Here is a 485,447-nt window from a genome sequence, read left to right as displayed (position 1 = left end):
TTTTTTGACATTCGAGCGTATTTTTTTTTTATTATTACTACTTTTCAGCACTTTGTATACTGTTATATAATCACTATTTATATGCCGATTTCGAAACAAAGGATCAATCCCAGTATTTTTTAATTTTATTATGAACGCGACGTCAATGGCACCGAAGGAGAAGCAACAGTAGCAGCAGCAACAATGATGTTTCCGTTGGAATCCAATATTGAAATGAAGTGTGCCACCCTAAACTAAACAAGTCGCGCTGCTGCCGCACTGCTTGCGGCCTAATAAGAAGGCATCTACGGCTGTCGCGCTGCTGCCGCACTGCTTGCGACCTAATGTGAAGGAGCTCTAAGTAAGTAAATGCCTACTGACTGTCTACCTATTTAGCGAAAAGTCACACGTGAGTGGAAAATGAATTGTTTTCCCTGATATTTAACAATGTTTGCCAGTCTGAATCATTTGCAAACTCAAATACTTTTCGTCTTCGCTTCGGCCTTCACCGATTTTCCTCGTACAACGACAGAATTTTTGATTTTCAGCGACGAAAATAATACTTAGGTATAGGAAGCAATGTACGGGAAGCGTTGAAAGGTCTTAATGTAACTGTTTGAAGAAAAGGTAAGTAGGTAGGTATGTTCATTTTGTTATACCTAAAACCTGTTGTAGTTGAGGATCCTCCCCAAATCGGTTAGTCAGTAAAAACTAAGACGAGGGTCTTAATAAAATTTAAGGGCCTTATACTTCTGTAGTGTAAGGTATTCCGTAAGTTTAAATGGGGCTCACCAACTCGCCCCTTCTCACAAGCGGATATGAATAATGTGATAGGTGTAGGACGTAGGTAACCACGTACGTGGTACGTTGATAGGTATTATTCCATTCCTTCTAAGACTGCATCATCACTTACCACCAGGTGAAACTGCAGTCAATAATTAACTTGAATCTTAATAAAAAATATATATATCTCGAACATTAGTCTACAGATAGTCACTTTATTTGCCTAGGTGGGGTAAAGAAAGATTATTTTATCGATAAGTATTTAGGTACCTATAGGTACTTTTTATGAACTTTCACAGATAGTATTTTTTATCTGTTTAAATTGTTATATCATTGTGATAAAAGTAAGGATGGTTGACGTATGTAATACCGGCACTTTAGATTAAGCTATACTTACCTTTAATCAATCTTACTTATGATCTATATGCACTCAAAGATATTATGTTAATCCAGAGTTTTAAAAAACTTTTCTTTGTGCCTACTTACTCTCTTAATAAAGTATCTACTGTTGTTTCTTTTTAGGGGTCCGTAGGTCGGGTGTTGCCGTCCACTGCAGGATGGTTGAAGACAATCTTCTCGTTATATTGGTGCCTACTCGAATCGGTCGGCCACGCCTCTGCGTTTAGTGCGATTTCATAACAGCTATCCATTCATCGATCTGGTTATTTCTGTTTTAAAAAAGAAAATCTCCTCCAGACACGTGACTCCAAGGCTACTCCAAGGTGAAGTCTAATTTTATAATAAACAAAAAAGCTGACCTGATCGTTACACACTATCCGATACGATAAGTAATCGCCCATCGATCACATAGGTACATCGATTCGATATCTACCAACCTCTATTCCAGCTGAACAACAAACTCTCTCTTACAGCTAACAATCTACCTATTTATAATTTGTCGATAGGTCAGTCAGTTAAAGTCTGACCGGAAAAATAAAATACCTGACCAATGACCATATTGCGGAAAACCCGTGGAACTAATATAAACAAGGCCATATATTTAGTGATCTTAGACCCTAAACTAGTCGCACCCCCGGGCACCGCTAGTTTAGTGTTCCTAATCAGAGGTCGGGTATTCAATCCCGGGCACGCACTTCTAAGTTCCGAGCAATGTGCATTTTAAGTAATAAAATATCTTAATAAATTGCTTTACTGGTAAAGGAAAACGTCGTGAGGAAACCTGTATGTAGACTATGGCCAAAACCCTTCTCACTCTGAGAGGAGACCCATGCTCTGTAGCGAGCCGGCGATGGGTTGATCATGATGATTAAGTCGCTACGATGTCGGAGACTGGACTAGAGTGCAAAAAATGCTCTCCGACATAGTGGTCCAAATCGTATCGGTGAATGTAAAATCCTCTGAGTCAGTTACGCTATGAAAAAAAATTGGCAAATCGACAGTTTTCTTTTTCATACATATTTCTTTAAACGATTTAGTATTTTGGCACTACAATACCTATCCGCTTGATGATGTAAAAGTTTGGGAACGGCAGAAGTTTATTTTAATATTTGCATGTTATCCAGATATTCTTAGATATCTAAGCCTAAGCTAAGTAAGTATTTAATATGATATGATAGAAAAATATATAAGTAGGTACCTAATCTACTTCTCTGGCAAGGCAGCTGTTTGCTTAGGTTGTGCTTTTCTGGCTATCCCATTCATCTTCATGTACCTACCTACCTACCTACCGACTTTCATAATGTGCTTTATTAATTTTGCGTAGGTACCTATTTAGCCCCTTCTTCATCATTTTTGAGGAATCTAGTATTTTAGCATTTTTTGGTCTTAGCTTGTCCTCATTTCCATAGCTATATGAAGAACACTTAGTTATTTTGACCCCTATATTGGACCACACTGTCCATAGTGTGATCCAATTTAGTAGTTTGGTAACAAAAGGTTTAAAGGTTTCTTGTTTTACTACGGAACCCTAAAAACGTGACAAAATTAACATAGGCACTCGTATTATGACTATTCAGTATAGTCACACGATCTCTTTGTTCTGGGATAACAAACGATATTATATCAGTTTAGTCTTTGTTGTATTCCTACCTACTTTGTTCAAGTGAGACTTATTAGTGAACATGTAAGTGCTAATTTAATTTTACACAAAATAGCTAACAATCATAGAAAAAACAAAGCTCATATCAATTCTGGAGTGTCGTTCCCTGTCATAGGGAGATCACCCAATGATCTAATAGCGATACAACCGCAAAAATATCGCGATACAGTATCTAGCGACTGGTCGCTAGCCCGTATACCTTTGCCCACGATTCAGACTCGCGTTTAAGATACGCGCAGCTACATCGCCACAAAGTCATCGTGGGCGACGTCCCTTATATTATATCTATTCTGCTCTAAACTGGCACACAGTTGAACACGTAGACCTCAAGCTACTCCATCCAGTGAATAAATCGATACGAAATAGACCAGGTTTCAGTACAGCACTCGAGGCTAAGTTCCGGCCGCTGTATGTGGCATTACTTTCCTAGGAAACCCTTTTAGGCCCGGAGAGATGTGGCCAGTCGACTAAAAAACTAAAATAGATGATACGTAAAAGTTTCGCGATCTTTGAAAAGTCTGATTGGTCGAATTAACACATCCCTCCACTCTGTTTAGATGGAACATTCCTCCTGGAAAATACCTGGGCTTAACGGTGAGATCCTTTGAATAAATGATTTTGACTTTTACTTTGACTTTGATCTCAGCCCAGCTAGCTAGCCTAGATTCACGCCGAGAACATTCGAGAAGAGAGTTGGTAGTCTTGCCTGTTCTCAGTTCAGACACGGTTTTTCTTGTCAGAGGCGATAAAGGGTTCGTGGCTGAAAATAGCTTTCAAACTTAGGCTGAGTATTCTCACCGTAGACAGACAGACAAGAGAGAACTATTTAAACAGAAAAACAATATGAATAACTTTAATATTATATTTATTAATATTTGTAAAATTCGTAATATTATGAGGTAAGTATACAATTATTCGCTTGTATTAATTATCATGTCTATATTATATTATTAGATATTTATTGCCATGTTTATATACTTCTAGAATTAATATTTTTTTAAATACATTTGCCTATAAATGATACACAACTTAAAATTACCTATATCTAGTGTAAATTATAATTGAGATATTTATTAACACCTAAGCAATATTATTGTCCTTTATCACAATATTACAAGGGTTAGTCCACACAGCATAATCTCGTCGTGCGGTTTTATTCGCGTGAAAATCCGCATTTAGTCTCGTCCTATTTAACAGAATGATTTGCTTGTTTAAAGGGCAAGCCCGCACAGCCAAACACTACACTTTTCTCCCCGCAGTATTCTTTGGCATGGAAGATGAGCGCGTGCGGCTTCATCAATGTCTATTATTTCACAGAATTGTGAAGAAAAATTCGCGCAGTGGAATCTCACACTGCGGGTTCACCCTTACAGCCCAAACAAAGTTAAACACACTTTAAAAGTTCAATTTCACTGTCTCGTAAGTGTACACTTTGTTCGTCGATCACTTTTTAAATACTGAAACAAACCAAACCACGCGACAGCAACGACGCACACGCAAACATGCACATAAGTCTGACATGATGCGCGTTCCGATTCGTTGATTCTTTCCATTTCCATTAATGCGTTGCGTCACAACAGCGACACTAGAGCCCATAAGCACGTTTGGCATAGCTATTGTTTAGCTACAATTTCCATTGTTAGGTCTCCAAAATAACCTCCTTTGCAACTCTTGCTAACCTTTCCTGTGTCATATCTCATTTCTTGTGGTCTTCAGAAGACGCAATGATCGTGTGCAAAATTGTATGAGCAGTTGGTACTACGTCGGCAAAGCCTGGTAAGGTTGGTTCGTTGGATCTTCTATGTCATCTACATTCTGGTGTTCTTCCTGCAACTCGTCCGAGTTGTAAGAGGTCCCCGGTAGAAGAATGTAGTTTGCTTGTCTGAAACAAAATAAGTTTTCTTTATACCAAATTTATTTCGTTTTATTGTGTTTATTTATTTTGTGTATATTGGAATGGGTAGGGCAGTATCCTTAAACTCATGCCCCTGATCGGTTTCTACGCGGTATTGTATCATAACGCTAAAGGTTCCAACGCACTTGAGCTGCGCTGCGCGACGCGGCGCGGCAATATACGAGTAATTATTATCTAACGACCTCCCTCGTGCAGTGGTAAGCGCTGTGGCATTTGTGGAAGGTCCCAGGTTCAAGTTCCGGCAGGGGTTTAAATTATATAATTTCGAAATTACGGTCAGAACTAGTTAGAGGCTTCGACCTCCCTTCGGTGGCTAGTTACCACCCTACCGGCAAGCCGTGCCGCCAAGCGATTTAGCGTTCCGCTACGATGCCGGATAGTAACCAAAGGAGTATGGGTTAAATGAAAACTGACATACCCCTTCCAGCTTAGCCCGCTTCGATGTTAGACTGCACTTACCACCAGGTGAGATTGCAGTCAAGGGCTAACTTGTATCTGAATTTTAAATAAGTTTGTATGGACCACTTGAGCGAATATATAGTTTAAGTATGAGTTTGTATGGATCAAGGCGCTGCCTCGTCGCGTCAATGCGTTTGGACCTTATTCTCTTAGCGGCACAACTTCGCTGCAGCCCGCAAACATTTTGTTCGGAATGTCCCGTCTTGTACTGCATAGAGATCGTTGAATTTAGTCTAATGAGATACACACTTTATCTCCAATTTATTACATCTACATGGTCTACATACGTTATAATTTTTTTAAATTCTGATACAAGTTGATTATTTTATAGAGAGCAGGTACTATTAGGGTCATCAGTCATAACCACACCGCTCCAGCGCAGCAACGGCACGGCACCGTCTTGTTAGACGAAGGCAAAGCAATACGCTTCAACCTCGAAACAGCTCGTCCATACATTCCTGGTGTAGCAAACAAGTTTCCAGGCGCCATTTTTTGGTTCATCGCAGTTTAATAGGTAATTTACACGCGTATTAATGAAAGATATCTAAATATGATATAATCGAATGTGACAGACAGACATACGGACGGAGAAAGTCGCACCATAAGGCCTCCATTACGTATTACCATTTTGGTACGGAACCCTAAAAAGGAAAACGTGACCGACTGATCTACCAACGCACAGCTCAAACTACTGGACAGATCGGACTGAAAGGTATACAGATAGCTACGGATGTAGACATCCGTTAAGGATTTTTGAAAATTCAACCCCTAAAGGGGTAAAAACAGGGGTTTGAAATTTGTGTAGTCCACGCGGACTAAATCGCGGGCATAAACTAGTTACTGATAATTACTCTATTCAAGTTCACTCATAAATTCGTTATCTTAGTAGTAACCGAGTAGAATAACCGGGAGATGCCAATTCGCACCAGGGCAGGACGGGACGCTGTGAAGGCAAAATGCATGCCGCTTCTAGGAAACGAATATTCGTTAGTGCTTTAGAGTTTCGTTCCCTAGATATACATTATGCCATAGAGTTAGGATTACTTATTTCTAACTCTATGCATTTTGCCCTTACAGCGTCCCATCTGCACGCCCGACGTGGCATTAGGAATACCTACTGTATATTCACTCAAAAAAAAAAATCTTCTGGAAATTACTACCTTTTGGGTTAGGATTCTCTTTCCGAATGATTTAGTACCTAAATTTTATCCATGTTTCCATCCATAACTGCATAAATTTTAGTGTTTTAGAAAATTCAATTCAAATTTTTCGTGGCAGTCTTATAAAATTAAAAATTCACGTTTTCTACAATTACCTGCCTAGACTAGCATCAATGGCTATCAGACCAGTTCAGGTGGATCGGCCAGTGCACACAGATGGAGAGGAGTAGAGGAGTATTTTTGATAACAACTTAAACTCAACGTTATGTAATACAAATGGTTGAAAGTAGGTATATACTGAAACGCGCGAAATGCCTCCGCCTTGCCAATGTAAATAAAGTTTTGAGTTGTTATCAAGAAATACTTCAATTCCATTCCCGGCATAAATTGCTCTTAAGATGAATGAGAAAGGCAGGTGGTAAATGAAACACAGCAGAAACAAAATTAATTTATTTCATAAACTAAAAAATTAATACTAATACATTATTCAATATACCAATTAATAATACCACTAGACATAAAACATATCTTCGAGGAAACTTAAAGATAGACTATGAAAATGTTTACTAATATTTCGCTATTATGTGTGTATGAGTTTCAAAATGCATTTCAGCGTCCTGGTGCAAGTCGGTTAGTCAAAACCCGTTCACTAAAGTTTTCATTTACTGTTACAGTACTTACTACCACTTTAATAAGTCACATTCGTTTGCGAAGAAAAGCGCAACCTAACACGGACTAAACCCGAATGTACACCAATGAAATACAGACCTTATTGCCTGGCGTTAAGATTTCAAACACAAGAACAGCAGAGACTCATGCTATCTCACTCATAATTCGCGCGTACAAAACATGGCGCGTAAGCAACAACCAATAGAGGATGATGAGCGCCATGATTGGTTGATATTTTCGCGCCGTTCAAAAATAAGATTTCTGCGCATTTACATCGGCGTAACTTATGAAAGTGGTAGTAGGTCTACCTAAAGAATAAAGATTAAAAAATCTGCTCTTAATAGTAACCCTGAAAACGTCAAGAATATTATTAAAAATATAACTTACACATAACTGGTTGGTCCTAGTAGGCATAGGAGAATAAGTTTAGCAAACGAGTTTTGTAAACTACAAAACTTACACTCAGGTGATAGAATATGTATGTAACATGATAGAGGAGGAAATCAAAATGCACTGATATTAATCACATTTTAATATAAAATGTGTCTTCATCACAGAATATCATATTCGTAGTCAATTTATTTTAAAAATATAACAATAAAGATAAGATCTTATAAAATAGCAGTCCATACTCCCAAACGAACAATGTTTCTATTTGCAAAACTATTAAAATGGTCTTAATCACAGAATTCCAAATCTGGTAATAGGAAATGGTACTTGTTGTTCTTTAATACCGCGACAGACAAATACCACTAAGCGTTTATGTCTGTTTTTCACTCGTGCCCTTATACCATTTCTATACATTTTGAATTCTGTGATTACACTTTATTACATAAAATGGTGATCTTGTCTCCATTATTATTGCAGTTGAAGATCCAGTCTATCAAATATTTTTTATAGCCATTGCGTTGAAAGGTGGAATAATATCTTACTAAAGCTAACATAAAATCATACTTATAATTTCCTAGTTTTTGATTTATTATTTTAAATTATTAGTTGCCGAAAAAATGGATCAGAGTTATTTTCAGGGTTCCGTACCCCAGGGGTGCCAACGGAACCCGATTACTAAGCCTCCGCTGTCTTTCCGTCTATCTGTCACCAGGCATGAACCGTAATAGGTAGACAGTTGAAATTTGCAGTGTTTGTTTCTGTTGCCGCTATAAAATAAATAAAAAAACAAAGAATTTCAAAATGGCCGCCATGCAAATTAAATGTTATATCTTGTCAGACTCTATTTATGATGACCAGACTTAACTCTGGTCATCATAAATAAAATGGCAAGCTACATTTTGTTTAAAAATATAGTCATTATATAAAGTGCCTAAGTGCCACAGTTGCCTAAAATTCAGATCTATATTTAATTTTGACGTAATATTCGCTGTTATTACATTTCATTTTTTTTACAAACCAAAAATGTTTAGAATTTTAAGTCGCCGTGTATTTTTTAATTTTTGAGTCCAAACAATCAATTTTTTGCGACAAAATTCGTGAAAGTTGAGAGACTCAAAAAGTTAGCAATATTTTTTATATAATTCAGAATCGATAGTTACCTGTAGTACCTTTTAAAATTAAAAACACTAATAGGAAATTGTTGTAAAATAAATAATTAATTATTATTTAATATTATAAAACTTAGACCAAAACTGTGTCAACTCAAAAACCTAATCTCAGTTTTCTCATCCCAAACTCGATTATGTGTATGGGAAAACTGTATGGCTTAATTCAAAGCACAATATTTCATTCTAAACTTTTATAAAATTTTAATACATTTCCGTACATTATAAAAAAACTATTTTTCTAGTTTCTGCAAAAAAATAATTTTTGAGTTGAGACAGTATTGATCTAGGGGTGTGTAATATGTTGAGCAGCGTGCTCCATCACGCCTTCGCTTCCAAATCGTATTTCTTCTCGTCGGCGTGCCTAAAACAGAAAAGATAGACCTAGGAAAATGGCACTTATAAGACCAGCAATTTTCCTACTACACATCAGGTTAGTTATAAATGTTGGCACTCTTGCGGAGTTTTTATCACCATCATGATCATCAACCCATCGCCGGCACTGAGCGCGGGTATCCTTTCGGATGGGAACGGTTTAGCCATAATCTACCACGCTGACCAAGTGCGGATTGGCAGACCATACACCTTTGAAAACATTATGGCATCATGTATGCAAGTTTCCTCACAATGTTTTCCTTACCGTTAAAGCAAGCGAGCTTAAAACGTACATAACTCTGAAAATTTAAGACGTTAAGCAAATTTTACGCAAAAATTGAACTGTACGGTCGCTAATTTGTGTTACGACTATAATCGAGGCAAAACAAACATAAATATATTTAAAATAGATTATATTTAGAAAGAAGAAAAGCAAAAAGTAACGTTAAACAAATCTTGATGGTGTCCTAAGAACGTAGATTTTCCATACATACCAAGTTTTAATTAAAAAGTATTCACTCGAATCCGCGCTACCGGTCATAGTTGAAGCCTCATCACTACTGTCAACTCTTATAAACTTCTTGTCCAGTCTGAAAATTTTACACAAAACGTTTGCCTTTAGCTTTTGGAAAATTTTAAAAATTAAAACGCCATTTTGAATTTTGCGTCCCCGTTTATTCACGTGTTTCCGTTCGTAAACACAGCATGCGTGCGTAGCGTCCCATATTTATGTGTGCATGTATGAAATGTCCGTTTGAAGCGATTTCCCAATGATTTGATACTATTTGCAATATTTCAAATATTGCAAACAATATTGTTGCCAATGAATATTTTTAGTAACATTTTATCACAATGAAAATTTTTTCGTATTTTTAATATTTTGACAGATTGTATAGGGTTTTTTTTTTCCAATTCTGATGTGATATTAAATTACCACGATTTAATATTATTTACAATACTTTAAATATATTGAAAACAATATTTTTGATGGCATCAATGGTGAAAATTCTGCAATTCTGATGTTGATAGTGGTCATAATTTTATGTTGTCTTTATCATAATATTCTATTTATATATCTTTCTATATTCTATAATTCTATTGATCGTTTTTGATGTTTTTTAATTTGAAAATCATTATTTTTAATTTTTAATTCACTGTCTCTAAGTGTTTTCTTCTTCTTACTTGGTTTTCCTTTTAATATTTTTTCAGTTTCATGCAATCATTTCATCACATTTCATTTCATTTCATCAAATGTTTTGGTCTTTAGGATTTTCATTTGCTATGCGTATCCCTCTCTTTACTCATTTGCACTTAATTCTGAATTTTTACAATATTTTCATCAAATTAATTTATTTATTTCTTGTACTTCTGACTATTAAAGTACATATTTCTTGCTCTAAATGTTCAATGTTGTATAATTTCTTTTTCTATGTATCTTCTTGCTTTCTTGTGTTTTTCAATATAGAATTTCGGTTAATTTCTTGTTCTATTCTTGTGATTCCATTCCTTTTTCAAGTTTTAACTCTTCATTTTATTAATATGATTTTTATTGATATGTTTTAGCGAAACAGTCACAGAGAAGGTTAACTTTCACATGGTTAATGAGCCCCTACTTAATAATTTATGTTAATGATCCCCAAAGCCACAAGAATACCAAACTAACTAAAATGTTAGCTCAATATTCCCGTAAAAAGCGTCCCAAGAGGCGAAATATAGAAGTAACTTGATGTTGCCATTAAATACTTTTTATTTGTTACATAATAAAATATTGTATGGTGATTTGACAACTTGAAAACGACATTACATACAAGAAAAAAAGGCATTGTCAAAGCTACATCAGATCCTGTCAAGATTTTTGTCATTTTTACAAAATAGTAGAAACAAAATAAAAGATGAGTCTTTTATTTATTACAAAGAATCATTTCGGTATTTCAGGTTAAATTATATATTTTGAAGGACGTGTCGCCCAAAATTAATATAAAATTTGATAAGCGTAAATTAAAAACTAGCAAATGTTCGCGACTTTGGTCGCTAACGTGGTTTGCTGAAAGCCAATCACCAAAAAGTCTACATTTTTCTTCAATACAGCAAGCCAAAAATAGTTAACGGTTTTAGCTCACAAAACAAAAATCCCGAGAGACTTGAAATCATGCATTACGAATCAAGATATTCTACGTCTAAATAATATTATTCTTATCTTAAGAAACTGTTGTTTTTACTTATTTTTTTTTATTTGTTATCAAAAAATAAAAAATAAAACCCGGTACAGTATTTTTCAATATGGCAACACCAAGAACCGTAAAATCGGTACAAATCGGTAGAATAACGTACCTGTAGAACACATAGTGTTGCAGCATGAAGAATATATCGAAGGCCAATGAGAACGCGCCGAGGCCGAATTTCGTCGCGTCACCAAAGAAGGAGATCCAATCATTATAGTTGTATGCGTTGAGCGTCATTTGAAGGATGGACAGGAAACCGCCCGTGAAGTCCAGGAAAATGTTCCCGATCGACCAACCCACTGTCGATTTGCGCTTGTAGTTCATGTATGCCTGGTAGAAATTAAAAGGGTTTATGTACGCCTGACAGAGATTAAAAGGGTGTATGTATGCCTGATCGAGATTAAAAGGTTTCATATATGCCTGGTAGAAATTAAAAGGGTTTATGTACGCCTGATAGAGATTAAAAGAGTGTATATATGCCTGATCGAGATTAAAAGGTTTCATGTATGCCTGGTAGAAATTAAAAGAGTCTATGTACGCCTGGTAGAAATTGAAAGTTCATGTTCAAGGGTTCATTCAAAGGGCCCGGCAGACATTGAAAGGGTTTATATATGCCTGGTAGAAATAAAATGGGTTCAGTATGCCTGATAGAGATTAACAGGGTTCATGTATGTCTGAAAAACAGATGAAAAGAGTGCCTGTATGCCTGATATAAATTAAAAGAGTTTCTGTATGCCTGGTAGGAATTAAAATAGTAAACGCACACCTCACGTTTTTTTTTAATCTACTGTCGTAAACTCACTTGAGGCACGTATTTGATGAGCGTGATGCACAGTTTGATGTAGCTGCAGTAGTAGAGGAAGTCGAGCCAGGCTATCTTGTTGGCGGCGCCCAGACTCGCCGTGATTATGATTACACCGACAAATCCACCCAGTATGGAGCGACCGACGTTTGACACCCGTTGGTCTTCTCTCTGAAATACAAACGAAGGAAATTTTAATTTATAACATTTTTGGAACAAAATTTCCTTAGGCACGATTTTAAAGCAACTCAGGTATTTTTTCGGGCGGAAGTAACGTTTAACGTCACTTCGAAAATGGTCACCAAACAGGACAGCTATTTTGTGGCCGCCATCTTTTATCGATTAAATTACGCCCACTACTTTTTTCAGCTGAAGACGGAAGCAACGAAAAGACAATCCTTCCTCGGGACTATTATTATGTCCGATGGTCCAGCCGGTTCAACAATTTATCTCAGAACAACTAAATTTTTTTTTAACTGGCTTTACGGCTCTGTAGAAAAAAAGAGAGTTTACCTCATATATGAAGCACTGGGTGATAGTAACGAGAGTGGCGAAAGCGGCGTGCAGTGAGAAGAAAACATCGTTTAGCTGCACGGGGTTGTGACTTCTGGGATGGCGACTGAAGTATTCCGCCTGCAAGTAAGACAAATTGTGTTTAGCTTTTGTGACATGTGACAAAGGGGGAGAATGGATATGGTACGATCTTGGACTCGTGCATTTGTTTTTCATGGAAGTTCAAACTTCCATGAAAAACAAATGCACGAGTCCCCCCCCCCCCCCCCCCGTTCACCATAAACATTCGCCATCAAGGTGACAGAAACGGACAAAATAAGGTTAAAGCAGACGATCTAAGACAAATTTCACCAACCTGTATGACTTCAGAGAAGTATAATCCACAGTTGAAGAGCGAATACATGGTAAAACCCATGATGTTGAGCGCCAGGAAGTCAAAGTTGAGTCCAACAACACTTTTTCTCTTGAAGTTGATGTAGATTTGGAGATAGAAGGAGATTGACCAAGCCACGAAGTATATCCAACCCATGATGTAAGATATTATGTAGATGTGTTGCGAGTGCATTACTGTGACGCGCAGGAATACTGACTGTAGGCTGAAATAAATAGACGAGAAATCAAGTAAACTATCGATCTTAGTATGGGATTCCTCATTGTTGAAGGTGACCCCTTTTCATTATTCATACAATGGGTAAGTTTCCTTAGAATAATAAAATGAGTATTAGTACAGTACTATATCCAGGCCGAAAATAAAGCCATTTACGGCCGTGTTATTTTGTAAAGACAAGGCTACGCCGAGGACTCCTGAAGTGAATTTGAAAAATCAAGGCGCTAGTCGAGTCCTTTTCAACTAAACGAGGCTGTTAATTGCTATTTTGGCCGAGACTTCTATAGTGCTTTTTGCTCTGATTTGCGAATGAATTCAAGAAAAAAATAACATTGCAGTTTGCACAGTTAGACATTGATAGTACTAAACAACTTAAAAATTATTGTACTAAACTGTACGTAATGTGTTAATTTTCAATCGCACTAATTCCGCCTTTATAACCTCTTTGCCTTATAATAATATCACGTGCACCTAAAAAACCAATTGATGTTAGTGTGCATTTCAAGAACCTCGTGACCAGTATGAAACTGTTTTTCGAAACCAGCAATTTCTATTATCGTCCTGTGGTAGATTGCTGGCTAGCGGACAGAAAAAGATCGATTGACGTTTTTTTTTCTTAATAATGAAGCAATTTCCGAGCAAGTTGGAGTAGTAAGTAAGTTAGCGAGTAAGTTTGGAATAGATACTTACTCAACTATCCCAGTTGGTGTCACATTAAACGTGACATCGGAATGTCCCGGGCTCTTGCCGTAAGCGCATATATCGTATGTGAGCGTCGCATTAGAGTTGGGCTCCTGCGAGCCGGGTATATCGATAACTGGTGGGATGAACTGCACTATATCCGGGTGTTGGATCTGCGCTGCTACTTTTAGTGATGTGTTGTATTCTCCTCTGAAAGCATTAATTTTATTTCTAAGAAAATGATCTACTAATCTAATTGAGCCCCCCACGACTAGGCAAAGGCAATCCCCTATTCTGTGCTTCTTCGGGCCACCAAACTGTAAAAGGATGATGGGCAAATTCGTATTAAATCTGGGCCTGTCTGTTCTCTGTTATCAATCATTATTGATAACGTTATTCATCATATTTTATTCTTTGTAAAAAAAAATTCAAGAATAATAGTTAATTAGACGGAGGACCGTGTTTGGTGGCGCGCTATGTCCAGAAGTGGACGCATACAGGCTGATGGATTGGATTGGATTGGAATAGTTAATTAGTAACATTTTTTACTTACACTTGTATTAACTGGAATAGGAACGTCTGGTCCACGAGGAGGTTGATGTCCGTGATATTTACATACATTCTTTCGCTCTGACATTGTGCTACAGGTAACGCTGAAATCAGAAAAAATCTAATTAACACATTAATTCGATTAAATAAATGCAAGTGGCCACCACATCATCTGTGACCTTATTTATTAACTGTAATATTCACTACCTGATCCGCCTTGGTTTCTAAGGTTAAACCCCACGAAGGCCGAAATCTAAAGAGCGTATATATTTGACTTAGCTCAAACTTTATAGGGAACGCAAAACAAGCAATCTGAACACGAGGCATATTGTACAAAACAGATCTCAGTCGGGCATGTGTATTTAATGTACGCAAGCCGCCATGTTGTAATTTCAGACAGATAGGTTTGTGTTTGAGTCATATCTTTGTCTTGTTCTAAAAGTCTGGTAAAGTAAAGGGTGCCCACGCAATACAACCACGCGCGGCCGTAACGCGCTACGCGGTACGCGCGTCGCAGCTGGAGAGAATATCGTGCGGGGCGCTGTCGCGACGCCCAGTTCCGCAGCAGTTCAGTTCGAGTGCGTGGGCACCTTAAAGTCTGGGTAAAGTCAAAGTACGCTTCTATTGACCCCAACCAAAGATTTTTAGAAATTCCACCCGTACAAGGCTGGGGCGTATCAGCTATAGTATATGTAGATAAGATTAATTAAGTAGTTACATGGATGGATGACATTTCAACTTACCTAATAACAGGATGGCAAACATACAGTAGCTTATCCTATGACTAGACGACGACTCGGCGATGCCGGGGAATGATGGAGACTTGGGCGCCATTTTTGTTGCTTTATTTATCTGTGAACAAGTAGAGAACAATAATTTTACCAAGGGATTTTAATGAATACTAATTTTATTAATCGCAGTGGTTGGTTGTATTTTTTGTTTGTTGATTACAAATAAGTAATTTCTTTACGTCTAAACAATTTCTGGAGTTGAAGAGTTTGTATTCCCGGGATAAAACTCCTCTCTTACTGTAGGAGTGGAGTTTTATCCCGGGAAAGTTTTAAATTTTGTAATAAAACATTTTTTCTTCAAACGAATTTTCTCCTCTATAATAAGAAGAATTTAGGAAGCATTGATATTATTTGTATGTAATTAGGTAGGTACCTATGTTAAATTCCGGCCTGCTAATTTAATAAATCGGTTTGGTTGTCTGTTTGATCGTTAGTTACGAGAACTTTCTTTACGTCTCAACAATTCTGGAGAAGCACATATTATTATGTTGTTAACGGAAAAGTAAAGTTTTCAAATCCTTAAAACATTAATTTCTTTTCAAACGATTTCTATTGCTTTATATGATTCATTGAAATTATTTGCACGTAATAATGTTATAGAACATTGTGGAAAAATTCACAATAGTAACATATTTTAGTAAGTACATTGTATGTATTTGCTTTGTGAACAACATAATTACCTTCCATCACACATAAAGTAAATACTTTATAAATAACAATACCTTACTGTGACTCATTAGTAAATAATATAGCATGAAAATCCTATTCAAAGTTTTATTATAATGAAAACCAGAAAAACAATACACTATAAGTAAACCTCTACATCTGTTTAAATAAAATATTAGTACTTTTAGTACATTGTTTCCATTCAAAAACTATAAAAACATAATTTTATGGCACATAAAATAACAATAAAACTAACGAATGCTTGAAATAACTGTTATTTCTTTAAAGATTTATATCAAACTGCAACTAACTAGACTGTGTCTTTACCTGTATTTTGAGAATTATACCTGATTGTTAAATTAGCAAGACTATCTAATATAAAAAAATAGATATACGTTCTCAGTTATACCCAACTCACACACAGACACACACACAACCACACACCCTTTTAATATAAGATCAACAAATTCGTGAAAAGTTGGCAACGCATTGGTGGTTCCGCTGGTGCTGCTCATGGGCGGCGGTAAACTTAGCATCAGGTCACTTACTTCTAGGCTCTAATGTACTACATACTAGATGGTTATTCCAAAAATCGTGTTCTATGCAGGTTCAAAATTAATATGTCACTATGTCACTTGGCCATGATGGTACTCGTATGTTCAGAATGGCCCACCTAGTACTTACTGTACATAAAGGTCGTGCCTTTAAACTATCACCTGTTAAATTATTCGCCTCATTTCCCACTTATATAGGTTATAAAGTGGGGACTTTCCTATGACTAAATAACCTATATAATTTCTCATTAGTGCAAAATATCTTTAAACCGAAACCGGAATATCACGATAAGTCACGTATTGCACAAAAGTACGAGTAGGTAGGTACGTGCTAGTCATTCAATTAAAGGCAATATAAAAATTTCTTTTGGGTTTGTACTTCGTTACCTGGATAAGTGTTGATCACAAACAATACACCTCTCCAGCGAATATTTGTTGTATTTTTTGCAATGTTTTTTATTCGCAGCTGTTATGCAGGCATAGTCAGGCCGCAACGCTAGACGTGCCTGCTAACCGTTCCCACAAGTCGCCACGGAACCTGACACCTGACGCGGCGAAATTCGCGATCACCGCGCGAGGAATGGGCACGGACACACATCACAATTAGCTTTAGAAGCCTCCGCCACAAATCGGCGGAGCAATTAGGATTATTTTATGTAATAATTAGTTTATAATATGTAAGTTGTTAGAAATAAAATTAGGATAAGTAACTGCCGTTTCCTTTCGCACCCCCTGCAGCCGCCCTAATATAATTCAGCTATAAATATTTTGATATGCTTATAATTTGAAACACAAACTTTCAACGTTTTTCGGCAACTGGGCGATTTTTCAAGAAATATCTCTCTGCGATCGTTTCTTCATTACTGAAAATGAGATCAGATTCCAGCTTCGAGGGATTAGCTGTTTCTATTTTCTTCTGTTGGTTGCCTTTTTAGCGATTGTGTAGGACATTTGCGAATTAGGCTACTCTAGTTGGTACGATCATTTTGTCAGTGAGCGGGCTCTCCTTTTTCTGCCCTTCAGTTATTGCCCATAACAATCAACTTCTCTAGGCCATCATACCCACGCCATATGATGTGCCCAAATTAAGAGAGCCGAGTTGGTAACAAATGGAGGAAATTCGTGCAGTGATGCCAAGCTACGACAGGATAGACTATGCACTTGGCAGTCCACGTATTTGTAGCATTTCGAAAGCATCTATCGTGTCAAGTAATATGACCGGACTTAAAAATCTATGAATAAAAACGAGCTATACAAAGAATAATAACTATAGAAGTAATACCTGCTCAGTACGAAAATGTAAATTTATTCCACGACCGGATCGAAAAACTGATATATAGTTTTCGCGCAAATATTTTAACAACATACACGTTCACAGATGTGCACAATTCTCAACGGACTACACTTGAAAGTTGAAACCCGCTACAGCCAACGGATACCTTCGAAATAATATATGTTTGCTAATACATGAACATTACACTCATTCAATACATATCCGCAACATAGCAAAAAAATCGACACAAGTTATAAAAAATACAAAAAATATCGTCCATATTATGAACAGTACAGACTGAATAGCATAATTATTTTTCGTTAATAAAAAAAGACAAATCTACTAAACAAACTAGCAGAGCGAAACATAAAAACGACACATCCATACTATAATTATAAATGCGAAAGTGTGTCAGTGTCTCTGTCTGTCTGTCTGCTAGTTTTTCACGGCCTACCCGTTCAACTGATTTTGATGTTTGGTACTTATAGGATAATTTGCCAATTATTGCCGGGGACGAACATAGGCTACTTTTTATCCCGAAAAATCGATGAGTGCTCAGGGGGTTATAAAGGGCCCATCCGTTTAAATCTATTTTGAGAAAATATTTTGGTACATAGATTGCTTGTATTCCGGAGATGGACATAGGCTACTTTTTATCGCACGAAATCAAACGACACACTATTTTTATAAAAATAAATCCATGCGGACAAAGTCGCGAGCTTAATCTAGATTATAAAAAATGTAAAAAAAAACCTCATAATAAAACTACAGACTCTGACAACTGACGGCGAATTGGACAACCTGCTTTTGGATTTATCGACAATAAGCATCAAGGTAAATTAAATCTTGAGCGGCTGTAATAGAGATAACTATCGAATGTCATTTGGTAATCTCTAGACTTAATTAAAAGCAAGCCAATTTAAATCGTAGTAGCTGTTGATAGAGATAGTTTTTCAATGATAAATTTTCGAACTAGTCCTTTGACATAATTCTAGAGCCAGTCCATTTACATTGAAAACTGCTCGTGGCTTGCATAGGTAAGTATTGCAAATGGCAATGATCAGTGAACTTGATCAAAGAACCTGTAATAAGCACTTATCGTGTTACCGTAATATCTTTAATCTTATTTATTATTAATATCTTACTAACACACTTCCGTCTTCAGCTTCAGTGGAAGACATTGAGATTAGAGATCAAGTCAAGGTAGGCGACTCTATGTACCTAACGTTGCATGAATGAAAGAATATTTTCGTACAAAACAGTGTGATACATTTTTACAAAAGAATTTCATACAATTGACTGCCTTACAATAAACATAAGCAGGGTTGTACACAAATACAGCAACAGAATTACGATGTGCCCCTGCGCGCGATGACCGGTGATTTTTAATTCTGTCTTGGAACCCTGTCTTGAATTATTTAATTACCTAACAAGCGAAACCCCTACTTCATAGGTAGAGCTAATAATAATATATTAATATTTCCAATATTTTTTTTATCCGGTATTATCCAATGCCGGCAATAATTTCCTATACTTATTACCTTCCGGGGAATTTTAGATAGTTTTGCAACACTGTCTTGAATTATTTCATTTACAAGCGACAACCCTACTTTTTAAGTATTTATCTTGTGGTTACAATTATTCAAAGCGCATGCTAAAAATGGCGACGGAATTTCAATATCGACATAGTGTTCTCACGAGGACGCGTCACGCGTACCAGCCGCGAACGAACATATTCGTATTGTATTATCACATAAGTAAGAACCGGGTTATCAAAGAACGGTTTTCTTACGGTTAAGTATAAGATCTACATTTTTACAGGTATTCTCTTTAACGACGATAGACTCGTGCTTGATCGCGATCTCAGCTGCTGATAGGATTGATCAATATTACCACTAGGTACAGAAACTCAGAACAAAAATCTATAAGTAAGGAAAGTGGTATTTTTCTGTAAAACTATAAGGAATGTGGATTTTTTTTTGTAAAACTATAAGGAATGTGCCATTCTTTTGTAAAACTATAAGGAATGTGGCATTTTTCAATTTTGAACTGCCGAATAATGTTCATTATTTTTAGTAACTAAGGACCGAATGTAACTGCAGAAGATTTTAAAAATTTAAGCAATTAAGTATAACTTGATTTAACGGTCAAAGAAAACATCACGAGGAAACCTGGCTACTCTTCTATCTTAATCTTTAATATTAAAAGCTTTAAAGGATAAGGAAAACACAACAGACACAAAAATAATAAATTATCTAAAACCCGAGACGCTGGGTCACGTAGGAAGATAAACGTTTAAATTACTCCATGATGAAATATAGAAGTACAAAATAATAAATCTTGTAGAAAACTGAGATATACGAGCGATAAAAAATTAGATAACCTGAATATAAAAATAACTTACACAACTATTTATGTCGTTAAATAGATTAGAGATATCAAAAAATAATTATAAACAAGTAAAAACTGTCATAGTTACGTTACATCTAATCTCTTCGAAAATATAACTCCTCGCGAGATAAGACACGAAAAATATAAAAAACGATACACCTCGTGACCTCTAATAATGTTAGATATTGCGAGTATTGGCAAAAATAGAGCAATGAATAAGAAGATAATATTAAGGATATGTTCCCACTGAAGCGAATTTTCAGCAGATCAATCAGATTAATGATAGACAACGTATTACTCATCTAACACTGAAGCAGAGCGGAGACCTGTCCAAGAGACCAATTAAATTGTTGTTAGATGACACGATAATTTTATTACGGCAATTCTCAACAATCTGATTGATCCAAATCTCACGTCTCCGCTTCGGTGGAAACGCGCCCTAATTGGTCGAAGGCCGAAGCACACAAGTCTGTGCTTCAGTTGAAATGCACGCTAGTAGATGGACACGTGCCAGAGGTTTGCAACCTTTTGAAAGGTTTTCATTTTACTTACAAATTACAATGTTAGTCTAGAACTAGATCAAAACTTTAAATTTTTATTATTATTCAAATCTTTTTTCACAAGCAAAAATATAAGCCCAAAAGTAGCATCGCTAAGCCAATCGTCATTTCAACATTTTTGAGCCAAAGTCTCTTAGTTAACAACTTAACCTAAATGATTTTAAATCATCACAACACTTAGTTTAGTTAGTCAAATAGCGCTTAGTTAATCATTAAATCGTAAACATGTTAATCTCATACGAGACAACGTTACTTCATTATTCCATTGCGTGATCAATTAGAGTCAACCGTTTTATAATTGTTAATTCATATGACATTGCGTGAATTAATCCACTGGCAGTACAACCTACAAATCAATTATGGATATACATATTACACAGATTTCACCCTAATCTGTTGACAATAAGGGCTGTTATCGTCTGTAATAATTTTGTTAAGATCGGATTGTATAGGCGCTTAATAAAGAAGGTATCAGTGTGGCTAGTAGGGTGCATGGACCTTGTTTATCAATACACAAGAATAATTAGGACAAATGCCTCTTAACATGTTGGCAATCGTATAGATAATTTTATTGAGAATCAATTAAGAAAGCAGATAATCGGACAAACAAAGATAACTACAATTCCTTACTACTTTTTCCTTTATTTAACTAGTAGTTAACCGGTTTGACGATTGCGGAAAAACTGCATCAATCATTATTACAATCTCAAATGTTGTGATTGGCTGAATTTATGGTATTTTTGCTATAATGCATTGAGAAGGTCGGCCAATAAGAAGTGATTGCAATCGTCACACTGTAGCTGTCAAACTACAACGGAAGGGCCCATTTTGATGATCGCAATCACGTTTGAGCGGTTAAAATTCAGTTTGATTAGGAAAACTTATGATAAAATCGCAATGTGATAATCACAACTTCCATGCCTTATATGTTTTTACTAGGTTTTGACTTTCGACAACTTAAAAGCAAAGTTAGATAGGTAACAAGTGTAAATTAAAAATTTTCAACACCCCCGACCAGTGAAGGTTACAGTAACTAGAAAAGAGCTGATAACTTTCAAACGGCTGAACAGATTTTCTTGGACTATTCCGCGCCTACGATCCAAAGTATCAAATAAATAATTATGTAGGTATATCTAGGCAACGTCCATCTTGACAGCTTGACATTTGTCAATTGACACTTGAATATTATGAACCTAAGGGTTATCTAACCTTCTTTTCTACAAGAAAACTAGAAAAGAGCTGATAACTCTTAAACGGCTGAACCAATTTTTTTAGATTATAGCTAAGAACACTCTCGATCAAGCCACCTTTCAAACAAAAAAAACTAAATTAAAATCGGTTCATTCGTTTAGGCGGTACGATGCCACAGACAGCTACACAGATACACAGATACACACGTCAAACTTATAACACCCCTCTTTTTGGGTCGGGGGTTAAAAAGAAAATTGTTAAGCATCGCCAAGTAAAGGGAATTTGGTAAACAAGCGAATGGTATTGATATCACACTTTATTGAACTACACTGAAAGAGTAAAATATGAATTCATTTAGGTTTTACCTACTTTACGTGTTAGATTTTAAGCGCCCTTAGACGACCATCGCTTTTTCCGTGGTAGGTTCAATGTCAGATTTCGAACCAACATCACGAAAGTCGCGTGCACGTTATAATTTGACAACATAATCTTTACTATCATAGGTTATTTTAAATCTAGTGCAATTAATCAATGATACTAATACTAAGGACAGCTTAGCTCTATCTTAATACCCAAGTAATTAATCACATAACGAGATAAGAATAATGCGAACCATTAGAGACGGAACATTATTGTTACGATTTTTTTATATTTTTGTCATTTCTAAGATTAGAACCTAGACCCATAATTCAGTAAGAACGAATCTTACTGAATTAGTATTTAAAAATTAAGCTCGACACAACTACCACACGACCAACCGCTTATAATAAGTATCTACCTTTCGCTTTAAAAGAGCTAAGACGACAAACGGAACAAAATCTATAAAAAATCAATAAATTCAAAATATACCTTTACTGACACATATTAAGTAGGTTTTTCAATTTTTTTGAAAATAACCAACGGTTTAAAATTTCTGGCTGCAAACCTAGAATAGCGGGCGTAAATGTCATTTAGTTTGGGCGGAAAAACGTCATGATTCGACATCTGCACAAAACTTTTACAGAAAGGTTTATGTTAACTGTTAGTCAGATGTAAGTTTTTTCATTAAAACTCACTTTGAATTTAAATTAACTTATTGTGTGTTTGCCATAATGATATCCATTCCTTCAACCATTACGCTTTTACAAATACAAGAGTACATATAAAATAGTAGAGAAGAAACTGCTCATTATACACTATAGAATTGTTTTAAAAACATCTAAGACCCTCATGCCATAGCGATTAGCGAGCATACCGGGATAAGTGCTCCAAACGGTGTCACCTTCTTTCCTTACAAGGGACTCGCCGTTAACTACACAAAAAACAAGTAAATGCGCATTCTAAAGTTAAGACGTCGCTAACTGCGGCAGTGACACGGTCATGAAGGAAAGCGCTGGCTTTCGCGACTGGTAGCATCTTGCATTCTAGCACTATAGGGTTGTCAGCAAGTTCCCTTTTTTTTGCAAAAAAGAGAGTTGGTTGCGCTGTGGATTTTAGATATCTACTCATTTACAGGTGCGTTCTTACAGTCGGTGTTCAGCGTTCCTCATCCAACCCCTTCTCGCTATTTAAAGAGGTTGATAAGAAAAGATCAACTTTATAAAACATTCTTCAGGATCTATAGGTAACAGGCACGGCTTGTTAGTTGTTACCTCCCGCTAACAAGAAGTTGTGAATGAAGTTAGCAAAAGGGGAAAAATTACCCCTGTTAGCATTTGAATAGGACAATGACAGCTAATTGTTCACAAATTAAGCGTTTCATCATGATGTCTAATAATAATTTTGGGCGTCTTTCATTTTTAATTAGCAGTTACTAATATAATTAATGAAAGTTGGCAAACTGGGGCATGAACATAATAGATAGGAATTTAATCCTGTTAATTAGTTGCGCAGTTGTATACCTACTTGTTTCTATGCCAGTTTTTTAACACTATCAAAACTATGGCAGTTTTGAATTTTTTTTGGAAAAAAAATTCTTATACAAAAACTTTGTAAAAAAAAATCCAAAATTGATTAAATCTAAAAGGCTAATCTTATTACTTCATTAGGAGTTATGATCCTCCGTAATGAGGGAACGACATAAAAACGAAGGAGGACACCTAAAGTTTGTAGATTAACACAGCCTAAGGCAAAATCTTCAACGAGTATTACAGAGCCTTGAGTCCAAAAGGCCAAGTACAAAAAAGAAAGAATAATAATCAAGTCAAGGAAAAAATACTGGATATACTTAGGAAATAAAAAAGTAGTAATAATAATAATAAAGTGCAATAACTTAAATGGCTGTAAAATTGATAAAATAATAACGATTAAGTACACAAAAAAAAATTGTTTTGTATTGAGTGTTCCTACTTAAGAATTCCAAATATTCATTAAAACGAAAGTGTTTTAGATGGCGCATGAACATTATACGATTATTTAAGGCCTTAATTATAGCTTAAAGACAGCGAAATCACACGCGACATTAAACTGACCATGAAAAGAGCAAAACATCGCAAGTCAACGAACCCAGTGCGAGAATTCGCTAACGGAGACGTGATTATTTAATTTCCAATTGAATAGCCGACTGTGATGGTACAAAAGACGAATAGTTCAATCAACGAGGTCCTATAACGATAAATAAATTAATTGTCTGATGACCCAATTGCTAACTCTCTGTGCATTATGATGAATCCCCGGAAAAAGAGGAGGGTTCATTGTTGAGTGAACCAACCGCTCTTCACTGAAAAAATAAATTGGTTTTGAAATCCAACCGAGAAGAAAATTTCGAACATATTGCTATTAGAATATAGAAAACAGAAAATTTCGGGCATAAAATGGAATACGTTGAAGACTTGAGTAGAATGGGTAAAATATACACATTACACAAGTTACGACCCCCATAGAGTTGAAGTTCATCGATGGGCACATAAGACGTGGCTAAAGAATTTTAAAATGATTTTGAATTCCGACAGCGAAGACAAGCCTTTAACACGACAACTTCGGTATAAGATCGAATATGCCACATTCTTGAGTAGAACGGTTAAAATATACACAAGCTGGAGAAAACAGGATCGCGATACAAGGTAGAAGGAGGAAGCCAGGACCCACATAGAGTTGAGACATAACTGACTGTTGACTAACTGTTGTTGACATGACTGAAAGAATAAACAACTGCTTTTCAGTTCCCATACCAAAAAAAAATCTGGAAAGTCTTGTCAACACGACAACTTTGGCATAAGATGGAGTGCGTAGAAGAAATTAATTAGAACGGATAAATATATACAATAATGGAGAAAGTAGGACCGCGATAAAAGGTAGAAGCCAAAAATCGTAGTATCGCAGGACAATGATGACATTAACCCAGTTGTCAGTGGCAACGATGCAAAAGGAGCAAGAAACAGGATAATTCTTCATGAATAGACCAGATTTAGAGGGTCGGTAATTTTCCTTAACCCTTATCAATAAGTCAAAGCCTGCGGCACAGGCACTGATTAAATATTGGGGAAATTACTGGTTTTAAGTTTATTGATAAGATATGTATATCCAAAAGCAGAGATTACTGTAATTCGTCATGATTTTCTTTATATAAAAATTGATGACTGTAATCACTAAAGCGATAAAGATCGTTATAAACATTCTTATCGGTAAAACACCAAAACCTCATAAAAGGAAAGTCTTGCAAATTATAATAACTAGCGACCCCCGAGGTCTCTACGTCCAAGGATTTGGCCTGGGCGTTGATGAGTCAGTCAGTGAGTAACTCAGGACTTTTCGTTTTATATATTTAGAAGATGGCTAAAGTAGCAGGGAAGAACTTGCTAACTGCAAAGTCTTAGAGTTTAGAAGATCTATAGAGCGCACTTTGACTTAGCTCTGACTTAAGACACTGCTAAAATGAGACAGCGTTATATCTCTGATATAAATCTGTCTCTTTTTAACTAAAACTTAAGTCTGAGCAAAGTCAAAGTACGCTTGCGCAACCAACCATAAACATCAGGGAGTGAGCGGGAATCCTGACTGTCGCCCAACTATGTAGCCTCGTGATGGATAAGGCCAAATATAAACCTTCACCGATTTCATTTTATTAAAGGTTTTATAAAAAAAAAGGTTGTGTGGAGGACATCACTTTAGTGATAAGACTTGTGAACCTGTTTTCTATTATTCTCTTTATAGTGCTTTGTATGAAATGTTTTGTGTGACAATAAAAAAATTATTCGTCGATCTAAAAACAAGTGATCAACCAGCTATTTTTACTAGTCGAACAGGTCTCTAAAGAAGTCATTTATAAAACAAAGGAATTAAAACATTTTTACTTTACTTAAAAATTTAGTTATTACATACATCTTGCATACATGATTGTCTACAAGCTAGGTACAACGCATTAAATTCTTTGCATACGTCACTCAATTTAAAATTCAAACGATACGTAAAGTATTATAATTTGATGCAACGTTACATTTTTCCTTTCGATCAAACAACTTTATAAGGTCACCTATTAATCTATTTTGAACCGATATCATGAGAAATTACAGAGTTCGTTGCATCTTAAAAGCAAAAGAGTGTCTATTTGTCTGCTAGCTTTTCACAGTCCATCTTCAACCATAAATATTCAATGTTATAATAATATGATCCACACATAGTTTATATGCAATTCTTTCGTCTCTCTCTTATCCAAGTTGGCAATCCTTTCTACGACCAAAAATGATAATATAATGCATATTAAATAGAATAGTTTTATTTACATTTAATTAACATTCTTGAACACGTGTCGCGATCATGTAATGAAAAAACGTAAACTATTGATTCTATTATGTGTAAATTTAGAATCTATTGTTTCCAGGTGTTTGTTATATTGTAAATGTGCATACCTAACTGAAGTCAAGCACAACGCTTTTACAAATATTAAAAAAAATGAAAACATAATTAAAATACACTATATGACAAAAAATTTCATCACAAATGATATAATCACACTAATATTATAAAGGCGAAAGTTTGTATGTGTGTGTGTGTATGTTTGTTACTCTTTCACGCAAAAACTACTGAACGGATTTGGCTGAAATTTTTAATGAAGATAGATAATATCCTGGATTAGCACATAAGCTACTTTTTATCCCGGAAAATCAAAGAGTTCCCACGGGATTTCGAAAAAACCTAAATCCAGGCGGGCGAAGTCGCGGGCATCGGCTAGTGTGTACATATAATTGGCCTGCTGTTGATGAAATATCACTATGCAGCGATAAAGCTGCCATATTGCGCCTTACACCTAATATGCTCTTTAAGTTTTTTTCTGTATCTTTTTTTATCTGTGGTGTACAATAAGTGTATTCATTCATTCATAATTTCTAATATGACACGATTTTACATCATAAATATGTATGTGTAATAAATAATATAGTAGGTATTTTCTAATATGAAAAGCTAAGAGTATGTTATAATTGTCTTAGAAAAGGTACCACATAACCTACTGCTACTACTAATCAAACCTGTCGCGTTCCCCGTTATTCCCATGCCATCAGTATTTCTCATCGTCAACATTATTTTGCACATCCTGTGCTCGGTAATTATGGTCGCTCATACATGCACGAATAAGTACCCCGTCTGACGGGACGGCTTTCCAAGTGATTCTGATTTTCTTCGTAATCGAATATTAACTACGCATTGTCATTAGGGCTGTCACCCGTCCGAAAAATTGCTAGCCAAAAGTTTTACAGCTACAGTGATGTGATTATTACAATCGCTCAAATTGCCCGACGCTCTTCCAATACTGACTAAAATGCACAGGTGTAGCATAAATACAGCTAATAACAATGATTGATCATCATCATGATTAATCATCGCTGCGCCGGTTCAATACTGAGAAGGGGTATTGTCTCAAAATGAAAACGGTTTGCCCATAGTCTAGCAAGCTAACCATGTGTGAATTAACAGACTTCACATACTTTTGAGAACATTATAGAGAGCTTTTAAGCATGCAGATTTTCTCACGATGTTTTCCTTCACTATGAACTTCACTATGTTGCGATATTTATTTGCTCTAACTCCGAAAAGTTAGAGTTGCCCGGGATCGAACCCCGGACCTCTCGACTAGGACGCCGAGTCTTGACTACTAGGCTAAATAACAATGGTTACATTATCGCAATGACAATCACAACTTCCGTGCTAACCTCTCCGATCACAGCGCACGAACCCCAAAACCCACACGCGACACATGCAATGATTCATATTTTACCTTCAATTTAAATGGATCATGTACTTACAAATTAAAAAAAAATGTACCTACATAAGTTGGCAGCCCTTACAAATTGCCACCAAGGTAGATATTGTACGAAAATTTCGTAAATATCAACAAGTTTTTTTGCTTTTGTTACTTAACTTTTTAATTTCGTTGTAATCGTTAAATATAACGAATTACTCTTTCCTTTAATATAGCGACCTTCGTAATTAAACTTGCGGCCAAAGAAATTCGGTCGATCATAAGAAGCTACCCGAAAACTATGAAATATTAATCTTTGCTTGAGAGTTTATTATCAAAACAATTTCATAATTTTGACGAAGAACAATCGATTTAAACAATAATGCTCATGGTAATGTAACAGGCAGGTACATACATCCTACATTTTTGTAGTTAGATAACACCTCATGCTTTTATTGAATTTTGCGTGGAATTATCCTTTCGGAAAAGTTAGAAATTAATAAGACTACTTATATCATAAATTAAAGGTTTCATTTGCATAATATACAGGTAAGTACTGAATTGACCTCATATTACCTATGTATTCATGCTGTACCTATGGCCATGTCTTATTTAAGTCGAAAGGAAATCCTCTATGATTATTTATTGGTCCCAATTAAACATTTAAGTTATAATTTGTATACACAATTCTTCTTAAAATTAGTATTTTGTTTGAAGGCGAATATGTTATTTGTTGAAATTATTAGGTACTAAAAATATAATTTGTATGTAACAAATTGATATGCATATTATACTTATATTTTACATTTCTACAAAATAACGGTACTGTCTATTGCAACCATCAGTGTTCACGTAACAGACAAGCATTTCCTGGAAATACATATCACTATTATGTCAATATTTTGAAAATCCGATAAGCCAATGAATTTCTCAACACAAAGAGGTATCGTTCGAACCAAGACGCATTTGCTACACACCGACGACATTGCGTAGAACATTACATTAGTTTAGAAGCATGAAGCATATATAGAACTACATTAATTTATGTTCTCTCCTATATGCCATTGCATAAAGGTTGAATATGACACATGTCATCTAATTGGTCCCCTAAAGAAGCCTCTATCTTACTATGAATTCCAGTGTAAGATACTTGGGTCACTTGTAGAGCGCTATCTTTTGTACGCTCATACGTTTTGTATCTTTTGTCTTATTCACCAGCGAGCACGAATTTTATACCTATGCCATGTAAGAACATAACATGACTCTATTATCATTGATATAATAAGCTCCGAAAAAACCTACGTACGTTGTTTGAAACAAGCGAGGAACAATAAATTGCAGGACAGTAGGTAATAGGTGACAAAATTACAGTGTTTACTAGCTATTTTCAACGGTTAGTAGTTCAGAAGACTAGCGACGTGTCATCAGAGCTAAAAGGCTAAATTGCCGCCAAATCGTGTGCCTAGTTTATTTCACGTTTAACAATTTAATTTTTAAAGTGATGCTTGACAAGCCTGTTTCGTAGATAATACGTAGTTTGAAATAAATGGACCGAAATTGCCATATTCAGAATGGAACATGAATAAAATAGGTGTTTTTTTTAAGCTAAACGGTTTTATAGTAAAGAAACAATAATAATGCAGACAATGCACTAAAAGCATGCTAAAAGCTATAAATAATTAAAATGATTCATTTTAATTATTTATATTACCTTATCAATCTAGAGCATTTATTAGTCTAAACTAAAATAGTGGAACAAGTCGAATTTCCATTAACTCAGGTTAGTTTTTTATTATTATTCAAATACAAGTTTAGTTATTGAGATACCTACAGGTGAGATTGCAGTCATAGGATTGCAATCTCTTTTATTTTTAACCCCTGGCCCAAAAAAGGGGTGTTATAAGTTTGATGTGTCTATCTGTGTATCTGTCTGTGGTATCATAGCTCCTAAACTAATGAACTGATTTTAATTTAGTTTTTTTGTTGTTTGAAAGGTGGCTTGATCTTAGCTATAATCCAAGAAATATATATCAGCTCTTTTCTAGTTACTGTGACCTTCACTTGTAGGTGGTGTTATAAATTTTTAATTTACACTTGTCGTCCATGTATAAAAGTGCACTATGGCTGCTCGAAGACTTTTCACTATACAAAGAATTTAAACTCCACTACATTATGTAATGTTTGTATTTAACAAATTTATTATTCATGGGTTTGTTTATCAGTTACGACTGTTACGAGTTTACGACCCACCTAAATGATATAAAATGCAAATACTTTCCACACTTTCAAAACTGGTTTCTCTTTTAAAGAAACATATTTGTGGGTACCTTTTACTATTGTTTAAGTCTTTACCATCTTTACTCCTTGTCTGAAGATCTCATTAAACATTAGCCTAACGCACTCGTCGAATGTGTACAAGGCCTATATTTACCGGGTGCGGCCAGCACTGACCGACTAGCAAGCGCCCGGGGCGCGGACGGGACGCTGTCAAGATCAACTAATACTCTTTAGAACGAAACAGGCGCTTGATGTCAGTAGTTCTTTCCATAGATCGCCATACATTTTCTCTTTCTGTCGATTTGCCCGGGGTGCTTGCTATATCAAATCAAGTGCCTTATAATATTGGTTTTCAAACTTCAAGGATCTTGGCGCAATACATTCCATGTGATTATTTATTTACTCAATGTAATGAGACTGAAATACCTACTAAGTAGATAGGTTATACCTAGAATTTATAAATAAGTGTCGAGTCCGATGAAGCAAGATTGAATTTAGTCAATAATAAAAGATAGTAAATGTTGCATGTTGGCCTCCAGACGTGATCATTTCTTTTTATTTATTTTTTGGATCAGGATGTTTTGAAAGATTCGATGCAATAAATATGTACCTAGATCGGCTAGCGTTGTGACCACGTAAGTTAAATTATAGGTTACTAGATGATCCCCGCGACTTCGTCCGCGTGGATTTAGGTTTTGTAAAAATCCCGTGGGAACTCTTTGATTTTCCGTGATAAGAAATTGCTCGGGATACAAGCTACCTCTGTACCAAATTTCATATAAATCGGTTAAATGGGTGGGCCCCTAAGAATTCCGTGTGAACCTCTTTGATACCTATTCCGGAACAAAAAGTCCTTATATCCTTCTCCGGGATGTAAGCTTATTCTGAACCTTTCATCAAAATTGGTTAAACTGTTGGGCCGTAAAAAGATAGCAAACAGACAGACACACTTCCGCATTTATATTATTAGTACTTAGGTATGAATGGTAGTATGGATAAGCTCCTGCGGTAGTGCAGCGGTGCAGGACGGGTGACAGATGTCACAAATTGACAAATCAATGAACTCTCGCTTCAAATCATCACACCCCTTTCGCAACCCTCCACTACCGCAGGAACCTACTCAATTATGATGTAACGTTTTCGCTATGATTGTGAGCGTAGCGAAAATTCGTAAGTCTATGGATTGTCCTGCATGTTTTCCTGCATGTTTTCAGTGTGTTGCCTGTCGCGATGAGCATTAATTGCAAAACACTTGAGAATGACTGAGACAATATTTAATCAATTGGATGATTGCTGTATAACTAAAATATTAGATTGCAATGTAGTAATAGTATTTATGGCGCCTACGTGGTATCTACATACAAATATAAAAGGATAAACTGATTGACAGCCAAAACCTCCCACCAGAGAATTTAGAAAATGTTAATTTCCAAACTGCCCCTGACCGGGAATTGAACCCAGGGTCTCCCACGTATACTTACCACTACGTCAGGGAGGTCATTAATGTTATTGCTTACAACTGACGTTGAAACAAATTAATCTTTTAAATTCTTTAGTTTACTTTGATAAGTAAACCAAAATAAATTGTACAACTACGTAATACGTGCGTATCCATCAACGTAGGTTATTGATGACCGTCTCAAAATGATAAGATTTTTGTAAAATTAAAACATACGTACATCATTGAATATATGATTGATAATAATAAAATATTTCAGTAGCTATACAACAAACAAAACTATTTCATACCTCTGTGCTCTAAGCCTTGAGCGAAACTATTTAATGCTTCTGGCAGGTATAGAGACAAATTATTGAATTAGTAATTTCCGTTCTCTATTTCACGTAGTCATTTCATGAAATGTCAGCAAGTATATTCAATTTAAATTGAAGTATTGACTTGCCACAGTTCACGTCAGTAAAGCCTCATTTACACGAGAGCTTTTTAAAGTCCGTTAATAAAGCGTCCAAATGAACAAAATATGTATTCCCAAGTACGAGTATCTGTTCATACGTAAAAAAGCGTTGAAGTGTGAACATATACTTGGGAATACATTTGTTCTATTTGGACGTTTTTGTAACGGAATTTAGAAAAAGCTCTCGTGTAAATGAAGCTTTAGGAAACTTGTCTAGGCTTCACCTACATTGGCAGACGTCAGGTAGGCTATGAAACGACTAGGTATCTTCAATTTTACGTCACCCCTATCCTAATAAATGACATCTCAATTCTGGATCAAAACCGTGAGTTCCTCACTCCAGTACATTCCAGTAATTACGCTAAAACGATACAGGTGGGCTGCCATCTTTACACATAAACATATGAGTCACACCATACAATGTTTAGGATTATACTGTTCCGCAATCCGCACTAGTAAGATAATAAATTCGCTACATTATGATTATGACAGCAGTAAAATTGTAAGCAAATGCGGAAAAAGATAAGTACTGAAATCGTTTATGGCAAATAGAAATAGATTTCGGGATTACGCCATTACTACGTCATTGTCATCAACAACACTGTATCTTTATTTCATTTGGAAAACAAAATAACGACGGTTTTGAAGAGCAGTTAAATCAGAATGGATGAATTTTCTTATCAGTGAAAAAGAAGGCTTGAAGATTTTCACAGCGGAAAAGGACGTTTTGGGTTGCACGAATGCATCTAAAAAAATCCGAAATAGTCCTCACCTTTTTATAAACGCATATAAAAATGAAATAAAGGTCTGTCTGAGTACAGCTATAATATTATGTCTACTACCGATTTTTATTTCTGTAAAATACATTAATTTTCACTATCTGTAAGTGGCCCGAATTATTCTGGTTTTCTGCCTGGATGCAGAATCAAGAATAAACGCTGTTGCAATACATTGTGTTTATTTTGGCGGTTAAATTTTAACTGCTGAAACTATTTGTTTACTAGGTCACAGGGGCGCTTTTAAATGATTTTTGATACAATAATTTGATTCAGACGTCTATGTTTTCGCATCCTGGACCAAATTATATTTCATTTAAATATTTTTTACACCGCTGCGCAAGAAAAGAGTGTAATGTTTTCAGGGTTCATGTATGTGATATATATTATGATAGCTCCTAAATTCCTGAACATATTTGGATATATGGAATACTAGATGAAGCCCGCGACTTCGTCCGCGTGGATTTAAATTTTTTGAAATCCCGTTTGAACTCTTTGATTTTCCGGGATAAAAAGTAGCCTATGTGCTAATCCTGGATATTATCTATCTCCATTCCAAATTTCAGCCAAATCCGTCCAGTAGTTTTTGCGTGAAGGAGTAACAAACATACACACACACACACACACACACACACATACAAACTTTCACCTTTATAATATTAGTGTGATAGTGTGATCGTTAGAATCCTTACCCCCGAGTGACACGGGCACTATGGCAGACCAGTCGTATTTTCAACTATACTGTAGTCACACGATAATTGATTTTTGTAATTGCGGCTGCGATATCGAAATATCTATACTTAGTAGGTAAGTAGGTTGGTATTGAGGATTTGAACGCAAGTGGTCTTACATCTTACTGCTGCAATGAAATCGCACCAGCCTGGTGGTGCCTTGAAAGTTTAAACGTACCTATTATAAATAAACTATTCTTGGGGATGAAGTCTGTGTCGGACTAAAGTCCCATAAAAATGTAAAAAAACTATTCATCAAAATACTATAGTGAAGGGGTATCAAAGCTTTCTACTTGACTTTTTGACTTTTTCGTGGGTCGCCACATAAAAATGGTCAAGAAACAATGCTCTACGTTCATAGTTGAAACAAAGGCACCAAGGAACAGCTGCCTTAAATGAGGAAAGGTGAGTGACCTTGACCTCGACACCCACAAATCACAGTGAACATCAATCTTTTTGCCGTTCAAACCTACATAAGATTACTAACATAAATTAAGTCTCGCAATCAAAAATCTTTTTTTATTGTTCCATAACCGATGTCTTATTAGTGGGTATGCCTACCTAACTAGGTTCTAGTTGCGCTCAAATAATCTTACTAATATTATAAATTATGTGAAAGATTGGATGTTTGTTATTCCTTTACGCCGCAATGACTGAACCGATTTGGATGGAAATGGATTGGATAACTTATACCCTGAATCAACTCATGAGGCTATTTTTTATCCCGAAAAATCTAACTTTCCGCGGGATTTTTAAAACCCTATATCCACATGGACGAAGTCGCGGTCATCATGCAGTAATCAGATAATTATAACGCCAATAGGAGATAGTAAAATGAAAAAAAGTTGGATCAGTTTTACATGTCAAAGTAGGTATTTTATACTGCTTCAACACGAAAAGTAAGAAGGGATTAGCCTTAATAGAGCCGTAAGGGCGTAAAAGCCGTTCAACTTAAAACCGTGGCAGTTACGTTGGTTGTTGACCTTACTCTGTAATGGAGATTTTTTTTCTAAATAAACCTACTAGGTCTCGATTCTTAAACGTCAAAATCAATTCGACGTTTTTATAAGAAACTGGATGATGCCCGCAAAAAAAAAACTCTTCCATTTCCCAGGATGAAAAGTAGCTCATTATATACATATATGAGATTTACAAGCTATCCCTGTACCTACCAAATAGACGATGCCCGCGATTTCATTTATTTATAATGACACTTCTTTATTAGCTTGTTTTTATTAAAAAAAAGTAAGTAAGTAAACCAGTTAAACTAATATCGGAAGGAAGTGTCGTAATATTCATAAGCGAAACAAGGAAACTGGTATAAACAAAAACCACGTTTTGATTGTTCCGTCATCATTCAATGTAATGCATGCCATGCAATTTCATATCACTGCGTTTTTCCCAACACTTTTTCATTCATAACAGAACATTTTCCTTGTCAACTGTTATTATATTAAATTATACAGAGAATTAAATTAAATACATAAATCTTTAAAACAATCAAACAAATACGAGTAAGTACTGTATCTATTCTATTTTTTTTTCAAGATTTTTTATGCATGCTATACACTTTCCGGTCTGCTAGTCAAAACACCAAAATACAACTTTGCTTCTGATTGCATTTATACTCGATTACGTAAAGAAATCGGTCCATAGCCCAGAGACATCAGTCTCCTATTCTGCCTAAGCCATTCTCATTCTGAGGAGACCCGTGCTCAGTAGTTGGCTGGCGATGGGTCGAGATGATGAACACAGCATTTTTTTAAGTCAACGTTCCTCATAATAATATATGAAAAGCCTCCAAGTTTCACGTCATATATCATAAGGGAAACGTTTATCCGACAAACTCATAAACCAGTCCTCAGTCATTACAACGCTATCGTATGCTATCAATCGGAAGTAGGTATGTCTAGATTTTCTTTTTGCTACGGTCGCCTAGACAGATCGACTCAAATATCTGCGATGTACACGCTCCAGTCAACTTATAGACCTATACAAATGTATCTGCGAGAGACCTAGCAGGCAGTCAGATAGACCGTAACGTGTAGGTATGGCCTTCATTATTTTTACCACAGACTTATATAAAAGATTAGAAAGTTCAGATCGTATTTGCTACCGGAATTGACACCGTGTAAGGAATATCATTTACACTCTTTACTTAGGTCTTCTTTTTTGCTATGCGACACCTGCTTTACCTGACAGTGATAGCGGTGAAATTGTTTTCATAAAGGTTAAATTACATCAACATTCACAATGAAGAGTAGTGCCATCCTTTTCACATTAATTTTATAGAAATCTGACGCCCGCGACTTCGCACGCGTGGATTTAGATTTTTTAAAATACCGTGGGAACTCTTTGATTTTACGGGATAAAAAGTAGCCTATAGTCACTCTCCATGTCTTAATCTATACTCATGCAAAATTCACGTAGATCCGTTGCTCCGTTGCGACGTGATTGAAGGACAAACCAGCAAACAAACACACTTTCGCATTTTTAATATGGATAATAATGACAGCATAATTTTTTTACCAGGTGAGATCGCAATAAAGGGTAATCTTGTAATGGAATAAACATCTAAATCTACATAAAAAACCCGGCCAAGTGCGAGCCAGACTCGCGCAGTGAGGGTTCCGTACTCGGGTATTTTTCCAACATTTTGCACGATAAATCAAAAACTATGATACATAAAAATAAATAAAAATCTGTTTATGTACAGGTAAAGCCCTTTCATATGATACCCCACTTGGTATAGTTATCTTACTTTGAAAATTGAAAGACGTTTTAATTTTTTTTTAACTGATGTAACCACAAATTCGCGGTTTTCAGATTTATTCCTGTATTTATGCTATTAGACCTACCTACCTGACCAATTTCATGATTCTAGGTCAACGGGAAGTACCCTATAGGTTTCTTGACAGAGAGACAACGAAGTGATCCTATAAGGGTTCCGGTTTTTCCTTTTGACGTACGGAACCCTAAATATGCAGCAAAACGAATCAATTGCCGCGTAGGTACGTTCAAAGCAGTGTTACTTAGCTACTTATAACAACCTGTTAATCATGAACCGCAGCTAAACTACATGCGTAACATTATTCGTCAAGGTAACCTGATGTAAAGCGAATTCTTTTGCAAATGCTTCTTGAAACCAATTTTTTAAATACATCGATGTTATAGTCTTAAATATAATACTGTCCATACTCATAAATGCGAAAGTGTGTCTGTCTGTCTGTCTGTCTGTCTGTCTGTCTGTCTGCCTGCCTGTCTGTCTGTCTGTCTGCCTGCCTGTCTGTCTGTATGTCTACTTGCTAGCTTTTCAAGTTTAAACGATTTTGATGTAATTTGATACCTAGCTAGCTTACATCCCGGGGAAGGGCATAGGTTACTTTTTATCCCAGAAAATCAAAGAGTTTCCACTGGATTCTTAAATTCCATCCGTTCAAACGATTTAAATGAAATTTGGTACACAGGTAATTTGCGTCCTGGAAATTGACATATTACAATTTTTAACGCGGAAAATCAAAAAGTTCCCACGGGATTTTTAAAAACCTAATTCCTCGCGGAAAAAGTCGCGGGCATCAGCTAGTAAGTTATAACTGACAAAAGGTCGGCCACAATTTATCATCATCATGATCAACCCATTATCGGCCCACTAATGAGTACGGGTATCCTCTCAGAATGAGAATGGCTTAGGTCATAGGGCCATAGAAAGGGCACCCTCAGGTATCAGGCATGCAGGTTTTCCCACGATGTTTTCCTTCACCGTTAAATCAAGTGATACTTACGAAAAGTGTAAGGTGCGTGCCCAGGATCGAAGCCCCGACCTCCAGAATAGAAGGCTCGAAAAACTTAAACCAATTTATTAAGCCTGCTATCGCTGAAACTAATTGTTATCAGCTAGGTTACTTAAGTTACATATAATTTTATTATTAAAGTTAAAAGTCTACTTTTATTAAATTAAAGTTGGCACGCCATGTTTTTACAAATAATTCAATACATACAAAAAATATAATTATAAAATATCTTATTCAATAAGATCACGCAAAAATAATTTTTCATAATAATTAACTTACTACAAGCCAAAACTAGCATTAAAATTATTAATAAATAATATATTTTATATTATTAACGCTTTTATTATTAAAAACAAAAAAAAAACAAATAAAAAAACTCACAATTTCCCAAGAATAAATAAACTCGCAAACAAAACGGCAAAACAGGAATACTGTCCACAAAAACACTTCACAATTTATAAAAACTACAACAAGCTATATTCAATAAAATAAAATTTATAATGCACTGAAATAAATATTAATTATTAATTTCAACTAAAATTGAATTTATTTTTCGACTTGAAATTTTAAAAGACGCGCGTTCCATGCAACGGCACGTCGGATTATGATAAGAGCGCATCGGCCGGTTTCAATTATACCAACTGTACGTTAACGAGTCAAGAAGTCAGGTGTAGGCACATGTAGCATGGACTACACGAACCGTTTACCAGCCACAGCGCCGGACCGGGTTCTTACAGATTACTGAAGAAAACCGGTGCCCGGATGTGCGTAAGGCATCCCGCCGCCAAATCCCACATCCATAGTTCGAGTTTTCTCCATTGCGCCTTTAAAAACCATGACACTTTAATCCGGCGCTTCCTCTACTTAAGGACGTATTTGCACACTTGTATAGATTTTCGGTACGCTTTGTGGCTAAAATATACTAAGTAAATTGGAACTACAGATTGCTAAAAATAGATTGGTCCTTTATCTCCAGAGATCGAGTAATTTTTTGATAAAATCATTAATTTTGATACTATAAGAACGATTTTCCTTCACCTCTTCCACGCAGAATTAACGATTTAGGGTCAAGTTTAGGTACATTTTTCTCAGTTTACGTACGGATTTTATTCTTCTAATAAATATTTTCCGTTAGCACATAATGTGTACCTCAAAATGTGAGATTATTATATTAATAGTATTATAAAAATAAATAAAAACATCGTGTATAAATTTTTCACGTATTTTGCTTCAACCGCAAACCTTAATACAGTGCACTAAGGGTTATTTTGATATTGGGCAGGCAATGGTATGATTTCAAAATTATATCAGTCAGCGGCTAGCCGCCTTCGTGGGTGGTCTCTGCGTCGGTTGCTATAATTTTTTGATGTGGAAAAGATCGCTGTACGAACACAAAATAGTTCGACAAAACCCTAACTGATATTTATAGGTACTTATTCCGTGATTGTGCTGATATTTTGGCAAGGTAAGATAATAATGGTAATAAGGTAAGGTAATTATGTACCTATTATCACATTTTATCGTTAGCTGGATTTTTTTCTTGAGCATGATAGTGACCTGATAGTGCACTTCGAAGGCTGCGACAGGAACTTGAAGACTAGAAGAACTAGATGTGTCCAGTTTGGGCTCGTTTTCTTAGTCATGACGAGATCTTACCTCCGGATTTGTGGAGTGACCTGATGGTATACCTCGAAAGTCACTATTGGAACTCGGAGACGAATAGAGCTAGGTGTTTCGAGTTTGGGCTCATTTTCTTAGTCATGATGAGATCTTACCTCCGGATTTGTGGAGTGACCTGATGGTATACCTCGGAAGTCACTATTGGAACTCGGAGACGAATAGAGCTAGGTGTTTCGAGTTTGGGCTCATTTTCTTAGTCATGATGAGATCTTGCCTCCGGATTTGTGGAGTGACCTGATGGTATACCTCGGAAGTCACTATTGGAACTCGGAGACGAATAGAGCTAGGTGTTTCGAGTTTGGGCTCATTTTCTTAGTCATGATGAGATCTTACCTCCGGATTTGTGGAGTGACCTGATGGTATACCTCGAAAGTCACTATTGGAACTCGGAGACGAATAGAGCTAGGTGTTTCGAGTTTGGGCTCATTTTCTTAGTCATGATGAGATCTTACCTCCGGATTTGTGGAGTGACCTGATGGTATACCTCGGAAGTCACTATTGGAACTCGGAGACGAATAGAGCTAGGTGTTTCGAGTTTGGGCTCATTTTCTTAGACATGATGAGATCTTACCTCCGGATTTGTGGAGTGACCTGATGGTATACCTCGGAAGTCACTATTGGAACTCGGAGACGAATAGAGCTAGGTGTATCGAGTTTGGGCTCATTTTCTTAGACATGATGAGATCTTACCTCCGGATTTGTGGAGTGACCTGATGGTATACCTCGGAAGTCACTATTGGAACTCGGAGACGAATAGAGCTAGGTGTTTCGAGTTTGGGCTCATTTTCTTAGACATGATGAGATCTTACCTCCGGATTTGTGGAGTGACCTGATGGTATACCTCGGAAGTCACTATTGGAACTCGGAGACGAATAGAGCTAGGTGTTTCGAGTTTGGGCTCATTTTCTTAGTCATGATGAGATCTTTCCTCCGGATTTGTGGAGTGACCTGATGGTATACCTCGGAAGTCACTATTGGAACTCGGAGACGAATAGAGCTAGGTGTTTCGAGTTTGGGCTCATTTTCTTAGTAATGATGAGATCTTACCTCCGGATTTGTGGAGTGACCTGATGGTATACCTCGGAAGTCACTATTGGAACTCGGAGACGAATAGAGCTAGGTGTTTCGAGTTTGGGCTCATTTTCTTAGTCATGATGAGATCTTACCTCCGGATTTGTGGAGTGACCTGATGGTATACCTCGGAAGTCACTATTGGAACTCGGAGACGAATAGAGCTAGGTGTTTCGAGTTTGGGCTCATTTTCTTAGTAATGATGAGATCTTACCTCCGGATTTGTGGAGTGACCTGATGGTATACCTCGGAAGTCACTATTGGAACTCGGAGACGAATAGAGCTAGGTGTTTCGAGTTTGGGCTCATTTTCTTAGTAATGATGAGATCTTACCTCCGGATTTGTGGAGTGACCTGATGGTATACCTCGGAAGTCACTATTGGAACTCGGAGACGAATAGAGCTAGGTGTTTCGAGTTTGGGCTCATTTTCTTAGTCATGATGAGATCTTACCTCCGGATTTGTGGAGTGACCTGATGGTATACCTCGGAAGTCACTATTGGAACTCGGAGACGAATAGAGCTAGGTGTTTCGAGTTTGGGCTCATTTTCTTAGTAATGATGAGATCTTACCTCCGGATTTGTGGAGTGACCTGATGGTATACCTCGGAAGTCACTATTGGAACTCGGAGACGAATAGAGCTAGATGTTTCGAGTTTGGGCTCATTTTCTTAGTCATGATGAGATCTTACCTCCGGATTTGTGGAGTGACCTGATGGTATACCTCGGAAGTCACTATTGGAACTCGGAGACGAATAGAGCTAGGTGTTTCGAGTTTGGGCTCATTTTCTTAGACATGATGAGATCTTACCTCCGGATTTGTGGAGTGACCTGATGGTATACCTCGGAAGTCACTATTGGAACTCGGAGACGAATAGAGCTAGGTGTTTCGAGTTTGGGCTCATTTTCTTAGTCATGATGAGATCTTACCTCCGGATTTGTGGAGTGACCTGATGGTATACCTCGGAAGTCACTATTGGAACTCGGAGACGAATAGAGCTAGGTGTTTCGAGTTTGGGCTCATTTTCTTAGTAATGATGAGATCTTACCTCCGGATTTGTGGAGTGACCTGATGGTATACCTCGGAAGTCACTATTGGAACTCGGAGACGAATAGAGCTAGGTGTTTCGAGTTTGGGCTCATTTTCTTAGTCATGATGAGATCTTACCTCCGGATTTGTGGAGTGACCTGATGGTATACCTCGGAAGTCACTATTGGAACTCGGAGACGAATAGAGCTAGGTGTTTCGAGTTTGGGCTCATTTTCTTAGTCATGATGAGATCTTACCTCCGGATTTGTGGAGTGACCTGATGGTATACCTCGGAAGTCACTATTGGAACTCGGAGACGAATAGAGCTAGGTGTTTCGAGTTTGGGCTCATTTTCTTAGTCATGATGAGATCTTACCTCCGGATTTGTGGAGTGACCTGATGGTATACCTCGGAAGTCACTATTGGAACTCGGAGACGAATAGAGCTAGGTGTTTCGAGTTTGGGCTCATTTTCTTAGTCATGATGAGATCTTACCTCCGGATTTGTGGAGTGACCTGATGGTATACCTCGGAAGTCACTATTGGAACTCGGAGACGAATAGAGCTAGGTGTTTCGAGTTTGGGCTCATTTTCTTAGTAATGATGAGATCTTACCTCCGGATTTGTGGAGTGACCTGATGGTATACCTCGGAAGTCACTATTGGAACTCGGAGACGAATAGAGCTAGGTGTTTCGAGTTTGGGCTCATTTTCTTAGTAATGATGAGATCTTACCTCCGGATTTGTGGAGTGACCTGATGGTATACCTCGGAAGTCACTATTGGAACTCGGAGACGAATAGAGCTAGATGTTTCGAGTTTGGGCTCATTTTCTTAGTCATGATGAGATCTTACCTCCGGATTTGTGGAGTGACCTGATGGTGTACCTCGGAAGCCACTATTGGAACTCGGAGACGAATAGAGCTAGGTGTTTCGAGTTTGGGCTCAATTTCTTAGTCGTGATGAGATCTTACCTCCGGATTTGTGGAGTGACCTGATGGTATACCTCGGAAGTCACTATTGGAACTCGGAGACGAATAGAGCTAGGTGTTTCGAGTTTGGGCTCATTTTCTTAGTCATGATGAGATCTTACCTCCGGATTTGTGAAGTGACCTGATGGTATACCTCGGAAGTCACTATTGGAACTCGGAGACGAATAGAGCTAGCTGTTTCGAGTTCGGGCTCATTTTCTTAGTCATGATGAGATCTTACCTCCAGATTTGTGGAGTGACCTGATGGTATACCTCGGAAGTCACTATTGGAACTCGGAGACGAATAGAGCTAGGTGTTTCAAGTTTGGGCTCATTTTCTTAGTCATGATGAGATCTTACCTCCGGATTTGTGGAGTGACCTGATAGTATACCTCGGAAGCCACTATTGGAACTCGGAGACGAATAGAGCTAGGTTTTTCGAGTTTGAGCTCATTTTCTTAGTCATGATGAGATCTTACCTCCGGATTTGTGGAGTGACCTGATGGTATACCTCGGAAGTCACTATTGGAACTCGGAGACGAATAGAGCTAGGTATTTCGAGTTTGAGCTCATTTTCTTAGTCATGATGAGATGTTACCTCCGGATTCGTGAAGTGACCTGATGGTATACCTCGGATGTCACTATTGGAACTCGGAGACGAATAAAGCTAGCTGTTTCGAGTTCGGGCTCATTTTCTTAGTCATGATGAGATCTTACCTCCGGATTTGTGGAGTGACCTGATGGTATACCTCGGAAGTCACTATTGGAACTTACAAAACGAGCTCAAACTCATAACATCTAACTCTACTCGACTGGAAAGTCCAATAGTGGCTTTTGAAGTATACCTTCAGAGCACTCCAACAAGTTTCAAGGTATAATCTCGTCATAACTAACAAAACGAGCCCAAACTCGAAACACCTAGCTCTATTCGTCTCCAAGTTCCAATAGTGACTTTCGAGGTATACCATCAGGTCACTCCACAAATCCGGAGGTAAGATCTCATCATGACTAAGAAAATGAGCCCAAACTCGAAACACCTAGCTCTATTCGTCTCCGAGTTCCAATAGTGACTTCCGAGGTATACCATCAGGTCACTCCACAAATCCGGAGGTAAGATCTCATCATGACTAAGAAAATGAGCCCAAACTCGAAACACCTAGCTCTATTCGTCTCCGAGTTCCAATAGTGACTTCCGAGGTATACCATCAGGTCACTCCACAAATCCGGAGGTAAGATCTCTTCATGACTAAGAAAATGAGCCCAAACTCGAAACATCTAGCTCTATTCGTCTCCGAGTTCCAATAGTGACTTCTGAGGTATACCATCAGGTCACTCCACAAATCCGGAGGTAAGATCTCATCATTACTAAGAAAATGAGCCCAAACTCGAAACACCTAGCTCTATTCGTCTCTGAGTTCCAGTAGTAGGTTCCAAAGTATGCAATTTCATCAAGTCGGGAGGTAATGTAATGCTATCCTTCTCAGATTATTTTAGTCATAGTAGGAGCTCATAATTTCATAAGCATGGAAATGTTGTTCATTGCCAAGAAGTCATGGTGAAATATTTCATCATCAGACCCTTAGTCTGTAGGCACTGTTCTACTTACTGTATTATTGTCAAGATACATACATATTTAAAAAAAAAACTGTTAAAAAAAAATAGATGACCAAATATAAAATAAAATAAAAATATCAAAGTATCAAAATCAAGTCGATTCACTCATTTTGACGCAGCTGTGTGCGTGTGGGCAGTGTACTTATGTAGTAGTGCAATTTTGATACCTATTCATTTTGCAAAGACGTCCTTAAGGTCAAGTATTAGAAGCGCCAGGATAACCTAACCCGGGGGTATAACTGGAAATGTATGGCACAGCTTTCAAAAACAAAAGTATTTTCTTTCTTTCTTTCAAAAGTGACTAGAAAGAAAGAAAAAACATTTATTTTTGAAAGCTGTGCCACTCATTACCAGTTATACCTACGGGTTAGGTTATCTCGGCACCTCTAATATTTGAGCATTAAAGTCAAAAGACCTCAAATAGAAGAAGCGCCGGAATAAACTGTGTCATGTGTGGCACAACCCGACTAAAAGTTTGACGCTGAAAAATTTTAGATACATTTCGATCTTTGATTGGACAGTTTTGAAAGTGGAACTAAGAACAAAGAACTCAAAACTCTAGTGGGATCGAAGTTAGAATTTATCCGGGTCTATTTAAACATCCAGAGACGTTACTATTGTCCGAATCCGACTAGATGTACACAATTTCATAAGAGTTGTGCCCATGAAATTTTCGTTACTATCTTCTGATATCGTCTAAAGACTAATCTTGAAGCGATATTGGTCCAAGACAACTGGTCCGGTGTGGGTCCGATACTTGCACAAGTGCCCATAGTTCGAGAAAATATTAGAAGATTAAAAATAATTAGTATGACATGCAACTTCAGTTTTTTACTAAGAACTCATGACGTGCAATACCAAACTCTATCATTATCATTCTCCATGTTGCAATTAACTGCATTTGAAGACGTGAATGATTCAGCAATTTTAAAATAAATTCAGCTTTGATTTAATTGTTTTGTTGGTAGATTACGTCATAAAATCGCAATACATTGTAACAGATTGTACAGAAGAGCATCATATTATTGTAGTTTTAAATTCACCTTAATTAGAAATTAACACTGGTTAAGAGATTTCCATAAGCAGAGTTCGGTGAAGCTAGTTAAACATTTTCAGTATTCTGTAGAACTAAGTGCTAAATTCAATTTTGATTTTATTATTTTGGTTTTTTTACATTATAGGCAAGCGCTTGGCAAACACACCTGCTGGAAAGTGATGATGTGGCCTAAGATGGGAGATGTTGCAATCAAAACGAATCTGTGCGTTAATTTTGTTTGTCTCTTTCTTGACTTTAGCGTACAAACTTGCGTGCCGCGTAGACCCTACCGCCCGCCCGGCCCGTAAACAGATTACAGAGAGTATGTGCATGAAAGATAATAGATCCTGAGCAATTCATACGTTAACCTCAAGTGCGGTTTAGTTTCGGCAATGAACTAGATTAGATAATACAACTACACTACTGACAAGTGCTAGAAAATTGTAGGTACAGCGTTACATAAGTTCGTTGTCTTTCAATTAAGTAACAAGATATAGCTATAGCACATCTCTGACACTTCATACAAGCGAATCTACTATCAACAAGGACAGCTTCATACGTAAATCGAGCGGGACAAGGACAACATTTTACATAATACCTTATGTTGGAGGCGCGGAAGGAGTGAGTGTCGCTTCTTTACGTGATAAAAGTTAGTATTCTTCGACTGCTGACCGACGACCTGAAGCCTTGTGGCAGGGAGCGGGTGGATGAGGAAAGCGGAGAGCCGTGTTTGGTGGCGCGCTCTTGGAATATATAATATTATGTCCAGCTGTAGACGCATACAGGCTGATTAAATGGAATTATCTGAATATAGACCGTCTGGTATTAACTTCAGTTGGGTTAGTGACAGACTTTTCACTTAAGTCATAACTAAGCTCATTGTAGCCGTGGTGAAAATTATTTCAATCTTCCATCCAATAAATACTCACTCACTCACTGATAACTAGCGCAAACCCATTGGTTAGAGAATGATGCGAATTTAGTTTCTAAACGATCAGAATCAGTACCAATATTATAATGTTATCAGATAACTAATTAAAACGATATCAAGCTGTTATTGGGGTGTGAAATGGGGAATTTCAACCCATTCTAGATAACAATGCCACAGTGGATATTCCGGACTTGTATTACCTATAACAAGATCTGGATTTACCAAGAAAACAACCAACTGTGTACCGAGGCAAAATGCAGAGAATTTTAGAAAATCTGTCTGTGAATTTCTCGAGAGAAACGTATTTCCTGAATATTTTTCAAAGTTCAGAAATACTTATTAAAAAATATATTTTATTTGGGACCGAAAACACAGAACATAGAAACATACAGAAAAAGATATAGATCACGAATACTTACATAGTCCTTAATAAAATACGGCCTTCCATGAACCGAGAAAACGCCATTTCCTGTCTGGTATCTAAATATATAAAAGGAAAAGCTGACTGACTGACCGACTGACTGACTGAATCATCGCAACACCAGATTAGAACACAATCAAGAGCTAACTTGCTATACTAAAACAATCACCACCGAGATAACATTTTAAAACTTATATGAGCACCTTTGTGAATCTATGCTAATATTTTAAAGAGGTAAAGTTTGTTTGTTTGTAGGGGGTAATCTCTGGAACTACTGGACCGATTTTGAAAATTCTTTCACCAGTAGAAAGCTACATTATTCCTGAGTGACAGAGGCTATATTATTTTATTTTCAAAAAATTAGAGATCCCTACGAAAAATATTAGGCCCTACGAAGCCGGGGCGGGTCGCTAGTGTTCACATACGAGTAAGTTTGCATGCAGCAAGTTTAAAACTGGATACAAGCGCCTCAATAAGTCAAGTTATCAGCAAATAAAACAATAAAACCAAATAAAACATACCCAAACTTGTTTTAATTCAGATAAGCACAATCGCAAAGTTAATTATAACAAAAAGCACTTATCAAGTGATCTCAGATTTATCGAAGTTTGCATAACCTATCCGATATGCTTGGGGCTTTTGACCTAAAATTTGGCATAGTCACGAAACGCATGAGATAACTAAATATTTAGATTAGAATGTACAATTCCATGAAATTCAAACCAATCTAAACTACCTCCCTGGCGCTGTGGTCATGTTAGTGAGAGGTCCCGGGTTCGATTCCCAAAAGGTGTTTCGAATTTTATAATTTCTAAATTTCTGGTCTGGTCTGGTGGGAGGCTTCGGCTGTGGCTAATTACCACCCTTCCGGGAAATCCGTACCGACGAGTGATTAAGCGTTTCAGTACGATGCCGTGTAGAAAATCAAAGGAGTATAAGGATTTGATGAAAAACTATTATATCCCCCTCCAGATTAATCCGCTTCCATCTTAGGCTGCATCATCACTTACCACAGGATAAGATTGCCGCCAGATTGCCGCCAGAAGTACCTACCAACTTTAAGCGATAAGATTTTTTTTTACCCATCAAATATGCAAACACGTCTGCCTATCTTACCCAAAAATCTATGCAAGTTTTTGGGCAAGGTGACAGCAGCTCTCAAAAATCTGTAGACAGTGCTCTATTTAAGGAGTACGCTGCCTGGGGCAAATCTGCCTGTCGAGAGTGACTCTACCATCGCGGATTGAGGATCCTCAGACGTATTTTTATGTAGGTAAATTCTGCTTATGGTGCCCAAATTTTGAGAAATTGTAAAAAATATTATTTGTTAATAGAAACACATTCTGTGAAAATTTTAACTCTCTCCCTATTATGGTTCACGAGATACAGCCCACTGAAAGACAGACGGATTGACAGCGGGCGAACAGCGGAGGCTTAGTAATAGGGTCCTGTTTGCACCCTTCGGGTACGGAACTCTAAAAATCACAAATGGTCGCATTTAGCTTATAAATTATTATTAGTTGGGTCACTGTACTAGTAGAATAATAAATAGTATGTCATTTATGATATCCAGAATGATAACAACTATTGCACAATCTAATATTAATAACATAACATGTTATCGACTTGCAAAAGATGAATTCATCTCTTATCTCTCTATGACATGGCAGAATGTTGATATGAATAGAATCCTATACAGACTGTGACGTCATTGTACATACTAACGGCAGGCCCATTAGTAAATGACTGTGCACTTTTCTCAATACAATGAATCGTCTTATCATGATGGCTGAATTTTTCAATAAGATTTTTGTACCGTGTTATTTGCCTACATTTTTGTGCAAATATGCGCTAATTTTTGCCTACATAGTGGACTGAAATCCGAAAGTTCTTACATTGAGATCCCATTCGTTACTGCTACAGCCTACAAACAATATGTACCTATCAACTGGTAAAAGTTATTAAAAGATCTTTAACAATTGAAGTTATCAGAATGTAAATCAGATTGCTAATGGGAATTCGCTGTTAACCTCAGTTAAATGGGTTCGTTCAATAAAAATTGTAAAGGTTTAAGGTTCACAAACTTGTGTTATTTGACAAACAAGATTATATTAATAACTTTAAGCAAAGATATACCCTAATTGTCGCTATTTTAGAAATAAATTTTATTAATCACTAGCTTATGCCAGCGACTTCGTCCGCGTGGACTACACATAAGCTTTGCGTTGATAGATCAGTCAGTCAGTCCTTTTCCTTCTATATGTATATTTAGATTATCACCATACATTCATTCATTCGAAGCCACTTTTTAACCCCCGACCCAAAAGAGGGGTGTCATAAGGTTGACGTGTGTATCTGTCTGTGGCATCGTAGCTCCTAAACTAATAAACCGATTTTAGTTTATTATTTTTTTGTTTGAAAGGTGGCTTGATCGAGAGTGTTCTTAGCTATAATCTAAGAAAATCGGTTCAGCCGTTTGAAAGTTATCAGCTCTTTTCTAGTTACTGTAACCTTAACTTGTCGGGGGCGTTATAAATTTTTAATTTACACTTGTAGCAAGATTTATAGCTAAATAACTATAAGTTAATCACTTTCCAATTGCAATGACGATGACTTGACAAGTTTATAGCTATTGTCATAATAGGGGCAAATTGCTGATGAATTGCACGAAGCCTAGGACACTAGACGTTGTTTAAAAATAAACTGGATATAATGACGTCACCCTTTTCATCACACTTTGCAATCGATTTTATATACATACCTATGTTTATGCAGCACGTTTGATAAATCCATAGACAAACCATATTACATAACAAAAGCTACTGAGGTAGATAAATCCTGTCCAGTTAGTGATTAAATAGAAATTACAAAGTAAGAGATGGGCAAATAGATACTAAATAATAAAAAACACGTGATACTAACATAATATTATTATGTGCATAAGACATAATGTATATTATTATTTTACTTTCATCATTATCGATGCTTTATGAAGTCATTTACATATACTAAACCGTATTAATGTTATTCAAACAATGAATGAAAACATCGTGATAAAAATATTTAAGTACAGTCCTACAACTCATAAAATATATTGAGTTCAAAAACCTAATTTTAAAAATACGATAAACCTCAAAACACAATGATCACAACAATATTCCTATTTTACTATCCTACTATAGACATTAGACAAAGAAAAAGAAAGATTTTTATTTAAATAACTTTTACAAGGGCTTTTGATCCGATCGATATCCGGATGCCATATTTTTATTTTAGGCGTATTTTAAGGGGTAGACTTTAAGGGTAGAGGGGGTGCATTGTTTAAGGACTTTAGGGGTAGAGTTTAAGTCAGGGCTGGCATTGCTTAGACAAAGTTTTAAAACAGGTGTTTAAATGATGATTTTTATTAAAATAAAGTTTTTAACTGTTTGAAAAATAATTTTTTAAATTGTTTTTTCCAACCCTGAGAAAAGTGAAACTAACATAATACGACTGAAGACACGGCATACGAGTATAATCATAATTTTCCGAATTATCTTCTGTAGGTAAGTTAAGACGGGGGCATTAGCTAATATAGCAAGCTAGTACCTACTTGCTTAATAAAAGATAATGAAAGAGATATCACAATGCCCTTGACACTTCGAAGTGGTTGACATCTTTTGTAGTTTGAAGACATTTCAAGAGGTTGATAACATGAGTGATACGCGTGACTGTCTATATTTTAGTTGTTATTTTTGTAAATTTAAACAGTTTTACTTTTTGTAATTACTTATTAAAAACCGGCCAGACTCACGCACCGAGGTTATTTGTGCTATATAACCTACCTTATACTAAATTACTTAGACTAAATTTCATGGTTCTAGGTCAATGGGAAGTACCCTATAGGATTTCTTGACAGACACGACGGACGGACGGACGGTCGGACGGATATACAGACAGACAACAAAGTGATCCTATACCTATGGGTTCCGTTTTTTCCTTTTGAGGTACGGAAATAAATTATGTCATCACCTTTATAAAAACTGATCCGTAAATATACAAGTAGGTAATTTAAAAAGTTTTTAAAAATACCCAGACCTGCGGTTTGAATTGCATCTTTTATTTTTGATTGTTTCAGATATTTTTCTACCTTTGCATAGCGTACCTCCAGTGTTAAAAATAGTCGACTGACTAGCAGTCAAAACATTTCTTTTGTTGTTGCATTCTGATAATAATATTATCGCAAAGAAACTTAAAAACTTACCTACTTCACAGCCATTTCAGTCCAAAAATACTTTAGCGTGGAATGTGTCATGTATGCAAAGTTTTCATCTGGAAAAAAATATCTTTATTAGATACTCACATAATACAATATTTCAAGATAATTGGGATTATAAAAATAATAAGTCCTAAAATTAATGATCAATGAAAATGTTCTACTGGCCAATTTTCAACTAATATCAAAGTTTTAGTAACCTACTAAAGCAGCAGATTATTTAGAAAATCCAATTGAAAATTATACTCTAGATAATAAAACTTTTTTTTATAAACCACTATTTACTGAAACTAAGCTCTAGTACTTATGTATATATTTACAAAGTAAGTTTAAAGTAAGCACATCTGAAACTATTAACGATTATAATAATAGTTATTCACTTTTCCCCAACTAAAATTGAAAAAATTATATACATTGAGTTTTGATATATTTTAAGGTTTGTAAATATGTTTGGAGTTTGTAATTTGGAGGATGAAACTTAATAAATCAGCTTGTGTTAGGAGTAAAATTAACCACTACTTTTATCACACAAAAAGCGTTGTGAAAAATATATGTAGAGTTATATTCAAAACAGATTAAATGATTGCATGAAGGGCTTTCTATTCTAATCTATTAGCCAGTTGCGCAATGGGCGGAGGAAATAATTTTGCGAAGAGCATCTTGACTCTTGAGCCATTATCCTATGGATTAGAGAGTTCGCCTACAATTGGACAATTGGAGTTTGTAAAGGAGTACCTACTAGAAAGAGGGTCGGCAAATTTGAGGCCTTGATAAGGACATAAGCGTTTTCTTGTATGTACATATTTCCTCCTGAATTCCGGCCACGGCGATCAAATCTCTACGGAGACTAGCCACTTAATTTCGGATACGGAGACCAATCTCTACGGAGACTAGCCAATTAATCTCGGCCACGGCAACCAATCTCTATAGAGACCAGCCAATTGTTTTCAGCCTCGGCGATCAATCTCTACAGAGACTAGCCAATTAATTTCAGCCTTGGCGATCAATCTCTACAGAGACTAGCCAATTAATTTCAGCCTCGGCGATCAATCTCTACAGAGACTAGCCAATTAATTTCAGCCTTGGCGATCAATCTCTACAGAGACTAGCCAATTAATTTCAGCCTCGGCGATCAATCTCTACAGAGACTAGCCAATTAATTTCAGCCTTGGCGATCAATCTCTACAGAGACTAGCCAATTAAATTCAGCCTCGGCGATCAATCTCTACAGAGACTAGCCAATTAATTTCAGCCTCGGCGATCAATCTCTGCAGAGACTAGCCAATTAATTTCAGCCTCGGCGATCAATCTCTACAGAGACTAGCCAATTCATTTCAGCCTCGGCGATCAATCTCTACAGAGACTAGCCAATTCATTTCAGCCTCGGCGATCAATCTCTACAGAGACTAGCCAATTAATTTCAGCCTCGGCGATCAATCTCTACAGAGACTAGCCAATTCATTTCACGTTCTTTGTAAAACGATTTTCGGATTTTTCCCTATTTTTGTACTGTGAGAAGGTCTTGTAGCCAATTCTAGGTTAACGATTAGGTTTTGATCGTTTTGATTTATTTGCGAGTATCAATATTTTATGCAGCATAAGCTTATATCTTAATTGCGGTGACTAGTCACAAGATTAGAAGCTTGGGTTTCTTACAAGTCTGAGGGATTGTAGACGTATTTGATAAATTAATTTTAAGTTGATGTACCACACGTTCCTGAAAAAAAGGGTATATTGATAGACAAACCGGCAGATCGACAGCAAAGTGATCGATAAGGGTACCATTTAACCTTTTTAGGTACTGAACCCTAAATAACTTTATGACAATCCCGAAATTTTCATAAAATCCTGTCACCCTAGCTATAAGTATTTACTATTCGACACCAATAAGCCGCCAGAGGATCACTCGCTTGCCACGTGATCGAAACGTGACGAAAAGCGGAACAATTAGAAATATGATACACTTATCGGCGAGGTTTCCTAATGTAGTGTTTTAGAAACATTGGACTGCAACATGCACCATGCAATTCATGCTCTGTTTTACATCTTCTAGTTATATATTTACTGTACTAGCTACTAACGACTTCTACCGCGTGGATTAAACTTTAAAAAAATCTTTGGGAACTCTTTGATTCTCTGTGATAAAATGTCTATGCCACTCTCTAGGTCTTTAACTATATCAATGCAAATAAAAATACCAATCCGTTGCTCCGTTGCGGCGTGATTGAAGGACAAACCAACAAAAACACACTGGTATTTATAATATTGTAAATTATGAAAATTGCACATTGCATAATATAACAGACCTATTACTTATTATTAGTCAACAGCAATTATTCCTTTTGCCAAAATTATCTTTAATAATAATTTATAATATTATGTACCTATCTATGTACATAATAATAAATGCGAAAGAAACTCTGTCTGTCTTTTATTACCTTTTTGCTCCTAAACTGTTGAATCGATTTAGACAAAATTTTGTAATCTTACTCACGTCATTCTAGGAACAGACATAGGATAGCAACTTTTTGTCACGGAAAATATCTGAGTTCCCTTGAGATTTTAAAAACATACTTAACTACCCAAGGATGAAGTAATGGGCATTAGTTAATGCCAATTCCTTGGCACTAGAAAGCTGAAATTTTGCCCAAAATAATAAGGCTGAATTTTCGAGATTTCGAAATTCCAGCTGAATTTTCACAAATTCCCACATCATCTAGTTTGATTTGTTTTACAAAGAAAAACATAGTACCTAATTAAGTAATAATAGTAGTGATTTAACAATTAAAAATTAAACATTGTAAAGGTAAAATTTTCATGATATATAGTGTGAAACTATGTTAAACCTATGTTAAGCCCATAAGTCATTTGAATTAATTAATCATTCAATTTTGTGACTACGCAGTAAGGTAACCTCTTTAAAACAATGTAAGGGTCAAAGGGGAGTTAGGTATAAAAGAATAACTTTCAATTGCATACTTTCTCATTGAATTATAAACTATCTTCAACTAAAGCTGTGTGTATAAAATAGTCTAGTGGTTAAGATGTCAGCATTTTATTGGGGAGGTTGAGGTTCGATTTGTACATGCAACTCTAACTTTTCAGAGTAATGTGTGTTTAAAGCAATTAAAATTCACTTGCTTTAATGATGAAGGAAGACGTCGTGAGGAAACTTGCATACCTGTGAGTTCTCTATCATGTTCTCAAAGGTGTGTGAACTCTGCCAATCTGCACTGGGCCAGAGCGCGGCAGTCTATGGGCTAAACCCTTCTCATTCTGAGAGACCTGTGCTTAGAGAAGTTCCAACTGGGTCATTAAAAAACCTAAATCTTAATAACTAAACTTCATCATTGTCATCATGATTAATCTTTCGCCGGCTCACAGGTCTCCTTGCAGAATGTGAAGGGTTCTGTATATATAGCGTTTGATTTCAACTGCATCTTTATAATAAAAATCACTAAAGGCTGAACATGCTCTCCAAGGCATTGATAAAAGGAAAATGCAAAGTCAGTCATCAATCCAGATTCCGACTTGAAACAATATGTGACTAGTTCTGTTATTTATATATGTAATTCTGTGTTAGTCTGTATACAATCTAACTAGCCACATTGCTTGCTCAGAGCAATCAACTGATAAGCACTGTTGCAAATAACAACATGTTCCTCAGCAATGTCCGCCCTACGTGTATAACAAATGGTAAAAATAATGTATACATTTAATAACCTCTATATACTAATTCATAGATAGGGTCAGAAAATAATCCACTCATCACTACTTAAATAATAATGTCTAGGAGTCTAGAGACCGAATCAAATTAGCACAGTAAAACTAAGCAAAACTCCTAACCGTTTTTTTAGCTGATGGTAACTATTAATGCATTAACACCCACAATCTCATAGTAACATAGTAAATAATAAAAGGATTCATAATAATACAATACCTCTTCATTGCAGGGCTCTCTTTCATATGCATTTTACAATTAGTATTTAACCACCTCATTTTTAAACATTTTATTGCTGAATTATTTAAATATTACTGAATTATTAATTAGCCCATTTTTCAATCGTTTTCCAAGATTTTCCTTTCCACGAAGACAAAAATACATAAACACCTCAAAATCAAATGACAGTTGACACCATTTTTTTGACAGCACAATGACAAAAGCACAGATCTTAAATCCAACCATAGACAGTGTGGGGTTTTTATACGAGAGGAGGCAAAAATATGATGATATTAGGATGTAAAGTTACGTGTTTGAAGAACATTCGAATGATCCAACCACATTGCATCGTGTGTGATGCACTTTATGATCATTTATTTTCCTCAAGGATTTTCCTTCTTCACACACATGGCGGGAAATTTGAAAAAAAAAAACATGGGCAAAGTATAAAAATGGTAGAATAGAAATAGAAAGTATGTATGAATGGATATTACTATCTAAGATAAGAAATGGATTTCGTCTGTGGGTGGTGGCGTTTGCTGGCGCGCGTGCGGTGCTTTTTTGGGGTTTTATTGTTGTGAGAAGTGGCCGGTTTTTGTGTTCTGCTGGTGTTTATTGGTGGTGCTGGTGGAACTGACTGGGAAGCGCTCTAAAGGGGCGCCGCGTGTATGTCGGCGGGCGCCGGCACAGACGAAGTCCATACTTATACATATAGTTTCCCTAACTTGTGAATAACTACAAACTTGACATTGGCTAATCAGTGTAAAGCCAGACGAGAGAAAAAAAAATTAGTTATTTATTTAGTACATAAATCAAAGAGTCCAAAGTATGGTCCAAAGAGTATGTAATCACTACCGACTACGTCATAAATTACAATCAGCATACGATCAGCCTATTGCTCATACAAGCGATTTTTTAAATCCAGATACATTTTAGATTACAGGGAAGAAATTAACCAAAGAATTGTAATATTTATAATATTTCAACTTTATTAATTTCACACATAACAATTTACAACATAACGATTAACGATACACACACAGCAATTACTTTTGCCATGTTTCCATCAAGCTTTTTCTAGTAGTACAAGTATGAAATAATTATGCAAGCTACACACCATCTAGTATACCAACCATCCAGAGCCATTACATTTATAGTTTACGAATTGCGAAAAACCAAATTAAATTTCAATTTCGCGATTAAACCCGCTTAGTGCACATTAATAGACAAACTTGAAGACAATCACACCTGATGGAAAATGATGATGTGTTTACTTAGATGTATAAATTCACACTTCTTTTAAAGATACCCGTATGTATGTCAATGTTTAATTTTGGGCAGTTTATCCAACATGCATGTTGGGCAAACTGCCCAAAATTGGACACTTAAGAAGTAATGTGAGGAGGCTGGGTAGCCATTTTTGATGACTGTAGTGAAGATAAAAGTTGCTCGTGTATAACACAAGCTTCAAGATTCAACAAAACATTAACTTACCATAACTTCCACTTTGTACTTAATTGTTAACATATTATAAAATTCATTAAAAATATTTTTATAAAAATATATTTTGAGAGACTGTATTGTCTCATCTTTTCCGTTTCAGTGTCTTATTCTCCTTTTTGAGCTTATAAGCTGCATTCATTTTCTGTATATTATCCTTATGTACTTTGTCATGATCAACAATCCTTTTGGGATAATCCTGACCAATAATACAGCCTGCAGCCATTTGTGTTGATTTAGGAGCCTTCCACGGCTCGTAAATAAACTCACTAGGATACTTCTTTAGCTCAGGTACATATTTCCTTATATAAAGACCTTCTTTATCAGTTTTCTTACCAAATGCGATGGGACTGTATACTCTGTAATATTTATAGAAAAATGCTGAAGCAGACAGCCACATCCAATTCCCTGCATTCAAAGACCAATCATAGTCAAGTAGGTAATCTTCAAAAACTTTTGCTCCCTCTTCCCAGGATACCCATAAGTCACCTCTTGTTAGAAAACAGGCAACCATGTGGCGTGCTAAATGGTGGATCCAGCCTTCTTGTTTTAACTGCCTCATTATAGCATCCACGAAAGGGTACCCTGTTCTACCTTCAGCCCACGCTTTTAGATATTCTTCATTCTTTTTCCAAGGTATTTGTGTACATAAAGGATTTCCCACCATCTTGTCAAAGTTCTCAGTGCCGGCACCAGCTGTATAGTAAAATTCTCTCCACATAAGTTGACCTAAGAGAGAAACTGGTGGGGAAGAGTGCTTCATACCACTTTCAACTTCCTTTAGTTTATGATAAAATAATTTAGAAGATAAGCATCCGTGACTTATATATGGGCTTAATACAGTAGTGCTTGGTTCTATACTGTTTGGAGAGGTGTTTGGTTTCTCAAAATTGCAGACCCATTGCTTTTTAGTCATATATGTGTTGAGTCGCTTTAACCCTTCTGTCTCACCTCCAGGGTATTTACATTCATTTAAATCTTCTTCAGTAAACCCCAAATCATCAAGCAAAGATATATCATCATCTTTAGAATCAAATTCTGACCCTTTACAATCCTCAGACACCTGTTTTGTAATTTCTATTGTATCTTTTACTTGAGTGCTAGCAACAAGTGAAAGAAACTTTTGGTAGGTCAATGGAACATTGCCATTATTGTTCCTTAAGGTTGTATTAAAATCATATACAGTATGCTGGACCCTCTTAACCATGAATATGTCCTTTTCTTCACATATTTTCTCTATAACTTCATCTTGTTTAACCAATTCTGGGTCAATATCAACTTGTAAGGTTATGAATTTCACCTGCCACTTCTCAAATAGTTGTGGAAGGCAATCCACAGCCCTTCCCTTGATAATGAACAATCGACTGTTGATTTTACGTAAGTTTGCATCAAGGTCTCGCAAGCTCTGTATTAGAAACTTTAACCTGTTCCTGCCAACTTTATTTTTTATATCTGGGTCTAAAACATACGTTGGCCTCAAAATGTGTTTACGGTTTTCTGCCTGTTGACAAATTAAAGATTTGTTAGTAAAAGAAAACTACTGTACTTATTAAATAAATAAAATACAAAACAAAAAAGTTTGGTTATGTATACTGACTTCGTTTATTGCGTTGCGAAGTGCAAGATTGTCGTGCAAACGCAAATCGAGACGAAACCAATGGAGGACTGATGCTGCTTTCGTCATTATAATACTTATTATGTTTTTTAGAAAATCAATAAAATTATACAAGAAAATAACGAATTTTCAAATTCCCACTCATTCTCAATTTTTTTTGACAAAATATGACATCGATTGATATGTCAAAACGTAGTGACGTAGACTCTGGACATTTTAGACTTTACCATAGATAATCACTCATTAGTACATAAATTATGATGTTGCCATGGTAACCGTTGGAGCGTTTGACAACTGAGAAATGACAACAAATGTGTTGTCACTTCTCAGTTAGCCGATGAGGCTATTAAACCGCGTTTAATAGCCTCATCGGGTGACAGAAGGGCTGGCTCATTTTTTGCGCAACGGATCAGCCTGGCTGTCCAACGCGGAAATGCAGCCAGTATTCTTGGCACCATTCCACGCGGGCATGATTTGTACAGTAATTAGATAAGGCTAGCTTTAAGTTTTATTGTAATATTTTCAATTAAAAAAAAAAAAAAAACAAATGTGACATTTTGTTTAAAAATGAGGATGTGTTTGTAAAGTAGTTTTTTATTTTAATTAAATGAAAGCTAACCATGGAAAAATAAAATGACGAAGAGTGAAAATGTCTGTTGTTTAAATACTGTTAGAAAAATACGGTTATGGTTGACACCGCGCTATGCCTAAACTGATTGAGTTGACTATAGAAATTGAAGTTCAAAAGGTAAAGCCTCCTATCAATAATACACTAGCTGACCCACCCCAGCTTACCTTGTGTAGAATTTGTGATTTGTGAAAGTCCTCTCTTATTTAGGTTCTACGATATATAGAACCCTATATAAAACCTAGGTATTATACGTTTCAAGTTTCTAGATCCAATGCTTTCAGCTGTATGTTTATAATTAACATGTCAATCTCAGAGTCTGCTTTTATAATAAAAACTGTTGATGATGAAGCGCTTCCACTATAAATGGAATCCTCAGCAATGAGGATTTTTTATTTACAAGAGAGAGAAAGGCCTCACCAATGATATGAGTATCTACAGGATTTGTAATAAGTGCTTCAGTGGCCTGAAAAATAAAAGCAAAAAAATAAGTAACTTATTGCAGTCGTAAATTTTATAATAGAATTTTTTTTTTTGTTCTTATTTTAACAATGAGCACTTAAGCGATGATCTGCCATATATGTATACCACTATTCTATATCAAAGGATCTCACATTTAACATTTTTATAATTTTTTTATTGCTTGATAGATTTCGGCTTCACGACAATCATGCTTAAAAAATAGAGTCAGATCTATTTACTGTAAATTAAATATATTTTCAGGTGTCATGCCCCGGGGTGTGGCTATGCCAGGATGGTCGCGTGTCTCTCACCATCTTTGCCTTGGGCACCAGTTACCAGACCTGCTTGCTTCCGCCCTGCTTTCCTCTCGCCTTCAGAGACGTGTTCTACTTCCGTAAAAGATTTCAGGAGAGTTGCGCACTGAATAACATCTGCTGTCTGCTAAGTAAGAAGTATTTTTAACCCCCAACCCAAAAAGATGGGTGTTATAAGTTTGACGTATGTATCTGTGTATCTGTCTGTGGCATCGTAGCTCCTAAACTAATGAACCGATTTTAATTTAGTTTTTTTTTGTTTGAAAGGTGGCTTGATCGATTTATTTTCAAGACACACAGTACTCTATTTCCTGCCACATTGTGTATAGACAATGATAGATGTGAGTTGCAGTAAAGTGCTGTGAGAACTCATAAAATTTCTGAAACTAGCTGATGCCCCGTCCGCATGGACTTAAATTCTCAAAAATCCAGTTTGAACTGTATGATATTTCCGGGATAAAAAGTAGCCGATGTCACTCCCTAGTTCTTAAACAATCTGAATCAAAGGATTTCATTGACATCCTGTAATATTTGAAGAATTCTTCTTGGTGTGCTCGTAATTTTGATCTTTTGGTATAGAATTGACTGTCTGTTAATCTCCAAGTATTGATCCCTTGTCCCCTTACCAAGTTTTGAGCTGGAATCTCAAGGTTGCCATATTTTACAGAGGATGAAACGATATACTGTGAACTGGTGCAGTGGTGCGAGAACTGTGTGACAGGGAATTGTATAATATTAGCTCAGTACCTCGGTGCAATGAACGATGTACTGTTCCCACCTAACATGTGTTCATCAGATGGAGTAGATCTCCTCATGCGGAGATCTAAGGACTTTCCTGTAAGTGTTATTGTATATCCTGATGCCTCATCCTGTATCCTGCAGGGTTTTCATAAATTTATGAGTGAGCGAATTGCAGGTCAAATCCACGCTCTTTTATCATTTACATAATACATGAAATACATTCCTTGCAAGCTATTGAAATTTAAAATAGAACACATTTGCTCTACATTTTTTCAGGGTATCCTGTCACCGAAGATAGAGATCTCAACGAAAGTCCGTATAGATGAAGTATGGAACTCAGGTTGCATGTACAATATGAGCAAGGCAGACCCATGTTACTGTGGACCGAAGGACTTGGACGGCCCACGACAGAAACAAGTTTGCCATTCAGCACAGTACCATAGGTAATGAATATAGGCTTATTTTTTAGGGTTCCAGACCCGAAGGGTGCCAATGGGACCCTATTACTAAGACTCCGCTGTCCGTCCGTCCGTCTGTTTGTCTGTCTGTCTGTCAGCGGGCTGTATCTCCTAAACCCTAATAGGTCGAGAGTTGAAATTGTCACAGAATGTGTATTTATTTCTATTGCCGCTATAACAACAAAAAGGCCGCCATGAAAATAAAAAATTGTTTAAAAGTATTATTTCTTGTAGGATGGTAGGTACATTATGCAAATAAGGAATTGTATTGACTTATCTAGTGTGTAGATAATAATTTGTTGTTATAAAACAAGCACTTCATATGGCCTTAATAATATAATAATCTGACTTCAGAGATGATATAATTAGACAGTAAGCCAACAAAAAAATAGACAAGCAGATACATTTTGTTTCAGAACTTGCCATAAGAACTTGCGGTCTCGATCCAGGTCGCGTTCGCGTTCTATTGGCTCGAGGTCGTGTTGCAGTGTGGAAGCGGACGTCGGCGCCTCTTGCCGCTATCCCAAGTGAGTTGTTACACCTAAATCACTATAATATACTTCATTCATAGTTTAACCTTCCCTTACCCTAACCCTTATTTCATTGAACCTCAGTCCTCTGCACAAATTCTTCCATCGCGGACGTTGCAAGTACAACATATATAAGGTCGACATCAGTGCCAACTACTGGCGCGTCGGTACTCACGAGTACTGTGATTATGACGATGATATGAGGTGTTTATGTAAGGTTTATCTATTTATCAAGCTACTTGATCCCTCATTCCTTTGAATATCAGTCCTCTGTCCAAATCCCGCGTGTCATTGTAGCCGTGTGGCGCAGAGTATAATCTATCTCCATTCTAAATTTCAGCCCAATCCGTCCAGTAGTTTTTGCGTGAAGGAGTAACAAACACACGACACACACACGCACGCACGCACGCACACACACACACACACACACACACACACACACACACACACACACACACACACACACACACACACACACACTTTCGCCTTTATAATATTAGTGTGATTCATCTATTCTAAAAGTAATTTGCACCCTCATTCCTTTGAATGTCAGTCCCCTGTACAAATCCCGCGTGTCAATATCGCCGTGCGTCACCTCGTCTCTGTCCCGAGTACAACGTAATATGTAACGTCGACACCAGTGCCAACTACTGGTGCGGCGATACTCATGCGTGCTGTGATTATGACGATGATATGAGATGTTTATGTAAGGTTTACCCATTCATCAAGTCATTCGCACCCCCATTCCTTTGAATGTCAGTCCCCTGTATAAATCCCGCGTGTCAATATCGCCGTGCGTCACCTCGTCCCTGTCGCGAGTACAATGTATGTAACGCCGACACCAGTGCCAACTACTGGCGCGGTGATACTCGAGTGTTGTGATTATGACAGTGATATGAGGTGTTTATGTAGGGCTTATCAATTTATCAAGATACTTGATCCCTTATTCCTTTGAATCTCTGTCCAAATCCCGCGTGTCATTGTAGCCGTGTGCCGCGAGCCGTCGCCGCGCGCTTCCCTGTCGCGAGTACTACGTATGTAACGTCGACACCAATGCCAACTACTGGCGCGGCGATACTCACGAGTGCTGTGATTATGACGATGATATGAGGTGTTTATGATTCATCTATGTATCAAGTTACTTGATCCCTTATTCCTTTGAATCTCAGTCCCCTGTCCAAATCCCGCGTGTCGTTGTCGCCGTGCGCCGCGAGCCGGCGCCGCGCGCGTCCCTGTCGCGAGTACAACGTGTATCCCGTCGACACCGGTGCCAACCACTGGCGCGGCGTTACTCATGATGGGTGTGATTATGACGATGATGATAATATGAGGTGAAACTGTAACCTTGTCACTGTTCTTATGTAGATTAATTTAGTAATTAATTAACATTATTGGGTTTTTGAGTTGTTATTTGTTTAAATCTGTAGAATCTAAATCTTAAATTCGTAGAATTTCTCGATCTCTTAGTCGATAAATAATTATATCTTACCCTTTAGTTGCATTATTTAGTTTATTTGTAGACAAAAGTAAGTCCAATAAAAATAAAATACCTATTATGTAAATAATAATTAGTTAAATTCGCTTTGTAGACTTTGATTTATTGGGTTTTGTTAATATTTCTTGAGTGTCTATTATGTACAAATCAATGTGCGTCTGTCTGTCTATTCATTATCTATGCATTTGCGCATTGATTATTACTATCCAATTGAGTTAAAACTTTGTACAGTTGTTATTGGCAATTGAATGAAGCTTTGAACTATACACAGTAAGTGGCGTGCGAGTCGTATTTGAATGCATGCCGGGCAGCAGCTAAAATAAATTAACATTTGCAGGGGCAACGATTCGGTTAACATAAATTCATCAACGAAAGATGAAAGACTGCAAAAGCTTCTACTCGAAAGCCGTTACATAGACCAAGATGTTTACAACAATGAGTGCACGCCGCGAACCAACAAGAAAACCAAACTGACTCCTTGTGTGTGTGAAATATGCAGGAAGTATCATGAATTGTTTCATAATAATACTGAGGAAAGCTGACTGCCATATTAAGGTTAGTTAGAATTTTTTAGTAAAATTGTAAACAAAATATTTATACTTGAACAAAAAAAATCCGTTATTTCGATGTTGTAATAAAAATTGTTTTTGTCGGCAAATAAGATTTTTTTTCTTGTAATTTATAATGTAATTTATTATATGATTTAAATTAAATAAATTATACAAGGTAATAATAAATCAATCACAGGTAATTGTACGGGTACTTAAGTTTTATTCTAGAATTCTGAATGTAAATTAATTAAAATATGAATTCAATTTTTTTTTACAAATACTAAAATGTTAGTTTTGTGTTATGTAATTAAATTTTAAATTATACCTATTTATTTATTTAATCGTATTGTTTAAATATTAGATGAATTTTCTAAAATTATGGTATACTTACTTATTGTTAAAATCATGTTAATAAGAATTTTGAGAGACTTTGTTATTTTTATTATTGTAATAAATCCAACTGTTTCTAGATTTGGTATACCTATGGATGAAATAAAACAATTAAACCACATTAAATCTATGTTTATTTGATATTTTTTTAATTGTTGTAAGCAAAAGGTAACTTAATAATAATATTTTCTAATATTATGGCTCGTCTTTTATATTTAAGTGATTAATAAATTAATTACTAAGAATTAACTAATTTTATTAATAAATAACTGACTTCAAAAAAATTTTCATTATTAGTTGTGCTAATTCGCTGTACTCAAAACTAACTAAATTTTTTAGTTTAGTTTTGACCTTTAGTTTTTCTGGTCTGAAAGAAAGTGTCACAACTTTTAAACCTGACAACTAATTTTAGTTAAGTTTTGTGTACAACCATATTGGCTCTTCCTGAACGATTAATTTTATGAGCATTATCCAAAGGCAGTGTTATTTAATAATAATAAAATTATTATTAACCAATTTTTAATTCGGTCTTAAAATATTTACAAAAGATTAAACTATCAAACAAAAACAGTATTTGTGAACTTTTTTAATTTTTAAAACCAGATGAACTTTTTAAAATCGATTTTATTTCAGTTTGTGTTTGGACCATTTTACAATTTTATGAACTGCTGACATAAAAATAAAAATGCTTAGTGAAATTCATTGCATTGCAACTAAAACTTAAAAAGTTAAATAGTTTAAACTATTTCGTTTTGATATTAAATTAAAAATAACGAAAAAGCATAAACCTAATATTGTGATACTCAACTTATTACTTTAATAGACACCGTTTTGCATTCCTATTGTACATAAAATAAAAATATTTATACAATTAAAAACCATTAATGCCTAGATACATGCATTAATTTATCATAAATAAAGAAAATATTACGTAAATATTATTATGGACGGAAGACATGTTGAATTCAGCCTTCTTAATTTATTATTATGACTAAGTATACTTAAATTATGAAATAATTTTGTACATTGATAATAACATTATAGTTGAGTCAAAGTAATGCGAGAGGGAAACTAAAATTAGTCAAAATGAACTAAAATCAGTTTTTGTTTTATGTTTACATAGCCGTAAGCGAACCTGATAAATATCATTTTTAATAATAATATTTAGTTTTAATTAAACTGTTAACTGCTACATGTTTCGCACTACGATGACTCAAAAAATTTAACTAAAACTATTTTCTAAAATCGCAAAATATCCTTCAAAAACACGCATTTGTCTCTAGCATACGAGATTTCTAGTACATTCAAAAGATTCTATTAAGCACTACAATTAAGTCTACAAGACGCAATAACTTAACTAAAAAAATCTTAGTTTGTAGTGAATCAAAAATGCAGTTATGCTGTGAGACTGACTTTAAAAATGGTTTTTAAAGTAAAAATATGTATTCGAAAGTATAATAAAATCACTAACACTGAATTGAGATAGTTGACTAAAATATTAAGTTTAAAAAAAATACATTCCATTCTGATAAAATTAAAACATTTACGAAATACGATAACTTCATACAAACGTATTTCATTTTCAAAACTACAGAGTAAAAAATCTCAAACTTTCAATCGTGCTTTTATCAGCCAATCATAGAAATAAATCAAATTATTCTATTAAATGTTTAAAATTCCTCTCTTCCTTAATAACATATAGAAAGGCATTAAAATTGGCTATAATTTCTCTAAAAATGATAATTATAGGTATATCTGTCAACTACCGAATTTCAGAAATGAGCACCAAAAATCAGAGAAATCAAGAAGAGCTGTTACGCACTCATCCGATCCGAATCCGTGAAAATACGGATATAAAAAACTCGGACCAAATTCGGATACCTATTGCTTACGCATTAATCCGATCTCATCTTTGACATATCACGTCATATGTCCGATTTTAATCCGAGGCACATCCGAGATGTTCTGATGAGAAATATGATCGGATGAGAAATATCGGATGTAGTTCGTAAGCCACTATACAAATGGTTCTATAACTACTTCAGAACGTATTTTCACGGGCTCGGGTCGGATGAGTGCGTAATCGCCCTAAAAGCTCGTTCACACAGGCTGCGTAAGCGTAGACGTAGCGCTTACCATTGCATCGTAATGTATGGAACTGTATGAAACATGGCATACCGCTTGCGTGGCATGAACGTTCACGTAGACGTAATGCGTGCAGTTACATCTATGCTGTATATGCAATTGGTGTGAATCGGCCTTAAATGTTTGAATGAACAGCACCACATCTATGGAGTATTAACAGTTACTTTATATCCTTTTTTCAAAGACTTCTCCTTACTCCTAACATACTTCGTACAGTCGAATACGAAAGCTAACATTGCGACTAGAGCGAAAACTGCGTAGAAAATTGCCAAAGCTATTAGGAACGAGTCTTCAGTAGATTCCCATAGTTTGTTGGATCGTAGGTAGTCGATGTTGGATAAAACTTGTGTGCCGTTCGGTGGTGGACACGGTGATTGTATGATTATGTCTAGATGCTGCCTCTGGAATTAAAAGATAGGTAGGTCAGATTATTTAAATAAGCCAGATACCTCGAGAGACTTTGACTGCAACAAAAAAAAACCCCATTTAAAATCTAAACAACATAATAAATTGAATAACATATAGACCCTAAGTCCATGAGTTCACAAATCAATCCCAAAAATATTTAATGACTTATAAGCGTATTTCCATTGAATAGGAAATATTTAAATAAAAAATATCACCAGCGTTAAAAAAAATTTTTTTTTAATTCACTATAGGCAAGCGTTCACACCGCGTGTGCGTAATTCACACCTGATGGAAAGTGATGATGTGGTCTAAGATGGGACGCGTTTACCTAGGAGGTGCCTATTCACTCTTGTTTTAAAGATACCCGGATTGTATTTGGTAGGAAACACAGATCGCGGAAGAGTATTCCAAACCTTAGCCATGCGTATGAGGAATGATGACGCAAAACATTTTATTTCAATTCTAGTGATAATTTCACAAACCTGTTTATTTGTACACCTCAGATCTTTGCTTATGCTGCTCTTCAGAGCTATTTCACTCAATTCCCTCCTCAATATCTCTGGCAAGGCCCATCTAGATGGCGACGCAAACTCCAACCACTTGACATAAGAGGGCAAGTCCTGCTGATGTAGCATCACTCCATTTACTAGGGTTGAGAGTAAGAGGCAGAAACCAGCTATAATTGAGGCGGTTTTCTCCATTGGCACTAGGAATATCGCTGCACGACACAGCATTTGTATGCTTATTAGGTATAGCAGCATGTAACCTGAAAATTTAATGTATTTAATAGCACAGGCCACACCTAATAGCGATGATAGTGGTTAAGACGTCGGTTAACTAGTCGTAGTCGGGGAGTTCAAGCCTCAACCGCGACGCGCAGCTGAGTCCCTATGAAAAAGGACTCCGGATGGGTTCGAAACTAGTCGGGCCTACGTCGACTAAATATCCTCAATAGCTCAACGGTCATAGGAGCGTTCAAACCCCACCCGTTGTACTATTGTCGTACCCACTCCTAGCACAAGCTTAACGCTTAGTTGGAGGGCAAAGGGGAATGTTAGTCATGATTAAAATGACTAATATTCTTTAAAAATAAAGTGAGTATAGCCGTAACAATCTATACTTATAATGGAAATTACTCACGATAGTTTAAACGTTAAAAAATCGCATAAGCATACCTAAATAAATGTAGAATCCGTCGAACGATGCCGGAGACTGCGCATACAAGCCGCTCATGGCGTAGCTCGGAACTAAATACGCTAACCACGTCAATATCGCCGACCATACTTCCAAGAATTGCTGGAAAATAAAAAAAACTTGATAAATATATACACGAAATTGTCAAAATATCATTGCCTTGCAATATCACTGTAGTGTCCCCGTGACATTATAATGACACTAAAACCAGACCGTTAAATTGTAAGAATTAAAGTCGATTGACAATCTACCGTTTAATTATAATACCACTAGTGAGATTGTAATATCACGGCTTTGACAATATACCTGCAACATCTCTACTTACATCAAACAATATGAACATAGTCCTAGAGTACAGGCCGACAGCGACGTCCCTCTCCACGTGTCGCCGCATCGAGCTCGCCTCCCGCGCGCTCAGCCACAGCAGTATGGGCCACGCGGACAGGCACATGACTGCGTAGTGGAAGCCGATGCGGTCGTTCTGGGTTAGCTATGAAAGGTAATAATCATATTTTTATCAGTGAAAGATTCCTTAAGCTCGATTCACACTGGGATGGCTGCAGCTGGCAGCGACGCGACGAGCACTTTCAGTTTAAAATAAGATTAAACTTTATATACACACGTAAAAGACCAGTATCCCCGCCGCCCGTGGTGCCTCGAGCAGCCGCATGGTCGCCTTCTCTTCTTCTCTCGTTCTGTTTCATACTTTTTCTTTTTAGAAAGTTATATAATAACCAACGAGTTTCCTTGCCAAATGTAGAATTAAGCTTTACTGTCTACAATTTCCAAATAATCCTTATATTGTTTTTAACTGTAGATATACAGTGCAGAGAAACATTTACCTTAGCGTCTGTAGTTGGTAGATCCCAGAATATAGTTCCAGTGACGAGAGAAATAACCGCTGCTATTATCACTCTGGTGATTACATTCGATAATGTAGTCATTTGGGTGTACAGCAAACTTTTTCTGAAACAACAAGTCTGAGATTACATTTCACAATGGTTTTCACAATTGAAACGCATCATCATCACTATTAACATGGCCCATCCGTTTAACCGATTTATATGAAATTTGGTACAGAGGTAACTTGCATCTCGGAAACTGACATTGGCAACTTTTTATCCCGGAAAGTTTTATTTAATTTTTTTTATTCACTATAGGCAAGCGCTTGACCACAATCACACCTGATGGAAAGTGATGATGCGGTCTACGATGGGACGCGTTTACCTAGAAGGAGCCTATTCACTCTTGGTTTAAAGATACCCGGATTGTAATTGGTAGGAAACACAGATCGCGGAAGAGTATTCCAAACCTTAGCCATGCGTATGAGGAACGAAGACGCAAAACGTTTTGTGCGTGTGGATGGAATGTCGACGACATATAAGGATGGAAACTCGCCCGACGTCTTGCGGTTCGGTGGTAAAAATAAAATGAGTCAAAGAGTTTTAAAAATTTTCAAAAACCTAGTAAATCCACGCGGACGAAGTCACGGGCATCATCTAGTCGAAACAAAATTTTAAACTTACTCGATCAATGCAAACGCCTGTAGGAACACATTCGGTCGTGTGACCGGTGCGGGTAAGGGCACCGGCGGGGGAGGCTCGGGCGCGGACTGCGCTCCGGCGAACACGCCCGCCAGTGCTTCTATACGACCCGATGACTCCAACATGGCGGCCGCTGATAGGTCGTCCAATGTCACGAGATCCACTGGAAAGATAACAAGTATGTTATAGAAGAAAGCTGAATAACTAACCATTGGCTTTTATGTGGAAAGAGCATGAAACGAATTCTTTGCGACCAGTGCGTTCGTCGACATATCTTTTTAGGTTTACACTTGGTTTACACAAAACGCATTTCAAAATTTGTAAGAATCTGGGAGTATTGTCCTATCCCAAGAAAATCCTTAGCATTATGTGATAAATGGAAGGGGTAACGAATCTCAGGAATGATGAATAAATACGTCACAGAGAGAAAAATAGTAAACAAAAAGTTTCTTAATAATACTACTATCCAAGAAGAACAAATATAGAAACAAAGGATAAAGTTTATTAAATATTGGTGAGTTGCTATTAAAAGTAGGTACATTGAAGTGCAAACTCGCTCAAGAAAATAGCAACCTTCTTTTGAACATTGAAACCTAACAATCTATTTAGTAATAGATATTGGAATAATTGGAAGTAATGTAAATACTCACGATAATAATCAGAAGGATTCTTAAAAGCAGGGCACGGGTAATCTATTGAGGCAAAATATGGCAACATATCCCTTCTATATCCGCTGAACATCGTTCGGCCAGCCGATATTAGAACAACCTGAAATAAATATTAAATTCATTTAGATTAAACAGAAAATTGCAACAGAATGAAAAGTTCAGCAAAGCTTCTCAAAGGTCTGTTGTACTTAGTCGAAATTCCACGGACATGTACAACACGGTATGCTTCCTCGTTCCTAAGATATAGAATGCCCTCTGGCTTGAATTTTCCTCTCCACTTTTTAATATAGGTACCTACTTTCAAACTAAAAGTGAATAGACATCTTCGAGGCAAGCGTGCTCCACTTTAGACTGCATCATCACTTGCCAGCAAGTTGAATTGGGGCCGAGCGCTAGCCTATATATTAAAAAAAAAAAACTTGGTATAGACATCTTCGAGGCCAGCGCGTTCCACTTTAGACTGCATCACTTGCATGCAAGTCTGATTCCAGTCAAGTGCTGGTCTATAAGTTAAAAAAGATCTTAGTAAAAATATGCCAGAGATATGAATTCTTGCAAAAAATTACCTTAGTTAACATCGCGAAAATTTCATAAGTAGGCGGGTGTAAGGACATAATGACAACTCGGCCGGTGCTCGCCCAGTTTCTCAGATACTCCACTAAGAAGAACGTATCAAAAATGTCCATCTCCTTAGTGGGTTGGTCCAGGATCAGAACTGCCATGTCCAGTAAAAGTTGGCACGCTACATTCAACCGCCTAATCTCTGATCGGGTTAGGCGTCCTACGTTCGTATCTCGTACTTGTTCTAATCCTAATTCTTCAATTAGCAAGTTTATCTGAAAATAGAGATGAACTGAAATAATAACGGATTTTACGTCCTACAATTCTAGGTAGGTAGGTATAGAAACATCTTCCATTATCAGGAATGCCATCTATCTTTTGATGGTTAATCGCTTATTACGGTTCTTGATAATATGAAATTATTGAAAATCTGCTTTTATGCCTTTTATATCTTAGAAGAAATTAGAAGTCCTCTCCTGTAAATATACACGATCAAATACATATGATATTGGGGATGCCTCGCAATTAATGTGAACAGGACTACAGAATAACAAAAAATATACGCCGAATTAAGAACCTCCGTCTTTTGGGAAGTTGGTTAAAAAAGTTCTCAAACTCCCAAATATTCAAAACGTTTACCCTATCTCTCTAATTATTATCCATCTTCATTATCCTTCTTTTTGGAAAGTTGGTTTAAAAAAGTTGTCAGACTACAAATTTTCAAAACGTTTACCCGATCTCTATCATCCATCTTCATTTGGTTGTTATTGTGCCTCGGCTTCCGCAGCGCGGCGTGGAACCTCAGCGTGTGCTCAACGGTCATGGCTGGACATAGCGACGTGTCCTTCCGTACATACGCCGCTACTTTGCGTAAGGTGGACGACGCGACTGGCTGACCGTTGAGGACTATATCTCCTGTTAGTTTCTATGGAGAAAAGATAACAGTGATATATTTAACTTACTAGTAAACTCCTAACTACAAGTACAAAGTCCTGAAAAGCCGGCAACATATCGGCGGTACCTCTGGTGCTGCAAATGTTAATTGGTAATCGTTTAACATTAGGTGATCAGCCTGCTCGTTTGCTCGCTATTTTATAAGATCAAAAAAAAAATAGATGCAGAACCATACAGAAAATCATATCGATCCATTGCTACATGATTGAAGGACAAACCAATAAACACAAATACCTACACTTTCGCTTCACTTTTCATTTATTTTATAGTGATAACATATTGTAGGTACAATTGTAGGTAGTTAGGTACTGATGTCGTGAGACATAACTTTCCTTATTATTATTATACATTCAATGAAAAGGAAAGTTGTAATGTATGGAATAGGAAACTAGGAGTGAGGTCACGCATGCCACAATCGGGAGATTATGTAGAGACAAGACAAGAGAAATTCGATACTTTCACGCAATAATGTAATTGACAAATAAATGATTCTCATTCTGATGGCAATGAAATTTTAGAGTATTCGCGTCATTTTCTTATCAATGTAATAAGAAAATTATAAACAAACTTTTTTTAATTTAAAACTGACAGAAAGAAGTGTTTTTGTAAAGTACCTAGTTACTACATTTAAAAGTTATTAATTTATATAATTCATTCCGTCTATTTTAGCGATATTAAAAAGAAAAAGATGCAGACACTCCAAGTTTAATTTAGAGAAATGCATCAGAATCGACGCCAATTTCATGTTTACCTTTCTGGCTCCAGCTAGTACATCCAACAGCCCGGTGGCTTCAGGTTGTGACGTTGCTAACACAGCTAATATTTCCCCGGATTTCACTTCAAAACTTAACCCTGATACCAGTAACGTTGACTTGTTTTCGGGCGACGTGATTTCTAAGCTATTAACCTGAAATATTAATGGGAAAAATTCATTATAATTACTTTAAAATACCTAGGAAGGTATTTATAATCTCACTAAAATTCAATAAAAAAGATCAGAAGCTGCAAAGAAGGTGATAAAATTCGGGATTATAATATCAAATCACTTTCTATTTTTTATCCGACGACGCAAACGAATAGGTACCTATGCATAATGATGAGTTCCATTATGAATATCATTGAGCAAGAAACAGTTAAAAATTATTTTGCTATAATCCGCCAACAGATGAACAGAATATCATTGATGTTGGAGGAATTTTCTGTAAATATTCTACCCACACTTGATTGCTTTAAAGATTACTGTCAAAAGCTGTCCAATATACTCTTCCTCCAAGAACAAAATCTTAAGAGAAGTAACCGTTCTAACAGCGCTTTCCAAACAGACTTCTCTTAATACGAGCTATTAGTTTTAGATTACTGTCAAAAGCTATCCAATATTCTCTTCAAAAGCTTTTCTTGGAGGAATCCAAGATCAAAATCTTAAGAGAAGTAACTCTAGTAACAGCGCTTTCTTCATTACAGACGTCTCTTAATAACAGCTATTAGTTTTAGATTACTGTCAAAAGCTATCCAATATTCTCTTCAAAAGCTTTTCTTGGAGGAATCCAAGATCAAAATCTTAAGAGAAGTAACTCTAGTAACAGCGCTTTCTTCATTACAGACGTCTCTTAATAACAGCTATTAGGTTTAGGATACTTCACTTACGTAATAGTTGGGATAGATATACGCTGAATGCGTGTATCCATCTAAATGGTCTCCTGGTCTGAGAGTGGAATGTTTCCTGGACTGCGCCACCGACATGTGGCTTCCGGCTTTAGACATCCGTCCACCGAGATGGGATGAAGGCATGAGGTAGCTGAAATGAAGGAATTTTATTAGTCCTATCAATACTACGAAGTTTTATATGCTCCAGTCTATTACCGAATCATCAATCGTGATTTCTTTTCTTCTACTTGAGTTAGGAATGGCAATAGTCAACCCGGTGTACATTTCAGATATCGCTGAGTTATAATGAAGTTTTTTAATTTTAATGTGCTGCTTTGTCCATACTAAACGAGTATACATCCATACTATATATGAATGCAAAAGTGTGTCGGTCTGTCTGTTACCTTTCACAGCCTATCCGTTAAACCATTTACAATACCTTTCAAAGATTTCCTATGAGATTTCAAAAACCCAAATCCACAAGGATGAAGTCGCATTTTATTAGTAGCTTTAATATAAATCATAATATTTCCCCCTCAAGTACGTACTTCGGTCACATTAGAAGGAAGAACGCCAGCAATATTGAAAAAACATGGTCACTGGTAAGATCGAAGGAAAGAGACTCCGTGGATGTAGCCCGAGACAAGACGATACACCTATCTGCGATGCAATCCACGCGGCAAGAAATAGGGAGCAATGGAGGAACATTGTAGCAAAGATGGCATCTAAAGGGAGCCACGATCCTCAAACTGAGGAAACGACGCAGGAAGAAGAAATCATAATTACCTTTGATGATCATTGTCCGGGACATAATCCGCAACGCTGTTTCTTCTATTGTTGTATGATCTATGGGGTCTAGCGTCAATGCCGAGGAGGTTTGCTTCACTGTTCGACTTGTGCCTCGAATTGGTCCAGTGTGACTCTCTTCCGTGTATACCGGCTTGATGCATCGCAACCAACGGCACTCCTGTTGCATGCTGAAGGAAAAAAGTGTTAGATCGTATATTTCGACCTAAGCCCTAGAGCCCTAGACCAAAACTATTTCAACTCAAAATTCTTCCTTTTCGGAAAAACTGTGGTATCTATGCTATAATTACCTACCTAACTAATATTCCAAGTACCTACGACAATTCCTCCTAAATCTTTTCTTACTATACTTAATTTTAACATATTTTGTATGTATTTGGAGATCATAAAAAACGGTGTTTCTTGTTTTTGAAAAATGTGTTTTGTGGGGTACGAAATTCAAGTAGTTCTTACAACTTCTTTGTTTCTGTTCTACTTTGGCATAAAAATTCGCTAGACACAGAAAAGAACAACGCCCTTGTTCTTATAAATCATGTCAATTACTATCGGCGACTATCAATGATATACTCAGCTTATGATTTTTCTTTCTCCATTAACTTCTAACCTTCCAGAACGTTGCTTACGTTTTCTAGAAAGTTCATTAAATGTATTGACTGTCGTGAAAAATCTAATAAGTACTTAATGGTAGATCATTTTTGGCTTGATTTAAAAATAAAACTGAAAGACAAACCTGATAAGAAGGGTGTAGGTTCTGCATTCTGAAGTCAGGATCTGATCGGTATTTTCGGCTGTATTTGTAATTCGTTGACGTCTCATTGTCCGAACTATCGTAGCCAGAAGACGTCTCACGAACTCCTCGACTTTGTCTTTGAATTCTGGAACACGTTCAAAGGGTTGCAGATATAATGAAGTTACCTACGCGTGAATCAAGAGTTTAGCAGTAGGTATATTTTCAGCCTGGTGGAGCTTTGAGTAAAACATTTCCTATCAGGTAAGTTAGAAGCATTTATTTGTACACCTAACTTATCGATGGGATGAGACAGATCTTTACTTACTGTCGTGGTGATCGAGAGAGAAATAAGACGGATTTTTCGATTTATTTTAATTACACATTTTTGGAATGTTCGTCCAACGATCTTTTTTCCGATAAGTATGTGTTTCATGCCAACCATGTCAATTAAGTGTACCTACACTATAGGTTTTTGCACAGAGCTAAAATATTATCACAAAAGTCAAAACTGTAAGTGCCTTTTCTGACTTACTATAGCTACTGCTATCTCAATTACCACGGCAGGGTCGTAAGAGCACGAATCAAATTAATATAGCACATGAAAAGAACTCATTTAAATACGTGCTCGTATAAAACAAAGAGCAATTGCTCTTGAGTAGAACCTTGGTACAGATTTCATTCCACTTCCAATCGATGTCTTCGGTTTGGGTGTTCCTGATCTTTGCGAGCCGTTGTGGTTAGGTGGAAACACGCGAGGTAGGCCGAATTTAAGATACGTGTACATGTTGGAACCGAGGGCTGACCTGAAAAAAGAATTCGTTGTTCATTAGCATGTAATTGCTTGTTAAAAATCTATTAAAGTGTGCTCCCTAAAAAATTATGTAGGTATATGTTAAAAATTGGTGCCGCAGCTCGCTCCAGCAATGCGTGGGACTGCAATTACTACTTATACATGGCATAGGTGTGCTTTAGTACCTAATTTTATATTTGAAAAGAGCAACCGCCGAGTTTCTTACTGGTACTTCTCGGCAGAAAGGGTGCTTCGAACCAGTTCGATTCTTTTGGCCATTCAAAAGCACTTGTAAAAGTTTATGTGAATATTTTTTCTTTTCTATGTAATATAATACTTTCTAATATAAAAGGTTACGTACTTAGGTCCATATCTAGGATGTGAAAGGATTGATTGAACGGTGGTGTCACGAAGTTGGAAGTTTCCATATGGCAGAGGACTCTTATCAGTGCTGCCCAGGGCACTGTCAGTGAAGTCAGAATTCAGGTTTTGCCTGCGAACGAAAGTCCAGGATGCATATTTTGTTGAAGATGCTTTAAATAAAACAAATATCAAATTGCACTAATCGCAACTAATTAATTTACTGCAATTGCTTGATGAGGAGTTACTTCTGTCTCGCAAGATATTCAACTTAAATGACGGTACGGTACGTCCGAAAAATACAATAGTAGGTAGAATAACGTCGCCAAAAATTGGTGACAGCTATGTACTTGTGGCGAAAGATTTATCGAAATTATAGACATGTAGTCTATAATTTTCATCATTTTGGTATGGTTGTCTCTAGTAGGTTGTAAAAACTATCACTGGTGACAGAAGAGCTGGATAAATTTTTACGCAAAGGATCATTATGCAACGCAGAAATGCAAACAATATTCATTCTCATTGGTATCATTCCAATTTCTAAGCGGTTATAATTTACACAGTAATTAGTTAAGGCTGAGATTTAAATATTGTAACATTTTCAATAAAAAAAATTATCAAGTGCGGGTTGGACTCGCCCACAATGGGTTCCGAACCGTTGCACAAAAAAGAATACTTAATTATTTTTTATTTTCATTGCGGCCATTTTGATTTTTTTATAGCGGCAATAGAAAAACTGTTTCTGTAAAAATTCCTGTTACGGTTCACGAGATACAGCCCACTGACAGACAGACGGGCAGACAGCAAAGGCTTAGTAATAGGGTTCCGTTGGCACTCTTCGAGTATGGAACCCTTGGAAGTATCTATCACTCAGAGAATACTGATCACCTGTATATAGACCAGGCATGCAGATCTTCAGAGTGCATGCCGCGTGGGTCATGCTGATGCATCATTGGGTGAGCGGGCACGGAGTAGCGCCGCTCGCCGCCCAGCGCCGACTGCGACATGGTGGCTCACTGAAATTACAGAAAATGTTGGATTGAGTTGGCCAGACAACCCAAGAGAGTGTTTTGAGGCCATAAAAAGGGAGAACCGAACCCTTTGCCTGACTTGGCAACTCGAGACAGAATGCCTGGGCGTTGCGAGTCTCGTGCAACTTTCAGCTAGTTTCTATTGTATCAAGGTATTTAGGTAAGGTTACGATCTCGCTAACGATCTGAAGTATTCTGTAATTTTTTTTTTAAGTATATTAGCCATGGTAATCATGACTTCCCCTCCAATCAAGCGTAAAGCTTGTGCCAGGAGTGGGTACGACAATAGTGCAACGGGTGAGGTTTGAACCGCTGACCTTTCGGAGTTCAGTCCGCTCCTCAACCGTTAAGCTATAGAAGCTCTAATTATAGGTAATTAGATATCTATATTTATTATCGCATAATAATCAAAAAATAAAGATCATCAGAATAATAAAACCCCGTAAAACAGACGCGAAGATGCCTTGTTACCTAGGTACGTGATTTATCACCTCTAACATCATCTTTAAATCTGTCATATCCCCTAAAGCAAGATAACACTGTACAGTGTACACACAAGGTAAAACCGGTCAAGTGCGACTCGGACTCGCATGAGAAGGGTTCCGTACCATGTACGATGTAATGTAATGTAGATGTTTATGTAGAACTCTGCAAGTTAATAACGGTCTACGCCATCTAGATGTGTTTTAGCGAATTAAATTTTTTGTGAACACATTTTAATTTTTTTATGTGATATAACCACAAATTCGTTTTCGGATTTTGTCCTTTACTTGTGCTATAAGACCTACCTACCTGCCAAATTTCATGATACTAGGTCAACGGGAAGCAACCTATAGGCTTTCTTGACAGACACCACAGACAGACAGACAGACAACAAAGTAGTTCTATAAGAGTTCCGTTTCTCCTTTTGAGGCACGGAACCCTAAAAACAGCTAAACGAAAACATATCTTCAAAAAAACAAAGGTTTAAGATTACTCACGTGTGTCATCCCATAAAATATGTCTGAAGACTGTTGGTACACACTAGTCGCCACTTTGTAAACATCCTTGTATTTCATGTCATCTGTAACAAGCAAAATTATCAGTTATCTTTTGAAACCGTGATCCTCCATCATCATCGTCTTGACTAGAACTGTGCGTCTGACAAGTGCATGGATGTGTGAGATAACTGATATATCAAATAGGTCAATAGTGTTGGCCATACACGATCCAGTTACCGTCAAGTTTGCAGCTAACTTGAAGCGGCGTCCAGTAAATTTGGCGGTGTATAGAGTGAGCTATCAGTGGGTATAATGTTAATGCAAGTTGAAGCCAACCCCGCGCTATTCGTTGCGGACGGGGTATAAGACTGCGCAAACAAGAACATCAGAGCATTTAATTTAAAGAAAGAGAAGAAAAACGTTTATTTCTTAAATTGTGCCACTCATCACATGTTATACATAAGAGTTTGTTATCTCGGTGATACACTTTGGCATCCAATTTGCCATCACCTAGGTGATGTTCATCCAGTTAGATAAATATGGTTCCAATGGAATGGCGATCTGGCACTGGAAAGCATAGCGTTGGCAAACAAAAAAGGTTGTGGTCACAGCCACCCAAAAATAAGCTAAGGGCGAATCGGAGTATGAACTCGCTCATCTTTACTTAATATTATAAAGAGGAAACCTTTGTATTTTTGTATGTTTGTATTGAATAGGCTCAAAAACTACTGGACCGATTTCAAAATTTCTTTTACCATTACTTAGAGGGATTCTTCCGAATCCGTATAGGCTATATTTTATCCCGGAAAATAGATAGGATTTTTCGTGGTAGTGTCCACCCGTGCGAAGCCGGGGCGGGTTGCTAGTGGTCGATATAGTGCATTCCTAAAAAAAAGGTTTGTAAAATATAGGACGCTTTCGCTTTGACCAAGATGTTGTACAGTGTAGGTATAGTTCCGACTTCCGTCGGGCGAACACCGAACACGACAGACCGTAAAAGTGTGTCGTCACAAGCCTATGATGATGATGATGATGATGACGAATAGCCAAATATTAAAGCTCTATTCGAGTTAGGTAATTGTATTCGTGTAAATTAGAGCACGACCTTTCGTTTATGTTCCGCAGACAGTAAACTGTGTCATTTCCACCGGACGGCATTGGACATATCCTATCCGTACGGCGCATCCGATTTGACGTCATAAGCTTCCGTAACAATAATTTTGAGTATTTAATTTGACTCAAGGCTGCCTTTCCTATAGGGATAAGGGATGATACCACCAGGGATAGGTACCTAACACTACGCTACAAAGATATGATCAAAGAGTAGGTGAATGGTCCTACTCGTAAGTATATACAATCTACTATAAGGAGAATGTATAGATAGGTAGAATCTCAGAATCAAATATGATCGAAATAAAGAAAGTTTTAATTCAAATATTCGTTCACCATTCGGTTGTTCCGTCAATTGCATTTGAAGATTGGGGAACTTAAAATGTTAAAGAAATGTAAATAGAAAAAAGCTGATAAAAATCTAAGTTTTGAAACGATCTTTGCATTTTTGGTATTAATTGGATGCTGGATTTCAAGTCAATTTTATTATCTTGTGTGTTAATTACCTATTCATCAAGATTGCATAAATCATAATAATATTATCCATCTTTTATTTAGATTTCTAAACCAATTAGCTGTGATTAAAATATTATTTAAATTTTAGATATTTTGTACCTGGTTGAATCACTTTCTACGAAATCTGCATAGTCTTTATACGTCAGTAATATAAACATATCAAACAAGTAAATCGACTGGATAAGTCTTGGTCAAACATAAAGCGTGATGCTTAGTAGCATGTCAGAACGTCATGCGTCACCATGAACTAAATGCCTGTACGATGAATTGTATGTGAGAACATACATTAATCGATAGAGGAACTTTGCGACATTGTTTCATAAAAAATTTGGAGTCCAACTCCTCAATCCTGATGCTGCAGGGGATCTGACCAATCCACGCGGGCGAAGCTGCGGGCATCAGCTAGTTTTTAATAAATAAGTAGTAGGTAGACTATAAATATAGGTAACATTATGAGGTACTGATGTGGCGTCGCTGGTGAGCGACGCTCCATAGCATTTAAAGCCTTCATACAAGCTTCATACACTTCCTTGTATGAGATTGCTTGTGGAGGAGGAGGTGGAAGCGGAGTGGAGATGTGTCCAACAAACCAATCGCATTATTTATTAAAAGATGACGTGCTTACATTATCACATGATATATCAATTATCTAATTGGTCCATTTAACACGTCTCCGCTCCGTTCCACAACATTTGACAGGCATTCTTACAAATTGAGGAACCGCATTGAATAGGGTTGGCGTTTATCTGCTTGTGGAACCTTTCAAGATTAGGATCCGACTTAGGTCCTGGTGCGCCACAGATGGTTGTGTAGGGACTTAATTAGTCCCGAAGGAGGCGCCGCTGGCTGAGTTGCACGAACGTTGTTGATCCCATAGCCTAGCCACCAGGCGATGCGTGGAACACCGTAGGGTTTTAGTCGGTAAGAGTCTGACATAACTTCTGTCTCCGCGAGCGCGATGGTATCCATTAAATTTTGTCGACTAGAAAACCGGTCAAGTCAGAGTTGGACTCGCACACGAAGGGTTCCATACCATCGTACAAGATATAACATTTTTATGTGAAACACTGCAAGTTAATGATGGACAGCGCCATTTTCATCCTATATGTGTAAACTAATTAATATTTAATCATGACAAATATTAATTAGTGTTTACACACACATTTTAATGTTTTTAACCCCCGACCCAAAAAGAGGGGTGTTATAAGTTTGACGTGTGTATCTGTGTATCTGTGTATCTGTGTATCTGTGTATCTGTCTGTGGCCTCGTAGCGCCTAAACGAATGGACCGATTTTAATTTAGTTTTTTTTGTTTGAAAGGTGGCTTGATCGAGAGTGTTCTTAGCTATAATCCAAAAAAATTGGTTCAGCCGTTTGGAAGTTATCAGCTCTTTTCTGGTTTTCTTATTACTTTTATCCCAGGACCACCAGAGGTTACGTATTTTCTGACACAGGAAATATGTACGATTGAGTAGTGTTAGTAAGTACTAAGAAAGCATGCCTAGCCTACGTGCTAGCTTGCTTAGACGGCCAATTTTCAGGTATATGATAATCAAGGTACATAAAAACATTACTTATCTCACGTAAATTCTTCAAACTGATTTTTACGTATATTTTAGGCAATATCCTTAAAAATATGTCACCAATACTCCCAGACACTTCCCGCGTCGGCCGTATTGCTTTGCAGACGCTTTAAAGCTCCCAAAATAAGTAATTACTTAACTGCACGTAAATTCTGATGCTCCATTTTTATATATGTCCACCAGACAACTATTTTAAAACCTTTTACAAGAAGACAGACCGATCCAGAGGGCCAATCATCCCCTAAATTCAATTTTAATGCCTCTGTGGGTTTGAGCGCGAGGGCATCATTATCTACGCGCATGAGACTGAGTAAGACATGTATTAGGATATATTGACTTCTCTCTCACTCTCTTATAGTTTACTTATGTCAATTAATTATTAATATTAAAAAAAATCTGCTAAAAATTAAAAAAATTGGAGAATTTACGTGAGGTAAGTAATGTTTTTATGTACCTTGATTACCTGATACCTGAAAATTGGCCGTCTAAGCAAGCTAGCAGGTCTGTAGGCATGCGTTCTTAGTACATAGTAACACTACTCAATCGTCCACATTTCGTTCGTCAGAAAATACGTGACGGCTGGTGGCCCTGGGATCTTTCACTATTGTAACAAAGGTTCATAATATTATGTCAATTGGCAAATGTCAAGTTGTCAAGATGGACGTTGCCTAGATACATAATTATTTATTTGAAAATAATGTTTTGGAAAACTCCGATACTTTGGATCGTAGGCGCGGAGTTTCTAATTTATAAAATATTATAATCACAGTTAAACGAGAAAACATCAATTCAATTATAATATCCAACAGTCAACCAAAGGCCACGAACAATCAACCCAAACCCAAACCATAGTCAAACTATTTTTAGGGTTCAGTAGGTATCTGTAGAAAAAAAAAGATGTAGCCTCGACTGTTGTAGTCGCGTAAGTGTGCATGGCACCATTAAATATCGTAGGAGGCGATGACCCTCCGCGCGGCTGAGGTTCCCGCATCGTAGTCGCTTTGTCGCGCAGGTTTGGATGATGCATTAGGCGCACCTTCTTTTTATTTTATCTGCTTGAACTCAGCTTATTTACTTTGACAAAATACGTTTAAAATTCATCATCATCAGGATCAACAGCACAAGTCTCCTCTCAGAATGAGAAGCTACCACACTGGCCAAGCACGTATTGGCAGACCTCACGCACCTTTGAAGGAGCATTATGGCCAACTCTCAAGCATGCAGGTTTCCTGACGGTGTTTTCCTTCACTACTTCGTTGTCTGTCTGTGTGTCATCTTTCAAGAGAATCAAAACATATAAATTGGGTACTTCCCGTTTACGTAGAAGCATGAAAGGCAGGTAGCAATATCTTATAGCCCAAGCACTCTACTCCTGTGGCCCAAGTAAAGAGAAAAATCCGACAACTGAATTGTCATTACATAAAAAAAAAACTTGTACGGAACTCTTCATGTGTGAGGCAGACTCGCACTTGACCGGTTTTTGAAAGTTATGTCAAATAAAAATTTGACATGCAATAACAAACAAAATGAAATACAAGCCACTTTATTCCTTATTTCATCGGGTGAAAGTCGATTTCAATTTAATCGTAGGTATATCTTGAAAACGAACTATTATACGACTACGTAAAATGGGTACATTTTTAAAGCAACGACATGTTAGAAACAGATATTTCGTTTTGGTCGTGTTAAACTATGTGAGTCATTCAGATAATTCTTGATTTAGTGATGTTCGGTCAAAAATATTTCATGGAACGTATAATTAACATAACATTGATGTTACTTTTGAAGAGATATTAGCTGCCTTATTGGATTTATATTATTATAGAAATTGGGTTTTAGAATGGCACAAATAAACGGTAATTTATGAATAAAAGTTTAAAAAGCGTGAAATAAAAATTAAATTAAAAATTTAAAAAACCCCCGACACATAAACCTCTAAAAAGTAAAAAAATAATAGGTAAATATGTATGGGCCCTTTAAGAATAGTATAAATAGTAAAGTTTTTATCCAAGCGTTCGTTGCGTCGGGGGACCGCTAAAGACTATTCTTTCTACAACAGATGACTTTCATAGTTTATCATAGGTAGCGGTCCCCTGGCGCAACGAGCGCTTGGATAAAAACTTTACTATTTATACTATTCTTAAAGGGCCCATACATATTTACCTATTATTTTTTTACTTTTTAGAGGTTTATGTGTCGGGGGTTTTTTAAATTTTTAATTTAATTTTTATTGTGATGTAATCCCAAATTCACAGTTTAAGGATTTTTTCCTTTACTAGTGCTAAATGACATTGCTACCTGCCAAATTTCATAATTCTAGGCCAACGGGAAGTAACTTATAGGTTTTGATTACCCCGAATTGACAGACAGACTACGATGTGATCCTATAAGGGTTCCTTTTTATGTACGGAATTCCTAAAAAAGGATGCCGTCGCGCATTATACCTGACCAAGCCTCTTAACAAACATTAGCCAAGTTGTGTAATTGAATACTTTCGGCATCGTTTGGCTAATGGACGAGTCACGGATATGTAACTTCACGTTAAACATGGCTATTTCGCTAATTTTGTAACCCAGAAACTAGATGGCTCAATATGGAAAATGAAGACGCTTTATCTATTTTTAACCCCCGACCCAAAAAGAGGGGTGTTATAAGTTTGACGTGTGTATCTGTGTATCTGTGTGTCTGTGTATCTGTGTATCTGTCTGTGGCATCGTAGCGCCTAAACGAATGAACCGATTTTAATTTAGTTTTTTTTGTTTGAAAGGTGGCTTGATCGAGAGTGTTCTTAGCTATAATCTAAAAAAATTGGTTCAGCCGTTTAAGAGTTATGAGCTCTTTTCTAGTTTTCTTGTACAAAAGAAGGTTAGATAACCGTTAGGTTCTTAATATTATGTCAATAGACAAATGTCAAGCTGTCAAGATGGACGTTGCCTAAATACATAATTATTTATTTGAAAATAATGTTTTGGAAAACTCAAATACTTTGGATCGTCGGGGGTGTTATAAATTTTTAATTTACACTTGTAAACTAGCTATATGCCCGCTCTTTTACCTTTTGGGCTGCTGTTTTTGATGGGTTTGCCACAGCATTCAATTTATATAGGCAAGTAGGTTTTGATGCGGTTCAAATAGCGTATGTTGGTATGTAGTTAACCCACAGGGGATATCGACTTCACAATCTACATGTCATTGTTGTATTATGAAAAGTTGTGTCAATGAGCATTCGCGGTAACTCAATTATGAATACCATTGTTCTTTGGGACAGCAATTGAAATGAATGGATGATGTCTACAAAAGGTAATTTTGTAGGTGACAATAACGAGGGAAAATTCGAAAAGGTTGGAATTATTGTACTTAGAGGCACTTTATAACTGTAAACCGATGCGATTTTGACAAGCAATTGCTACTACATTAACAATTTTATGAGCTTATAATGATGATTGATTATTTTTTACAGTTTCGTACTCAAAAGGAAAAAGGAACCCTTATTGGACCACTTCGTTGTCTGTCTGACCGTCATGTCTGTCAGAAACCTATAGGGTACCTAACTACCTACTTCCCGTTGACCTAAAATCATGAAATCATGGCAGGTAGCCTGGTCGTATATAACACAAGTAAAGGGAAAAATCCGAAACGTGAATTTGTGGTTCCCCCACAAAACAAAGATTTGTGATTCGGAAATAATTAGTTAACTAAATCACATCAAGATGGCGCTGTATGGCATTAACTTCCAGTATTATACTGGTCTAAGATTCCTTGTATGATAGTGCGGAACCCTTCGAGTGCTAGTCCGACTCGCACTTGACCGGTTTTTTACTTATGAGTTATGACCATGACATACATATACATGCATAATATGGTTAGATTACATATAACGATGACTTTGACTAGGATATTCTACGAGATTCTTTTCAGAATTCGTTAAGAAACTCTTTTACAAAATTGAAGCTAATTTTTTTCGGTCTTTACTCTCTACGAAAAAAAATTCTTAGACAGATTTTCTAGCAGGACTAAAAGCAAAAAAAATGTTGTAACTTTCCATTGTCTCAAGTGACTTCAATACATAATTATTTATGGTGTATTGTACAACGCATTGTTTGAACACCTACAGTCAACGTTTAACCTCTACATGCCATCTCCCCTACGCCATTTAACCTTAACTGTGGATTAACTATACCTTAACTAATCATACAATTGCTGCACGATTTCCTAGTGACATCAGCTAATAAGTAGGAAAAATGCACGTACAAAGAGTAATTCAGGCCTTGAACCAGACCTTTAGTAAAGACTGAACGTTGAGACAACCCGTGGGACCGCCATTGTTCTATACGAGACAGATTCAGAGCACATTATTCACATTATAATGAAATCATCGTAGAAATAGCTGGCGTGAAATTAACGTCTTTTGTATGTCAATGGAATAAGGCTTTTTAATGGCCTTTTAAGAAATAAAAACACTTTTGATTAGCCTATTGTGGGCGAACTTTTGTTTTCCCTTTTCTATACTTAGGTATGTTTGATTGGTTGACCACAATCTCTCGCAGTAGAAATTGGTAGTTGTTTTGGTAGAACATATATCATTATTTTCAAGAAAGCTTTAACAGTATCGTCGCTAGAGGTCTCTACTGGGTAACCTTTATCGTAGCGACCATGTATGACTTCTTAGTATGTTTCAAGGAGTACTACAAACATTACTCAATACTCATACATTTGATACAATATGTAACATATTATATGCTTTATTTTAAACCATCTCCATTTGTTTTGAGAACATCAGCTCCCGAGAACATCATCGCCGATACTTAAGATTCTTCAATTAGCATGCCAAATTGCAAAATTATAGCTCTCTTTGGCAAAGCCGGATTTTTCAATAAGCCTGCGACCCACGAGAAACGCCCACTGCGTTTTTTCTCGGTGGTTTTACTCGTATAGATACTTTGCATGTTGAACATTCGCAGACTGAATTACGGTACCGCAGGCATTCCAAGTGGCATTGCAACCGGTTTTGATCTCATTGCCTCCTGTATTACGTATCCTACCTTTTGCTCTTAGAATTAGGTACAGGGCTGATAGGTCGGTACCTATTAGAAAACGTTTCTTTAGCTAGCATACGTACCATACAAGATACTAATTATACATAAAGCTGTCCCTCTCTTAGTCGTATTCATAATTCTTGAAATTCATGGTTCCCTTTTCCTTTAATCACGTAATGGTGAGAAATTTTATTGAGATATCAAAAGTCAGTTTGGAACCATGTTTCGAAAGTAGGTATCACGCGATTAAATACCTCAATTCAAGATTCATATTACTCCGCATCTTTTATTTTATTGTATTTTTATGGGTTTATAAATCAATACCTATAAAAATAAAAGTCCCGACTTACTCACTGACTCATAAACGCCCAGCCCAAACGCTTGGATTTAGAAAGCTGAAGAAAGAACAGAGGTTTCCTTTTTCATGTAGGATTCAAGGAATAAGGCCAGATTTAACGAAATTCCCACGGGATAGGAACTAAAGATGGTGTGTATTTTTGTCAAAAGAAGCCGCGGTTGGTGACTAGTTAAAGAATAAACCATTGGCTCTTTCTTTTGCAATATCTCAAGTGGCGTGATGGCTTAGTGGCTGCATGAGTGCCGGTTTCTAGTAGGTCGGAGCCGCAGGGGACAGCTAAATTATTTTCAAGAAGGCATAATAGAATATCATTATAAGCCGTAACCCTATTCCGGAGCCAATGGGGGACCCTCACCTTAATCTGTACAAGCGTAACCGGTTTAGATTGCGTGTTAGAATTATTAAAATCTGCAACACCACGCGAACTTTTTATCAATGACTCATTTGTAATTATTGTTTAATGTCAGGAAATGGGTCTCGGACAGATAGGTACTTTTTGTTTAGGTTAATAATCTGTTAATTGCATGATTACTATCTTATGGAGATGAGCCATCGAAGTGGGATGAGAAAAACAGCGTCATCCGAAACAACACGGTTAGCAATAGCGTAAAATGTGTTTTTAAACAGTGCTGTTGATTCAAATTGTTTCAGCTTTAGTTTTGCTTTTTGAATTTATTTTTATGAGAATTCAACATCATCACCGGTTCACTACTGAGCATGTCCTCACTCCTCACAATAAGAAGGGTTCCATGATGAGTTGTCTGCCAAACCGCACTAGGCCAACATAGCAGACATAGGTAAACCAATAATTGACCCCCTAGATAATTTACTTTATGAGAATTATTATTTAAGTTCTCTTCGGAATGATGAAGCTATGGAAATTTTCCTGTATCCCAAACATTGGAATAAATAGGTAGATTAAGATCTTGAAAGTGGAACTATTTTGCATTGAAAATAAGAGTGGAATTTCGTACACAATGTTGTGTGATATTTAGCTACGTTAGTAATCGAAATTCAAATCGATAGTCACTCGTGATTCATTCGATTTCTAGTGTTTAATGAAGAAGTTAGATAATTTCTAAAAATGCTATCAAAGAAAAGAGAGTCGAGTCATCTACGAACATCACACTAATATTATAAAGGAGAAAGTTAGTATGTGTGTGTGTGTGTGTGTGTGTGTGCGTGTGTGTGTGTGTGTGTGTGTGTGTGTATGTTTGTTACTCCTTCACGCGAAAACTACTGGACGGATTGGGCTGAAATTTAGAATGGAGATAGATTATACCCTGGATTAGCACATAGGCTACTTTTTATCCCGGAAAATTAAAGAGGTCCCACGGGAATTTTAAAAAACCTACATCCACGCGAACGAAGTCGCGGGTATCAGCTAGTGGACTATATTTTCTGCACACTTGTAGAGAGAAATTCTCTTATGCTTACAATGGTATTTAAATTAACTATCGATTTATTCGACGTATATGCATTGTAAGTTAGATTTTCTCGAAATGGCATCGACACTGAGATGGGTGCCGTATATGGAATGTCGAGAGTAGAACCTCACCTCTCCTGGGACTCATGCCTTTGTATGTTAATTTTGCGATTATGTATTACTTACGTGTCGCCTTTCGTCACGCCGACTGGGACGTCCCTTTGATGCCTGCGTGACTTATTAATGCCGGTTTTGATTGTATAATAGCGGCTTTTGTAATTATCATCACGTTTTATGATGGTCGTCTGATAATAATTTGAGTAGGTAGGTATATTGATTTTTAGTTACAGGAAAATTTTGAGATAATGTATTTACTTATTATCAGAAGTCCATGATTTACCTGATTTCTCACACAGCCTCTTCGCTAAAAATGTTTGAAAATTAAGTTAGTAAAAACTGATAGGTATTTAAAATTAATGATTCTTTTTCTTTGAGGTCAAGACTTCGGACCCTGATTCGAGGTTTTATCCCGGATACGCACCTCTAACTTTTCGGCTTATGTATTTGAAGCAATTAAATATCACAGGTTTTAATGGTAAAGAAAAACATGGTGAGGAAATCTGCATACCAGAGAGTGGTCAAAGCTGTGTAAACTCTGCCAATCCGCACTTGACCAGTGTGGTGGTCTATGGTCTAAGGCCTACGCCCTTCTCATTCTGAGAGTAAGTAGACCAGCGAAGATGGTGATGCTTCTCTTATGCTACCTTGAACTTAGCCAGGTCTAGGTAGGTACATGAAAGTTTATTTATAGCTTATCTGTTAGTAGATATAGGTTGCTAGTGACGCTACATAGTTAGGTATATTTAAAAAAACAAGGGATTTTAAACAGTTTCTCATAAAACCAAAATAAATAGGTACTTGTTTAAAAAATCTAGTCCTAAAGCCTGTCTCTCTTCTACATAATCTCTGCTTTTACGGCTCTGTTTCTTTGTTAAAAGTGTAAATGAAATCTTGAAACTTAAGCACACGTACTACTGGTTTTAGCTACATCTCTAAACCTCCCCACGGCACGCATTCCCGATTAGCAAGTACCTACGAGTATGTAAGTAGGTACATTGGAAATCCGCGCGCAAGCCTGTGGTCTATTTTTATCTGTGGTATGCGAGCTGGCGCCTTGGGGTCGTTGGCCGGCCCTTCGATTGTGTACCTCAGGGCCCCAGACCTCACTCCTTACCGCAGATTTGTGATTCAAAGATTGAACTTGAACGTGACTGAGACCACAGAATATAATAGATACATATTATAATAGCAGCTAACATTGTGATTTTCTGATGACCAGGTTGGGTAGTGTCTGTGTGCTGGCAGAATAAATTATAAAATAGACAGTATTAGCCAAGTAGGTATATTATGTTAGGTAGGTACTTAACATACCATGTCGTATTTTCCCGATGACTATTATAATTTATTTAGCTTATTTAAAAGAATATACCTAACATACTTTGCCATATATCTACCAAAGATAAACTAATGCCTAAAAGCTAAATACATAATTATTTATTTGAAAATGATGTTTTGGAAAACTCAGATACTTTAGATAGTAGGCGCGGAATAGTCCAAGAAAATCAGTTCAGCCGTTTGAAAGTTATCAGGTCTTTTCGGTCTTTTCTAGTTACTGTAACCTTCACTTGTCGGGGGTGTTATAAATTTTTAATTTACACTTGTTCAAGCGAAAAATCATAGGTCTATGATACCTACTCACTTAATAGTAAACAAAACATTAGAAGTTGGCAAATAGAAAACCGTCCAGCAAGCGAAAATAGGTACGTCTCTGCTTTGAAAACGCACTAGGTAGGTAGGTATTAGATGTACTGAACGACCATCTAGCACTCGATTATGAGATACAGATACTGTCGGTAGGTAGGTAGGTAGGTAGGTACCTACTCACCTACATACTTGTTTGTTTATTCCAGCCCGCATTTTAGAATAATGATCTCATACTAATTAAATGCGGGTAAGATAACGATGCCCTTCGTACGGAAAGATTAACGGGAAAATTCTGAAAATTTGTATTCTTAGTAAATAATAAGTAGGTATCACACTTCACACTAAATTATAAAAGCGAATGTTTGTATGTGTGTGTGTGTGTGTGTGTGTGTGTGTGTGTGTGTGTGTGTGTGTATGTTTGTTACTCCTTCACGCAAAAACTACAGGACGGATTGGGCTGAAATTTAGAATGGAGATAGATTATACTCTGGATTAGCACATAGGCTACTTTTTATCCGAGAAAATCAAAGAGTTCTCACGGGATTTTTAAAAAACTACATTTAATTCTTTTTAATGATGTAACCACAAATTCGCGGTTTTCAGATTTATTCCTGTACTTGTGCCTTATTACTACCTACCTGCCAAACTTCATGATTCTAGGTCAACGGGAAGTACCCTATAGGTTTCTTGACAGACACGACGGAGCGACGGACGAACGGACTGACGGACGGACAGACAGACAGACAACAAAGTAATCACCAAAGTGGTTATAAGGGTTCCGTTTTTCTTTTTGAGGTACGGAACCCTAAAAATTGTGAAAGGAAAAACGTTATCGCTTTTTGTATGAAAATTTACAACTAGATGATCCTCTTAACTGTACTGAATAGCAACAATGTACCTATCTAATATTATGTACGTAGGTGGGTACCTATTCATTTTGAAACATACTGGTTATCATTTCTATAGGCAATTACTAGGTAATTTGCACAGGCAGTACATCCATAAACGTGCATGTCGCAGTTATTTGTAGAAACAATTAGCGTATGCAACACTTTCCTCGGCAATTTTCATTTGCATTATGGAAAATAGCTTCATACATAGTAAAGAGCATAGTGTTTTTTTTTTTTTTCTTTTTCTTTAAATCTGGCTTTACTCTGATTATCCAATGTCAAGTTTGTGATATTTTCAAGTTATTGAATTTATACAAGTATGGACTCCGTCTGCGCCGGCGCCCGCCGACATACGCGCGGCGCCCCTTTGGAGCGCTTCCCAGTCAGTTCCACCACCAAAAAACACCAACTAACACAAAAACCAGCCACTCTTAACAAAAAAAAAAACACTCCAAACAAGCACAGCACGCGCGCCAGCAAACGCCATCACAGACGAAGTCCAGCATAGTGTTTACATTAGAGATTCCGTGGATATCTGAATTATAATATATTATGGCGAATAGAATTGGTAAGCAATTATTCAGCATTCTGACGAACAGTCGAATTATTCGCAAAAAATATTCGTCATCAAAAATATGCCTCAACGTCATCAGACATCACATACATAAGTAGGTAGATAATATCTATGTCTTTTTGCTTTTTTAATCTATACTTTATTTTTTAATAGATAAAACTGAAGTGTCTGTCTGTAATTTCGAAATAACTACCTCATGTTAAACTCATGATTATTTGAACTAGGTATACCATGAATGAATCACACGTTTTTAAAATTTTTGTCTGTCTGTCTATCCGTCTGTTCGGAACGACTAAATCTATTTTGGCAGGATATTCAAAGACAATTTTAACCGACTTTCAACAAAGGAGGAGTTTTTCTACCTATGTACCTACACCGAAATCTCCGAGATTTGCGTAATTTTTTTCTTTAATCGATAGAGAAACTGTGCAATATTGTCCCATAAAAAATTTGGACTCTAACTCCTCAATCCCATAAAAAATTTGGACTCTAACTCCTCAATCCTGATGCTGCGGGAGACCTGAAAACCAAAACTGATGGGATTTAGAAACTGTCGGTTATAAATCGATATTGGAGGTGGGTACCAAGTAAAGACTGTATTGTTCGACTCGAGGATCAAACTCCTCAACCCTGATGATGTAAGGATTTGCATTCCTAAATCGTGGTGAATGAATCGTGATCATGGAACTGGCATATTAAGTCAGTTAGAAAAAGCAACGACTAAACCAACGCGATGCCGCTTGCTTCCAAATCCTACTAGCATTCCTATTTGCATTGGGCTTTAAAATCTTACTATGTTACTTGCCAGCGGGACAGGAGTGGAGAAGGCGGAAAGAGAGGAGCGAGGGGATGCAACGGATCGCCGTGATTTTTTGCATGGATATAGTTGAATACCTGCCCGGCTAACATGGGCAGTAGATAAAAATTATATCCCCGATTATATCCACTGATTTCTATGACATCAGTGGATATAATTTTTATCTACTACCCATGCTAGCCGGACTGGGGAGTGGCTTAGGCTACTTTTATCCTCGAAAATCAAAAAGTTCCCACGGGATTTTAAAAACGTTGACGTGGACGCGGGCATCAACTACTAACTAGTCTACCTATAATCTCAAATATTATCGTTTACAACGGTAATATCTTCAAAAATTAGTTTCATATATATGTTGGTTGTTGTTGATAAATGAGATATTATTATAGATCATATGAAGTGTATGGTACAATATTAACGCGTGATTTTAACGACAACTAGCGCCATCTAGTTCATAATAAATAACAATACTAAATAGCCACCTGAGTGCCTTTGACCACCCATTGTCGTACCAACTCACTTTAGCGGTGCTCCCACTAGATTTCAACATGGGGCTATTCATGGGATGGATGGAATAAATTCTAAAAAAACCGGCAACGCAATAGGTATAATAGGCGGTGCCTCTGGTGCTACAAACTATGATTACTTGATTGCTCGCCGTTCATATAGGTACTTTACCTTTAGTGATCTCGAATCTTCCAAATATATATTCAGTCTTTCTACCTATATCTATAGGTATTAGGTATGTATGAGTCCTTGCGAAATTTAACGATTTTGTACGTAAGTAAATTTTCATTTTTATACAGATTTTTGATGACTAATTTTTATTATTAAATCTTGGAGATATCTAGGTCTACAAATCTATTCGTTCGGAGGCAACGATCTCTAATTTTCGAAGGTCTTTTTCACACAATAGTGTCAAGAAACGAAAAACAACGGCACTGATTATCTCATTGTATTTTATAGAATAGGTAGGTACGTTGTTTAAATATTTTTTTAGATGAAAAACAAATTAAAACAAAAAATATTTGAAATCGTATCAGATTTCTCTAGACTTTTTAAAGTAATTTGAAGGTTTTGCAATCATGTTTTTTACGGGATTCACAATATTTTCATTTCAGATTTTACATTGTAGGTGAACAATGTAAAATCTGAAATGAAAAACCTATTTGCTATACCTAATCTAGCTAGGCTTGTAAAGCCAATTCTGCTTCTACTGCGAAATAATGCATTGCATAAGAGATTCTTTTATAATTTTCAAGTTGTTTTTATAACCAAATATTGAGAGATTAATGCCCAGGTGCGGTTGACAACAAGAGGCACCTACCTACATAATATAGGTGTCGTCCCTTATTGGAAAATAAATATTATCACACTAATATTATAAAGGAGAAAGTTTGTATATGTGTGTGTGTGTGTGTATGTTTGTTACTCCTTCACGCAAAAACTACTGGACGGATTGGGTTGTTTAGAATGGAGATAGATTATACCCTGGATTAGCACATGGGCTACTTTTTATCCTGGAAAATCAAAGAGTTCCCACGGGAATTTTAAAAACCCACATCCACGCGAACGAAGTCGCGGGTATCAGCTAGTAGAAGATAATAATACCTAAGAGGCGGTTCCCTGTGCTTGTAGCTAGGTAGGTTGTTGTACCTACATGTTGATGATAATAATGTGCGTAATAGAAGGAAATGCGAAAATGATGACTGTGAGACGTATGTTTAGTATGTCGTTAGCTGGAGATAATGTTAACTTGCTTTGAGGAAACCTTGGCGTTTTGTCCAAATATGTCAGTAAAATTCAGCTCGGCTTAATTGAGCTACGAAATAACAGTACCTACGTACTAAGTAGAGGTTTACCTGTGACTCTGTTCTCAACCCGGCTGCAGATTGCAGCCTTATACATATATTTTAAAGTTCGGTAGGTAGTAAATTGCATTTAGGTAGGTACGTTTATCGATTCCATAATAATTTCCAAACCTTACTCATCAGATTTGAATAATGTGGACTGTGGTTATGACTAACAATAATTATTTATTTTCCATTTCCATCCATTTGTGTATTTAAGCTATGATAGGGCTGGCGTACATATCCGTGTCGGACAAAGTCCCATAAAAATTGAGATAGGTAAGTAATAATAATTTAAAAATCGAATTCGGTACAGTCTATGCTTTGTTTATGAATCAATTTATGCTTGCTTAAGAGTAAACGAAAACATCGTGGGGAAACCTCTCCACAATGATCTCAAAGATGTCATAGTGCCTATGCCAATCCACACTTGCTCAGCGTGGTATACTATGGCCATTGGCCAAACTATGATAATAAGTTGGAATTTTGTAACTTTTCCCAGTAAAAGAATTCTTTCAATAGGAAGTATAGTTAGAAATAGTAATGTAACCCATAAATTAACTGAGTAGGTACCTATATAACTAAGCGATAATAAATTACGAATACAATAATGTAATCACAATCAGCCTCCTACATTTGTATCTAATGATGTAATGCTTTAGACATTTTCTGCATTTGATTGTTGAGTAATAAATAATTACATTCGATTGCAAGTACAAACAAAGTATATGTATTTTCTTACCTATTTATGGTCAAAATTAGTAATCGATCCTATCTGTAGTAATCTGTCGATAAGATAAGCAATGTTGTTATTTTTTAAAAAAAAATTGTAATTGTTTGACAAATAACAACCCTAATATCGATAGATTGGTCATTAATTTCGGACGTTAGTGTCTAAATTATAACGTAAAGGAAGACTAAAATAGTTTTTAGGACTCCGCACCTCAAAAAGTACAATAAAGAACCCTTACACTTTGAGTTGTCATGTCAGTCTGTCTGTCTAGTCTGTCAATAGCTTCAAAGGAATCGAAACCTATGTGGTAGTACTTCCCACTGACTTAGAATAGCAAAGGGAAAAATCCGAAAATTCATGAATTTGTGGTTAAGTACATGCCAAAAAAATTTAAAAAGTGTTATTTTTGTACGATTGTACGGAACCCTTCGTATGTGAGCCCAACTCGCACTTGACTGGTTATTTCTATCCTGATTCATCTCGCTCAGAAAGTATGTTGAATCCATGTTGAATCAGTGGTAGATCCTTTAGCAATTGACGCATCCATATTTTTAAAACTTTGAGAAAATCTTGGTATTTTGTAGGGATAGAATTGTGCGTTATTTTCTAAATATCTAAATATTAAGAAATGAATAATGCTCGAAAGGTGAAACCACTGGAATAACAAAATAAGTAGGTAAATAAACAAAAATAAAAATAAAGACTGACGAGAAAGTCAATATATTTTAACTTTTTTCGGCAATTTTATTTAATGGATCCGACGCGAAACTATTTAAAAAAAATATAACATCTTTACTCAAACATTAAGTGGTTCAAAAAGACGTTAACTACGTAAATGGAAATATTATTCACTGTACCGGAATGTATCTTGCACCGGCAACCGGACGCTCGCCACCGTGTCGCCACCGGAGGTTGTGAGTGTGTGACTTGTGAGTAAACTATGAGCAAGTTATAATAATTTTGGTCTCGACACTAAACTTCCTTTTTTTTAATTCATAGACTAGCGTTTGCCTGCTATCAGTTCTGCTGGCAAGTGATGACACAGCCAAGATGGAGCGCGCTTGTCTAGAAACCTATTTATTCTTGACTTGAAGGTACCCATATTAAAATTGGAGTGGAAAACTGGAGTAAGAGGGCTTCAGGGCACTAAAAGTAAGTATGAACTCAAATGTTGTGTCTTTTTAACCCCCGACCCAAAAAGAGGGGTGTTATAAGTTTGACGTGTATATCTGTGTTTCTGTGTATCTGTGTATCTGTGTATCTGTCTGCAGCATCGTAGCTCCTAAACTAATGAACCGATTTTAATTTAGTTTTTTTTTGTTTGAAAGGTGGCTTGATCGAGAGTGTTCTTAGCTATAATCCAAGAAAATCGGTTCAGCCGTTTGAGAGTTATCAGCTCTTTTCTAGTTACTGTAACCTTCACTTGTCGGGGGTGTTATAAATTTTTAATTTACACTTGTTGAAAAATGTATCTCATGGTAAGTGTGGAAAACTATCTACGCATTTATTTAATATATTTAGGTATATACTTAATTAATTTCACATTAAGATACGAAATAAATTTGTATGTTTGTTCGTCGTCACTAATTACCATCAATTTACAGGTCGTTGACATCACATTTTAATGTAGTCTTTATAAATAAAATTAAAGCTCATCCGAATTCCGATGTAATAAATTAAGGTCATTAAAATGTTATTTTATTCGTTAGCGAGAACAAAATATACGGTATTTTTACCATCATAATATTATGTAAAGCCTTAGGCCGACACGACGCGACGGTGGCATCAGTAGCGGCGCAATTCTCAGAGATTTACTTATCATGCGCGAACTATTTAGGAGGCCACTGTTAGGGATATGGATTATGAAATAATACCCTGGGTTTGAAACTTATTGTAATACTTTATTACTCTACTACTAGAATCACACTAATATTATAAAGGCGAAAGTTTGTATGTGTGTGTGTGTGTGTGTGTGTGTATGTTTGTTACTCCTTCACGCAAAAACTACTGGACGGATTTGGCTGAAATTTGGAATGGAGATAGATAATATCCTGGATTAGCACATAGGCTACTTTTTATCCCAGAAAATCAAAGAGTTCCCACGGGATTTCAAAAAACCTAAATCCACGCGGGCGAAGTCGCGGGCATCGGCTAGTGTATACTAAACTATCGGTTCATTCGTTTAGGCGCTACGATGCCACAGACAGATACACAAATACACACGTCAAACTTATAACACCCCTCGTTTTGGGTCGGGGGTTAAAAAGGCACAGCTTGACTCTTCCCGCCAACTTCACTTACAAAAATAAAGTTGTTAACATAAATAAGTCGTAAGCAAAATAGATCGTGGTAGCATTTGAATAGGTTTAAGTTACCTAACAAACACAGTTCCTCCTAGAAGACGCGTTGAATTGGACTTAATGCAAATACAATAAGGTATTCTTATCGTATCTTGCTGTTGTCGCGTGTTATATTACCAGGGGTTTATTCCTTCGACCGAAACGGAATTACTTCCATACGCCATAGCCGGTAAACCCGACACAGTACTGGGTCAGCCAGTTTTTGTTTAAACATCCAAATGCCAGCTGTGTGCAGATATGTGACGGGGAGTTGTCATTTAATAGAGCAGCAAAGTGGACTTCTGTCTGGTGTATACCTAAGTTAACCAGTCGTGTTCATTGTCCAACCACCATCACCCGCTTACTATTAAGCACGGGTCTCCTCTCAGAATGAAGGTTTGGCACACCAAGCTAGCCAAGTGCGGATTGGCATACTTCCCACACCTTTGAGAACGCTATAAAGAACTCTCAGGCATGCAGGTTTTCTCAATGTTTTCCTTTACCAATAAATCAAGTGCAAAAGTTTGAAGTGCTTGCCCGGGATCGAGCCCCGACCCCGATTAGGAAGCTGGCGTTTTAGCCACTAGGCTATCAGCCCTATTTTCTGGGGGGGGGGGGGGGGGGGGGCTATCTAACTATGAGAAAGCTCAGAGTCGCTCAATCAACGAGACCAGAGCTTTTTTGACGGCTGAATGAGAAATAGCTGCTCCACGCTGACTCAACTCAATGTCAAAAGTATATCGTATGACATTACGCATGACTCAACTTTCGCTTTTATTTCGAGTTAGTTAGGTATTCTCTTTTATTACGAAATTTAGAAATTTGTTTTAATAAAGAAGTACTATTTGCATATTAAAAATAGATGCTAATTTTGTAAAAATACATCCAACGAACTGCGACGTGAAATTTTCTTTTTTTGCTCTTTAAGAAATATCCCACTAAGCATGGTGTTAGAATTTAAATTGATGCAATTATCATTTACCTACCTTACTCCATCGAATTGGTATCGAATCGATTATCGCTTTCAGTCCCTTCGTTACAGTTGCCGTACATTTTTCTCGGATGTCAACCATCGATAATTAATTGAACTGGCTTTTTACTAAAGAATTTTACCAATTCTTACTGTTAGTTTCAGGTAAAAATAATTCTGAACCATAGTGGATGTGTACCTATGCATATAGTTAGGTAGATCATATTTTTCATACGTATCTATGGGAAACAACATTCAAACTTCGTGTCTCACTTCGACTCCAAAGTAGGTAGGTAAATAATTTACCCACTGCGCAGGTGCAAGGTCAGGCTGATGCTAATTTTGTATTGCGGACGGTACCTATCGAACATTATCACTAAAATCCTCAGTAAAATTAAAAGGCCGAAATACAAAATCTCACAAATCTGTTATTTCGTCACCGTAACTAAATGTAGTTAGATAAAGAGAAATAAAAACCAACTAGCAAAAAAATTGAAAATAAAATAGAAACTGCGTTTTACATAGAACTGTTTACCACCCAACTGAACAAGCCATATCTACTTCAAAAAAAAATTTTTAATACAGTTGCTCAAAAAGTGGCGTATTGCAGGGACGTATAGCGTTCGGGATGTGGGCTATTACATACTCGTGCTTTTTCTTTACCTTTCCCGCACTCGTGCTTTTTCTTTCCCAACTGTCAAAATATTACAAAGAAAAACCAACCATGAAGTTTTTACTAAAAAAAATCATAGAAGTTTTTATGATTCATGCAAATACGTATTTCTAATAAGAAGCTACTAATTTGTTTCAATATCAGATTTAATGATTTGATTGAATGAGTTTGGTTAGGTTTCATTTCATTTCATCTCATTAAATTTCATTTTCATTTCATATCAATAAAAAACTTCTACTGAAGACTTGGCTGTATGGGCATAGTTCCCTTTGCCTACCAGAATGGGTGAAGAAAAAAAAACTCTGCTTATATTCTACGGTTGGCGCCATTTTTCAGAAATTTCTTTGCGAGTTTAGTTGTTGGTTGCCTAAAATGAGTAATTTCGACCCTAGTTTTTATATCTATTAACAATAAAGTTGTTTTAAATTAAATTAAGTTAGGTGAGTTTATTGTGTTTTTATTATTTTATTAAATTGATCCATTTTTTCGCAACTGTATTAAAAATAGTCGTTCAGTACACGTGCGGAACCGTCATTGCAACTCGTTCCGACTGTCAACCCTCGCCTTCAGCTACGCCTCGGCTCGGGTAGACATTTGTCGGAACTCTTTGCAATGACAGCCTTTCCGCACTTGTAATGAAATATACTATACTTGTCTTGTCGGAGTGGTTTGTTTCAAACTTGGTCATTTTCTGGCGCCTTTTTTCATCTTCCTATGAACCAGCCCCTATTTTCTTGATTTGCTCCAAACTCAATCTTGACTCCATGCGTGCCCTATATTTTGCCCGTTCCCGTGGACTCAGAGAGCATGTAGGTATAAAGCTGTCGCTCTAGCGCCTGATGTCTTTCTGGCCGTGTCAGATTGCTGTGCCATCAGACTGTGAGGTGAGAGTGCTAGGGACACTATGTGCTATAGCTGTCCTATAGTCCTGTCATGAGCTCCTAGTTTCCACTCTCCGTAAGGATGCCAGTATCATTAGGTAGGTATAGTGTGTAATATTATTAGTGGTATAATGACGGTACTAACTTTTCTGACTTTTCTCAATATTTCTCAATACTTACCTAATCACTTTAATTAATATGCATGCGGCTGTACAATTTTTACAAACGGATTTCCTCTCTGGGATTGTAGATAGGTACCTACCTATATAATTATTGAAAAGCATTTAATTTTAAATATAGGTAATATTATAGACAAAGTCTGTGAGAAAAACCAGCAAAGGAAGCAATTATTAGGTACCTACCTACCTATAGGTACATACATGAAGTGATTCGGCTGAGGATATGACAACCTTTGATTGCAGGGATTGCTAAATTACCTACCTACCTACTACGTAATAAATAATTTGCAATGGTAGTTGTATCCTTTATCTCACGACAAATTACCTAAGAATTGAATTACGTACCTAAGTAGTCATTTTAAAGTAAACTTATATTATTATTGTAATGAGTAGGTAAATGACATAACATAGATTAGATCTTCCATCTGCGATATACTCGTAATCGTGCGTGCAGTCAATCACTACACTTGCCCACTTCCTAACAACCATAACGAACGATGCATCACTAATTTATCATAATAAAGTGATTAAATACATGTATTCATGACTAATAACATCACTTTTTCCGTTCGGAAATTAGGATACCTGTTACGAGCCCAGACAGAAAAACATAAATGGTCGTAACTCGTAACAGGCTGAGATCTATAGAGCGCACTTTGACTTTGCTTAGACTTGAGTTTCAGTTAAAACGAGACAGATTTATGCCAGCGGTATAACGCTGTCTCGTTGTAACAGTGTCTTAAGTCTGAGCAAAGTCAAAGTGCGCTCTATAGATCTCAGCCTAAGAACGAAGCGTCCATCTTTGAGAACGTTTTACACGATTTTACCTTCCCTTGTCATTGAAACTAGGTAGATGATACCCGCAACTTCTGCGTAGACTTCGGTTTTTTAAAAATCCCATGTGAACTCATAGATTTTCCGGTATAAAAATTGCCCATATCCTTCTCCGGGATGCAAGCTGGCTCTGTACCAACTACCAAATGTCAAAATCGTTTTGACTGATGGGCATAATATTAAGAAGTGTATCGATTAAAGCCTTAACTGGGCTAGATGTTAGCCTATAAAGCCTACTGCCGTCAAATTCTGCTTTGAAGAGAGATTTCAGAGAGAGTTTATAAGTTATTTTTACAAGCTTTTGCCGCGACTTCGTCCCTGCCTGTGAAAATCCTTTTAAACTCCCTTCCCCTTCGAATACACTAAAATCCTGTAATATACCCCTATTCCTTTACTTTTAAAGGAAAGCTAAAATAACTCAAAACTAACCAGACCTCTAAACCAATGTCAAACCCCTATTTTACCGCCCTTAGGGGTTGAATTTTCAAAAATCTTTTATTAGCGGATGCCTACATCACATAAGCTATCTGTATGCTAAACAGCCCGTTCTGTGGTTTGAGCTATGCGTTGATAGATCAGTCAGTCAGTTACCCTTTCCTCTTATATATATTTAGATAATCAAATATGAAGAATGAAGTTATTGCACTAGCCCAAGCTACTTTCATTTGTCACAGTATGTACGGCATAACAAGACTGTGCGATGGGTTATGTGGTGAAACTCTGTAATAACCAATGGAAAACGAGGCAATGCAGTTTTATTGTTTCAAGCCAGCTATAAAATTGCTGAAGTTCTACTTTTTTTACAAAATACGAAAAATTCTAACAAAATAAGTTATAAACTTTTGAGCTTTAACACGGATAGTATAGATTAAATCTTTATTGAAAAACTAGCTGATGCCCGCAGCTTCGCCCGCGTGGATTGGTCAGATCCCCTGTAGCATCAGGATTGAGGAGTTGGACTCCAAATTTTTTATGAAACAATGTCGCAAAGTTCCTTTATCGATTAAAAAAGAAATGACGCAAATCGGTTCAGAAATCTCGGAGATTTCGGTGTACATAGGTAGAAAAACACAACTCCCTTTTTGAAAGTCGGTTAAAAAAGTAGCCTATGTTACTCCCTGGTCAATTCTCTACTTGTCTGTGAAAATCCCGTCAAAATCGGTTCAGCCGTTCCCAAGATTAGCCTTTTCAAACAGACAGACAGACAGACAGACAAAAATTTTAAAAACGTGTGATTTAGTTATAGTATCGTTCAAATAACCATATGACCTTAATATGCGGTAGTTATTTCGAAATTACAGACAGACACTCCAATTTTATTTATTAGTATAGAGTAATATAGATATAGATATTATACATGAAAAACATTTGAAAGAATGCGTTGCATGTCATCTACTAAACATTCGTAAATGGACTAATTAACTTTGTAACAATCAATTCATTAGTTTCATCGTCTGTTTGTTCAATTCATTAAGAAGGATAACCAGAGCGTTGACAGATGAAAACAATTACTAATTAGTAATAACAGTAATCAGACGATTACCTACCGACGAAGCGTTAAATTACTGACAGATTAAGAGGTGTCAGTTTATTCGTGAGTGGTGATCGATGAGATGAAATTAATCTTTTCCTAGATTTATGGCACTAAGGAATTCCAATTACCTACTTAAAGCGTACGTAGTGATTGTAACTTAAAATTACTTTATAATTGTGGATTATAATTATTAACGGATCTGATCTATGATCTAGGTATTTAGCGCAGCATCATGTATCACGATAAGTAGTGATTGAAGTCTCGATATTGAAACCTTTGTACAGTTTACTTATTTACCTATCAAATTATTTATTGACTAATAAGTATGAAACAATAATTGTTTAAACTAATTAATCGTAAAGTAATGAAGTACCTAATTACTAATTAAACAATATAGCTGAGTATGTGGGTCAAGATCGGAGTGGCGAGCATTTGTGTAACTATTGCAGAAGAGACGGTGTTTGCTCTGAGTTTATTGCCTTAATGTTGTGTTTAAACTTGTGTAGAGAATGTGTGGTCTACTGTCTAAATAGCCATAATGTACTTATTGTCCTTGATGTTATAAAGATGTTCAGGGCTTCAGGCAAAGATTATGGGTGATTTATGCTAAGTAGGCCATGCCTAGCCCGAACCGTGCCACGTCCGAGACTCACAATTGGGAATTTGTATGGGATCACATCAGACCGTGCCGTGTCCGAGTCTTCCAAGTTTCGTCTGTGTTTCGTTTCTTCATTTATAATTGCAATCCATGGGTCAAGTCGCACGAGCCTTGACCGTGAAACGGCATGGTGTAGCATAAATCATCCCTAAGGAGGCTTAGGTAGATACCTGCCTGTTTAACTTCTTGATTTAATATGTTACAAAATGCAGACTATGGTATTCAGAACCTTAAGAAGGTAAATTCATTTAAACATGCCCCCGCCCCGGATTCGCCAGGTAGCTTGAGAGAATTAATGATTCTATACTACAGATACATTGTTTTCCTGAAATTTTAACTATGCGCAGCACACGTAACGGATTTTTTCCGACTTTACTAACTTATTATCATTATATCGGTAGCTTGTTTTCGCAAAATATTCTTAAATTCATAAATTAAAGCCTTATAACCTTCTTAGATAATCCCTCTTACTATTGATCAAAATAATTTGAAAATCCATAAGTAGGTACATTTCTGAAATTAGCCTGAACGATCTCAGCGCGGCTGGGGACTTTGATTTATTACCTAGGTACTTACCAAAGATGCGTTTCAATTTACAATACTTTGTAATTTGCATCCTATCTCAAGCATTTATCACAGCAACAACAATTTTCACTAGATATTAATTGTTGCTGTCCAAGTCCAGCTGTTGACGTCACATGAACAACCCTATAGACAAGTGTTAATTAAAAATTTATAACACCCCCGACAAGTGAAGGTTACAGTAAGAACTAGAAAAGAGCTGATAACTTTCAAACGGCTGAACCGATTTTCTTGGATTATAGCTAAGAACACTCTCGATCAAGCCACCTTTCAAACATAAAAAACTAAATTAAAGTCGGTTCATTAGTAGGAGCTACGATGCCACAGACAGATACACAGATACACAAATACACACGTCAAACTTATAACACCCCTCTTTTTGGGTCGGGGGTTAAAAATGACCAATGGAGTAAATATTATTTTGCAATTTTTTTGCGACACGTAAAAATTTGTAACATGGACAGGTGTAGCCACATTGCCATAAAATTAATAGGTACAATGTAATTTTCCTTTTTATCAAATATCTTAACCTGTGTTAAGTATGTATGCAATATTTTTCGAGCAGAAATAAACGGTAAATAGATGATATCTTTATTACAACACATTGCAAGCAGTACACTCGCGTGAAGCGGCGTGTGTGCAATCGATGAGCTAGCTGCATTCCTTACGGAATAACCATACCTACACTAAATGTATAATTTTTTTTTTAATTCTACACTAAATGTATAAAAGACTTTTTTATTTCTACTTCCGTACTGCCTTCCCACTGTCACTTTACACTTTAACCACAGAGGCTTAACTTTTGGCTTCAGAAGACGTTAAGTAGGCTTAACTATGGTGCTTCCTTCTAATATCCCACTAATTACCTACTAACATTATTTTGAAAATGTCGAAAAAAACAAACGTTTGTTGGATTGTCCTTCAATCACGTCGCAACTAAGCAACGGATCGACATAATTTTGCATGGATATAGAGAGGGCATACTTTTACTATTGACTAGCTGTGCCCGCGACTTCGTTCGCGTGGAATAGTGACTTTTCGGGCAGCATATACTCTGTACGTTAAAAATGTTCGCCGTGATTCTTTAAATTGACATAACTTTTTTATTTATGAACCGATTGACATGAAATAAACACTAAATGTTAAGTGAAGCTTATTACAATATATTAGTGAAAACCGTATCTAAATCGAATAAGCCGTTTCTGATATTAGCGTGCACAAACACACGGACAAACAGACAAACAGACAAAAAAAAATTACAATTTCGGGTTCGGCATCGATATAATAACAACCCCTGCTACTTTTTTTTTATATTTTTCCATTGTACAGACACCACTTTTCTACAATTTTATTATATGTATAGATAGATAGATTAGGCTCCTTTATATGCCGGAAAATTATAGAGTTCCCCATGATATTTTTAAAAAACCTAGCGAAAATTAAACTGATAGTAGAAAAATAGAATTACTAAGAGAAAAAGTCCCTACAGTTATAGAAGTAAAAATAATTGTAGTGTTTATACCTATGTGGTATGAAATGCGAATCCAACAAAAGTTAACAGGAATGCGATGAAAACTATTAACTAACAGGGAGAGGAGCAATTCGATCTGATGCTTCTGCAATGTTATTCACAAAAGTCAGTTGGTAAGTTAGGTTGTCCCGAAAGCAAAATAAGGAAAACAGCGGTCTATGTTCACAATGTGTAGCTACTCATCATTTTCTAGCAATAATAGGGTACGATAAGTAGGTAACTTAATTAGTTAGCAATGACACGCTTTCGAAGCACATGATCTAATCATGGTTATTGTAACTTCATCCGGTGGGAAGTGTAAAAAGTCAATGGCTGCAGACTACAATTTGCAGTGGCACTAAATAATACAAAACACGTTGCACCGAGGGACCTTGTGAGAGTGTTGCGCAAATGAGTTTATAATATGCCCATAGATTAATGGTAATCTAGACCTCTGCTAGTATTAATAAAATTATTGTTTAGGTAGGAAAGCCACTTGGATGCCTGGTATTTTCCACTTTCCTTTATTCGATGTTTTTTGACACTCACAAGCCGGTTGAGGAGCCTAGCCTGTCGATTGCGAAAAACCTGCAATATCGAGGGTACATCGACAATATGGGGTTATTCGAGGGGTGCGAAAATTCCTTGAAACCCAGCAACTCATAAGCCTAAAACTTGAAGATGAATGAAACCTATGTCTAACAGTGGAATATAATATTGGCTGAAGATGATGATGAGTAGGTATAGCTTTCATTTATGTAGGAGGAACCTAGCTATAGCTTCTACCTACAGCTTACTCTTGTCAAAGAAGACACCCTATTTTTTTGTGACCATGACAAATAGAAAACAGACCTAAGTAACTACCATAAAATGACTTGGTTTTTTCCACGATTAAGTACAAAGTGGAAAAGCAGGTTAGACAGAATTATCTGCCTTAATTTTTTGCTGTAAACAGTAAATCGACATAATAATAAAAAGCGTGAATTTGTTACGTGCAATTCAAAATATTAAAAGGTTACGGATCCGACCGTTACCTTACGGTATCCATGTCTGTCTGCGCATTATATTCGTTCATAATGAATGTTTCTCAGTGTCCGAAAATAGTAGTCTTTTGTTCTCTAGCCTAGATCTCAATTTGCTAGGCTTGAAGTCATGGACGTATTTTCAAGTTCTTCAATGACATTTGTGTGAAAATTCCTTTTCATCCAAGGAAAATTCGTAAACAAAGATTCGACATGATCGATTTATTGATATTTACAAAATAGCGAATATTTAAAAAGAGCGACCGCCGAGTTTCTTGCCGGTTTTTCTCCGTAGGAAAGGCATTTCGAACCAGTGATATATGCATTTAACGATTCAGAAGTAGTTGTAAAAGTTTATTTGAATAAAAATATTTCTGTTCTATTCTACAACGTTCACCCTCTTGACGTCATATTTCTCATTGCTGACAGTAGTGATCTCCTCCATTATTATATTAATACAGGTTTGTATTAGTACAGATTTTCTTGAGATTTCACTAGACAATAAATTGTTAAACATACAACCTATCCGTATCTCCTACTATAATCGTATGCAGAAAGAATATCTAAGACTACCTCCCACATCATTATTATAAGAAAACTCCTGCAATAGGTATGTCCTAGGTGTAACTAGTTTATGCCCGCGACTTCGTCGCACGCGTGGACTACACAAATTGCATAAATCCTCTACGTTATAATAAATACCTATCTACCAAAGTAGTTATATTTAAATAATTAAATTACAGTTTTCGCAAAACGTCCGTTCTACTACAGTCAATGAATCAGTTGTCCACTAGGTGTGTAATTCATCATGTTCAACTTTACACTGAGACATACAATTTGCTGAGCCCCGCAATCATCGGGTCCGCTCTACATAACTGTAACATGTGTAACTGTATCGAAGTTAGAATACGGTGGTTTCGATAAATTGCGTAATAGCCATAGCTAACGGTAACAAGGGAGCCTACTGCCATAGTTTGACAGCTACAGTGTGACGATCGCAATCATCTCTGATTGGCTGACACTCGTTAACTATTGGCTATATTGCATTGTTGTAACAAGAATTGGATAAATTCAGCCAATCACAACCATTACGATAGTAATTATGATTGCAATAATGTCCTGCTTATTTGCTGACACTCTCTCATTTTGGCTGAAAATGCAAAATAATCTATAGATTAGATAGGTATTATAACTGGGCAAGTGTGTCTGTCTGCTGCTTTTCACTGCCCATCAGTTTAACCGATTTTGATGAAATTTAATACAAAGGTTTACCTAAATCCAAAAAGGCGAAGCCGCGGGCATCATCTAGTACTATAATCACAACGATTGAGATTATAATAATGATTGTAGTATTTCCGTCATGCTGTTTAGTGAATGTTTGACATAATGCCGTTAAGGACGTCGAAGATACTTAGGTTTCTAGGATGCTTAGGTTTCAGTCCTTTTGTATAAAATAGGTAAAAAAACTGTACCTACTGTACTCTATTTAGACTATAGAATGATAAGACAAAAGAAAAGCAAATATACTTACCAAAAACAGGTGTAAAATCTAGCAAAGCCCTAACGGCTAACAAGGTAAATACAAAAGCTAATAAAGCTTAAAAGCTTGTTATTTGTGTGACAAAATATCATAGTGCTGAAAGTAAAAGTAACAATGTTGTGAATTGTGATCTTTATTATAATGTGTGTGGTGTCTACTATATTGTTTTCACTTTTTTATATTTTAGTATTAAGTTAGTGATGTCGCAGAATTCGAAAGTCGAAAGGAGGACAGTTTGGCTCATCGAGCAGGCTTAGCATAGGCGAGAGTAAGTAGGGTTACCAGACTCGAATATGAAAGGTACCTATATTTTCCTTATTTGTATGAGAGCTAAAAACGTCAAACAATATAATATACTACATGAGTATTGAGTAAATTTTTTATTATAAACTCAAATTAATTAATTTTTGATACGCGCATTACACGAGGTGTTTGGATCAATGGACGAGAAGATCGCCGTATGAAATCATACAGGTTCGGACCAGCTGTTAGGCTGCGCTCTAATCAAAGACATTATAAAACTGCAGATAAGCAAAGCTCTTGCAAATGTATTTTAAAAAGTGAAGAGATATATGTATGTATGAGTGAATAGGTACGCGTAGTGACACAGACTAAGTATTTATAGATATTTTCGCGGGGTTTATGCACTTTTTGACACCTTCGAGTATCTATGCATCAAAATATGGCGGCCCATTATCAGGGTTGATTTCCATACTAAACAAAAACGATGTCTAAGCTAATGAAGAGATAAAGTTCGAGCCAAATTTCACTTGCGCTAAAACTACTTTATAATTATTATTATATGTAGTTGAGTATTCATTTCACTCTATTTATAAAGTACCGTGATATTGTGGCAACCATAGTTGACAGCCTCGTGAGAGCAACCTTGATACGGTGAAGAAAGCGTCCGTACACTGCCAATGTCAATTGTATGCAATTCGAATTTCGAACGTTTACGCTTATTCTCTTTGGAGCATCATGTTTTGAATGTCAATTTTATTCAATTTGAATTTCGAACAACTTAAAAGGCGCTTTTACTCTCTTTGGTATTTATTTGAGCTCGGACATTTGGCGCGTCGCATTGGCCGAATTCGAATTTCGAATCCATCTTTAAGATGTGCTTACTTTTTTTTATTTGTTCTGGATTCTAGGTCAATGCTTCAACAATTTTACGATTTTAAAGCGAGATCATCCGTATTTTTACTGTCAAGCCTTTCGATAAAATACGGCCTTCAATTACTTCGTGACTTGCATTGGTTTTATTAAATTAGGGATGATTATATTTTTATATATATTATATAATTTTATATTATTACTATTCCTACCATTATATCTTATCGTGTAGATTCAACGCAACAACTTTTTCTAGACTTCAACGAATTCAACGATTTAAAAAAACCGAAACCTACTGACCAATTTTGATTTCCAAAAATACTGTTTACAACAATCTATCTACTAAACCTGTAACAACTACGCAGTAACTTAGGAGTACTTAAGTAGGTACCTATTGGAATTAATTTAATAAAAGTTATTTTATTTAATGACTGTTACGTCTTGTCAAATAAAATTAGTTGAATGACATTACATTATGAATAAATATCCAATACTGTACTACTTGTAAATAACTACATACCAAGAATGAGTAATCCTATTTTAAATATTTAAATTGAACAAGAAATGAATCATTGGAATAACATTACAAGTGTGTACTTTAGTAGCAAGTTGTATTTGTTTACGTTGTATTGTTTAAGGTCTCGCTTTCGTTTTAAAAGGTGCCACGCCTTTTAAAGTCATGTAAGAAAATTTTATGAGGTAGGCACTTAATAAAACAAGAAAGAAAAAACGTGTTAAAATGGACTTCATTCTTATTAGCCTAATAACATTATAACAACAATCCCCTTGTAACTAATAGGGAAAGGCAAAAACCCCAGAAGTAGGGTAATCCTCCACAATAACCAGAAGTTAGCCATAAAAACAGTCTTTGAGCAAAATCAGCCATTTTTACGGTACATTGAGCTTGGTTTTTGCACGTTTTAAATCCACTGTTTTGCGTTTGCGGTGACAAATTCGTTGGAATTTTTGCAACGCTTTCTTTAATCTTGCCATGAATATAGTTTTTTATGGCAAGATTCAGTGTAAATAAATAATTAATGTCATGATAATAATATGTACTAATAAGTTCATCACCATCATCTTGATCAAGCCATCAGGATCAGGTCTTAGAGTGAGAAGGGTTTTATCCATAGTCTACCACGCTGACCAAGTGCGGCTTGCAAGACATTATTACGACCAGCATAACAATATTTTATAACAATACTCTCACTATGCTCATCCGCCCAGGCTTCGCTTGGGTGGATTTATTGAAAATCGTTGAGGAGATGGAATTTCCAAAAATCGTACGTAGGTACATAATAATATTATAAAGATGCAAAGATCATAACAATATTGCACGAAGGGGTAGACAATGGACCTCTTCCCTGCACACGTTTGTTGTTGTCTGTCCTTCTACTGCTCTTCAGTGCAGGGTAGTGTTGTTATGGATATCCATATCCGTAACCGAAACTATCGGATATCCGAAATAAAAAAATATCCGTAACCGTAACTGAATCCGTAATAAAAGTTTTGGATAGTTTCGGATAGGGCGGAGTCTAACTAAATACTACACTCGTACGAATTAACTGTGCACTCCGCTGGAATGCGACACCTTCATCAGTTCACATTTTACAGTTCCTTAAAAAATTAATATCCGTAACCGAAACTATCGGATAATCCGAAATAATTTAATATCCATAACCGTAACCGAAACCGATATTATTTTTTACCAATATCCATATCCATATCCGGATCCGAAATTATATATATCCATAACATCCCTAGTGCAGGGTTGCCAATGCTGCACCTTGGGAGTTGGGACCCCATCGTTTGGGCTACGTACCCTCTCAAATTGCCACAAAGCTTTACAATACGACTTGTCAAAAGCTATCTCAATTGCTGTAGTTCTACAAGGGATCTGCTGATTTCCGATATAATCACGTAGAGAAACGCCAAACTCTTCATTGCCTGCTGAGTGATTCTGAGCTTTCTTATCTTGAATGTATCTCTAAAATCTCCAAACGCATAAGAAACCGGAATAATCAAGATTTTTTAAAACAAATTGATAAAATCAATGATAGATATTAATTACTCGATAATTAAAGACCTTAAACAATGCGGCCAGAAGTACGTAGGTAGGTACCTTGATACAGTTTCCTCAGCAAGCAATATCTGTACTAGATCAGATGTAATGATATAAGTAAGGTAACGGTTGGTGCATTCCTATAACGGAGAAGGCTCATGAGCTTGCTGTTTTTGATAGCCATTTATTTACTACTAGTGACCCGCCCCGGCTTCGCATGGGCAATTTAGATTTTTTTATGCTGAAATTATAATACTGTATCTGCACGCGTTCCTCTGTTAACAACGGGGAGTGTCTGTTAGAAATCTTCAGAAAATACAAAAGTAAGCATAATATGATTGATATCCATGAAGGTAACAGGTAACAAAGGCGTAAAAATTTATAGTCAAAGTATAACTTTTTTAAACTTTCTTCGGACTTATTAGAAACTAGCTGACGCCCGCGACTTCGTCCGCGTGGATTTAGGTTTTTCGAAATCCCGTGGGAACTCTTTGGTTTTCCGGGATAAAATGTAGCCTATGTGCTAATCCAGGATATTATCTATCTCCATTCTGAATTTCAGCCAAATCCGTCCAGTGGTTTTTGCGTGAAGGAGTAACAAACATACACACACACACACACACACACACACACACACACACACACACACACACACACACACACACACATACAAACTTTCGCCTTTATAATATTAGTGTGATCACGTCATGCATAGCCAGACAATTTTATCGTAGGAAACCCCTGCTAGACACCCTTAAACTTTTAATCTTAGGGTGTCTAAGTGTCTGGCAATGCATGACGTGATGTCTAATACTATTCCGACGAAAGTATAATATAATCACACTTTATACTTTGACGTAAGATTTACTAGATCTTTGTTACTGTTATCCAAAGTCACCATGAATCAATCTTCATAGTCGCTGATCATTCTTCCCGATGTTGGGGACAATACTCGTATATAACACACGAGTGTATCTCAGGGTAGGTATAAACTTCGTACTTAATTAGTGCTGAAAATTGCCCCTTGCCCGTCTTCTAAAGACTTGTAGTTTTGCGGCGGTTTCCAATTCCCCAATAAATAACTTCATTAAGTTAGGGCGAAGATACAGAAAATTTTATTTACTCTATAAACCGTTATGTATGTTTGCCAGTGGGTCTCCAATTTTCAATTAAAAGCCCCGTTTTGATTATGATCTACTAAACCAACATAATTTTAATCATTACGGTTACAGCGCGGACTCGAAATTGAAATGTTATAATTAATTTAATGGTCCTAAATGGAACAAATCATTGTTGGGACCGAATAATGCAACGCTTCAAAATTATGCATTTTGGACCGAATAAGTGGGTCCGAATACTGTTAGTTTTTACAACTTTTTACAGTTCGACTGCGATAAGCTACACACACATACGGGTAAAGTTATGAAATCCATTTACCTACCAAATACTTCCCACCAAATAAGAAGTTAAATATTAAGTTGGTAGGTACCTAATATCTTTGTTTATCGCCAGTATTTTTTACGTTAAGTTTTTTTTACAAGATTTTGTCACACGAGTGCACAAAAAAGGAGTGTAATTTGTTCAGTGTATTTTGTGGTTCATGTAAGTATTTTAGTTTCTTTACATAACTTCTAAATGTCTAACTCCAAACTCATTTGGAATTGTTAGACATCATTAGATAAAAATCATTCAGTGTTAGACACTGAGTTAGCAAATAATCCCCCTGACACCACCTTTCTCATTCTGAGAGGTAATGAACCGACGGTTATATGGGTTGAGATGAAATAACAGATAAAATGAAACAGATGAAATAGAACTACCAGACAAGGTTGTACCAAAAATGAAAACACCAAACACGCTCGCCAGGATAGCACAAAAGCGAGCTGTTTGAATCGGACATCAACACAAATCAGTTTCGGATCCTCCAGATAATATGTAAAACAATGGTCGTCCGTTCCGTTTGGTTGCAGCTCTTGCGCAGCTGTTGCGCGTGCCTCAATACTAGTTGCAACATGTGATCTATTAATTAGTCTAATTTGTAGCCCAATTGTGCTGTATTCTCGATCAGCTTATAATATGCATATTTTTCTGCACTGATTGTTTTGTGCAAGGTTGAATATATTAAGAGCGATCGCCCGCAGCTACGCCGGGCGAAAATACAAATCGAGAAAAAGGTACGTAGCGCCCCGGCCGCCGTTTGGCTCGTCTTGGCGGGGGCACTGCCGTGCCCCCTGATCCTCTTTTTCTCCTCTCATAGTGAGACGGGTTTAGGCCATAGTCAGTGTGGATCGGCAGACTTCACGCACTTTTAACAGCAATGTAGAGAACTCTCAGGCATGCAGGTTTCCTCCAGATTTTTGACCGTTCCCTTGACCGTTAAAGTAAGTAATATCTAATTCAATTGCTTCAAACGCATATGACTCCGAAAAGTTAGAGATGCGTGCCCAGGATCGAGCCCCCGACCTCCGAACAGAAGGTCGACGTCTTAACCACTAGGCACACCGCTACTACTGCTTTTATTAGGGTTCCATGTACGCAAGCGGTAAAAACGGACCGGAGCGAGGCCTGACTCGCACTTGGGCGGTTTTTTTTATTTATTAAGTATAAAAGTATGTAGATTGTAGGTATAGTTAAAAAAATATAATAGAGTGCCTGCTATTGCCAGCTGCTCTCACCACTGGTCTACTGCGGCTTTGTTAGTGAACTTTACATACACAAAGGCCAACCCAAACACTGCAGAATAAATGTACCGCAAATTAATAAACGCTATCAAATTACTCCACAGTTTTTACAGACCATTGTTAGGCCGAAGTTGCAAATGGTGTGAGTTTCGTTTGGATAAATAAATGAATGGAAATAGAGAGTTATATATCTTGATTGTGGGAATGACACGAACAAACAAGCCAGCGGGACAAGACAGTACCCGTTATGTCCTATTAGCTACAATAAGGTCACTAGAATATTTACTCGTCCATACTAATATTAATAAATGTGAAAGTGTGTATGTCTGTCTGCTAACTTTTCACGACCCACCCGTTTAACCGATATTGACAAATTTTGGTGCAGAGTTAGATTGAAATATACCTATTTTCTAGATTTTTATGGACGTACTCGTAAATACTAACAAGATAAGTTCGATACTAAAACCCGACTACCGCCGTAGTGGGGTAAAAAGAAAGAACTATAGACTCTATAATATTATACAGTGCGCAATTAACTGTTGAAATATTCATGCTATTCGACAAACAGGAAGTAGTGGATATATGAATATAGGTAAAAGCTTCCGTTCTGCACCAGCGTCGTCGTATGCTAAACGCTAATACAATGGAACCCGTTTTCTGGTTCATTGATCATTTATGGATATGGCCACCGGTTCTAATTTTAATGTGGGTTTCGAAAGTAAATTATTGATTTCATAGATCACAAATGTTATCATCATCAAGCACTACTGAGCACAGGTGCTCAATTGCGGTAGAGTGACAGTTACAATGTCGCGATCGCAATCACCTCTGATTGGATGACGCTCGCTCACTATTGGCTACAATGCATTGTTGCAACAAGAATACCATAAATTCAGCCAATCACAACAATTGCGATTGTAATAATGTAATGATTAATGCATGTTTTCGGGAATCGACCAGCGGGTCTGCTCTCAGAATGAAGAAGGGTTTGAGATCATTATGGTGAACAGCTTCCACCATCAAAGCAAGTGATATTTTATTGCTTAAAACGTGCATATCTTTGAGATCTGTCTGAAGAAGAGATGCTTCATGCTTGCCCTGGATTGAACTCCGGACCCCCGGAATAAGCGGCCGGCGTCGGTGCCGTCTTAACCACAAGGCTATAACCACTATATGCATGCAAGTTTTTGACATAGGTACGAGTACTTAGCTTAGCTAAAGTTTTCACTTTACACACAAAAAGTGAAAACATTACCCCTACTTAGAAAACTAACGAATGCAGGTGCTTGTGTATTTGTAAATTTGAAATTTTTGGTACGTAAATAATAAAAATTAATAAAGAAAATATATATTACGTTTTCATTGAATTCTATAAAATAAACCTAAATATATAAAATTATATAAATAAATATATTTCTATTTTATATTGCACTGCCAACTCAATGGTAAAATGCTTAGCAAACAGAAAGCTTTGACGAGGAATACGAGGAAACCCGAACTTGCTGAAACAATACATTTTGAACCTATTCAATGGTAATCGATTTCAATGGTAGTTTCCTATACCTAGATAATACCACCGTTCTGTTTTATACCTATTATGTTATCATGATGAAAAAATAATCGATTTTCCATTTTATGTAACTCCTGCGCATGTAGATAAGTTTTCTAATAAACGTACCTACTTGCGAAAATATTATATAATATATTATGGGTATATGAGTGTGTCAGTAGGGCATACCTATAAAGCATTCCTGGTTCTCTACCCACTAAGTATTTTCAGAAATTCCACTTAATCGAAGTCTGGCGCTTGAGTACCTACTTATTATGTATTTATTATCTACTAGCTGATGTGGGAACTCTTTGATTATCCGGAATAAAAAGTAGCCTATGTCACTCTCCAGGCTTTTAACTATCCCATCTAAAATCTCCGTTGCTCCCTTGCGACGTGATTAAAGGTCCAACAAACCAACAAACAAACACACTGTTGCATTTATATTATGGGTAGTGATACAAGCAAATCACCACGTCCGAATAGCTGAAGGTTTGCCATTAACATTAGAACAACTAGCACCTTTAAGGCCACTATGATAATAAATTCACCGACAGTGTCAATTGCGCAAGGCTTCGTACACGACGCTTACCTTCACGGTTATCGGCCGTATCCCTAGTACTTACGAGGTTTTATAGGTTCTCGAAACCATGGATCTAAACAGCCAGCGCAGCGCCTCAAGCGATCGAGCGACCGAAAATTTGTCAAGTTCTCCTGCTAACGTCATCCACATAATATATGATCTATAGCATTTTTTCCTGCCTAACTTGATGGTCCTTCGACCCGGATATACCTACTCTGATAACCATGAATTATTCCAGTATATTAAGTGACGAAGCAGTCGATAGAAGTGGGTTGACCGGGTTATGCTGTATCTCAGTGGCACACTAATTTCGTGAAAATTTCTAATAATTAAATGTCAAACTCAAATTTTCTATTCGCTAACGTCAGTTTTTAACCAAGATGACGTCATAGACAATGACTCTCGATCATAGCCATTAATGGGATGGAATAGAAACCGGAAATGCTTTTTCACGTATGTTTTCGTATCGATAGTTTTTAAAACTCTATTCACTAAGCAAAAATGACAGTTTGTAGTTAGAAACTTTATTAGGTGGCTACGATCGTTTTAACAACTAGTCGGGACCAGTGTTTTGCGACTCGCCACTATAATCCGTCCGTTTTATAGAGGTAATAATTTTTTAGCAATCTCAACGAATGTAGGGATGTTTTAATTTCGAAGGATTTTTATTAATTACAAATCGGCTGAATTCCGCTCGGTTTTTCAGAAAAATATAATAAAAAATTGATAGCTAGTACCTAGGTACTTACCTATTAGTTGTAAAAAGGTAAGTAATATAAAGTAAGGTTGGTTGGTCGGAGTTAAATTATTGTTATTTTGTAAGCAAGTAGGTACTATATTTTGTGGTTATGTTAATGTTGTAGATAATAATTAAAAAAAAATATGGCTCGTGCCGTATTGATGGGGCATGCTGAAGAGCAGCGCCAACAAAAGGCGCTACGGGTCTACAGGCGCAGGCTGCGCGATATGTATAACCCAATGGAGCTGCCAGAAACAGAGTTCATTGCGAACTTTCGTTTGAGCAAGGCTGGCTACCAGCAGGTGTTAGAGGAACTCAAGCCTCACCTCCAAGCCGCTCGACGAAGGACAGCTGTTCGCATTGAACTAAAGGTGTCTCATGTAGGTACTAAAGTACCTATTTTCTATCTTTGTACCTATTCTTTTCCCTTTACAACCTCTCGCACTGCCAAGCGTCACTGGTAGAGATCTCTTATAGAGTGCTTCCCTGTCCACTTTTACTTTCTTTGTCTCATAATTGTTACAACTTTCTGGTACAAAATAAAATAACAAATAAAAATAAAATTCTGATATTTATATTGAGGAAGAAAATATTGAGATTAATTTAACACAAAAATTGGATTTTATATTTATTGCAGATCCTAGCAGCTCTGCATTTTTATGCCACGGGTACATATCAGCGCCCAATGGGGACATCACATCGTGCAGCCTGGTTCCCTAGACGCCCTCCAGCGTATCGACCCATCGCAATATCGCGATGGGTCTCTGCAAACTCGACCAAGAGTTCGAATTGGCGCACAGAGACTTTTCTTCTTGGAGGCATCTAAATAGACAAAATATGCTTCATGATTTCGTTCAAATTATGTGCTGAAGGAATAATTAGATAGGTACACAATAAAAGCACTCAAGAATACTGTAATTCTATAGTCATTCTATAGTCATAATTCAAAGTTAGGTACTAACAAGTGTAAATTAAAAATTTATAACACCCCCGACGATCCAAAGTATTTGAGTTTTCCAAAACATCATTTTCAAATAAATAATTATGTGTTTAGGCAACGTCCATCTTGACAGCTTGACATTTGTCTATTGACATAATATTATGAACCTAACGGTTATCTAACCTTCTTTTCTACAAGAAAACTAGAAAAGAGCTGATAACTCTTAAACGGCTGAACCAATTTTTTTAGATTATAGCTAAGAACACTCTCGATCAAGCCACCTTTCAAACAAAAAAAACTAAATTAAAATCGGTTCATTCGTTTAGGCGCTACGATGCCACAGACAGATACACAGATACACAGATACACAGATACACAGATACACAGATACACAGATACACAGATACACAGACACACAGATACACAGATACACACGTCAAACTTATAACACCCCTCTTTTTGGGTCGGGGGTTAAAAAACACTAATCTATGCAAAACACAAAACCGTTTAAATTCAAGTCAAAGTTCAAACTGATGTAATGTCAATGTCAAATGTCCATAGATAATAATTAAAAACTAGTCGAAGTCGTACAATTTAAAAAGTCTTACATTTCTACTACGCTACCTGTCAGGCAGAGATATTTAATTTGGCCATATAAAGTCGATAAAATACGCTACTATGTTAATGTTGGCCAACTGCCAAGTGTTAGATACTCGTAATTAGTTAGCCACGCATTCGATACGGAATAGAAAAACACGTGACCTAAATTTCATGGATTTCTAACTGGACTCAATGTCTAACGAAAACTTTCAAAGATACAGAATAGCCATGGAAGTTTATACCTATCTATCTCAGTTTCATTTAAGCTAAGATACCTTCTAATCGATTTACTCGTAGCATTGTACCGGAAGGATGAATTACGTATTCCTGGTAGAGTGGTAATGTAACTACTAACTATCCCATGATCGGACCATCCCATCAGACCAAAAACCGGCCAATTGCGAGTCAGATTCGCGTACCGCGGGTTCCGTACTCAGGTAATTTTTCCCACATTTTGCACGATAAATCAAAAACAATATGTACAATAAATAACAATCTGTTTTAGAATATACCTACAGGTAAAGCCCTTTCATATGATACCCCACTAGGTATAGTTATCTTACTTTGAAAATCGAAACACATTTAAATTTTTTTTTTAATGATGTAACCACAAATTCACGGTTTTCGGATTTATTCCTTTACTTGTGCTATAAGACTTACCTACCTGCCAAGTTTCTCTTTTTGAGGTACGGAACCCTAAAAATCACGTATAACTAACTGAATGGCCCTCCACTGGGTGGACAGATGACATCAAACGAGTCCTGGGTTCAGGCGTCTCACAACCGAAGCGTGTGGAAATCCTATAAAAGCTTACGTCCAGCTGTGGACGATAATCGATTGACAATAATGATGACACTGAAAGACGTGTGTTAAATTAACTTCCTTACTTATCAATAAAAAACCGACACAGTTGATCGCGTACTGAGAAAAGTAAATAAATAATATCTCGAAATCAAACTCCATAAAAATAAACTCACGTGTACATATATTTTATTTTCTTCTGTACAACAACATAAATCCATAATGCGAGATATTAAAACATAAAAATCGGCCAAGTGCGAGGCGGACTCGCGCACCGAAGGTTCCGTACCTGGGAAGAATTATTTTGTTGCTTGGAATATATCCAACTGCAAATATAAGCTTGTGATCGGATGTGATAACTGGTAACAAAATGGTTTTCAGATTTTCCCTTTACTTAGATTATAAGAAATTGTATGATTCTAGGTCAACGTGAAGTAAGTACCATAATGTAAAGGTTTTGATTCCCTTGCGAGAGAGACCATATCTTTCAATTGCGTTAACTTGGAAGTTTGATTTTTTTACAGCTCCAAGGGATTGTAGATCTGAGATTTGATATTAATTTCAACGTGAAGCCTCCACGCGTTTGTGAGAAAAAGGGCCAGACAAAAATGCAACGAAGTGATCCTATAAAGGTATAAAGGTTTTTTTTCCTTTGGAGGTACGGATCCCTAAAAAGCGAAAGATCAACGTTACATCCCGTCTGACAGCTCACGCGATCCGTGTCCCGTAAACTAAATGTCGGATAATAAATAATTAATTTATATACGTTTAGCGCACACAACTCGCAAGCATTTATCCCATCCTCTTTCTTATTATCTCTTTTAATTAACATCTCCCCTATAGGTCTAAATAAACATACATATTGCAGCGAAATGGCATAAGCCGGGAGTTAGCCAACTCCCTTAGGGATATGTGATATCATATAATATTACCTAGTTAAAAAAATATTAAGTTCCAGTTTATCGCAAAAATTACTTAGGCCTGACATCAAATCCGAGTTAATATTGGAAGGACGCGGTGAATCAAAGTAGGTAGGTGTACTTCCGAAGTGCCGAGCAGATCTTTCCTACATCTAAGTTGGTAAGAAAAATATTTTTAAGATAACCAAAGTAACGTAATATGTATTTCACAACAAAAATACCTCATGGACGTTGCATATCAAATCGCAAACAACGGTTTAACAACCTTAGTTACGCTTACACAAAGTAATAACATGTTACCCTGCCTACTGCTAATGCAATTGTGATGTTGGCACATTGTGGTATATAACCATACACATAGCTGCGCAATCTTTGGAGATTACAGAAAAGGATATTTCCAAGGCAGTAAGACGTGGTCAGAATACATCAATTGGGATTTACTTAGAGGCATACTTAATCATACTTTGTGAATACGAATGTTATATTGTTCTCTCTTTCGTTACGGATGCAATGCATTAGCATAGGTACCTTTACGTTGATTTAAGACAGGGTCTGTAAAGTTGTTGTTAAGTTAATTTTTTTCATCAAACTCGTATCATAAAGCCTTATACAAAAGCTATTATGTATTTACTTTATTCTTTTGCATAAACCTATACCAGAGTGAACTAGCCCATAAGCTGACGAAAAATTGAAGTTTTGATAGTATTTGCATGAGAAATAGGTATGTCAAGTTTAAAATAAACACTATTATAACGTTTGTTTAATTTTTTAGATTCAAATCCCGATATACGAGTAAATTTAGTTCTATTCAAACAACAGATCCTAGGTACGTTTCAAAAAAATTGGTTTCATATTTTTCAAGAAATTATCAAAAACAACAAACATTGCAAGTTTGACTGTAATCTGATTACCATAACATGATAATATATCTATCGCATTTAAATAATGAAGTAGGTACAATTTCGCTGAGAAAGTGGAATAGAAGCGTAGGTACAGTTATTTTATAAAGCTTGTAAATAAATATGATACGTTTATAAATGAACTCGACCATAAAGTTCCATGAGAACGGTTTTCTCGTAAACCTACATAATTATATCTTACTGCAATGAGCTTAAGTCATGGAGGAGCAAATTTTGTACTTCAGGCGTCGAAAAGCGGTCCCACCTAACTACTACCCGTCCACTGCTGGAAATAGGTCTCTTGTAGGGACTTCCAAACGCCACGGTCTTGCGCCGCCTAAATCCAGGCGATAATCGGGGATATAATTTTTATCTACTGCCCATGCTAGCCGGGCTGCTCCCGTTCCAACCCGTCCGATGTCGTCTGTCCAAAATGCTTCCAACGCTACGTTTTGCTAGAATGCCATTCTAGCACCTTGGGTCCCCGTCTATCGGTTTTTCGAACTAGGTATGTACCTATGTGGCCTACCCATAGCCACTTCAGCTTCGCTACCCGCGCTATGTATGGTAGGTGTTAGCTTATCATTGATCATAAATTAATGTTTGAAGCTGTCAATTAGCAGTGGACACAGGCAGTGGACCTGCTTTTATTTTGAGTTCATCAATAAATTAAGTAATTTGCTATTAATAAATTAAGTAAGTACCTAGGTAATTTATTGATTAACAAAATCTCGCATGGTGTCTGTTGACGCCAAAGGCAAACTATTTTAGAAGTTGCACGCTCTAGTAATAGGCCATATAACATCTCACTGCCTGAATATTTTAGTTGTTAGACATTGAACACACTTCGAAGCATTTGAGGTCGTACGGACTTATTTGGAAAATTATTTCAGGCCTTTTATTTGATACTGCTACCGTTCACCTTTAAATCAATACTTGCCAAGTAGCACCTAAAAGGTAAAATATCTCTTTGATTTAATTATACGTACTTACAAACCAAATGGAATATTTTGATAGCTAATTAATTATCGATAGGACTGTTTCGTCCGTCCCTTTAAAACGGTAACCTTCTATGGTAAATTATGGGCCGTTCCTATGATTTTTGTATAAAAGGAAGTTCTTTTAAGTAATATTTCAAACAGAGCTCGCTATTAAGCAGGCAGTCAAAAACTAAATCACGAGAAGATGGGAAATTATAGACTTTAAAATACATATAATAAACACTAAATCCAAGATGCTTAACGATGAAGGGGCAAAGTTCTAAAAACATTGAGTTGTTAGGTAGATCTACCTACCCGGATTTCGTCCTTGTAGACTATAATATCCGCTCGGATGACTTCAAATTCCCAAAAACTGACTCACCACCACCTGAGGTCATGCCTGAGGTCGTTACCTCCACTCATTGTTTTAAGTTTTTTACCCCATGAAGGTTTCATGTTACCATACAACTTGCCGATTCTAATTAGATACGGGATAGAAAGATTTCTCAATAGCGTATTTAGCGTATATATCTAAGTATTTACCTATTTCTTTTTATCTTTGCTTTATAATTAAATGAAAGATATTATAATATTGTCTATTGAACGTATTTTATTTAAAAAAAAAATAGAAATGACCTTCCCACAGGACCTTACTTTTGCAATATACTTAGCTAAATATTAGTAGCTAGGTAAGTAAGTTAGGTAGGTACCTACCTAATTACTTGGACGAATAAATCCTAATTATTACTAAAAACATAAAAAAACGCTGCACGATTTTTACCTACATGATATCATCAATATAACAAAATCGCAATGGCATAGTTAAATGTTTCCTATTTTGATACTTGGGTGTGGAGGTGACTGGTGAGGTCCTATTTTGACACATACATAAGTGGGATAGAATGTCGTCCTCTCACATGCGTGGGACTTGGTCATGCTAGGGGGCTGGTGTATCTTACTCATCGATAAATTGATTAAGGTATCATTAAAAATCGATAAGTTACCTCCAACTCAAGTGACGATTTGTGATTTACTTACTGAAAAACTTACCTAAACCTACTTAACTACTCAATGCTCTATTATACGATCACTTCTGTAAAAATATATATTCAGAAAGTCTTTTTTGTAAAAGAAAACCGTTGGTGTATTGATTTAGCACTTACATAAATGTGTATCGACTCAATTAACGGGATCTAACTACGTAAAAAGCGTATAGAGATAAAGTTAGAAACCCAAGGAGTACGGGTTTAATGAAAACTGCCATATCCAGGTTAGCCCGTTTCAATCTTAGACTGTATAATCACTTACCACCAGGTGATATTGCTGGCAAGGACTAACTTGTATCTGTTATTTTATTCCACTTCATCATGACCAACCTATCGCTGTCTCACTACTGAGAACGGGTCACCTCTCAGAATATGAAGGGCTTAGGTCATAGTCCGCCAGGCTGGCTTAGTGCGGATTGGCAGACTTCACACACGTTGAGAACAATGGAGAACTGTCAGGCATATAGGTTTCCTCACAATGCTTTCCTTCACATTTAAAGCAAGTGATATTTAATTGCTAAAAGTTAAAGGTGCATGCCCAGGATCGAACCCCGATCTTCCGATTAAAGGATTCATGTCATTTATTTGATGAAAATGACATAAAATAACACATAGTCGGTATAAATAATATTACACTCAAATACAGTTAGATCCCACCTAACTTATTTTTTGTGGCTCTCGTACACCCTGCTATACCTATTACATTAGTAACTTAATAGAGTTTATTATTTCTAATGTCTATATAGAACACCCAATGAAAGCCTCTCGAAGTTCCAACCACCTACACAAATATGTGAATGTGTACAGTCAACTTACTTGGTAAAACACTCGTGCCGGCCAACGGGATTCCTGTATGTTAGAAGCGCACTACACTGCACACCATAAAACACTTAATCACAGTAAAAATAAAAATGCGCCAAATCCGTCGACACTAAAACACCTATTTATAAAAAGATAACATTCAAATATCGAATGCCTTCGTTCGTAATAAAATCGCGGTTCGTTAGTAATCTAGGATCGGTAGTACTTGATACTGACGAACTACAGCGACGACCGTACTGCTTGCTACTGAACAGTCAGTGACACTGCGCATGTTGCTTTCTCTGTCTAACAATAGTTAGAACCGTACGAGGGAAAGAGAAAACTAATCTTTGGAATGTGTGAACATAACTTTGAATATAGCCATCTCATCTATGTATGGAGTTTTGTTTGGAGATGAAAAAGAAGGGGTTATGTGAGGTTCACGGTGCATATGTGTTGCAGTGATGCGTAGAGGTGTATGGAAAATGAGGCTTTCAGTGTTAAGGGCAAGCACAATAAGTATTTTTTTGTAGACTTTCTACTATTTAAAATATTGCATTAAAATTAATTTGAATAGGTTTTAACATTACATCGCCACCCATATTAGATATAACTGCGAAAGTGTGTCTGTTAGTTTATTGGTTTGTCCTTCAATCACATCGCAACGGAGCAACGAAACGTGATTTGGTCCATGAGTAGATATAGTTTAAGACCTGAAGAGTGACATTAGACTATTTTTTATACCAGAAAATCAACGAGTTACCTAAACCTAATCACCTAAATCCATGCGGACCATGCGGACGAAGTTGTGGGCATTAGCTAGTTATACAATAAATCAAATGAAAACTTTGATGATTTAATTATTTGACCACAACGGTAACAGTTGCAAGTAACTTGTAAATATAGGTACATACATAGAGGCGGAAAACCTAACCTATCCCTTAGTCAAATAAAATGACTTCATAAGTCAAGTAAAGTCATGACTTCATAAGCCATGACTTTACTTGACATATGGAAATTGATCTAGGTGGAAATCAAACTACCCCTGTGAGGTGAAATAAAAAATGTTTAGTGCTACAAGTACAAAGGACAAAAATCCCCTTAATAGGCACTTGTTTCCTACTCCGCTTGAAAAACCAACCTTCTCCACCAGGGTTAAAGTTTAAAATCCCATTTACATACACAGTTAATGTCAAGTACAGTTACAGAAGTTAGCAGCATAAAACAGGCAAACGTCGCGAGCGTTAGGTAAGCTCTGAAGTTGGCTACAGAAAGTTAGTTTGCGATATATTTAGTACAAGGAGGCTGTATTGCTTTAGAATGGGATTATATCTGTTGATAGACTTTATTTACTTATAATTGAAAAGGTTATTCGGAGTTAAAAATGATTGGAAGTGACTATACTTTGGAACTGTGCAATGTTTTTCACTCGGGTCAAGTAAGTTACTCTCCTATGTACCTACCTATTAATTTTTATTGTATGCAAGTGATCGCTTTGAAAGGCGCGGTGGCTTATGTGAAAATTTTTAAAACTTTATTTTTCAGTTCCCGTGTATTTTTTTATTAATTTTATAAAATATAATAATCGATTTTAAAAGAATGTATTTTTCCCAAAATAGTAAATAGTTTCTAAATTTATTTCGCAAAAAAGTACTTATCATAAACAAAAAAAATATATAAATGCAGATAGTAAAACTAAAAATTTTGGACTACCCTTGCGCCCGTTGATGTCCTTTGTATGGGGATTCGGGAAAATGATAAAACTATCGAAATTCGCAGCCGTTAAATACCTATTTTGTCTATCTTAAGTCCTATCTATTTATCTATTTTTACATATCTATCTATGTACCTAAGTATTTATTTAATTTCAAAATCTATATCTGTATACTAATAAATAAAATTGAAGTGTCTGTCTGTAATTCCGAAATGACTACCTCATATTAAGCTCATAAGGTTATTTGAACGATATCAAACCTGAATCACACGTTTTTAAAATTTTTATCTGTTTGTTTGTACGGGCTTATCTTCGGAACGGCTGGAACTATTTTGACGGGACTTTTACTGACAAGTAGAGGATTAGCCAAGGAGTAACATAGGCTACTTTTTAACCGACTCTCACGGATGAGTTGTGTTTTTCTACCTAAGTACACTGATAAAGGAACTTTGCGACATTATTACATAAAAAAAATGGATTCGATCTCCTCAATCCTGATGCTGCAGGGGACCTCGCCACCAAAATTAGATTTAGAAACTGTCGGTTGTAAATTAATATTGGCGGTACCTGCCAAGATAAGACTATATTGTTGAACTCGAGGACCCAACTCCTCAACCCTCTGATACTGTAAGAAATTGCATTCCTAAATCGTGGTTATTTCACGAGTTTTCAGAGAATAATCCGTATAAGTAAATGTTTTTTAGGAAATTTCCCGGGGACGGGCTACCACGGATAGGCTACTTTTGTTCAGGAAAATCGACCACGGGATTTTTAAAAATCTAAATCCACGCGGGCGGCGATTCTTTTCTTTAGCTTAGGTTTCTAAGATGTTTACTATTGGCAGCCATATCGCTTTGAACCACGAAAAATGGAGAGTATCTACTCGTAATTCAGAGAAATCCAGTGAGGAGGACATTAATATTTGATATTTTCCTATAGGTTGAACCAGGCAGCTTCTTCCAGCGCTTGACGGGAGATGTGAAGACGGGAGTTATCCTGAAGGATGTCTCCTTCCTCACTCACAGTGGCGAAGTTACAGCTATATTGGGTTCTAAAGGTAGCTATAGCAATGCAAACATAAGATCGCGATGTGCCAGTAGTTATGTGCTAGATTTTAAATATGCCTAATCACATAGAAATCGTTCGTAAAATATTACGATCTTTCAAAGGACTTCGATTACTTTAGGTATAGGCTCATGCAGAAGTGAAGCGGTGCGTTAGGATTGACAGTTTTCACAAGTTTAAAAAATATATTTTATTTTATTTTTATTTTATTCGACTAAGCTACAACTTTTATACATAAAATATTTACAAAAATATAATTGTTTATAGCTAAAAAGATACATAGTATAAACGTTAATAAAAGGCTAGTACAAAAGATTTAGGTACAATGATATTTTAAAAGGTTAGTAGGTAGTAAAAGTTAGTATATTAAAACTGCTCCTGTGAAAAGCATATTATACCTACAATCGAAGATTATGTAAATGATAAAAGAGCGTAGATTTGACCTGCAGCTCGCTCCAGCAATGCACGGGACTTCAATTACTTTTATACATGGCATAATATTGTATAACAAATCTTTGAAAAGAGCAACCGCCGAGTTTCTTGCTGGTTCTTCTCGGCAGAAAAGGCGTTGCAAACCAGTGGTAGATGCTCTTGACGATTCAAAAGTACTTGTAAAAGTCTAATTGTATAAAAATATATTGAATTTAAAAAAAATTGAATTTTGAATCACTGAGCTCTCGCGTCACGTCATCACACCCCTTCCGCACGGCTCCACTATCGCAGGAACCTAGTCAGTTATGCGTTATGCCTGTAAATTGGATTGTGTTTAGCGTACGTATTTATGCCCATATAAAGTGAGCAATTCAACGCAGAGCTACTATAAAATGCGTTAGAGCTTCGCTTCTGAAAAATATCAAAAAACCTATTACGATATCTCCTCTAGGCTTTTTGATCTTACTCTTGAACTTATGGCGTTAACTGACAAACCCCGATATCACCCACCAATACAACATAAATGTGGGTATCCACTATCCATTCTAATAAGATCTTTAACTTTTCTAAGGCAGTGGAAAACGCGCTCTTTTGGACGTCATAAGCCGCCGCGTTCCCTGCAAAGGGCACATCCTCTTAGAAGGGGTGCCTTTGGAGAAGGACTACTTCAGGAACACCTGTGCTTTAGTGCGACATTCCACGAAGCTTCTACCCGGGTTGAGTGTTCAGCAAACCCTGGCATTGTCACTTACTAAGGTAACATAACTACGTTACGTACCTATACGATACTGATTCTAAGCGCAACTAGGTAAATTTTAGAATATTTGCATCTTTTTCTTACCAATGTAGAATAGGACAGCCAAAAGTAATTTAATTTAGAAGTATCAAACCTCGTGACTAGGTGCCAATCATCAGCCTATTATTTAAAGGTAAACTTATTCCGTTTTTCCTTTTGATACCTCAAAAGGAAAAACGGAACCTTAAAAACAAGAAAGATAAATTGGTATCCTTAGTTATAGCGCATGACTAACGGCCAAAATTAATGCTCAATCTATCTTTAACTTGTCGATAAGTTACTTAGCAACGCTGTAATTTGGCAAAAAGACTTTTTACGAATAACAACATTGCTAAGTAACTTATCGACAGATTACAGATAGATTGATTATTAATTTCGGCCGTTAGTTATAGGCTTCTGGCGTATTGGAGCGGTGCGGGAGAATGACAGTTGTCACAAGTTAACGAATCACTGAACTCTTGCGCCACGTCATCACACCCCTCGCACCCCTCCCACACCGTACCACTATTGCAGGAAACTACTCAGCTGTTATGCGTTATGCCCATATTTTGCTTTTTTTTAACAGATTTCGGGATATTTAAAGTCGTCGAAAGTTAAGCAAGTTATGGCAGATTTAGCACTATCTCAAGTAAGTTAATACTTGTAGTAAGTTACTAGTATTATAAGTTCGATTTTAACTTGCGTAGGTTATAAATAAGCTCAAATAACCATGTTGTTTTCTCTTTTTCCCTAGGTAGCAAACAAGTGTGTTACAAACCTAACTAAGAGCGAATATCGTCGACTTGTTATTGGAGTTCAACTTATTCGAGATCCAAGTATGTATAATGCGTATAAAAATTAAACAGTCTTATTTCGTGTACGATTGGTGCGGAACCTATCGTGTGCGAATCCAACTCGCACTTGACCGATTTTATTTAATTATTTCAGTTATTTTGCTTCTCGACGAGCCTACATGGGATTTGGATCCTTTGAATACATATTTGGTGATATCGATCCTTTCAAATGCAGCCAAGAAATATGGAACTACTATCATACTTACCATGGAAAAGCCAAGATCAGGTAAGCATTAAAAAAAATCAGCTGATGCGTAAATATGGTAAAAAAATTATACTTACATCTACCAGCTGGAGACACTAGCTAGCTAGACAAAATATTTTTTTTAATTTATTATTTGCTGCAATTGTACCAATGTTTGCATATACCTACTTCCCCAGAAATTCTCAACTGACTTCTCAACGATATTTTGTTACTTAGTGCTTATTTGTACTTGGTACCCAAATATTTCACAATAATAGTTTTTTTGAAAGTAGGTACCCCTTGATGCAATATTGTAGCCCTGAGAAGGACTCGCGCTCTCTAAATGAAGCTTTCATGTCAAGATTGTATATTATATATTTTTTTCATAAATTATATAATTTATTTAATTAAATTAATTTAAAATTTAAATTTAAATTATTTAATTCATTTTCATAATAGCGAGCAATTCAACAGGCCAGAGCCAATGCGTTGCGAGCCTTTCAGGAATTCACCCTTTCAATTATAATCCCTTGAATATTTGTTGTAGATGTGTTTCCATTCCTGGATCGCGTGGTATACCTGTGCCTTGGAGATGTGGTGTACGCGGGTCCCACGAGAAACCTGTTGGATTACTTCGGCAGCATCGGCTTTCCTTGTCCACAACTGGAAAACCCTTTGATGTATTACTGTAAGTTTAATCGTATTTCTTACTTCTTTATATTGGCCCAGAAATCGACATCATTAACCCAATCTCCAATAAGTTTACTTCCTTGAAAAGATTTAGGAAAACGATGGTTTAAGTTTGGAATTTCTGTTGAAAATTTAGATCGCTACGAACATGATGTCTTCCGGACTAGGGTAGGCAACAGAGGGTTTTAAGATGGAAGATTGCCATACTTTAATAGACTTCCTTACCCTCAAATAGAGATAATAACCCTCGGAGGTCGAAGATACTTATCTTATGCAGCTTTCTCCTCAAAACCAATCATTCTTCTACCATAGCACAGCAAACTCTAGTCCTGGTTAAAAACCGACCAAGTGCGAGTCAGGCTCGCGCACTGGGGGTTCCGTACTCGTGTATTTTTTCCTACATTTTGCACGATAAATCAAAAACTATTATGCATAAAAATAAATAAAAATGTTTTAGAATGTACAGGTAAAGCCCTTTCATATAATACCCCATTTGGTATAGTTATCTTACTTTGAAAATTGAAAAGCATTTCAATTCTCTTCTTCTAGATCAACGGGAAGTACCCTATCGGTTTCTTGACAGACACGACGGACAGACAGACAGACAACAAAGTGTTCCTATAAGGGTTCCGTTTTTCCTTTTGAGGTATGGAACCCTAAAAATGCCACGAACAATAGCAATCGTGACATCCCTTAGAGTTTCGTCATCGAATTTTTCAAATTGAGTAGATAGTGGTACCTTACTTATGGGATTATTTGCATGCGTGGTATGATTTTTTTCCAGTATGCCTGTCAACAGTGGACAGACGTTCGCGCGAAAGGTTCATCGAGTCGAACCACCAGATCGCGGCTTTGGTGGAGAAGTTCAAGGTGGAGGGGCCGGCCATCATGCAGGGCAACCACGCCGAGCACGGCCGCATCATCAACCCCAACAAGATACAGCTCAACTATGGCAAAGCGGGCGGCGTTAGGACTATCTGGATGTTGTACCTGTAAGTTGGCTGTTACTACCAAATTATTACCTACAGCTTGAAAATATACCTCCTTATATAATATTATCCTCCTGATTTCATTAATATTTTTAGGGTTCCGTACCTCAAAAGGAAAAACGGAACCCTTATAGGATAACTTTATTGTCTGTCTGTTTGTCTGTCCGTCGTATCTGTCAACAAACCTATAGGGTACTTCTCGTTGACCTAGAATCATGAATTTGTGGTTACATCATTTAAAAAAAATTAAAATGTGTTTCAATTTTCAAAATAAGATACCTAACTATACCAAGTGGGGTTTCATATGAAAGGGCTTTACCTGTACATCCTAAAACAGATTTTTATTTATTTTTATGTATAAGTTTTTGATTTATCGTGCAAAATGTTGGAAAAAATACCCGAGTACGGAACCCTCAGTGCGGGAGTCTGACTCGCACTTGGCCGGTTTTTTAAAACAAAAATAGCGAGCAAATGAACAGGCGGATCACCTGATGTTAAATGATTACCAGCGCTCATGAACATTTGCAGCACCTGAGGAAATGTGGAATTTTAGGAATTTGTTATATTTGGAATAACCCTATGTTGAAATCCAGTGTGACTTGCATGTGGAAATAAAAATCTGGCACAGTGGTCGAAATGAACCAGGCACCAAGGTGTAATGTACAAATGTTTCTGGAATAATGTTTGATGACAAGAAAAGATACTATTTAAAGTTCCAGTCTAAATGATTCTTTATAGTTGGTATCAAGTAATAAGTATTATATGCAGTAATTACTTACATTTTAGGAGGATGTTAGCATCAATCTTCAACGTGAAGAAGCATGGCCTCAAACAAATGACGATGAGGCTACTATCATTGCCAATATACTTTTTCATACTCTGGATCTTCTACAATGAATCTGAGGTAACCTGTTCTCAATATTCTAATTCTTTTGATCCACATAATATTGCCGTCCCTTTCCCAATTTTTTTTTTCTAGAAAAGGAAGGAACTACTCTTAGACCTTCATGTTTAAATATTATTTTTAAAGTCTTGTCTCTCTGTTGCAGAACTATCAGCGAGCTTTCATAACTAAAAGTGGCCTTATATTCAACACTATGGTCGGGACATACTTTATCAGTATCATGAACACGATTTGCCTTTGTAAGTAAATTAAGAATAACATAAATTTTGAACTAGAATTGAATCAGAAGGACTGGATTTTCAATCGTATTTAAAAGTTTAGGTAAAAAGAATTTCAACAGTAGCTCATGTTTTTATAACAAGTTTAAATTAAAAATTTATAACACCCCCGTCAAGTGAAGGTTACAGTAACTAGAAAAGAGCTGATAACTTTCAAATGGCTGAACCAATTTTCTTGGATTATAGCTAACAACACTCTCGATCAAGCCACCTTTCAAACAAAAAAAAAACTAAATTAAAATCGGTTCATTAGTTTAGGGGCTACGATGCCACAGACAGATACACAGATACACACGTCAAACTTAGAAAACCCCTCTTTTTGGGTCGGGGGTTAAAAATAGGTCACATGGTCAGAGAAATTTAAGAACATCTGATTGACTCGCTTTGACTGTGATTGCAGGAACTAGCAATATGAGTCTACAGGCTTTGTGGTAAGAGAAATCGAAGAAAAATCTGGTTGACTTGCTTTGACGCTTTGACTCTGACTCTGACCTAGCGATAAGTCTTTGTTCCTGCTTGCACTATATGCGAATTTTGGAACCTCTTCCAGACGGTCCCTACAGAACGCGCTACTACCAAGAATCTCAAGAAGGCTTATACAGTGGAGCGAGCCTCCTGCTCGCTTGGAACCTGGTGTCTCTGCCATTCTCCTTCATCACTACTTTCGCTTCAGCTGCTATCATTTATCCGTGAGTAGTAACAATATCATAAATTCGAAAGTATTTGTCCTTCAATCACGCCGCAACGGAGCAACTTCATCGCATTTGCTAACTCATTGGCGGTTCCTGTGGTACTGGAAATGTTCATGGGCGGCGGTAATCACTTAACATTAGGTGACCCGCCAACTCGTTTGCTCGCTTTTTTTTTTAATCGATTCAGAATAAACCCGAGAGTTCCCTCACTCTAGTTAAATCTGTCCATGTAGTGTGTTTCTTTTCTCTTCTTGCTTCATGTAGGTATTTCTTTCCCAGGATTCTCGGTGATTTATCAGACACCATAGACTATCTGTACTTCGCACTGGTGCTATGGTCGAGCTACATCTACGCTGAGCAGCAGAGCATAGCCATCATGATGTTCGTGAAGAACGGCCTCATTGCAGCTGTTGTCAACATCTACATCACTTGCATTTACGTCATGCTGGCTAGTGGCGTTTTGAGGTAACCATATTTTGCATACTGCTGATGCTTAAGATAAGCGATATTCTGGAAGAAGGGGTTAGTGGGTTTTCCCTTTAGTTGTCATCCTCAGCACAACATGGAAAGCTCTGGAATCCCCGCTGGAGATGTGTTCTGTAGTTTTCTCCAGGAGTTGTATGTATGTATAATGTATGTTTGAATATACTTACGTATACATATAATGTGTGTTTTAATATACTTACATACTATATGCACCACAAAACACATACTGACGTAAGATATCATTATTTCCAGATCCTACAAAGGTTACGAAGACTGGCTCTTCTACCTAACCTACCTCACCCACACGCGCTACGCCTCCATATTCCTACACAGAAGCATCTTCAAGCAGCCGATGTTCGACGCGCTTGCGTTCAGCGATGAGGAGAACTGCACATCCATCAATAGCATGATACAGACTTCTTCCAATATCAACACCAATTCAAATGCTAATTGCAGGTAGGACTATATACTTAATCTATACTAATATTATAAAGAGGAAAAGTGTTCCTGTTCAAGTATGTTTGTAGGAATTTATCTCTAGAAAATCTGAACCGATTTTGGAAATTCTTCCACCAGTGGAAAGCTGCATTATTCCTGAGTGACATAGGCTATATTTTGTTTTTAAATTGTAATATTCTACCCGTGCGAAGCCGAGGCGGGTCGCTAGTCAACTCTAAAAATTTGTAATAGTTTGAACGCTGATCACTTCAAATTTTTTGAACCGAAGTGAATGAGCGGATTTCTACGACGCGGTAGCGCCCGATTCGTTGATCAGCGCGCGAAAACTTGTTTTCCGCAAAATGGTTATTAACACTTTTCTTAAGAGGTTACCAGCTATTTATCTTATAACCCTACCTACCTATTTTTATAAAATCATTATTATTGCAGGTACCCCACTGGCAAAGCCTTTCTGACTGAAAGGTTCACATCGAAGAACTTCGGAGGCGATATAGACCAGACAGGAGATTTTAACATGGACTTTAATTTGGGGATATCCTTTGCGTTTTCTCTGGGCATAATCGTGTTAAACAAATTCTTGTACCTTATGCCTTTGCCTGGATATATTGTTGATAAGTTTAGAGAATAATCCATACTAATATTGAATGCGAAAATGTGTCTGTCTGTCTGTTAGCTTTTCACGGCCTTTCTGTTCAACCTTTTTGGACGAAATTCGGTATAGAGATAGCTTGCATCCCGGGGAAGAGCATACATTATTTTTTATCCCGGAAAATCAGAGTTCCCATGGGATTAAAAAAACTAAATCCACGTGGAAGAAGTCGCGGCCATCATCTATCTGGTTCAGAAATAGCTTGCATCCTGAAAATGGGGAAACTCTTTGATTTCCCGGGATAAACTGTAGCGTATACTTTAATCCTGGAAAATCTAAAAGTTCCCATAGGATTTTTTTATATCTAAATCCACGCGGATGAAGTCGCGGGCGTTATTTAGTCTAATATAACAATATAGGTTGAGACGGCTCGAGGGGTAGGACGAATTGATGAGTTCCCCAGCTCACGAGCTGTCTCAGAGAAACGATATATGCAGTGCCAGGCAGGAAATATTGTAATACTCGTAACTATGTGCAGTTTCGTCGGTCTCAACGACAGAGACAACGATCTACGAAACCGTTATCTCTTTCTAAAGTTCAATGTACAATATTATTTCCTGTCTGGCACTCTACCTGCTTATAATAAGGTATATACTAAGTGGTTCGAACATAATTTATAGATTTAATAAAACCATTAAGTGAATGATAACTTATATTAATTAAATTAAAAAACAATGTATAGAAATACTCTTTGCATTAAAAATGTAATGTTTGGTTAGAGTCTACCTCTTAACCTTGATAATAAAACCAATTTACAACTCATTTTTCCTTATTAAATATTATGAAATTCCTATTAATAAATTTTCTAGCCTAATTAATTTTTGTTTCATTTGCCTTGTCAAAAGCTATACCCCTTCCAAGTTAGTCCGCTTCCATCATAGACTAGATCATTTACTACCCAGTGACATCGCAGTCAAGGGCTAACTTGTATTAGAATAAATATAAAAAAATTATAGCAACGATGCGACGAGTGACACTGACGACAAGCGCGGATCACCGTTGTGGGCATAATCGTCGTCGCCTGGAGATTACCCGGACTTGACTTTGATTTTTAAGGTTCCGTACCCAAAGAGTGCAGACAGGACCGTATTACTAAGCCTCAGCCGTCTGTCCGTCCGTCTGTCAGTGGGCTATATCTCGTGAACCGTAAAATTTTTACAGAATGTATATTCCTATTGCCGCTACGCTATCACAAATAATAAAAATTTCAAAATAACCGCCAAAAAATATTACTGGTACGATGGTACGGGACTCTTCGTGTGCGAATCTGACTCGCACTTGACCGGTTTTATTTTTGTTTTAGACAGTTATATTATTAGGAATGAGTGAAGACAGCAGTAACAGAAAAGTGTTACTTTACACACAACTTTCATTTATGTTAATTTGTATTTATATCCTTAGTTCCACTGACTGTGTCCAAAGTGTTACGTTTTGCATCAAAACCAAGTTACCTTACAACTGATTTCAAACATGTCACAAGTTACAACCGTTATCAAGTCTAGAACTAGGAAATTTCATAGTCACCGACAACTTTAGGGTAGCCATATATAACTGTTTCTGTAGATTCTGTTTCATTTTCACTAGAAGTGCATTGTGTGCCGTCACCTAAAACAAAGATATTTCTGTGTTACTTCTTAGGGTTTAGTACTTGAATTCCATCTATAAGTAAGCTTCTTCTGTCCGTCTGTCTGACTGTCTATCTGTCAGTGGCCTTTACCCATGAACTGTAATAGAGAGTTGAAATTTTCACAGAGTTTGTATTTCTATTGCCACTATAACAGCAAATAAAAGTTTCAAATGGCTGGCATGCACATTAAAAAGTACATAGTGTTATTCTTGAATGTTGGTAAGGAACCCTTTCACCATTAAAAAATAGCCGAAAAGGTAACAGACAGACAGATACACTTTTGTATTCACAATATTAGTATGGATAGCAAGATATCCAAAATGGTGGGATGTAATTTTAGTAACATTGGACCATAATCTATAATCTAAACTCTACATATCCTAATACAGAATTTGCATACCTCCATAAAACACTATTGTTTTGTTAAGTTTGTTGATTGTTACCTGCAACAAAATATAAGAATGAATATTTTCTCAACTGATTCAACCATTTGTTTATCAAAATCCAATAAGTTGCCTTCAAACTACATAATATAATATATAAATATCGCTCACCCTACTTTGAAATATCACTGTGCACACTTAGATGTAATAGAATATTACATCTAAGTGTGAACAGTGTATATTATATTATATTTCCGTAGTTTGAAGGCAACTTTATCATATTTATAAAATATAGAGTATATTAAGGTGTTGTGGTTGGCTAAGTTTCCTTCTCTCTTGCACACATTCTCAATGATTATGAATGAATCAGCACACTTTCAACAAATATGGCAAAAATTACGTTATTTTAGACATATATTTTTTTTGACCTAGTTTTGATAGAGAAAATTGAAAATGAAAAACACTGAATGTTTTCTTCATTTTTTCTATGAAATAATACTCATTTTACAATAAAAACATGTATGGATAAGCCACATTTGTTAAAAGTGGACTGATTACTTCGCAATCATTGCGAACCGAACCAGTGGTAAATTATTTGACGATTCAAAAGCACTTGTAAAAGTTTATTTGAATAAAAATCTATTCTATTCTATTCTATTGAAAATGTTAAAATGTGAGAAAGAGAAAAAATACAGGTGGTCAATTGCAATACTCACCGGTGATAAGATAATTTCTCTATACTTCTTAAGGTATATCTTCAAAGGCTCCACATAGTTATCAAACCCGAGTGCATTCATGGCAAAGAGAACATCTTCTCCATTGATAGTTTTCCGCTTCTCCATCTGGCAGCGATCACTTGCCTCACTTGTTATGAATGATATGAACTCTGATATGCATTCCTGTACACATTCCCGCGCATCTTTTGCTATCTGAGAATAATGCATGGTTTTTGTTTTATCTTTATAGTCTACAATAGCTCAACAGTTAAGGAGCCAACTGAAATCCTAAAGGTTAATGGCTCAAACCTCATTGGTTGCAGTATTGTCGTATCCTCTCAGAATGATAAGGGTTTAGGTTTTTTTTTAGCTAGACCTTGACTGCAATCTCACCTGTGCAGTTTAAGATGGAAGCAGGCTAACCTGGAAGGGGTATGGCAGTTTTCATTAAACCCATACTCCTTTGGTTTCTACACATCAAGTGCAGATTAACAGACTTGATACACCTTTAAAACAGTATGGAGAACTCTTAGACATGCAGGATTCATCCACCATTAAAGCAAGTTGCAGTTACTTAAATAAGTGACAATGCAGTCTAAAATGGAAGCAGGCAGGTAGAGTGAGGCATAAAAATAATAAACGGACACACCTTCCTTTTATATTACTGATTTGAGTTTAGATTTACAGATTTTACTGTACCTTGCCATTTTCTGGTATGGCTCTTTTCATAATCTTAGCAATGTTAGCAATAGGTAAGAACCTATCTTGTTCTCGGAGGGGTGCATTTTTACCACTGTTAGAATCTGAATTATTTTCTTCTTGTTCTGTAACAATGATGTTAAACTAATTATTTACAGAGGTTTGAATATTTTAGTATGGAGCCTGGCCTGCCTAGTGTCTGCAATTTTTTTTTTAAATAGTACACACATAAGTAACCCATAGCACAGACATAAACTAGAGTTCCCACAGGATTTTCAAAAAACTTATACATGCGAATGAAGATGGGGCTTCATCTAGTTGTAGTTGTATAAATATTGTAAAACGAAAAACTGACTGACATATGCAGCTCAAACCACTGGATCTAGAAACTTCTTTATAACTTAGATTTCCACTAAGAAAGATCTTCAGAATTCCACCTGAGCGATGTAGAGGCGTATTAGCTAGTTTAACCATAACAATGTGTTGATATCTGGTATACTGTTAGGTTAGAATATTCTTGTGCAGTAACTCTGATCAAGTAGAATGGAATATGCCGTTGCTAGAGTATTATTTACCTAAAACATCATCAGAGTTCACCACGGTATACGTTTCTTCATCAACCAGAAAACCGTTGTCCAGCCTGACCAATTCGCCTCCAAGCTCGTCACTTTCCATTATTATTCCACTGTTAGGGGGATCACTGCTATAAAATTTTGATTTGAGAATCTTTCTTGTATCCTCAACCTGATAATTTGTATCAAATTCGTATATAATTAGTAATTTTTTTTTATATTTTGTTTTGTTTTTAATTTTTGTAAAAGTCAGTCAAAATCTCTGGATTAGTGATCTGTGGTAAAAATCGCAGACCATTGACCCGGATCTATCTACACCATAGAAAATATCTCATCTCTGTGATCTACCCTACCTATTCTGCCCTACAATTACAATAAAACTCTATCCTTACTCTAGCCTTATTAACTACTATACAAATCAAAAAAAAACATGCATGGAATGGTGCCAAGAATACTGGCTGCATTTCCACCCTGGACAGCCATGGGACAGCCAGGCTGATCCGTTGCACAAAAACTGAGCCAGCCCTTCTGTCAATGTCAACTGTCAATGTCAATGTGATCAAAAGAAAATGGTGATTGGTGAATGGTGAACAATCGTTGCTTGACGGTTGTGGTTGCTTTGCTTTGCTTGGTTTACCGAAAATATTGAATTGATTTTATTATTGAATAATTTCTGAAATATGTTTGATAACTCCAAGCAAATTTTGTAATCTTACATCAACAACATAAACCTAAGAAGAATTTTCTATTGTATGTGAGAACTGTGTTGTGTGGACTGTAACACTTTGGTAGAAATTAAGGTTATTTGTGATTTGGACTAGATAAAAAGGATTTTAGCTGATTATTCGCAAATTTTTCATCCAAAATGGGTGTACCGAAGTTCTTTAGGTACACCAGTGAAAGGTATCCTTGCCTTAACGAACTGGTGAAGCAGTATCAGGTATGTAATAAATTACACTCAACAATCTGTGTGGACATAATTATCGAGATCTCTATGCACTCTGTAATCTTTTAGAGCTCAAATTCTTCTTTCCTTACTTCTTGGTGTTCAGTTAGTATCAGCTAGTTAATATAAATCAATTTGATAGGCCACAAGTAGGAACATGTTAAGTCTGGCACAAAATATGCATTCAACCATTTAGTTATAATACTTACCTACATTTTAAATGCTCGCATGAACCAGAACAACAGTTAGCAGATAAATCTAGATAAATTAAGTAATGATAATCATTGTGTTTGTACCTACCACAGAATTCTAAAAACAGTCAGATATCAGGAGGTTGATTAGAAAAATAGCAGCATCAATCATTGTTACAGTCTCAATTGCTGTGATTGGCAGAATTTATAGTATTTTTGTCACAATGCATTTTAGACAATAGAGAGTATCAGTGGTTTTCACAGTCACACTGTAGCTGGCATTTTACTGTAAGCGAGCCCCAGGATTGCGATGTTGACTTTTAGACCAAATCATACTAAGCAATTTACATAAACCCTATGAATTGTAAATACATTTATATCTGTTTCTATAGTAAGAAATTCAGCAGTTGCTTTTTTCAAAAATTCAAATAACAGTACTAAGCCATGTGTAAATACAAATAATGTGATTGACGAGATGATGATGGTAACTCCCACTACTGACCACAAATTCAAATTCAAAATTCAAATTCAAATTATTTTTATTCAATTAAACTTTTACAAGTGCTTTTGAATCGTCAAAATAATCTACCACTGGTTCGGAATGCTGTTCCTACCGAGAAGAACCAGCAAGAAACTCGGCGGTTGCTCTTTTCAAATGTACAATTTACAATAATATGCCATACTGTATACAAGCAATTGCAGCGCCGTATATTGCTGGAGCGAATCAAATCCAAGCTTTTTTGTCATTTACATAATCTTCGATTGTATAATAAGCTTTTTCCAGGAGCATACTTTTAATAGATTTTTTAAACTTGTGTAAAGGCAAGTCTAAAATTGATTGTGGAATTTTATTATAAAATATTACACTCATTCCCACAAACGATTTTCCCACTTTCCTGAGGCGGAGCGTAGGATATGCGAGCCTATTACGGTTTCTAGTTTGCCGGTCGTGGAAATCACCGATTTTTTTGTAACTATGAATGTTTTGTCGTACAAAAATTATATTAGCGTAAATATATTGAGAAGCTACTGTAAGAATACCTATTTCCTTAAATTTCTCTCGTAGGGAATCGCGCGGTTTTAAATTATAGATTGCGCGTATTGCCCTTTTTTGTAATACGAAAATTTTTCCAATATCTGCCGCTTTACCCCATAGTAAGATTCCGTAAGACATAATACTGTGAAAATAGGCAAAATATACAATTTTTGCAGTTTCCACATCAGTTATCTGTCGAATCTTTCTAACAGCGTAAGCAGCAGAGCTGAGTTTACCAGCAAGTGTTGATATATGGGCGTTCCATTGAAGCTTTGCATCTAAAGTTATCCCTAGGAACACGGTAGTTTCTTCTACTTTCAACATATCATTATTTACCATTAAATTAAAATCATTTGCCGTCTTAGTATTGGGCAATGCGAATTCGACACACTTAGTTTTCTTTGCATTTAAAAGCAAATTATTAACAGTAAACCAATGAGTAACCTGCGATATGGTTCTATTTACATCGTCAAAATTATTATAATTTCTATCGACTTTAAAAATCAAAGACGTATCATCAGCAAATAGTACAATATCGCAATCATTTTGGACGAAATATGGTAAATCGTTTATATATACCAAAAACATGAAGGGACCTAAGATAGAGCCTTGTGGAACACCCATTAGTGAGGCTGATCCGGATGACTTCACATCATTTACACATACAGTTTGTATACGATCACTGAGGTAGGACGCAATGAGACTAAGCGCAGAGTCTTTGATTCCATAGTGGTTCAATTTAGCCAAGAGAGTCTCATGCGAAACGCAATCGAATGCTTTAGACAAATCACAGAAAATTCCAATAGCATTCTGTGAGTTCTCCCATGCATCGAATATATGCTTTAAAAGCATTGCGCCCGCATCGATTGTTGATCGACCTTTAGTAAAACCATACTGCTCCGAATGAAGTAATTTATTCAGATTAAAGTGCTGGAGCAGTTGGTTGAGCATAATTTTTTCAAATATCTTGCTAAAAGTCGGTAAAATTGAAATTGGCCTGTAATTATTTGGGTCAGTTTTACTACCCGATTTAAAAAGAGGAATTAATTTACTGTATTTCATAAGATCTGGAAAGGATCCTGAATCTACGGACTCATTAAAGATTAGAGCAAGATATGGAGCAACAATATCAATAATATTGCTGATTACTTTTACTGAAATTCCCCATAGGTCTCCGGTTTTTTTGTACTGTAGCGATTTGAATACTTTAACAATATCATATGGGGTAACGTGTTCAAATTTAAATAATACACTGCACTCAGAAACATTGCTCCTTAGAAGAGTGTAGGCTTCCGTTGGCGACGAGTTAAGGGAACTGGTAGTGGTAACTGGAATGTTTCGAAAAAAGTCCTCAAATACGTTTGCTATTTCTAAGTCGGAGTCAGTAATATGGTTGTTAATTTTAAGTTCCAATTTATTATTTTCCACTTCCACACAGGCCCCTCTCGGAATGAAATGGGTGTAAGCCATCTACCACACTGGTCAAGTGCAAATTAGCAGACTTCACACTCCTTTGAAAACATTAAGGAGAACTCAAACATGCTGGTTTCTTCATGATGTTTTCTTCAATGTTAAAGCAAGTGATATTCAATTGCTTGTAATATTATACAACTCTGAAAAGTTAAGAGGCGTGCACAGGATCAAAACCTGGACCCCTAGATAGGAGCACATCTTAACAACTGAACTGTCACTGCTATATTGTTATTCTTTTTCAGATACCTGACTTTGACAACATGTACTTAGACATGAATGGTATAATCCACAACTGCTCTCATCCGGATGACTCCAACCCACATTTCCGTATCACTGAGGAGAAGATATTCAAGGATATATTCCATTATATCAGCATATTGTTTCAAATCATTAAGCCTAAGAAGTTGTTCTTTATGGCTATTGATGGTGTAGCTCCTAGGGCTAAGATGAACCAGCAGAGAGGAAGGAGGTAATTCTATATTCCTTGTTCGGGTTCTGTACCCAACGAGTAAAACAGAAATCTATTAATGTCACTCTGCTGTCTGTCTGTCTGTCAGCATGTCACAGGTCTTGGTAACCTTGATAACTTATATCTTCGAAACAAACGTGACACGTTGGCAGATTTTGTATCATACAATACTTTTTGTATTGATGCCCAGCTATTGGTTATTAATACAGATTTTATCTGTGGCCACTATTTTGGAAAAAAAGAAAAATGGCAGACTGCTGTTTAGGCCAAAAGACCATATATCTCTACATAAATCTGTCTTGTTTTAAGTCTTAGCAAAATCTACCTACCTTTTATATTATATGCAAGTAACTATATTGTCATATATAGCATATACATATATATTTATATTATATATATATAATTACTTTTTTATGTTTATTAGTATATATATAAATCTTTGTAAAAAAATCCTTGCGACTTGGTACTAACCTCCTTCCTAGAACTTCTCCTTTCAGCAAAGGTTGCCTGGTAGAGATTGCTCCAAGCAATAAGGCCTTTGCACACAATTGTTTTTTTCTGTTTTCTTCTTACTGTGTTGTTATCCTTATATGTGTTTTTGTGTGCAATAAAGAGTTTCTATCTATCTATCTATCTACCTATAAATCTCAGTCTTATACAGTGATTGCACTAGGAGGTTTTTAGTACCTACATTAACACTAGCTTGTTTGTTATAGATTTAGATCTGCAAGAGAAGCTGAGAATTTGGAAGAGCAAGCCAAATCAAAAGGTAAATTTTCAATCAATCACTCACAAGCAATTATTACTAACTGTCCTCAAAATTCAAATTCTTTCTAGATTACGTTTTGTTTTAAATCCCCTTTTAACCCCATAACTTTTCCATGACCACAAAAATTATGCATATATCCAGCATTTGAATCCTACTTTAGTCTTGAGTTCCTACAAAACTCCCATAGAAAAAACGACATTCAATTTATCCCCAATTTGGAAATCTACTTGGAAACTTGTGCAATACTTCTTTCCATAATACCTAATTTGGGCTATTGCAAACATTTTAAACAAAGTGATGCACTTAATATTTTACTATGAACTAGCTGATGCCCGCGACTTCGTTCGCGTGGATATAGGTTTTTTTAAATCCTGTGGGAACTCTTTTATTTTCCAAGATAAAAAGTAACCAATGTGTTAATCCAGTGTATAATCTATCTCTTTTTTAAATTTCAGCCAAATCCGTCCAGTAGATTTTGCGTGATTGAGTAACAAACATACTCACATACACACACACACACAAACTTTCGCCTTTATAATATTAGTGTGATATAATATGAGGGCTAGTAAAAAGTTACTAATTCTTGATTATTTTTATTTCTAGGTGAAGTTTTACCCACTGAGAAGAGGTTCGACAGCAACTGCATCACACCTGGAACTGTGTTCATGGCACGTTTGCACGAGCAGCTGAGATACTTTGTGAAGACAAAGATGTCTACTGATCCACTCTGGTCCAAAGTCAAAGTTATACTGTCTGGACATGAGGTATGTTAAGCATCCGCTGTAGGACGAAGACCTTTGTAGGGACTTCATACATCGCGATTATGCGCTGTAAAATATTAATATTGCGCGTCGAAATAGTAATTAAAATTAAACATTTTACTTTTTTTTTTATTTTTCATTTAATTTGATTGCTACTTATTAATATTTACTTCCAGTATTTCATTCGCAATTATTTATTCATCATTATTGCATTGATTGCATTGAAGTTTAATTACACTAGTAAATTTTACTCACGTTAGTAGCTTACGTAATTATTTGACAGCAAATTTAGTAAGGTAAATGTTAATCATATAAGCTACTTACGCGAGTAAAACTTACAGGTGTATCCGCGGCCTTAAGCTATAATCAATTAAAAAAGCCAAAGTTATATATTTTCTCTAATTAGCACCATTTTAATTCTTTGGAATACATACTTTGGATGTATGTATGCCTAATTTGCCAATACATATTTTTTTTTTAAATTTAGACTCCTGGTGAAGGAGAACATAAAATAATGGACTATATTCGCTGGGCGCGCTCACAACCGGACTACGAACCCAATACAAGGCACTGTCTATATGGTTTGGACGCAGATCTCATTATGCTGGGCATGTGCACACACGAGCCACACTTTGCTCTGCTCAGGGAAGAGGTGAGTTACATGTGGCCATTTTATTAGGCCTCTGATGAAAGAAAACATAAGATAATGGACTAGACTCCAACACAAGGCACTATCTGTGTGGCTTGGATGGGGATCTCTTATACTGCTTAAAGTAGAGGTGGGTTATATTCAACCAATTTAATTGATCCTTTTAGTGATCTAGCAACCCAATTATGAATAAATTCTCTCTCTCTTGCTCTCTCTGGGAAAAAGTGTTTTTTAACTTAATTTGGTTTAACGTCTGTATAGGTTGCATGTAATAAATATATTTCCAGCCTCTATCTGCAATCTCGAATTTCCTAACAAGATCTTTTACTACAGGTAAAGTTCGGCAAAACAACCCAACGAGCAACAAGCCCTGAAGAAACCAACTTCTATTTGCTCCATCTATCCCTAATGAGGGCTTATTTGGAACAAGAATTCATATCTATTAAGGACAAGTTACCATTTGAATACGATATAGAGAAGATAGTGGACGACTGGGTTCTGATGGGGTTTCTTGTGGGCAACGACTTTATACCACATTTGCCTAACATGCATATCAGCAATGACGCGCTACCGCTCTTGTATAAGACTTATATGAATGTACTTCCGACTTTAGATGGTAAGTAAATTACTTAAACGTTAACTAATAACTTAACTTAGCTATCTATTTTAGATATAAGTAAATCTTAGTCAAAACGTCGCGAAAGCTAGGCCACGATTACACCTGTAAGTAGCTTACGTTAATTGATTGACTACAATTACTACTGTAAATGTACTTATAAGAGTGTTTATATTAGTAAATTTGTCGTAAGTTAATCATGTAAGCTACTTACGTGGGTAAAACTTACAGGTGTACCCCCAGCCTTACGCGTCGGTCTCCAAACACTAGATACAGCGAATGATAAAACATACAGGTTTGCCTTCTCAGCTCATTGTGTTTATTGACTGCGTTTTAACTAATAGTGAAGAGATTCAATAAGGAATGAGTAAATCTGGAACAATTACTCTGGGTGTGGGCCAAATGGGCCTAAATATCCAAAACGACCCAGAATCTCAGCTTTCCTTCGACTTTCATTTTTCGGGAAGTGAACTGTGTATAAGTTCAGAATCCTTTCAGGTTACATAAATGAAGCGGGAGACTTAAATCTAGCAAGGTTCGAAACATTCATGCAAGAGCTAGCCAAGATTGATAAGGAAAAGTTCCAAGATACCTACACAGATTTAAAATACTTTGTGGCGAAAACCGGCAGAAGACCTAACGCTATGGAGCGTAAAGAGGTAACTATACTTTTATTTTTCTACTTTACTCTTTCTACGTACTCTAAATAGCAGAAACTCTTCGGGAGGCTACAATTTTTACCGACTATCAAAAAAGGAGGTTTCTGATTCCGCACGTAGTCAAAGTCAAAGTCAAATCATTTATTCAAAATAGGTACTTATTGTACACTTTTTGATCTTCAGTTGTTGGATTTGGATAGTGGTGATTTAATTGAGTAAACTTAAAACTAAAAGTAGCTTACTATTCCCGCGCCCCGTAGCCCGCGAGTTCGTCCGCGTGGATTCAGGTTATCAAAAATCTAGTGGGAACTCTTTGATTTTTCTGAATAAAAAGCAGTCTCTGGAATAGGCAGGCATTACTGTCTCAAAGCAGGTTTTGATTAGATTTTTTTATTACAGTATAAACCTAACAATGACGACACGTTCAACGTGAATATAGAGGATATCAAAGAAAACAAACCAGACGACGAACTGCAAGCGCTGATCAATGCAACACAGGAAATGGTAACAATTTTGCAAACTAATATTCCATTAAGAAATAAACATTTTCATGAAAAGTGCACGCACACCACACCCACACACACACACACACACGCACATCATACACACACACATACTCACACCACACGCTAAAGTGACTATTCTTGTCCTCAGGGAGCATAACAAAACAAGAACAATTTAAACACACTATGCAATATACTGTATAGTATGCTAAATTGTACAAACTTTTAAAAGAGCGATTTTCACTAGTAATCATTTCTCTATTTTCAGTACATGGATGATATGGAAAATGACGATGACTATGAAGAAACTAGTGACGGTAAAGTATATTGATAACTGATTTTTTTTTTTAATAAAATTAAATCTTTGTATATGCTAATTTTCAGTTTTAATTTCAGAGGAAATGACTATGGAAACAGAGTTTATTTTACATAAAAAGGACTACTATATGAATAAGTTAGATTATTCTAAAGTAACAGAGTAAGTATGTTTGTATTTAATTATTTTTTACTAAGGTCCCATACCTCAAAAGGGAAAAGGAACCCATATAAGATCACTTCGTTGTCTGTATGAAGTATCCTTTAGGTTTTCTTTCTTGTCAGTCTGTTTGTACATTGTGTCTGTCAAGAAACCCTATAAGGTAAATCCCGTTGACCTAGAATCGTTAAATCTGGCGGGTAGGTAGGTCCTATGGCACAAGTAAAGGAAAAAATCCGAAAATTGTGGTTACATCACAAAAAAAAATAGTTAAATATGTCCATGTGTTCATGAACAAATATAGGTAATTAGTATTTTCTTTTTCAAAGTAAGATAGCTATACCAAGTGGGGCTTCATATGAACGGGCTTTACCTGTACATTAGGCGGTGTGGTGTGAGAGGGTGTAACATATACTGCAAAGGTTACCAGAAAGACATTATCGCGTGCGAATAGCCGAAGTCCACTCAGCACAGCGGAACGTTAAGAGTTTTTTTTTTAATTATATATACTAGCACTTGGCTGCAATCAGACTCGCTAGCAAGTGATGATGTAGCCTAAGATGGAGCGCGCTTGCCTAGAAGTTGCCTATTCACTCTTGACTACCCATGAAGGTACCCATAAATAAAATCAAATTTTCCGGTTTTCAAATCAAATCAATTTTTTTTAATTGCAAATATGGGTAAACAGTGGAGATGTTACAAAAATAAAAAGGGTACAGCCAAATTCTGCCTATAAGCATGCAATATGTTATATAACAACTTGGATGATACATGGTTTAGTCAAATTAGTCACATTGTGGCGTTTTCGCGCGGAAAGACTGTTAGTTACTTGTTTTTAGCTGATCTGCACAAAAACTGGATCCAGCTGGATTGCTGTATTGCTAGATCCAGCATTGCAATCCCTACTTACATGTTCTTGCGTGAAATGGTGCTTAACTTTGTTGTTTTCTTTAAGCGAGGTGCTCGCAGACCAAGCAGAAGGCTACGTCCGCGCGATCCAGTGGAATCTATACTACTACTATAAAGGATGTCCGTCCTGGTGTTGGTACTACCCACATCACTATGCGCCCTATATCTCAGATATTAGAGGCTTCAAAGACCTCAAGATTGAGTTTGAGCTTGGAGAACCCTTTAAGCCTTTTGAGCAGGTATGTTTTCGCTCTTCAACTTTGTGGCGTGTTCTATTGGTATCTATTGACTAATAATATTGCGCTCACGTTTATACAGTTTATTTAATTCTTCGTAGGTAACGATTCAGAATGTACTTTTTATCCCAGAAAATCAAAATGTTCCCAAGGGACTTTCAAAAACCTAAATCCATGCGGACGAAGTCTAGTCTATGTGAATAAATAAACGTGTAATGTATGTATGTATATTTAACGCCTAGCTAATGTCCGTGACTTCTCCACGCGGACTACACAAATATCAAATCTACCTGCATGTTTTTCAACCCTGTCCATCTAGTACTATGAGCTATGCTTTGTTGCGTTGATAAATCAGTCAGTCAGCTTTTCCTTTTTAACCCCCGACCCAAAAAGAGGGGTGTTATAAGTTTGTTGTGTGTATCTGTGTATCTGTCTGTGGCATCGTAGCTCCTTAACTAATGAACCGATTTTAATTTAGTTTTTTTGTTTAAAAGGTGGCTTGATCGAGAGTGTTCTTAGCTATAATCCAAGAAAATCGGTTCAGCCGTTTGAAAGTTATCAGCTCTTTTCTAGTTACTGTAACCTTCACTTGTCGGGGTGTTATAAATTTTTAATTTACAAATGTTTTTAGCTACTAGCCGTGCTCCCGGCAGCCAGTAAGCATCTGTTGCCGACACCTTTCCATGATTTAATGACGGACGAAGATTCGCCAATAGTGCACTACTACCCGTTGCACTTCGAAACCGACCTCAACGGGAAGAAGAACGATTGGGAGGCTGTGGTCTTGATACCTTTCATTGACGAAGTAAGTTCTCTTCGACTTAGCGTTTTCCCACCTAGGTGGTGTCCGCTTTCCTATGTTTTCGTTTCCTACCTACAAATTCTGAATTATTATCATTTTATTTTATGTTTAGGGTTCCATACCTCAAAAGGGAAAAGAAATCCTTATAGGATCACTTCGTTGTCTATCTGTTCATCTGTCTATCAAGAAAACTAATAGGGTATTTCTTGTTAACCTATAATCATGAAATTTGGCAGATAGGTCTTGTAGTAAAATATATATTTTTTTTTATTTAATTAAACTTTTACACTTTTGAATCGTCATAAGCATTTATCACTGGTTCGGAATGCCTTACCTACCATAAAGGAAAAAATCTGAAAACCATGAATTTCTACAAAAATAACTTAAAATGTGTCCACGAAAAAATTTGCTAAATCACATATAGATGGCGCGGTCTGTCATTAACTTGCAGTGCTCCACATAAGTACTAGGTATACCTTGTACGATGGTACGGAACCCTTCATGTGCGAGTCAGACTCGCACTTGACATGTTTTTCATATTTCAGACCAATCTCTTATCAGCGATGTCTCCGTGCTATCAGAGGCTAACCGAAGAAGAAATGAAACGTAATATGCACGGACCCATGCTAGTTTATAATTGGACACCGGAAAACTTAGGTAGGTAGCTGTAGATACTTTGTTTCATAATATTATTATTCTTATCTAAAAATCTAGCCTTTTCGCACGGGTTTTTACTAATTCAATGCGAACGAAATTGTAGCCATCGTCTGCTATTGTTCTTATTTAGCTTCCCGTCATAGTCAACCGATAACCGTCCACTGCTGGACATATAGGTCTCTTGTATAGATTTCCACACGCTACGGTCTCGCGCCGCCAGATCTTATTTCCCGATCTTCTTTGTCGTAACACATGGCAGAGCGCTCGTGGTCATCACGAAGTGACGTTGTTATACAGCTGGCATAAATCTCTCTCGTTTTAATTGAAACTTAAGTCAGAGCAAAGTCCAAGTACGTTCTATAGATTTCAGCCTGTCTTATTTCCCGATCTATTTGTTGATTTTCTTTGTATTTGCAGGTGAAATAGTTGCGCCGCAATACTTCGCCCCCATAGCAGCAAACCACGCCATAGAGACGGCGGTGTGGAGGACAGAGCTGGACGTTCCCGACCACCAGCTCAAGAGGGGCATGCTGCCTAATGTCGACCGGGATATATTGTATCCCGGATTTCCTACTATGCGGTATATGAAATTCGAGGTATGCTATCTTGGAATAACACATCTCAGCACTGCTAATTAGTAGAATCCACAGAATTTTAAATAGAGTATTTGACAGTATGTAAAATATAGGATCTATTGATGATATCTGCATTGAATATGAATTTTGGAAACCAACTATTTAGTCAGTTAGGAAAAATACTAGATATTTTAAGAGAAAATCAACAAAGAAAATGTTTTCTTTGTCTACTTTAGCCACGTGATCGTAAACGACTGTTATTGGCTGAATGGTGGTTGATGACGTCAACTATTTGTAAACTGTTGCGTGTAGAGTGTGAGCTTCGTACATAAATACAAGCAGGTGACGTCACGATGATATTATATGAGACGCCAAATTGGCAGGAAAAGCGTTTTTTGTTTTCGTTTTTTCTGGCACGAACGTAAAATATACATTTTCTACAGAGTCCTTAGACATCAGTATTTAACGTAGAACAGTTTTTAAAAACCTGTCCAATACCCTGCTATTTTCAAGGCATATTATTAAACATTTTGATTTGTAGTAATTATAAATTAAATTAGGTTTTTTCATCCTTTTCTTATTACATTGCTACGAAAAAGACGCGAATACTCTAAAATTTAGTTTCGCTCAGAATCAGTACCGGTGTCTTGTTTCCAGACAACCATAAAGAAATGCAAAGTGAAAGTGTTCGACCAGCCGTCTCGGAACGAGAGTATGATCATACAAATCATTCCGTCGGAGAATACCGACCCGCCGCTGGAGGAAGTGGCTGAGAAGTTGCTGGGCAAGATTATATGGGTTGGCTGGCCGCATCTCACTCGAGCCAAGTGAGTAAGCACTTGTCCCACCGCCGACGAGGCAGCGATTAGCTATCAACTATTTTCTCGCTCAAAAAACGTACAATACATCACACTAATATTATAAAGGCGAAAGTTTGTGTGTCTCTGTGTGTGTGTGTGTGTTTGTTACTCCAATAAAAACTACCAATAGTTCCAGACGGATTTGGAAGGATTTATATCCAGGATTAGCACATAGGCTACTTTTTATCCCGGAAAATCAAAGAGTTCCCACGGAATTTCGAAAAACCTAAATCCACAAGGACGAAGTCGCAGGCATCATCTAGTACGATATATGATTCCGTATCAATAAAAGAGATAAATAAATTAACAGTTGCCGCAACTACTCATGTGTTTCTCGTTACTCGCACACTCGTTCCTCGTTTTTAGCTCAACGTTTTTTCTCACCAATCGTCGGTAGTCAGACAAGCACATTATAATATGACTAGCTGATTCTTCGTCTGCGTGGATTTATGGTTTTTAAATCACGTAGAAACTTTGATTTTCCGGAAACATATAATCAGATAAATCACGCCAATCCGTTGCTCCGTTGTGGCGTGATTGAAGGACAAACCAACAAACAAACACACTTTAACATTTATAATATTAGATTGATGGATTTTGTGTTCACAGAATAATATCAGTGTCGAACGAGAAGAAACGCCTGCATCACATCGACAAACAGAACAACAATGTGAACGGAGTGAGCTTCTCGACTGAGCTCAACATGGGCAATCTGCATCGGCAGTGGATATCCGAGCGATCCACTATCATTGAACAGTAAGCATAATGGTTTTAGTATTGCCCAATTTTTTAGGTATAATAATAATCAATAGCCCAATAAGTAGGTATTTTCAATAGCCCAATAAGAGGTATTTTTCAATAAAGAAAGGAGAAAGAAAAGAAACTATAACTTTGGTAGGCTTTAACATTAACAGAGGGCTCCATCCAATGAATTCGACATTCCCGGGATCATTTTGCGTCATCTTTCCTCATACGCATGACAAAGGTTTGGATTACTCTTCCGCAATCTGTGTTTACTACCAATTACAATCCAGGTATCTTTAAAACAAGAGTGAATAGGCATCTTCTAGGTAAACGCGTCCTAATTTAGCTTTTTGTTACAGCAATATGAATCGCCTTGGCATTGAACTGGGTGACGTGAGTGTTATAGTTCACGCAGTTAACCTCAGAGGTAAGATTCTCATAATTAAATTCTTAACTATATTGTCCAGATTGAAGTACTATTTGAACTCCAAACTATAAAATGTACTCGACAACTTCACTCGACAATACTTTCTAAAAAGATTAAATAAATAAATAAATATTCTTTTATTTGAGACCATACCATAGCGTAGTACAAAACTCAGAAACATGTCAAAAGATTTGACATGTCTAAATATATTTTTACAGATTTCGAATTTCCAAATAGTTTAAAGATTACAACAGAATACAGAACAACAACAAGTAAAGTGTACAACAGAATTAGATACATTGAAAGTGTACATTGATGTTTTAAATGTATCAATTCCACAGGTTATAAATACATAATTCAAGATAACGTCAGCATGGTAAGGGAAGAGGAATGGTGTAAAGTCGCCTGTGGCTACGCGTTGCAAGGCGTGGTGTCGGCCGTGGCCACGCAAATGCAGCCGCCGACCAAATTCCTCACTCCTAGACAAGCATACCCACCTGGCGACCACTGCTTTTTGCTTACCAATGGACAGTATTATGGATGTATGGCCACAGTAAGTAATTTTAAACATTTTATTGCCTTGCAACTGAGGGGTGGTGTAAAGTGGCCTGTGGTCACGCGTTGCAAGGCATGGTGTCGGCCATGGCCACGCAACCGCTGGCTATGGCCCTGATTTTCAGAGACAGCAGTGCGACAGAAAGACTTACTAATTGACAAGTACTATATGGATTTGTGGCCACATATTATTTGTTTGGGCTACGTTGGCTCCATGCTAAGTTTATAATAATGTTGTTTTTTTGTTTGTGAGTGAAGGAAAAGAAGAATGTTCTGTGGTTACTCATTGCAAGGCATGGTGTCGGTTGTGGCCACACAATTTAAAAATAGTGTGGGCAGTGTGTTTTTGCCTATATGAAGTACATCAATGTCACATTGTCCTTTTTGTTCCAGGTGGTAAGCTCGGAAGCGATAAAAAGCAGTCGTATCAAGGTGAACGTGCGCGAGTGTGTGGAGCCCACGCCCAAAGTCCACGCGGCCGCCTGCCCCTACCGCGCCGCCAACCACGCCGCCGCCGCTTGTGGTATGTATATAGGTCTATGTGGTTGACCGGTATGTACGTATGTATGTCCGCTCGTAACTACCCAATGGTTCAACCGATTTGGATAAGTGATACGTCATTAGATTCGGTTTGATGAATGACGCGATTGTCACTGGGTACATTAAATTCTTAAAAAATCAAAGTGGCCAATTTTGTGCGCTTTAATGTGCGAGTAGAACACTGCAAGTTAATAACGGACTACGCCATCTATAAGTGATTTAATAAATTAATTTTTTTGTCTGATATACTTAATTATAAATTCACGGTTTTCGGATTTTGTCCGTTACTTGTGGCATAAGACCTACCTAACTACCAAATTTCATGATTCTAGGTCAACGGGTAGTACCACACAGGTTTTCTTGACAGACATGACAGACAGATAGACAGACAACAAAGTGATCCTATAAGGGTTCCTTTTTTCCTTTTGAGATACAGAACCCAAAAAATCTACATGATTTGTCTTTGTCTTTCCCAGGTGTAAGCACACAGATGCTGTCGCGCATAACGGGTGCTGTATTGGTCGTCATTGGTGAGAGGAACGATCTGCCCACAGAGAAACAGAATAAACTCAACATAGGACTCAATCTAAAGTTTAACAAAAAAGTGAGTCCCAAAACGTTAGTAGTTACGAGGGTTCCAAACGCGCCAAGGTCTGAGAAGAGCTAACAACAAACATTGGGGTATTCTTTTTACTATCACCACTTCACAAAATCACTTAACTTATTAAAACTATCAAAGTTGTTAACTAAATCATTCCCAAGCTTTCTTATCATTTGAATAATCCTTTACATTATAGTAGGATTTTTCAATAAGTTTACGTTTAATAACTTTGAACTTGTTGAGAGACATCTCCAATATGTATTCTGGGATTTCCTTTATAGAACCAAGAAGTATCGGGCTACACACGCCGCTGCAAACTCACTAACGCGTGGCTATACTCCGAGCGATGCATCGAGCTCGTTAAGGCTTACGCACGCCAGTTCCCAGACCTGTTCGACAAGCTCGTGTATTCCATGAACAACGATATATTCTTCGAGAGTGATCTATGGCCTGACGAAATGGGGTATGAATTAGACATTTTAATGTTGCTTTATACCTAGTCTTGACTTTCATACTAATTATTCGTTTAAACAGCGAAACAGAGTTGTCTTTCATTTATTCGTATCTTTTTTACACAAAACTGACATAAAACGCTATTCTTATAGTTTATAGCAGACCAAGGATAAATCTAACAGTAAAACGCGTACTTTGATGCGTTATATTGTGCCATAGATTGAAATTGCCCCATCTTATACCACATCATCACTTTCCATCAGGTGTGATTGTGGTCAAGCGCTTACCTATAGTGAATAAAAAAAATAAATAAAAAAAAAAATAAAAAAAAAAAAAAAAAAAAATAATAAAAAAGCTAGTATTAGTATATTATGAATTCAAATATTAGTATGGATTGACGCACATTACATCTTCAATGTAAGGTTCGGGATCCGACTGTTAGAGGCATCCAACAGCATTTCAAAAATGACTACTTCACTTTGACATCACTTCAAAATCATCCACAGACAAAAGAAACCCCAGGAGGTAGTGCAATGGATCAAAAACCAACCTCATAGCACAGCGATGCGTCGTGAGTGCGGCTCTGACGCATTAGAGCCTGAGGAGATGAAGGCGCTTTACAATACGCTGCAGCAAGAGTTGGCCGAGCTGAAGAGCCAGGAGAAGAGTGTCACTCTTCACGTAAAGTGGAACCTGCTCTTTAAGGTCAGTGACACGTCTAGGGAAACGCTAACCTCATACTATAGTGATGCAACGTGAGTGTAACTCGTATTAATCTAAATGCGTATCTCGGAAAAACTACATAATTACAGTACCCGGCAGGAAATATTGTACGTCGAAAGAGATAGCGGTTTTGTAGAGCGTTGTCTCTGTCAACACGTAACTTAGATATGAGTGACAGAGACAACGCTCTACGAAGCCGAAATCCCTTTCTATAAGTCGATGTACAAAGACCGTAAGTCTTTTAGCACCTTAATGATCATATTCGCGTGGCACGGTTATGCACACGCGTTAGGTGTGTGGCGTGTTTATAGAAAAAGGTCATAAGTGCGACAGGTCTTTGAGGCAATAGCTTCGCGGAATTGTTACTCGAATTCTGAGGCCGACCGTACAATATTTCCTACTGATTACTGTATTTGTGACTTTCTATTTATTCCCTATCCTATAAATTATGTATATTGATAGATGCTGCTGTTTTTGTTATATAAAATTTGGGCATTGGCATTTTTAAAAACAATTTTGTCTTATAGCCGGAACTCCACGAAGGCAACGTCCAACCGGACCCTAAGGCCGACTTCAAAATGTACGACCGAGTTATATGCGTGGCCCGGAACATTACAGCACCGCTAGGAGCCAAAGGCACCATAACAGCAGTGTACCAACCTTCCGATGGCAACACTGTGAGATTATCAGACAAAATGAACGCGCAGCCAACTTACCAAGTGATGTTTGACGAACCCTTTCCCGGAGCTCAAACTGAGGATTTGTTTGAAGACGCGAGGTTCTACAGGTGATAAATTTTCGTTTTATAGCCTTCCCGTTAAGTCATAAGCTTACTACTTAATAAACTTTTACTACGTACATTATGTCTTTAAACCACGAAATAAGTCTTACCCCATGTGTAATTTAATATGTAAACCCAAGTTTACAGGTTTCAATAAAAATAAATATTGGTTTGTCGTCCAATCACGCCGCAACGGAGCAACGGATCAGCGTGATTTTTTGATTTGATCAGCGCGATCACGGAATTGTAAAACCTAAATTCATGCGGTTCGTCCGCATCGCGTCCGTCGCGGGCATCAGCTAGTCATAAGTACTGTTTTAAGTATTAAAACCAATTGTTTTTTAGGATGTTACCGACAAACATGCTATGCATATCGTACGGCCGCAAGCTACGCGACTCGGTGAGCTGCGCGGATACGCAGCCGTTCACTTACAACAGGCCTATCATACTGCGCAGAGAGGACGGCCACCATTCCGCTTTCGCCAGCTACAGGTCAGTTGCTCCTTCATCATCATCTCTACCCATCTCCGGCCCACTACTGAGCATGGATTTCTACTCAAAATGAGAAGGGTTTAGGCCATAGCCGATCACGTGATCCCAGTACGAATTGGCTGACTTCACACACCTTTAGGAACATTATAGATAGAAAACTTCATTGCCACACAAAACATGAAATAACCAAGACAAAACAAAGAAACTAAAACCAATTGTATGCAAAGGCTGCTTTATTGCTCAGAGCAATTATAGCTTATCAATTTATATATTATATACTAGTTTTTGCTCGGTGCGCGAGCTGCTAAAGCAGCTCACGTGACGTGGTAAGGTTATCTTTATTATATAAAACCAAATTGATTTATTAAGATACATAATTCACCCCGAAAAACCCCATAAAATGACAGGCATTTCTATTTTTTGTAGAAAATGTAAGTCCGCCATCTTGGATTTGAAAATAAATGTCATTATCAAAATCAGCACCCTGAAAACCCCTGAAAACGATATCCATATTATTTTTTTGTAAATTAGGATAATAATTTAGTAGGGTGAGTGGGTGCGCGGACCACTAAAGTGGTCCGCGAGCATGCAGAGTTTGTTTCACCGAGTAGACCTTCGGACCCTGATCATCTTTTGCCAAGAAACCACTCTTCCATCTTTTATAGCCTCCGAGATAGACACAGACGAAATTTGTACGGCGGCCATCTTGTTTTTCCAAAATTTTCCACTTTTTCTATTAATCGTTTGGTACTTTCTTCAAAGATTGTGAGTTTCAACGAAATCGGTTGGAAAACAAAAGAGTTACAAAAATCATATAGGCCGCCATCTTGTTTTTTTTGAAATGTCATAATTTTTCCCGACTCCCATCCCGCACCCGAACATATCTTCCAAACATCATCGTATCGTTTCTTGTCTCTTTCTAGGAGAATGAGGCATTCAATATTCGCCATACAAAATGTATGGAAAATTAAATTCCGCCATTTTGAATTTTTTTTCTATTCATCGAGTAAACCTTTCGATCTTGATCCTCTTTTGCCAAGAAACCGCACCTCCATCTTTTATACCCTCCGAGCTGGACGCCGGCGAAATTTGTATGGCGGCCATCTTTTTTTCGCCATTTTAAATTTTTTTTCAGCTTTTTGGCAATTGGATGACGTCATTAATGATATTTGCTCGAGCACCCCCCACCTATCTTCAATACCTCAAGCGGACCCTTCACCCGTCTTCGAAAACCTCAATCATCAGCTGTCTCCATAATTTTGGCTTACTAAGTTTTTGTTTTCTATACGACACCATCAGTGAAAAAAAAAATTTTCATACAAAATTTTACAGGAGTTTCTTAGTTGAAAATCTCGAAAATCTCCCCAAAAGTGGCAACACCGGTTGCATATCTCCATACTGCCAGCCGAGACACACAATCGATTCATACATATTGACTTTCCAAAATGTTGCCAACTGCCTCAAAAACGTGTACAAAATTTCGAAAAATGAAAAAAAATACAAAATGGCCGCCAACTCGTTTTACAGAAATATTTTATACGGTTTCATAATTTTCCTATTAACTACAGGATATACCACTCCCGATGACGTTTCAATCTCTCCTCTCGCTCGCACCCACGCGAAAGGGGATACCGTGAAAAAGACCGTGTCGAAAGTCACTTTTACTTTGATAAATTCCAGTGTTGCCAGTCTCCGGCGACAAAAATAACCAAATGTCATTTGTACGAGCAAAACACGTAATCGCTCATACTCGGATTTTGTGAAAAGTCCGTATTTCGATTTTTTACATTTTCCCGAAAATCTAGAATTTTCCCTAAAAATGGGGTAATTTTTTTCCTTCAATCTATACCTCGAGCTTTTACGTACAATCGTTTCATAGAAGCCGAATCGCTCCGATGTTGCCAACTTTGGGATATTTAACTTTTAAAATTGCGTTTTTTCGTACCTCTAACATAATGGCCGCCATGACAGCCGCCATCTTGAATTTTTAAAAACTACTCCCGTTCTGTCAAAAAACAGGATAATCGTGGGCGAAACCAGAAAAAATAATTATCCTCGATTACCCCGTTTCGGATCTGTGGCGCCGCGGTTCGGGGTCGAAAAATCAAAATTTTGAAAACGCTACGGCTCGGCCGCCATCTTGTTTTTCCAATTTTTTCCACATTTTCTGTTAACCGTTTATTACATTCTTTAATAGTTGCGAGTTTGAACGGATTCCCTTAAAAAACAAAGGAGCTGCAAAAATCACCTCGGCCGCCATCTTGTTTTTCTGAAATGTCATAATTTTTCCCCAGAGGACTTCCCCACCCGAACACATCTCCCATACATCATTATATCATTTTCCTTCTCTTTCTAGGAGAACAATTATGTCAATGAGTCAGTGGTAATTGAGCTATATATAGTATAACTAGTGTTTTGCTCGGTGCGCGAGCTGCTAAAGCAGCTCGCGTGACGTGGCAATGTTATTTTTTTATTGAGATAGACAATCCACCCCGAAAACCCCATGAAACGACACCTTTATCAATTTTTTTCTAAAAAGTGCACGCCCGCCATCTTGGATTCCAAAATAAATGTCGTTATCAAAATCAGCGCCCTGGAAAACTCTGAAAACGACATCCATATCATTTTTTTTAAAAACGGGGTAGTTGAGGTTAATAAAGTAGGGTGCGTGGGTGCGCGGACCACTAAAGTGGTCCGCGAGCATGCAGAGTTTGTTCCACCGAGTAGACCTTCGGACCCTGATCATCTTTTGCCAAGAAACCACTCTTCCATCTTTTATAGCCTCCGAGATAGACACCAACAAAATTTGTACGGCGGCCATCTTGTTTTTCCAAAATTTTCTACTTTTTCTATAAATCGTTTAGTACATTCCTCAAAGATTGCGAGTTTCAACGAAATCGGTTGGAAAACAAAAGAGTTGCAAAAATCACGTCGGTCGCCATCTTGTTTTTCTGAAATTTCATAATTTTCCCCTACTCATATCGTGCATCCGAACATATCTCCCGTACATCAATGTATCGTTTTCCGTCTCTTTCTAGGAGAATGAGACATTCATAATCGCCATACAAAATGTATGGAAAAATAAATTCCGCCATTTTGAATTTTTTTTCTATTCATCGAGTAGCCCTTTAGATCCTGATTCTCTTTTGCCAAGAAACCACACTTCCATGTTTTATGCCCTCCGAGCTGGACACCGGCGAAATTTGTATGGCGGCCATCTTTTCTTCGCCATTTTGAATTTTTTTTCAGCTTTTTGGCAATTGGATGACGTCATGAATGACATTTGCTCGAGCACCCCCCACCTATCTTCAATACCTTAAGCGGGCCCTTCACCCGTTTCCGATATCCTCAATCATCAGCTCTCTCCATAATTTTGGCTTACTAAGTTTTTGTTCTCTATACGACACCATCAGTGAAAAAAAAATTTTTCATACAAAATTTTACAGGAGTTTCTTAGTTGAAATTCTCGAAAATCTCCCCAAAAGTGGCAACACCGGTTGCATATCTCCATACTGCCAGCCGAGATAAACAATCGATTCATACATATTGACTTTCCAAAATGTTGCCAACTGCCTCAAAAACGTGATCAAAAATTCGAAAAATTAAAAAAAATACAAAATGGCCGCCAACTCGTTTCACAGAAAGATTTTACACGGTTTCATAATTTTCCTATTAACTACAGGATATACCGCTCCCGATCACATTTCAATCTTTCCTCTCGCTCGCACCCACGCGAAAGGGGATACCGTGAAAAAGACCGTGTCGAAAATCACTTTTACTTTGATAAATTCCAGTGTTGCCAGTCTCCGGTGACAAAAATACCCAAATGTCATTTGTACGAGCAAAACACGTAATCGCTCATACTCGGATTTTGCTAAAAGTGCGTATTTCGATTTTTTACAATTTCCCGAAAATCTCGAAATTCCCCGAAAAATGGGGTAATTTTTTCCCACCGATCTATACCTCGAGTCTATACGTACAACCGCTTCATAGAAGCCGAATCGCTCCGATGTTGCCAACTTTGAGATATTTAACTTTTAAAATTGCGTTTTTTCGTACCTCGAACAAAACGGCCGCCATGACAGCCGCCATCTTGAAATTTTTAAAACCACTCCCGTTTTGTCAAAATACAGGATAATCGTGGGCGAAACACGAAAAAATAGTTATCCTCGACTACCCCGTCTTGGATCTGTGGCGCCGCGGTTCGGGGTCGAAAAATCAAAATTTTGAAAACGCTACGGCTCGGCCGCCATCTTGTTTTTCCAATTTTTTCTACTTTTTTTATCAATCATTTACTACTTTTTTCAAAGATTGCAAAATTCAACGAAATCGGTTGGAAAACAACGGAGCTGCAAAAATCACATCGACCGCCATCTTGTTTTTCCGAAAAGTCATAATTTTTCCCCAGAGGGTTCCCGAATCCAAACACATCTTCTCTACATCACTATATCATTTTCCTTCTCTTTCTAGGAGAACAATTATGTCAATGAGTCAGTCAGTCAGTGGTAATCGAGCTATATATAGTATAACTAGTGTTTCGCTCGGTGCGCGAGCTGCTAAAGCAGCTCGCGTGACGTGGTTATGTTAACTTTATTAAATTTAACCAAATTTGTTTATTAAGATACACAATTCACCACAAAAACCCACAAAACGACACCCATATCAATTTTTTTCTTAAAAAGTGCATAGCCGACATCTTGGATTTCAAAATAAATGTCGTTATCAAAATCAGCACCCTAGAGAACCCTGAAAACGACATCCATATCATTTTTTGCAAAAACGGGGTAGTTGAGGTAAATAAAGTAGGGTGCGTGGGTGCGCGGACCACTAAAGTGGTCCGCGAGCATGCAGAGTTTGTTCCACCGAGTAGATCTTCGGACCCTGATCACTTTTTGCCAAGAAACCACTCTTCCATCTTTTATAGCTTCCGAGATAGACACCGACGAAATTTGTACGGCGGCCATCTTGTTTTTCCAAAATTTTCCACTTTTTCTAATAATCGTTTACTACATTCTTCAAAGATTGCGAGTTTCAACGAAATCGGTTGGAAAACAAAAGAGTTGCAAAAATCACGTCGGTCGCCATCTTGTTTTTCTGAAATGTCATAATTATTTTTCCCTACTCGCCTCCTCCACCCAAACACATCTCCCCTACATTATCGTATCGTTTTCTGTCTCTTTCTATGAGAATGAGACATCCAATATTCACCATACATTTTCTATGGGAAAATAAATTCCGCCATTTTGAATTTTTTTTCTATTCATCGAGTAGACCTTCGGATCCTGATCCTCTTTTGCCAAGAAACCACACTTCCATCTTTTATACCCTCCGAGCTGGACACCGGCGAAATTTGTATGGCGGCCATCTTTTCTTCGCCATTTTGAATTTTTTTTCAGCTTTTTGGCAATTGGATGACGTCATGAATGACATTTGCTCGAGCACCCCCCACCTATCTTCAGTACCTTAAGCGGGCCCTTCACCCGTCTCCGATATCCTCAATCATCAGCTCTCTCCATAATTTTGGCTTACTAAGTTTTTGTTTTTTATATAACACCATCAGTGAAAAAAAAATTTTTCATACAAAATTTTACAGGAGTTTCTTAGTTGAAAATCTCGAAAATCTCCGCAAAAGTGGCAACACCGGTTGCATATTTCTATACTGCCAGCCGAGATACACAATCGATTCATACATATTGACTTTCCAAAATGTTGCCAACTGCCTCAAAAACGTGATCAAAATTTCGAAAAATGAAAAAAAATACAAAATGGCCGCCAACTCGTTTCATAGAAAAATTTTACACGGTTTCATAATTTTCCTATTAACTACATGATATACCGCGCCCGATGACGTTTCAATCTTTCCTCTCGCTCGCACCCACGCGAAAGGGGATACCGTGAAAAAGACCGTGTCGAAAATCACTTTTACTTTGATAAATTCCAGTGTTGCCAGTCTCCGGTGACAAAAATACCCAAATGTCATTTGTACGAGCAAAACACGTAATCACTCATACTCGGATTTTGCTTAAAGTGCGTATTTCTATTTTTTACAATTTCCCGAAAATCTTGAAATTTCCCTAAAAGTGGGGTAATTTTTTTCCTCCAATCTATACCCCGAGTCTATACGTACAATCGCTTCATAGAAGCCGAATCGCTCCGATGTTGCCAACTTTGAGATATTCGAATTTTAAAATTGCGTTTTTTCGTACCTCGAACAAAATGGCCGCTATGACAGCCGCCATCTTGAATTTTTAAAAACCATTCCCGTTTTGTCAAAATACAGGATAATCGTGGGCGAAACACGAAAAAATAATTATCCTCGACTACCCCGTTTTGGATCTGTGACGCCGCGGTTCGGGGTCGAAAAATCAAAATTTTGAAAACACTACAGCTCAGCCGCCATCTTGTTTTTCCAATTTTTTCTACATTTTCTGTTAATCGTTTACTATTTTCTTCAAAGTTTGCAAAATTCAACGAAATCGGTTGGAAAACAACGGAGCTGCAAAAATCACACCGGCCGCCATCTTGTTTTTCTGAAATGTCATAATTTTTCCCCAGAGGGTTCCCGAAACCGAACGCAACTCCCTTACATCACTATATCATTTTCCGTCTCCTTCTAGGAGAACAATTATGTCAATGAGTGAGTGAGTCAGTGAGTGGTAATTGAGCTATATATAGTATAATTACAACACGGGATTATCTAATGTTGGTACCATCGGACAAGAAAGAAGTGGCAAAGTTGTTTATGGTTAATAACTATTTTTTTCATTTTAATTATGGAAAATAATTTTTCATTTTGCAGGCATGCAAGTTTCTGATTTATTTTTTAATCCACATCTTGTGCACAAACTGTTTTTTTTTCCACCAGTCTCTTCGGAGGCATGGGTTCCTATCCCACCGCTGCCACCAATCAGGATGACAACAATTTATTCATAAATTATTACCATAAATGTTCTTTTCAAAGTTTTCGGGCCGGATTGTTGTATATAGGTTTCTGCGTCAGCAAATAGTACTTAACAGTACATTAAATCATAATTATTTTATCATAATCATATTTATTCACAAATATTTGTTACCCTTTCATTTCTCGATCAATGACATGGCCTACTATTTCAGCCCGCCAAGAGACATCATATCACCTGCCACGGAAACTCGCCCTGCTGTTGTGAACAACAATATCAAGAATGGACCTCAAGAACAGGTATTATTACTAACCTACTTCCTGCCAATATTATAAACACGAAAGTGTGTCCGTTTGTCTGTCTGCTAGCGTTTAATCAATTTAGATGTTTGATACAGGAGATATCATCCATCCCGGGGAAGGAAATAGGCTACTTCTTATCCCTGAAAATGAAAGAGTTCCCACGGGGTTTTTAAAATCTATCTACGTGGATAACGTTGCAGACATCAACTATTAACTACTTGTTATAGAGATAGCTTGCTTCCTGGGGATAGACACACACTACTTTTATCCCGGAAAATTAAAGGATGATAAAATAAATATATAATTTCTGATCTTTGATGAGTTGAATCACTTTCCTAACCTAACCTAACGCACAACAGACGGAAACGTTTAAGTGCGGAAACCAGCCCAGCGAGAAGAAGAAGAGTTGAATCCCTTTTAAACAAATAATAATATGTTCACAGGACAATGCTACAAGTCTTTTAAAAAGCTTATTGAAGATAAGCGAAGGCGAACCAGACACTAACAAAAACAAGGTAAATAGTAATACCATGTGTTAAAAATTGTTTTGCACCCTTGCTGCATTTGATATCGTTTTGTTGCATCTTTCTACACTCCAAATGTGTATGATGAAGGGGTGTTACGAATTTTCGCATTCTCACACCTATGACCTATGCGAAAGATTCGCATAATTCTTATTACACTGACGCATCTAAACGTTTGCACTTGCAATTCTCACATTCATATTTCAAACATTTGCTTTGCGAATGTCTAGGTACAAAGACATTCTTATAGCCATGACAAGTCCGGTCTGAAATTGCAATATGGCGGTGTGCGTAGGTCATAGACTATATACTCGTAACAAAGCTTTTAGGATGCTGTTGAGGCTGGCGTGGCGCTGTAGTGCCTCTAAAATGTTTGCAGACGCACACACAAACGGCTTTTTTATCATAATGCATAAGCAGCGTCTATAACAATGGCATCCTGCCAGGCCCAACTGCCCCATACTACAGCACTCTGTGATGGTAGCTATTGGGCGAATATAAGTAATTGTACCTATTAATTAACTAATAATACTAACTTAGTAATTCAGGAAAAATTGTTACTTGCATACTATCTGTGGATGGAAACATCGGAAATAAACGTTTATTTATTTACTTGTTATGTATTTAAATACAAAAGTGCGGCTGACACTTTTTTTGGAACAATGCACAGTCATGCGTCTCGTGTTCACATTATACTCCTTGTTTTGTGCGCATTATGTCAACAGCCTGAATCAGATAGTTTCACAGGTATTTTTATGGTTTTTAGGCGCAGAAGTTTCCAGAACCTTACGAAAGTTGGCGCGTTGTGAATGATACGCCACACACGTCAAATACGTCAACCCCAAAGTAAGTTGATTTCTGAACGTACTGAACAAAAAGATTTTTTGTCTAGTTTAGTCACGTGATATTCACGTGGTACACGACTGTGATTGGCCGAGTGGTTGACGACGTAAACAATTGCGTTTATAGAATAGACAACCAAAGCTTACAAGCAGGTGACGTCACGATGACGTATGAAACGCCATATTATCAGAAAAGCGTTTTCGCGAGATATCTAAATAATATTTTTTGTTTTCGCCTATTCTTGCACTGAATGTAATGTAACGTAAAATTAAAAATATACATTTTCTAAAGAGTCCTTAGACATCAGCGATTAATGAAGAACAGTTTTTAAAAACCTGTCAAATACCCTAGTCTCAATTACTGAACAAATCTTTTTTCTTTCAAGCAGCTCTATTCCCGCGTTTTGGAATTTGTTTTCCGGGTAAGCAATAGTTTTACGGACGATCCATACACATAGAATTTTTAGGAACTTAACTGAAGCCATGATATATACCTATCTGGGATAAATGGTTTATGTTGGTCTATAGGCCCCTATATGAATCGATAAAATCTAGCAAGGATAAGGGTAGTGTCTAACTAGTTAAATCAGTAACTTTTTATCAAACGTCAAAACACACGCTTAGTATGCGAGCTTCTATGAAATACTGGATTATGACACCACAATGCGTGATGTGTTTTTTTATTCAATCGATAATTTAAAATGGTTATTCGGCCGTGGCTAGTTACCACCCTACCGGCAAATCCGTGCCACCAAGCGATTTAGCATTCCGGTACGAAGCCGTGTAGAAGCCAAAGGATTATGGGTTTAATGAAAACTGCCATACCCCGCCAGGTTATCCCGCTTCCATCTAAGACTATTACCTAACTATAATCACTTACCACCAGGTGAGATTGCAGTCAAGGTCTAACTTGTATCTGAATAAAAAATAAATAAAAAAAAAACTTTAGCGTAGTAGCACACGCAGGATATCCGATAGTTTAGTTGCTAATAAAATATTGTGTTTCAGAGCGTCCAACTGGCGCTCACACGCGAGCAAAGACAACAACCGCGTGCCGCCGACGTACAACGACTGGACCAAGGGTGGATATAAGGTAATGATAGTACAGTACTACCACTTGTTAGCTATTTTTAGGGTTCCGTACCTCAAAAGGAAAAATGGAACCCTTATAGGATCACTTTCTTGTCTGTCTATCTGTCTGTCTGTCAAGAAACCTATAGGGTAGTTCCCGTTGACCTAGAATCATGTAATTTGGTAGGTAGGTAGGTCTTATAGCACAAGTACAGGAATAAATCTGAAAACCGCGAATTTGTAGTTACATCATTAAAAAAAAGGGTGTTTCAATTTTCGAAATAAGATAACTATACCAATGTGGGGTATCATATGAAAGGGCTTTACCTGTACGTCTAAAACAGATTTTTATTTATTTTTATGTATAATAGTTTTTGATTTATCTTGTGAACTATTGTCGTACCCACTCCTGAAGTGGGTACGACAATAGTGCATTGTAATTTGAACCGCCGACCTTTCGGAATTCAGTCCGCTCCTCAACCGTTGGCTATCGAATTCTGTAATGTAAAATCTCACTGGATTTTACATAATTTTGTTTTCTTTCCATAGAATCAGCCACCGATGCCGCCATACCCAACATTTGCTCAACCCTTCCAAGGCCCTGGACCAAGTCAGGTGCCGTTCCCACAGATAAACTATCCTCGCAACCAGTTCGGCTACCAAGATCGCAACCAGGTGCCGCCGCGCAACCAACAGAACAACCATAATTACAATAACCAAGGCAACCAGAGTAATTTCGGAAACCAGCAAGTTGGCAACCAAGGCAATTTTGGCAACCAGCAAGTTAGCAACCCAGGCAACTTCAGTAACCAGAAAGTTGGCAACCATGCGTTCCCCAAACATCTTCCAAATGTCGATCAAACATTTTCGTTCAGTTCGTCTAAAGGACAGGTAGGTTTCATTTCATTTTTTTATTTTATCTGTTCTAAGTCTATATAGTAGCCAGCAGGAAATATTGTACATGGATCTGTAGAAAGAGATTTCGGCTTCGTAGAGTGTTGTCTCTGTCACTCATACCTACTCTACAAAACCTACATCTACAGAGACAACGCTCTACAAAACCGCTATCTCTACTACCGCCGAGTACTACTAAGAGTACCCGGCAGTCTAGGCAAAGTCCAAGTGCACACTATAGATGTTAACCTGAGAGACTTATGTCCAGCTGTGGACGTCTACGGTAGAGAGGACAACATAAAGTCTAATATAATTATGTGTTTCTTACAGAGCTTACAATCGACGTCGAAACCCGACAAACCTGCTCCTACACAGTTTGTAAGCAATGGCGACAAGTTGAACAATCCCTTCATTCCTTTGCAAGCGCAAACGAGGTAAGATCATATTATTGTTTATCATAGATTCATCATCTAAATCATGACTAACCCATCATATTATCGGCCCACTACTAAGTACGGGCACAGATAACGACAGTTAGGGAATGTGTAACAAAACGTCGAGGCTTCGACGTCATTGGCAGGCGTCGAATGTTCCTACATTATTTTGATGATAGGTAACCCTATGAATATGCCTATATTTAGTCGACTACGGCAAAGGGTTATGATTTTAGCAGTCTGTTTTAGAGAATTATTATTATGTAGTAGCCACTAGCCAGCAGGAAATATTGTACATGGACCTTTAGAAACAGATTTTGTCTTTGTAGAGCGTCCCTGTCACTCATGCCTATGTGAAGTTTTGTCGGTCCCGACGACAGAGACAACGCTCTACAAAACCGCTATCTCTTTCTAAAGGTCGATGTATAATATTTCCTACCGGGTATTGTACTTGTAGTGTCTAACAGGGCGCACAATAAACACTCGAGAAAAGTATGTATTAAATAATAAGTGAAGTGTGCCTATGAAGTGTTTGTGCATACAAATCTTAAGCGATATGGGGGTATATCCCGTGTCCCATCAGATTGTCTTTAAGTGGGGGCCATGGGAATTATTTCTAAGGCTCAATGGTTTTAAGGGCGGCCTGAAATTGGAAAGGTCAAATGCTATGCAGTTTTCCATATTTTCCTAAAATATCATTGAGCTTCGGCAACATTTCCTTAACAACTGTAATATTAGTTTGCCGCCGTATCGCCGTATCACTACACATATTATAAATGCAAAAGTGCGTTTATTTGATGGTTTGTCCTGCAATCACGCCGTAACGGAGCACTAAACTGACGTGATTTTTTGCACGAATAATTGAAAAATGCGTTCCTTTGCCATACTTAAGAGGCTGCGAGTGGTTTTCTACCACGCGATTGGTTGATCAGTCCAACCTTGTATCCAGCGTTGTAGCAACTTTCACCCAGCCACTTTTTGCTCAAGATGTTTGCCGGTCACTTTGCTATGATTATATTGACGTCATATTGCGTGAAAACATATCGATGAAAAACTGTTATCTTATCTCATGCTGCATTATCAAATCAAGTCTCTTCATATTAAAGTTATATTAAATCCTATCAACTCAAGGATTATTGTAAAACTACAGTAGTTGCGCCAGTTAATTACTTACAAAAAGACCTAGTTTAGAATTGGTTTTGCCAATTATTATTTTTTAATTTACATGGCGGCCATTTTATAATTATTTTTATTATTTTGTTCTTATAGCGGCAATCAAATACATACTCTGAAAATTTCAACTCTCTACCTATTACGATTCATGATATAATTCATTTTTTTATGTTATGTTATATGAGATCAAATTTCATGATTCTAGGTCAACTAGAAGTACCCTATGGGTTTTAATTTCCTTGATGGGTCTTGACAGACACGTCAGACCTACAGAAAAACAACGAAGTGATCCCATAAGGGTTGCTTTTTTCCTTCCGATTGTAGAGGCGTGCGGCCTCTTTTAAGACTGGCAACTGCGAAGAAAACATTGCACTTTGCAGCTCTCTTCTTTTTCACTCCGTAGGGGGGGGGTGATGTAGAGGCGTGCGGCCACTTTTAAAACTGGCAACTGCGAAGAAAACATTGCACTTTGCACTTTGCAATCCTAAAAATACATTGTATTTGTTATTTATACAGGGTCCGTGGCAGGCTGATAAATAATTACAACCACAAAAGAAGGATGTTATTACATCAAAAAAAAGTGCGGGTCTCCAAAAATTTTTTTTTGCTATTGTATCGAGTGGGATGTCAAATGTAAGAGAAGAAAATTCTGAGCTCATAAATGTACAACATTTAAATATACCAAGCGACAGAAAAACAATTTTACTCTAATATTTCAACTAAAAAAGTTTAAGGAGTGGACTGAAACCGAAAGGTCGACGGTTCAAACCCCGCCCGTTGCGCTATTGTCGTACCTACTCCTAGCACAAGCCTGACGCTTAGTTGGAGAGGAAAGGGGAATATTAGTCATTTAACATGGCTAATATTCTTTAAAAAAAAAAAAAACGTTTATTAAGACGATCGCAGTCGGATTGTTTTCAACTTTATCTTGTTTTAACAGTATTGTTCATAGACGGCAGCAAAACTTAAGCGGGCCGTCGTCTCGGAAGGATGTGGAAGTGCCGCCGCAGAACCCGCCGCCGCCGCCGCAGCCCCTTGTGCAAGCAGTAAGTACCACCAGCCAGCATGCCATATCTATCTATACTAATAAGTAAAATTGAAGTGTCTGTCTGTAATTTCGAAATAACTACGTCATATTAAGCTCATTGACCAAGGGATTACATAAGCTACCTACTTTTTAACCGACTTTCAATAATGGAGTAGTTGTGTTCTTCTTTCTATGTACACCAATATCTCCGAGATTTCTGAACCGATTCGCTTAATTTTTTTTTAATCGATAGAAGAACTTTACGATAGCATCCCAGTATGATGCCGAGTAGAAACCAAAGAGGTATGGGTTTGACAGAAATTGCTATACCCCTTCCAGGTTAGCCCGCTTCCATCTTAGACTGCATCATCACTTACCACCAGGTGAAATTGCAGTCAAGGGCTAACTTGTATCTGAATAAAAAAAAAATGTATGACAGGCGGTTTTTACGTTATGGTTACCGATAAATTTTGATCGTCATTAAGGTCGAAATGGGTTGCATAAGTCAAGTTTTGTTTACTTCAGACAAAAATTTTACATTTTAGGTCAAAGCTAAAATTCTTTTCAAAATTTAACAAACCCCGGTTTTTACGTTATGGTTACCGATAAATTTTGATCGTCATTAAGGTCGAAATGGGTTGCATAAGTCAAGTTTTGTTTACTTCAGACAAAAATTTTACATTTTAAGTCAAAGCTAAAATTCTTTTCAAAATTTAACAAACCCTGACTTGTGCCATGCTTTTGGCTCTTATTGACGATTATCAAAATTTGACGGTAACCATAACGTTACTTTAACCACCTGTCACGCAACTGAACCTTTGGGCGCTTTGATTGTAGTGGAACTAAATACGCTTTTTGCGTCTCGTGGTTATCAATTGAAAATGATTGGTTTTTCTTTTCCTTTAGGTTCCTCAAAAACAGCAAGCGACCTCCAAACCGCTAAGGAAGAAGAAAACTAGAATAGCGGCAAATCTGCCCTTCCAATTGGATTAATGAATATTGTATAGTTGTTAAATAATTCACCAATCAAATGATTAAACAAATTTACATTTTACAAATCATCGTTGACAAATAAGACGTATTAATTATATTTATACAACAAAATGTTCAATATTAGTAGCTAGTGAATTTGGATTAATACGTACGTAATGCGTAGTATTAATACATAGACAACACAGAGTTTTTTCCTATTCTCACTTATCAAGATATGAAACTTGGTGGGGAAAAAATATTATGTTGATTTAACTTTGTGGCGCCACTTTTAAAATATTTCTGTGTTTCATACCTAACCTAGACAAAAATTTCCCGATGTTAGATTCTACAAAAAACTTACTTATTTTTACTTTTCGATATCAATTAAGATTAAATTGTTTATCGACATAAACAATTTTTCGAGGTTGAAACTTAGTGAAAATAGAAATATTCTTTTGAGATGATCTCAGACAAAAAAGCATGTTTCATGTCTCGATAGGATTTTTTCTTATAGTTCATTTCGTACGTGCTTACACGCCGGAATTCGTACGAAAACGCAAATAATGTAAGCATGGCCTAAGGGTGCTTGTCAACTGAAGCTTTAGTACACAGGCATCCTTAAACTTTTGTCCTACCGTCTTGACGCCGCTTGAGGGCTAATTTGGCACTAGTTGAAAATATGCAGAGGTGCTATTATTTCATTTCACACAACCTTTAAACTTTTTCTAAATTCTAAAACAAGTGTAAGGTCGACTGGCACCAATTTTTAAAATGTGTTTAACTTGAATTTTTAATCCTTGTCCTTTCTTTGTCAATTCTGGAATAAATTTGACAAAAAGAGACAACATTTCAAAATTTAACCAAACCAGACCAAAAAGTTTGGTGCAAGTGAGCCTAAATGTAATTCTACCTTTTTTTTAGTTTGCATTGATATCATCGCTAATGTGATTAATATTTAAAAATTCAAAATCCTCAAGTTTACTGCCTGTCCATCTCAAAGATTCGAGTGACTTTTTGCGTAAAAAAATTTTACCAAATTGACCGTAGACGATTAAGGTCCGATTTCATGTCAGGCTGTTAAAGTTACGTTACCGTCAAACTTTAACCACCAGTGAAAAGTGAAGGAATAAATAGTAGCTAGTGCAATCCATTTTGGTTGCACAAGTTACTATTCATACGTCCGTGATTAAGGTTAAAGGTAAAATGGTTCAAAGTTAACAAATCCTTAGTTGTTAACAGTACATTTTGGGTATACTGTAATTTTAACCGTCCATCATGCAAGTAGGCTTTAGTCTAGTGCCGGTAGTTATATTTACAAAAGATTTTTTGTGTTATTAATTAGTGCCAACTGCCAAACACCCTGATGAACTCATATTGATAATATATTATTTATAGATTAATAATATATTTGTACATTTTGTAAATATTATAAGCGGTGAGAACTATTTTGAGATGTAGCGTATATTGTGAAGTGGTAGCTAAGTATATGATCCAAGTTCCTTAATTAAGATTTTAGGTACATATTTATTTTACATTTTGACACGCTGTTTTGTGAAACAAAGTAAAAAAGTAACTTCCCTCACTAATAAAAACGCCTTAAGGCGCTATATGTGAATTCACACCTGCGCACACGCACACCACTCGCGAACACGTCCACACTATGTTCTCATGATGCGCGTTATCATACGGTTAGTGCGCGTGCGCAGGTGTGGATCAGTTCTAAAAGTTCAACGCATACCTGCAGAGTGTATTGGAGCTGATATGATTTATGATAGGTAACAACTAAAACTCAGCTTTATTTACTTTTCCTGTAAGGCTCATTTTAACATAACATTGGTATTTAATAAAAATAAAAAAAAACTTTGCTCCAAACACTGAAACATTTCTTAAATGGGACGCCTTATGAAATTTCCGTCAGTCTTTTCGAACTGTACCTGCGCGGACCCGCTCTCGCAACTAATTTCTCAGCTGTCAAAAAGATTGATTGGCAATGTCAACGCAAACTGAGCAGCACAACGATTGAACAGTTTTAATTGATAATGAACTAAATCACAACTGAAATAGAGTTCAAAATAGCGTGCAAGAGATAACTCCGTGTGGATTTGCTTATGCACGCTATTTTGAACTCTATTTTAGTTGTGATTAAGTTAATTATCATTTTATCAATGATAACTGCTCAAGCACTTTACTGTCCAATGTGCGTTAACCCTGAAGTTGCAGTTGCTGGGTACAACTTTTATACTTTATCCACGGAGAGAAGTTATTATAGTTAATCCCATAGAAATAAATGACAGACAAAAACTCAGTGGGCATTAACCATTTTGAGTCACCAACCAATCAAAAACGGAATATGTTTTCGAATTGAATTTCGAATGTTTTTTGAAAACATGTTTGTGATTGGTTGGCCACTCAATATGGTTGCCTATTGGTTAACGCCCACTGAGTTTTTTGTCTATGTCATTTGTGTGGGATTACGTAACAGAGTAAACCGTACACTAACTATTAGCTATTCTAGTTAACACTGAAGACCCGATAGGCAGATCTTCTATTTTCAGGAACGCAGGAAAGAACAATAAAGTTATCTTCACCGGAGTGTGTGTCCAACGGTTTATTTGACAGTTCTTATATTATATAGGTACAATTTTGACCATAGATTAGCTTAGGCCCGATCTATAGTAAATAGGACATGAATGCACTATCAGCTTATAATATCAAGCGTTAACACTAACTTCTCTTCGTGGATAGAGTGTAGAAGCTGTAGCAAACGTACCGTCGAGTGTTTTGTGTATTTCAGATTAAAAGTATATTTCTTCATTAGGCATCTTTGCGCACTGTATTGTTTTTCAAGTAATGTGAATCTGTCTTATTCCTGGCAATAAATATAATTAGTCACGTATGCCTACAGTTTTTAATTTTCGTACTATAAAGTATGATTTTGCTAATTCTGTTGTACACAATGTCTAAACTTTTGCGCAGGGAGCTTTATGAAAGGGTTAGCACTTGATTTACACAGTTGTTCGCAACAAACTCAACTATTACTACTAACTACTAAATCATCGTTAGACTAGTCATTTTAGTTTAGTTTAGAGATTGTGTACAGCAGAATTAGCCACAATCTGTATTTTCATCAGCTTAATCCATACTAATATTATAAATGCGAAAGTGTGTCTGTCCGTCTGTCTGCTAGCTTTTCGCGCCCAACAGTAATTGATTTTTATGAAATTTGGTACAGAGTTAGCTTACATCCCGGGGAAGACATAGGCTGCTTTTTATCCCAGAAAATTAAAACTTTGCAAGAATTTATTGCTAGTCGACACTTAGAATTATATATACATTTAATTTGCAATCTTCACCTTGATTACCACCATTCATAGAAAAGGTCTACACACAGCACCAACTTCCAGCTCCAAACTTATAAGTTTACGTCAGCCAAACAGAATTCAAACCTTTAGAACCTGTGATACCTTTATAGAAATTATAAATCCCTAAATTGCCCCGGTCGGGAATCGAACCCGGGACCGTTTACAATTAGGCCTCGTTTCCACCTAAGCGGAGAGGAGAGGAGTTCAATCGACCTATCGGATTCATAATAGATGACGTGAAAAATTTATCGTGATGTTATCTTTTAAAAATCTGATTGGTCAACCGAACACATCTCTTCACTCCGCTTAGGTGGATACCGGGCCTTACGCTTACCACTGCACCAAACACTCGTCCTAAGATACGAGTAAATTATTGACGCATAAGATATCTAGTAACCAACCAAATAAAATTTTCTACGGTTTTTCCGCAAACTACTGAGACCTGAGAGTCGGTACTCAATATCAAGGGCTAAGAATTAAGATTAAAATGGAAAGGTATCTGAAAATCCAATAAGTAATTTGCAAAACAAACAATTGTAAATTACATTCGTCACTCCGATATTATCATTGCACTGGACACTCGAGTCTATTCTATAAAGGAAGTGTCACTTTGCCCATTCGCATTTACTCGGTAGCTGTTGGGGAGACAACGTTATTTCATGTTGTAAATTCTAAGCTAGTAGGTATAGCTAGTAGCGATGCGTGTGCTGACCCTTCTGCTTCTAGTGGCGACCGCGACGGCCGCGTCGGATCTGGACTGGTGGAAGACCGCCCTAATCTACCAAATCTACCCGCGTTCATTCAAGGACAGCAACGCAGATGGCATTGGCGATCTAAATGGTGAGCTAACTTGATTTCACTTGGTTTTCTATAAAGGTACGTTTAATTGGTGATTTTGAGTTATGCGACGACGACATTGCCACGATAAGGATTGTCCCCATTAGGCGAACAGTGAGCGGCTAATGGGGATGACATAAGAAAAATAATAAACCCCATTCACGGTTCTTAGACGCGTATAGTGTAGTTAGCTTTGATCGTAGCTCACACTCGTTCGTCATTAACAGACTTCAAAATAAGGAGGAGGTTCTCAATTTGGATTTCTAATTTTTTTTATTATGCTCGCTCGACTTCATACCTAGGTACATTACACGTGTAACTAAACAAAATTATTTATTACTTTTTAGTGCTTGTGGTTTTTGAAGTCTGTTTTATTTTTCTTTTGAATTTTTTTTTATTTTAAGTTACGTTTGGCGTATACCTACTTATTGATTTCTCGTGAACCATCCTATGGATCTAAATATTTATGTCCTACTAACTTGTCTGTGCTAGGTGTACTTTGTACCTTTTACATATTAAAATTTCAAATAACGACCCATTGTTCTGTGACAGCTGTTCATGATTCATAATAATATTATATGATAGATAACTACAAAGGTCTTGATCGATGTTCAGTTAAAATCTTTGAAAATAGTTTTCAATTTCTGCGTCCTAGGTAGTCTAAAGATCCCGAATAACATCGATCTTTATTTAGGTAATTAATCTGTTCATCAAATCAGAAGATTTTTATAATCACTAGCTAATGCCCGTGCGATGATGTTGTACTCGTACGTTGCTATTGTCACTTATTGCAGGTTGATGGTACTATGATAGAAACTTTCCTGCAAGTCTCAACAACAACTGTCCAAAGTTTTAACTCGATCTTGATGAACTAATTTATCATAAAAAAAATCATTTGTTTCGAATTCAATGCTAAGCGAGAGCAAGGAGTTGCCTACGAGCAATCAGTCAAGTCACGGTTGCCGTTGTCATTTGTGTAAATAGGTGCCTACCTAAGATTCTTTGTATTTCCATAATGATATAAATCGGTCAAGTGCAAATCGGACTCCCACACGAAGGGTTCCGTACCATCATACAGGAAATAAACATGATTCTAGGTTAACCTTAGGTATCCTAAATGATGATCTCCTTGGCGGGTCTTGGACATACAACGAAGTGATCTTATCATGGTTCCTTTTTTCTCTTGACATACGGATTACGGAACCCTCATAAAATAACTCTACCGCAGCCGCCATCAACAAAGCAAACCAATTATTATCATCAACTTTACCATAAGTAGCGATTTAGATAAAGAACTAAAGTGTTCAAAACATACTGAACAATCGCAACAAACATGTTTTATCTTGATTGCAATTTGCAATCATGTACTTACATACCCACTTCCTACCTATTAGATACTTGGGTGCTAGGTGGTAAATACAGTGAATCTTGTATCTATCTAAATCTTATAATAGATATTCTGAAAGGTCTGTACCTTTAACAATGAGGAAGAAAACGCTGTGAGGAAGAGAGATATTAGATATTTCAGTTATAAACTTTTAAAGAAGTTTTACGTGTTATTTATCATCTAGCTGATACCCGCGACTTCGTTCGCGTGGATGTAGGTTTTTTAAAATTCCCGTGGGAACTCTTTGATTTTCCGGGATTAAAAGTAGCCTATGTGCTAATCCAGGGTATAATCTATCTCCATTCTAAATTTCAGCCCAATCCGTCCAGTAGTTTTTGCGTGAAGGAGTAACAAACATACACACACACACACACACATACAAACTTTCGCCTTTATAATATTAGTGTGATGTCATATTTGATGACGAAGAAAAAACTCGACTTTTTGCTATTATGTGTTCCGTTTGACGTCCGAAGTCCATTTATGGAGAGTACATCGCTCCTTCCACGCCTTTTCGCTAGATGTCGTTGATTTCCGTCACGCAACCCGTGCCTCCAACGCCGCCAACAGCCGTTCTGTGAACTAACTAACACAAGCCACAACAAGCCACCATATTTCGTCATTGTTGCGTCGTCTTTCGACCACGCAAGTCGTTAGATTTTATATAAAACTTTTGAGATAGAAGTAAAAAGTTTTATGATTATTTAAGTAGAAAATTTTGGTTTTTTACTAAATATTTTTCCGTTACGCAAGTGAATTTGTTCGTAGATTGAATCGTATATATATTTTTTGATCCCTTTCTCTCATCGAGAAGTAGTGATCGTTAAAAATGAAATTTCCGTGCCGTCCGAGGCCGACAAAATAGTTCGGCCAGAAAACTCGTCATCGTGTGGTGTGTGAAGTGTGAAATGTGTGAGTGGGAAGTGAAAATTCGTCAAGAACGCCGTAGTAGCTCAGGTCACCGCAGCCGCTCGGAGCGCGGCAGCCGCCGCATCGCTCAAGGCACCGCAGCTGCGTGGGGCGCCGCAGTCAATCAGGGCGCCGCCGTAGCAGCTCAGAGCACATTGTGCCTCGTAAAAGTTGAAACTAAGGTTTGAGTTACCTTCCAAAGGGTGAGTCAAATTGAAATATTTTGTGCTAAATTACCAACCGAAGTTACTAAATTCAACTACCTACTAGGCTTCGTATTTTCTTACTGAAGCAACTACTAGTGTTTAACGGGTTCCCTTTTTTACGCCCCAGGCAAAATATTGGTAATATTTCGTGGTTTCAAAATATGTGACGTAGTGTGCGGCATTGTCAAATAAGTTCAATTCTTCAGATTATATGGACGAATCAATAACTTTTAAAGTGTCTAACACTTTCGTAAGAATTTAGAACTACTCTCTTCTTCGAAATACAATTTCACAATATTTAACAATAAGAAAAATATTGAACGTAAGTTGTATAGAAAAATATCAAAAATTGAGGGTAGGTATGTCCAAAGTTTTTCAATACTATCTATATCTTAGGAAATACCTTTTATCGTCAACAAAGTGACTTCTCTGTTGGAGAGAAAAAGGGGGAGCCATATGAAAACAGTTTATAAAATAAAAATCATGAAAATTACTCTAAAAAGTTGTTTCGGGCGACTGTCTCAAACAATATTAAGACAGGTAGGTATACACCTTTTACGAACTACGTAACTAAGCCCGAATTCTTTTAAAACAATCTCCATTGGTTCCTTCAACTTTAAAAGTTTCTAAAAGAGTATCAAAGTACCGTCCTTTCGCAGCATTACCTTACAAATTCGGAGTTTTGATAAAATCAGGTATCTACTAAAACCAGCCTTGCAAACTACATCGTCTTTTTCATCGCTGTTCTAAATACTTGGCTAAGGTTTGGAATACTTTTCCGCGATCTGTATTTCCTGCCGAATTGTAATTCGGGTGTCCTTGGAATAAGAGTGAATGAGCATCTTCTATGTGAACGCGTCCCATCTTGGACCGCATCATCTCTTTCCATCGGGTGTTATTGTGGTCAAGCGTGACGACATTTACTTAGTACCTTACAGAACGCTCACTCTGCAAATACGTTTTAATAATATTGGCGTCACTCAGAAAGGCAGGTGTTATTTGAGTGTTTTTCTCGAATTGTTGGAATGTCCTCCCAAAACCTTCGCATGGAACATTGGTTCAATGCGTGGACGTTGTCGGAGAGTTTTGATTTAAAATGACTAATTTAATTGGGGCGGGATTGCTGTCGCAGCATCTGGTTGTCCAGTTCGCAGTCCAAGTGCCGAGGGGGTGCGATGTCGCTCCGAGTCTCGGATGGATACTGGACTGAAGCCTTCAAAGCGCCCGTATTCGTGCAGGTTCGGTCTTGTTGGCCTCCTGGCAACGGATTGTGTGGCGTTAAATGGGCCAAATATGGATTTTATCAAACTACCTTCATTGGATAAATTAATAATTTTATATTATTGTTGACAGTTCAAATCAATTTTTAAAAATTAACCTTACAATAAGTAATGACTCGTTACAACGCAAATAAAGTGCAATTTGGCTCGCGTAGCCCTACGGCCTAAAGTCTAATTCGCTCTTGTCCTTGATACGTTCGGCATTCCGAACCAGTGGTAAATTATTTGACGATTCAAAAGCACTTGTAAAAGTTTATTTGAATAAAAATCTATTCTATTCTATTCTATTCTATTCTATTTCTCTCTCTCTCTCTCTTAAGAGATAAAATTGGTTCAGGTGGATGCGCCGCCATAGATATGTGTACCAGGTCACGTAACCAAATAAACTGACTGAATGGACTGATGCCCAAGAATATTGCAACCGATACATATTGATGCGTTTGGTTTTCTTTACCATTCAAATGCCAGTTTCTAAACGGACGACTCTATGCTCAAAAGTCTGGCTTATTATTGCGCCTAAAACATAAATCACCCAATCGGTATGTTGGTTTTGGAACATAACTTTCTTATCCTTATGTCTGGCGACCGCACCAAAAGTTGTTCGCCTTTGTGTCAAATTGAGCTGCTCAAGTATTGCGCGACAAATGCTTTCGCCTACTGGTGTATTTGGACGACTTCACAGCCAACGTCCATACCATGTTGAATACACCGGTTCTCGTCCGATCACCGAAGTTAAGCAACATCGGGCGCGGTCAGTACTTGGATGGGTGACCGCCTGGGAACACCGCGTGTATGGTCACCAGTCCAAGAAAATTTTGAAAGCTCATAACCTCACTGGCCATCACTCTTAACCGGCCTAGGTCTCAATGTCGAGAAATCGATCACAACGCAAAGGAGATCGCTTTCAACCGCGAGTATTGGGGAGTAAAATCGGACACACACCTCAACAGGGGTCCCTACCCCCAGACGGGATAACAAAAGTTGGTCAGAGTCTGTGGTCTCTCTTAGAAACCGGCAGTTGGGCCCTCAAACAGGCGCAACGCCTTTTAGGGTATCTCAACTTTGCGACCTTCATCACCCACCGGGGAAGGTTGCTTGCCGTACGTTTCTAAGTCACTGAAATTGTGTTCGGAAGCATGCGCGCAAAACCAAACATCATTTTCTGAAAGAGTGCGAGCCGAGCTTGTATAGTGGCTAGAGAATCTGTTTTCAGACGGTCTCAGTTCACCTCAATAGGTATCTTTTGGATTACGTTGTAACAGATAAAGAAATATATAAACGGCTAGTGTACATCATACTAGTGAGTCATCGACAGAGAAAATACCATTACAACTCAAGAGGTATTATGTTTCAATACGCGAGAACTCAAAACTAGCCTTGCAGTCAAAGCAGTGGTATCCACTTTAAATATAAAGTACGAAGCGGAACGAGACCAAAATGGCTTTTAGACTTGACAAAAAGTTATTCACTCTGACGGACAGCCTCAATATTGTACTCCTCCCTCATCACCTTTCCGGGAGTGTACAATACCGAAGCCGACAACCTCTGGCGTAATCACGCAGGCTCGGAGTGGCATCTACTACAAGGAGTAATTTTAAACTGAACTCGTCTTTCCGACTCGAACGCCTGCCTGCTCGCAGCGTCTAGCAGATGTTGGATATTATACGAGTCAGCGTGGTTCATCTTACCGCCGCCTAGGCTATTTCCACGCATCTGGCATCACCTTAACTCAGGTGAGAGATACATAATAATTAACGTACGACACAGCGACGGGGCGATCATCAGCTGACATCAAGCCCCCTGCAAATCGGAAACTCCAGCTATTTGGGTGGGACACATTGACATATAGCCCAGGCCCTATAGCGAGATGGAGTTTCTTTTATCTTGCTGCCTGCGAAATAGCATCGACACTCAAATCGTATCTAGGCCTTCATTTAAAATATGGTCATATAGGCAACCGCCTTTTCCAAGGAATGATATAGTGAGATATTTAGCAAAATTATATTGGCAGTAATCTTGCTTACCATACCATACTTGTATAATATTATGAACCTAAATCAGCGATAGCTTCTATTTGTGAGACAGGTTCGAATGTTAAAATTTTATACGGTTATTCAGACCATAAAAGCAGTGGCTTTAGCTGAACTGATTCCACCTAAACTTCCTATATGGGATGCAAGGATATTCTATACATACTTGCAGGTATCAAATAAAAAAGTTGATATAAGAATCCTACTTTTGGTATTATAAATGGAGATAATTTTATAATAATTTTGAATCTGAGCTGACCTTCTCCTGATTAATCTTTTTATTTTAATATTTGTTTTTAACAAATTTAGATGATCTCCAACTAACTTATTAACTTGAGAGACATACAGGCCAGATTGTTCAGCTATTATTTAGCTAAGTTATATTATATTATGCTAATATTTAACATAACTAAGTTGGGTTTAGAATCTATTGTCCGAAGCTGCTACAGACTAAATCAAATAGCTTTCAATCCACAATGCCCTCCTTTGGGCTTAAGATTATTCTATTAATTATTCTAAAGCAAGTTGGTGGTAAAGAATACATTATCATAAAAAGACAGATTTCAAATCTAAGTTCCTTATTCAATGTTTTCCAATATCGAGTAAAGTTTTACTACCAATTTTCAGTTTTCTGTTATCATGAATTATTAGGAGTGCGAAATCGAATAATAATGCGAATAAAGTAGTGTGGATATTCAATATTTTCCAGTATCAAGAAAATTTTACTGTCAATTTTCTGTTACTGTTATCATCCATTAACAGTTATCGGTTAAGGATTACTTACATATATGGTTATTTAAATATCTAATACTAACGTTTTTAATTTACATAACATAAAGTTATCACATTGTTGCGTTTTTCCTTTTCACAAGCCACCAGGAGATAACAAACAGGTCTCTTCATAAATGGACTTCGGACGTCAAACGGAACACATAATATTAAAATTTTACCTTGAAATAAAATTTCTATTATGTTTCCTAAGACGTCCGAAGTCCAGATGATGTCTTCCTGGTGCTACTATTATATCTTACTGTTAGCGACTAGGTTTAATATTGTGTGAATTCTGCGCACGACGTACCTATAAGTTAGGCAAAGGGCCATGTTTCGCTGTTTGCCCACAAAAAAAGGTGCGTTTCAAGAACGGTTTAAATTATGACTCTTCGCGTCGTCTACCTGCTTGACTAAAGTGTTAAACTCGTAGAATTTGGAACTCAAGTAGTGTAGTGTAGGTTAAAAGGCCCTTATGTTTTAGATTTATTAGGAGCCTAGCGAGAATAGAAATTAGAATAGAGGCCAATTGTGTTGTAGAGGCCAATTGAGGTTAAATTTATGTTACCTTGTCATTTTTGTGTTTAAATCAACCTATTTTATTGCTAAGAAATAAGTGTGTGAAACTTAACTTGAAATAAAGAGGGTCTCGAAGGGTTCACTCATTGGTGTGGGAATATTTTACTGGCTTCATGATATAAATACCACTCCATGAGCCGAGACCAATCAGTCAGCCCAAGTCAGCCCAGAGATTAGCATACGAAATAAGTATTTTATTTCAAGAAACCTCTCTTCGTTTATACCAATAAATTACATCTACCTGTCGCGGTAGAGGTGCACGACCGGGGTGCACGGGACGGGACGTTAGAACCAGCCTACGAGCCAACTGAGGGACAGGGTGCAAAATAGTTACCTGACCACCCACTCACGCCCCGTCAACTATAGTGGGACAAGTTCCCAGGCGTTGTTACGCATTTACAAGCGACGCGCCGCAACAAATGGTCCTTCGAACCGGATCCCGGAAGACAGATTCTAGAACTGGAAGTTGAAGATTTTTGAAGGTGAAGCTACGAACAGGAACAAGAGATATGACTCTCACCAGGTTCCAGAAGGAAGAGCGTGTGCCCTTACGCGCAAATACATCGCAACGAACAGAACAGGCGAATATGCGCAGATCAGAAGGGACCACATCAATCGAAGCTATAGCCACGAACTTAAGATCTTCAAATATGGAATCTTCGGGATACACCGCGACAAAAGTTACGAAGATGTTCGAAAATGGGGCTAGACTCAAAGAACAGGAGACCACTGACGAGATCATGGCTGAGCGGATGAACCAGAACAGAACCTTGAAGACGATTGAATCAGGGGGTTTTATCCGCACGTCAGTTAGGTCTAAGAGATCTGCCAGATTACGCGACTTAGAAGCAAGAGAAGAACTGGCGCTTTTAGAATTGCAGCGCGCTGAAGCAGCAGCTAATCTGGCCAGAATCAGATTCGAGAAACAACGAATCGAAGATAAAGTAGTTAGTCTGGATAAAGAACAAGAAGATAGAACATCTCACGTTCAGAACTGGATCCAGACCTCTACGTTAGAAGAAATGAAACACGTCATTCCTGAGAAACAAGGGAATCAGTCCCTGCTTCACTCGGAGCTTATAAGCTCAGAACAGTCGAGTGGAGCTGAGAATTCAGAAATGATAGCGAATACAACGATGCCAATCCACGCAGTGGAAACGACCAGAGTTTCAGAAGATGACCTGGATAAGGAACAAGGAGGAAGAACTTCACATGTTCAGAACTGGATCCAGACGTCATCTTTGAAAGAAATAAAAGATATAATTCCTGATAAACGAGGGAATCAGTCCCTGCTTCACTCGGAGATCATAGGCTCAGAACAGTCGAGTGGAGCTGCGAATTCAGCTTTAGAAGACGGTTTGGATGAGGAACAAGAAGATACAGCTTCGCATGTTCAGAACTGGATCCAGGCTTCATTTTTGGAAGAAACAAAGGATATCATTCCAGATAAACGAGGGAATCAGTCCCTGCTGCACTCGGAGCTTATAAACTCAGAACAGTCGAGTGGAGCTGAGAATTCAGGAATGATAGTGAATACAATGTTGCCAGTCCACGCAGTGAGAACAACCAGGGCTTATCTGAAGATAATTCCGGTAGAAGTATTTGGACCAAAAGGATCCCAGAAGATACTAGTACTTTTGGATGAAGGATCAACGGTCTCTCTTTTTGATTCACGAATAGCTAAAAATATTGGGGCAAAGGGAACTGAAGAAGAATTGGTGCTAGAAACAGTTGGAGGAAAATTGATACGCAAGAGGGACTCTGAGAAGCTCAACTTAATAATACGAGGAGTCCACCAAGAAGAAAAGAAAAGCCTCGATTGTGTTCGCACCATCGAAGAACTGAATCTTGCTCCACAGTTCCTGGATAAAGAAAGAATAGAAAAATATCCACACCTGAAAGAAATGACAAGTGTTCTTTATTATGAGTTTGAGCCACCTCGGTTACTCATAGAGCAAGACAACTGGAAACTGATCGTATCTCAAGAAATTAAGAGAGAAAAACCCGGTCAACCAGTTGCTTCACTGACGGAACTCGGGTGGGTTCTCCATGGTTTTGACAGTAAAAACATAAAGCCAGTGCACTTCTTGAATAAGTGTTTTCACGTAAACATGGTCGAAAATCAAATGCACAATTCGATTAAAGAACACTTCGTCATAGAATCTTTGGGAGTGCAACCAATAAGACCTCAAGACAAGGATTATTTGAGATTTTTATGGCGAGAAGGTCGTCGAGACGCTCCACCGAAAGAATATAGAATGAACACCGTCATATTCGGCGCAACTTCATCACCAAGCACAGCTATCTTTGTGAAGAATAGAAACGCAGAAGACTTCAAAGAACGTTATCCAGATGCAGCAACAGCTATAGTACGTAACCATTACATGGATGATTATCTTCATAGCTTTCACTCCGAACAAGTACTGGTGAAATTTGTGAAAGAAGTAGATTACATCCACAGAAAAGCAGGATTTGTACTAAGAGGATGGGCATCGAATCAACCGAATCTTCTTCAGCAAATCACAGAAGAAAATGTAGACAAGACTGAAATAGAGCTTGGAGAAAAAGAAGAGAAAACTCTAGGCTTACGGTGGTTCACCAAAGAAGACAGCATCGGGTTTCGTACTTGCCTACGGAACACACCCCAAGAAGTTCTGCAAGAAAAAAGAATTCCAACGAAAAGAGAAGTCACTGGTGCAGTCATGAGCACATTAGACCCGTTAGGGCTGGCATCACCAGTTTTGATACAAGGAAAAAAGCTACTGCAAAGTATATGGAGAAGTGGAATTGGCTGGGATGAGCAAATAGAAAAACAAGATCAAGAAACATGGAAGTCATATGTAAATAATTTGGAATTATTGAAGAACCTCCATATCCCGAGATGCATCGCTCCACATAGTACCGAGGGAGAGTTGCACATCTTTACTGACACAAGTGAAACAGCGTACGCGGCAGCTGCGTACTGGCGTACGGAGATCGAAGATGGCTCGTTTCACGTCAATCTCATTGCTGGTAATGCTAGAGTAACACCGTTGAAACCAGTCTCCATTCCACGACTGGAGTTACAAGCTGCACTGCTGGGAAGCCGACTAGCTGAATCACTTATACATGAGTCAGATTTGACAATCAAGAGAAAGACTTACTGGACAGACTCCAGTGTTGTCCTGTCATGGAATAAGTCGGATCCCAGACACTTCAAGACATTTGTGGCGCATAAACTTGAAATCGAAAATGTCACCCAACCACATGAACGGCACTGCATGAATCCAGACGATGATGACACGCGTGATGTACCAGAAAACTTATCAAAGAGTCACATGTGGTTTACTGGTCCTGAGTTTTTGAAACAAAAAGAGGAGTGCTACGTCGAGCCAGTTCAGAATTCAGATTCAGTCGTGATGAAGCAGTTGTAGCATCGCCATATCAGAAGATTGGTGCTACGCACAAGGGGGAGGATGTTAGCGACTAGGTTTAATATTGTGTGAATTCTGCGCACGACGTACCTATAAGTTAGGCAAAGGGCCATGTTTCGCTGTTTGCCCACAAAAAAAGGTGCGTTTCAAGAACGGTTTAAATTATGACTCTTCGCGTCGTCTACCTGCTTGACTAAAGTGTTAAACTCGTAGAATTTGGAACTCAAGTAGTGTAGTGTAGGTTAAAAGGCCCTTATGTTTTAGATTTATTAGGAGCCTAGCGAGAATAGAAATTAGAATAGAGGCCAATTGTGTTGTAGAGGCCAATTGAGGTTAAATTTATGTTACCTTGTCATTTTTGTGTTTAAATCAACCTATTTTATTGCTAAGAAATAAGTGTGTGAAACTTAACTTGAAATAAAGAGGGTCTCGAAGGGTTCACTCATTGGTGTGGGAATATTTTACTGGCTTCATGATATAAATACCACTCCATGAGCCGAGACCAATCAGTCAGCCCAAGTCAGCCCAGAGATTAGCATACGAAATAAGTATTTTATTTCAAGAAACCTCTCTTCGTTTATACCAATAAATTACATCTACCTGTCGCGGTAGAGGTGCACGACCGGGGTGCACGGGACGGGACGTTAGAACCAGCCTACGAGCCAACTGAGGGACAGGGTGCAAAATAGTTACCTGACCACCCACTCACGCCCCGTCAACTATAGTGGGACAAGTTCCCAGGCGTTGTTACGCATTTACAAGCGACGCGCCGCAACACTTACCGTACACATCATTAATCATTATGAACCGAACAATGACGAAATATGGTGGCTTGTTGTGGCTTGTGTTAGTTAGTTCACAGAACGGCTGTTGGCGGCGTTGGAGGCACGGGTTGCGTGACGGAAATCAACGACATCTAGCGAAAAGGCGTGGAAGGAGCGATGTACTCTCCATAAATGGACTTCGGACGTCTTAGGAAACATAATAGAAATTTTATTTCAAGGTAAAATTTTAATATTATTATTTTTTACGAATTCTCTCCGTAATTATCCTCAATTATGAAAAGAGCAACCGCCGAGTTTCTTGCTGGTTCTTCTCGGTAGGAATGGCATTCCGAACCAGTCAGTGGTAGAGATTCTTTTGACGATTCAAAAGCACAAAAATCGTTCTTTTCTATTTCTACCCAGTTGGTCGATTTCGAAAAACCTGCATCAATCATTATAACAATCGCAATTGCTGTAATTGGCTGAATTTGTGCTATTTTTGTTTGCACATTGTAGTCAATAGTGAGCAAGCATCAACCAATCGAAGGTGATTGCGATCGTAGATATTGTATAGCTGGTATAGCTGTCATTCTACCACAATCGAGCTGCAGATCTACTTAGCCACAAATTCTTTAACACTTGCATAAAGACTTCTATTTATAACCAGGAATAACAGAGAAGCTGCCGTACCTGGCGGAAACGGGCGTGGACGCGATCTGGCTGTCGCCCATCTACAAGTCGCCCATGTACGACTTCGGCTACGACATCACGGACTACCGCCAGATACAAGACGAGTACGGCACCATGGCCGACTTCGACAAGCTTCTCAACGTCTCCAAGAGTTTGGGTTTGTATAATGTTAAGACGTTTCTTTGAGTGCCTTGTCCATCATAACGTCCCACTCCAACCCACTCAAGTAGCAAAAGAAGCTCAAGCCCTTTTGCTGTCTTGTGCATCAGATTTTTTGACTTTTTTAGGGTTCCGTACGTCAAAAGGAAAAATGGAACCCTTATAGCATCACTTTATTGTCTGTCTGTCCGCCTGTCAGTCTGTCGTGTCTGTCAAGAAAACCTATAGAGTATCTACTTCCCGTTGACTTAGAATCATGAAATTTGGCAGGTAGGTAGGTCACTAAGTAAAAAAAAAACCGAAAACCGTGAATTTGTGAGCAAAAAAATTAAAGTGTACCTATATGGCGCCATTTTCAAACTGTTTTTTTTTTAAACTCGTTTTTGGTAGAGCAGTCGTGTTTTTAATTTTGCACTACCTATTTTTACCTTTCAGGAATCCGCGTGATTCTGGACTTCGTGCCCAACCACACAGGCAACGAGAGTGAATGGTTCAACAAGTCCATCGCGCGCGAGGCGCCCTACACCGACTACTACGTGTGGGCTGACGGGATCAGCGCCACCGCCGAGAATGGCACTGCCTACACCAAACCCCCCAGCAACTGGGTAGGTGTTGCTGGTTTTTAGGGTTCCGTACCTCAAAAGGAAAAACGGATCCTTTATAGGATCACTTTGTTGTCTGTCGGTCTGTCGTATCTGTCAAGAGTACGGAACCCTCAGTGCGCGAGTCTGACTCGAACTTGGCCGGTTTTTTTCTAGGTTTTTTTAGAGCGAAAGGGTATAACAAAACTTGCAGTACGACTACAACGTCGCATCTCAAAACTACTTACGTCGCAAGTCAATGTGATTACCATATAGTGAATTCGCACGATGTGCGCACTGGTAGAATTTTACGATGCGACACCGCACCGCGCCAGTAGGTATTGTGCCTGTTCTACCAGGTAAATTTTTGGTATCATTCTCTTTAGGTCCAAGAGGTAGTTAAATTTATTTCATAATGTCCTTTCTTCTCTCATCGAGGGGGAAACAACATGCAGAGTCGATTTTTACCAAATCCTGCTGACGGCACCTATATGTCTATAATAATGTTTGAACCAAAAATTCACCTTTAAGTCGCGGCGGTCAACCAAGTCCAATGATTTGTATAGATATCCCCCAAGCCTCAAGGCTCTTGCTCTCAAAACAATACCTATTTCATTTCCAGGTGAGCAATTTCCGCAAAAGCGCGTGGGAGTTCCACGAGGGGCGCGGCCAGTACTACTTGCATCAGTTTGTCATCGGACAGCCCGATCTTAACTACCGTAGCAACAATGTGCAAGCAGCAATGAAGGTATTTCATATTAACTATTATTACCAGGAAATCAAAATGTATATACAGAATATTTTGAAAATATTCAAGTGGTCTTTTTCCTATTCTTACATGACTCCCCTATCTTGAACGCATAGGCAATCAAGAGTAAGAGCATTGTAATACATATATTATTTTGAGGATTTACAAAATATATGGACGTACAAAAATTTGTAGTCATGCTATTGTTTACCGACAGTACATTGTGAAAAATGTGAAAGTATAACACTTTATACATCTCGAGTTAGCAACATATTAAACGAGGACTCGAAAAAAATATCACGGAATTTTTTCACAACTAAATAGCCATGCGCTTTATTGCAATCGCACCCTGTACAGGTAAGGTGGAGCGCGCCTGCCTATTTCTTTTGAAGGTCCCAATATGGGGGGATTCAAAAGGATTTAGACAAATCTACGGCATTACATTTTAAGAGATCTTTAAAGAACCTAAATCTACACGGATGAAGACGCGGGAGCAAGCTAGTAGAATATATGTAAAAATTCACTCAATATTTTAGGATGTTCTACGTTTCTGGTTGGATAAGGGAGTTTCTGGTTTCCGTGTGGACGCTGTCAACAAGTTGTATGAGGCCAATCCTGCGCAATACGAAGGAGTATACCCGGATGAACCTTTATCAGGTACTTTACACTATATTATGATTATTTTTTAGCAGTACAAAATCCAGATACTCGATTTCAGAGATCAGTTGGGAAATCTCTTGACTTATACTTATTTGATGCCACTTTAGCTCATACGCCAACAACTGTAAGTTTATCCAAAGTTTTGGCAGGTGTCGAGCAATGCACCCAAACTAACTGAAAATTTTCTTCTAACACGGAGTCGAGTCTTGTATCGATGAGAAAGCAGCTCCGTGTAGCTTCACGATTCGTGTTCATTTATACCCAAAAAAAATTGCACAGTACACAAAATAATACAATCTGGTCTCTAAGTAAAGAATTGTAGTTGCAGTGTAAAATCCTCTCTCAGGAATCGCCGGCTTAGTACCAGACGACTACGAATACCTCCTCCACGTGTACACAGAGAACTTACCCGAAACTTACGATGTCGTCTACGACTGGAGGGACGTTCTCGACGAATACATCACAACCCAAGGGGAATACAAAATCATGATGACGGAGGCATACGCTGATCTACAGCTGATGATAAAGTACTACGGCACTAAGACGAGGAATGGCTCCATACCGTTCAACTTTAGCTTTCTTGGAGAGATTACGAAAAATTCCACCGCGTGGGAGATCAAGACTGTTATTGACAAGTGGATGACTTACATGCCGAGTGGAAAGGTTGCGAACTGGGTGGTAAGTTCTTTATACATCACCAGCAGATATTTTGTATCTCAGTGCACATACCTACTGACCGCCAAACTTCTTAACTGCTCATGTCATCTTGGTCGATTACCTACCGAAGTTCCAATCGAATGAGGAGTTTGAATGTTGTTTATGTACGACTAATAGCCACTGAGATATTGAATAGGACTGCTGAAATTATATTGATGAAAATATTAGGTACCTAGCTATAATGCTACTGGTATATTTTGTTTTGGACATTAACAGAGTTTACGTATCTTAATTGGCGTGAGATGAGGTAGGCATAAATTTCTTCAAATTACACTTAAATCTAACTTGTAGAGAAAAATAATAAAGGTTTTTAGGAGAGTAGGCATTAAACAGTGAAATATTTAACCATTTCTTCCAGAACGGCAACCACGATCAAAGCCGTATGGCAAATCGTCAAGGAGAAGATCGAGTGGATGCTATGAACATGTTGGCTCTCATTTTGCCTGGAGTCGCCATCACCTATCAGGTAAGTACCTCTCTCTTTGAAGTAACCCTCCAAAAAGTAATTTATCAGTTGAAAATGTAGAACATCTCCATATTATATTTAACGCCCACGTCACTTTTTTAACGTTTTTAGTCGGTACCTTTAGGTATATATCGCCGAAAGAATGAAGTTAAAGTTAAGAAGGACTGGGGCTATCTTTTACTTGGATATTTATAGTTAATTAGCATAGATTCGTCAAATTTTGTACAAGGATTATAGCGTGATTATGAGATTCTTCGAACTTCGAAAAACTGTTTCAATAAACTGTTTGCTTGACAGGGCGAAGAAATCGGCATGACTGACGGTTACGTCAGCTGGAACGACACAAAGGACCCGCAGGCTTGCAACACAGAAGACCCCATCAACTACTACAAGAAATCCCGCGACCCCAACCGAACACCCTACCACTGGGACAGCTCCGCTAACGCAGGGTTCTCCAACACCACCAACGCGACCTGGCTGCCGGTCGCGGACAACTACAGGACCCTGAACCTGGCTGCACAGATGGCTAACCAGAAGAGCCATTATCACGTAAGACATCTTTTCTTAAGGTCCATGCGACGGGTCTGCCCGCGAAATTCAAATTTAATTTGGTTTTTCGCAATTAGAAACTAATACGACAACGTAGGCTTATGGCATTTTAATTGCGCCAATGGCAGTATCATCCTCACAGGTTTATATAAAAATCTTTACTTGAAGGGGTCGTTTGAAAAAATTGCTATAGTATGGACTAATTTGTGAGTAACTCATGTCAAGCTCATTGTTTTGACTAATTTCTTAAAATGAACGCTTTCAAGTAAAGACTTTTATGTAATCGTGTGAAGATGATACTGCCATTGTCGGAATAAGAATGCCATAATGCCTACTTTACTGTATTAATTTACAAATTGCGAAAAACCAAATTAAATTTAAATTTCGCGGGCAGACCCGTCTCTTGCACCTTAAGGGGCACGAGACGGGTCTCAGCCCGTAAGGACGAGACTTGCACAAAAGCTGGGATATTGGGTAAATAAATAATTTAATTTATTATGCGGTTTATGTTTGAATGTCTTGATATTTTACAGTTCTACAAGGATGTGGTAACCAATAGGAAGACTCCAGCTATTGAGGAAGGAGACCTGGACACCAAAGCTTTGTCAGAGTCTCTTTTGGTTGTGACCAGGTAAAACCATAATAATTTAGTGGCATAAATTATTATTTTAAATGAATAACTTTTGACTTCTTTAAACCATTTGTTATACACATTTTTCTATTCTCTGGCTCGAAAAATACAGGCAGACTTAATTTTTATGCACCTACTAGCTGACACCTGCGACTTTGTCCACGTGGATTTAAATTTTTCAAAATCCCGTAGGGACTCTTTGATTTCCGGGATAAAAAGTAGCCTATGTGTTAATCCAGGTTATAATCTATCCCCATTCCGAATTTCAGCCAAATCCGTTTAGTAATTTTTGCGTGAACACACAAACTTTCGCCTTTATAATATTAGTGTGAAGGGTGATAAGGTTTGTTAAAGTATCAATTTATTCAATTTAGGTTACTGCCTGGCGAGGCTGGAATGCTGGGCGTCGTGAACTTGGCAGCGGAGACGCAAACTGTGGACCTGACGTCGCTCAAACTGCTGCCTGCAGACTTGGAGGTCGTGGCTTCCGGCGTAGACTGCACCCTTGAGAAAGGGTAAGCATGCTGCTCTTATAAAGTAACATAATTGATTACATACTTTTTAGCATTCAATTTTATTCTCAAATTTTGTATAGGTAAGGAGGAGGTAGAGGAGGTAAGGAGGTATAATTTTGTATAGGAAAGGAGAGTAATTAAAACAATTACAAAAAGTTTTGTTAAAAAAAGTGAACTTTCGCATGGTTGAAAAAAAACTATAGTCATATTTTATCAGTGAGACCAAATTGACATGTGTTGTCTGTTTTTTAAGATTTTTTCATAACAAAAGATTTCTAATCTTTATCATGTAATGAGTAAAAAATAGATCTTATAATCTTTGGCACTAACTACTTATTACTTTTTTTTCGAAACTACTGTTGCAAAGAGCAGCATCTCAGTTCTTAGAAATATTGATAACGTTTAAATTTTTTTTGGGAATAATTAAGTATATTAACAATTATTATGATGATTTGTTTTTATTTTCAGAGCGACTCTAACGAAGAGCAGCATATCAGTGTCGGGGCACTGCGCGCTGCTGCTGCGGAGCGGCGTGGTGAGCTACAGCGCGGCGCACGCGCACCGCCTCGCCTACCACTTCATCATACTAGCTTTAGCGTGCACCAAAATTAGTGCTTTTATTTAAGTACTAATTACTGTTTTGTTAGATATTACAGCTAGATCACGTGACTAGTAGAGGGTAGTAGAGCAGAGGCCCTTTGAAAAACCGATCAAGTGCGAGTCAGACTCTCATACGAAGGGCTCCGTACCATCGTACAAGATATTTTAATATTTTTATGTGCAACACTGCATCTTAATGACATAACAGCGCCATCTATATATGATTTTAGTAAATAAATTTTTTCGTGAACACATTTGAATTATAAAGTCTGTTTTCGGATTTATTCCTTTACTTGTGCTATAAGACCCACCTACCTACCAAATTTCGTGATTTTAAGTCAATGGGAAGTACCCTATAGGTTTTCTTGACAGACCGACGGATGGATGGACAAACAGACAGACAGCCAAAAAAGTGATCCTTTTAGGGTTCCGTTTTTCCTTTTGAGGTGCGGAACCCTAAAAAGGGCCTAATAGGATTTAAACAACTTGGTAACCCGTAATGGGTTCGAACTAGTCAGGCATACTCCGACTAATCACGTGAGTCTAGCAGTTAGATATTTCCATTTATAATGGAAACAAGTCATGGTTGAACTAATTTAAATAGTTGTAATAATTAAAACAAAATTATCAATAAAGATTTTATATTTAATAATAACAAATTTTTGTTTTATTTACAAAATATCTTTGCAGGTACTTACAGGCTTTGACAAAGATTTACAATACAGACTTTTATAAGTTTTAGTACCATTTAGCCAAGTATAGTGTCTGGGTCTAGGCACTTATCATATTTTCAAAAGTAAAAAGATCTAATTCTTATTTAAAACCTTTCCTGCATTTGCACTGAAAAAATTATGTTAATTCAGAAGTAGTCACATATATTAACCCTTTGCTGTGAATTGGAGTTCATGTATGCTTTTAAATTCTCATCAACACTTCTTTATTATTTCAACAAATTGTATTTTGAATACCTAAAAGTCCATAGCACCTTCCAGGAAGCACAGGCAGTCCACCTTATTGATGACAACATCTAAATCTTTCTTGGCTATTGTTTTCCTCTTGTGCTGCGCTGTGAATGCGTAGGTCTCTTTGGCAATGGTCTCTAGAAACAGCTCCTGGAAAATAGATCATTTCCAAAATTTTAACATTTTTAACATCTCTCTGGGCTGGTTTCCGCACTTAAAAGTTACCATCTGTTGTGGGTGCAATGCCGCTCCCCGCCAAAGTCTTCACTCCAGCCATTCAAATTTGCTCTAGAAGCCTAGTAGACAGCCCAGGTTGTGAAGCGATTTTAAGCCTTTTAAAGGTTTACACAGACTCTATGCCAACTCTACTCCAACTCAACTCATAGCAAGGGCAGACTCAGACGGAGGACTCTTGTACATGGAGTTCAAAAATCCCTCAAATGACCACCAAGAACTTGCCACAGACTCAACGCAAACAAGACAAACTTTCAAGTGCTCAACGCAGACTAAAATCCATTGTGTGTAACACCTTGGAGCATAAAGTTCTATTTTTCACTGACTCCCTCATACTTTTATATCTTTTAGTCCCTTGTGTGCATTATTCGATGCATTTGTAAGTGATCTATTTTTAAGTACAAAAAAGTAACCCAAGGACTGTTTCTCATATGTGTAGACCTTTAAGCATGCAAAAGTAATTTAACACTTACGCCGTAGCGATTTGCTAATTGGTGACGTTCTGTACTGTATTATTCTACCAATCTTATTAAGTACTTGATACTTAGGTAAATATTTTGCAAGGAAAATAGTTAAGAAAAACAGATCCAAATGGAATCCTAAAAACACTAAGCAATTACTTACAGTAGCCTTCGCAACTAAGAAAACAGCTTCAGCGTTCACCACACTGACATCTGGGTCCATTTTCATGATACTTTTAATCCTCGCCATTGGAAGTTTAGTAGTTCTTAAAACTTCTGGTTTACTAACACTTTGTTTATCTAACTTCTTTTCCGAAACTTGGTCTTCGGAATTCAATATTTCTGGCTCGTGGATTGTCGACAACTCCGATTCACCAATATCCGTTGATTGGTAATCATTCTCGAGGTATTGGTCAGTGTCATCTACGACGTCGGACATATCTAGCTCCGTGTAATTTTCTTCTTCAGACATTTTTGATTTTTGTAAAATAAAAAGTTAAAGTAAATAAATAAATATCGAAATTCAGCGCCTTTTTGAATGTTTTGACCAAAGGTTTTGACAGCTGACGTTTGGCAAATGACTTTGACGTTTTTTTCTCAAGTCTCAACTAGCTTTACGGCTATGGATTCTAGTCCTTTGAGATTTGATGGTTGCCAAAGACTAAGAACCTAAAATTGTTTTCATCTCACCATCGACAATATTGATATGGCGGTTTATTTAAATTCATGGAAGTGAGGAAGAATTAAAAATGTTGCGATTGTTTCTCGTTCCGTCGCCCTATTTACCCACCGCAGCTATGAAAATGCTAATATAGTAGTAATAAGTAGATTTTTGATAACCAATACTAAATGTTATAATACCGGAAAATGTGCCAGTCTGTTTATTATATTAAATTAAATCTTTTCACTGCCTATCCACTTTGCCGGTTTCGACTAAATTTTGTAGACCTTGCTTACATTCAAGTTACCTAGGTACATGAGTGTCCTGCAGAAAAATAATTATACAGTTCCTATGGAATTTTTAAAAACATTAATTGGTAGGTATTAGAAGGATATTAGTGGATTAATTCGTATGCTAGTAGATAATTACTATTCTCACAAATTAGTCGAGAGCTAATTTCTTGAACTGGACCTTCTCAAGTAAAGATTTTTATATAAACCTGTGAGGATGATACTGCCATTGTCGCAATTAAAATACCACAAGCCTACGTTGTCGTATTAGTTTACCAATTGCGAAAAACCAAATTAAATTTGAATTTCGCGGGCAGACCCGTCTCATGCCACTTAAATGGTTTTGCGTGAAGAAGTACAAATCTATTTAATCGAGGTGGGTAGGTACCTATCAAAGGTCGGTAAAAAATTGGCTGTTTCTTTGGCGCTGCAAATGTTTATGGGCGACAACGGTAAAATCAGTAGGTAAGTATAATAGGTAACATGGAATATTGGCAGGTAATCACTTAACATCAGTGATGAGGTGATCCACCCACCTGTTTGTTTGCTAATTTATATGAAAAAGTAACAGTGAGGAGGTTAGAAATAAAAACGAGAATAAATTGTAATAAAATATAATTATCAGTTCGCGTTGAGTATAAAACAACATTAACATACATTCCTGCTTATTATTTACAGCTTATGTAACAATCTCTTAAATTTCATTAACACCTATCATTATTCATGTAATTTTACTGTACAATTAATTTCAAAATGTATCAATATTTTAAGTAAATAGGTTTTTAATCATTTTATTAAAAATTCAATAAAATAACCTTTAGGTAGGTATGCAAAATGTATAAAAATTGTAGCCTCAAAGACATTCATTTAAATTAAAAATGCAATAACTTGACCCATTATTTGTTTAAATAAAAGGCACAAGATTAACAATTTATATTTTTCATAATCACAATTTTTTCGTCTTGATTTAAGTCGTATTTTCAATTTGACATTATGATTTACCTAAGATATTCGCATTTTAGTCAAAAATTCATCCACACTTAACTACCTATATAAACTAAATTGATTGAACTAAAACTTAACCAGCAGCCCAAGTTCGTTCAATACATTTTCTCGCGGCTAGATCATCTTTTGCAACGCATTGTCGATGAAACAGTCGCGAGAAAGCGTTGTCTTTGTCGCACTGATTGTGCTTGGGCTACAGACGTTTTCTACAGAGAACTTGGTAAAGAATCATTAATGTTTTAGTCTGCCAATTTGACTTCATTATTATATTCTCTGTAAAGTATTCCAATTTAAGGTATTTGAGATAATATATTACATTGAAATTTTAAGGCACAATAGCTAACACATTCTTCTTACCATCGTTGCATTTTAATCTAGGCTTTGGAGTGATGATACTCGTATTTTTGAAGAAAATTCATTTAGCAATCTACCTATTATTGTTGCATTAATTCCATTTTTTGTAATCTTTCTTCAATTATTTATCTGCTTATTTTTCGCAGTAGGTACCCGACCGAACCCAACGTTACGTGCCAATGCCATGTCTGTTAAGTTGAAATCTGTAGAGCGCACTTTGACTTTGCTTAGAATTAAGTTTCAGTTAAAACGGGACAGATATATACCAGCGGTATTACGCTGTCTCGTTTTAACAGTCTTAAGTCTGAGCAAAGTCATAGTGCGCTCTATAGATCTCAGCCTTAGTTTAACTTTAGTGCGCTCACGAAGTTATAGGTTAAAGAGCGCGCTTACATTTTATACAGATTCTGGCGCGCAAAATAGGTTATTAACTGTAGGATATTAACTAAATCGAATGAACATTTTGATATCTGATGAATAAAAGTCATTTTCATTCATTACCAACGTTAAATCGGTTGAAAATAATAATTTTATACAAGTCGTCATTGCAACAAAATTGCAACTAATTAATTAAACATATTTTAATGCTAATTTATACACAATAATTTTTTCCAAAAAGGTCGTTTGCTCGATATTACTGGCAACCCCGCCAAGATGGCGGCGTCGAAGGCGTCCTTCAGCTGCTTCCTCGTTTTCGCGGAGGTTTCCACATAGGTCGCGTTGATTTTTGCTGCCAATGTTCGCGCCTCTACTTCTGTGACTGCATGCTCACCGCGGGACTGAAGAATACAAAAAGAATTATAAAGATTGTACCCCGGCTGTATGGTCATAGATCGTTGCCTTATCCGTTGATCCATAGACTCCGACACGGAGAAACCATTCGTTACTAATACAAAAACCGGAAACCGTTATATTTGAAATCAAGTACATAAATAAACAATGAATGCATCGGGAAATGGGGGCATAATAAAAAATTACATAAATCAAGTAGGTAGGTACCGACATTCTTGACTGAATATCGTTAAACTTATAATTCCATTATATTTCGCCCGCATTGTCAACCCGTCTTAAATCCAGCGGACGCAATTTAAAAAAATCTGATAAGAAAAATTAAGCTGTAGACACATTGGTGACGTTATGGTGTATTCAACCCCAATGCAATCTGCAGTATCTGCACATGCTATAGGGCTAAGTTCCGCGACCTACTCGGCTTTTTATTTTGTAACGTAATAAATAAATGAATTAGCTTTTATTAAGGAACTCATTCTTAAATAGTTCATAGCCCATATGGAATGCATTTTCAACATTGAGATGAAAATGAATTTATGTACTTATGCTTATTGCTTACACAAACCAGCAAAATATTCAATTATCCAAACTACATATTATTAATACATCCATAAATATTTCTTTAAAACAAGAGTGAATAGGCACCTTCTAGGTAAACGCGTCCCATTTTAGACCACATCATCACTTTCCATCAGGTGTGATTGTGGTCAAGCGCTTACCTTTAGTGAATAAAAAAAAAAAAAACTTCCATACATAATATTGTAAATGCGAAAGTATATAGCTACTGTCTGTCTAACTGCTCATGTCATCTATTTAACTGGTTTTGACGAAAGATACAGAGTTAGCATCTCAGGGAAGGACATGGGCTACTACTGTTTCCCTAAAATCAAGCCACGGGATTCTTAAAAAACCTAAATCAACGTTGACGAAATCGCGGCCATTTTCTAATCGGTACAGAGATGGCTGGCATCTTGGAGCCGGACATAGACTACTTTTTATCCGGGAAAATCAAAGCATTCCCACGGGATTTTTACAATACTAAATCCACGCGGACGTAATCGCGGGGCATCACGTAGGTGAAACCAAAAAAAAATATGCTTACCCTTAAAGTTTGTATCACACGGCCGTCAAGCGCCAGGTCACTTTGTGTCCCCACGAGGACTAAAGGCGCATTCACACCGGCGACCGCCCGCGTCCACCGCTCAGCAACAGACCGAAATGTTTCCGGTCGCACCACGGAAAAACACAGCATGAGTACGTCAGTACCCGGGTAGCACAGGGCTCGGAGCTCAGACATCGAGTCCTGAAAAGGATAAAAATATAGGATAAAAATTCACCATTTTGATCCAATGATTTAAAAAATCTTATTAAACATAAACTTTTATCTAAGCCGAGGAGAGGTCAGACGCAGGACCTACGGCTTTCTATTGTAGGTACTTTCTGTGTCATGGCGTAACACCACCAATCACTTCCCAACATCGGGTTGCTAGTTGCTACTAACAAAATTCTTTCAAAAATATTAGCCCAACACGAATCTCAAACCCGAGACCTGATAGGACGATCCTTAGCCGAAAAAGCTAATTTATTACCTATATTCAAATATATAATTATAATAAAAAGTATAATTATAATTTATTTGTAAATTAGATCAATATAAACCAGCACCCAAAAAAAACTGTAAATTATGAGAAAGAGTGCGTAAAATTATTATCACATATGTAGATGATTTATCACATAATAATTCACTTTTATGTGACATTTTGGAACTAACAAATTGGCATTAATTCTTATTTGGATTTCGTACTGTCCTTGCTTATATTATGATGTTCTATAGCAAACAGCGTAAAAGGAAAAGGTGGCAGAAAATGTGTTATTTATTGTTGAGGTCACCAGACGCTCTGCTTTTGGAATTTTTAAATGATGAGCACTTTTCCTAAACTAGCCTGAATCCGGTCGGATAACATTTACCTACTTTGCATACTATGTTTTGAATTATAAGTAGATCCTAGATAAATAAGTAGGTACTAACTACTATCCTAATCTAGTATCATGCCAAGTAGGCAGGAAATGAATATATAGGAGTTAAACTATCGTAAGTGATATTCATTAAACAAACATGAATTTAGCTGGTCATATTACATGAATAAAATATAAGATACAGACCTTAAAGAAAGAAAGAGAAAGAAAGAAAGAAAATTCATTTATTCATCTTGTTAGTAGGTTAGTAGTGAATTAACTCAAATATAATTTGAAGGTAACTAACTATATTAGACAAATCTGAAAGTGCTAACACGATCTACAATCCATCAGTGAAAGTTCCATGCAAAATCAACAAATGGACCATAGTTTTTCTGTGCCACATAAATCGGAAATCGTTACACAATATCAATAACACATCGACATTCATCTAAGTACCTATGTAAGCAAACTTTTAGATATAATTATGATTCTTTGGCGTGTAATGACGGATCCGAATAATAAAATCTGCATAATGTTCGAAATATTCTTGCAAACTAACAATCCCTTTTATGTCTTCTTTAAATGGCCTTTTCATCTTAATAATAACTAGGTACCCAAAATAAATTCAGCCCCGCGCTGTCGGTTTATATCTAATATTGCTATCAATTTTTTCAGAGGTTTAGAGAGGAGAGCTGTATCCAATTTTTCAAGAACAAATAGGACATCATTCGGAGATTTCTTTTTACACATAATATAAGGTTTTCAACCAAAACGTGCGAAACTAAAGCAAATCAGCAGCAATTCATATAATTACTGTGCTTTACATAAGTTACATACTTATTCCAGTTTAAATTAAAATTATCTTCGTACTCGATTTTGTAACGTTCATTATTTCAGAAGAAATCAAATTATATGCTATGCAGAAAACATCAATTACTGAATATAATTACGAGACTCGAGCTCGACTTGAAAGTGTCATGTTCACACTGATTTTATCTGTTAGTCTACCGAGATAAGTGGTGCTTGCCGACTAACTAATAACTCTCTATTACACCAGTAAATTATAAATGCCAGAATTTTCACTTCTATATTAATTATAATATGAAATAAAAGTATCTTCTTATTTCTACATACTTATTTCTAAATCTGAAATACCTACTTAACTATTTAAATACTTATATAAAACGTGCCAATGCCCGCGACTTCATCCGCGTGGATTTTGGTTTTTATAAAAATCTCGTGGAAACCTTTGATTTTCCGGGATAAGAAGTAGCCTTTGTCACTCTTCAGGTCCTTAACTATACCCGTTAAAAAATCACTTTAATCCATTGCTCTGTTGCGACGTGATTGAAGGACAAACCAATAAACAAACACACTTTCGCATTTATAATATGGTTTTTAAAGCATTTGTGGCAAAGACTTTTGAATCTGTTTTTATACCTACATGTGAGTTCCAATATACCTATGGTTACGGTTATTTAAGTTTTAATATACTCTACCTAATTAGAAAGTTAATAATGGAAAATTATTTAAATTCCTTGACTACTTCTTGCTCAGTATATTATGACTGCCAAAGTATTTAAATTAGTCAAATAACTTGATATAAATATGGCTAGTTTTTTATCTTAACCATAATTAGGGAAATATAAACCTACAACATATAAAATAATGTTTTTTGATAAGTTTAAAATACTTTAGTGCAGACTTTAAACTTTTCATCACATAACCTGAGCGTTTAGTAACATTTTATTGACCATCACTTGTACCTACTTGAATAGGTAATGTTAGTTGTAAAATATTTGCATCCATGGCACGCCGTAAAACTAACTTTCCTGGTTTAGGCAACTCGCTATGACTCTCGTAATATAAATTATAGCCTATGTCTCTGTTTACCAACACAATAATGTTGTAATAGATGGACTAACTATACTATAGACGTCTTGTTAAATTAATATTGTTATCTAAATCAAACATCTTAAGTTAAATAATTTCTTTAATCAGTCTCACGTCCTGTCCAATTTTCTTAGAACTCCTCCGTTTTCTGTTCGACGCGACGATTAATTTTATCACAAATGGAGTTAAAAGCACAAATAAACGAAATAGTTATCACATTTCTTAGATAACGCTTATCTCTTACATCTGATTAGGTAGGTACGTGTTAAAAGATCATTGGAGACAGTTTTACTTTTAAGTCAAGGGCTAATAGATAATTTTAGGTTTGGGACCACACCCGTGCCTTGTTTATTGTGCATTGTTGATATGAAAACTAAATTTTACTTCTTCCTTCAGAACCTTCGATTTTCTGTGATTGTAGTTCTGAACAATATCTTCTGGTAGTGGTTCGAGTAGGTACCTACTACCACTAAAGCGGCTATAGTTTTCCAGAAAAGGTGATTCTATTCAATATAATGTTTTATAATCGCTATCTGACTGTTTAACAGAGTATCATATTTTCTGCATTTGTGTTTTCAGATACGATAGACAGTCAAAATACGATAGAAAAAACCAAACAAAATACGAAAGGAAAAACCAAACAAAACATACCTATTTGTAAAAGCATAATATGGCAGATACATATAAAATACCTACATTGGTCGGTACATTAGGTACCCAAAAAACTCTTGAACAACGCAATTTTAACTATTAATAGGTAGGTATACGAAAGAACTGCGCATCTCCTTTCGATGGCTTCGCGTATAATTCCCATAGGATTTCATAAAGTACCTACCACCAATAATACAGATTCACATGGAATAACATATAAACAACCGACGTACTAACTTTACTATGGACCTTTTTGCATTAACCATAAAATACATAATACAATAATACTGCATTTACAGACAAAACAATCAAAACGCATGCTCACTGTATGGATGTAAACACTAAACAGTTATTGTGTGTGCAGGTAGAGAAACTGTGGGAAACGTTAGCTTGTCATCGGCATCGTAACGCAAAAAGTGCGGGATTCAGAGTTCAATCGAAGAGCAGCAACAATAGCTTGCACGTGCTCCTTTCCGATGTGAACACAATATGCCATGGTTCACGGCAGATGGGGGAAGCAGGTGAGAATCGCAGTGGTTACCTGCCCCATGTACAAACATGCACTATTTAGGGCTGATTTTTAAATCACCAAATAAAATTTAATTGATGAATTTTTTTGAAAAGTGCAACAGTTGAGTTTTTGCGGGCTTTTCTGTGGAATCTGCTTTTCAAACCGTGGTAAAATCACAGACGTAGCATAAGAGACACTAGTGTCCTACATGAAATAATGTAGAAGAAAATCGACGTAGCTGGTTGAAAAGGTGTCTAGTAATAAGTAGGTAGGTAATTCTTTATCCAAAAAGACTAACGGCCGTATTCACAATCATTACTGTGAGGTATCACAGTGCGCTAGAACGCATAGTGTAGGTTCCACCAATCAGATCATTGTAAATTGACCTCATAGTAACGTTTGTGAATACGGGTGTAAGCACCTAACTGTTTAAAACAGAGTTCACACTGCTGTCATGCCTATTACGTGTATTGCATATAGGTACCTACTGACTTTTGTGAAATCTTTTTGAAAAGAAAAAAATGTACTAGAACTTTGCTCTCACACTGCAGTTCATCTGTTTAGGAAAATTTCATAAACGAACCGTTTAATTAATTATATTTAACAAGGAGTATAATAATACATAATATTAAGCAGACTATATTTACCTGCCCCGCAGTATCACAGATTTCTACGCAGACCGGTCGATCATCAACGTCCACCACAACTGTAACAAACAGAATAACAGTTTAAAAAGTCTGTAGACTAGAAATATAGTTAAGAAATGTATCCCCTTAGTTTAGTGCCTATTATGTCAGATGTCTGTCAGATAGTTCACCTACGATGATCGCCGCGTACCCACTCGAGAATGACTTCTGGGGCGATACACACGAGGAGTCTGACGCCTGATAGGCAAATGGTCCTTCAGTCTCGGGACTCTGAAGGTGCACCAGTGTGTTCCGTGAGGTGGTTCGCTAACTCATTGTTCAATACTGAATGATGCCACCGAGCTCATTTGATATTGGTTGGTTCTACATTGCTGCTTCCATGAGAGATAGTAAAACGACTTTTCGTAGAAAACCTTCAATAGATTAAAAATAATTGATGTCAGATGAGCTTGGTGGCTATCATTGAACACAACACTAGCACTGACACTACACTACTAGTGGCTCACACTGAGTGAGCGAATCACGCCGCGCTGGTGCGCCACAGATAGTACCTATGTAGAGACCACAGAAACTATTTCTAATTCTGTGGTAGGGACATTTAATCAGTCGCAGAGGAGGGTCTCTATTTTGGCAGACACCGCTGGCTGGGTTGTACGAATGGGATCGGGCCCCGTGCCTCAGATATACCAGGCATAATGTGAGACTAGTCGGTAAGAGTCTAAAACAACCTCCGTGCCTTCACGGGCGTGGTAATTTCCCCACGAAAAAAAAGGGGAATGGACCGTTGAAATATTGGAGTTTCTACTAAAAATACGTAATCTGTATCTGAAAATTGGATACATATCTACAAAAGATAACTGAAACAGTAATTGTTAATTGTCAGTTAAATGCAATGCGTCGGATAGTGGACAGTCAATAACTTGTTAATTAATTAATGCGCTATCGTGACGGGCGGTAATTAGCAATTAATTAACGGTAACGAATTATCTTCGCCACTGGCCAGCGCAACGGAACAACCGTTTTTGTAGCGGAGTTACTCGTATTGAAACATTTTCCTGTACTGTATACATATTTTGATGCATTTTGCAATAGTTATTCATCTCATTGTCTATTTGTCTTAGAAATTGTTGTATCGTAAATACCTAGTAGTACCTACCTAAGATTTTGACGGCCTCCTAGGCGCAGTGCTAAGCGCTGTGTGGTGTTATAAGTGGGCGGTCCCGGGTTCGATGCCCGGCAGGGGTATGAAATTTTATAAATCCTTTTATGGTCTGGTCTGGTGGGAGGCTACAGCCGTGGCTAGTTGCCACCCTACTGGCAAAGCCGTGCCGCCAAGCGATTTAGCGTTCCAATACGGTGCCGTGTAGAAACCAAAGGAGTATGGGTTTAATGAAAACTGCCATCATCACTTACCAGTAGGTGACATTGTAGTCAAGGGTTAACTTGTATTTCAATAAAAAATAAAAAGTAATAAGAAAGTAGGGCAGGGAGCCGCTTGATTCAAGCGGCGCGGGCGCAAGACCGTGCCGTGTAGAAATCCCTACAAGAGACCAATGTGGATGTCTATCGGTTGATGATGATGATGTTAAATAGGGAATGACACATCCGCAACTTTGTCGAGGTGGATTTAGGTGTTTTAAAAATCCTGTGATTTCCGAGACAGGAAGTAGCTGATCTATCTCTATACCAAACATTAGAAATGAGTACCTAAAGCGGATGGGCCGCGGAAAACTAGTAGATAGACAAACTTTCGCATTTATAATATTATTAAGTATGGATAATAATGGATATTGATTTTAAAAAAAGATTTGGTTAACAGATGGTTGAAGAATGAAGATCATTCTTTACCTACTAAGTAATACGAAATATCTCTAACCAAACGAAAATTTTTAGAAATAGAAACAGCTTTTTTCCTCGTAGTTTACTTTTTTTCTCCTTTCAGATAAAATCAGGTCACCTTTCCTCAAACGTGGTGCACAACAAAAGAGAATCTCGTCGACCGCAAATTGCGAAACCTTTCATCAGCCGCGTTACCTAATATCATTACAGAGTTATTCAGTGCGGTTTTCTGTGAATGTAATTTTCCTAAAAGGATATTTTTGTATTGCGAAACGGGTTTCGGGTTTCAACAATAATAATTGAACATTCATACAATGTTTGACCTTTGATACAAAATAAATAGGGTTTGTAATAGACCCACTGACTAGAGATTTTACGGAGGTTCAATTCCGATTCCGAAAGTTCGGAGCTTTCGGTTCTTCGAATTTCGGTTCCCATAAATTTTAATCGGAAGTTATATCGGAGGTCGAATATCTTTATTCGATTCCATTGTTTTTATTTTCATCACCCAGGTATAATAAGACCTGCTTGTATTATTTTTTGAACTGATAATACCTAATATAAATGATGAATAATGTGTGTAATTTTATTTTCTTAGACCTGTCCTCAAAACATCTCTCTTCTGTCTCTGCCTTCGATTTCTGTTCCGGTTCCGACAATCCAAATAAAATTAGTGGTAATTATATTCAACAGCAGTTGTAAAAGTTTACTTGAATAAAAATATATTCTATTCTATTCTACCTTTTCACGGCCCATGAAAGATACAGAAACCTAGAGGACGGACATAGCGTGAATTCTCTGTGGAATAAACTTATAGACGTAGGCAAGGCAGTAGGTAGCTACGTTCCTTTATGCGAAGTGATATCTCTTATTTTCGCAAACCAATACCTACCATTATATTATTGTGATTGACGGAAATTGGAAAGGTAGCGATCTTCAGCAATATGAAGTTTTTGATGTGACAACGTCTTATAATTCGATAGAGCCGGCTGCACGCACGAAAAAACATGATTCATGCGGCGTTACCTCGCTCTGAGGCGTTCCATGTAAGGCTTGAAGTGCAAGCAAGAGCGCGGAACGAGCGACAAAGAAGCACAATCGGCCTTTGTTGTCACGTTCAACTATCGTCAGTAAACCGACTTTACAGACAACCATTTTTTTTGTAATGAAGGTAATGAATTTCGTATGATAATAAAATTAATTAATAGTCTATCATAGAAAGAGTCTGTAATCAGTATGGATGGTACCCACTGTTGATACGCCCTATTTCCGTTGAAACCGGGATCGTGCATCAGCGTTGCATTTAATTAAACCGTCACTCGTCCATTGCTTGCTGACAGCGAGCACTAAAATTCTGAGCACAACTTTGTAAGCAATGTATATTACATAGAGGAACATAAAAACGTAATATTGCATTAAGGGTAAGCTCACATTGAAAAATATTGCCGCGCGATTTTATTTCGTGCAGTGTAATCTCCCTATTTGAACAGTTTTTACCGCCTTTTACTTTCCCGGTAGGTGTGTTAACACCTACCGGGAAAGAAAAAACGCTAGAGTAGGTATTTTAGCGCCATTTTAATAGTTCGTAAAAGTTAGAGTAAATATATTTTTAGGGTACGGAACCCTCAGTGCGCGAGTCTGACTCGCACTTGGCCGGTTTTTTTCGTCAAATAATATACTACAACTTCAAAAAAAGTCACAAGAGAAACCATTTACGCTAGAGAAAGTTTTTATAGGAAGGAATCCAAGGTTGAGCCTCAATCACCTCAACGATTGACAAAATGACACTCGAGAGCTAAATATTATATTCGTCAAATTTTACAACTGCAAAATATTAATATAAGGACAGAGCTACACTCTACAATACCAAATACTAGCATAAGCTTTACGTTTTAGCTAAATGAAAAAGTAATAAGTATGTAGTAAGTAATTTGAAGAATTTCTGCTTTAATTTAATTTAAGCCCGCGCTTATTAGTGAGCCGGCAATGGTTTGATAGTGATGATGATGAATTTGTATAGCTTTAATAAAATATTCCAGTGAAAACCGCGCGTAAATAAATCGCTGTGTGTACTCGCCCTTTGTAACATAATAGTTAGTGGCATGGTCCGGATACGCGGACTGAAGTAGTGCGGTTGTAGCGAACATCCTGGCTTTTGTTTTACAACCGGTTTGCGAATGTTCATTTAGTTTATTCTGCAACATGTAGACTGTGGAGGCTAGAACTTCGCTCGTGTGAATGATCTCAACACGTGACGTGAAGTCGGTAGAGATAGAGTTGCGAAACAAAATCAGAAATAGACTTATTTGACAACTTTTTAAATTAATTACTTACTTACTTACCTACTTGAATTTAAATAGTTGTCAAAAACCCCGACTGCGGCTTGTACTGCATCTTTCCCAGCCACAAAATCCGCTACTTTGATTTTTTAAGAGCTGCATGTATCCGGTGATAATATGATATGAGCGCCATCATGAAGAACTTATCAATCAATTATCATATTTTATTAAAATCGGTTGGACCGTTGACTAATTACGAGCGGGCATAGGAACGGACATACGTACATAATACAGGTTAAACAAATAACCCTCCTTTTGGGCTTTACCGTAGTAGGGTGCCTAACTTAACGAATGCTACATCAACAAAGTGGGGGTCTCCAAAAATTTTTTTTGCTTTTGTACCGAGTGGGATGTCAAATGAAAGAGGAGAAAATTCTGAGTTCATAAATAGAAACGTAAGTACTACAACATTAGAATATACCAAGCCACAGAAAGGGAATTTCATTATAATATTTCAGCCTTTATTAAGACTATCGTAGTCGGGTTTTAGTTTTCAACTTTATCTTGTCTAAGTACCACCTATCTTCAAAAAAAACCGCGGTTCAGTAGGTTTAATATCTTGTTCGCCATCTACCGCGAACATTTACATGATTATTTATCTACTATTTACCTACTAGAGAGTGTTATCTGTTACGTAAAGCAGATTGCTTTGCTACGACTTCCTGAGGCGCTTGGGATTGTTTGAACGTGCAGGCAATGTCAAGATAGGCTTATTTGTTATTTGTTCTTATAAATGCACCACCTGGTGTGTTAAGACATTTGATCTGTTAGGTCAATGAGAGAAATTTTTACCAGGTACCGGGTGTATCAACGCTGATTTTCAGTAGGCAAACGATAACTTTAACTGCCTAATTTGCAAGTGATCCTAAGAATATTCTAATATCTATATAGCTATGTCCTTTGCATCATTTTGGTTGCCTGTGGGACCGCTTGGTAGCGATAAGGCCGCTAAATTGTACCTGCCTATATTTTTGATTTGCTTTTTATGTGTTTTTCTGTACTAATTTTGTGGTGTACATACCTACAATAAAAGTATATTCAATAATTCAATATTAAAACGGATACGGAACTCACAAGTTCGCTGTTGTTGGCCTAGTCAATTGCTATGTATAAACATACGGAACCCTAAAAATGTTTGCAACTTAATGTTTATTTCATGTGAATTAAACAGCGTCTTCAACTGTTTAAAACCAAATAAAATCGCAAAAGTAACCTTATAAATTTATCTCAATCGGAGAATTTCGTATGAACTTAATGAGATCGACCTTTATTTTATTTCGCTAATTAAAAATTTAAATCGATTATAAATTACTTCGACATTGACTCGGACATGAATTTTTGGGCTTTCTCTTTTTAGAGAATTAAGAGGCGATTCATATATTTAACGATAGGTATAGTATTTGTGAAATATAAGTATTTAAAACACCTCATGATTGCGAAACCCGACGTGCAAATCACGCTGCAAATTTTTTTTTCATGCAAGCCTTATCAAACCACTGATAATTTAAATTTTTAATCCTAAGTGCAGTTAGATGTTTTGAAAGATTTCCTGCGGTTTTTATTCACAGTGTAGAGTAACCCTTACGATTCAAAGATTGAGTTTTTGACGTGAATTATTCAGATTAATTTGTTTGGAAAACTTCATTTATTTATTTTTACACAAGATTTTAAATCTTAAATATTATTTGTTAAAGAAAATATCTTTCGCTATACTCAATTCATTATTTCTTGAGCAATCTCAAAAGATAAGTAGGTATACCTACTATACCTAGCCCGATTTCAGCTTTTAATTTAGTCGCGTGAACTATTCCAGAATTTTTCTATCAGTGCTTGACTTGCTGAGACTGGAATACTTACCTACCTTAGCTTCATTTAACTTATTCCAGTAAATTTTAAGGGAAATCAATAACCAAAGTCCTAATTAGGTACCTAGATACATACGAAGATTTTTTCTTATATTATCTTTATTCGCCGATAAATACAGTAGGCCACTTACATTACTAAATCATTGTTTGACTCATAGACTTACGAATTTTCGCATGGGCGAAGTAAAGAAAATAAGATCCATTTTGTCACTTTATTCATACTTTGACTTTGAAATTATGTTTTACTTTCCAGTTTCAATGAATAATAAAATGTGTACCTGGAGAGACCCCCAGTCCCGACGGGAGAATGACCTCGGATGCCTTACATAAAACTCTCTATTTGCAAAGTAATTTTAAACCTCATCTCCTGGGAATAAGGTTTTATTTAGTGGGATAAAAATATTCTGTGGAGGTTCCATTGACTCCAGACGGTCGTGATAAGGCATTTAACTCCGCTAAAGCAGGTTGTAATTAAGTTTTCTTGTTACAAACCTAGACAATATACAGATTACTTACAGTTTTTTTTTAATTAAAAATATTCTGTATAAATAATATTATACTTACTTGGAAAGTAAACTTAGGTAAGTAGGGAGGTACCTACCTAGAAACTTAATTGTTATGAGGTCCACAAAAGCCCTAAGGGTCTTTGCACACAACCAGTGTATCTTTTCAACTTTTTGCAAAGATACATTAAGTAGTAATCATGAATATAACAACATTTATTGATTCTCTGAACATACCGATAAGAGTCTTGAATGGATTCATCTGTTTGTGTTTACATTAGGTTTTTTAGTAAAGGCTAAGGTAAAAAAAGTTTTCGATAAATACGAAAGGTTGTTGGCACATTTTTGTGTACAAATTTACTATTTGCACGTACTTACCTGTTTCCTGTTTTATTGTGCCAATAATAAGTAAAAAAATAGAACATTGTGGAGAAATTTCAGGCATACAGGTTTTCTCACGATGTTTTCCTTCGCCGTTGCATAAAACACATAACTCAGAGAAGTTAGCGGTGCGTGGCCGGGGTCAAACCCTGACCCCCTGATTAGGAGGCGGACGTCTTAATCACTAGGCTATAACGGCTTTCTGCGGGTCTTTTTGCGGCGAATTTGCGTTAGGTACCTACTCTTACAAAAACAGATCATAGACAGCTGTTATCCGCCAATAGGATTGATTGTGATCGTCACATTGTGGCTATCATGTTGCGCACTGTAACACGGTCAGCAATATTTATTGAACGTCTGAACCTTCCCTGTGGGTACCAATTATTTACTTCCTCAGCCAATGAAATATGCATTTTATTGAACGATCGAAATAAAAAATGTACCTACGTTACGGTAACAAAAAGTGCGGAAGATAAAGTAAATAAAGTTAATCGGCAAACGCGTTGAAAATAACACTCGTTTGTACATACCAACATGTACCTACGGAAATGTAACGTGATACCTACTCGGAAAAGTTTATTGTCTTCGATCTTTCTTCCTTGGCGCCACTTGGAGCCAATTCTTTTACTAAAACTAAACTAACTGAAATACCAAAGAAGTGTGTTGATAAAAGGACAGTGTTGCACTTTGGCAATTTATTTAGGTTTAAATAAAAGTAAGTATTTATAGCTTCTTAGGTCTTCTTAGTTCTAGGTTTTATTTAGGAAGGTACTTACTCATGCAAAATAGACAGATATTCCAAATTAAAACTTAATATCTATTCTGCCTATAAGGAACTTTGAGATAATACAGTAATGACATTATCTGAAAATTTATATACAGCAAAATATGACTGAATTAGTAAGAAGCTTTTTTTTTGCACGCCTTTAATGGCTATTGTAAATTGCACGTCTTTTAAAAAATAAAAATAAAACAAGTGTACACACAAGTGTTATAATATGGTAACAACGTACATACCTACATAGTAACAGTGTGCTAAGTTTTAAAATAAGTACCTATAAATACATAAACTTATATTAAACATTAAGTAACTTATAGTTTTAACTTTTCAAAGTACCATTCTTGATTGGGTGTGCTGTACAATAAATAATTATTATCTAATTAATGAATAATGAAATTAAAATGTTCTAATTAATCTACATTCCACTCCCTTATTCTTTGGAAATTAATGGAAAGTTAGTAATTACATTCTGCTAGTTTAAATATCGGACTGATTTCCATTCCCTAACTATCCTATTACATACCCGTAACCCGCCGCATCCCATTTATCGTCCAATAGGTCAGCAGGAATTGGGTCTTTTTTCGGCGCCACCTCGACCCAATAGCGCGATAAAATGCCAGTAAACGCTTGTTTCCAAGCCAATAAGGTTACTGGTTGGTTTTTTAGGGTTCCAAAGTAAAATTAGGAACCCTCATTTTTTTTAATTTATAAGATGAAAAGTATATAATACAGCCTAAGATTCGTCGTCGTTCTTAATATATTTTGTTCATCTAGTAACTAGTTCATCTGGCCGTCGTCGTCGCGTCGGTCTATCTGTCACAGCCGTAAAGTTGAAATTTAGCAGTTATAGAAACTTGGTATCCATACTCAGAAGCATTATTTTAAATATTGGAAAAAAAGGCCATGTTCGAGTCAGACTCGCGCACTGAGGGTTCCGTACTCGGGTATTGTTTCCGACATTTTGTCAATTTTTTTCGAATTTTTTTTTGTCGAATATAAATTGAAGTGAGTAGGTAGCGATTTTATAAGTGTAAAATCGAAGGAGAAAGCCCCATAAAAAACTGCAAAATAACAGCATAAGTCGAATATCAGATGATAAATTATTATAGCAGTGAATTTTAATTTATGTCACTATTACACGGAAAGGATGGCCCGATTAATAAGAAATATCGACATAACTTTATCTTAAGCAATCACTGTTCGGATTATTAACTCAAAATAGGGTTCACACAATGTTTCATGTTGATACAATAACGATTACAAACCATTTGATTGTTCATTTCAGTCTCATTTTTAGATAAAATTCATTTTTAAGTTATTTTTAAGTTGACTTAGTTTATATTTTATATGAGATTTGAAGCTTATTCAACTGTGTACAGGTTATAAGAGATCCAAACTATATTACAAATAATCAAAATTATCTTCAATTTTCGATTCATTTGCAATTTTTGGCAGTCCTATGAGCTACGAAATATCTGCAATTCTCCTTAATAAACTGACAACCCTAGGTCAATAGAGCGCCAATCAATGCAATAAATTTGTGATTTGCGATAAATTAATAATTATATGATAATCGAAACATTAATGTTTGAAATTGTAAACTTTCGTTACGGTTCAAATGTAGCTTTCGCCTTTTTCCTTATCTGCTTTATATTTTACTAAATGATGCCCGCGACTCCCTTCATGTGGTAGACTTTTGTCTTTGATTGGTTCTAAAGGTACTTATTAGTTACTACGTAAAAGCAGACTACATTTATAATTAGACTAAGAATTTCCTTAAACAGCAGGAAAATGCAAAGATTTCATCATCTTTGGTTTAGCAAACAGTCATTCTTCAAACAATCGATATCGGCGATATGTTTACAAACACGTCATTACTCTAGACTGTTATTGCTAAAAATGGATTTACGTTTACACTCCACGTCATGTCTCCGAGAGACATCTGTTTACATTTAGGTTCTTTACGCACTGCATCATATCCAAATCCGAGAAAATTCAGATCTAGAAAACCCAGATCGAGTTCGGATGTTGATTTTATACTGCATCTGTTTCGGCTCTTGATCTATATTCTTTGCATACTAAGCACAAGCTTTCATACACATAATATTGTGGTAAATTAGTACACTACTCCGAATTGAACAAATTCTCGGTTTCAGAAAATAAAATTCGGATCTAGTGCACAACGTCTCATACATCTTCTTAAGATACCCGACATCCTGAGAAAGACATCAGATTATGTAGGGTTTTTACTTATTAAACCCCCTTCAGTGGCCTGTGGCCATCCTCAGTGCGTAGGAGACTGCGAGATTTCTTACGAACACATCGTTATACAGATAGTCCTACTACGGCTTCTTCGGATTCGGATCAGATGCAGTGCGTAAAGAGCCTTATTCTATAAAAGGAAGGTAAGTATATAAATGGTTCTAATTTAAATTTCGCTGTTTACGGGAAAAGAGATTTATCGAACGAGCGTTTGCTGTAGTGTTTTCTTTTTCTCTTAATTTCGTAATCGTGGGAACAAAATGTTTACTTAGATACAGCTATATCTTGTCTTATAGATATTTAACTTAGAATGAATCATGAAGAAAAAAAAAAGTTATCACAACTTTTTGATGGCCGCCTTCTATCCGTCCTATTGGAGAATCATTTATCTACTAACATTTAATCTACTAGTAAATTACATGTAGTAGATATGAAAGGATTTGGGAACCCTCTGCATTAAATTAAGAAAACCCCTGCCCTCATGCGAATAATGTAAAGAGGTCACGGCCTTCAGTAATGAGGGATACGAATTACAACGCAAAGGGAGACTCTAGCTTGACCTTAGTATCCAACCATGAATATCGTATTCAACGAAAATAAACAACGTGAGCTACATATATCAATCGAGAAGTGATAACTGATAAGAAGCAACAAGACAACAAACCAATTAAACAATTAGGTCATAACACATAACGTGGTAATAAGATTGTTTCCGTGTATCTATGAATATTTACAGTGATCATTATTAAAACATACTTACTTAGTTATTTGGTTGTTACTGACACTATTTAATCATTGCTTTGAATATTCAGACTAGACCCCCAACTTATCATGCCCTAGCAAATCATTGTGCGCCAAAAATGAGAACTATTCCAAGATCACCTGATAAGAGTTAGAATAGGTACATTAGTTTGGTAGCTAGATGCTCTACCCTTATGTTTTGGCTTCGGGGTGGACAGGAAAAATAGGGCAGTCACTTCAACGTGCTATGTTTATGAAACGGACTTTTGGGTGTCTCTCTAAGAGACAAAATTCGTAATGAGGAATTTCGAAGGAGAACTAAAGTGACTGCCATTGTCCTACGAGTTAGCAAGCGAGCCGCCTCGGACGTCTGTTGCAAAATCGATAACCATTGGAACAGACGAGTTCTGGAGTGGAGACCACATACCGGCCTCCAGCCTGCTGCCTGGACAGACAATCTCAAGAGAATGGCGGGAAGTCTTACTACGTGTTGGCTTGGCACTTGACGTGCTCTCGAAAGAAACTTAGATATCTTTCTTGTGTAGATGCAAATAAGCAATCAATGAAATTGATTGTTTGATTGATGTATCAAAATATGGTCCTTTGAATCGGATTACTACTAATATAGAACCAGTGGGACACCTATATGGACTAAACACTCACAATTAATGCAGTGTCATTATCAAAAGTTACGTAATGTCCTTGTAATGACATAGTAGAAAAAATGGTAGTAACATAGGTAGATCCTGATCATCCACTGTGGTATGCCACAGTGTAGTTTTTATATAATAGATACCTACACAAAATTCGAAACAAAGACTCCCACTTTTGATTTAGCACGTAGGTTCTACACCATTGTACAGATGTCCTTGCGACTACCAAACAGACACGTAAATCAAAATTATATGGTTATGTAGATATACTCTGGTTGTTTAGAAATTGTCAAGCCTTAGGCCATCATGCATCATACAATCCAGTAGGTAGGTATACGCCTAAGTTAAATTTTTAACGCATCATAAATTCTGGCAATACAATATAATATGTATTATTAGGTAGGTGCCTGTAAATTTTGCCACAAATCTAACGTTAAACCTATACTGAAAGATATTTTCTTCTGATTTTCTCCTTCTAAAAGCGATGCCTTTTAAAAGGAAGAACTTTTCCGATATCATCTACTGAATGGGAAAACTGTGAAATTCTCACCGAAATTGGGAAAGCAAAAGTTCTTCCTTATTAAAGAAAACGTTTTTGCAAGGAGAAAATCTGAAGGAATATCAGGAAACTCTCAATGTACTAGTGGACTGATGTGTTAAATACTTACGAGTAAGTAATCCGTACTCGGTACTTGCAAAGGGTTTTTTGAGTTGAGTCACTGTTAAACAAACTCGAAAAACTTTTTTTTGAATAGTGGCTCAACTCAAAAAAAAGAGATGCTGCTTATTTGTTCACAAATTGGCAATATCCCAGCAATCAGAACATAAGTATGGGCCTTTATCAATCATAGCACGGGTCAGTGGCCGACGTCTTATTCATTAGTGCTGATTTACACAGGGTCAGTAGAAAAGTCAGTCGCAGCGCCAATGTCGGCGCCGCGACTGACTTTAACTGTTTACATGAAGTAAAGTAGTAGTGGTGCGTTTCTCACGGTGAGCACACGTGTGTGAAGTCAGTGGGAAAAATGAATTCGCGAAAACAACTGAAACGACGATTTAATTATTTGTTGAAAAATTTATCAATTTTGCTGTTGAATGAGTTAATAGAAATGGTAGAAAATGAGACAACTAAAAATAAACGACAATGGGTAAGAAAATGGATTGACGATAGAAACGAAACTGGTGGCTCTGCTTTGTTGCTGAAGCAATTGCGATTTGAAGATCCTGCGGAGTACAAACTGGCTATGAGGATGTCACCACAGAATTTTGACGAATTGCTGTCAATGATATCGAGCTCTATTCAACGACATGATACATTCATGAGAGATGCTTTACCAGCCAAAATTAAACTGGAAATAACGCTGACATTTTTGGCTTCAGGAATGTACTATCGGTTCCTTAGTCACTTTTATCGTGTCTCAAAACCAGCAATTTCTAAACTAATACCAGAAGTGTGTTTGCAACGCTGTTGACCGCATTTCTTTATTGCGGTAATTTAGGGATTTAATATCCCAAAGGCACTCGTTTTCGCCATATAATTGCACCAATTTTAAGGTTTCGTCTTCGCTAAGCTTACGCGTCATTTTTATCGCCAGCGAAAAAAACGTGGTCACTCTACAACGCAGCGACAGTGACTAACCACGCACTGGCTTGTCTGTTTACACGGAGTTTATTTGGCTGGCGCGGGGGTGCGCGGGTGGCGGGGGGCGCCAACTGACTTTAAAATATTCGTGTCCGAATATTCAAGTCAGCGCTGACTTCAAGCCACTGTACTGACTTCAAATCAGTTTACACAGGGTTTTTTTCGGGTCAGCACTGACTTGCCTCGAATTTGTAGTCAGTTACTGACCCTGTGTAAATCAGCTCTTACGTTTAATAAAGTAGGACTTGCTTATATTTAGAACTAATGAGCAAGTCACTACTGACCGCTGATAAAATATAGCCTCCTATTGTATTGATGGTTTTATTTCTTGTTTTATTGCATACCTACTTTATTGTTTTAAAACTGACTTGTTTTTATTGTAAAATCGACTTCAAAAGTAATTACTTATGTACTTTTTTTTTAAGTACCTACAGTAGGTACTCGGCAGGAAATATTGTAGCTACTACTACATCAAGTTGAAGAAACAGATTTCGGCTCCGTAGAGCGGCGTGACGTTTTGTCTATCTCAATTCTCAATGATAGAGACAACAGCCTACAGTAAGAAAAATAAAAAATAAACTTAAGTACTTAAATATTTTTAAAAACTTTGAGACTTAAGTATTAAGTATTTACTTAATTTTGGGATATGTGTAAAAAATCTTTATTTATGCACTTACCGTACCTACCTAGGTATTTTAAAACTTAAAGCTAGGTCAACTAAAAAATCTTTATTTTTGCACCGTACCTAGGTATTTTAAAACTTAAAGCTAGGTCAAAAAACTCGATTTAGGTAAGTATACCACAAAAGTGACACTGTTTTAAAAGAGTGTAGTAAATCAATAAAAATAATTTTAAATTGCAGATGTCTTATACAAAAACTGGAAAGTCAAATAAGTAAATTCAAAAAACTTCAAGCTCAAAAGACCTTTCAGGAAACCAACTCAGTCCATCATTTGAGGCCATGGAAATAAAAACATTGAATGATCATTTACTACAAGATAATCACATGATATCATAGAAAATAACGCCGCCTTAATTGAACAAGAACTTCCTGGGTGCCAAGTTAGGCGATCTAGACCGGCCTTAGTATTGCAGATAAATTTTTTTTGCCCAAGAATAGAATTCTTCGTGGCTGAGTAATCTATACTAATAAATAAAATTGGAGTGTCTGTCTGTAATTTCGAAATAACTACCTCATATTATGCTCATATGGTTATTTGAACGATACCATAACTGAATCACACGTTTTTAAAATTTTTGTCTGTCTGTCTGTCTGTCTGTCTGTCTGTCTGTCTGTCTGTCTGTTTGAAAAGGCTAATCTTTGGAACGGCTGAACCGATTTTGACGGGACTTTCACAGGCAAGTAGAGGATTGACCAGGGCGTAAAATAGGCTACTTTTTTAACCGACTTTTAAAAAGGGAGTTGTGTTTTTCTACCTATGTACTCCGAAATCTCCGAGATTTCTGAACCGATTTGCGTCATTTCTTTTTTAATCGATAGAGGAACTTTGCGACATTGTTTCATTAAAAATTTGGAGTCCAACTCCTCAATCCTGATGCTGCAGGGGATCTGACCAATCCACGCGGGCGAAGCTGCGGGCATCAGCTAGTATTTCATAAATGTGCCACCTACGATGCTTCTTCCTTGTATGGTGGAGTAAAGAAAAGTTGGTAGAGTTGTAACTTGGTTGGTGCAAGTTATTGCATATTTCTATAGGTAGATATTCTGTAGGTATATTTTGTATCTAACTATAATTTTTTTTCGAGAAAATCTGTTATTGGCCATATTTCTCTAATAAGCGTTTAAGAAACTTATTGTAATATTTTGCTGTAGATTTTCCTATAATAAATAAAATAAATAGGTTCCTGAGATAACTTTTATGATGATAATTCGTCATTTAATGTTTCTAATTAAAAAAATTCTGCAGGTAACTTGCACAAGATTGGTGCAAATTACAAATTAAACTAAAAACATAAGTAGGTAGGTATTTAAAGATATTTTAATTCCTAACGACTAAATCATACATTATAGTAACTAAAAAGCGTCATCCTATTTATGGTTCAAGAGAAGAAGAGAATTTACAGACAGTTTCGAATATTTAAACGACTATACTCTAGCCACGGAGAGAAGTTAGTATAGGGCTCTCTTTGTTACGTAATCCCATACAAATGACAAAGACAAAAACTCATTTTGAATGGCAAACCAATAAAAATCTTTAAGTTTCACATGTTCAATACTCAGAATTATTCTACAATCAGAGTAACATGACAGTATATATTTTATTACATAGACTACAAACTTGGCGTATTAAGATTATTAAAATTTTAACAAGTAAAAATATTTTCTAAGTAAGCAATTTAGTAAGTAATTATTAGAGTGTACAAAAAGTTCAATCCATTCCATTGGACTTAATCGATCGCACCTGCTGATATTTAAAATCCTAAGCAGTCTTCAACTGCAGGTGTCGCTACTTGCAAACCAAGTTCTGGTACAAGACCACGAGTAGTAAGTACAACTATTTTAAAAGCAACACGAATAATTAATGTAATAATGCCTATAATTCCGACTAGTTTCGCCGCACCTGGCCCATAGTTTCAGTGACACCTGGCAGATTGTTAGCAGCTTTTCATCATTAAACGCTTGATCAACTGTATTTTTAACTCCCGACCCAAAAAGAGGGGTGTTATAAGTTTGACGTGTGTATCTGTGTATCTGTGTATCTGTCTGTGGCATCGTAGCGCCTAAACGAATGAACCGATTTTAATTTAGTTTTTTTTGTTTGAAAGGTGGCTTGATCGAGAGTGTTCTTAGCTATAATCTAAAAAAATTGGTTCAGCCGATTAAGAGTTATCAGCTCTTTTCTAGTTTTCTTGTAGAAAAGAAGGTTAGATAACCGTTAGGTTCATAATATTATGTCAATAGACAAATGTCAAGCTGTCAAGATGGACGTTGCCTAATAATTACATAATTATTTATTTGAAAATGATGTTTTGGAAAACTCAAATACTTTGGATCGTCGGGGGTGTTATAAATTTTTAATTTACACTTGTGTTTAATTTATCTGTATTTTTATGGTGTGTTTATCATCTGTTGGTTATTCCCATCTGTTCTCGCGTTGTTTTTTTCAGAAATTCCTTATTATTTAAGAGCTAAGTGCATAGCAACACCAGCTGCAGCCCCGGGTTCACCCAGGTGAAATTCCTGACAATCCTTTTATAGCCCACTATGAAATTGAATATAATATGTTTTAGAGAAATTAGAATACCATCTGAAGTTTCTAATTAACGATTATCTCAAACCGTTAAGTTCATCGGTTTGAGATAAAATATTATTATCATTTTACGAGTCATTTAGTACCTTTTTAGGGTTCCGTACCTCAAAAGGACAAACGGAACCCTTATAGCATCACTTTGTTGTCTGTCTGTCTGTCTGTCTGTCTGTCTGTCTGTCCGTCTGTCCGTCCGTCCGTCCGTCTGTCTGCCTGTTTGTCTGTCTGCCTGTCTGTCAAGAAACCTATAAGATACTTCTCGTTGACCTAGAATCATGAAATTTGGTAGGTAGGCAGGTCTTAGAGCAGAAGTACAGGAATAAATCTGAAAACCGCGAATTTGTGGTTAAATCATTTAAAAAAAATGTGTTTCAATTTTCAAAATAAGATTACTAAGTATACCAATTGGGATTTCATATGAAAGGGCTTTTACCTGTACATCCTAAAACAGATTTTAATTTATTTTTATGTGTTTTTGATTTATCGTCCAAAATGTTGAAAAAATACCCGAGTACGGAACCCTCAGTGCACGAGTCTGACTCGCACTTGGCCGGTTTATATCAATAGTTAGAAGACTAATTAACCTACTTGACATCTTCTCCCCGCTCGTTTTTGTTTTTCGCTCTAATTTATCGTCCAAAATGTTGAAAAAATACCCGAGTACGGAACCCTCAGTGCACGAGTCTGACTCGCACTTGGCCGGTTTATATCAATAGTTAGAAGACTAATTAACCTACTTGACATCTTCTCCCTGCTCGTTTTTGGTTTTCGCTCTATCTATTGGTGATATCTTAATTACTACCCAAAATAAATGTTCAGTAGACACTTATTAGGGTTTCGTACGTAGAACCCTGAAAACATTACACTCCTTTTTTTTGGGCATTCGTGTAAAAATTATTTCAATGATGAAAATATTTACGTCTTGTACCACAACTTAATGCTTATTACCACACGTCATTATTAGTCCATAGCAGGCTGTATCCGGACACAGTCATTTGTGCTAATCCATATCTGCAGCCTACATAATCATCACGTCGGATCAGTGGAGCCGGCGCGCCAAACATGGATGCGCGTGAGTCCCTGTTAGTAGACAACTGTTAGTATAGTTGTCTGAGTAACATGATTGATTCGCTTTGTTTAATTACTTACAAATATTACGAATATTTATTGTTTAGACTATCAGAGATTGTCTATTTACCAATTAGTTATTTAGTTATCTCCTTTCACAATAACAAGTGTAAATTAAAAATTTATAACACCCCCGACGATCCAAAGTATTTGAGTTTTCCAAAACATCATTTTCAAATAAATAATTATGTATTTAGGCAACGTCCATCTTGACAGCTTGACATTTGTCTATTGACATAATATTAAGAACCTAACGGTTATCTAACCTTCTTTTGTACAAGAAAACTAGAAAAGAGCTCATAACTCTTAAACGGCTGAACCAATTTTTTTAGATTATAGCTAAGAACACTCTCCACCATGATTAACATAACATAACAAGCCACCTTTCAAACAAAAAAAACTAAATTAAAATCGGTTCATTCGTTTAGGCGCTACGATGCCACAGACAGATACACAGATACACAGACACACAGATACACAGATACACACGTCAAACTTATAACACCCCTCTTTTTGGGTCGGGGGTTAAAAAACCGATGATAGGTACCTATCAAAAAAAGGTAGTTCATTTATTTATTATGCAACTTATAACCAGGGAGCTTTTGTCATTTCATAATTAAGTACTATATTTTATCTTCAAGAACTTGTACCTTGCATTCGGACTCAAAATTATCAGGATGTCCTCTGGAAAAGGGTAAATAGGTCAAACTTAGGAACTTTGGGCTGTTTTTTTCATACCCCATCTGACTAGGTACCTACTTAGTGTTTAGATCGTTTCATTTGTAATTTCTTTTTTGTTTCTTTTAGATGATTTGTCACAGTATAATTTTATAATAAGTAATATCCTATTATATCATGATTTTTAAACCAGTTACGTTATTTTTATAGTATCAAGAAAAGTCAACCTTCGGAATCAGCCTTCTTCAAGTTCAGTGTGGAAGTTACGGAAAAACTTGCTGGCGCCATTTATAGCTTATTGAATCGCGATTCGCGACCTACAGATACATAGTTATTACCTACCTGTATTAGCTCTATAATTATATATGTACTAGCTGTGCCCGCGACTTTGTTCGCGTGGAATAGCTCTCAGCGCGCTTTATATAGCCACGGACGCTCAGGCGCGAGGCGTGTAGTACGTACTCTGTACGTTAAAAATGTCCGCCGTGATTCTTTAAATTGACATAACTTTTTTATTTATGAACCGATTGACATGAAATAAACACTAAATGTTAAGTGAAGCTTACTACAATATATTAGTGAAAACCGAATCTAAATCGAATAAGCCGTTTCTGATATTAGCGTGCACAAACACACAAACAGACAAACAGACAAAAAAAATGAATTACAATTTCGGGTTCGGCATCGATATAATAACAACCCCTGCTACTTTTTTTTTATATATTTCCATTGTACAGACACCACTTTTCTACAATTTTATTATATGTATAGATAAGTACCTATTACAACTTGATGGAAAAATCATTAAATTGCAGCTTGTGGTTAGCACTTAGCAAAACTTATAGCCCCATTAGCATCTACAGACAAGCCAACTTCCAACTCCAACTCAGGTCAGCATCAGCAGCGGCAGCCGACATTTACCCGCATCGCGTTAATTACCAAGACCTATAGGTCTAGGTAATTAACTACCTACAACTTATGTACTCGATTTTTCCCAAGTCAAAACACGGTCTTACTTCATCTCTTTCGTTACCGACTAATTTCCTTAGTTTAGAGATTAAACTAAATTAAAATAACAGGTCTAACTAAAACTAATGCTTGCTCCCTGCAAAAAGGGTTGTTCCCATCGATTTTGAAAGCGCCACCTAAGGTTGAAATCTATACAGTGCACTTTGACATTGCTTAGACTTAAGTTTCATTTAAAACGAGACAGATTTATGCCAGCGATATAACGCTGTCTCGTTTTAACAGTGTCTCAAGGATCAAAGTCAAAGTGCGCTCTATAGACCAGTCAATTTAGTTTTAAGATCGTGTTTAATAGTACCTAACTGACTTGTCGGCACATCTATAGAAGCCTTATACTTTGAAATTGATCAGTAATTAGCTATTACTACTAGTGAATCATTATATTAAAAGCGTTATTATTAAATTAGTCATCCTTTGTTGTCTAGAGACGAAAGGTCAAAAGGCCCGAATCATCATGACTGCTCCAATTTAAGACACTACTAACTAACTACCTACCAGCCAGCTGTATTTAAACTAGCTTTTACCCTAGACTTTGTATGGATTTGTTTTTACCAAACCATGAGACCCTGTTAGAATTTTCATCTTAATTTTCATATTCCTAAGCCAAGCTGTTAGAGTTGTAAATTGATTATTATTTTAGTCAATTCATTTTTCCTTTTAAGATAGATAGATATCTATAAAAGAAGTTCAAAAAACCGATGGACGTTGGTGTCCCAAGCTGCTAGAATAGGATCAAAAGAGTCGCAGGGAGCCGCTGTATTCAGGCGGCGCAAGATCGTGGCATGTGGAAGTCCCTACAAAAGACCTATCAGTCCAGAAGTGCAATGGTCGATGCATATTTTGACGATTCAAAAGTAGACAGGTACTTGTAAGAATTTATTTGGATAAAAAATAATTCTATTCTATTCTATAAAAGAAGGAGAAGCTTTGAACCAGGTTTAAAACTTTTAACTGGTAAACCCGAAAAAGTAGCGCGGAGGGTCTCTATTTTCCCCAAGCCCCATTTTCTTTGTAGGTACAGCCCACGCAAGAGCACAAGAGTAGATAATATTATAATAGTCCCAGCTGTGGAACATACGTACTACTTACCTATTTACATTTTTATTTGGTTTTATTTTGATGTATTATTATTTACAAACAAGTGTAAATTAAAAATTTATAACACCCCCGACAAGTGAAGGTTACAGTAACTAGAAAAGAGCTGATAACTTTCAAACGGCTGAACCGATTTTCTTGGATTATAGCTAAGAACACTCTCGATCAAGCCACCTTTCAAACAAAAAAAAATTAAATTAAAATCGGTTCATGAGTTTAGGCGCTACGGTGCCACAGACAGATACACAGACACACATATACACAGATACACAGATACACACGTCAAACTTATAACACCCCTCTTTTTGGGTCGGGGGTTAAAAAAATACATACTATGCCTACATGGCTATAGAGTGATGACATAAAGTTGAAGTACATAAACATAATTTTACTAACCGCAAATGTTTGTTAATGTTTTATTTATATAAGCACATCTTCAGAAAATGGCAAATACCAAGAAATGAAGTGATTCCGACAAGCTGTTAACGAACTTAATGGGCGCATAAAATCGAGAGTTTATTATATTATCCACTTTTAAAGTCCCGGAATGGGATTATATTGACTTAATTTAACGTAGCTATATAGCAATAATTAAGTATAATAACTCAAGGAAGCTAAGTTAATTTTGTATATGTTCATATATGTATGTATTTATATTATAATACCTAACTTGTAATTTGAAAGATAGTATCTTAAATGCAAGCGGTGCTTAGTGGAGAACTTTTTTGCTAAAGAGGACGAGACGAAACGGTGAGCCACCCAGTTCAGTTTTTAATTTGGTGCTCCAGAAAAGTCAAAGAGTTTTTGATTTTAATTGAAAGATTATGTATATGATTAATGAAATATTTGGTTAAGTACCTAAAGTTGTTAATTTTGCGTCCAAAGAAAATGTAATTAAAAAGATCGTAACCTAAATAATCAAAATTATTTAATTATTCACATAAATAAATATTGGTAGTTGATACCTACCTAATATCTAATCTATTCTGTTTTCGACGGCAATACTGTAACTGAATGCGCTTGTATATTATCTGAAACCTTGCGATTTGCGATAAGATAGGTATAGATTATCCTTGTCGCGTTAGTCACTTTTCAAGTAAATATGAAACATTTACTTACCAATATATGGAATCAAGTAAGTATTTACGTACATTATTCTAGACACTAACACATCGCCGAAGAATTTATGACGCCTAAGCAAAGAATATCCTAAAAAGTGGTATGTCATTCATGGCTAATGACTTCACTGCAATGTTCTAGGTATCTTGCGGTAGGATGGAAAATTGATATCACATATAAAGAGGCAAAAATGTATGACTTGGAAATAATATTCCTTTAAAATACAACTTAGTTTACTTTAAAATAAAACTTTATTTAGTTCATCAGCAAGCTGTACTGGCAGTGCGCAGTTCGTTGAAACCGTAAGTCCTGGAAATCACACGTAATAAGCGTAGCGCCCTCCAGTAGGATGGATTGCGCATATAAAAAGGGCAGCGGGAAGCGACTGGATGAGGAAGGCTGAGGACAGAGTGCGGTAGTGATCTCTTGGGAAGGCCTTTGTTCAACAGTGGACGACCACAGTCTGATGGGATGATGATTTTACCCAGGAACGAGACGAGATGCGAACGGGACGTGTTGCGAATGGGATCAGTTGCAAGCAAATCATGATTTGGGCCAATACGCCTATCATTTTATAGTTTTAGTTAATAATACTTTTAATCAATAATTTTGCTACGATATAGGTGATATGATTTCAGTCTTCATCTCAAGAACAAAATCTCAGCGGTCTACAGGTCTCAGCGATAACAGTTAAGAGGGGTCTCTCCGTCACTCGCTTCATACAAACGTAGTTCCAATTTCATTTGAATATTAAGCAACCAAAGTCCATGAAATTTTGCAGACCCAGATATTAGTTTCTAGAATATGTCTGCAAAACTTCATGGGCTTTGGTTGTTTAATATTCAAATGAAATTGGAACTACGATTGTATGAAGCGAGTGATGGAGAGAGCCCTGTTAAGCTATATGCAAAACATGTAAACTACCAACATAATAATGTTATCATAAAAAAATATCTTCATACCAGATAAAATGTAGCAGGTAGTACAGTATGAAGTTGTTGAATTTCAAGTCTATAAAGAAAAGTTCTCGGAACAAAAGTGCAATACGTATAAGTTGATTGACAAAACAACACACGTGCTAAGAACGTGGTCTCACTTCGAAGTGCCACTGCGTACTTCCAAGATGCCCAGTTCCAAAAGCAATCCCTTCATTAATCAGTCATTCAAAACGCATTTAAAGGATCAACTTATAGAGAGAGCCCGTGAGGGCCAGACCTTCGTTATTTTATAAAAGCTGAAAGTGCCTCTGCGTATTGTCCCCAACACGGGGAAGAACTAGCGACTATGAAGTTTGGATCATGGTGAGATTGGGAGATAACAGGTGACAAAGGTGTAAGAAATCTTACGTCAAAGTAATAAAGTGTTTTTTTTTTAATATGTTCTTCCGAATATTATTAGAAATTACGACATTCATTGCCAGACATTATCTGAGTCGTGGTAACCTCTGTCAGATACCCAAGACATATTAAAGTTTAAGGGTGTCTGGTACAGGGTTACCAGAAGTACAGGGGTTTAGTATCAACTAAATATCTGGCAATGCATGACATGATTTCTAATACTACTCCGAAGAAAAGATAAAAAAATACACTTTATACATTGACGTAAGGGGTTTTTACACCTATCTTACCTGTTATCTATCTCCCAAAGCCACCATAATCCAAACTTCACAGTGGCCGACCCCTGTGCTGGGGTCAACACGCAGAGAAACTTTCACGTTTATAAAACAACGAAGGTCCGGCCCTTGCTGGCTCTTCGTACATTATTGTCGATTCCCCACGCGACCTGAAGTCTGAACAATATCGCAAACACTCCTTGTATGGAGACGGAAGATTCTTGGATAGCTTAAGTATCAAGGATATAAACGATTTATTTGTAACAGATTGGACAAAACGAAGACATGAAACAAAATCATAGTCTCCTTTTTGCGCAATAGTTTAATTGTCAATGTCAACTTGTTACGCGCTTCCGTTAAGGCTTAAATGATGATAGGAAAATACAGGACGCTCTTCCGATCGAAAAGATAAGAAAATATGACAACCTGGTTCAATTCTTTACTGTCCAGGATAATGATACAAGGCTAGGAGAACAACAGACGGAAACGTTTAAGTGCGGAAACCAGCCCAGAGAGAAGAAAGAAAGAAGAAGGCTAGGAGAGCGTGGAAAGAAGAACACTTAGGATTGGCAAAAGCTAATACGAGTATAATACACTAGTAATGCAACGACAACAAGTTTAGGTTTGGTAATGATGACCCGAAAACATTGTAAGACTGTTGAACATAGAATGTTCAATTACGACTGTTGAACAGACAGTTGCTGCAATAATCAGTCATTATTACAATCTGACTTGTTGTGATTGGCTGCATTTATGGTGTATTTGTTGATACAATGCATTTAGCTAGAATTGGCCAATCAGAGTTGATTAGTTTATTAGTATTTAGTTGATTAGTTAGAAACTAAGGTTTTAGCACCCCAGATCTTATTGTTTAAAAAAAAATTTTTGGCCCGAATATGAAATTCCCGCTCTAACGTAATTAAATCTCTAGTGAGAATACAATATGCTTTATTATCGATATTGTGCGAAAGGTACGGTAAGGCGCGTAAGACAAACAGCTTCCAAGAATCGAATTGAAGATCGAGATCGTGACCTCAATGATTTGACATGATTCAGGAGGACTCGAATAACCGGACGTTTGGACAGACATATTTTGCTTCTGACCTTATTAAAAGTGGATGGAAATATCTTGGATTTCTAATAATGATTCTTAGAAATCATCAGCTCATTTTAAATCGAAAAATCTAACGGATTTAATTTATGAAATTCTGTGATTAATATACTTAATGTAAATACCGGGTACGTAACACAATTAATTCGATGATTTTAAAATATCGATATTTCGACTAAGTCCATATATGTCGTTGAAACACGAAATAAACGTAGTCACACTATGACACTATTGAGTATGGCTCGTTGGGAACCCATCTAGGTAAGACATTATTATACATATAGTAAGTGGTGAGGTGATACTGGTTAGGTATAGTTTTCTTTTGAATTAAATCCTTTGCCATTTCCCTTATAATATGGTACTTACAGTTTCGATCAACAACTGGTGATCGAAGAGAGACATGATATTATAATAATTGATATTGATGACGGTAAGTATTTTATGACATCTTTCATCAATCATGAACAAATCAGGCATCGTTCGTCATAAAGATGCTTGCTTTATGACGAACGATGCCTGATTTGTTCTCAAAATCTAATGAATGTAGATTGGGAACAATAAGGGAACCGGTGAATTTACACACAAACATAAACTGATACGCTCATAATAGTTAGTCGAGTAACGATTACTTACGTGCTGAGAATCTGTGAGAAAATGGACAAAACTAGGCCTAAGAAATCCATAACACCTATTAAATTTTTCGAGTTGCGAAATAAGATTTGGCAACATGATGTAAGTATCTGTATTATTTTCGATATATTTTTGTACTTCAAATACGTAATGCAGGAAATGCTTCGTTTTCAAATAATAAATTAATTCAATAATAATATAAATTCGTTAAGAATCGTTCCACTACCACTAATTTATTAGAGTACAAAAATTTTATTTGCAGGACATTTGCTAGACAAGGTCAAACAGATACAATTTACACCGATTTCTCCAAGGCATTTGATAAGGTCAATCATACAATTCTTTGTCATAAATTAGGCGCTTATGGCATTTGTGGTAACCTTTTACGCTGGGTACAATCTTACTTACTTAAGAGATCACAACTGGTAGCCATTAAAGGACATCTATCGTCGCCAGCCATTATCACCTCAGGTGTCCCTCAAGGCTCTCTTTTAGGCCCACTCTTCTTTAACCTATTTGTCAACGATCTTGCAGACAAATTAAATTGTGAGAGTCTGTTTTATGCTGACGACCTTAAAATTTTCAAATTAATTGACAGTGTAAATGATGCTCTATGTCTTCAAGAAGACTTGAATGCTGTTGCAGACTGGTGCACCTATAATCATATGAGTCTTAATATTGATAAATGTTTTGTGGTCAGTTTTACTCAAAGGAAATCCAAAAAGATTACATTTAATTACTCTTTGAAAAGCCAAACTCTCACTAGAAAGACATCGGCAAAGGATCTGGGTGTCATATTCGATGATAAATTGACGTTTAGAGACCATTACGAATATATAATTGCCAAATGTAACAAATTGGTTGGATTCATCTTAAGATCGACGAAGAATTTTAAAAAGCCTTCTAGTTCGATACATCTTTACCAAGCCATGGTTCGGAGTATAATGGAATATAACTCTGTAATATGGTCTCCGTACTACGCAGTTCACTGTGATCGCTTAGAAAGCGTACAAAGGAAATTCATACGAATCTTATCTTTTCGCTATCACTTCGGCCATAGACGCACACCTTACCATGACAGACTAAAACACTTTGGGTTGAAAACTCTAGAATTTCGTCGGAAGTATTACCATTTGATATCTCTACATAGGATTATTCACTCCAAAATAGATTCTCCCGTATTACTATCTTTGATTAATATTAATTTTAATGTCCGATTAAGAAACCCTAGACCTTTTGTCCTTAATGTTTACAAGAATAATACTTCCTTCTATAATCCAGTTGTTCGTATGTGTCGCCTGTATAATGATCTTTTCACATTAAATCATAATATTGACATTTTTAACAATAATTTTAATAAATTTAAAAAAGAAATTCATCAACTTTTTTCGTAACATTCTTCTTTCATCTTTATTTTTTTAAATACTGTTCGTATATATATAAGATTTAATTTCTATGCATATTTGTCATTTAAATACTTAATCTCATGTAGTAACCACTTTATATTGTAAATATTATTGTAAATTTTTATTAAGCCTTCATGTTAAAAATTCTGTGTATATCTTGTGTAATGTATCTATATTTTATTTAGGTATAGTATTGCTGTGTACACCTATTAGGGGTTGTCACTTAGATTAGGATCTTTTGTTTTTATGTTTGGACCATTTTTAGTTACAACCTGTTGTGTGTACCTTTGAATAAATAAATAAATAAGTAGATCCATTAAGCAATGTAGTTATGAGTATCAACTTAATCTTAAATTACCTTATTAAAAAAATGTGGTAATCATCCATCGGAAAGAGATTGGATCTGTGACGCTCCAATTTACTCGATTTTGTTTTGTCATCATCATTATCATCATCATCAATGAGATAGATGTCTGCTGCTGGATATAAAGGTCTCTTTTGTAGGGATATTTGTACCGCCTAAATCTAGCGGCTCCCTACGACTTACTGCTCTTCTAACACATTTTAATTGTCAACGTTTGCCAACAATCAAATAATCTTGGTCATCTTGGTGCTTTGACCGTTAGTAAAGGGTAGGTAAGCGTAGACTATAGTGTGGTCAGTATACCTAAATAGTGAGATAAGTATAGTTCAAGTGTAGAAAATCCCACAGTTAATTATTACTAGTTAAGTAACTAGAGAATCATTTCCCAAGATTTGATACAAATATATTCCGAAAATTCAAGCTAAACAAGTATAAATAAAAAAATAACACCCCCGGCAAGTGAAGGTTACAGTAACTAGAAAAGAGCTGATAACTTTCAAACGGTAACTTTGAACCGATTTTCTTGGATTATAGCTAAGAACACTCTCGATGAAGCCACAATTCAAACGAAAAAAACTAAATTAAAATCGGTTTATTAGTTTAGGAGCTACGATGCTACAGACACTTACAGAGATACACAGATACACACGTCAAACTTATAACAACCCTCTTTTTGGGTCGGGAGTTAATAAAACAAGATATCTGAGGAAGATATGGTTATTAATTCTATAACAAGCGTTGCACAACGGTATTGATATCATAAACTGCAATAAACTTGTCACGGCGATGAATCATAGCCCGGATAAACACGTAGGTCCCGGAATAAAGGCGGCTTCCCGGAGGATACGATCCATCATCGTTTCAACGGCAAGGTGGAAGAACTAAATTTTTATTTAGAAAATTTTAAAGTAACGGCAATTTTACACGCACGATTGAAATATTCTACACAAATAATAATAATATTAAAATACAAAAATGTCATCCAAAATACAAATCACTGTAACGAGACAGAGTGCCCAGAACGCTGGCTGCATTACCTCGTTGAATGGCCAGGACCTCCGGCATTATAGTAGTAATTATTTATATACTCCAAATTTATAGTATTTGTAAATATTGTGATTGAAATGAATAAAAAAAAAATGAAAATCAGGACATACATTACCAACATATAGTAAGTGTTAACAAGTGTAAATTAAAAATTTATAACACCCCCTGTAAAGGATTTAAAAATAGCAACACCAGTCAATTATGTAAAACGTCAACTGTCAACTGTCATTCAATAAAATTAAAATCTAAAATCACGTGTGAGTCATCATTTCGAGAAATTAAAACCATTTTAAAACGCAATACGCATGAAAAAAGGATAAAATAAGGCAAGAAGACACAGCCCATCATCAGCCGCGACATTAGCTGGTCCTTCGAACCGGATGACCAGCGTGGACCACCAACCACTCCCATCTACTCCTTTTTCCTAAAGGTATTTCTACGTGTTACACGTGAGTACAACTCCACTTTAAAACGTGAGTACAACTCGACTTTCTTTATCGTATATTGTTTTATGGCCTTACCTTTTCAAAAAGCATAGAATTTTCGTCTTTTACTCCACCTTTACAGGCTATCGAAATGAATCCAATTGAGTCAAAACCTAGGTCGAAATCGCCCTATAAAATAACATTGACTGATGACGAGGACACTAATCAGTTAATACGTGATTTAATAAAGAAACGCGCAATAGTTAAAAGTAGATTAACAAGATTTTCATCATATGTCAATGGATTCAAATCTGACGAAATTTTGCCTAGTCAAACTCAAGTTGATTTAAAGTTGCGTTTGCAAGGAGCAACCAGCCTTTATGCTGAGTTCACTGAGCTGCAGTCTAAGATAGAAGAGTCAGTTTTAGATGTAGATTTAGAAGAACAATTAAATCAACGTGATGCGTTTGAGGATAACTATTATAGTACATTGGCCCGTGCTGAACGTATGATAAAGTTAGAAGAAGTCACTAGTGCATGCTCTAAGCGTTGTCATAGCCACAATGACACAATAAAGTTACCTACAATATCAGTACCTACCTTTGATGGTTCATGTGACCGTTGGTTAGAGTTTAGGGATACCTTTCAATCGTTGGTACATGAATCCACTCAGATAAGCAGTATTCAAAAGTTTCATTATTTGAAATCATCCTTAAAGGGCAGCGCAGCACTAGTTATAGACTCAGTGGAGTTCTCATCCGATAATTACTCGGTAGCATGGGAGTTGCTATTAAATAGATTTAATAACAACAAGTTACTAATACATAGTCATATTAAGGCATTGTTTACACTTCAAGCGATGACAAAGGAGGCACCAGATTTATTAAGAAATTTAATAGACAGTTATTTAAAAAATCTACGTGCATTAAAAATATTAGGCGAACCAGTTGATAGCTGGGATACAATATTGATTTATATTATTGTTTCCAAACTTGATAAAACAACAGAGCGAGCATGGGAACAATACAGAAACACAATTTTAAATAAATCTGAGGACTCCAAGTCACGCTTGAAAGTTGAAGTTTTATTAACATTTCTAAAGGATAGGGCAGACATGTTAGACACATTGCAGGCAAATTGTACCAAAACAAATGATATTAAGAAACACCATACAAACACAAATTCAAAGGTACACTGCAATGTTTCTAGCACCAAGAGCAAGCCGCATGCTACACAGCGGTCATGTTTACTTTGTAAATCTAATCATTCATTATATGCGTGCAGTAAATTCTTAGCTTTAGACTTAAATGCAAGGCAAAAGGTTGTACGGGACAATAAATTATGTGAAAATTGTTTGCGGCCTGGAGGGCATACAGCAGCTGACTGTAGATTTGGACCGTGTAGGAAGTGTGAGAATATTAAGCATAATTCCTTAATTTGTGATAAAGGTACTGACCCGAAGGGCCAAGTACCATCTCCAGCGGTACAAAGCGATGAAAAAAGACCATCTATAGTTTCTTTAGCGTCCCTCAAAACCACTGCTGCACCTCAACTATTTGAGACCCCAATGAGCATGCACACAGAGACATTATGTGCCCAATATCCCTGCGTGCAAAGAGTCCTGTTATCGACTGCATTAGTTTTAGTACGTGACAAATTTAATAATTATCATTTAGCCCGCACTCTTTTAGATTCTGGTAGTGAACGTTGCCTTATTAAAAAATCTTTATGCGATATTCTTAATATACACGTGATACAGTCTGCTCAAGAAATTCGTGGAGTTGGAAATTCAGTTACACAGGCTACGTTAACCTGTGACATTGAAATCAAATCACGCACCAGCTCCTATACTACGCGCTTACAATGCATAGTTCTACCGAACATTACATCTACTTTTCCTGCTATACCTAAACAAGATGCGCAATTTAAAATTCCGAACAACTTACAGTTGGCAGACCCCGACTTCTATGAAGGTCAGAGCATAGACTTACTCATAGGAGCTGACAAGTTCTGGGACTTACTGAGCCAAGGTAAAATGCGTTTACCTGCTGGTCCATTCTTGCAAAATACGCGACTAGGCTGGATTATTTCAGGTCCCTTACATATTAATGCGCGCAATAAGGGCCACATCCAGTGCAATTTCTCTCAATCGGTTAACGATCAACTTCGTCTGTTCTGGGAGATTGAGGAACTACCTAAGCCATGTGATACGCGCACAGAGGAGGAAAAGGCGTGCGAAGATCATTTCGTCAAAACTACTACGCGCAATAACGACGGAAGGTTTTGTGTAAACATTCCCCTCAAATTATCACCGCATGAATTAGGTGAGACGCATCCTCAAGCCATTAACAGATTTATGTCGTTAGAGAGGCGGTTACAACGCGTACCAGAGTACAAGAAAATGTACAGTGATTTCATACACGAATACGAAAATCTAGGTCACATGACCCGAATTGACACTTATGGAACGCCACACTGTTTCATGCCGCACCATGGGGTATTCCGAGAGCATAGTACCACGACGAAATTACGTGTGGTTTTTGACGCGAGTTTTCCTTCCTCTACGTCAGTCTCTTTTAACAGTCTCCAGCGTGTAGGCCCTCCCATACAAGGCGACTTACTAGCCATCTTACTGCGTTTGCGGCAGCACAGGTACGTAGCCTGTGCAGACGTAGAAAAAATGTATCGTCAAATACTTGTAGCAGAAGATCAGCGAGATCTGCAACTGATCGTATGGCGTGATGATCCAAAGGAATCTTTAGGTATTTACAGACTTAACACTGTTGTGTACGGAACCGCTTCCGCACCCTTTCTCGCCGTAAGATGCCTAAAGGAATTAGGGTTTACTAGTTCAGATCCTGACGTAAAAAGAGTCATCACAGAAGACTTTTTTGTCGACGATATGATTACGGGCCTAGACGATAAAGATAAATTAACGGAATTGTGCAGAAAAGTATATGAAGCTTTGCAATCGGGATGCTTTCCTCTACGGAAATGGATATTTAACTTTGAATGCGATCAGTCTGTTTTCAACGGCATAAAACAATTGAATTTAGAAGGAAAAGACGAGTGTAAAACATTAGGGATAGGGTGGAATAATTCTACCGATGAATTTAACTATAACACAACATTTAAACATGATGCACAGATATCTAAGCGCACAATATTGTCACATATTTCGCAAATATTTGACCCGCTGGGTTTATTAAGCCCTGCAATAATAATAGCAAAAACTCTATTGCAAAAGTTGTGGTTAACAAAAACGGATTGGGACGACGCGCTACCTAATGACGTCATCGAGGCGTGGAACCGGTTTGCGAATAGTTTAGCAGCGCTTAACGACATTGTCGTTCCACGACATGCTATTGGGCTGGACCCTGCGTCTATCGAGTTGCACATCTTTACGGATGCATCGCAGGTAGCCTATGGCGCGTGCGCGTACATTCGCACTATCACGAAAAATAATACAATTTGCAATAGATTGTTATGCGCAAAGGCAAAGGTCGCGCCCGTGAAGCCTCTCACGATCCCTAGGCTAGAATTAAGCGGAGCGGTTTTAGGTGCGCGGTTGTACAAAAAAATAAGCGAATCACTTCACTGTCAATTTGATAGCGTAACATTCTGGACAGACTCAACTATAGTATTAGGATGGTTACGAATGGCTCCTAATCTATTGAAAACTTTCGTTCAAAACCGAATTGTCGAAATTCACGAATTAACTGGTGAACTTCCATGGCGGCATGTGAGTGGTAAAGACAATCCAGCCGATATGGCCTCACGCGGAGTCCTGCTAAACGATCTCGCCACCTCCACACTTTGGTGGGAGGGACCATGTTTCTTACGCGATCATACGTTCGGCCGCTCTGGCATTGTACCAGACCAAGATCAAGCCACTATGCACGAAGACCTGCCTGAAGTAAAATCTAATTCAGTATTAGTGTGCACTGAAGAACGTGATTTGTTTCCCTTTTCTCGGTTTTCTCAATTCAATCGAATGAGACGCACCTTCGCGTACGTACTTCGCTTTCTTCACAACACGCGCAACTATAAAATAAATCAGCGGACTGGCGCTCTCAGTTCGGATGAATTGAGAAGAGCTGAGCTGGGCTTAGCAAAACTTTCGCAATCGGAGTCATACGGTGAGGAATATGAATTAATAAACAAAACAAAGACGCGAAATTTAAAACCGTCGTTATTAAAACTTAATCTGTTTATTGATAAAGATTCAGATCTAATACGTGTAGGCGGTCGTATTGGAAATTCAAATGAATTCGATTACAACAAAAGGCATCCTATACTACTTAACTCAAAACATCGATTCACAATTTTGTTGTTACGTCATGAACACAAGCGTTTGCTCCACGCAGCTCCTCAAGCGCTATTATATGAGGTGCGACAACAATGGTGGCCTGTAGGTGGGAGAAATCTTGCACGTCAGGTTGTTCATGAGTGTATTTTATGTAAGCGATTGAAGGGTGACACTTTACATCCTCTTATGGGTAATCTACCAAAAGAGCGAGTGACTCCAACTTACCCTTTTCTTTATTGTGGAGTAGATTACGCAGGGCCAGTGCTCACGTTGAACCGAAAGGGTAGAGGTGCTAGAACTGTAAAATCATACATTTGCTTATTTATATGCTTCTCGACTCGCGCAGTTCACTTAGAGCTTGTCAGTGACCTGACTTCTGACTCATACATTCTGGCGCTTAAGCGTTTCATTTCAAGGCGCGCAAAGCCATTAGAAATTACTTCTGATAATGGAAAAAATTTTGTTGGCACGATGAACGAATTTGGAAAGTTTTTAACGCGATGTTCTGATGACATCTCTGAATACGCAGTTAGTCAAAGCATCACGTTCAAGTTTGTACCGGTGTATAGTCCTCATTTCGGTGGCCTGTGGGAGGCTGGAGTGAAATCTTCCAAATACCATCTAACTCGCGTTATAGGAAACGCACACCTAACCTTCGAAGAACTTACTACAGTTCTCACGCAAGTTGAATCAATTCTCAATTCCCGTCCTCTTTCACCTATGTCATCCGACCCCCAAGATTTCCTACCCCTTAGTCCTGCCCACTTCTTGGTTGGTCGATCTCTGACTGCGCCAGTATACGAAGACATGCGAAATCAAACGGGCTCTTACCTCAGTCGCTATCAACGGGTGGAACAGATGCGACACCATTTCTGGGAGAGGTGGTCTAAGGAATACATCTCTGAACTGCAGACAAGATGTAAATGGATGAGCGGCGTCGACACACTGCAACCAGGCATGATGGTCGTCATCAAGGACGACAATCTTCCTCCACTAAAATGGCATCTTGGACGCATCATCAACGCCATCCCAGGCAAGGATGGCATTTCACGTGTAGCAGACATTCGCACGCCTACGGGCGTGGTGAGACGCTCATTTGCGAAGATATGTCCATTGTTTTGCGAAGAGGAGGTGAAGAAGACTACCTTGGAACCCGGTGATTCCAAGGCCGGGGGCATGTAAAGGATTTAAAAATAGCAACACCAGTCAATTATGTAAAACGTCAACTGTCAACTGTCATTCAATAAAATTAAAATCTAAAATCACGTGTGAGTCATCATTTCGAGAAATTAAAACCATTTTAAAACGCAATACGCATGAAAAAAGGATAAAATAAGGCAAGAAGACACAGCCCATCATCAGCCGCGACACCCCCGACAAGTGAAGTTACAGTAACTAGAAAGACCGAAAAGACCTGATAACTTTCAAACGGCTGAACCGATTTTCTTGGACTATTCCGCGCCTACGATCCAAAGTATCTGAGTTTTCCAAAACATCATTTTCAAATAAATAATTATGTATCAAGGCAACGTCCATCTTGACAGCTTGACATTTGTCAATTGACATAATATTATAAACCTAACGGCTATGTAACCTTCTTTTCTACAAGAAAACTAGAAAAGAGCTGATAACTCTTAAACGGCTGCACCAATTTTTTTGGATTATAGCTAAGAACACTCTCGATCAAGCCACCTTTCAAACAAAAAAAACTAAATTAAAATCGGTGCATTCGTTTAGGCGCTACGATGCCACAGACAGATACACAGATACACAGATACACAGATACACAGATACACAGACACACAGATACACAGATACACAGATACACACGTCAAACTTATAACACCCCTCTTTTTGGGTCGGGGGTTAAAAAAAGGAAAACTAGCTGATTGACTGACTGACATGTCAAAGCATATCTCCGCGCCAGCGTCGCACTGCAGAGTTAGATTCTAGAAACTTGAGTAAAACTAAGAATAGATTTTGAAAAATTATAAACGCATTTTGAATACCTTAAAATTACAAGAGAACGAGAATGAAGTCTTAGAAATCAGTAAAAATAAAAATGTAGGTAAGTTGGTACATATTTACACAGCAGACGCATCATCCAAAACACGACAAGACAAGGTTCTCAGAACACAAACAACGTTACCCTTTTCTATTTGTAAATTGTAGACGTAACCAATAGTAACTATCTACTATCCAAAAGTTCGTTAAACGCGCACGGTAACATAAGGATTACCATCTACGTGCGTCAATTGGTAAACCGTAAACCAATAGAGTATGAGGATAAATGTTTTTTCCATCAAGGATTAGCATAGTCAACAGTACTGCTGGTGTTATAATTAGAGATATTCACTTTTATCGAGATCAGCTTTAACAATACATACATATAGAAGTCATTGGCTTTAACAAGTACCTACGAGGTGGGTGTACCTAAACCCATTCTATTGTTTTGAAATATTGAATATTTTTATGGGATTTATAAAGGAATCAATGAATAACAGTGATGCCCTCGAAGAGATATTAAGGTATTTAAACAAAGACGACTGCAACAATACCCAATGTGCATCATAAATGCTTAATGGATATAATATTGTTGTATCACTACTTAGTACAAAGCATGTGGAAGGTACAATGTGTTCAACAAATATTAAACTGTGTCCAGTCCTTCGAGATTAATTTTATTATTATGCCGGTATACTAGTTAATTTGGTCGTACGTTATCTCGAAAGGTCCGAAAGGTCATTTGACAAATATTTGTTGGACATTATTCTCATACATATACGACCCACCTATACTTACATTTCAATTCCACTGAGGTCTGAGATACGCTGTATTCTTGCAGAAAGGTTAAGAGGGCTCTCTCCGTCACTCGTTTCATACAATCGTAGTTCCAATTTCATTTGAATATTAAGCAACCAAAGTCCATGAAATTGTAAACTAATATCTATGTCTGTGGTTTTCCAGATTTCTGTTAAAATATTCGGGTTCAAAGTTACGCGGTCTTAAAAATTTTCATACAAATCTTTGAGCCCCTGTAATTTTAAAACTACATATTTTTAGAAAAATCTAAAACACCACAGACACAGATATTAGTTTCTAGAATATGTCTGCAAAATTTCATGAACTTTGGTTGCTTAATATTCAAATGAAATTGGAACTACGATTGTATGAAACGAGTGACGGAGAGAGCCCTGTTAAAGTCGAAATCCGTCCGAATATAATGTTTATAATGTTCTATTCAGTAAACAGAATGACGGATTTTACAAGGAGCTATAAATAAATAAGATATAAAAACAAGAAGCAAAACAATTAATTATATAAATAGAGATTAGAGACTGCCAACACCTGACCTTGTTTCCAACGTAGTGGACATGTCGAGTGTGTAAAAAAAGCGAATGTTAGGAAACCATAAAGTCAAACATGACCAGCCTTGCGTACAGTGACCTTGATTTTGACACACTGTAATAGAATATTGAGCAGCGGAGTAACTTTATACCGTTACAACTTTTTTCAACACATTTACCAGTCATATAATACCTATATCTACTCGTAATAATATTATGAACAAGCTTTTGTCTAAAACTTCGCGTAAGAAATAATATTATACGAAAAACTGAAAATTGTGACAAAAACTTAAAATAGATAAAGTAAGTATTTAATCTGCATCAGTCATCGCACACTGTTTGGTCTTCTTTAGCAGGAGACGGTTTTTTTCTTTCCGAAATCAAGGGTACCTAGTACCAAGTCTTACTTTCCTATTTTATTCAATAGCTTGCCGGCATCGAATCTGCTTTTCAAACCGGTGCTAGCCTGAGATTTATTATAAGAACCGTAAAATTGCATATCTATACTAATAAATAAAATTGGAGTGTCTGTCTGTAATTTCGAAATAACTACCTCATATTAAGCTCATATGGTTATTTGAACGATACCATAACTGAATCACACGTTTTTAAAATTTTTGTCTGTCTGTCTGTCTGTCTGTCTGTTTGAAAAGGCTAATCTTTGGAACAGCTGAACCGATTTTGACGGGACTTTCACAGGCAAGTGGAGGATTGACCAGGGCGTAAAATAGGCTACTTTTTTAACCGACTTTTAAAAAGGGAGTTGTGTTTTTCTACCTATGTACACCGAAATCTCCGAGATTTCTGAACCGATTTGCGTCATTTCTTTTTTAATCGATAGAGGAACTTTGCGACATTGTTTCATAAAAAATTTGGAGTCCAACTCCTCAATCCTGATGCTGCAGGGGATCTGACCAATCCACGCGGGCGAAGCTGCGGGCATCAGCTAGCCCGAAATAAACTCTTTGTCACACGGACAAGGGCTGGTTTCCACTTAAGCAGAGCAGAGAAGAGATGTGTTCAATCGACCAATCAGATTGTTAGTAGATGACGTGAAAAAGTTGTCACGTCATCTTTGAAAAATCTAATTGGTCGATCGAACACATCTCTCCACTCCATTCTGGTGCCCGGGTTATACACACTTTGTTACGTTACTCGCTTCTTCGCCGGACTTCGAACTCTAAAGCCCAACATTTATGACGATTGTAGTTAACTACTTCAATTATTGAAGTATGTACTTTATTAAATTTCGCTATCAACAGATGATTATTATCAGTTCACTCGATGCACACATCGAGACAATAGCGCCATATCGATAAGAGATAAATGATTACACTTCCTGACGTATCTAAGTTTCTAGAAAAATGTGCATGGGACTGGATAAGGCATGTCGATAAGCAGCAATAAGTTCTTTAATTTTAATATACTACATTATCCCCGCAACTGCGTCCGCCTGGATCCGGTGAACTCTTTGATTTTCCGGGACAAATAGTAAGGGCCTTTTCAGTGCGACGCGGATGACCTACGCGGACGTCCGCGACGGACGGTAAAATGTATGAAACCTCAACAGCGCGTTCAGAGCGACGCGGAGCTGTCCGCGTCGCGGAGAGCTATCCGTTTCATACATTTTACCGTCCGTCGCGGACGTCCGCGTAGGTCATCCACGTCGCACTGAAAAGGGCCTAACCTATCTACATCTCCAGGATACAAGCTATCTTTGTACCTATTTACCATTTTTCGTCACGGATGGGCGTCAAAAGCTAACATACAAACACACATTCGCATTTATACCTAAATGCTGATACCCGCGACTTCGTTCCCGTGGATATGTTTTAAAAATCCCGTGGGAACTCATTGATTTTCCGGGATTAAAAGTAGCCTTTGTGTTAATCCAGGGTATAATCTATCTCCATTCCAAACAGTCAAATCAGTCCAGTAGTTTTTCGTTAAAGAGTAACAAACATCCATACATACATACAAACTTTCGCGTTTATAATAATAGTAGTAATTTAGTTTAATATAAGTAATTTAGTCCATACTAAATTAATATCCTACTAAAATGCCAAAATGTGTGTATCATCCATAATATGATACACACATTTTGGCAGCTACAATTATTTCCAAAGTGTCATCCATACATACATACAAACTTTCGCGTTTATAATAATAGTAGTAATTTAGTTTAATATAAGTAATTTAGTCCATACTAAATTAATATCCTACTAAAATGCCAAAATGTGTGTATCATCCATAATATGATACACACATTTTGGCAGCTACAATTATTTCCAAAGTGTCGCTAATAAATTACAAAACAGTAAGTGAGCTGTTACGATTTTTAGTATAAAATTAACTCGCGTACCAAACAATATTCTGTAGTTGGCGCCAAAAGCACTTGCTCTTATTTCCCAAATCGGCAGCGAGTTGCTTAGGGTAATGACTAATGAGCGAAACCAAAGAAACTATATGGAGTTGTCACCCAAAATAAACACAAGTATCGCGGGGTGATTTTGTTGCGATGCTCGAACGCGTTTGGCGTTCAACTGGTTGATGGTGCTTGAACAGGCCTACAGGCTTGTTCCATATCTCAGAGGCTTCCTATGTAATTTTTTTTAACCCCCGACCCAAAAAGAGGGATGTTATAAGTTTGACGTGTGTATCTGTGTATCTGTGTATCTGTGTATCTGTGTATCTGTCTGTAGCATCGTAGCGCCTAAACGAACGAACCGATTTTAATTTAGTTTTTTTTGTTTGAAAGGTGGCTTGATCGTGAGTGTTCTTAGCTATAATCTAAAAAAAATTGGTTCAGCCGTTTAAGAGTTATCAGCTCTTTTCTAGTAGAAAAGAAGGTTAGATAACCGTTAGGTTCATAATATTATGTCAATAGACAAATGTCAAGCTGTCAAGATGGACATTACCTAGATACATAATTATTTATTTGAAAATGATGTTTTGAAAACGCAGATACTTTGGATCGTCGGGGGTGTTATAAATTTTTAATTTACACTTGTTATTTATTGAAAATGTTGCAATAGAACTCAAAGCTTTATCTGATTACTGTACAAACCAGCCTCCGTGGAATAGTCCCAAGAACACTGGTTGCATTTGCTGGACAATTAGCCTGATCTTTTGTACCAAAAATGAGCTAGTCACTAGATGAGCTTAACCTGTCTGAAATGTCTCGTAAAAAAAATTCAACACTGAAATTCCATAGCCCCTGGGTCTCCACAGAAATGGAACAAAAATGTAACTCTTGATAAGAGAGGCGTAGGTACCTACCTACTCGCGTCGCTTACCGATGTCAACAATTTCTTCTGCGGCTTCCAGTCTTGATGCTGTCTCCCTGATATGACACGGGATATCCCTAATGTGTCAACGCATGTAATAAATACCCGTGGTGATAAAAATCATATGTACTTACATTCTTTTTATCTAAAATTTATAAAATGCAGCCCATTGTTTTTAACCCCCGACCCAAAAAGAGGGGTGTTATAAGTTTGACGTGTGTATCTGTGTATCTGTCTGTGGCATCGTAGCTCCTAAACTAATGAACCAATTTTAATTTCGTTTTTTTTTTTGTTTGAAAGGTGGCTTGATCGAGAGTGTTCTTACCTATACTTAATCCAAGAAAATCGGTTCAGCCGTTTAAAAGTTATCAGCTCTTTTCTAGCTTCACTTGTTGGGGGTGTTATAAATTTTGAATTTACACTTTTCATTATTTAATTTCGAAATTATAATTACTTGATTAGGTATTACTTAACTTTTCGCAAAGTCAGCAAAATTGTCCCTAGTTACGTGTAAAAATTGCTAAATGAATTTATTTAGGAATTGATTCAGCACGTTTTTCAAGATAATTTCCTTTACCTATCTATATAATATGTAACTACATAAATATATAAAGTAAAAGTTGAAAATGTATCTAAGCTTTATTCTAAACTAAAAATTTGAGACTTTATATTTAAACAAGTATCAAGATCCAGTTTAACTGACCACAATAATTAGTTTATTCTAAGAAGGTAGGTACTAGGTAGGTATTTATTTATTTATGTTTCATGTACCAAAATGAAACTTTAATTCAGAAAGTAATAATACAGATTTTCACAAATATTAAAAATACTTAAATATAAAAATTATAAAACAAAAATATCATCCAAACCACTGTAACGAGACAGGGTGCCAAAATTGTAGTTAAGTACAAAATAATAATAAATCAAGTTATCTATATTGGAAATATATACCTACTTATCTCTAAACACAGATTTCTTCCAGCTTCCCATTCAAGACTGTCCCATTCAAAAGGTAGGTATGTAGGTTTTAGTATATTATGTTTTAATTTGAAAAACGTGTTAATAGGAGTTTTAAATATGTATATTGTATAATATTTTAAAATTCTTAATTAGGAACTAAAGTTGTGCATCTTAGATGCAAATTATACCCAAGTGGTTGTACTAGATTAAAAATATGTAAGTATAATTAATCTGGCGGTACCTACCTCTAAAATATAAATCGTTTATTATTACATAGGGAATTTGAAAACTGTGCATCGAGTTTTTAATTTTTCAAAGCAGCTGGCGGCGACGATGTTTAATTCATAACATCCCAAGCATGGTGTCTTCCATAACATGTATTATGGAACTGGTCTCACGGGCAGCAATATCATTATTAAAGCAGGTGCAATTCAACAACTTATGTACTATGTAATTCTATAACGCTTTACCCGAATTTAGACTCAATTTTGATCCGCAGAAGGTATCAAATCAGTTCGAGTTCTAAATCAAAGCTTGTGTTCGTACCAGCTTACTTTGTCTAGAATAAATGAAAATGTACTCGGTTTTGACGTTTATGAGCATAGGAGCATAACTTTAAAATGCAAACAACATGTCAGCAGAATATAAGCTTATATACTTTATCACTGTCCGAGGACCGAGAGAAAGTATTAGGTAGATCTGAATCCCGATGTTACTCATTAATTAATTATTTATTATATAAAAAGATATTTCATGATCATAATGATGACCAACCCATCGCCGTCTCACTACTGAGCACGGGTCTCCTCTTATAATGAAAAGGGTTTGATCATAGTCTATCACGCTGGCCAAGTGCGGATTGTCAGACAAAAAACTATATATTTATATATATTACTTAACACTCTCCTTGACTTAGTCTATTTTTATCCCAGAAAATCAAAGAGTTCCCACAGAGTTTTTAAAAATCTAGAACGACGAACTCAATCATTTCTCATCATCATTTTGTCTAAATATATAAAACGAAAATCTGACTGATTGACTGACTGTTCTATCAACGCACAGCTCAAACTACTAAACTGATCGGCCTGAAAGCCTTGCAGATAGAATAGGCCAGGGGTTTAAAAGTGTAGTCCACTTGGACGACGACGACGTCGCGGTCATAAGCTAGTCCATCATAAAATGCATTAGCATTTATCTCGACTTTCGCCATAGTATATTCCTCAATTAGGCGGAACGCGAGCACTCCACATTAGTGAACGTGAACCCGGGACCCCAGTATTAAGCAATTTAACCCATTAAACTCGGACATTATGCTATACCCATCGCGCAATCTGCAGACTAACATGTGACCCTGTTTGAATGAAAGTCAGTCTCTGTTCATATTATTATTTTTGATCCACGAGTCATTTTGGAGTTTATTATTTTAATATTCTGATTTCTGCTATCCTATTTCTAAAAGCTAAAAATCGGTTGACTGTAAAAAGTAGTTTTTGAGTTATCGCTAAAAAATTTGGGAGTATTCAAAAACTAATATTTCTCAGCGAAGCGAGTTATGTTAGGTTTCTCTCTGAAGGATAGAATTTATAACGAGGAAATCCGTACGAAAACCAAAGTAACCGACATAGCTCAACGCAAACGGATACAAAGGGGTAGGGGAAAACGGGTACAAACAGGTGTCTTCTTGCAATAAATATACTCGTATTAAGATGAGATTAGCTCATAATCCTCACAAATATAAGATCTTCGTAAAGTGAAATAATAATTATGGTCAGTTACTGGTACCTAAATAAAGCCCTGTAGAGCACCTTCCAATAGAAGAAAAGGCAAATAAGCAAATAAGTAAGAATGGTAAAAAATACTAGCAACTAAAGATAGCCAAAGAGCCCCTTCTAGGTGAAGAAAAAGAAAAAAATAAAGGTTGAATCGTATTTAGAGACGTTTCTTAAAATACCCTCTTATTTGTTTAACCCCCGGCCCAAAAATAGGGGTGTTACAAGTTTGACGTGTACGTATCTGTGGCATTGTAGCTCCTAAACGAATGGACCGATTTTAATTTTTTTTTTTTTGTTTGAAAGGCGGCTTAATCGAGAGTGTTCTTAGCTATAATCCAAGAAAATCGGTTCAGACGTTTGAAAGTTATCAGCTCTTTTCTAGTTTTTTATAGAGGTTTTTGTGTCGGGGTTTTTTAAATTTTAAGTTATTGAGATTAGCTCACACTCCTTACAACATGAAGGTATGGATCATCTTCGTAAAGTGAAATAGTAACAGGCTATCTCGGCGCATACAAAATGTAATAACGTGGAAGTCACGATCGGCGCGCACGTGTTGTTGGACTGGTTTGACCACTCTGCCACACTATGCGTTCTATGCAATGACTTTCTAAGCATGGACACATCACTGCATACAACACAAGAGCCCAAACATGGCACACGTTTCTAAATTCACCCTATGTAGCTTCAACTGCTCCATTTATACATTCCCGCTAACATTCAAGTCCTGTAAACTAACCTCAGTGATTAAGCCGCAATGTAAATCGATTATTGTACTCGAAGCTGAATAAGGTGATTTTAGAAGCAAACTTGAACAAAAAATGGAATGGAGTAGTGTAGCACTATTAATTTTTGTTATTTCTTTGAGAGATTTTTCGTTTTTGTAAATATGAAACTATTATACTATATCTATATCTACTATATACTATTCTGCTCGTGCTGATTCACTGACTGACTGACTGACTGACTGACTCATTTGATCACCTCTTCTGTAAAATTTTGTATGTTTTTTTTTTACCGATGGTTTCGTATAGAGGACAAAAAATGATTCGGAGGAAAAATATGGATAGAGCTGATGATTGAGGATTTCGGTGAGGAGCACGGCCAGGTTATTGAAGATAGGTGGGGGGTGCTCGAACAAATGTCACTCAGAACTTCATCCAATTGACAGGGAGCTGAAAAATAAAACCAAAATGGCGGATTCAAGATGGGCCTTGAATCAAGATGGCCAAAGGCCTCCCACCAGCCGACAATTAAGAAAATCTCAATCGGCCCAGCCGGGAATCGAACCCGGGACCCTCGTCATACAAATCCACCGCGTTACCACTGCACACTGGAGGTCGTCAAAAGATCTATCTATACATATAATAAAATTGTAGAAAAGTGGTGTCTGTACAATGGAAATATATAAAAAAAAGTAGCAGGGGTTGTTAATAATAACAACCCCTGCTACTTTTTTTTTATCGATGCCGAACCCGAAATTGTAATTATTTTTTTTTTTGTCTGTTTGTCTGTGTGTTTGTGCACGCTAATATCAGAAACGGCTTATTCGATTTAGATACGGTTGTCACTAATATATTGTAGTAAGCTTCACTTAACATTTAGTGTTTATTTCATGTCAATCGGTTCATAAATAAAAAAGTTATGTCAATTTAAAGAATCACGGCGAACATTTTTAACGTACAGATACACGCCTCGCGCCTGAGCGTCCGTGGCTATATAAAGCGCGCTGAGAGCTATTCCACGCGAACGAAGTCGCGGGCACAGCTAGTAATAAAATAAATGTGATACAATAATGGCCAATAGATTTTACATTGAACAAAAAAAAGCTACTCCACAGTTTTGTTTTTCCGACATTCGTGACGCGCCCTTCCATCTGTCTCTTTCCGATGTGCGTGAGAGAAAGGAATGGGAACATTGTAAATAATTTTAGATATTTCTAGTGTTTTCAATGGTTTTACTAAATATTTTACACTTTTTCGCATGTTATCTTACGTAAATAAAATTAACTTACCGGTGGTAAGTCACACCATCTCTTTTCTGCGTCGTTAACGTATTATTTTGGCACTTTTTGATCGCGCATTTAGGCGTCTTGACAGCTTTGCAGTCAACATGCGACTAATGAAGAAAGTGTGCTTACACCGAGTATAAGCACACTTACTTGGTCCCTTGTTATGCGCGCCAGTGCGATGTCCTTGCTTAGAAAGTCATTGGTTCTATGCTATAAGTACTACTAAGAGGCATAACTATGAATAACGAGATAGATACGTACTATAAGAGAAAGAATTTATAACATTTTCTTTCGTAGTAGAAAGTAGGAACGCTATTTCATAAGATTTTATTACAAGTGTAAATTAAAAATTTATAACACCCCCGACAAGTGAAGGTTACAGAAATTAGAAAAGAGCTGATAACTTTCAAACGGCTGAACCGATTTTATTGGGTTATAGCTAAGAACACTCTCGATCAAGCCACTTTTCAAACAAAAAAAAAAACTAAATTAAAATCGGTCCATTCGGTTAGGATGCGATTTTTATTCAAGTAGACTTTTACAAGTGCTTTTGAATCGTCAAATATATTTGTAGGGGAAAAAAGCTGCCGTATTTGTAATACATACTAATTTTCGCTTGTGTCCATTGCCGTGGATTTGGTTTCCATACTAAGATGCCCGTTTATCTTTTCTCTATAAATTTTTGACATCACAGTACGTCTCGTATTTCAATATCGTGTAGCCACAATGTAAAACACAATTAAGCCGACAGACGACTAGCCCGCATGGTTTTTAATTATGCAATAGAATCGTAGATTGAAGATTTTAGTGCTGTTCGATTGTAGTAAAACTAGGACCGTGGGAAAAATTGGTGACTTCAGACTTTTTTCAATTATTTATAAGACCTTCCAATAAGAAATCATAACATCTAGACATCACATAGGAAGGTACCTAGAGAAGTTTACGATGTCGGGTCTATACGGGCTCTCCTAGCCAAGGAACCAACTTTTCGTCAGAATCGGTTAAACTGTTGGGCTGTGAAAAGGTAGCAGACGGACATACTTTCGCATTTACAATATTAAGTATGCATTATTAAATAAGTAAGTATATTAGATTATATTCTTATTATTTTAGATTATGTTGTTATATTATGCAAAAATTCTAAACAATATTCGTAGACATTGAGCGGGAATGATGCCGTGTCGATTTCTTTTTCTGGTAATTAAATTCTTGCAATATTTCTAACGATTATTATCGTCGTTACTCCTCATTATGCATTGTATAATTTCCCAAGTAGGTCAGAATGTTAGTTAAAAGCTATTATTAACTGTTTGTGTATTCTAATCTATATAGTTGAGAAAACAAAAAGATTTTTAAGTTTTGTTACCAAGATCAGGTTTTAGCGAATATCTTCGGTGGCTAAAATAACAAGGCCGTATGTTATTCGATCTTTGCCTTCTCCAAAAGGGACAAATTGAAAAACGACATAATGTCTTTGGTCTCACTTACTGCATTTGATTGACATTCTAAATTTAAATTATAGAATCGATAGTTACCTATTTACTTTTACATTCTCTTTTAACTATTTAATTAGTTAGTGCACTTTTTATGTGGTATCCTAGGTATCAGTTTAATTAGATTTTGCTTTTCCTTTATGACTCACATATTATTATGTAGTAGGTAATTTATTATCCTTTTGCCTCTACCATTGACTAGCTGCAGAGTGCAGACATTATGATTATCTGTTAAGTGTTACATCCCAATACTCGATATTGTACTCGTATAGTTCCAAAGCAATTAACATACCGACCCGGGCGTAAGTAGTTAAATACTTATTTTTATTTTTATCAAACATCGTTTCGAATCAAACGCACCGATCGTAATGGCCGCTGACGGAACGTTATAACAAAAAAAAAAAACGAAAAATAGATCCCAAAGGCGAAGGAACCTTTTCTAAAAGGTAATAAGCTTATTTTTTTATTCTTTCGTGGAAGATAGGTACGTACAGTCGTGGCAGCTGCCATAAGATACAGCTGGTTATGGATTGGAAAATGGAACGATCGAATGAACAGCGATTAGAATAGGTACTTTAATATCACCTGGGCTGTTTAAAAAAGTCCATCTAAGATAAGATTTTTTGTGACTTAATTCACACAAACCCTACCATATGCAATGTTCAATAAAAATATTTGAGAGGGTTATTTTATAACTTTTGAATTTCGAGCCTAGAAAGGAAACTACTGACTGTCCGTTTGTCGGGTTGATCGTAAAAATAGCCGTTTACCTAATCACAGATACAAATTAATACAATAAAATCAGTAACTTCTAAGATCTTCAATTTATAATTCTGTAAATTAATCCAAACATACAAAGTAGATATGTTTAACAAAGACTTGTTGTTTTTGCCTGAAAAACAAAATTTTGCGTGCAACTTCAAGGATCAGAAAAAACCTTGAGAGTTTTACATTCCAATTACTTATTTTGTTTTAGCATTGTTATTAAGTTAGTTTAACTTTTGTTTTAAAACATTGTTAAATAGAGATGAGTACCTACCTACGATTATTACATACAATAGTTTTAAATATACTCTTAAAATTTTGAAAATAGTCATTCTCTTTTTAGCAGTTTGTATCATTTGCCTAACATGTCGTTCACAAAAACCGTGTGTCATCAACCCATCAGTCATCACCATTTTAAAAGGAAGTGGTTATTTGAAGTTGTCATTATACAGTCTGAATAATAGCATATCATTACTTACCAACAATACCTACAGAAGTAGGAATGTGCGAAATAGGCCAGTGTATGCTCTTAAACTGGATATCCACTCTGGTCGTGAAGACACAAACCTATTCCTATAGCGCTTTCCTACGACGAGGGAATACAAGGAGTTGTGTGAAAATGTGGGCCAGTGGATATCCTTGTTTGCAAATATCACCTTGAGCTGTTCAGGAGCGGAGAGCGTCCAATCAATGGTAATTATTATACTTACGTTTATGCAGTCAAACTGTTTTCGTACCGGAAAGCACAGCATAAGTCGCACAATCGCAAGTGAGCTGAACCCAAGTAGCATAAGATCGGTCAATCCTTGCAAGAAATTAGAGACTGAAGATCTATATCTAGAACTGAACGTACCTATATTGGTTGAGAAGACGACAACAACCAGAGGAGAGCTACTAGGTTCGCGAATAATACCTATATACCCTTCAGCTTTAGGAAATTCCAAAGACTTTCGATACATATATTATGCTGAGCCTGGCCACTAAGGGTATCCCACATAATCCGGTCTTACCTCCAGAAGAACATCTTTAGTCAGTAAAATCTTTGCAGTTTGCACAGATTTTAAAAATATAATGTTCTTTCAAACGTAGATATTAGCAATTTGCTTGCCGTGTGAAGGAAACATGAGTTCTGCATCATTTGCATGCAAATACAGCGGCGAAAGTACATTGTTCTAGGCTTTCACATTAGTTACAGCATGAATTCTATGGTTTCTAGGAAATCTAACAGCTAAACATTATGAATAATAAGGAACATGGTAATAAACTGGTGGGAAGTACCTTATGCTTGGGCCATTGAAGATGTCTTCATGATGTTATGTCAGTAAATGATACCTAAACGGGCGTTGACGTTCGATAACATGAGATAGGTATAATAAATATCTGATTTTCTCTTTCATTGCAACCTTATTTAAAAACTAGCTTAAGCTCGCGACTTCGTCTGCGGTAACTATACTTCAAACTTCTATTTTATCCCCTAAAGGGTTGAATTTTCAAAAATCCTTTCTTAGCGGATGTGTACGTCATAATAGCTATTTCAGCCCGAGCCATCCAGTAGTTTGAGCTGTGCGTTGATATATCAGTCAGTCAGTCAGATTTTTCTATAGATTAATTATAACAAAGTAAGTTATGGAACAAACTTAAGACGATACGGTGAAACGATAAAGAAAGTTTATCAGTAAGAACTAAGAACATATTTAAGTAAATATATCGATTAATTTCACACATCTGGTTTTGTATCGGTCAAAATCCAAATGATGTCACTTGTTTGAAAGACCATCCAGTATTACCTGGTGACAAATGTTAAATTATTGAAATCCTTTGCAAACTATAATATGGTCCAAGGCGCCATTCCACTGTCTACCTGTGGCTTCTTTATACAAAACTTTAAACGGATTTGTCTACTGACGGTTTCTTTAATATTACGAACAAAGAAGATCTTTATTACCCATACAAGTTCGTGTTAAAAATGGCCGCCAAATAAAAAAAAAAAAAAAATACCCATACAAACAAAGCTACGGGTAGCAAAAATCCAATATTGAGTGAACAGTACTGTACTTTTTTTGTTAACTGTTAGCATAGACCTATGATTTTTCGCTTCGCTCAAAGACTGACAAAGCGAGGGAGCGAGAGTAGTTAGATAAGACCCACTGCCGCGAGCGAAAGCGAGATAGCGAAACAAGATGCCGATAAGTCATTATTTACGTGAGTGTCGGTCCTTATGAGTTCGGCCTGTTCCAAGTCGAGGTGATTTTTTGCATTTACTAAATAATTTTACGATTAAAACGTAAAATCTATGTTCTGCCACCATGGTGTCTTGTTCAGTGAGCGAATGTGACGTTACAAGACGTTATAATCCGCGTAAATACACGTTTCACAGGTAATTACTGATTATTTATACTTATTGTTTATAATCATTATTTCATCATTTGTTGTTTGAAAATTAGGCAAAATAGCTATTGGAAGCTTAGATAATAGGTTTCCCTTAAGACTTATCATCAAATTACATTGCTAAATGAAGAATTTTTGGATATTTTGTGTAAAATTTAAAAACGTTTGTTTACGATAGGGATTGACAAAGTAATGACGTCACAAGTATCGATAGTCGATAATCGTGTCTACCGGTAGGTTTGATGTGATAGGTTTCATGTGATGTATGTAAAATACAATATAAAACACTACTTTCCAATAAAAGAAAAGAACGAAATAAATATTTATACTAATTTTTATTTTATTTAGCGTGACTTAGATTTCATATACAGGGTTAAGGGTAACCCCGTACATTACTTACTGTATTTAAGTGCTTATCGGGGAGGTCATTAGCTATGAATTGAGCGCCATATATACTATTTATTTTTATTAACTTGTCACTTAGACATTATATCACAGTGTTATTGTAATTAATCAAATTAAATTTACTTGCACCCTTTAAAAAAATAAAGGCGTGAAGAGGTAATAAAAACACAAACACACAGAAACATCCATACTTACGCATTTATATTCTTGACAACGTTATATACCTATACATATAGATTTATCAATCGTTTATTTCGTAGTAGCTGCACCAAGTCATTTCATTAATAAATAATAATCTGTTACCTAGCTTTAGCTTTGTTACTATTTGTGTATTTGAAATGTATTTGACTTTTTTAAAATTATAAGATGCTTTTTACTTCACTTCGTTAAACTAACTCATTAGTGTCCTATGATTTCGCCAGTAAGACTATCGATAATACAAATGCTAAAGTCAGGACAACTCTATTTCACGCACACATTTACGTTTCATTTTTTGTAACACCGGTAATCTGTCATTGTTGATCTAGTACATACTAAATTTATGACTGTTAGTAATAAAGTTAGGAATCTCTTCAGATTCTTTTACTTTTGGTTTTATCTTTTTGTTTAGACTCATTGTTCTTTTAATCATCGCTATGATCATCCACAGCTGGACACAGGTCTTTCCCAATGAGTACCACCTCATCCGATTCTAACAGCTGTATTCTTTATCCATACACTTCCTGGAACTCTATAATATGACCGATCAGGTTAGAAATCAGAAGGTTAGAAATCATCAGAAAGGTTATTTGAATCCGAGCCTCGATCAGTTTCTCAACATCTGTGATTTTCAAAGGCTTTATAGATCCTTTATATTTTAAGTGTTTGGGACCCTCGTAACTTTAGTTATCACCATTACATCATTATCTTAAAAATTCCACAGTTGACAGTCAAAACGTGTACAATTGTTGTACCCAATTTGAATAAATGATTAGAATTTGAATTTAGACCGCTTATACATCGTTAGAAGACCGCACATTTTAAGGACGTTAGTTTTTCGATTATCTCTTTATTATCTCATCTTGGTTTATTTCCATTTATCTCTTAACCTTTGACCAGACTACAGTCAGTAGTAGATTCACTTGAAGATTGAAAAATTCTCGTAAAAGTTTATTTGTATAAAAATTTCTCTACTCCTATTTCTAACTACTTATTGCAAAGGGAAACTAGTTTGTAGTCAGTCCAAACATTTTGCTTGTCATGTATCCGGCCCATCCTCTTTTGTATTCGTCCCAGAGACAGTACATTAATTGGTTTCTGCTCTATAAGACCCATAATAAAAAGGTGCTTTGACCTGCGTTACGTGTAGAAATGCTTTAATTGACTTTTTTTACCTTTAAAAAACTAATATTCCACTCACGTCTACGATCATACGTAGCCAGAATATCTATGATTCGGGTGTTTTCTATGAAGTAATTAGTAGAATTCGATACAAGAAACTTTGATCATGACTTGTTTTTTGAAATGGTGCAGGGTGCAGTAAGTAATTTTATTTATGACAAAAACCTATTCTGATAAATGTACGAGTAACTAAGTAGTACATCTAAGATACGTGTTGATGTCATAGAAAATGCAATTATGAAAATCAAATCAGCTCTAAAACAATTGATATTTGTATTACGTAGTGTAGGTAGTTACAATTTCAAATCGTACGTGCCTGTGGTCAGAGCACTTGATTGGCCCTAAGAAGGACCTGGTTTTCGATAAACGATTAGCGATTCAATAGTTAGGTACATATAAAGATAGCAAAATAAATAAACATTTATTTATACACCACGAATAAACTAAATGCTCATCGCTCATCATTATTTAAATTGCAAGCATCATACAAAAGTCCAAATGTATTGAAATATTTATTCTTCTTGCAGTCATTTCGATATCTTATCGCGATACCTCATGACGCGCCTACAGGGCTACCAGTACAATCATATGTTGGCGTATATTTCTTGAAAAGAGTACTAAAGGAATAAAACTTGGCACAAGAATTTATCAAGCAATAAAATTTACTTTTGTGTCAGTAGATATAGGTGTTGAAATGGCGTGATCATTGCCGGAAGCAAATAAAGAGTTGTGTTCACTTCATGTTTTGTTATTTTATTTTATTTAAATTGCGCAAAGAAAGTTGTACAGCTGCAATTGGATCTTCAGATCTTTCCAGCCTAGTAACTTGCAACTTGGTGTACCTACTTGGTTGGCACGTATGTGGACTTATATTATGTTTACCTTCACGTCTCATTCTGAACAGAATTATCGTTAAATATTCTTTATAAATTCTTTGTACATCCACAAAATGTATGCAATCAAATTATTCTTGTACCCTATTTTGGTCTTTTACATAATTTACAAAACAAACCTGATCAATCACATTACTTTATTTAAGGCCTCCAGGAATCTCTTGTTAAATATATCTGAGTTCCGCCAGTGGAAAGGAATTTTTTATAGATATAGCCTTTGTTAAGAATGGCAAGTAAGTAGATCAACATTTTACGGTTTGACCAACAATTACAAATATTCTTTTGGAGTAGGCAGGCTTACTTAATTTGAATTCCAGGCCAAAAATGTATAATAGCGCCCTGATAAAAATTAAATTGATGGTATCGTTTTGAGGACAATTACTAATGTAGGTAATGTAGGTAGGTACTTAATCTATATTTATCTTTCCAAATCAGGGTCATTAGTGATAAGATGTTGTGTTGGAAGAATAAATTCTTGCTGTGAGATTTTCCTGAAAAGAAGGGCTTACCATTAAATGTGTCGTACGCCGTGGGTTGATATTCTTCCCGGAATGTGTCCTGCGCGTACGCAGCTATTAAAGAACTTTTTCCTACAGCTCCATCACCCACTAGCACACACTTTATCTTCTCCTTCTTCCCACCTTTCACTTTTCTTCTATCTTTGATTTGAAACATTCGATTTAAGGTCCTCCGGCTTTTCTTATCGCGGACTGCCCAGTCATTCACTTTATCACAGCAATTTAAGTCTGCCGACTCATCGTCTCGTATCACAGGGCGGCCGTTTTCCTCGGCCACTTCGGAGTAATCGTAGTCATCCTCATCCCGCCGCGGAATGGGGAACTGGCTCGGGCTGTGGACTCCGAACACAAAAGGGCCGTCTCTCTCCGGCAGACGGTTAGCAAACCCGTTTGCCGGCGTCGGGGGCTTTGCATATTGAACTGTAGGAGCTTGATACTGACCCGATAAATATTCAGCGGACGCGTGAGGGTCGAATCTGAACACTAACTCCGCCTCCCTACGGTCCAAATTCAACTCGGGAGGCGTTATTTTGTCTTGAAAGTAACCGATCTTCTCCCGAGCTCTCGTCTCCTGCAGTCGCTTTTCGATTTCGACGTTCGAGGGTTTCCAGCACTCCGTCTTGTACTCGTAGTGACAGTCGGCCGGTAGGTTCCGCGGAGCGGGCGAAGGTCTCTGCGGACCGTAGTCCCGGGGCGGAGCTCTCGGTGGGATCACCACAGGCTTTTGCGGTTCAGCAAGCAGCGGCCGCCGCGCCGACAGGTTTGCGTTCCTGTTGAACATGATCCCTTCTAGACTGGGAGACATTGGCACTGTCACGATCGAATGGATGGAGGGTTATCGAAGCGTGCGTTCGCGCACATAACTTGAAACCGCGATATAATCACTCGCGTGAAAGTCGACGTTCAGTAGCGCGCGAACGGACACACTACCACCGTGAAAGGCAGAACACAACTAGCGCGGGCCGCGGTTGCCGGTTATTAGACTCGAATCGAGTCAGCCGCTCGTGCGCGGAGCTCCCCTCGTCATATGAAATGACCTGTTGCTTCTATTACCTGTTCAGGTATACGACCGTTTTGCGATTCGAATGCAGCTGCTCCCGGTGAACAAAGCATGTCAGGCGGCGTTGGTGACGCCAGCCGCTATGCAAGGCAGCTCATTCAACGAAATGTCGGTACACAATGAATGAACACGACGTGTTTTGTTTACCTATAGGCTGACCGTAGTAGCCCAGACAAACATAAATTAGATTCAGCTGATATGAACTGGATGTAGTTAGTTAGGTGCCTCATCGTGCGGTTGCGATTTACGATATGGATTATCGCATCTCGATGGCAGATCTAGATTCTAGACTGGATTATATTATTACCAGCAATAGTAAGAACTTAGAACCTCCGAATCGATTTTGAACAACTTCTCAAAAGTCGGATTAAGTAGGTAGAATAAAAAAGTTGTGTTACGCAACAGCTATGGTTTATTGGTTAGTCGTCCGTCGTGTCGTATTACAAATTAATCTACTGTCACATTTAGAAGATTAGCAGAACCAGTTTACTTTTCTCGCCACGAAAGTTGAAACTGCGCAGATTAATAATTAATTAAAGATAATAATAAGATAACTAATTTTCGTAGGTACATAGTTTAAAGTTTAAGTACCTAGTTTGAGAATCGAGTGGAGAACTAATAAACGCACAGTCGCACTCTGCCCCTTACCTACCAAAAAATTTTGATTGAAATCTCTGAAACCCGTTAGAAAGCACTCGAGATAAGTTTAGGTACGTTATTTCAAATACCTACCTACGTAATATCCCAATAGTTGTATGAAATTGTCCTATAGTCAGCAAGTATTTAGTAGGTAATTAATTGGATAATAAGAAGTACCTATCTAAGTTCTACCCTGTTCTACCTATAGGTATTTTATTAGCATAATGATGCACCACGAAGCTCAGAAGAAGCAGCTGTTGTTGTTGTTGTTTATTTTAGTGGCTTTTTGTTGTGCCACACAGCACAATTCACTTCGCCAAAGACGCGTTGTTTGGAGAAAACACAAAGGAGGCTGAACGGTTTATTTACATCCAAGTCTTTTCTGGACAATCCCAGTCCGATTTGTGGTAACTTCAGTGAGCTGTCATCATATATTTGATAGATTCTGTGATATATTATATATTATGCACAATCTATATTTAAGGGGCATGAGACGGGCCAGTCGCTTCCACCTAGATTTAGTACATTTTTTTGGAAGCCGTTGGCAACACCGGCTTGGGAGATGTCAAATCAGTGTTTCCGCTTTTAGGGATTTCGCCCTATGTTAAGGTAAAACGACTAATTTTAGATATGGCTTAGAGCATTTAATTATGATAGTTAGGATTTTAAGTAATTTGGGTTAAAATCAAACTTCAAGTGTTAAACCATTTTTTTATGTTTTTTTAGATTCATCAAATGGCAATAGGCTTAAACAAGCTAGAAAAGAGTGAATAAACAATTTCTTCTGCATTACGGAATAATAGCGTATTTTTATAGGTACAATAAATATTAGGGTGGGTTTTGACTACTCGTCTGAGACTGAGAAGTATTGTAATTTGAAAATGGAAAAAATGATGACTAAACACCTTCTTCGTTACAATATATTTTAAGATTTAGTATCGTGGAATGGTATTAAAAACGTGAAGAGATGTTGTTAAAAAATAATAATTAACCTGGAATAATTGTTATGCACCCGAAATCAGGGTATTTAAAAAAATTAAGGGTAATGGAAAACCTTCAGAAACTTGGGTAAACCAAAATCATAAGTGGGAACACTGGATCAAATGTCAATGTCATTTTTTTATGTACCTAACCTAGCTCATGTGGTTTTTACTTGGGTTATTATTTAAATTAAAATTAAAATCTTAATTTTGCTAAGATTCAGTTACTCACTTGTTTATCAAAAAGAAAAAGATCAGTTTGTTATTGTGTTAGAATATTCATCTGATTCATCGAAATGGCAAAATTTAAATTGAGTAAGTTAACTTATCCAGTTTACGTTCGGTTTATTTTTGTTACATATTCAAAGAAATATACAGTTTAAAAAGAAAATATAATGTAAAATTTGGCCATTAAACGCTTCTACCAACTGGTTTTATCGTCCATGATAATATCTTGCAATACAAATAGTGAAGGATATGAATTTATAGGTTAGGAAATGTGAGTCCTATGTAGATTCATCAGAACTGTGTTTTCCCATATGGTTTGGTGCTACATCATCTTAAGTTTAGATAAACATTGGTTCTCCATCTACTTTTTGTATTTATTCATATTTAATCACTTTAAACTAGGTATTATCTATTCCAAAAGGTACCAGTGCCACATATGATTTTTGAGTCTTTAATTTTAAGAAATCTTTGTTTTTATTCATCTAGCCATCTGCCCCCTTAGCACGAAATTTGTAATTATTACATTTCTACAATCGAAATGGATGTGATTCACCTTTTCGATGGTGGGTACTGGGTACTCTTATTGCACTGATCATTTCAGCTAATAGTGAGAAGAATAGCAGCCATTCAGAGGTGATAGAAATCATCACACGGTAGCTTTTCAAACCACAGAACGGGGATGAAAATAGGCTACTTTTTATCTGGGAAAATAAAAGAGTTCCCACAGGATTTTTGGAAACCTAAATTCACACAGACAAGTCACAGGCATCATTTAGTTTTAAATAAGCTATGAAATTAATCTACTCATCGATTCATATTATACTTAAATATTTCAGAAAAGCCATCCAAAAGGCAGCCAGCACGCCTACGCTACAAAATCGAGAAAAAAGTCAGAGATCACAATAGAAAAATAAAAAAAGAGGCAAAGAAAAATCCCAAGTCAAAAAAACCTAAAGCTGTTCAGATACCCAATATATGCCCTTTCAAAGAAGAAATACTGAAAGAGGTGGATGCAGTAAAGAAACATAAAGAAGAAGAGAAGCAGAAAAGAAGGGAATTGCTGAAGTTAGAGAAGCAGAAGAGATCAGAGGAGAAAAAGAAGAACCCTGTTGGCATGGATACTTTGGTATGTAATATTGTCTTGCTGTGATAGCCTAGCCTAGTGGTTAAGACCTCCTGTTTGGAAGGTTGGGGGTCCCATCCTGCACATGCACCTCTAACTTTTCAGTTATGTGTGTTTTAAGCAACTATATGTAACTTGCTTTAACATGAAGAAAAACATTGTGAGGAAACCTGCATGCCTGAGAGTTCTCCATAATGTTCTCAAAGATGTGTGAAGTCTGCCAATCTGCAACTGACCAGTGTGGTAGATTATGGCCAGACCCTTCTCATTCTGAGAAGTATTTGGCCATGATGAATAATGTCTTCCCAATCAAATTTTGGCCATGGTGGCTAATCAAACAATCCATCGAAAATTGTCTGGTTCTGTTAGCAATCCCAAGAAAATAAAAGAAACATTTGTGGTTTTTCTTCAGGTAGCAAATGCTCAAGCGAGGGGTAAAGTGCATGATGCATTCAAAGGCAGTGAGACTGGGAACGACACTGAATATAGCAAGGATAGAAACCAGGAGAACTCACTGAAAACTTATTATAGAGAATTCAAGAAGGTTATATCAGAGGCTGAGGTGGTTTTGGAGGTAGTTGATGCTAGGGATCCTTTGGGTGAGCATGTTTTAATGTTATTCAAATAACTTTATTTGACCTTGTTATACATAATATCACTCTTATTAAATTGGTCATGATCATTTCGAATTGAACTGGCCTAAATTGAGTTTGAGATGACATCCATTCAGTCACTCAACTCAAATTGTTACAAAGAAGAGTCCCATAAGTGCTGGAATATAATTTCTGTGTGTACTTCCTATGAAATATGGGTTTAGAAAGTATCTGGCCTATATGAAGAAGTTATTTACAAGAAAATATAGTAAGAGAGTTTTCCCTGTAATTTTTCAACTATCTGAATTCCTTGTCCGTATGAATAAAAATGTAGACAAAAAAGTATATCCACACTGATGAAATCGTCGGATTGCAGTAAAAATTAGCTTCTGACGTAATATGCATTTAGGTACAAGGTGTACACAAGTGGAAGAGGCAGTACGTGAGTCGGGCAAGAAGCTGGTCATAGTGGTCAACAAGGCGGACCTCATTCCGCGGGAGAACCTCGCCGCGTGGCTCAAGTACCTGCGGCGGCAAGCCCCCGCCGTGCCCTTCAAGGCGTCCACACAGCAACAGCAACACAACCTGGGCAGAAGGAAGATGAAACACATCGTCAAGGAGAAAGAAATGAAAGGTAAGTGAAAGTGAAAGTACAGTTTCAAGGTGAAAGTGAAAAGTGTAAAATGTACGAAAAATACTTTATGCGAAAACTTCGTCGCGTGGCTCAAGTACCAGCAGCGACAAACTCCTGCCCCCTGCCATGCCCTTCAAAGCATTCACACCACAATAGCTGCACAACTTGGGGAGGAGCAAGATGAAATACATTGTCATTGAAAAGGAAATGAAAGGGTAGTGAAAGTGAAGTGGTAAGTTCACTTTCACTTAAAAAAAACTTCACAAAGTGAAAGTGTGGTACAGTAAAATTTTAAGTTTCAATTTAGTTTACAGATTGTGTTACAAAATCACTTACTCAAATATTAATTGATATTTTGAAGTGAAAACGTATTTAGACGCGTTGGGCAATTTTGGCATGGGTAAAAACTTCAAAATTGCGTCATCGCTTCATTATTTTATTAACGCAACCTACTTTTAATGGAAATATGTATGCTTTCAGTAGTTGGAGTACCTTCTCACAGCTCCTAACTTTATTCATAGTTAAGTTTTCAGATTTATTGTCAATTTTCCCAGGTTCAGCATGCGTAGGCGCAGAACTGTTGATGAGTCTGCTCGGCAGTTACAGTCTCAATAAGGGCATAAAGACGTCCATCACGGTTGGAGTCGTGGGCTTACCCAACGTGGGCAAGAGCTCCATCATCAACAGTCTCAACAGATCCAAGGCTTGCAATGTTGGCAGCACTCCTGGTGTCACTAAGTGAGTCATAACCAATCCATCGCCGACTCACTACTGAGCACGGGTCTTCTTTCAGAATTAGAGGGTTTGGGATATTCCCAAGCGTTCCTTCAAGCACTGAAAGCATAGTGATTAAGACGTCGGCATTCTATTTGAGGGTCCGAGGTTTAATCTTGGGCATGCAGTATGCATCTCTTAAGTTTTCAGAGTTATCTGTGTTTGAAGCAATTAAATATCACTTGCTTTAATGGTTAAGGAAAACATCGTGAGGAAACCTGCATGCCTGAGACTTGGGAGTTTTCCATTGCTAATCCACACTTGGCAAGCTTGGTGGACTATTGTCAAACCCTTCTGAGAGGAGACCCGCGCTCAGTATGGGTTGATGAACAGGATAACTTATTTAAACAAAAAACGTCTAAATCATAACTCTTCTGAACTTTGAATAAAAGTTTGAATAAAAATAATTGAATAAGTCTTTTCTTTTTTTCAGACAAATGCAAACAGTTCAAATAGATTCAAAAATAAAAATCCTAGACAGTCCTGGCATAGTGTTCCACTCAGGTGCAGACAACGACGCGACAGTCGCGCTGAAGAACGCGATCAAAGTCGGCAGCCTTAAGGACCCGGTCACACCCGCGACCGCGATACTGCAGAGAGCGCACAAACATACTCTAGTGTCTTTGTATTGCATACCAGAGTACAATACGCCACAGGTTAGTAATTAAAATTATCGTGACGAGAGTTGAACCTGCGCAGTAGTCTAATATAAGTAAGGTAAGGTGCGCAATGCGTATAGTTCCGATTGTCTTACAGTCAAAATTAATGCTCAATCTATCTTTAATTTGTCGATAAGTTACTTAGCAACGCTGTTATTTGTCAAAAAGACTTGACAAATAACAACATTGCTAAGTAACTTATCGACAGATTACAGATAGATTGATTTTAATTTTGGCCGTTAGACGAGTTGACAGACTCAGACAATGATACGACTGACGCACTGAAGAATGCGATCAAAGTCGGCAGCCTTAAGGAAATGTTCTATTCGAGCGCAGACAACGACGCGACTGTCGTGCTGAAAAACGCGATCAAAATCGATAGCCTTAAAGTCACACATTGATAGGCACATCATATGAAGTGGAGAAATGAGAGGGAGGCCTTTACTTAGTCTTGGGACAGTACAGGCTAATTTGATTTCTAAGATGAGAGAAACACTAATATGTGAATTAAATTTAAATTTTATGAATATTGGTATTTTCCACTGTATTTTAAGCAAACCTGTGAGCATTTCGGCAATTAAAGTGTATAAATTTGTTAGTGATTCTCTCAAATTGTTATAATTGTAAATTTAACTAAAGTTACTTTTAATTTAGTTAGTAGTTAGTGTAGCAATGGAACTGGCGTATAGGTCAAAAATAAGATAAAACTTCTATGATGTATTTTAGTTATATTACAGGAATTTCAGTTCATTAATGTATTTACAGGAGTTTTTCGCGAGTTTGGCCTCTCGCATGGGGAGGTACAAGAAAGGGGGTGTTCCCGACCAAGATGCGGCCGCTAGGATACTTCTCAACGACTGGAACATTGGCAAGGTACATCAAGGTTTTACTTAGCAATCATCTATCATCGTTGAACATGTAATGAAGTTAAGCCAATATAATGCAGTCGTTGAAATATTTTTTATTCTGTTACAAGATAGCCTTGACTGCGATCTCACTTGGTGGTAAGTGATGATGCATTCTAAGTTGGAAAAAGGCTAACGTGGAAGCCGTTTCTTTTTAGATTGATTGATATATTACTTACTCACAACCTTGAACGGGAAGCTGGAAGAAATCTCTGTGTAGAGCTAAGCATTTCCAATGTAATTTAATTTATTACAACTCTGTAACTACAATTTTGGTACATGAAAAATAAAAATAAAATGAATAAAATATAAACTTATCACAAAATTGTCTTGTCTAGGTCCGATACTTCACAGTGCCACCAGAAACTCCAGATTCAGAAGTTCACATAGAAGCCAAAATAGTGTCATCAATGGCTCCAGAGTTTGACATCAACAGCTATGAAGCTATGGAGACTGAGGTCATCAACTCACTTGGAGACAATACTACAGAAGAAGCCATAAAGGTAAGGGTTTGGATGCAATCAACTACCGATCTCCTCTCAGAATGAAAAGACTTAGGCTGTATTGCATTGGGCATAGCTTAAAGACCATGCTCATTGTCTATTATTATCAACCCGTCGCCGGATCCAGGTCAAACACAATAGGATATTATGGATCTGGCATAATCACATAGTGATTATTAAATGATCCCAAAAAAAAAAACTGAATAAAAAAAACCCTCTTTTGGGCTTCGCCACAATCCAGTAAAAATAGATCAATTTTTAATTGCCAACAGACTTGATCTGCTAGAGGTGGAGTCATACTAACTTTGGCAGAATTATTTTTTTGTTTTCTGTTTGGACTTTGGATGTCTGCTGTTAAAAATGGATAATTTTAGATACCTCCATTAAATGAGGAGTTCTCCCGCTATACCAGAGGAAGTTGAAATTAAAATTATTCTGATAGATGTAAACAGAGCATCTAATAATTTGACTTTTTTTTTCTCCACAGATAATAAGCACGGGGCCAGTTAAAGCCAAACTCGACGAGATGCAAGTAGACGAAGATGAGTCCAGCCTCCTTCCAAAAACGCTAAACATCCGTCCAAAACTGGACAAGACCAACAAAAACGAGCGAACTAAAGCAGACCCGGAAATGCAAATAGAGGGCAATACTAAACTAAATAAACTGAGGAAAATGCAGTTCAAAAAGGACAAGAAGAAAAAAGCTAGGAACGAAAAACAAGCAATCAATTTAGCGGATGTTTTAGAAAATGTCACTTTGACAAGTGTGAAGAAAAGTGACGAATATGATTTTAAGGAGGATTTTAAAATGTAGCCGAGAAATATGAACATAAATTATCTTTAGGGCAACACTAAACTAAATATACAGAAAAATGCAGTTCAAAAGAAACAGGAGGAAAAAAGCTATGGATGAAAATGAAGCGATCAACTTATCAGATGTGTGAAGAATAGTGACAAATATGATTTTAAGGAGGATTGTAAAATGTAGCCGGAATTCGATATTTTAATACTGAAACGCTACCTTAAAGGCTTAAATTTTATCAGTCACTGATAGAAAAGTGACAATTAATTTTAAGATGGTCTCAAGTTTTGAGCAATGTTTCAGTATTTGGCACATTTCTAATGTTATGTACTTGATGTATGTTATGTTAAAGACAAATAAAACTGATTGACTGTTCAGTGATGTAGTTTTATTTAATGTAACAAAGTAGTATAAATAAACAATCTAATTAAATAAAACTAAAGCAGACAAAAATGCGAATATGTTGTTATAGCATAATAATCAATCAAGAATTCCGGAATCTACATAACTTAGGTGGGCAGTAGGTAACCATGGGGCTATTTCGCAAACTTTCTCTATAGAATTAGAAAAAAAATTGCAAATCGGTCCAGAATCCAGAAAGCCAGAAATCTCTGAGAAATCGGTGTATGTACATATAGAAGTATAAATAAAAAAACGTATCAAGTTGAAAACTACCTCCTTTTCGGAAGTTCGTTAAAAATAATATCATCGATTTATTCCTATCACTTGGAACACCAATGTGTATGGCACACTTGCCCATACATGATGCTTCAGAGTTCCATCAATGTACCTACAGTGCCATCTATGATGCTGTTGAAGAACGAAAAGTTCCTTATAGCTGTTCAATGTTGTAGTTTTATTTATGTACAAGAAAGAATGACTTCAAAAAAACCCAAAACGAACGTGACCAAAGTCACGATGCCATTATCTTAATCGAATTTATATTTTAAATGAGCCTGGGACCTTTCGCTTGCGAGCTACGTAGCCCGTAGGTATTGTACTGAGTCAGAGGTCATTACATTAGGTAGTTGCCTTAACTAGGTACTTATATGAATCGTCATAATATAAGTAAGTAATTGAAGAGAAATATATCAATTAGAGCAAGACTAATTCAGCGGTAACGATTATTAAAAGAAATACTTACCTAACTCATTTCAATAATGGGCTCTGGGTCTGGGAATAAGGAAATGGTAATTAGGTAGGTATAGTTCGCGACAGGTCGACATGGCAATGGGGTATGAGGCGGGGAGACTCCCCGCACACCCGTGCTATCTCGCACCTGGTTAGCGGGGGAGAGGGGGGGGGGGGGACGTCCACAATTGCGATTGCCATGTCGACCTGTCGCGAACTATAGGTACCCCTATTATTTTGACAAGGTTATAGCAACAGTATCCTACCTGTGATGATGTATGGCGCTGAAACGTGGACACTGACAGTTGGCTTTGTCCACAAGATATAAAGTAGCTCAGCGTGCTATTGAGCGGGCTATGTTGGGGATCTCTCTGAGAGACACAATTCGTAACGAGGAAATCAGTAGGAGAACCAGAGTGACCGGGATAGCTCAACGAATTAGCCAGCTGTAGTGGCAGTGGGCAGGCCACGTCTGCCGCAGAACTGATGGCCGCGGGGGCAGACGTGTTCTGGAGTGGAGACCGCGTATCAACAAGCACAGTGTGGGACGACTTCCGACCCGCTCGACTGACGACCTTAAGAGGATAGCAGGTGGGTGGATGAGGAAAGCGGAGGATCGTGTGTGGCGTGGGTGGCGCGCTCTCGGGAAGTCCTATGTCCAGCAGTGGACGCAAACAGGCTGATTGATTGATTGATTGATTGATTGATTCTATAAAATAGATTTAGAAGAGATAAGAATGGTTTAGAGCTTAGGCCATAGTCCGCGACGCTGGTCAACACAGTATATATATGGTCAAGTCCGAATTGGCAGTCTTCCACGCACCTTTGAGAATATTATGGAGAACTCTCAGGGATGCAGGTTTTCTTACGATGTTTTCCTTCACTGTTAAAGCAAGTGATAGTAGGTATTATTGATTAAAAGCACACAACACCGATAAGTTACAGGTGCTTGCCCGGGATCAAATCCCCGACCTCCGAATAACCACTAACCACTAGGCTATCGTGGTTTAAACTTACGTACTGTAAGACCACAGATATGAACAAGTAGACCGTATATATCGCTGATCAAGATAAAAAAACTAGTGCGAGTCAGACTTGCGCACCGAGGGTTCCGTAGGTACTCGAGTATTTTTTCGACATTTTGGCTCAATAAATCAAAAACTATTATGCATAAAAATCTGTTTTAGAATGTGCATGTACCTACCCTTTCATATGATACACTTGGTATAATAGTTATCTTACTTTGAAAATTGAAAATACTTACTTACTTACTAATTTTTGTTCATGAGTTACACATCTTAATTTTTTGTGTGATGTAACCACAGATTCACGGTTTTCCTGTACTTGTGCTATAAGACCTACCTACCTGCCAAATTTCATGATTCTAGGTCAACGAGAAGTACTCTATAGGTTTTCTTGACAACGGACAGACGGACAGACAGACAGACAACGAAGTGATCCTGGGGTTATCCTTTTTTCCTTTTGAGGTATGGAACCCTAAAACACCAATTAAAAAATAATCTTTTAATCAAGCTCTAATCTTGGTATTTGGAGTAGTTTTATGAAATCTTGGATTTACGCCGAGATCCTCAATTCAACAAAATACTTACTGCTATTGGACACACGAGTCGCGATTTGACTTAATTTCATTTCATATTTTTAAAAACAGATAATTAAGAAAAGAAGGTTATACAAGGTGATAAAATTAATAATTATATGGGTTTGAGTACAAGGTTTCATTTTCCACATAATTTTTCGGTCTAGATAAAATAATATAAAAGTACAGGTCTTCAAGGTCCTCCATCCACGTACATTTTGTTTTGTATCTCATTCTAACTACGTTTATTATATAACTGTATCTCTTTCTGCTGTCATGTGTTACACCGATTGGTTATTTGCTGTTGATAAAAAATAAAGTTTCTAGATGGTTGAACTTTGATAAAATGAAAATACATAATAAAGTAATTAAGTTATCAATTAAACATATAAGTAGTAACTTTTGCAGTGTCTTATAATTTATGTAAAACTTTATCAGGTCGTAAATACAGTTTATTTATATTTTTGCAATCTACACTCGTCTATTTTAAATTTCCCGCCACCTTCGTCGTTAATTTCGACGAGTGTGTTCAATTTCTATTCGCTAACGTTGGCCAATGAGAGCTTTCCATCTGTCTGCGTAACATAACGTCATAATGATATGAGTTATCTCTTTTACTCTTTACTACTTTTCCTATTTGTATTTCTGTCTTTAATTTCATAGTATCCACGGGTAAATATACTCGTTTCTTTCTAACAAGGAACGACGTCGTATGTGCGACTGAAATGGAAAAACAACGCGGTGAAATTAAATAATAGTTGATTTGCCAAATTTTGTAGTTATTCGTGGCTAGTCTTTTGTAAGTGAAGGTGTGGTGTAATTGCAATAATGAAATCGCTAGCTTTAATTCTAGTCAGCTTGCTGGCTCTATATTCAGTAAATTGTGATGTATATTTTGAAGAAAAATTCCCTGACGGTGAGTTTCGTGATATTTTTGGTCATTGTGCCGGCGTTGGCATTTAATATCGATTTTTGACGCCGTGGACCGTGCCGGTTTTTGGAACATTCTAAATAAGGTTTTCCGATTACAGATTCATGGGAATCCAAATGGATCTATAGTGAGCACCCCGGAAAAGAGTTCGGCAAGTTCAAATTGAGTGCTGGTAAATTCTACAATGACCCAGAGGAAGATAAAGGTATGTACTTATGTGACAGCACCTTTCTAATTAGCACGTTGTCTAGGATTTAAAACGTGGTATTTAAGCTATTTTTATCACATAAAAGTGATGCGCATATAATTAAATCAACCGAATTAATTCTTAAAAACCACCTTCATACTTCTGATGTCCAAGTAGATCTAAAAATATATCTTCTGTGTTTTTTTATAGGTCTTCAAACCTCAGAGGATGCGAGGTTCTACGCCCTCTCACGTAAATTCAAGCCCTTCTCGAACGAAGGCAAAGACCTAGTAATCCAGTTCACAGTTAAGCATGAACAAGATATTGACTGCGGAGGTGGCTACATAAAGGTGTTTGACTGCAAACTGGATCAAAAAGACATGCACGGAGAGAGTCCATATGAGATCATGTTTGGTCCGGATATCTGCGGTCCTGGTACTAAAAAGGTAAGTTACTCCTCAAGATTCAAAAAGCACTTTTGTTATTTATTTATCCACATCTCTATGAAAGACGAGAGACTTGGACATCCATACACACTGTAAATGCAAAAGTATCCAGATCTGTCTGCTAGTTTTTCATGGTGCATGTTTAACCGATTTTGACATTTGGTACAGAAATAACTTGCATCTTAGAGACAAATAGGCTACTTTTTGTCTTAGAAAATCATAGAGTTCCTATAGGAATAAATGAAATCCACATGGGCATCGTAGGAATCATTTATTTGGCACAGAGATAGGGTACTTTTTATCTCCAAGAGCCAAAGAGATCCCATAGAGTTCCTTTAAAAAAAAACTTAGTCTCTCAGACAAAGTCGTGGGTATCATCTGGTTCCCCTGTAATGGTGGCTCCTCTAATGGTGCAGTTTTCACAGGTGATGGTCTAAACCTAATCACTTAACATCAGGTGATATGTCTGTTCATTTGTTTTTTGTACAATCTTGAAATTATAGGAGTCTGAAATGTAGAAGAAAATAAAACTTGAAAAAAGCTCATATTCATATTGATTTTTGTGGCACTGAATGTAATTTAAAATGCCCTATATATTGTATAAGTTTAATGAATATAATTTAAAAAAAAACATTATTTCAATTGACAGAGCTGTGTTGGTGATGCTTTTACTATTGGTTCATAGTGATTTTCCTAATTCAGAATTTCTAAATAATGTGATGAAACTAATAACCAAATAATGATACTTTTACTTAAAATAAGTCTGACCAAAAATCGAAAATTAAGCACCTGAATAAATAAACTACCTGAAATACATGTTCATAAGTGTCCCAATTAATTTTATTATTTAATCAGCTTATTTCTTCTGTAAGTAATGTTTGCATATTAAAACATATTCTGGTTTTTCAATATTATGTCACTTCCTCATTATATTAGTACATATTATGTACTACCTCTTAAAAATTCTTTTTATTTGTTTAGCCATATAGGTACATAATTTAAGATTTTGAATTTAATTTTTGAATGTGTCTAATTTATTGTTTTTATTAAAAGGGGGTATTTAAAATAGGGGTACTTTTCAAATAAATGAAAAAGAATGCATGACTAAATATGTGCCACTGCAATTTAAAGAGATAGCGATAGATTCCAATTATTATACCTGCACTCTTCCTCATTGCCTTATTTAATAAATAAATTTTGCCTTATTTTACAAACAATTTAAAGTTTTTTTCCTAGAAAATTGTCATTTTGTTGAAGGATATTAAATCTATAATAATAGATATATAATTAATCTTGAAACATAGGCATAACTCCCTTATGTTAGGAATTGGTGCAGAGCACTACATGTATCCAACAAAGTAACAAATAACAATACATACTTACATTATAATATTATAATGCTTCCATAATTATTTTTAGCTGTTAGGTATACATTTCAAAATAGTGGAAAGCGTGATCGCACGCTACAATGGCAATCATTGAATAGATATTTCAATAGATAATAATTAATTTAGTCACATGGAACTTGAAAGTGACAATAAAAGTACCACCTGCCTACTGTAAATATAAAACTACTAGATGATGCCCGCGACTTCGTTCGCGTGGAGTAGGTTTGCTGTGTTGGCGTTTGCTGGTGCACGTGTTGTGACTTTTTGGACTGTTTTTTTGTTAGAAGTGGCCGGTTTTTGTGTTCTGCTGGTGTTTATTGGTGGTGGAACTGACTGGGAAGCGCTCTAAAGGAGCGCGCGTGTATGTCGGCGGGCGCCGGCACAGACGAAGTCCATACTTATACATTATAGTTTTCCTAACTTGTAAATAACTACAAACTTGACATTGGCTAATCAGTGTAAAGCCAGATGAGAGAAAAAAAAATCCCGTGGGAACCTCCATTTTCTGGTATAAAAAGTAGCCTATGTGTTAATCCAGGGCATAACCTATCTCCATTCCAAATTTCAGCCAAATCCATCCAGGAGTTCTTGCGTGAAAGAGTAACAAACACACACACACACATACAAACTTTCGCCTTTATAATTAGTGTGATTATCTTTTTATTAATTACTAGATGATGTCCACGTGGATTCTAGATTTTGATAAATTTCAAGAGGATTCTTTGATTTTCCAGGACAAAAATTAGCTTATGTCAATCCTAGGTATGCGAGCTATCTCTCTACCAATTAATTTAGTTAAAATTGGTTAAATGGGTGGGCCGTTAAAAGATGACACAGAGATACTAATCTGATGCTTAGTAGATATGGATTTTCCATTTATTCATTATGGTTCTCTGTCAAAAATCCATCTATAATAATAATTATCAAAAATCAAATTTATACCTAGTTTTAATATATTCTCGATTTACTTAGTAAAATTTTGTGAAAAACTGAAACATTTTGTTTTATTCTAACAAAATGCTTCAATATAGCATGCAACTATTTTAATTAATATTATATTATAATGAAAGTGGTAGGTTGATTAAACTTATCAGTCATTAGTATGCATACGAGTTTGAATAATATGTTAAAATAATAATTAGTAGTTAAAAAGCATTTGACTGATATACAAAATCATTAAGTTTTATTGCTGCTTTACATTTTTTAATTACACCAACACATACTAAACTCTTTTAAAACTATGGAATAAAGTAAAACCAATAGGTATCTCGGGGTGGGGACGCCCCGCACACCCGCACATCCCCCTCCTTAATTTAGTGCGGGATAGCATGGGTGCAGGGCGTCTGCCCGCCTCACACTCCGATTGCCATGTCGACCTGTCACGAACTATACTTACACTTTCCATAGTTATTTTTGCTGAAAAGTTTTTAAGGTATTTGTACTCTAATTTCGTGATTTATTAAAACGATTGTAGTATTATTTATAATCTTTTTATAAACCACTACCCATATTATAAATGCGAAAGTGTGTTTGTTTCTTGGTTTGTCAGTCAGTCAATGGAGCAAAGGATTGATTTGATATTTTGGTAGAGAGTGACATATCACGACGATATGACGAGGTTACGGGCATCAGCTATTTTTTATGACGTAGAATAGGACTACACCTGTCCGTGGTCTTCGCACAATTCCTTTAGGGGAAACGAGGAAATCCGTTCAGGGCGGTTGGGCCCACTGCGGATAGATTTTACTACTATTTTTAGTCTTAACTCAGTTTGTTTCTTATACCAATCCAAACCGTTTGCCCCCAGGTGCACGTAATCTTCAGCTACAAGGGCAAGAACCACCTCATCAAGAAGGAGATCCGCTGTAAGGACGATGTATACACACATTTATACACCCTGGTGGTGAAGCCTGACAACAAGTATGAAGTGCTCATTGATAACGAGAAGGTTGAGGATGGAAACCTTGAAGATGACTGGGACTTCCTGCCACCCAAGAAGATCAAGGTTTGTATCACTATCATTGTCAACTGATAGATGTCCACTGCTGGACATAGGTCTCTTGTAGGGACTTCCACACGCCACGGTCTTGTGCCGCCTGGATCCAGCGGCTCCCTGCGACTCGTTTAATGTCGTAATTTTAAAGATAATAGAGACCGAAACCACCCCATCACGAGCGTAGCGAGCGCAAATTTTATGTCATTTTATGTGTCAGCGTCGTGAGTCTAAGTCATCAAAAGTAGTCACTGTATGGTATTTCTTACATTGTGGTACTGAGTGGACAATGTTTGTAAATCTTAACAATAATAAACAATTGATTTTGTACTTTCCAGGACCCAGAAGCCAAGAAGCCAGAGGACTGGGACGATCGCCCCACCATTCCCGACCCTGACGACACCAAACCCGAGGACTGGGACAAACCTGAACACATCCCCGACCCTGATGCTGCCAAACCTGAAGATTGGGATGATGAGATGGACGGCGAGTGGGAACCACCCATGATTGACAACCCTGAATTCAAGGGTGTCTGGCATCCTAAGCAGGTAATTTCCATTGAGGTTTTCTCCTTTCCAAAATAAAGGGCTGGATGATTGTTTTTTACTTTACTATCAATAGGTACCTACAGAAAAAACAATTATGTAAAAATAGTTCGTTAATTCCAACAACTCGGTCATGCGTAATGCCCAGAAACAGCAAATTATACATTTCCTTTGTATTTTTTCATGTGCAAGTAAATTATTAGCAATTTTCATATAATATTACAGAAACACTTTAAATTATTTCAATTTTATATGTCTAGAGCAAAACGCGTATCTAATGAATGTTAGTGTACCATAAGTCATTTTTGAATGACTCATTTAAGCATTTCCGAGTCATAGAAAGACGACAAAATACAGCTAATTTGAATGTATAGTTAGCAGTTAGCAGTTAACAGGGTCTTTTCACAATACATGCGGTGCGACGTCGCATCGGAAAAACGAAGTCGCATCCATAAAATTTCGTCGCATCCGACATCGTAGAACGAGTTTCCTAGTTAAGAGTAAAACCACACGATGCGTTAGCGGTGCGGCGCCTGAGCGGTGCCGCTGCGTCTTCCTACATAGAAATCGCTGTACCATGCCACACACCGTACGACGTCGTGCGGCGCCGTACCGCAAGCGTAACAGACTTGCAACCAGAGAGACGAAGCAGGGAGGGGTAGTGCGTTGTAATGTCTTTTTTTGCCGGAGCGGCAACGCAGTGCCTGTGTGACTTAAATCCGCAGCGGTTCGGTGCCTCAACGCACCGGAAACGCATCTTGTGGCCTGTCTAATCGCGCTGAAGATGTGGTGCGTTGCGACAGCGCATCGCGTTCCATGATGCATTGTCGTATAACTTTACGATGCGACATCGCACCGCATGTATTGTGCGACGTCCCTATAATGTTCGCGTCACTTGTGTAGTTCATTGCCCTATCTACCGTTACGTGGTGACTTTCATTGCCGGAGTACCAAACGAGTGTGCTAATGTGATGTGTCAATGGATACGGCCGATGCCATTCTAGTTACTTGCAGTGTCGAGGCACTGTCATTTTGTCATGATTTCAGGGTATTTTTGGGTAGCTTTTTAAACTTTAGCCAAAGTAATATCTGTGTAAATTCGTACCGATTTTATCGAATTCATACTAACTATTATTACTAATAATTAATTAAACAATACTATCATTTAACGTAACCTAATTACCTAGTTACAATAATTTACCTATTTAAATCATCATCCAATTTTTTTTTTTTCAGATCGACAACCCAGCATACAAAGGCGCGTGGGTCCACCCAGAAATTGACAACCCAGAATATACAGAGGACAAGAATCTCTACCTACGCAAGGAAATCTGCGCAGTCGGCCTTGATCTGTGGCAGGTCAAATCTGGAACCATCTTCGACAATTTCCTATTCACTGATGATTTAGAAGTGGCGAAAGCGCGCGGAGAAGAATTAAAGAAGACACTAGAAGGAGAGAAGAAGATGAAGGCGGAACAGGATGAGGCGGAGAGAGAAAAGGAGAAGGCGGAGAAACCGGAGGATGATGAAGATGATGAGGATCTGGATGATGAGGCGATTCCTGAGGGAGAGGCTGGCCCTGTGGTGAGTTGAAATTTTTACTTGACTATGGGATCCTTAAGATTTTAGTAATTTAATCATTAGCCATGCAGTGTGGTGCTAATTTTATGAGGAGACCCCGACTCAGTATTTGGCCATCATCGATGTGTTCAGATGATGATGATGATGATAATTACTAAGATAAAAAAAGATTTATTATGGTCCCATACCCGAAGGGTTCCAAACGGGACCTTGTTACTAAGCCTTCACAGTCCGTCCGTCTGTTTGCCTGTATATTTCTCAGCGGGCTTTATCTTGTGAACTGTAATAGATAGAGTTGAAATTTCCGCTGTAACAACAAATAAAGAAAAAAATTAAGTGGCCGCCATTAAAAATTAAAAAAAATTAAGCTTTATTACGATGGTACAGAACCCTTTGTGCTAGTCCGACTCGGACTTGACCGTTTTTATTATTTATTAATGTTATTTTTGATTGTCCACAGGAGGAGCACGACGAGCTGTAAAGTGTGAAGTGTGTGCAATAACAGACAATATAAAGTACTATACGGGTACTCACGCGCGATCCGGCGGGGCGATGCGCTGCCTCAGTGATCAACACGGTCCACGACAGTTGGGAACTTTTAACAAAAACGTTGACGCTTCGACGTCACTGGCAGGCGTCAAATGTTAGTACGGTCGGCCTCAGAATTCGAGTAGCAATACCGCGAAATTATTGCATCAAAAACCCTTTTCTATAAATACGCCACAAACACAATGTGTTAACCTTAGTGGTTTTTCGCTGTATCAAAAGCAGACTTCTGAACATTCCCTATTTTGGTACTTAATTAAAAAAAACTGCCACGGGAATAATATGATCAAAGGTGCTAAACGACTTAAGGCCTTTGACTGTACATTTGACGTAGGTAGCCCTATATTTTTCTATGATTTTACGTCACTATACCCAATATTTGACATATCGTCGATTCAGGATCAAACCGAGAGTTCCCTCACTGCAGTTCACTCTGCCAACTCTAAAACGATAGCCATCAAACTCATTTGATATTAGTTGGTTCTATACTGCTTCACTGAGTGATAGTAAAGTATTTTTTTCGTACAAAACCTTCAATGGATTGGAAAATAAATGTCGAATGAGCTTCGGTGGTTATTACTCAGTGACTATCGCCAACCATTCTCGTGGCTTTTCAATTCAATAAAATAAAATTGAATTTAATGATCACTGAGCAAGCGAATCACCCGCTGGGCCCTGATTCTGTATTTTTGACATTAAGCAACTATCGCAATCTGTCAACTCCATTGATAATTTGACAGGTGACGATTGTTGGTCGTCGCTGTCAAATCACACGATTTGACGACCAATTAATAAGAAAAATTTCAGAATCAGGGGACAGGGTCTAGCACGGAAGTTATGATTGTTACAACGTGACAATCGTTATTGTAATAACTAATCCAATAGCAGAGAGTGTCGACCACAAACGATTGTGATTGTCTCATTGTAACTATCAACCTTCAGTGCTAGTCTAGCAGGTTAGCGCTCAATCGATCTGATACGGCATGTTTAGTTCTCTAGTGTGTCGTTACAGGTCTTAGCACGTGTGATTCGAAATATTCCACTCTCCCCATATATACATGGTACTGTGCTACGATCAATGATTTGAATAATTTATGTTATGGTTACTGGCCGTTCTCAGTTAAAACTTATTTTAACTAGTTCTTACTTGCTGGAGGCTTTTGTTACTTATTAGTTATTAGTTTCGACCATGATAGGCATTGTGTAAAATAAATGTTTTACACTAGTTTTAAGCATTATTTAAAACATGTTTTTGATTTTGTTTTAAACGGTGTTTTGTTTTTAAAACATGTTTCTGATTTTGTTTTAAACAGGGTGTTTTGTTCTTCAATAAAATCATTTGTTTCCAACAAGCTAAAATTCTTTTTGCCGGCCCTAATTTTACATATTTTATCATGAAAACTGGCTGGCTGAATTTTTTTTATAGGCTGCGCCAGTCCATCGAAAAATTTCTTTTTTACAGGCACTGTACTATTTATATAGGGGGATTCTTATACAATCCGGGCGCGTTTTGCCGTGCGTCTACGGTGTACTGATTTTGTATATAAATAAGGATGCGATCAGTTTATTTGTTATTTATATTATATGCGGCACTGTGTGTCGATGAATGGTGTGTTTGCCTCACAATATTGGCCAATTTGGTCTTATTCAGCCAATAAACTTGCAATAAAAAATTGACTTATTTTAACCTGCAACATTAGCCAATTTTTGGTTAATTTGGCGTTTCTTTTGCCTGATTTGGCTGTTGGTTTAAATATTGGCCGTGTTGTGAGGTAAATAGTGTGTTATCAGTTTACATTGTGAAATGAGTCTGATTAAATTAATATAAATTGAAATTATGGTTTTTATTTCCATACCTAACTACTGCATATCCACTGGAATTTAGTTTATTTTTCATCTACTCTGAATAAATTTTGAATGAAAGAACTGAAAAGGGTGGGTTAGGTAACGTAAATAACATATTGAAAAAAAATCGATGAAACTAATTGTACATACATTTTCTTTTGTATGATGAGTTGCAAAGAGAAAAATATAGTCGCTAATTAGTAGGCAGGGTTAAAGTAAAGATAAACGTATTTGTTTTATTCTGAATTAGTATTAATATAGTGAAATAGTTAGTTACAAATGATTACACTCGGTAACTTATAGAAATCAATAAATTATATATTCCATAAATTGGTTATAAAGTTAATATAGTTGGTCAAAAGATCTTCCATTGCTGCTCCTCTGGGCTTCTGGGTTGTTTCTTCGTCTTCCAAACGCAGCGCTCGATGTACTGGTTAGAAATAGGCATAATTTATGTAATTGCATTCAGAGTTTTATTAATTTTTCTGTTTATATTAAAGTAGCAAAATATATTAGCAAAAATGCTTCTTTTACGAAAAAAATACGTTATTTTAGTATCTACTAACGCCATCTAGCGGGCAATAGCATTATTGCCGCTATACTAAGCTATGCCAACAAAATATTGGTTTAATTGTCTTTACAGTTAAAATAAATGCTGATATTATATAAAACTTCATTCTTCAGTCATTTCTTATTATTTCTTTCCCACTGAAAATAATTATAAACATTTTATTTCTATACAGGTTTTTGCATCTAGCACAAATAAAAATATTAGGTTAGTAATATGTTATATGGATACTATTGCAGATACTTACACATTTTTTCAAAGACTGAAACAAAAAATAAATAAAAAGTTAATGTTTGGTAGATACTTTTGCTTATTTAATAATTAGATCATAGTAAACCAATTAATGTTAAAAACCAGATTCTTCTTACTTCTTTCCAATTTCTTCATCAAATCTTTCTTTTTGTCTTTTTCCATCTTCTCTTTGTCTTCTTTAGCTTTATTTAATTTTTCAGGTTTCTTAAACATGTACATCATATCCTTGCAAGGCTCTGGAGCTGCATTTACTGGAAATTTAAAAATGCTTAAGACTATCAAATAACTAACGGCCAATATTAATTAAATCTATTATTATTATTAATTTGTTCTATGTATAAAACTTTAATAGCGCCATCTAGCGGAGAGTAGAAAACCTACCTTCTTTTTCAGCCGTGATTAATAAAATCTGAAAATGAATAAATAATATTAGTTATAATTTACATTAGAATCAAAAGTGGATTTGGACCTAGTTTATTCAATGCAGCTGATATTTTAGCTTCATGGCAACAAAATATCGAGATTCAAAAGAAATAAGAGAAAAAATAAAAATTAATATATTTTTAATTGAGTGGTAGGTTTTGATATACAAAAGAAACCTTTACCTAATCTAGTGTCAGTTGGTGCTGTAATAGGTTAGTATTTAAAGTTCAAAGTTCAAACTCACCAAAATGGTTACAGCAATAGTAAAAGTTAACTTTGTCCCTAACATTTTGGCACTAGCACAAAGAGATACTAAGAAAATGCTAGAAAAAATTGTTCTTATATAGGTACCAGGACATCGTTATGGTACATTTCACGGTAAGCTCTTACAATTGAATATTTTTGTATGTGCTTTACATTGACGCAACTGTTATGGAAATAGCCACAGAGAATTGTTTTGATATATTTAAAATTCCTATTATTTTCCTACTTGCCTACTAAGTGTACTAACTACCTATTAGGCATAACATCTACCGTTTGTTTATTATATTGTTAATAGATAAACATACTAATAACTCAGAATACATACTTATAAGTTAATTATACCAATAATTATGTCCATATGTCCCTTCCCTAACTACACGTAGACTACAACTTCATGGTTTTACAAGTTTGGAAACTCCAATGGCATAGGACTCCAATCCAAAGGTTTAGCATTTGGTATGAAGGCGGATTGAAAACCGAATAGTCGTAGCCCGTAGGTTCTCAGCAATTTCGGGGTTTCCTGGATGACAAAATACAGACAGACTAGAGAAAAAAGAAACAAAGGATTTAAAAAAAATAAGCTGTTAGGAGGCGATGCAACGATTTTTACATAAGTAACTACTTAGTATTATATTATATAGGTAACTTTATCATTTTGTACATATTTTGTACTGCTTATAACGTATCTTAAAAGGTACATACGTGACAGTGGCAGGAAGCTGTTAGATGAAGAAGGCGGAGGACCGTGTTTGGTCCTCCGTGGCGCGCTCTAGCAAAAGTCTTCGCGTACCTAAGTCCAGCCGTGAACGCATGCAGATCAGCCTGAATCCATCATGATTGGATTCAAAACTCGAAGGGTACCAAGTACCAACGGGATCGTATTACTAAGGCTCCGCTGTCCGTCCGTCCGGCTACCTGTCTGTCTGTCTGTCAGCGGACTGTATCTCGTGAACCGTAACAGGTGGAATGTTGAAATTATCACACAATGTGTATTTCTATTGACGCTATAATAACAAATAATAAAAATTTCAAAAAGCCGCCATGAAATTAAAAAAAAGTGTTTTTGTACGATGGTACGGAACACTTCGTGTGCGAGTGCGACTCGCACTTGGCCGATTTTTCAAGTTGTCAAGTGGTTTTAAGGTGTCTGTTCTAGATATATGAAGATAAGAAACTCGATGATGTCTTTTGTTAAATAGGTACTAGGTAAGTATTCTTAGTAGCGCTGTTATAATTTTTTTTTGTAGTGAGTCCTTGGTTATCTTTGGAACCATCGAGTAGCTTGTCCATCACTACCTACTTAATTTTCCAAAAATACACTGATAATATTATTATCAGTAAGGAATTTTTCACATTTATTTTTGGTCGACCACATAAAAGGGGCTTTGTATGAAAGTGAAATTGGTCTTTGCCACCCTTATAGTACAACAAAAGAAGGCATATTTTATGTGCACCCCTAAAACAAATACACAGATCGTATTTTGTGTAAAATATGGTTCAAAAGAGCATGATTTTTCGTTATTTGGCGGTAAAATGAAATGGTTTTTCTAATGTGGGGTGATAAGGAGGTAGGTACATATGTCAACAATGCTTGCACCCCACTTACCCCTGAATATCCGGTGTCGAAAGATATCACCGGTGTTTAGATAGAGGTATCTGACTAAATATAAGTAGGTACAGGTTCCCTCCTTAGTATTTCCCTACTTCCCTCTGGCCGTACCAGAAACGCTCCACACAAGCTCCACATATAGTTCACACACGCGTAACACCCGCGCTATACTCGCTCAACACACGCACCACACAATATAGTCCACACCAGCTCCATACACGGTCCACACACGCGCCACACACGCTCCACACGCACTGCACAATGCGTGCATGATGCGTCTAGAACGTAAATAATACGTTCAATAAAAACAATAACGAATATTCAAGTGTTTTTCGTTCATATACACCTTGTTGGCCCAGGGCGCCAAATCGTACATACACACAAATACACCCCTGATAGTGCCTATACCTACCTATAAGCATAACAAAAGTATATAACAGGTTAGTGCATAGAGGCAGAATAGTACCTATGTAGTTATTAGATATATGTTGTCTCTATGGGTTGGTGTTAATCAATATCTGCAGCTTATTCTATCATTTTTACCCATAAACCAGTATAGGTATAAGGAACAGTGGAACTAAAGTTCCTCGCAGTTTAACTATAGCGAACTATTTAGTTTACAACGGAGCGTAAAACTGAAATTTATTAACCTTAAGCCTTGGTCAAATACGACGCGGGACGGAAGCGAGACTTAATAACGTCGTTTCCAAAGCGCCTCCTAGAGATCTTAATTCCTAACAATTGTCATGTCAAAAGTACGGTTCATCTGTAAAATAAGGACTAAAATCGTGCTTTTGATATGATATTTGACACATAAAGTTAAAATGGTGCGTGAGAAGTCATTTTTTTACGCATTATGTATGTAGTTATGCACCATTTATACACACACTATACATTACACACGTTCACTCGTTCAGTGTGACTTGCCTCAGCCTGCTTCTGCTGGCTGTCGCGTCTCGGTCGCGGCTTGTCTGTCCGGGGTTTAGTGCGATCGTAAAGCGCACCCGATTTATGAAATGTTTCCGGACGAGACGAAAGAATTAAGAGGTTTCTGCTTCCCCGAGGGAATAAAAGGAGGAATCTACACTAGTACCTACTTTCATGTGGGTTAGTTTATAACATATTTTAGAGGAAAGTTCCATAGGACAAATGCGAGTTTTGGAAGCTTATACTTATCTTTCTCGGTACGTTCCTTCTAGTAAAACATTAGGTACCTACCTAATGACAAAAAAAACTTGGATTTGACTCGCTCCAGCAATACACGGGGCTGCAATTGCTTGTATAGTACAGTATAGCATATTATTGTAAATTGAATACATACTTGAAAAGAGCAACCGCCGAGTTTCTTGCTGGTTCTTCTCGGTAGGAACGGCATTCCGAACCAGTGGTAGATTATTTTGACAATTGAAAAGCACTTGTAAAAGTTTAATTAAGTAAATAAAAATATTTTGAATTTGAATGAAATAAATAGATGAAAAAATTCCGTGTGAACTGGGAACTCTTCGATTTTTCTGGATAAAGCTTGCATCTCAGAGAACCAAGCTGTCTCCGTACCAAAGAAAAGCTAGCAGACAGACAGAAACACTTTCAAATTTATAATATTTGTATGGACGAATATTTTTTAGATTTTTTTGTCAACCTCACTGGCACAGTGGTCAGCGCTGTGGTCTTATTAGTGAGAGGTCCCATCTGGGGCCATTTGGAATTTTATAATTTCTAATTTTTCTCTGGTCTGGGTCCGGTGGGAGGCTTCAACCGTGGCTAGTTACTACCCTACCGGTAAAGCCGTGCCACCAAGCGATTTAGCGTTCCAGTACGATGCCATGTAGAAACCAAAGGGATATGGAAACCAATGGGATAACAAAAATGAATAAATTAACTAAGCACAAGATGAATAAATTAATTTTCTTTCTTTCTTTCTTCAAAAACTGGTATACCCCATCCAGGTTAACCCGCTTCCATCTTAGACTCCTAAGAAATAGAATAATATGGATAAAGCTATCTTTTTCAAATTTTCCAGAAGGCATTAACTGTTATGGTCACAGTTACCCTCCATCTTTCTTAGCAATTGATTGATCACATCAAATAATTTCATATCCCCAAGTAGCTGCAATTCCTAATCGATAGCGATTCGATTCGATTGGATAGGGGCATTCGCATTGGCGGCAAATCTTCCCCTTAACTTAAGACGAGGGGAAAACTTTTATACCATTTCCCGATATTACTGACTGTCAATTACTTTATTTATGGCTTCTTATGTCGATAACGATTCAAGATAAAAATGGAGGGGATAAATAGAAGTAGTATCTATCTATTATTTATTTATTACGTAGTACTTTTAAAAGAAATTGTGCAAGATTTTCTTTCTTTTCTTCCCCTAGTGCAAATTTTCATATCGTGAAAACTTTTCGTGAGTTTAATAATAATCAGTTTGTGCAATCTATTTATGTATTTTATAAAGTTTATGCCTGTATTTTAACCGTTTTATATCACCATAACACAGTACTTGCTACTTTACCAGAGTTACCATCTACATAATAATATGTATGTACGCATAGATATTAGATGTCTATCAAGGTTTCCAAACAAGTGTTCATGGGTTTGATTTTCTGAAATTTCATAAAACTGAGAGACCCGTGTCACCGTGGTTCTTATTGTAGCAAGATTACCTACCCTTCTATTTTTGTATAGCCTGCCAATAGAAGGACTCGTAGATATGATATTTAGAAGAATCGATCAAAAATGTGTTGAACCTGAAAAAGTACGACCAGATCATAAAAATTTACTCCTTCATCCCTGAAAAAGTTACTGAAATTCACTGCGCACTGTGAAGAGTTTTAGCATGAAATACGTAGATGTTAGAGCAGCAATGCATGCGGAAACTAAGTAAAGTACAATAGAGTTCATTATAGTAACATAATACGGAGGTTTAGCCCCTCTTTCCTCTCTGAGAGGGCCAGCCTCAGTCCTCTACAGACTTATGTAGTGAACGAACGCTCGCTCGCGAATAAATCAGTGACGATATTAAAAAGTTGACTTTTTTGTATGAAAATCGTGTTGTGTCTTATTCATTTTTACAAGTGTGGACTTTGGATTATTATTTCTGTAAGTATCTATCGTGTATTGACGTCATTATAAAAGGTCAAAGCTCCCGAAAGTGTAGAGTGCGATAGGTTAGAAACCAGAAGTCTTAATGTTTTGTTTTACTCTTTAGCTTTGGAGATAAGTCAACAGATTTATCTTACTTACCGCACCTACTTACCTTTTTATAAGGGTTCTTTGTTTATAATCGAACCCTTAAAAAGAGGATTTTTCATTTCAAACTACCTAGATCTGCGACTTTGCCCGGGTGGATTTAGGGTTTTGAAACTCTTTAATTTTCCAGGATTAAAAGTAGCCTAAAGACCTTGCTGTCTCCAGGATGTAAGCTACCTAAGTATTTCTCTACAAAGTTTTGTCAAAATTGGTTAAGCGTATGGGCCATGAAAAGGTAGCAGACAGACAGACACGTCTTGTATACCTAAAAAAAATTAACAAATAGCCTAAGCTATATACCAACAAACTTATTATCTACTTTAAGTTACAGTACTGTAGACTTTAATAAATAAGTGTTACCTACCTATCTACCATGATATGAGTGAACTTGATTTATCTAAGCTAGATCCGGGAGGCCTAGTGGCTAGAATGCGTGGAACTTGGTAAGTAAGGGATCGTGGATTTGATTCCGGGCTCGGACTTTTAGATACAGACAAGTATCTAGGTATAGTTCGCGACAGTACGACATGGCAATCGGGGTGGGGACGCCCCGCACACCCGCACAGCCCACACGCGTGTGCACGCGGTGCGGGATAACGCGGGTGACGTGCGGGTGTGTGGGGCGTCCCCCGCCTCATATTCCGATTGCCATGTCGACCTGTCGCGAACTATACCTAGATACTTGTCTTTATCTAAAAGTCCGAGCCCGGAATCGAATCCACGATCCCTTACTTACCAAGTTTCACGCATTCTAGCCACTAGGCATCTCGGATCTAGCTTAGATAAATCAAGTTCACTCCTATCATAGTAGAAAGGTAACATTTATTTATTACAGTCTATAGTAGTGTAATTCAAAGTAGATAATAAGTTTGTTGGTTATTTTTTTTTTACTATAGGTACAAGACGTGTCTGTCTGTCTGCTACCTTTTCATGGCCCATACGCTTAACCAATTTTGACAAAACTTTGTAGAGAAATACTTACTTTGGAACTCCCTTGAAAAATCTCGGACTTTTTGATGGAGACAAGCAAAAAGTACCTAGTTATTCTTACGAGTCCGTGGCTCTACTCCATATCAACATTTTCTTTAAATAAACTATTGCTGCTGTTCCTTGCACTTTTATCCCGGAAAATCAAAGAGTTCACACGGGATTTTTTAAAAATCTGCATCCTCGCGAACGAAGTCGCGGGAATCAGCTAGTAAAAAATATTTCCGCAATTAAAACAGTCCAAAAATCATTTCACGGTTCAAATTTATAATTTTCAAGCTCACTTATAGTAATAAAAATGGGTTGAGAACAAAGACTCCTGATTTAGTAGTTAACAGTTAACACATTACTTAAACTATTGAAAAAAAAAACGTAGAAAAACGTGAGCTTTAAAACTTTGTTTTTTTATATCCTCTGTGTACCCGTTTAATTGGATTTTATTTACATTTACTGCATTGGTTTATTGTGTGGCCAAGGTTGAACGATAAATACGACTTCATAATCCATAAGAAAAAAATACCTGTAACTATATACGCTTTGAACTTTTTGTTTAATTTAAACACAAAGATTGTAAAAAATCCTGATCTCGCGATTCTTGTTGTGATTTTTCCTAGGATGCGTTACGCTGTTGTAATTAATGTTTAATTTATTACATTAATTATACAGTACTTTGCTGTAATTGTATAAAAAAGCTCTACAAGTCTTATTTCCTCGAGTGTGATGCCTAGTTACGTAAAAGCTTGGAAACTTATCACTAAAATAACTAAAGAAATGCCAAAAAGTATTCACCATCACCATCTCAATCCAACCTGCTTTAACGGTGAAGGAAAACATCGTGAGGAAACCTGCATGCCTTCTAGAGTTCTGCATAATGTTCGTAAAGCTGTGTGAAGACTGTCAACTCGCACTTGGCCAGTGTGGTAGACTACATATCTATGGGTAGACTGTGGCCAACAAACCCTTCTCATTCCAAGAAGAGACCCGTTCTCAGTAGTGAGCCGGGCGATGGGTTGATTGTGATCATGTTTTTTTTTTTTTTTAATTGTATAGACTAGCGCTTGGCTGCAATCAGACCTGCTAGCAAGTGATGATGCAGCCTAAGATGGAGCGCGCTTGCCTAGAAGTTGCCTATTGACTCTTGACTTGAAGGTACCCATATTATAGGTGGAAGGGAAAACTGACGCCGGAAGGGCGTTTTAACATGACTTCACTTTTTTTCATTATGGGCAAGCGCTTGACCACAATCACACTATGGAAAGTGATGATGTTGCCTGATGGGACGCGTTTACCTAGAAGATGCCTATTCACTCTTGTTTTGCAGTTACCCGGGTTGTACTTAATTGGTAGGAAACACAGGTCACTTTGACTTTTAATGAGACGGTAATGTCAAACTAATTAATTTTTGTGCGTAATTCTGTGTAATAAATTCCAGCTTGTGGTTTGAGATTCTCATTACAGATGTGATTTTTTTCTAGGAAGCGTTACGCTGGCATGATTCATGTATTATTATAGACTTTGACTCTATTAGACACAGACCTTAAACTCATTAATATAATTGCTATTATTCATCTGTGGTTATAATTACATGTGTATATCTTAATTAAGGAAACTGCTGAAAATTAATTCATTAAGAAGTGAATAATTAATAGGTAATACCTAATTAAATGACTCCTTATTGGTCCATCATAGGGCTAATTACATCGGCTCAAAAGTAATAAAGTTTTGGGTTCAATTATGGCAGGATTAGTACCTACCTACACATTCAGTGTTAAGTTACTTAATAACACTATGATGGATAAGTTTATTAGCTTTACCTACAAATATTACAAATGCTTAAATGTGTTTGTTTGTTACCTGAAAAGGACAGACAGACACCTTTTTGTGAAAAGCTATAGCAGACAGACAAACAGTTTCGCATTTATAATATTCATTCAGAAATTCATTGTAGCATGGGCAGAAATTCTAAATTCACTCGCAGCTTGGTTATCTTCAGTAATATAGTAATAGTGGTAATACTTAAATGAGTAATATAAGTTGTTCCCATAGAAGCGTTCCCGTGACGAAAATGCACGTAGGCGTCGTATAGGAACGTCTATTGTTACCACATACCTAACTAATTAAAACAAATATATAAATCTAAATTCGCTTAGATTTATTTTGTTCTGAAGTCTAAAACCTTTGTGCTTTAAATTTAAATATCACTACCTATATTATAAATTTGAAGGTATATATTTTGTTTGTTAATTTGTCCTTCAATCACGAGCAACGGATCGACGTGAGTTTTTGCATTATAAGTTTTTGTATATTATTTTTTTTAAGTATAAAAAAGAATATTAGCCATTTTAACCATGACTAACATTCCCCTTTCCCCTCCAACTAAGCGTAAAGCTTGTGCTAGGAGTGGGCACGACAATTATAGTGCAACGGGTGGGGTTTGAACCGCCGACCTTTCGGATTTCAGTCCACTCCTGTACCGTTGAGCTATTGTGGCTTCAACATCCATGGGGTAGGTATAGCTGTTAAAGAGTGGAGAGGGACATAGGCTACTTTTTATCTCGGAACATCAAAATAATGATGAAGGCGTGAGGAGGACGTTGAAATGGTATCATTTTACTTTGTGTTCATGCGTAGGTAGGTACCTTACCTAAGTACTTTATTTAAAAATTCAATACAATATTTAGAGTGACAAAAATATTATAATGAAAGCTTTTCAATTAGTTGTAGGCACCTTTAATAAATTCAAACAGATGCCCTTTCGATTAAATTGAAAGTCAAATATAATTTGCTTCATAAAAGTTCATTATACTACCCTATATTAATTAAATTAATTCCATTTACCCCCACACAATAACGTAGATCAACCCTCGAAGGGGAGAAGGTATACCCACATACATACCTAAGAAATGTTACTGTTTGAAAAAGTAGCTGACCACTTGGTCATAAAATATGAATGTCATCGATGTGTGAGTGAATTTTTCTTTTTTAGTGCATCTGTCTGTTTGTTGCCTTTTCACAACTAAATGAACTGCTGAATCGATACTAGATTTCTAACAGAGATAGTTTGTATTGTTGGATATGGTTTACCTACTTACTTTGCAATAAAATATGTATTTTGATTGTGTATGACCGAAACTCAGTAGAACAGCTAGTGGTGCATACATTATTTTATTATTATTAGGTTATTAGGTACCTAAGCGTGTTTCTTGATGAGCCCCGTGACCTTTTGACCTTCAAATACGTCCATATTAATCTATACGCCCTTTTAAATTGTGACAGTTAATTATTAAAATGTATAACAGTTGTTAGCCCTCAAAGGATGGTCGCCCCACCGTGTTTTATGGTATCGATTCTTGAAATTGCTAATTGTTTGTTTAGGACCATATGTTTTGGAAGTGGGTAGAGCACGTGGGGTCGAAGGATTGAATGCAACCTAGTTTAATCTTGTAACTTAGCGTTCCTTCGAAAAAAAAACAAATATTCTTTATTCTTTATTTATTTGCATTCATGTCTTACATCATAAAAAAAAATTATAATATTACAAAATGAAGCCCAAAGCAATAAAATTATATTTACAAAGCTTAGTAAGCTGCATTTGATATAAAAGTTTACACCACTCAAACCCATCGCCTAGCCTACTGAGGTCAGGTCTCCTCTCAGAATAAGAAGAGTTTAGAGTTTTGGGTAGGTAGGTTTCTTTAAGGTGTTTTTTCCTAATATTTAATTGCTTAAGCCCTTTCAAAGCTTGCCTTATCTAATTACTGTACAAACCGAGTGGAATGGTCCCAAGGATACTGACTGATTTTCCGGCTGGACAGCCGGGGTGGTCCTTTGCGCAAAATATGAGCCAGCCTTTTGTCATCATATATATGATATTTGAACCTAGTCTACATTTAAATCTTGTACGTACATACGATTCCTTTAAGAAATTATATTTATATTTCAATTAGATACCTACGTCGTACGTCTACTTTGATTTGAAAATTAATGGAAATACATATAACTTGCGAGGAAGACTTATTCAAACAACATTGCGGTTAGCGGTAAACGTTTGAACCTTTCCCTAGAGCCGCCCGGGGAAGTAGGTCAGCTGTCCCGGCCGCGATCTGTCTCCCGGGGTTAACATAGCTTAAATAAGCTCATTTGTTTGGAGCTCACTCACTGTTGTCACGAAATAAACGAACTAATCTCTATTATTTAGAGAGTTTGTTTGTACTTACATGCAAAAACTTTTATACTTTACAAGGAACCAAAAGCTTAATCACACTAATATTATAAAAGCGAAAGTTTGTGTGTATGTGTGTGTGTGTATAAGTTTGTTACTTCTTCACGCAAAAACTACTTGACGGATTTGGCTGAAATTTGGAATGGAGATAGATAATATCCTGGATTAGCACATAGGCTACTTTTTATCCCGGAAAATCAAAGAGTTCCCACGGGACTTTGAAAAACCTAAATCCACGCGGGCGAAGTCGCGGGCATCGGCTAGTTTAATATAATCCGCCAAACCTAAGAAATCTGTATGGTGCAACATGCAGCATGCCACATGCACCGCCCGCCCTCCCTCTGATAAACATGCAGGAAAAGCAAGCCACCAAGCAAGCCATACGCACCACCACCACGCAGCACCACACAAATCCCAAAACCACTCGACGCACGCTTGCGACAAAACTTTGCAAGGCATTGTAAGGTCTATATCTGAGGATGCTCCGGTGTCGGGGCGAAATGTGCGTCGAGTGGTTTTGGGATTTGTGTGGTGGTGCGTATGGCTTGCTTGGTGGCTGGCTTTTCCTGCATGTTTATCGGTGGGAGGGCGGGTGGTGCATGTCGCATGCTGCATGTTGCACCATACAGATTTTTTGGTTTTGCGGATTATATAGCAAATTAAGCTTTTGGTTCCTTGTATATCATGGACTTCCGCAAAATAACGCCTGCTTCTTACTACATTTTATACTTTAGTTTTCCTTAGTTGATTTCAAAAATAAACAAAGTTCTGAAACCTTCTCGGAGAAACACGTAAGCGTTTACCTAGCCGCTGGGCTTTACACTTTTTGGAGTTGGTTTTTCACTCGTATCTTGATTTCATTGTCAGTTCGTGGTAACAAGGTCGTATCGGCCACGTATAGTTAGTGTCTCTCAATTCAATATTCTTTATTGCGAATTTGTCTATTATAAGGTTCTGCCAAATTCTACCTTTGTAATATACAATAACACAGTCGTGAATACTTCTGTCATTAAAATAATATCATTATAATATTTAACATATATATTTTATTTGGGAAGGGATAATTCTTACGAAGAATTTACGAGTAGGTATATCTCGTGATCAGTTAGGTATATAGTCACTGATAGGGTATAACTTTTTTCTTATAATAATAATCATTAATTTTGTCATATAGGAAGGAATCTCATTCCCAATCTCTTGCTCATTTCATCAGTTATGGGAAATAGATTATACCTATAGACAGAAGAGAAGAGATTTCTTCTGCTATGACAATTTAATAATATAGAAAATGTGATAATTCAGTTAAGCATCACTGAAGCGCTTCATGTTTTTGTCATCCAATTAATTTGTTGACACGCAATACCGTCGGAGGAATATCGCTTAATTCACAAATTAATGGGGAGCTGAGCGCGCAATGGATTGTGTTTTAATTAAAATTTGGCTTTGAATTTTACTTTTAATATTTATTATTATTGTGGTAATAACAATTTTACAATGAGGCTGATGCCTATGTCAAAAATTATTTCTTAGTAAGTAGTAATTATAAGTAGGTATCTAAGTTCTTCCAAAATTAGTAAAATCCACATTCAGTTTTAGTTTTAAGTTTACTAATCATTTTTAACCCCCGACCCAAAAAGAGGGGTGTTATAAGTTTGACGTGTGTATCTGTGTATCTGTCTGTGGCATCGTAACTCCTAAACTAATTAACCGAATTTAATTTAGTTTTTCTTTGTTTGAAAGGTGCTTTGATCGAGAGTGTTCTTAGCTATAATCGAAGAAAATCGGTTCAGCCGTTTGAACGCTATCAGCTTTTTTCTAGTTTTCTTATAGAGGTTTTTGTGTCGGGGGTTTTTTAAATTTTGAGTTATAAATTATCGATTTAACTAAAAAGTAGGCACCTACGTCAAATGTTATGACGTCACATCTGTGAATTTCGTACAAGTTATGAGATATTTTTATATCAAAAAGCAACAGGATTTTTTCGGGATATAGGATAAAATATTTCTTTAATCCTGTAAGTTTGAAAAGATGCTTAGGTATATAATAAACGTATTTTTTTATCGTTATAGAAGATTCCTAGATTCAAAGAAATAATTTCATTGATTCCCACATTAATAATATAACTACCATACCATAAGAGTGTTACAGTCCAGATAAGGTCTCCTAAGTGAAGCCAAGATGAATCAGCTGTATAGTTCTTAACAAAACAAAAAAGTCGTATAGCTATGACGTCCATATCCAGAGATATCAATTATAATCTTTGCCTTATTCGCAACATATCCTTGTAGAGCTTGCAGCGATTAACGCATGTCATCCAATTAATCCGATGATACACAATTAATGCAATCATTCTAATCGGTCGCAAGGGAATGTTAACACCTCATAAATTGTAGCACTACAAAACCTATAGGTAACCTAACTTCCCGTAAAACCCGTCGATCTAGAATCATGAAAGGCAGGTAGCAATGTCTTATTTGATATCCTTTTGACGTGACAACGTCTTATAATTCGATAGAGCCGGCTGCACGCACGAAAAAACATGACTCATGCGGCGTTACCTCACTCTGAGGCGTTCCATGTAAGGCTTGAAGTGCAAGCGTGAGCGCGGAACGAGCGACAAAGAAGCACAATCGGCCTTTGTTGTCACGTTCAACTATCGTCAGTAAACCGACTTTACAGACAACCAACTTTTTTATTTATTCACTATAGGTAGGTAAGCGCTTGACCACTATCACACCTGATGGAAAGTGATGATGTGGTCTAAGATGGGACGCGTTTACCTAGAAGGTGCCTATTCACTCTTGTTTTAAAGATACCCGGATTGTAATTGGTAGGAAACACAGATCGCGGAAGAGTATTCCAAACCTTAGCCATGCGTATGAGGATTCCCTATGGAAAAAGATAGTATTACATTTTAGACCTGTCAATTTAGTTTAGAGATTGTGTACAACAGAATTAGCTACAATGCTTGCTTTACCCACTTTGTATAAAATTTTACAATTAGTTGAAGTTCGCTATCCATGTTTTGAGCTGGCCAATCTTTATTGTTCACCAATGTACCTATATTTTAAGGACATAGATATGTTCTTCTATCTCATTCTGTGTAGATGGTAGAGCCTGTGGGTAGAGCCCTCATGGCTTTCATCAACACAACAAGTGTAAATTAAAAATTTATAACACCCCGACAAGTGAAGGTTACAGTGACTAGAAAAGAGCTGATAACTTTCAAACGGCTGAACCGATTTTCTTGTATTAAAACACAGAACACTCTCGATCAAGCCACCTTTCAAACAAAAAAAAACTAAATTAAAATCGGTTCATTAGTTTAGGAGCTACGATGCCACAGACAGATACACAGATACACACGTCAAACTTATAACACCCCTCTTTTTGGGTCGGGGGTTAAAAACAAATGGACGTGGGAAAATTGCGTGCGTTCATCGGGTAACACAATAAAATACAATGTATGTACAATTAATTAACATTCCCCGAATGACACTGTATTGCGACACTATCATATCGACGCTCTAATTGGATGACACAAAAACCGGCGAAGTGCGAGCCGGACTCGCAAACGAAGGGCTCCGTACCATCGTATAAGATTCTTTGTGGGAACCACAAATTCACGGTTTTAGGATTTTTTCCTTTACTTGTGCAATAAGATCTACCTACCTGCCAAATTTCATGATTCTAGGTCAACGGGAAGCACCCTATAGGTTTCTTGACAGACACGACAGACGGATTGATAGACAGACAGACGCGGACAGACAGGCAACAAGCTGGTTCCATTTTTGAGGTACTGAATCCTAAAAATTAAGTTTCTTGAATATAAAGCCTACATGCTTGGTAAATAGGCAGTAAAAACGAAATAGTTTTCACATTTGAATGTTAAACTGAACCGTGTATGGGCTGTAGAGTGGTTATCGCTCGCCAAGTTCGCTGTGGAGGGCTTTACACTGTTAATGAGGCGGATTATCCACTCCGCCATATACCATACCTACTCATACGTAGCCTGTAAGCTTAGTACGAGTTTCCGATGTTTTACCTAGCAATATTAATACTCGAGAGGTTGTACATCCTGTTTAAAATATATTATTATAAGGAAATTCAGGTACATTTTGCTGTAATGTTTTTTGACTCTCGAAATCTACCAACGTTGTCGAAATCTCTCATTCGCACACCAGCCCACACAAGTTGCTGTTCGCAAACTTACCGGTTCCAACTGACTGGGCTCTGTTCTATCCGGAAAATATACCATACTAGCTGATGCCCGCGACTTCGTCCGCGTGAATTTACGTTTTTCAAAATCCCGCGGGAACTCTTTGATTGATTTTCCGGGACAAAAAGTAGCCTATGTGTTAATCCAGGGTATAATCTATCTCCATTCCAAACAGCCTAATCCGCCCAATAGTTTTTGCGTGATTGAGTAACAAACATCCAAATACCCAAACATCCTCACTTTCACATTTATAATATTATATTAGGATTGGGATTATATTCTATACCCTAAAATTTAAATCATCATATCTCCTAAATCATCACACTCTCTCCACATCTGACTACTTATGCACTTACCATCAAGTACCAGTTCTTACCATTAATGTTTTTTAAATCTGATTTTTAGATCACCCATATGATTTTAGGATATTTCACAATAAGTAATTTTTGTACCCTAATTTACCGTATTGCAATAAGTTTGATTCAAATAGATTCAATCGATTATATTATTGACCTCTTAATATTACCGAACAAGCACTTAGATAAGCATCATATTTATTTGCTAGTGTGGTAGTAATTTTTATCTTCAGTTATATTATTTGGAATAGTTACAGGAAAATCTAATTAGGGTACGGTAAAGTTCGCAAGAAACGTTTACGGCTGATCGTAAACCGGTCCGGCATGTTTGCGGCCAAGTTTACAACGCGTCGATCGGATCGCACGGATTTGCTCTTATTTTGGCTACGCAGAAAATTATTTACAGCTCCGAAGGACATTGTACCAACGAGGTTTTATTAGCTCTTAGCAGTTTTTTGTTGTTTTGATTGTCTTTTTAATAAACCTTCGGCAGCGGAGAGTAAGTTTTTTTAATTTGAACGTTGACTATTTCTGCGGTATGGGAATACATAAACTTAAGTTTGGAAAAAACATTCAATTTTTCAGTTTATCGGAAAATTGACACTAGTGAGATTACAATATTACCTATTACGGCTTATGCAATACCGCTCAGGTACAATAGGCTTCTTTGTATTCCGGAAAATCAAAGAGTTTCCGCGGGATTAATAAAACCTAGGTATATCCAAGCGGACGAAGTCGCGGAAATCATTTAGTGGATACCACAGAATATAATAGTAGATAAGTACCTAAATAAATACGCAAAATTTAGCGGATGACAAGTTAATATATTTTCATCTTATTTATTTACTTAGGTAGGTACAAAATGTACCTAATAAGTACATATATCGAAAAATCTAAACTAGAATGATTATTGCCATAGCTTTTTGTATTATAATACATATTTAGCGTAATTCTTCATTGCTTAGTAGGTAGTAAGTACCTATCAATTTTAGGTAATATTTAAATATTTGATTATTTTTTTATTAAAATAAATAATAAAAGTTTTATTTACTTTTTCTGCTGCAACACAGATACCAAGTTAGATAATACTAGTTAGCTGTGGCTCCAATAAACGGGTGTTTCCATGAATTTATATAGGTGTTTCTAAACAAGTTATTATTTTGTATCAGATGTTTGCACAACTGCACGCAGTGACACAAGGTTGTTCTTGTTTAGGTCACTGTTGTATGTCACACAAAAGTGGCACGTTTTGTTCTTTATTGGATGACGATTGCGTTTTATAAATAAATATTTTTCATTATTTTTGCTGTTAAATATACTAAACTACTGACGTCGACATTTGGCGTCAATGGCGTTGTTATTTTGCAGAATTTTTTTATCGAATGTTAAAATATAGGTACCTAAGTAACTTACCAAAGATAGTAGTTCTAATTTGGTTCTCCGGCCCAATTTAGACCAAAATGTAAAAATCTGTGAGGAAGGTTTGAAAGTGAAATAGGTAGGTACTGTGGTGAGTGGTGACCACTGACCAGTTAGTACCTAAGTTATCTATCATGTTTTATAACAATATGTATTTTTAACAATATCAGTATGATCAATATTTGAGATCATGTGAAAATTAAGGATCAATTAATGAGTAGGTTTCATTAATTTTCAATTAATGAAATTAATAGTGAAATTAAACCATCATGTCCAGAGTAGAGTAAAAGATGGGTTAACTGAAAAATCTATTGAAGTTACCTACAAGAAATCACTAATAGACTGACCAAGACACCGACTTACATTATAAATATAGGACTGATGACGAGTTATCATGAATCATACCTGGTACATACTAGAGCTAATTTCTTAAACTGGACACTTTCAAGTAAAGATTTTTATATGAACCTGTGAGGATGATACTGCCATTGGCGCAATTAAACTGCCATAAAGCCTACATTGTCGTATTAGTTTACAAATTGTGAAAAACCAAATTAAATTTGAATTTCGGTAGCTATATTTACTAAAATAAAAACCGTTTATTACCCAATCTTATAATTTATATTCCCTAGAATAGCGGCGATAGCCTTAAAGATTTGGGTGGTCAGGGGTTCGATCCCGGGCACGCGCCTCTGGAAAACATCGTGAGGAAGCATTCATTCTGTTCTTCATAATGTTCTCAAAGGGGTATGAAGTTTGCCAACCAGCACTTGGCCAGTATGGTAGACTACGGACTTACGGCCTATGCCTTTCTCTTTATGACTCGTGCACAGTAGTGAGCCGGCGATAAGTAAAGATGATGATGATAGATTGTTATTGAATAAGGATGTTGGATTGACGAGTCGATTTATGCCATTGCGGACAAAAGATGGTATTGAACTTGAGCGCGGTGCTTTCACGCGGGATAAATTATTCATGATAAATCCGTTTTGTATATTTATGAACTTAGGATGTACCTAGTTCCGTTGTTCGTGGCGCCACTCCATAATCCAACATATAAGGGCCAGTTCACACTATAAGAGCATCCCTATTCCCTATCTGTAAGGAGTACCTACGTACAATAAAGTAGGTAGGTACATTGCTAGCTGATTGAGTTCTGAAAATCGAGAGTGCGTTTTGTATTTGACGGCCTTCCTAGCACAGAGGTAAGCGCTGTGGTTTTATTAGTGGGAGGTTCCGGGTTCGGTTCCCGGCAGAGGTATGGAATTTTATTATTGATCTGGTGAAAGGCTTCGGCCGTGGCTAGTTACCACCCTACCGGTAATGCCATGCCGCCAAGCGATTTAGCGTTCCGATACGGTCCCGTGTAGAAACCAAAGGGGTGTATGGGTTTAATGGAAACTGCCATTCCCTTCCAGGTTAACCCGCTTCCATCTTAGACTGCATCATCACTTAGCACCAGGTGAGATCGCAGTCAAGAGCTGACTTGTATCTGAATAAATAAATCACTAATTTTCTCAAGATTTTATTAAAAATATTTTAAAGGTCATTCAATAAACTTGCATAAAATATTATCATGTTAATAATAACATGCCCTAAAAAGAGAAGGTAGTATTACGTAGTTCGGACACAAGAGATAAAAATAAATAAGATTAATAGAGCGATGTGTGCGATTTCGCCGCATCCTAAAAGGAAATGTTGCAGAAACGAGTCGAGACGGTTCTGCTTTGTTGCTAATGTGACCATGTATTCAGCACTATTTCTCAACACTTCGGCATACCCATCGAAAAATATCTTCCCATAGGAAAACAGAATCCCCTGGGCCTAAGATATTTTTCGTGGTGAAAAGCTATCTATCTCTATGGCAATTAGCAAGGCGAATTCAGCGACTTACTCATGGAAAGGACAATATTAGATATAGTCCCTAGTATGAATTTCCATATGCCACGGTTTTCTGAGGCTCCCTGTGACTCGTTCGATGTCGTCTGTCCAAGTGACTGTCTAGTGAGGAGACTTCCAAACGGTCTTTCGGTAGATATACGAGGTCGCTATCCCAGCACCTTGGAACACCAATCTCTAACGGATTTTCGGACTATGGTCTATGTGCCTTGCCCATAGTCATTACAGCTTCGCAACCCTCTGAGATATGTCGGTTAATCTTATTCTCCTACCAACTTTCTCATTTCTGATATCATCACGTAGAGAAACACCAAGCATAGCTCTCTCCATTGCCAGCTGTTACTTTTTTCTTTCTTTCTTCTCTCTGGGCGTCCGCACTTAAACGTTTCCGTCTGTTGTGCGTGCGCTGCCGCTCCCCGCTGAAGTCTTCACTCCAGCCATCCAAGCTCACTCCAGAAGCCGAGTAGACCGCCCAGGTTGCCGAGTGTTTCATGAGGTGAGGTTGGGGATCCCAAATGGCGTTCTCGTTGTTCTGTCACGCGCGTGACCTGGAGTACACGTCGGTGTTTCATCGACCTCTATGCAGGCGTTACACAGAGGATTGTCAGTGACATAAAGAAAAGGTTTTTGTTGAGTGGGCTATACCCTGTTATGAGTCCCACCACCTTCCTAAGTTTACCTACGTCTAAGCGGAGTATAGTTTGTTAGTTTGTCGTTGGTCTATGTTAGGGAAACCTCTTTGCCAGCTGTTACTTGTTGGTCAATGAAATATTTCACAAACAGCTTATAGTATGGTGTTCCTATTCGCCACCCAGCATGTAATACACAACATTGTGTGATTGCATTTCGCAGTGTACACTGTAGAGCAGCTCGCAAACCGGTCCTACTGCCAGTCACCGGGTTATTGTAGCTATCGCGTTCCGTTTACACGCCAAGAAAGTGTGGCAAATAAGGGTTAGGTATTCCTACCTAGTACCTATAAACCTATACCTTGGTTTAATGTCAATACCTACAGCGTATTTTATTAAGTTAAAAAAATTAACTATAAACCGCGACTTCTATACCTTGGTTTAATGTCAATATGTATTTGACACCTAAAGCGTCTACTTTATTAAGTTTAATAAAAATTAAACCATAAACCTCTTCTTCTATAAGTACCTACCTTGGTATAATACTTACCTATCAATACCTAAAGCGTACTTTATTCAGTTTTTTAAAAGTTCTAAACAATAAACCTCAACTTCGTCGTATATAGTGGAAGCCTTATACTCTTGTTGCATCATTATGATCAACCCATCACCGGCACACTACAGAGCACGGGTTTCTTCTCAGAATGAGATGGGTTTTGGCCATAGTCTACCACGTTGGCCAAGCGCGGATTGGAAGAAAGCGGTTACTTTGATGAACTAAACTAAAGATAACTAAGGAAAAACGCCTAATCCCATTTTGCTGGTGTAGCAAAATCTACAAAAAATTAACGATTTTTCCAAAATTTTTCAACATTCTTATGTAAAACTTGTAGCTACTTTGGTATAGAATCGGAAGCAAAACCGATAGACGTTCGGGTCCAAAGTGCTAGAATGGCGTCCTCCCACTGTTGGAACTTGGAAGACCCCCACTAATGACTAAGTGGACATACGACATCGAATGTGGCGTATGGAGATCCCTATAAAAGACCTAGGTAGGTATGTTCTGCGAACATCTATCGGTTGATGATGATATTGAGTTTCCATAATGTTAATCCATGCGTTGAGTCTCTTTCTGAACACCTGTCCACCTCAAGCAGAGTGAGCGTCAAACAATGAGTCACCGGTCAACATAGTTATTCCATAGACACTATAAGATGACGCATACTTGCAAGTTGAACTGTCGTGAATCAGGCCTGGGAATGTCATGTCTGCCGGGAGCCGTGGTTTTTTAACCCCCGACCCAAAAAGAGGGGTGTTATAAGTTTGACGTGTGTATCTGTGTATCTGTGTGTCTGTGTATCTGTCTGTGGCATCGTAGCGCCTAAACGAATGAACCGATTTTAATTTAGTTTTTTTTTTTGTTTGAAAGGTGGCTTGATCGAGAGTGTTCTTAGCTATAATCTAAAAAAATCGGTTCAGCCGTTTAAGAGTTATCAGCTCTTTTCTAGTTTTCTTGTAGAAAAGAAGGTTAGATAACCGTTAGGTTCATAATATTATGTCAATAGACAAATGTCAAGCTGTCAAGATGGACGTTGCCTAAATACATAATTATTTATTTGAAAATGATGTTTTGGAAAACTCAGATACTTTGGATCGTCGGGGGTGTTATAAATTTTTAATTTACACTTGTTGTTTGGTGACGGTACTTACTTTAAAGCCTAAAGACACGGTAATATACAGATAATATTACCGTGCTAAAGATTGGCTGCAATCAGACATGCTGGCAAGTGATGATGCAGCCTAAGACGGAGCGAGCTTGCCTAGAAGATACCTATTCACTCTTGACTTGAAGTGGTACGGAAATCTGATGACGGAAGGGCGTTCCATATCCTAGCGGTTCGAATAAGAAACGAGGAGGCAACTCGCTTCGTACGTGTCCGAAAAATCGATTACGAGGTAGGTAGGTCTACGAGCTGCCTCCAGGATCAGACAGTAATATATCGTTTAGTTTCTTTAATGTTATTATAATCCATGCGTTGAGTTTTACACCTGTTCAACTCGATTAGAATTAATGTCAAACAATGAGTCACCAGTCAACATAGTTATTCCATACTGTGTTCCATAGACACTATGACATGACGCATGCTTGCAAGTTGAACTGTCGTGAATCAGGCCTGGGAATGTCATGTCTGCCGGGATCCGAGGTTTTTTGTTTGGCGACGGTACTTACTTTAATGTTCGCTTAATTATTGACACTGCACTGAATTATGGAGGCGCGGATGGATAAATGGCGTAGTTAAACGAAGCGAGCTTAAAAGCTTTGTTTTGACCGAGTGAATTTATTTGATTTCCTATTTAAGCATTGTGGCTAAAAAAGGAAAACAAATAAATTCATTGTATTGTGGTTAGTATCCATGCGTGGCCCTAGTCTGTACATTAATATGCTTACTAGATGATGCCCGCGTGGATTTAAGTTTTTAAAAATCCCATGAGATCTTTTCGATTTTCCGGGACAAAAAGTACCCTAGGCCCTTTGCCGGGATGCAAGCTTGTACCACAGGTCATACTTATACCTTAAGTTTTAGCGACCCTAATTTAATAATCAAACCAAAAACATATGACTAAGAAGGCGGCTGATGATTGTCATTGAAAATTGTTGTTTACTCATCTCTATTTAAACTTGAAGTAGTTACCTACATGTTTTTACTTAAATCTGCGCTATTACCAAACAGCCAAACAGGAAAAGTTTGTTACTGAACACTTTTATGGAAGGAAAAACCAGAAAAAATGCATAAGTCATTGACAAAGCTTCAAATTCAAGGAACCTAATATTATCTAGTATCTCTATACTTAGTAGGTACCTACTAACTTTAGAAGTGATATTCGATAACTTTGTTATAACAATAGCTTTACTGCATTTTTTCTTGAAATTCTAGATTCGGATTTTGTTACTGCCAAACAGCGAAAAACATTGTTCTTTCAGAAGGCCGACTTCATAATATTGAGTTATTATGATAAGTTTTTATTTACTTAGGTACATTTTTCCTTCGGCCCCATAACCCTATCTGGGGTACAATTATTTTTCTTTATTTTGGTTACGTAGATATACCTCCATCCATCAGCCTGTAAGCGTCCACTGCTGGACATAGGCCTTTCCAAGAGCGCGCCACCAAACACGGTCCTCCGCCTTCCTCATCCACCCGCTCCCCGCCACCTTCTTCAGGTCATCGGTCCAGCGGGCAGGAGGTCGTCCTACACTGCGCTTACCGGTACGCGGTCTCCACTCCAGAACACGTCTGCCCCAACGGCCGTCGGTTCTGCGACAGACATGGCCTGCCCATTGCCACTTCAGCTTGCTAATCCTTTGAGCTATGTCGGTCGCTTTTGTTCTCCTGCGAATTTCCTCGTTCCGGATTTTATCCCTGAGAGTAATACCCAACATAGCTCGCTCCATAGCGCGCTGAGCGACTTTTAGTTTGTGGACGAGGCCAACTGTCAGTGTCCACGTTTCAGCTCCATACGTCATCACAGGTAGGACACACTCATTAAAGACCTTAGTCTTAAGGCTTTGCGGTATCGACGATTCGAAGACCTGACGTAGCTTTGAAAATGCTGCCCAGCCCAGCTGGATTCTTCTGTCAGCCTCCTTGTCGAAGTTGTTTCTACCGAATTTTATAATCTGGCCGAGGTAGTTATATTCCTGAACAACTTCGATGCTGACATTGCCGATGGTGACGGGTCTTGAGGTAACGTGTTCGTTAAACATGACTTTCGTTTTGTCTATATTCATCTCAAGACCTACTCGTCTGGAAGAACAGCTAAGCTCGATCAGCATTTCCTCAAGGTGTTGCAGCGATTCAGCCAGTATGACTATGTCATCCGCAAATCGCAAGTGTGAGATATTTTCGCCATTTACGTTTATGCCTCGACCATTCCAGTCCAATACCTTAAACACGTCTTCTAAAGCACAGGTGAAAAGTTTGGGAGATATTACATCTCCTTGCCTCACACCTCTCCGTATAGGGATCGGATTCGTTTGTTGGTCTTGAACTTGGACGGCCATGGTGGCGGAGTCATACAAACATCTCAACACTTGGATATAATGCCAGTCGACTTGGCATCGCTGTAATGAATCCAGAACAGCCCAGGTCTCGATGGAATCGAAGGCTTTCTCGTAGTCCACAAACGCTAGACAGAGTGGCAGATTATACTCCTGAGTCTTCTGCATAATCTGCCGTAACGTGTGGATGTGGTCTACGGTACTGTAGCCTTTCCGAAACCCAGCCTGCTCCGGAGGCTGAAATTCGTCAAGTCTTCGGGCGAGACGATTCGTAATAACCCGCGAGAACAGCTTGTAAATATGGCTTAGAAGTGAGATTGGTCTGTAGTTCTTAAGTAGACTCTTATCTCCTTTTTTGAAAAAGAGTACGGTGACACTTCTACTCCATTTTTCCGGTGTTGTGCCAGTTTTGATGACGGTATTAAAGAGGTCTTTAAGCTTGTTAAGAATTGGCTTTCCTCCTGCGCGCAGGAGCTCCGCTGTATGTGTGTGTAGATATACCTACCTGAAGGTAACTACTACCTATAAACTTCTTACACGATTTCAACTTTCTTTCAGTAGATCTTCTTCCAATCAATCCATTCAAATTCAAATTCAAATTCAAATTCAATGATTTATTCAATAAAATGTAGGTACAATATGTTGGAATAATGTCTGATGAGCCTTATACATTTTACCACTATAACTGGTGTTTGAATATTATCTTAAATTCAATTAAATTAAATACAAATAAAGTCAAGACTAAAATATTAAGTAAAGAAAGACATACATAGACTTTACACAAGCAAAGTATAAAATAATAGTTAAATAAAGATCAAAAAATGTCAACATTATAAAAACCATAAAAAACATATCAATTATTATTAACAACTCAAAATATGCTTGTCTGTTAGGTAGTGCTTAATGTCAGAATATATTTTGTTTTTTACACATATTTTAAAAATAATTAGACAAACAAAATAAAAATAAAAACTAGAGATATCGATTTAATATTTCCGGGCATCAATGCGCATCCTTTTTTGTTTAACATCTTCTCTAAATGCCCATCAAACAATCTTTGATTACAAAAAAATTTGAATTTAGAAGCCGAGGAATCCGATTTCAAGCTGACTTTTTGTAAGACGTTGTTATATATAGGTTGTTACCAGAACTCTAACAAAAAGGAAGACAGGTCAGTAGTATTGGCATTAAACTGCGTTTAGGTAGTATAATAATAATTATTCATTATTCATTATTTCATTAAATACTTACTAAGGACATAGGCACGATCAAAGAGAATATTATAATCACTACGTTCTAGGCACGATTTAAGTTAGGGAGGTATAGGTAAAGGGCGGGAGGATTCCTTGAACTACCACATGAGTAGATACTAGTTGGATAGCGAGAAAAACGAGAAAAAGGACGGGACGGGACGTTCTAGTTATCCAATAGTAGTTTAAGAAATCCTCCCGTCCCGTTCCGTGCACGTTACGTATGCAATGATCCTTAGTAGGCATAAGTAGAATCACGTACCTATTGCTCTATGCCCACATTTATGTAGCTACATAGCAAGAACCATTGAAGATTACTGTACCGTGTCTAAACTCTCTAACGGTCTAAACTCTAAAGGAAGGTCATGGGTCAAATCATGGGACCATTCAAACGAATGTTAACGTGCAATTAGGTGATTTCTAAACGGTTAGGCCATGTCCCAAACCCTGCCCTTGAGAGATTCGTTGGGAAACGTTACATTTTCCTAATGGGTTTGTTTCCTCACAATGGATGACCTTTTGAGTTGGTATTATTATTTTTTAACCTTTAGATAGTGCTCTGTGGAACATTAAAAATAACTAACTAGGTGATGCCCGCGATTTCGTTCACGTGGATTTAGGGTTTTAAATCCCGTGGGAACTGTTTGATTTTCCGGGATAAAAGTAGTCTGTGTCTGTCTGTCTGTCTACTAGCTTTTCAGTTTAACCGATTTTAATGAAAGGTACAGAGTTAGTTTACATCCCGGGGAAGGACATTTTACACCGGAAAATCAAAGAGTTTGCATGCGATTCTTAATGGTTCATCCGTTTAACCGATTTATATGAGATACAGAGGTAGCATGCATACCGGAAATTTACAAAGGCAACTTTTTATCCCGAAAAATCAAAGAGTTCGAAATAGAATCTTAAAACTTAATAATTAGTCTAGACTTTTCCGTATAAAACGTCAATCGTCACATTCATGCAAATGAAATAAAGAGTGATTAGAAAACCGTAACTGGATTCACTATGAATATATCAGCTCGGTGTAACTCGATAGGTATCGACATATCAAGTGCTAGAAATCGAGAGCTCGCATATTTGCATTCACGTTCTTTGCTAAATCTTTTCACATATTTTATACTGTTATACAACTAATATGTTGTTATCTTAATAACAGCAAACTATTTATTTATTTATTAACTCAAAGACGTTATACATATCACATCCCTATCAAAACTGTTTTAACACTAATTTTTTTTTTTAACTAAGCCTAATTTTTTGATATTTTAGAGAAGATATTGAAATTCTGAAATATTTATTTTGAAGGAATTATTGTGTTTCGAATAATAGAGAATAGAACCAATAATTATATACAGTTTTACCTCCGTAATAATATTATAATCGAGTTACGTTATGTGGTTATATCTCAAAAGGCGAGGTTTTGAGTTGAAACAGTTATAACCTAAAAAGGTGCGATACATTCTTAAAGTTACTCGTAGCTTGTAATGCCAAAAGTAATACTAATTACATTCTAATTGTAATAAAATTATCCACAAAACTTTGAAGACGAGTTATGGGTATAACTTCAAGGTTTTAACGTGGTTTTACTTTGACATAGTTGTACGTTTGATGAAAAGTAAGTGTTTTGTTTTACTTTCCAAGTGGACTAAATTATTTGACTACAGTCATCCTTTTGATAATTTTGTCCCCACCTTGGTCCCCACGTGATATCACACTAATATTATAAAGGTGAAAGTTTGTATGTGTGTGTGTGTGTGTGTGTGTGTGTGTATGTTTGTTACTCCTTCACGCAAAAACTACTGGACGGATTTGGCTGAAATTTAGAATGGAGATAGATAATATCCTGGATTAGCACATAGGCTACTTTTTATCCCGGAAAATTTAAGAGTTCCTACGGGATTTCAAAAACCTAAATCCACGCGGGCGAAGTCGCGGGCATCGGCTAGTTTAATATAGTTATCACAGTGCCACAGCAAACTTGAAAGACGCCATTTACCAAGCCATCGTCATCATCTCAATTCTCAAATTATCGCGAGGCCAATAGGTATTGAACACGGGCCTCCTCTCAGATTGAGAAGGGTTTAGGGCCTATGTAAGTTAAGACTGTAGTCCACCACACTGGCAAGTGGGAATTGACAAACTTCACACACCATGGAGAACGCTTAGGCACGCAGGTTTCCTTACGCTGTTTTCCTTCACTGTTAATGCAGTTACCCGCCCAGTAATCATCTTACTAATTTGAACATTTTGCGATCCATTTTATTAGTATACCATGAAGTGAAAGCAAATTATTTCCTCACTCTGAAAGTCTAACCTAACCTGCCACTGAAAAAAAAAGAAAGAAAAAAATCTGGCAACGGCATTCGCAAATTACGTTCACTTTAATATAAATTCCTGTGTTGCTGTAGAGTTGTAGACTAGACTGTGCTGTAGAATAGTGGAATTCAATGACTAGAGGCAGTAGCGCGAATCGTCGCCGCTCGCAATCGCACTGTTTGCTATTTCCAGCGAGGAAACACTAGCTATTTCTATTTTAATCTGTTAATTACAGTTAGATTGCAGTGCTTTTATTTCCTTGGATCTAATAAAATAAGTAGGTAAATTAGATATACCCCTTCCAAGACTATTGCACTACTCAGTGCCGATAAATCGAGTTCTTCATAATGTTCTCGCTATGAAGCCTGCCAATCCGCACTTGGCCGGCGTGGTGGACTAAAGCCTAAGCCCTTCTCATTCTGAGAGGTGACCCGTGCCCAGTAGTGAGTCGGCAATGTGTTGAGATGATGAGGATGATATCAATAAAATGGTTGAACCAATTTGCATCAAACATTGCTGAGAATCAATTTAAAAGGCTCTCGAATAAAAGAAATCGCATTCAAATCGGTCCACTCGCTTGAACGGCGCTTGTCACAGACAGATTTACAGATACACACGATAAATTGATAGCACAACACCCCTCTTCTTGTGTCGGGGGTTAAAAACAAAAATATGTACAAGCAATAGAGTCAGGAGAATTTCTTATATTAGAGCAAACAAAAGTGTAGTAATAAAAGAAAACATAAAGGATTCAAGTCACGACCCAACCACGTGTTGGTCCGATCGTGACGGATGGTTGGGAGTCGGAAGTGGAGGCAATCTACCATTAGTTAGAATTAGTTAGATTGTGGGGTTCACTGGCTCACTGTATTAGAGCAACTCTAATAGGTAATGCCGCTCTTAGAAATTGGTTACTTTCACGTGTAAAATGGAACAGTTTTTTACTTTCTCAATTTACTTTGTAGATAGGTAGTCTGTTAAAATTAGCTTTTGTTATATTATGAGAAAAAACCGGGCAAGTGTGAGTCGGACGCGCACACGAAGGGTTCCGTACCTTCGTACAAGAAATGACACTTTCCACCAAGCAAGCCATACTTCTGCTGGCTTGGCTGGCTTTTTCTGCAAGTTTATCAGTGGGAGGGCGGGCGGTGCTTGTCGAATGCTACATGTTGCACCATATAGATTTGTTTGGATTAGCGGATTATAGCAATAAGCTTTTGGTTCCTTGTAACTTGTAAATAACGCCTGCTTCTATACTACTTTTTAATGATTTTAAATTACATTGCGACCATTTAAAAATTACTATTGTTTGTTGTTATAGTAGCAATAGAAATACACATTCTGCGAAAATTTCAACTCTATATAACGGTTTACGAGATACAATCCGCTGACAGACGGAGGGACGGACGAAGGAACAGCGGAATTCATAGGTCTACATGGGCACCCTGCGTATACGGAACCCTAAAAATGAAAATAGAAGTGAATAAACCCGCAAAATAAGTGCGTGATAGGTAAGACTCATTGAAATTCAAGTGCGTTATTCCTAAATAGGTACTAGGTAGGTACTTATAGACCGTTGTTATAAGAAACCTAAAGTAAGTATACCAAGAAAACTCATTAGTTACGCTACCTTATAAATTAATTTAGCCCGCGCAAGTAGGGTAGTAACTCGAATCTTCCATTTTGTAGAATATTACACAAAAGCGAATCTAGGCCGATGTAAAGTTCGTCGACCAAGGAGTAAAGACCTCTTCTCTATCAAAGTACTTAATAATGAAAATTGTTTGAGAACACTTTGGCTACCTACCTCATACGGGCAGTATAAAATATGGGCATTATTAGGTGAAATATCAAATATTCATACACCATTAATTTATTGCTAGAATGTATAACGCTCTCAAACTGTGATATCCAACTTTAACCTGCATTCTCATCAATAAAATTATTATTTATTTATTAACCCCCGACCCAAAAAGAGGGGTGTTATAAGTTTGACGTGTGTATCTGTGTATCTGTGGATCTGTGTATCTGTGTATCTGTCTGTGGCATCCTAGCTCCTAAACGGATAGACTGATTTCAAATTTGTTTTTTTTATTTGAAAGGTGGCTTGATCGAGAGTGTTCTTAGCTATAATCGAAGAAAATCGGTTCAGCGGTTTGAAAGTTATCAGCTCTTTTCTAGTTTTTTTATAGAGGTTTTTGTGTCTGGGGTTTTTTAAATTTTAAGTTATTTACCTACTTGAATGGGATATCACGAGTTCCCAACTAATCATATCGGAGACTTTGCCAAAAAACGTCATAACCCGCACAGTATGGGAACTTGGTATGAAATACATGTGACCTCACTCGCATAAACATTTGTCAAGCACGTCCTTTTTATAGGACTACCCAAAAAAAGTGTAATGTTTTCAGGAGGTATGCATATGAGTTTCTTTATTCCATCATAACTTTTAAATGCCTGAACAGATTAGGATGATGTATCGTTAGAATTCTTATTACATCCATAGTGACACTGGCTATAATTTTTTTGAAAAAATCAATATGGCAGCGCGCCATTTTCAAATGTGAAAAAGTATTTTTAATTCGTTTTTCGGTAGGGCAGTCGTGTTTTAATTTTTTTTCAAATTTTACGACTTGTTTGATTAATGATTAATTTATAATGGTACTTAATTAAACTTAAAACTAACTGAGGACATGGATTTTACGTATTTTGAAAGACTATTATTCTATAATAATTCGTCTATTTGATCATTACTAAGAAATAATAATTTATTCCTCACATAGCAACATCCCTATTTCCAACATAAGATTTTCCTCTCGCTAGCTAGGTCCAATAAGCTTATTTTTAGTGACATGATCTCGAACTACGAGTAAGTTCACTTAGTGCTTTTTATTTTCTATCCAAGTAGGTACTAAAAAGTATATTTATCTTAAGCTTCAACCTTTTTATACTCTGATATTTTTCCTTAGTGCGGCTTTTTATTAACCGACTTCAAAAAAAGAAGGAGGTTATCAATTCGACTGTATGTTTTTTTGGTAGGTATGTTTGTTACGCGATTTTCTTTGATAGGTGATACTTCAGAGGTCCATTTTAGATTGGTGAAGATCTAATGAATATCTTAGGAGATGGAGATCAGAACTCCTCAATGGATATGAGTAAATTGCTCGCGATCAGTGTAATAGCTTAGTAAACAGTAGGTTTTAAACCAGGTACCTATAGCATATTTTAATACAGTGGGGCCACTAAAACTTGTGAAAAAAAAACCGACTTCAAAGTCACTAAAAAGTAAAAAATAATTTAATTTATTACCTAATATATTATGTATTCAAGAGTTAGAGTAGTTCTATGCATTTTTTTTTGGAGTCAACAGTCTCCTTTGTCTTCCTTTTTCTCGGATCTATCAGGGCCAATCAGAAGTTCTATAATGTTTAGCTTCGTGATAAAGATTCGTTGTAGGTAAATTATTTATTTATCTACACGGATACGATTTCGCAATTAAAGATTTATAAAAAACCATTAAGATGGATGTTCGGCTATCAAAAAGAACATTAAAAGCTTGATTCTAGACAAAACTAGTGCGCTAAAAAAGGTTAACTACCCATTGTAGACCGGTTTCCTCCTACGTTTTGTTAATGTAATAGCTCTATATGTAACAACAATATTATGATATGTTTTTATACACTAAGTTCACACGAGTGAAGATTTGTATTAGCAACAAATGACGGGCGGTGAAGTGGTGTGTCGGTATCTTCGTTGTAAAAGGTCTGCGGTTCGCTTCCCGATTGTTAATCTTATTATTTTGATTGATTTATAAATCTGTGTTTTATGTATGTAATTAAGTATTACCAGATATCGAAATCAAATTTTATTTATTTTATCTAGTGGCTCCAAAAAATGTTATTATAGAACTATATTAACTCTTGTATACATAATAAGTAGGTAAGTATACTCGGTACTAAATCAAATTATTTTTCACCTTTTAGTCGATTTTTTATTATTTCACAAGTTTTAGTGGCCCCACTGTATTAAAATATGCTACGCCTGGTTAAAAACCTACTGTTTACTAAGGTATTACACTGATCGCGAGCAATTCACTCTTATCCATTGAGGAGTTCTGTTCTGCATCTGAAGATATTCATCAGATCTTCACTAAACTAAAATGGGAAAAGATTACTCCTAAAGTATGACCTATCAAACAAAAATGATTATCAAAATCAGTTCATATTTGGTAACATACAAAAAAGACATACACTCGAATTGAGAACCTCCTCCTTTTTTTGAAGTGGGTTAAAAATCAGGGCAATCCGTTGCTTTGTTGCGGCGTGATTGAAGGAGAAACCAACAAACAAACACGCTTTCGCATTCATAATATGTGTAGTGATTGCAGAAGTGTAGAAGCGACAGCGATCCTCATAACATGGCGCAGATAATAAATAGCATCAATTACAATTCAAGAAGGCTCCTATTATGAATGGAGGCGTCTTCCGGCGGGCGTCGGACGGCCATTGTTGCGGCCGGCCTTGGGCCTTTCACTTCGGTTTGGAAATTGTATCTGAAACTTAAACGGATCAAAGTTACGTGTACAATGAAACTGATACTAGGTAGTGCAGCGTATATATTTTCATATATTTTGATTTGCCGACCAGTCAGACTGACTGATCGGGAAAATCCATACTCTATCTATAATGTAAAATACACAAGTTTGTATGTCTGTGTGTATGTATGTTACTCTTTCACGCAAAAACTGAATGCTGAACTGGCTGTAGATTATACCTTGGATTAACACATAGGCTACTTTTTACCCCGTAAAAATCCATGGTTTCGGCGGGATTTTTTTAAACAATTATATCCATGCGGACGAAGTCGCGGGCATCATCTAGTACCTATATAATTATAAAAGGAAAAGGTGAATGACTGACTGACAAACTGACTGATTGACTGATCTATTAACGCATAGCTCAAACTACTGGTCAGATCGGGCTGAAGTTTGGCATGCAGATAGCTATTATGAAGTAGGAAGTCCTGGATCCGCTTAGAAAAGGTTTTTGAAAATTTATACCCTGAGTCCTAAGGAGGTAAAATAGGGGGTTGAAATTTGTGTAGTCCACGCGGACATAAGCTCACACCACTTGCACTAGCAAGTCAATTCAATTCTGATTGTCAAACAATGATATTATATCTAACTTAAAAGTAAAGCCACGAGGGTTCCAAACGCGCCAAAGTCTGAAAAGAGCACACAACAAATGCAGCCGGATATTCTTTTTTATTATAATCGCCACTTAACAAAATATAAAATTGAAAGGTCCATAAAAATAGTAATCGTTAAAAAATCCTTGCTACGTTTATTGTTCATCGCTGCAGCGAAGGCCAGATTATGTCAGGCGTCAATCGCCTTTCCAGATCGCCAAACTTGTTTTTAAAAGCAGCTGCCACGCAAAAACCGGGCAAAGGACTTGTTTCTGTTCTTGGTACCGTTTCGTTCAGATTTTGTTTTTTTCCATCCAGCTTTTTGAACTTCGAACGCTAATGATCGCAAGATGTTGTTGGCATTTTGTTTTTTAGGGTTCCCTACCCGAGGAGTGCCAACGGGACCCCATTACTAAGCCTCCGCTGTCCGTAAGTCCGTCTGTCTGTCTGTCAGCCGGATATTTCTTGTAAACCGTAATAGGTAGAGTTGAAATTTTCACAAAATGCGTCTCTATCGCCGCTATAACAAAAATATCAAAATTTTCAAAATGGCCGCCATGAAAAAAATTGTTATTTCTTGTACTTACAATGGTACGGAACCCTTCGTGTGCGAGTCCGACTCGCACCTGACCAGTTTTTTTATCTGTGGTACTGTGAATGTGATGCATCGATGTGATTCTTTAAAGTTTAAATCTGTCAAAATAATTAATTATTTTTCGTAAGTAGGCCTCGGTCTTATCAGTAATGAATTAATTAATGCCATGTTTATTATAAGAATAAGGACAAAATAATATTTTTTTTAATCGGTTCACCAACCGGATTGTAACCGGAGCGGTGTAGTACTAGCTTTACTGCTACTGGTCACTAAAAAGATTTAAAATTTCAAGAACTTTTAGAAATTCTACGAAAAAAATAACTCGACGAAACGAAAGAGAACTAATAAGTAATTTTCGCAAATAAAATAAATAAGTACCTACCTTTATTCCATAGGCTGTATGATCATGAGTCTTTGCCTGTCCTGAAGCGAATGAAAAAAAAAACAATAACATTAACTGAAACTTCAGTCTTAAAACTATTCGAATTTCGACGATCCATTAAGAAATTATTTCAATCTCCGTGAGTCTAAGTAATTATATTGTAAGTGCAATCAAATAAAGCTTTCTTGCGACTTTTGTGTCTTCAAAACCTGCGAAAAAGCATTTTCGCACTGATATTATGCTTGGGCTGCAGGGATAATAAAAATATCGACATAATGAAATGGCTGTAACTCGTTATTATACTTAGTGTTACTTTATTTACACGGTCTAGTACTTTGAATGTGTAATTTTCCGTTTGACTGAACGATCCTTGAATGATAATTTCTTTTTTCAGATAAACTGTGGATAATTTGCATGGATTTAGTGAGGAACTAGAAATAAACAGTGTAAGTACCTACCTAAACACTAATTTTGCTACCAAGTCCAATATTAGACCTAGGCACAAGAAGCTCATAACGGTCCGGAACAGTTCTGCGTTTCATCATCTCAACCCATCGTCGTCCCAATACAGAGATCACGGGCCTCCTCTTAGATGACAAAAAGGTTTACGCCATAGTCCACCATAATGACCAAGTATGGATTGACAACCTGGATGAAATTGGCAGACCTCACACACCATTATGGAGTACTATTAGGTATGCAGGTTTCCTCACGATGTTTCCCTTCACCTTCCTTGTTAAAGCAAGTGATATTTAATTTGTAGATATATCCTTTCGTAAAAAATCGTACAAATTCTGAAACAAATCTATTTAAAATGTCTTTCCAGTTATTTGAACTGGTTTTACTTATCTACCTGCCATTACTTTTGCCGGATACACCCGATCTACATACGTGTTTATGTAAATTGAAAAATTATTATGTAAATCGATAATAATAATAAAATTACCGACAATAACCATTACATAAACACTTTCATAATTTACACGCAATAATTGGTACTTGTTTTAAGAAAAATGTATAAGGCTTAGCGCAGACCGAGAGCAATGTTCGAGCCACACAGGTTCGAGCAATGTTGGCATGAATAACAATACGAATTATAAATAAATAAATAATAATAAATAAAACTGGTTTGTCTATTTTCAGTCATCCATTAGTGGTTGATCTCAAATAATTTGCGTGCTTATTGGCGTATATTATACAATTTTAAAATGTTGCAAAATCAAGAACTGGCTATCCTAGCTAGATTTGTGTGTAGGACCAGCTCTCTCCCTCGGTTATCTAAAAAATTAAATACTTAAGTGCACAAGCACATAGATTATTAGAGTTTAGGGAGAAGTTCCAATAGAATTATAGCACAAAATACTTATTTGTTGTTTTGTGGTAGTAGGCAAATAGATATAGAACTTATTTTTCTCTTTTTTTTTTGCATATTTTTACTGTTGCATATTAACACAGGCAGTCAATGAAACCACGAAAACGTAGTTTTGATTTTTGGCACATGTTTCTTATGCTCTTAGAAGTTACTCCTTAAAAGTCTTTGCCCATAGGATGTCAGCTTCCCCACTGATCTGATTTGGTGGGAGGCTTCGGCCCTGATTAGTTACCAGCTTACCGGCAAAGCCGCTAAGCGATTTATCGTTCCGGTATGATGCCGCGTAGATGCCAATCACGGGTAGGTATTCACGGGTTTTATGAAACTGCCATACCTCTTCCAAGTTAGCCTGCTCCCATCTTAGACTGTCATATCATCACTCACCACCAAGTGACATCGCAATACAAGAAACGAAGATAAAACTCAATCGTGCAGTGACAATTTAGGACAAAGGAGATTAGATTAGCTTCAAATCGCTTATGTATGTCATTCCAGCCTTATCTTTTTGAGTTCTAAAGCTAACCAATGTCACGTACTTATATAAATCGAAATAGACATGAAGTAAATGTTTAAAGCTAAAGCACACACGATTCTTTTTAGCATCAATTGACAATGATATTATTATTTTAGCGATGTTGCGACTGAATTGTCATAGAAAACGGACTTATGTTCTGACTTCGTAATATACCTAATCAACGGGCGATGGAAAGAGCTATGTTTGGAGTTTCTCTAAAAATATTTTAATCGAAATCTGGAATACCACAAACTTATATTAGTTTCTAATTCGCATCGTTGAGTTTGATTGGTTAATATTCAAGTCAGAACCAAATTACATTTGTACAGAGAGCGCTTGGTACTCGTAGGACGCTAGGGAAACTCCTCGCAATGACGTTACAAATGGCAGCGTCTAAAACTGCAACTCTAAAAATCTTATGGATATCGTGTGTGTATTGACCCTAAAGCTTTGAAAACTACCCAGACACGAACGATCAGGCGCATAGTAGGTATACCTAACTAAACAACCTTCAGCTGCAGTATATCTTAACCGCAAGGTTGCCGAGCTCACCTTTCAGACCATCTCCTTGCTCCCGAAGCGAGGTAAGTGTATACTTTTATACTACTATCAAATGCATCAGAATAGAATTGTACCGCAGAATACATAAGACAAGAGTAGATACCCATCTTTAGTGGTACTTTTTTTTTTCTTCGGGGGAGGAATAAATCCCTACGGACTTCTACCAACTGGCAGGGTGTGTCCGACTTGCACGGATTAAAATAACCTCCCCATGTCGTCCAAGGTGAGCACGGAACTGCGTGGCATTACTTCGTGCTGACCTCCCAAATCTCGATCTTCTTCTCATCTTCTTTTTCCCTCTCTTCTCTTCTAATCACTATAGCCCTCAGCATTTGGCTAAATCGCTGCCAGGCGTCTTCGCTCGACAGCATGCGCGGTATAAGCGCGCGCTCCGCGTCGTTCGATCCATAGCGCATCTACTCTCAGGTCTATCTTTGGTGGTACTAAAATAAATGAAATATACCTATACTTATTTGGGTACTAGAATTAAGATACGTAGGTATTAATAGCCCATGTCTGACTATAACTTTGCCAATACTTAATGATGTCAAAGTGTTAAGGATGACTGAAAAGTACCAACCTACCTACTAGTGTTTCTTCCAAAAACATAATAGATATAACATATTTCAAGTTTTAAAACGTTTTCAGGGTTCGTACCCGAAATGTGTCAACGGTGTCGTCCGTCCGTCCGTCTGTCAGTCAGCGGCCTAATTCAATTTTCGAGTAATAGGTAGAGACCTGAAATTTTCAGAGAATGTGTATTTCTATTGCCGCTATAACAACAAATACTAAAAATTTCATAATTGCCTACATGAAAATTAAAAAAAAAAAGAAGTTATTTAGCTAGTACGATAGTACGGAACCCTTCCTGTGCGTGTCCGACTCGCACTTAACCGATTTTTATATACTTAACTATTGCGGGCTGCAATTCACATTTGCTCACTATGTTATGACACTGGTCATCAAGTTATAACTTGATGACCAGTGTCATACTAATTTTACAGGCTTCTAAAACATCACTTTTTTCCATGATCCATCTAATGCGTTGTAGGCATATATAGAGGTCGTTGAGTTTTTAAATATTATTAACGCACAATATTATTGTACCTAGTTGGCAAGAGACATGGTGGGGGTTACGGAAACCGGTTGCAATAAGCATAAGGTCATGATGTCAGAATTAGCTCTGCTAATAATAAATAATAGATTATCTATTTCCTTTAAAAAAATATACACGACAAGCCTTTGACATTAATAGAGCTTTTAAAAATATTACCGGAGATAATCTTCGTAAAATAAGGTCGATATAACTCGTGTGAGAATCGATTTTATTGTTGCGGATTTCCCATTTTTTTTTATACATTGTAAACACAATCGCATGCAAAGTTTCTTTATTATACCTATCTTGTCATTATAAGATAATAATGAAGGAATGAATAATAAAAATAATAAGAGTTATTATAAAAGACATAAATAAGAAGATAACTATTCAATGCTTTCCTTGTATACCACCACAGTTTTACGATCCACCTTAATGCTCAATCAACTCGATTATCAAGGTATAGAAAATAATAGTAGATTGCATCATAAGAGAGCAAAATAATATTTTTACGGCGAAGGCGCTTTTTTTACATATTATGGAAAGACAGCCTGAGAAGTTTATTCGTAGTGTGCTACAAAAAACATAGTGTGGCTCTGATTTGAATGAAACTTATGCCAGATTTCCTTAAAAACATTAGGTATTTTAGTTTTAAAGTTACACGCGTTTAAAGATTTGTATGTAAATCCTTGAACATAACTTTGAAACTAAAATCTGTTCTGGTATAGATAAACTATCAAAAACAAACAGAAAAGCAATTGTTTTTCTCACATCGCATCGCATCGTAGTGTTAGAAAGTTGACAATAGAAAATTTCAATATTATTATCGTTAAGCTATAGATAAGTCAAGTATTGTATGCAGATTATCCTCTCTCTGTGAACGTACGGCAACATAGTAGGTAACTATTAACTATCTTCATTACGTGATTGTGGTCGACAGTTTATTAATATACTAGCTGATGCCCGCAATGGATTTAGGTTTATAAAATCCAGTGGGAACTCTTTAATTTTTCGGGATAAAAGTGGCCTAGGTCCGTTCCCGGGATGCACGCAACAGGTGGGCCGTGACAGACAGACAAACAGACAGTCAGACAGACACATTTTTTCACATTTATAATGTTTTCCGGGATAAAAGTAGCCTATATAATATCACTCTACAGGTCTTTAACTATATCTATGTAAAAAATCACGTCCATCCATTGCTTCATTGTGACGTGATTGCAGGCCTATGCATATAGCATGTTGTACCCATGTTGTACCATACAGTTTGTCTGTTTTGGCTGAAGGTATAGCAAATTAACCTTGTATGGAATTTCGCAAAGAAACGCCTTCTTCTACCCAACATAACTCTCAAATTCAAACTGAACTTGTGCCTTATTTTTTTATCGAATTTTCCATCTTTATCCTGACTAATTTTTCCGTCTAACTAACGTAAATCTTGTGTTAGACGAAGGTACAAAAATAGTGCAACGGATGGAGTTTGAACCGGCGACCTTTCGGATATAAGTCCGCTCCTTATTGAGGCTCTAAAACAAAATATGCTTTGGTGCTATAGATATTATTTCAGCTTGAAGTACTTAAAATCTTTTAAATTTAGTTAGAGGTCCTCTTCCTCCCAGTTTCATGGTCTAGATTTTCGTCCTGGCAGGCGTCCAAAGCAATTTCTTTAAAAATTCAAACATAACGCCGCTGCAGATGTTCGCTATTCAAGCTTGCGGCTCCTTAAATCAGCTTGTTCCGGCTTTTCTAAGCTGCAGAATCGCGTCGTACGTATACGTATTCAAAGCAAAAAGCTCAACGGCTTAGGGCAGACCATTGAAATCCGAAAAGCTAAGGTAAGGTTCCACTCCCACTTAAAAACTAGACCCGCGACTTCGTTCGCGTCGATTTAGGTATGTAGAAATCTTGTGAGAACTCTTTAATTTTCCGGGATAAAAACTAGTCAATGTGTTAGTTCAAGGTAAGTATATAAGTTTTTAGCATTCCCAGCCAAATAGGTTCAGTCATTGTGGCATGAAGGAGTAATAAATATTGAATACTTACCTACCCAAAAATCCAAACTTTCCGATTTATAATTTTAAAAAACAAACACCATGAAGATAAAGAACTTCCGATAAATAGGGGCAGATAAATTAATAGACAGGAGGTAGCTACATATTTATTTAGCGTCTTTACCCAAAGACATTAATTGACCTTTGAGGTCTGATAAGAAATAGTTATAGTACGCGACAGATTGAGAAGGCAATCGGGGTTTGAGGCGGGGGACACCCTGCACACCCGCACGTTACCCGCGTTCACCCGCAGCGGGTTAGCGAGGAAGCTGTGCGGGTGTACGGGGCGTCTCCACCTCGGTTGCCATCTCAACCTGTCGCGCACTGTAGGTATTGAAAAAATATATTATGGAATAAATATACTAAGTACATAATATATATTTTGAATTTGCAAATATGCCTCTATCCGATACAATGAAATGCAGTTGGCAATATTTTGCCCTAGTTTTGCGATAGCTTAGTAGATCTACTCGTAACTGAATAATACCTACTGATATTCTGCTGATGGTTTATTTATGAAGATATTTCAAATGACTAGCTCTAGTATACACGTCACACGATAGATATTTCTGATAATTTTCTATCATTAGAACAAATTCACTAATTAAACTTTCTTTAACTTAAGAATTTTCTTTAATAAAAATCAACGTTGGTGACTTATCTATTTATTTACATAGATACATAGCTTAGTTTTTATTGGCTGTAGTAAAACGATCAGCTGCTCGATAGTGACTGCTTTATTAGACTTTTCCAATCTTCCGTCTTTTCAATTGAAAAAATGATTCAAAGTTAAGCGTGTGTAGATCATTATCGATTTTGCACACTAAATCATTAAAAAGATTTTCTTCTTCTATTTAGTTACATTTTCTATTGGAGATCGGCGGCAAACTTTAGGGCTATGGACGTGAATAAAACGCTAAGTACTGCTTGTTCATAGCAACTCTTTTATAATTTAGCTTCTTAACTTGAGAAATTCATCTTTGGCATTCTTTTGCAATTTTATATCTTGACTTGCATGATGATTGGGTTCTGTACTTTGTACTTCGCATAAAACGACTCAGAATTTAGAATCTCTCAAGACTCAAATTAGAATCTCCTGCATTACACAAGGGAAAACCAAGACTTAATACTAGCTAGTCTCCCTATTCCATTTAGTAGAAATCTGGGTCTACAACTTTACACAGATCCCTCGCTGCAAAATTACAGTCCTGTCAAGTGTCTGCCATAAACTAATTTGCACCGTAGAGTGCGGACCAAAACCACGTCGGCCTGTAATGGTGGTTTATAAATCTGAATCACCCTCGAGGGACCGGCAAATAAAGACGATTTATCCCGGTTGTCCCGGACCACGGTACAACTCTAAGACTCCGCGCAAACGGGCCACCGACCACGGCCGCCGGTGGCTGGCAACAAGCTGTTTACATGATTTTTAACAAGGGATCGTCACACACGTGTAGCGAGTGGCGTCCACTCGCGATTCAGTGTGCACGACATGTCACCGGTGGCGGCCACTCGCTTCTTAAGCGATATTTACATTAGTTGTAGTTAGCAGACGTTAGTAGCACGAAATTAGTGTCACGATATTGATTTCACTATCAATTGCATGTGTAAATGTGTGCATTGCGAAATTATACGATAGTAACGTCGTAATGTAAATATGTAAATTCCGCTTCACAGCAGGAGAGTGTTACAAATTGTAGCGGCCACCGACCACTCGTGGCAGCCACCAGCCACCTTCGTTTGCGCGGTACCATAGACGTGGCGCGCGACAGCCACTGGTGGCTATGGTCGGTGGCCCGTTTGCGCGGAGCCTAAAAGCTTGCGAGAAACTATTGGCACGGGCTTAGCCGATAAACATGACATATGAATTATGCCCTTTAAGTAGATTTTCTTGTTCCTTATAATAATATAATTTATTTACTAACTGATGCCCGCGACTTTCTCGTGGAAACTCTTTGATTTTCCGGGATGAAACTATGTCACTCTCCAAGAACTTAATTATACCCATGCAAACCATGTAGAGAACCTATGTTTTCAAAACGAAATTCAACTCGAAAACATATAAGTTTGTTTGTGATTGGTTGGTGTCTCAAAATGGTTATAGCCTTCTGAGTTTTTTGTCTTTGTTATTTGTACGGGATTACATAACAGAGTGAGCCATACACTAACTTCTCTCCGTGGATAGAGTATAGAGGTCGTTGTTTTTGTTTACCTCGACCTTACATACTTATTCAAGTTTATTCCATATAGTCTTTACATTACACAGCATCCTTCATGCGCAAGGCAGTAAAAAACATAAGTTTAATACCTACGCGGAACCTTGACCGATGCAACCACAAACTACGTGATTGCTTTATATGAAAAGGATATGTTTGTTACAAGAACATAAGGAAATGTTGTTTTAGAGATGATGCAAGATAAGTATATAAACCAATTAAGTATTATGGTATACTCAATAGTCCAAAAAACCGGCCAAGTGCGAGTCGGGCCTTGTTTTTTTAGGGCTCCGTACATAATTATGAACATAATAGAATAGAACATCGCAATAAACCGTGAAAGAAAACCCCAAAAAATGTTCGGTTCAACGAACATTTTCGACTTGAATTTCGAATGTTTTTTGAAAACATAGGTGCGTTTTTGGTTGGTTGGTCACTCAAAATGATTTACGCCCGCTGATTTTTTTATCTTTATCATTTGTATGGAATGGAACAGAGAGAGCCCTATGTTAACTTCTCTCCGTAGATAGAGTACAGTGAAATGAATTCTTAACCCATTCTTAAAGTCTACGTAGGTAGGTCTAGATACGTCTTTTATTTCCTTCGGGAATGTGAAATTAGACGCAGGAAGTAAAGTTTGAAAGGTCGCAGACTCGCCTTGGCATTTGAGGAAAACAATTCAGTCTATCTACCTGCCAAGAGTTACGAACAAAAGAAAAGTTTTATGCTTGACTCTTTCAAAGGTTCTTAACTTCTTTTCTTTCGAAAGTCAAACTATGTAAGCTGGGAAATTAAAAGTCTCTAGCGTCTAGAGCTTTTGTGAACAATGCCTGTACCTACCTAGGTACTCCTAGCTTTAGAAAGACGGTTTCTTTGTATAAGACTTTGTGCAGATTTGTATCATTTTGGTGGATCCATGCACCGAGACGTGTTATCACGATCGATTTCTATGATCGAAGATTGTAAATAAGTACTCAAATATGTATGTCTAAAATAAATAAGTAATAAAACGTTTTCTACTTAAATCTAGTTGTTTTCTGCGATTTCGTCCGCGTGATATAATTTATAGCCAATTGTATTCGAGGATCACACAGAATTTTCAGTCAGTTTCAGAAGTCGACTAAACAAACGGATGGGCCGTGAAAATGTGTATATATAAGGTAGCAGACTGATATAGACACATTTTTGTATTTCTAATGGTATTTGTATTGAAAAACTCAAAATCATTTATTCAAAGTAGGTAATTGTACACCTTTTGATGGTCAGTATTTTTTGAAAATGAAAAAAAATGAAAAAGTCTTTATTTTTCTCTTTACATTGCCATAAAAGTAAAGAACTGTATATAACAACTGCTTTAGTTAGAAACTGTGTTACAATTGTTAACGCCCACCTCCAGATTTATTAAAATTGTTAGATTTGTAAGATGATATAGTGGTGACAATTAATTAGGTAAACGTAAAACTAAAGCCAGGTATCTAGGTAGCTCTAAGTATCTAGATTCCTAACCAGAACCCAAATTCGCGACTAAGTAATAGCGCTAGTCACGTTTGAACTAATGTCAACTTTATTTGTAAGTAATAAAACCTATTTTGCAATATCCGAAGCTAATTTAGCCGCGTCGTGACCGTGTACAATCGCATTCAATACATTGAAATTAGAAATGTATTTATTTTCTAATGTTAGGAAATCTATCGACTTTTTGCTCTTATTTGGTTATTGGCAAATCTGAGGTGCAATAGAAGAATAGACGTTAAAAATCTACGCGAATGTCACTCGCAATTGGCCGGTTTTTGCCTTCGGCCAATATCTAGGCCCAGGGTCTAGGGTTATTTTTCGGACCACATTTTGAAGCACATATTTCATTTCTTGGACATCTTATTTCTATGGGCAGACTAGATATTAATATCCTTCGTACTAATATATTAGTTACTAGCTGACGCCCGCGACTTCGTCCGCGTGGATTTAGGTTTTTCGAAATCCCGTGGGAACTCTTTGGTTTTCCGGGATAAAAAGTAGCCTATGTGCTAATCCAGGATATCATCTATCTCCATTCCGAATTTCAGCCAAATCCGTCCAGTAGTTTTTGCGTGAAGGAGTAACAAACATACACACACACACACACACACACATACAAACTTTCGCCTTTATAATATTAGTGTGATACTAATAAACTACTCAAAACAAAATAGGGCCCACCACATTTTTTGACTGTAACTAGTAAATGCATAAAATTATGATCTTTTTTTTAATAAGGTATGTTGACGTAAAGATTCTTAAATTGTGTAAACATAATTAATTGCAAAAACAGTTTATTTTGTTTACTTAAATAACACACAAACAAAAATAACACATAAACAAGAAATGTAAAAGTTTAACTTAGTTCTGGTTTTTGTTACGTTTTCCACTAACTGCTAAAACTGCTGTAAGTTTAATAGCGAGTAGGGCCTCCTCTACTCCGTATACACTCTTGGAGCCTGTTTGGCACACTTTCAATCAAGTGAACCACATTTTGCTGGGGTATCTGCTCCCAACAGACTTTTAAAGCTCTTATGAGCTCTTCTTGACTGTTGATGTCACTAAATCTCCCTTTGAGGCTTCTCTTCGATTGATCCCATAAATGTTCAATTGGATTGAGGTCGGGACTCATCGCAGGCCAGAGCAAAACCGTTATATTGGCGTCCGAGAGTGCTCTTTGTGTGATACGAGCCGTATGTGCGCGTGCGTTGTCTTGCATTAAAACAAAACTTTCACCCACTCTTTGTGAAAAGGGGATGACATGGGGTTGGATCACACATTCGACATAACTGGCAGCGGCTACTGTACTCTCATTCAGAATTACCAGCTCTGTTTTGCCAGTCAAGCATATTCCGCCCCATACCATCACACTTGGACCCCCCCAACGATCTGTTGCGTAGATGCAAGGATCGGAAAATCGTTCGCCTTCTCTTCTCTACACGCGTACACGTCTATCATCACTGTGAAATTTAACTTTACTCTCGACAGTAAAGAGTACAGACCTCCAATTAGTCATGGTCCAGGCCGCATACTCACGAGCAAATCTTAACCGTGCTGCACGATGAGCCCTTGTTAGTTTAAGGCGGACCAAACGCATTGGGGAAAATTGTTCTTCTTCGTGGAGTCGATTCCGGATAGTTTGGTCACTAACTCGGGTTCCAGTTGACGTCAGTAACCGATTTTGTAACGTCCGGGCAGTTACCGTGCGATCCCGACGTGCAGTTAGATGGATATAACGGTCTTCCTGAGCAGTTGTGGCTCGAACTCTTCCTGATCCACGTCTTCTTGATAGCCTGTCTCTTGAAAACGTTCCCATACATTTCTGATAGCGCGTCGTGACACACCGAGTCGTATTGCTACAGACCTCTGAGACATTCCCTCCTGAAGCAAAACTACCGCTCTAGTTGCAGTTTCCATATCCATATGATGACGAAAACCAGGCATTGTAATCGGGACTAGTACGAAATCAAATAAACACAGTGATATTCAACAGCAAACTTGTAAATGACACTAGGAAAACAAGCGACTGAATCTATGCATAGGGGTAAATTTCAAGCACTTGCATTTTTTTGGCTGTCCACTTAACGATAACGTGTGAGTTATTGCTTAAAATATCGTTAAGGATTCATAAACAAGCCTACTTGATGTTAGAATGCATAACTTTGCTTATGATTGACATACCGCATATTTATAAACAAAATTCGAGATTAACTCGTGGTGGGCCCTATTTTGTTTTGAGTAGTTTATATTAGTACCCTAGATTTTTATATAGAGTTAGGTGCCTTCAAGTTAATGTTGCCATGAGCAGCGTTGGAATAATTTTCCCAGATGCATAGGCCGTGGTAAGAGCTCAGAAGCTGTCGCATAAAAACTAACACGCGATAAACTCATTAAATCATTACATTATCCAGGCTAAGGCTGGCGCCATACTGATCCAGAAATTTTTTATACTTGATTCATCCAACTTATTATATGTAATTGTTTATTATACTTCGCTCGTACCCAAAGGGTAAAAACGATAACGAACATTTTTTGGGGTTTTCTTTCACGGTTTATTGCGATGTTCTAGCTCGGAAAAGAAATATTTCATACACCCAAACTATAATGTTCATAATTTATGTACGGAACCCTAAAATTAAATATTCAAAGTAAGATAACTATACCAAGTGGGGTATCACCTTTCAGGCTTTACCTGGATATTCTAAAACAGATTTCTATTTATTTTTATGTATAATAGTTTTTGATTTATCGTACAAAACGTCGGAAAAATTACCCAAGTACGGAACCCACGGTGCGCGAGTCTGACTCACACTTGGCCGGTTTTTTTTATTGCATGATAGCAGAAGAAAAAGTCGCGGGTATCAGCTAGTTTTAAATAGGTATTTGTAGGATTTTATCTTGTTACGAAGGTAATTCTTTATTTCGTAAGAACACAAAATTGTTCAGAATCTCAATTTACATCTCTAGACTCGCAAATTATTGATGGTGATTTTAGGGCCACAGAAGCCGATAACGCAAAAACTGACATCACGCGATAAAGTCATTACATTATCAAGGTTAAGCTGGCGCCACACTCAACCACATTCAATTAAACTCAAGTTAACCCTCCCACGTTATTACCTTGCATAGCTACTTTAAAATAAAGTGCAAAATTCAGTAAACATGTTATGATACGGTTTTGATTACATAAAGTAATAAAGCCAGTATTGAAAATGATATGCTTTTATTAAACTTGTTCTATCACTTGGTAATAAAATCGGTCGCTATGTCTAGAATATCAAAATGATCTGTTTTAAATTAATAAACAGGTACATTTAGGTAATATTAATGCATTTAATAATAATTAAAACTGTTTACTTAAACATAACTTAATTAAATCCTGGATCTAGATGGGTTTAAGCTTCTTAGAATCTGCCTAGATATGGTTTTGGTCCATTGAATTACCTACCTACTTTAATGTATACTCGTACCTATTCTCTAATTTAGTCCTACGAGTCTTAAAAATTTAAAAAGGTAAGCAAGTCGTACATTTAAGTAGGTACATTAGAAAAATATCTCTACTTCTGCGCTCCTTAGTTAATATAATCGTAAATCGAGTGTTAAATAACTTAGAAGTTAGAAACTAAGGCGTAACTTATACAAACTTTAAAAAACCGCATCAAAATCGTCCAAGTGTGGTATCAGACATGCACACAAACGACCTTTCTCCTCCAAAAAAATATACACACAATTTATAGTATTATATTTTGATGTAGTTCACAAAAAGCTCCTAAAAGCTGAGGGTTAGTGTGGTTCCATCTTAATTCCTCGCAATGCCAGTGAAAATAGCGCTCTGTTCTGTGCACTTTCTCTAGATCAGCCTTTTTTCTCCTCTCTCAATGGGTAACAGTTAATAGTTCACTTATCGGCGATCTGACAGATAGTGTTTAACCGTTTTCTAGCAATTTCGTTACCACAATCGCTGTTAATAGACGCACCGACCTAGTTGGGCCCTAGTTGGCCCCATAATATAACCTGATATATACTATTACACCCAAATAAAACACAAAGCTGCCATCAAAAGATGCCATGGTTTTGGTTCGGTCTAGTCAATGTGAACAAAATACCTATCAAAATCGAGAATTTTAAAATGTATAGTTATTTACGACCTTGGGTGCAATTTGTTTAAAGCTTCTCAGTTGTATGAAATTCGGTTGAACACAAACGGTTGTGTAAAAACAAAGTAACTAAATTTAGTCACTTAATATACTGTAAATACTAAATACAATAGCCAGACCGATAACCGGTCTAGGTATTGTATTTAGCCCTTCCTTTGATAATGTTCCTAGTGGACACAGATTGAACTAATTTAACCTATCAATTTAGTTTAAAAGTACAAAAAAATTAGCTAACAATTCAACCAATATCAATTTGTCCCAACTTAAATCCCAACTATTCAAGTCCTGGTAGCACCCCAACACGGTTCAATAACAATAATAATTAATGCTAGTCCTACCAGACTTGTATGGGTCTGGATCGAGACTCATCCAGTCTATACACCAACAAAGACATCGCTCGTCCATAACCATGTTCAATATTGGAATTCCAAGTTCATAATTTCAGGTCTAGAATCATATTCAGCAAACCAAGTTGGTTCATCTGTTGACAGCATTGAAATTACCAGATGTCTGAAAAAAAATAACGCTTCTTTTTCTTTGTTGTCGCAAGGCAATGATTAATTTTAAGTGATAATGATTTCATTGTTTCATTCACAATGGTGGATTGTTTACGCCCGCAGGATTTTTATTATAAAATGTCCGTGTCATATTAATTAATAACTTTGAAAAATAGTCGATGATTTTGATAATTTTATAGTCGGACACCTACATCATTTGGTTCATTGAACTTTTTAGTGTTTCGTTGATCAAAGCAATATTAGTGGTATGCTGTTTGGAATTGGAAGGTATTGTTGGACGGCTATTTAAATACATATTCAAATACCACAAAGTGATTTAAAAAAAAAAACTTACAGTCTGTATTTTTGATTTTCCCATCGTGCAGACTTGTCTGAGTGTGAATTCCGTGCAAATTAGATTTTTTGTACATTTTGGCCAAAATATACATAACTGAAACTCATACTTAGAATTCAAATCTTACTTTAATCTTATAACTACAAATCAATACTTGGAATTCATATCCATTGTTATTAGTTAGCTTCAATCCATACTACTTCCTACTAATATTATAAAGGCGAACGTTTGTATGTGTGTGTGTGTGTGTGCGTGTGTGTGTGTGTGTATGTTTGTTACTCCTTCACGCAAAAACTACTGGACGGATTTGGCTGAAATTTGGAATGGAGGTAGATATTATCCTGGATTAGCACATAGGCTATTTTTTATCCCGGAAAATCAAAGAGTTCCCGCAGGATTTTGGAAAACCTAAATACACGCGGACGAAGTCGCGGGCGTCAGCTAGTATATCATAAATGCGAAACTATGTTTGTCTGTTGCCTTATCACGGTCCATCCGTTTAACCAATTAGGACGAAGTTCAGTGCTGAGAAGCTTGCAGCCGGAGATGGCCAACGGCAATATTTAACCGACTTCAAAAAGGAGGAGTTTCACAATTCGACTGTATGTTTTTTTTTATCCCGGAAAATCGAAGAGTTCCCATAGGATTTTCAACAAACCTAAACCCACGCGAGCAAGTTGCGGATATCATCTAACCAAAACTTTTAACGATATTTTTTTCCACCTTTTTTTTCGTGAGGAAAATCCGTCATGGATACCATGTGCCACGGGGAAGCACAGTTGTACCTAACGTATCTCAATTGAATGCTAAAATAAAACGTACAAATCACAGTGCCACAACATAAAGATCAAAGAAACATAAAGTAGTGGTATAAGTAAGTAAAATGCAAATCACGCTGGTCATCTTGCTGCTCTCACATGACGGATGTACCGACGCGGCGTGACACTGGCACTGCAGACGTTCACTTCCTAAATATTATGACAATTTCTCTCGCATATACTACAAACCATATTTCTATGCTACTATTGTAGAACTCTTTTGAAGAACGCAGTCTACAGGTACCTGTGTTTCATCACTTATCGATATAGTCGGAGATCCCATATTATCCGCAATTGGTACCATGCCTTGGTTGGCTATTTCATTTTTGTCACCTTGGCCCTCTTATTTAAGTTTACACTTTACAAATCATAAAAAATTACAATATTAGTAATGTAACAATTTATTGCATGGGCAACTGAAAGTTCAGCCGCTGAAAGATGCTTCCACACAACTTTGTTATTATGGAATTACTTACTGTATAATAGCCTGAATTAAAAAAGTGTGTATATTGTGTGCAAATCTAAAAATTCTTTCAAACCATATTATTAAGTAGCTATATAAAAGCACTAGCAAGCAATTTGAACGGCATTCCATGACGATTTATTTATAGTAGAATTCAATGGTTCTCAAACTTTTTTGGTGACGGAACCCTTTTGGGAAGCAAACTACTTGATGGAACCCTACAATAAAACAATAGTTTTTAAAAGTGTATTCTTTTTTAACAAGCATAATAAAAGTACAATGTAAACGTTAGGTACTAATTATTACTTACTTTACCACATGGCAAATACAATAATAGAATATATTCTATTAAAAAAGAAAAAATCTAACTAATGGGAGGTATGAAACTGTTTTTTTATTTTTCATCAATTGGTTGTAAATTGTAAATGTTGATACCAAACTTATGAGATATTGTACCAGCTATTCTAGGTAACACATGTTTCTACAAATACAAATAAATAAATACCTAAATAAATATACCTACGTGCGGCCGCGGAGTCAAAACGTTCGACCAGAGAGAGGTGTTTTGATTTTTTTTCTAAATTCTTGCGGAACCCCTACAGAGGTATCGCGGAACCCTAGGGTTCCGCGGAACACACTTAGAGTATAGCTGTAGTAGATTATGCAAAAGCTGCACCGATCGTCAGCTGCTATAAACCAATTGTTGTTATTGGCTGAATTCAGGGTATTTTTCCTGCAACAATACATTTTAGCCAATCGCGGTTCGCGATAGAGTGTTGGCTAATCAAGTCGATTCTGGAAAAGCTGCATCAGTCATCATTACAATCTCAATGACTATAATTGCTGCAATTGTTACAACCAGCCAATCAGTCGTGAATGCGATCGTCACAAGTAAGCGTCATAGTAACTGTCAAAACAAAACGCGGTAGGGCCTCCTAAATATAATTTTTGACTCCATCTAGCATTCATCAGTTTCATCACTCATGATTGACGGAATTAACTGACCTACCGTCCAATGGAGGCCTAAGATCAAAGTAATTTTATGTATGGTCGTGTACAATTTAAGTAATTCAGTTAATACGGAGCAGGAAATGGATCTAAGATGGACTTCCGAAGCGTATAACAGCTGCACGTGGTACATGACGCTGCGATCATGCTGGCACGTAGAATATTTGATTGGTTTTATTGATAGGTACTCGTATGATGCAATAGACATAATCATGTGAACAGCCGGTCTTCCTTTCTGTATAGATACCTATAATCTTTATCTTTCAATAATTTGAGTACAATCATGTTGAAGTACCTAAAAAAAACAACTATTTTTTACGTTTGGCGCGCAGCTCAAATTAATTCCAGCCAAAGTTATTTTCACTATTCATGCGCTGATATAAAAAAAAATCAGAAAACTCATGATAGCCTACAGGCAAATACCTCTGTCTCTTTCAGTCCTGCCCGGCTAGCATGGGCAGTAGATAAAAATTATATCCACTGATGTCATAGAAATCAGTGGATATAATTGGGGATATAACGGGCTGGGGGTTGAGTTGGATTCCGGGCACGCACTTCTAGCATAGAAGTAGCTCACGTACGTTTAAAAAAAAAGCTCGGAAAAGTTAGAGGTGCATGCCTGGAACAAAACCTCCGAGTCCCAGAATATAACGCCGAAGTCTTAAACTTAAAGCTTATAGGTCCATGATTATTTTATTAGAATTATAAGCAACCTTCATTTTGATCTACAATGATGACTTCACGCCTATGACGGACGAGTCGGAAAGAACAGGTACATCCATTAGCGTTACGAGGAAGCGTTGACGGTCTTCAAGTTCCTACAACTATACCTAGTACCTACAAGTACAAGGCCTACTTATAAAATAGCACAATAATTGTGTAATTGCTCTAAAGTTGCTAACTCGCAGTCTGTTGGGGGAATGAAATTGCTAGATGTTTTTACTTTTTTGTCTATTTCCGGAGAAACTTACAAGAATGTTATAGCATAGAACATTCTGATGGACTAGTCCAGGTAGCGTGTGAAAAATCACTTTAAACCCTTTTTTATCATATGAAACAGTTGCTGCCTTAAAATACCCTGTGAAAATAACAAAATATCATCGTGACCTTCCACACTTTTGAAAACATTATGGAGAACTCTCAAGTATGTAGATTTCCTCGAATGTCTTCCTTCATTGTTAAAGCAAGTGATATTCAATTGCTTAAAATGCACATAGTGAAAAATCACGTAAAAACTTTTTCATATGACGTAACAGTTGCTACCTTAAAATACCCTGTGAAAAAATAACAATATATCATCGTGACCTTCCACACTTTTGAAAACATTATGGAGAACTCTCAAGTATGCAGGTTTCCTCAGCATGTTTTACTACTTAACTCCAAAATGACCTAAATGCGGTAGTTTGAAGTTTTTATTCTATTCGCTTATGTATGCAGATACGAATAATATAATAATCGGGTAGGTACCTTTTGACACCGACTAACTATTAAATTACAATGTTATGTGCATAAAAATCTCAAAAGAAAATACGGAATCCTTATAGGATCACCTTGCTGTCCGTCTGTCTGTCCGTCTGTTGTGTCTGTCAATTGAGGCACGTTGTGGTCCATACCCAGGTTCGAAGTTCGAATCTATGACCTCCCGAATAAGATGCGGACGACTTAACCACTAAGCCCTCACGGCTTTTTAAATGCATAAAGTTAAATGTCAATTAAAATGTTTTCTCACATCGCAGTCACGACTCTGGCAATAGGAAGTTCTAAAATATATACTCGTACGTCTCGACTGAACTAGGTCCGAGTTCTCCTCGCGATTCGAAGATAGCGCGTTGTACGTGGGAAAACTTGCTCGCTTGTATAATACGTATAATGCGTAAAAATGACTTCTCACGCGTCACTTTAAATTTATGTGTCAAATACCATGTCAAAAGTACGATTTTAGTCCTTATTTTAAAGGTGAACCGTATGACAGTTGACCCATAGAGTTAAAATGACGCGTGAGAAGTCATTTTGTATGGACGTTATAGTGTATACTTGTCTATATACGTAAATACCGTTCTAAAGTAATATGTAGGTACTTTAGTTTTATGATTATAGAGAATGGTTGCTGTAAAATTAGTATAATAAACCTATAGATGCCTATAGCTTACAAAGCAAGAAATCGAGTATAAAATCCTGAAATATTTCCAAGATATTTTTCCTGCCCATTCTATTCGGATCTTCCAATAGTATAGTATGTTTTGTCATGTTACTTCTGCGTCTCCTCAGGTCTCCTCCCAGAATGAGATGGGCTTAGGCCACAGTCTGCCACGCTGGCCAAGTGGGGATTGGTAGATTTCACAAGCATTTGAGAACACTATAGAGAAATTTCCTAACGATGTTTTCCTTCATTGCTAAAGCAAGTGGTATACATATTTTAATTGCTCAAACGCGCGTAACTTTATCGAAGCTTGAGGTGCGTGCCTGGCATTGAACCCCCAACCTCCTGTGGGGTGGACATCTTAACCACTAGGTTTTCACGGCTCTACACTATGGTGTATTAGGCTTCTGCCATTAGATTAGATTTAAAAAAAAATTGAATTTTATGCTATACATATCAAGTACTCCATAAAACTAATCTTATTAATAACCTGTGACGGGTCATCTAGGACATTAGCTGTTATATTATAAAAGAGAAACGGGTTTTTTCTCAGTTATTACCTCCATTCACGTCAAAATCATTTACATACAATGGATAGAGCATATACTAATAAACACAATTAAGGATATACTGACAAATTGTGAACTATACTTGTTTGACGATTACATTCGGTATAATTTATAACCTAGCCTTTAACCGACATCCAAAAACGCGGAGTTTGTCAATTCAATGCGTTTGGGCATAGACACTCTAGCAATTGAATAAGGTAATAATCGTTCCAGTTGCAGGAGCTTAGTGTGCCATTTATATTATCTTATCAAAACTCAAATATCTACTTTCAAAGCTTAAATTTAGATATGTTAGGTACGTTTAATAAACGCAAAAATATTTTTTACTTAGTAGTAGTAGGCGTGCTAAGATTTAGATTCTTTTAAATCCATGGAAACTTCGATTTTCCTGCATACAAAGTTCTAATAAAAATATCGTATGAATAGGTAGCTACCTATAATAGTTACCAAGTCTATTTTTTTAAATTTAATTACAGGCTTTCATCTAAGTATGTAAGTAAATCTTGTAGAGTCACGACTTCACGAGCAAAAAGCTCTTAGGTAGTTAACTGGTTTATAACGACCTTCATTTTCGGTTGCAATAAAATTTATTGTTCTACATTCAGCGCGAAATAATAATAATAAAATATTAAGCGCCTTGTATATATATAGATATATACATATACCTTGACAGAGCGCTGTGCTATAAAATTAACATTAAAACGCTGTATCATTGGCTCATAATGAGCATAAAACAGCAATTAAAACGCTCGGGTGGCTGAAAACGCGGTTATCAGATCGCGCCATTCCGAATTGTGAAGAAACGGACGAGGTTATGAGAGGCGGCTTATAGTTGCTAGGTATGATATTGGTTGCACATATTATAAGCAGCACCTATGGTGCACCGACCGCACGCTTTTTGTTTTTTTTTCCATTGAAAAATCCTCATCAATACCACCGGGCCCAACTGTCATGCGATGGCGAAAGGCCCCCAGGCCCTTATTCGTTATCATATTCAAATCGTAATGTTATGACTGGGGGTCGCGCTTCCAACATCAATGATAAGGACATTCAAATCTTGACTATGTTACTTACTTGACTACCTACTTGGCAGATGCAAGGATACTATGATAGTAATACTATTACAAAATCCTTGAACATTCTATGAAGAAGCGTCAAAAAACACAAAATTCGTTTTGCCCGTAGGTAGTTACATTTCAATATCAATAACTCATAGATACTTAGATTTAAATACGTATTTTCTCAAAACTTAATGGCATTTATCATTGAAAAATGCAGTAGCTGAAGATGACAGAAATCATGTCATCTAGTACTAGATGACATGATTCTGTATTATTGATGATTATGTAGGTATGGTGAAAAGAGACCGACAATGCAATAAAGAGAGATAGGTGTAAATAAGAAGTAAACGAGTTATGCACACATTAATGCTTCGTTGTTTGCAGGGTCAGCGATTAGTTTTGCTTTGTGTAACTTTGACGCATACGCTGCGGTCAAAATTTTCACGAAATAGAAGTTTCTATTGGAAGAAACGTTCCGTTATCCGCACATTAGTATTGGCACGCGCTACTATCATGTGCGAACAACTTTATTAGGTCCTACATACAGTCTACACACATCTTTGCCTGTGGCCGTATCTAACATGACAGCTCAGGAATAAGGTTGAAAATAACGGACTTTTGCGTAGACAACAGCGCCATTGTCATCAGCAAAGTTACACGAGTGTAGGTACGGGGTTTTTCGCACATGTTATGTCACTGACACTATTAAACTCCATCCAATCTGACCGTGACTAATTGGCCGTGAGATTTGGTGACACGCTCGTTTATATTGTTATAACGGGCATTAAGTATATTATTTAACTATGATATCAATATGATTTTATATTTTATTACAAAACTGTCCACGTGGATTTAGGTTTTTGAAAATCCTGTAAGAGTTTGCTGATTTTACGGTATAAACATTCCGTATGGCCGTGAAAAGGTGCGTCTGGCAGATAGACAGACAGACAGTTACATTTTCAACTAATAAAAAGTTTTATTATTCTACTAGATAAAGTCCACAACCTCGCCCTAAGTGGACGAAGTTTCGGTTTGATCCCTAGGGAATGCTTTGATTTTCCGGGATAAAAAGAAGCCTATATCTGTCTCCGGTATGCAAAGTATCTCTCTACAAAATACATAGATAATGATCGCGACTTCTTCAATGTCGATTTAGGTTTTTAAACTGTCGTAGTTCCACTCTTTGATTTTCCAGGACAAAAAGTAGATCGTGTCTTTCCCGGAGCTGTTAGTTATCTCTGTGTCAAACATCAAAACCTGTCAAAGGAGTAGACCGTAAAATGCTAGCAAATAGACAGTAGATAGGCAGTGGTGTGCAGCTCATAGAGACGTAAAAGCACTGCTTACCGTAGTTATAATAAATCAATGCTTATTTTTCATTATGACCTGCCAGAAAATAAGTTCATACCTAAATGCATACCCTGGTGCACGCCGCTGTAGATAGGTATATAACTCATTGCTATCTCTGACATCTACATTGACATTTCTGAGCTGTGACATGCACTATGCAGTAGGTAACTCTACAAACTCTACCATAACATTCTATGGGTGTAAAAACCATGTACTTATTTAGTACCTACCTACCTAACTCCAACTGTGCAAATAGCTAGGTATTTGTAACACGTCGCAAGTCCCAACCTATAAGGAGTGTTATGAGCTTCATGTATTGCATATCAATGTGCATACTGCACCAAATATAATGAGTATTTTAATACGAATTTCATACGAATTGCGCAGTGACCTTTGTTATGAACTTGTTATTATTATGATTGCGTAACAGACATGCAAATTGCTAAATCCAGTACATCGTGGAATTGATTGACCCAAATAGATAAAACGATTAAGTAGAGTGTTTAACGCTTTTTTACTGTATTTATAGTCCAATTTGAGCTAAATACGTACTAAAACCGTTCTGGCCTTCATTAAATACTTAAAATGAAAATAAAACGGAATGCAAACAGTGCTATTCTGTAAACAAACACGCAGCCTTACCTACAACGCTGATGCAGCAACGAAATAATACAATACTCACGTCACTTACACGACTCGTGTCAAATACATAATAATATGGCTCTATGATGCACAATTTTTTTTAGTAAAAGAACTGCTTTATCATAATATTAGATCTACATTATAGCAATGTACGGTATTTATTAGAATTCTTATCTATTTACTTGTAGGAATGCACATTCTGTTTTTAAAACGAAATAATCATATGTTTTCTTGAAATCTATAAAATATACCAATCATAATTATATGCGTATTTTACCAATAAACATACGGTCTATGCTTACCTCACTTTACTAGGTATCGCTAGGAGTTACAATATCTATGCTAGGAGTAGAATAGAGTCTAGAGCACTGTCACTACTACCGTTTCAATCTATACTACTAGTAGGTAGCTCGTATACAAGAAATACCATTGAATCATGAAGTTTCTGGCTCTAGTCTCTACATCTGCTAACTGCTAGTAGAAACAAAAGCTTATAAATGAAATATAGGTATTTACTGAATCTAGGTACTTACCTATTATTTAAAGTTTTCGCTTCCTCTGAAATTTGCAAACTACCGATAAAGTAGGTTGTGAAAGTGGAACGGGAACAACCACAAATGAGAATACTCGGGTGTCTTCCATGATTTCCTTTTTCTGGAACAATGTCCTAGTTCGCAGTGCCTTCGGGATTTTTTGGTGTGCAAAAAACTAGCAAAATCTCGCGGTATCGAGGTTGACAAAATTGATTTTTTTAACGAAAGAATTCCTTGCTTGGTACTCTGCCCTCGTCAACCAATTTTGATCAAAGTTTACATTGTAAGTAATTATTCTCAAAATATTAACTAAAATGATAGGTCTAAAATATATATTGCTTTCTTAGCGCTAATATAGCGTTAGCTATCATGTAGTAGTCATATAATCAGAGATTGTGCACAGAATTAGCTACTTACCATATTTTTTCCATTAGAGTAAGTAAATTTTGTGCTAAAGAACTGCGATGCAAATTTTCTTTTACCTTCACTGAAGAGGGCATTAGGTTTTAATAGATAACTCATGTATTGAATCCATTGTGAGTTCTCTATAAAGAAATCCAGAATTCGAACCTGCAGTGCTTAGGAAAAATATCACGCATTATTTTTTCATTATTTTTATTCAATGTTCATCCGTGTGACGTGTGTGAAGGATGCTAATTTGGAAGGATAATATGATAGTTAATATAAACCAATACTTACCCTTGATCGGTTTTTATGCGGCATTGCACCGGCACGCTTAATCCATCGCTTTTATTAAACGATCGTTGGTTAAATCGATTAGCGATACATCTTTACCGATAACTATGTAATTGCGGCCTCCCATGTCCCAACAGAGAAATTTTATATAAGTCCCAGACGAATATAGGTAAGTACACTGTAAAAAGTTACGAGCCAATTTTCCGTAGGTTTTTATTGGATGCAATATGGCAAGCCTTCTTGGACATAAACTTTTAATGGCAAGGCGTAACCCACTACCCGTGCTTTGTACGAGTTGTAAAACGAAGAAAACAAAGTTTGCTGATTACTCTGTCCATGTACTTATCTACCTACGAGTGGTTACATTTGCTCGCTCGTTCCCATTAGTTAGTCCAACCGATAAACTATATTGTAAAACTTTTTTCCAGTACCTAGTTCAACTGCATCTAAATTCTTTTGATAATAATTGAACTATTGTCACGATAGGTATTTCTAATTTAATTTAGTTGCTATTTTTTTTTCTGTAACTATCCTCTCCACTTCTGTAACTATCCTCTACAAAAAAATTCTAAACCTGCTTAAATAGACTGCAGTAATAAAGTTAGGTATTAATTGTATCAGACGCCATTATTCAAGCCGCTATGTTCTCTAAGGATAACTGAAATCACCTCTTATACTTATTATTTTACTTTATTTTGGCCTTTTGCGGTATATCATATCAATCCAGGCCCACTTTTGAGCTTAGTTCTCCTCTCAGAATTAGAAAGATTTTGGCCGTATTCTAGCATACTGGCCCACACACCTTGAAGAACACTGAGGCATGCAGGTTCCCTCACGATATTTTATCGTGTGATATTTAGTCGCTCAAAAAGTTCAAACGTACCTCTAATGCGAATCCCAGACCCCCAAATAGGAGGCGTATAAGACTTTGGTCTCCTATCACCAATTTGTGTTATGGGTACATTAGTATGCGCATTATAAAAGAAAATGATGACTTTTACTTCACAGACTACCGAGATAAGCCAAGTTTTGGTCAAATCACGATGTCGCCTTTCTATCCGTCACGAGAAGCATTAGGCTACCGTGATGTTATGATAAAGCCAAGGCATTGTGATAATATCACACGCCAGCCTTGGCTGTTTGCGCAATAGCCACGAACAGTGGTTAAGTAATAAAGTAACCATTATCCAACGGCTCGTGGGAATCGACGCTCATTGGCAAAGGTTTCTAGTATCGACAGGAAAAACTAAGGTTCATACTGGTGGATTCGTTCAGTTATTACCTATACGCATATACCTCTTTTTTTATAAAAACATAGCAAGCAAACCAGCCAGTGGTTCACCTGATGTTAAGTGATTACCGCCGCCCCCCAACATTTGCAGCACCAGAGGTACCGCCGATGCGTTGCCGGCCTTTCAGGAATTTGTTGGTCGGCCCTTTGAATAACCCCATGTTTTAATCTATTGGGAACACCGAAGATGGAAGTTGATTCCATAGTTTGCATGTGCGTGGAAAAAAGGATCTGGCACAATGGACGGTCGATGTACACCAGGCACCCAGGTGGTGAGGGTGAGGGTGGCGTGTGGTGAGGTTGTAGAAAAGAGTCGCTATTTATTTAAATTTCTTTGCGGAGTGAGTTTCCTCATTATTAAAGTAATCTGTGGTCCTACTCTGCTCTCCCTCCGGTCGTGTCGTATTTCGGACTCATTTTACTATCACAGTTATAGAAGAATTGTGAGTGCAGAGAGGTATACACTTGAAGAGTAGAGAGTTTTAAGTCAACTAAGGAAAATTAAAGTATAGGTCTACCTTAAATTATCTACTTAACAGAGCTCTCTCCGTCACTTACTCCATACAATCGTAGTTCCCATTGCATTTGAATATTAAGCAACCAAAGTCCATGAAATTTTGCAGACATAGTCTAGAAACTAATATCTGTGTCTGTGGTGTTTTAGGTTTTTCTAAAAATATGTAGTTTTAAAATTACAGGGGCTCAAAGATTTGTATTTTTCTTTAAAAAAAGGCCCAACTTTGTGCTCGTTTTTCTAGACAACGAAGCAATTTAATGAAATTTGGAAAAACCACAGACCTAGAAAATTTAATGAATATTATGTAGTAAAAAAATTATCGTTATATATTTTATATTGTTATAATTATGTGGGAACTACGAAAACCAGAAATTACACCCAGAAATCTTGAAAATTTCGTGCTGTCTCGATTTGTGCAAGCGGGGTGGTGAAGTGCGGGGGACGACACGTGAAACTGACAGAAACTGACAGTCTAAACACACGGGCCACATTTAGACTGCACCCAACTCCAAACTTGTCGATAGGTCTAACTAAATACACTGGTACATTTCAACTTGCGTTAGACGTATGCGTTACCTACTCAGACGTTGCCTGTAGATAAAAATATGTCTCATGTTTGCTGGCAATAGCGCATGCATCAAACCCTGCAAGTTGCAACTCTCTTGCAACCTATTCCTCACGCAATACGCACAGCTTTAATATTATAATTTTTGACAATGTATACTATATGTAATGCCATATCACAGGTCACTCTCTGATTTATTGCTAACAATTTACTTCCAAATGCAAAGAAATCTAAGTGTGTTGAATTCACACTGCCCAATACCAGGACCTTAAATGACATAAATTCATTGATAAATAATCATATGTTGAAAATAAAGGAGAACCCCGTGTTTCTCGGTATAATGTTAGATGCAAAGCTTCTATGGAACACCCACATATCAACACTTGATGGTAAACTCAGCTCTGCTGCTTACACTGTTAGAAAAATTCGACAGGTACTGACGTGGAAACTGCAAAAATTGTATATTTTGCTTATTTTCACTGTATTATGTCTTACGGACTCTTGCTATGAGATAAAGCGGTAGATATTGAGAAAAAAATGTATTACAGAAAAGGACAGGACGTGCAATTTATAATTTAAAACCGCGCGCTGCCATACAATAAAAATATAAGGAAATAAGTACCTTATCTATTATCTTATAGTAGCTTCTAAATATATTTACAACTAGCTAATGCCCGCAGCTTCGCTCGCGTGGATTTAGGTTTTTAAAAATCCCGATCCTTTCATTTCCCAGAACAAAAGTTGCCTCTCCGTAATAGCCCGTCCCCGGGATGCAACTTGTTTCTGTATCACGTAAGAATATTTAAACGGATGATCCTTTTCAAATCCCGAGGGATCACCAGGAATGCAATTTCTTACAGCATCAGGGTTGAGGTCAACGACAAAGTGTTTACTTGGTATAGATACCTTCAATATCAATTAATAATCGACACTTTTTAAATCCCATTAGCTTTAGTAGTCAGGTCCCCTGCAATATCAGGGTTGAGGAGTTGGAATCCAAATTTTTTATTGAACAATGTCGCAAACTTTCTTTATCGATTAAAAAACTACCCAAAATTACGCAGTTAGGTTACCTGCCAAATTTCATGGTTTTGAGTCAACGGGAAGTACCCTAGAGGTTTTCTTGACACACACGACAGACAGAGAGATAGACAACAAAGTGATCCTATAAGAGTTCCGTTTTTCATTTTGAGGTACGAAACCCTAGAAAACGTAGGATCGGCATTCCGAACCAGTGGTAAATTTTTCTGACCACCCAAAAACACTTTGAAGTTTACCTAAAAGTTTACAGGAATAAAAATTTATCATTGTATTCCATTCCATTTCATTCTATTCCATTCTGTTCAAAGATAAATAGATAATAAAAATATTTGTCACCGAAACAATAATTTACGATACATCAACCAATATCAATTTAACTGATGACAATCTGACTATTACCAAAGTGAACGACTACTATAATATCTATTATATACGACTAACATAATATGTATTATAAATTGTGTGCCGTTTGCATTCTCACTAGGTTCTCATTAAGTTTGTTTTATTTGGTTAAACTTTCTGGCATTTATATTGTTATGACGTTTAGTTGGCAAATAGTCTCTTTATTGACTGAAACTCTAAAATTCAGCCAATCACAACAAAGAAAATATTGTAATAATGATTGATGCAGCTTTCTGTAATTGAAAACAAAATATTTGACATTAACTTGAATGTGACAGTGTTTTCCGAATAGGGTTGCCAGAGGCCCCGTATTTTACTAGTTACCCCGTATTTCAGGATACAGAAACCTGTAATTATGAAAATAAAATACGGGGCAAATAAAACTAAATATTTTTAGGGTTCCGTAACTCAAAAGCAAAAAAGAACTCTTATAGGATCACTTCGTTGTCTGTCAGTCTGTCAGTCTTTCCGTCTGTCCGTCTGTCCATTTGTCCTTCTATCCGTCTGTCATGTGTTCATGAACAAATATTAGTATTTTCAATTTTCAAAGTAAGATAACTACATATATCAAGTGGGTTATCATATGAAAGGGCTTTACCTGTTCATTCTAAAACAGATTTTTATTTATTTTTATGCATATTTTTTTAATGCATAACAGTTTTTGATTTCTCGAGTAAAATGTCGGAAAAAATACCCGAATACGGAACCCTCGGTGCGTGGGTCTGACTCGCACTTGGCCGGTTTTTTACAAATTCAGCAGGAGCTGGCTGGCGAAATCCAACACTGACGTTATGTCCAGTAGAAAGAATATTTTCCTTTTGCGGCAATGCGTAGCCGAAACCCACTCGATATTGATCATGGTCGTAGCCAAGGCGGCGGGGCTTGGTTTGAGGATGTAAGCCTTTTTTTATACAAGTTAGCCCGTGACTTTAATCTTTTCTAGTGGTAAGTGATGATGCAGTCTAATTTCTTGGCCGTTAGGGCCATACTAACCATATAACTAGCCATGACCGAAGCCTCCCACCAGACCAGAAATTTCGAAATGGCGACTGCGCCTGGGAAGCCGTCAAAAACCTAAGCCTAAAATAATACTTACACTATTTCTTGCATTTGCTTACCAATTTTTTTTTGGAAATATATCAAACATTTCGCGCTCACTTCACTCGCGCTTTGAATTTCTATTACTTGGTGTAAACCCCGCAATTTCGTTTTCATGAATTTAGATTTTTAAAAATTCCGTGGGGGATTTTCCGGGCTAAAAAGCCGCCTAAAAAAAATGTCTGGGATGCAAGTTACCTCTGAATAGTAAGTACCAAAATTTTGGTAAAGAAGATGGGCCGTGAAAGGGTAACAAATAGATAGGCAAATAGATATACTGTCGTATTCGTAATATTAGTATGGATAGGAAGCTTTAAAAATAAAATCTTGCTATGGCTACACTCGTTTCCCTTTCACTTTAATTTTTTCTGTATTGAACCAAAAACACTTACGCTCACTGCGCTCGCGCTTTTTTATTGTTGTATTTTATCTCACTGTCAAATTGAAAGGCGAAATTCCACTAACCAGGTAATTAGCCCATAAAGTTGAGCGAATGTTTTTTTCCTCATGACAGGATTCAGTTCCGGCCCTAATAAAACCTCTCCCGCAATCGATTCCTGGCTACGGCCATAGTATTGATACTGTGAAGGTGGAATTACAAATTAAATGTAATTTTAAGTTGAAATGAGAAGATTGTATGCATGAAATGTATAACATTTTGCTTTACAACACTAAGAGTTTTTAAAAGCTATTTAAATAAATAAATCTTTTATTTAAAACAGTTCACCAATCAAGATACGGCAACATACAGAGAAAAAATACAAAACTTATAAATAAACTGAAATATCTAAATAGGCTTTCCATGCATTTCAGAGAGAACCACCGCCTATATATATATTTTTCAAATACTTCAAAATTTCAAATTTCTTCAAATCTAAACCCCGTATTTTTGATGGTGGTAGCCTGTAAATCAAAAAGAGCCAGGTGGCAACCCTACTTCGACCTAGACAGAATGAAAAATTGTTTTCATTACTCGGTATGCCTACTGCCATAGTGTGACAGAAAGTGTGACGGTAGTTGTGACCTCTGATTGGCCGACTCTCTTTCACTATTTGCTAAAATTGATGATTGCAACAACAATTTTTTCTTTTTTGTAATCGAAAACAGAACACGGACGTCAAACAGGTTGACTAATTGCAATCATTTCTGACCGGCTAACATTGTTCCGCTAGTGGCTCAAACTCACTGTCGCAGCAAGAACATGGTAAATTCAGCCAATCACAGCAATTTGAAATTTGGTTATCACAAATGTACCGATCTAGGAACCGAGAATGCACGAACCAGGGCAGATAGAGATGAGAACAATAATATCATACGTAGGAAATCGACGGGGGATCGTTGGCAAGGATAGCCTTAATACTAGCCGATGTCCGCGACTTCACCTGCGTGGATTTATGTTTTTCGAAATCCCGTGGGAACTCTTTCATTTTCCTGGATGAAAAGTAGCCTATGTGCTAGTCCAGGATATTATCTATCTCCATTCCAAATTTCAGTCAAATACGTCTAGTAGTTTTTGCGTGAAGTAGTAATAAACATACACACGCACATACACACAAACTTTAGCCTTTATAATATTAGTTTGGTAGTGTGAAAGTGTGAAGTGTGATAGTGTGAAGTGTGATTGCAATCCCAGAAGGATTGATAGGAGCTAATATCTCACCGATTTCAATAAGCAACGAGAAATAGCCTGATACGTTGCCATTAGCTGATTGCGTGCCGACAGAGATGGAATGCTCATCAAATAGAGAGTGCTTATCCAGCATTTGTGCCACTAAAGTGCCTACGTAATATCGTGAGTGTTATGGCTTCTGTAATAAGGACAAATGTCCCGCGATTAATCCTTAGAAATACGGTTTATTGTAGCGTTTGAGGCGGCAACTAAATGCGGACATTTAATTTAATTATTACCTTTGCGTTCACAGTAAATAGACATCATCAGTAGGTCAAAGACTAAAAGATGTACTTGGATCGTTTAGATGACCTAGTTTCAGAGTCGAACATCATAGTCATTTAGACGGTCAGGGTATTAAGTTGACTCCAGCAGCTTGAAAGAATCTTATTTTGGCGGCGCTGAACGCGCTGCTGAAGGAGTCCTCTCGCTGTGACATATTTGCTGACAAATGGGCTGACCTCATAAGTCAGATCCTGCACTTTTGCAAGAATTTGTAGTTTACATATTAGATTATTGACGTAACAAATTTGTTTTAATGTGTAATTTAATTTGTGTAATTGGACTGAAATGTTCGTTCTAATTAAAAAATTAAATAAAAAAATAAATAAAATAAATTATAGGTATCTCAATTTCTGGCGATTTTTAGTTTCGACCGCTGTCCGCTATCGTTATGATCAGAACTCAAAATTGCCAAAAACTGAATTACATAGTTTTAATGTGGTTTTACTTACAGGTAATGGATTATGTATAAAATATATGACATGCAAGATGACATGATGAATATATCAAATAAATATCAAGAAAATTTGAAGAAAAAATCATATTAAAAAATTAGAAAACTGGTCGCTTTTAGTAAAGCACAGACAAGTAAAACACTCAGGATTAAAAGCTTGATTAAAGATGGTTTCAGCTTTCTAAAGAGCAATTCAGCTATTGCCGGCTTTTAGAAAAACCATCCAGTGCCGGCCCTTCTCAATAGAAGTCAAGTATTTTCACCGATCCACCGATGAACCGATGTACCTACTGATAAACGATGGTAAAGCCTTGACTTGTCATAAGTGCCATAAGTTGTCCCACGTGTGAAATAATTATATTTCAAAACTAGCTTATTGCCACGGCTTCGTCCACGTTGACTATACTTTCAAATCCTTATTTCACCCTCTTAGGGGTTGAATTTTCAAAAATCCTTTCTTAGCGGATGTCTACGGCATAATAGCTATCTGCATGCCTCAGCCCGATCCGTCCAGTAGCTTGAGCTGTGCATTGATAGATCAGTCAGTCAGCTTTTTCTTTTATACATGTATTTGGATAAAATACTTATTTGTAAAGTTCAGTCTCCCATCTGAATATCCAGATCGGAGACAATAGGGCAGATATTCATATTAAATATCGCAAAATAACTAACTGCACGTCGCACGGTGGGGCAGTTCCGGGAATTAGCTGGCCATAAATCGATTTCTCAAAAATGGCCATTGACAAACAAAACTTACTACCTTAGGTAATTAAGTAGACACCGAACATAATGCCACCTCTCCATTCCTCTAATTAGGGGTGTTCACCATTTTGTGTCAGTCTAAACCTGAGCGTCACTCTAAGTGTTCATATTGCGTTAACTGATTCAATTAAAACAACTTTTTAAAAAGTGATTTTTATATGTTAGTGAGTTATTTTTGAAAAAAATCTTAATGGATTCGATTATAACAGGTAAGCGCCCATATATTACATAAATAAAAAAGTTTGAATAACGATAAAATAGATATTTTATGGCACTTGCAAAATAATGCTTCTGTTGCGGTCGAAAAATCATCTTTTAGATACTCAAAAAGGTTTTACTTTAACTTCCCACCGAGTCCCATCGGTTTTATTCATTATAAATAAAAACTGACTATTATCCCTAATTGAATACATCGAGATTAGCTGCGGTCTCCCGCGGAATCCATATTTTGAAGGCTATGAAGTACATAGCGGAAAATCACCGTATTTCACAAATTTCTTTTTTTCGGTTTAAACCGGTTTTTATTTGCTTCCAGAATAGGAAGGCACTTTAGGGACTCGCACCGTAACACGTGGATTTCTTTTTACTAAAATGCAATAACAAGACTTGCCCGATTTTGATGCAAAATTGATTTATTTTGAGAGATATATTCTATCACAAGATGAATATTGTGATGAACAAAAGAAGGAAGTTAAACATAATTTCTCACGTCTAAAGTCACAATTTAAGAAAAAATGGATCGAGTCACATAAAAAGGCCCCTACTTTCATTCAAAAGAATGATGAATGGTTAAAAAGAACATACGAAATACCGAGACCTAAAAAGCCTTCTTCTGGTAGACCATCAAAGTCGTTTGAAGATTCAAGTGAGAGAAGTAAACGCAGAAAAACACTCAAAATGCGTAGCACTATAGAAACAGACCACAAAACTTTATATTGAGTTGTATCCCTGGCACCCTATGTCTCCAACAATGCATAAAATCTTAATACATTGTGCAACTGTAATGGATCATGCACTTCTGCCTATTGGATTACTAACCGAAGAAGCAGCAGAGGCACGAAACAAACATTTTCGCCAGTATCGGTATTTCGCAAGAAAATGCTCAAGGGAGCAATGCAATTATGACGGCCTTAATAGGTTGTTGCTAAGTTCGGATCCATTAATATCGAGCATAAAGCCAAAACCTAAAAGAAAAAATGTGCCTCATAGCAAAGAAGCGTTGGAAATGCTTATTTCCGCTGAACTCAACACAGCAGAATGTCTTCATGAGGAATCTGAACCGGACCAACTTGACAAGGATGAATTGAGCTCTAGCTCTGGTGAAGACACTTGGGATTGATCTGAATCACATTATGTTTATTTTTGTATTTTTTTATTTACCATTGCATCTTTATTTTCTTAGTTTTTGTTTTTATATTTTCTTAATTTATCATAATCACGATTTTAATTTACTATTATAGTTTTAGTGTTTTTAGTTTTTTTACTATGTTTTATATAGAAATAAAATCTGTTTTGGCACTTTATGGAATTAGGTATTTGTTTTTCGTGTCAAAAAACGTTTGTTTCTCCTTCGCGGTAAAACTACTGAACCGATTTGGCTGAAATTTCGAATGAATATAGATTATGCCCTGGGTTAGCACATAGGTTACTTTTTATCTCAGAAAATCCATGGTTTCCACATGATTTCAATCAGAATTTCGACAAACAGGATTTAAAACCAAAATATACGCAAACGCAGCCGCGGGCATCAGTTAGTTTTAAAAAATAAGTTCCCAAAATACTAAAAAATATAATTTAACCTATTTACAACACATATATGGGAGAAAATAATATTGGCCGCCTAATTCCTGGATCTGCCCCACTGTGCGTCGGGTAAAAGTTTGTTTACCTTATAGTTCTGCGCATTGGACAATCGAACGGAATACAAATAAGGGAACAATAAGAGACAGTGTGTATACGCAATATCCGGTAAGCGTGCGCGGCGCAAGCGCACGCGTCAGCGCCGCAACGCCCTCGGCACAATAGGGTGACAATTGACAAAACGGTCTCCTATTCGGGGGGTTCGGATTCGATCCTGGGCACATACTCCATACTTACTTATTTTACTTATTTTTACTTATATACTTATTTACTTATTAATATTTACTTATTTTACTTATTAATATTTTGCCTGTCTATCTATCTGTCTGTCTGCTACGTTTTCACGGCCCAACCGCTGAACCTATTTTAATGAAAGGTACAGAGCTAGCCTACATCCGGGGAAAGGACATAGGGTACTTTTTATCCCGAAAAATCGAAGAGTTCCCACGGGATTCATAAAGGCCCATCCGTTTAACCGATTTATATGGGTACAGTGGTAGCATTCATCCCGGAAATTTACGTAGGCTAATTTTTATCCCGGAAAATCAAAGAGTTCCCATGGGATTTAAAAAAACTTTTTTGACTTATACGCCCTGTTAGAATTTCACGGACGATATAAACTTCTATAGCCAGATTAAATAATTCGACCCGTGATATAAAAGGCTATATCTACATATATGACTTTAAGTCTTCTGTCTTGTAGTTCTTAGTTCTTAGTACCAATTGGTGTAGGGTAGGGTACCTGTTCTTAGTAACAATTATCCTATATTTTCATAATTAATCATGGCAACCCCTTCGCAATAGGTAAAAGAGTAATTTTTCTCGCCGTGTAGAATTGCGCACGCAGTAATCAGGGCGCGACGTGCGAGCTGGTGCTTCTACCCTGTATTTATGTAGTTACCAGCTTTATATTGTTAGATCACCATCATGATTAACCCATCGCATCGCCGGCCCACTACTAAGCACTGGTCTAAGCTCAGAATGAAAAGCCCTGAAGCCATAGTTTGCCACGCTGCCTGCCCCAGTGCGAATTGGCTGAATTCCGTTTTTGACCTTTAAGTACATAAGCAAAACCCTCAGGCATGCAAGTTTCCTCACGATGGTTTTCTTCACCGTTAAATGATATTCCGAAAAGTTAGAGTTGCGTGCCCGGGATCGAACCCCCTACCTCCGAATAGAAGACCGACTTCTTAACCATCAGGCTATCACCACTTATTGGTATGTACCAACTTGCACTTTATTGCAAAATATAATTCTATAATACACCAGTTCAAAGATCTGATATTGATCTATGAATATCAGAGATTGACAAAGTTTCTTGCTGGTTTTTATTGAAAGTAGGAATGACGCTTCCGAACCAGAACGAATATTATATTTGGTATACCTATAATGGCTAACGTTATATAATGATTTAGAAAGGATTTAGAAAAGTACCTAGAGCACTCATGTGCTAGAACTATCTATGTAGGTACATGACTTAGCACCGATCACGATTATTCATTATAGGTACCTAGGCACTTTGTTTTCGACCTTTCTATGACTATTTATGGAGGACAGACGAAGTCACGGTCATGTGCCAGTGCGACAGAAAATGTCAGCTAACCGTTCACTTTTACCGATAAAAACAAAAAATATGAGCTCATACAGTACCTACCTACCATCCGATCGATTTTCAACGCATACAGCGTGAAGCGAAGTAATAAGAACTGCTAGGTATATTCATTTAATACCTAAGTAGACACAATACCTTTGCTGTCACAAAAATTAAATACTTAGATCTAGAATATCTAGGAATATTATTAATTAGATAAGAATACAGCCTGTTCTCAAAGCTGTGATAGCTTAGTGGTTAGGGCGTCCGCCTCCTAACAGCTACCTGAAGGTCGGGGGTCCGTTCCCGGGCACGCACTTCTAACTTTTCGGAGTTAAGTGTGTGGTTTGTAAGAATAGAATAATATGTAGAATAGAAACATTTTTTATTCAAATAAACTTTTAGAAGTTGGTACTTTTGAATCGTCAAATGCGTCTTCCACTGGTTCGGAATGCCTTTCATACCGAAAAGAACCAGCAAGCAGTTAAATATCTTGCTTTAACGGTAAAGGAAAACATTCTGAGAAAACGTGACAGTTATCCCTAATGTTCTCAAAGACGATGAAGTCTGCCAGTCCGCACTTGGTCTAGTCTAGTCGGCGGACTATGGCCTAAAGCCCTAAACCGTTCTCATTCTGAGAGGAGTCAAAGGCCCCGTGCTCAGTAGTGAGTCAGATTGATCATAATGATGATGATTACCTATTACTAATTGTGTTTTCTTACATAATCAGTTGGTATTGGTTGATACTTCATTTCATAACATGTGTTATAATTGCCATAACGTAATGGTATTCAAAATGGCTTATTATTCTTAGATAATAGAACAATTAGGTATCAAAATAATTATTATCGGTTCAAAGTTTCTTTTATCTTTTGAAAGAATCGAATCGCGTCATCGCCAAGAAGGTTGTCTACCTGAACAGACTGTCTTTTGTGTGCACACACCTGGGCAAACACCTTTTACCTAAACGTTAAATAAATGATATTGTCTTGATACTCTTGGTGCTGTTTGGAAATTCCCCCAAGGTCGCTTTTGTTCTCATACTGCTTTGTACCTACACGACATTTCATATTGGATTGGTTGAGATGATTGATAATTGCCTAAGTAGGCACGAACAATTTTTTAAAGGTGATACGAGTCGCAGGGCGCCGCTGGATTCAGGCGGCGCAAGACCGTAGCGCGTGTGGAAGTCCGTAGGTACAAAAGGTCTATGTTTAGCAGTGGACGTTTATCTGTTGATAATAATAAAAAGAACGAGTAATTTTACCATATTTTTCTTAATGTTTTTTCTTCCGTTACTTTAGTTTTCTGTTGTTTCTGCTATTTTATTTCTCTTTTGTTTCTGTTATTTAATTTTTTATTGTTTCTGTTATTTTATTTTTTATTTTTTCTGTTTAGTATTTTATTTTTAAATTAAACATTTTTTAAAATATGGTAATAATGAGATAATAAATAAATAAGAGGAAAATAACGGGTACAGCCGACTAGCTTAACCAGAAGCGACTGTAGGAGAATTAGCTCAGCTTTGATAATGCCGGGAAAAATTGACCTTATTCACCTACCTACTGATGAAATTGCTTTATCAAGACTGAAGTGTAGCAAAACCACACACGCAATAATTACTGTTACTCCAATGCGTTTCCGATGGTCAAGTTAGATTTAGATTGTACATCTATGCTCACATAATGCAATGCGACCACACTCCACTTCATGACTTGCGAAAATAGACAGTACCTAGTTTACAATTTTACATAACGCTTTTGAATCAATGCAAGTTACATGCGCTTAGAAATGACGAGAGACGGGAAAATAAAAGGTGGAGTCACCTTTGACTGCATTACATATCGGAAAATAAAAGGTCATAACCCAAAAAGACACACTTCCGACGAGGTAGCGACTGGCTATCAACTATTTTCTCGCTCAAGAAACGTACAATTCATGTATTTTAAGATAATACTGTATTGCTATGGAAGAGCGGTGTCTTCTGACACAGAGCTAGTTCTCCTACCTCTTAAAAAAGGCTCCAACCTCCTACAGATGATTGTTAACAAAGTTACCGAAAATAAATAATTTTGAATTGAATTTTTGAATAATTTCGTTTTATTAGAAGAGATAAATACGTGTTGATCGCTGACTTTGCATACTGCCGGCGAGAACTCTCTCGCCACTAATTTGTCGCAGTGACAAAAGCTATCAAAGAAAAACTCGCTCAGCGACGCTCTCTTGGCGTTCAAAACACTCGCGCAGTTCTCGGCCTCCTATTCAGACGGTCGGGGTTTGTATTAGCGAGCGGTGTGAATCGGAATGGGTACACATCTCTAACTTTTCGGAGTTATGTGCGTTTTACGCAATTAAACCCCTATCACTTGCTTTAACGGTGAAGGAAAACATCGTGAAGAGACCTGCATGCCTGAGAGTTATTTAGTTATCTACATTTATATCAGTTCTTCTTATTATTTTGCTTTAATTATGGCTTTTAGTATTGTTACACCAGCACAATGCACTTCGCCAATGTAACTTAGAAAACCTGTGTCAGTCACTCTGGTTCTCCATCACATCTCCTCATTTCTGAACATCCTTGAATTCATAAACCTCCATTCCTACCAGGAATTCATTGTTTTCCAATCAATTAGGACAAGGCCGTAAAACGTAACCGCGGCAATTAGAGATCGCAATCAAACAAATGCGGCATGCCACCCGATGATCGTCAGCATCACATAATGGGTGCCCCAGTTACCCACATACCTACCACAATGCGTTGGTAATTAACAATACCCGCATGTTTACGCTATAACGTCGGCCCACACCATGGGGCTTACCATTAATTTGCGAGTTAAGTAATATAACAATTATTTTATGGAAACCTGCATACTTAAATGACCCCTATTTGCTTATTTGCGTATTCCATTAAATCGTTGATATTGGCTGAATTTGTGGTTCCTATTTTTGCTACGATTGTAAATTGCATAGTCGTAGGGTTGCTAAATTCTAGTCATTAACACTTATCGTTTATGATTAAATTATCGTCAGTTACATCATCCGTTTTTAGTTCAGAGTTGGCGTCCTAGAATTAGTAGAACTAAGTATTTCCTAGTAGTACCTAGTACTTAAATATTTTTAAAATAGTCCTGCAGCCAGCAAGGGCGCTGTTGCATTTACAAGTTCTGATGCTTCTCCAGCTCTACAAATGGAAAATGATTATAATTGTTAGGTGTTGATGGAATTGTTAGGTATGGAAACTCAAGTGTAGCTAAGTTAGAAGCAACCCTGCAAACGAGCCGCCATTTTTTGAAGCATGCTTGAAGGTGTCAAAAGGTGCCAATATCTATGTGAAACGTACGAATTTGGCATCTCTTTCTAAAGTACTCGTATGAGCTTTGCATATCTGGAGTTTTTAATATGTTTGAGTAGAAAATAAAAATATCTTTCATACCTAGCTATAGCTACCTATGTCTGTAACATATTATGTAACCAAATAGCTACAATACAACACAATACAATTTTATTTATGTATGTGCTTATGTATGTTATGTATTTTATTTATGTATTTATTTTAGGTAGGTATGTGCCGAGCTTCCATTCATGGTCTTTGACAACACGCTAGGAGAAAAAACAAAACAGAACTTCATAAAAAAAAATATTATCTCCGTGCAAATTTTTTCAGAGCACTACCGATAGGGTGAGGGAGATAGGTCCATTGTGAGGAGGTATCTGAAATCTGAATACGTTTGTACAAAGGTATTTGCTTTAAACAAACTTTTCATCGCAATAAAGGAGGGTCGTTAGGGCCGCCCTCGTTCATACATTGTATAACATTACTCCCGCGGGAAAATATTTTTTATAAAAAATGCTGACCTCTGTTTGTGTTGAAAATTTTCAGAAATGCTTCGAAAGATAATATTATATTTAGATATGCATGTTTCCTTTGCTACTAAGCACATCGACGCGTATCAAAAGAAGTACAAATTGAAACACAATTTTACAATGAAAGTGTCTCTTGGAGAAGGTTTTAACTTTTAAGTGTGGAAAGCCAGAGCGCACAGCTACTAAATTAAAAAATATCAATTTTGATACGTAGGAATTTTTATAGAAAATCGATTTCATACGCTCTATTTTATCTAGCTATCTATATTGAGATTGCGATAGCTTTCAAAAGCTTTTATTCAATAAACTTAAAAGGTCGCCCGTTTTTTCCATCTATTTTGCTTAAAAGTATCGGCCAATCACTTTCAATTTATTAATTTGATTGAATTTTACTTTGACCTGAATACGGCGGAAAATCAGTTTTCATTCAAAACTCCCACCTCACCAGTTGCCATTCCAACCAATCAGACGCATCTATTACGTTATGACTACGCATCGGATTGGTCTAAGTACATTGTTTAGTCACTATTTTTATTTTTATTTAATGAAGTAGGTAAGTATTTTTTTCCATTCCATCAGCCTGTATGTGTCCACTGCTGGACATCAGCCTTTCCAAGAGCGTAAGCTAAGGATATAAGTAAGTTGTTTCTGAAAAAATGTAGAGTCAATGTTTCGTTTAGCTACGTATGTCGCCGTATCTACTCATGTGGTCGCCGGCTCGCTTCGCTCTCCTTAATCATGAACACGGATACACATTATTTCGGTAAAATAAACACAAGCAGCATAGCTACTAGATTCTTTATACTCATCACTTCTATTTAATTAGACAGTTCTTATATAAAGCAGATTTGAATTTCATAGTGAATGAAGGACCTGTTTTATTTATTACTATTTTGTGGATATTAGATAAGGTTATATCAACCATAGCGTCACATAACATCGTGCTTCACAGCTATGTATCTACCGACAAAGAAAAGTACATAAACATTCGAAATCCACTAAACATGTTTGCTAACATTAGAACCGTATGACGTCATCCACAAGATGGCTGGCCGATCATGTGTACAGTCCGTTGACCCTCTGTCAATGTTAATGTCAGCTGTTAAAGCTGCTTAGGATTTATGATCAGGCTTTTATGTCAGTCTGTTTATTCGTTTACTTGATGTTAAATAACACGAGAGTTGTAAATATTACGACACAGAACGGTTTTTAGTGCACGTACACGGAGTCTTATATTATGTTCCATTGTTTTTATTATGAACTGGTTTAGTTTAAGCAAGCGTAGTTTGGACTACTTTCGAACAAGGCTTTACTTTTAAGGCTGTTACTTGATCAATACCTATCTAGGTAGTTCTATATTATTCATGGGTGGTGGGAGATCGTTCCAATAGTCTAGAAACTAGGATAGATACAATTCTCATCACTTCAAAATAAAAAAAACGCAATCTTCGGGTACATCGCAGTTTCAAGTTTCGTGCGTGTATTTTATAAGGCAGTGCGAGTAAAATTCAAAAAAATTCAAAATTCAAAATATTTTTATTCAATTAGACTTTAACAAGTTCTTTTGAATCGTCAAAAGCATCTACCACTGGTTCGTAATTCTAAATTATTATTTTTTCATTACGACAGGGATGGCAAAATATTTAGACCCAGGTCATTTTAGTTTACTTTAGAGATTGTGTACAACAATTAGTTTAATGTTGATTACCACATTATCATCAGCTGTAATTAACGTCTTATCCCAGTTAGCTATCAACAAAGTCGGTAAATTGCTGATTTTCTATTACTTAGTACTTACTTACAGAAAAATGCGTTGCTGAGAGAATGCTGTGTATGATGTAAAGCGAAAAATCACGTAGTTCTAGCAATTTTACATCTACCTACCGCCGAAGATAACCTATTTTAAAACTGATAGCAAAAGTGAAAACCAATTCGTACGCTTGTGTGAATGTGTGTGTGTGTGTGTGATTCCCTAAGAGCCAGTTCCCACTTGTCGTCTGTCGGACCCCGATTTTAATCGGATGTTCCAGTGGCAGAACATTTTATATGAAACTATTCACACTTATCTGAAACCGATTTGGTGTCAAATGTTCTGCCACTGGAACATCCGATTAAAATCCGAGTCCGACAGCCGACCAGTGGGAAGGGGCTGTAATGTTCTGTGCCTCGTGCAGATACGCATAGCGACAAAGACTTGACGCAGGGCTTGTGAACTTCGGTCCGTCGTTCACAGTGGGGTCCTCGGGTTGGTTGGTGTGCTGTGGTTCCAGCATGCCTCTAACGGTGTTTAGGGGCACGTATAGTATGCCAGCGGTGGGTCTGCTGCGGCGGACATCCGCTGACAGAGTAACGAGGCGTTGACGGTGACTGGTGCTCCGTCGTCCGGGATGGAACTTTGTGAGGTTAGTCGGTTGGAGTCCGACATAACCACTGTGCTCCCCCGATATCAAGTGGTATCCATGACGGATTTTCCTCACGATAAAAAGAAGGGCTTACGAACTTTATGATACCTTCAAGCGTGCTTCAAAAATGGCTGGTCGTTACCAGATATAAATAAATAACGTCGGATATCCAAATAGATATTTTTCTTGCTTTATCAGAGACAGGCAAATGCATTCTCTCGTTCAGTCGACTACTCGAGCGGCATTGTTCGCGGCGAGAGGAGGCTCGTGCAGTGAAGCGCTCTTTATTATATTCCCAACACAATGCTAGACGCAGTCTACGGACTAAAGCTAGATTACACTACGCGGCTGCGGTTATACGCCGCTTCCTTTCTATTTCAGTAGTTATTTCTATAGGTAAGTATATTGTAATTTTATGCAGATGCAGATGCAAGTTAGCCTTTCACTGCAATCTCACCTGGTGGGAAGTGATGATGTAGTCTAAAGAGGAAGCGGACTAACCTGGAATGGCAGTTTTTAATAAACCCTTTGGTTTTTACACGGCATCTTACCGGATCGCTAAATCGCTTATCGGTGGGTACGGCTTTGCCGGTAGGGTGGTAACCAGCCACGGCCGAAGCTTGACCAGAGCAAAAAATTCAATGGATATAGGCTTTTAAAAATCCTGTGGGAACTCATTGATTTTCTGGGATAAAAAGTAGCGTATATGTTAATCCATGGTACAATTTATCTCCAATCCAAATTTCAGCTAAATCCGTCCAGTAGTTTATGCGTGAAAGAATAACAAACATACACACATACACACAAACTTTTGCCGTTATAATATTAGTGTAATGGCACCGGACCGGAGTGGACCGGATTGCCGGACTGTATGTAGCCCTAGCCTTACAGACGTTATGTACAGTCGCTACTCGCTACAAGCTTTGTTTGATTGTCGGCCGTTGATGCAGTCACAAAGAAAATGCTTCGGATTGTTCTCCCGCATGTATCAGAGCGTGTAAGGAACTGACATATCGCGACTATTATCATTTATCATGTAATTGTATGGATTTATTAAGTTTTCTAGACAGTGAGTAGAAGTGTCTCTAGGTAGGATATTATCACACTAATATGTATTATAAAGGCGAAAGTTTGTGTGTACATGTTTGTTACTCTTTCACGCAAAAACTACTTGACGGATTTGGCTGAAATTTGGAATGGTGATAGATAATATTCTGGATTAGCACATAGGCTACTTTTTATCCCGGAAAATCAAAGAGTTCCCACGGGATTTAGAAAAACCTAAATCCACGCGGACGAAGTCGCGGGCATCGGCTAGTAAGGGTATAAAGTAGAGAGAGACTAGAGGGGGATCTTCCAACGCTGCGAGGTCGCCATTTTTTGAGACCCCAACGTGAAACGTCTATGAGTATTTGAACTATGTGCCCATTGCCACTACAGCTTCGCCACCTGCTAAATTAGTCAATCTACTTAGTTCAATGGTAGTAGTCGTTTTTGCAAATGGTAGGTCTTGTATAACTGTAATGTAGAGAGAGACTAGAGAAGGTACGCTGGACGCTGTACGTTTTCACTTGATATGCAATTTACGGAAATAGTACAGCCATGGTACAACAGATTTTTCCACAGGTGGTAGTCATTAAATACCATACGTGTTTAATTCATTCAAGCATACTATCAACCCTAGATCATTAAAACTTTAGAAAAATTGAAGGAAGCTACATGCCGCCATCTTTATTATTTGTTATGTGAAAACTGAGGGACTCTCTTATCACTTTAACGTTTCTAATTTAGTAAAGTTTTGTTTTTTCATCTCTCTTAAAAATAGGTACTTAGGTACCTAAGCACTGTTCATAATCTTTTACGATGATGTACGGAACTCGGCGTATGCGAGTCCGACTCTCGGTTTATTCGATATTAATTTGTTAATTCTTTAACCAATAAATATCTACTATAAAATTACCTAGGTATTCTGTTCTGATGATTACCGTCCTAGAAATACAAGATTCAATGCAAACAATTCGATTTTAAAACGCAACATTCGGTGACCTTAAGAGTAAGGACTTCTTAGAAGTGTTCTTAGAAGATGCATTCACGTCGTCAAGTCGTCACGCCATCCTCAGTGCAGGTCGTCACGCCATGCAGCTTCCATTTTATTTGCGATTGTTCTGTTCCATGGTAGTGCATCGTAAAATTGTTATAATAATAATTACTTATAACACTTGCCTTATATTCAAAATGATTACTTGTAAATACTTATAACGATAATAGAAAAATGAGCGTCGGCAAAGATAACAAATTTTTGGTTCCTGGCCTGATCACAAAGATTTAGTGCGAAGGTTTCCTCGCCTTCTGTCACATAATAACGCACTGTTGTGGTGTGTTGTGATACGATAGGAGGTGATTGGACCTACATAGAAGAAGATATGCACAAATCCATCAAAGCTATAAGATAAAATTGTGACGTTACATTTCATAATGAACCATGTCCATAAAGTATCATTGGTAGAGAAGTGTCTTTTTTAATTATTCAGTTAAAACTTACTTTATACTGGGGAAAAAGTGGGTATTAACATCTATTTATGTTATTGGATTATGTTATCCTTATAATGTTATAACGTAAACTCGATTAATTAGAACAAAATTCTCATTTTTTCAATGGACTTAGATATTGAATATCAAAAAGAGCCAAGTCTATTGGACTTAGTTTAGTCTGCTGAAATTAACATCGGGACTTAGTGCATTTTGTTTAATCGCAGATTAATGGGACGGATTCAGGCTAAATAACAAGCTTTGTACACTTTTGTAACTTTTTATAAAAAATTATAGTTTTAAAGTTTATAGTCAAAAAATGAATTAACCCTATTAAATTATAAATGTGAAACTTCAATTTGGCTGTTTGGAATAGATATAGCTTATTGCCCATTGCCCAGAACTAACACATAGATCATTTTTATTCCAGAAAATAGCGTTACTAGTTTACAACATAAATGTAACCATTGCTAAATGTCATAAATTAATGTTTAAGAATAAGTGCGCTAAAAATTAAAAAATTAGAACCAAAATGTGTGTATACAAGATATTACATTGTAATATTCAACTATGAATGCGGCCCTGGACGACCGGCACAAACCAACCTATGAACAGCTATTCACTATAACAAACACTTACAGTTTTTCCTTAAATTTCTCACGTTTCTGCTTAGATTTTGGAATCAGTCTTTTGCTAGACTTTTCTGGAGGCACTATTGGTATTCCTTCCATAGCTTTTATCAAAAAATTGATGTTAAAAACAAAATTTATGAGAGACACATAGATCACTAGACAACACTCCGGGAGCAACTGACGACCATCTTAGAATCATATCATGCTGTGATTGGTCAAAATGGATTTGGTTTGTTTTGATGTTACAAAGCACGTGGACTTGGTTCGTTTTGGAAAAATCTACTACTTTTAAGACTAATTTTGATTGAAAATCGCTGGACTTGAGTCACTTTGGTAAAACACGAAATGTATAAATTTAATAGATCTTTCAAAAAATAAAAAAACCTTATATGCCGGTAAAAGTGGACTTGGTTCGTTATGAAATGCAACGTCACAATTAATAAAAGATAAAACCATTCTTTATTCCTTCTATTTAATAGTATCGAGCACAGGAAATCTTAATGACGGTCCGCTCCGCTCTCACATAATAATCTTATGTGAGAGCGGAGCGGATTTACATTATGTAAATCAGCACTAAATATATTAGTTTATATTTTTTTAATGTACAATCTACGAACATAATTTAATATTACCGATTTATCGATTCACAACCTCTCTATCGCCACAAAATGTAAAAGATTTATTAACAGATGTTCCTTCTCAATTTCAGGTCGTCATGAAGAGCCTATGATCATTTGAAATTGGGCGTGAGCAGCGCCTGCGGACAAGATGACGTCAGAGCGAACCATCCCCCACCTGAGGGACATCTTCGGCCTCAACCAGCAGTATGACGCCAAGCCTTACGAAGACAGTGAAGACAAAACTAAGAAGTCAATCAGAAAGAAGAAGGATGACTACAGGACATACACCAACGGTGACGTGAAAACGTTAGAAAGACATTTAAGTATGAAGAAGACTATAAGGAAAAAGATCATGCGTGACTTACAGCAAGCATTTGTAGAAGACCCAAACGAGTTTAAGGTCGAGAATACAAGCCCGGAGAAGTTAAAAGCGGAGCTGAGCGCAGAAGCTGTCAAAATCGAGAAGAACGTTCGGAAAAACGATCCGACGTTTCTGGATATGCTTCGAGGAGAAACGCGGGGCGAGGAGACGAGGGAGGAGCAGCCGACGGCGGAGAAGACCAGCTTCTGGCGGCGTCTTACCATGAAGAACAAGAATAAGAGATAATCTGTTTATCAGACCGTTCATACGTTACTTTGTTTAGCTAATCTACAGGTTTACTCGAGTGTTAGGTTTTGCATCAAGAAAATTAATATCTCACTGGAGATACCTAAAAGAGAGGAAGCAGCGCCCCTGGACAGCCATTTAAGATCTGTATTTCTCCTACTTTCTTTATTTAAATTGTTCTTAAGCTCGGTTTATAGCTCGTTCACACATCTGCGTAAGCTTAGACGTAGCAAGTACGCTTTGTAATGTATGGAACTGTATGAAACATGGCACACCGCTTGCGTAAAGCGTGGCCGTATGCGTAACCCGGTGTGTTAGGGGTTTACGCGCGTCACTGCGCACGTGTCATATCTACGCAATTGGTGTGAATCGGCCTTTAGTGACAAGAGCTGAGAGGTAGCGTAATCTTGATGCGGACGTGGCGCTGTCACAGGTCTCAACATCAAGTATACATCAAGTATGGTGTCAATTATATATAGGATAGGTACTTTGTAACATTTTAGAAATGACGAATTTTAGAGAAGATCGCTTTGATACTATGCGGATGTGGATTGAACGTAAAGAACTGTGTTCCTAATAAGTTTACTTACCATAAAAAATAACAGATATCGCAAACTCCAGTGAAGTGTTTAGTTTACTCAAAACCATTCGAGGCTTTGCTTATATTACTTACTTACTCAATAACTCAGTCCAAACCTGGGAATTTTGCTGACTGAACGGTAGATTAACTTAAGTTATCTTTTTAGTTTCACCAATCATTTTCAGTAAATATCGTCTCGGCAGTTCATAAACAGACTACAGAATGAATAATCGCTTAAATTATTGATTGTTTGACCATTACAAATTGATTAGTTAATTGTCGAGTAGGAGTAAATAGTTGCATGTTCTATGTCAGAGAAAAATAGCTGCTTCTTTATGTATCCTCATGATCGTAGAAAAGTATAGCCGTTTTAAATAATTTCCTAAGACTTTTTTATATTTTTTTTTTTGTAAAAAAAATCTGTAGCAATGAAAATTCACATACTTATACCTAAAAAAAGTCTGTTTCAGGAATATGAAAAAGAAGATATTTTCTTGTCGCAATTTATCTAAATATAGCAGTAAATCATTCTATAGTTTTGGAAATGAACACTTTTCTATGATCATGAAGGTATATAATATGTATAACTGTCTATAAGATTTAAGACATTGCGGGAGAGCATAATCGAAGCGACGCGTATTTCTTAAAATATTAAGTAGGTACATGACCGGAAACTGAAATTTATTTACAGCAATACATATTTATTGTACCTTCAAATAGCAAAATATTAAAGTGCACATTAATTTGTTTTTGGTTATAAAAATTTGTTCTTCATAAATAAGTGCATAACGTGAAGGAGTTTAGTCTACTTTGTAACGTTTTAGACAAGACGCGCGGCTTCGCTTCGATTCCGGCAATCAGTATTGAGCCTCAGTGGATGTTTGTTATAAAAAAGTGTAATTTCATTACATACAAAATTAAGCAATCTATTGTACAATTCGAAGTTATAAGTAACTTGTAATGTGTTTTAATCGAAGTCAAGGTTAGGTGGAAATAAAAATTTACTGCCTTTGACTTTGCCTTCATAATACTGTCACGTATCCCTATCCTATTTATATGAAACGTGCTAAACACTGTGAATGTTTTTGAGAAAATATCAACAGATGCTTAAGTAAGTAAATTGAAAAATAAAATGATCGGTTAAGTTCAAGGCACATTGCGGGCGAGATTTGTCTCTCGATGCAACACGTTTTTTTTCTAAAATGTTACAACACAAACACAAGTAATAAATATTACGAGTATGTCACCGGATAATTGTAAGCATCGTTAGTTTATTTAAAAAAATGTCTAGCGGGGTTATAAACTGGCGAAAGTTCGTGAGAACGAACAACAAAATCTAAAATATCCTAGTGCATGTATCAATTACCTGGGTTATGTGCTTCTTAAATACAATGGACCCTCGGTAATCCGACAAACGCTTTGCAGGGCAGTGTCGAACTATCAAATTGTCGGATCATAGAGTAGGTAGGTACTGCCTAAGACCCCCTATTTCCGGATTTTTTACAAAAGAGTACCTTGTAATCCGACAAATTACAGGTCTAATGATAAGAAGTAAATTCAATAATAATATGTAATAGACATGTCGTATTTCAAGAGGATTAGATAGGCCTGAATATCGGGGGTCCACTGTATAACCAACTCTAAATATCAAATAATGAACTTGCGAATAACGAAATGCCAGGTGCACGCTGATTGGTTAAAATATGATTACTAATGAGTAAGATAAATACATTCAATATCAATCTTATTCACTCAATTAAAAAAAAAAAAAAAAAAAATGGAGTGAATAAGATTGATAATGAATGTATTTATCTTACTAGATCTATTACTATAAATAATTTATAAACTACATACCTAAAGATGCTTAACATTATCCGGTAACAAATGTATAGCTAAACTACCTAGGTATATTGTGACATTTTTAAAAGATAATAGCTTCGCTTAGACTTGGCTGCAATGTGTTTTGGGCCTTGGAGGCAGTGAATAAAGAAATAGAGGTGTGCTTAGTGCGACATGTGTGTATGGAACCTTTGAATGCATTTCTTACTTATTATGTAATTTTATATACAAAAGTTGCATATATGTGCAATGTAAATAAAATATGATCTATTAATAATAACTTGGCTGTATTTATATACAACATGTACCTATTAATATTTTTTGTGTAACTTATACCATAAGTTTCGAGAGAAGTTATAATTTTGTGTAAAATGTTTAAAAGTCATATCGAAAAACTCAGCTTTTTATCCTAGAATTTTTTAACGCATACCTCAAAAGAAATATGCGAAGACTGTATTTTACATAATATTTTATAGCTACTTCAATTAATTAATGATGGAAACGTACTTTTAACAAAAAAGAAACGTGAATCCTGTTGAAGCAAATCAACCTGTTAGGTACCTACCTACCTAGTTATTTTTCTATTGGAACAAGCACACTTCAAAATACTAAACGCTACTTTGTATGAGATGTGAAGCTTGATAGGCAAGTGTACGTATAAAGCATTTTTATTATTAAACTTTTTATTTGTACACTATGACATAAAGGTAAAAATACAGACATAAATAAAAGTAACATGAAGAAAGAAGGCGAGCTTTTTATCAAGTACAGTAACCTATGATAACTGTAATAATTGCCTTCTGCCCTTTCAACACAGTTATGTGTCTGCTACCTTATATTGCTATGCGTTGAGTGTTAAAAGTATGTTTCTGCTTTAAATGTAAAGATGTCTTTTGTAATAGATTTAAGTGTATGTCTTGGTGTTTTTATAATTAATCTACATCTAACGGCTGCTATAGTGATCAATGTCTTTTTACAACTGTTTTTATCTATTTATACTTGATTAAATATCTAGTTGATAATAATATGCATAATAAAATATCAGTAAGGCGCTTTTTACGATGGAATTAAATAGGTTTCTATACTTAAAATATAAAATCAATAATGTTTCAGTTTTACGGAGTAATGTGATCATTGTTACTTAGCCCGGCGTGACCGATTTCATTCTCGGCCAAAATAAAATAGGTCTTTGGTAAATGATTGCTAAATGCTAAATAAAAATTATTTTAATCTGTTTGAAATACGGAGGGAAATATTATATTGTTTGCTGAAGAACTGAAGAAGCAACGCTTGGATAACAGCGTCATTTTGAAACAAAAAATAAACCTACCTTCAGCTTAAGGTAGGTATCTTGTATCAGGTAGTAACTTGACTGTCGTTTTAAAATGTTGTTGTAATCGATCGATGAATTAATCGGATTCTGGCTTCAAAAAGCATTTGCAGCGCGCGATTGTGACAAAAACTAAACGATACACTTATTTGGTCATACCAAACTACCTAGGCTGAAAACTTACTTTGACTTTTCCCATAGATTTTTACTAAGAGTTAAAAACACAGAGTTTAGAGAGACATAAATCTGTCTCTTTTTAACTGTCTCTCTGTCACAGACAGTAATGTGTGGTATATAAGGGAAACTGGAGACATCATTCTCATATTGAGTTTTTTAAATTGGAACTCAAATTGCCTAAAATTATGTTCTACTCTCTTGCTGGAAGGTGCAACTGCAGACACACTATTGGATTGTGTTGTGTTCGTTGTGTTGCAACTCAAATAGAGACGACATCGACCAATTAAAGCGAGTAAAATACGTCAGAATGCGGCAACAGACAGTGTACAGGGAGTGTATATGTCTTCATATAAAATGTTAGCCCACGATCGCATTCTATCGCGTAACAACACATCACAACACAGTAGTGTGTTTGCAACTTTAGTCACACGCTGCGAATGCTTTTATTAATTAGGTATACCCTTTTTATTATTATAAAGAAATCTCATTCTACATGTGATGTAACGTTAAGAACTAGTACATTTAGGTTTTTATGTCGTAAGTGGTATCATAGTAGGTAAGTGTAACGTAGTGCGAGAATTCCTTGTTTTGACAGTTAATAACTATTATTGCAATATATAATAATTTTACACATTTAATTTGCTGTTTTTTTTAGTCCTCTATAAATACTTACATACTGAAGGTAATGGAAAAATACTTCCTCAATACAAAAGGGACGGGATAAAAAATGTTAAGGGTGTGCCGTAGGTACATTTATCGATGATACCCGTGAATCCGCCCGCGTGGATTTAGGTTTTTAAATATCCCGTGAGAACTCATTGTTTTTCTGGGTTAGTTAGTTTTAGTAGCCTACCTAGGTACCTACCTATTTATGGTACTTGTATATATCCAGGATGCAAGTTATTTATGTACCGAATAGATGCTTCCCGCAATGCAATCCAGTTGGATTATCGGCAATTAGATACTGCTTGCCGATAGGTACAACCGGCTGCGTGACGGCTCCGATCCAGCTGTACCGATCAGAGGAATAATGGATTCATAATTCCTAGATTCTTCCATCATCAGACTGTGTTGATTCCTAGACAGGTGACACGGCACGTTTTAGTCCGCTGTTCAAAATAACTGGCAGCAGCGGCGTCATCTCATCATATATTTAGTCGTTTTAGTTCTTCTACTTGGCAATAGATGGCATGTTTTTTTTTTTGTTGTATAGCCACATAGGTATACTAGAACAGACATGAATAGATCAAGAATAGATACGGTCCGACAAGGCTCTCTTGGCACTTGAGTGAGGGCGCTGTTGTAGCTTTATGCCGACACAGCGAACTAACCAACCAGTGCACTTCTCGGGACGACGGCTTTAGTTCCGATTTTGGCCACGCGCCAAAAGAGCCTTGTCGGACTGTACGGTTCATTACGTTTTGTCAAACTTGCCCTCTATTGCCAAGTAGAAGAACTAGAACTAAAAACCATAAGGGTGCCATTCCACCAGAGATGTGCTATGTAGCAGCTGCTATGCTGCGAAGATGTGTAATCTACGCTACGAAAATATGTAACTGTTTCCACCAATACTAAGCTATGTAGGTACTCTGCTCTGCACATAGCTACACCACTCGCGAAGGCCCATAGCAGGCATCCATAGCACGCATCCTTCCATATAAAAAACATATCTAAGTTGAATCCGTTTCCACCAGTGCTAAGCTATGTGCACCAATGAATATGATTGGTGGATATCAAACGCATCCATAGCAACGCAGCATAGCACATCTCTGGTGGAAAGCAGCCTAAAGTTGGTTACGCTATACTAGATAGGTACTGTACCTAACTACCTACCTATCTATCCATCTGTGGTGCCTAGGCATCGTATGGAAGCTCCCCACGCTTGTGACAAACAACAAACAGCAAGAATCGACAAACAGCAAGCATCGACAAACACCACACATGGCTTGCCTGCCAATCGGAACGCTCCAAAACGTTGGGAAGCATAGGTACGCAAACATCTGTCCACACGTTAGTTGCCAGTGCTTGATGTTTGCCACGAGCGTGGGGCGCTTCCAGTGGACTGGTTCCAAACCAGCTTCCCACGGTGCGTGATATTCCAGGAGGACGCGGACCACATAGACTATAGAGGTTGTATATCGAACAGCCCGCGCCGATGCACAGTGGGAAGAGAACCCATCATCGTCGTCGTGATAATCCGCACCGTGAGGATCAGGGATAATATTATACTGGCCGGAATAGGATATAATTTAGGGCCGTCGCACACACGGAGCGCAGCGCAGAGCATGCCCGCGAAGTTTTCTAATCGCGTGACACATTACGCGAATATTTTGTAGTTACCAGAGAATGCGAGAACACGCGCGGGACTGTGCGCGGATGCACAATTGATTTTAGATATTATTTCAATGAGGACACTGTCGATAATATATTTTTTTTTCGACTGAAAAATGCTCTGCGCTGCGCTCCGCCATAAAATGTGCCCCGGCCCTTAGATACCTACTAAATAGTAATTCGTATTTTTGTGTGTTGTTTCGGATTGACTATGCTGCGTAGGCCCAGGTGCACGACATCTCTTTTATCGCTGGCAGTGTACCGGGTTAGCGTGGGACATCCCCACCCCGATTGCCATCTCGACCTGTCACGTACCTACCATAGGGTAATTTGAATCTTGATATTCATCATGATCTCGTCTACGCCGCGCTGATCATTCCGAACAAAAATTGTGTTCTAATTTCTATGCTGTAAAGTTAAGTAGGTAACATTAACTAAGTTTTAAGCATTTTTGTTCAGAACGATCAGTCTGCCTTAGAGGTAATTGGCTTAGCATAATAGGAACAGGGAAATAAAACTACAAGGGGTAGTAGGGGGCAAGTAATTGTTATAATTATTGTATTGTGGTGGTAAAGATATGAAATAAAACAAAGTGTATGCTCAAATTAACTTTTTATTTCTGTTTCATCAATTATATTATATCTTTTACATTTTATATATTTTTTGAATTTGGAAAAAATCTACCACCGCTTCGGAAGGTGTTCTTCTGTGGAGAAGAAGCGGCGCAAGAAACTCCACAGGCATCACCTTTTTTAGTGTGAATTTAAAGCCAATTGTTTGTCAAATGATAAAAGTAATATTTTTACCTTACCCTGCCTGATAACAAATTAGCTTTACCTAGTATCATCGCCCGGTTCTAACGACCTAGTACGTAGGAATAATGATTCTGAAAAGTTTAGAAACATTTTTGTACAAACTTAACCAACTGTTATTGTCATAAATCCTAATGTGGCAAGTTCTAAAAGAACATTCGTTATTTAACGTACTTATCGGTACCTAAAATATTTTTTATAAGAATCTGTAACAAGAGTAAATTATTTATTTTCTTATCCTAAAACAGAATAATTTTACCTACTTTCAACCAAACTTAATACTAAAATAATTTATTGTACTTATTATCTGTCCGTATATCATCTAGTTTATATAATTATCGCATAATTTATTACCTTTATTAAATTATTTATAAATTATAATATTTGCCTAAAAAATATTTTGTATTTTCTAGTTTCCAAAATGTTTTCATTTGTTCATTGATGATTTATATTCTTCTTCTTACGTCTTGTCTTGTGGTTTTGTTTTATGGTTTTCGATTGCTAACACCTTATTAATAATTTATAGGCATAGTTAACATAAAATTGAATTTCTAGTTATTATCTGGACCTGTACAGTGTAATGAATAAAATACTATTGAAAAACAAACAAAAATAATATTAAAGTAAAATGTAGCCCACATTTAGATACATTATTGCATATTGATGCTAGTAATCAAAAGCTTCAATAGCTAGCATAGAATTATTATTGTATTTTATGCTGGGTACTGTCAATTGAAAAACGGAGCTCAAGCATAAAATATATCCAAATGTTGGATGTGAGGATTTCAAATGTACAGTCATTTAGTTTCACAGAAGAATTTTATATTTAAATATAAAGTTTTGTTTTAATGACGACGTAATTAAGAAGATTTATACAGTATCTCCCGTTATAAATCTTATACTTAGCTAAGATTTTTTATAAAAATTCATTTATCGCTCTTTACATATAAATTAAAAATATTTTGTACCCTTTGTTTTAAAGCCGATTCTCTAACAACGAGAACATATCTAAATTCAGATTTTGGGGACAGAAGCCAAAAAGGACAATCAGAATTGCAGTTTAGAAGAAAACAACACGTACAAGCCAAAACAAACCGCTACAATAGTTATAGTAGATGCAGTAACTATTTACGTAGGTATTAATAAGAAGACAAACAACAGTGTTGAACTTCTGAATTAGGTCGGTTTCTAAAAGTTAATTTACACTTACATTGATACCCATTAGCATTAGAAGCCGCCTATTTTATGTGATGCTGCACTTGATGTTTTGAAAACTACAGTTAACAATCACGTGACACAATTACTTACACATTAATTAGCGTCGACAAGGTTATCTACAGCTACGCTTTGCTTGGCAAGTTTATGCAAGATTAGAGTGAACTCCTCGAAACAGATCCATCCAAACATGCTAAGGAGAAGATCGCATTTCAATACCTTTCCAACAGTGACAACTCTTCAATTATCTCCATTCAAGCACCAGGTTTAAAGCAAGCTATATTTAAAAAACGGACAAAATAGTTAAGGCCTTAAAGTTATTCATACCATATTTAGAAATTCACATTTCAACACCTTTCCGATAATGAAAACTCTTCAATCGTGTCTGCAAGCACCAGGTTTAAAGCAAGCTATATGTTCAAAACGGACAAAATAGTTAAGGCCTTAAATTAATTCATACCACGTCTAGATAAAACCACATAAATAGGCATCAAGAATAAGAAAACGTAAATATTTTTAATTCAAAATTATATGAAAAATTGTTATTAAAATATATACCCAAGTGTTTAATACTTAATGCTTCCACCGGTGCATGAGTAGATTTTCTTGTCTCGGATAGGCATCAGGAATCTCTAGTTTGAATTTATTTATCAAAGCCAAATTGTGTACCTTGGGATGTAGTCGAAAACTTCGAACTCCAATCCAATTTATATTTATTTCATTTCATGGTGAAGCATGCGTTTCGTAGGCTCTATCAGATTTAGCAAGTGCACCTACACAGGATGACAATAATTATATTATTATGTTTGATTAAAGCTCTAAATGTTAAAACCAAGATTGCAGTACCATCTAAAGTGTGACATGTAGACGACAACAGTGATAACAGGAAGCTGGAATTCTAAATAAGACTTTTTATAACCTGCACCTTTTGTAGTCTTCATGCTGTTCATCAAAATTATTAGTGGAGTCATTCTGTGACGTACAAACATATCGAAAACATGCTACTAAAATTTACACTCAATACCTTTACCACGCTGGTAATCTGTCACCGACGGCGCTTTTTACTGTATCAATATCTCCGCGTTTATTATACTCGTACACTCGAACTTCTCTTCATTTTGAAATCGCTAAGGACCGGTTATATTTTCTACAATAAATTAGTGTAAACCTTGCGTAGTTAAAGTACTGCAACCTCCGTGATCTGAAGTTTATAATTCTGCGAACCGGATTCCGAAATTAACCATCGAGCACCGCCGATGCTGACTTGAAATTGATACAAACATTGATTAGCGGAGTGTTGCGAAACTTCCTCTGTGTATTTCAAACAAAATCTTCCACTCGTTACTCTCATGATCCTTTAACGTTAGAAAGATACCTCCATTAATGTAATGATGATTGTAAGCGGCGAAACTGTGGATGTCTGGATTGAGTAAATATGATCACTGCCACGAGAAATGCTGTCAGAGGAAGCATCGTCAACGCTTACTTTATATCTGGTGAAAAATTTCCGAGGTGAAACCGCAAAGCAACGCCAATGCTTATTCCGAGTTATTGTGATCTCTGGATTAACAAACTTCAAAAAAATGATACCGCATACAATCGACGACATTTACTCGAGTAACTTGATGTCAGGATTCTCTTGAACACCGTCGCTGTCCATTACAAAAATTTGGTAAAAACCTTTCGTAGCAGCATACCGGAATGCACGCTCGACCGATATGTATTTCAAAATTCAATTGTTTGATCCTGTTATGGAAGAATATCCGTGAAAGCCCCTCAACGATCAGACAAATTGGTAAAAACCTTTCCGGAGTCTTTAAACCGCGAGGCACCGTCGACGCCATAATGGGACGAGGATAAATATTCTGTGGGAGTAATATGTATATTGCAGGGATACTTCGATCCTTACTTACAGTGAGCCTCGTACATCTTGTTAAAAAGATTCTGCAACGATATTATGTAAATACATTATGTAGTCCGTCGAGGCGAAAAAGAATGCTGAGTTCTGGTATACTAAACCTCTTCAAGTGAATAATCGCGAAGACTTTTTATGCTGATATAGACACGAGTGTCCGAAGCCGGGTACGGCACCGATTCTACTGTTGAGCTTGTAAATTGTTTCGTAGTTGAGAAGACCGTGAAAGTTATCGCTTGATTTAGTTCTCATATTAAATTTCTAGAATAATTGGAACTTTATCTGCTGTACCTTTTGTAATCGCGGTATGTATATTCTGATTCCGGTAAACAAGCCTCTATACTTCAATTTGGTAGCTGATCACGAACCACGAACTCACGAACGATGATCTTATTAGGGAATCTGTTTTACCTTTCATAGGTTACCACAAGACACCGGTGTTTATTAAAGTCAGTCTTTTAGGTCATTCCGTGACACTAAATTGAGGAAATCAATCAACGCCTTACTGTGAACAATGTTAAATTAGCTTCCGCAGCTGGATTTGATCAAAGCCGTAACAGCAATCGACAGCTATTCAGATCTTAAATTTTTAATAGGGAACGTATTTTACCTTCCATAGGTTACCGCGGGGCATCGACTTAACTTGGCTTGATAGGGTGTTCCGTGACATTAAGTTGAGGAAATCAATCAACGCCTTACTGTGAGGTTTTAGTTAGCTTCAGCAACTGGTTTGTATCGGGATTTGCTCGGTGTAGTAAACAACTCGACAGCTACTCTAATCTTCAAGTTTGAATACGAATGTGATTTACCTTCATAGGGTATCTACCGCGCGACATCGACGTTACCAAAACTGGTCTATTAGATTTTTCATTGGACATTGTTGTTGTACATCGGTTGAGGAAATCGACGCTTTTCTGTGAATAATGTTAATTAGTCTCGGCAGCTGCTTTGTATTGGAATTTGCACGGAGCAGCAAACGGCAATCGACAGCTATACAAATCTAGGGAATCTGTTTTACCTTTCATAGGTTACCGCGACACGCCGACGGTTTCAAACTTGGTCCGCTATGTTTTTCTGACATTGAAGAAATCAATCGACGTCTTACTTGTGAAGAATGTAAAAATTGCCTCGGCAGCAGCTTTCTATTGGGATTTGCACGGATCGAAAATATTCAAATCTTCAAATTTTATTTAATAGTAAATCTGTTTTACCTTTCATAGGATATTAGAACGAGACACCGACGGCGCTTAATAAAGTTGATCTTTTATGTTATTCTGTGACATTAAGTTGAATGTCTTTCTGTGAACAATGTTATATTAGCCCTGGCAGCTGGGTTGTATGGGGATTTGCTCAAACCAATAAACAGCAATCGAGAGCTATACAAATCTTAGCAGAACAGCGCATTTTTACTCAGCAATACTCAAACTCTCGACTCTTTCCATTGAAATAGCGAAAAATATTAACTACTTCCAAGTTATTGATGCATTTTCTGGAAAATTATTAAAAAGGAAACCTTTAATTGTAGATTATCGCGCCCCAGAAGATGAAATACCGCACCTTAGTAGTTCAAAAAGATATACCTTATAGCAATCAGAGCATCGCGTCGCGTCGTTAGGTCATATTAACATACGAATCGGAGATTCAGAGTCTTTTTTTATGCAAGGCGCGAACAAATTATGCAGCAGGGTTCTATTTTTAACTGTCAAAGAACAGAACACGGCAACAAGCAAGTACATATTATAATGGTTAGAACTAGCAGATATACATTAACGATTGTAATAATATTATATTCATTTTAGTTACATTAATTTAAAATGCTTAAAATACCATACAATAATGTTAGTGTGAAGTAAGATAAGTCTGGAATATTTAATAAACAATTTTACCTTTACATGAAGCAACTTTTATACTTATGTGCTTTTTGGTCCTAGGTACATAATTTTAAATTTTCGTTGGTTGTCTAGTGTCTACCCGTTGTTCAAGCAAGTGTAGTCTTACTATTTTAGAAAGCAGGACAGTACATATACTAACTGTAAGAAGAGAAAACACGCAGACAAGCAAAAAAACACACTAAAAGTTAAATACATTTAAAAAAAGGTAATAAATTAGTTATATGAATTTTGAACCTTTTTATAAAGTCAGTTAATGATCATACCCTTGACATTGTTTGATAAAGCTTACTGCCTTTTTGTCTTTGTTCGGTTAAATTTTCTCCAAATGTATCTTTCGAGTGTGAAGACCACCCTAGTGCTGAATTTACCGACCGGCAATTTAAGTGGAAATGCAACTGCAAAAAAACAGTAAAACGACACGCAGAAAAGCCTAACACGAATCCTAAGATATTTAGACAATATATTAATTAATATGAGCTATAAAAACTATGGAAACCATTAAATATAATCAGCAAAAGTATATTTATAATTTTCAGATTTGCTGATGCTGCATTAAATTTAAATAGTTCATGATATTTTTAAAGCTGCAGCAAAATTAATGCATTGGTTTTTAAGTACATACTATACAAATTAGCTTTTATTTACTTTTATAAAAACATATTGTAACCTTGTAAACAATTATAGCACTACGACTTACATAATCACTGTAAGATGTAACGCCGATGTTATACGAAATGGTGGCGAGTTCCGCAGGTTAATGAAGATGTCTGCTCAACTGCAAATATATTTAACAGGGCATATGGAAGACATGTAAACGGTTTACTTTTAGGCTTCTACAGCGCTTCGTTCGTACCAGCCCTGGACACCGACCTATTGGGAAGCTTTAGCTCGGGAACCTGGCTGAAGAGTTTGCAGAGACTAACTGTGAAGAACACAAAATGGCACGCAAAAAGCAAAATACAGATTAAGGTTAACTAGGGATTTGGAGGGAACTAATGTTGAAGTGTTTATTATCCTTAACGAGTCATTAGATATAGATTCACGAATGTACATTGCTGTTAGTAGAAGCATATTGTAATATTGTCTCAGAATATACACCTAAACAGTAAAATTATAACTGCAAGTTGCAAATACTTAGTGCAATTGTTATACCTCATAGGAAGTTCTTCCGTGATTTTTATCAAGAAGCTGATAGGATCTAACGTGAAAAAGTGCTGGAGCGATATGTAGGGCGAACTGTAAAACAATCTAAAAGACACGCAAAAACGAAGAAAAGATTTTTCATTCGTTTTTATTATTTACGAACATAAACTATAGTAGGTATACCTTACGCTTTATGAATATTTAAGTCCCAGTACCCTCAGTATATTTTTAATGCTTTTTAATTTATTCATTCTTCGTAAGCAGGCATGTTGTGGTTGATTAGGTAGCGATTACGTGAATAACAGTGCTGTTGTTGGTGTAAAAATTGATGGATCGTTTTATGGACTTACTCATACAATTTTCTCGTCGCATGATCGAACTATCTAACGGAGGACTGTTAACTGTAACAAAAAGTTAAAGGGACACGCAGACACGAAAACCTAAGTTACAGAAACACATAAAATGCATAATTACGGAGATTACACTATTAACAAAATTATTACAAGAAATAGCAAAAATTCATGCTATGAAAAATAATAATAGTTTGATCGTATTACTCTTAAAAATAGTTCCTACGAATACCTCGTTTTAAGAATTTTTTTCGTTTGCCGTGTAACGCGCAAAGTCTGAGGAAAACCCCTGCGGTACCGAAAGCTGTGAAAAATATACAAACAAAGACACGCAGGAAATCAAAATTAAGTTAGGGGCACAGAAAGTAAGAAAATGATTAATTTTAAAATATTGTTATGTATATGTAAAGACGAATCTAGCATTAGACGTTAATGATAGTTTAAATACTAATTACATCGTAGTAATACCTCATACAACTCGTGCTTTTAGTAGCTCTGGCGTAGAAACGTGAGTCAAACTTTCAAGAATCTGCCCAAAAGATCAACTGCAAGAAGAACCAAACAAAACGCAAACAAGAAAAAGTTAAGGGAATAATTTTATTTGCTACAAACAAAATTAATCAAATAGCTTTACAAGTTTTTGTTATGAGTACTTTGCAAACCCTAAGTTTACCGTTACCAATGCAATAAAAAGAATTAGGCTCGTTTCTAAGTGACGTTCTAACTTAGCACATTCAGTTTAGCTTTGAAGCATTTGCTCGATATACCTCCGGAAATGTTACATCTCGTCAACTGTAAAAACAAAAAACAACAAGGCGGAAAAGGAAAATTTTTATGATAAATAAATGAATCGGTGCTAGTATGCTGTTGTAGTAAGATACTAAAACGTGAGAGTAATACCATTGCCATGTGATTTGTGACTGATTTAGATCTCCTTTAAGTAGATAGGTGCTGTAATATATATGATTGTGTATTGTTGTCTCGGTTTGTTTTGACGCAAACTGGAATCTGTCCGACGCGAGAAAAATTCGATTGGTCCAACAGTTTCATGAGCTTTTTAACTGTAAACATAATATAACACGACACGGAAGACATATAAAGAAAGATAGCATTAACAGCTTTAATGTTTAATTTCAGTCATTATTTTTCCATATATCTTATCATTGTTAATTTCCGTTTCTCGAATGCTTAAATATTACGACCTAAACCTGTAATGTACGTTTAAGAAAAAAGAAAAACGGGTAAATAAATTAGTCAGGACTCCTGTTTTTAATTTGGTCGATCTCGCAAAGTCGCAGTATTTCTGCAAATAAATATAAAAAGACACGAAAAACAATAAGAGTTAAAATCTTACATTTAGGACAATCTTACGTTGTTTTGTGGCCAATATCAGCAATATTTGCTATATACCGATTACTTTTTACTAGTTTCCTTGTCCTGGTTTTAACTTATATTATTATTCAATTGTTAATATTCTGTATTTTCGAAGATTATTTTCCTCTATATTCGAAGTGTTACTTATTCGTAATCAGTTTTTTCACGTGTATTATTAAGGCCGTTCACGACGCTATTATTTTTATCCCCTAAGAACCTGGCGTATTCCAACTGTAAAAACACTTACGGACTAAGGAATATTGAAAGGGAATTTAAAAATTATATACCTATCCTTAACTTTCGTCAAATTTTCCTGTAATTTTATAAATCCTGTGATAACTATGTCTTTCAAGATTTCTCTCAAGGTTTTGTAATGTCAATTCAATAATCATGTTTTAAGTGTCTCACTCGAGGATGTAATAATATTTTTCGTTTTTAAATCATACATATGTCTTCAACATTTCTTTTTTAACTCAATTCGTGACGTTCTCTTTGCCTGATTCATATTTAATAATGTGTAATCAAATCTGCAAAAGGATATGTTATACCAACAAGATAACAAATAATATAAATCAAAATAAATATTGCATAAAGTTAGTCCTATCACCCTGCAAATAATTACATTTATAATTTGGTTAAGGATTTTATTTTTACAATGTTTATAGTTATTTCAACACCTTTTTAGTATTTAAATAACACACTTCCACTCACTCACAATTCTCTTCCTAAACTTTCAGTGCACAGCCAAAATATTGCATGAAAAACTTAACTTTTGTAAAAATAATACTTTTTTTTACCACTTGCTCACTCATCAAATTGACATTCTATTACTAGATAAAATTATTTTCTGCTTTTAAATTAATTTAATAATTGTTACAACTCTCTACATTGTTTTACTTTTAAAATTGCATTATAACTTTGATTTTTCAACAAAATATACACCACTGCCACAAACTCTTCTCTCAACATTACTTCTAAATAAAAAACAATATTTTTACTAAACTTCTCAGAACAATTAACAATTTACTATTTCAATTTTTCATCAATTTTAGTTTAAAGACAAAACTTTAATCAAATAATACTATTTAGGTCTCAATGTAGACGTTCAAATTAGACAGTTATCACTAAGCACCAACGACTAACAAACAACTAATGAACAAACTAAACACTATTTATCACAACACTATAAAATTAAAAGCTTGTTTATTTTAAAGCGTAGTTCTTCAAAAAATAACTTTATCGTTGATTTTTGATAGTTTCTACCGAAGCATTAAACTAAAGCATAATCCTTTAAATCCACAAATATTTAGCGATCAGCATACATTTACGCATTCCTCATTTAATATTACTTTTTTAAAAGCTTTCTCTTCTTGCTATATTTTAATGTGATGTACGATATCTGTTAGTTGGGTATAAATATCACCGTGAATTGTGTAAATGAGGGTACAAAACTATATTTTACATTATCTAAGTATGCAGATTTAGCCACAGCAGTAAATATTACCTATAAAAAGTTCGCCAGTGTAATACATTCCACAGATTATAAAGCTCTATTAAAACAAGAAGCATCTTATTACGTTAAGGTTTTATATTACATACCCGATGAGTGAGTAGCGTTTTAGGATAACAAAATGGAAGCGCATAATGGCCGCGTTACTCGTGACGGTGACGTTGCCTCTATTTATAACCAACATCGATTTCCGTGCGATAGAATAATAAATGTGACAGAAAATGTATACCTACTACTCACACCACGTAAACCTGCAAGAATTCTCGAATTCATAAGACCAAATCCATCTAGCTTCATGCTCATTCCTGTTTAAAGTTAGCCACAAGAAATGTTGGTGCATTTTACCAAAGATCACAGAATATTTCAAACAAAATAAACCGTGTATACTAAAAAGTATAACAATAATTTGATGATTAAATTGCAAATTAAAGCGGACCTGTAATAAGAAAGGACTCGAACAATGCAAACACACGTAAGCGGCAATCAGTAACGTAAGTTTTAATACTTATGAAGTTAGCATGTTGTGTTTTACCAAAATAATTCCACGTAACACGTTTACAAAGACAAATGTACCATTCGACACAGGCTTAGTGGAAGTTGGTTAAGCTTGCTATCGAATTGTTGCGAAGATACTAGGTAACTGGCGTTATGTGAAAATATAAAAGCAAAATTTGGTGCTGAGCTGCTATCTCGATTAACACAATCCATATTCAAGTATTATTCATTCTAGTTTGTGTGCTGTAATTTTTGTCAGTCATAGTTATATTCAAACTTTTTCAACAATTATGTTTTCAAACGAATGTGATGAGCTGAAACCAAAAGATTAATTTTCGCCTAGTGTGGCGTTCGATACCTAGTGAAGTGTTAAAAACACAAAAATTACCAAAACAAATTAGTATTGTTTTAAAACAGCTTTGATTCCCAAAAGCAAGAAAATATTTGATATATTAATATGATTTAAATTTTTAAGACATTCGTTTAAATCTCTCAAACTTTTAAATACAATTATAACTAACTGTAAACCTACAAAATACACAAAGCTAAAACGGAATATTACACAAAAATGTTAGGCAAACGTTAAAATATAATACAGTCAAAGAAATAATTAATGATGCTGATTTGTCTATAAAATATTACGTACCCATAAAAATACCGATGACTGAAATAATGACCATTGTAACTCACAAAGGCGTAAAGCGTGATGCTGATGATGCGTCTAGGACCGTACAAGCCGTTTCGAAAACTTTGTAGCAACATTTTCACAAACAACGTTTCGGAATCTAAACCAAACCCTTCTAGCCTCATGCTTATACAAGATCAAAGGTATGTTACAATCCATAATTTGTTAGCCACTGCCGAATTCCCATAAAACGTCCTAAGTCAATAAGTTTTTAGTACCTCTGAAATTAATTTGATTAATTTGTATGTCGTGGACAAGCACAGTGTTAGAATATTCGGACCGTCTATGTGTCCACGTGTAAAAACGAAGAAAAGCTGGAAGGGATATTCCATAAAAAATATTTACAAGCACAGGGCAACAAACCTTATGAATTAACCTCTAGGCATCCAAGTGCGAAAAAGTGCAATAATTTGCAAAATGACAATTCCTTAACTCTAAAAAATCTAATCCATGCTTCACTTTCATATTATCTAAACATTTAGTTAAACTAGTCATGAGTAACCAAACATAATAATTAAGTGTGCTGAAAAATAGATTGAAAATAATTTATATTATTCGTACATACATTACTGGACGTATATATATTGTATATAAAAATAATAAAATATTTGTTAAGTGTATCAAAGCTACTTTCGCTGGGAGTGATGTGTATGCGTTTCCCATCTGTTATTAAAGAAGTTAGTTCGAACAAAAGAAACGGTCAAGAAACAATTAATAAGAAAAAGTTAATATGTATTAAACGCTTAATATTATGTCCTCAAACTATTCTTCAGCTGTTCCAGTGGCGTTTCTTAAAGTTATGGTTTTCGTGCATTATCTATGGATATTTCGTTACTCGTTCTGATGTGGTTTGACTTACCAAAAAATATTACACAAGTATACTTATTTACCAGTAGCAAAAACTCCAATAGGTTACGCCATCCAACCGCGCTTCATAAACTTATAATATTTTTCGTGCAATAAGCCTTTCCTTTATTCAAATCGATGTAATTAAACTTACTAAGTAATATGTAAATTCTTATCTATCAGTATTAAAAATACGCATTTCAATATTTCTTCTGTTTTTGTTGTTGTATTTCTCTTTCTCGTATTGGAGATTCTAAATATACAACTCAATCTTAAAGAAAACTATTATTAAATATGTTTTCTGTGTTTTAATTTGCTCTACTAAATAATTTTATAAGATTATACTCTTTAATATTTTTTGCATAAAATGCCCGACCTCTTAGATTAAATTGTTAATCGAATCCCATGACTGCTGATGGTCGGATATATTCCTTCCAATTTCATTAATATTGTACGAAGATTATCCCTTCCTTTATTAGAAGTTATCTAATGGCATAGCTATTCCGATATACATCTAGTATTTTCTAAAAACCTAATATGTATTAAATTTTTCACTATTCTTGTGATTTGGATGTAATAGATATGTATATATTTTTATCTCTATTGTTGGACCTATTCTGGTCTAATGCTATGAGTTTTCTGTATTGCTTGATTATTATTTTTAGTTCAAGCTTAACTATTTTTGAGGTGATTGGTTTATTTCGTATATTTTGCTTCAAAATTTCAATAAATCTGTAGGTACTTATTCAATGAGCTTTAAAATTTACCTAATGAAACCAATTCTGAGTTTCGTTGTTAGATAATAAATCCGTTCTCACTAAAATTCAAGAATTGATATTATATTATGTTCTAAAAACTTGCTAGCAATTTCAGTTGCTTTCCATCAATTAATGCTTTTCAGCTTCTCTCATATTTATAGCTCGATTGTAGTAGATTTATACATTTATTCAATATTGATTCAGATTTTAAATAATATGACTGACTTACATCGAGTTCTTGAGTTAGTTTCACTAACTTTCTATCAGTGTAAAGAATTATTAATTCTATTTATCTCCTTGTCATACGACATCAAAACATATTTTCAATATGATAGACAATTCTACTACTAAACCTCCCTACTCAGTTAAATTTCTGAGTTCTGGTAAAGCATTAAGCATTCTACTTATTTTATGCTTTTTTAACCGTCTTTTTGCCTCATCATTTGCCTCATATAAAAAATTTCGCTTCCAATCAAATTACAAACTTATCCGTTTTGAACTGTCATCCGGCATTGTTACACGATTATATCAATAATCAGTATTTAAATTCATGATTTTTCATATTTTTAAATTGATTCAGATGTTTTAAAATAAAATATCTTTTTATAGTACAAAGCGATATTACAACAGAAGGGCTAAAAGAAAAAATATTAGTTGATATAAAATAAAATAAACTGCGTTTTTGTTTTCTTTATTTATTATTTCAACTGTTAACAATTTTTTAGTTTTAGAGCAATAATCAATTATAAAATTTAATTGAAATAAAATGTTTAATTTAATGAACATAAAAAGGACATTCTATATTTTATAACTCCTAAATAAGTAAAATATACGTACACAAATCACTGATTACGAGTTTTAATGTTTTGTATCCCTTATTTTTATATTATTATTGACGTATCTACTCCGGAGCAATGACTTAAGCCGTAAAATTATAATAAACTCGGCCAGTTATGATTTCAATGCTGAAAATAAACCTGAAAATATCTAATAGTGGTTTTCGTTAACCTAAACAGACCTACATCAATCTTACTTTACTCTAGCCTCTCCTGATCAGAACTTTATTATACCTGCCAACAATTTAGGCTTCTTCCAGGTTTATATTTTATTGGAGCTTATTTTAAGTCTCCTAAACCTACGGTATTATTTATGTTTGTCTCAGGGGCTATTTACCTGCCTATAATATTAATAATAATTAAGTGTAAGTCTAATGACATACGCTTGCCTCCTACCCTTATAGAATGCAATACTTTTTACTTCTGCAATTTATGTACATAAGTTAAAAATAGCTAGTTATTATTAGCTACCTTATACTACATATATGTACATATTATATTCTATTCATAGACCACTAATTAGCATTAATTTACTTATATTATGAACCTATGTATAGCTAACTTCCTAGAAACTAGATAAAATTACGTTCGAAGTTCGTCAAATGCTGAATGTGATAAAATACATACCTAATTATCAATCTAATTCTATAACTATCCTATGTCTAACTCTACGTCATCGTCCGGCTAAATATCCGTTTCAGAGTATGTAAGAGACTAAATAATATATAAAGTAATATTCATAATAACGAAACTTAAACTCGAATCTAATAATTCATGTACGATTGCAATTTCACGAAGTAATTCAATAACAAATTGTTATCTCAGTTAAAAATATAATATATACCTAGTGATTTATATATTATACATAATATTTTAATCAAAATACAAGCTATTTTATCTTTGTATTCAAAGTGATTCATGTCCTTTCTAAAATTCGAATTTAAACCTAAAATAATAACTTACAGAATGAGATTAAAAATTAACTGCTTCGGGATCTAAGTATGATTTCTGAGTATATCCGTAATCGTAATAATCTACATCTGTTACTAAAACTCTCGTAGCAATTGCGCGAAACATAACACGGATCAAGCCTGCCTGGTAGCTCCGACACACTAAACATCTGAAAATTAATCGACAATAACAGTTACTAATATCTACCCTTACTCACTAAAATAATGATAACCTACATCTAGACGACTAATTTATTATTATTATACTATATATAGCTCGTTATTATATAGAGCCTAAAATTTAATATCTGTTTTTCAGTATTTCTATTCGAATTTGAAATAATCTTAGCGATAAGATTTGCACGCTCACGATTATTAATTTTAAATATCTATTTTTCTAGAAGAAAGCCTATTTTTACGTTGAATTATACGTAAAGTTTCAGTTTAGTAGCCTAAGAATGCTTACAGCTAGTTATGTGTTATGTTATTTAAATAATGACATCAAATTGTTTTGTACCTGCGTAATGATAACTAGAAAAATCCCTAAGGGGGGAGATTTCTACGCTGAAGACCGGATGACGTGTGTAATCTCGTAGCGAACCGGGTGTAATCCTTAGCAAGACCGGGATATTCCTTAGCGAAACAGGCTAATCCTCTAGCGTTTGAACTGGGCGCATTTTAGTATATTTTGGACTCCTAATATACTGGCCTATTGTACGGGTGGAATCGACCTGCCATGATGTTCGACGGTTTTAATCGAGTCTGTAGAAGAACAAGCGTTGAAAAAAGTTAGTAAAATTCAAAAAATCCTGAAATACACATTCAAATGGAAAAAGATATTAATGACTTATTCTAAAATTTTACTTGCTAAAATTAACTATTACATGTACTAGGTGTGAATTATTAATTTACATGAGTCAATATTTTAGATTGTTTATATATTATGTTTTTTTTTGTTCATTTGATACGACATCTAAAGATCCTGCCTAACCTTTATAGCTAAAAACTAGACATTTTATCATGTCCTTTTAGTCTCTTCTAAATATAATATTATAAATAATTCTCTTATCAATCACTTATTTCATGAATAAATCTGTACGCATAACTTTCATTCATAATATAATTTTGGAAAATCATCATCATCCTGTTACTTAAGTTTTAGGTAATTTTAACATTTCTTGCATCATATGCAAATATTCCGAGGCAGTTTCTTTTGTTATTAATCTTAATTCAGACACAATTATAGCATCTAGTTAACAAAGTTTTTATTATGTTCTTGATGTTTATGCACCGTTGCCCTACTAAATTGTAAATACTTCACTTTTCATGATTCTTTCAAAAGTATATCTTCCGCACAATTCTATCTATTTTAATAATATAACCTAAAACCCTTTTAGTTGTTTTTATTATTTCAGTTGAATGCTTATCTTATTTTGTTATACTCTCTAGAACTTTGGTTCGATATTTTTATGTTCTACAATGGCAAAATATTTTTAAGATATCTCCGCCTTACCTAATGAAAATTATATACCTAATAAATTAAATATACGTTTGACTTCTTTGCAACACATGTCGCAAATATGATTTATCTGCTCTACTCTGTGTTAATTTAAATGATTATTATGAACTAACCTTTCCTGTTTGGTACAACCTAATAAATAACTTATTTGTATATGTATATGTGTTGAAAAATATTAGCAATATTACCTTACTAGCTAAATCGTAATAAAAAGTATATAAGTGTAAACTCTACATATATTTGGAACTTCTATCATCTTATTGCTAACTATATTTGTAAAATGATATTGTTTTCTTTTACTTCGTTTAACGAAAACTCTTTAAAACACAATAAAATACCAGGTCCCTTCAATTTCGCTCAGAGGTAACACTGTATTCCTATATAGCTTGCCACTTATTTCTATGCTACTAAGTATGTTTTAAGTATAGTAAGTTAAGTAAATATACCTACAACTATTCTTTATATTTCTCAACCTATTTCCATAATATCTATAATGTTTCAGATACATATTTGTGATATTAATTCACAATAACATTCTGATTCTAGTTTTACTCAACTCAATATATTATCATCATTTATATTTTCTCCTATGTCCCATTCTTTAAAAGTTCTCTATTGCCTATTATATTATAATTGCGTCCGTTGTCATGAAGTCAATATTTTCCGTTTGTATTGTTGTTACGTTCTAAAATAATTAATAACCAAGCTTAAACTACGTTGGCGATTCTAACTTTTGCTCTTCATATTTTGAGTTGTAAAATAGTAGAAATAATAATATATTGAATAAAAATAACTAAAGAGTCAACGTCTTAAAGTCATTATTAACATTTAAGTAATCTTTCGATATAATGTATAATCGTATTCAAAATTTTTGAATCCAATTTAAAATAGACCTCATATTATTACCTAAGTGGATTCATCTATAATATCTATTTAATCGAGGGTTCCAACTTGTCATTATTTATGTCTTGTATTGGTTACTTAGTGTTACGATATCCTGTCCTACTTAATTTAATTATTCTTTGATTATTATTATTAATTAAAATTTAGTTATACCTAATTTTGTGACTTTTTCACATGTAGTCGTAAAGTATCTGTTCTAACTAAGTTTAACCTTTTCAGTTTTATACAACCTAGGGAAACGAACATATTTTACTTAGTTTCTCAATTCTTTTCGTAAGACATAGCAAAATCGTCTGAATTTTGAATTTTAAACATATTTTTAATATAACGTAATTTTATTTTTATTTATATTCTTTAGGTTTAAATAGTATTTGATTTTTAGCTTTAAATTATGAATTATTATTATTTCTTACACTTAAAAATATTTAATATACATCAGTTTTTCAACTAATAAAGTATTAATTAGAATTAGAATAGCTGATAATATTTCTAGTCCTATCATTTATTGCCACTCTTCGTTTTAATCTACGTTCTGTTTTAATCTAAATGTGTTTCTTGTCCGATAGGTATAGGTTACCTATATCTACTTATAATACATAATTGTACAAGCTTATTTTACTTATCTGCCTTTTTAATAAGTTTTAAGTACTTTATTATTTAATTACAAATAACTTTTGGGTCATTATCTTTTCTACTAAAGTACTAACCAACTCGTGTATATTTATTCATTTTCTCCTATTTTTAGAATAAACTCTCTATTTTGTTAATTGAAGTACGTCTGGTATGAATTATGATGAGGTCAATATTTTTCGTTTGTTTTCTTAACTTATTTTCTATTTCGCATTCTTTCTTATAAGTTCAGTGGTTTAAGCTTCTTAAGAAAGATATTCTAATTCCTTTGCTAGTGTTAATTAACTTATTTAATGCTAATTACTTGCTTAATGTTACGAGTCTTGAATTCGTAGTAAGAGTAACGTTTTGTATGTAAATACTTGATATAAAAAATGTCTCTCTAAATCAATTTCGATTTACCTATACTTTTTTCTGGTTTTCATAGTTTCATATATTTTTCTGATATTTCGAATAATTTTTTAATCATTCTCTAATCAACTCATACTATTTATACATAATATTATTTATTTTCTGTTCTGAATAATACGCAAGTTCTTTTGTTGTTTTATTGTAAATATATACGTTATGATAAAGTCACATCTTATTTATTCTACTAACCAACTTATGTATATTAATTTTCTTCTATTTTTCGATTATATTTTCATTTTGTTAATTGGAATTCGTCTGATTTGATGAAGCCAATATTTTTCGTCTGTTTCCTTAACTTATTTACATTACGCATTCTTAATAAACTTAGTTCAAGCTAAAAAGATATTCTAATTTCCTTGCTTAATATTAATAAACTTATCTAATGCTAATTGCTTTGCTTAATGTTAAACGTCTTGTATTCGTAGTAACGTTTTGTATGTAAATATTTGATATAAAAAATGTATCTATTCTAAATCAATTTCGATTTACCTATACATATTTTGTTCTGGTTTTCATAGTTTCATATTTTTCTGATACTCTGAATAATTTTCAATCATTCTCTAATCAACTATATTTATACATATTATTTAGTTTCTATTCTTAGTAAAACGCAAATTGTTTTATTGTAAATACATACGTTACGATTAAGTCAATATTTTTCGTTTATTTTGAAATCTTTTACTTCGAATTTACAATATACCTACACAAAGCACATGTTTAGTATAGTTAAAATTTACTTAACTACTTACTTTTTAGTATTTACCAACCGTCGTTAGAATTTTTATGCGAAAATAAGCTATAAATATTGCCTTATAAGACGATTAACGCAATAAATAGTACAGACGCAAGAATTGTATTAGCAATTAAATAGTAAATAACGTCCTCAAAACTGGCATTCGTATTTCCGTAAATGGACTTAAAATAGCAGCACTTAAAAAGTGTAAATACTAAATTCAAACCTAAATAAATTCGCCTCTTTAAATACGCTTTATCTATTACCTATGTATTTCTTTTTATTTTATTTTGGGCAGGGCACTACGAGTTACGACGAAACGATAGACGTTGGGGGGTAATCTTTTATGAAGCCTCTGTATGAAGTTTTTATGGAAAACCTATAATATTATATTATGAGATCACTTTCATAAGATAATATTACAATTTTCTGCTTTTATATGTAACTTGACACCTAACTGTGGTTTAAGATTACATTACGTACCTACTACATATTTTTATCTGGAAAAACTACTTTACCAAAGCTTTAATATAATAATCAATAATGATTACTGTACTATACCAACAAAGACCTTTCTTGGCTAATTTTTTTAAATTCTATGAGTTTACTTGTGCTATTATTAATTTACAGTTCATCTTTCAACTATTAGCTTCCTCCCTTTTATGTTTCAGCTCGTACAAAGTAGATACTCTGTAGTTAATGATACTGATGAATGTTAATGAGAATGCTATAGTAATATTAATTTAATGACAACATTGACTGTATTATTGCATGGCATAAGGTAGAATTTGGCAGAACCTAACAATATTAAGATCTGTAAACTAGGTAACCCAAATTCACAATAAAAAATTTAAAACTGAAATTTATTTATTTTTTAATTTTGAAAACTTTCGCTTATTTAACTGTGTCATATTTTGAAGTCTTAACGCAACGTTTTGTTAGCTAACTGACAATATTACCTCAACTACTTATTTACAAACTAGACCATTAAGCTTTAGGTACCTAAGGTATGATTTATCACCACTTTGTCGACATAATAATATGTATTGTGAAATTAACTACCTATATTTACGGTTACTTTTATTTCTTCTTTTATTTCCTTGTTCTTAATATACAATCTGACTATATAAAATCTATTTCAGTACTATATCAGTTTGGTTCCTAATTACGTTGCATCCTGTTATCTTACAACTAGACTACGGTTTTGATATGATTGTATTAATAACCTAGACTTATAGAGTATTTGTTCTAAATGTCTTATGTATGATGTTTATCTTAGCTTCATTTATAACTTATATCGTACTTCAAATAATATAAATTAAAAAGTATATCGCTGCTCCTGATTTTTATATTATCCTTGAATAAAATAAATATATAGTTTCAGGCGTTCTGTTTTTTCTTATATGTATAAGAAGTCAATAGATTTCTTATCAACTCACTAACTATAAATATAACATGTACCTAGTTGACCTTCTTTTGTAAGATAAATGTTTTATTAGAATTTACCTAAAAACTAAAACATAGAATAATAAATTCATGTCATTCATTGTCTTTTTCTTTATCATCTTCGATCATCGATATAAAGCTTATAGTAGGTATTTGTTCCGACTTTCCTGAATTCTCACATATTGCGTCTAACCAATTTGCTTTACCTAATTAATTAATAATAAGGGTTCGTTACTTTTATGTCACGTAATGTGTAGAAATTACCTCAAAATTACCCATCTAAAAATTACTGTTTTCTTATGTAAAACAAATGCCTTTCTTATTTACATTTCTACATAAAAATACAAATAAACATGTTTATTGGCTACAATTGAAAAATATAAAAAATCTATACATGGCTTATGCATTTTGCTTGTATCTTGTAGTGCCAATTGATACAAAGACTTCTTTATTGTCTAGTACTTATTAATATAAGCTTTCTAACAATAATATTATCTAAGCTCTACGAGTACGTATAAATATAAATAATTTATTGTAGAAAGTTCCTTTAATTTTAGTTTCATTTCATTATTTATGTGAAATCTCAACTACCTAGGTACTATTGTTGTAGTTTTACTTTTGAGTGCATTTTTTAAATCAAGACACGTTGTGTTATCTATTTACGTATGATTAGTCGTTCACTGTTCCCGGAACATTTTTTCTTTCAATTATAACCTTATAACTAGACTATAGGTAATATATACTATGACGTGATAACCTACAATAATTGTTAAATATTTGTATTACCTACTGATTGTACTGAATTTGTATTTTTATTTTGTTTACAGTATTGTCACCAATTAACTTATATGTTATTAGTTATCACTAATTTATCTGCAGTAAACGTCAATTTATATATAAACTGTTTTAGTTATTCCTATTTCCTATTTAAACTGTGCCATTTGTAATCTTAATATAATCTCAATATTTACGCTAGTACAAACAAACATGACTATTGTTTAATTTTGAATATTCGCCAATTATTTGAATTAATATTTGAATTATTATCATATTAGTAAGTTTACGTATTTATTTTTGTCTTTTCTTAATCATCTCTTTATTCATATAAAGCTTACTAACAATATTAACTATTTAAACAATTTAAGCAAAGGCTAACTTAATATTGTAAAATCATCTACCTCTACTACAAATTAACTACCATTGCCATTAATGTTTTCCTTTTTCTTTGAACATTTTACTCTTTCTTAGAATCCATGTCTAATGTTTATAAATATATCTTTTTATGTTTCATTAGTTTGTGAAGTCTCTTTACATGTAGCTATTATTCGTCTTTTATTATCTAGTGTCTATGATATACGTGTAATACTAACTGAACACAAACAAGACTATTGTTAACTTCAAATAGTTTAATTTGATCACCAATTTGCTAACAGTATTGTGAAAACAACTACCCACCATTTTTATGTTTTTCCTTCTTAATTTTGTTCTGAACTCATAATGCATATTGTTTGTTTTATTCATGTGTGATTTTTTCATACTGTATTGTCAACAATTTATTTTGTTTAACATTAAATATATCAGTAATTTACCTACGTAAGGACTCGCGAATTTTATATCCGGCACGGCAATTCATATATTGTTTCAATCGTTCCTATTCCTTACTAAAGCCCAGTGTCGTTTATATTTTTTTAACTATAAACATTAACGAATATGACTATTAGCCAATTTTGAATAAATACTTTCGTTGATTCACCAATTTGTTAATTCATATAAAGTATTAAAGTCCTTCACGTAATTAAATTATTGTCTTTTCTTATCATCTCTTTGTAAATGTGAAGTTTATTAACAGTGTTACCTATGAAATTAACAGATAAGGTTATAAATAGTTTCATTTCATGACTAACTAATTGTAAAATTATCTACCACTACTTACTACTAACTAGCTAATCATGTTTCATTCTTTCTTTCAACAATTTACTTCCTTATGAATCTATCGGTAGTTATATCTTTTATTGTGTTTCATGAGTTCGTGAAGTCCCTTTACGTGTACCTATTTGTTATTTCTCTTTGAAAACGTAAATGAACGCAAACAAGACTATTGTTAACTTTTGAATAGTTTCACTTTCAACATTCCTCCTACATCAATGAAACCAACCACTACCCATCATAAATACCTTTATGTTTTCTTTCTTTGTATATTTTATTCTGAATTCATAATGTATACTAATTACTGATTGCTTAGAATTTGTGAATAGTTTCCTTTTGGGTACGATATTATCACCAAGTGACTTACTTTAACATTCAATATATCAATAATTTGCCTACAATTAAGACTCATGATTTTTTATCCTGCTATTTATTATTTCATTTATAACGATTAACTTAATATCAAAACTGACTATTAACATAATAGTTTCTCGTAATCAGTAATCACCAATTTGTAGTGTTCTATTGTCTTTTCTTTGTCCTCTCTCTAATCATATAAATAAAGCTTACTAAAAATATTTATCCAAGCAAGTTACAGACGCGGCTAACGTTTAAATAGTTTAATTTGATCACCAATTCGTCGACATAGGTGTTGTGAAACCCACCATAACTAGACAATCATGTTTTTCTTCTGTTGAATAATTCCTTTCAACAAATTCGTTCTTTAGAATATCTTTAGTATCTCTCTTCGTATAAACCTTCGAAACCTGTTGAAATAAGAACTACAAGCAGACTATAAAACTTTCTGAATTCGTAGATTTAAGTTGATTTCTTCATAAATAGATATTCGCTTACTCATTTTGCTCACCTTGTGAAATAAAGTTAGGCTACAGAGTACACAGAAATACAGAGCTGATATTATTTACCTACCAAGTACACATTCACTTTTTTTATAGTACCTATAGCGCTTGGCTACAATCAAACCTGCTGGCAAGCTTAAAGCTTACTTTACTAATCTAGCTTATTAGCTGGTGGTTTTGTACTGATAATATAAACTCAACTATAAGCGTGAAGCGTGTAATTGAGACCATTTTTTTTTTTTGAAAATTTCGATTCTTCACAATTATTAATCCGCAGACATATTTGTCAAATAACGATTTAACAAATTGTATGTTCAATAACTATAAAAATAATATATTCACGTATTTTAAGGTTCATATGGTTTTATTTCATTTTTATAGAATTTTTAAGTTTCTTCAGAATCTACATTTTCGCATCTTCATTTCTATTTGTTTATCTACATTTTGTCTGTCGTTTAGACTCATTTATACTCAGATCCTATTAAGCTACGAATACTCATGTATATTATAACAAATATAACATATTACTCTATAAATTACGCACAGTAGGTATAACAAAATTACCTCTTAAAGCAAAACCAGTTAAAATCCAACAAAATAATTTTAAGTTTGGTACTTTTAAAAACGTTTTAAAGAAAAGATTACGAAACATGTTGAAATCTGTGACTATACTACTGCATATATAGGTTGATAGTAGTTAAATCTTTATTATTACTCTCTCACTCTTACTCATCGATTTGTTCATGTTGTGAAATAAACTAAAATATGATGATGCACTATAATTTGGCACTCTGTCACTTACTAGTGCTTAACTATGATTTCATCAAGGTATTTAAAAAAAATCCTCAAAGACTAACTTTGTGAAGCTCCTATTACGTAATAATGGGTAATCTCAAAAATATTAACCAAAATTCCCTAAGTTAAAACAAACTGGTAACAAATACATTGGCATTTGGTAACGATAGTAGCAAACATACTCGAAGTTATAGTACCTAACTGGTATTATCTAAATTAGCTTTATTTGGTAGATAAGTCATCATTTATTGATATTAGAAAATAATAAAGATTGAATACAGAATCGTTTTCTTAATTTTTTATAATTTTTACCTTCGCAAACATTATTTTCTGTTTCTTTTGTTTTTCAATGTCATGTTGAGTTTGGCAATTAAGAATAAAATTTATATAACGTAATAGTTATCTACCTACTTATTAACCTAAGTTTATCTTGATTTTTAAAACGTTGGCTTATTGCTATTTTCTTTTCCTAGTACAAAATGTCTAAACTTACAACATAATATTACGTACCTATTTTTATTCTAATTGTTTTGTTTTTCGAATGTAATGTTTTGTGTAGCTATAAAGAATTTATCTAACTAACTAAATCAGTTATCTACTTAACCTGAGTTTTGATCATCTTGATTTTTGAAACGTTGGCTTATTGCTATTTTCTTTTCCTAGTACAAAATGTCTAAACTTACAACATATTACGTACCTATTTTTATTCTATTTGTTTTGTTTTTCGAATGTAATGTTTTGTGTAGCTATAAAGAGTTTATCTCTCTAACTAAATCAGTTATCTACTTAACCTGAGTTTTGATCATCTTGATTATTGAAACGTTGGCTTATTGCTATTTTCTTTTCCTAGTACAAAATGTCTAAACTCACAACATGTTACGTACCTATTTTTATTCTAATTGTTTTGTTTTTCGAATGTAATGTTTTGTGTAGCTATAAAGAGTTTATCTATCTAACTAAATCAGTTATCTACTTAACCTGAGTTTTGATCATCTTGATTTATGAAACGTTGGCTTATTGCTATTTTCTTTTCCTAGTACAAAATGTCTAAACTCACAACATGTTACGTACCTATTTTTATTCTAATTGTTTTGTTTTTCGAATGTAATGTTTTGTGTAGCTATAAAGAGTTTATCTATCTAACTAAATCAGTTATCTCCTTAACCTGAGTTTTGATCATCGTGATTTTTGAAACGTTGACTTATTGCTATTTTCTTTTCCTAGTACAAAATGTCTACTTACAACATATTACGTATCTATTTTCATTCTAATTGTTTTGATTTTCGAATGTAATGTTTTGTGTGGCAATAAAGAATTTATCCATCAACTAAATCAGTTATCTGCTTAACCTGAGTTTTGATCATCTTGATTGTTGAAACGTTGGCTTAATGCTATTTTCTTTTCCTAGTACAAAATGTCTAAACTTACACCATGTTACGTACCTAATTTTATTCTATTTGTTTTGTTTTTCGAATATAATGTTTTGTGTGGCAATACAGAATTTATCTATCTAACTAAATCAGTTATCTACTTAACCTTAGTTTTGATCATCTTGATTTATGAAACGTTGGCTTAATGCTATTTTCTTTTCCTAGTACAAAATGTCTACTTACAACATATTACGTATCTATTTTTATTCTAATTGTTTTGATTTTCGAATGTAATGTTTTGTGTGGCAATAAAGAATTTATCTATCAACTAAATCAGTTATCTGCTTAACCTGAGTTTTGATCATCTTGATTGTTGAAACGTTGGCTTATTGCTATTTTCTTTTCGTAGTACAAAATGTCTAAACTTACACCATGTTACGTACCTAATTTTATTCTATTTGTTTTGTTTTTCGAATGTAATGTTTTGTGTAGCAATAAAGAATTTATCTATCTAACTAAATCAGTTATCTACTTAACCTGAGTTTTGATCATCTTGATTTTCAAAACGTTGGCTTATTGCTATTTTCTTTTCCTAGTACAAAATGTCTAAGCTTACAACATATTACGTACCTATTTTTATTCTATTTGTTTTGTTTTTCGAATATAATGTTTCGTGTGGCAATAAAGAGTTTATCTGTCTAACTATATCAGTTATCTACTTAACCTGAGTTTATATCATCTTAATTTTTGAAACGTTGGCTTATTGCTATTTCCTTTTCCTAGTACAAAATGTCTTAACTTACAATATATTACGTACCTATTTTTATTCTATTTGTTTTGTTTTTCGAATGTAATGTTTTGTGTAGCTATAAAGAGTTTATCTATCTAACTAAATCAGTTATCTACTTAACCTGAGTTTTGATCATCTTGATTTTTGAAACGTTGGCTTATTGCCATTTTCTTTTCCTAATGCGCTACACTAGTCTAAATGTCTCCAAACTTACAATATAAATTACGTATTTTTATTTTTTAGTAATTTTTAGTCACGTAAGCATTTTACAATTTATTGTTTTTTGAGTGTAATTGTATTGTGTGTAAATAAAGGATTTGTCTATTTCACTAAAGCAGTTATCTACTTAAATCAATGAGTTTTGAGTATCCTGAATTTTAGAACGTTGTGTTTTTACTATTTTCTTAATGGTCTCCAATTTAAACTTACAATATATTACGTATTTTTAATTTAATAATATTTAATCACATAAGTTTCTATGTGCCTAGCCTAATAAATACATAAATTATAAATATTATATATTTTTCTCCTCCTCATAAAGTACATATTATTAAATCATTTGAGGTACACCTAGGTAGTACAGGTAGTATATTATTATCTAGTTATTTTTTCAACTTAATTGCTTTCTGCATTTCTAATCGTTGCCTATAAGCATTATTTTGTTATTTAAACCTAATTACACCTGCCTACTATTTGCTTATTTGCCCTAATGTTTTAATTCGAGATACTAACGAAGCATTTTACTTTTGCGCAGTTCACTACCAGAACTAGAGCGTTATCTTGTATATGGTATTCTCAAAGCATGTGCTTATGTTTCAAATTACTATTTTGTTTTTACAGTTGATTACCTCAAAAATTAAATTATCATGATTAGATAAAAGATAAATAGTATAATTCATAGCTCCTAAAATTTACCATTGTGCTTTCTACACTTATTTATTTGCAGGTCCTAAGTTATAAGACAGTAGTCCTAACCGGCCTTACGATCTATACATGCGCTGCTCACACTACTGTACCTATTACAGAATTATATATATTTTCTCTCTCTGTAATAATATCTATCCCATCTCATTCTATTTAAATAAATCACTCACGCCCAGAGTGTTGAATTCCTAAAATATTGTATTATTGTTTATCCTCCTTACAATTGAATAGCTACTATGTTTAGGCCCTGCATTATTTAGGTGTAACTATGACGGGTTTTTACTTTTTGTTACGCTTGTTTTAAATTGCGTGGCTGATGAGCGAAGAGTGCCATTATTTTATTACATATTTATCTCCAATTACACTACATTGCAGTATATTGCACTATATTGCAGTACTAATTTAAGTTAATTAAAGTATAATTTTTCTATGGTATGATCATTGCTGTAGGCATATTAATATAAGGCACGTATTGACTTAAATAATAAAGGGACATTAATGTTGTGTTAATGTTAAATTAATCTTTTTACTTGCAGTTCATTGCACTACCCTTAATTATATTATTTACCTATTCATTAAAACCTGTATTATAGTAATTATTGTATGTTCTCAGTTATGCTTTATCTACTAGTTCTTCTACCACTTGAACACTATATTACTAAATATAATGATTAAAGCTAAGAATAATTGACGTGCTAAACTGCTAACTAAAGGCCAACATTTGCACTCGGTGCAACTATTCTAAGATCAGAATTCACTATTGCATTTGTAATATTTTCCTATAGAATATTATGTATGTAGTTTCTAATAATGTTGTTAGTTCAATTTTAACACTTTATTTAATGTCCAAAGCTAATAACCCTTTTGGGAACATGAGTTTGTATTCTTTGTTTTTAACTTATTTATATACATAGATGTTTATACTATATATTTTTTAATATTATTTATATTATAAATGAACTTTTTGTCAAGTCGTAGGTATTGTTAATTGTATCTTTTTGTATAATGAGTATTATGAGTTTGTATTGTTTTTAAATTTTATCAAGTTGTAGGTAGTATAATATCTTATCAATTAGACTTAATTGTGATTAAATCATATTCTCAATTAATGACTATTGTACTAGACAGTTCTTAATTATTAAGTACACATTATTACTATAGTGATATTTTTTATCTGTAGTGCGCGCCGTTAGTCTAACCTATTTTAATTAGATATTTCAGATCTTACAAATTACTCGAGGCTAAATTGAATGCCGTTGCACCTAATTATTCTAAATAATCGGATTTTTTGCCGATACCTGATTTCATTCTTGTAAATAAATATTGATCTGCAATCTGCATTGTTCGTATTTTGTTTTATCTAGACTAAGTACATATATACACTATGTCAAGGCGTAGATTTGTATTTCTAACTAGACTTAACTGTAATGTGATATTATAGAAATATTAAACCTATTCTCGTCTGTCCGTTTTATTTGACCACTAGCCCAACTTTCTTATAATTTGTTTATGATTCTGTTTTTCTTATCTGTAATGCGCTGTTAGTGTAATCTAATTTTGTTAACCATTTCTGACCTTAAAGATTACATGGATTTTTTATCGATCTACACTTACTTAGGTATCTGATTTCAATTTAGTAATCAATATTGATCTGCAATATACATTCTCTATTCTAAACCATATTATTATTATACTCTTCGCATATTATTTTTCCAACTGATGCCAATCCAGATTTTGCATGTACATATTAATTTACTTAAGACCTATGACAGTCTATACATTATGTATTATAAACTTAGTATGTGACCTCATCGGTTTTTTCGGCTAATTCTCTTTGTATTATTTTAACAGAGATTTCGTCTTTGAACTATCTTATAGAAAATTCTCTAAGACAAGGAATATAAATGATAAGAATAGTTTAAAAACTATTTTTACTCACTAATTTAAATTTTGCATCTGTTACCTAAATTACCATTCTATTCAGGTATGATTAATCTCAGCTAATCTCGCTTTAAGAATTTATGCAGGTCTATACATTCTAGCAACCTAAAATTGTTAGTTTTTTTTTTTATTAGGTTTAGCAACAGCTTTATCATCTAGATCAATTACAAAATTAAAAATACAAAGTTTTTAAACAAATAATAATCTAAACGTAAACGCCGCATGCGAATAAAGAGTGTCAAGTAATCTTACAACTAAAAATTAATTTAAAAAACAATACCTAACTAAACTAATAAACAAATATAAGCAAATGGTACCGTATTTTTATTAACATTACTAGAAAGACTAGGCTAACCAGTCTTAATTAATACTTGCTTATGATATGATTATATTATAATGATATTCTTTTATGCGCGCCGTTTGCTTAACCCATGTATTTTAAGTTTTGTAGCTATATTTCTAATCTAGAAAATTTACACCTGTTCAGGGGATAAATTCTTAGTGGTTAATTTGAATGCTTAAAAGCTAGTACTCGTTGCATATATTTTGTTTGCCTGCGAAATCTTAAACTTTCAACTAGTACCAAGGATTATTCGCAATGGAGGGATTACTTTTCAAAAAGATTTAAGTAGTCACGTAAATGAATGTTGATTATTCGGAATTTAGAATATGTATTTGTAAATGTGTTCGAAAAAGTGCAAACTAAAAATACGTGAAGAACTATCTAGGTCACGTTATATCTTCTCGTCTAGTAACAAAATATAGTTTTAAAAACGTTTACAAATTAGATATGAAGTTTTGACTACCGACTACACTATTTTTATGCTGTCACTGTTATTAAATTATTACTGAACGCTTTTGTTAAACTTATCGATATTTTGAAATGCTCTTTAAAAAGGAATATCGCCTTGAATGCATATACCTAAGGTTAAGGTACCTATTGGTCGGTTATAAAAATATTAATTCGTGACTAAACTGAATTTGATGAGTCAAGTTTATCAAGCTAACAGTAATGTTAAAAATAATAATAATAATAGGCATTTTCGAGCTACGCCGTGTGAGCCGTAGCAAGTTTGGTTAGTTGCCTCTAGCCCGTTGTATCATGTTGACGTTTACAAATTGTAACTTAAAATTGTGAATTATAATATATATTTTTTTAGTGTTCATTTCTTTTGTTTTTATTACTACCCTGGTAGAGAACACGGCGCTACTATATATACATCAAATATCTGTACAAATATACCTGTACATTGGTGACTCGGACTTTGAACTACCAGGGTAGCGCGTGTTAATTTTACTAAAATAAAGTAACGTAACGTAAGCTAGGGCAACTCAAGTTAACACGTGTAAGGAAGTGAAAAACTAAAAAACTTTAAAAATGGCGCAACCTACGACAGTAGTGAAGGATGAAGACACGTATTTAGCGTCGATATCTATCACGTCGAAGATCCCGGAGTTTTGGACCGACCAACCTAGGGTCTGGTTTATCCAGCTGGAAGCAATACTGGCACCACAAAAACAAGGAGACGCATCCAAGTATAATATAGTGGTATCCAAGCTGGGTAAGGATGTCATTCAACAGGTGACGGACATCCTGATCAATCCTCCGGAGGTGCGTAAGTACGAGGTACTTAAAGAAAGGTTGCTGAACATATATGAAGAGTCGGAGAACCGTCAAATACAGAAGCTCATCGGGGAGATGGAACTGGGTGATCAGAAACCCAGCCACCTCCTCCGAAAGATGCAGGATCTGGCCAGGGGTAAAATTAATAATGAGACCCTAAGCGTTTTATGGCAGAACCTGCTACCAGCAGCAGCACGAGGCGTTCTGGCTGCGACAGAAGCTAAAGATCTAGATAGACTAGCCGTGATTGCTGACAAAGTAATGGAAACTATGAAGTCCCAACCGGTAGCAGAAGTGGCAGCAAAGGAGGCGGTACCCGGAACTTCGTCGATGGCAGCTGAAATAGCCAGGATACATGCAAGGTTGGACCAGCTGGACAGGTCCAGAGACAGTTGGCGAGGCAGGCGAGGTCGCGGAAGGTTCCGTGGTCGTTCGCGTTCCAGAGGACGAGAGGAAAACAGGTCCAGACGTACCCCGGATAGCCCGGACTGGCTCTGCGTGCATCATTTTAAATATAGGCAGAGAGCTAATCGCTGCGAACAGCCGTGCACCTGGAATACGAAGCAGGAAAACTAGTAAAGATGCAGGTAGATCCGGTGGGTACCTGCGTCGAATTAGGGAACCACCGTTTATGTATTACGGATAAAGACAATGGCATACGTTATTTAATAGACACAGGTGCGAACATTTCAGTGTTGCCCAAAAGTTATAAATCAGTGTGTGATAGTGCAATGAATAATAAATACAAACTTTATGCCGCGAATGGTAGTGAAATACAGACTTTCGGAACAAAGACTTTAGTGTTAAATTTAAGATTGCGTCGTGCGTTTAAGTGGACTTTTGTAATAGCCGACGTTAAACAACCCATTTTAGGAGCGGATTTTTTAGCTAAGTATAATTTGTTAGTAGACTTAAGAAACAGACGATTGTTAGATCAGGAGACTAACATGTATGTAATTTCCACTATAGTAAACTCGGAGCATTCATCTATTTTTACTATAGCCGAATCGCATCCATGTTATTCTCTCCTAAGTAGGTTCCCAGAATTGACAATGCCAGCGACGTTCAAAGAACCACCACGTCACAGCGTAAGACACCACATCGAGACTTCAGGACCTCCGGTGCATGCGCGCCCAAGGCCGCTGCCGCCGGACCGATTTAAAAAGGTAAGAGAAGAATTTCGCCTTATGCAGGAAATGGGTATTTGCCGCCCGTCAAAGAGTGCGTGGGCGAGTCCTCTACACGTTGTACCTAAAAAATATGGTAATATAAGGCCGTGTGGAGACTATAGAGCGCTGAATGCGATTACGAAGCCTGACAGATACCCAATTCCTCACATAAAGGATTTTACGTTTATTTTAGCCGATAAGAAAGTATTTAGCAGGATTGATATTAACCGAGCGTATCACTTTATTCCGATAGCAGAGGATGACGTGGAGAAAACAGCTATCATTACACCTTTTGGTTTGTTTGAATGGCCATGTATGTCTTTCGGTTTAAGAAACGCAGCACAAACGTTTCAACGTTTCATGAATAATTATGTCTTACAGGATTTAGAGGCAAATTTTCAACAAAATAACCCGGATTGTGCGAATTATAAAGCAGAATTTGTTTTTTCATACTTAGATGATTTAATAATAGCTAGCGAAAATAGTTCGCTCCACGAAAAACATTTAGAGGCCGTTTTTGAAAGATTACAACAAGTTGGGCTAACTATTAATTTAGCAAAGTGTGCATTTTCGCAGGATAAAGTTGAGTTTCTGGGTCATGAGGTCTCAGCCAGTGGCTTAAGACCGTTACCAAGCAAGGTCCAAGCCATTGTAGACTTTCCCAGACCGAAAACGGTAGAGGAACTTCGTAGATTTCTGGGCATGGTAAATTTCTATAGAAGTCATTTGCGTCAGGCAGCCGAATATCAAGCTGAATTAAATAAGTATCTTCACGGAGCAAAGAAACGTGACAAAAGTAGTATAGTGTGGACAGAAAGTGCTATTCAAGCTTTCGAACAATGCAAGTTGAATTTACAGAACGCTGCTTTGTTAGCGTATCCGATAACAGGTCAAGTGCTTGCTATAATGGCAGACGCGTCAAATAGTTGCGTTGGAGGCACATTGCAACAAAGAGTAAATAACGAATGGGTTCCGTTAGGTTATTTTTCGAAAAAATTGACTGACACGCAACAAAAGTACAGTACCTACGACAGGGAGTTACTTTCGCTTTATTTGTCAGTGCAATATTTTAGGAACATGTTCGAAGGTAGAGATCTCGTTTTGTATACAGATCATAAGCCGTTAACGTTTGCGTTTAAAAAGCTAAGTAGTAGTAAAGAAACGCCGCGAAGGACCCGTCAGTTATTATTTATTAGTGAGTTCACGACGGATATACGCTATACAAAAGGCGAAGAGAACGCGCCCGCGGACGCGTTATCGCGCGTTGAAACAATTTCGTGCCCGTCTGTACTTGACTTCACAGAAGTGGCTATTGCGCAAGCGAACGACACAGAGCTCACAGAATTGCTAGGAACAAAAAACGGTAATACGAGACTAATAAAAATTGACTTGCCGAGTGTAAATAAACCGATTGTTTGTAACTTGCGAGGCGATAAGGCTAGGCCTTACTTACCAAAACAGTTTAGGCGTATCGCATACGAAACAATACATAACCTAAGCCATCCAGGCATTAGAACAACAAGGAAAATGGTAACTAATAATTATTTTTGGCCTGGGATGAATAAAGATATAGGTATTTGGGCTAGGTCGTGCATAGAGTGTCAAAAAGCAAAGGTTCACAGACACACTATGTCACCTTTAGGGCAATTTGCAAAAGTAGATAGAATGTGTCATTTACACATTGACATTACAGGTCCATTCACTATTTCAGAGGAAGGCTACAGGTATTGTCTTACAATGATAGATAGAGAAACGGGTTGGCCGGAAGCATTTCCAATTAAAGATATTTGTGCGAAGACAGTAGCCAAACTCGTGTATGAAGGATGGATTACTAGACATGGGTGTTTTATTAATTTGAGCTCAGATCAGGGAAAGCAGTTTGAAAGCAGTCTCTTTAGACAGTTAATGAAATATTTAGGGGTTCATAAGTTCAGGACGACACCGTATCATCCACAGAGTAATGGCGCGATCGAACGATGGCATCGTAGTTTTAAGACCGCCTTAATGGCGAGATTAAAGGACAATAGGTCATGGGTTGAGGAAATGCACACCATTATGATGGGACTACGTGCAGCACCACGCAGTGACACAGGGGTAAGTGCCGCGGAATTAACCTTTGGGCGAACTCTGAGGCTCCCTGGAGAATTTTTCGAACCATCGGATAGTAAGATAACGGACGGTGAGGAGTACCTAAAGCAGTTGAAACAGGTAATTAGTAATTTAAGACCGAAACCTGAGACACAGAGAGACTCTCGAACAATTTTTGTGCACCCTGCCTTAAAAGACTGTAAAAAAGTTTTTGTTAGAAACGATGTAATGCGTAAGTGTCTACAACCACCGTATGACGGTCCCTATGACGTCATAAAGCGGTTGGAAAAAGCATACTTAGTACAGTTACCCAATAGACAGGCCCTTATTTCTATTGACAGGTTGAAACCAGCTTTTGTCTTGGATATCAAAAATCCACGACAAACGCCGGATGAAACGTCATGTAAGAAAAAATGTAGATTTAGTGACGATGATGTTTTGCCGACTCATACAATTCGTACTACTCGGAGTGGGAGAGTCAGCAAAACGCCCGTTAGGTATCAGTAGAATAATTTGAGTATCAACTAGCAATTAAGCAATAAGTATTACGAAATAAGTATTGTAAAATGGCCCCGATCCGCATATACTATTTTTTATTTTATTCATGTATTATTTTTTATTAGAAGTCATAACTAAACCTTATTATTGAGAGTGTTAGAGTGGTTGACGATTGTTATAATTTATTGGATAGTGTGTAAACGTAAAATGTAATGTAACAAACATTCGAAGCGTTGAGTGCAACGTAGGCTGGATGGCGCGGGCATAGCAACAATTGTAAGTGGACTTGCCACAGCGACCCCGTCGCCACCCGCTCAAGTTCTAGTGACCTCATCTCAAGTATTAATGTGTTAAGAGATGTACCATGTATCGAATCAAAGGAACACTTTAACTGGGTGACGTGTTTAAATTATGATTTGTTGGGTAAGCGGATCGGAAACATTGTTAGGGTTGTCGAAAAATAAAGAACGAATATTGTGAAATAAAATTAAGGTTGCGGAAATTAGTATTTGTTTAATTTTTATTAAGATAAAAATTTGGGGTGGTGTGATGTAGAGGCACTAGTAAATAGGCATTTTCGAGCTACGCCGTGTGAGCCGTAGCAAGTTTGGTTAGTTGCCTCTAGCCCGTTGTATCATGTTGACGTTTACAAATTGTAACTTAAAATTGTGAATTATAATATATATTTTTTTAGTGTTCATTTCTTTTGTTTTTATTACTACCCTGGTAGAGAACACGGCGCTACTATATATACATCAAATATCTGTACAAATATACCTGTACAACTGCGTTGAAACAATTGTACATAGAGTTGCCCTGTGATTCCCCGTCTTACAGTTTTATAAGTTCTTATGTATGGATTCTTAAGTTCTTAAGTTCACTGTAGTAATAAGGTCGCCCTGAATTTTTAAGTGTCTCCTGTATTTTTATTCTTTGTACTTAACACGTATTATATTTAGCACTAAAGATATGTACATAAACTGTAAAATAATTAACTGTTTTAGCCAGTAATCGAGTCTTATACGCCTTCTATTTGGTTTCAGATTGTAACTTGTCAAGCGAATTATTCATCATAACGCTATATTTTATGTACACATCATCAATAAACGCTTCTTTTACAAAACAAAAATGGCCGCTTGAAACATCTTTCGGTCACTGATCCATGATTATAAAATGTATTCATCGTCTTTGGGTCTTTATATAATTTCAATGAACTTGTTAGGTATTCACTATTCACTGTTCAAAAACATTTGTAGGAGAATTCTTTTGTTATAATTAAGTATTAATCGATATTTTGAATTGCTTATCTTCATTTATTGTCTTACTTAACTGCTTATGTTTTCAAAGAACTTGTTTATACTATACAAATGCTTATGTGGTCATATTTTGGTTTTTTCAACACTCAAACTTTTTCCTTTTTACACTACTTCGTTATCTGCTTCCAAATTATTGGATATTTTTTTGAATTCGTATTTGAAAACGCTCAATTCTATTTTGCTTACTCAACGCTTGGTCATGGACCTCGGTTAGGTATCGCATGGAAACAGCTGCTGATTCAGCCAGCTATAAACCGTTTCACTCTACTTAATTTATCGTTTCACCCCACTTGTACATTCGTTGGTATTAAATGCTTACTATTTTGTTTGCATGCATGCCTTATTTTATTTTTTTAATGACCAAACCTTTTTCTTTTCACGCTACTTCCTTGCTACTTCATTATATTCTGCTTATTAGTTAGTTATTCAAAAAACTCAACTCTATTAGTTTCACGCTACTTCTTATTTTCTTTCAAAGAACTTATTCTCATGATGCAGATGCTTTACATGGTGTTAGGTATTATTTTGTTTTTTCAATGCTCAAACCTTTTTTCACCCTACTTCGTTATATTCTGCTTAGTTATTCAAAATGCTCAATTCTATTTTGCTTATCCAACGCTTGGGTAAAATAAAATGGCCGCCGGGAAAAGAGCTATTGTTTAGGCTACCTGGTTTCACTCTACTTATACTGTACTTGTTCATCGTCTTCTTATTTGCTTCAAAGAAATTGTTATATTAAGTATGCCAATATTTTGTTTTTTCAATGCTCAAAATGTGCTCAGACCTATTTCTTTTCAACTTTCACCCTACTTCGTTATCTGCTTCTAGAGTACTTGTTATGTAAATAGGTAGATTGCTTAATCGACGCTTGGTAAAATAAAATGGCCGCGTGGAAACAGCTGCTGTTTCGGCTACCAATAGTTTCACCCTATTTTACTAAATACTTCCATTTCTAGAGACCTTATTGATCGTGTTACCTACTTCTTATTCGCTTTTAAAAACTTATTATGCAAATATACTTATTATAGTAACATTCTCTTGTTTTTTTTCAATGCTCAAACTTTTTCCTTTACACCCTACTTCTTTAATTGCTTCTAGAGAACTTGTTTTGTAAATGCTAAAGCTATTATTGAATTTATTCAATGCTTGGTAAAATAGAATGGCCGTCATGGAAACAGCCAAGTACCTACTGTTTCAGCTACTAATCGAACATTTCAAGATATTTCACCCTAATTAGATACCTAAGTACATACTTCTTTCATGCTTTTGGAGCAGGTTTTCTAAGTTTCTGATGATAATCCATGATAATAATAATAATCGCTCGTTTGAAGACTTTTCTAACCTTAATTAGTTAAACTCATTTAGATAATGCAGGTATGCCTAGTTAATTATGTTAATGAACACTAGTAACACTAGTAATTACAAAATGGCCGCTTCGTAATGGTAACAGCTGGTATTGATTCTTAATCTTTGGGGTTTTTCTTATAAATGGGGTTTTTTGTATTGATTATTTATTTAGTCACTCGTCATCGACATGTATATTGAATACTAGCTGATGCCCGCAGCTTCGCCCGCGTGGATTTAGGGTCTGAAATCCCGTGGGAAAGTTGTCACAAAGTTCCTCTATCGATTAAAAAAAAAATTACGCAAATCGGTTCAGAAATCTCGGAGATTTCGGTGTACATAGGAAGAAAAACACAACTCCCTTTTTGAAAGTCGGTTAAAAAAGTAGCCTATTTTACTCCCTGATCAATCCTCTACTTGTCTGTGAAAACCCCGTCAAAATCGGTCCAGCCGTTCCGAAGATTAGCCTTTTCAAACAGACAGACAGACAGACAGACAGACAGACAGACAGACAAAAATTTTAAAAACGTGTGATTCAGTGTTGGTATCGTTCAAATAACCATTTGAGCTTAATATGAGGTAGTTATTTCGAAATTACAGACAGACACTCCAATTTTATTTATTAGTATAGATGAACGCATCCTAATTACCTACGTAGGTACCTACCTAAATAAGGTAAAAAATTACCTACTACTTAGGTAGGCATCTACCTACTTATCCAGAAAAATAACAAAATATGGCGATTGAAGATCGCTGGTAGCAATAATAATATTAAGTATGAATAACAACGGAAAATACCTATCCAAAGATAAAGGAGAACCACATAATAAAAATTCCAGGTATATACGCAGTATATAACTACGTTATCAAAAACAAACGAAAAATATTGACTTTACTCAAGGTCAAAATATTATAACGACGCAATTACATTTTTAAAGATTTTTTGAAACTTTACGAGAATGAAATTATTTTAAAAGAAAAAAATAAAATTGTACCCACCTTACATTTTATCCTTATGCCTTCTCTGGGATAGATTCTAGTGCTATCAAGGATTAACGCGTCAACCGGGCGATGACTCCGCCATCTTTAATTCTAACGGAACTTGCCACCTCGAAAATGCTCCAGATTCCAATACATTGTTGTATTTAAAATAATAGGAAAAACACAATACTGACTACATTTTTAACTAAGTAGTTAAGCCTCCGCCTATTTCTAAATTATCCTATAATACATTATTGTACCTGAACCTTACCACTACGCTAATGGAAAAGGTATCGCAGCCCCACCGCTAAGTTGGCGCTTTTATATGCCCCGACTGTCCCCCTCGGGGATTATTTACGCGACTGAATTGCGAAGGCACCCTAACAGACCAGAAACAACATATTTTGGGGTCACGTCTGACACAGTCGTATAACCGTTCTAGAATGTTCTCTGTCCGGGCGACAGAGATGCTGCTATAAGTGTGAGTGAGTAAACAATTGCGTCTAGAAAATTCCACCGCATTGGCATAGTCTAAGATCTTGCGTTTTTTTAGCAAGGTGACGAATACAACAGTATGGTAGTACCTATGTACTGATTCAATTATAAGTTCACATAGTTTTATGATTTGGATTTAAGAAATATTTTAAAGTCACTCAGTACAAACAAAACATTTATCCACTTATTACTTACTAGAGGATGCCCGCGACTTCGACCGCGTGGATTTAGGTTTTTAAAGATCCTGTGGGAACTGTTTGATTTTTCGAGATAAAATGCCTGTGTCAATTACAGGGACGCAAGCTACCTTGGTACTAAATTTCATACAAATCGGTTAAGCGGATGGGTTTTTAGGAATCTCGTGGAAACTCCTTGATTTTCCGGGATAAAAAGTAGCGTATGTCCGCCCCCGGGATATAAGTCAATCCTGTACCTTTAGCCAGAATCGGTTAAACTGTTGGCCCGTGAAAAGGTAGCAGACAGACAGAAAGACAGACAGACAGACAGACTGACACACTTTCGCATTTATAATATTAGTATAGATTTATTCAGGCATACGAACAACAAGGTAATACTTTTGACTTTGACTATTAACAGTTTTTAATAAGGCCATTAAAAATAAAAGTAATATACATGCCTACTAAAAAAGGAAGTTTTCAAATCTCAATTGTTCAACAGCCAACAGCACGTATGGCCTATGTATTTATTTTTACTTAAATTATTTTGAATTTAACTTTGACTTAGCTACTTCACTACTGATATTAAAAAGTGAAAGGTTGTTGGTTTGTCCTTTAATCACGTTGAAATGGATTTACGAATTGACGTCACTTTTGCACAGGTAAGTAGGTATAATTAAAGACCTGGAGAGTGACATAGGCTACTTTTTATCCCAGAAAATCAATGAGTTCCCACGGGATTTTTAATAACCAAAATCCATGAGAATGAAGTCGCGGGCTTCAGCTAGTAACTTAGTAAATTTATTTATTAAAAATTTAAGGCGTAACTTAACTCAAAACACTATAGGGTTCTAGCATTAAACATAAATTCTAAAGCTTTATTATTGTATGAGAAAAATATGCCCCTCATAAAAATTCTCACAACGAAAATTATCCTAAGCATTAACTTCATCTAAACTATAAAATTATTATCATGGGAAAAAAATCCCCCTAGCAAAAGTTGTGACTAACAAAAAAGTAAATACAGAGAGCTAACAATAATTATATTTTTATTGTCATCTCTTAGCCTATACAATGAAGATAAAAGAAACAAAACATCCCAGACTACCCAGGCAGCTGCAGCCGAGCGAGCGATCAATACAACGGTTCGGGAATGTTCGGTAATAAAATGGCGCATTGATAGGGATACCAGTATATGAAAGTTAAACTCCCTAACAAAATTTCCTGAAATTGTTGTGTAACCATTAGTTTGTTAAGTAATTTTGTTTTTATTCATAACAAAATATATATCCATGCCCATACCTACTAATATTATAACTGCAAAAGCTGATTTTGAACGGTGCAGAAACAACTTGCATCCCGGAGACGCACATAAGCTTTTAATCCCCTAAAAAGAAAAAGATCACGATCTTATGTGATTCTACTAGTATTTATTTGTGAAAGTAAAAAAAAAATTGCTGCATCTTGCAACTGCTGCATGCAATTGTTATAAGTTTGACGTGTGTATCTGTGTATCTGTCTGTGGCATCGTAGCTCCTAAACTAATGAACCGATTTTAATTTAGTTTTTTTTTTTGTTTGAAAGGTGGTTTGATCGAGAGCTTTCTTAGCTATAATCCAAGAAAATCGGTTCAGCCGTTTGAAAGTTATCAGCTCTTTTCTAGTTACTGTAACTGTCATATATTATAATCTATGGTATTAATGAGTGTGTGATGGAACGTAGGCGGTCTATGCTCTATGGGCAGATCGTCCATGATACAATATTGATTAAACCAAGCATGTACAGTGGTTACCGAGTTTTATTTAATAATCTAAATCTAATACAGTAACCTTCACTTGTCGGGAGTGTTATAGGTTTTTAATTTACTGTTGTATCCTATGGATACATTGCTGATACATTTTCTGATTTACATCATCAATCATGAAGCTAATAAGTATCTTGAGGTAATTATTCAGAATAAAATGTCTTCTTCGTTCTTGTAAAAAATTGTTAAATCTTATAGAAATTGTGACTTGTCAGAACTTTTAGTTTTACTTTTTATGTTAGTAGAAGTAGGTACGTAGATACTATGTTTTAGACTTATATAACTTCTGACTGAAAAGCTAGTTCCTTAATAATGCCTTTTTAGGTTTACATGTTTACTAACACGTTCTCAATACGAGATCGTGTTAATAAACATGTATCTTTTTGTAATATTCGTTTGTCTGTCCGGACTAATTTTGAAAACTGCTGAACTTATCTTAATTTTTTAATAAACTTTCACAGGTCTTGAAATCTACGTCGGACGGGTAAGCAATTATTCCAAGCGGACGAAATTGCTGGAAAATATTAGCTGTGTAGAAAATTTAAATATAATTTAGTACATAGCCCCACTATCCATATAATAATTATAATATAATTTTTTTTTTTCAAAAAGTTGATTTGTATGTTTGTATTTAAAAAGATTAAAATGTGTTGACGGTACTAGTAGTGAAATAAATAAAAATTGAAATTAAATCTGGTTTCTTCTGAATGGTTCGTACCAAAATGATTCCATAAATAAATACAGCAGCCCTTGCTTAGGGGCCGTTCAAGTATTACGTAAGCACTATAGAGGGGCGGGTGTCTTTGGTTTGCTTATTTTTGATGACATGGGGGGTGGAGAGATCTAGATAGTGATTACGTCAGCAGTAATTATTTACTTTTTTACACATATCGCAACCCACACGTTGTCAATGCAGAAAACGAAATGCATTTTCGGGGATTCCTACAAATAATGAATAGTAAATACTTTTAGGTCCTCGCTTAGAACTGAGTAGGGGAATTACCGCACGCTATTCACTTGTCTAAATTTTTTCCTTTGAAATTGATCCTAAGGATCAATCTTATCATAGGAAATATCTTGTGCATGAAACGCAGTATAAAGTGTTTTACAAGTTCTAGTTGTTATATTTTAAGTTATAATATTTATAAGAATAGAATACAGATAATTTTTTCTTACATTCAGTAGAACCGAAATTCCATAATTTATTGGAACGTCGGTAACTCTAGCAACATTATAGTTATTGATCCTCGCATTGCGGCAAAGTCGCGAATGTTCGGTTGATCTACTATTGGTTAGCGTATTTGAGTGCTATTCTTGTCTTTCTTATTACATCGCTGTATTGCTGCCCTTGTCATTTATTTTCGTGCACGCTTATTGGTCAGATAAAATTACGTTTTCTGAATGTTCTTGTCTTCTTGGATGTTATTGGTCGATGCGAGACTGTTCGAGAAATTTCTCGACTAGGATTGGCTGGCCCCAGCCGACTATATAAGCGGCCGGTAAGCGCGCCAAGCCATGCATTAATTCGAAAAGCGAAGTGAAGAGAAGAAGTGAACTGTGAACTCGGTGGAAACACCAAACTATTTACTACAAGTGAAACAAGTGAAAAGTGTGAATTATTTTAAACGAGCTTTAGAAGAAGAATCTAATCAAAAATGCCAGCAATCGGAATCGATCTAGGAACGACGTACTCCTGTGTCGGAGTTTGGCAACATGGAAACGTGGAGATCATCGCAAACGACCAGGGTAACCGAACGACGCCGTCCTACGTCGCCTTCACGGACACGGAGCGCCTCATCGGCGACGCGGCCAAGAACCAGGTCGCGCTCAACCCCAACAACACAGTGTTCGACGCCAAGCGGCTCATCGGCCGCAAATTCGACGACCCGAAGATCCAGCAGGACATGCAGCACTGGCCTTTCAAAGTCGTCAACGACTGCGGCAAGCCGAAGATACAGGTTGAGTACAAAGGCGAGACGAAGCGGTTCGCGCCCGAGGAGATCAGCAGCATGGTGCTGACGAAGATGAAGGAGACCGCGGAGGCGTACCTCGGCAGCACCGTGCGCGACGCCGTGGTCACCGTGCCCGCCTACTTCAACGACTCGCAGCGGCAAGCCACCAAGGACGCGGGCGCCATCGCCGGCCTCAACGTGCTGCGCATCATCAACGAGCCCACCGCCGCCGCGCTCGCCTACGGGCTTGACAAGAACCTGTCGGGCGAGCGCAACGTGCTCATCTTCGACCTCGGCGGCGGCACCTTCGACGTGTCCATCCTCACCATCGACGAGGGCTCGCTGTTCGAGGTGAAGGCCACCGCCGGCGACACGCACCTCGGCGGCGAGGACTTCGACAACCGCCTCGTGAACCACCTGGCCGACGAGTTCAAGCGCAAGTACAGGAAGGACATCAGAGGCAACTCGCGCGCCCTGCGGCGCCTGCGCACCGCCGCCGAGCGCGCCAAGCGCACGCTCTCCTCCAGCACCGAGGCGAGCATCGAGATCGACGCGCTGCACGAGGGCATCGACTTCTACACGCGCGTGTCGCGCGCGCGCTTCGAAGAGCTCAACGCGGACCTGTTCCGCGGCACGCTGGAGCCGGTGGAGAAGGCGCTGCGCGATGCCAAGCTGGACAAGACCTCCATCCACGACGTCGTGCTCGTCGGCGGCTCCACGCGCATCCCGAAGATCCAGAGTATGCTGCAGAACTTCTCAGGTGGCAAGAAGCTCAATCTGTCCATCAACCCCGACGAGGCGGTAGCGTACGGCGCCGCCGTGCAGGCGGCGATCCTCAGCGGCGAGCAGCACAGCAAGATCCAGGACGTGCTGCTGGTGGACGTGGCGCCGCTGTCGCTCGGCATCGAGACCGCCGGCGGCGTCATGACGAAGATCATCGAGCGCAACTCGAAGATCCCATGCAAGCAGAGCCAGACCTTCACCACGTACTCGGACAACCAGCCCGCCGTCACCATCCAGGTGTACGAGGGCGAGCGCGCCATGACCAAGGACAACAACCTGCTCGGCCGCTTCGACCTCACGGGCATTCCGCCGGCGCCGCGCGGCGTGCCCAAGGTCGACGTCACCTTCGACCTCGACGCCAACGGCATCCTCAACGTGTCCGCCAAGGAGAACAGCACGGGCCGCAGCAAGAACATCGTCATCAAGAACGACCGCGGCCGCCTGTCGCAGGCCGAGATAGACCGCATGCTGGCGGAGGCCGAGCGCTACAAGGAGGAGGACGAGCGCCAGCGTGAGCGCGTGTCGGCCCGCAACGCGCTCGAGTCATACGTGTTCAGCGTGCGGCAGGCTCTGGACGACGCCGGCGCAAAGCTCAGCGAACAGGACAAGGCGGAGGCGCGGCGCCAATGCGACGAGGCCCTGCAGTGGCTCGACAACAACACGCTCGCCGACAAGGAAGAGTACGAGCACAAGCTCAAGGACGTGCAGCGCGCGTGCTCGCCGCTCATGAGCAAGCTGCACGGCGCCGGCGCGCAGCCCGGCTACCAGCAGCACGCGCCGTCCGACGGCTCCAACTCCGGCCCGACCGTGGAAGAGGTCGACTAGACTGACCGACCTAGTCATCATCATTCCTATGATCTCCAAACTAAGTTATTGAAATAGACTGACTAGTCCTATTACTAAGTTGTAAATATTTGTGATGTAGGTAGTTAGTAAATAGTTAATGTAACTGAACATTCAAATCCAACAGGTGATCTTAAAAAAATATTGTTAGTTTTATAACAATAAAAATCTAATTTAAATTATAAATTATTGTCTTTCTTTTTTACTACCCGACTGCGCATTACTTGTGTGATCAGCGAACTCAGTGTCTAACACTGAATAATAATAGCCACTAAGCTCATTTGATATTGGTTGGATCCAAGTTTTTGTACAAAAATCTCTTCAATGGATTAAAAATAAATGTCTAATGAAATCGGTGGCTATCATTCAATGTTTATCACTGAGTAAGCAAAACACTTTACAGATGTTTGTTTAAAATTATCTAATTTATTTTATATTTTATTTTATTACCAGTACGTAGGTAGGTATAGGCACCAAAGTAGGGCATAGGTCTGGCCTTGCACTTGACAAAAGTAATGATAATGAAGGCCTAACGAGCTTGAAACCCTTTAATCATTAAAGATGGATCGAGCGTTCCTTATATTAACGCAAATGCCATTTAGGGCCTAGGGTCAATTCATACTAGCCGCAGAGTCGAGGTGCATCTAAGCGCTACCCAGAAGTTAATTCACATATTCCTTCTGAGATAAAAAATAAGACGCGCGAATTTTCGCGCATTCGACGGAATTTGTGCGTCTGAGCAAGACCAAGTTACCCAGGTAGTTACCTAGTTACCCCATGAGTAAATAGGATGTCGACCCAATAAAGGTCCAATGTTCATGGTTTCTCGCTGTTCTGTGGAACGATGAAAGAGGAATAAAGTGGTGAAGTTTCTGAACACTCGACAAAAGACTTGCATCCAGGGCCGTAAATATATTAAAAAATTATATTTTACTACTGAGGGTGACCAGGTTTAGTAGAATTCTGCGATTTTAGTAGGATATCTAGGCCACTAATTTGGGACTTTGTCGGCAGTCAGTTATTTGTATTACATGTTGCCAACGTAAATGCAATAAGAATAAAAAGAAAATAATAAAGTTAGATTTTGTGAAAGAAGAGGTTATTCAATACTTATTTTCTGGCTATCAAGAACCAAGGAATAAGATTCATGGGTTGTTGATAAACCAAAAGCCACCTACTAGTATTAAATTAGTTTCATATCAAACTACTTTGAAAGATCACATTCTATTTACCAGACAAAAACAAAAAAGATAGGTAAGATAGATAATAACTTTATTGCCAAAAAAACATGAAATCCTAATTAAAACAAAACGAAGTAACAGATAAAAAAACTAAAAACAATTTTATGCAGAGGCGGCCGTATTGCTCAGAACAATCTCCACCAAGCACCAAAAAGTTGAATATTCTTGACAGTCATAACTAAGTGAAGAAGTTAATATTAAAAGTAAGTAGTTATGACATTAATAAATAATTGAAGTTTTACCTACTATAAAGATCATTTTAATGAACAGACTAATAAAAATTAAATTAAAATCATAAAATATATACCTTAGTTAGGTAAAAAACAATTTGTAAACTAATTTAACTTGGTAGGTACCTAGTTACTAATTTTATAAAAATTAATTTCTTACCAAAAAAAATTTGTCCAAGGATTTAACATATAGTAAATAAAAAAATCACTTGTACGTATTATTTTATATATCCTGGATGCAAAATATGAGTTAATTTGATAACAAATAGTATTTTATTAAACAGTTTTAGGGCTTAACCTAAAACTATTTTTAAAAAAACGTGCGGATGCGCCTGGATCATGTGGCACGGTCCACACGAATTTCATGGTAGGTTGTACTTCATGATTAGAACGACGCCCTTAGCCCCTTAGTCCAGCCGCTAGTAGGATTATAAATTTAATCTGGTCACACTGATACTGTCATCCGTCCGTCAGGGTGTCTTTATGACAGAGTTTTTTGGAATTTTTCCATACGATTACGAAAAGTACAACAAAATGTGTTGAGAAGTGACTTTTGCTCCTCGCTCATAGTCATGCGATAATATTACGATTACGTATTTAATTCAACGTTTCTAATCTTTAGCTAAGTTCACGACTGTTCATTTCATAATTAATTCATTCCAGTTACGTATTTGTGTAAAGTGGCTGGTGGTGAGTGGTGGTGTGGTGTGCAAGTTGGTGCCTGGTGGTATAACCATATAATGTGTTCTCGTTGTGCGTAAAAATTAGTTTTAGTGCTTTTAAAATGGCACCAAATTTTAGTAAATTTACATCAAGGACAGATGTTAAAATCGGCCTGGCTGCTTCTGCGGCTTTAGGTGCATGGATAGTTCGAAATGCTTTAAAGTCAAGGTAAGATTTCAATGGCCTGCATTTTATCGTTTTCCATTCACTTATTAGGTAAATCCATCTATTTTTGAAATTACTTATTAACGCTACAATAGATAGGTACTTAATAACATGAAACAGTGCAGAAAAATAAAATAAACCAGCCACAACCACTTGTCAGTAATTAAAATTTGTATTATCATTATGTGATAATGTTATGCTAAAACATTAACTCATCATTATCATTACTAATCAACTGATAGACGTCCACTGCTGGCTAGGCTCTTTTACGGACTTCAAGCCTGTCAAATATTAACTAATCAGCATAAAATAATGATTGATCAATGAAAACTTTTCGGCAATCTGCATACATACATTTATACTACTTCGAATCAGCATAAAGATAGTAAAAAATGATTTCATCATGAACTAATATTAACATGAGCAATTAGTGAAGTGAGTGTCAAAATTTTCAATTGATTACTAACTCAGTGATTGACTTCAAAGCATTGCAGCACAGTTTTTCTAGAGCACTGAGCATATCATTCAATGGATAAATATCAAATTCAATTTATAAATTTAAAATCCTCTGCTATTTCGTCCTCCAGTTTGCCTCTAATCAGCCAGTTTTTGTTTCTAGTTGTTGTTTTTATTTGTAATTTTAAGGCGCAAAGTTAAATTGTACATGTATGTAATAACTGTTGAGCTGTGGATATTAACAACTTAATATCTAAAGTTGTGTTTATTGCCTACTCCAAATGATTGAAAATGTATACTTTTTTTACAGGAAACCAAAAAATGTCAGGAAACCAGGCCAGTTATCACCGGAAGAAAGAGTACAATATATGATCAAAGACAAAGACAGAAAGGGACCAAAAGCTCAAGTAGATGCACGGTTCTTTGCAGAACTTAAAGCACTATGGCACATAATGGTACCAGGGTTGTGGACAAAGGAAAGTGCATTTATGGTGCTGATAGCTTTATCCTTGATTGCAAGGACATTATGTGATCTGTGGCTTATACAGCATACTACTTTGGTTGAGGGGTAAGTTTTTTAGCTTATTACATCTTTTAGCTAAATGCATGGATCATGTTTGTAATACTGCTGTGTTGCAGAGAATGGAAAAGTACACTGAGTTACTTAAATGTATGGACAGCAGAAAGCTCAAATATCTGAGCCATATAGATGCGTAGTTTCAAAATATGACCTGCTGCAGCTTATAATTAACAATAGCTTGTTTAGCAGGCAACGGAGAAAGCTATGCTTGGAAAACCAGGATAGCCAACATAGCTCAACAGGTTGCAAATATGAAGTGGCAATGGGTAGAGATGAGATAATATACTTAGATCAAAAAACTTTTGAGGTATGAAATAAGCATCTCTGTTATGCATTTGCACATCCATTGAGTTGAAACTTTGTACAGTTGTTGTTTAAATTTGCGACAACTGCTGCGGAATTTGTGGGAAGGTTTCTGACACTGTCCCAACACTTTACTTGTGGGTGTCATTGCAATACATGCTGAGAATTATCTAATAGGGATGATGACTACTAGTCCTATCAGCGATTTTTTATGGAACGTCAAAACGCTCGCTTAGTATGGGAGCTTGTATGAAATACACAGATGTAACGTCATACACATTTGACGTACTTTTTTAGCTAAATTGATAATTTAAAATGGCTAGCGAACTTAAAACCAGCAGTGAGTGTGGATTTTACAAATTTTTGGAAGACCCTCTATTTAACAATTACTAAGAAGTAATTTATTTTTGACCTAGGCATCATCTCCTTACATTTACTACATACATAAAAACAACAATTTATTCTCATAACCTTGAGATTCAGTTTAAACTGTTGTGGCAGGAGGTTTTTAGATGGATGATTTAATTTTTAAAATATTTAGTACTAGAGGATGCCCGCGACTTCGTCCGCGTGGATGTAGGTTTTTTAAGATCCCGTAGGAACTGTTTGGTTTTCCGGGATAAAAAGTTGTCTATGTCAATAACATGGATGCAAGCTACCTCGGTACCAAATTTCATACAAATCGGTTGAGGGGATGGGCCTTTAGGAATCCCGTGGGAATTTTTTGATTTTCTGGGATAAAAAGTAGCTTATGTCCGTCCCCGGGATATAAGCTAACTCTGTACCAAATTTCGTCAGAATCGGTTAAACTGTAGGGCCATGAAAAGGTAGCAGACACACAGACACACTTTCGCATTTATAATATTAGTATGGAAGTATGGATAATATTAGTATGGATAATCACAGAGGAATACACCTTCCAGGTAATAATAAGAGAAAATATACTAACTATACATTACATAAATTATATTCAAATTAAGTACCTATAACCCATACAATATCCATACTAATATTGGTGAGGTGATGCACGCGACTTCGTTTGCGTGGATGTAGTTTCTTAAAAATCCTGTGGGAACTCTTTGATTTTCCGGGATAAAAAGTAGCCTATGTGCTAATCCAGAGTATAATCTATCTCCATTCTAAATTTCAGCACAACACACACACACACACACACGCACGCACGCACGCACGCACGCACGCACGCACGCACGCACGCACGCACGCACGCACGCACGCACGCACGCACGCACGCACGCACGCACGCACGCACGCACGCACGCACGCACGCACGCACGCACGCACGCACGCACGCACGCACGCACGCACACACACACACACACACACACACACACACACACACACACACACAGACACACACACAGACACACAGGCACAGACACACAGACACACGCACAGACACACGCACAGACACGCACAGACACACGCACAGACACACGCACAGACACACGCACAGACACACGCACAGACACGCACAGACACACGCACACACACACACACGCACGCACGCACGCACGCACGCACGCACGCACGCACGCACGCACGCACGCACGCACACACACACACACACACACACACACACACACACACACACACACACACACACACACAAACATACAAACATACAAACTTTCGCCTTTATAATATTAGTGTGAAGTGTGATGTCTGCTTGCCTGTCTGCAACCTATTTATGACCCATCCACTCCGCCAATTTAAATGAAATATGGTACCTTCATCGTACAGAGATAGTTTGCATCCTTTAGATAAGCTCTATATTTTTATATAGGCTATATTTTTATCCTGGAAAATCGAAGAGTCCGGCTAACTACAGACTCGTGCTCTGTAGTTAGCCGGCAATGGATTGATCATGATTATTTATACATACACAGGCTTTGGTGTTCTGCATACAATGGTTGTTTCAAGTTTCAACTGGATTTGAACTTTGATATACATTAATAAATAATAATTAGCAATTTAAAACACTTTTTCGGGCAGTAGCAAAATAACTATGTACCAAATAATAATGTGTGTGTGTAGAAGTTTCCTAATGAATGTTTCATTATTTTGTAGAGTTCCATACCCAAAGGTTGCCAATGGGACCCTATTACTAAGCTTCCGCTGTTCGTCCATCTGTCTGTCAGCGAACTGTACCTCGTAAACCGTATTAGATAGAGAACTGTAATTAAAGAATATGTATTTCTGTGGCTGCTATAATAACGAATAATAAAAACCGGTCAAGTGTGAGTCGGACTCGAACATGAAGGGTTCCGTAATCCGTACCATCGTACAAGATATAGCTAACACTTTTGTGTAGAACACTGTTACTTGATGACAGACTGCGCCACCTATATGTGATTTAATATTTTTTTTTTGTGATGTAACCACAAATTCACAGTTTTGGGATTTTTCCTTTATTTGTGCTATAAGATTTGCCTACCTGGCCATGATTCTAGGCTAACGGAAAGTACCCCTATAGGTTTTCTTGACAGACACGATGGACAGACAACAAAGTGATCCTATATGGGTTCCTTTTTCTTTGAGGTACAGAACCCTTAACACAAACAAGTATGTTCGAGATTGTATACCAGACCCCTGAATAAGAGACCAAAGACTTAACCACTAAGATTCTATGCTGTGGTTGTTTCTTATGCTATCATCATCATCAGCCTGTGGACGTCCACTGCAGGACATAGGCTTTCCCTAAAGAGCGCCACCACACCCGGTCCTCAGCCTTCCTCATCCAGCCACTTCCCGCCAGCCGCTTAATATCATCGGTCCATCGTGCTGGAGGGCGTCCCACACTACGTTTGCTTAAACGCGGTCTCCACTCAAGGGCTTTCCGGCTCCAACGGCCATCGCCTCTACGATAAGCATGGCCTGCCCACTGCCACTTCAGCTTGCTAATAGTTTGGGCTATGTCACCTTGGTTCTCCTGCGAATCTCCTCATTTCGGATCCTATCCCTCAAGGAAACTCCTAACATAGCCCTCTCCATAGCTCATCTAATGCTATGCTATTTTCTAAATACTACACTAGATAGGAATACATACCTTGTAAATATAGGAAACTAGCTGACGCCCGCGACTTCGTCCGCGTGGTTTTAGGTTTTTCGAAATCCCGTGGGAACTCTTTGGTTTTCCGGGATAAAAAGTAGCCTATGTGCTAATCCAGGATATTATCTATCCCCATTCCGGATTTCAGCCAAATCCGTCCAGTAGTTTTTGCGTGAAAGAGTAACAAACATACACACACACACATAAACTTTCGCCTTTAATATTAGTGTGAAGTGTGATTGTATGTACCTACTAGGTATTATTCATTGCTTATTCATAGCATTACATTGCAGTTTTATACATTTCTTTGATGCTTGACTCCTAGTTATTTTCATTTTGGAAAACATTTTGTTTTGTAGAACATGTTAGATGTGCATGTTAGATTCATTAAATAACATCATGTTAATAATAATTTGTTTTGATTCTATACTCACCATCTACCATCGTAGGTACCTACTAGGCATCGTCATTCGTCAAGGTTGGCACCCGTACGTAGTTGAAATTCCTCGCACACGTACCTACGAAGCGATTTGCTTCCTCGTTTCTAATCCGAACCGCTAAGATATGAAACGCCTTTAAGTCAAGAGTGAATGGGCCATCTTGTGTAAGCTGCATCATAACTTGCTGCATGTCTGATTGCAGCCAAGCGCTAGTCTATACATAAAAAAAATTAACAAGGAAAAGTAGATATATTATGTAAAACATGTAGGTAATTCTTAGTTATATAATTCCTATTATGACACAGTTTTCCTTACCTCACCTTATATGAGTGATATACATAAGGAATTAAGGACGTTTGTAGGTCAGGGAGTTTATTCGTAGCGCGCTGCAATGCAAACCAACGTAGTTACAAATGTAATATTTTATCACAGTCAGTCAAGCGAGTGTTTATGTGTATATTTGTTACCTTTCACGCAAAAACTACTGGACGGATTTGGCTAAAATTTAGAATAGAAATAGATTATACCCTGGATTAACACATCGGCTACTTTTTATCCCGGAACATCAAAAGAGTTCCTACGGGTTTAAAAAAACCTATATCCATTTCCTCTCTAACAAAGCGTTAAGCTCGTGTTAGGAGTAGGTATGACAAAAGTGCAATGTGGGTTTGAACCGCCAACCTTTCGGAATTCAGTCCGCTCCTTAACCGTTGAGCTATTAAGGTGTTAGTTCCCGAGATTACACTCATGCATACTTGAGAACTCTTTATATAATATCAGTGTAGATTTCTTATAGCGTGTCCAAAGATCTTGAATCTTTCATTGATAAACAAGTATTTTAATCCATTGATGAATAATAAATAATTCATAAGTAACAATAAAACCATCGGTCAAGTACAAGACGCACTCACACACGAAGAGTTCCATACACCTGTTGTTCAAGAAATAACACTTTTCAATAAATAAATAAATAATTTTTCATCACGTGAAATTTGAAAGTCCTCGTTCCACAGTTGGAAAATATAATGTACTGTCTTTATTTCTTAATAATAACTTAAATAAACAATAATACAGGTGTGTAGATATTTACTTAGTTCTCAGTATTTGCTTAATACATTTACTTAGTCTAGCCTTCTGGTAATCCAAGATTAATGTCTTACCCTGAAAGTAATCTAACATTAAACGAATAATGAATCACACTTATATATAATATTATAAAGGAGAAAGTTTGTGTGTGAGTGTGTGTGTGTGTGTGTGTGTATGTTTGTTACTCCTTCACGCAAAAACTACTGGACGGATTGGGCTGAAATTTAGAATGGAGATAGATTATACCCTGGATTAGCACATAGGCTACTTTTTATCCTGGAAAATCAAAGAGTTCCCACGGGAATTTTAAAAAACCTACATCCACGCGAACGAAGTCGTGGGTATCAACTAGTATAGAATAGGTTAGAAAAGTATGTAATACGTATAACGTTTTTAGGGTCCTGTACCAAAATTTTAAAATGGCATCCCTATGGTGCGACTAAGTACGTCTATCCGTCTGTCACAGCTGCTTATATCAGTAAATACTGATGCTATCGACTTATCGGTTCAGTAATTGCAGAGATTACTTCCTACAAACAAACTTAAAAAACTTTGCCTCATTATAATATTAGTGTACCTAGATTAAGTATGGATATGGATTTGAAAAGTGTTCTTTTAGAAATCTTGGACTCAATAAAGTTGAAAACTAAGACCCAACTGCGATCGTCTTAATAAACACTGAAATATAAGAGTAAAATTGTTTGTCTATCGCTTGGTGTATTTTAATGTTGTTGTACATTTATACTCATGAATTCAGAATTTTCTCCTCTTCGATTTGACATCCCACTCGATACAAAAAAATATTTTTGGAGACCCCCACTTTTTTCGATGTAACTTCCGCTAGGTCAATATTTTTTCGTATAAAATATAGCCATGTTACCCGAGCCTTTACAACGGATCAATTGACATCTCACTCATCAAAATCGGCCCAGTAGTTTAGGCGCTACGGTGGAACACACAGAATCTGGGTACAAACATGCATACATACATAGACTGCTAAAATCATAACCCTACCTTTTGGCTTTGCCGCAGTCGGGTAAAAAACTTCGCCTAGTGCAACAAGATATTGTTACCTAACTTGCCTAAAGCCTGAGATTAAATAATAATTACACGAACCACATACAATTCCGGTTCTGCCTACCTTTAGACTGGTGGCCAACGAAGTAACACGTATATGACGTAACAGTTGTATGATTTTACGACAAAAAACCTCGCGATAATCGAGGCAAGAGATTTTTGGAGTCTTAACCCTTTGGACTAGAGATAATTCTAGCGGAAATTTTTCTTCGACGTCTTCCAGACCCATATAATATAAAGAAAGAAAGAAAATGTGTTTATTTGGTGCCACAGAAAGTACAGATAATTGCTCGAAATAAGATGCGTGGTGTGTGGTTCCAAAATGGACTCCACTCGGCATTTGCTGCGCCTGTGTCGGGAACGCAGGCACAGGGCTGGTCTTTTTAACCGACTTCAAAAAAAGAGGAGGTTCTCAAATCGTCGCAATCTTTTTGTATTTTTTAATTTTTATGTATTTTCCCGATTACTCAAAGACCCCTGGACCGATTTAGATTTTTTTTTGTTTAAAAGGGTATACTGTGCAGGCGGTCCCATATAAATTTGGTGAAGATCTGATGAATATCTTCGGAGGTGGAGATGGACAGACCACGTGATATAGTTATCTTACTTTGAAAATTGAAACACATTTTAATTTTTTTTAAATAATGTAACCACAAATTCACGCTTTTCAGATTTTTCCTTTACTTGTGTTATAAGACCTACCTACCTGCCAAACTTCATGATTCTAGGTCAACCGGAAGCACCCTTTAGGTTTTTTGACGGACACGACAGACAGACATACAACAAAGAAATACTATTAGCGTTCCGTTTTTCCTTTTGAGGTACGGAAACCATGTACCTAAGTACCTGTGCATGCACGTTTTTCTTACTCGATAGGTTTTATAAGTAGTAAAAAAAACCAGTTTAATAAACACTAAAAACAAAAAATATAAAGAATTACTAAGTACATATTAGGTATGCAATTCTAGCATAATAATGAATCATACAGCAGTACATGCTCTTATAGAACAGGTAATTATTTTATCAATTACATTGAGGTGATAATGTGACAGAATGCAGTATAGAGGTATAGACGTTAATGTGCGAAGTAGTCAAAATTTTAAGTGGGCTCTACACTCGCGGCGCGAACGGCCGCGAAAGCCCGCGACAACTGCGAATCACGAGTGTACAGTACAACCAAATTAATAATGCGCATGCAGATCTTCGCTAATTGTCGTATTCCCAGAAACACCCGAATCATTGAATCGTAAGAGCCCTAAACAATGCCCTAAAAATGCACTTAACCACTCTATATACATATCGTCTTCTGACGCTCGGGGAATACGACCGTTGCCGAACAGTGACGAAGATTTCTATGCGATATATACTGTATATTATGTTCTATGATATATACTGTAGATGTTCACGCCTTCGCGTTCGCGCTTCGCGCCTTTCCCCGATCAGAGTACCACCTATAATATGGGTACCTTCAAGTCAAGAGTCAATAGGCAACTTCTAGGCAAGCGCGCTCCATCTTAGGCTGCATCATCACTTGCTAGCAGGTCTGATTGCAGCCAAGCGCTAGTCTATATAATTAAAAATAAATAAAAAAGTGTCGGTTTTTTGGTCCGAGACAAAGAGTTTGCGGCGCGCGAACGTGAACGCATGTACACTCGCATTGTTCCGCAGTAGCGGACAGGACATCGTAAGGAGGTCACGAACAAGACTGTGAAGATTTGCGAGTGTGGAGGGACACAGTTCACGCGTGGATCGCGGCATACATTCACGGCGTGAAATGACGGCGCGACTTCACGTGCGAGTGTAGAGCCGGCTTTATGAAAACAAGCTGTCTTAACGAGTGACGACTTTTTACGACTATGTACCTACACTATAAAAAATATAATACATTATAATATGTATGTATAGTTGCTAATATTGTTGTACACAATTTCTAAACTAAAATTACTCAAAATTTAAAAACTTAAAAAGAGCTGATAACTTTCAAACGGCTGAACCGATTTTCTTCAATTATAGCTAAAGAACACTCTCGATCAAGCCACCTTTCAAACAAAAAAAAAAAACTAAATTAAAATGGGTTCATTCGTTTAGGAGCTACGATGCCACAGACAGATATACAGATACACACGTCAAACTTATAAGTAACACCCCTCTTTTTGGGTCGGGGGTTAACAAGCATAAATCTAGTGCAGTGCTATCTAGGGAGTATTTATGAAAGGAATAACAATACATTTAGAACTCCCTGGCGCAGTGGCAAACGCTGTGGTCTTATTATCGGGAAATCCAGGGTTTGATTCTCGACAGGGGTTTAGAATTTTATAATTTCTAGGTTTCTGGTCTGGTCCTATGGGAGGCTTTGGTCTTGGCTAGTTACCACCCTACGGGCAAAGTCGTGCCGCTAAGCGATTTAGCGTTCTGGTACAATACCGTGTTTCATTAACGCGCTGTAGGAAAGTAGTACCTTTGCGTAAACCTCCCATCCACCGTCATCCAGAACTCTTTTTACCTGACGCTAAGTGGTGATACTGCTAAAGAGATACTCTCACAAGATGTTGTTATTGGTGCCGGTTTTACTTACACAATATTATATATCATGTTTATCTAATTTAACCCGTTTGTTCCAGATCCATAATAACAATGAACCTCAGTGATTTCAGAAGGCTTTTAGGAAAATTCTTCATGGCCATGCCATTGGTATGTATTTGTTGTTATATTAAGCAGGCTTTAACATCCTGACTTTATTCAAATTCAAATTATTTTTATTCAATTAAACTTTTACAAGTGCTTTTGAATCGTCAAAATAATCTACCACTGGTTCGGAATGCCGTTCCTACCGAGAAGAACCAGCAAGAAACTCGGCGGTTGCTATTTTCAAATGTACAATTTACAATAATATGCCATACTGTATACAAGCAATTGCAGCGCCGTGTATTGCTGGAGCGAGTCAAATCCAAGCTTTTTTGTCATTTACATAATCTTCGATTGTATAATAAGCTTTTTTCAGGAGCATACTTTTAATAACAATAAATTACGCGATGATACCATCTGAAGATACTTAATTAATGATCTTGTATCTTTTTCAGATATCGCTAGTCAATAATGTCCTTAAGTGGAGTATAGGAGAGGTGAAATTGCGGTTGCGTACTAACCTCTCACTGCATTTGTATCAGCAATATTTGAAGTAAATACCATTTAACATTACTTTTAACGCTCGCATTACTTCCGCCCGTATTTAAATGGCCGCTAAACAGATCTGCTGTTTTGAAGCTGCCATCTTTTATATTGCAGTTACAGGGATTAAGAGCTTTTGAATTTTAAACTGCGGACTTGACGTTGGATTTGCCTTGTCGATTTTGTAAAAAAAATTAGCTAATACCAAAACGAGTCTATTTAAAAAATGTACAGTACGAAAATAAGACCGAAAATACGAAGATATGAATATGATCCAAAAACTACGAATTTCATATATTTCATATCCTTCTAGCAACGCTTGTTTATTTCAGTCGCAATAAAGGCTACACACACTATAGTGTTTTTTTTTTATTATTTTTCCAGAGGTTTCACATACTACCAACTAACGAACTTGGACAACCGGATATCCAACGCGGACCAACTGCTCACCACGGATATCGACAAGTTCTGCGACACCGTCATCGATCTCTACAGCAACATTAGCAAACCCATGCTGGATATATCCATTTACCTGTACAGACTCACCGTTAACTTGGGAGCTTCGGTAAGATTTTTTCACTGGTTTCACATCTAAGTGACTCAAGTGACTAACTTGGAAAACTAGATATCTACCAAGTGACTAACTTGGACATCCAGATATCTACCAAGTGACTAACTTGGACATCCAGATCTCTACCAAGTGACTAACTTGGACAGCTGGATATCTACCAAGTGACTAACTTGGACAACCGGATATCGACAATTTCTGCGACCTCTACAGACCGTCATCGATCTCTACAGCAACATAAACAAACTTATGCTGGATATATCCATTTATTTGTACAGACTCACCGTTAACTTGGGAGCCTCGGTAAGACTTTTACTCGACTTGCGACAAGAAAGACAGGTTTAATAAGTTTTTCACGGCTATCTGGGTCTGGCACTTTAGACCTTCTGTAGTTAGGTTTTTCAGTTATGTCATGATTTCATTGTCAGTGGATATATCTATTTACTTGTACAGTGAGAGCCTCCGCAAGTCTTTTGTCTTGACTGCGCAACAGCAAAGACAGGTTTATGTTTTTCACGGCATGACAGATAGATTGAATATTGAAACCCGACGTAGATCGTAAAGGGATTGTGTATTTATTAGTTGATTTAATGTTTTAGGTTATTAAACACTTTTTTTCTTCACAGACACCCGGCATAATGATGGCCTACCTGTTCTTCTCTGGCATATTCCTCACGTATCTTAGAAAACCAACAGGTAAAATTAAACAAAAGATAATTTATATTCATTCATGGCGTCGATTCTGATGTTTTCCCTAAACTAAATTCAGAGTATCTGCATCTTATTCTTTTGATTATTGCTAAAAAAGGAAAGAAAATGAATTTTAAATAAAAGGATTTAAAAGGTCATTGGGCACAATCTAACCCAGTTTGTAAAAAATTGCATATAGTTACCAAGCTAGATTGAAATTGTTAAGATAGAACCCCACTTTTAAATTCATGTAATTATTTTTTTACCATGGGAGTAAAAAAATTACAGACCAATGAATAGTCAAACTTTAGTAACTATTCAGTAGTAAATTAATATCAGTAACTGTTACGGCTGCCTTACAACACAAATACTATTATTTCTAGCTCGAATGACTGTACAAGAACAAAAACTAGAAGGTGAATTCAGATACGTCAATTCGCGACTCATTACAAACTCGGAAGAAATCGCCTTCTATCAAGTAAGTGCAAATTGAAAATATATTAAAACAAATCATCTAATGCACGCCATAACTAGCGGTATATTATCATCTAATTTATATGACAGACTTGTATGAGTCATATAGGTATGGCTGTAAATTGTACCTCATTTAATGAATTCATTGGTAAGCTGTTGAAAGTCAACATTGTTATTTATTAAAACTTGGTTTTTTAAAACTATATAGCGTTATAGTACAGTTAAGTACATAAAATATCATCCAATTAGCATGACAAACTCTCATATAAGGCTGTGAATTGTAATTTAATAAATTAAATCTTATCTGTAACCTGTCGAAGAGTTTTTTTTTTTTTTATTTACCAAAAATTGATTTTTTTAAACATTTAGGCATGCGCTTTGATTGCGCCACATTGCGATCACACCAAAAAGTAAGTGATGATGCAGCCTACGGTAGTGCGCGTCTGCGAAGATGCCTATTCACTTTTTTTGAAGGTTGGCATTCTTCAAACTCTTTGGAGGTTGGTATGGGCATTCCATATTCAAGCAATTTTTGACAAATAGCAATGTTGTTATGTGACTTATCGACGGATTACAAATGTCATTAATTTTTGCCGGTATTTATGCACTCATCCGTGAATTTGACGGATCCGTCAAAAATACGAATCGAATGAGTACATATTTGTATGACAGCCACTTCGAATAATCATTTGGATGGTGCTTAAAACAATGATTGTCATGTACAGGGCAACCATCGCGAGCAGCTGACGATATTGGCGAGCTTCTACAAGCTGACGCGGCATCTGAGGAACTTCCTCAACTTCCGTGTTGGCATGGGATTTATCGACAACATCGTGGCTAAATGTGAGTTCTTTGTTCAGGGTTCCGTTACCAAAGGGTAAAAACGGAGCCCTGTTAATGTCACTCTGCTGTCTGTCTGTCTGTCTGTCTGGTCCGCGTGTTACAGGTCTCCAGCTCGTAGGCGAAATGAGTTACAAATCTGAAATTTTGGTTTTTCGTATTTGGTGTAAGACGTTGAGCCAAACCCAAATTATTTATTTATTTACTCAGATACAAGTTAGCCCTTGCTATATAGATTCGTATCGTGTCAACAGGTGTCGACCGCCGCAATCAAATAGACCTTAAACACTTGAATTTTAAACTTTATTAGCGTGATTCAGACTGCATATTCTACTTTCAATTCAGATCAATCATCAGAAGTCATTTAGCAACGTCGTTGTGAGCTTTCCACCTTAGATTCATATCATGTCAATAGGTGGCCACCGTCACAATCAAATAATTAAAAACTTTAAACACTTGAATTTCACGGCAGCTTAAAATTCCAGACTATAATATTGAATTAATCTTTATAATTGTTTATTTTTTTTGCAGGTTAAATTAATGCATTATCCTTATGAGTGCTTTTTTGCAGATATCGCAATAACAGTTGGTTTCTACGCGGTATCGCGGCCATTCTTCGTCAGAGACCACAATTTGTTAACGACTGGCACAGAACAAGATAGATTTAGGGTATGTAATTTAAACCATTAAAATACGTACGTACCTACGTACCGACTACTGAATTATGAACCTTCTGTTTCAAGATAATTTTGAGTTTTTAAATTTTTTATTAATTACTTCAACATGTGAAGAAAAACTTAGTGCACTTAAGCCATGTCGCTTAGCTGGGGTTTGTTTCATTATATGTATTTGTTTTGTAGACGAAATCTAGCACGATTTATAACAAAAAGTGTATAATTATTTCAGCATTACTACACATACGGCCGCATGCTAGTAAAGATGGCGGAGGGTATCGGTCGTTTGGTGCTGTCGGGCAGAGAGCTGAGCAAGTTGGCCGGCTTGACGGCGCGAGTGACGCAGCTCAAGAACGTTCTAGAAGACGTCAACAGGGGCAACTACAGCCGGACCATGGTGGAGAGGCACAGCAATGGCACTGGTGAGTTGACTGACGAACCGACCGCGCGGCAGGATAGAAGATGTCAACGGAGGCAACTAGAGCCGGACCATGGTGGAGAGGCACAGCAATGGCACAGGTGAGTTGACTGACGAACCGATCGCGCGGCAGGATAGAAGATGTCAACGGAGGCAACTAGAGCCGGACCATGGTGGAGAGGCACAGCAATAGCAGTGGTAAGCTAACAGCATTATTTAAGTTTTGCGAAATCAAGCAAAAGGCAAATACTCCTAGTAGTGAGTCCAGGTAAGAGTCACTATGGCATATTTAAAAAAAAAAAAAGAAAAGAATATTAGCCATGTTAACATGACTAATATACCCCTTTCCTCTCCAACTAAGCGTCAGGCTTGTGCTATGAGTAGGTACGACAATAGTGCAACGGGCGGGGTTTGAACCGTCGACCTTTCGGTTTTCAGTCCACTCCTTTACCGGTTGAGCTATTGAGGCTCTAAATTAATAATTGGCTTCTGCACGCTAATATTAATAGTGTCAGCTTATTATTATGAATTCTTAAAAATTATATAAGATTTTATTTATTGATTTTTTATTTAAAAAAAATAATACTGGCCATGTTTATCATGACTAACATTCTCCTCCAACTATGCGTAAAACTTGTGCTAGGAGTAGCTACGACAATAGTGCAACGGGGCGGGTTAGAACCCCCAACCTTTCGGATTTCAGTCTGCTCTTATAACCGGTGAGTTATTGAGGATTATTTATATGTTTCCTTAATCTAAGTTAAAAGATTTTTCTGAAACTTTGTTCTAGTCCCGCTCATGACGTTGACACCGGGCGCGGGCCGCATCATCTACCAGGACAAGATCATCCGCTTTGATAGAGTGCCGCTCGTCACGCCCAACGGAGACGTGCTCATTAAGGAGCTCACCTTCGAAGTGAAGTGAGTGTTTATCCCTTCGTCCACTGCTGGATCATAGCATAGGTGTCTTGGAGGGACTTTTACACGCCACGGTCTTGCGTTGCCTGAATTCAGCAGATCCTCCACCTAGTGAGGATCTGCCAGCGTTGCGCTTTCCAGTGCGAGGACACAGTTCCAGCACCGTGACCTTAAAGAAGAGCCCCCCTTTATGAAAAAACGATTATAATACCAGAATTACGAAACGAAGAGTAATGTGTTATACCTCATTTGAATTGGCATTAAATAAGGAAGTTTTTCTGATATAGGGTCACTTTTCCGTAGTACATTTTTTTTTCACAGTGCGCTTTTAAAGTGACATTTAATTTTTGCTGACGCTTTAAAAGTTTTGGAAAAAAAAATTGCTCTTGTAATTTGGTAGCCAGAGCCTCAATAGAAGGTTTGTAGTGCTGATACATTATCTAGTAATGACACAACATCGTTTGTTTTATTGTTTTTCATCACATTTTTTTTTTAATTAGTCTAATTGTAAGAGAATTTGGTATTTTGTTAAAAAACCCAAAAATATTCATAACTCTTAGGGCGATTTAAATAAGGCCATGCTGTAGAAAAATTTATTGCTGGAAATGACCTCCTCTATCTCCTTATTGCGTTTGATCCACGACTTTTTGACCACCCTGTATATACAGAACAAGTGTTTAGTGTGCTTTTTATGTAAATTCTATCCGTTTAGATCCGGCATCAACGTCTTAGTGTGCGGGCCGAACGGTTGCGGCAAGTCGTCGATGTTCCGAATGTTGGGCGAGCTGTGGCCAATATTCGGTGGAACACTCACCAAGCCGCCCAAGGGGAAACTGTTCTACGTGCCGCAAAGACCTTACATGACTCTAGGCACATTTAGAGACCAGGTCAGTTGAAGAATCTTCTTAGACCCGGCATCAACGTCCTAGCGTGCGGGTTGAACGGTTTTTTTAACTGTATAGGCTTTTGCTTGACTGCAATTACACCAAACAGGAGATGATGCAGGCTAAGGTAGAACGCGCCTGCGCAGAGGGTGCCTATTCACTCTTCTTTTGAAGGTACCAATATTATATTTACCAGGAAAAACGGAAAACGGAAAGGCATTCCATATTCTAGCAATGCATGTTAAAAATGAAGAAGCAAATAGCTTCGTACGAGTCTGTAGGATTTCGACTAAATATGTAGGAGTTCATACAGACCTTGGCAATGCCTCGTGTAAAGGTTGCGGCAAGTCGGTGATGTTGCGGACATTTGTATACCTGTGGCCAACATTTGCGGGACATTCTCCAAGCCACTCAAAGGTAAACTGCTGGTCGATTGCGGAAAAACTGCATCAATCATTATTACAATCTTAATTGTTATGGTTGGATAAAATTGTATTCTTGTTGCAACAATGCATCGTAACCAATAGTGAGCGAGAGTCAACCAATCAGAGGTGATTGCGATCGTGACACTTTAGCCTAGTGTGCGATCCGGAATTCCGGATTCCGTACATAATGTAATGTGAGTGGACAGTGCAGTGAAGCCATTAAAACTATCAGAGATAGGGAAAGTAGGTTTTCTGAATAAAGTTGACTCCCACGAAAATTCTTTTTTTTTTTTTTTATTCACTATAGGTAAGCGCTTGACCACAATCACACCTGATGGAAAGTGATGATATGGTCTAAGATGGGACGCGTTTACCTAGAAGGTGCCTATTCACTCTTGTTTTAAAGATACCCGGATTGTAATTGGTAGGAAACACAGATCGCGGAAGAGTATTCCAAACCTTAGCCATGCGTATGAGGAATGAAGACGCAAAACGTTTCGTGCGTGTAGATGGAATGTCAACGACATAAGGATGGAAACTCGCCCGACGTCTTGCGGTTCGGTGGTAAAATGGTGAAGGGGGGACAAGATCGAAAAGTTCCTGTGCACACTCTCCGAAATATATCCTATAAAACACCGATAAGCCGGCGACCTTACGGCAGTGATCGAGACTTTGAAGTTTCGCCAACAAAGGAGAGTCTTCGCCTATAAGTCTCCTAGCTCGACGGTCAACGGCATCCAGAGCCGCTAGTTGGTACTTAGCGGAGCCATCGTAGAGGTGACTGCAGTACTCCATGCACGACCTGACTTGTGCTTGATACAAAGTAATCAGTTGGCGCGGTGTGAAGTACTGCTTGACCTTGTTAAGAATGCCTAGTTTTTTTGCGGCGGTCTTAGCTTTGGCTTCGATGGATCTTCTCGGGGATTCTACTCGGGGAAGTCGGAGCAGGCTTTTTAGTCAAGGTTAAATAAGTTTGGGTCATCACTTTTTTTCTAGGTGATCTACCCTCAAACGCGAGAGGAAATGCTGCGTCGCGGAAGAACCGATGAGGAGCTGAACAGGTTCCTGGACATCGTGCAGCTGTCCTACCTCACCCAAAGAGAAGGAGGTTGGGACGCTGTTGAAGACTGGATGGACGTCCTCTCGGGAGGCGAGAAACAGAGGATAGCCGTGAGTAAAGCCCTTCTAACCGAATTTGCAAGCTGTGATAGCCTAGTGGTTAGGAAGTTTGCCTTCTAATCGGAGGTCAGGGGTTCGATCGAGTTATGTGCGTTTTAAGTAATTAAATATCTTAAATTACTTTTATACATGTCATAATATTGTATATCAAAACTTTGAAAAGAGCAACAGCCGAGTTTCTTGCTGGTGCTTCTCGGTAGGAAAGGCATTCCGAACCAGTGGTTGATGCTTTTGACGATTCAAAAGTACTTGTAAAATTCTAATTGAATAAAAATATTTTGAATTTGAATATACAAATATAGTTTGATCTTCAATAGCTTGGTGTTGCAAGTGCACCTGAGTCATAATATTATTTTGTGCGTTCAGATGGCGCGCCTGTTCTACCACGCGCCACAGTTCGCGATCTTGGACGAGTGCACAAGCGCAGTCTCTGTGGACGTGGAGGGCCACATGTACCAGTACTGTCGAGAGGTATGGGACTTTTTTTCTTATTGCTGAGTGCTAATGAGCTACCAACTGTACTACGATCTATCCTAATTTATGACTAATATTAAGAAATTGTCCACTGATACATCTTGGTTTTTAGGATTCCGTACCCAAAGGGTAAAAACGTTAAATTAATGTCATTCTGCTGTCTATCTGTCCGTCCGTCTGTCTGTCTGTCCGCTTGTCACAGGTCTCTAGCTCGTCGCCTGAAATTTTGGTATTTGGTATAAAATGTTGACCCAAAACCAAATATGGAATTGGAAATTAAATTAAATTATATTTCAGGGAGGCTTGAAAAAGGAGCTGGAAAAAATTTTTTTTCTTACCCAGGCTTGTGGGGTATCATTGTTTAGAGCTCATTGAGTACTGATATATTTTGATTATTTTTTATCTTAAAAAATAAGGGGCTTCAAAGTTGACAGTTTTAGATCATTCTTGTGACGGGGCTATCTCAAAAACTAAACTGGTTAGAATTTTGGTGTATTATGTACCATGTACTCTATTTAAACAACAAATACTGAATACGATTATAAAATACTTTGTAAGCTGTGACCAAAACAAACGAACATTTTTTGGGGGTTTCTTTCGCGGTTTACTGCAATGTTCTCTAGCTCAGAAAAGAAATATTTCATACACCCAAAATATGGTGTTCATAATTATGTACGGAAAATAGCGAGGCCGACTCGCACTTGACCGGTTTTTAGGGTTCTTTATTATGAGAAATTCATTCATTCATTCATGTTTTTTAGATGGGCATATCGCTGTTCACGGTGTCGCACCGCAAGTCGCTGTGGCGGCACCACGACCACTACCTGCAGATGGACGGCCGCGGCTCCTACGTGTTCGAGGAGATCGACACCGACACGCAGGAGTTCGGCTCCTGATCGCGTCCTACACGCACGCAACAAAATAACGTCAAAGTAAAATGGACCTAAACTTTCTTGATTTAAAGTCAAAAATTCAGTACCATTGATTTTAACTTTGCCACGTTTCCGCTTGGAGCGCTGGCTGTAAATGTATGTACAAACTTGAGCATTAAAACAAGGCAGTTAAGGGCTATTTTACTTTAACGCCTAAGTGTTTCGACTCTTGGTGAGAAGTAAAATCTTATGCTGAGGGTACTGGTGTAAGAGTATCAATGAGACGCTTCAAAGTTATGCTCTCTTGGTACATATCTACCACTTTTATAAGTTACGCCGATGTTATTTTGTCTCGTAGTCATTCCTCATTGCTGAGGGTCGTGTCTCCTTTATAATTTTGTAGCTGGTTACGAAAAAATTGTTACCAACGTGGATGGAACCATAGACCCGCAAGACTTCAGCTCGTGATCGCGTACTTATATGTGTAAGAGTTTATGTGACGTTTCAAACTTATACTCTCCTGGTAAAAAAAAATATTTTTCCACAAAATGACAGATATTTTTTCTGTGCCGAATTATGATTTTGTAAATCAAGTCGCGGTGTACTGGTCAATTTCAATTCGAAAGAAACACTGAAGTGATAATAAAATAGTCAAATAAAAATCGTCACAAAATTAATTTTACTTTCATATTAAAACGGGTCTTGTTTGTGTTAGATTAACAGGGCTCTCTCCGTTACTTACTCCATACAATCGTAGTTCCAATTTCATTTAAATATTAAGCAACCAAAGTCCATGAAATTTTGCAGACATATTCTAGAAATTAATATCTGTGCCTGTGGTGTTTAAGATTTTTCTAAAAATATGTAGTTTCAAAATTACAGGAACTCAAAGATTTGTATGTGAATTTTTAAGACCGCGTAACTTTGAAACCGAATATTTTAACAGAAATCAGGCAAACCACAGGCATAGATATTAGTTTCTAGAATATATCTGCAAAATTTCGTGGACTTTGGTTGCTTAATATTCAAATGAAATTGGAACTACGTTTGTATGGAGCGAGTGAGGGAGAGACCCCTCTTAAAGCTAGGAATTTAGTTGATAATAATCAAAGTTGACCCATCAGATTTTACCCATTTTCTACTTAATAAACTGCTAGTTCAATTTTGTTAGTACAATCTACTAAATTAAAATATAGAACCAATCTCTATAGTCAAAAATACAAATTATGTATACATTTTTCTACAATATTTAAATATCCAATGTTTATATTATTATATTGAAATGTGTGCCTCGCACGCTAGTTAATATTTTTATCTCTAAAATAGGTAAATTTTTAAAATTCCTCATAATATATTTTTAGGGCACAAGATGACTATGTACCTAATTTTAACTCTGGATCTTTTTGATCTGTGGATTGAGTAATCGTTCGGTCCGTAAAATGGTTTATATAATTATATTGATTGAACTATACTTTTTTTTTTAAATAAATATATGTAGATAATTACATATTTTATCTTTTTGTTATGTATGTATATTCTGATATTCAAAGTGATGTTTGTGATATTTTTGTTGATGCACTCATTAAAAATACTTGTTAGGTAAATGAAATCATTTATTGTTGTTTAATGATTTGTTCAATATTCAGTACAATTAGTTTAATTACATTTGACGGAGGTTTTTGGACGTTCGTTGGTCTAATGGGGACCAATGGGGATTCACAATGCCAATTTATCCCGAGAGGTGGCGCATAATTGAACCGACCGTAGAGGTAGTATATAATCTGTGGAACCGACTATACTGAGCTATCAAACGCCAAAATTTTACTTGTACGCGCTTCTAGTATAAATTATAAATTAAAAAAAAAAAATTTAAAGGCATGCAAAATAGCTTCTACATCTTTAAATATAATAGAGCCTCGATAGCTCAACGGTTGAGGAACGGAGTGAATTCCGAAAGATCGGCGGTTCAAACGCCACTCGTTGCACGTCGTACCCACTCCTGGCACAAGCTTTACCCTTAATTGGAGGGGAAAAGAGAGTATTAGTCATGATTAGCATGGCTAATATTCTTTTTATAAAAAAAAAAATCAAAACAATCGTGTAGGTATTGTATCGATACAAATCTAGCAAACAAACAATGTTGATTTTGCCGCTCGTGCCGCCTTCTGAGATCTGTTTTGTCTATGGATCCCCATTAGCGAACCTAAAGGGCCTGCACACACTGGAGGACGGGGTCTATTCAATTTAATATTTATCCAATCGAAATAAGATATACAGCGTGTAACCAGGACGATAGCAAAAACGAAGACAGGTGATAGTACTGATTTTAACTGATAAGATACCATAAAACAAAGTTCGATTTTTTTTAATCCTGTATTTTTTAAAAGATCATAACACTTTGCAAATAAAACATCTGATTGCCGCTAGAGGTCAACGAATGTTCCGTAAATAGGTCACTCGAAGTCAATGCCGCGTCTTAAGTTGGGCACTGACCCGAGTTTTGCATGTTATACAATGCGGGTTTGAAAAATACTAAATCACTAAAAGTACCTACAAGATAAGGCAAATGGTTATTGGCATTGGATTGTTTTAAGGTAGTATAATTATAACGCTAAGTTTTTGCTAGAGTTCTGGTTACGCCCTATCTATTTCAATGATCGGTGCTCTAGAGAAAACTGCGCTGCGGTGCTCCGAGGTCAATCACCGAGCACCTTACTTCGATCACCTTATTTCGATTGGATAAATATTAAATTCAATTGATAAAAAAATCCTCTGCCGTCCCGTCCTCCACTCTGCGCAGGCCCTAAAGAAGCAATAGTTCGAGTAACTGTCAGAGCACACTTGAAGAGTGGAGTCGAAGCTGCGCTTTTACCCGACTGCGACAAAGCTTACAAGGAGAGTTATGTGTTTGACCTCTATGACTTATGACCGCTCGTAACTACTCAACTTAAAATGGCGGATGTTAATGCGCGTGTCGAAAAAGATGCACTGCTTACTAAAAAGTTACTTGTTGATGGAACTGAATGAAGCTTTGTATACTGTAGCGTCTGTTTGAAGTTGGATTGAGTTGACTTATAATATCTTAGTAGGTTTTGAAGGCAAATGTGCTCTGATGGAATACTTAAGTAGTGTGGAGTAAATGACAATTACTAGGTAATTTTATATTCGTCACTTTTAAAAATTTGTTATATAAAATGTTTTATCACAAAATGACCTTTCATATCATTCAAATTGATAATGCTTATTTTTAAAAATCATAGATTCCAATTTTAAAAATATTATGAAAATTTTATTGTTATTAAGTAAAATAAATATTATATCTACTTAATCAATTTGTTATATTTTGTTTACGTGCGCACTGTCATCAGATGTGTTTATATTGTGTTTAATCATGGATTAAGAAAGTGTAATCGACACTGAAAACTTTGGTTGATATACATTTTTTATTGAGAGTACTTATAATATTTAAACTAGGCGTCGTCGTGACAAAAATATGACATTGACGAAAATCGTATTTTTACTAAGTAAACATAAGTACATAATATTATTTTAACAATTAATACTGTAGGACATTATTTTTTCCATATATTATTTATTCGCCTACCTTATTCAATTTTCAGTGATTTCGCCAATCAAATATTTCTGTGTCGATAATTTTTAAAGTTAAAAAGTTGCTGTGATAGATGTAAAATGTATGTTGTTTTTTATATAAAATCGGTGGGTGCTGGGATAATAAAAGAGGTTGAGGACTACTATGTTATTTCACTTGAAATCCCTTTATATAATATATCTTAATTCCTTAACATAATATTGTTTACCCTAAGGACCTGCGCAGACGAAGGACTAAATTTATATAATATCTCTTAATTCCTTAACATAATATTGTTTACCCTAAGGACCTGATGCGCAGACGAAGGACTAAATTGTCCGCGAAGGACAAACGTTCCTCATCTTTTACTACGATGTTTCCTCGTCTGCGCAGGTCATAAGTCTATATAACATTTAAAAACATTAATAAATAATAATCTATAAATTATTATTTTTATTGAATAAATAAAATGTAGTATTACCCTGGAACTTTTAGGAATGAAAATTTCATCAAAATCTTTTGAGCAGTTATTGTTAATACTGGTTTTAAAATAAATTTAGAAGAACTCAACTTCTAAATTGAGTGGATTTTTGTAATCATGTCTTTGTAGGTTGGGTCATACAAGAATCCAGTAACTTATTCTATTATCAAGGTGGGTAAGTAATAATACTTATAATATAATATGAGCAAGCACCCATGTGTTTTACGATAAATAACAATAAATGAATTACGGTTCCTGGGTTCCTGTTATATTAATTCTAACTAGTTCCTGGCTGGGTAGTCCCATTGAAATACAGTTTCCTTTTATTTTCATTTTTAAATTTCCCGCAAAATGCTCTATTGACACAATGATGTGTGACGTCAAATCTTTTGACGTTCAAGTTCTTGTTTACGCAGAATTCTGTACGAAAAATAAGTATGTGGGTAATTTTGATTTACTAATTATTTTCCACAATAAAATTTAATTATAATTCAATAGAACTTAAACTAGACATCTACGTCAATTCTTTTGAAACTAACCTCATTAGGACAGCAGAAACCTCAAGCGAACAAAATATCGTACACAAAGCGTATAAAACGGAACGTAAAGTGAACATCGCTTCGCATCAGCTGTTAAAGAAAAAAAAATAACGGGAAATCGGCGATGGAGATTGGTCACACTGCGGCCACATCAAATCTGGGGGTCTAGCGTGTGACCCTGTTATTTCTATCCTGCAATAAAATAGCTGTGTAATCCTAGATAAGTTGTGCATTGTTGAAATAGTTATAAAGAAAATTGTTGTGTAATTTATGTGCAAAACATGGAACGTGCAACTGGAACAGAAGTGTACGGGTGTGGCTCGCCCCATTCTACGGACATAACGCTGAATATACAAACGACAACGGGTGGCAATTTCTCCATCAGTCTGAACGGTAAAAACACAGTGGAGCATCTGAAGAAGCTCGTTTCCAAGAAACTTAGAGTGTCAAAGGACAGAATATGCCTTCTGCATCGCGAGAGGTGAGTAGGGAGGCGTCGGACGCCAAGCATCTATTGTTAAACATAGGTATCACGGAAATAAGTTGCGTCGATGCGATGACGCATCCGCGTCCTTTGACACGATTATTGACAAATAGTTTGGTGTTCGCAGACAACTGAGGGACGGAACCCTGGAGGAGAACGGTCTGCTCGACGGCTCGCGAGTCATCTTGCTGCCGAGCGTGGAGACGGGGCTGCTGGTGAGTGCGTCACGCAGTGTCGACACCGCTGCAGCATCACGTGTTGCACAACTGTGTGAAGCTAATCAATAACAGTTTATCATTAGCTGACTAATATCACGTTCATTTTATACATATCTCGTTTTTCAGAGTCAGAGACCCGAAAACTCGGTGATGCAAGCTTTGGAGTCTTTGAATGACACACAAGTGAACGACTTCCTCAGTGGCAAGTCACCACTGAACCTGACGATGAGGCTGGGCGACCACATGATGCTGATCCAGCTGCAGCTGTCCACGCTGAACACCACCGCCTCCTCTATAGCACAGCACTTGCGAAACACTCAGGCCAAGAATGCAGCGCGCAACAAGAGTGAATCCAAAGACCCACCCAGTCCACAGACAACTCCACTGAAGCCCTCACAGTGTGACAGCCCTGCGCCCAGCAGTAGCGATAACAGTAAACAGGAGAGTCAAATAAGTGTCCTGCAGCAGCAGGAAATAGATATGCTACATAACTGTATCGGCCTCTACCAGAAACTCACCGAGGAGAAATATGCCGAGCAGGCTGCATCCAGCTCTGATAAGGAAGAGATGGATACCTCCAACTGCACATTGCTAGACATATCTGACTTATGCCTAGAGAACGAGCAGTCCCCCATCAAATCTTTGTCTAATCTGGTGTCTAGTCCGATCGACGTATCTACTTCCGAGGGCAGAGAGGTAGCACTAGGAACTTCAGTGAAAAATAGTTTAATAGATTTGTTATCTTGTAATAAACTGGCCGCGCTGGCCACGGACGCAGTTCCCTCCACAAGTGCCATGGCTGCCACCTCACACACACCAGACAGTTCTGTCAGTGATGACAGTGACAACTTTGATCAGAGCTCCTTCTTGGCTGAGAGCACCATAGATGAGTACCCAATGGAAAATCTGTTCAACAATGCAGTAGACAAGGGCCTGTTCGATGATCAGGACGAATCTATGATGGACCGAGAGATCTCAAATCTAGCAACCACTAGTCACGGAACCGAGGAGTCATCCGCTGGCCCCCTGCCATCCTTCCAGAGTCTAAGCGAGCCTTTGAAATGCAAACGCTTTCAGTACATGCTACATAAAACTTCAAAATTCAAGCATCCAATTGGTTTTAATAAACAAAAGACCTTCATCCAGTCTGTTGTTAATAAACAGAAGAAGAAATCGTCAAACCAAACAGAGGTTAGCCCTCAGCCCTCCACTTCTAGGACTGGATCATATGTGACAAGTGTGAAGTCACCTGTGGTGAATGAAGAGAGTATGGACACTGCAACACCTTCCACATCTAAACAGGTTAACTTCAAGGCTCCCGATGCTCCGAGAAAGCCTCAGAGAGTTTCCCCGACCCCACCCGTAGACACTAAGGCTCTCATAGAAGCTTCCAAGAACCTGACTCAGAAGTTAAAGAAGTTATCCAAGGAGGTGCTGACCAATAAGATTGATCTCAGAGCTCCGGAAGAGACTGCGCGCGCGAAGGTTGGGCCCGGAGCTGTTATTGAGACTATGAAGCATCATGGCAAAGGAATATACTCGGGGACCTTCTCCGGCACTCTGAACCCAGCTCTCCAAGACAGGTAATATATTTTTAACTAACTACAGGTTTTGACCCCCCCATAGATATGTTACACTCATATTGCATTAGATGATTTTTTTTAATTATTATTTACTAGCTGATGCCCGCGACTTCGTCTGCGTGGATTTACGTTTTTCAAAATCCCGCGGGAAATCTTTAATTTTCCGGGATAAAAAATAGCCTATGTGTTAATCCAGGGTATAATCTATCTCCATTCCTTTCAGCCAAATTCGTCCAGTAGTTTTTGTGTGATTGAGTAACAAACATCCAAACATCCACACTTCCACATTTATAATATTGTTAGGATTAGGATAATAGACTAAGCTGTTTTCGTTGATGCGTCTATGGCAACTTAGCAGTGTTTTTTGTTGATTTTCCTAAAAACTAAATTAAATATCCACTGATATAAGAAATAGTCCTGCTGTTTGTTTTCATCTTTATACTTGACTAGCTTTTGCCCACGACTTCGTCCGCGAACGTATCTTTGTAGTCTATAGTGCTCTGGGATAATATAGTTATCCATCAGTGAAAACATTTTTGAAATCAGATTAATTTTGGATATGGACATCAAACTAACAATCTTTACCCCTATAATATTAGTGTAGATCATACTTAATGTAAGATATTGGCACGTGCGATCATTTAAGTATACTTTTTCCATAACAACTGATCAAGTAATTTATCGCGTCAGCGTAGAATCTGCTAAATCAGCATGTAAGCATAATATTGATTGGCAATCCCAGTTTCAAATAATACCACTATTTTCGCAATAATAATTCGCTATGATGGTTTAATACCGTCATTTTTAATAGAACAGTTTAGAATAGTTTTTTATTAATACTACATGATGCCCGCTACTTCGTCCGCTTGAGGAAGGTTTTTAAACATTCAGTGGTTGAGCTTTGAAAAGTTGTGAACAGAACTCTTATAAGATCACTTTGTCTATCTGTCTGTCTGTCTGCCCGTCCGTCCGTCCGTCCGTTGGTAGGTAGGTGGGTCTTATAGTACAAGTACAAGTAAAGGAATAAATCCGAAAACAAAATTTGTGGTTACATCTCAAAATAAAATAAAATTTATTTACTAAATCACGTGCAAATGGCGCTGCTATCATTGACTAATTGCTGTATTGCACATAAAAACATTAAAATGTCTTGTACGATGGTACGGAACCCTTCGTATGCGAATCGGACTCACACTTGACCAGTTTTTTATAAATGTATTTACACCACAACTTCCATACAAGCACGACTATAAAAAATATACACTGCAGTGTGGTTATCCATCAGGTAGGTACATATGTTTCTTTTTTTTTAGTTTTTTTCTCTCTTAATACTTGGTAAATACTAGGATTTACAGTAGTTCGCCCTTTTACAGTGTACACCACTATACCGATATTGTAAATGCGAAAGTGTGTTTGTTCGTTTGTTCTTCAATCACACCGCAACGTAGCAACGGATTGGCGTGATTTTTCGCATGGCTATAGTTGAAGACCTGGAGAGTGACATAGGCTACTTTTTATCCCGGAAAATCCCACAGGATTTTAAAAACGTAAATCCACGCGTACGAATTCGCGGGCATCAGCCAGTATAATATAAACAGTGAATTTATAGATAAGAGAATATGATACTTGTATGTGAATAAAAAACTGTCCTTTCCTATTGAAATGGAAGCCAGAAAAAACCAGTTTACTAAATACAGGGAAGTACCTATTTATCAATTTCTCAAGCGAAAATGTAAGTGATAACATTATTTGCTCATTTATATTATAATACTAGCTGATGCCCGCAGCTTCGCCCGCGTGGATTGGTCAGATCCCCTGCAGCATCAGGATTGAGGAGTTGGACTCCAAATTTTTTATGAAACAATGTCGCAAAGTTCCTCTATCGATTAAAAAAGAAATGACGCAAATCGGTTCAGAAATCTCGGAGATTTCGGTGTACATAGGTAGAAAAACACAACTCCCTTTTTGAAAGTCGGTTAAAAAAGTAGCCTATTTTACGCCCTGGTCAATCCTCTACTTGCCTGTGAAAGTCCCGTCAAAATCGGTTCAGCCGTTCCAAAGATTAGCCTTTTCAAACAGACAGACAGACAGACAGACAGACAAAAATTTTAAAAACGTGTGATTCAGTTATGGTATCGTTCAAATAACCATATGAGCTTAATATGAGGTAGTTATTTCGAAATTACAGACAGACACTCCAATTTTATTTATTAGTATAGATAATACTATACTACACTTAACTACGTCACCACGTGACAGATAATTTTCTAATGATTTCCTTGTAATTCCAAACTCATTAGATTTTGATAAAGATGAGTAAATGGCGAACAAAATGAGTTATTGTTAGGGTTCCGTACGCGATACCAACAGGACCGTATTACTAAGTCTGCTGTCCGCCCATGTGTCTGTCTGTCAGCGCGCTTTATCTCGAGAACTATAATAGGTAGAGAGTTGAAATTTTGTTTGGTGTATTTCTATTGTCGCAATAATAACAGATAATGAAAATTTCAAAATGTCCACAATGAAAATAAAAAAAATATATTGTTCTTTACAGATACGGCCGACCAAAGAGGGATATTTCTACGATAATCCACATACTGAATGATCTGTTGTGCGCCGCACCGCCCATCGCTATATCACCGGTAAATATTGCAATATTCCTTATTTACTTAGTCATTTATTTATTATTTACTTTGCACTCGGGTTTAGTATTGCAACAGATGCACATAACATCCAATAAAAATAACTCGGTTCACCTGCACGGCTTAGTGATGAATTGGGATGACGCCTATGTCAAAAATAAATTATTTCTTAGGAATTATTAAATAGAGGGTCTTTCAAAATTCCTAAAATCTACGTCCCCTCTTAGTTTTAGGTTGGCTAACCTTTAAATGATCGATATAATTAAAAAAGTACGTCAAATAGCGTCAAACGTGACGTCACATTGTGAATTTCATTTTGTTTCGTGGTTTAATAGATTTTGGTCGCGCCACCATGGCACAATTTACTTCGCCAATTTGTGAATTTTATACAAGCTCCCTTACTAAGCGAGCGTTTTGACGTTTGATAAAAAGTCGCTGATTTGACTAGTAGTCATCATCACTATTATCGATTAGGCGGTACTGTTCGATATGATGGCAACGCCTCATCGGGTCAGCGTAACGATATCGCCGCGAGACTGGACGATATCGTCGCGAGACGCGACGAGTTCGTAACGTTATACTCGTCCAGAGTCATTCGTCGTATCGCCCTGTGGAGATAGGATAGTTTGTATCGAATTTGGTGGCACGACGAGACTCGACGCGACTCGTGCTTACTAGTATGGGGTTTTTTGGGAGTTTTGGGGGTTCCGATGGCATGAGAGAAAGAATTGGATTGAATTTTTGAACTTTATCTTGTTTTCATATTATGTTACATGATAATTCCAGAAGGAGCCAAAGCATTCCTGTTCAAGCAACACAACCAAGGAGCAAACGAAATGCCACTGCAGCCAACCCTGCTCGTACGGGCGCTGCGACGGACACCCGTCCGGCTCGCGCCAGTGCACTTGCCTGCACAAGGACAGCGCCGCGTGCCAGTGCACTCGCCTCGAGCCCGACCTGTGCCTCGCTTGTAACGGGAAACCCGAGGAGGCCTGCAAGAAGTGTGACACCGCCAAAACGTTAGCGTTGGAGAACTCCAAAACGAAATGCAAGCTGGAACAGCTCAGACTGGTGATGCAGCAGAAGAAGCAGAGGCGCGAGGCACGGAAGCTGAAGTCGTTACCGTATACGACCCCGCAAACTATATCGCCGCCCGAGAAGCCCAGCGCGCGGCAGGAAGAGATCGAAACTGTTGGCTAACACACATGATCGGTTCCGTGCGGTACCCGTTGCTAGTGCACTGAGAATTCTTGTTGTTTTGAAGTTAAACTTCTAAAAAAATCTAATTACAGACAGATGATTTTTTTTCGTCTATTAAATAATCTGATTGGTCTGCTGAACATCTCAGATTATGTGAACGAAGATACAATATCGTAATAACAAAAATATTCTTGTCATTTAAGTTGAAACAAACTACTAGTCGATTTTATCTTATCTTCTGAACTAAGCGCTTTAAGCGTACCACTATACCCATACTTTTTTTCAAGTTTCGTGACGCGTTATCGAATTATGAATTCCCAGTGCACTGGCAATGCACACGTCGCTTCAATACTGCATTTGAAGTGTGCAACCTTGTTATATATTCTAAATTACCATATTTAATAGTATCGAAGTGTAGACATTAAAAGCTAAGTGCAAGTGCATGTACAAATGAATGGTATATATAAATTAGCAAAATCCTAGTTGATAGTTTAAGTAAGGTGCTGTTTCCACGAGCGAGTTTATGTGTGAATATGCTGTGATTTTGCCGTTAAATTGATTCGTGATTCACAAGATTTTACTTCTCACCAACGTTGATAGTATTTGAGAGTTAAAGTAAAATGGTCCTAAATGACCTTGTTTTAAAGTCAAAAATTCAGTACCATCAAAATTGGTGAGAAGTAAAATTTCGTACTGGGGGTACTGAATACGTAGCGGAAGAAAACCGAGGTGGAGATGTCAAAATAGGCGCGAACACGTAAACCGAACACGTGGCGAAAGCGAAACGAGGCGAGGCTGAGTCGCCATTACTCGAGTAGAGTATTTATGCCAAAGCAGCTTTCATATGAATGTATGAATGAATATACTTTAATTGTACACCACAAAATTAGTACAGGTAAAACACATACACAATAAAATATAGGCAGGTAGGTACAATTTGGCGGCCTTATCGCTACCTAGCGATCCCTTCCAGGTAACCAAAATGGTGAAAAGGACATAGCTATAGATAATAGTGGTAAGTGGTGGTAAGTTCTTATGACCAGTATTATACAGTATGGGGTATTTTTTACGCATTCAATAAATTTTTCGGTGGCCATCTCGTCCACAAGTCGAATAATCTGTAAACATGCGAATGCGAATTCGATTTCTGTGTGACGTCGTTCATACAAAGTCAGCTGATACAGTTATCTCGCTCACGCCTCGCTTCGCCTTTTCGCCTGTGGTTCGCCGCGGAAACGGTTCGCTCCGCTTCGCTTTCGCATTACTATGTGACTAGCTTCGAGCGACACCGTACATTACACCATAAAAACGCTTCACCACGCGTTCGGTTCGCCTACGCGTACGCTAAATTGTATATCTCTTACTATTATCTGTTATTTTCCTTTGTTTTGTTGCGTTTTATCGTTTAATTAGCTAATGAAAAGTAAATTGTTGTGTTAAGGGCCGAAACTTGGAACCGAGGCGCTGCATCGCCAAAGACACGGCATGATTCGTGAAACTAGAATCTTTTCTGTTGTCTTTTTCTATAATGTCTTCTTCGTTTTTCGTTTGGTGGCTTTTTTTATCATAATTGCGATGCATGCCGTTAAATTACGTCTAGTGTTCAATCTAAAGCAAGGTGCTTTGGGACGCAATCGCATCACTGTTTAACGCCTTGTGACGTCATTGCGGTTTTGAGTTTGAGCCTTAGGCTGAAATCCATAGCGCGTACTTTGACTATCCTCAGACTTTAGTTTCAGTTAAAACGAGACAGATTTATTCCAGCGATATAGCGCTGTCTCGTTTTAACAGTGTCTTAAGTCTGAGCAAAGTCAAAGATTTCAACCTTAGAGAGATTCTATAAGCGAACACTCCTCGCGAGCCTATATTTGTAGTAATCAGATTTTCTACAGATACTGAGTTATAGATATGAAGCCATGATTTTAATGAAGTAATCGTGGATAAAATTATGCCACCATTATTAATTATTTATTTTTGACATAATTAATTATTTTTTGACAGTCTTTTTGAGACTACGAGTTTACTACAGCAATGATTATGATGGTCATACCTGTACCTACTGTTCATATTCTAACATCTTTTCTATGGCTGGCTAATATTTATTTACTCGTAAGGTTTGGGGCCTTGTAAGTCCGGACTTCAAAATTTCACCGAGCGTTTTTGCCAGAATTCTGTGATATTTGGAAGTAGAGCGCGTGTGGCTTTATATAATTTCCATATGTCATAGAATTCTGCGGGAAAATTCTCGTGGTGAAAATACGCAGTTCTAACTTACCCTTAAGCGGAATTCACATTAAGATGAATTGAGTGGCACGAAATTATTTTCACTACATTACTTTAATTATCAGTTTACACGTGCAATCGGTGCTGAAATTTAATGTCGTGAAACTATACTCGGAATACTCTTCCGCGATCTGTCTTTCCTACCAATTGCAATCCGAGTATCTTTAAAACAAGAGTGAATAGGTATCTTCTAGTTAAACGTGCCACATCATCACTTTCCATCAGGTGTGATTGTTGTCAAGGGATTGCCTACAATAATTATTGAAAAAACAATTTCGTGCGACTAATTTCGTAATGTAAATTCCGCTTTATGGCTCGGCGCAGTTAACTCGCTCGTGTGGACGACGCCTATTCGCATGGGGTATTTGATTGACGTTGCCTGGTGCGGTAGAGTGGAGTTTTGTTGTTATATTTTAGATTTTATTTTATTTTATTGGGACAGACAACTTTTAGACACTCGTGTACCTAGTTAATTTTGAGATCGCTGTTGATTGATGTACATTTTGAAAATTCGTTTTTTTTTGTATTAAGAATTTTTCTTCGCTGATTAATTAATATGAAGCTTCATAGATTAGAACATACCTAATACTGAATCATCACTTTACATCTGGTGAAATCCATTGTCATTAAAATTTACTATCAGTTATAAGAAATATACACTGGTACTTACTGATTTGAAAAAACTAACTGTTGTATGTTGTTTTTTTAGAAAAAGCAATTGGCACTGTTATTTTTAGTTTATTCATTGTTTTTCTTTTACTTATTCAAAAAAAGTTGTTAAAATAAACGTTTTTCTCATTATACCTGACTCTTTAGTTTCTTTTGTTCTTTACCTTCAAAACAGCAGGCTTGATCTGTCTTAGTGGCTGTTAATTAGTTGTACACCTAACACAGAAATGTCCAACAAATACACAAACCATCTAAGATCTATCACCGAGATTCAGGATAGTTATGTTGGAGATTCAGGTTGAAAACTATAGAGCCCACTTTGACTTTGCTTAGACGTAAGTTTCAGTTAAAACGAGACGGATTTATTCCAGTTGTATAACGCTGTCTCGTTTTAACATTGTCTTGAGTCTGAGTAAAGTCAAAGTGTCTATGGATCTCCGCCTCAAGCACCTTCCGCGGACCCAGTTCGTTCCATGGATCACCATACATTTTTAACCCCCGACCCAAAAAGAGGGGTGTTATAAGTTTGACGTGTGTATCTGTATATCTGTGTTCCTGTCTGTGGCATCGTAGCTCCTAAACGAATGAACCGATTTTAATTTAGTTTTTTTTTTATTTGAAAGGTGGCTTGATCGAGTGTTCTTAGCTATAATCCAAGAAAAACGGTTTAGCTGCTAGAAAGTTATTTACTTTTTAGAGAGTTATGTGTGGGTGGTTTTTAAATTTTGAATTTATATATTATGTCTTCACAGCATCCTGATTGCAAGCCCAGAGATCAAATGTTTTACAAATTGGGAGTTTGTTTATTTGTCACTCTGTAGTGTGGCAACTAAATAACAACCACTGAGATACGGAATAGCAGGGCTTTAATATAAATAGCAAATACACCAATCATTCAATGCAATAAAATATCCTTACAATCCCATAAATACTATTACATTGTGTAAGTACCTAATGTTAGCTTTGTACAGAATATTGTTATTAATAGTGAATAATAGAAGTGCTTTCCTTATGATTTGTGAAATTATTCTATATATTACTAAATGCTCTTAAAAATTAGATTATAGATTCTGAACTGATGCAGTTTGGGAATTTGATTAATTACTTATATATAAAAGATGTAATATTTTATGTCTTCACATGTAAATGGTGATTTTAAAATTATTTAATGTTTGGCGAAAATCATTTTTATACTTTAAATCAAAGTCAAAGTCAAAATCATTTATTCAAGGTAGGTACAATTGTACTCCTTTTGATGGTCGAAATTGTTAAATTTGTACGATAATATAGTGGTGATAATAACGTAACTTAAAACTAAAGCTACGAGGGTTCCAAACGCGCCCAAGTCTGAGACCATACATAATCACATATTCTTATTTTATCATTACGGTCTACACCTAAAATCAAACAATTCAGTCCAATCAGAAATACCTGAATAAAGGGCTGTTATATTTAAAAAAAAATATCTTAGCCTTTCGCACTTTAGAGGCAATTTAACACGTTGTTCTGACTTCTTTCCGTTCGATTTTGGACGATTTGATTCAGAAGACAAAGATTAGTCCCTTCTTATTGATTTTCAGAACAAATGCAAATTCAAAATGAATTATTTAGGTACCTACCTATACTTACCTACAGACAAAATAATTTTGATATAAAGCACTAGTTTGTGCTTTTTATCGTTTGTGTGCTTCATAATGTCAACCTTGACATTTTGAAACACAAATTATAATCCAAGAGCAGGTGAACTGTTTTCGAAAGAAGATTTCCTTAAAATTCGCACCAAGGCAGTCTAAACCTTTCTTATTAAAGTGACTAATCTCGCCCAAAATACGCTGACCTCCAACCTTGGTGTGGGACCAAGTGACTATTCGTTGGACTCCGATAACAAAGCAATAAATGATTCCTTATATAGCCGTTGGGCAACGCCAAGTGCCTATTGATGTGTAGTAAAATTATACAAGTTATTGTCCTTCCGTGTGTCGTGTTTAGCTAAGTGTCCAGGAATAGGTACCTACTAACGGCCAAAACTAATGCTCAATCTATCTTTAACTTATCGATAGGTTACATAGCAACGTTGTTATTCGTCAAAAACCGGCCAAGTGCAAGTCAGACTCGCGCACTGAGGGTTCCGTACTCGGGTATTTTTCCAACATTTTGCACGATAAATCAAAAACTATTTATTATACATAAATAAAAATCTGTTTTAGAATTTTAATTTTTTTTAAATGATTGTAAGCTTGGCCCATATTAATTATCTATAAAACATAGTTGGCGCCACTCAAATCATAACATCATATTAGAAGGCGTCATTGATTGGCTGAAGTTGTTCAACATCTGATCGATAAACGTACTGTATATAAAATTCTTATAGTTTTTAGTTGATGAATTGTAGCATAATAAAGGATAATATTTGTAATCAATATATAAGATGAAAACATCTTTATTACTTAGATGATTTGTGAAACGAGCTTGATGATTTGTATATTAGTCACTAAGTTTATTCATTGTACAATTTGGATTGGCCGATAACGATAAGATAAAAAGGGGAGTGGCTAATAAACGTGGAGAGGTTACCTGTAAGAGTGGTTTTAAAACGACGACATTCAAAAATATACTAACGTAAGAGGAACAACATTTATTTGACACAAATGTAAAAGTTAATAAATTTAAATATGAAATAAAAGTGTAATAATTTATCATAAAGATTGTGTTTGTGATTTCGTCAGACCTTACCCAAAAGGTCAGAAGAGGGACATCAAGAAAATATAATATTTTCTTGTCACGCTCACGACTCAGAGAAACAAGTGGAAATATACAGAGGAACGAGAAAGAAGTGGAGGTCTAGTAGACCACAGACATTTTGGAGCACAAGGCCAATATTTGGGCCTCAATATATCAAAGTACCTAGTCATGGCATCAAAGGATTTCTGGATAAACGGGTAGGATCTTTCCATGATTTTATTTTTATTGATACCTATTAATGGTAATTTTTTTTTTATTTGTGTGGGTTTTCGTTTTGTTTGTTCTACATTTAGTTATCATTTTGTTAGAAAGCTTTGCTCCGAGTTGGAATGGAAATTATATAACGTTATGATACCTAGAATTACCCACATGTTTATAATTCATCTTGTATATTGGTTATACAAATGCGATCGACCTTCAAATTGTGGTTTAAATAACATTGAGGTATTTAGAAGGCTTATTTTACAATGAAAAATGAAAAATGTTTATTTACAAAATACAGTCTTGTACAATTTTCCTGTGTCTGTGTGGTGGTACCCGCACTAGGTTATCCTGTATCGTGGGTACAATGGAATAGATAGTGAACATAGTGTTAAACAATATAAAAAGTGTGGTTTACTTAATGATGGGCGTTATTGTTACTTTTAAATAGTTTTCAGGATGTATCTACTATGTCCTGCCGGGGTTTTATTTCTCATTAAATGATTTCACAGGTGAATATCTCACGGAACGTGGTATTTCAATCTTCACACTTGTAATCGTGTGCCGAATTAGTTTGGTTAAGAGTTACGATAGGGATTTATTTTCACATAGTGGTTTTGTTTTACGGAAGGTAGGTTCTGGATTTAGGTTCAATCGTTTGCTGCACTCATTGTATAGATAGATGTTTTCCTTTTTCTAGCACACAGTGACGCGATATTATCACACAGCACTCATTGGGCATCTTGAATGTTGTTTTGTGAAATTATTATTTTTTGTAAACCGCTTTGGGATAAGGTAGAAAAAGTTACATGAAATAGCTTTTCGTTTTACGCCTGCCAGTGAAATAATCCGTCTCTACTTGTAATGGTTACTAAGTGATTGGGGATATAAAATGTTAATTGATAAAAATGAAGGTGATCCGTTGTAATAAAGTAATAGTGACCAGGGTTAATAAATTGAGCATTTTGAGAAATATAAATCCTAAAATGGGTGTAAAAGTAGGTTTATCTTATCTGGTTATTCTTTAACTAAATTTAAAATTATGGTAGGTAGGTAGTCAGATAGTTTTAAAATACGGGGTGCATAAATAAGTGTTTTTTTTTTTTACAAAAGTGAGGAGAAATGTTTTCATTTATCTATTTTTACCACTTGAAACGCGTAATGTTTGAGTTTCAAACATAACTTTGCTGATAACAGCTCACCATGAACAACCCATGGCCGGCCCACTACTGAGCAACAAGTGTCTCCTCACAGAATGAGAAGGGTTTAGGCCGTAGTCTACCACGCTAGATAACAGCTAATTTACTTTTAATACTGGCACAATAATTTGAGTACTACGAGTAGCAGGTAGGTATAGTATATGGGCAGCGGGGTTTTTTTTTTTTTTGTTTACCTGTATTCACGCAATTAACTGTGTACTGCCGCATTTAAATGCAATATGATTTTGTTTTTATTGGATTAACATCGCTTGGCGGGTTAAATTCCTGGCAAATGTTCTATTAAAATTAGAGTAAGTTTTTTTTTAATGGTAATATACCTACAGTACTGCCCTTAGGGCAGGGCGCGATTATAAGTACCTACTACCAAAATACTATTTTCTTTGTTGTACGAAAGAAATTTTAGGCAAATATCTTTGCACTACGCTCGCGTTTGTGGCATGACATTATCCCAGAAATATATTTAAAAAAATTTTCACGCTCGCTTGACTCGCTTCGCGATAGTTCAGTTTCGATATGCATTTAGTTAACGAAACTCTCAGGAAACCACGTTTGTTGTGCTCTCGAAATTGATCAGTCTGTTTGATAAAATCGAAATGCGGTGCCTTATAAATTTCGCTTAGGAGCGCCGGTAGTATCTCATGATAATATGAATAGTGATCATAATTTTTTTTTTTAGGCTGATTAAGCATTGAAGGTTTTTCGGCTGGTCTGGCATTTCGCCTGATTTTATGTTTTTGCTTATTTAGCGCGTTCAGGAAAGCTTTGACAACGTTTTATAACATGAGTATATATATATTTTTTTTGTTTTAGTTACCGAAACAGAAAAAAAAAGCATTAAAGATGTGGGACCGAGGGATAAATCTAGTGTGATTTTTGGTTGGATTATGAAGTTGTAGTTAGGGTATTTAAAATAGAAAGATTTCAATTGTAGGAAATGATGTAAAACATGTTGAGGATAAGTTGTGTAATAAAGTCGATAATTCACTTGTTGGATGTCACGCGATCTCATTGCGAGGAGGAATCTTTTTCTTGTCTCTGTTTTTATAAATACGGTGTTCTGACGGGTTTTTTATTTACGTCTCGGATTATTGAATACTTTCGGTGTTTGATTGGACGGTTAGAGGTTGCAAAAGCAATCGCCCTCTAATTAAAACATTTATTTAGGCATTAGTTCAATTTGGATTAAATCTCGCGAAAAGCCACGGTGGCTGTCTCTCGCGCGTCTTGGAAAGACATTCCTAATGCCTGTTTTTCTGAGGGAGGGATGCATTATCAAGTGAGATGAGCTGCAATGTTTGCGGCTGACTATTTTGGAAAATTTGCAATCGTGGCAAGTGGAGTAAAGTTTGACTAAGCTATTTAATGAACAAAGTATATAATGGATTTGGTGAATGGTTATATTATATAACATTTTGATAAATGGATGAATTTGAAGAGTGTATGTATGTGGTTGATGCACATTTGTTTCATATTTTTACTTAAGTTATAAAGTATTACATTTGGTGAGTAGTTATTTATATTTGGTAGGGTAGGTTTGATAAACAGGTAGTTATCTTGATTAATAAGTGAGTTATCATTTTATAAATGCGTACTTTAATGTTTGATGAACTGGTATACTTGATAAATGTGCATATTTTCATACTTCAAAGACAAGTTGTACCTATTAGTTTCTTCAAGCTTTTGGTTGCTGATAATTATATTAACATTCTTTAGAGCGCATGTCCTATGGACGAAATCGTTTATACATACTTTCACTGTTTGAAATGTTACAATCATAAAGATATAGTTATGACTAGAGGGGGTCATAGCTTGTTGCCGCTCTTGTACATCCATGTGTCAACTAGGTATTGTTATCTCAGTATATTTCAGGGAACCTCCGTTCGGGTGAAAGCGATAGCTGTTGGATAAATGCTTGTTGGGTTATCAGAAGACCGTGTAGTCTACGATGAGGTTACTTGTAAATATTATAGCGAAATAGTAAGTTTAAAAATAGAATGAGGCTAAACTAAAAAAATGAGACAAAGATAAAAATAATAACTTAAAGCATTGAAACAGCATAAAGTGAAATAGTAACTTACAAACTATACATACATATTTACGAATTATGTAGATAGATATAGTATTACTGGATTATGTATATCAAATAAGAATACTGTCAGCTCATGTTTTGTTTTCGGCGTGGTAATTTTACGCTTAAAACTCATAAGAGATATCATGAGGTTCGCTTTCTGTAAAAGTTATTAGCTTTAACAGTTAATTGATTTATTACATTATTTATTTATTATACACTCAACAAGTAAAAGTATTTTGTTTTGACAAAATCCAAAGAAGTACCTATTGGATTAATAAGGCAAGGTACGAAGCATTGGCTGGATTTTACAACATTTAAAGTTTCCTGTTCATTTTTATCATTGAGTTAATTTGAGGCGGAAGGATCCTCTGGAAAATTTTTAAGATTAAGTTATTAGTAAGAAAGTATATTTTGATTAGGTTAGTTTAAAATGTACAGCCGGTAATTTAAAAAAAATATATATATTTAATTTTACATAATAGGTGAAGCTGGTTGATGCACCAAAAATCGAATTATCATAGGAATTTAATTAAGCTAACATTTTTATTTATTATCAACTTCAAATATACAGTAGCAAACTGATTAGTTGGAATACATGCAGTGATTGGAATATTTAAGTTCCGATAGAAGAATCTATATCGTGGCTTGTTCCTTTATGGACAAGAATATTTTTTTTTGACTCGTGGGACCACTTACACAAAATATCAACGTTCGGTTTGGAGGTCTTCCATGGCTATTCCTACAGTTCCATGAGGTATTGAAGAGGTTAACACTTTGTCGCTCATCACATCAACCAGCACGGCATTTGGGTATGATGGATGGATGTAGATAGGTACACATTTGATGGGGGGGGGGTTTAGTGGTTTGTATCAATAGGAACCAGGGGTTGAATGAGGAAGGCTGAGGACAGTACGTGTGGTGCTTACTAGGGAAGGTTTATGTTCAACAGTGACCTTATGATGATGACGATGTAGATGACGATGATGATGATGATGGACGTACGAGGACGAATCTTTTACGAAACGAATAAAGGAAAATCGAACAGATGCGGGTCATTACGGTTAACATATAAAATAATGTATAAGGTACCTACTTTCTTCTAATCTTTATGATCGATCAGCTTGTGATAGAGATCTTGATGTCGTAGAGAATAGAGATGTATCGAACGGAATATTTATTTCATTTTTTTTCCTGCTATTATGTTGATATCGCTTTTCTCTATGAAAAGGAATTAATGATAAACTAATAGGTATCATTCGGCGGCGAGTCGCGACTGTGTCGTTCCCAGGGTCGAATTTGGTAGTTCTGCTTATGTTACTCGAAACGACAAAGTACGCCATATGGTGCATATTATGGCTAAAATAAAATATATAAGTATCATGTGAAATTATAAATCAAAGATTCTTTTTGCATGTAGATATTATATGGTTAAGAGGCACAAGTGACGCAACTACTGTACCCTGGCGTTTGTTTAACATTGTCCATTAGTACTTCAGAATGTGGATTTTGCTAGGAAAAAAAAAAAAAAAAAAAAACAATAGGTAATTGTAAGAAATATGGGAAGCGTAATCTGCATTAAAAGAAAAAGTTTGAATTGGAAGCAACCAGGCATAGGATTTTCATACATCCGTAATCACGTTCCTTTCAACTCTCTAACTATCACGGTTCACGATACGCCGTTCACGGTTCAGGCCGTGACGCACGTGCAGACGGACAGACGGACGGAGAGCAGAGGTTTAGAAAATAGGGTCTCGTAGGCACCCTTCGAGGGGTACGGAACTGGAGAAAACTAAATTATAATAATGATAATAGGTTTTCTAGGTTACCAAGTAAAATTACTTCTCTTAGGTCGGATTGTATTATGATGGATGCTTATGAAACAAAATTAAATGAACGGTCTACTCAAAGTGTTTTATGTTTGCAGGATCCAAGGATGTTGGAAATGAATAAATGAGGAAAAGAAAGACCCAAAACTAGGTATGGGTCAGGGACACAAAGTCCCAAGGAAGGAAAGCCCCGAGGTTACGGGCTATGGACAAAAAGTCCTATAGGAGGAAGGAGGTAGACCCTAGGATAAGGGTCATTAAAAATTTGGATCTGGAGGGAAAGAACCCTAGGATAAGGGTCATTAAAAATTTGGATCTGGAGGGAAATAAGGACAATCACATATGTATCCCGGTAGAAGAGAGACGCGCCAAGGCTCGGAATCCGCGATTTTCCAATAAGAAGGGAAGAAGAAAATATGTGCGTAAAACTATTGCGTTGAAAGTGTATGAAAATGTTTTGTGATTTAAATCGAGAACTGGCGGCGATTAACTTTAAGTTTAGAGAGTTTATTTTATCAAAAGGACAAGAAGTTCACTTACACATATTCATATTAAGAATCGCTCCCGATTCTAAATATAAATATAGAAGAAAACATAATCTTTAAAGGTATGGTGACTATACAATAATATAAAAAGTCAAAACACGTTATATTCGTTAACAAACTATACCTACATCTAGCTAAGATATCTATGGTGTTTGACACTGTTTGATTAAACTTTAAACTTTGTAAAAGATTTTTCCTCCAGTATGAGTTTCGGCAAGTACATTATGTAGTAGAGCTAGGTAGTTTACATACCATAATTAGTCCTAGCTTTATGTAATTGTAGCATAATAGGTATGTTCGTTTTGTGTACCATATTTATGAGATTTAGCTTTAAAGTGATGCGTGTATGTACGGACTTTAATAGTATTTTCCTAACAAATAGACATATTTTGAATTTGTATAATTGACTTATATAATATAGTTCATCAGTTTTCTTATATAATTCTTTAGTGGGAAGGAGAGTCTAGTTGGAACAGAACTTTTAACAATTTATTTTGAGATACTTGAAACCCTTTAAAGTAGTTTTTAGTAATTAGTTTTACATGCTCATCCCCAAATCTCTATTGAGTGTTCCTGTAAAATATTGGCTTGTGAGTTATAATTGATGCTTCGGACTTTATGCATATACCTACCTTCTTTGATTAAATTGAGGCCTCCTTTAGTTGCTACTGGTCTCGCAATTTTTGATATCTTTATGATTTTTGAAAAATTATTTATAAATTTAGAGTGTCTGCATCTTTTTATTTTAATATTAGCGGAAGAGAACAGAAAAATGAATTTTAGATTAAAGGCTAAATTTGAGTGCTACTGTAGACTGGCAGGTAAAGTTGCGAGGGTAAATAGTTTGGAATTGAATTGAGTTTATCTGCTATTTTCTAATTATATCGGATGGAAAGGGGTGCTGCGAGTGCTCTAAAATTAAGTTGCAATCATAATCAATACCAATGTATCAATAAAACTGTATATTCCTTCTAGTTAAGTTAGCAAGAATATTAATTTAATTAATTACTATCTTAATTTTTTTTTTGTTTTGTTGAACTAAGTCTTTGTCATTTTGGTTGTGAAGTTTACATGTTACTTAAGTTTTAATTTTTTTTTAAAAGCGATGAGACTCGCTTAAAACAGGATGGCCGAGCTGTAAGCTTGGCCCATATTAATTATCTATAAAACATAGTTGGCGCCACTCAAATCATAACATCATATTAGAAGGCGTCATTGATTGGCTGAAGTTTTGTTTTGTTTTTGTTTATTAAGCACACAATACAGATAATGACAATAATAATACAATATTACAATAAAGCCATGAAAAAAAAACTAGCCACTCTCCAAAAAAAAGTGTGTACATACGCAGTCAATAAGATAATGGACGTGTCGCTTAGAACAGCTATACACAAAAAACTAAAATTTTAGAAAACTAGAAAACAGAACTAAACAATACCAAAAATCGAAAATAAATTAATTGTATCGTAACATTTAAACTTAAGTAAATAACTTAACCTAAAAACTAAGACATTAGTAGAACTATTGAGATATTATTATATATTATTTAGAGCATCACAGCTTCGGATAGATTTAATAAACACAGTAGCTTTGCTATTAAATATATCAATATCGTTAGTGGAGACCAACTCATTATAAAATCTACACATTCTGACTATTGGGTTAAAAAAGGAGGTATTATTTTTATATACGTTGAGAGAAAACGTCTTACAATTCCCCGGATAGCGACTCCGATATCTAATATTAATGTCAATCAAAGACAGTAGCACAGGAGAATCAATATGTGAGTGCAGGATCTTATATAAGTATGCCAGCATTGAAATGTCTCTGCGCACTCTTAAGGAATCAACCTTGTAATACTGTAACCTACGGGAATAACTATTCAGAGAACGATACCGACCATTTCGCCAAGCCAAAGTTCTGAGGCAGCGTCGTTGAACTCGCTCAATGCGGTCTGAATGAATTTTATAAAAAGGTGACCAGATTACAGATGCATGTTCAACTACGCTCCTTACGAAACAGTTATATATGATTAGCAAGGTATTTGGATTTTTGAAGTCTGCAGTGTTCCTTAACACAAAGCCAAGCATTTGATTACCTTTTTTAATTATATGGTCATAATGATCCCGAAATGTGAGTTTACTGTCCATGAGTACACCCAGATCCTTTACCAAGTTCCTACGTTCTAGTGTACATTGGTCCACCTTGTACTCATATAGAATGTTATGTTTTTTGGAAGAGAAAGTTATTACTTGGCATTTATTGGCGTTTAGTGTCATATGGTTCTTAAAGCACCATTCCGTCACCCTATGCAAATCATTTTGTAGAGCTACACACTGTTCAATGCTTGTGACCTCACTGAAAATTTTTAAATCATCAGCATATAAAAGACATTCATTGCTTATAGCTTTCTTAATATCATTTATAAAAATAATAAACAGAAGAGGTCCAAGATGCGAGCCCTGCGGTACGCCAGACGGAACAAGAGCAGCAGCTGAGAGATATCCCTTCAAAGCAACGATTTGGCTGCGTCTCGTGAGATAAGACTTTATCCATCTGAGCAAATTACCATGGATACCATGTGCAGCAAGTTTTAAACACAACAGTTCATGATTCACGCGATCAAAAGCCTTCGAAAAATCTGTGTAAATAGTATCAACTTGCTTAGTTTTTGCAAATGCTTTACAAATATAATTCTTAAAGATTAAAAGATTACTAACGGTAGACCTATTCCTGCAGAATCCGTGCTGTTCAATGCATATATCTGGCTTGACATGGCTGTATAAAGCATCATACACAAAGCATTCAAATACCTTTGCTATACATGAAAGCAGACTTATAGGGCGATAGTTTTCACAATTGTTTTTATCTCCCGACTTAAATACAGGAATTACATAGGCCGTTTTCCAAGCTGTTGGAAAAATGCCAGTGTTAAGTGATTCGTTGAATATAATACTGAGTGGCATAGACAGTTCATTAGCACATAATTTTATAAAGTGTGGCGGTAATCCATCTGGACCGGTGCTTTTGTTGCCATCCAATTGATGTAGCTTTTTGCTAACCTGCTTTCGATTTATTTTTAAGTCAGATAGCACTGAATTATTGGTATTGGCGATACTTGGATCTAGGTCAATATAAGAAGTAGTACTATGAGTATACACAGAGTTAAAGAAAGCAGCAAATAAGTCACAAATTTCCCCCCCGTCACTTGCAGATTCGCCATTATAGGTCATAGTATCAGGAACATAGTTGACATTCTTTTTGGCATTAAGGTATCTCCAAAATGTTTTAGGATTTTCTTTTAAAGATTCTTCTGCATTGCTGGTGAAATTAGCATAGCATTTAGTCATAAGTCTCTTGCACCTAGCTCTAAGCATGCTAAACGTATCATAGTCACGCGGATTATTGAATTTTTTATAACGTAAATGATATTGGCGCTTTTCTTCAATACAGCGAATCAGCGGATAATTATACCAAATAGGATAATCTAAAGTAGGATCCTTGGAAAATGGCGTATGGCGTAGGATTATTTTGTTCACTATATTATAAAAAACACTCACCATTTCATCTGGACTTTTATTGGACAACCTCGCTTCCCAATTAATATTGCTTAGTTCCTTTTTAATTTCTACGTAATTACCCTTATGAAAGTTGAGACGCTTAGCACCAATATTATGTTTCAACTGTCGCCTGTTTATAGCACTATCGATATCTACATCTACCTCAAATGGAGGATGATGATCATCAGGACTTATTAAGGGTTCTGTATCCGCAAGTGAACAATTCAATTGACGTGAAAGCACCAAGTCGAGGATTCTACCATTCTTGTTGACTAAATAATTATGTTGCTTAAGATTACATAGAGCCATGGAGTCGATCAGAAGCGAGGCTTTAGTATCCCGAGGATCTTTTGGAATTACAGTAGAATTTTGATTACTCTTAGACCACGTAATATTTGGAGTATTTAAATCGCCACTTATAAGAAATGGAATGTTAATATTATTGTTATCCATCATTATTTTATAACAATTCTCATAGAAGTCCGATAACACGCTAGAATTAAAGTAAGGTGGAAGGTAACATGTACACAGATGTATTTGGTAAGTGCTGACTAGAGGATTAGGCATAATGGTTATCCACAATTCTTCAAATTGACTCTCCCATGCGTACTGTCTTAGATAACCTATCCCTTTTTTGATGGCAACTAGTACTCCACCCCCGCTGATTTTCGTATTACTACTAGTATGCCTATCACGTCGGAACACAATATACCTGTTATCGACCAATTCATCAGAGAAAACACCACAATCAATGTTGGTCTCCGTTAGACATATAATATCATAATCATTGTTGCTTATATTTAAAAGTAACTCCTTCGTTTTAGTCCTTAGACCGTTGACATTTTGATAGTATATATTCATTATTAAAAAATCACTAATTCATTTAAGTTACCAAATAAAATAAACTAAACGACTGATACTAAAACTATTCCAGTTTGCTTAGACTATCCAAGGATTTTATGAGAATAGCTCCCGATTCTTCGTTTTTCCTCATATACACTCTGCCGTATTTAACCCAAGCAAACTGATAGGACTTCTCCTTTTTTAACTTGTTTCCTTTTTTAAGTTTCCTTTTTTAAGTTTCCAATTCAAATTATTGTACCTAAAGTTTTTTTTTTTTGATTTTTTCTCATATGCTACCTTTAATTTTACAGGGTTTAAGAAATCGCCAACAGTTTTTTGGTCCTTGTATTTTTGCATGTATAGTGAGGAGAATAAAGTTACATAAATAAAACCGTACTTTATTTTTTATTGATTTTTGTAATACCTACCATAAGACAAACTGCAGGTAACTGAGGTGACATCAGCTGTTCACGCTTTTTATATCGCGTCCGATGCTGCTGACCGTCACGCACATTTTCAGTACTACATCCTGAAAATTGCGGCCGTGGTCGCAATGTCTAAGACCTGGTGGAATCTTTGCTAAATTTGAAAGTTTATTAATACCTACTCCTGTCTTATTTGATTACGGCAACCTAGCCATGCCAGCCAGTCCGTGGTACCTAGATTGCGGTCCACTGTTAGAGTGTTTACACTTTAATAATTCAAGTCCTCGTAATTTATCAAGCAAATTTCTATCAGATTTTAATAATTTAGTTGGGTTTGAACTGTGGCAATGTAATTAACGGCCTGCGCAGACGAGGGACTATTGTCCGCGGAGGACAAAAATTGGATCACTAATAGGTATGGTATGACAGCTTCCCTGGCGCTGTGTTCTTATTAGTGGGAGCCTGGGAAGCTCCGGGTTCACTTCCCGGCAGGGGGTTGGAATTTTATAATTTCTAAATTTCTGGTCTGGTCTGCTGGGCGGCTTCTGCCGCAGCCAGTTACCACCCTACTGGCAAGGCCGTACCGCCAAGCGATTTAGCAGTCCGGTACGTTTAATTTAAAACATACATTATGCTTTGCAAAATATCCTTAACAAAGTTGATTACATATTTAAAAACTCTAAATTAAATAAACGTAGAACCTAAAGGCACTAACAAAAAAAAAAATACAAAGTATTATTCTGAGATTTGAAAATGTTTTTATTAAAAAAAATAACATTTCATTTCAATTTAAATCCTGCTAAATAAAAACAGATTACATAAATTAAATATTTTGTTCTATAACAACTAACAGTATATACAGTCTGACAAGGCTGTTTTGGCACTTGAGTGAGGGCGCAGTTGTAGCTTTATGCCGACACAGCGAACTATCAACCAAGTGTACTTCTCAAGATGGCGGCTTTAGTTCCGATTTTGGCCACGCGCCAAAAGAGCCTTGTCGGACTATAATAGAGGCTCGAAGATCAAAGAAAAAGTCTGCACTTGTCGGTAAATTATTTTATTATTAAAATTTATCATATAAATAGCACATAACCCGCACTCCACTCACGCGCGCCCGCCGGAACCACGAGCATTGTATTACATTAAAAAAAAACAAATTCGATGCACTGGTATAGTTGGCGTAAAAAAAAGAGCTCAGTCCTCTTAGCACGGAAGTGATGATTATCACATTACTTTATTGTGATTGGCTGAATTTACGGTATTCTTGCTGTAACAATGCATTTTAGCTAATAGCAAGAGAGTGTCAGTCTTGTTTTTAATTCAGATACAAGTTAGCCCAGCCCTTGACTGCAATTTCACCTGGTGGTAAGTGATATGTACCAGAGGTGATTGAGAAAGTCTAAGGCGGTAGGCCTCCTGGACGACAGTGACTTACGTGTGCATAGTGTACTTTCCTACAGCGCGGGAAACGAACTAAAGGTTGACTGACAAACAAATCGCGCGGCGAAACGCACACCAACTCCGTCGCCTCACTTCGTATTCGCCAAAATAAACAATGAATCACCCACTGCGAAATTCAAGGTCAGAGCTCTTTTTTCCTGACGCCAACTGTACCTTCTTTTCACATTTTGACCCTGGGCCCTTAAAATATGACATTAAAATCGTGAATTTAATAGTACATTAATTACATTACGGGTGACTTAAGTAGTCAATTATTGCACGACGCTAATTCACGTCTTGCAATAATAAATGACCGCGTAACGCATCCGTGACTTAAGGAGTCCATTTTTACATCGTGCTTTGGACTATTTAAGTCACGGATAGCCGTTACTACGTACGAGTTTGTCGTATCGTGCGCGTTCACGGTTTGAATGCCGTATATTGAGTAAGGGTGAAGCTAACATCATGGTCGTTCCGTCAGGCATGAGAAACTATTAGAGTAGTCATATTTTGCCGTAAACCTGTACAATGATAACATATCAAGTATAGATAATCTATATTAAAATGACTGCCCTAGCTACTATTAGATTCGTACAAACTCACAACCAAACAAAATTAATTCATTTTAGCCATTAGAAACATCTAAAAAGTTGTGTTAGTTGAACTAAAGTTATGTTTTAATAACCTGTCAACTAAAGAAAGGAAAAGAATTAGAAAATTTCACATAAGAAACGGTAACAATCATAATAAAATTATTCTCTATAGTAAAAATAATTTAGGGCGAGCCATTTTAATTTATTTGTCTATCAAGCATCGATCCTTGTACACATATTACTGATGAATACTATCTTCACATAAGAAATCTCTTTTGGCAGAAATATCATGGTATGTTTTATTGTAGATAAAAATTGGTTGTACATAAAAATAATATAATCTTTATTAGTTTTCGAAACGAAGCTAATGGGCGTTCAATGGGCGTTTTCCCAGGTTTTTTAGGTGTCCCTTGACATCTCAAATTCCATTCTCATTCCACCTATCTCCAGCTGTTCCTTGATGAATATCTCGAAGTACTGGAATATGAGATAGGGGTGTTGTAACTTTTTGTTTTGACAAAAATGCCAAGAGGGTCTTTTTATGTGAAAATTAGCTGATTTGACAAAAGTGCCAAAAGGGTGTTCCTTGTGAAAAAAAAAAACAATTAAAACAGTAGCGTGCTCATGCCACCCATCTCTGCCTGTTCCTTAACAAATATCTCGAAGTACTGGTATATGATGGTCACAGCCAGCAATATTCCCGTGCCTGAGCCGATGGCGCCGAGGAAGTCAGCCAGGACTGATAGGGCTCCGATACATTAACAATTTATTTTGAGATACTTGAAACCCTTTAAAGTAGTTTTTAGTAATTAGTTTTACATGCTCATCCCCAAATCTCTATTGAGTGTTCCTGTAAAATATTGGCTTGTGAGTTATAATTGATGCTTCGGACTTTATGCATATACCTACCTTCTTTGATTAAATTGAGGCCTCCTTTAGTTGCTACTGGTCTCGCAATTTTTGATATCTTTATGATTTTTGAAAAATTATTTATAAATTTAGAGTGTCTGCATCTTTTTATTTTAATATTAGCGGAAGAGAACAGAAAAATGAATTTTAGATTAAAGGCTAAATTTGAGTGCTACTGTAGACTGGCAGGTAAAGTTGCGAGGGTAAATAGTTTGGAATTGAATTGAGTTTATCTGCTATTTTCTAATTATATCGGATGGAAAGGGGTGCTGCGAGTGCTCTAAAATTAAGTTGCAATCATAATCAATACCAATGTATCAATAAAACTGTATATTCCTTCTAGTTAAGTTAGCAAGAATATTAATTTAATTAATTACTATCTTAATTTTTTTTTTGTTTTGTTGAACTAAGTCTTTGTCATTTTGGTTGTGAAGTTTACATGTTACTTAAGTTTTAATTTTTTTAGTTTTTAAGTTCCTTGTTCCTTTTTTAAGTTGTTCAACATCTGATCGATAAACGTACTGTATATAAAATTCTTATAGTTTTTAGTTGATGAATTGTAGCATAATAAAGGATAATATTTGTAATCAATATATAAGATGAAAACATCTTTATTACTTAGATGATTTGTGAAACGAGCTTGATGATTTGTATATTAGTCACTAAGTTTATTCATTGTACAATTTGGATTGGCCGATAACGATAAGATAAAAAGGGGAGTGGCTAATAAACGTGGAGAGGTTACCTGTAAGAGTGGTTTTAAAACGACGACATTCAAAAATATACTAACGTAAGAGGAACAACATTTATTTGACACAAATGTAAAAGTTAATAAATTTAAATATGAAATAAAAGTGTAATAATTTATCATAAAGATTGTGTTTGTGATTTCGTCAGACCTTACCCAAAAGGATGTAACCACAAATTCGCGGTTTTCAGATTTATTCCTGTATACTTGTGCTATAAGACCTACCTACCTACCAAATTTCACGATTCTAGGTCAACGGAAAGTACCTACCCTATAGGTTTCTTGACAGACAGACAGGCAACAAAGTGATCCTATAAGGGTTCCGTTTTTCCTTTTGAGGTACGGAACCCTAAAAATGATTGGGTTTTTTGACAAAATATAACAACGTTGAGTGCTAAGTAACTTATCGACAGATTACAGATTGACTTTAATTTCGGCCGTTAATCTATATAGCTATGGCTCAGAATTAAATAGGGATACCTACCGTTTCACTGAGACGGTTCGTGAGGCATGGTGTGGGTTGCGGAGTTACAGGAATTCAACGTATCTCTCTCATCCTCCCAACCTACACCATCGCATATCTACATCAATAAAAGTCGTAGATGTCCCTGCAGTATTGCCAATTTCTGCAAATACTACTAAAACTCATAATTTACTCACGTCTGCAAGTTTGACTGAAATAGGCTAACTTGCTCAGTGCGTGCGACTTGCTAGAGCAAACTTCTGCTATTGTTAACCGATTTCAAAAAAAGCCTCTCAATTCGTCGGAATCTTTTTTTTATTGCCAGTGGACACTTAGATTAAATGGTTTGTGAATCAAAAAGTGCTGCTGCACACTAGGCGGCAAGTAGTGGCCGCTTCAAGTTGCAGACGAGATTTCTCATATATTTTGCATGGCCTCGGCGCAAAATGTGTGTTCCAATGGCCACATTCGAGCCACAAGTCGCATTGATGGATTCTAAATACTTGTGGCCGCATCCAGCCATCAATGGCTGCAACTGGTGGCCGCATACAGCCACCAGCTGCTGCAACTAGTGGCTTAACCACTAGTGGTCGCCTTTAGTGGCCACTACTAGCACGAGTAGGTAGTCTAGTGGGCGGCAGCACTAATGGTATTTTGTTGTGGCTTGTGGTGTCGTAAAACGACGTTTCTTACCGATCTGGATAATATTACGATCTCATTGACCAATGACCATACATACATTGTTATTTTTTTCTTGAATAAATCCTCTGTAAAATATCTAGTTTATTTGTATTCGTTATACCTATGTATTTGTTATTGTACCTAAAGTTTTTTTTTTTTGATTTTTTCTCATATGCTACCTTTAATTTTACAGGGTTTAAGAAATCGCCAACAGTTTTTTGGTCCTTGTATTTTTGCATGTATAGTGAGGAGAATAAAGTTACATAAATAAAACCGTACTTTATTTTTTATTGATTTTTGTAATACCTACCATAAGACAAACTGCAGGTAACTGAGGTGACATCAGCTGTTCACGCTTTTTATATCGCGTCCGATGCTGCTGACCGTCACGCACATTTTCAGTACTACATCCTGAAAATTGCGGCCGTGGTCGCAATGTCTAAGACCTGGTGGAATCTTTGCTAAATTTGAAAGTTTATTAATACCTACTCCTGTCTTATTTGATTACGGCAACCTAGCCATGCCAGCCAGTCCGTGGTACCTAGATTGCGGTCCACTGTTAGAGTGTTTACACTTTAATAATTCAAGTCCTCGTAATTTATCAAGCAAATTTCTATCAGATTTTAATAATTTAGTTGGGTTTGAACTGTGGCAATGTAATTAACGGCCTGCGCAGACGAGGGACTATTGTCCGCGGAGGACAAAAATTGGATCACTAATAGGTATGGTATGACAGCTTCCCTGGCGCTGTGTTCTTATTAGTGGGAGCCTGGGAAGCTCCGGGTTCACTTCCCGGCAGGGGGTTGGAATTTTATAATTTCTAAATTTCTGGTCTGGTCTGCTGGGCGGCTTCTGCCGCAGCCAGTTACCACCCTACTGGCAAGGCCGTACCGCCAAGCGATTTAGCAGTCCGGTACGTTTAATTTAAAACATACATTATGCTTTGCAAAATATCCTTAACAAAGTTGATTACATATTTAAAAACTCTAAATTAAATAAACGTAGAACCTAAAGGCACTAACAAAAAAAAAAATACAAAGTATTATTCTGAGATTTGAAAATGTTTTTATTAAAAAAAATAACATTTCATTTCAATTTAAATCCTGCTAAATAAAAACAGATTACATAAATTAAATATTTTGTTCTATAACAACTAACAGTATATACAGTCTGACAAGGCTGTTTTGGCACTTGAGTGAGGGCGCAGTTGTAGCTTTATGCCGACACAGCGAACTATCAACCAAGTGTACTTCTCAAGATGGCGGCTTTAGTTCCGATTTTGGCCACGCGCCAAAAGAGCCTTGTCGGACTATAATAGAGGCTCGAAGATCAAAGAAAAAGTCTGCACTTGTCGGTAAATTATTTTATTATTAAAATTTATCATATAAATAGCACATAACCCGCACTCCACTCACGCGCGCCCGCCGGAACCACGAGCATTGTATTACATTAAAAAAAAACAAATTCGATGCACTGGTATAGTTGGCGTAAAAAAAAGAGCTCAGTCCTCTTAGCACGGAAGTGATGATTATCACATTACTTTATTGTGATTGGCTGAATTTACGGTATTCTTGCTGTAACAATGCATTTTAGCTAATAGCAAGAGAGTGTCAGTCTTGTTTTTAATTCAGATACAAGTTAGCCCAGCCCTTGACTGCAATTTCACCTGGTGGTAAGTGATATGTACCAGAGGTGATTGAGAAAGTCTAAGGCGGTAGGCCTCCTGGACGACAGTGACTTACGTGTGCATAGTGTACTTTCCTACAGCGCGGGAAACGAACTAAAGGTTGACTGACAAACAAATCGCGCGGCGAAACGCACACCAACTCCGTCGCCTCACTTCGTATTCGCCAAAATAAACAATGAATCACCCACTGCGAAATTCAAGGTCAGAGCTCTTTTTTCCTGACGCCAACTGTACCTTCTTTTCACATTTTGACCCTGGGCCCTTAAAATATGACATTAAAATCGTGAATTTAATAGTACATTAATTACATTACGGGTGACTTAAGTAGTCAATTATTGCACGACGCTAATTCACGTCTTGCAATAATAAATGACCGCGTAACGCATCCGTGACTTAAGGAGTCCATTTTTACATCGTGCTTTGGACTATTTAAGTCACGGATAGCCGTTACTACGTACGAGTTTGTCGTATCGTGCGCGTTCACGGTTTGAATGCCGTATATTGAGTAAGGGTGAAGCTAACATCATGGTCGTTCCGTCAGGCATGAGAAACTATTAGAGTAGTCATATTTTGCCGTAAACCTGTACAATGATAACATATCAAGTATAGATAATCTATATTAAAATGACTGCCCTAGCTACTATTAGATTCGTACAAACTCACAACCAAACAAAATTAATTCATTTTAGCCATTAGAAACATCTAAAAAGTTGTGTTAGTTGAACTAAAGTTATGTTTTAATAACCTGTCAACTAAAGAAAGGAAAAGAATTAGAAAATTTCACATAAGAAACGGTAACAATCATAATAAAATTATTCTCTATAGTAAAAATAATTTAGGGCGAGCCATTTTAATTTATTTGTCTATCAAGCATCGATCCTTGTACACATATTACTGATGAATACTATCTTCACATAAGAAATCTCTTTTGGCAGAAATATCATGGTATGTTTTATTGTAGATAAAAATTGGTTGTACATAAAAATAATATAATCTTTATTAGTTTTCGAAACGAAGCTAATGGGCGTTCAATGGGCGTTTTCCCAGGTTTTTTAGGTGTCCCTTGACATCTCAAATTCCATTCTCATTCCACCTATCTCCAGCTGTTCCTTGATGAATATCTCGAAGTACTGGAATATGAGATAGGGGTGTTGTAACTTTTTGTTTTGACAAAAATGCCAAGAGGGTCTTTTTATGTGAAAATTAGCTGATTTGACAAAAGTGCCAAAAGGGTGTTCCTTGTGAAAAAAAAAAACAATTAAAACAGTAGCGTGCTCATGCCACCCATCTCTGCCTGTTCCTTAACAAATATCTCGAAGTACTGGTATATGATGGTCACAGCCAGCAATATTCCCGTGCCTGAGCCGATGGCGCCGAGGAAGTCAGCCAGGACTGATAGGGCTCCGATACATAGGCCTCCGAAAGCGGCCGCGGTTGGGATGTACCGGTTCAGCTCGTGGATCATAGAGTTGTCTCTGTGACCGCGCATCACCATCTGTTGCTCTTTCAACTGTTTCGCGACCTGGAAGAAGTAATCAGTAAGGTGAGTCAACAGAACTCTGGATTTTATACTCAAATAGCTCTATTTTCAAGGTTTTGTATGGTAAAAAACCGGTTAAGTGCGAGTTGGATTCGCAGTCGAAGGGTTCCGTACTATCGTACAACAAATAAGTATACAATCCCAAACATAATTAAAGTATTATGTGAGATAGATGTTAATATAGAATGTCATGAGGCGAGCGTGAAGATTCACAAAATAAAACAAAACAAACTTTTAACAAAGAGCAAATCATAAGGAACGCGTGCGCAGCGAGTGTGTAATAGTTTCTTAACGTAGATCTTACATCTTTAGCCGACGAGCCCGACACGTCGATCCAGGTCTTGGAGAAGAAGGCGCAGGAGCCCAGCATGAAGAAGATGTAGAGCACCGCGTGCACCGGGTCCTGCGCAATGTGCGAGAGCGACTCGGGCGGGCTGAAGTAGTAGCACAGGCCGCCCACGGGGTAGGCGCGCGCCGGCCCGCCGCCGCCCACGTCCGCCCACACGCCCAGCAGGTTCACAAGGAAGTTACCACTGAACTTCACAGCTAACATCTGCCAATACAATTTTTTTATTTTATTTATTTATGTACCGGAAAGTTGCAACAATGAAGACAAAAAGAAAGAAAAAGTGGACAGGGAAGCACTTATCTCTATAAGAGATCTCTACCAGTGACCCTTGGCAGTGCGAGAGGTTATATATGGAGTAAAATAGGTACAGAATTTTTATCAAACTTGGCCTAGTAGCTTAACTGATGTTGACGGAACTCAAGATCAGACTAAGGGCTCTCCACAATCCATGATTTGCATCAAAAATCTGGATGGCTCCATTTCTTAAATCCTTCTCAGGTCCCAAGGATCAATCCAAGCAAAGGATTTTTCGTCGTGTACAGATGGGACTTTAAGGCGTTATCGCGTGATCATGCGAGTCAAAATTAGCATCTCGACTCGACTATAATTTTCTTCTTTGCGCACTCACAACGTAAGATTTATTTAATTATAATGCAAAAATACAAATGAAAATATTGATATTAAAAACATTAATTTTTCATTTAAAAAAAAAAATCTGAATCAAGAATATTATTGACAAGGCATTCAGTTGTTACCTGAGAGATGACGTATAGATTGGAGACGAGCGCAGACTGCAGGATGATGGGTATGTTGGAGGTGTAGAACAGTTTGATGGGGTACGACGAGTACTGGCCGCGGTAGCGCGCAGACTTGATGGGTAGGTCCACTCGGAAGCCCTGGAAAAGAGAAAAAATAATAATTTTCAATACATTTGCTCATAAAAAGGCTTTTCATTGCTGTCAAAACACATGTGTCATAACAATATTATAGCACACTTGGTCACAGTATAAAAATGTGAGAAACGCATTGATGATAATAGTTAAACTCTCAGTGCTATTTAAAATACTCACCTGCAAATCAGGTATTATAATATGTGCTTCAACTATAATTTCCTACTTTGCACACTTGTAATATTATGGTCATGTGATTATGCATGTTTGATATCAGAATTTCAACATGAAAATGTCTTAATTTTTGGTGTATTCACTAGTCAGTAATAACTAAAGCTATTTAAAAAATAAATAACAGACTTAAAAAAGGAAATTAGAAGGAATGCTTGGTTTACAGCGACTTTGTTTGTTTACAGTATTGTTTACCAGAATGTTTATTATCCTCCCACTTCTGAAGACAGAGGATGTAGACTCTTACCTGGAAGTATATGACTATAGCAAAGACGAGCACTGTGGCGAGCAGGTTCATGAGGTTGGGCAGATTCTGGCGGTAGAAGGCTTCGCGGAGTGCTCTGACTTTGTCTGGCCGAGTGGCTAGCAGGTGGAATAGGGCTATGACCGCGCCTTCGAATTCTGTGCCGCGACCTAAGCGGGAAAAAAGATAAACATTTTAATAATAGATTATATAACAAGTGCATAAAACAAGCCATTCCATGACCCAGCAATATAAACTAGGTTTTTCTCCTCGATCGCAAGATAACATTTTTTATTTATTTATTTTCAAAACTTACATCTAGCATTACAGGTGTTCCTAATTCGCTAGTGTAACAAACAAGTTGAAGACTTTGTAATACTGATACTGTCTAATTATGGAAAATTTTACTGGCACGGCAGTATAAAAATCAGAGTGGGTATTAATTTAAACAAATGCTTAAAACAAGTTTTTAAACAATTTAAAAAAAAATTGTGTTGTTATTTTTCTAACCTAATGAATGTTCCATGCTTTTATTTTTATTTCGCTATCATATTGTGATTTATTAGAAAACACTACTCTACTATCTGTAAACATAATGAGAGATGTGGAATTTGCCTGAAACAATCCTTGGGGAATAATTAATGTAAAGATAATAATAATATATTTTGCTTACCAGTGTTGACGGTTGCAGGTGAGAAAGCCTTCCATACAATGGTTTCACAAATGTTGGTGGCAATAAACAGTGAGATTCCAGACCCCAGACCATATCCTGAAATAAACAATTTGTTGTACTAATCGTCATTTAGAAAAAAGGAAAAACAGAACTCTTAGAGGATCACTTTGTTGTCTGTCTGTCCATCTGTTGTGTCTGTCAAGAAAACCTATAACTTCCCGTTGACCTAGAATCATAAAATTTGGCAGGTAGGTAGGTCTTATAGCACAAGTAAAGGAAAAAATCTGAAAACCGTGAATTTATAGTTACATCACAAAAAAAAAGTTAAAATATGTTCGTGAACAAATAATAAATTAGTATAATAATATAATAATAATAACATGCCCGCCATCACTTACACGATAGCCTGTACTCAATAGCTCCAGCTTTCATTAGCTAGACTGTAGAACGTACCTTTCTGGAGCAGTTCATCAAGCAGCAGCACAATCAGGCCGGCCACGAACAGCTGTATGATGATGAGCAGACACACGCCAGCGCCGATCTCGCTAGGCTCGCCGTACATGCCCGTCATCACGTACACGATAGCCTGTCCCACGGTTATCACCATGCCGAACACTAACAACAAATTAAAAAATTGGTTGTCTGTAAAGTTGGTTTACTGACGATAGTTGAACGTGACAACAAAGGCCGATTGTGTTTCTTTGTCGCTCGTTCCGCGCTGTCGCTTGCACTTCAAGCCTTACATGGAACGCCTCAGAGCGAGGTAACGCCGCATGAGTCATGTTTTTTCGTGCGTGCAGCCGGCTCTATCGAATTATAAGACGTTGTCACGTCAAAAAATTGTATATGTAACTTTTAAATGTGGTTGAAGTACAAGTAGACGCGCATGGGAACCCATTTACGAAAATGAGGCCATAAAATCACCAGCCACTTTGGAACCATTGACAAAAATCAGTTAAATGGATAAGCTTTAAAGAATCCAGTGGGAACTCTGACTCTTCCGGGATAAAAGTAGCCTATGTCCATCCCCGGGATGTAAGCTAGTTCTGTACCAAATTTCATCATACAGTTAAACTGAGAAAAGCTAGCAGATAGACAGACACACTTTCACATTTATATAAGTATAGATATTAAGTATGGATGAAGGAAAGATTAATTGTATGCAAATAAGCAACTTCATAATATTTAGATTCAAATCATAGCTGTTATTGGCAAGATGCCTGAAAACTGCATGAAATTGGCAAACTTCCCTAAAGATATGTAAATTATAACGAATCTTAAGATGAATGAAATAGATTTATTTTAATACTAGATAATACCAGTGACTTCTATGTATATATGCGAATTGGCAAAATTTTAAGCATATTCAGTCATGATTTTGTAAAGAAGTTTTTAATACAGTTGCTCAAAAAGTGGCGTATTGCAGGGACGTATAGCGTTCGGGATGTGGGCTATTACATAATCGTGCTTTTTTTTTTACCTTTCCCGCACTCGTGCTTTTTCTTTCCCAACTGTCAAAATATTAAAAAGAAAAACCAACCATGAAGTTTTTACTAAAAAAATTCATAGAAGTTTTTATGATTCATGCAAATACGTATATTTCTAAAAAGAAGCTACTAATTTGTTTCAATATCAGATTTAATGATTTGATTGAATGAGTTTGGTTAGGTTTCATTTCATTTCATCTCATTAAATTTCATTTTCATTTCATATCAATAAAAAACTTCTACTGAAGACTTGGCTGTATGGGCATAGTTACCTTTGCCTACCAGAATGGGTGAAGAAAAAAAAAACTCTACTTATATTCTACAGTTGGCGCCATTTTTCAGAAATTTTCTGTGCAAGTTTAGTTGTTGGTTGCCTAAAATGAGTAATTTCGACCCTAGTTTTTTATATCTATTAACAATAAAGTTTTTTTTAAATTAAATTAAATTAAGTTAGTTGAGTTTATTGTGTTTTTATTATTTTATTAAATTGCTTCATTTTTTCGCAACTGTATTAAAAATAGTCGTTCAGTACACGTGCGGAACCGTCATTGCAACTCGTTCCGACTGTCAACCCTCGCCTTCAGCTACGCCTCGGCTCGGGTAGACATTTGTCGGAACTCTTTGCAATGACAGCCTTTCCGCACTTGTAATGAAATATACTATTATTTGTCATGGCTTTTTTGCAATCAAATTTTCAATTTAGCTTTGAAAAGACTTTGTTGAAATGGAACTTTGGAGCCCCTAAGTTTTAAGCTCTGCTCAAAAAAATCTATAATATCTATTCATGCCAGTATAAAAACTTAAAACTTCAGGCTACACTGGAAAATTACTTTATTTTGATTAATAAATGCAATGTAATTTCATCCTTATAACCTGAAAATTAATATCAACCTGTAAGGTGAAAAATAATTCATAGTTAGACTACTGTCCTTACATTTTTGAGCTCCGTTGAACAATGCTCTGTCTTTGGGAGTGTCTCCAACCTCAATGATCTTTGCACCAGCTAGCAGCTGCATAATGAGCCCCGACGTGACGATGGGCGAGATACCGAGTTCCATGAGAGTTCCTCTGTTTGAAGCCAAGATCACACGGATCCAGTAGAATGGATCCGCACTATCTGACGACATAATGCCGAATAATGGGATCTGGAAACAAAAATTACATTCAAATGTATGACCTAGTTTTAGTTGAGTATTGAAGGATAAGCTTTTTTATTCTATAATATCATATTCCTGTAGGATTTTTAAAAACCTAATCCATATGGATGAATTTACGGGCCTCATCTATTTGATACTGAAATTGCTTGCACCCTGGATAAGAAGTAAGCACATTTTATCCCAGAAAAAGTTAAAATCTTATCAGTATTTTTAATCAGTGGTTTAAAGCTTAAAGATTTCTGTAACCATCCGATTTAATTAGAGGAAGTCATTTTCACTTTCACTAATGACTGGCATTTATTTAAGTTTATAATTTGCAAGAATGGTGGATATTAATATCGAATATTCGTCTTTAGAACAGGATTAAGAATGTATGGGATGGTATTAATTAATGTAACTTTGCTTACCTGGCAGCATACTAAGAAAATAAATAATGTGATAGCTGTCCATAATACTTTTTCTCTGAATTGTATCTGAAAGGTAAATAATCGTAATTAAGACCTTATTGAGTTGTGGAAACACCCTATTTATGTTATGTACCATTAACAGTTACTTGATGTATGAACATATAGGTTATACTTTCACTTATGGTTGATAATGCTAAATCGAACTTGTACATTATTATAATCATTTTTCAATGCATTTTTACGACATCTACATACATCTAGGACTCGAAAGTAATATCAAAGGGTTAAAATATCAGCATCTCACCTTTCGCTCCGGTTTCGCTATTTCGGGCAATATACTGCAAAACGGTTTTATAACTTCGAGAAATTTAACTGAAAGGGAAAAACACGAGTTTCTTTACCAATTTAACACATAATTTTCAACTTTAACACACAATTTCAGGGCAAACTCAATACGTGTCTACTATTTTGTACACGCTCGCATTTTAACACTTAAATATAAGAAATACTCACTTCCCATTTTGATTCACTGTGATTTAACTATCCTAACTAAATTATCAACTGATTAGTTTGCATGAAACCATTCAACTTTTGTTCAATAATAAGCCTCCAACAAGACTTTTACAAAAATGAACCTGCGCAACGCCACCAACGAACCGTCTACAAATGACACGTCCACAACGTCACGTCACGTGACCTGTGATGTTGGCGTGCGAAATGTTGCCATTCGCCTACTCGTTTATTCCATGGTTTATTCGATCAAAAACATCGATAAAATCGTAAAAATAATTTCTAATAATTTCTCATATAGTCGGCGGCAGGCCTGGATTTAGGATACGGCCTAGGTACGGAACGGACTGTGGATTTGGTTTGTTTCGTACAAAATCCGTTCATGTGTGGACTGTGGACAGCTACTCCCTGGACAATAATTTAATGTCTATGAATACAGTGGCAACGGGTAACTTTAGAAACAAGCCAAACACGGTTACAAAATATTGATGATTTAGTCTAGTAAAGTCATTGATTTGATATAATATATATCTCTATATGACAAATCAATGAGAATGAATTATTACCGGCAATTACTGTCATCTCTGACCTACGGTGCGAGTACGAGCTCCCGTAAGTATTGTTCCACGCACTTGTGTACTGTGTTTAGTATGGATGTAACACTCACACTAATGCAGATGGCGCACGCAAGGTGCGGCGCTATGTCCCGCTCCCTCGCATCGCGCACCACTGATGTCTAAAAAATAACAAACTACTGACCTGTACTTGAATTGACAAGTACGATGAACTTGCGATTGTATTTGAAGCAAATTGATTTTGGCGCTGGCTGAGCTCCATACTGAGAGCATATTATCTAGTAGATTCAAAAAGTAGCTATCATTTTGTAAATTGTGTGACATAATTGTAAATTATGTTAATTTGAATGGTTTTGCTTTTGCTTATCTGACACTGAGCTGATCTGAGATTTAGAAATTGTAAATTAAGAACCAAATTTACTCTGCTTGGAATCCTACAGGGGGTGACAGGCGATAGAAAGACATAAAACAGTTTTTTATATTACATTTACATTTATTACAAAATCACTCCATAACATCGCTTCCTTTACCATCCCTGTCTGTGACGATGCAGTCTTCGTAGGTCCATTTGGGGAACATTCGCTTGTACAGGTTGAGAAGCACTGTGTCTTGAGATTTCAGCTGACCGTCGAATACACACTTCATATGACCGTGAGTTCCTGATAAGAAATGATGATTTAAGCAAAAATAAAGTGTTTCCAAAACAATGAAATAACATTCCTGAAATGCTGAGGTTGTTTGAGAGTGTCAATTTTTTTTACGACAGAAGTCGGGATTTACGCTTTACAAAAATATCTAGGGATAGGACAGACAAGACTGCGTGGAGTCAGGGGTGCTAAAACTTCATTCTGGACAACATTCAACTTTATGCATTATTTCACCAAACAGTTTTTGAAATGATGATCATTTCACTAAACAGCAAGTGCTTTGTCATTTTACTAGATTTGTTAGGTGAAATGAGATAATCAATTGGAGTATTCCAGCTTGTGATTTCCTGATATCAAGTTCATAAAATCCCTGCGACATACATATATAAGGTTAAAATGGAGGTCTGTTTGACCCTAATTTCCATACCTAAAGGTTCCTTAATATGTCCAGTTCGACCGTATTTCGTTCTAAGCTTGCACGGCTTGAAGTATACGACATCGTCTCTATTGAAGAACATAAATCTGATGACCGCTGATTTCTTGTTAACCTGTGTACAAAATACAAAAGTATTAAAAGTTGTAAGAAAATACTTAACTTTGACGGCACGCCTTTGATGTGTCAGTCAGTGAGTGAGCCAGCGGCTCGATTGCAGTAGAATGCTATGTCACGATCGCAATCACCTCCGATTGGTTGATGCTTGCTCATTATTGGCTACAATGCATTTTTGCAATTAGAAATACCATTAATTCAGCCAATCACAACAATCGCGATTGTAATAATGATTGATGCAAGTTTTATGGAATCAAGCTACTGGATTGGGTTTTTCTTTTTGCATAATATTAGCTGATGCCCACGCCCTCGTCCGCGTGGATTTAGGTTAAAAATCCTGTGGACATTCTTTGATTTTCCTGGATAAAAGTAACCCAAATTAATTTTTAAAACCACGCCGATCCGTTGCTCCGCTGCGGTGCGATTGAAGTACAAACCAACAAACATACACAAAGTCAAAGTCAAAATCATTTTTTCAAAATAGGTACTATTTGTACACCTTCTGTTTGTCCGATTTGTTAGATTTGAAAGATGATAGTGGTGATAATAATGAATTACGTAAACTTAAAACTAAGGCTACGAGGGTCCCAAACGCACCCAAGTCTGAGAAGAGCCCACAACAAATTCAGCCGGGTATTCTTTTTTTTCACTGTTTCGTGGGTAGTGATTGTATCCTTGTAGTCCTGAATCTTACCTTGTAAGGATGTCCAGAAAGCACAATTCTCTTGACAACTAATCTATCTGGATTGCACGACTGAAGCACACCCGATGCAAGTAACTGTAGTTTTGTATTCTTTTTCTCCTAGAAATTATATAAATACATTTTACGATATATTTATTTCCTAATGAACTTGGAGGAGTTATTGATTTAGTTATACCCATTTTGATTTTAGTAAAATACTTAATTGTTGCAATTAAAAAGCAAAATAAAGTTTGGCTATACCAATTTTTTAATTGTCAAAAAACTTTTATCTGAGGAATTTACAGTTTTTTACAGGAATTGCAAATTCCTGTAAAAAACTAACTGAGAAACTGGCAATTTTTTTTTTCCCATAGAAGTTATTTGACTATTGATAAATTGGTCCTACAGGGGATAAAATTGAATACCTTGAATATTTTTTTTAATAGTTAACAATTCAGCTTTCTATTTTGGGGGTCCAGAGTCCAATCCCAGGCATGCACCTCCTAACGAAGGTTTGTGAAGTCTGCTAATCTGCACTTGGTAGCGTGGTAGAATATGGACTAACTCTTCTCACTTTGAGAGCAGACCTTTGCTCAGTCAGTAGTGGGCTAGCTGTCTATGGGTTGTGATGATGATAGCAATTCACAAAATATTTTTCAATGTCAGGATTATTTTGAAAAGATGGTACTAACCTTAAAACATAAAACTGTTGAAGGACTGAACTGTATAGGTGCATAGAAAGTCGCTACACATGTTGAACCAGGTTGGAAGAATCTCTCATACTGAAAAAAAAAACAATATTATACATGTAACCAGAAGGCTAGCAAAAACTTAACACAATCCAATGCAAATAACTATTTGCCTTGTCCTGCAGTTTTAGTATTTTTCAAACACGCATTGTATAGCATGCAAAACTCGGGTCACCTACGACGCGACATTGACTTCGGGTGACATATTTACGGAAACTTCATTGACCTCTAGTGTCGGTCAGATGTTTTGTTTGCAATATATTTTGAACTTTTAATTAAGTGATGATGCAGTCTAAGATGAAAGCGGGCAAACCTGGAAGAGGTATGGCAGTTTTCATTAAACCATACTCCTTGGGTTTCTAACACTGCATCGTACAGGTACGCTAAATTGCTTGGCGGCATGGCTTTGCTGGTAGAGTAGTAGCCTTGAGAGGCTTTGCCGTGGCTAGTTCTGGTGAGCCAGACCAGACCAGAAATTAAGAAATTATAAAATTCCAAACTCCTGCCGGGAATCGAACCCGGGACCTCCCACTAATAAGACCACAGCGCTTACCACTGTGCTACAGAGGCCATCAGACCATGCTAACCTCCATGATGACCTCCTTTGAACAGAAGAATATGATGCAGAGATAATGAATTTGTCTCATTGTACTGACCTTATGCTTACTTCCATTGGTATGCTGACTAAAAATAGGATTCACAATAAATCTTCTGTACCCAACTTGGAAGATCAACCTTTCCTTACTCTTGATCGGTTCATCGCTCACTCCTGTGCGTTTCAACACAACATTCATCAGAGACATCTTGTGTTCATGCGGTAGGAGACCAAATACTGATATGGGAGCATTGGCATTAGCTTCATGGTATGCTTTCCATAGGTCTTGGCGTACCCCTTTGACGTGGATTGTTATATAGAAGCCATACTGAAATATAACATTAGAAAAAAATTAAAATGTGTTTCTATTTTCGAATTAAGATAACTATACCAAGTGGGGTATCATATGAAAGGGCTTTACTTATAAATTCTAAATCAGTTTTTTATTTATTTTTATACATAATAGTTTTTGATTTATTGTGCAGAATGATGGAAAAAATACCCGAGTATGGAACCCTCGGTGCGTGAGTCTGACTCGCACTTGGCCAGTTTTTTTTTCTCCGTATCTCTTCTATCTGCAATCAGTCCTTGGACTATAAACAGATGTGAGGTAGATAAAATTCACAATTTACGCTTTGCACATCTAGCAATGTGACATCACAAAAAAAAACCAGTAATGTAAAGCAATCAAAATGCGATAATAATCAAATTAAATGAAATTGATGAAATGCCACAAATTGTTAAAATGAATGAATGAACAAAGGAATACCTACCATATTAATGAGACTATCTTCAAGCTCTTTAAAAACCCTCGTCCTAGTCCGGTCATAGTTCTCAAACTGAAATATCCTTGCATAATCTCCAGGCAAATTTTCCTTAGGATCCCAAGGTGAGGTCCTAAAGGACTCCAAACCTCTATACCTTATAAACCTTTCCTTGGCTGGCACATCCTGTGGAGTATCAACTTCATCGGGGAACTGCTGATCTTCTCTTGCTGCTGCAATTTTTTTGAGCATTTCATGTTCTTCGAACGTATCAATAGTTGCATCATACTTTTCATCAGTAGGGCCAAATTCTGATTCAGCGACTGATTCGAAATCATTGTCTTGCTCATTCACTTCTTGGTCAGAATCATCCTCTTCACAGGACATGAATTCATCGTTATCATTTTCATCATCACTTTCTTCATTCTCCTGATCAGAACCTTCGCCTTCTGCATCTGACTCAACAATCCAGGCTGCTTGATAGTCTGACCAACCTTTGGGAATCTTTTTTACCTAAAAAAACAAATAGTACTATGCTTTAAAAATTAGTTAGCAAGGACAATATACACTGTTTAAAAAAATTATAATCATACAAAATGCTATACTTTTTTCTTAGTATCCATATTGGCTTGTTTAATTTCATCCTCTGTCGGCCATGTCTGTTCTGCATCCATAGGATCTGGAACATTCTCAGACTCCAAAGACTCTTGCTTCGCTGGATCAGCTATTTGTAATACTGACACTTTTGTAACTTCTGCATCCATAGTATCACTTCTAGCATTTTCTTTACCCATATTTAACGGATGGGGATCTTCTAAACCATCTATTCTTGACATTTGAAAGTCCCCCAAACCAGTGATATGAATCAAACCATTTACATTTAATGGCATACCTTTTAAGTAGCCACTAACTTTAAGGGTGCCACTGTCTCCTTCAGTGTCTGGTATGTATTCAACCTCTTCTGCAAGCATATAGGGTCTTTTTTCTCTATGGTGTATGACATTTCGTTTCTGATTACCTATTCGACGCAATACATTTAAGCCATCCGAGCTTTTGTCTAATTGCATGATTTTTTCATCTGGCAACCATTTTGATATTAGTTTCTGTACATTTTGCTTTTCAGTTGTTCTTTTTTTAGGGTGGACTCCTTCAATGTCCATGGCCACTACCACTGGGGTAGGCATCCCCTGGGCCATAGATAGTGCTAGAGCTTTCTCACCCCATTCGTCCACTGGTTCATCAAGAGCTGAACATATGAATAAAACTGTGTCTGCAATTTTAAGTGCATCTATTAGACTGAAGTCATTGTCTTTTTCAGGGCAGATGAATGAAAAACGCTGCTTGAAGTTGGGTAACCTAAAAATACATAGAAGTAAAACTAACTTTTCTTATGAAGTAACAAACTAATCATTTCAAATTCATTTTTTTACCTTATTCTATTTTAATAGATAGAGACTATGATATTACAGATCTACAGTACTAAAAAAATTATTAATTCCACACAAAAATAAAGTACTGATTTCTGAATTACTTTTCAATCAGCAGTCAGTCAGTCAAGTCAGTAGCATGTTAAGAATCATAAAAACCTAGGAATTTTACAGGAGAGCTACATAATAGCTTAGTATAGCTAGATAAAACAAATTAAGATTTTTATATATGTAATTTTGACTTTGATAAACTGAATGTTATCAGAAAATTTAAAATAATCAAATTTTATTTTAATATTATAAAAACATGAAGTTTGCACATTTATATATTTGTTACTTCTTCACACCACAATGACTGAACCAATTTGGCTGAAATTTGGAATGGAGATAGATAGCTTATATCCTGAATTAAGGACAGAACACCAGGTCCCTACAGGACTTTTAAGAACCTAAATCCGGACGAAGTCACAGGCATCATCTAGTTCTATAGTATTTTATCTACTGATTACGAAGCAAAAACACTTACCCAACATGCAAGATGCCATTTGGGGAGTGAGTAACAACAGCACCTTCAGAGCAAGTCTTCAATATAACCAGCGCGGATTGAACATCGAGCTGCGCGTTCAACGGCACGACACACACCAGAAACGGCGGGTTGCGGTTACCACCAAGACCGCGTTTCTTAGCGAGCACTTCCTCACGTTTGTTTTTACGTATCTGCGACGCTTGGTGACGACGCTCCTCCTTCTTTAATATATGACGATTTCGACGCACAAACTCCTTGATATTTACCTTACCTACAATTTTAAATCAGTTTATTCAGATAAACTATTGTTGTCAAAGTGAAAATATTGAAAATAACCTTACCTTTGACTGCGGCCGAAATTCCCCTTTTTGATCTATGACGGGACTTGTGAGATTTGTTACTTTGTTTCAGGTTTCCAGGGCGATGTGCCTGCTGCATTTTTAATCATGAAATACTGAATTTACAAAGAAACCTAAATATAATTTTTACAACCAAAAACACATGGATTTTCTTCTTTGCAAGTTTGCTTTTGGCATTGACACTTGACAGTGACAGATTGTCACTTGAGTGTTTCCACTAACGATTTGGGGTTCACCCTAGTTTCTGTAGAATTCACCCTTATTTGAATGCCCAGACCAAAGACTACAATATTATATGGCCCAGACTTCTCGATCCTAAATCTGTGACGAAGGTGTTTGATTATCATTTTCTTCCACTTTCCCACAAGGTGAATTTGTTTTTCATTCTGTACTTTTCTGTCTACCCCTTGTGTTAAATTATTTAAAAATAACTGCTTTATTATTTAAAGTTGTCCATTAATCTCTGGGAAGACGTAATTGCCCAAAACAACCCATAATTATTACATTTAAACTCATTTAATTGCATCCTAAAGACCCGACCACCAATATTTTTCTTGAATAGCCAGAAATGCAGGTGTCTTTCTGATTTTTAATCTATACGCTGGCTTTTATTGGGCCATGTGGGAGCAATAATAGTAAGAGGCCAAGGCATCAAGGCCTTGGAGCCATTAGTTAATGAGGAGAGGATGTAGGGTACTATCAAAAGATTTTAAATAAAAGTCAAACCAATTATAATTTCCATATCTGTACTGACACATGAAGCGCGAATTGCCTACGCACATCGAAACATGACAGCAATCTCTCTTAGCATAACACATTTATTTTAATTTAACCGATAATCTCTGGTAAAGGCAGTTGGGCGGACGCCCTTTTATTTCTAAATATTAGGAGTCGACAATATTGATTAAGCTTAGCAAAAGTTTCACCGTTTCTTGTTTACTATAAAAACTATGTTCACAAGTATTCAAAGACCGCTGTCACGTATTTTTAATCCACTTCCAAAAAAGAGGGTTCCTAATTTGATGCATTTTTAAATATTCGAAATATTTTATGGTTGCCTTTATATTACTGCTAGTTGCTAGTGCATTTTCAGTGAAGAGGTTTATTTTCACATGTCAATATTATCGACTCATAAGAACATACAATACCAATACTAAAGTAGATATTCTTAAAATTTGTTTTATCGCAAATGACTTAGCATTTTATAGACAAAAGAACACAATTTAATATAATAACCTAAAAATATTAGATCTTTAGTAAAACTGGCGTTCTGTACAAATAAATTGTTTAGATTGTTAATTAATTTAATATTTTAGTGAATGCAAACATTGTTGTACTATTTGGTTTCATAATTCAAAAGTGGAGATAAAGAACAACATTTCAATAATATTCTGGGTTTCCAGTTTTTATGTAGACAGACACTCGTACATGCTCGACGAACTAACATAAAGACTACAGAGCATGCTCGAATTGCATATGAATAATCGAATTTGCTTGAATAAAGAAAATCATCGAGTATGTACGCACAGGCGATTTAGCAATGTGATTGAAAGGCACAGACTAAAGAAAATTTATATTTAGACAGTAAATGGTTTGCTAACAAACATAACTGAAACAGGTTCAGAGAAGTCGATTTCAATAAGAAGTTGCAACGAAGCGTATTTGACTCAGACATAACTGGATAAGTATTTGGAAAGCTTTTCCACATTTTTCTTTTCGACTGAAGCTGCTACTGTTAAAGCTATTTCTTTTATTTATATCTTATTTGTGACATAGTGAAGTATAAATAAAATTTAGAAAAAAAAATTAATCAAAAAGCTAACATAATCCTAAAAATAAATAGAGCTATTTATATTTTATTTTTGTGCTGAACTAGTTTGTGGTTTCTAATAGTAAAATCCACAAACTATATACTTAGATAGTTATATGGATTTAAATCTTCGAAAAAAATTGTTTTGCTTTTTAACTAATCAAGGCATAATTGATAATATAGATAGGCAGAAAGTGGGCTGCATAAAAATAAAACACGCCAAGAGATTAGTCTACCTTTGCAGTATCTAAATACGCATGAGAGATGATTATTGATTTTACTATGACACGGCTGTTTGGGAGATCAGTCTATTTTTTCCTTTAGTCTGTGTAATGTTAAACGGCCATACCTGGTCATTTTTCCAATAGTTTATTTACTTTGGGCTGTAGTAGAATTTTACAGAATAGGTTCTTATAGATTTTGTTTGTCTATATTTAAATATACATATTATTATTAAAGTATGCTATTTTTACTGAAGGCATTTTTTTCACAGATAATATTTTATCATACGGAACAACAGGCGTAAAGAACAACATGGCTGAAATAAATGTTCGAATTTCAAATTTCGCGCGCATCCAACAAGCTTGCCAATGTGCCTAATTCTGTTGTACACTATCTTCAAACTTAATTGCAGGTTTAAAAGTCTATCCTTTTGATAAAAAGGATAGCAATACGTTTAGATCTGTAATTTCTGTTTTATTGTATATAGCAGAATTAGCCATTCATGCTGAGTTCAAGTTTTTAGTAGTGTTGATTAAACATCGATAGGCTATCAATATCTATTACTCTGTTAAGTATTAAAAGCGAAAATAGGAGCTGAATGAACGGATGACGAGCTAGTCTGGCGTGGAACATTTAAAAACAGTTATAAGTTTACAAAATGGGGTAGAATAGCATTATTTCTTAACACTAGTGGGTGGATATTTCTTTGTATTAAACAACCGCTTGCCTACCTTCAACAAAACTTTCAATAAATCTTATCAGCTTGCAATAAAGAATATAAGCTTATAACTTTACTAGTGGCAGGATAATTATTTTTATTAAAATACCACTTGTGGCAGGCTAGACAGTGCCTTATTCTTATTATTTGTTTTGCTTTAGTATATTATTACATACATAATAAAAGAAAGATATTTATGGTAAAACTAGATTGTATCAATACAAAATTATAGAAACGGTTATAATTTTTTTATTAGAATAGAATTGACAACCTTATTATCGATGTTTAATCAACAGCTACAATATTTTTAGGTTCTTTTTAGATTTGTTTAGGCTTTAGGTTTTTTATTACGTCGCTTTTTCGCGTCTGCACTCTCTGCGGGTGGTGGTTTGGCAGTCGTCGTATTTGGTGAAACTCCAGTCTTGTTGTACAAGTTGTTAAGAAACTCTTCAAGATTTGGATCTGGACTGAAATATGTAAAAAAAACACTTGTTAAATACCTACATACCTTGTAAGTACAGCATTTCCCTGTGGGTGATGTGTGATTTATCGATTTATTTGTAATTTTGTATTGCAGTAAATAATATTATCTAAAACATTCTTAGCGTTTAGCGTTCCGTTTAATAGGGGTTATGGGTAAAAACTTCCATACCCCTTCCAAGTTAAAACGTTTCCATCTTAGACTGCATCATCACTTACCATCAGGTAAGATCGCAGTCAAGGGCTTATTGTAAATGCGATGCGAAAGTGTGTCTGTCTGTTACCACGAAGTAGAAGTAAGTGGGCCACACTGTGGTCCGACCTCTCGCTCTCGCTTGGCAGTCGAAGTGGATAGCGATAATTAGGTATTTGGTTCAACTAAGTATTAGGAGTGCTCTTTATAGCAACATATAGTAGATTAATGTTTGTTACTTTTTCACGGCCCCATCAGATTAGTCGATTTTGACGAAATTTGTTTCAAAGATAGCTTACATACCGGAGATGGGAATAAGAGCAAAGGCGCTATTTTGTACACGACATCGGTAGAGATAGGTGTATTAGTGTTTTTACTTTTACCGGTATTAGTACCGGTATCTATGTAGATAAATAACGTTATTAGATGCTGAGGTACCGTTGTTTTTATCGTTACTTTTTAATATGAACATAACGGTATTCGCCTAACGTTATAAAATACCGGTAATGCGGTCCCTGCTGCCCGTATATGGCCGGTCTAAGATATTGCCACACCCTGACAGGGTCTTATATTATGTGCCTTGTTTGTTCTTGTAAGTGGATGAAAAACCAAAAATTAAAGAATAAAAATAAATATTGTATAGCTACCCAGTCGAGGGACGCTGGTTGGGATGGAAGTCGGCCGCAGCCGCTTTGTTTCCTAAGACGATTCTGTACTGGACCACGTGGCAGTCCGGCCTTAACTGCTTTAGATTCTTCTTCTACAACAGAAAAAAGAACGAATTCAGAGCAAGGACTTTCTGCGATACGGATATTATGTATTATACATATATGAATATATAATATAAAACAGAATTCGTGACTTTAGGTGCCAGTCTTAGCATAGTGTTTTTTGTAGAGTAGTACTAAATTTGGAGTCTTTAATTTAGCAATATTAAAAAGAAACGATGCAGATACTCTAAATTTAGTTTAGAGAATCGGACGCAAGAAGCTTATCTTGTAATTTTTTGTCAAAAGTTCTATACATTTTATTCAATGGTTACAGTGGTGTTACCTGACAGCTGGCCCACTGCGTGATCTGGTAGACGGCGCCGTCCATACACGCGTAGTACATCACTAACAGACCCAGCATACTGGATTCCGCCCAGATGTCGCCCTGGAATCAAATAAGCTGCTAACTATTTCACTGAAAACCAGTGGCTAGATAACCTTTTTTTTTGTAAAATATGCCTATTCCGTATACTGTTTCTGTTGGGGGTGGTTACTATTTTGTGAACGACTCTTCCGAATTAGCTTACAGTAATCGCGCTTGAGGATTCTTTGGGTTGGATGCCAAAAATCTCGATTCAAATACACTTGAATCCCTTGATTGGCCCAGCAAACACTTTTCTTGAAAGCATTGAATCTTTGTGAGTTAAAGTATTGCGAACGTTTGGTCTTAGAAAAAAGAATTAGTTGTAGAATAACCTTCCAAGTAAGAATTCAAACTTCATAATATTATTATTCAATTAGACTTTTACAAGTACTTTTGAATCGTCAAGAGCATCTACCACTGGTTCGGAATGCCTTTCCTACCGAGAAGAAGCAGCAAGAAACTCGGCGGTTGCTTTTTTCAAAGATTTATAGCGTACCTCTTTAGCGGAGTGTCGTATCTTGCACTGGGAACAGTAGCGCGCCGCATAGCACGGCCGCTCCGTTAGCACGCGCTTGTGCCGCCGCCCGCAGTTCGTACATCTACGACATTGGACCAAACATTAATCAATGACGCGCTACTACATTTAAAACATTAGAACTATCAAAAAATTTCGTTATGTCATGATGAAAACAGGCCAAGTGCGAACCAGATTCGCTTACCAAGCGTTGTCTCGGGTATTTTTGCGACATTTTGCACGATAAATCAAAAACCATTATGCTATTATGCAAAATCCTTCCTTTCGGCTTTACCGCAGTCGGGTAAAAATAAATAAAAATCTGTTTTAGAATGTACAGGTAAAGCCTTCTCATATGATAGGTACCACTTGGTATAGATAGCTTACCTCGAAAACTGAAAATACTAATTATTAACAGAGCCTTGATAGCTCAACGGTTGAGGATCGGACTGAATTCCGAAAGGTCGGCGGTTCAAACCCCACCCGTTGCACTCAATTGTCGTACCCTCTCCTAGCACAAGAGTTATGCTTGATTGGAGGAGAAAGGGGAGTATTAGTCATGATTAGCATGGCTAATATTGAAAAAAAAAAATGTACATGAACACAATATGTGCTAAGGAACACTCACCTTATAGTGTTGGCCGCGAACTCCATCTTGTCGTGCAGCTGAGCCAGCAGCACACTGAGCTCGCCCCACGCCGCCTCCGCGCTACGCGACTCGCGCGCTCTTTGCTCGTATGCTTCCCGACGCTCCTGTCCAAAAAATACGAATAAACGTCGATTCATAGTCTATCAGCATGTCATGTCAATCTGTAGCATGGCAGCCACAACCAAGCACTAGTATTATATCCATACTAAGGCAAAAGTGTGTTAGCTTTTCAAGGCCCAACAGTTGAAACGATTTTGATGAAATTTGGTACAGAGATAGCTTACATCCCGGGTACAGACATAGGCTACTCTTTATTCCGGAAAATCAAAGAGTTCAAACGGGATTCTCAAATTTATATGAAATTTGGCACAGAGGTAACTTGCGTCCCGGAAATTGAGATGGGTAATTTTTTATCGCGGGAAATTAAAGAGTTCCCACTGGATTAAAAGAAAACCTAAATCCACGCGGACGGAGTCGCGGGCATCATATAGTTATACATAAGCCGTCGAACAAATCACAAGTAAAGGAAAAAATCCGAAAACTGTGAATTTGTGGAACTCCAACATTAAAAAAAGAATTAAAATGTGCATTCACAAAATAAATAATCTACTAAATCACAGATCCGTCATTAACTGGCAGTGCAGTTCTACATTAAAGTGCTACGTATACCTTGTATGGTGGCACGGAACCCTTTGTGTGTGCGACTCCGACTCGCACTTGACCGGTTTAATAATATGCATTTAAAAGTATGTCTTACCGGCTCTCCAATAAGGTCGAAAGCGTGTTGCAGTATTTTGAAGGCCTCCTCCGCGCCGGGCTGCTGGTTCTTGTCGGGGTGCACGAGGAACGCTTGTCGGCGGTAGTAACGCTTGATCTCCTCGTCTGTGCACGTCACGCTCACTCCTAGGATGCTAGAGAGGGTAGGCAGGATTTAGTCCAATGTGGTGACTTATTTTCCAATAGATTAGATATAATCACTACCCTATGTTTTACATAAGAAACTATAGATCGTTTCAACAAATAGTTCCTATAGCGTTATGTTGGCTCCCCTGTCTAAGTCATTGGGTGATCATTGGCTCCATATTGGCATGAGAAGACGCAGATTTTGTTTATTTTCATTTCATTCATTAATGAAAATCAAATGAAAATAAACAAAATCTGCGTCTTCTTATGCAAATATGGCGCCAAAGACTTGGACAGACAGGGGAGCCAACATAACGCCATAGGAACTATACATTGAAACAATGTATAGTTGGCATACCTTATAGTCTGCTATTTAGAAAAAATGTCGTTTCGGCGGCCAATTATAAAACATGCGTGATCACAATCAAAAAGTATTGAGTGATGAAATTAATCGACTTCCAAAAAGGAGGCGGTTCTCAATACCTATTGTTTTTTTTTAAATATCCTCCAACCTGCTGGACAGACGACCTTAAGTAATGGGAAGTGGGTGGATTAAAAAGGCGAAGGACCATATGTGGTAGCGCGCTCTAGGGAATGTCGTAGTCCAGCAGTAGACGCAAATAGACAGATTGGTTGATAGCTTGCTAGGTACGATGCCATGTAGAAACCAAAGGGTAAGTATGTCTTAATGTAGAAAGTATGGGTTTAATGAAAACTGCCATACCCCTTCCAGGCTATTCCGCTTCCATCTTAGACAGCATCATCACTTACCACCAGGTGAGAATGCAGTCAAGGGCTAACTTGTTTAAAAAAAAGCTTATACCCTGAAATATCTAAGAGTTTCCGCGGGATTAAAAGACCTGTGCCCATGCGGACGAAGTCGAGGGTTTCATCAAGTAGTTACCTATATGGATCTTTTCCTTTACAAGCTAGTAATCGTTTCATAGCCTCCTCGCCGGTCGCCGGCAGCGGTATGTTTGAGTTGAGCTTTGTTGAGTCGTTGCCATTGTCAGCTTCTGTTTCTAGAATGATACAATGAATTCTTTTGTACACATTCAAAAACTATACAAAATGTTAGGAGTATTGCTATTTGCTACCCCTTTTATAATATTGCGGAAATTATATTGTAGTACTAGATTTATATCTGTCAAATAAAAATGAAAGGTAGGAATATATTGATATCCCTTTCAAAATGCTTTCGAAAAATGATACGTAAGTTTAACTTTACGTAATTACATCTTACAAATTTATAATTGATTATCAAGAAGTGTACAATGGTACACAATTTGAATAAATGATTTGACTTTTTGACTTTGATAGCAATAGATTCGGAGTTCAGACCCATTAATTTAGTTTAGTTTTGAGATTGTGTACAACAGATTTAGTTTCACTGCAAATTGCCATGGGCGGTTATCACTTAACATAAGATGAACCACTTGCTTGTTTGCTCCCTTTTTAACCCCCGACCCAAAAAGAGGGGTGTTATAAGTTTGATGTGTGTATCAGTATGGAAGAGCGGGGCCGCCCGCCACAAGTACTAGTTTAATACTAGTCACTTACTGGGACGGTCCCAATTTCTATTTCTATGTTATATGTAAACTTGTTTTATACCGAAATAAATATTTTTGTATTTTTTGTATTTTTGTATCAGTGTATCTGTCTGTGGCATCGTAGCTCCTAAACTAATGAACCGATTTAAATTTAGTTTCTTTGTTTGAAAGGTGGCTTGATCGAGTGTTTTTAGCTATAATCCAAGAAAATCGGTTCAGCCGTTTGAAAGTTACCAGCTCTTTTCTAGTTACTGTAACCTTCACTTGTCAGGGGTGTTATAAATTTTTAATAAAAATGTAGGTGTAGCGCGCAATACATTATCATTTAAAATAATGTCTGGTTACCATTTTTAAACCATTTAAGTTTCCTCCAAAACGCAAAGCGAGTGTTTCCAAACTTCCTGTCAATGTACATGAAGAATTTGTTGCTCCCAAGTTTAGCGAGCCAGTCCTTACTACTGCGCCACACTGCTTGAGAGCTCACGTAGGTCTGTGTGAATACCGACGTACATCTGAAAAACATGATAATAGTAAATAGCAGTTTATGTAACTGTTATCCTTACTTAATACTAGCTGTGCCCGCTACTTCGTTCGCGTGGAATAGTGACTTTTCGGGCAGCATATACTCTGTACGTTAAAAATGTTCGCCGTGATTCTTTAAATTGACATAACTTTTTTATTTATGAACCGATTGACATGAAATAAACACTAAATGTTAAGTGAAGCTTACTACAATATATTAGTGAAAACCGTATTTAAATCGAATAAGCCGTTTCTGATATTAGCGTGCACAAACACACAGACAAACAGACAAAAAAAAAATTAATTACAATTTCGGGTTCAGCATCAATATAATAACAACCCCTGCTACTTTTTTTTAAATATATTTTCATTGTACAGACACCACTTTTCTACAATTTTATTATATGTATAGATTACAAAAGCTAAAATTGTGTCTGCCAGTTCTGTCTGCTAGATCTTCACCAATTAGTCAATTTTGATGAAATTTCGTAAAGAGATCCTGAGGAAGGACATAGGCTACTTTTTATTAAAACAATGAGTTCTCATTGGATTTTTGAAAATCTTAATTCCAAGCAGACAAAGTTGCGGGCATCAGCTAGTAATTTAGTATTTTCCCAAAAGTCCCAAGATTTAATCTACTTGGTACAGAGACAACTTGCATCCTGAAGATGGACGTTAATCTCGGAAAATTGAAGCTCCCACAGGATTTTTAAAAACCTAAATCCACACCGGAACTGAAATCTCATCACAATGCATTTTAATGGGGGAAAAATATTGAAGCATTATTTTGTTAAGAAAACAATGCTTTGACAAATTCTTTTTCATGTTAAAGATGAACATATTATGTTTAAATAAAATATGTTATCTCTTTTTGAATCACACTAATATTATAAAGGAGAAAGTTTGTATGTATGTGTGTGTGTGTGTGTGTGTTTGTTACTCCATCACGCAAAAACTACAGGACGGATTTGGCTGAAATTTGGAATGGAGATAGATAATATTTTGGATTAGCACATAGGCTACTTTTTATCCCGGAAAATCAAAGAGTTCCCACGGGAATTCGAAAAACCTAAATCCACGCGGGCGAAGTCGCGGGCATCGGCTAGTTCATAATAAGGACTTTAAGATATTATGAGTGTAGATGAAAGCAATTAAAGGTATACATTACTACTTTCAAATTAAATCCTGATTAAATAACAATAAAATATAATTACCTAAATCCTTCCTTTTTAATGTATTTTCCTTAATGTTGTTTTAGATTTAGCTATTGCTTAATCTAAAACAACATTAATAAGGAAACAGGATGCACATGTTTCTTAATATTAGAAACTTGAAATAATTTACCTTTAAAACAAACATTGATGTCAAAATATTCTAAAAATCATCAGGGTTTTTGAAAAGTTTGTTTTGAAAATTTATTTTGTAGTCTTTGTAGCATTAGTATCAACTTAATAGCTTCATTCATCAGTCATTTTATAACTTATTTTTAATAGTACTGCATACAAAACTGGATGACTACCCATAATATAAATATGAAAGTGTGTTTGTTTGTTTATTTATTACAGTTTACTAGTTTGTCTTTCAATCACGCCACAATGGTGCAACAGATTGACCTGATTTTTTACATGGATATAGTTGAAGACAAGAGTGACATAGGCTACTTTTTATCCCGGAAAAACAATGAGCTCTTTACTTAACTTCAAACAGACAAAGTTGCGGGCATCAGCTAGTAATATAATATTTTCAATATAGTATTTAGAATAAAAACGTATTCATCACATGCTATGTTACTTAAAAGACCTACAGTAAAACTTACAAATCAAAAGACAAATGAAGACTCATACGACAGATATCCGAAAGTAGATATAGGAACCACACAGCTGCCTTCCAAGTAGCGCCGCCCCAGCGCTCCAGATAGTTCTGTACCAGACTCATAATATATCCTGGTTTATTCCTTCTGACCTTTGTCTGGTTTCCCTTCTTTTTGTCCTGTACGATTTTGGAACTCTTGTGATGAATACGTGCCTCTTTCCTCTTTCTAGACTTAGTGCCTTCAATTTGTCCTTCCTGAAGGACAAACAGAGATGTTTCTTCATCGTCATCCAAATTAAAATCATCTTCCTCGACATTTCTCTCAACACTCTTCGGCTTATCAAGTTTTTTGTCCTTTTTTGGCTTCGCCTCTGTCTGAATAAAAACAAATTGGCTATCATTGTCTTGGTTTAAACCCTCCTCACTCGTTATATCGTCTAGCGAAGACCATTTACGTGACATATTGTTACGTTTGTTCTTTGACTTTTTGCTTGTTTTTGGTTGCTTCTCAATGTCATCAGTGTTAAAGTCACCAGATTCACTTCCTGATGAAATGGTTGTGTGCTTTTTGTCAGATTTCTTATTTTCATCGTTAATCTGTTTTATGTTTGGGGGTTTCTCAGTTTTCATAAGTTTATTAGGTGTTTTATTCTCAACAGAATTTTGGGGTTTGACTTTCTTTGTCTCGGGTGGAGTATTTTTTGTATTCTTGGCTAACACATCAGAATAACTTGGACGCATTGGCTTAACTTCAGCCACTATACGCTTTTTGGTGCTTGTATCAGCTAGTGGGCCATGTTCATTTCTCTTTGGTGAGTTTTCAGGCTTCATTTGAGCCAAATTCGGTTCAATACCATTATTGTTTGATATAGTGGGAGCATCTGGATGATTTAGTGGATAATTTTGACCAAACGGAGAATAAGTACCGCTCAAGTTTGGCTCCCAGTTGCCCAAAACTTCCTTTAAAAAATTTGATGTTGGCATATTTGATTGTGGATTCACATTTTCCTGATTGAAGGTGCTGTGTTGGACTGTTGGAGACGGCTGCACATGGACACTGTTATTTATGTTGAATTCCTGGTTTAATGTGAAGAGATGCGAGGGCGCCGCTTGTATGGGCACATCGACTAGGTTCTGATTATGATTGAAAAGTTCATACTGACCAGACATGGGCACTATAAGCTGTTGGTTATTTTCGTCATAGAAAACTCTGACCATCTGTCCGTTGCCCAGATTGAGCATAGCGTTGCCGTAACTCTGACGGTTAACACGATTGACATTCGGGATCGCGTTGTATGAGTTTTTATCATCCCTATTATCGGTCGTTTGCATGTAGGGTTTGTTATAAACATCATTGCCGAAGTTATTCCTCCCGTACATGTTTTCCGGAGTCGCATTAGGACTGGACGGCAACGAAGCCTGTTTAATCTCATTCATAGCACCAGGTGCACAATTCTCACCGGTTTCCACATGGTAGTTCCATGTACTATCGTTAAATCTCGGGTCGTCCGTTGGCGACCTTGCCATTTTAATTAATTATTTATGCAACGCGTAACAGAACACACAAGATAAATTCATACGTAAAGATTTGGCATTGTTGTAATTATTTAAAGAATAGAGATTACTTCTAAAAGTTAATTGATAAAAACATTCGTCTGTGATTTATCTTTTCAAGAATTAGATTTGATCACAGATTACAGATGATTTGACTTTGACACTTCACCCCATAGAGTAAATAAGACCAGAGAGTATGTACTTTACTCTATGACTACGTTTGGTCATAGAGTAAAGTGACTATGGTTCGAGCTCCGAGATTGCGAAAAACCAAATTGGAGACTTCGTCTGTGTTGGTCATGGCGCGCGTGCTCTGTCTTTTTGGAGTGTTTTTTTTTTTGTCAAAAGTGGCTGGGATTTGTGTTTTACTGGTGATTTTGGTGGTGAAACTGACTGGGAAGCGCTCTAAAGGGGTGCCGCACGTGTGTCGGCGAGCGCCGACACAGATTGAGTCCATACTTATATAGTTTCCCTAAACTTGTAAATAACTACAAACTTGACATTTGCTTATTTTTGTAAAGCCAGATGAGAGAGAAAAAAAAAATTTGAATTTCGCGGGCAGAGTGCAGACCCGTCTCGTTGACCCCCGTCCCAGAATTTTCTATGTCCCGGAAAATCAAAGAATCCCCATGGGTCTATTAAAAATATAAATGCATGTGGCCGAAGCCGCGGGCATCAGCTGGTTCTAAATAATACTGCGTTTCAGTTTTATCAAATAGGTGCCTTACAGTTTAATTCTAACTAGTGGTTCGCCCCGAACCATAATACATTCAATACACCTACTCAGTGCCCCGAACTAAGACGGGAGCATGGGAGACCATATCATAATATCATATTATAATATTAAATCCTACTCTATGACTGAGACTTCGCGGTATTGGAGATGCTGCAGTCCGACAAGGCTCTTTTGGCGCGTGGGCAAAATCGGAACAAAAGCCGTCATCTAGAGAAGATACTCAGCACTTGTTGATAGTTTGCTGCATTGTGTCCTTCGATCATAGATTTATAGATTGTGTCGGCATGACAGGTCGGCAAAGCGACAACTGCGCCGTCACTCAAGTGCCAAAAGAGCCTTGTTGGACTGTATTTCACATTCACTACCTATTAATGTGAATGTGAAGCGTTCTAATTGGACTTTGTCCGTGTCGGTGTTAGCTGGCGGGCGTGCTCTGCCTTTTTGGAGTGTTTTTTTTGTTAAAACTGACTGGAAAGCGCTCTAAGGGGGTGCTGTGCGTATGTCGGCGAGCACCGGCACAGACGGGGTCCATACTTGTATAGTTTATCTAACTTGTTACAAATAACTACAAACTTGACATTGGCTAATCTTTGTAAAGCCAGACGAGAGAGAAAAAAAAAGCGTTCTAAATGACAGGGGGTTCCCACTGCCTTGCTGTGTGAGACACTAGCGCCATCTACATCTTCGGTAAGGTGAACTA

General features: G+C 36.6%; 19 protein-coding genes, 4 long non-coding RNA genes and 1 pseudogene across 43 annotated transcripts; 11 read left to right on the top strand and 13 right to left on the bottom strand.

The window, feature by feature from the left end:
* Positions 1-3,669: 3,669 nt before the first annotated feature.
* Positions 3,670-54,515, bottom strand: LOC123866863 (cystinosin homolog). 6 transcript variants are annotated; one of them, XM_045908602.1, is made up of 11 exons: positions 54,342-54,515; positions 50,390-50,457; positions 15,073-15,181; positions 14,334-14,433; positions 13,790-13,990; positions 12,848-13,088; positions 12,493-12,612; positions 11,980-12,150; positions 11,287-11,507; positions 9,450-9,545; positions 7,611-8,944 (listed from the first exon to the last, which is right to left on the bottom strand). In XM_045908602.1, the coding sequence occupies exons 3-11, from the start codon at positions 15,161-15,163 to the stop codon at positions 8,902-8,904; spliced, it is 1,284 nt and encodes a 427-aa protein (XP_045764558.1). In that variant the 5' UTR covers positions 15,164-15,181; positions 50,390-50,457; positions 54,342-54,515; the 3' UTR covers positions 7,611-8,901. The 6 variants fall into 6 exon arrangements, with proteins under 6 accessions (XP_045764554.1, XP_045764558.1, XP_045764559.1 ...); XM_045908603.1 differs by lacking the exons at positions 50,390-50,457; positions 54,342-54,515 and adding an exon at positions 37,779-38,032; XM_045908597.1 differs by lacking the exons at positions 50,390-50,457; positions 54,342-54,515 and adding an exon at positions 17,623-17,728.
* Positions 54,516-55,312: 797 nt separating this feature from the next.
* On the bottom strand, positions 55,313-57,617 carry LOC123866861 (cryptochrome-1). Its single transcript, XM_045908596.1, has 2 exons — positions 57,439-57,617; positions 55,313-57,342 (listed from the first exon to the last, which is right to left on the bottom strand). Exons 1-2 carry the CDS (start codon positions 57,523-57,525, stop codon positions 55,927-55,929), a joined length of 1,503 nt encoding a protein of 500 aa, XP_045764552.1. The 5' UTR covers positions 57,526-57,617; the 3' UTR covers positions 55,313-55,926.
* Positions 57,552-122,204, bottom strand: LOC123866850 (ATP-binding cassette sub-family G member 8). 3 transcript variants are annotated; one of them, XM_045908570.1, is made up of 19 exons: positions 121,947-122,204; positions 76,842-76,924; positions 75,719-75,846; positions 74,832-74,963; positions 74,343-74,483; positions 73,681-73,825; positions 72,930-73,120; positions 72,144-72,294; positions 71,251-71,406; positions 70,279-70,470; positions 69,551-69,820; positions 68,967-69,084; positions 68,299-68,479; positions 67,615-67,738; positions 67,098-67,262; positions 66,754-66,874; positions 66,061-66,344; positions 65,292-65,571; positions 57,552-57,568 (listed from the first exon to the last, which is right to left on the bottom strand). In XM_045908570.1, exons 3-18 carry the CDS (start codon positions 75,835-75,837, stop codon positions 65,314-65,316), a joined length of 2,748 nt encoding a protein of 915 aa, XP_045764526.1. In that variant the 5' UTR covers positions 75,838-75,846; positions 76,842-76,924; positions 121,947-122,204; the 3' UTR covers positions 57,552-57,568; positions 65,292-65,313. The 3 variants fall into 3 exon arrangements, with proteins under 3 accessions (XP_045764526.1, XP_045764525.1, XP_045764524.1); XM_045908569.1 differs by lacking the exon at positions 57,552-57,568 and adding an exon at positions 63,391-64,830 and having other exon boundaries at positions 65,287-65,571; XM_045908568.1 differs by lacking the exon at positions 57,552-57,568 and having other exon boundaries at positions 63,391-65,571.
* Positions 58,018-62,951, top strand: LOC123866873 (spermatogenesis associated 6-like protein). 2 transcript variants are annotated; one of them, XM_045908621.1, is made up of 7 exons: positions 58,018-58,204; positions 58,808-58,991; positions 59,528-59,697; positions 59,878-60,044; positions 60,476-60,586; positions 61,759-61,920; positions 62,422-62,951. In XM_045908621.1, the coding sequence occupies exons 1-7, from the start codon at positions 58,160-58,162 to the stop codon at positions 62,624-62,626; spliced, it is 1,044 nt and encodes a 347-aa protein (XP_045764577.1). In that variant the 5' UTR covers positions 58,018-58,159; the 3' UTR covers positions 62,627-62,951. The 2 variants fall into 2 exon arrangements, with proteins under 2 accessions (XP_045764577.1, XP_045764578.1); XM_045908622.1 differs by lacking the exon at positions 61,759-61,920 and having other exon boundaries at positions 62,422-62,943.
* Positions 122,205-123,181: 977 nt separating the features above from the next.
* Positions 123,182-132,156, top strand: LOC123866853 (ATP-binding cassette sub-family G member 5). Its single transcript, XM_045908576.1, has 14 exons — positions 123,182-123,369; positions 124,585-124,702; positions 125,714-125,898; positions 126,504-126,566; positions 126,672-126,753; positions 126,866-126,997; positions 127,503-127,643; positions 128,430-128,637; positions 129,421-129,538; positions 129,684-129,777; positions 130,367-130,505; positions 130,788-130,973; positions 131,247-131,450; positions 131,883-132,156. Exons 1-14 carry the CDS (start codon positions 123,316-123,318, stop codon positions 132,079-132,081), a joined length of 1,923 nt encoding a protein of 640 aa, XP_045764532.1. The 5' UTR covers positions 123,182-123,315; the 3' UTR covers positions 132,082-132,156.
* A 585-nt stretch (positions 132,157-132,741) lies between these two features.
* LOC123866880 (nuclear transcription factor Y subunit B-3) lies at positions 132,742-136,378 on the bottom strand. Of its 2 annotated transcripts, none has more exons than XM_045908632.1 (5): positions 136,103-136,378; positions 135,528-135,652; positions 134,829-135,041; positions 134,128-134,172; positions 132,742-133,702 (listed from the first exon to the last, which is right to left on the bottom strand). In XM_045908632.1, the coding sequence occupies exons 1-5, from the start codon at positions 136,200-136,202 to the stop codon at positions 133,607-133,609; spliced, it is 579 nt and encodes a 192-aa protein (XP_045764588.1). In that variant the 5' UTR covers positions 136,203-136,378; the 3' UTR covers positions 132,742-133,606. The 2 variants fall into 2 exon arrangements, with proteins under 2 accessions (XP_045764588.1, XP_045764587.1); XM_045908631.1 differs by having other exon boundaries at positions 132,742-133,707; positions 134,130-134,172; positions 136,103-136,375.
* A 305-nt stretch (positions 136,379-136,683) lies between these two features.
* On the top strand, positions 136,684-171,035 carry LOC123866846 (5'-3' exoribonuclease 1). 3 transcript variants are annotated; one of them, XM_045908562.1, is made up of 33 exons: positions 136,684-137,039; positions 139,988-140,214; positions 140,931-140,983; positions 141,587-141,747; positions 142,232-142,396; positions 142,727-143,009; positions 143,508-143,668; positions 144,068-144,172; positions 144,440-144,488; positions 144,568-144,649; positions 145,602-145,794; positions 146,423-146,596; positions 147,139-147,250; positions 147,668-147,846; positions 148,483-148,652; positions 149,295-149,441; positions 149,789-149,856; positions 150,198-150,409; positions 150,805-150,934; positions 151,428-151,555; positions 151,834-152,015; positions 152,512-152,710; positions 153,256-153,515; positions 153,855-154,001; positions 161,115-161,199; positions 161,646-161,717; positions 162,493-162,572; positions 162,958-162,990; positions 163,577-163,661; positions 164,189-164,530; positions 164,864-164,967; positions 167,093-167,186; positions 168,074-171,035. In XM_045908562.1, exons 1-33 carry the CDS (start codon positions 136,965-136,967, stop codon positions 168,158-168,160), a joined length of 4,644 nt encoding a protein of 1,547 aa, XP_045764518.1. In that variant the 5' UTR covers positions 136,684-136,964; the 3' UTR covers positions 168,161-171,035. The 3 variants fall into 3 exon arrangements, with proteins under 3 accessions (XP_045764518.1, XP_045764517.1, XP_045764519.1); XM_045908561.1 differs by having other exon boundaries at positions 167,081-167,186; XM_045908563.1 differs by lacking the exon at positions 162,958-162,990 and having other exon boundaries at positions 167,081-167,186.
* A 1,081-nt stretch (positions 171,036-172,116) lies between these two features.
* On the top strand, positions 172,117-190,139 carry LOC123866854 (maltase 2-like). The gene is made up of 11 exons (XM_045908577.1): positions 172,117-172,341; positions 184,342-184,521; positions 184,959-185,128; positions 185,727-185,852; positions 186,389-186,509; positions 186,859-187,190; positions 187,588-187,695; positions 187,993-188,244; positions 188,778-188,875; positions 189,250-189,390; positions 189,859-190,139. Exons 1-11 carry the CDS (start codon positions 172,200-172,202, stop codon positions 190,013-190,015), a joined length of 1,827 nt encoding a protein of 608 aa, XP_045764533.1. The 5' UTR covers positions 172,117-172,199; the 3' UTR covers positions 190,016-190,139.
* On the top strand, positions 176,802-176,921 carry LOC123867280 (annotated as a pseudogene).
* Positions 190,140-190,429: 290 nt separating the features above from the next.
* Positions 190,430-192,198, bottom strand: LOC123866884 (DNA polymerase epsilon subunit 4). Its single transcript, XM_045908641.1, has 2 exons — positions 191,811-192,198; positions 190,430-191,102 (listed from the first exon to the last, which is right to left on the bottom strand). The coding sequence occupies exons 1-2, from the start codon at positions 192,117-192,119 to the stop codon at positions 190,959-190,961; spliced, it is 453 nt and encodes a 150-aa protein (XP_045764597.1). The 5' UTR covers positions 192,120-192,198; the 3' UTR covers positions 190,430-190,958.
* A 998-nt stretch (positions 192,199-193,196) lies between these two features.
* Positions 193,197-253,061, bottom strand: LOC123866865. Its single transcript, XM_045908605.1, has 4 exons — positions 251,840-253,061; positions 200,408-200,466; positions 195,849-196,049; positions 193,197-194,736 (listed from the first exon to the last, which is right to left on the bottom strand). Exons 1-4 carry the CDS (start codon positions 252,651-252,653, stop codon positions 194,545-194,547), a joined length of 1,266 nt encoding a protein of 421 aa, XP_045764561.1. The 5' UTR covers positions 252,654-253,061; the 3' UTR covers positions 193,197-194,544.
* Positions 253,062-254,741: 1,680 nt separating this feature from the next.
* Positions 254,742-288,429, top strand: LOC123866855 (guanine nucleotide-binding protein-like 3 homolog). Of its 2 annotated transcripts, XM_045908580.1 has the most exons (10): positions 254,742-254,842; positions 255,592-255,881; positions 256,291-256,477; positions 256,881-257,105; positions 257,660-257,843; positions 258,313-258,535; positions 259,304-259,411; positions 259,782-259,946; positions 260,434-260,762; positions 288,377-288,429. In XM_045908580.1, the coding sequence occupies exons 1-9, from the start codon at positions 254,824-254,826 to the stop codon at positions 260,758-260,760; spliced, it is 1,728 nt and encodes a 575-aa protein (XP_045764536.1). In that variant the 5' UTR covers positions 254,742-254,823; the 3' UTR covers positions 260,761-260,762; positions 288,377-288,429. The 2 variants fall into 2 exon arrangements, with proteins under 2 accessions (XP_045764536.1, XP_045764535.1); XM_045908579.1 differs by lacking the exon at positions 288,377-288,429 and having other exon boundaries at positions 260,434-261,123.
* On the top strand, positions 264,236-272,928 carry LOC123866870 (calreticulin). Its single transcript, XM_045908610.1, has 7 exons — positions 264,236-264,392; positions 264,508-264,612; positions 264,805-265,040; positions 268,236-268,433; positions 268,760-268,969; positions 270,203-270,550; positions 271,008-272,928. Exons 1-7 carry the CDS (start codon positions 264,305-264,307, stop codon positions 271,026-271,028), a joined length of 1,206 nt encoding a protein of 401 aa, XP_045764566.1. The 5' UTR covers positions 264,236-264,304; the 3' UTR covers positions 271,029-272,928.
* On the top strand, positions 279,023-353,219 carry LOC123866882. Of its 6 annotated transcripts, none has more exons than XM_045908635.1 (4): positions 279,023-279,159; positions 307,228-307,279; positions 329,806-329,808; positions 352,116-353,219. In XM_045908635.1, exon 4 carries the CDS (start codon positions 352,175-352,177, stop codon positions 352,631-352,633), a length of 459 nt encoding a protein of 152 aa, XP_045764591.1. In that variant the 5' UTR covers positions 279,023-279,159; positions 307,228-307,279; positions 329,806-329,808; positions 352,116-352,174; the 3' UTR covers positions 352,634-353,219. The 6 variants fall into 6 exon arrangements, with proteins under 6 accessions (XP_045764591.1, XP_045764594.1, XP_045764593.1 ...); XM_045908638.1 differs by lacking the exon at positions 329,806-329,808 and adding an exon at positions 318,495-318,497; XM_045908637.1 differs by lacking the exon at positions 329,806-329,808 and adding an exon at positions 335,268-335,272 and having other exon boundaries at positions 307,228-307,283; positions 352,122-353,219.
* Positions 353,220-359,485: 6,266 nt separating this feature from the next.
* Positions 359,486-363,578, bottom strand: LOC123866578. Its single transcript, XR_006796224.1, has 2 exons — positions 363,443-363,578; positions 359,486-363,243 (listed from the first exon to the last, which is right to left on the bottom strand). It is a non-coding gene; the product is annotated as an uncharacterized LOC123866578 (long non-coding RNA).
* An 8,867-nt stretch (positions 363,579-372,445) lies between these two features.
* On the bottom strand, positions 372,446-397,257 carry LOC123866577. 2 transcript variants are annotated; one of them, XR_006796223.1, is made up of 4 exons: positions 396,958-397,257; positions 374,189-374,433; positions 372,723-373,841; positions 372,446-372,520 (listed from the first exon to the last, which is right to left on the bottom strand). It is a non-coding gene; the product is annotated as an uncharacterized LOC123866577 (long non-coding RNA). The 2 variants fall into 2 exon arrangements; XR_006796222.1 differs by lacking the exon at positions 372,446-372,520 and having other exon boundaries at positions 372,648-373,841; positions 396,958-397,253.
* On the bottom strand, positions 378,151-388,944 carry LOC123866580. Its single transcript, XR_006796225.1, has 3 exons — positions 387,951-388,944; positions 383,779-387,849; positions 378,151-383,404 (listed from the first exon to the last, which is right to left on the bottom strand). It is a non-coding gene; the product is annotated as an uncharacterized LOC123866580 (long non-coding RNA).
* A 3,655-nt stretch (positions 397,258-400,912) lies between the features above and the next one.
* Positions 400,913-403,178, top strand: LOC123866576 (heat shock protein 68-like). The gene has a single exon (XM_045908222.1). The coding sequence runs from the start codon at positions 401,070-401,072 to the stop codon at positions 402,972-402,974; it is 1,905 nt and encodes a 634-aa protein (XP_045764178.1). The 5' UTR covers positions 400,913-401,069; the 3' UTR covers positions 402,975-403,178.
* A 1,754-nt stretch (positions 403,179-404,932) lies between these two features.
* LOC123866575 (ATP-binding cassette sub-family D member 3) lies at positions 404,933-424,370 on the top strand. Of its 3 annotated transcripts, none has more exons than XM_045908221.1 (16): positions 404,933-405,354; positions 406,118-406,375; positions 414,985-415,054; positions 415,444-415,541; positions 415,916-416,096; positions 416,726-416,795; positions 417,173-417,267; positions 417,989-418,106; positions 418,675-418,772; positions 419,010-419,199; positions 419,986-420,115; positions 420,825-420,999; positions 422,418-422,591; positions 422,967-423,071; positions 423,836-423,983; positions 424,205-424,370. In XM_045908221.1, the coding sequence occupies exons 1-15, from the start codon at positions 405,248-405,250 to the stop codon at positions 423,968-423,970; spliced, it is 2,004 nt and encodes a 667-aa protein (XP_045764177.1). In that variant the 5' UTR covers positions 404,933-405,247; the 3' UTR covers positions 423,971-423,983; positions 424,205-424,370. The 3 variants fall into 3 exon arrangements, with proteins under 3 accessions (XP_045764177.1, XP_045764176.1, XP_045764175.1); XM_045908220.1 differs by having other exon boundaries at positions 423,836-423,986; positions 424,206-424,370; XM_045908219.1 differs by having other exon boundaries at positions 423,836-424,370.
* Positions 424,371-428,599: 4,229 nt separating this feature from the next.
* LOC123866574 (midnolin homolog) lies at positions 428,600-436,220 on the top strand. The gene is made up of 5 exons (XM_045908218.1): positions 428,600-429,036; positions 429,167-429,254; positions 429,384-430,840; positions 433,395-433,482; positions 434,269-436,220. The coding sequence occupies exons 1-5, from the start codon at positions 428,837-428,839 to the stop codon at positions 434,680-434,682; spliced, it is 2,247 nt and encodes a 748-aa protein (XP_045764174.1). The 5' UTR covers positions 428,600-428,836; the 3' UTR covers positions 434,683-436,220.
* A 1,156-nt stretch (positions 436,221-437,376) lies between these two features.
* On the bottom strand, positions 437,377-444,850 carry LOC123866581. Its single transcript, XR_006796226.1, has 3 exons — positions 444,836-444,850; positions 439,146-439,147; positions 437,377-437,527 (listed from the first exon to the last, which is right to left on the bottom strand). It is a non-coding gene; the product is annotated as an uncharacterized LOC123866581 (long non-coding RNA).
* A 12,397-nt stretch (positions 444,851-457,247) lies between these two features.
* Positions 457,248-465,248, bottom strand: LOC123866573 (protein transport protein Sec61 subunit alpha). The gene is made up of 10 exons (XM_045908217.1): positions 465,080-465,248; positions 464,871-464,938; positions 464,567-464,632; positions 463,937-464,147; positions 461,969-462,130; positions 461,516-461,611; positions 460,846-461,012; positions 460,233-460,373; positions 459,433-459,681; positions 457,248-459,110 (listed from the first exon to the last, which is right to left on the bottom strand). The coding sequence occupies exons 1-10, from the start codon at positions 465,084-465,086 to the stop codon at positions 458,847-458,849; spliced, it is 1,431 nt and encodes a 476-aa protein (XP_045764173.1). The 5' UTR covers positions 465,087-465,248; the 3' UTR covers positions 457,248-458,846.
* An 862-nt stretch (positions 465,249-466,110) lies between these two features.
* Positions 466,111-472,125, bottom strand: LOC123866572 (pre-rRNA-processing protein TSR1 homolog). Its single transcript, XM_045908215.1, has 9 exons — positions 471,933-472,125; positions 471,592-471,862; positions 470,244-470,994; positions 469,648-470,151; positions 468,936-469,202; positions 468,223-468,312; positions 467,543-467,650; positions 466,726-466,846; positions 466,111-466,310 (listed from the first exon to the last, which is right to left on the bottom strand). The coding sequence occupies exons 1-9, from the start codon at positions 472,027-472,029 to the stop codon at positions 466,156-466,158; spliced, it is 2,364 nt and encodes a 787-aa protein (XP_045764171.1). The 5' UTR covers positions 472,030-472,125; the 3' UTR covers positions 466,111-466,155.
* A 554-nt stretch (positions 472,126-472,679) lies between these two features.
* On the bottom strand, positions 472,680-484,156 carry LOC123866571. Its single transcript, XM_045908214.1, has 9 exons — positions 482,462-484,156; positions 480,469-480,635; positions 479,478-479,595; positions 478,428-478,581; positions 477,650-477,774; positions 477,004-477,106; positions 476,427-476,528; positions 476,021-476,133; positions 472,680-475,167 (listed from the first exon to the last, which is right to left on the bottom strand). Exons 1-9 carry the CDS (start codon positions 483,982-483,984, stop codon positions 475,029-475,031), a joined length of 2,544 nt encoding a protein of 847 aa, XP_045764170.1. The 5' UTR covers positions 483,985-484,156; the 3' UTR covers positions 472,680-475,028.
* Between the last annotated feature and the right edge of the window lie 1,291 nt (positions 484,157-485,447).

This window comes from Maniola jurtina, chromosome 7 (assembly GCF_905333055.1).
Source record: "Maniola jurtina chromosome 7, ilManJurt1.1, whole genome shotgun sequence".
NCBI classification, from domain to species: Eukaryota; Metazoa; Arthropoda; class Insecta; order Lepidoptera; family Nymphalidae; genus Maniola; species Maniola jurtina.
This window is presented reverse-complemented; position numbering and strand designations above follow the sequence as displayed.

Bases quoted from the DNA above. Each gene is read 5' to 3' on its own strand.
- LOC123866884 (XM_045908641.1), bottom strand. From the start codon at position 192,119: ATGTCTGAAGAAGAAAATTACACGGAGCTAGATATGTCCGACGTCGTA. The intron at 191,103-191,810 runs GTAAGTAATTGC...TCTATTTTCCAG, and splicing joins TCTTAGTTGCGAAGGCTACT to GAGCTGTTTCTAGAGACCAT.
- LOC123866571 (XM_045908214.1), bottom strand. From the start codon at position 483,984: ATGGCAAGGTCGCCAACGGACGACCCGAGATTTAACGATAGTACATGG. The intron at 480,636-482,461 runs GTAAGTTTTACT...CATGTTTTTCAG, and splicing joins CTTCATTTGTCTTTTGATTT to ATGTACGTCGGTATTCACAC. The intron at 477,107-477,649 runs GTGAGTGTTCCT...CCAATGTCGTAG, and splicing joins TTCGCGGCCAACACTATAAG to ATGTACGAACTGCGGGCGGC.
- LOC123866861 (XM_045908596.1), bottom strand. From the start codon at position 57,525: ATGACGAAAGCAGCATCAGTCCTCCATTGGTTTCGTCTCGATTTGCGT. The intron at 57,343-57,438 runs GTCAGTATACAT...ATTTGTCAACAG, and splicing joins TTCGCAACGCAATAAACGAA to GCAGAAAACCGTAAACACAT.
- LOC123866863 (XM_045908597.1), bottom strand. From the start codon at position 17,706: ATGTTGTTAAAATATTTGCGCGAAAACTATATATCAGTTTTTCGATCC. The intron at 14,434-15,072 runs GTAAGTTGAAAT...TTCTGATTTCAG, and splicing joins GTTTGCCATCCTGTTATTAG to CGTTACCTGTAGCACAATGT. The intron at 13,089-13,789 runs GTAAGTATCTAT...TATTTATTTCAG, and splicing joins ACACCAACTGGGATAGTTGA to CCTACAGTCAGTATTCCTGC.
- LOC123866850 (XM_045908570.1), bottom strand. From the start codon at position 75,837: ATGTCGCAGTCGGCGCTGGGCGGCGAGCGGCGCTACTCCGTGCCCGCT. The intron at 72,295-72,929 runs GTAATTATGATT...CCTTCATTTCAG, and splicing joins CCGGACAATGATCATCAAAG to CTACCTCATGCCTTCATCCC. The intron at 71,407-72,143 runs GTAAGTGAAGTA...TTAATATTTCAG, and splicing joins ATATCTATCCCAACTATTAC to GTTAATAGCTTAGAAATCAC.
- LOC123866846 (XM_045908561.1), top strand. From the start codon at position 136,965: ATGGGTGTACCGAAGTTCTTTAGGTACACCAGTGAAAGGTATCCTTGC. The intron at 143,010-143,507 runs GTAAGTAAATTA...GAATCCTTTCAG, and splicing joins TGTACTTCCGACTTTAGATG to GTTACATAAATGAAGCGGGA. The intron at 147,251-147,667 runs GTAGGTAGCTGT...TTGTATTTGCAG, and splicing joins TTGGACACCGGAAAACTTAG to GTGAAATAGTTGCGCCGCAA.
- LOC123866574 (XM_045908218.1), top strand. From the start codon at position 428,837: ATGGAACGTGCAACTGGAACAGAAGTGTACGGGTGTGGCTCGCCCCAT. The intron at 429,255-429,383 runs GTGAGTGCGTCA...CTCGTTTTTCAG, and splicing joins GCGTGGAGACGGGGCTGCTG to AGTCAGAGACCCGAAAACTC. The intron at 433,483-434,268 runs GTAAATATTGCA...TGATAATTCCAG, and splicing joins CGCCCATCGCTATATCACCG to AAGGAGCCAAAGCATTCCTG.
- LOC123866854 (XM_045908577.1), top strand. From the start codon at position 172,200: ATGCGTGTGCTGACCCTTCTGCTTCTAGTGGCGACCGCGACGGCCGCG. The intron at 187,696-187,992 runs GTAAGTACCTCT...TTTGCTTGACAG, and splicing joins GAGTCGCCATCACCTATCAG to GGCGAAGAAATCGGCATGAC. The intron at 189,391-189,858 runs GTAAGCATGCTG...TTTTATTTTCAG, and splicing joins GACTGCACCCTTGAGAAAGG to AGCGACTCTAACGAAGAGCA.
- LOC123866855 (XM_045908580.1), top strand. The intron at 256,478-256,880 runs GTGAGCATGTTT...ATATGCATTTAG, and splicing joins TGATGCTAGGGATCCTTTGG to GTACAAGGTGTACACAAGTG. The intron at 258,536-259,303 runs GTTAGTAATTAA...ATGTATTTACAG, and splicing joins CAGAGTACAATACGCCACAG to GAGTTTTTCGCGAGTTTGGC.
- LOC123866882 (XM_045908636.1), top strand. From the start codon at position 352,175: ATGACGTCAGAGCGAACCATCCCCCACCTGAGGGACATCTTCGGCCTC.
- LOC123866572 (XM_045908215.1), bottom strand. From the start codon at position 472,029: ATGCAGCAGGCACATCGCCCTGGAAACCTGAAACAAAGTAACAAATCT. The intron at 468,313-468,935 runs GTCAGTACAATG...TTTTTTTTTCAG, and splicing joins CCAATGGAAGTAAGCATAAG to TATGAGAGATTCTTCCAACC. The intron at 466,311-466,725 runs GTATGGAAATTA...ATTTCTTATCAG, and splicing joins ACATATTAAGGAACCTTTAG to GAACTCACGGTCATATGAAG.
- LOC123866870 (XM_045908610.1), top strand. From the start codon at position 264,305: ATGAAATCGCTAGCTTTAATTCTAGTCAGCTTGCTGGCTCTATATTCA. The intron at 265,041-268,235 runs GTAAGTTACTCC...GTTTGCCCCCAG, and splicing joins GCGGTCCTGGTACTAAAAAG to GTGCACGTAATCTTCAGCTA. The intron at 270,551-271,007 runs GTGAGTTGAAAT...GATTGTCCACAG, and splicing joins AGGGAGAGGCTGGCCCTGTG to GAGGAGCACGACGAGCTGTA.
- LOC123866853 (XM_045908576.1), top strand. From the start codon at position 123,316: ATGATTGGAAGTGACTATACTTTGGAACTGTGCAATGTTTTTCACTCG. The intron at 124,703-125,713 runs GTAGCTATAGCA...AACTTTTCTAAG, and splicing joins AGCTATATTGGGTTCTAAAG to GCAGTGGAAAACGCGCTCTT. The intron at 126,998-127,502 runs GTAAGCATTAAA...TATTTGTTGTAG, and splicing joins CATGGAAAAGCCAAGATCAG to ATGTGTTTCCATTCCTGGAT.
- LOC123866575 (XM_045908221.1), top strand. From the start codon at position 405,248: ATGGCACCAAATTTTAGTAAATTTACATCAAGGACAGATGTTAAAATC. The intron at 415,542-415,915 runs GTAAATACCATT...TTATTTTTCCAG, and splicing joins TTGTATCAGCAATATTTGAA to AGGTTTCACATACTACCAAC. The intron at 422,592-422,966 runs GTGAGTAAAGCC...TTGTGCGTTCAG, and splicing joins GCGAGAAACAGAGGATAGCC to ATGGCGCGCCTGTTCTACCA.
- LOC123866573 (XM_045908217.1), bottom strand. The intron at 464,148-464,566 runs GTAAGCAAAGTT...TTTTGTTTCCAG, and splicing joins TTTTCTTAGTATGCTGCCAG to ATCCCATTATTCGGCATTAT. The intron at 459,682-460,232 runs GTAACAACTGAA...TTGTATTGGCAG, and splicing joins ATCTATACGTCATCTCTCAG to ATGTTAGCTGTGAAGTTCAG.
- LOC123866873 (XM_045908621.1), top strand. From the start codon at position 58,160: ATGCCTAAACTGATTGAGTTGACTATAGAAATTGAAGTTCAAAAG. The intron at 58,205-58,807 runs GTAAAGCCTCCT...ATATATTTTCAG, and splicing joins TAGAAATTGAAGTTCAAAAG to GTGTCATGCCCCGGGGTGTG. The intron at 60,587-61,758 runs GTGAGTTGTTAC...TTTGAATCTCAG, and splicing joins GCCTCTTGCCGCTATCCCAA to TCCCCTGTCCAAATCCCGCG.
- LOC123866880 (XM_045908631.1), bottom strand. From the start codon at position 136,202: ATGGAAAGTGACGAGCTTGGAGGCGAATTGGTCAGGCTGGACAACGGT. The intron at 135,653-136,102 runs GTAAATAATACT...TCATTGTTACAG, and splicing joins GAACTCTGATGATGTTTTAG to AACAAGAAGAAAATAATTCA. The intron at 134,173-134,828 runs GTGAGTATTGCA...ATTTTGTTGCAG, and splicing joins GAGAAATTATCTTATCACCG to GTAACAATCAACAAACTTAA.
- LOC123866865 (XM_045908605.1), bottom strand. From the start codon at position 252,653: ATGTCTCCCAGTCTAGAAGGGATCATGTTCAACAGGAACGCAAACCTG. The intron at 196,050-200,407 runs GTAAATATAGTC...TATCCTTTTCAG, and splicing joins TCTGTGATACTGCGGGGCAG to GACTCGATGTCTGAGCTCCG. The intron at 194,737-195,848 runs GTAAGCATATTT...TGTATTCTTCAG, and splicing joins GTGTGATACAAACTTTAAGG to TCCCGCGGTGAGCATGCAGT.
- LOC123866576 (XM_045908222.1), top strand. From the start codon at position 401,070: ATGCCAGCAATCGGAATCGATCTAGGAACGACGTACTCCTGTGTCGGA.